Here is a 451,033-nt window from a genome sequence, read left to right as displayed (position 1 = left end):
GTGACCAAAAAAAAAATGTTGTAGTTTTACGCTCAACTATTTTTTTAAGTTTCATTGATAAAAACTTATGTGGAAGCTTTTGTTAAAATGTCAAGTATTTTTGACAAAGTGAAATTTTTTTCATCCACAATAATTAAAAAAACTAATAAAAATCGAAATTTTCTTATACCAAAAATAGCTCAAAAAGAGTGATGGTGTGTAGAAAATCGTAATATAAACATGAAACATCCGTTTGTATTTACGTTTATTAGTTTTTAGTTGCACTAAAAAACTTAATTAATCTTAATAAAGGGGGCCGAGCGGATTAAGGTGTCGGTTACGACGCTCACCGGTGCCGGTTTGATGCCGGCCGCGGGTGGCATTTTTCTTCGGGCAAGTCACGGTGTCCGGAGCGAAGTGCCTCCGTCCCCCACCCGGGTATGGCAGATACCATTGGGTGCCCACTAAAAAATCTGCCAAACCGAAAACATACGTGTTTACTAATCTAAAATTCCTCCCCTACAAACAAAAACAAACAGTTAATGGCGATAGTTTCCGTGCTTCATGATCAATAAAAAAATAATCTTATTAAAAACAGGTTTTGCGTGAAAATTCTCTTTGTAGTGAATATACTTCATAGCGGACCTTCTTACGCTGTGTCAAATCCTTGCTTTATTGACGCACGCTGACAACCGTTACCGACGGTAAATGTTTAGCCATATTTTTTTCATTTAATATTTATATTTTTTCCTTTTTTTCCGGACCTCTCACTGTCGGTATTTATTCAGCCTTTATAAATTCTAAGAATATTATCAGTATTAATTAATCAGTACAGTATTACATTTACAAAATTAGCTTATAGTTTGAAACATATAAATATTCAATTATTTATTGCGCTGATACAGTCCTATCAGTATTTTAAATCTATTGATGAATAATTAATATATATTTTAGTTCCTAGGTAGTTTTCTGTAATTATCAGCAATTTCAATGAACATTTTAGGATCAAATATATCATTTTTTTGTGTTTAATTTATAAATAGAAAGTCCAATAATATAATATACAAATGTATTAACCCGAATTATGGGTAAAAGTAGTTGAATTTAAATTTTTTGACACGTCACCACTATTATAATAAAATATTACATCAAACAATTTAAAATAATATGTTTATTTTATGCACGATTTGTTGTAAATATGAATATAACTTTAGAACCGCATGAATTGGTGCGACGAATGTTATGTTTATTGGATAGGTAAGTTTTCTAATCACAGCAATATATTTTGCTTCGACACTCATTTAATAACTTATTTTTGAATTTGAAAAATCTCTTATAGATGTTTAGCCTATATTACATCATTTATAGTTTTTTTATTATTTATTTTGATGTGAACATGGTTCTTTGTAAGTTAGTATAGTCACCAAATCGTATATATAATATAAATAATTTTCTGAGGAGTACCAAATTATGACATAAAAATAATCAATCAGAATAAAATCTATTATCTACAAACCATGGTTACAGTAAGAAAGAATATAAATCTTCGAACTAAAAAAAAAAAAATGGAGGTACTAGTTATGTTTCTAAAACAATTTATAAATTTTATATTTTATATAATTATTAATTATTCATAAGTTACATTTAATAAAGTATGGTGGATTTATAGTCGAAAATATTTGTATATATTTCAGGTAACGTCAATGTTCATATTGATAATTCATTACAACCTATATTATATCGATGAAAAAATAATTATTATTTTGGATTAAAACTATCATCAATTTACACGATTAAAGTTCGTAAATTAAGTGCAAGTAATAAAAAAAATAGTAATATTTGATGAAGCCAAATACGTAGATTATATTTTTCGTATTTTTACAAAACGCATAACGCCAATTAATTCAATGTTTGAGTTATTTTATATTTAAGAGAAATAAGTTAATAATAACTTTTTTTCTTGTCTACTTTTTAATCGTGAATAAAATAATGTAAATTTATGACAATCTCCAGTTGAAAGTACATTATACTGTGTTCTTTAGTTTCAATAAAAATTAAATGTGAATGTTTGTTGTTTTAGTATTAATATATTATTAATGTATCTCAATTAAATCAGAACAATTGTTTTTATGGCTTAAATGGTATTTTATAGTAATGTATAGTAGGTAGTAGTAAACTTTGACATTTTATAACGTACCATGGTATTTTTATTTTATTTTAATACCACCATTATACTGGATATTCTCTTTTGTAAATTTATACATTCTGCAACATAATAATATGTACAATAAGCAAATTTGTTGACAATATATAATATTTGTACATGTTTTTTTTACATGAAAAGCATGAGGCTGTTTAGCGACATACCCCTAAGCTATCCTTAAACTACCCTTAAACTATATTAAATATATATTTTGTAACTATAATAAATATCAGCTTTATGGAATCTAAAAATACGAATAGGAAAACGTATAAAAACATTACTGATATATTAAACCTATATGATGTATCCCGTCTCACTGATTCAACAAAAAATTCCAAAGTCCAAGTTGTATTGTTTCTTTTTTTTTGTTAAATACTAAAAATGTTTTTCAAGACCTTCAAGGGCCAAATGTGGACCAAGGGGCGTGGGTTGGGAATCACTATTATATAACATAATACAAATCGTATAATGAATGTAAAAAATTAATTATGGTGGAAAACCTATCGACATTTTTTAGTATTTAATCAATTGTAGGTGTACACTGTACAAAATCTGTATAAAATCAATATTTCAATTACGTTTAAAGTATTTACGAATAACTTAATTTTGTTTTGACGTCAAATTACAATTAATTTATATGGTGTTAACATACTTGAAAATTATCTACAAGTTTTTTTTTCAAAATATAAAGTGTAGCTAGTTAAACCAGAAAAATGTTCGAAAATACCTATAAACATCTTAAAGTATACTCATTTAGTAGTAGCTGAGGCTAAAGCTTTATTTTTGAAGAAACAAGTTAGATTGATTTTTAGAAAAGAGAGTATGTAACCTATTGGTTTTAAAATAAGTTTTATGCAAATGTTGTTTCTAGTGAAATCCAGTATAAGTAACTTTTAGAGTAAAGCGAAAACACTATTTTGTGCTTATGTGAGCTTATGTGAATGTTATGTAAATTCTCTCCCTTTATGTTTTCTTAGGACATTATTACTATTAAGTACTATTTTTTGTGTGTATTTTTTGGGGTTAATGTTTTGGTCAACATATTTATTTAAATATAACATTTATTATATATCCATCCCTATACCTATACAATAATATGTTCTTATAATTTGTATTGTTTATTTCATTTCCTTAAAAATACAAGTCTATAAATCACATAAGTAAATCGAGTTGAAACACTATTGAAATATTGAAACACTGATAAAATATTTTTTAATTATTATATTATACCTAATTTAAAATTTTTTTCATTGCAGTGAGCTATCAATATTTTAAGCTAAAATACATTTATAGATCAGAAAAAGGATTGGATTCAAATGTTAAGTACATTCAACAGAAATACAAAATGATTGTAAGACTTATTGTTCACCAGCAATTAATCTTTCCTAACCAGTAAATTTGTAATAATAATACATAATATAATTAATACTTAAAAAAGGTATAAGAAATATAAAAATGTTTTATGTACTTAATTAAATAGGTATGTTCGGGCCAAGGAATGTGAAAGCGTACGGCTCCCTTGTATTGATGAAACTACAAAAAAAAAATAAGTATGTACCTAATCAAAATCGTAAATTTGTCTAAATTAAAGCCGTTTTAACATAAATCCATATAATTTTTATTCAATTTATTATATGGCGTATTTCGAATTATCAATGATACTTTTATTTATTTAATATAAACTGAATCAACAAACAAATCTTGATGATAAAAATAAATTATTCTGGTTTTATTTGAAATAAAAACAGTCTGGACAACTTCCGTTGTATTATGCAACTTTAATTATTCTTTATACATCTTTGACAGTATCTATATTCTCTTTTGGTTAAAAAATAAAACAAACGAAAAATCAATATTTTAATATAATACCTATAAGTTTTTATATTTTATACAACTGTAAAATATAATCAATACGAAAAGCCAAAAATTAATTATCTTAAAGCAGAGCATTGATGGTTGTTGATGTCAAAAGTATTCTTCAAAAGACAAAAATTAAAGAATATTAACCACATTGATTGTGTATTTTGTAAGAGCTCTGAAAAATCATTAAATTTAATATTTGCACATTTGTAATCAACTGAGGTCCATATGAAAACTTCAACAATGGAGTAATAATCAAAATACGATACAAAATTATTAATGATTTTTAAAATTAATTTACTCTATGCAAAAAACACCAATTTTATGTTTTCAAAAAAATACAAATTCAAATACAAATACAAATCAGCGTCGTTTAACTTGCAGTGGGTTTGTTTTTCTTTGAAAGCACAAATAATTTTCTTGTGTTTCTGCAATAAACATATTTAACCTATGAATTTTCTTGTTTCATGTATCTTCCAGAGCTAAATATGTTTATGTTATATCATACCAATTATTACATATTCAGGTACATCAATTATTATTTGTGAAATTCAGTATCGTAATTATCTTAAAATTAAGGTTAAAATATGTGTATCTATGTTGTAGGTATATAAACTGAGAAATACAATTTACGATATTCCTTGGAAACAAACGTTATATATTTAATGTATTGTTTTTATCTGTAACATATAATATATTATCAATTTATAATAATGCTAATGACAGTATCAAACTTACACAAAATATGTCCCTAACAAAAATGTTCATTTTTTTCAGAAGTTTGTGATTTAATATGACTTACGCTGCGAGTTTTACAATATTATACTTTAAAAATATTTATTATTGAAAACTAGTTGCAAAATAAATCATTGAATCATTATTTAATCAACACATTTTAAAAAATGAAGACGATGCTTGTGATTTAGACGATATTCACATGGAAATATTATGAATGTTGTACATTCACTATATGTCACCATAACGCAGGAAACGCATGGCCGCATAGGTATAGGTTTTTTCTTTAATAGTTAAATGTAAATTATTTACAAGTCATTACTATGATGTATAATATCTAATATCTATTGATATAGTTTTAACCCTTTGTCATTCGAGATAAGTTTAATTTTTTTTTCAAATAGTTGGTAAAACTTAATTTTGTGTTATAAGTTATTTATCAGTTATCAATGGCATAACTAACTACTATACATTTAAAACAACCAATTAATATAAAATTAAAACAGTTTTAATTTATTAATAACATTTTTTTTTGTTTGATAATCATAAAATTATAATTCTATATTTTTATATTTATATGTTTTTGAATATTGCAATTTTCTACTACGCAAAGGATATACAATATTAAATTAATAATAAAGCTTTTCTACAACATTAAAATTACATTCATTGAAGATGATCTACCAAGAACTAATAACAATAATAAGGGTTGGCACCATTTTTTTCAACATTAATAAATTGTAAATAGGTCATTCATTTAAACATATTTTAATAGTACCTCAAAATAAAAATAGTATTTTTTCTAAGTTGAACATTCAATTTTGTTTATATTCGCTGAAATTTCGCATATTTAAAATTTAGTTGAGGCGAGTCATAACTACGTGTCACGATATCGCTCCAATTTTCATTCAACCTATTTACTGCTTTCATTTGCGTCAATCTAAATTACGAGATACCATATTATCGTCTAAGGGCCTAAGTGAAATAACTCAACTATGGTTTATCTCAGTTATTAATTGGATTTTTTTTATGCGTTCATCATAAAACAATCATCGTGCAATTCGCATATTATCTTACCAGAAAAGGTACAGACATTTAAAAAAAAAATTGATATTTGTAGCTCGCCGTCAGCTTACAATTAATGCTTAATTGAAAGTTGAATCAAACAGTGAGCTTCTCAGACAAATCATATACATCTACTGTATTTCGATTAACACAGAGAAAATAATTTATAATATTGACCTTTAAGTTGGACCTGTATGTGTTGTACCAATATGTATAAATAATGTGCATAACATGCTTGCAAATTTACGTTCAACAGTTCCAATTAAGTTTCGTTAGTTCTAATATTGGATTATAGGTACCTACACAGGGTGATTCACCAAGCATACTCACACTTATTTTTTCTTTAATAATTAACTTATTCAAAGACTGATTTTTGGAATTTTTAAATATACTCAAAGAAAATTGTTTTGTATTTCCGAATTACTTAAAAAGTGTACAAACTGTAGCGATATAAACTTCTATTTTTAAATGAGTACTCTTTTTTATGTATTTTCTCTTTTTATATACCTACATAAACATAATAGTTAAATGTAGAAAAATATTTAAAAATCAATGTCCTCAGTTTGTAAAAAATTGAAATAACACTGTAATAGGTATTATGTACTCGTGTGATCTAGTAACTGCTAAAACTATATAAATTAAATAAAGTGTGGATTTTAATTTGTAATCTCTTAAAATAATATGCAATATGTGGCATTTAATTCGGCTTAAAGTCAGAGGTGATATTGATACATAATAGTATATTGTTCTAAGCACATACTATTATTATAGCTGGAATAATGTTTGCAATAATTGGTTAATGTGGACGTATGACCTGGATAATATGCCTACCTATGTGACATCATAATATGTATTTTCTGATTTTTAGACAACGGAACTGGTTGAGTTTTACTTTAAGACATCCATGTTAATTGTCTGGATCAAACATAAACTATGTTGGTTGATGTTGGCCGAACATTTTATTGAAATATTGTGTAATTTTGACAGATTCACTTAGATCAGTGCGGGACATTGTGATATAATAATATTATACGTTTACAAATTATTAAACCATGGATATAAATATAATTTACTGCGTGTACCTATCAAATTTTAGTTAATAATAATATTATTGTTTGTAAGTTTCTATTTACGATTTCTAAAATGTTATTAGAATAGATTTAATAAAATAATAAAATTACTGTAGTTAGGTTTAATAATAATATAATAACGTTAACATTTTATATGACTAACCTCGAGTTGAAATTCTTAGTCTTAAGATCCTAAATAACAAAAAGAATATACTAGGTACCTACTTCAATAATGACTTACACGAAAGTTAATTAAACACTATGAAAAAATAAACAAACATTTTTTGAGTTATCTGGAGTATAGAAAAAAAACGCAATATTATTGATGATCTCATAAAATTAAGTTTGCATTTCAAACTATTAAAAACGAAAAATTGTATAAAATAATATATGATATTGATACGGTTGATACTTTTGATAATATAGCTATGCACGTAATTACCTTCATATTAACTGCTGTCCTTTTAATGTATTATAATTAAGAAGTATATACAATTGTTAAAATTTTAAGATATAGTGAACAAATAAGTTATATACCAGTAATGCATTACGGTTTTTCTCAGTAAGAAATTTAATAAGACATTATGATATTATAAACATTTAAAATTTGGTATATCTACAAAACAATTCAGTTTTTAATCAACGGAGGTATGTGATATTAGTTGTATCAACGTGTGTAGTTTCTATTTACGATAATAATATTATCAGCATAGATTTGTCAGTGTTTTTTTTATTTAAATCATCGCTATAACTACTATTTATCCAGGCTATTATGTACTTAGTGCCAGGGATCTCCCAGACATCATCTGCAGTCTAAGGTTCAAACAGCGGACCCAAATGAAAAGTCGGCAATCCTGAGAGAAGCTGAGGAATTGTTCAGGCTCTTTTACAGCATGATAGAATACATCCTCACAGCAAAAAAACAAGAGGAAATAACACGACAGGCCACTGAAGCCAGATACGTACCACTGGATCCTAGAAACTGAGTTAAGCCCTAGTAATAGTAGTGTTTCAATAAGCGATGGGGGCTGGAGGAGAAGTATTGGCAACTTGGTTCCTTCTCCGGTCCTCGATACTACAAAAAAAAAGGCTTTTAAGTACTTATAAACAATATAAAACCGAGATTGTTTACTACGTAATCTCTCATTAATGAGTTGAATATCCCCATAGTCCTAGTCCCCATATTATGTAAATATATTATATGGAAGTCAAATGGTTTGTTTTACAATTATTTATCTTAAAAAATTATGTTACAAGCCTCCAAAAAATAATCTAAAATATAAACTATGCAGACTAGCATATATTTTACACTTTGATGCTCTATAATGATATTATTGGTTACCTATAGACAAATAATAATAATGATGAAATCAAAAAGCACTATGTGATCTTTAGTTTTAATTACGTTATTATTATTATTTACTAAGATGATACTCATACGATTCAATTTTTGTTCACAATAATTAGCACGAGAAAATAGTATCAGGCATTTTGAATTTTTTACCTGTGGCTCTTGAGTTAATTCCTTTAAAATATTGTAACTATACTCCGTTTAAAATGTTATTTACTTATAAATTAATTAACTTACAGTGTTAATTCAATCCTATATGACTTCAGTAGGTATATGATATTATTTACAAAATTGTAGTATTGGTAATAAATATTTTGTAATACGTTGAATTATTAACTTGGAAAATTATTTTTAAGTTAAAAATATAGCTATACGATTTTCAATTTTAATAATGACTAAGTCTTGAACTTTTTATAAATGGTTTATCATATTAATTTGTTTTTATAGGAACCTAAAAATCTCAAAAATAAAAATGTCCATTTTTATATTTAAAACAAAATATCACCGAAGCATGCACAAGACTGACCAAGGAACAAAATAATAATGGCAGCTTCTCAAGACGAATTCAAGCGCCGCTTACAATCATGTTTACTTAACAACGGGGAAAACTTTGAATAATTTATAAGGTGATTTGTATTATTTGTAATAATTTGTTTTAAAAATAAATTAAATTTAAACTTAATAATAAAAATAAAATGTTTAACTTTGTTTAAATAGCCTATAAACGCATGCCCTTCCATTTATCTTGCTTCCAACCAAAAATAATAATAAAATGACAAAATACAGAACATTGAAAATTTAACAACAATTTTTTAAAAAAAATTTAACAACAATCATGCGCACAATAAAATAATCAAAAATTCAAAAATAATCACAAAATGTGTATTTTAGTATTCCCTAGCTCCTCGAAAAATCCCCAATTCAATCCAAGGTCACTGAACGGAAATATTTCCTGTTACCATTTGAGTGAAACACACTGTATATATCAAGTTCATATTTCGTCAAATTAGAATGCTTAAATGAAAAATAAATATTTTACATCTAAATAAAATCTCTTATAAATCTTGCATTAGCTAAGCTTACCAAATTTATATTATAAGGTTAGGTTAAATTTTTTTTATTACTATTTAATTTTCTATTAATTTTAATATTATCATATTATAATCTAAAATAATTCGGTTCTTTGATAAGCAAAGAAAAATTAAGCACCTAAATAAGTGTCTAAGTATAACACGTCTTATCCACCAAATAACTATTCAGAATTGGTAGTGTCACCAATACGTGGTCTTCATCCATTAAAAGTTTTACTTGTATATTTTTCAATATTTTAATATTTACTTATTATTTTCCTCAGATTAGATTAGTAAAAAAAAAAAGAAAACATCGATTTAATATTTATGGAAATATAATCAATTTACAATTTAACAATACATATTATGTATTTTTATATTTTAGAACTCTAGTGAAGATATTACATACCTTTTTTTTAAATATATAACGACATATTTAACGAATTTCTTGACTTCTTAAATTACACTTTGAGTGAATAATCTCAAAACTCTTAATTGAAAAATCAATTTGAAATAACTGTAAGTCCTTAATTCATTTAAGTCTCGTTGTTAATTTAAAAGCCACTAAAGTGGAAAATTAAATTATTTTTCAAAAACGCCAGAGGAGAATTATTTATTCAATGAAACGATGAAATCATAATTCATTTATAAAAATTCAAATTCCAAATTAGTCTTTTATTGATCTTACTGATATAAGAGTAATGATTTAATTGAAGTAATGAGATAAAGGTCTATAATTGTTCATGGGAGAATTTACAAATAACTGATACCACTAAGTTTAAAACACAAGCTAAATAGCTACACTTACATTGCAACATGGCATATACAATACGTATTAATCAAAGGTTGTGTATTGTATTGTAAATCTTGATAAAAGCCATCTTACACAAGTACTAAATTGATCGCAGAATAACCATAGTTATAATCTTATAGTATAAAATATTTGTTCCCGACCTTAGAAAACTCGATTATCATACTTAATAATATGTATATTATGCTGTAATAAACTGTATATGAAACGGACTTGTTATTATTACTTAGTAGTTACCTACATAGTAATAGTAGGTACTACACTCTGTTGTTTGTAATATTACAGATTAGATTTGATTGTAACTACATATTTATTTAATAAAAAATTATTAAAGCAGTTATAAACACAAATTCGGGACTGAAGTCCATTTATACATAGAAAACATTCTTTGTGGTAATGAGAATGAAGACACGGTAGACCTCGATTTATCTCCAAGGGAAATAACACCCATGTAATAACCGATAATATCTTCTTATGTGCGGAACGTGCAGTTAGTGAATATAAGTCACATCAAATCGTCGTGGATTCATTTTTGAAAATTTTCAATCCGAACATATTATATTATATTTCTTTAGGTAGTTTTTTTTTTAATTTCACACCAAATGCACTGAGATAAATGAAAAAAAAGTACCCCAACTGTTCAGATTGTGTACAAACTATCTGGAATGCATTGTTAGAATCCTGCTCAACATCCGTTATAATTAATGAAGGTTTTAATGTAGGTTTAAATTTAAGTAAATTTTCAATTGAAACAGTGTATAGTAATTATTATTGAGTTTTATTTAGTTACAACGCATACACCGTAGGGCTTACGGTATGATCACGATCATAGTATTTAATAAAAACGTGTATTTAAAATAATTGATAAAATGTATTAAGTGATACTGTCTTAAAAGTTCTATCTACGAACTAATTTGGAATTTTGTATATTATTCGTCCAATAAATAAAGACTTTATTCAGTTGAAAATATTAAAATTCTTTCTTCGTTCGGGCCACTGTCAATATTATATTAAAACTTGTTTGCCATTTACTATTGTATATTCTTCTTAAACTGAATATCGATCACGGTTTTTGGATTAGATAGAACATGTGAATTGCGAGTTTGATATCATCAAATTAAATGTTTTAATATTGAACCTGAAAGAATCATCTCTATTCCTTCTGTTTGTAGTTGTATATTAAAGAGTAAAGACTATCTCGTATAATGTGACGTGGAATATTTTGGCCGTCCATAGCTGATTTTTTTATATTAGTTACATTTTTTTATGGTTAAACTTTACACACATCAGGAATATGACGGTGGGTACTATTTTTAGGGGGTTGATTGTATTTTATGATTATCATTTTACCATTCTAATCATTTTATATAAATTCGAAATGAAAATGAAAAAACCAATAGCCTACAAAAAACAATATTCTTAATACACTCTGATCGAACGTTGAACTCAAATAATACCGGATACCGACTACATATTATAATTTTACTGTATCTAATCTACAATATCGAATAATTAATCAATTAATTATTTATCTGGATCGCGGTGAATTGGTCGCTGGTGAATTGATCGCGACTAATTCACTGGATACCTATGTATCATAATATTAGCCGATCGTATTTTACCGGCTATCGTTCGGATTATAATGAGGGTTTCATCCACATCAATTTTATTATCATTTATATGCCTATCTAGGTATAAAGGTACTTCAATATACCCAAACAATTATTTCCTAATTATGTAGGTACATATAATATTATCACTGATGACATGTCTTACCTTTTTTATTAATTAACAGCTGTAAATTATATTCACTTTGGATTTTGCTTTTTTTACTTCGCTATTTTCGTCAGATTCCCTTTTTAGATTGTGATCGGAACGATGAATGTATTGAATTTACAATGATGTGTGTATTTAATTGAGTTTATATTTTCATGTCCGTATACACGGAATGTAGTAGAAAAATGCTTGATTTTTCAACTTTGAAAGATTTTTTTATAGCAAATTGTATCCAGATGGTATTTTTGAGAGGCAAAAATGGAAAATTTCCATATTTTTTCAAAAATAATATAAAATTTTGTGATAGTACATTATCTGGTATGCATGTGATCTTTAAAATTAAAATTGAATACACTTATTTTTAGGGTTACTAAATAGTATTCAACAAAACAAAATTATTATTTATCTATTAACTCACGGATTATATAATTGTATATTAAATAAAGTTTTTACCGTACAACCAAAGCATCAAATATTCATATTTTAATGTGTAGGACGAAGGTATGTCATAAATTATTATCAATTCATTGATTGAAAAGCGGTTATATTTGTATAGTCATCGAAATTACTAAAAAGTCGTTTCATTTAAAAACAAAACTAAATCACTTATTGATATGCGAAGGTAGAGATGAATTGCTTAAAAATTTTTACGTAGTACCTAGGACAGAAAAGGTAAATAATTACTGCTGGTTTGTAAATATTTTACAATTGGTTGTACTAGGAGTTATGTGGCTGGTGTTTTTGTTGTATTATTATTATATATATATATAATACTTATGTTGCTAATAATTAAATTTGTTTTCTCCTTAAATATTTATTTACGTGCCTACCTTTATTTATTTAATTAATTTGACTAAAATAAATATCTTTTTGTCAATATTTCCTTATACAATTACAATTTAATATGTATACAAACATTAATATACCTTATGAATAAAATATAATATAGTATTCAATATGATGGGTATACATAATATATTCATAATTTAATTAAATGTATTCATTTAATTTATAACTGTAATATTTGTGTAAAATAATAAACTTTACGAAGAGTTGATATATTGTATTATTTATTTTGATAAAATATGAATGGGGGACGGAGTTGATGCCGGCCGCGGGTGGTATTTTTCTTCGGGCAAGTCACGGTGTCCGGAGAAAAGTGCCACCATCCCCCACCTGGGCATGGCAGATACATACGGGTGCCCACTAAAAAATCTGCCAAAACCAAAACACACGTGTTTAAACTTAGAGTACCCTTCCCCACAGTAAAAACCACCCAATGGCCTAAGTTTCCGAGGGTTAATTAACAAGAAAAAAAATATAATATGAACTAAACATACTATATTAATTGTATTCAAATCTAAAAAGTGTTCTGCAGTAATTTTCACATAAAATAATTTCTTTCTCTCGACCCACACTGTGCTCGTAAAAAATGCATTAATTTCCATGTTTTACTGTTTTGTTATTAAATTTCAATTGAACATAACAAATGTACAGTAGTTATAGAAGAACTGCGATATGAAGCGCTCGGGGAGACTATCACACGTCGATTAATCAGGTGCATCTTAGAAAATCTTAATTTAACAATAATATTATATTATAGCCATTATTATTAGCTTATTAGCAACTATCAACAACTATATTGATTAAATATACCTACAATATACGATGTTATTGAATATATTTTACTCAATGATATAGGTATCGATAGGTCCTACGGAAACATGGCTATATTGAAGATAATGAGCATTGAGTACCTATTTTGTGTTGTGTGAGTAACGTAACTATAATATGGCTATGTTTATTTTTTTATTTAAAACAACCATATGTGCTATAAGCAATTATATTACAACTAACTGCGTATAAAGTGTTCTTTGTTGTAGACAAAATTGGACTAGACATATTAAATAAAATATAACGTGTAAAATATCAACAACTCATAACTTGTTTAGTTGAAGAAGTTGAAGGAAGTTCTCTAATTAGGACCCTCGCAAAAGAAAACTGTGCTTATGAAAACAGAAAATTAACAATTTTGAGTGTATATACTTGAATATAAGACCCGATAGACGTCGATCTGCGATATGAGAGAAAGCTACTGTTATAACATATCGTATATATCGTAAATTAGGTAGGACTCTATATGGATGTCAGACGTGTTAAATATGATCTCGAGGCATATGAATAACGAATCTTAGTAAACACGATGTCGGCCTCTATTTATAATGATATTTTATAATTTTCTTATATTACAATTGATGATGACTTGCGTCCAGGACGAGATTATTAAGTTTGTTCGAAAACACGTCGAGATAAGGCTAGGTCAACACACAAATCTAGCAGCAACTTGACTACTTCACAACTCTCAAGACATAAGGCGCGTCAAATGCCGAAAAAATATGACTCAGTATACACTATTAAACTATGACCGGGGGCTCTACATTGGGAGTAGTGATAACCTAAACATGTTTTTGTATATATTTACCAAAATATTTAATATGTATGTACACCTTTGAAATGTATTGTTAAAGATCATTGGTCATTATAACAAAAAGCCTTTGGGTGGTTTATTAAAAAAAAAAAAAAATGTATTACGAATAGTTATTTATTTTTCTACTATTTATACGATAGGTAGAACTAATTTTAGCCAAATACAAATAACATAATATAATATATAATCATATTATATTATAATAAGTGTTGCTGTTCTTAACGTATATTATAAGCAAATACCAAAATTGGGTACTTATAGATACCAAGTAAAACGATGAATGTAGGTATGTTAGTGATATTAATATACATTAGTTTAATATTTTAAATATTTCATTGTGTGAATAAAATAATAATATAGACATTTGTAAGTTCCTGTAGTTAATATATTTTTATAAATCATAACGAAATAAAAACAATGGTTTAAAGAAAAATAGTAATTTTATATGTTTAATTACTCAATTTCATCAATATTAAAACTTCTAATGAACATAAAAATGTTTTGCAAATTATGTTATTTTTTAACTTTAAAATAAGAAAATATTTAGTCTAGCTTTTCGACTCATAATCAAATATTTTATACAATATTTTTTATTTTTTTATTATTACTACAACCATTGTAACCTTTAAGAGTTAATTTTTTGGATTTATTTGATACAATTATCAAGGAAATCGTATATATTATAAACACTGTGAATAAAATATAATGAGCAAGTAAATAAATTCTATCATAATTGACTTTTGAATGCTGAAATGGTTAATCATTTGCTTTGTTCGTTACATTTTGTTTTCACCAGTTACCTATTGGTATAGTATTGTATAACATTTACCTTATCTAATTTATATTTTATAAATTAGCTGAGATTCGTAAAGCATAGTGTACTAGTGTGAGTGATTAAATATAATATTTAATTATTTTACATTTTCGTGTCTTTTTAAAATCTATATTATATACTTAAATATTATTCATTGATATATTGTGTTAAAATGTGTGTAAGTATCTATAATTTGTTTTAAATATTGTTCAATGTATAATATTTTGATTTATGAATGTAATTGAAAAAAAAAATACCGCATTGCGATTAGGTTAGGTACAAAACCTTTTATAGTATTCCCGCAAGTAATTCGAGAACCGTTTTCATACAAACATAATAGAAACTGAAAGAGAAAAAAAATATGTAAAATAAAGATCAAAAAGAAAAAGTTTTGTGGTCTGTTGAATCGGTAGAATTCTTTGAGGAATCGTTTTCTCTATTGTATTGGTATTGTTTGCTGGCCACGTTGCTTCATTCAATTATCGATTGAATCTTTCTTTACATTACATTACTATAATATGTATGCACTAGAGACATATACATTATTATAATGCGTACCAAATAGGTAAGTACTTAGTATTAATAATATTATTAAATCAGTAGCGCGCGTGTGGTGGATGACATTTCCATATGAAATTAAAATGTATTTTATGTTTTATGATAATTTTTCCACCAATTATATATTTTGGTTAAAGTTAAATAAGCATACAATTGTTCTCCTTCACAACCAAAAACAAATTCCATTTACCACACACTTGATAGGGGTGGGTGAGTCGTATGTACAGCATTTGAACACGTTGCTCTTGGGGTTTCGAAATGTACTCATCACGTAACTGCATTTTATAATCTGTCCGCCGATTATTACCACCCCATCTCACGTCTTCAGAGCAATGGTTGTCTGGGGTGAAATGACGGAGCAAGCACCGGACGTCGTCAACGAGTGCGGTCGCCGAATCTTGAAATATTTATAACGTTTATTTAAACTGTACACGTTGACGTGATATAATTTTATTTTGGCAATGGTAATAACAGAAAACGTTGCACTAAAACTATTTTAGCGGAAACGGTCAATCACTAAAATTCTACGTTTCCGCCATAATCATTCCTATACCGATTGTTTTCACCACGCACGAGTGACAGCTAAGACTTGCTAAGTTCCGCCATAGAAATATTATTATTAGGGCTGGAATTTTGATTCATCCATTTAGCGTTGTTTTTAAAATCGATGCTCGTTCTATAACAAATAAGTATTTTTGAACCAGAATAAGAAACCTAATTTTTTTGACCATTTTTAATTTAAATTTTCAAGCTCATTTTTTAGAAATGTTTAGAACACATTATTGTTTTTAGGGCATTCAATACTATAATCTGGTGTTTTAAAATGTTCACTTAAAAGAGTAATGTGCTAACAAATATTATCAATCGTAATTTTTCAAACGGACTTGTACGTAAAAATCGAGATTACGAGTGAAGACGGAAAATTAAATAAGAATAATTCTATTTTTTCTAAATAAAAGTCCAGGTAGAAGACTGTACATTCTACAACTGTTCTACAAGTATTTTTTTTAAATTTAATAAAAATAATTGTTTGTATCAAAACTTGTTTAAAATTTAAAAAAAAATAAGTACAATAAAAATAATAATTTAAGAAGTAATATTTTTAATTTATTTATCAGGGTATTTTTCGGGTTCTCATAAGGCACTACATTCCCAGTGCTATTACGATAATATATTTATAATGTTATACCAAGGAGGTTTAGCTGCAGGTATTTTAAAAATACATGCTATTATCAAGTAGTGACGGTGCAAGAAGTGGAATATTTAAGTGTCAGCTTTCCGAGCAAATAATAATAATATACTCGTCACGATCGCGATCATATTATACTTTCGTGGTCGTACGTGCGTTAATCGTCATCATCGAAAAATATAAAATAATATCGTAGATAGGTACCTGATAATATTAATATATAATACGGGACGGGCGATTGAAACGAATATTATTTTGTGAAACTGTACCTAAGCGTATTTTATAAAATATATATTATATACCTACGGGGACCGAGTTCTATACATATTATGAATTATATTTCTATATATACGGTGGCTATACGGTGAACGTCGTAATACGCGGTATAACGTCATATAATAGGATCGGTGGTATCGTCTGGCTTTAACGTTTACCGGGGTGGTTATAAGACAGAGGTATATACAGCGTGTAACAGAAAGACATCTGACAGATAAAATAACATTTGTTCTAATCAATATTTAAATTTTTTTTTTTATTTATAATTTATAATTATTTGCACTACGCGTTTAATATAAAAATATGTATTTTATTTTTTAATACTGAAAATATAAAAATTTAAACTTTGGCTATTTAAATTTATTTGGAAAAATTCAAAACATCAAATTTGTAAATCTGATTATTAGAACAATTTTGATGGTAAAAATATTTATCTAAGTCAAATATCAATATTTTTTTTGGTAAATTAATTTAGAACGTAATTACTTATTTCAAAATATTATTTTTGGGAATTTCTTGACATGAGCATATTTTTTAAATTATTTATCAACCATAGAATTTTCACAATAAATTGTCATACGTTAAGTAACATTATATTAATTTTTTTCCAGGTTTTCCTGTTACATCCTGTATACGCGTGTGGGTGGGTGGGCCCAATGCTATCCCATATTGTTGTGTCTGTGTCTAAGCGCCTGTGTGTGTGTGTGTGTGTGTGTGTGTGTGTGTGTGTGTGTGTGTGCGAGCTGAAAATATTTTTATTCCATCTTTATACGTTATATCATTGGAACACATTTTGTTTAAACGACGCTATTGCTACGACTGCTTCCACTGCCGTGTAATACGACCGATGTGCGTGTGCATTAAAACTTTGTCCGTTTGAAGATTTACTAGAACTTTTTCACAAAAGTGTATACGCGTACCTACCTATCGTGGCCGGCTGTTGTCACTCTGATTCTAATTATATTTTTGAATGAAGTTAAGCCGACATGCAGTTTAACTATCATCTCTTCAAAACGGTGGACAAAAAACAATTTTCAATAATATTTTACATACAGGGTTTGGGTTTCTCGGAAAATATCATTATATATGACGCATAATACTCTGTAAAGCTGAATAATTTTGTACTTCTGTTTATTTGTAGAAATGTTGATTATAATTTTTAGTACTATTTCCTAGTCATTTATTTTGATTTTTTATAATGTCTTAATTCAATATAATATCTCCAAGCAACAGTACCTTTTTTTCCGTGGTATCGAGATCCAGAAGAAGAACTGCTGTTGACAATACTTCTGTTCCGACCATCATCGTTTATTAATAGCTGCACTACCTTACACGTAGGTAACTTCCAAAATGAGCTTTAAAAGTGCTTATTTAACTTTTTACTTATTTAAAATATTGCGACTATATAGTTCTATTGATTAAAGTAATATCAATAAAATAAATATTTACATTTTAGTTATATAAATGATATGCAGTTAATTTTGTCATTTCATTATACAGGCTTATTATTATTTCCAGAATTATAACATAATATTATGATATATAAATTTATAATAATATTTTACTGCAGTTTGTATATTAAACTGCCTTGGTTAGTTTTTGATGGTATTCTTGTCCTATACAAATCCAGATTATTGTGGTATATGTAATATAAAGGTATTAGGTAGGTACCATCAATTTTAATTTAAGAAAAAGTCTAAAACGCAAGTTTATAATTACATCAGTCACTCAGCAATTGTGAACGTACTTACAAAGCTTTCCTTACAAACAAACATGCTGTTATCAATTGCTTAAATAGTGCCACTAAAATGATAAAATATAATTTATGCCTTTTTTGTTTAAGTCGTGTATGAGTAAGGACTGGGGGAAAGCAAAGATTCAAAGTAGTAAGTTATTATCGATGATTCAATACATCTGTTTGATGAAAACGTAAACAGAAAAGTTTAATACAATATAGGTAGTATAGGTAGTATTAATATACAGATAATGTCGTAAAATATCGTTATTTTCTGTTCAAGCATACAATATCGCCAACAATATTAACCTCAAATGCTTATAAAAAAAATGTCAACTAAGAGTTATCAATATTTATTGATTGTTTCAAAACTTCCTTATATTAAATTTCAAGTCTTGGGTATTAAAATTTTAGTTATAATATATGCTTTTAAACTACATAATAGTTTCGATTATTGTCATTTTGAAGATTTTTTTCCAAAATGTTAACTTTAAACACTTATAAAATCAATTGTTAAAATGTGATTGAAATATTGTTAATTATTGTAAAAACTACTTACGAGGAACCTTGTAATAAATTGTTAAGCTTTTTGACAAAATCAAAAAAATTTCAATTTAAATTTAAATAAATATATTTTTATAATTTTGTAAAAAGCTCAAAAAGAGCTCAATAGTTCAACAATTATTATAGTATTATCATCATATGTGTTTAAAATAGTTAATATTAATATAAATTACTGAAAGTTTCAAGTATTTGCCGTCATTCCTTTTTGAATAACAACACAAAATACAATTGCATATAATAAATCATAATATTATAATGATGTGATATTATTTTTATTTGCCCCGTAATAAATTATTCGGATGCGTGATTAAAAATTCTCTATTAGTGACAATCTCCATCTCCTCTCCCCTCTTGAAACTTTAGTGTCCTCCTAAAATGGTTTTTTTTTTTTAAGATAGAGATAAAGGCGCAAAGGTATAGTCGAATGTGAGAAAGTCAAAAAGGGAGGTTAACAAAAAAAACTTGCTTCTGACAATATAGTACAATTTAGTATGATCAATGTACTACTACAGAACTAACAGTTTGTATTATATTATTATAGTTATGTTATATGTAGCATTTTTACTAAAATATTGATTGGTTATTTATTTATTTATTTATTTATTAATAATTAAATGTAATTAACGCCAAATAGCAGTTGTATAGAGAAATAACATCGTTGCATATTATGTAATAAAGAAGCTAGACTAATAGATAATACAATAACAAATAAAGTCTGATTAAACAACCTAAGCTAGAACCAATAAATTATGAATTATGGAATTATGGAATTAAATCACAATATACAACTTAAATTATTATCAATTATGAATAACAGAATAATATGACTGTTATACCACGAAAAGTAAAATGTAACTGTTTGTTATTAATAATATAATAATAATTGTTCTACTATATAATTGATGTAAGTTAAAAATTCAAATTAACAGTTCCCAATTTAAAAGTTGAATTATTATAATATTAAATGTATAGGTTTTTCTGTTAGTTTTAATTAATATTGATAGGATGGTGGAACATACCCATTTTAATCATCTCAATATGATCGTATCTATCAACAACTTCATTATCGATCAGGAATTTGAATCTTTAAACATATGATAATTTTCTACGACTCTATAATACAGTTGACAACTCGTATAGATATCTTAATAGAAAGCGTCAGTTTCAAAATTAATATACAATAATATAATTACATTTTCGTAATAATATTAATTATTTAAATTATGCCGTGGTGGTGGTCAGCGGATACAATTGGAAGATACCTAATTTACGGACCTCGACGATGGTCAAAATACGACGTGTCGATATAATATTAATGGTAGGTAACGGTTGGTTTGTAAAACAAACCGCGGTATATGGACCTGCACAATAATAATATAATATTGTCATTTTCACCGCCGTCCACCTACCGCGCGGCACAACCGCGGTAAGCGCCGCCGTGCACTTTATCGGTACAACAATTGTGGTTATAATGATATGGAGTGATAAGACGACAATAATAACAATAATAATAATAATAATAATAATATGTTCGCGCGTATAATTCGTTTGGAAAAATAAAACACCGCATATAATAGGCTCATTGTATTGTTATTGTTATTGTGGTGATAAGACGATGATAATAATAATAATATATTCGCGTGTGGCAAAATTGGCCGGCGGCGCGGCGGCGGGCACACACATGCGCCGTGTATTGATTGCCGGCAACAACAACGCGTCGGAGTCGCGCGCTCTCGCGTTACAGACCGTTAAATAATCGCCGCGAGAGTATAAAACGGGAAAACCCGAAAGCCACGGCGATCACAAAACCTCAGTGTCTTGCCCCGTGCCGGCGACATCCCTTCGCGCCCGTCCGCTGCACAAGTCGCAACGAACGGTTCTCCTCGCGTATATTTCCCGTACCTATACACACGACGGTTCGAAAAAATACCGAAACATTTTTTTTTTCCGAGCAAATCTTTATTATTAGCATTATCATCATCATCGAAACGAACAAACAATACGCGATCCGGAAAAAAATTTCAATTATTTTCCAACACCTTTTTGACCGTTTCACACCCGCGATATTCAGCATTTTCGTCCGATTTTCAGTCACCGCCACGCCGTCGATCGGATTAACAGTCCAATAATCATCGTCGTTAATATCCACGTCCCGTTTCTCGTTTAATTATCCACCGTCGTCTCCGTCATACCCTGTCCAGAGAGGAGAGGCACCGCACAGGGCTGTCCACAACGCCGGAGACAGGAAGGCTGTACGTCATATCTACTGTTCACACCGTCCAGACGAGGTAGGTTCCTAAATATAATCATATTTTTTCCATCTCTTGTGGACGGTGTGAACGATATGTCCAATAATATCTACTGTTCACACCGTCCACACGAGGTAGGTTCTTAAATATAGTCATATTAAGTAAAGTTTTTTTATAATAATATGTTGACTCGGTAAGAATGATATTATAAATATTAAAGTATATATACTATACGACTGTACATTATAATTCTATCAAATTACTTGTTACCTTGTTGAGTAGATTATAATTGCATATCGTGCGTATATTATAAATATTAAATGCCACGTGTGTGCTGGAGAAAAAAACCACACCGATTTATTCGGAAATAACGATTCCAAACATGATTAATCCGAAATCAGTCTAAATATTGTTAAAACAAAGCCACGTTTTAAATTTTTAAAAAAAAAATCCAATTAGTAGATATTTTAAAACGAAACCAGCTTAACAAGATTCGGCCGTGTTCATGCAGGTGCCGTATATTAATCTTTGCGGTTTTTTTAATCACACGAAAAGTGTTGGTCGACAAAAAAAAATAGCTAGGTCCACATTATTGGATAACCAATGGATCACTCTCGCTGCTAGGACTTATAATAATTATAATAATAATGTAGTATAGTAGTTTGATTTTAATTTATTTATAAAATGCGTGTTTAACAATCATGTTGTCAGGAAAAAATCATAAAAAGTAATGTTTCAGATTTGTATGGTAAACATTACTGAAAATACATAGTTTCAATGTTATTATTTTTTAATCTACATAATGCTAGTATAAATTTTATGTTATGTTTATTATGTAAATTATAACGATTGTACAATTTTTACATTTGGCGAAATTATGTATTTTCCAGACAATTATTCCCGAATTTTTTATGCTATTAAAACATTTGCGATAATAACATTTAACAATTCATTCTTCATGGTCAATAAACGATCCATTAATATAAAAATAAACTTTGTATCGATTCAATGTAAATTTAGTAAAAACGAAAATAAACAAGATATTTACCCAACACTGGTTTTTGATCCAATCAATTTTGTTTTTGGCGCAGTTCAGAATTTTTTATTAAAAATTTAAATACTTAAATGATTTCTAGACAAGGTCTAATTTTAAAAATCTCTTGCTTTATTTGTTCAATTTATCTTTTATTCTTTTAATTTTTTTGTATCGTTTGACTTTACCCAATTTTTTCTGTTATAAATCTTACATATTTAAATTTAACAAACCGTTCCAACCTTTTTTCAACGTCGATTAAGATTATTGGAAAAATAAAATTAACACAAATTAAAAACATCAAAAATACATTATTATAATCATTGCACGCATTTGATGTTCAAATTTTGACAAAATTAGATATTTAAAAAAAAAAATACGATTTTCCATATAATTATTGTAACATGGAACCATTTTTATCACATACCTATATATTATTATTTTCCTCAACCGATACAATTTTCAAAAATTGTAAGATTAATTTTATGCTATTTATACCTCAAATTTATTCACAGTATTTTACGGTATAATAGCGCATATACCTGTGTCACCAGTAGTAATGGTCAGATATATTAAATCAATTATTTATTTAATAGTACCATAATATGAAACATGAATTTTTTTCCAATTTTTCCATTTTACCAAACCTTAGAAATCGTTTCCTTTGCTTTTTTCGTTTTTTTTTAATACATTGATGTATAATTAAATTGAATTCCGGCACACCCATTATTACAGTTATCGCTACTCATTGATGAGAATATGAGACATCACTTAAAACCTATTATATAGCACATCCAAGTTTTTTTAAAAAAATTAAATGTAACTACAGTGATATAAGAAATTTAATAATTCAAGTATGAATTCTTAATAAATTCTTTATTAATCAGAGCCTTAAAACTACTTCATGCCACGGTAAAATTAAAAACAATTTTTTGAGTTAAGTATTTGCTGTTTTTCAATATTTATAATTATAGACAATAATGGAATAAGTTGCCATGTTGGTATTTCATTTTTTGTGGTATTTCGTTTTGGTCAGATAGTCGTGTAAATGTCACCACCTTATTGGGTAGAAGGAATTCTTGAAAGTTTCTATGTGTATAGCAACTTTTTAGATAGAAAACTTGATCTATTAGTGTGGTAATATTTTAAGCGTAAAAAAGTACTACTGGCGACTTGTGAAAAAAAAAATGTTAAAATTTACGATGTACTGTTTTTTTTATAGATATTTTGTTGTGATTTATAAAAAATAAAAGTAACTTTATAAAATAACGTTAATGTTTACCCATAATAATTGATGTAAGCATACAATGGGCGTACTACTGTTTTAGAAATAATATTTACAAATTAATATTATGTTCAAACAATAAAATTTTGGGTAAAGAAAAGCGACATAGATATTAGTGCATCGATGTTGATTGATTTAAAACAAAAATTAAAATGGAAAATGATTCCATAATTTTGATCGAGTAATTTTAAATTTATGTGTAAATATGACGAGTATAGTTTTATAATATACCTATCTAATATTTAAATGTTTTATTTCATCAGCACACAAATGTGTTTTATATAAAATTATTTATTCGTATGTACCTATTATACGTAATACATTTCAGTTTTGAAAATACTACGATTAAACAAAATGTGTTTTGTATTTAATTAAAATTGAATTTAATTCAAATATCATACATTTTTTTTTTATAGAATAACATAATATTAGACTATAATTTTACTTCAAATTTTGATTTTTTATTAGGTACATAATTAATTTATTCATTTCAATTTAAAACGCAATTGGTGTAATAAGAATATATCATTAAAGTGTTATAAGAAAAAAATTACCAAAAATATAATGGATTATTATTGTTAAGCTCGTTAAGAGATTCCTTGTTGAAGATATTTAATGCTCATGTGATATCCTTGTATGCTGTATAATGTGTATATATATAATATATATATAGCATGTGTATTGTCTCTATCTATATTTGGATGTTTTCTATTTCTTTTGTACAATTTTCACCAACAAAACTTTCAAGCGAACAATGATTTTGATTCAAATGAACTTATGTTTCTCACGTTAGTTGACGTATATCATGCTCTGTCGTAGACGCACTTGAATTATAAGTGTCAAAGAATCGTTGCAACTACACGCTGATAACATTATAATACTATAGGCTCCTCGATTAAAATTATATTTTAGTAATTTGTTTACTCGAAAAAATTTTTTGTTACATTTTCCAACAGTTAATACCTATCAAATTAATAAGTACCTACTATAGAATTTGTTCAATTTGCAATTTTTTATTGGTAGGTACCTACGGAATTAAAATATTACTATCGTTGATTTTCTAGCTAAAATAATCGAAATATAGGTAAATTATAATATAGCATTTTACAACGGGTTATACATTTATAATATTGTCATTATATGTCATCGAAGAATTTAAAAGGTTCAGGATTTTGAACTAGTTAATAATATAAATAAAATGTAGTTAATTTTATAAACTTTTCCTAAACTTAAGATAAGACTGCGTGTAGCCAATTTGTTAAAGACATTTAGAAAAATAAGGTAGTTTCATTTTAAATGAAATACGCTCGAAAAAGGGTTTTTTTATTGTTCCTTAAAATGATTATTTAGCCCATTTAATACAGTTAAAACAGTTTGGTGTACGTTTATTTAGATCATTGGTAGGTAATAGGTTTAGAGGTATTTTACATTTTATTATTTACTCTTAGCTCGTCTCACAAGTCACCGCAATACCTACAATAATCTGGTTTATGCTTGTATTCGTCTTTATGTCCGTCTATTCACGATTGCAATTATACTGGAAGCATCAAAAAATACAAAAATACCTTGGTGATATTTTCAACCAGCGAGAACATCGCAATTCCTACTGAAAAAAAATACATTACCCGAACACTGCAATATTTTTGGGAACAATGTTACATCGCATTTGTTGTGTTTATTATATATTAACCTGAACCGATGTTCATAATAATTGATGTTGTTTTTTCACCGGAACAGTACCTTCTCACAGATTTTAAAAATGAAACTTTCTGAAACACCGTGGCAAAACCTGCATACGTATCGGTATCGACGACAACTGTTATATTATGGTATAGTAATATTATATTCAACTGAATTACAAAACACAGATATGCATTTTCGGTTTGTCCGAAATCTTTGTAGTATTTATTTAAATTGCCCGCAGCCTTTACAGAAGTAACCACTGTTCTCAGTTCCATCACTAATCGGCATCTACTACAACACACGTATGTATACCATTATAATTTATTTTATACTTGCATAACATTTATTGCGCGCTTTTTTTCAGCCAGTGTTGTGTCTTATTTTCATGTATTATTTTACGGCTTTACACGGTGAAGTTTAATGTGGGACGTTTACAATCATCCATGAATTATAAATTGTATGTGTGCCCAACACTTTTAAAACAAATTAAAACCACTTTAATCTTTATATAATATGGGTATTATTCAATGATATAGATGCAATGGATGCATACGTTATTATTTATTATATCGTGTTCATTTTAATACGTTTTCGTGATGTTTCCATTTTGATTATTTTAATAACTCGTAACAATACATATTTTACGCATTATTTTCTAATAATTTTAGAAGGTATTTGTAATAATTATAATGGACAGAAATTTTACAAATATTACAAATATGATTCGAAAACAGCAAATATATTAACATGTATAATTTCCATGTTATGTACACTGTTGTGAGTATACTTGTTGTATAGATTATAAATGTATTGGTTACATAAAGTGTGTAGTATATTATTATGTATTACCTACTATTAATTAAATTAGTATTTTATTTTTTTATATTATTGAATCTTATTTTTTTTAATGTTATTTGATCTATGTTCATTAGAAAATTGTTTAACTTAAGGTTTCAGAACCAGATACCTAGCGCAGTAGCACTACTTATGTCTGAAACCTAGATTGTTAGTCCCTACTACTATTTATCAGCTTTCATTAAAAAAAAACTAATCCGTCTACAATAAACTTACCCTATTACCAGAAAACAAAAAATAGTATGTCAGTATATTGTGTTAACCAATTAAAATATGTAATATATAATTACAGGTTCTCTCCGTAATTGTATAGTTGATAATTTTTTCCCGTTAAATTGGTTTTGTTTGTGCTACAACTATTGGCTAATGAACATGCTACAAATCTCATTAGATAAATAAACACTATTGAAGGGTACTAGAATATTACTATGCTTCAGGATTCTCATGTATTCCCTGGAATTTTGTAAACTGTACTGGGAAATCTTCTGACAAAATATTGCAATTGGCGTTGAATATTTTTTTTATAACATTTTATTTCCTCACATTGATCGCCACCAGAATTACTTGCATTTGAAAAATACAATTCAACTATTGAGATTTACTTGAAATAATAAAATAAATATAATTGACTAAAGGTACCGTTTTAGAAATTATCAAAAGTAACAACACTAATATTTAAATATCGTACTTACGGTCATATAGATAATCTCTAAACAATTATTTCATCTATGTAAGTATACTTACTAATATGACGAAGGTACACTAATATTATTACATACACTTTTATAACAAATTCAAAATAATAATAACTTCGAAAACGAGAACCTCCATGGCAATACCAAAATATGACGTGTAACTTAAGTTAAATATTATTATTTATGTAAATAAAGAATATTTAGATAATTATTATGGAATTTAATTTATAAATCATTGCTTAAAATATTATGTGTTTTTATGATTTTGGAATCGTCACTAAAATTATGCTTTATATTTAATATTTTGGATAAATAATTATTTTTACTAGTAATAAACATTTTAATTTTAGAGCTGCAGAATATTAACTAGTGCGTTAGTAATATTATTTTTACTCAATTTTATTATACAAACTTTACTTAATTTTGAATATAGCAAAACCTTAAAAAATAACTAGTTACTTTCGAACTAATGAATTAATTAAATATTATTTCAATTAAATAGGAACCATTTTAAACAATTTAAAATTTAATTTTAATTTTTCTAATATTTATGAACATAAGAAAAACTTTCACATAAAATTATATTATAATTAAGTTAATTTAATTTATTTTAATATTATTTTTAGAACTTCACTAATTTCAATTGACACCCCTGAGAATTTCTCCTTCAGTCAATATCATGAGCAAACAAATTATATTAAGTAAAAAAAAATAATATTATTTTTAATTTTTATATTTAACCACGATCGTTTGACGTACATAATTAACATTTGTTTGAAAAATTAACACATAGTAATTTTTTAAATTGTCATTTTATATTTTAACTTTATATTTGGTCATTAACTGAGTAATGAGTGGAAATTACTCATTAACTTTTTCAGTGCTTTTTATTCGGCAGCCACCTTCCATGAATTATTTGAGAGCACCAAGATTTTAGAAAGCTTTATAAATTTAGATTGAAAAAACAGTGAATAAAAGACACTATTTGAAAATAACATAAATATTTACGTAAAACGATTTAATTTAATATTGTAGGTACTTTGATTTTTCATTCAATAGACCAGTATTATACTGAATGATGTTTAAATTGTGTTGAACTGTTAAACACTGCTTGAAAAATCCAAGTTGTTGTTGTTGATGATGTTTTTTTTTATTTACACATAGCTAAAATACATTTGTTCAATTTGGCTTTCAACCAAAGTTTTTTTAAGTGAACTGCAGATATATAATAAATACTATTAATGTAAGGACAATAATGAACGGTCTCTATTATAATAACATTAAAACGTCTATTGTAATAAGTAATTAATTTAAGGTATCCTAGTTATATAATTTATAAATTACACTTGAACTGTATCAAAGAAAATTATTGTTATTAAATTACAAAGTTTTCACTAAAGTAAAAGTTTCTAAGTCCCGTATTTGTTACGCTCATTATATTATATAAAGTTGTGAATAATATACTGTGATGGTAAACACTCTAAATACAATTCAACAAATAATCATTAGAAACACAGTTTGTGTAATTGTGTTCAACTTTTTCACAAGAATTAATATCACTTTCATATACTATTAATTTTCGTTCGTAGCACAATAATATACAACCTATTATTGTATGTACACGTCTTCAATAGTTGTGCGATCGTTGTAATATTTTTATATATTATTTTCCATCGGCTTTTGAGACCTAAAAATAGAGGGGGGGGGGGGAAAGAATAAAGAAAAAAAGAAAAAAGAAAAGTAGAAAAAAGAGGATTATATTTCTACTACAGTTGTACCTAATACCTATACAGTTAAATCCCGAGACAAATAATATTTCCAGCTAAAAATAATATTAACACAACGAGAATAGCAGGTGGACTTTGAATACGCAAGTGCGTGTGCCTCACTATATACCGCGTACTTACGAATATGTTTTACAAAATGCTTATTCTGGTTGTATAAAAGAAACGCACGGAAAACAAATCGATTATAATATGAACTCAATAGGTGCACCAGTACTGAAAGTTTATCACGTTTAATCGTGGCGCATTCGAAAAGAGCAATTAACGAAATCCACTGTAGCGTGTCAAAGTCAGTACTTATTAAAATCGCACAAACATACTCGTTCTATTAAACATGAAGTCTATTTTGACTTATAAGTATTAATTTATGACCCTGTCTTGCAAAAATTAAATACGAAATGCAAAGCTGTAAACACTTATTCAAAGTTATTTTCCTTAAAAATTATATTTACATGAACGTAGTATATAATATATTAATAACATTTTAAATACTCGAGGATTATAACGAATGAAATAAAATATAACAAGCATAATATATACCATACAGATTCTTCATTCAATTTAAGACATAGGCACCCATGAGGAGAAACATGCATGGAACAGTTTTTGTCTAACATAATATTATGTCGTTTAATCTGTTTATGCGAATACTTATTTTGACGTAGAAATAAAATACATTTAATAAATACGTCACTTTTATATGTCGACATTATTTTATCGAAATGTTGTTTTCAACTGATACAATTTTTTTTTTAAGAAATAGTATTTAGTGAAAATATCACGGCTACTACAATCTTATATGTGTTGCCCAGATCCAGAAATACTTGTTTCGTATTTATGTTTTTAGTTTAGGTCAAAGCTCCAAAATAAAACCTAAAATCCCTAGCTCAACCGGGCTATTGATTTTAAACAAAGACACACAGCATAACATTTACTTAAGCCTGACCGAAACTTTTTAATCAAGACCAAAATTGTATCATTTTTCAGTCGACTAGTTGGGCAGAGAACTGGGATAGATTAATTTAAATTTAACTAGATAATACTATAAATTTAGATCTATATATTCATAATATAATATACAGCGTAGTATGGTCTCTCATTAAAAACCAAAACTTTTTTTTTTAAAACGGCAGTTAACTGTAATCATTCATTTTATTATGTCGCTTAAGAAACTCACCCGAGAACTCATAGGTAGGTACCTAAAATTAATGTATCTAGAATATGTTTTTAATTTTATTATTTCTGTATAATTGTAATTACAGTTCAAAAAATAAAACAACGGTAATAAAAAATATACAACTAAAGGAATACAAAAGGTATACCTATGCATATTACTGTGTTTGTAACATACCTTAACATTAAATATACACATAATACATTTTATATTCTGCTTTGACATCATCCATGGGAATTTAATGCAGTCTATATTCTGTGAACTTTATCTGATAACTTATATAAGACCTATTAAAACTGTACTTGAACTTTGGTGAAAATTTTGAAATAAACCACTAGGTAATAAATTTAATTTTTATCTCACTTTGTGCAGGTTTAATCCAAAACAAATCTACCTTATTACGATGTATATTTTCAGTTTTTAGAGTAGGTAAACTGTAACTTTTGAAACACAGAAGTTAGTTTTTTTTTTTTTTGATCCATCACTACAACGTATTACAACTGTTTACAATTATTATTTCCAACGATACTCTGATTTTTTCCTGAGTTTTCTTACAATTGAACATCGTACTAATATAATATTATTACAATGGCTGTGTTATTGTGTTTAATAGGTAGAAAGTAAATAGCTTAAGTTGTAGTCGGTAAGAATTACTTCTAATAACTCGTCAACAGCATATTATTTCTAATCACCTATATTTTGTTGCTATGATTTTATTCGTACAAACTTCAAATCTATAAGACATGTCTTTGTTTGATCTGGATTCTTGAAGTACCTACCTACCTATCTTATGCTAGTATTGATTCACTTATTTATACATAATATTTATTAATAAACTATACGCCCTGCTAAGTGGATAAATAAAATAATATATGAAATGTGATTTCAATTACCTATACAAAAGGTATGAGGCTGTGTTAAAAAAAAAAAAAAACCCAACATATTATGTCCTTATGAAATGGATATCAAATGGAATTACTGTTCCTTCTTTATAGTACCTACAGTTCCACTTATTATTAATCCTGTCTTAAACACCCATTGATATCAATGGGTAAAAAAATGTGATTCCTTTTAATATTTTGTGTTTCATAAAATGTTAAATAGGTGTCTTGTTTATTTTTTTGCCACGATTTTACCAATTGTAATATTTAGAATGATTATTATTCATGAACTTTCACATTTTCAATTAAGTTTATGTTACATTAAAAACAATGAATAAATACAACTATACAAGCTAAATGATGATTTATTTAGTGAAATGCCACAAAAATTACTTGGATGGATTCAAAGTTACTTGGATTTTTACTTTCAACTTTCGTAACAAAATATTATAATATTATATTTTTAAATTTATTTAAACTAATATAGTATTTGCTTTATTTGGCTCATATATGTATAGTACAGATTATAAAATTCTATTCACTTTTACTTTTTATATTTGTTTTTATTTTTTTTTAACGTAATTAATTTATAATTACTGTTACACAGATTTGGGGAAAAAAAGGTTAAAAAACCATTAAATTAATAGATTACTTTCAAATTATTTTCTTATAGTGCCAGAAATAATTATTTTTATTGGATTTAATAATTTGTAATAACATTTTTACTTGGCAAATATTAAATGAAATAGCTTATTAATGTTTGGATATTCAATTACATTAATAAAAGTTCAAAACTAATTATAGCTTACACGAAAGATTAATTTATTGCATGTGTTCATTTTTATCAAAAATTAAATAAAAAAGGATAACCTTTGTATATAACAATCACGTAAAAATGGCACGTTATATAATATGTTTTTGTATCATACAATTGTAAGTTTCAATTCACATGTACCTACATCACTATTATTAAATCATTATTACAACTTATAATAATTTATTCAGCAAAGTAGTACTATGCAAACTTGTTAATCATTAAATTTACTAATTTTGTTTACCAAAAAAAAAAAAAAATAATAATAATATTATTTCTGTTGTATACACATCATTAAATTATTTAAAGTAATCACCATTTATTCATAATTTACAATTTAATTTAAAATGTAATTATTATATTTAATATAGGTACCTATATTAGTACCTACGTACTATATATAGTATAGCATTATTTATAATATTAAAAAAGGTGGGTAAGTGGAGGTCACTCTGCTGTACAGTAGTTTACAAGTGGCTTCCTGTAATGGATGGTGTTAAATTTGAATTCAATGATATAATATCATTGTATAAGAAAAACGATTCTGAGCGAAAACGGTCAGTCAGCCTATGATATTACCAAGTATATTTGATGATATTATTGTGAATAAAGTAATTTATATATAACCAATTTACGCGGAGCCTTGTTTTAAATTTTCAATCCTCAGCCATAAAAGTTAAACATTTTATACATTTTTAACTACAAAATAATTAATAAATTATAAATTTGATAAATGTTGTCAAAATGTGAACTTTAAATGCTTATAAAAAAAAATTGTGCCAATGTATTTTTAATATTTTTCAACTGCTATTAGAACTATATATCAGGAGCCTTATATTATATTTTCACGCTTTTTTACCAAACAAATAAAATTTTATTGATATTTATAGAAAAAAAAAAACTAAAAAAATTGAAAACTGACAATGTCCGTAAACAGCTCAAAAAGAGTCAAAATATTTTCAAAATTTTATGGTGTATAGAAAATGCTAATATAAACATTCAGTAAAATGTTCAAGTATCTACAGTCATTCGTTTTTTAATTACAATAAAATAAGAAAATTGTTACATGAGAAATCGAGTGAATATCAAATGTTGTAAAAATATAAATTTCAGACGCTCATAAAAATTTAATTTAAGTTTCTTGTAGATATTTTTTTTTTTTTGATAAAGGTAGACAAACTTATGAGTAATCTTATATTACATTTTAAAATCTTAAAAATCTTAAAAATTTTTATGAATTCTCAACTCAAAATAATTTGCTAATTTTCGTGATTTTTCCGTATTTTGTCAAAATTTGAACTTTAAATGCTTATAAATAAAAACTGTGACTTAGGATTTTTAATTTTTTTCATCTGCCTTTGAAACAATAACCTAGGAGCCTTCTATTAAATTTTCAAGCTTTTTTACTCAACAGATAAAATTTTATTGATATTTATAGAAAAAAAAACTAAAAAAATTGAAAACTGACAATGTCCGTAAACATCTCAAAAAGAGTCAAAATATTTTTAAAATTGTATGGTGTATAGAAAATGCTAATATAAACATTCAGTCGAAATTGCATGTATGGTCATTTATTTTAAAGTTGCACCAAAAACCAAAATCGATTTTCTCGAAAACAGATTTTGCGTAAAAATTCCCGTTTTTCCTTAATTGTTCTTTTGTTTTTCACGTCACGTTTGAAAACTACTGAGATCCCACTTTTGACCCCTCAAAGTACCAACTAGATTCACTTTCCTATCAGAAAAGTTACAGTTGAAGAAAATCCAAGCACTTTTACTGTCCTAAAAGGTGATGACAGACACAAAAATAAAAAAAAATAAATAAAAAAACACACAACATTGTAAAATCAATACATTCATCGCTTCGCTCAGTATCTAAAATGTAAATATGAGAATTTTTTTAAGAAAAAAATCTGTTTTTGTTCCTAGTTTATACATCATTGAGCAAAGCATTACTTCGTATAATAAAGCTAGGCACACCTTTGACACAGATGATGAAAACGACTACGATAAATCTTCGCGTTGTACCTCACACGACATTGTTCTCTGGAAATTAAAATTACAATAATATATTATTATGTTCTACTGTAGAAACAAACGATGTACACTACAAAATACAAGAAATTCATAATATGTACGTACCTTCATATATATATGACTACGATAATTATACACTTTCAGAGGATGTCCACTTTGTGAAAAAAATTGTTCGCGTTTACTCAACAGTGGACAGTTTTCAAATAACTCTCATCAACTCTAGCGAGTCGCTTTCACAATATAATTTATTATTATTGTTTTAATTCCACACACTTTCCAAGGAAATTGTATACTGTTTAACTGGTAAAAAATACCAGGGTTTTATCTCTACATGAGTGCTTACCCAATTACGTAATGTCATTTGCATAAAAACTAATATTACAGAGCACAGACCACTTTGATGAATTTTAAATTAGTTTATTACTTAAGTAAATTTTGTTTACAAACGAGACTAAGCCTCTAAAATTGTGATGAAAAAAAAAATGTCCTTCTCAAGCATGTAATAACAAGTCTATTGTCTTCTATGATTCCGGTAAATATTATAATATTATAATTGTTTTAAAATAAAGTATCACAATAGGTACATATAATTGGAATATAATACTACAATTATAAAAATATATATTTTATTTGGCACTTACTTAACTATTTTTCATCGCTATGTTATGGAAATGTTTATTATGCCAGTTCTATCCAATTGCTTAATTTACAGAAACATTATTATGGTATATTAAAACAAATCACATCTTACGCATTCATTATTTTTATGTCATGAATGTAGGTAATGGTAAAACTAAAATTCATTGTTGTTAATGAGTAATAATGAATTATACAACTTTTAACTGAATAATATAAAATATAAAATTACTTATTGAAACGGGTTTATTTGATATTTTGATGGACTTTTGAAAATAATACTACCTAACTATGACACGATAATATAATACGTTAAATGTATAATCTTTGTAGTTTATTTGACTATCATAAACCGAATACTATCTGACAGTAACCAATTTTTGGAGAAAAAAAATTCTCTGTATATACGTAACGTTGTGCACGTCTTAATTACATAATCTTGGAAATCAAAGAGTGGATAAAAGTAAACGGTTATACATCAGAAAATATGTGAAACTATAACAAACAATATCGAATGTGTGAGACATCAAAATAATAAATATTTTGTATAATATATTATATACTGCAACATCAATTTATATAGCTTGATTTATTACTTATTTCCTAACCTGCAGTTATCTGCAGATGCAAATGTTAAACCATTTACATCAACGTTAATTAATTATACGATATACATATTCAGAGGTAATTTTACTAAGCTTAATTGGTTTTTATTTTTTTTTTTTTTTTAATCCCACGTTAATTTGGTAGAAAGTTCGAAATATTATGATCATTTAGTTTTTAAATTATGAACATTATACAATAATAATATGTCATAGTGAAATTATTGAAAATCCTCATAGATGAACTATTTTATTGTTTCCTTGGATAACTGAAATATCATTGAATTATCACTACCTAATACCTATACTAATTAATCTAACATGATATATATAATATTAAAATAAATACATTTTATCAAGCACGTATTTTTCGTAGTACAGTCATAATATAATAAGTAATACGTAAGATAATTATGATTTAACTGACTAAGTTAAATCGAATAGTTATAACTGTTATCGGCATGGACAAAAATTACATCTGGTTTAGAAGACTAGATAATTTTGAAAATGTATAAAATTTGAATATATATTAATTGTATATGCCTACTCACATTGACATAATTCCAACGTTAATATTATAATAATATTGAAACTAGTCAAAAATAGGACAATGTGGGTAAAAAATAAAATATCTTCGGCAATATAATAACGACAAAAAGAAAAATATAACATACATTTATGATTGAATGAAAATAAATAACAAATAACATCGGTAACAAGAAACTATTACAGAGAGGAATAATATTATATTTATATTTTATGGGCAGATGGTGTAATTCGAACCGTTGCAGTGTTCTTAGGTAGTCCTCGTCGAATAAAGATTCACTGGCAATCATAAGGTTATTTTGTTTTCACGAAAAATTTCAAACGTAGGTACTAAAATTCTTTTTTACGCAGTCTAACGAAGAAATGGACAATGTTATGTACCTACTCAATGGTATCCACTACATATGCCCTAATAAAATATCCCATTGCACTTAAAAACAATAATACGAGTTATAACAATCATTTTTTTGATTCAATACGCACTCTGAAAGATAATAACAATCCGGTCAGAATGAAGGGTTCATACTCTTGCCGTTATCATAAATTATTTACATTAACTGATTAGTATTGTGAAGCGTTTTTGGTTGAAGAATAAACAAAATGTTCACCGTAAATCAGAAAACCCGTACAAAGTTTATTATATTTTATAAGCTAATATACGAACATTTTTACATAATAGTTAAGGTATTAAAAGCTAAAATTCGCATTAAGTCTTTAAAATGATTGCGGAAAACATTTTAAAATAATTCAAACATTGTAGTAGCTGTCTGTTATTCATTACAAAGTATTCTACTACAATTTATAAACACATAATATTTCGATTCATATTCCAAACTGTTTACGTTAAATAGTTAAAATCCACGAAAATATGTAGGTACAGCATGTGTATATAATAATCATGGTTACCCCAAATTGTTCAGGTGTTATGGACTATGGTTTGAATTGTCGTTATTCGGTCGGTTAATTTTGATATTATATGTGTAGGTACCCAAGAGTCGCGAAACGATTAAAAAAACAAAATGAGGTATGTATTTTACTATATCAAACGTGGTAGTAGGTATAACGAATTGAAACTGTAGTTGATTCAATGTTGCATATTTGCATCGGTCTTTGAAAACCATCCAGACATGAGTGAGGCCGGATACACGATTATTATTGTAAATACGTCTTGTTAACAGAAATATAAAATTTTAAAAATCCATTTTTATTTTTTTTTTATCGACTGTAAAATCAAAATATTATAATAATTTATAGTTACATTAAACTTGCGTGTGCGTGTTTTTTATACGATAATCTTTGGTACCTATTACCTATGCCATCTCGCGCGATGGTTTTAGGTATTATCATCATCGCATTTTTTTTCGTACATATCACGCGAACACTGTTAAAGAAATGACCGATATTTTCTTACTCGGTGCATGTCAATTGGGTATTGTGCACATGGACCGGACATTACTCACGTTGACCGATTTCCTATCTGACCCTCACGGCCACACATACACATACTCATATTATATATATATATATACATCAACATAATATTTACCTTGACGGCTGCTTGGACCTCTAAGTCGTGACCGATGGCTGTGGACTAACGGCCCACACACGCGCCACCAATCCCGTTTGTGTGCATCCGTTCCCCGCCAGCACCGCAAATCAGTAAACCGGCAATAATAATCGTAATCGTTATTTGTCTATATTTCCACTCGCCCCACAACCGTTTCGACGACAATCTCTGTACTTTGATCAGTGCTTATTGGTTGGTATACACTACTGATGTGTATTCTGAATATTGTACGTATACGTGGTGTCCTATTCGTGGACGGAACCCAAGATTTGTGTTCTACTTATTTTTGTTCTATATTTCCGTGCATAAATCGCACACTTGGGAAAATTGATATTGTTTTATTAGAATCTGTCAGTCGACACCCAAATCACACACAGTATCACGACAATAAAACGTCGTCGTGTTATAATTATTATTATTATTATTTGCGTCAAATCGTTCACGTGAGTCACACACAGCGTTGTAGACTCACGTGTGCGTTAATGGATCGCAAATGTTGTTCGTGATGGTTAGGTAATATTAGCAAGTATTAGAATTTAGCATTAATATTTGCATGGTACCTCTATAATATGTAGGTGCAACAATTTAGAGTGTCCTCTTGCATTCATGCGCCCCAATTAACTCTAAACAGCCAAATAAGTAAACCTATTATATTTCCGATAATTACTCTATAACATACTTGAATACTTATGTTCGATGGTAACTGAAGTTAAGCTTTTAATTGTTTGCACAAATAAGTCGCATAATAATATAACTACTATAACCTATCAGCCATTTGTAAGTGATAAGACAAATTAAATTAACGTGATTATGCATTATATATATTACAATATTATATTATGGGTAAATGGGAAATATTAAAAAAAAATATTCCATTATAATTTTAAACATAATAATTTACTGATCATTGTTATTATATAACGAAAACTAAAATAGGATTGAAGGTGACTAAAGCCACCGTTTTTACATAAATAAATTAGCAGCAACATTAGTTATATATTTAAAATATATTATTTTATATTGTTATGAACAGTTATGGATATAAATTATTTGTATATTATTTATTCTATAATAGCCAAGATCAAAATGCAATCGTAAGTTATTTCAAATGTCTGTACTGCTTCCAAACGTAGGGATTTGAAAATTAATATACATAGCAAAACAATAGTATAATAACTTTTAGCCTACAATTTGGTTTTTTACATTAATAATTTATAAATACAGTTTAAAAGTTAATGGTTATGATGTGGCGTCGTTGATCCATTGCTTTATATGTTCGTGGTAAAGGTCGGCCATCTTGATGAAGTTTGTAGGCTAATAAACTTTGTATTTGAAGCCTTAAATTAAAAAAAAAAAAAATAATTTTTATTTAGTTTTCAAAAAAAAAAAAAAATAACTTTTAGAACTTAAATTAGGTAAAAACTTATATTTATCATGTACCAAAGTATATATATACCAAAGTGTACATCAATACCTAAGTATAAATATGTGCTTACTATATTATTTCGATTTACGATTTTGTGATATGAATAAATTAATATGTACACAAATTTGAAATTATACAAATACAGTATTATGATCTGCGCGTTTTAAGTTAATACGAAATATCTACAAAATACAATTTTATATTTTTTCACCAGAAATTAAATGGATATGGAAACCATTAAAGATGCCTCGTAATATTACGGGACCCAATGAAATATTCGATTTTCTTCTTAGTAGTTCTCATTTGCACGAGGAATCACTCAACCAGTGCATATTATAACCCGTTCGTTTTTCTGACATTTTCCAATTTTCACTAGCTGCACGCATTAGTATGGGATCGGAATAGGAAATCGCAAGCACACAACACACATAAGGTGCGTGTATATAATATATTTTATTTAATAGGATTGTAGAAAAATAAAATCGTTTCGACATTACTTAGCGTCAATCACTCCTGACATTCAAAAAGAAACAATGGTTCGTAAGCTTATCTCATGATTTCAAATCTGAATTTTCAATTCAACATTTCATCAACCACGTCAACCACAGAATAGGTACCATAATTTGCATAAATGATAAAATAAAATGATTGATAAGATGATTAACACTTTTTTTTAAGCAAAAAAAATAATATTAACCTGAAGCTTTGAACAAAAAGCCTACCATAGTATTATTCGTGATTACAATAAATCTAGTACAGCCTGATTTTTATATTTTATATTTTTTATAATATAGTATAGGTATTAGTATTGTATGCTCCTTTGAAACGACTGTTGATGAGATAAACAATTTGTAATAAAACGTAATAAAATATATAACAAAAATACAGCTATTATTACAATTTTTAAAATGCATTAAATATGCAGTTCTTACATTTCGTACAATCCTTATTTATTTTCCCTTACACTTAATATCTAGTGTAACCAACTAAGATTTAGTATTATAAAACCAGTATAAATTTTTATCATTAAATAACAATTAGGGTATTTTCTTATTTTTTTCAAATTATAACTTTTATAAACATTTGTATACGTACATGAATATTTAAAATTTAATTGATGAATATAAATAATAAGCATTTACAACTGTAAAGTAAGCGAAGTGGTGCATTTTAAGTAATATTTCACCCGTTTTTTATAAGTATACACTATACATCATAATGTTCATCATATGAGTTGAAAATTATAAGGTTGCGTTTAAAAATTGATTGTTTCGCTTAATATTATAAATGTGAAAATAATAAGAGCTATTTACCTATATTATGTAACATTTTACAATCTATATTACATTTTCCAAATAGATAGAATGTGTGTTCACTGTTAAATATTCACACTGAATAAAATCGTATTCAATCTTCATAGTGTGTTTGAGTTTCTCAAAATTCTGAGTTGTCTACAAAGATGTGCCAAATCAATATAAGTTAGACTCAGGGATAAAATAGCTGTATTACAAGTTTACACGTGCAGCATCTCGTCTATCTTATTTAAATGACAAACCAGTAATGATCAGAAATTTTTCAACATTTAGGAACATCAAACATGCAGGTTTCATTATTTATTTAAGTATAATAAAAGTCACAAAAGAAAAATAAGCAACATTTATATAAAAATGGGAAGTTAAAATAAATACAAAACAAGATTTAAAACATAAGTTTTTAAAAATGTCACATAAATTAAAGTTGACTCTATGTCATCTACTTACTATTGTCTTCAATTTGACAACACTGAACGAAAGGAATTTTTATTAAATTTTATCTCAATTTTTTTCGCGTAAATTGTTCGCATGACGTAACCTTTTATTAATAGGTCGCTGAAATAGATAAGCATAATATATTTACTATTGTATAATTATCTATTTTTTGCTTGAAAAGTCGTTTAATTATGTTAAATCAGATCAGGAAATATTATAGAAATAATAATAATTGGTTAATCATATAATGAAAATATTTAAAAAAAAACTTAAATATGAATTTTAGGTATATTTTTTATGTAATAACTGTTCTGAAGTGAATTTAATTTGAAGTGTTTTGTTTATTTTTACTGAGTAATTACAACTTACTATCTCAAATCACAGTGTGTTTTTTGTTTCATCAAAATTGTATGTCTTCAGCAATAAATTCAGTTGCCTCTTTAATTTAATTCACCACTGGCATTTAATAATTGGTACCTACTCAGTTGAATTATCTCATGTTATACTTCTATCATAAATCCTGATTGTGATACACCATAAATAATTTTATTTACAGTTATTTTAGTGCCATACGGAAGTTTGATACGTTTTAGGCGCTGAGGCTCTATTTTTGAGTTCGCACTAATAATGATTAGTCACGATTAGAATGATTTGTACCACCTCTAATAATTTGATTTAAAACTTTAGTGCTTTATAACATTTTTCAGTGCACTGAAACACAGTGTTCCGTTGTTTCATGCCAATATATTTGCATCAATATATTACAATATTATTTTAGTTCATATACTAATCATATTAGCGCATTAATCTTAAATTAAAGAACAAAAGAATCCCCCCCCCTTGATACAACCAAACGTAACTTAGATAGGTAGGTACACTCCAGACAATAAAGTGTTAAAACATACGATTAAAGTATTTATAATTAAGTAGGTAATAAGCTTTGTCATATTATCATAATATGTGTTACGACTTCCATAGTAGTGTTAACGTTATTTTATAATTAAATACTTATACAAGTATGTATAACAAGCTTAAATTTAAATATTATTAAATTTAAAAGATATGTATGTCACTCAATGGTGAAAAAAATAAAAAATAAAAGTTTAACAATACCTAAATTTTAAGTGTAAAACTTTATTTTTACTATAAAAAAGATATACATATACATAGGGTTGAAAATAATCTGATTCTACAAATCCAATAAAGCAACCATGAAAGGTTCTGCCTTTTTACGCTAAGTGACAACTACTCTATTTTTACTCGGAAAAGTTTATGATTTTAAGATTTATAAATGTACTATTCCGTAGTTTTTTATGAACCAATTTGTGTTTTATTATATTTTTGAACAAATAAAATGTACGCAGTTATTAAAACTGGTATAATATTGAACAAATATAGACTGATAATGTCTAGAATACATTTTATTCAGATTTACTTTTTCATACAACGCACAGAACGATTAAAAATGAATCACAAAAAAAAAATTCGGCAAAATTGTTTTTAAATAAATCATTCAGCCTTAATGTAGTTTTATAAAATCAACTTTCTGTGATTTTATGTGAATCCTTATTTTTTGATTATTTCTTATTCCCGTTTCGCAGTTTATTAAAACAAAACAATAATCTTTTGCTGTTTCCTTCCTGATTAACTGCGAGTGACTAAAAAAATAAAATAAAATAAAATACAAGTGAATTTCGTACATTTGTGCATAGTCACACATATTGCAGCACATACCTCCCGGTTACCATAATATGTAGATAAACGCGTTTTAACCCGGGCGTTATTAAAACAATTGTTACCGTATTTTCTGGTTCTGCTGCACGGCTTAAACGAATAACACAATTTCCACGCTCGGTACTACCTACTGAGGGTAGGCACCCGAAAGCACAATAATTTACGTTATTATAATAACAATATTATTATTATCATCGTCATCATTGTTATTGTTTTTTGGCGCCTAAATGGTTCTCCTACTACATTACTGTCATGACGTACATTGTAATCCAAACTGTGTGAAATATTATGTGTGTATGATTTAGAGGTGTAGGTACCTACCCACATAATATATTATGTGCTCGGGTTTTCCCGGTTCACACGTCCAGATTTGCCACAGCGTGTAATTCAGTTTTTGTCTGTACCCGGTCCACGTGTCCCGGTGGCATGCAGAATGTTTCCATTGTCGAGATAAACCATTGTCCGTATCATAGTGTTATCAGCGTCATCATTACATTATCGTTGTCGACAGATCTCTCACGCCGCCGAATGAGGGTAAATTAGTAATTTATCACGAAACAGCCCATCAACTCTTAACGACCCTGCTCCCGGTGTTACGGGGGCGTGATGTTAGAATATAATACGAAACCTTTGGTTGGTTCATATGACTTTGTCTAACGTCATTCTATGTCTGTCATGTTATTATTACTATTATTATTATTATTATTATTATTATTATTATTATTACTATTATTACCACGACATAATCCTGACGCAGTGTATGATTGATTGCGATTCGTATAATAGTAAAGATCCGACGAGTGCGACGAAGATTATTGCCAAACGGTTGGCTTTGTGATTGCAAGATAAATAAATAAAATTAATTTATAAAAGCGCGCAAATTTTACTATTTTCTGCAATATAATAATACTATTGTTCCTATCAATGATCTTCAGTTAAATGTTTGAATTTAGCTACAATAAGTGCATTAACATAATAGATAAAATGTTAAATACACAATGTCAAAGCAGATACATCACGACAGCCAATAGTGATACAGTACAATACTGACAACAACTGTGAAAAATTTGATTTATTGAATAGAATAATTGGAACTCAAAAAGCAATCAATATCTTATAACTTTTTACTATGAACAACTATTATAATATTTTACTGTACCTAACGATAGAAATCAGAACAATATTCATCTTCGGTTCGACTCGTGGCCAACAATTACCTATATTGTTAAAAGTTACACAGCAGGTTTATCACCACCTTTTTTTTTATATAACATAAGTTTTTGACATTTTTCATAAATAAGTAGGTCGTAGGTATCTTGTTGATAATATAATTATTATCAAAATTATTAAGCTTCTATCATTGGATGCCAAATGGGTAAAATTTAAAAAAATACCTCCAAAATAAAAGTTCAAGATAAGGATTTCCCTCCGAGGGGATTACCCTATTGAAAAATCGACAATATAATGAAAACATCGCTCGGTCGGAGGTCCGTGACTTCCCGTTGGGATTGAGATTTAAAAAACACATTTGCCTTCTGCATTGGACGAAAAAGCAGGGAGAGATTTTCAAAGAAAATATAGTGAACCCATATCATATGTTGAAAAATAAATTACTTTACAAATAAGTCGAATTTTTAAATTACTTAAATTAAAGTAATGTGATACATTATGATCGACTGGTTGAATAAAGGTAGGTATTAACAAAAAAAAAAAACCATACTATTTTAATAACTAAAAAGAAAAACGTAGTTCACCGAAGGTTATAGTTATTGATAATATAAATTATATTTAATTTAATCTCGAAACGTATTTTTTGTGTAAATATATTGTTAAACATACATGCAAAATAATTTATAAATTTCATACAATATTGCGTTTTTGAAAATAAATTGATTAAAAATCCTAAGTTTCAATGTACAAACATATTTTATATAATTGTTTTCACTAAAAACTTCAAAAACTACATTATACAAATAGACATATTTTGATATAACCAAGTCCACCTTATCTGATATTAGGTACCAAAAAACGCATAAATAGATTGCCAGTATTTAGTACCTACTTTGGAGTATACAAATGATTTTCAGCTAAATATTAAATAAAACAACTGAAATTGAATCAAATTTGGGACAAGTGTACTTCTGAATTGGATCGTAATATATTTTCAATATATTTAAAAATACATAATATATTTCATTCAATTGCAGGTACAAAGCAAATCAAATTATCATAATAACATTTATAATAATTATTAATATTATAATACTTATTTAATTAAAAATCGTTCTGGTTTTACAACAGTATTTTTCAATCAGCTATTTTTTTTTTAATGGTTAATATTATAGTAGTATGCCAAATACATATTATTTATTATTATAAATTTAAATTCCTAAACAACTAACATTGTAACTCTGCAACAAGCCTATAGTTAAATAAATTTTCAAATATTTCAATATTTAAAGAGTAATTAATTTATAGAATTTTGATTCGCAAATTCGATACACCATTATATACATATTATTATATACATTGTACGTTATTTGTTTCGACATTTTAGTACTGTATTTATTGCCTAAGGCAGCGGCTTGTTCGATAAATCAGTTATCCGATTATCCGGAGTGTACTTTACTGTAGGGTCGTAATGAAATTTCCATTTCTCGCGAATAGTGAATTGTGATGGCCTTGGACACATGGATAGCTAAACAAGGAATTAAAGGCCCCGGCAGGGATTGTTTATCAGATGTTACATAAGACAGTTTTGATGACACAAATAATTACTTTGTACAACAATTAAGATAGTAGATTGTGTATTTTCAGTTGTCATAATCCGTTACAACAATAATAACAGTCTCTATATAATAATACAACGTTTGGGGTGTAATATAGATTATCGCACATACAATGGACATTCGACAACACCCATCGGTTATCTTGTACTTCATTATAAAACATATTCTACATGACATTAAACATTGATGTTGTGTTGATGTTCTTAAACGTCATCGTTGGTTTCTAGTAATCGCGTTAAGAAAACTACACACAAATGTCGAAAAAGAAAATCTAAGAAAATCTCAGCACCTACAGTTAGAATCGATTATCGATCGTGAGCATTTTCCGTTGATCGATGTTTTCTAATAATTATTAATTAATTATCGTACAACCACAATCTATACCACTTTTCAGCTTTTACACGAGCAAAGACGAGTGTCGCTTTATTCTCTCCGTCTCCTTTGTTATTTTTTTTTATCTTCTCTTTATATTAATTTACAATTCAAACCACAAATGAATATTGATAGCGCCCCTCTTGTTTTTTTTTTTTTTATGACAATGATATATTAAAACACGGAAGACAATACACAGGTCGACTAAACAACTGAGTAATTGGGACACAGTTCTCTCAACGGCTAATTAAAGTTTAACAAACGGGTACACAAACTGTTAACGCTTTAGTTGACATAAATGCCAGTTTCTTTTTCATTTAACTACTGTCAAAATATAACATTAAAACAATAAATAGAATTTTTTATGAATAAAAAAGTTTATTGTAATAACAGAAATGACATAGTAGTGAATTGATGTAACGCAACTGTATAATTAACGAGTATAATAATTACAAGATAATTATGAGTGTGAATGGGAATTTTCGAAAGCGAAGGTATAACAACAAAATATAACAACATAATAGCTACCTACAAACAGCCAGACAAGCTCATAGAACTTTTTAAAGGGAGTAATTTTTGTTTTGTGTGCAAGCAAGCAAAAGCAAAGTACTTTGTTTTTTTCTTGTAATTGGAAGTTGGAACATGTAATACAATTATGTTAGTCATACGTTATTATAACGGTACTATATAGTTTAGTATAGCTTATACTACAAAAAGTTAAATATATAATCATTAAAGGACACAAAAACTATCATTATTATCATATTATGTAAATATCTGTCGATAGTATTTACAATATTTCTTCTTCTTAAAAACCAAACATCAACAAACACGTATAGTTAAAACCAGGCTAATAAAAATCAATTTGTTATTGATATGATAATCAAGAAAATGCATATTATAAGAAAAATTACTAGGGTTATTATTTTTTACTCACAATCTCACAAATCTATGTCGTTTTAACGTCAACTCTAATGTTTTGCGAATCTCCTGAAAAAAATTACTTTTAAAGTATAGTTTAATGTCTATCAAATGAATGATTTGCAATGTCTAATCCCTATTTCAAAATATCAAAGTACATCAAGGTATGTTCTAAAATTAAAATCTAAAAATCGAAGGAATAAATTGTTGGTATAAAAATTTTTTTTTTGGAGCATGTATTGATTTAATCTTCAACATTGAGAGTAGTTTTGGATAGGATTTTTGAAGCAACATAATAATATACTTTGAAGAAAAAAAATAGGAATTTGAGAAATTGTAGAAATATAGTTATACATTCAAAACCTACTATGCAGTAGAAGCAATTCCCCGATTTTAGAAAAAATATATTTATCACCACACATTTAAAATACCTACCCTTTAGTGCACAATTAAAATTGTTAAATACATTTTTTGTTTCTCATTTTCTAACACTAATTATTACAAATAGTAATATATACTATATAAGAATTATTCAGTTTCTCCATAATGTCACGTTACTGACAAATGGCCCAAATATATAAGGACTAAGTGTGGTGTAGATAATTTGATAAGCAATTCTCAGAATAAGGTAGTTTTTTTTTAATTTGAATATGATGATAAACGATCATATTTAAAAAAATCGTTTATAAGCGTAGTCTAAGTTAATTTATTTATATCATATTTCAAAATAATGTTTCTGAACTACATTTTAAAATAAAAAGTAAACTGAAACTAGTGATTTTCTGTATTTTAAAAATATGAATAACACGTTGCAATTTATATAAAAAATGTCTATACAAATTTAATAATTTAAGAGACTAAAAATATTAAGGTGTGTGCACTAATTTTAGTTTCATTGTATTTTATTTATCTCTAAAAATCAATAGAAATTTGAAAGAGTTTTCAATCACAAAGTTTAAAACAGCACACGTATATTATTCTAGATATTCCAAGATACGTACATAACTAGTAATACTAAAATGTACTAGCAGTAAATGTTGTTGATTTTAGCACAATTTTCTAGAAAACTATACTCAGAAACACCAAAAATAATCTTTCTAAACTACCATCCGTGTCAGAGTGGAGCAATAATATATTAAATTTGTTACCCGAAAAAGTAATCACGTACATACATAAAAAAACAAATCGTTGTAGAATCAATGGGTTCCTTATTTCAAATTTAAAAATGCTAACAATTTTATTGTAAGGCATTATACCATGAGTGGACAATCTTTATCAATTACCAAAATTGATATACCATATATGGTCAATTATTCTGAAACAGCCTTAAATTTGAGAACAAAAATACTAAAATCCTTTTAATGAAACTGGCAATAGATTAAAATTAAAATTATAAATAAAAAAGTATACCTAGTCAATGTGATTTTATTTTATTTTATTAGAAATTATTCTCAAACACTATAAAACATTTTCTTGGATATATAATTTTTGACAAGCACTGTTCATTTTGTATGCGTCATAAACAAGATGAAAATCAAAAAATGCATTTGTGAAGAATATTTGTTGAATATTATTTAACGGTAATTGATATATTTTTTTTTTTATTTATTTATTATTAAGCCACAACAACAAAGATTATTGGCTGTGATATATTTTATAGGTTTTCAATAAAAAATTACCATATCACAATATATACGTTGTATATACACACACCTGCAATACCATAAAAAGTGTCAATGAAATTAATATATTTTCTGTTAGGATAATATGTTAAAAGTAATATATTTCGTTTCTAATACATTATGTTATATTGTACCTAGGTATATAAATATAACATGGACACATAATATAATGTATATTATTATATATAATATAATGTTGTAGTATCATAATATAATGTATGTGGGTGGATAATATGACGACATGCGATTTGTAATATTGAAAGTTGCGTCCTCATCGAATCGCATCGAATCATATTATACATTTTCCCATCATCCCGTTTTCTGATACTCAAACGAAACCAATATTAGATTTAATTAAAATCGTTGTTTATCCGATAACGTGTAATTAATAATATCCAATCGATGTCCGAATGATTGTGATTTTATAATAATAATAATAATAATAATAATAATAATAATATTAATAGCGTTTTAACCGGTCGCTTTGAGCGCACTTGAATCATGATATTATGCATTTCAAAGCTCGTCGTGTGTATAATATAAATTACATTTTGATATCATTTTGCAATATTCCGAGCAATGTGTTTTGCGTAGTGCCACAACACAACTGCAGCTGTCGAGTGTGGAAATTCTAAATATTCTCTCGGCCCCAACACCGGCCGGGCGTTTTGTCGGTGCTGTTTTTTTTTCTTTCATTTCTGTCGATTTCAAAAAGTATTAGTCAGATCGGTCCGATACGGATCCCCGACTTTTGTGCGTGCGCCTCTCACAACCACCTCCACCCACCACCACCCACCACGGCCCGGCGAACGGTACTGCACATCCTTTCGGTGGCGGCAGTCAAGTGTGCCGTTCGGCCCCGAATTATATCGCGCCCCGTGGTAATTGATTCGGTTTGATTGATCGCGTGCGTGCCGTACACACATATTATCAGACCAGTCCGGCCGACCAGGCATTTATATTACGCAGCATCGCCGGCAAAGTCGGTTTATATTCATTATTATTTCAACAAAATAATCAATGTCAAGCCAGTTGGCAAGCTTCCATTACTCTCATTTAAAGAAACCAATCATCGCTCCGATAGCCCGGAATCCCAGGGTTATCAATTATATATTATATATATATACACGTATACCATGATTGTCGAGTGGTTTTCCGCCGTCTAATAATTTAGTGGAGGAAAAGGCGCGCGTAAAATATGAACTTTTCCGAAAATATTGAACGTTCGTATTATAGAAACATCATATTGTGGTAAATCGTCACTGTCGGAAGACTGTAAAGTCACAGTAAATTGTAATTTATTCCGAAACGCCGCCGAGATGATGGCAAACGAAGTTATACCACAAACATGAATAATCTACTTCAATAATCGTAATATCAAAATAACATCAATCAAAAATATTGCTTTCCCACGAATTCCACGGTATATACCTACCCACTTACCGGACCGTAATACTGGTACGACACTCGGAGCCGATGAACAGCTGGTTAACCGTTTATAAAATATGTATCGTAATTAGCAATACGCAACGTTCTGATGACGTTCAATGATGAAAATTGCCAATATTACAATAACCATAAAAAGTAAACATTTCGAGCGTTTCACCTGTCGAGTTGTGTACGTAGGCATATTATTTTAGCTACAATATTATGTATAAATTATATTCAAAACACAAATAAATTACTGCCGATGGTATAATCAATTCCGTTTAATGCAAATCGAATGCCGAAACCGAATAATAATAGTAATGTTTACTTGGCCGTGTATAATGTTAGATATTGTGGCCTGTGGCTAAGTACAAACAATAATAATATAGGCTATTCACACATCATTATATTATTATACAACAAACTCTTCACTCGCTCGTCACACACACATTAACCTCTCGCAGAGTCCAAAACACCTGTAGAGGCGTAGAGCCCACATAGTGACGATACACGTTGCGGTAATAATAACAACTACCATGGTAGAACGCCCAAAATTTCACTCGAAACTTTTGGAAATACGTTTAACATTATGTTTCGAGAGCATTCAATTTGTGGACGCCTTGACGTCGGTTTGGATTATCCGTTTATCGAACACGCCCGCGGATCCACGTTTGAAAATATTATCAACGTATTATTATCGAAATCCAAAAGCAGACAATATTATTATGATTGTACCTAATCCACGTCGAGGTGTTTCTGTTTTCTATATTTTGATAACATTTTAAAATGAGCTGTATTTTTAGATTATCAGATGTTTAAATAGAGTAGGTAACTGTACATAGTGACCTCACTGCAAATCATAGGGTATACCCTACCTACCTACCTACCTATGATTTATATTTCACTTCTTTTCACTTATTTTCACACTTATTATTTTATAACGAATAAAATATTATGAATAATATTATGTTACATGTTTACATAAAATATCAAATGTTTGTAAGTTTTCGAAAGCTTATAAGGATATTATTTACATATGAAAATAGTTGCAAGTTACTCGATTTTTGAGGGGGTGGACGTAACAGGTGTGGTATCAAAACTTCACCCACGGCCACGCCGTCGAAACTCAAAATTCGTAGGTATCTGGATTGCATATTTGGATTATTAACTTTGATATTGATCATGTGGAGATGAAAATATTTGGTATACGATTTCGTATTTGGCGCACCTATACAATATATTATACTGGATAGATACGGCATACCAACGAATCATTTATACGGTTAGATTTTCTGAAACGTTCATCATATTATATTATTATAATACCTATGATACGAACTTCGTTTGAATTTTATCGAAATAATTTTATTTCTATTGCGTAGTAAATGGGCACAATAACATTTTCCGCCATTGAATATTATTATAATTAATAACGAATAATCAATCATGTATACAATAATTGTAATTTAATTTAATTTTTTTTTATTCATTATTACCAAATATTTTAACAAACGAATTATTTGTTCATACGATATATTGTGTATTTTATTTATATATTTATATATTATTATTCGAATTATTTGAATCGGTAATTCGATTAAACGTTATAATGCGAATACAAAGCGTTTAGCACAGTACAAATATTTGTTTCAATTAAATTCAGTAATTAGTACTATGTATGATGCACGTCTACTTTTATGTATTGTACAGCACATTTGATTTAAAAAAGAAGAATTCGTTATGAAAACAAAACGTGTATTGTAACATTTAATTTAATAATTGTTACATATTATAACTAGGTATTTGTTATATATTTTATGCATACAAATATTATATTTGTACATCTATAATATTATGCAGCTTGATGATTACTTATGCAAAAGCCATTAACTTATCGCTGGAGATATACGTTTGGTTTTATTATTATTAATTATTAAATTTTAATTTTCACTTTCCATGATTTTCCATATTGATTAAGTCTAAAATGCATTCTGTTACTAATATATTATGATAAAAACATAATAATTGCGAACGAATTCAATTGGTTTTCCAATTTAAATTGTTCTTAAATGTTATCAAACTTAAATATCCAAAACAATATTTAAAACTAACTTCCTGTTAAGTTAATAATTCAGCAATCGTGTGATGTATTCTGTTTACTACGCAACAAATAAATATTTACTAAATATAGGTCAAATTTGATGATTAATATTACAATTCTTAAATAATTTTCCTCGTAAAAACGTTATTATCATAATTAATTGTTTAACAATGTTGTTTTAAAGGTACAAAAAAATACTAATATACTTTGTTGAACACGGACTCATATTCAAAAGAACGAAACGTTCTATTTTATTCGAAACCACATGTTTAATATGAAGGGCTCTTATATAAATATCGGGCCTCACTCAATAACAACACGAAACACGAAACAGTCGAAACACGAAAGTATTATAATCCTAGCAGTATTAGTCTCATTGACGCAGTACTTTGCTCAATAAATCTCAACTACTCTCGTACTGGTACGAAAATATATTAAAATATAATAATATATTCGTACGAATATTTCACAAGTTAACTTAAGTCGTAGTTTCCAACGCGAACTATAAAGGCACCGTGAACGAAATGTGCTCCATTTTTAAAACTAGGTACGGAACTCATAATATTATGTATTTAATTTTTATAAATGCATATCAGAATATGTTTACTTGTACGTCATATCTAATTAGGAAAAAAAATATTTCACATTAAATTAATCATAAATCTTACAAAATAAGAAGTTATAAATAGTTTGTTTTTAATCATATTTAGCTAACGTTTTTTAATTTTAATACATTTTATGTTAAAAACTAATATCTATCTAATAAGTAATACAATTTAAATAATTCGAATGTGAGTTTACAGGCTTTAAGTTTTTATGAATAAATCTAAAAAAAAAAAATGTGTGAAAAATGATACCTCTTAAAGCATTTGAACAGGTCACTATACTGTCCAAAATATCAGATGACGTTCCAATAGTATACCGTATATTGAAATATTGCACTCGTTGCGACCGTTGACATAATAATACGATATGGACGCGTTACATTTTTATGGATATTGTCATATTTTTCGATTGGCTATCCACAAATCGTTAATAATTGTTTTTAAACTGTTAGACAAACGATGATATAAAAAAAACGACGAACAACTGGGATTAATTTTTGGTTTATCTTTGAAGTCTTATTCGTTTAAAATGTTATATTATGACAACAACCCATACACCATCTGCAAGTATTCTACATGAAATGCAAAAGGAATTCTGCAATAATTTTTTGAAATACTTCGTTATTATTCAAAAAGTAAAATTTCTAAATGAGTAACAATAAAGGATTGTAAAAATTCTTTATTTTTTTTGCAAAACTGTTGTTTTGCAATTTTATGAAATTTTTTGAACATTATATTTTTAAAAAATTTTAACTTTTCAACAATTGGATTAATATATTGGATAATAAAATAAGTACATTTGCTTATATGCCACTGGGTTTTTCTTCATGGCCGAGATGTCTTGTGGTAAACGTGGATTTGTCCTGAAAGTTTTTTACCGATTTTAAAATGGAGTACACTTTGGGTATTATTTAGACTGTTGTGGAAGTTTCTTGATACAACTAAACATCCATGTTGATAGATCGGTTAATTCTGTATTTCTGTTTCATTATGTAACTGTTTATTTTGCTTGGACCCAGGAGCTTATTCTCAGGAGTTAATTTTGGAGAAATTGTAATTTTTTCATTATTTTTTTGAGAAGCTTATACCCGTGCTGGGTAGTGGGTATATGTAAGTTAATAGCGGTCTTATTATTTCTTTATGTAGCAATAGAAAACTGAGTTGAGCTGTAATTAAAAACGCAGTATAGGATTATAATATTTGTATACCCATGGTTTAGTTAATTATTAATGTGTATTTTCCGGATTAATTTTTCGTTTTGTTGTACTTAAGTAGTTCACTAAGTTATTCTTGCTGTTCCATCGGATTTCTTTTTTGTTAATTTGTACTAAGGTCAGATTTGTGTATGTTCTCAAATTAAATATCTTTGTTTCACTTTTGGTGGAATTTAGAGTAAGTCTCTACAGAGATAATTTGTCAATGGATTAATGTAAATCTTTTATTGGAAATGCTTTGATTTTGTTTCGTATAATTTCTATGTCATTTGCAAAAATTGCCAGTTAGCAGTATAATAGTATTGGCATGCAGGCGCGTATACAGGGGGGGGGGGCAAACCCCCCAAAATTAATAGTTGTGTAATTATTTTAGACAAATAGATTATGAACCACTCCCCTCCCCCCGAATTTTATTTTTGTGTATGTGACTGTTGCCTTATCAGTTCATGTTAAACAACGTTAGTTTTAAGACAGAGTCAAGAAGCAACCTTGATTCTTTTTTTTAGGGGTACTTCGTAAAAATTAGATCTTATCTTTACCTGGAAGGTGCGATTCATGATGAATGCCTGTAGTATGTTATATAAGTAGGTTGAAAGTTTCTGGGTTCTTAGTTTTTATATATTAAGTCCTTTGGGCTAAACTCAATCAAAGACCTGTGATATATCGAGGAATGCTGTGGTTGTACATTTTTGTTTTTTAATCCGTGCTTTAAAATTGTTAAGATCCGTTGTACTTCATAACTTGTTGAGTGAAATGGTGTGAGTCCAAATTGACGAGGTAGATTTTTACGAATGGTTTTATAATGTGAAGAATAATTCTGTCAAAGAGTTTGGAGAGGTTTGGGAGTACACTTTAAATACTAACATTATAATAATCCAAACCACTTTTCTTCCTCTACCACGCAATTGTGTTTTATGAGTGTAGCACCCTTACGGAAAAATTAATAAAATGTAGGTACCTATCTACATATTTTGTTATTATTAATACTATGAGAGGTAACTGAATACTAATTTGAATAACTTAACATACTAAGTATGATATGCATTTTTGAATTGTACACATAATTATAATGCCAAACAAAAACTATAAAAATAGGGTATGTTATAACTAATGGTTGACGTAGGTAAGCGGTATAATTGTGTAAGAGAGACTGCAAACCCGTATGATTAGTTTTTCTGAACATTGAGTCAATATTTTTATTACGATAGTCATCGAATTTTAGAGTCAAATTTTGGATTATTTGTACTTATAATAAAAATATATTCATAATTGTAATTTTGAAAATAAAATAAGAATATAATACATATCATAAGCGAAATAAACTCATTAATAAGTCAACTGTAACTCGTTAGTTCATTTAAATGATAATAATATTACATGCTCATTTTTAATATTGTAAAATTGACATTTTATGGTTTTGGGTGGTAAATACATACCAGAGTTGTAACCTTTAAAAATGTCATTGAACATTTCTGAACGGGGATTTTTTTAATATAACTTTATCAGACAATACGTCCGAATTATGTTGTATTACGTAATTACGTAGCATTCGACGAAATAAATCGGATTATTAATATGTGGTACACAATAAATTGGTGCAAAAATGCCACGGACGGCGCCAACGTAATAACGCCATTAAATACTTTCGTCTCGTGCAAGTTAAATTTGTTGTAGATATATCAAACATAACGATAATCATGTTATTATAATAGGTACAAATTGATAAAAGTCGTCCCATCAACGTATCTTCTATGTACATACCTCACAGTTGGCTTTATCATTCAAAAGTGTGTGTTAAATTAAGCTATCAATAATTAAGTACAATTTGAATCATATATAGGTACTTCATAAAAATTTAAAATCATCTAAAACAAATAATTTATGATATTAATTTTTTAATTTTTTGTATATTTTTATATCAAAAAAGATTATTGGGCATCCACTGAGTTAAAAACTCATGTAAAGGTCTAGAAAAATATTATTTTAAAATTATACTATATTTATTAGGTACTTACCCATATTTTAAGTAATTTGTATTTTATAAGAAAACAAAAACTGAGGCAATTTTTCTGTCAAAAATTACAACAACCAACATATTTATTAAATCCATAGCGTTCAACGATAGTAAACACATCGAAAGTATAGTTTTGGTAAATATGAAATATTGAGAATTATAGCTATAATATGATACTAGTAAATAATATCATTATAACTGGTATCGCCTGAATAGAAAAAGTTAATATTTGTATTGACTTATACACGTATATATAGTTGTATATATATATGCAACTATAAAATAACTTATAACAATGTTTGCCGAAAACAAATTTAACATTCACCCGTATTACTTGAACCCCACAATTAATCGTATTTATTTGAACAGTATTATTTTAAATAGTTTTTGGTAAACACTGCTAAAACATTCGTATTCATATATATATACATTATTTTTGTTTCATTCAGACGTTCGTTAAACATTAACTATTTTATAACAGTTTTAAATGTTCAATGTACTTAGACGTACCTATCTTACACGCAACACTAAATAACGTTTTTCACTACATTTTTATGTGAATTTTGGGTTTAAATAAGGGTGTATGTAACAACACTTAAAGTTTATTTCACAAATAACTCTTGTAATTTTTTGTAACACCTCGTGAACGTTAAGCTACTACTATAGATATTTCTTACCAGTACACTGGCTGTGTACAATATTTGGAGGACGTGCATTGTGTGTGTTCGCGTTCACATCTAGGACACTTCTCGTAATATATTATTATCTATATAATATATTTTATATGTATATATATATATTTATATAAAGGACAAATATTGTTCGCTCGTTTCGACGCACTTATTTTCCTTTGAAATTGTGCCACGTGTTCTTACACAACTTTCTGTAATAATTATTTCAATGCTATTACTTTAATCCCGTATATCAATTAAGTTAAATGTATTAAGGTTAATCTTAAATTCCAAGTAGATAAAATATTTCATCGACTTAAATACATCTTGTTTTTCTATGTTAAAAAATAATTCAATATTGTTACATAATAATTATCGTTTGACATGAATCAATTAGAATAAGTTTATGTGAGGTACGATATTTTCGATCGTAGCAATAACGTTAATGTATAACAACAACCAAAACGCTTTAATAGAGTGTTGATTCATACTTAGGTAGGCACTTGTTTATTTTGTTTTAAATATGAAGTATTTCTAGTATTCTTACGAGTCTTGTAAAATAAAAAATAAAAAATAATTAAAATAATAATATTTTTAGTTGAACGAAAATTGGAAGTGTTTTGCTATATTGTAGTAATTTAATCGACGTATACACTATACATGTGGCCATACCAAAGTATAACGACAAAGAAGTACAAGTTTCAGTAATCGTCAGGAATTGGTGTAATTTAAGGAGGGCTTGCAAAAATTTTGATAACGTTATAATTTACAAAAAAACGATTGAAATTTGTAAACGTAATTATAACGGAAAGCGATAATCAAAAATAATTAAATACCTTCCGCAAAACAAAATATATTATACATCATTAAACAAAACATAACGCAAAACGTAATTTACAGAATATCATTGAACGAAATACAACGCAAAACGAAATATTTCAAAATCTATTTATTTAAAAGGTCTATTGGTTACGTAGAAACATTTATTTCAAGCGAACAATCTAAGAATCTATAAGAATTGATTATATTATATTCCGTATCCGTGCCATTACCTAGACACATTAGTTATTGTTTTAACATTTAATAGGTATTTACACTATTTTAAATAACGATAAACGCAAAACTTGTGTAACGTTTTGGTTATAAATAACGATAAACGCAAAACTTGAATAACGTTTTAATTCTGAATAACGATAAACGAAAACTCGGATTACGTTTTAATTCTGAACAAAGATTAAACGCAAAAGTTGAATAACGTTTTGATTCTAAATAACGATAAACACAAAAATTGTGTAACGTTTTAATTTTAAATATCATAAAACGGTTTTTTTTTCAAATTCAAGTCCTGAATTTAAGGTTTTGTGCTGTACAAAAAGTTGTGGTTTTCCTTTTCTTCTTATCACAAAATACTTATGAAGTGTAGAAAATGTGGTCAATGTGTTTGATGTGGTTATATGTCACTCAACGATCAAAAATTAAACACAGATGGGTTGAATTTTTTTAAATTATCAGCATTGTGTTCAAAAAAAATGTGTAGACATTTTATTGAATGCTGCTTTAGTTCTTCTGGTATAATTATTTCTGATATAATTTTTTTGAGGAATATTCACATTTTGACTCAAATCTAAAGCTATTTATTGAATTTATTTTATTTATATACATATTATTCTAAATGATGTTTAAATTTTTTTTTATGAATGACTATAACATTTAAAAAAATCTTATTAACACAATTGTTGTAGGTACCAACTTCCTTAATTTTTCCTACAACCTGTAGAATAACAAATTGGTTTTCACTGACTGAGATTAGCAAACTGCTATAATTGATCAAATAATATTATGTTACATAACAAAAAATATCAATGCACAGCATACCCGTCTGTGTTTTCCATCTATAAAGCAATTAAGTAATGATATAAATTAATAAAAAACAGAAGGCACCTACTTGACACACAAATTAGGAGAGTTTTAAACATTTGTTATGTTAAAATGTGTCTTGAATTTAATTATGTGTATTTGTATGCTGTACTAATTTTAAACGTAAACATTTTGCATGTAGGTACATATTCGGTGGAAACACAATATTTATATTATAATAGCTATTACCTACTTATTAGAATAATATTGTACGGTATAAAAGTCAATTATTCAAACAGAATAAGACAAAATAATAGTGTTCATTGTTTGTCTATGTCTTGAGCTTCAACGAACTATTAAATACGAACAAAGAATATTACTAAAGATATTCACATACAACACCATTGGATATTATTTTAAGGTGCATTGAATATGAATAATATGAATATGAATAAAACATTTTTTATATTGTGTACCGTTAATTATCGTTTCATACAAATTTGAGGAAAAATAATGAATTCTCTTCATAAGACCATTTTCAAAGACCATTTGGAATCTTTCAGTAGTTGCAGAGCACCATTGAACTTCAATATTCAAAATGAACGTATCAATTAAATAAATTTTAAATCACATATTTTAAAACCAATATACAATCGTAATAATTACCTATCTCGTTAATTTGTAATTCATTAAATACAATCGCATCCATTAATTACATCGTTCAAATATTCTGTACCGATAGTAAATTGTTAATTTGGTACCTATATGTGCTGCAGACATTCCTGTAATTGGAGTTGCATCACCTTTGACAGAAAATATACTATGGGTTCTTTTATGATGGTATTTAAGTGATGGTTTTTATGTTAAATATTATTAAAATTCAATATTATCTTTCATAAAGAAAATGTGAATGTCCTTACTTTTATATTCAAAATATGAATCATTTAAAAATAACAATTTAAAAATGCCTTCATACCTACACATATTTATATAGAAAACAAAAAACAAATGTCTGAACAATCAATGTAATCTAAATAATTATAATTCCTTTTTTGTCTAAAAATTCTTAAAATAATTCTGATTATGAAATGAAATATAGGTACAGATTATATTCATAAACTGAACAGTGGACAAAATAAGTGCATTGTAAAATTATTAAATTGCACTAGCCGTCATATTATAAATAAAATCACCGAATTAAATTAGCTTTTAATTATTTTTATTCGCGGATTTTTGTATAGACAGTTATAGTATTATTATTATCGCCGTATATTTTTTTTTCAAAGAATAATTTTTATCAATACACATTATCCAAACTTGAATAAATAGCTAACTGGCCTTTAATAAAAACATTCAAAGTTTAAAAAATCAGAGTGGTGAAAATATTTTATTGGCCGGTGCATCATCTTACTGAACTTTATACAATTTAACGCTATCAAGTTATTTATTTTTAAGTTATTTATTCAACGACGTGATCATTTCGGATAATGTGCTCAATTGAAAATAATTAAATATCCGTTGTACACTGATTATTGTTTAATTATTTTACATTAACTTCTGTAATTCATGAGATATTTTTATTACCGTTGCTAAACTCCGTGGGAGATAATTAGAGTTTATGTGTAAAATTGACGATATAAACAATTTCTGTGAAATAATCTATTGTTTATATATATATATTTATTACTAATCGTTAATCAATATGTTTTATCGCCAAACCAATTGTTTGTTGTTGTTTTTTTTTCCAGAAACAAATAAATTAAGAACCGTACATTTATCCCGTTGTTGATTTTATGAAATAGAGTAAAACAATAATATTATTATTCCGATAAATGTTTTGAAATTACGTTCACCTTCGAATAGGGGAAATTTGTTTTTCCGTACACTCAATTATTAATGATGACGAACAATTTTTTTTTACACTTTGAACGTTAATGAGCTATGGGTTGTTTGTGATTCTTATTTTTTTTTTCACCATTAGCTTTCAGGTGGAATTAATTTCTTGATTACTTGCAAACGTTAACGCAATAGATTGAGAGTACTATACAAACATTCCATTTTGGTATCGTTCCTATGCGTAATGTACAACACGTCTGATACTACCCGACTTAATATGACATAAATAGGTAATAACTATTAGGTATTAGTCGAATAGAAAACGGAAGGGATTTACTTTATTATTATGGTTATTATCAATACTATAATATTCTCTGAGTAGAACGTTCAATTTTGGTATACAGATCGAATTAAAAATTGTTTAAAATAATTATTCATAGAGGCTTGGTGTTTGCATTCAGTTACGAATGTGCTCAGAGTGTACGCACCGGCCGGTGTCACGAGTACCCGGATGGGTGACCACCCGGGGTTTTTAGGGACAAATCCTTGTAACACATACACACGTGTTAAAATCAATAGTACCCTCTCCCACAGTAACAGTCTAATGACCTCGGTTGTAGAAGCCTTAATTTCAAAAAAAAAAATTATATTTTTTATATAATTATTATATTTTTGAAGTTTATAATAATATGTATTCAATATTTTAATGGTTTAAAATAGTTTTATTTATTTACAAAGTTTCTTTTGCATTATTTTGATTACCACTGGTACATTGTACAGGTAGATTCTAAAACTTTTTTTAAATTTATAATTTGAGTTAACATTTTTAAAATGTATAGGTATTTATAGATTCAAAGCACAAGGACATACATTGTTAATGGGTAAATTATACATATAACCATATTTCAATAGGTAACTACCGTCTATCAATTTTGGACACCATTTTAATGATTATTATCAATTAGGTACCTATTTTATTTTCATTTACAACTATTTCTATTTGATTTATATATTATACATTTGTGCAGCATTATCTACGATGAAAGAAATATGTTTATATTGAATATAAATATATTATTGTGTAATTTTATCGATTTATCAGTGGCATGTACATTTCATTAAATCTATTAATAAAAGTTCAAACAATTGTTGTTAGCTTAACAAACGTTTTTAAAAAAATTTAAAATTGTACACATATTTCTTGACATTGTCAAACACAGGTAGACGTAGGTACCTTTATTATACTGGGTATTCGCTGAAGCAATAATACGGATTTATTTGTCAACAAGAGACTATTCACTTATTTGCCATTTTAATATTATAAACCTTTTTATTTACAATATGTTCTGCTGTTGTATTTTATAAGGATCTAGACATACAATTCATATATATCTACTATAGGTCCAATTTAAATGTTACATTATTATTTTTAAAAAGGTTCCCTATCGCGTATCTCGTTTTAGAAATATATATAAATAACAATACTTATAATAATAACTACATGATGTGGAACAACAGATATTTATCGTGTTTTTTTTTCAAACTTTGGCGAGCATACTCACATAGAATTCAATTTTATTTAGACAGCATTAGAAAATATTGAGGTATGCATATTTTCCGTGCATCACTGCGAGAATAATTTAGTATAAACTCGTAGATTTAATAATACATTGTTCACTTTATTTTATACTCAATTTGCTAAGAGCTTTGAAGTATTAAGTAAATACAGACATTTTAAATAATAAAAAGATTTCAACTTGTATAAATTAGGTATTATAGGTTACAGGTGTACATCTAAACAGTAACTGAAGTTAATCATCCAAAATACATTATAGCTACCTACCTACTGATTCAAAATTATGCAATTCTTATAATATAATGTCAAATAATATAATAAGGCAGCATAATAATATTATGGTATATTAAAAAGTTTGTGGTTTTAACCGTAATAATATGTTGTATATTAGTATTTTTTAAATCAAATTAAATCATCTTTTTTTGTTATGCACTTTTCTCTTGATACAATTTGTTTTGAATAATCTGTAAATTGGCCGAATACATCCATAATACAATTAGTAAATCAAATTTGTTTGAAAATAATAACGACAATATATTGGTAGTTAAAATGATTTTGAATCGTAATTAAAAACAAAATTGTATTAATTGTATGCATCAGCACTTTAGTTTTTAGTTAATACTGTCACGAACGTTTCCGGGTTTGTAGGTTGGTACTTAAGAAAATATATAATTGTTTTTAACTGATTATAATTTCCCCATGTGTAAATAATACCTATAATTACCGAGTTATAGAAATATACGGCATGATTGGTTTTAGTAAAATCGATTTGGAATAAACATTTTATTTTAATTAATTAAACAAACAAACAATAATTAATAATTACTTATTTAAGTTTAATAAAGACGTAACATTTTTTTAATGAACTTTTATTTGGATAAATATAACATTTTGTAAATAATATAATATAATATTTTTTGAATTGAAAACATTTTTTTTTTGTTTATATTATTTTATAAAATGTTATATTAAGTTAACCACACTATTATATATTCATCGAAACTATGACAAAAAAAACTAAACATTATTGTTTTAAGCATTGAAATACAAATTTGGGATAAAGTGAAATATTTTTACAAACTTAAAAACAAAATAAATACTTTCATCTCAACATAAATATAATATAAAATAAAATATTATACTAACGGTTTTAACAAAACAAATCCAATTATAAAAATCATTGAAAAAATATATCTCAGTTAGTCCCCAAAAAATGTGAATCGTCGAATCTTCCATTTTTCCATATCAACAATTCGTACCTACTTAACACTAATAGAATCGTTACATAAATTAAAAATCTTAATTGCATGCAATAAATTAAATTCATCATTAACGTTTAAATTACTTCTCGGTAATTCTCAAATAAGTTGACTCTGTGCAAAGATGCAATTATACCTAAAATGGCCATGACTACATCAGATCCAACAATGACTTTTCAACTTCATAAATGATTGATAATAATTCCCTATCATTAGTTGAATTTATAATGGCCATTAACAAAGCATACTATTGTAATTAAAGAAAGTCAATTAGACGTGAGAGTAAGACATTCAAAGTAGTTTTAGTAATAGTTAAATATTGACCTCGAGCCATGACAAATATTATAATAATAATTCATGTTCACTTAAAAAATGTAGTACCTATTCATAAAGGACTTCAGGTCCAGATGTATTAGTTGATCTTAGCCATCTATTTTTTTCGTCAATATTTTCAGTACCACATCAAAAGCATACAATTGATTTTTAATTTTTTATGTTAAATATTTTAATAATTAAGTAATCACAGGAAGTGTCATTAATGGGTGGATCCTTCCCATCAAAATAATGGTAACCAGTCATATTTGTTACTTTTAGCCTATATTCTTCTTGTATCAAATAATACAGATTGTATATTGCTTTTAAAACTAAAAAAAAGTTGTTATGTCATAAAATAAAATATATATTATGGTTTATTAGCAACGGGTTTCTCGTATTTTTTACAAATTATTGACTTTGTGAACCTATAAGTATATTAGTTGTTAATTTACTATGATACAGCAATATAGGTAATTAGTAATTACTATACTTATGTTTATATTGCCTTTCAACATTTCAAATACAACATTTTCATTGGTCATATCTTTAATTCAAAGACATTAGAAAATATGTTATTATTCATTATGTTTATACCAGATGTCCCTTATATGTGAACACACCCAATAGGATCCTTAATGAATGGAATATTATGTAGCTCGAGGTATTGTGTATAATATATATATATATTATATTAGATATTAACTGAGGATTTGTCTTGCTATAGATACGATGTCCAGTTAATTTGTAAAATGTCCTGTGATTAAGGAACTACCCTCTTTATCCTTAGCATTCAAGAACCACACGCTAGCGCACCCTTATTTTGGTCCCTAATCAAGCGTTAATTGTTGTGTTGGTCACTCGTTGAAGTCAATTACTATCGTTCCAAGTTATCTAAATCCACCCACTTCTTGACACATGGCCCCGCAAATAACCGCACATACGCTTTTGTTCGTTAAGGCCGGGTCTGTAACGAAATGTGGCATGAAATACTACAAAACATAATTCTCGTTTCAGGATAGGGTGGTGTTGTGTAGGTCTTAAAACGAGAGGAGGGCGCGCAGTTCTACACTACGGGCTACAGCACATCTCGTTGAAAGTCGATTTGAAGGACATAAACCATAGGCACGTTTCGAGCATGTCAGAAAGCACGTAGTCAAGCCCAAGGCTTTCTTTTTTCGTCGTGTAATTACAATATTCGGGATTTTGTTTCTAAAAATACAGTTTTATTTATAATAACTTTTGGATCACTGTAATTAGTTATGACAGTATCACGTTCTGTCCAAAATATACACTCAAAAATTCCTATCGCCGATTATGTCTAGATATTCCCGAGCTCCATATCACGAAAAACCAGTAGATATAGTGCTTGCAGAGAAAGCATTTAGGTGAATGAAAGTAATAAATGTTATAATACATGTGTATTTGTGTATAATATTTATGTACACGTGGCCATAGAAATGTTTGCAATTATTTTCATAACACATACCTATATTACTCAGTGCGTCTGAGTCATTCGCCACGTGCATAGACGATACATTTCTTCTCATCCTTTCGGTACAGACAAAAGTGTCAACATTTCCCAGTGTTTTGGATCGTTACAACTATATCTATTTCTCTGATGTTTAACAAGTTATACAAAATTTACATTTCCACAAAGGGACACCATCCCTAGGATTCAATAACTAACTTAATTTCCATTGTAACCGGAGCCCAGTATTCAATTAAAACTGAAACTCCCCATTATCTCTGACCTCCAAGTCAAGATGAGGCGCACGCAATTTACCATTTCGATTTGAGTGGTATGAGTAATAATCGTGTATTGTTAATTAAAATAATTAAACCATAATCAAATTTGAAAGAAAAGTTCAAGCAGAAAATAATCACGACGGACGACGATTACGCAATATTCAATATTAAAAGGACTGACGTAAAATATCCGAGACGAGATGAACGTACTTACTCAGCAAACACAAATATTTTACCGAAAAACAAAACAAGAAAAAGTAATAACAATTTTCAGTTTGAAACTGAAAATCGTTTCACTTCTCTCCAAATAGATTACAACCACAACGAAACGAAAACAAATTCTACAGATGAAGCCACTGAAAAAGCGCAAATAACACCACCAATTTTATTATATTCATGATTAAAGAATTCAACTTATTTATTGAGAACATAAAAATGATCAATCAACAAAATTCCGAATTTTCGTGCAGAAGTATAACCAACAAACTTAAGATAAATACTTACACGAAAAACTCCTACAGAGCCATAAATCATAATAACATTTTTAAAAGAGAAAAAAATAAATTTCTACACTTATGAAACTCAAGAGGAAAACCGTTATCGGGTAGTAATTCAAAACTTACACTCAACTCCATCAATCGAATACGTAAAGAAGAAATTAAGGAAAATTGGAATTTCATCTCGATACACCCCAAACGTATTACACGCACTAGCCAAAACTGCATTCCCACTATTTTTGTCGACTTGGAAGAGAACCCAAACAACATAAATATATGTTTTCTCGCTTAAATTATTATACGAAATCCAAAATTGAAGCACTGAAAATTCGTAAACGAACTCCTCAGTGCATTAACTGTCAGAATTACGGTCACATACGTTGCTACTGCTATAAGTAAACTCCACCTAGTTTAGTAAGTATCACAGTTGAGAATCTTGTAAAATAAATTCCAAACTACCAGCCAAATGTGTCAACTGCGGAAATGACCAAACTGCCAACTACCCAGGATGTACAGTTTTCAAAAATGTACAATGACTAAGAAAACAAAAGCATTCCCAACAAAAGTACACCTTGGTGTCGGTGGAAATATCATTATGTTATATCAGGCAACTTAATAGCAGTACCTACCAACCTAGGTACTTCAGAAATCGATACAAATCTACCCAACGTTCATAAAATACTCATCCGTTAGATACATATATTCAATATCTCAAATTCTCAAACCTAATATTCCCGAAAATTCTCGCATTTCCTCATATCCGAATTAAAAAAAAACCTTAAAACCATATCATATAACTTCTAATTACAAAAGTCACAAATAATGTTCTGATGAATAAAGTCAACTAATACCAAACCAGTGACTACCTACGCTAGCCAAAATATGTATTAAGAAAATAATATATTAAATACACCATTTTACAAAAAATATATTAATATATATTTTAGAGGTGGCTTTATAGGTGCGGCTTCCTCTACACGTGTTTTATATAATATTTTTATTTTAAAACCTTACTATTGAATTTACCTATTGTGCTATATTATAATATAAGTATATATTAAAAATATTTCTTTGAATAAAATATTCAAAAAAACACACATATTATTTCTAAACCAAACAATATTTTATTTTGCTTTCATATTTTTTTCATAATTAAAATCACAATGTACATGTTATATTTAGAACTAAATTGTAAGCAATTATGTTGAAAGTTATAAATTATTTATTTCAGATATATTTCTAATATTATTGAACTTTTAAATATTTATTCTGTTGAATTTAAAATTCATAGTGTTTTTTGAATAACTTATTGTATTAAATCAATTCTTAATAAAAACTTGTCATACATTTAAGTATAATATTCACAACGTTTATTTAGAAAATTAAACGAAATTAATTTTTAAATAGTTCGGATATAAAGTATACAATATATACTTTTATATAATTAAAAACGTTTTAAAATAATATTATATATTACATAGTTTAAAAAATAATAAATATTTTCGGTACGATTGAAATAATTACAAATTGGTATACTGAGTATACCTACTAATAGTTAATTTTTTTAACTAACGGTTGTTCTATATTGTAATTGGTCGTACTTATAATTACGTCATTATAATAGTTTATGAATTAAATTGCTGTTCGTTCTGTATTTGATTGGAGAAAATTGAAGAATTATACGTAGGTATGAAACAAAAACTTATTGTACTTATAAACATTTCCTTGACGTTGATAATTTTAAATATAACGAAATCAGATAATGTTCAAGATGTCTTATATTTAAAGTCAACTGCAACCATATGACACCGAGTAATAGTGACAGATGTCTGTTAGTCTGACATCGTATAATTTGTACATTGTTCAAGACTATTAAAGAATTCAATCGTTTAATAATTATGAAAACCATAACGTACTTTTATATTTTCTGCATTTTTTTTCATCATTAACCGTTCAATATTTTTACAATCTGAGTAATGCACTACAGATTTTACTCTTCTCGACTAAAATGTAAAACATTTCCGAACTTAAACAATAGATATAAGCTATTGAATAGGAATTTTAAAATTGAAATTAATTATTATATTATAATTGCAAATGTTTTCAATTGTTTTTATTTATAAATACAATGTTTTGTTCCTATAAACAAATATGAACTCATTAAGTTGCAGTATGAATGAAATCAAAAAGAGAAATCCCGATAGCGAACCTATAAAAGCTGGTGGACATTCGCCTCACTAGTCACACATACCTTGGCCCAGTATTGTATTATTATTTTTAACTCAAAAGCAACCATAAATCATTGCGTTCGAGAAACGCTTTTGAGCTCAGTTCAGTTTACTAAAGTGTTTATGCCGTATTTCAAATTTTAAGTGTTCATAAAACTAACTGTAGAAAACTATTTTTTGTATGGTTTAAATATATTTTGAGGTGACCTTCTATTCGTATCAAAGTTTTCATACTTAGGTATCTAAATGTATATTTACTATCAAAATAACTACCTAATAATAAATTTAATTAAACGTTATTTATCATACTTATCATGTTTTAATTATTAACTATTACGTTATTCAAATCTACAGTTACTCACAAAAAAAACATATACAGTATACATGTGTTCGTTTTGTTATAGTGGATATTCAATTATGACGATTTGTGGAACTGAAAGTTAAAAAATAATCTCCAATTGCAAAATTAATTCTATATTTTAATAATTAATCTCAAATAGTTCACATTAACATTTTGAAATTGATTTTGTAAATTAAAATATATAGCATACCTATATGCTATATCTGCACATCTCTATAATGACATTTTTCTATACGTCTACTGAATGTCATTTTTACAGTACTTCAAAAAGGTCCCCAATATGGCTACTCAGATTTCCGAATTCAGAATCTCAAAGCAGTTCATTATTTCGTGTCAAATCAGCAATCACCGAGATATACAATTTTTTTTTCAACATTACCAATCATGTCCCACTTGAGTTGGGTTTTCAATAAGAACTATATCGATGTATACAATGTATGCATTAACTTTGATATATTCAATATTTACATATTTTTGCATATTTACATTTAAAATAAATTACTGTTACTAATAACATTTCTTTTAATATCGCTAATTCACGTGTCTGTACGAAATGTACACAATTCATCTATATATTGTTTAAATCTGCATATTTTTTTAATCAAAAAAAAAATCGGTTGTTCTAGAATGGATTAAGGCAAGAGTTACATAATTTAACACTGAAGTGAGTTTAAATATATAGAAATATATTCATTTGTTTAATCAAATCCATGCTTTTACATAATACTGTAACGTATAACATATTAAGTACAAAAGGTATTCAAATTTGAAAAAGATAATTATTAATGCACTTAATTAAATAAAAAATGTTGTATCTAATTCAAATGTATTTTATTTCAGGTTCAAGTGAAACCAGTGAATGTTTGAGAACCGTAAGTATAGATCTAGTCTTAACGTTTTATTTATTTTATATCATAATAAAAGTATTACGATTTTACTTCCAATAAATTGTTTATAGACACGTCATAATCTTACTGTCCAAAATGACATATTATACTATACTTTATATAGATTTGAAATACAAGACTTTGACGTTCAAAATATGTCACATTTAGTAGAAATCCAATATTTTATAATATAAAATATATAACTTACAATATATAATATTAAGTATAATTACTCAAAACTTCAAATTATTTTATTATAACTGAAGTCAGTAAAAGTCATAGGTTCCACTTAAAAATGATAATATATTTACCTAGACAGTGCAAACAAATGGTCGGCATCATTTAAAAGGTATATTTAATTTAGAAAATGTTTAAATCAACTTGTTTTATTTTTTAGTCTCCGTTTTATAATTTAAAATACAACCCTCAGTACCCTCAAGGGTTCACATTTTAGTCAATAAAAGGGTTATGATATAAAACTTAATGAACCACGTTGACTGTTTAAAAAAAAAGCAAAACGACATCTTTGTAAGATCAGTAGTTTCCTTTGCCTGAATCAATTGTGATATTCATAAGACCTAAGAGAAATTTCATTTTTATTTTTTGACTCTACGATATTACTATCACATTAAAAATTAATCTATAGATGTATATATAAAAATGAACCCATCAAAATAAGACATCATTATTGATTTTTTATACAATATATAATTCATTTAAAACACTTATGTACACACTATGGTACTGTAATAATATTTTCACATTTTTCTATACCCATTTCACTTCCGTAAATTAATATTGTGATGGTGATTTTATACTTAGTTCTAACAATGTACGCACTAGTCGTTTAAATTATTTAGAATTGTTAAACAACGAGTTTTCTATAATTCACCTAATAAAAATATTATATATCCATGGGAAAAACTACAAAATTATTTCCCATTCGACTACTACCTACCTACCTACATAGACGTTTATAACAATATAATATACCTATCAAACGACGATATATTTCAAGTCGGAGCACGACGAACGGTATTGTTGGTATTGTCTGGATAATTTAAATCCACACAACTAACAATGTTTAACGCCCACAAATTACACTGAGTTATGATGCAGGTACCTATTTGGTTGCACAGTGTTTACTTACACTATTACAACTCAATGAGCTCGGAGGAAAAGTGATCATGCTGCGGTTCCTTTTTGTTTTCATCTGGGGGGCATTTAAAAGGTGGCATGCAATTCCCATGAGTTAGAATACGGTGCGTTTGAGAGAGAATGGAAGATGAAAGTTGACCTCAGAATGATTTATGCATTTAACCTATGCAAAATAGAGCGCAGGTACCAACTACAAACAAAATTGTTCGAATGAAGTTTCTGACGAGAATAATTTATTTTTTTATATTAAATCATAGGTATAAAACAACGTGAACTACACTGCAATATCGTGCATTTTACTATTTTAGTATATTGTTATGATGTTCATAAGTTTTGTAGACAAGTGGTATATATTGGCATACACATTGTTAAGCTTTTAATGTGTGTTACACAGAATTAATATATTCGGTTTTACCACAGTTCCAATTGTTATTACTTTGTAAATTATAAGTATAATAAACCTGATATTATGTAGGCCACACGTATTATAATATTATTCACCATTAGGCTTTTTTGTCGAATGCAAACCGAACAGTATTAATGTTAGTATTATAATATACTATTTATCTCTTATTCAAAAGATTTTTTTTATAAAATATTTTTACGGATGATGTTTTACTTTGTCATCGTATTTATTATCATTTGGATACAAAAAACCTGATTTTACACATTATTTTAAACGTTATTAAAACATTGCTCTAAAATATCTGGTAACCAATTAAATACAAGCAATTTAAATTTAATCATCCAGTTTATTTATGTTTGGAAAAATATCAGAAAATTGTAATTTATTGTTTATATATTTTAAAAAAAACATATCAATTCGACTACACAATGATTAATAATTATGATACATGAACATTGATATAAATGCATGTACATTCAATGACCAATAAATACATTTTAGACCAAAGAAAAGTGTTTTAAAATGCACATCAGAGCAGTTGTAGGTACCTACCAATGACTTATTTTCTCCGCTTGAAATCTAAAATTCCTTAAAATATTCGCAATATAAATAATATCGATTATTATTAATGCGCATTAAAATAATTTAACTGAACTCTTGCCGTTTTTTTATGCTAATTTTTGTAATTTCCTCGGACCGTAATAAGAATATTAAAACGTTATCATGCCCGAAAATTATAACCAGTGAGCAATTTCCGTAGTTTATGCTTAACAACTTAACGCGAATATGAATACGAGATAATCGAGCGAAAAATAATTTTCATGGGAACCTTAATAGTTAAAATGGCTGTTTCAGCCTGTTCGAGGTCTCCGAGAATAATTCTATTTTCCGAGCTTTTCAAATCGTACATCTTTTTTGACTTTATACTGCACACATATTATTATGGTATCAAACTTTAGACTGTTATTGGTTTTCGTTTGAAGATTTCGGTTTGCCCGATAGTTGACGGAAAGCCGTTCAACAAAAACTGTTCACGATGTGTGCGTTATGTTTGTAATATTAATAGGGCGCAGCTCACGCAATATAAGCACACGTTAAAAGTTATTAAGTTCGAAACATCGTGTGCCCACACTAAACTAGATTTATGTTTTCTCCTTAAGCCCCTTAATGCTCTTATCGATTGTCTTGTTATAATGAATTTTCTGGCACGTCCACGACAAATACAATTGAATTTTTTTTTCTGTTTGCAGACTTAAATTTGACTACTAAGGTCACACTAATGTTTAATAGCTGACCAACAATAATATTAGATACTTCCAAAAAACATCTTTACTGCAAACTTACGTGCATTGGTAGTAATAAATATACATAACTTACTCGTATTTCTCAGATTATAAACCATTTGTCTCTACGAATATTATAAATCTGTATGGGCTAAGACTTTTAACTTAACCTATGTTAGGTACGGTTCTGAGTGTTTTATGAAACATTTTAATTTAAAATACATTATAATATTATAAAACATATACGTTTTAGGTATCTATATACAATATAGAAATATTTATTGTCCGTAAAATGTTTAAATTTGTGTAGAGAAAATAAAGTTCATATTATTTACTATCTATTAAAAAAAAAATACCTACGCCTTTCTAAAAGTCAACTTAGAAACTAAAATTAAATTTTTCACGCGTATACTTATTTAAATAATTGTATCTCGAAATTCTAAGCGATGTGAAAAATATATTGGTTGTACAGTGTTCTTTTATACTTTGCCAAATGATGGATAACTGATTTGAAACTTATAAAATATATTTCAGGGCGACAATAGTGCGTATTACTTTTGAGAGGTAACTATAGGTATTGAACTCAATATAACCTAACCTCAAACGGCACAAACTATACTTTTTATTAAACTTCAATCAGAATTTTTTTTCTATTTTTATTTTTAATATTATTTTCAAATACAATACCATAGTTCACAACACTACCTTCCACTGAAGTGAGTGCCCAACTTGTCAGTTTTCCAAATAATTTTCGACTTTTTTGAATAAAACTTTGAATTTACCATAAATACATAAACTTACATATTATTATAAACGTGTATAAATCACACGTGGTTGCATTAGCGTAAATAGGGGCTAAGCCCCAAAAAAATGTTAATAGCCCCCCTAAAAATGTCCTACATTTTTTTTAAAGCTTATTCAATACTACTATAGTGGGGCTTTCCCGAATCTCAAATGATATTTGCACCTATGCGTGGTTGTGGCTTCCCATGTGCTATGATACCTTGATAGTATATTATACTTAAACTTTTTACTTCTTCAAAATGTTTCTTTAACCATACCTATTGCTTATTTTTAAATATTTTGTTATTATCAGCATTAATCTGAACCTTTAGATTAGATTTCGTTGGAAAGATTTCGTTTAAACAAATTATATATTTTGTTTCCTCGCTGCAAAATAGATCTTATGAATTTTAGAGAGCATTTTCAGAGCACATACATTCATAAAATATATAATATAGTTTTTATTGGATTAGAAACAAATTTCGTTTTAAACAAACTTTTACTACGCGCTAAGTCCGTTTTGGCACCACTTTTTTTTTTGTTTACTTTTATCTAAAAAAACTAAAAAGAATACTGAACCCAATTGTTTATAAATAAAAGAACGGCAGCAAAATGTAGAGCCTCCAGCAGATAACATTTTACAATGTAGAATTGTAATTAATAAAAATAACCATAAAATAGTACTAACGACATTGACGATTTATAGTTAGTTTTTCGTGTTTAAACCAGCCCAACGACAACGTATAATATATAAAAAAAAAAAGTACCTCGAATACGTGTTTTTAGTATAATATACCCATAACGTTTCTCCGTGGTCGTAAAACCCCTCCTCACCAAAAACTTATGCGCTAGATACGGCAATGACTAACGAGCTATATATTATATTTGTTTGTACGCGCAGCTGTATCGTTAGTAAATTATTAATATAATAAAGGTTAGGACTTCCTCTTTCTGTTACGGAATATCGTCAAATACACCGTTAATGCACACCACAATGGTTAATTTCATGCGTACGATTTTAATGCTTTATGAATAATACACTTTAAACGTATTGCGATAATACCAGCGCACGCGAATTACGATCGATATAATAAATTATTATAAGCGCCAACAAACTCAACTATCAAACTATACACTGCGGCGTGCAGAGCACAGTTTACGGGACTACAAAATAATAATAATATATAATAATAATAATAATAATAATAATAATAATAATCTGAATACACCGTAATAATATCTGATCACTGCGTTTTATCCGCGTACGAAATCAATGTGACAATTTTATCCGATGTGGGGTAAACCTATACTACACACGTCACAGACGCCGCATATAGTCGTAATAATATTGTTATAATAATAATGGCCATAATATTACTGTAATATCGTATCGATTTATTATTATTTCGTATTATACACATTGCGTAATTTATTATTATACAGGGTGGTTTCGCCAATCAGCTAACCCCTCCTTCCTCCAACCATGGCATTCGTCACTAATAAATTTTTTATTCAAATTCGGAGCGTCAAATATCATACATACTTTGGTATAGGTACCACATTTTCAATGATTTTGATATTTTTGTTTTACTTAGGGAGTGCGGTGATACAAAATTCTGTTTTTTTTAAATGATTCAAACACTACTTATTCGAACCGCGATTTCGATACGTCATAATTTACAGTAGAAAATGTGGATTCTCATTTGCAAAACAGAAGTTTGTGTATACACAAGGCACTCATCAAGATACAGTATAGAGTACCTACGAAAAATCTCATTAATTTTGAAACAATATGGTCTCTGCAGGGCACATTGCAAAATTCCAAAAATCTGATTTTGAACACAACTGCATTATTGAATTGAAAATGGGAGTAAACGTGCTTGTGGCGAGCTGATGAACCACCCTGTATACGACGGGGCGGTTGTAATGACTAATCAGTAAATACCGAGCGTCGAGTAAACACGACGTGTGCAAAGTGCTCGGCGAAAATTACGCTGATGTATGTATCGGGAATCTATCCGTATAATGGTCGTGCCGATAACCGTAAATCGGTCTGAAAACACCATTTGCGGGCTGCTGTACGGGTACAGATAATGGCAAAGCCGATTAGCCGGATGTTGTGGTGCACCTATTTCTGCAGCTCGACGTGTCGTATGCACGCGATATATATATATATATATAATAATATATTATAATATTATAAACAAGTAGACTGGTCCGTCGCGTTGACGAAACATCGAGTACAACATTGTTGTCGTTGATTTTAACCCTGAATCGTAACATCAGGCGCGCGACGCAGTGTGTATTATACCTGTTTAATAGTGCTTTGCAGCCCCCATTGCGAGTTGGGCCTTGGAACTTTTTTTTATGCGCTTATAGCTGCAGTTGTTAACACAATATGTAACGATACAATTATAAAATTCACGTTGAATAAAGTTAATTAAATATTGAATGACCGTTAAACGATAAAAGTTGTTAACAAAAAAAACTACTAATTACGTATGGGGCTTTGAGGAGGCCGAGCACTTCGTATTAAAAATATTTTACCACCCTTTTCCCCTATTCGGTCGACCTTTATATAGCTGATGCGCCTGTCTGGCGTGGCGTTGATAGGTATTATACACCACCTATTATTATTATATGAACAATTTCATCGGATTACCGCATTGTACGACGTTGATTGCAAACACATATACGCGAGTATAATACAACAATATTCCGCTGAACGTCACGGTCCAGTTGTTTTTTTCTAATCCTTCAGGACAATAAAACGACATGCACGTATAATAATAACTTGAATAACCCTTCAGGTAAAAATTAAACCGGAATCGTAGCTAGGTATAATATCACACTGTGTAGAGTTGGTTGGCGGCAGGTGCGTACTATTGTATATTTGTATGGTTATCATATTTCGCATATCACAATAGTATAATACAATATTATTATTCTCGACGCTTATAAAATTATATTTAATTAACGTATCCGACACTGCAGCAGTAATACTACAGCGTAGTAGGCACTTAAACGGAGTTGCTGTGTATTCTACCTAGGTACTCGTATTAAGCGCATCATGTTTGCAAGATATTTTCATCACAATAAATTATTATATATTATGGAATTCAGTTGAGACTTCAGTGTTCCATGTTTCATTGTTCACTAAATAAAGGCGTTCCTATTTGACGGTGTACAGCACGTCCGTTCATAAGTAGTTAGCCAGTAAATAGTATAGGTATGTGCCCACCCAACTGTAGATAAATGCAAGTTTTCTTCACCCGGTCGGCTCGATTTCAATTATTGCTTCGTCTAAACATAATAATATATTTAGTGATATAGTGACTACAGACTATTACAACACCGACAAAGTGTTAATCCTTAATTCATCGTACGAGACTATAATGTTTATACTTAATAGTTTATCAAATATCCGAAAAATTAACAAACAATATTGAAAACGCAAATCCGTAAAAATAAGGCTACTAAATTATAATTTTTATTTTATAAGACTTGAAATATACATTTCAAGCATAAAACGTACTACGTTTTGAAAACTATGCACTCATTAAAAAACAATTACATTTTTTGAAAAGTTATAACATAATTAACAAACTTTATTGGGACAATTTCACTCAATAAAATATATAAACCTACTAACGAAATCAACTTAGTATCGAACAACATAAATATTAGGGTGACATAAAAACTCTAGTAATAGAATTAAAAAAAAAAAATTGTCATTAATTATTATCAAACTTGTTCATAAAAATGATAAGATAAACTAATATTTAAATTAATGTACTAAGACATAAAATATATTATGATTGGTCGACATAAATTTTTTGTGAAGAAAAAAACATGAAAATATAATAATAAAATCAATAATTATGATAATAGCGTCTTTAGGGGTAATGATAAAACGAATAGGAAATGTTGAAAATGTAAAGACCATTCACTATCGTCATGAAATTATACGTCTTAACATAATATAATAATTAGTGTTATTGTTGAACGTAACAATTTAAAGGGCGTCGCAACCACATAGAAACAATTTTTTATTGGCAACTTCTTATGCATTTGCGGCCGTTGGCGTTGTCGTCGGGTCACTCGTAAATTATCGTAAGTGTGAGTAAAAACGTTTCCAGTAAACGCGTACGGTAGACTGTTTTTTACGCACTCGCGCGTACATTCCAACTTTTATTCTGTTACCACTAAAAAAATATTTGTCATTTTTCACTCCAACGGTCAACGGACGATTCTAATTCCGATAGAATGCACGTCATAATGCTCACTTCGATTTTCATTCTAAAAAAATATTCGAATTTCGCCGGGTGAACGACGGAAGCATTTTTTAGATTCAGATTAATGTGAGCGAAGCGATGAATGTATTGATTTTACAATGATGTGTGTTTTTATTTTTTTTTTTTTGTGTCTGTCATCACCTTTTAGGACAGTAAAAGTGCTTGGATTTTCTTCAACAGTAACTTTTCTGGTAGAAAAGTGAATCTAGTTGGTACTTTGAGGGGTCAAAAGTGAAAATCTCAGTAGTTTTCAAACGTGACGTGAAAAACAAAAGAAAACGGGAATTTTTACGCAAAATCTGTTTTCGAGAAAATCAATTTTGCTTTTTGGTGCAACTCTAAAACAAATGACCATAGGTACATGAAATTTTGACTGAATGTTTATATTAGCATTTTCTATACACCATAACATTTTCAAAATATTTTGACTTATTTCGAGCTGTTTACGGACATTTTCAGTTTCCATTTTTTTTAGTTTGTTTTTCTATAAAAATCAATAAAATTTTATCTGTTGGGTAAAAAAGCGTGACAATTTTATGCAAGGACCCTGATGTATTGTTACAATACCAGTTTAAAATATTAAAAATACATAGATACAATTTTTTTTATGAGCAATTTAAGTTCAAATTTTGACAAAATGCATCAAATTTATAATTTAATAATTATTTTGTAGTTAAAAATTTATAAAATGTTCACCTTTTATAGCTAAGGATTGAAAACTAAAAACAAGGCTCCACGTAAATAAGTTATATATAAGTTACTTTATTCACAATAATATCATCAAATATACTTGGTAATATCATAGGCTGACTGACCGTTTTCGCTTAGAATCGTTTTTCTTATACAGTTATATTATATCATTGAATTCAAATTTAACACCGTCCATTACAGTGACCCACTTGTAACCTACTGTACAGCAGAGCGATATCCACTTACCCACCTTTTTTAAATTATTTTTAGTTGATTAAATACAGGTATTAACTGGAAATTCTTGGAATTATTACAATTCGTATACATTTTGAACCACATTTATTGCTATTGAAAAGATGAAAGTAAAAAAAATGTGGCTCAATCGTTCTCGTATAATATACATTATACAGTCATACGTGTTTTGGAACGTTAAATATTTTTTCATAATGAAAATCGAGATACGCATTGCGACGTATGTTTGAATCAGAATGAGTAGTTGTTTTTACTAAAAATACGATAGTTACAATGTCTCTGTAATGGTGTGAGATTCCATTAGAGTATTTATATTTTATTATAATTGCAACGCGAGTACCTATTATATTATTATTATTATTATTATTATTGCTTCCCAGACACGTGTGTCATCTTCAACATTCGTTCTGTATTATCACGGAGTTCCGTAAAACTATTTGTGAATACTTTAGAAAAATATCTATAATAATAATAATCATTCGGCCTTCACCCTACTACATATATACCTAGGCCTAACCTACACATACCTACTTTTGCTGATGCCGTTTCGTTTCATCTCTTGCTCCGTGTCACTTATAACAGGACATCAGTAAAGTAAAGTGAAATATTATATTATAATATAATATTAACATTTTATTTCAATATACGATCAATTTTACTCGATATAACTACTAAGCGTATCGTCTGATATATTTAACATCAAAATCCTCTCATATTCCCCCGTTTGGTATTAATCTGTCACTGGTATCGGCGTAATCTGGGGGAACATCGTACCAGAAGGCTGTAGTAGAGATAGACAAGTTTCAAATAGTTACCATCATTTACACCTCTTAATGTTGCAACACTCTTGTAAATCGAAATATTTTAATATTGTAATTTTATTTATAAAAACTTAAAAAATATTTGACTTCGTGATTACAAAAAACAAAACTTCAAGAATTTTAAATGTAATTTGCTCAAATGTATCGTGTTCAAAATATATCAAACCTGGGTATACTGTCAGAAACTTAATATTAAAATATAAAATAAGAGCTCTTAGGATTAATAATAATCCAAGCTGCTGCGTATGTGAAGCCTGCTCGTGTATTATGTAATTTATTGATATTGTAATTTACAAAATAATTATCTTTTTAGTTGAAGTTAAATGATAAAACGAAAAGAAACCGCTCATTAATTCTGAACGAATATTTACTTTCATGTGACTTATACGATATGAATATGTACATTTGAATTTATATTGTTATTCGAACCTATAGGTACCTATAACTTATGAGTTTCCTTTGAATAATACGCGTTACTACAAACGATTGTATTAATTTCAAATAGATTAACCGATGAAAAATATTAACAGTTGCAATGTACTTTTTATTTTATTTTTTAGAATTAGTTAGGTGATTAATAATATTTATTACGAATTCGATTTAAATTAAATAGACATTATAATTTACTTCATCATTACGAATGTAGTTATTTTTTATTTTTGTAATCATCCATTGAAAATATAACAACGACCGAGTGCATATAATCAAATATAATGAGAAAAAAAAAAACCCATTAAAATAACCCTGTTGTTTTTATGCTTATTGTAATGTTTATAATTTTGGATAATAAGAAGAAAATTGAATTGTTATAATAATAATATGATTTCTGTGCGATTTCCTATCTGCAGTTATACGATATGGATGTGAACACGAGATAAAATCCGATTAGTATAGTTTTTGAATCAAATAAATCCGTCATAAATCATTATCAAAAGCTATCGTGTTTTTTCTTTGATATTAAAGATGAAACACGGTTCGTACTTAACTTCGTATACATTTTTATAAACACGAAACAAAAATATATAAATTTAAATATTTCAGACGCACTTACCTACATAATAATAATAATATTCACAGACAAAGGCTGCGCAGACTAGACGCTCGGGGTTCCTGGATGGCATCACCGGGTCGCCTTTATTAAACGCATTTTATAGGCTATTAATGTACCTACCTGTGCATTATTAAAAGCGTATGATGTGTTATATAATGACATTATATTATACTAAACACCTTTAGAGTCGTTTAAAGAGGTCTTCTTGTTGCTCTTGCAATTTCAACCCTGTCAGTAAAAATATATTTTATGTACCTTTAGATTATGGCTAGCGGGTTCACGGTAATGCGTAGTTATGTGGGTGGGTATAGTCGTTCTAATAAGCAAACTCACCGAAGCGCCGTAGACTCGGGAAATCATTCAACCCGCGGGGAAACTTAACTCGGCGGCCCCACATCACGCCTGTCGTGCTTTGCACTGACCGCCCACGACAGACTGATTTTTTCTTTTTAAACATGACGCCTGTCCGATATGGGATCTTAATGTCTTATAGAACTTTTTCATCCAAAAAAAACATGAACACTTTAAACTCAAAGCCAAACTTTAAAACGATCACATGATTTATCACATTACAGCGCAAGCGCTGTTTTAAGCAGGTTTCAATTAATTCGCTATTGAATAATTACTTTTTTTATTATTTTCAATTCTAAGAATTGAAAACTACAGTCAACTGTCACCTAATCTCAAATTTCTGTTGATTATAAAAATATGTACAAATATAATGCAATCAGTATTTAATAATAATAAATATCAGTCAACATTTTTATTTTGTCCTTACAATTTTCTTTTGAGGGAAACTCACTTTTAAACACCTGTAACTAACGATGCAGTCGTAAGTAATTTAATATTATTATCGACTTACTGTTATTGTACTGCGTTATTCACCAAGAATGATCACCCTCATTTTTCTTTTAATACTAGATTTATTCTAATTTTGGTTTTTGAAGTCTTTAAGCATACTTGAGGGCCATATTTAAAAAAAATTAAACTGTTATCCAAATAAAAAGTTAAACCAAATTTATTCATTTTTTTAAATGACAATTATTTTTTTTATCATGAAAATTGTAAGTCCGAAGACTTTTTTTTAAAAATATTGGTGTATATAAATCAAAATTCAATCGATTAGTTTTTGAGTTATTTAACTTTGTATACTAAAGATAATAGGTTTAAGGGACATTGAGCTATGGTGATTTGAAAATCCATTATATTAATATTAATATAAATCTATCAACATTTTATATTTTGTTTTAAATTTTCAGAGTATGATAAAATTTAAATTATTACTCTAATATTACATTTTAATTTATTTCTTATTTTTGAAAAAAAAAACACTATTTTTAAAGACTATTATCCTTAATACATATAATTTAATTAATCAGAAACTAGGTAGTTGTTTGAATTTTTATTATGATAGAAACATCAATATTAATTTCAAAGATTAAATCAAATGTGTAACAATTTACAATAAAAAAGGTTAGTTTTCATTTGAAAGAAAAAGTTTTGTATTACCACAGGCACTTTTTAAATGATATAAAAAATTTAAATAATCTAAGGAATCTAAAACATGGACTAATGAGGTATACTGGTAATTCAAAATGTCAAAAGTAAAATTTTTAATAAGTGTATTGTTAAAGGATAAAATAGAGGTGAGTATTATTTGTGGATCACTTTGTATAAAGGTAAACATTTTACTATTTATAACTGTGCTCAACATTTACCCATTCATAATGATTTATGTCGGTCTCGAAACAACTTAAATATCATTGAGGACGAAAATCTATACCTCAAAATAAAAATAATAATAAAATGTCTCGTCAGTAGATATCAAACCACAAATGTCACAATTTAAAACAGCCCCGTGGGACAACCCCCCCCCCCCCCCTCGCACTAGTTTCCTTTCGCACTTTCCCACTGAAAACGGACGGGTTCTAGCCCGGTCAAAAGATAATTCGACAGCATGTTCATTACTGACACGGGTACTACGTGACAGGGTAGATTTAACCGTATTAAGTTATTAACGACAGATACGCGAATCCATTGCATACGTCAATATCAATAGTTATTTTTATTGGACAAATAGAAAAAAATTAAAAATAAATAAATATGTTTTAAAATTGTAAATCAATTCATAGGTACTAAAATAATAATTTATTTTCAGGTGCGTCATCATTGCACTTGTATACCGTACTGCTGAGCTGCAAATTAAAAATGTTAAAGTTAAGCTAAAAGGATAAATTACTTTTATATTATAAATCCTATAACCAGTTACTACTTTTAAAAGTTATGAGTTAATTCGTAGTATTGTCACGTAAGTTATTTCTTTCCTAATAATTATAATAGGTAAGACCCCATAGATTTAAAATATATTTTGTTTTGTAATAATGTTTTAATAACCAAAAATATAAAATAGTTATTATGTATTCTAAATAAAAATTAAGTTAAAAAGTAAAAAGTAATTTTTAACTTTAAACTTCACTTACATTTTTCTATCTTAACTTAACTTATTTATTATATTGACTTGCCCGGGCTTGTATTGTAGTATTTAAAAAAGTATTTTAAAAACATTGAATACATTATAATACAGACAAAAATACGTTGTCTGTTCTTGTTGGTACCATTACAGGTAGGCGCTATTTCTTATGGCTTACCAGCGTGGTACAATATTTCACTAGACCAAACATTTTCTACGGTCGAAGCAGTGATGTGGTTAACTTGTTCCGGGCAGGTTTAATTAGTTTTGTGTATAACGCTGTTAGAATATATTTTACTATATTATTATTAACTCACAAGGTATGTACAAAATAATTTGTTTCTAATCCGTGTACACGCATAAGACTGTCGTCTTAACTCTGTACGCTGCGGTCTTAATTCTGAAACGCTATCGTTCTTTCCAGTCGAATCTAATTAAATTAAGGTGAATAATAAATAGTGGACTGAAATCATCTCGTGTAACGCAATATTCCCGTAGGTACCTCTAGACGCTAATATTATATCACCAACAACACCAGAGTTCTGTTCGTGTTACTCGCATCCAAATTTATTTTCCTGGAAATTATTATATCGTACAGCTACTATGACTCACCGTCGGAGAGATGGGTGGGTACACTTATCTTTATAATATGTCGCCTTGACTCTTGTTGTGACAGAGCAATTTTTTTTTATATCTTACTGAAATTTCTAACAATATTATAATATTATAAGTACTTAATGATTTAGGTTATAATACCAATGGAGGTAATTTGATACACAAAACAATTATAATATGGCTTCCAATATTTTCAGATTTTTAGTCAATTTATTGGTTTTGCTATAAAATGGTGTTTTATTTTACACAATTTTCAAGGATTCAAGAAATTATTAAAAATTCTAATGTAAGTAAAACTTAATTCTACTGAAAATTGGCAGTAACGTGAAGAGTAATTTATAAAATTAAAAATGTTTATCAATTCACAATTTTATGTGAAAGTGTTAAACTGTCATGAATTTGTCTTTTTAAATAAATGTGTTTGTTCCAAAAACAGGGGAGGGGGGGTTGGATTAGAACACGTGTTTGTATGTGCGTCAAAGATTTGGTGACCTGATCTGGTGACTAGTTACACTGGCCGGTACCTGCACTCAGAACACGTTTCATGACTGAATGCCACCAAATCACACCACACGTTACAATATAATATTGTATTTTGGTACAGTTATTGATACTTAAATACAGTTTATTATAGTATATTCTCAGTAACATAATTAAGTTCTGAACCTTGATATCTTAGATGACTAAATATCCCAAGAAAACATTCTTCCTCAGACATTATAATTTATTCTGTTAATTCAAAATTCTATACAACTTGATATTTTTTCCTGGCTTTGAACAATCTTAAATATCTCAATATTCTAGCTATTTATAGCATTCCTTCAATTTAAAATGTAAAAAAAAATATTTAAGCGTATATGCTGGGTTATATTATACTTAACGTAGTAATAATAATATATTTGTAACACAATAAATTAATACTTAAAATGTGTAGCTTACATTTTTTTAACAATTTTTCTTATTCCAATACTCTATAATAAAACAACCACATAGCCGCTTGTGAGTAAACGGACTAGTCATGTTAAAACAGAAAAAAGAGAAAAACTCAAATGGTCTGAAATCCATTTCAACCCTATATACTTCCTTACTCGACGCCTTCCGGTGTTCGGTGGGGAACATTATATTACGGCGTCATCATTACGTTCATTTTTGGATGGCGTGATCGGAGATCGTTTCAAACGGATAATTATCCTACGGTATCCTGGCAAGGTCAAGTTCACTATAATATAAGCTACCGCTCAAAGGAACGATGATCGACCGTGTTGTTCCGGTATCATAGAAGCATCTAGCTGCCAGCGTTAATTCAACCAGGAAATTAAAGTTTGTTTTAATTACAGCTATTTCCATATTATATTATGCCACGAGAGTCCCTTTTGTAGGTTTCATAGTTCGGTACAAGCAGGCGTGTCTCAACACCGACCATCCAACCCAAAAACCAGTGTGTTCACTTCAAAGAATATTGCACAACCAGGACTATCCTAATCAATTTACTTGTACACATAATATAATTGGATTAAATTATACACACTCTAATAATACCTACACTCTGCAGATGTCAGAACTCAGTATAGAATACTCACTCGCGTTGTGTGTAAAAATCTGAATTAGTCAATGTATGTTGTAATGTAATTCTATCATATTATGTCCAAACAAATAACTATAATTTTTTAATATTCGAAAAAATTGTAAAAAAAAAATAACTTGAAATCGTAATGATAATATGTTAGTCATTAACAATAATCGTATTTTAAAACTATCTAACAGACGATAATAGTATGAACTTCAATTCGACTGGTATTACATATAATATTATATCTGTTTAAGGATAATTATTAATATTAAAGGTCAATATATTATTATAAATCATAATCATTTTATAATAACCAAATATTCCACAAAATACGGACGTTTACACAAAAAGAACAATAAAACATTGTTGTACGACATTTCAAATACGAATCTGATACCATCGTCAAAACTATTATCGAAAATTGAAATCTTCCTTCTTAAACTTTTTCGACTTGTATTACTGTTTATGGGTGATTTCAATTTAAATTGAACGTTGTTGCTGAATTGGCTTCAAGAATTTATTTCACTCGAATATCATCAAGAGTTTTGCTGTCAAAACTTTTCGAGGTATCTGTAAAAAATATTTAAGTATGTTTTTATAGGTTTTTAGTACAAATAGAAATTTTCAGCGTTGGTAATCAATTTTGATTTCCAAAAAATTGTCTGAGTAATCATGCACCTAAGTTTATTTATCATTCTCGTTTAATCTCCATTAGATTTTTGTGCGTACTGTTTTATCATATTTGCCCTTTTGTCATCCACACAAGCAATAAAATAAAATCTTACTCAGTTCAAGAAAAATATCTCAGTACATATTATATAATAATATAATATGTGATAAAATAATTTAAATAACAAAACTTCAGGTTTTTGGTGTAACATAAACTTAACTTCACTCCATACAATAATGTCAACATGTCTATTCACCTTGCAGAATATAAACAGTATTTCTTATTGGGACACTTTATAAAATGAATGTATTTTTAATGATTTCCAAAATAGTCTGTATTTGTGTTTACATTTTGTATTTGTTTTCAGACTTTTGTGCCTCATATATTTTAAGAAAATTTATATATTATGTTCAATCATAAAAAAAGTTATAAAACGAAAACCAGCATCAATAAATATATTCAATTGAAGAATTATTACATAATATTATTTTAGCATTGGAACTGTATAAAACTAAATTATAAAAACAAATATTTTTCATAAGTTATCCTTAATTTTGTACTTCAAATAATATTATACGTTTTTATTTTTGCCATATCTTTTTCTCTACTATTAATTTATTTCAAAAAAAATATTAGATATACACGGTTAACTATCTTACAAAAATCAAACGAAAACGATTTAAGAGGACGTTATACTTGCATGTGTTGTCTCCGTCTTACAAGTCCGTAACATAGCAAATTTTACGCTCAGCAAAACACGTGTAGCTCCGTTAATTTAAAAATTAGAGTCAATTGACCTCTTATAAAATCCAAAGGTAAGATTATTATCTGGGAAACCTCATGGGCTTTCAAATATATTTTAGTTTTAACGCGAGTTATGAGTATTTTAAAATTGTAAATTTTTTATACATCTTAAGATACTCATCACACGGGTTTTGCTGAGCGTAAAATATGCTATGTTACGCACTTGTAAGACGGAGACAACACATGCGGGTATAACGTCCTCTTAATATATATTTTAATGTAACTACCTTTTTTGGGAGGGACGTGCTGTTTTACATTGTTTACCGATGAGATTCCGGTAGGAGAATATCGTCCTTCTTGTAAGATCAAATACAATAATTACTATAGTCTTGCCTCCTGATAAATATTTTATTATTAAATAGTTATTTGAACATCCATACAATATTATTATAATAATAATATATTATGTAATCAATGTTGCTTCAAAATATTTGGACAGTGATATTATAATGTGCAGATGTTATAGCTACAGTAATGGGCAATTTCAAAAACACAAAACCACTGCTATAATAGCACTGTTTCCTTAGGACACATTTTGTGAAATGTCAACACAAAACACAGCTATATCATTAAACAAAATAATGATCATCATAACGTCATGTATTTGTTTACATAAATTGCCGTTAATGTCCAACGTAAATAAATTAAGATTCCATTTTGTGTTTGTGTTGTATTGTTGCGTGGGGGCCATTTAGTGGCAAATCCATTGTTTAGAGTATACATCGTTATTGATTGATGCGTTACACCGGATTCCGTATCGGAAACTGTTAACAAGTGGAAATTGTCGACAAGAAATATTTGACAAATGCTAATTATTATTATAGCGTGTTTATTATAACAGTGTGTACCTACCTACCGTGGACAATTAATAATATAAATATTATTGTATAATGGGTAGTCCACATCCAAATGTACCTACTCTACCTACCCAAATGTGATAAAAAAAAAATTAGTTAATTAATAAAAGGGGTTGTTTGATATCGCGAAAAGCTGAATAATTAACAATAGGTATACATCATTATGAAGGATTTATCATAAATAATAATAATAATGTTTTACCTATTGTAGGATATTTGAAATTGGAAACGATATTTCGCAGAGTATTCATGTATATTCTTGCATGTAACAATATAAATTATGTATATTGTAAAGAAAGATGTAATGTATGTAAAAAACCTTATCGATATTTTGCAATTTTAGATTCTGGGCGGCACGAGGGAGCTATTGGGTTTACAATTCTATGTGCATTTTTTGTCGGTTCACACTTTTCGGGGCAATAAAAAGCTAGAATAGTTACATTTGGTATCTCTATATTGATTGGAAAATGTACGCATGCATATTATGCTGTACACCTACTAAACATAATATATCATTCGTCTGAATTTTGCAGTAGTTTTCGAGAGAAACCATAAAAAAAAAAACCGACCAAAATAACAGAAAACAAATACTATGAGATGAGCTGTGTACCTATGTTCAATATTTTAGTAAACAGTTTGTTTAAGCGAATTCTAGTCCAAATTCTGTTCAGAATAGTTTTTTTTAATGTAATGATTTATCGTAACTTTAAATAATTTAAAAACAACTAGGTTAGTGGACCATTCTCAACTCCCCTGGCAAACTTTATTTTTAACTGTTGCTGCCATGTCATGCCATACAACTTTCAACCCGTAATAGATAATAATTACGATTCAAACTGGAAATATTATACATTTTGACAAGCCTTGGTACCGCCATTATATTATACCGTGTCTCTGAACGACTAAAACCAACAATATATTACTGGCTGACAAAATGTAACAAAATATCACGTGAGACGCGTTTCGTTTCCGAAGTGAACGCACATAACAAATTCCGTAAAATATTCATATACTCCCTTATTTTTAATAACGAACGTGACATTTTTTCTCACCGTGAATTTGTGAATATTAAATTTAAATTTAACGTATGACCGAGTAGGAGTAAACTTAGGATAAACTAACCAAAAATATAATAACACATCCAATTCAAGCCAGTCATACAATACGAATGGAACTGTAAAATACGTGGGTACCATTTTTGATGCACTTCAAGGTATTTCGCCGGTCGCGTACCACTCCTTTGAATATCAACGAATCACACAAACAGATCATATCACAAAATATTATATTATGTGATCACAAACAGTATAATGCCTTGGTTAGTACCACACAACATGAAATAGATTATAACAAAAATAAAAAATGTTTTTCAGCAGCACAGATAATATTGTGGTCCAGTTCTCAGTACAGTTATCAGTAAAATTGTCATGTCACCGACTAAAAATGTTTTATTTTATTGCACGTTAATAATTAAAGCCGATAATAAACTCAATTTGACAAGTTTATTATAATATTATATCATTCGTCGGTTTTGATATAACATTTTAGTGGGTATCCGGTGAGTTTATTGTGAGTGAATTGATTGCGGGTCAATTGATTGCCAAAATAAAAACGGTTTTAAAATCTATATATCGTGTTATTATATTTTGTTATAAAATATTTCATAATTGATTTAGCTAGGTAGGTACATAAAATAGTTTTGCAGTTTGTTATTCAAAATTGTTCAAATATTAGGTGATACTATAAAGTATTTTTGTTATTAAGGTTGGAAATTATGGACTATTCCTTTTAAAAAGTCTCCTTCACTTAAATTATTTTAGTCGTCTCATATTTGTAAAAACTCGTTACGCACGGTGTTTGCATTCGGGTTTAACGCGTCTAAATTGTATTTGCTGAAATTATATGTTATTTGCCTACAAGCGCATATACAATATTAAAGACTCTTCTCCTTTTGAAATTAATCTATACTTTTCCATATAATTGAATGGGATGCGTTCAAAGTGGATAACCTAACCCTTTATGCCCATTTGATTGTGCAGGAGATATTTTCAGGAATATTCTTAAAACAATTCCGTAGCCTAACTGAAAGTATTGATGATCTCCTTCATTGGTAGAAACTGTATAGACTATCTTAAAAATTATTTGTCAACGGTGGTATTAAAACAACATTATTTCGTGTTCCGTAAAGTGAATTCCTATAGTATTCTAAATATTCTTGTTTTGAGTCCTTAGCTTAACTCGTACTTCCGGAGGCTTTCCGATAGATCTCGTCGATGGAAAAAAACCACCTGATCTGATCTGTTACTAATAACACTTTGAATGGTATTAAACGCAGTTTACTTGGTGCACGGTGTTAATTTAGTGAAGTAGCAAGGCCTTAATTGAACATTAAACAATTATAGTACTCCAACTTTTGATAGATAGGGATGATAAGATTATGAACTGTATTGGTTTTTGCCATGAATTTGCGTTTAAACTATAAACGAAACAGTGATCACTGATATCATACGTACCTATACAACTGGTATTTATTTTGTAATTCATATGAATTACGCTTATTCTGAAATGAAAGGATTATAAATCAAATGGTTTTATTGTTAATTATGCACACGAATTATGTGCAAATTTAAGTACAATAAATTCAAGGAATGCTGAATAAATGCAAATGTTCAATTAAATTAATAAAACAATTATAAATTCGTAGTTACAAATAATAAACATTTGAATTTACAATGTGACAATCAAATCATTTGTAGGTATGTAGTACCTATAGTAGTTCATGCTGTAACATGAATAAAATTAAAATATATATATGTAAACATAATTTTATTTAAAAAAAAATTTCGGTAAATGTATATATTTTAATAGATACTTAAAATATATTTTATAACGACGTTTTAAATTACATTTTCAAGAAATTAATTTGAAATAAATGTAACTATTATATTGTCCCTTTAGACAAAACATGACCATTCAAATTCTTTATTTGTACCTATTTAATATCAGGCTCAAATTAATTATTGCACTCCATTGCAATGCAAGTATCCCTCACATATTTTCTATGAATCAGAAAAGAAATGAACAAATTCTCTGATCAGTTCAATTTTTCAGTTTTAAATATTTGTAAGCATTTGGAAATGGTACTTGCAAGTGTAAAAAGCATAAAATCAAAAGAAAAGTAAAATACCTAAATGATTTGATATTTTTTTATTACATTTTATGTTAATTTGAAACAGTTTTTAATTATTATAATTTGTGTAATGTTTAAACCATTTCAGATCCAAATGAATTATTATGCCACTACTGAAAATTATGCATATAGAAACATAAAAAAAAAAAACTATATCCGTATATTTCCAGTGTAATTAGTGCAGGTGAATGGAAAAAACCTGTGGACATCTACAGGCCTTTTATGTATAATTATCTTTTTACGATGTTATTAAATATAAATTACAAAGTAATCCTAGGTGAGATTTTCTTAGCGTACGCACTCACTTAGTGAACATTTCAAATAATTTAAATCGCTTTTTTCCGGTGGAAAAAGTGCACTCGGAGTACATTAAGCCGATCGAACTGTGTTATAGAGGTAAGCATTTAAATATGTTGACTTAGAGTTAGTGATTTGGAGTTTTGTCATATTCCACAATTGTCATCATGACAACACTTCCATTTACTTCATTTTAGCATTGTGCATAATACATAAGATTTTTCATTTTTTCTTTTTATTATAGTTAGGTACATTTTTAAATATCACTAACATCCGAGAAAAAAAGATTCGCAGTCATTGTATTATTTATAAATTATAATTCATAATTCCGTTGTATGTTTGTCTTTGCATCTGAAAAAACGATAATTTAAAAGAAAAATTAATTTTACCATATTTCGAGTGTTGTGTATAAAACAGAAAAATATTCAATTTATTTTTCAATATAATATTATTATATGTATTAATATTCTGAGCCTTACACCGTACAGTAATTCCTTCACTATAATAATATATACAACACAAAAATCATTATTCTTATACAGTATGTTGTATATGACACATAATTACTAAGCCTGTGTGTGTTTTTGAGATTAATAGCAAAAAGTAATTATTTTTATATTATATATTATATTATATTTTACATTGGGTATATTATACTATATTATTATTATAATTCGTTTTGTCAATTTTAGTAGCTTTAATTTTATAATACATTCACAATTTACTCTAAAAGATACTTTTATAAAATATATATGATCAACTATTGTTATACTTAAAAATAAATGTATCTAATGCAAAACGAAATTTCAATTTAACTAAAAAAATATATATATTAAAATGCCACATGACATTTCTATGACCTTTATACCTAATAAAAACCATTGTTTCTTTTAAGAAAAGGTGTGTATAACAATGACAAATGTTATAACATTGATTTTCATATTTTTTAAAACTTTCTTTATACCTAATTCAATTATTTAATATTACGACATTTTCTAATTTTTATTTTTTTCCGGAAATTATATCAAAGGTTCGTTCGCTTAACCAGAAATTTCTAGATACTTTATCAATGGATATATTGCAAATTTTTAATAATTCGAGCTTATTATTATATTAATTAAGAATTGAGGTTTTACAAATCGTTTATCATAATTATAATTTTTAATTTTTTCTCACAATCATTTTAATACAAAGACATTCTCCTTCTTATCATTTAAATTTAAGTTTAAATAATTTCAGATAATATTTTTATTTTTATTAAATAATAGAAATATTTTATAAATTTTTAATTCAATATTACATTGGTTATACTTTTTATAGCTTATAAAATATGTTCAACCTCAATTTAATTTTTAATTTATATTGAATAGATAATTGTATAATGCTTTATGTAATTTTTCAATAGTTCGTATACAAATAAAAATTTAAATATTTTACCAAACATTTCTAGTTAAGAAGTAAATTTAATAATATTTTTGTTTATTCATGAAATATTAAAATAGATAATAGCATACATTTTGATTAAAAACTGTAAATCGTACATATATTCTACACAAAATAAATAGATTTTCGTAGAAATTATGAACTCGAGAAAATATTTATTTTATATTATTATACAGTTCATGTGCCTACAACAACAGTAAGTTTGTTAAAGAACATTTAACACAATATTTTTCTATTGCAAATATTTTCTCTATAATAAAAATAAAATAATACAAGAACAAGTTAATCACACGAGAGGAAAATATTAACGTCTAATATCTTTTACGGAAATAGATAAAGATTTGTTATCTTCAGTTTAAGACAATATTTCTACATTTCTAATATTATTATGTAATAAAATAATATTTCATAAAAAGTGCACACACACTTGAATACAAGCAACATAACAATATCATTTAATATGCATAATAAACTGAAAAAGTCATTCATGCATTTTAGTGCATAGGTATGAAATATATTTTTCGTACGAATTTTTATCTCAGATAAAGTAAAATTTATATCAAGCAATAACAATTGCCAAATTCGAAGTAGTCATATTGTTATTATATTATATCTTCACTGAACGTCCAACAAAACTTGTCACTGTTTATACCAGGGGTTCCCAACTATTGTTTCGTGGCACAAATGTGTTAGAAACTCCTGGTCTATATAATAGTATAATATAATACTATACCGTACAGCTACATGTGAATCACCGAAAAATGCGTACAATAATAGTGAACTGTCCATTATTAATAATTTATTCGGGCCGTAAGCGTTTAACGGTCATAGACTTTTGTATGATACATCATTACGAAAACAATATAACAAACGATAATATTATTATGTTAACATATTATTGTGTACAACGCGTGTACGTGAAATAAATCTAATTGAAAACGGAGATGAGAAACAAAACGATCACGTGCGATGCGCCATCTCAGCGGGCGCCGAAAATGTCGTTTGCCATCCGTGCCGATGATCCGACCTTTAAAAAATATACTGTTGAACTACAAAGTCAAAAAAATAACCTATACCTACGTACGCCTTACGCACATTTCGTCCGGAATGACACGATAACGGAAAAGTTATTTTTGTTTATCGTTGGAAAATGAACGGCGGACAGTCATCGTATTCGGAGAAGGACTGATCATCACGTCTTGTGCAGAAATTCCCACTATATCGTATAAACACTATCATGGGCATAGGTCCTAGTGACAATAATAATATTATACGGGGCCAAGCATTCTTGCTCCATTTTTTTCCTTTAATAATGAATTCATTCAAATTCTTCTTTTTGGAATTTTTGAAAACATGTGAATATCACGAACTATTTTTTTTCAAATTCTCGAATTTTCATCTATTACCTAACCTAACCTAACCATGGACCATGGTGATATAAAATGAGAAACCATTTTTTACTGCACATTAATAAGTGGATAGTTGTTTTGAAAATTTATCTACTTAAAAAATTAAACGAGTAGTTTCTCAGTTATTAAAATGTTTACTATAAGAATTTTGGTTAATTATAGTCCTTAAAATGGTTTTAGAAAAATATAAAAACAAATTAAAATTGAATCTAATTTTTATTATATTTGGAGAAAACCAGAAGCTTGTGTCTCCACAGGACAGTCATTAAATATTGCAAAATATCTCAAGGTTATTTAATTTTGTATTTAATTATATTATTTAAAAATACTAAATATCAAGATAATTTGAATATCTTTATCATCTAAGAAAAAAGTTGGTGTGCATGCTTGGTGAATCACAATGTATATAATACGTACACCAATAGTATGCGATTCCAACTATTACATGAAACGATAATGATATGGTATGCAGTATACAATTGCGTTATTGGCGTTTTTTTGTTTTCACGTTAAGTGTCCGTGTTCGTTTTTATGGTTCTCGTCTATCGATAATATTGTATGTTTATGCATATGACTGGCGGAGAATCGATCGGAATGACATTATGGCTGGTCGCGGTGTTTTGTACCGATAGTCGTACAGCGAAATTTTTATGAATCTGTCGACTCCAGTCGACCCGGTTCGATACGCTGGCATCATTTGCATCCCGTGATAATTTTTAATACTTTAAAATATATCTCGTCGCATTCCAACGATCAAAATGACCTGTTTCTGTGTTGCAAATATTGCATCTAAAATATTTTATGATGGCGACATTGTGCACGGTGTGACATTTATATGCAGTGAAGACTATTGCTAAATACGCGACAACTGCAGTGCAAAGCGCGTAAGACAGAAACACTTGAAGTTAGCAGATCTTGTACTCATTAGCATTATACGTCTTGGCTATCAAAATATAGTCAGTACAAGCAAATGGTTCCATTACTGCATACATAATCATAAAACTGTTAAATAAATAATTATTTACTCATACAACTTGAAAAAAATTACACAAAAAATATAACAACCAGTTACTTACTTCATATTTGGATAATTCGAATTGCATTACATTTGTATAGGTATTATAAATACGTGTAAGCATTAGTTAGTATTCATTTTTTACCTTCTAAACCAGTTATAATATATTATAATTATTGCTCACTTAATATTATATCCTAAGAGTACTTAGTTGCATTTTAACAAACAAAACATATAAAGCGCCTACCCGAAAAACAGATGAATCTAATATTCTAATCACAGTTTTAACATAAACGACGTTTTTCTTATTAAACGTATTAAAAAAATATCATAATATTGTGTTCTATCGAATACCAAGATGACCAAAAATAAACCCAATACAGTGATGTTGCTATATTGCATATCCAATGCGCCGTGTTATCATAATAATTGTATTATTTAAATTATATAAGTACAAATATCGCAGTAAGTATTATGACTTTATGAGGTATTTTATTATTGAAATGCACAGTAAATAAAACAACAACATGTGATGAGATACTTACTGATAAAATGATCAGTCAAATAGTGGAACAAACACTGACACAAAAACGATAAAATTGCATTTTAAAAATTTGGTTCTGAGAATATCGAAGTCGGTTTTCATACCTATATTATAACTAAAAATGTAAGTGTAATATTTTATATTATTAGTGAAGATGTATACTGTACTAATGAGAAGCGATAATCAAAACGTATTGATAACAATTTGTGTAATATGTGGTATAAATTAGTGGTTAGTTCAATATTTTAAAATTGAAATAATTACACAGTGTAATAGTTAGAAAATCCATAATACACATCATGTCGATTTAGTTTGGTCTAAAGATTAATTAAACTATAGTTTCTAGTTCCATATTAACTAATAAGTGTACAATTTTTTTTTTTTTATGTATACACAGAACTATTTAAATAATACATTTTCGGTAATCGTAATGAATTATTTATTTAATATTGATTTTGATTTTAATTTACTATTGGTCTTACTAAATAGATAATTTATTTATTTTATTAGACTATGATTATTACTTTCAAGGCCAACTATATATTATTTTTTATACTTTTTAATTAGTTAAATTTTTTATTGCAATTTAATCAATATACAAACAATTATTTAAATACAAAATGTAAATCAAGAATAAGTATATCAAACTTCCAGAAATACATAATAAACAAACTAAGGTCTCATGATTGTCTTCATTGAAAAATGTTTTATGAAATATTGTTGTAACGAAATATGTACTCAAATGTTCAAGTGTTTAAGTTCGTTTCTAAAAAAAGAATACCAGGAAAGTCATTCTACTCTACCTATAGAGGTAGATTTCAAGTGTTAAGTAAGCCACTGTAATAAGTGTGTTGGAGTTGAACTCAAAGAGATTAAATATTTTGATAAATTCATCGTTTATGTAAAATGGTATGACATGTGATGAAGAAAAGTTACAATTTACAAGATCGATATTTTTTTGAAGTGCACCAACATTTTAGCGTAGATATTCATGTTTTTCTATACATTTTTTTTTTCTATTTATTCATTGTTTTTTCAAAAGTCCTGGGAAATTTTTAGAATTGGCCAGATAACTAATAAGACGCGATTAAAAACCATCCTCAAAAATGAAGTTTGAAGTTTTTACCAATCCTTAAGATTACGTCACACGCATAGTTGTAAAACTAATACATTCATATCGCTCTTTCTGAATCTATAATACCAGGTTCACTATTAAGTAAACTTCAGTTAGGTTTTAGGTACAGTTATATTTTTACTCCTGCTAATATTACTTTCTAACAAATAATTATTAAGGTGCAATATATTATTATTATAATAATAAATTTGATAAACATGACATTATAATCTATTAAATAACACTTTCTATGAATTTAAAATTAATTTATTAAATTGGCATGACTGAAAAATGTATGTTAACTCACAAAGATCAATTTCTTTTGACTGAATTTTACATTAACATAGTATCTATATTAAATATATTAATTTAATTTATTAAATAAAACGTTTTGATAATATTACGTTTTAAGTTATTACATATTTTATCAAATATAATATATCCGTTCAGTTTAAAGCACCGCAAAAATAAAAATATTTTCTAACGCAAACTTTTTACAATATTAGTTCTCACTTTGTATCAAATTGTAACCCAAAATTCTAAATTTTTATCCCAAATCTTATCCCAGAGATTAATGTTCTTATCATCTGGTACTCTGTTCGGTACTCTGAATTCAAAACTTTGAACAACAAACTTTTTTAGAAAATTAGTTACAATTTCATAAAATGACGTAGGTACATCTTAAATCGTATATTTTAATTTTGTAACCAAAGTCTCAAAACTAATGTTTTTTTATTCGAGGAGCATATTAGGAGATTATTTGTAGTACTATACATACTATCTTATAAGAATAATTATCGCGTTTAACAACTGATAGAAGTGAACTATTTTTAAGTTCTTATTTTATATGCACTTTTTACTATAGTACCTACATATTAGAATGCAGTACACACTTTTATATATTTTGTTATAGTATCAGGTTATCTAAATCCAATTCCAACACTATTTGTTAACATAGTTAATACGTTTGACAATATAGACAATATCCGTAAGTATATAATATCAAATTGCTTAGACTAAACATATAGAAACCATCGTTAGGTCGTCCATGTGTTGATTTAATGTCTGTGGTGTATGCGAGAACTATTTTCTTGTACTAATATGTAGTTTTTTTATGAATACATTTTCTTTGAATACATTTCCTATGTAGTTCTACCGTCATTTCCTTAAACATATAGGTATTGGCTACGTAATCCACTCGTATAGTAAGGTACTTAACTTAATCGGTTTCGTGGTAATAATTTAATTCAGAATAAATAATATTATTGTTGATTGTATTATGTAGATAATGCTTGAATGAATTATCACGATGATGGAACTTGAGTTTGACGCTTATGGAAGACGATAGTAAACAATATGATTAAAAAACTATAAAAACCATTTTTTTAAAATTTTTTTTTTTTGCTCATGTTTTCACACATATTTTTGGTATTGTTCATTACAATAAACCGTATTACGCATACTCGAATACTTATCATAGTCTAGACAGTTATTTAGCAACCTAAGGCGTTTTCTATTTTAGAATATAATTATGACAAGGCGTACAGCCGTATCTGTTATTATTATCATAGAGTGAGTAATCAGAACTACCTAGTGAAGATTTTTTACTGTTTATGGTCGACTGTAAAATATCAGTAACAGAAAATGACCGATATCAGGCCCAACTTACTATTTTACCGGTCAAAATAAAATGTTATGTCTGTTTGATAAACTCGATCCTATTATACGCCAAAACTAATTTATTGTTTTTTTCTGAATTACAAGATGAATGAACGCCCTTTGGTATTGTTCGTGTGAGAAGTTTGACAGGGCTTATTGAAAATGAACAAACTTATCAATAAATCAAAGAGCTCCACACGAAGGATGTCTTTCCTATATTTCTTATAATATCGTGCATGTCCCAATAGGTACCAACAAAATATAATATATATATAACATTGCTGAATTATGTTTCAAATTTGTATTGACCTCCAAATACGATATAAGTAATGTGATACATCATATTATTATAGTCATAAGTATAATATTTATTTATACATTTTTGTTGCATTGTTTGTTTTCTATACAATAATAATAATTATCGATAGTATTTGACAAATAAAACAGTGATATTTCAAAACAAAATCATCGGCAATTTCAAGCGACGATACTTGATAAAAGTTAAAAGTGAAGACAATCAGCTGTCATTTTAGGGCAATGAGTTTGTATGATAAATACGCATATTATATTTATTCACTTCCGGAAAATCGAAAATTCACAATACAACTCGTGTTTGGTGAATCGTATCGAAATTTTTTGGTTTGACTTATAACAAATTCACGAAGAAAATCTAATATTTTATCGTGTACCCATAATACTCTATAAATATTTAAAAGAACGAACCTTTTTCAGAACTGAAGTCCGGTTTAGGTTTAAATGTATCTGCTCATCCAATCTATATAATATTATTATTGTTGTAATGATGTAAACACGTGATATCAAATGTCCCATTCGTATTTATAGCCAGAATATCTCCAATGTTGTAGGAGTTTTATTGTTATTAAGGAAAGTATTGTCTAGGAACAAGTTTATGGCTACTTGAAACAGTAAATATATGTTTGTCGATGAAAAACCGGCATTTTATTAGTGGATCCTAAAATGGAAATACGCTAGATAATGTGTTTTTATTTTATTATCGCCAGGTTTTCCGCTTTTAAATAAATACAAAATACTGCTGTATTATGTTGGATGGAATAACTATGTTTTGCGGTATGCCAACAAAAGTTATTTTACGCTTGTTAATTCTTATGCTGACTGCAGACGACGTGTTAACTGCCACGAAATGACAACCGGCACTCCAATACTCCTTTATACAGATCGATAGTTATGATAATCATTATGAATTCAATAAATCTGAAGACAAAAACTGTAAGCATATATTGCGTACAGTGGTCATTAGGTTTATCTTGTAACGATCCATTACGTAATTGATTATAATGTTTGAGATACGAGTCTATAATAAGTATACTTCAAATTCCGCGGTATTTTTCCTTACGAATTTATTTTACTTACCTAATGCAATAAAGCTTATGATTATTATAATATTAAACCAATATTTTTTTTCAACATAAATACATTATGCGTAAATATTATTTTTGAAGTATAATTTTTATGTTAATAAGTTAATAATGTACATTGTACAACCGCAATAAGAAATCATTACACATTGTGAAAATAAAAACGTATAGCGACCAACAAGATGTATAAATTATTTTATAGGACTTTCGCGATGCTATGAAGTTACTTCCCACTGTTAATATAAAAATAGAAATAATCACCCGACAAGAAAATAATAACGAATAAATACTAACGAAATTTCGATTATGTTATTTTATACAATTGTCGTGATGCTATGAAACTATGAAGCTATGGAAGTAATAAAATGCAGAGCAATGCGAAACAGGATTTCAATTCATGCTCCAGTTACCCTACATAAGAATAACTATGAAAACCCTAAGAACATACGTCCATTTTCTTGTTACACAATTTTTTGTACGCTGTAATAATAAATGAGATTGTACAAAAGCAGAAAAATTTAATACTTTCTATACTTTTATTACATTTTCTCCTAAGAAATTTAGGCCAAGCACGTAACTTCTCAATGTAATTGAAACGTCTGAAATAATATACATATTAATATTAGCTGGTGAATTTCGCTGTAACCCTTTCGCCGCAGATTGGAAATATCGTAAACAAATTTACTATCTATTATATTATTATGTTGAACAATTGTCACAAATTAGATAAACTACGCTATAATATGTTGATAAGTTACAAAAAGTATACCCCTGAGAGTTGAATCAACGTAAAAAATTATTTAACTATAGAGTATAAATAGTTTTATAATTTTGGTTCAGTGGTTCCCAAATTTTTTAATAAACAGGTGCATAGGTAGTAAAATATGTAGTACCTCAACTTAAACTTTGATTGGTAAATCATCATAGGAATCTTATGGTGACTTCTACTTGAACACATGCATTTAGCTAAATAAAAAAATGTATGAACGTATTTTGCTATTAACACAAAATTTGTTCATTTCCCCTCCTCCGAAAATCTATAAAGCACGTTACACCAGCAATTTTAACGTTACATAATGTTATGACTTTTTGACTACTGTAATAAATGTCATCATTACCAACACCAATTTAAGCATATTGTACTGTTCATGATACTATTTTGTAAAATTTTAAGAAAACACAGACACGTACCTTCGTCCTAACCGCAGATACCAAAAAAAAAACATTTATTTTTTCGAAATAAAAACAGTTTGATTCAATTTTTACTTTAACCTGTGCATACATTATAAGCTCTCATGTTAAGGTATATATGATGTAACTAGTCTATTGTAACATTACTATATTTTATATTTTTTGTTGAATGCTTATTTTTTATAATAATATTATAAGACGTTGAAGTATAAAAAAAAAAAAAAATAACAATAATCAATTTCTCATTTCCTTGTGTTCTTAGTATAATACCTATTTGTTAATAATTTTTCTTAATCATACTATATAGATATAGTTTTTAATACCTCGCATAAATTGTATTTTATATTATTATTATAATAACTATAACAGTTCTAAATGGGTTTAGTTCGTAGTAGATACAAGTCCTAAACGTAATTCCAAACACGTTGTTAAAATACTGTTCGTGTAAGGCATTAAACATTTATTATTCCACCAGAACTTTTAACTTGATGTAACGAATAAGGAAACCACTATAGTTACATTTCTGTACGGTCGGAATTATTTTACATAATAGCCATAGTAGGTATCTGTTTAGTAATTACAATTGGATTCACACACTGTGCGTATAATATTATGTATATAATATATACATATGTATTATGTCTGACGTGTTTCGAATGTCGAATAACTATTGCTACCTATATAGTGTTCATTTTGTGCGATGAAATTGCACTATTCAAAACACGGTCACCTGAAATACAGTAAGTTGTCTCTTGTAATGAAGTCTTTGGAGCGTTTTCATCTTTTGGGAAACATCGAAGTGATATACGTACCTATCACAAATAATGTGGATTTTCGGAAAAATCCTTATTGCATCTCGCATACATATATATATATTTTGCATCATCGGGACCAAAGTAACTTTGTTGACATATTACTATTGTCTTGTATCATATACGTGTGCGCAAATGTTATATATTATTATATTGTATGTGTCTCGATATCCTCAGACTAAAAGCTGCGATCAAACCGCAATATGGAGGCAGGTGACGCTTGAGCGTGTAACGACACTAATAACGCATGTTTTTTTCTTTTATGTCCAGACGAAAAGTTTAATTTAGTATTTCGACGATACAAACCTCATAGGAAATAAAACAAATGCCAACAAACGTTTTACTGGCAAAGTACGTCGCCATGTTTACCTATGATATATACTACCCAAACATATTAAGATGAAATCGCTTTAAATGTATATAGCATATAGATACCTACCAAGTATTACTGAAACTATATTATAATAATAATAAAAAAAAAACCGTTTGATAATAATATATTATGTAAAAACTAAAGTACTTTAGATAGGTAGATCACTCTAATCTATTTTGAACTATCAAACGTCTATAAGATGGTATATCCAGTGATAATCATTGAAAAAGTTCAACATTTTTATTCAGCTTGTGTACGAACCTACTTGATAAAAATATCTTCGTTATTTTAGAATAGGTACTTTCTTTTTTTATTATAAAATAAATTTTGATGTAGGTAATCATTAAAAACACAAATGAAACAGAAAATCGGTTGAATTTAATTCATTTAAATTCTATAATATAACGTTCCTATGAACTGAAAAAAATTATATTGACTTAATTGAACTAATTTTATTGAAACCCCTTTATGGAAAAATAATTTTTACACACACTTTTTTCATTAGTACCTACCTAAATTTAATCTAGAAATGTATTAGAGTGCATATACATTGTCTATGACTTTTAAACATGCAACGTGTTAGATCTGTAAGGATGTAATTTATTGTTTGTTATACTGACTGATAAATGATAATATGCATTTTTTTTTCCAATTTTAGATTGTACCAGTGGCGCCGAAGTGTTTAAAATATACTATGACATCGTACATCAAACCCCCTCCCCCATCAGAATCTAATTAGAAATAGTATATTTCTATTTTATTATTTTATTTATAAACTACTCATGACAAATAAAATATGCATAAGTACTACCCATATTTTTGCACAGGATAATATTTTATGTACTATAAACTATGGTTAATAAAGTAAAGAGTACCAATGACTTTATACCAGGGGTGAGTTTATATTTATACCACGGGCCGATTATAGTTCATTGTTTTTTTGTTAATTCTGATAAATAGAATAAATATAATATTATCTTAGTTCAATATTTCCAAGCTATTCGCTAGATAACAATTTGTTTTCGTCATTGGAAACTACACAATTCCGAGATATTTTATAATTCTTAAAAGCTTATTAAAATTACGTTTTTTCTAAATTATAACTTTTAATTTTATTTATACCACCTACCTATACAAATTTCTAATTTTATAACATTTTCGCGGGCTGGTTGGAATAATTTCGTGGGTTGAGCACGTTTGCCTTATATTTTGTCCAATTCCAGTAATCGTTATACCGTAGTGATAAATAAATATTTCTTGAACACTTTTAGAGCATCAGCACACTTTGAACAAAGTTTTTGATTGTAAATATAGATTGTTTTTAATTCACTTTTATTCTAATTCTTATTAACTAAATTAATTAAAACATTGAGAAAAAATACTCATTATCTCATCAGGATTTAAAAACGAAGATGCTTGAGATTAATTGTATGAACAATTTTTCTGAAAAAAAAATTATCGTTATTCAGTCTTAATAGCTTACTGGTTTTCTATTGCAAGTTTTAAACAAGTTTAAACATTATTATACGATAATAATATTCAGATAACAAATAAAACATTTCCTTACAGCATAACAATAATAACATTATTCCAATAGATACAATATAATTAGTATATTATGTAACAGGTGCCTACCTAACAGTGTAAATATGCAATTAATGAATTACATTTATTATAGCTTTTGTTATCAAATATTTAACAAAATAAAGACCATTTTAATAATACATGCATTGTTGATAAATCTACGTTGTTATGTATTGTACATTTTATTAGAGACGCACTAGAGTTTAATATTTGTTCATCGCCATTCATTAATATGGTATATAATAGTCAAACAGATCAAATTGCTGGATGATTAAAATTTAATACTATCGATCAGGCGTTGGATATTAATTACATTTATAACGATCGAAACTACAGAAATCGAAAATGCATGCATTGATTTTAACATAACATAAGACACTGTTAGTACTATTCGTTGCCTATGTCTGCGATAGAAATATTTAAAACTGGTAACTATTATAGTCTTATATTAACACCGTCACGCCGTTAATATAGCGTATTTCGTCTTTAGTTATTTTAACCAGCTGTGATTCCTCATAGTCCATGTTCTTGTTAAGTCTTGTAAACGGGTAGGGTTTTTTTTTGAACACAACAACCAGCAGTAAATGTGTAAAGCAACGTATGCAAATAATCGATGAATATTATGTCGTTGATGTTTTTTTTTCCGTCTGGATAATGGGCGGCGACCAGTAAACGTATTACCACCCAATTGTAATTAGTACAATACGAATACATATTTTTTTATCGCCAAAACGCCGTCTTGTGTAAAAAGTTCCAGACAATAATTTAGCTGAAGTAAATTATTGTACCAGGAAAGTTTTAACCGTCACGACAGTCAATTTTTTTGTTTTTCATATCAAACATACCCACTATGTTTCAATTGTTTTTTTTTCTTTATTTTACTCGAGGCAACAATGGCCGTAGGGCGATGGTTTGAATCTGTGTTATGTACAACACACTCTGTATTACTGTGATAAATAAAATATTTCCGTTTAATTTGTTGTTCGTTATTTTTTCTTCGCTGAATTGATTTTATTATTTAATCGTTTAATTAACGTTTTACATAATTATTTTGAAGTATTATAAGTAATTTTTCAAGACGAATCTTACAACCTAGTGAGATGATACCCAGATTTTCATACCCAGCTGACTTCAGTTTGATGTAGAAAATTAAAGTTGTATTGGATATTTGAGTTTTTATATCAAGTGCTAAGTCGACCAACATAAAAGCGAGATCATTCTAAATATTCTTACACTCAATTGTAAGGTTAGGTGATGTTATTCCGTAATACTATTGTTTTTGAATAAATATAATGACGATATAAAAACAATTATAGCTGATATAGAATTAATAATATGTATATTAAATAATATTATATAATCATTTGAGACAAAATAAATAGGTTTTTGGTTTCAGCATAAATAATATTTTTGCTTAAATTGCGTGATAAATACTAAATTATTTCATTGAACAAAATATCATGTGCTTAAGAAATTAATTTACCATATTCATAGATTGGAAAACTTACCTACTTAAATAGTAAATTTGTTAAGGGGTATAATTTAAAAAGCTTATGTGGTTCCTATTTGAGTGTAGAAACAGCAAAATATGCCAAAATAATATTGAAGAAATACCAGTATGTAAAGTCGTCTAAAGAGTATCGAGCATGGCTAAATCAAGCTCAGCTAAGTATCGTCTATGGTTTAAATATACCTAATTTATTGCTTTAAAGTCTGATAACACAGCAAAAATTGAACACACGCACACTCATGATTAACACATACATACGATATTTGTATTTATTATTCGCATATTTAACATAGAGAACCCATCAATTGGCTTTATCGGATTTTATATACTAACTGAATTGTTTTGCTTTTGGTGATAAGCCAGATATGGTGTTCTTTATTTTATGTTTCCAAAGATTCAATTGCTATCCAATCTATTTCGTCAACATTATCTAGGTTTACGGATACGTTTTTAGATGCGTTTTATTTTGTAATGGTATTTCGATTTATTATAGTGATGGGTGCTGGCAGTGTGTGTTGTTCCGACGAATGTATTGTGTATATCAGTTTCATTTTCACCCTAAAGCTGGGCGATTGAAATTTCATTTATACTCACTTAGAAATAGTGCTGAGAGTGGAAACACTCAATAAAGACCTGTATGGGTTTTTGACCAAAACCTAAATCATTAATTCCGTTGAAAATTTGAATCTGAAAAATATAAATAAATTGAAAACAAATCTACATAATAATGTGTTGTAATTTATACGTATTAAATATATTTAAAAAATGTAAGATGTGTTAAATATTATATTATTATATATTTCTATGGTAAGTTGATACTCATTCGACTAGTAGTTAATTATCAAGTTTAAAATAGCAAAATTTCACTTTTTACCAAAAAATACACAGTTGTTGAGACAAGTATTCGTCAGCATATTATCAGAGTTTATAATTAGTTATTATATTTCATTGTTGTATTCAAACGTTGAAAATAAAATATAATATTTGTTACAGGTTTTACAAATTTAATTACAGCACTAGAATAAAAAAACAAACAAAAGCCGCTCTCTTATATTCAGCTTGTGGGTGTTGAGTTCACCTCAACTTGAAGCGCTTATAAAGTAATTTTACCTATATTATAATATTATACTTAATATTTGTATTTTTTTTTGTTCGATTTTCAAGCTTTTTTACCTAGCATTTATAAAAACACTTATAAAAACATCTCAACGTTTTGAATTTCTTATAATAGTTTAAAAATATTCTAAATATTTTGAAAATTTCACTGAACACAGACACTGATCATTTAGGTATCAGTGGAATGTCTTAAGTTCTCACGATTAATATTTTATGGACTAAAACAAAATAACTAATATCGTTATAATATTTAAACGATTTAAATCTAAAAAAATAATTTAATATTAAACTGAACTTTAATTTTTAATCCTCGTAAGAAAAACTGATTAGAAATTTTGTATTACATTTCCACGATTTAGGTATTAAATATTAATATTAAATTTGTTATGCATTTTTGATTACCTGCAATATAATTTGCAAGTCTTTTTATTAATATTGCTGTCAAAAAAAAATCTTATATTATACTTCAAGGTATTTATTAAAAAAAATACATTTTATTAACATAAATTTAAAAATAAAATTGAAAATTAAAAATGTTTATAAATAGCTCAAAAACTACAAAATATTAAAAAAAAAAATTATATCGTGTCTACAAAATATAATATATATGTGATGAAAATTCTTTTGATCTATTTATTATTCTAAAATTAAATAAATGTTGTCATAAACTAGTGCTGTGCAAATATTTAGGTTTTTTTTTTCTTATTTTGTTATTTTCGGTTCATTTAAAAACTATTATAATCATACCTTCAAAAACCATCCTTACTGTTGATAATTCAATGATATGTCATTCTCCTAAATGTGAGTTTAGTCACACAAAAAAAAACATGTTTTATTAGAGCTAATATGTTTATTACTCACACACAGAATCTAAAATAATAACATTATTAATCTTGTAATAGATTTTTATTTCATAAAAATGAAAACTATTCCACGGGAAATAATTCTAAAAAAACAAACCAAATTATGATTTTAAATAAATAGTTTTTTTTCGATTTCTCTGATAATTAAATAAAAAATAATTCCTAAACCTATATTTTTATAAAGATATATTTATTTAATTTTGATAATTTTGTGCCAGGCAAAGGTCGTAGGTATAGTTTTCATTTTCTACATATATTCATGCATCTATAGGACATGTCCACTTCTACCAACATGATTCCTAATTCATGTTATTTCCAGTTTGTATTGTATATTTGGCTCATACGAAAAACATGAATACATTAACCAATGTGGGCAAAACAAACAGTAGAAACTAGCAACCCTTTTAATCGTTTAATGCTGTTTATTGTTGTTAAAACTAGACGATTTTCTCAAAAACAGTTTGATATAATAATATAATATTATTGAAATTAACGACAATGCTTAAAAGTTTCCCCTAAAAAAATGTTTCCTCCAAGAGAAATACTCATTTAATATGGTGAACATTATTCATAATTTTACTTACAACATTTTTCCCAGTTTGTAAACAGTTATAGTAAATTACTTGTAAACTGTGGTTTATTATTGTAACTTACTGAACGTAGCAAAAAAGTATCTTTATAGTGTAATTGTATTATTGTGGTATAGTACTTGGTAGTTGCTAGACAAAACTTGAAATGAAACTTATTAAACCAATAATTAATCAGTTTTAATAATATTTTATTTTTTAATATTGTTAATCTACATTTTTGACGATTTTCAAACAATTATATGTGTAAATTATACTGAAAATACAATTTCCAGGTACTGCATAATATTACCTAGTTATACAATTTGTCCAAGATATTATAGATTTTCTAAAGATTTAAGCCAAGACGATACATTATCGCAATATTTCGTTATTTCTTCAAATACCATCCAAAATCTTTGTTTTTCAGAATTTTTCAAATCTTCAATTAATTGTTCAGCCCATTTTTTTGCATCAGTATTAAGTTTTTCTTCACGCTTGTATATCATTTCCATGTGTTTATCTGACATTTTAACTGCAGCATCATTTATTGAAAATCTAAAAACCATATGATTTTTTAAATAACTATTTTTTTTTTTTTAGGTAACAGTATTCTCATATTATTTTTGATAAAAACAAACAATAGATACATGTTGTGCATTTTTATTTATTTATTGTACCTATATACAAACGTACTTAGGTTCCTACTATTATATAACAATTTTGTATAATACCTATGTTAATATTAATATTATCATAATTGTATGAAGTGTGTTATATTATATTTAAATTAAATTGGATTTAATTTTATAAGGTTTTAATACTCACCTATTTCCAAAATGATTAATGAACTCCTTTGGTATTACTTTTATTGGATTATTCACTGCCAACCTAATGTTTTCACTCAATATTTCAGAATAGGTACTTACAATTTCACGCATATTAAAAAATATTGGCACTAACAACTCCAAAAATGATTTGAGTTCTACTTCTACAAAGTTTGTATATTTGCTTATCATATCCGTGATGGATTTATTCATATAAATGTTTTTTTCGTGCAATTTCGTTTTCAATGCAATTATCTCGAACTCGGAAATCGCTATGAAAGATTCAATTGAAAATTGTTCACTTAAATTTTCAACTGTATCCGGATCCTGACTAATTTTTGTTTCATTTGAATCAAAATCACTTGATTGTTCATGGGAAGAAGGAGCCATCCTTATTCTTCTTATTTCTTCAAACTCTTTTACAATATCACGGCTATTATAAGTTAATTTTCTTTCAAATCTGTTATGACTCATTTTAAACTGGGAAAACATCTCATCTCTCACCGTTAGTCTGAAAAAATTAATTATATCAAAATATTTAAATTGTTTGAAGGTATTACATTACAGTACTTTTGTAGACTTGTGTTAAATAATTCCATTGCACTATCGGTAATTTGTTTTTTATATTTTTCAAAAGCTACCTTAACAGTTGAGTTCCATTTACTCAACAATTCACCATCAACATCTCCGTAGTATAAATAATTGAAAAATTGTATACCGTCATTTTCGTTTAAAAAAGCTTTGTGTATAATGTTAGAGTCTCCCAATACTTCTGAACCTGCTAAACTGTATTCATCGTTTGTTTCAACAGGTAATGAGCGTTCCTCGGTTGTTATATATTTATTATCGAGATATATTAACTTTGGAAATTGATCAACAATTAGTTGTCTATTATTACCGGTAGCTGGGTTGTTTGACAATTCCATGCACTGTAAATACTTGAAACGTTTCAAATAAAATATTTGATTAATGTCGGTTATCTCATTATGGCTTATGTAAAATGCCTGTAATTGTTGACTGTTATCCAAATTTTTCAATTCTGAAATATGGTTGCCACTCAAGCTTAAAACATTTAACTTTGTTAAATGATCGAGATTTTCAATTGTTGTTATTCTATTATATGATAGGTTTAGTTCTTCCAGCTTCACGAGACAATCTAGGTTTTCGATTTTTTTTATTTTGTTGTGTGACAGTGTCAAGCATTCTAGATTTGTAACCAATCTTAACCCGACAATGTGCACTATATTTAAAAGACTCAGATTTAATTTGGTTATAATTAACCAGTCGAATTCTTGTTCCAATGACAGTATGAGGGCGACTTCTTTTGAACATTCATGTTTCAAATATGATTTTTTAATAAGCTCAGATGAAATTACTTGTGATTGGTTCATATTTATTTCACCAAAAGTGAAACACACTGTGTGACAATCAAACTGAAACTATTTATTAGTTTATAATGTTTATATGGTTAAATTAAGATCGCTGTTACACAACTTACTGAGAAAAACTAATACTATTGACATATAATTAAAAATTGATTCGCTTCTCAGTTACTGTTAAATATTTATCGATTTTTTTCAGTTGTATTCAACAAATATTGTTTGACTTTAAGTGTCTAGGGTCTAAATAGAACATTCCCTGCGATACCTCAATATGAAATTGTTATCTAAACACAATCATTACATTGTTATTGTTACAATAAAATCATTACCATGGCAGTTTAGAAATTACACAATAGAATTGTAAATTAAATTTGTATTATTTAATCAATTAGTTATGAAAATGTAGAACATACTTTGTCCGAATTTTAATATTAAAATTAGGTGCCTAAGCAGATTTTATTTTTATTTTTTTTAACGTTGAAATGATAACTCTTAATTTTTACACGTCCTTCAATATAATACCTATAGATAAAATATGCACAATATAATATACCTATTTAGAGTTTACATTAAATGTCTACAGATAAATATTATTTTAGTGTTGAATAACCACATCTTAAATGGTTAACTTTATATTTTCAAAACAGTAAATCACTCGCTTTATATGAAATTAAAGTCTAATATCCGCGTACAATCTTCGTTGTTCGTTCATTTAGGTGGTATGTACGTGTTCGATTAAATCAAAACGGGCCATAGGTACCTTATTTTATTATTTCCGAGTAGTTATGGCACACAAATTGTACCCAAGAACTTAGAAAAGAATGGCGAATTGCTTTTTTGGCACAAATAAAAGTCAATGGACAATAAAATAAAAGTTATAAAATGTATAAATACTTGTACAACCAGTTAAATCAGGACACAATATTATACTATACCTACGATACGGAAAAAAACAGTACCTCATCCTACTCCTGTTCCTCGTCGTTATTTTCCCGTTATAGATACAATATGGTCTATAGTCTATACTATTCGGTAATAATGCTATGTTATTAGGTTAATACTTTTGTTTAATCCTATATTATGTTGTATGGTCAGAGAAACAGACCATTGGGCAGAACACCAACAAGATAAGACAACCAACCACTATATTTGGCAACATTTACTTTATTCCTTATCTGGCCACTATTAGACTGACACCCGCGGCAGTGTTGATAAATTTACTTCCCTTGCATAAATCCGAAGTAACTTATAAGCCTCAAACCATTTGAAATACTGCTGTCAGCTGATTGTGTTTTTAGAACGGATTCTGATAATACGGTCACAATCAATCATATATATATATATATATATATTTTATTCCGGTTATGATTAAGAATATAATATATAAAATATTATGTATCACATAATTATATAAAGTAGTTTGAGTACAACGATATTCGATATTTTTTTTTAATTTAAAGTATTCATAATAAAATAGAGCCATCCAAATCCCTGGTTATGGAGGTTACTTGCCAGTATACGCCTTACACTTCCTCCACTAAATGCGCTAATATATTAAACTAATACATTTTTGATTAAGTTAAAAATTATTAATCGTGGAATCATTAACAAATTAATATTGATATCCTATAGGCCATAAGCAATAGTTATTAATTATTATCTATTCATAAATCGATTATATAAATCAAACAATACCTACCAATTTTATTATAATAGAGGTCCTGTTTATTTTACTTGACTTGACTTCCACAATGATTGAGAGTAATCAATAGAGCAAAATAGATCGAGCATAATTAAAAAGAAAAATTATCAATTTTGTATTGATGTTGAAATAAATAAATTATCATTATTAAATCCAGTAGGTACTATGATAATAATTGTTGGAAAAATATAAAGTTAGATTAATAAATTATAATACACTATATTTTCTATTACCTATTTAGGTATTTATCTTTATTATTGTTTTATGTTAATTGTATAAACAATACAATTTAATGCAAATAAAAACCGTAAAAGAAATATAACTTTATATACCTACTTAAAATAAAAAAATAATGCATCATAATAAGAAAAAATATGATGTATTAGGTAGGTATATAATTCTCTAGAAACGTGAGCTGTTTTATGTTAAATGTCAACCATAACCTGTGCCTGTGACCAGTAGCCAGTCACGTGACCAATAAAATTAATTTGTTTTTGTGTAATAAAGATAAACAAATTTCACCTTAATTATATTCTCTAATTAGTTTTAATGACTTATTTTTCAACTTTCATATGACATTGTTCGTATTGTGTAATATAATATAATAGTGAAATATAGCAAAATAATTTTAATTGTATCATTAAATGCAATAATAGTTAGTCAGGGTTTTACAGGTATAATTTATCTGCTAATAAATAAACAGAAAATATTATATACAAACTTGATGAAACATTGCCGGAGTATATTATATTATTATAGCTTATATTATTACGCTTGGTGCTTTTTATATTCTCATTACACATAGTTTATTCTTTTAGAAGATGGTTGAACAATTTTAAGTAATAAACTATTATGAACGTTTTGAAAAAAAAACTGTATAGGTAATAAAAACTAATTAAATTACGGTAACGTATATACGGTTGTACAACACCCGCGGAGTATAACATATAATATTATAATATTATTATACCATACGAATTATTATCCTGTGATTTCTGAGCATTTTTATTCTTTTTTTTTTTAATAATGTGGTAATGGACTTTTTATGATCTCCACTACGGGAAAAAGTGTGATCGCAGATTCCTTTAATGCACGTATAATTAATAACTATATAGTATACAGTTGTGTAACTAAGAGGATTCGAAAGAGCGGTCGTTTACGTATATAAATACGTTTGGGGCATTTGGGGAGAGGGGGCAGGGTAAACAATTTTTAGAAGATATATAATATTATATAAACCTAATGTGTGGAGGTAAATTTTAATATTTTAAAAAGACACCTTAAACAAATTATGCAGATGGCAGGAATCATTATAACACCCATATTGATAAATTGTAATAACCAACCGGTTAATCGTAGGGCGTATAGAAAATCATGTATTGGCATCGAAATACCTTATAAATGTGATAATATATAATATATGGCGCACAATCAAAAGAAAAGTCCGTCGGTGAGGAGGGGCGGGGATGAACGTTTCGGTCTTGGATCAAACATTTAAAATTTCACCACTAAATATAATATAATGTACTGTACCTTTCTATAACCTTATTTTACCATGAGCTAGTAGATAGACATGTACAATGGAACTGCTGAGGAACTCGTGATCTCTACAAATTGTTTTTTTTTTCAAATAAAAAATATACGTACCTCTATCCCCGTGGCAATAACAAACTGATGATATCCATATATATAAAAAATGAAAATACTATTATTGGGTTTAAAACGATGTTTCTGTTTTATATTAAATGAGAACGATAAATAATGAATAGCTATCTAATATTATTTGGTCTTCGAAGAATACATTAATTATTTAATTAATTCATATTATATTATGATATTCTCTTTTTAAATAAGAGAAAATGCAAATATGTACTCGTGTGTCAGAATTGAATAAAATAAATAATGAAGGTTACGAATTTGTCAACATTTATAAATATTTAAAATCACTAAATTATTAAAACCTCCAAAAAATTCGAATATATTAGTTGACATTTTACTAAAACGGCCAATATTTACAATACACATTGACATTACGAAGGCAACGTTGGACATTTTATTTATAATGTTTTACGATTTAAAAGTGAAAGAACAACATAATTTATCATATCATTCAATCATTTAAATTCATAACTTTATTTTGCATCGGACCTTTCATATTTTAATAATATATTTTGAAAGATTAATTTTAATATACCAACATTTATAATGTTAAGCTCATCTACAAAACATGCTCATATTTATTTTTATATTACATTATTAAATATTTTATACGTACGTAACCTAAATTTGAAATATTCGGTAAAATGAGTACCTAAATTTTAAATTTAACAATAATACATAGTACTCAATATTCACTTAATTAAGGATTCAATTATGAATACCTACTGTATATTAATGACACCAAAACAGTAGTAAACTGAAATAATAACAATTATAATAATTATAATAATAACAACCATTTCATATACGGTGGAATAAAATGATAATAATAATTGATGGATAAACATTTGCGAATATTATCTCGTTATAACAAATATGACTACATGTAGGTACAACAAAAACATTGAACTTATCAAAATTAAAACAATAACCGATTTTCAGCCACACCCATAATATTGAAACTCCGCTAGAAAAAAAATGTAGTATACTTATATATGTATTATATCGTACCTACGTCAAACACGTTATTAATATATAACCTACATTACGTACCAATTGGACACAAAAAAAATACACCCACCCACGAGGATATCATGTCACAACAACGACTGCCTGCCGCTTTGTCTAAAAACGTCGACTGCAAGCACGACATAATAATATTATTGGCCAACGCAGAACGTATAATACCTAATATCCCCAAAATAAATGTATGTCTTCCGTGTTAACTGGCCCATATTATTATTGTTTCCCGTTGGGTCCCCTTGAGAACTCTTATATAATATAATACAAGTAGGCGTCATCGTCAGTACCGTTCAATCACGAAATATATTATTGGCGAAAAAAATCGTAAGAAATTTAAAAAGAAAAATAAAAGAACAAAAAACCTTGTCCAATGTCGTAAATCAAAAATAATAATATGGGTATGTGCACTCAACTAGTCCGTATCAATCTAATAGAGGCACGTGAGTAACTGAATAACATTCCAGATAAAATAGTCTATGAAATATATATTTCTTACAAAATAAACTTCCTTTATAGTATATGAAAAACAAATACATTGTATAATAATATAAAAGTCTGTTCAGATCTGTCAAATGCAAATACGTTGTAAGGTTCTGAAAGTTCACTAGAAAATTGACTTTGTTCACGTCGATGTTTTTTTTTTCAGAAACGTAATACAGTTCACGCCCTTAAAAATAATTATGAACACTTACAACTCACTGGTAATTCATTTTAATTATTAATATTTTATAAGTGTTTAAATATAGGTTAAACAAGGTATAAATAATTTATTAAAATGTTTTTTATTTACGTACCTAGGTAATGGTCAATTAGTATATAAAGTGTAAATAATCTATTAAAATAAAATAACATTACCTGAATCAAAACCAACCAAATTAATTAAAACCAAAGCCCAATAATTAAACTATACACACATGATGTCAAATATATTTTGAAATTGAAAATATTGCTGTTATCGTTTATTCATTGTGTAAAGTAATATGAAAGCAGTGGTATTTATTAATATCACAAAAAAAACAAAACTTAATAATTAAAAATATTATTTTTAGACTCAATATTTTCCTAATCTTATAGCTTTGAATCAATAAAAAATATTATTAAGAATAAAAAAGGTGGGTTAATGGGTCTGTTTTTCATTAGCTGTGAGTCACTGTAATAAATGTGTTAAATTTTAATTCAATGATATAAAATCATTATATTATATTGAAAAAAACGAGAGAAGACAACCTTTTAAACTATATTACTAAGTATATAAATATATTTATGATATTATTGCTACCTATTACAAAGTAATTTATTTTAATATCTACTTATTAGACATTATAGTAATAGAGTAGGTTGAATTAGTCGTTCCCGAAAACATTGAATTTTATAATGTCATTGTTGTGTATAAAATATAATAATGTACGTCAATTTTCTAGTCTCCACGACTAATATTTTTAAATAACTACAAAATAACTAAAATATTTATTCTTGGTTCAGTTAATTTTTAATTGCATCTAAACTCGAATTTCAAATGTCTAACAAAAAAAAATCCGTGCTTATATAATATTATTATTTGTTTCAGCATATTAAACTACTTATTAGAAACCTTGTATTAAACTTTGAAGCCTTAGCTATAAAAATTTAACAATTCATATATGTTTAGCCACAAAAAAAAATTACAAATTTATTAAGAATAATATTATGTGAAATCTTGTATTAAATTTTCAAACATTTTTTGTTTTTACCGGTTATTTTAAAATATACTGGGAACCTACTTTAATCTTCCATAGTACCAACCAGATCTAATTTTCTCACTGTCTCACTCAATATTGAAAATCGAAGCATTTTTACTACTCCCATAGATGATGAAAGATACAAAAATAAATAAAACAATAAACAAACACCCATGACACATCATCGTAAAATCAATACATTCATCGTTCCACTCAGAATTTAAAACAATATCTGTAGGTACCTATATATGTTAGAGAAATAATAAAAATATGTTGAAAATTATTTAAGATTTGAGTCGTACAACATACAACTTTGAATTAATTAAATATATAGGTCTTATAACAAATTAAATTTAGAAAAGTAGCAAAGTAGGTATTAGAAAATATAAAATAAAAATATGTTGATAACATTTTAATATAATATTACCACAGTAGATGATAGTAGCTGTAATATACCTTTATTATTATAATCCTTTATTTATCAAACTTACTATCAATGTAAATGCCTTTAATAATAGATTCATCAATCTGTCACTCGAATTGAACTGCTTGTTGTTGAACTGATGTGGGTTGTAGTTTGGAAATGCCTACATATTATAGAAAAAAAATAGTATAATAATATACTTTAGAAAAAAAATTCTAGCTCCCACAGTGAATATTTTTTTTATTTTTTTTTATAATTACAATTTACAACATCATAACTAAAATCGTTATATTTTTAATTCTTCATATATCTGTGGTGATATAATTTGAGTATTTCATATTTCACTAAGAAAATTTAAGAAAAATATTGTAATAAAAATGTTGAAACCTTAAGTATGAATATTGATCATCTTATGAATTTTAACTACAAAATAATATGGAAATCTTCGTTATTTTCACAGATTTATGTAAATCCTTAAATAGTTGATAAAAAAATGTGTCTATTTAATTTTAAAAAACCCACATCTTTGTAACTTATACATTTATTGTGCACTCAGAATATAAAATTAAAACATGTAAACTAGTTACAGTTTTTCCAAACATTTGCCCATATTTTTTAGTAGTGTACTATATTACAGTAATATACCTATATATTTATCAATTCACAACTTTTAACACTAATAGGTATATTATAACAAAGTACGCTTTTATAACATGATATATACCTAAAATGTTGATTTACAAAATTAAAATATGTTGAACTAATACAATAAAAAATAATAGTTTTTTTGGCATTAAAATATTATGGTAGTAAAAGTAGATATCAATAATGTTAGCTATCTATTTAATTTAAACTTTAAGCTCCCTAATCAAACTCCGCTCAACTACTTTCTTTTTTACAAAATTAAAATGTCAAAAACTTAAATTTTTCTTTTTAAAACGGTTTTCTTTGTCGTGACTAAGCTGTGAGATATTAATCTACTGATTTGTAAATAGTTCTCATTATACTATTTAATGTACCAACAATATATTTCATACTCTGACAATAAAATAATGTATGATGATTTTTTTAACACCTACTAACTATAAGTATGTAAATGTCACAAATGCATTATAGACATCCTTATACAGACGATAAGATAAAATGCGTTTTAGTTTGAAAAATCACAGTTTTAATGCCACCATGGCCGCTTATATCTCCTCACACTTAATCTAAAGGTCTGCCGTTGCAACGTGGTATCATCAGTGAAATGTGAATGGTCTGCTGACAATCTTGTGTACGACTTTTGAAAAGCGCCAGTAAGCAATGGGTACAGTTTTTAATTAATTAAGTAAACTGAATGCAGCCTAGAGTGACTATGGTTGATTTTCATTGTAGTTAATAACGTCCAGTAGATGAATAATTATTTATTGTATTACATGGGATATAATATTAAATATAAAAAATTATATTCAAATTAAAAAATTGCATATTTAAAAATAATTCGTGTCTGTTTGTAATCAACTAATAAAATATTAAAATTATTCATCGACGAATCAAAAATATTACATTTCGTCGGATCTAATCAGTATTCTGTCTTTGTTTATTTATAATATGTACCCTAGGTACCTATATTACAATAATACGCTCTCGGCGGCAACATTTTTAACCGTAGATCACGTTGCATCAGCATATCCGTATAATTAAAGTAATTTCAACAGAAACAAAAATGTGAGAGTTCAATGTGTTATACCTACGTAAATAGTAAACGTACTCTAACTCTGTCGCAAAATTAATAATTAAAAAAAAAGACAAAGAAGCAAAAAACAGGACACGTTACGTTCGTGAGTACCTATGTACTTAAATAGATGAGTTATAAATGCGATGTTATAATTATATTTTTTAAACAATGGAACACTACTCGTACGGAAACATAATATCACCTAAGCATAGAGTGGATAATGTATTGCAAAAATAAGTTATAAATCATACACATAACTAAATCCGCTAAATATGTCGACTGAAAATAAAAAACGAAAATTAAATTCATTTTTTGAGTATCAACATAAAAAACGGCAAGTGGTAATAATTTATAATGTTTGTAATTAATTACTGTAAAACAGCAGTAGTGATATAATATTAGCTATCACTAATATTACTATGCATACGTCGTTTATCGCACGTTTTTTTTTGCTCATTCTTCTCTAAAAAAATAATGGATGTTTTTGTAGTTTTGTTACGCAGCTATAGTGTTCAAAAATGTTTATAATATATAAGGTACGTGCATTTGTTAATGTATCAATTGTGTTTACATTTAAATAATATAATAATACTATATCAATGGATCGAGTAAGTACTTTAAAAGTGATAATTTATAATACACCGCTTAAAAAATTCAATCCAATTCTAACGTATTTTATTTATCCATATATTTTGAGACTGATATATTAATCTTTCGTTTCAAATCGTATTGATAATAATAATATTATGATTGTACTTTTGGGAGCACATCACGCTAAACGCCCTCCGGCCAACATACAGCCATTATGTCACGTTGCATAAGAATTAAACAAATTATACAAACTTTCAGACCATGTTATCTTTCACGTTTTGAACAAAATAAATCATTCTTATATTATTACTTGTTATTTATTCGCCACTAACTCTTTCTAATCTGGTTAGACGTCATATCCGTCTAAATTTTCTAATTTCATATCTACTCGCAACATATGTTCTAACTTTGGATGAACTAAAAACATATTTTGAAAACTACTCCATGTATCTCGTTTTCTTGTCTAACATTTAAGCCAGCTCTTAACCGACAGCCTTGCAGGCACAATCAATTTAATTAAAATTCGCTACAAATGTCATATTTAATTATAAAGAATAGGTGCCATATGATTCTAAATGTATGACAAATACTAATAAATACTAAAATGGGACTTTATTCGATAAAATCAGGGCTTGAAACCGTTATTAATTTAATCGGTTAGGTTAGGTTAGGAAAATTTTTTGAATACCGGTCCTGTTATTAGCGGTAACCAATTACCGGTACTAGATTCAAAATTGCAGGTTAACGTTAAGTGATAACCGCTTCCAAAAAATGTCGGTTACCGGTAACCAATTGAATACTGGTTTTCTAAAAAAAAATTGTACTCCATATTTGTACCCGTATACTTAATACATAATTCATGTTGTTATAGGAATCAAGCTATTTTTAAATTTCTCAGTACAATATTCGATGAGGGAGACCGGGACTATCGCTTATCGAGTACCGCCATTACTCATTACCAACTAACGATATTTTATGTTATGTTATAGGTAGGTAGGAAATAGAAATGTAGAATACCAATTATTTGAATTATTATTACAAGAATTGAGACTAGGAAAAAAAACGAAGATATAATAGTATGATTTAAGAATAGTTTTAAGAAGTTATTATTTATGATACCATTAGTAGCTACGAGCGTGTAATCATTTATGTTGCTAAAATAAACTAAACATAATATTATTATAGTTCATACGTAACGGTAGTCAATATTTATAAATACCGGTAATCGGTTCTTAACCGGTTAAAACATAATATTACGTTATTATAACGTTTAATGTTAGCTAAAAAATTGTCACGGTAACCGGTAACCGATAATCGGGAGTACAAATAGGTTTATAATAATGGTAGCCAATTATAAGTTCCCCAAAATTTCGGGAAATTACCGGTTTTCGGTAAAAACCGGTAACCGGTTTCAAGCCCTGGATAAAATATTAAATTTTTTATAAACTTTTAATAAACAAATAATGACTTATAGGGTATAAAAACAATTTTTTGATTCACAAATCTTGGTTTAACTTTTTGTCTCGTGAAAATAACTGAAAATAAACTTCTTGGTACCTACTTTTTTTTTTTTTTTATTTTATTTAAAAGCCGCTAGTATAGACTATGATAGCTTAACAATTACATAACAAGAATAAAACAATATAAAATTGAGATTAACAAAAAATTAAGTACTTATATATACTATATAATAAAGCCAGCCTCCTGTATAAAGGCAATTATTGTTTTGATAGCTGTTTCAGAATTAGAGTTTAAGATGGAAAAAAGATTGATTGGAATATTAAGAGACATAAGAGTGTTGAAAAGAATTAGTCTTTTAAGTCGGAGAACAGGCGGTACCTACTTAAAATCAAAATTATTATTTTATTTCAAAAAAAAAAAATACTTTGAAAAACCACTATATTAAGATGATAAATGAATAAATAACAGATCAATAATGAGTTTTATGTATACGGCGGTACATTAGCGGACTGACAAGGTGAAGGAATGCTGGGTACCATAGGGCTACGACATTTTCATGAATCTAATTATCTTATAAAATACAATTGGAGTTATTATTTAGAGTTGTGTTTGTTGAATTTCTCTTTTATCAAGCCTATAATTTATAGCGTCATAGCAGCAACCTGTACCTCAAGCATGCCAGTCTTGCTATACTGTATATGACATGTAGTTTTTTTTTTATATGGTAAAAGTAACTATTAGATTGTTACGAGTAGGCTACGACTTTTATCATATAACAAAATATGTGGCCTAAATATTACCAAGTAAAATGTATTTATATTGGTTGAACACGTCACCTTTTTTAGATACATAACAGTGCGATAAATGTATTGATTTACAAGGATATAATATTTTTAATTTGTTATTTTGTTTTTCTGTCTGTCGTCATATTTTGAGGTTGTAAAAGTTCTTTGATTTTATAATCCTGCATTTTTTCTGGTTGTAAAAAGAATCTAGTTGGAACTTTGCCCTTTGGGGAGTCAAAAGTAAAAAACTCCAAATAGTTTTCAAAAGCGTCGGGAAAATTAAGAGAAAAACTAATTTTTAAGTACTTAATACTAATTTTTGACAAAACCAATTTTGTTTTTTGTAGTTACTCAAAAACAAATAGGTACTTCCAGATATTTTCACAATATTTTTATACTATATTCCATATATGACAAAATTTTAAAAATATTTTGACTCTTTAAGCATTTATAGGAATGCGAAATGTTCAATATTTTTTAATTATCACGAATAAGACATTTTTCACTTTGTCAAAAAACATGAAAATGTTACAATTATATATAAAAAAAATTATTGAGCGTAATTCAATAATAATTTTCTTGAATTTAGAATTTTAACAAAATTTGCGAATTATTATAAGAAATTCATTAAAATTTTCTTTTTATATCCAAGATTTGAAAGTTTAATACAACCTTCCTTATAAATGTTTCATACTTAAACCTACAAATCTAAGAAATATATAAACACAGTTTTTGAAATAGAAATATTTTAAGTTTAATTCTGGATACAATTTTTAAACGAAGACTAACAATTTCAGTTCTTTTGATGTAGGTAATTTAAAAATATTATTCATGGGTATCCAGTATCCACATGAATCTTTTGAATAATATTATTAGGTATATTGTATACACATGATGGCGTTTTAAAATAAATTTTTTTTGCCAAACGTCAACTTAACCACTCTGTATCACTTATATCTAATAGTAAAATTAACTACTTTAACAGTAATTATTTCATGAAATATACTTATTCATATAGGCATTCATTTTTATATAAAAATATCATGGAATTCATATTTAACATATCAGCTATTACAGTGACCCAATCAACAGTCCACCGACAACTGTACTAGTGGTACCAACTTTCCAACTTTTTTTTAATCATGATTTCATAAATATTAACTTTTAAATCAACTTTTCTCAAATTTATTAACAAAAGCTATACCTATCATAATACAATATTATAATATTATTATACCTTAACTTATAAATAAATCCACGTAAATTAAATGTTTGTATTATGAAACTATTACTTTTAAACCGTAAGACCCACAAGAGTGACAACGTATTGAGTTCCAAGGTTTTGAATTAAAAATAAAAGTTTTGAAAGATATATATAATACACAAAACATATTAATATTTTTTTATAGTTTTATTTCCACATAAGAAACATTAGACATTTTTCAGGTTTTTTTATTCATTTTGTAAAAACTTTTATTTGACTAGAAGGTGCGGTGAAAAAGTTTATCAAAAATCTAGTCATCTAAACTAACTTTGAAGATGTTATTGTTTGATTTCTTGTATCATTGTTTTAATATAATATAAAATATCAAGATTAGGTACAACACATCATCTATAATTCTTTACCAATTTGAGCAAAGCGAGTACCCAATATTCTGTTTATGTATCGCATGTACTAATTTTGTATTAGCTTTGACATGGTGTGTGTCTATACTCCCTTATTAATGTTTGGTTTTACGGATGAAACATAATCATTAATTATTATGATTAAGTTTTACGTATAAAACATAATCATTAATTATTATGATTAAACAGCAGTCTATTAAATCAAAATAGTATCTATAACTGTAATATATTACATAATGTTCAACTAATTTGATTGGTAAAAAAATAAAATGTACTACTTCCTTTTTCAAAATAATATTATAATAATAAACATTATAATAAAAGTATCATGATCCATAAATTATTGTGTTCATGATATAACTGTGACCACTGTTTTCGTTATCGCACTAGTTCATAAAGAACTCAAAATATCACCATGTATTATATTTTCAAATATAATGATATAAAAATGTTCATCTCTTATGGATAATTTCATGTTATCGATACTGTACATTTTAAATCTGTGCGTCATAATGATAGTTTATTTTAGAATAATTGTGAATTTTAAGTTATATTTATTACATTTTGTATTACTTTGAAATGTATAATGCAGGTTTGCTATTAAATGGTTTTACATTTTAACGATGTATTTATTATTTTTTTAGTCAGTTGCGTATTTATTTTTCCATAGATTTAGGAGTTTTTAACCTCTTCCACCATGAAAAAAAAAAGATAATGATTATTATATAAATTTGGCTATAATATTGGTACACGATTTTTGAAAACAATGTAATAATATTAATTTCTAAAATCCACAAGTCTATTAGTTACATAAAATAAAATAAGACATTGTTAAAGTGTTGCATATTGCATTTTACCGTATATCGATGGACTATAAATAAAACAAATATTACTATATTTCACTATTCTGCATGATCGCCCACCACCAACCAGCGCACTACCATCATATTTCCGTAGCTCTATATAATATGCGCACACACGCCAGTTTATTCTGTGATCCAGAATCTAAGTGATTGGCATTCTAGTTTCATCTAATAATCAAGACATCGTGAATTTGTGAAAATTGATAAACTGGAAAAAATGGAAAACGGGTAATTTAGTAATTAGATTAAAATAAAATACTCATTATAATAAATTATCATGTCAATATGCTATAAAATCTATGTGGTAGCATATAATTATAATAATTTACGTAATTTACGTGCATTAACTATTATTTTTTTATTTTTTTTTTTAAATGGTATTTATTTATATTTTTGTAGATTGAAGAACAAAAATAATATTTTTATTGGTTCTAAGACGTATTAATTGAATAAAGATCTCAGAATAATAATATACCATATGTATATATAACTTTATACATAATATATTATGCCTTAAGTAAATTATGGAATTGATTTTTTTATTTCTCAAAATTCATCTTAATATACCATTTAAATAAAAAATTAATATAATATGATTAAAGCTCTAATACCGATAAAACGGACCAACTAATATTTTTGTTATATACTTATTATTATTATTATTATTTTTTTAAATTTGGAAGTTATATTCGAATATTGGTTTAACAACAGTTATTATTATAATATATTATTATAAAACAATTATACGTCTATGTTGTTGTACAGTACAAATAAATCCAGAATAAGCCCTAAATACATAATTAAATAAAAAGCTGAAGGTAGATTTTAGTTTATAGAATTTATATACAAAAAAAAATAATAATAATAAATAATCAAATATACGTAATAATATTTTTAATTAGTTTTAAATAAAAATTTTAATTTTTCTTTTGTTTATGAATAACAAATAAATTACATATAAAAGAAAAACCGTTCCCAGGTAAGAATCATAACTATGCTAATATTATTTACTCCCTATCAATGGTTTACCAAGTCATTTTTACAAACCAATTTATTTTAATAGCTGCAAGCAGGTGATAGGTACATAATTTTATTACTAAAACAAAAAAATGTAATGTTATAATATGTGTTAACTATAAGAATCATATAAACCTTACCTGTTCTTTAAAACCGTATACAAATATACAATGCTTTTTTTTGTGTTTCATTTGTTGAATAAACTATAGTTATTTTTCACATAAGAATTTCCGTCACTACACAAAGTTTAAAACTGATTAATAATATCTAATTCAAAAACGATTATAATAAATTTAAATTAAAATTGTGCCGGAAAAAAATATCAAATGAAACTAATTTTACATCTCAAAAATAATAAATTGTTTTATGAGTTAGAATGTTCACATAATATGAAAAATGTAAGCGTTTCCTCCGGACATACATAACGCAACAGTATACAAAGTATATAACGATATACGAAAGAAAAGATTTAATATGTTGGTAAACGCGCGTGAAAGTGTTATATTAACTGTTAAAAATCAAATTAACAATTAAGATCGAGTGTAATGATTAGGAGCATACTTATTTTAGTGGCTAGGAGGTATAAGGCAAATAAAGTCACGTTTATACAATAACGCATTGGGCACGATAAGCAAAGAAAAGTTGTTTTTATGGTCGTTGGTTGACCGGACCAATACAATCAAACGGTTTTAAAAATAATAAAAAATTTATTGTGGAGATGGTAGTCTCTTTATTTTCAAAACACTGTCCGTTTGAACAGAGTAATCACGTAATTTATCATTGTAGCTATATAAACGATGTTATATTATGTATTAAATTCAACCACAGGTGTGAAATGGGGTATTGAGAAAAGAATAATAAACGGTATTAAATATTTATAAAGTAACGAGTTGTTAGTAGATCCTTTAAACCTATAAGTGGTCTTAAATAATTACTGTACTACAAAACGATTTTCGAGTCCATTAGTCATTCCTAATTCTTTCGTTTATCAAGAATGTAGAGATGTACGCCTGGTAAATGTACAAACTTTTTTAACAATTACAAAGCGAATCCTTAAATTAGACGGCTTTACGAGGCTAATGTTTCAAAACATAACAACAGAATGATTGATATTATAAACCATGAAGTTTCAAATAAGGACTATACATATTAAGTACGTCAATCGTGTATTTAAACATCAAAATAGTCTTGCATTATATTTTCTAATTTTTGTATCAAATTTAGTTCTATATATTATTATCAATACGTAAAATACATAGGTAAATTAACATTCTTAACTGTTTTACTGTCAAACTGATTTTTTCATAGCAACGTATCAGTGCCACACATATTTGAGTTACTTATTTTATATTTATCGTTTTTTTTTTTTTAGATATCTAGATATGACAATACGATACTTAAAACTAGAAATTGTATTTATGTCTGTTCTAATTTATCTGATTAGATTGATGTACGATTTTAATTTGCATGCATTATAATATACATTGAGATATAATTTATAATGATTAAAAATTGTATTATTTATGTTCTTTATATAAAAATATTATAACATAATAACGATGTACCCATGTATAATACTATTTTGTGTTCATATTTATTATATAAATCAATTTACGATTTGTTGTTTTAAACAAAAATACGCCAGTATAGTAGGAATACGTACGTACTTACTACCCAGAAAATGATCAAAATAAATAATATCTTATATCATAATAATAATAATAATAATATGTAAGAAGTGAGTTGTGTGGTTCCTCTGGGTGTACTAATCGCAGCGTAATATCAAATATTACAAAATGTACACTGAATAATAATATACCTATACCTACGTATTTTTTTGCTCAGTAAATTACTTTGGAAAAAAATGTTACATCCCGACAAAAATGCGAACATAACGTAATAATAATATGCTCATAAGCCATTTCGAAATTTAATATACATCGCAGACGCATATTTCTTAACTATACGGCCATATGGGTATGCGCGTGTGTTCTATGATATTACAGATTGTTTTTCACATAATATTTTCCTTTAGCCTTTTCGTAAGTTCGTCTTTATCTAGCACGAGCTCATCAACGCACGCCAGTCTTGTAAAGTATTTGAATAAAAGTATTTGAGTAAATGTACTTAAATACTGTCTTGGACGTATTTGTATTTGAAAATCAAATACTTTTGAAAATTCATACAAATTATTCGTCGGTCGTTACTTTTTTTTTTTGAAAATTATTATACTATATTATATATAAATTATAAAAATATTTTTCTTTCATAATTGTTGAGAACTCCTGTATATCCACATCATTTATATTTCATTAAGAACTGTTTAATTAGGTACCTATTATTAAAGAATTTCTATAATATAACAAGTTTTATTTATTTTCATTTTTCAGTATACAATTGAAAGTGGTACAAAAAGTTCTAGTAATACCTAGGTGAATGTATCATGACAATTTTAAATAAGTAATTACAAAATTAATTTAGCAAACTAACTTGTGGAAAAGTAAAATAAAAAAAAGTATTTGAAATGTATTTGAAATACTTTCTGACTGGATGTATTTGTATCTGTATTTAAATACAATTTTAAAAGTATCTTTTACAAGACTTACGCACGCTGCAGCCACGACGACTGTTTTCGGTGGAATGACGTGTACGCCCGCCTGACATTTTGCCTCCCATCATTCCGTGACACGTGAATACAATATGATATAATATAATAATATTATTCCGTAGACACAATATTCTATAGTATACGCACGTGGGCTATACACATTGAATATAATATTAGTTAATGTAATCAATTAGAATATTCACCGTGGACATTCAATCCCTTATACCGCTGGCAACAAACGGCGTACACAAAAGGGACGGAGTCTTACCCATTCGCAGAACACTACACTTCCCCCAATTAATTTTTTTGATTAACTCGACGTGTATGTTAACCCTTCAATAGGTAATCAAATGGCTTATCTAAGGATTTTTTATACACGAAATATCAATGAATAAATTACCTATATTTTATTTAAAAAAAAAACGAGAAACTGAATATTATAATATTATAATATTACTGTAATGCCTATATTATTATAATCAAAAACGTACGAGATAACACGTGTGTTGTGTACAGTTTTCTCAATACGTAATATGGCCCCTTACAGATTTTCGTACTAGATATGTGCCTTGCTATGTACAGTAGTAACTATGTACAAAAAAAACAATACAATCGGCGTGTAACAATAGGGTTGTATAGGTTAGATTTTCGGTATGTGCCTCAAATGTCAGCATATGTTTTTAAAAAAGTAGTTCACGCCGACGCCACTGTGTCCAAGCTAACACATTTTCGTTTTTTCTTAAAGTCAACACTAATTTTCTAGAAAAGTGTTTTGGAAAATAATTTTTACATAATTCAAAGTTGTTACAAAACAACATTAAAAAAAAAATTATAATTTATCTTTTTTAATTGTTTTAATGATGGCATATTATATTGTGTATGATTATGTTTTTAAATTAATATTCCAAAGCAAAATAATATAATTTTGAGAATCTCAATATTCCAAAATTTAAGTTAAAACGAGTAGAAAATTAGTTAGAAGTATTTTAAGTTCAGATGACGGGTGTTGTTGCTCTAACATCCCATAAAATGTTGATCCACAACTACACCACTCATGAAAACTCCTAATACTTAGAACTAACTAACTAGGTATTCGTAAAAATTTATTTTTCAACTAAAACGTGTATAAACTTTTAAAAAAACGATAACGATAAAAAATTTGTAAAAAAATCAATATTTTGAAAAATTTTGTTTTGTAAACTATTTAATTATTTAAAGAAAAATCATTCCAAATACGTTTACACTTTTCAAAAAAAATACGAGTGGAGGCGTGATTGGCGTAGAGAAAAAATATAGATATTTTTAGTGTGATTTATATTTTGTTTAATATGATTTGTACATTTTTAAACTCAACTATCTAACTATTAGGGCAACCACGTGTTTAGATAATATATTATGGGAGTTATTAACCTCAATTTCCTCACAATGGAGTGGAGTACCGGGTAATATATTATTAGGGGTGGCATAATTATGTTGTGCTTAAATGATGAAAAATGAATCGCACGTTCAACTTACATATTATTTTATTATAATATAATATATTAGCATTTTAAATTTCATAAAAAATAATAATAATTTATTATAGCTTGTTAGCAAATACACCGTAATGTAGTTGTCGTAGTGGGACATCAGTCGACGGCAAAATTCATCGGCTTGGTCTGCACGGGATAAAGTCACGCGAAATGGCACACTATAGCCAGTCGGGCCTCTAACGCGTGACGAGTGACGACGTCCCACCAGGTGATAATTTTTACACAGGTACCCGCAGCTGTGAGAGTTTTCGAGCACGTTCAAATATTTGCACATTGTTATTGTTATTATTATCAACACAATATTTGCACCACAACTTACAGTTCAACGCTGTATACCGACGATATAATTTAAATTCAAGTTTCATATAATCATATATTGTTACAGCTATTATATTTCTTACGTTTATAATTCTGTTGATTGATATTAATATTATATGTTTTAAACTAATAAAATCAGTATTAATTTTAATCAGTTGTAAAGTTTCCCCAATAATTTCGATTTAACTATTTGGGTGACTTCGGTGTACCTAAATAATATTATAACGATCAGTTTCTTATTTTGTTTTGAAAAAAATTGTGTAAAGTGGTCATAATACTGTGATCTTTGCTAGTTTAAAACTCAGCCGGTTAGTGAATAATTTTCACTCATTTTAGGACAATTAAAAAAAAATATTATCAAGTTCAAATGTTTCCCTTGTTTTTTGGCAAGGTTTTATCAGTGTTTTCAACGGAAATAAACACAACTCGAAATTAAAATTAAACAAAAACTATTAACTAGATGTTATATATAATATAATATAATCATGGAATGAATATTTCTTTAATGTCAGAAATGTAAAATATACAATTTTACTTCAAACTAAAATCAAAATATCAATACCACTAAGTGTCTTCCTTCTATCTGTCTAAGTAGACTTGTCCCTACAAATATGCCAAGTTGTCAAAACTAAAAAGAAAATAATAATTTTTTTTAATATTATTATTTGTTAAGGTTTCAACAACTATGGTTATTACTTATTAGCATACTTTTAGATTATATATTATATAGGTTATAACTTATATTTAAAAGATAATGTCAATATTTATAATTATTTACGATTTTTAACTTAATTTTATATAATATAGAAAAACAAATATATTATTTTCGTGTTTCTATGGTTAAGTTGATGGGAGGCTGAATACATTTTTAAATAGATAAATATCCTTAAAAAGTTTATAATTAATTATTAACCATTATTATTGTGAACTTGTAGTTTTTAACTTGAATTATTATTCAATTATATTATTTATTGCTAACCAGCATTATTATAACTATTTCCAGAATCCTTATGGATATTATATTTTATTCAGAGTATAATAAATCAAAAACTGGATTTGTGCTTACAAGCCACAAAAAGTATTGTGTTTCAAATGTAGCTACCTAACGTCTAGGAAAAAAAAAAATATATATTACAGTAAGTTATGCCTAATACTATGATTTCACAGAAGTAGAAAACTATATTTCTTGTGTCATACGATATGTCTATTAAAACACCATAAGCAGTAAAACAAAAATATATCATATTGGTTTGATCTGGTCATCTGGATCTATTATATACGAATAAGAAAAAATGTACAATAACTCAGTGTTCAGTCATCGTTGACACAATGGTGGCCGAATAGGTATATTATGCGTTGTATTCATATTAAAATAATATTTTATGGTAATTGAGTTAAAATGTGTACGTTTTTATTTTTTTGCATTTAAATGTCATGATATAAATGACTTTCCATTTTGATCGAATGCTTATAAATGGTGGTTGAATGATGGTGGCCTGAACAACTAGTTAATTAAATTCGTACCTGTAGTAATAACACAGTTACCTACGCTTCATAAATTATAATAATTATAATTAACAGTTTTTGGAATAGTTATTAATATCATCTCTAAAAGAGAACATAATATACCTAAAATACGATATTATAATAACTTTAAACAGGACTGTACGTTTTAATTGTCTAGCAGTAAACAATTTTTGAATTTTTCACAATTTTATTAGGCAATTAGTATTTATCTTTGTTATTTTGTTTTGAAGATATTACAATATTTAACATGTTTCTTAAGAAATATTGCTTACAGATGTTGTTTAAAACTAATTATTTTTCTTGTTACTACCTAAACAAATCACGCCTGTAAAATGAAAGGTATAATTATTCCGTAACAATGCAATTATGTCTTTTGTTAAAAATGAATAACCTTGAACGTTGTTACAATATCACATAGGTATTGTTGAATGAATGTATAGTACCTACTTATCTACATTATTAAAACAATAATCACTCTTTAAACCCCATAGTTGAAGCTATCTGGTTTATGTTTTCAAGTCCATCCCCGAAGATATCTACTTACCTGTTATATTACAAAATATCGTTTTATAATTCACTATTAATCTCATAATATGAGTTTTCGACAAAAAAAAAATGATTTTACTTTGCAAAAATCCTTTTGATTCTAGAGCCACATTCCACTAACAATTAAATGTAATAATTGTTATGGGATAACATATTTTCTTATTTTAAAATACGTTTTTAGATTTGAAATTTTGATCCTAAATAAAAAAAAATATTTAATTTGTTTAATACTTCAATCGAAATAAACTAATTCAATATGTCTAAGACAATACTGGAGTGAGCGAGCGATACTAGTACTAAACAAAAAAAAAATCATACGTACATAATATGAATAATTATTGTTTTTACTGTAGGAGATGTATGGGGTAAAGGGTAAGGTTGAGTATGAGCATATTCATGATTTTATGCCTTACCATTCCCACGCGATGAAAAAAAGCAATTTTATTTTAAAAAACGCGTGCGGCTCATTAATCGCCTGAAATTGAATACCAATACGTATAATGTTTACGTCCACGTTATATTTTATAAATTTCGCAACGGCGTCTGACGTCTTATACAATAACAATATATAATGTGAATTTAATAGTAATATATTATCGTACATGGAATTACAGTTCCATAATATTATAACATCGACTGAATGCGTATAATATGTGATGCACTGCCCCGGAAACAATATTATTCAATGTGCACCGCCAAGCATAATTCTGTATGGGTACCTACCTGATATTATTATAATATTGTACTCTACAGGAATGTAAGTGAAACACGACTTTTTTGCGAGGTCGGGCAAAGTTAAAATTGATTTTTATCAAGTTTATGGTTGGTTTCGTTAAACGCATTTAACAGATATAATGTATTATGTATAGGTAATGTTTCAATTGAATGAATCGAATGGATTTAATGCTAAATGTAATGATTGTAATCATATTTAATAACTATCAAAGAAGTATTTTATAGGATAAAAGTTGTTCAAACTATGGTAAAATATTGTGTTTGTTAAAAAAAAAAGTATTTTCGTTGGGATATACAAATTACTATATACGTATATTATTGTACTTGCAGGTTTATGTTACAATAGGTAGTTCAAATAGTGACATGACCTAAATATGCAATGAACCGCTTACAATAAAACATGATACTATAGTCTGGTTGTCAAGAAAAAAAAAAACTGATACCTACCTAGTCGAAAATAAATATAGGTTAAATATAGGTTATAACTTATAATAATAGAGAAAAAAAAATGTATATAATTATTTTAGACTAACAAATCGTTAATATTGAAAAATAATATACGTGTATTATAGGATAAAGCTGGTTTAGGTCGTATCACTGCAAAAATATAAATTGTTGAGTTAATTGGTAAAGTTAGTACAGTAACATAGGTAGTAAAAAATCGATTAAAACTTGTATACTGTATACATTAACACAAAACATTATATTAGGTAGGTCGTATACGTAGTAGCTTACATTTAAACAAGGTTTCCCGTTGGACCACATCTGGAATACAATATACAACGGCAGTTGATAGATTATACAATACTGTATACTAATAATTACAGTATGACTAACTTTGGAACACATAAACACGGTTATAGAAATCGGCTATTTGTGGTTTACAACGTTGAGGTGTACCTACTAACTTTGTGCGTTCGGCTCTCGTACGATATCGTGTGGTGAAAACTACTTGTAACAACGGCACTGACGGGATCTAATTATACAGGTAGTACCTAACACAAATTAAAACGATTTGGGAAAGTCCTCCGTCCGCCGTCCACTTCGGCATAACCCGACCCTGCAGTAAACAAACCTCATCGAGACCGGGACGGACGCGAAAACGTGATTTACTGTTCGTGGTCACCCTCAATAACATCACAATATTATTGTTTATTTATATGATCTCGTTTTTTATTTTTCAGGTCTAGCCGACCGAATCAATCGCATATGAACCGACCCTAACTCGACTTTCGCGACTCCACCCGCGCACCCACACGCCGGACGTGGTTTTCGTCGACCCGCACTCCTCGGAGGAGATCGCGCGAAGTCGAACGCCGTCGTCGCTGCCGCCGACGCGCCAACACCGCTGCGGGACTCGACATCGTCGTCACCTGTACACTCGCCACCAGCACTTCCACAACCGACGGCGTTGGGTTACCGCCACGATAACCGGAACCGCGGTATATACCGCGATGACGACGACGACCGCCACATACACCACAACCATAACGACCATCCGGTCGTAGAGGAGCGGGCGAGGTATCGGTCGGAAGTGGTTCGCGGCGGACCGGAAGCGGGAGAACAGTCAAATAAGTCATCGGCGGGGGCACGGACGATCCGATGGACGAGGAAAACTATACGGCCGTGGTGCCCACGTACTTGACGGGCCTGTTCGACTTCAACGGAACGGCGGAGGGCGGCAACGAGACCGACGACGGTGGCTATCTGAACGTGACCACCGAGATGCCTGTCCGGTACGCCCGGCCCATGTACGGGTTCGTCATGCCGTTCCTGTTGCTGGTGACCATCGTGGCCAATACTCTGATCGTGGTCGTGCTGTCCAAACGGCACATGCGAACGCCCACCAACGTGGTGCTCATGTCCATGGCCCTGTCCGACATGTTCACGCTACTGTTCCCGGCCCCGTGGCTGTTCTACATGTACACGCTTGGCAACCACTACAAACCGCTGTCGCCTGTCGAGTCGTGCTACGCGTGGTACGCCATGAACGAGGTCATACCAACGCTGTTCCACACCGCGTCCATCTGGCTCACGCTCGCCCTGGCCGTCCAGAGGTAAGTGCGACATCATTTATTGTAATGTACATACCCGCGCATTGTTGTCGTCGTCGTCGTCGTCGTCGTCGTCAGCTTGTTCCACCGTGTCTCGCCGTGACACAACTTTTGCAGCCACGCTCCAGTTCCTCCGGGGGCACACGGAAAAATAGTTTATTGCTTAGGACCAAATTACAAGAGCGTTGTATAACGAAATAATAATATATAAGTGACACTCGATCAGCTGATCGGCTGATACCAACTGTATTCCTAGGGTAGTATGAAGTATTGGACTCTAAAAGCCTAAAAGTTGAAATCGTATTAGTGATCCGATATAATGTTGGCAACGTGTATCCCTCTTTGTTACGAAATTTTTCTACAAATTAAATATTACAATATATTGTTATTTGACATTTTTCAAAATAATTTATAATATCGATATGAAATATCTAATTGATAACGTAAACCACGCATCTCGGATACCGTGTTCAAGGCCACAGTCACCAGATTTGGCCGAATTACACAGTGTCAAAGGTCCAAATTGTATGCATATGGGAATAGTAGTACGCAGGAATGTGATTATCCACGGGAAAATGTATTAGGATGTACCTTTTACACAGAATCTTAAAAACCAGGAAAATATTACATTGGAATTTACAAATAGGTAATATCTTACACGGCAAATTATAAACCAGGAAAGCATTACACACAAAAATGTTATGTTAAATGTTATAACAATATGTTATTATGTATTACATGTTTAGCCAAGTATAAAAAATGTAACGTTTTAGTTCTAAATTATTGAAACTTGAAATGGTTTTTATTCGGGGCCATTTTTTGTGATATTATTTGCATTATGCAATTTCCAATGTTTGATATAGAAACTCTACGTAGATTCATTTTTATACAGTACGAATAAGTTAAAAATGATTAAATGTATAATATATAATTTGTAAAAATATTGCTTTTGAATTCTGAGCAAAGGGTGTTTTTTGTCAAAGAGAGTATTTTTAAATGGTCCTGTCAATAATTTCTTATACAAAAAAAATGGTCGATATCAGTAGTGAGAGAACACCGATTTTTGATACCAAATGGACCATGGTGATTGGTGGGACTTTAAAGAGGTCAGTTTTTATATTTAAGTTATTTTATAAAACAACGAAACAACACACTGTCTATTTGATATTTTGTCATAATTCAGTTGTACAAGAACGTTATGGCGCGGTTCTCCGATAATCTCATTGTATAATATGATATCTTATAAATACCTAATTAAAGACTTCAATCCATTTTTTTTAAATCTAAGAAACATCATAATTATAAAAATATACAACTGTTTATAATTTTAAAAAAACAAATACCTATTAATTACCTGATCAAGATTTCTGGTGATCGGTTCCTTAACTTTTATACTCCTTTTGATTTCTGCCTTCCTCAATAATTAAAAATTGTATAAAATCATTGAAATTATCGTTATCAGTAATCACCTTATCACCGTAGAATACCGAGGATAAGTTATCCTAACTTCGCGAACTTCATTACTCATTAGTTTCCTTCCTAGATTTTTTTTATTTAGAAACATTCATTGACCGATCGTCCGTCCTATCAGCTCTTTTAAATAGATAAAAAACTTTCGGTCGTAAATATTTAAACGAAACACCCTCAGTCATGTTAAGATCGAACGAGAACAAAACTACAGAGAACGTGCCTAAAAATCAATCAATTTTTTTTTTTAAATGTTTATACATTCTCGGTGGTCGGTGGCCAGATTTTAGTGTTATTATCATATAATGTAGTTTATAACACGAGTCTATATTATTCGCCTTTTCAATAATGTATTTGTATAATATTGTTGTACATGCAGACTGTATAGCGGAACTTATAGTGATTCTCCATTATTAAAATGAGGGATACCGAGGAAAACGACTTGACCCGTTCTGTACATTAAACTATAATCTCGTACATAGTATATTTGTATATTATTACCATGCATCTTCCCCCGCCGATCGGCACTGTTCGTGGGCACTAGTGACCGCGTATAAGATAATAATATTATAGTGCTCGATAGAATATTATCGTCCGGTCCCGGTTGCGGGTCCGACGAGTAAGTCTGGAGGATTATTATAGCTGCAAATTAACATAATAATATGTTTAGAAATAATATTACAGTAGTCGATCGACGAGTAAAACCTACTGCTGTGAACGGATGCAAAAATCCGTTCCAGAAGTATGTAAATGTTTTAGAAACGATTTTACCGCGGTACCGTCAAATGTCTATCTTTAACGGACACCTCCCCGAAACGCGGTAGTGGGTAGGTACTCTTATAAGCGTTACGAATATTATATTTCTCTCCCCTGTAGAAGTACACGGAAAAGGCGTAGCAAAGGTAACGTTTTACGACACCGTAGAATACATTTTTCGAAGTTTGCATTTTATTACTATTGATAATGTTCATAAAGAATATATATATATATGTCCTATACAGTATAATATACCCCCAACGTGCCCTTGTGAACTTGTTTTTTATGAAAAAAAAAGTTTTATTGTGCAGTGTATTGACGCCAAAAGTAGACCCACATAAAATTAAAACGTTATTGATTTTCTTTATTTTTTCACCAATGATTTTCAGCATTTGCACATTTCTTTAAATATTGAAACTCATTTACATTTTGCGCAATGCAAATTTTTTCTTTTACAAACAGGTGCCTTTAGCGTACCCAGTGCAATATAGGTCTGACTGCTACGAGCCTCACTCCCATAATTTTCACAAATGATTAATTCATCAATTCAATATAATATATACCTACTTGAAACTTCTAATAAAATAGTAGGCATTGCTCAAGTGACAACACTGTTAAAAGCTATTTTATTAATGCATTCTTTTAAATTAATAATTCTTTTATATCATAATTGATTCGAAATCTTACCTATATTTCGTCTCTGTCCAGGAATGGATCGTTGGCGTTCCAAATAACAATTTATTTTTTTATTTTCTTACAATTTATTTTCTTGTCGTAAAAAATATTCGGTTTACCAGTAAAATTATTGAGTTACAAATCAAATCACCTTCGATTTATGACCTATTATACGGCCCCTTTAATACGGTTAGAGAAATTGTATTATTCCACACTTTTGTAGGTTACGATACTAAAGTGTATGATACTTTGATGTAAACCTATATAAATTAGAAATACTTGAATGTTTGAACCGTAGATAATGCTCATGTAAAATTATAAAATATTTGAAAAATTTAACAAAAATAACTTTTCCGAAATAAGTATAAGATTGGTACGATAGTATATTATAACAGTGGACCACCACTTAAAGTTTTTCAATAGATTTTGTAGGTATGGATTTAATAATAAAAACAAATATATCAAAATTACATAAATCTGCCTATACCCTTCAAAATAATAATGAATTATCGGAGAGATAACACTATCGAATCTGCTATGTAGTGTATATATTATCAATGAACTTTTATAATTTTAAGTAAGCACTCAGTACAGCACTGAGAAGATTTAAACATTTCGTGAAAATTCCAAACTCAAGAATAAAACCGAATTTGAATTTGGTCATAATATTTAATTCTTAAAAGTAATAGTACCCTCACAAAAAAATAATAATCGATTCACACGGGTATAATACTTTTTAAATTTAAAACACCCACGTAATATACCCTTGCGACTTTGTTACATTAGTTGTACGTGAAAAGTGTTTGCCCTGGATAAAAAATATTTTTATTTAAAGTTGTGCCTAATAAAAGTTATTCTTTAAATATGGAAAAAACAATTTATAGCCATTTCGCTAATTATGTTATCCCGTTGAATTTTAGATTGTTATTTGCTTTTACAATACAATTTAAAACTAGATTAGAGAACATATTTTAAGATCAATTAAAATTAGCATATTTATTTTATTTTTATTTTAATTAATATATTTAAAAGTGGAAAATGCACGGTGATTGCATTTAGTAGCCAACTTACTCTCCCAGTTTACTATATTTTAGCATCCTCTTTAAAATAACGTTTTTTTTTACTTCTATACCTACACTTAACGTTAAACCTAATATTATATAATATGCAAGTACCTATGAATGTACTTATTTTGTTAGTAATATTTAAACTGCATAATTTACATAATTCGTGAAAATAATAAAACTGTCTTACATTTTACCTTAACGAAGATTTCAAGAAATTCAATTTAAAAATGTTTACTAGTATTTCAAGAAAATACATTTTGCTTGGAATATTCGTCCGTATATGAATATTACTTTTCATTTTAAATAAAAATATTATGTTCAAAGTTATCATGGTTGAAAATTATTTACTCACATGTTTTCAATTTCAATTTTGAAAAAGCCGTTACATCTTTGTAAAATGATTGGTTAGAAAATAAATATAGCATATCAAATATCTACACACGTGTTTTTGACTATCAATCTACAATATTATTATATTTACTAAAATTGTATTTCATACACTTTTATACAATATAAAATATTCTGCGAATAAAACTTAAGATACTTGTTAATTTAGTACTTTAAAATACTTATCATATTTTACAAGATTAATTACATTTAATAATTAATTTTTCAATTTTAAATGAAGCTGTGTAAATATATATATTTATTATATTTTATATGTATATTAAATAAAAAGTATTTTTAAACTTTTTACGTCATCAACTTATACCAATCATTTTTATTATTATTGCCTTCTCATTTGCATATATAATTTTTTTTTGATAAATTATTTGTTTTTAAAATAATATAGTACCTACTTACTTGTCCGATTGTTTAGTTTGAATTGTGTTTCATTAAAGGGTAACGTCTTTGCATGTTAAGCAAAATCACTATTACTATACAATGTATCGACTATTGAAACCTAAATATTTTTAATCATTTTAATAAATACAAAATATATATGAGCCGCACAACAAGCTCAACAATCTTAGCCAAATTCATTATCCAATCTATAACAATATATTCCAAACAGTAGATATTCACAGTGCACCAAATAGCATTCACATAATATGATAGGAGACGATTATTCATAAAGCTTAAAAAATGCTATAATATATTATTACATTTATGTAATATTTTGTTTCATTATTTTTTTTTTAAATTATAAAATTATAAAATTTTAGGTAAGAAAATTATATGTGCTTAAGCGTTGCTGATTTTTCGAAATTTTCATTTTCAAGCAAGATATGGGTATGTGAAATATTCAAAAATTAAAAATGCTCATAATTTGATTGAAAATTAAAATATCGTATAAAAGCCAACTTTTAAGCACAGATTAAGGTAATGTTATTACCTAAAAGTTTTATAATAGGTCTAATCACTCTAATATCAAAACTAATGAACAAAAAATTGCTGTGTCGAACGTGTGTAAGACAGAGACAACATCATAATATGCATGGGTAGCATCGTCTTAAGGGCAAATCAAACGGAACGGAAAATAAATATTTTAGATAAAAAAAAAAAAAAAAACTAATAAACTATAAACAGCAATATCTTTACAATTCGTAAAATATAATAGCGCACTTTATACTACCAACACGTTATTATAAATCTATTACGTATACCCATGTAGAGAGGCTATACGCGAAAGAATGTGTCCCCGTCAATATATACGGTACTATCTGGTGTATACAGACTTACAGTCGTGTAGTTATTATATTTTTTAACCAATAACCGGAAGTAAGGCACTCCTAGCGAACTCGACAAAGTTCATGTTTATTAATATACTTTAACATCTGATGCGAGTATGCGACCGGCTAAAATGATAAGGCCACGATAAATGTTGCGTAACATATTATCGTAAACTAGTATTTTATTATACCAAAATGTTTTTATTCCTGGTCGGTAACCCTTTTCGACGGCATACTGGCTAATCCATTTCGAACAAGTGTTAAAATTCGAAATTTTAAATATAAAGATTTTTTAGAAAAATATAAAATAGGTACCTAATTTTAAAATAGGTATTGAGTTGGTATCGTATTAAATTAGGTATTGTATTGTATCACACCAACCACTGCGTGCATTGCTGTAATATTTAGGTACTTAACGAAGTTATCGAGTAGGTCCATTATCAAAATGGAATTTTAACGGATTAGAAAACTAACAGAATTTTATTTTGTTGAAATATTGCAATAGTACCTACTCACAAGTCTTTTTTTTTTATCGAACTCCACTCAGAGTCATATTTTGAGTGAAAAATTGTCATATAGTTTTTAATAGTATAATATTGAACGCCTAGCAGATCTTCGAGCATCGCCTAACTACATAGACGCAAATAAAGGAGTGGGGCCTTAGGGGCTAACTAAATTTTTCTTAATTTTTTTTAATCATAGACGATATTTGTAAATTATAGGATTTCAGCTATACCCCCCCCCCCCCCTAAATCTCAAACACTATTCGCGACTATGTCTAACTACTAAATCTATATGTTGTATAATATTATTACAAGCCATCACGACGACATCGACAAAAACAACATCATGCATTATGTCAAATAAATGTGGAAAAAATATTTCAAGTCAAACAATGGCGAATCATACATTTTTGGTCCTTGTGTTCGTTCGACCGTGATATGTGAAAATAATATTCTAGTTTTAATATTTTGTAAAATAATAATCGTGCGCACATTGGCATTGCATTCATATTCCATAACGTCACATGCACTCACATCGATAAAAGTCGTTAATAATTTATGAATGAAACCTTTTTTAGACAATTATTCAATGGCCAACTCCCCTTCGTTTAAACTAAATTTTCATCGGTCGAAAAATCGAATGTAGCTACTATCTTATTTTATTGACGTCCTTGTTATTTCATATTTCGCTTAGTGGATAGCTAAAAATAAATGTACATTGTACATGTGCACCATAAATGTATTTATAGTTACCAAACAAAATTATTTTGTTACCCACTTAGGACGTTTAAGTGGGCAGTTTACAGTCATAACTCATAAGCAATATTATAACATAAAACATGGCTGAATTATTTTAATTTGTGAATCTTTTATGAGATTTACAATACATTTTTTACTTAGTTTAGAGAGTTTAATACATTTGATTTATCTATATTATATATTATGTATAGTTAGTTAGGTAAATGATTAATTTAAATAATAAATATATATAATTTATTTTTAAGCAATTAATACAATTTGTTAAATTAATTAAATGTTTTATATTGTTGTCATTGTAACTGTTAACCACATACATATTGGTACTTGGTTGTACCGTAAACGATTATTTGTTTAACAAAGAAACGTTGCCTATTGGTTTTTAATCAGTGTATTTGTATTTAGATCAGTTCTTACTCGGTTAGTAAAATGTGCTTCAAATGTTACACGAGTGTAATAAATAAATTATTTTAGTGATACTCAAGTGAGGTGAAATTGTGAAACATTCATTATTTTCACCCAAGTACAAAATATACTAAATTTCCTATAAAATATTTATGAGTGCGCATAATTTTCCGTACTACTTGATGTAATTTAAAAACGTATTATGACTGTGACTTAAAATTTTCAAAACTTTAACTTTTATTGATACTGTTTGTAAAACTTAACTCTACCTCGTAATATATACTTAAAATTGGAATGATTCATATCGCTTTCAGAAATATTCAGAATACACAAAATCATCTACTCGTGACACTTTTTGTGTTGTTTAGTTGAACAACTTTATTGTATCTTGTTGTGCTTTGTGTTAGTGGTTTATTTTTATCATATTAAATTTAATGGTACTTTATACCTAAGTAGTTATTTAACTTTTTCCACTTAATATTTATAAAATAAAAATCACTTAAGTGCTTGTTGAACAATTAAAATAAATAACAACTTTTAATATGCGATAATGATATTATATGCGATTATAATAAATAAACTACTATCGTACAGTTATTACTTATCATTAGGGCAGTTAAGTTATTACATTAAATAACTCACTAAATTGATTGCATTATTGCATTAAAATATATTAAAAATTGCACTTATAAATTTAAAAATTGCATTGAAAAAATTTAATTATAATCAATAAAATCAAACATATTAATAAATCATAATAATAAAAATTAAATATGAATATTACTAACATAAATGCATTACACAACAAATTAATTTTTTTAAGTTTTCTTAGCGACCTTAATGCGAATCGCTCTATAGAAATATTAATAAAATAATAAGTATTACAACAAATATAGAAGTTTTTTCACTGCTACCTTTACTTGCTTTTATTTTATATATTAAGTTATATAATCTTAAATGTAAACAAAAATTATGAAAAATAGTTAAAACTGCAGTAAAATTAAAAATGTCGCCAAAATTGCATTTATTGCAATATAATTTTTTTTTGCTTAAATTAAGAGTTTAACGAAACATATTTTAATCTCACTCAGCAATAAATATAAGCATTTACAAAAAACATGTAAATGCAACAACTTCACTGCCCTACTTATTATACCTTATTATACACTCCAGTGAAGGCGTGACCTATCAATATTTATAAAATGTATAGTTTTTTTTTTTTATAGCTAATGTATACCAGCTATATAACTAACTATAACTAACTATAACTAACTATAAGTAACTATAAATAATAAAATGATAGGGGTTCAATTCAAATAAAATCACTTATTGTTGTTGGTCTTATAGGTAATATAGAAAAATAAAAATTACGTTTCTTGTATTACTTTTTAAATTAATATATTATTGACATTAAAATGGTCAAATTGCTTAATCCAATAACCATAAAACGACCGATAGAATAATAAATATATGTAAATAAATAAATGTACAGATTTACAGAGTTTTGTGTAATACCTGTGGTAACAACGAATACCGCGCAAAGTAGCCGACATAGGCGTGCCTAGAGAAAATGCCTTATATTTTACCGTTCGGCAAGCGGTGTTTGTGGTCGTGGTGAACAAATACCCTAAGTCACCACAATAACGAATGCAATTCGAGTCGCGGGAAATCCGACGTTTTCCGCTGCGGTGGGGCGTTGAATATAGTAACCTCGTGTGGATACGTCTGAATAAATTATTTAAACGACGTGTGTGGAATGGAAGAAAATATACAAATGTCTACACCGATAGCTACCATGGTCTATGACCGTGCTCCAGCTCTTGCAGAGTACTAAATTAACGGCGAGACGCATAAAATGCGCAGTTAAAATGTATAGGTAGGTATAGGTACTCCGTGCGGCCAAGGAATACGTTTTCCGCCTGGAAAACTGCTCGCAAATCATATCTACGAATTACTTTTCCGTCGGGTTCGCGAAAACCGTGCATAATTTATGCGTCTCACATAAGCCCACAAAAACTATATGAGCTGCAGTTGTCTACACGCCACAGCTGCCACCGCGAGCGCACACCCCAGTTGTTACGAAATGTTATTATCATTATAGAGGAGCAATCGTCGTGGATTAAAATGTATAAAATATGAAGCCGTAAGTACCTATAATATATAACGAGCGAAATTGGAGATTGCGCACATCACAAATCGAAACCCCGTAGGGTAATAATCAATGGGTACTCATGGGGGCGCCGGGAATCGGTGGCCATAACATAAATTTGAATAGGTACCTATAATAATAAAATAATAATATTATTATAAATTACTTCACTGGGTAGGTACTTATTGAATCTGCAGTTATACGCTTTTACCATAATCATACTGTATAAGCTTCCGAGGGCTTCTTCATTAATATACTACGTTCGAACAACAGTTATATAGGACCTTAAATTTAAGACGCCATACTCACACGTGTTGTCGCGGTTTTAATAACGCATAGCATAGCAAATTATCTTATGATCAGAATAACTCATTTTAATATTATGTACTTTTTGTTATTAGTGTTAATTGACATATTATCAAATTCAAAGGTAAAGGTAATTATGAGCAGTAATTTATGATAGCTCTAGATAACATTATTCTTACCTCGCGCAATATGTTACATATAAATGGAACAAACTTTGTTTAATAAATATTTAAAATATAAAATATAATTATAAAATATTTAACAAACGCAACAATACATTTAGACAAGACAACCGTAGACCGGGAACTGGCCACTCGTCTAGCATCGCTCAACTTGGTAGACAGTAACAGTATTAGGTTAGTTTATTTTAATAAAAAAAATATATTTGTACGTGATAAATCATTGTAAGCCGGTGTGGTATTGTATCATGTATTGTATCATAGTGTGGTTCGTTTCATTTATAGATTTATAGTCACAACGGAAATACATTTAATTATCAAAGGTTTTGTTCTTTTATTTGGACATAGTAAAGAACATGTACGTAAGAATTATTATCTTGTATTCTTGTATTTAAATTACATTCAATAATTATACCTACTTCTTACTCAATACCGTGAGCTAGAAATTCAATATATAAAAAAAAAAAAATATTTGTTAAGTACAGAAATTATTCAAACTAACTTATTCTTGATTCATAAACCACTATAATTATGGTAAAATTAATTCGATTTTTGAAAAATGTGTATAATAATTACATATCCAGGCATTGAAAGTAAAAAGTGCTTATATATTATGTGTGTGTGTGTAGTGAAATTACATTTAAAAGTCAATGTTATTACTAAATTAGTTTTTTGTGAAATGTATTTCAGTTAATACCGAAACTCTTGTGATTTGTTTCAAAATCACACTATGCATCAACGTTGTATATTAAGTACATAATAACAATTATATCATCCGTCACAATGATTAAAAAAATATTTGAATCATCTAGACAAAATAACAAAATAAACATAATATATATATTTTATCACAATTTTCAATACATTTTTGTAGCTCTTTATTGCTTCATTATTCATTTTAAAGTTTTTTGTTTTTTTTTTATATAAACCATAACCGTTATACATTTTGTAAGCACCAGAAAGTGTTTCCATATTTTACGGATATATATAATATGGCCACGTAAAACATACATATATTTTTGTAATATTATAATGATATCTATTATTATCACCAAACCAAATAATAATTTACATTTGTTTTAGGTACATGATAATTGCTTGATTTTCTGAAAGCTGAGGCTGCAATAAATATTTTAGAAGTCTATTTAAGTAGGACATAAACGTATAATAGGTAATGGGATCACGCAATATCATACATTTTAAGTTATTTTTCAGCGTAACGACAATATTATTTTAGTAAAATACAATGTAAACATAATATTATTTATGTATTATTATGAATGAATAAATAGGTATTAAACATATTCTTTTATATTGAACTCGTGAGTACCTACTATTTGAGTCTGACTGTGGATCAAATACCGTTGTAAATAAATAGGTAGTTGAAGGAAGCCATGTCATCATATATTATTATTATGACACATACTGAATTTAAATTCATTGAGTCAATATTTTATTTTTTTATTTTTAGAGTTTATAAAAAAATAAAATAAAACAACTTTCTATAACTTAACGGTTAGCTGTTATTTGTTAATATGGAAAAAGATTTTATTCTTCTAGTTTCTAAGTAAACTTAGTAAACTAAACCAAATAAGAACAAGTTCAACTAATTTACTCAATAACTTGTTAAATTACCTGTGTTTTTTGATTTTTCTGAAACATTATTAATTTAACACATCTTTATTTAAATATAAATGAGTTAAAGTTTGTGTTTTAGATATATATATTAATTCATTAAATCCAATTGAAATTTCGTGTTTTATGATAGCAAGTAATTTGCCAATAAAATGCATGGCACTGCTGTTGTAGTGCTGTTAACCAAATAGCAATTTTTTTATGAATAATACTTCAAAGGCTGTTAGCTTGAATCATATTATGATTTATTTTATATATATAATTATAAATATACTAAATTATCTATTTGATTAAAAATAAATTAATACAGATTAATTACTGAAATTCTAAACTCTAGAGTAATTAACCACGTATTAAAATCAATCATGTGGACAATAATAACCCATGGTAATATTTTAGAACGGTACCAAGTAAATTAGTAATTACTAGCTGCAACTAACAATTTCATGGTAAAATTGATTATTTCACTAATATATTAGGTACCTCTACCTACGACCTAATTTATTATTGAACCCTTATTTATTGTATTTACTTCAATAGAGTACTAGTTATAAATCAGTTAGATTTAATTTACACCATGTTGGTTTTTCAATAAAATCTTCAACCGTCAAAAAATATATGTTAACTCCTAAACACATCATTGTAAAAATTAAAATAAATTAAAAATGTCTGGGTACCCATAACATTTGAAATGGGACAGTTCTACAGTATACGAATTCCGTAATCAAATACAACTTTAAATGTAAACTAATGCCACTTACTACCTATATGTATATACAATTATTAATACCGAAAAAAAAAAAAAACAAATACATAATTATTTTAAGATAGTAAGTTTTAAACGTAAATCCTGATAATTGTATGTTTATTATTTTGACATTTAGACATTGGATGGACTCTTCAAATTCTGTTATTTGAAGATGACTGATTAGTATATTAAATATATATGTACTTAATTAAAATGCATTTAAAAATTACATAAAATATTAAAATATTTGGTAGGTACTTGTGGTAGGTATTTTAGTTCAATATGCTTCATGTTAAAAGGTATTATTAGGTGTTATCACTATAATCTATGCAAATCTTATGGTCGGTAACAATTTATTATAAAATATTGGTAAAATAAGAGTTATAGCTGGTAGGTACGTAATATATTATGTTCTAAAGAATACGAATATATAGGTACCGACAACAGTCGAGACGATTTGGGTTCGGTATACGATGTAATTAATTAAATTCAAATCTACCTTTTAAAATGGTTGGTTAAACACAAAAGGAGACCAACGGGAAATCTCGTTTAGTACACCTATATCTCGAGTTCTGACAACGCAACGGCGTCCTCTTCCTCCGCGCCAGTGCCCCATCCACTCGCTTTATTGATACTATTATCAAAAAGGACTTTTTGTCGCTAAGGGTAGGTAGGCGCCTCGTGCGTAGCCCGAACGGTCGTAAAGCATAATATATAAACGTTATTAAATATAATATGCGCATAATAATATTATTTGAACCATCTGCGCTGGCCGTGCACTGCCAACTCACGGCAGTTGCAGTGAAACATAACAAGTGCAAGTACACCTTCACATGAAGAGCGTTTTACTTTGAAAAAAAAAAATACATATATATTAACACTTGTACTGTATTATAATATTTTGTTCGTGCATAATAGTAGCCTACTATATACACCACTATAGTAGGTATAATATTATTATTAGCACGGCGGAAACTACGGAAAAAAATCTAACCGAAAAAATCCATTATTCTTTTTTTTTTTTATAATATTTATTTTAATGGCTCGTTCGTGTTCACCTAATATTTCCTTGCCACCTAAATGCGTGAAACGCACACAGACACACACGCACTCGAGAACTTTCCCGGTTTAGACTAGGGGATTCGGTTTTATGATATATAGGTACCTACCTTCAACGTTGAACAGGTGTTTTATTTTAAATATATAATATTATAATATTTATGTATATTGAGTAAAATTATTGTATCACAAAAAGTAATCTGTTGACAGAACGCTGAATTCGATCGTTTTCATATAAATGTAAAATATCAGAATACCATTTGTTTCGTTTTACCGTAATTTTTGAGCTTATGACTATATACAATGTTTATAACGGTAATTTTTTGGAACAAAAACGGGTTTAATAATATGATATTATACTAATACAACCAAATATCAAAAACAAAAGGTAATAAGTAATAACTTATTAAAATTAATCACTAGAACACGAACACAATACCCACCCAAAGTATATTACATTTACCGGGAAACGTCGTGCGTAAAATATTATAATCATACATTTATGTGGAATTACAGTTTACTAGCTTTACTGTAGTGCATGTTTGCTTCAATGTATGTACATGCATTGACTTTAAATCACATCGCAGGAACAAAAGTATTTGTAATTCAATACAATATTTATGTTACCTGCTCATATTGCGGAGTAATAATAATATATAATTTCAAAGTTCAAAGTTCCCTTAACGGTATAACCTAAATAATTCTTGCAAGAAAATGCAGATAGTTTTCATAATAGATGTCACCGAACGATAAAGCGACTAAAACCTATCGGTGAAACTGGTGAAAGTGGGTATTATCAATATAACTTGGTCCGTGCACTTTACCCAGGCATTAACGAGTTAATAAGTTAGAGTAACTTACATATTTTAACAAAGTTACATAAAGAGTTACTTTTTGTTTAAAATTAACTCCTATAACTTAATGCAAGGCAAATTGTGTTCCATAATATGCAGTTACTAATCAGTTAATTATTTGTATATACATGTTAAGTTAATTTTTATTCATAATATGAACTTTCCTATGGTACAATTTTTCATTTTATACAATATAACAGTATTCATCAATACTATGTACTCGCTGATCCCGTGCACTTTGTTGCCCGTTATAAATGCCAACTCTATGTGATTCAAACTTTGTTCAGTTCGTTATATAATATTCAGTGTTATGGTGTTCAAAACTTAAAAATGTTCATCGGCCATCTTGAATCTCAAAATACTTGTGCACCACTTTAAAATGAGAATTTTTGAAAATATTTTCTTAGTGCACGAATACATGGTGGTGCCGTTAAAGGTACCATGAAAATGTCAAGCCTCAACCTAACGTTGTTTAGACTCAACCTTTATAAGTCAGTGAATCAGTCAGGATACGTTCGATTAACCTACTAAAATATAGTTTTATTTTTACAATATATTTTTGTTATTGTGTTTCTACTTTGAAAAATTTAGTTTAATTTACTTATCTTACTAGAGGGATATTATAGATTGTAAATTATTTTTATTGAAAAAGAACTAACTATTTTGTAACTCAGTTAAGTTATTTTATTCTATTTCACTGGTAACTTTGACAAGTTAAAAATAAAGGACAGTACGTTTTTACCTACGTTTTACTTAACTAAAATATTAGGAGTTAAATACATTTATAATAATGCTGTGTTACAAATAAAAACAGTGGCTGTAATAACATTACGAGTGTTTAAAACAAAATGTTTATGGTTTTTAAGTGTCGAATAACAATGAACGATATTCATTCCAAAAACCTTAACGACGATGCTCAAAATATTACAACAGTTTAACGATATGAACGCTTTAATAACAAATTGAAGAATAAACACGCTTAGTCTTATAAATTTTATTATTCTGACGTTCGTATGAAAAAGAAAATATTTTCATTACATATTTCGCACCTAATGTAATCAACCACACTGAAATACCATATTAGTTCGCTGTGCCAGTCAAGTGTTGGATATATAGACATATAATATATTGGTTGTCAAAATTTCCACCTAAACGTTTTGAACTTATAATACTAAGTATACCTACCAACAATAAAAGTTGGAGAATAAATATGTTGAAGTGTTATAAATGTTTTTAAGTCACGCTATTCCCCGAATAAAGAAATGACAAGAGTTCGTGGTATTTTAGGCGGTATGGTGGGTTTAAATTTCAGAAATATTATTAAAAGTAAATAATTAATGTAACACAATATTCGAACCTGGGTACCTGTTACGGTTTTTATACTAATTTATATAACGATAATGTATAAAATAAACCCTATACCTGCAGCTACTGTTTATATATCGGTACATATACCGTTTGAAACCTAATATAGTGCGATAGATGTTTTTTAATTGTCAACAAGCACGTTAAATAAACACCATCAACGTGTTCGTAAGTTACCTAAAAGTATACGAACATTGAAAAATATTTCCGATCAATTGAAATATTCTAATACTTACCTAGCCCCAATGCAATGTACGCCCCCGGCGTGTAAGAGTGGCGACATTTAGTTTTTATTTTGTTGTTCAAAATGTTATAACAAATGGTTAAATTTACAATAAAATCCACAACACATTGAATTTCACACAAAATCGTTTTAGAACGTGATGATTAATCGATTTCAAATTGTCCCAATAATAATCCTACCCCAAGTGACCCAGCAAAAACGCAATTCCCACAGCGCTACTAATCCTGGCCGCCAGCCGAGAAAAACGAGACGAGCATTGGAATCACTGTGCCGGTTTTTTTTTTTTTTTTTTTTATCAACGTTTTTGTTTAAAATTATAAAAAAACATACAATGGATTTTTGGCGGTGTACAGAGCTGTTTGATAAATACGTATACAGGTTAATGCGTACGTATAGGTATCCGTAAATTTTACATAAATCTCAATAATATTATCCTGAATGACGTCCTAAAATTTTCAAACACCGTGACACAAAATATAGAATACCTAAATGAAAATATAAAACAATTTTAATTAGTAATTATACCTATTGCGTATTTACTCATGAGTAAAGCCCAACCTAACCTAACCTTACGCTCGAATAATTTGAAAATATTATATTCAATGCAAGAAGATGACGATTTATTTTTAGATATAATATTTTTATATATTTATTATCTATGACGTGTTACATTATTTAAATACCATACGTAATATATCATAATATCATATTATTAAAGTTGTGGATAGTATTTTGATAAATCAAAATATACTAATTGTTCGAAAAGTTATCAAAAAGAGTTAAATATTTAAGAGTTACCTAGTTACTTTGATTGATAGTAATTGACTGATATAAATAAAATGTACAGCAGTATACACCAGGCGTGCTCAACCCGTAATCCAAAAAAGTATTCCAACGAGGACTTGAAAATAAAAAATTTAAAAATACATTTTTTTCAAAAAATTTTAGAATGACAAAATTATTAATAATAATTATTAATTTAATAATAATAATAATAATACTAATAGAAATAAATTAGTGCAACATTTGTGTTTGCGTTGCTTTAACCAATCCATTTCAAGGTTATTTTCGGAATGAACAAAAAAAAAGGTCATTGGAAGTATAATTTATATTATTATGGTCCGCAGTATAAATATAAACTTTGAATGTGGCCCGGAATTTAAAAAAGGTTGGGTACGCATGGTACACAGTATACGTAGTTACAGCAGGTGAGGTGCTAAAATTTTGTTCTCAGTTGAAAGTTATATTTTCGTTAGCCGTAATTCAAAAAAAATTATATCCTTTATTGTCTACCTAAGTACCAACTACTATTGAAATGGCTTTTATTTTATATTCAAGACGTCTTATTCTATTTTATTAGGGATTTAGTTTTAATTTTAACTGTTCCACATAGCTATACAGCTTAAATTTATAACTTTTCTATAAGTTGCAACGCTTGTGATATTCGAAACTTATAAATTATCTATAGGTAGGTACAATATACCATTTGAACAATATCTATTAATTAAACTACTGTTTCAACCTTATAAATTGCTATTTATCTTATAGAGACAATTATCTTACTATTGTGTTTTTCCTCTCTAGCTGTACAACAACAATTTCAAAGAGAAACTTAACTTTATGATATTCAGAGTGCATTTATAATATTATAATTTAGTGGTATCATAAATATCATTATCATACTATCAGAACTAATCCACTTATTAATATTTATACTACAATAGACAATAGTTAAACAATTTATTTAATATATTTTATTAAATTTTATATCAAAAGTTATTTACTAAAAATTTAAAAATTAATTCTGAAACAATAATTTTGAAGGTTTTGTCAGTTTTTGACTAATATACATATTATATTACTCTGGATAGGTAGTGTTTTGATTTATATTTTTTACTAAGATCTTGCCCAAGACCAAATTGTACGATAAAACCTTGCATGAAAAAAAACACATATAAATATTAAAATATATAGAACTAATGCCACTTGTGGAATGTTATTTCTTTAACATTGCCTACAAATATATTATACAATATTGGAAAATGTAATATACCTAATTCCTTGACATTGATCACACAGGTTTAGAACCCGGTTGCGATAAGATTTGCGTGATATTTTAAATGGTGCGCAGCTAAATTTATATCTTCATCTGCGTTAGTATGGCTGTGTCATCAGTGGAGCTAGCTAAGAGTTCATTATTTGTTTAATGGATATCAACTGTGAAAATATTGTAAATATCTGGTACTAAATCGCTACCGCAAAGACCCCTGCTTCAATACTACGTACTAAGGTGAGATACCGTCACCTCTTCTAAAAAACTATTTAGGAACCAAATAAGGTTTTTTAATTTATAATACAAACTATTCTCTCTTACGCTGTCAAATTCTTGCGTGCAATATCAATAAAATTCTAGAATTGTCTAGAATTATTAATTTTCTAACGTAAAAGCAATTTTATCAGTGGCCTTTGAACTTGAAGAATCGTTGAGTGTCTGGGTAAAAACCCGAACTGAGTGTTAGGTGTTTTAGTCATAGAAATTTTATAACCACTTGTTCAAGTAAGATGGGTTGAATTTTAACGTTTATAAGTTTTTATATCAATTTACTGAACGTTGTCAATAATATAATAATATAGGTCTGCACGAGCAAAATAGTTTGATTTACCAATTTACCAACTTTTGAAATGAGGATTACGACAACTAGATTTTTACTAGAGAAACTATAAGATAAGCAATGTATTGAGTTGTACCTACATAATATTTGTCGATATAATAATACTTATTGGTCTTTTTTTTTTTGATATTATTTTTAGTACCTACTTTATTTCTGATGAGATCATTACAATATAAACCAATACAATTTTTTGGGTGCCAAAAATAAAATCAATTTCTACCATAGATTTACTTAAAAAAATTCATAGATATACAATGCTGTATATAAACAAGATTATCTATTATATGATTAAGATTTATAGTATTTGATGTTATTATAACCATAATATAAAATTAAATCCAAAATAATGATTAGCGACATTTTAATTTGTAAAAAAAACGTAATTCGACGTATATTATGTTTATCATTGTGCTTCTTGGTGTTTCATATAGTACAGCTTTTGTTATTTTGTGATAAATAGAATATTAAGCTTGTGTATACCGTTATTGGGAGGGAACCTTTGCCAAAAGTAAGCTCCAGTATTACCTATGACTTAAGATATGATCGATTGAGGGTCGCAGTCGATCATAAAACGTTAAAACTCTTAAAAATAATGAATACCTTTGGAGAAATCAGTATCAGAAAATGTAATCATAAGTTTAACCCATTATAAAGTTTATAGTCAAATAATAGATATCATCTACTATAGTGATGGACTCAGCAAATCTCGTGTCATATAATAATCGACTCAATTTTTGAAATTTAATTGAACCAATCGATGATGGCCGTTATAAAGTTTATTTTAATTATTAACGATTTAGGGGTTAAGTATTATATGGATAAATGTAAATAACTGTAATAATATTGTATAATTGTACAAGTATTTTTAAGTACGTAGGAAGTGTTTATAACGCTTGAAAGACTATATATAAGCTTTAAAAAAATGATTTTTTAATTAAATAATAACTTTGTAAATACTATGCCATATGACTAATGACATTTGTATCAGACAGCACGATAATCTTTTTTTAAAAAAAATAAATCAAGGTAAAGCTATAAAAAAGCTTTACGTACCTATTCAAATGAATTTTCAACGGAAAACAAAAATAATGTCAGTTTTAATAGCATTTTCTAACTGCTATTATATATAGCCATATTAGTACATATATGATGGCGTATTTGTAATAACATATTTTATACGTATCTATATATAATTAAAAATGGTGATATACGTATATCGTAAATTGTATGCCCGTTTCTTGCATAATATATTATATGTCACTGCTTTGTCGAAATGTTATTCTATGTTAGTCTTACTATAATAGAACTTTCCAGTTTCATATTATAGCTCATACGGATTCTATATCATTTTGGAATTTCAATAGAAATACACCTTTGAATATTATTCATTGGTTCGTAATAAATCCTAAAATACACAATAAAATGTTACTCAATTTTTTCTCCTTAAAAATTCAAATTTGAACATGAAATGTAATACAGTGAAATACTGAAATCCGGACAATGTGTATTGTGTATTTTTGATAGTATGTGGTAAAATACCCGTTATTGAGAAGATGATATTTAAATTCTACATTGTATATTGAATGTTTACGATTCAAAAGTTTACTTTTGTATAAGTTTGTCCAAAATTCACTGAAAAATTCTTATTTATAGTTAAATTATATAACCTTTAGATGTTTAAATTACATTTATATTTTTAACCTTTCACAAAAAATATTTCCTGAATAAAGTCAGACATTTTAAATATAATTATGCTTATATATATTTAATTTCATCGAAATATCTCAAGTACTGCGTGGGCACATAATAAAAATGACATTATCGTCTAAGACTTCAATGATTCCATTAAATTTGAATGATAACGATAATAAAATCAAAAGTCCTGGTCCGACCCGTTATTTGAAAATCAAAGTCAGTAAGCTATTAGTATGTCGGTATATTGGTAACTCAAAGTAATTATTATGGTTATAATTTTTTCCAAGAGAAATTTTCAAGTTAAATTATATATAGAATTTCACAAATTTGCAAATCTAAATTTAAAAAAAAACCATAAATTCAAATTATTGTCTATATAGTTATATTTGGTAAAAATGAATTTACAATATTATTGTCTTTTAGTGCATTTTTTAATAAAACAAAAATCTAACCCTCTGTGATTAGTTCTTTATGAATTCTTCATAATAGTTAAACTTTACTTATTAAACATTATTATTTTTCATTTGCTATTTTTAAAAGTATTTCAAAAACTTGTAAAATATTTATTTTATATTGAAACATAAAACTCTTTGGAAACTCCTAGAGGAAACCATCGATTAAATGTTACCTACTACTTATAGTACTTGTTCTCGTTAAAAATTACAATATGTAAATAGAAAAAAAAACATAACCTATGGGCTATGATTGGTTAACGGAGTCAAATTAGGATCCATTCACCATATTGTTATTCTTTAGAAAACGTCGTTGTTAAAGTATATTAACCTAACCAATATGGTGTTAGGAATAACCATTTTTTGCGTCAAAATAGTCTTGTCTTTACTATTTACTCATGATATTTTTTAAACAGTTTTTTCGGAACTAAAATAGATATTAATATTTTTTACTCAAAACCACACGTAATATTATAGTATATTTAAAATATAATACATTATTCTTCTTTCGAAATTTAAAAATCTTGTATGTTAAGAATTTGACATAAAATCAATATTGAACGAACATCTCTCGATTTATCCTTGCCAAACTTAATATACTTTACCTGTGGTTGGTATATTATACTTACCCTAACAGTCACCAAAGGAATTCCTTCTATTGTTATTTAAACACCCATTGTGTAATTATTGATTTCCTTATCATTAGTTTCAGTAATATTGTTTTTACGGAATTCAGACCGTCTCTGTAGCAGTTTGAGAAAATCATACACAACTTTCTACTTACTGAATTTTCATTCTCATTTTATTATAACAATAAATGAAAGTTTAAGACAATGATAAGTATTTCGTGATAAATTGTTAAAACCAATCATACATTTTCAAATATTTGTTTATATTTTAAGCTGAATGGAGAGGGGTCACTATTGGTTTTAAAATTATTTGTGCTTTTGTAAGAAATTTTAATTCCCGTGCATTGATTAACGCGGATTAAATAATTATTAATAATAGCGCAATATATTTAATCTACAAAAAAATGTTTTGCACTAAACTTCAATCAAGTGTATTATAGTAACCGAACTCTTTTTATCATGTTTCAAATACAATGATTTGTCTTACATGTCCAAATAGAACACTCAACATATTAATAAATTATGTAGCTTTATTTTTATAAATTGTCACAATTTTATTGGTATAGTATCAAAATAAATGAACAATACTTATCAATTAATAATTATCATAATAATGCAATGGGTATTTAAAATACGTTAATTTTTAAAATACAAGTTATTTTGCTCACATATACTTAATCACAATTATAGGTAATAAGTCTGCAATAATAACTCTTATTGAAATAAGTATTAACACATTCGAAATGTGAATAATTAATAACAGCTTAAGTGGTTATTTTTCTACTAGAAAACTATATGAGACTTATAAAGTATTCAAATTCAGCGGTAATTAAGTTTTGGAGAATGGTTATGATTGTGAGATGTGAGCCAACAATTTTTTTTAGAATTCTCAACAATTCACAATGGCAAGTTTATTTGAATGATTAGTAATTATAAACCGAGGTCTCGGACAATCCTTTTATTCAAAAATTAAAATAAATCGTTTATACGATTTTTGTGAAGAACAATATTTCAAACAGATAATATCATAATATAATATAATAATAAATAGGTTAAGGAATACCTAACATATTTTGTAACCGTTTCGACCGTAAAAATGAGAAGGATAATGTTGTGTTTTATGTACGAAACAAATTGCTGAGACACAACCATAAACGCTTATATTTCTACGTGCATACACTTTAAACCATAGAACTAATTTAAAATAAGAAAAATAAAAAATATTTGAAAGCAGTTGTATAAATAAGTAGACATCGTGTACGTTCGCTTAACGAGAACACGTGCAGCAGCTACCGCATAATACATATCACAATCTCATAAAAGTTTATCTAAGGGCGGTCGAAAGAAAATGCATTCAATTCAACTCAATAATTTACAGTCCTATAATATAATAAGAATACAGCTTTGAAGTATTTCTGTATATTATTTTTCATGGTATTAACCACTGATATTATAGTAACACTGATTATTGGACGTTCGTACAATAATGTATCGTTTACTAATTACCAACCATACGTTATTTTACGAAGATATAATGTTTCAAAAATTCCATTCATACATCTTAAACGGATGCCCATATAATAAGAGTAAATCCTGTATCCAGCTTGAGGTTGACACTCTCGAATATTCCCAGAGGATTACGGGAACGGGATCGTATTTGTATTCCAGGCAATACAAAAAACATTAAAACGTGTATTTTTATGTCATTTTTTTTTTCTAATAATAGGCTCATTATAATTTTGAGTTTTACGCGAAAATAAATATTGGGTGGTATTAATAAAATGTATCAACCTATATATAGGAATCAAAAGTTTTACGTCATTATATCGATAGATTTCAACGGAAAGTGGGGAATTTTTAATGTCCGACTTTTCCTACTTTTTTTTGCAAACTATTTCATCTGTTCAAATCTTTCTTTATTTTCTCATGTTGGAAAACAAAGTTATACATACTTGCCATTTATTTTGTACTTCAATTTTCTTTTTAGATTTTTTTTTTTACAAAGAACAGACATGCATTAAAAAAAATGTTATGACCAATTTTCTATTTCATCTGTCATCAATATATCGTGAAAGTTTTTATTAAAGCCCACATATAGTACAACATAGATTGGCGTGTGATTAAGCTTAAAGTCGGATTAATAAAGGATAAATGTTAAAAGATTTTTAAAGATCAACAATTATAATATAATATACACAATGTATAGTATTTAATTAAAAATCTAGTCTAATATATAAATATTTTATTTTATTCATTATCAAATTATATTTATTTATATTAGATCCTGAGCGGAGTGATGAATGTACGGATTGTATAATATGTTTTTTTATGTGTCTATACATGTTTTGTAGTAGAAAAATGCTTTGTTTTGCAACTTTTATATATTTTCTGGTATGTAAGTGAATTTAGTTGGTACCATTTGAGTGGTGAAAATTAAATAATCAGGAAACACAAAATAAAAATTCACGAAAAATGATAATTTTGATAAAATCCATTTTCTTATTTTGTTGTAACTTAAAAACGATCTAGCAAAGAAACTTAAAATTTTTACGAAATGGGATGACATTTGAATATAATTCGTCGTAGAAATGTCATGTTACAGTTTTTTTAACGTATCTTTACAACTCCCTATGGAACATCTATAGAAGTAAAATAATTACTATGATAGCAATATAAATATATCATGAACTATCAGAATCGTTGTTCAGATACAATGATTAAATTTTAAATTCAAATTTCACACATACATAACAGTGATTTACTCAATATCAACGTCCAGACACCGCTACTGTACAGTAGAGTGGTTACTTACTGTCCCATTTTTTATAATTATTCTTACTTCTGAGAAAATTATTGTTGTTTCAAATAAATTTCACTCATCTGTACACTAAATAAACCATTAATAATGTTTATCAAAGCATTTTACAGTACCTATGATGGTTGAGGTATATTAAAATGAAAAAAGCATAAAAAAAAGTACATCAAATCGTCGGCTTCCTACCAAAACTCGATAACGGCAAAATAGTAATAATTGTTCAGTAAACGACTTTGAAGTTTTTAAAAAAGTACACGTTTGGTCTCAACCCCAAAAAATCTTTAATTTTTAAGATATTTACATAGTTTTTTTTTTAATAAAATCTGCTTGTTTTACTGCATTAAAATATATTGGATTTTTTTCGAAATATTTAATATAACACTGTTTTTTTTTATTGGTTAAGTATTGTATGTAAATATTTTAACCGTTAATGAGTCTTACTGAATATGAAAATGATTTTTACTATTTGTTTTGGCTGGAAGAAATCTATATTGGTTTAATATTAAATATTTTGAACAACAATTTGGCGGGGCTAATATGAATTATGGGGGTGCTAAGCACCTCCAAGTACTCCCCAAATTGCGCCTATGCAAATCAAACTGAATTCAATTCTGATAGAATTGAAAATAGAATAATAGGTAATAATAATAATAATAATATTATTATTATTCATGTTACTATCAGTTTATCACAATTATATTGGGGGGTTTAATCATAGACTTAAAAGGTCCATATAAGGGTTTAACAGTTCTATACCAGTATACCACACTACCACAGTCATTCTGTAATTTTACGTTTTTATTTTTACCGATAGTGAATTTTGGTTCTCAATATTTCATTGATTTTGTTTATGCCAAAACTCACTAAACCATTAATGACTTTTAACTCTTTATATCTATGTCCTTCGTCGTTAGTGAAAGTAAGAAACTGTAAGTTTGTGACAGGTTAGAGTAGGAATTTCACATAAGATGCCTCTTTCAAATCGTTTGAAAATAATGCTTAATACTAGATAGCGCCATTATCTCAAAATAGTGAAATATGCCGTTACCTAGTTTTGACAGGAAGCCGACGAAATATTATATTTTCAAGTAGTTTTATACTCCCTTAGAAATTATAATTAACAATAATAATTAACACAAAATAATATATCATATTTAAAATCAAATTATAATTATAGCTAATCAATATATTTAAGTATATCCGGAATGTGTTATATATATTTACAATATCTTCGACTCTTGCTGTGTAGTAGTTTATATACCTGCCTACATGAAAACAAAAAAAAAAAATTATAATAAAAAAAGTTGTGTAGATATTAAATTTTCTTTAATTGGTTTTAGTTGAACTTACTTAAATTAAAGAAAATACAATTATTTAATAGCTAAATTAGAGTTGTATAACATATTTTCACATAATATATATTCACATTAGAGTTGTATATTTAAATCGATGAAAAACGTGTTTATAAATTGATTTAAAAATATTAAATAACAAATAATATGAATGTTATAAATGTAATTTTATGTAATTATGTTTTTATTTATATCTGTGGTTTTGAATAACTAATTATGATGGAAAGGTATCATATATCTATCCTTAATATACACATTGGTAGACTAAGGTGAGCATTATATTTTAACCTTTACAAAATCCAAGTAATTAATTTGGACAATGAGATAAATTAGTAGTCAACTGAGTAGTACTATAATATAGGTATACCTTTACTGAATTACTTATCAAATCCTAGTCATAGATTGCCAATTTCCATTCAAATTTTGGTTGAAAGATTGGTTTTCGATGAAAATTATTTATTAATATTAGTAATATTATATTACACACCAACATGGTGAAATGTGATCTTAAATCGGAATTGGTGTATACAAAGTACATTTTGGAGTAGCTATATATATAATTGTATTAAATATATTGTTGAATAAATTGAAATTCAACATGTCTTGCATTACCGTGACATATACTCAGCGAAGAGGAACACTCGAATGTATAGATTACCTACTTTCCCACTTTTAAAAAAAAATTACAACATGATAATAAGCAAACAAAAAGTTTTTAAATAAATAAATAGGTACATTAGAAACAATTGTTACCATATTTTTAAATGAACTACATGTTTTTTGTTAACAAATAATTTTAAAAATGAATGTTAAATAAGCTAAGCAAATTTCACCATTCCAATATAAAATTAATATATTGTGTATAATATGTTTCACGATTGGAGAAATCAGGAACGCACACGCATTGAGTTTGACACTCGTCTAGTTTCGATCGTTGTTATATTATATGTTATACATTCAAAAGTAATTAATAATGAAAAATCGCAGTAATATAACAAAATTGTGCGTAAAGCCTACTTTTCGTTACAAATTTTGAATATAAATCAAATGTTGTGAACTGTGATTAACATAAAATTTAAATTGAATTTGAAAAGTTATCAATAACTATTATTTATTATAAGGAATAAATTATTCTAATAGAAAAATATTTCCGGTTATTTGTTTATGTGTAATTGAATTTGAAAATATCAAAACTACAATATATTTTTATCAAAACAGATTTTCAGTAAACGTATTTTAAAAACTATGAAATCTAATTTTAATGTAGCTGCAGGCTCGCATCTAACCTGTATCTTATTACTAATTAATTAATATGTTATATGAAACTTTAAGATCAACCTTACTGTCCGAAAAACGCACTTAGAACATTCATATCGTATACCTAAATCGTATACCTAAATTCATTACGTTTCTGGAGTTCAGAATGAGATACATTCTTGAGTTAATTTAACTAGGTATGCAAAAACGTTAGAAGCTTATTAAAAACAATGTCATGGTCTTACAAAATATTATATTTTCATAATTCAAATATTGTGTTAAAAAAATGTGACTCTTAAATAAATCTTTTCAAGTACTAATCTTCTCTATACTACTAAATATTTTTATACGATAAACATTTCTTAAATATAACCATATATTAAAATTCTAGTTTAAACACTTAAATATTGTAAAAATAATTTACGTATTTTATAATAAATATAGTTATTTTCATATAATTTTTAAATGCAGTATATAGATTTGAGTGGCACTGCGGAGTGTCTGCACATAAATGCTAACTTCCTGTAAATAACCATTAATAGCAAAAATACTCATTATACTTATTGTAAATATGATCATAAATTGTAAATTATTTTAATAAAATATAGAAATATATATATATATAGATACATCAAAAAACTTGGGTCTATATACTCTGAAATCACATTATAATTTATTATTATTGAAAAGACATTGGTGGATGAATTTTTACATGATATTTAACCAGATGTATTTGAATATTATGTATAAATAGATAAACAAAGGTAAAGAATAAATGATTTTTTTAAAATATTATTTAACAATGTTTTTCCTTTTCATTCGCTTCTTTTAAATTATATAAACTCACTTGAGCGCTTTATCTTATAATCGTGAAATGTAAATAGATTTATCTCCAGATTTATCATAATCGTATTGTTTAATACTAGGTACTACAACTGTTGTAAACAATAAAAAAACTTTCGATATGATAAGAATGCTCGAGGGAATATGCGGAGCTAAGAAAAGTTTCACTATACTATATGTCAATCAGACAATTGTAAGAGTACCAACTACCTATAATTATTTAACACTAATAATGCAATTATTTAGACTTTTTTATAACGTTACATATTTGTAACCTAAATATTATACTTAAAAATTTGACGTTAAATATTACAAAAAGTTACACTTCGAAAATAAATAGGAGTAGGTACATAAACAAATTACTTAATAATATAACCGATTGGTCAACTATTTATTTCGAAATCATAAAATTCAAAATAATACAAACGACAAATATTTAGCATAAATTGACTAAGACAAAATCTAAAAGTAAAATATTAACCAATTTCAACAATTATATAAATATAGGTATATATATATAACTTTTTTTTTCAGTTTTGAACCGACGACGCCGCGGGGACTGCTTTCGCATTCTTCCACGACGCGACGCCGCCATGAATATATATATAACTATACTATATAAACATAACTATTATAGTTCCTCTGAAAATGATCACAATATGTTATTTATTATTTTTAAATCACTTTCCGTGTGTGGCTTGATATACGTGATTCAAATTAAAACGAACGAAATCATTTATAACCAAATAACGTTTTATCCATAATGCATGGAGATTTTACTAAACGCTACATTTTTCAAATTTTAGTACCTATATCTTATAAGAATTAAATCAAAAAACAATGCCGGGTTCAGTGCTAAAGTAGAGCTTTTTCAAGAAGAAAAGATTATATAAAAAGTGTACGAATACAGAATATTATTATAAAAATAGTGTAAGACCTCAAATCAATTTATTGTAAAAATTATAAAAAAAAGTTGACGTATTCACTTTATGAAGTACCTATGATGTAAATAATGATAAATTATTGTAATTTCCGAATCAACTACAACAAAGTATAGGGAAGGAATAAAATAAATAATGCAAGTACAATTTTTATTCTTATTCGCCATGAAAACGCCTTGTTTATTTTTCAATATTATTTTAATTATAACTGGTAACAGGTACCCAAATAAGTAAAAAGTGTATTTGAATATAAATTATTCGGCCACGCAGTTAAGTGGGTACTCTTTATAACCGTGTAATAATTATTGTCTAGTCAAGACAGAACTAAGATCATAATTAACAATCACATGACAATTATTAAAGTCTCCATTGTGAAGTACAATATTTCAAGAAAATTAACTACAATTAATTGAATTAATGTGAGCACGTGAATCAGTGAGCACGTTCTCAAACAAGCTCTACACTGAGTAATTTTTTTTTTTATAATACAAATTTTAAATGGCATGCTCTTTATAATATCGAAACATCATATCGTACACCGACGTTATCGAAGCGAGAAGAATAGTCAATATTCAAAGTGGAAACTCGTTCTTAGAATGACAAAAGTACTCTAAGTATTGAGTGTCAGTTGTAGTTAGTATATTAACGATAAAGTATTATCTCTAATGCATGATAATATGACTTTAAAGATCATCCTGTACAACTGTATGAGGTATATTCGTGTAATCGCGATGTACGAAAACTTAATACGTATATTATTCACGAGCGTATTATTCAAACAACTCAAACAATAAACAATATAAACTATTATATTATTATCATGGAACCTGAATATGAAAGTATAAATGTAAATAGTTAAGAGTGATGGGTTCAATTTATTTTTAAATCTCTATGTTTTACACTCGTGCTTTGCTTCAATCATGATATCTTTTCCCAGGCGTCTATCTCAAAACCAATAAAACTGATGTACATATTTCCATTAAAAACAATAATTTTATTAGGTCTAAAATATTAATCTGCCATAATATATATTGTAGATAGATGTTAAGTGTACCTAAGGTGCAGAACTAGAATATTAATTCCTAAAGCATAATAACAACAACGTTGGTCAACCATATAACTCATAATTAACATTATTTTACAAAGAGGTACCTACCTAACTAACTACTAGTTTCTTGTGGATGGAAATTTCTAAAAATGCCACGAGTTTATTTAAATATTATGTAGGTTAGAGCTAGGTAGTATTGTATTGGGCTTAGCTGAGTATTTAAATATTACTGCTATGAAATTGAACTTATTTTGTAGGCCTGATGGAAAAATCTAACACTTGGGTAAAAGTAAATACAGTAAGTAAAACCTATACTATATAAGAGGTAATATTCTTGCTAAATTATACTTTTACATAAGAAATGAAAAAAGTTACGTAAGCAAATTGTGTTTTGGTACGTCAAACAAATAAAACAGTTTTACCCAAATATTTTCAATTATTTTAACCACGTTAGCGAAAAGTTTTTATAAAGTTCAATAATACTAATAAAAGTTTGAACTTCATAAAACTATCAAGTTTTTGTGTTTCTTAAATACTATTTACTGCATTCTAAATTCCATGATAAATGACAGACAAAAATTCTAAAATAAAATATAAACACTAAGAAAAAGAATTAGTCAAACATTGCAAAAAAGTATTAGAGTATAAATAGTAGAAAATTATTCCATAAAAACCATCGAATACATATTATTATATTTGTACATATATTTGTACATATATTTGTACATATATGTTTTAAGTGTGCAGTATATAAGTTTATTATAAATTTGAAAAACACACATAATAACCGTCAAATAATATTTATGATGGTAATTAAAATCAATATGATAACATGCATACAACTACAACTCTCATTGCATTGAGGTGTTTCTTCCCTCCTTAAAAGAATCAGTTTAAATTCAAATATAGTCTGTGATTACATTTACTCTTAGGGTTTTCTAAGAATATTTGCATTTAAACGTTAACAAAAAAACCCTGTTTCTCGTTACTTTCCTATATTCCGAGTTGAATAATAATGCTTGGAATGGAATATGCTTTGAATGAGATGGGGAAATTATACGACCAGAATTAAATTCTGTAAATAAAATACTAAACTTTATTACGCTTTGTTTAGTTTTTATTGGTAACATTTGGTTTGGCGGATTTATCTCCATTGATTTATTATTTAATGATAGCAAAACTACATGTTAGAAATTATATAAAATAAAACCATCAAAAATTATATAATTAATTAGGTATTAGGTTTTTAAAATGTCAATGAATGGTATAGGCATTGGTAACGTGTAACGTTTTAATTAACTCATATTATGCGCTCTGAAATATTTTAAACTTAGAAGAAAAATTCTAAATATTAAATTATACAAATAGTATTCAGTTAGCCAACAAAGTTCGTGTTTATAAAGATTATTATGTGACAAAAAACTAGTTCGGATGAGTGAACAAAAATATAACAATATGTTTTAGATTTATAAAATGTGTTTAATATAACTAGAATCCATTATACCTAATGGCATGTTACGAAATTATAGTTTTAAGTGACTTATGAGTGTATTATGTTTTCTTCCAATTCACACTTGTTGCAAGAAATTAAAAAAATCATACATTTTTTAAAATAATTGTGTGATGGTTATAATATTATATTTACTGAGTGAATACCTATACTAACTGGTTTAATTAGTAAAACTATTGGAGCACTTGAATAACACAATAACATCATAATATCGTCACCCTAAATCTTATTGATATCTCCTCATTATAAAAGTATAAAGAGTATTGTTTTTATTTTTTTCGCAACGATGTATTTAACTTTAGTTGGTATACTTTGCAATGAATTAAGTATCGAATAATGGTAATGCACAGTTATTGTTCATCTGATAGTTTCTAAATTATGCGAGGAAAAAAGGAATTGCTAAATAACGTTCATATAAACTAGTAAGTAACAACGCCGTCGAATATAATATTCCATTAGATTGACACACTCTTAAATATATAGATATATTATGTTTATTGTTTGTAGTTATAAGTATCAAAGCGTATTTATTACTTTATGGTTCGAAAATAATTGCTAGATTTGCCCCCTCGTGCCAGCAATGCTGTATGATGAGCAGGTACATTGTAAGGTAGTATTTCTAAAGTTTCGTGATACTATCGTAGAACAGCGTATGGTAGAATGTCGAGTAGAATCATGGAAAACATCCACGTAAATATGTAACACATGCCACATAGGTACGCAGCTATAACACAAACAGCTAAATTCGTAAACATTGCAAAACGTTGATATCCAAGTCATTCAGTCATTGATATACTATAATATTATGTTCATTTTCCAACCAAAAGCAACTTAGACAAGGACAACATTAATAATTATTGTGATCGCATGTTTTTACAGATTATTATTGTAAACAATTTTGTATTGTTCTTTTATTGTTCACTCTGCAATGTTATTGATATTTTTAATATTTCTTATTATCAAATGGACAATGTGTGTGTGTGAGCGTGTATGAGAAGAAGAAGGTGTAAAATTGATTATTAAGACCAACTCTATATGACACTGTACTTTTAAACCAAGCATTTCCTTTTCGCACACCCATTACTGGCCAAAACTCGACGTATGATCGTGTAGTTCGAAGTTCGAGGTGACGAAAAGTCGCTGTGTTTCTTGGCCGTCACATACGAGCATGTGCGGCCATTTGTAAAAATATATAAGGGAGACGCCAACTAAAAAATTCTTAAAGGTAAACTTTGAATAAGGGCTTAATGTTTATTTCATACTCTAATAGGGATTGAGAAAAACAATTTATTTTATGCTGTCTAGGAAATTATGGTAGTGTTTATTAAATTATAAGTTCGTATTCATTTTCCAGGGAAGGGTAAGATGTTGCCCGTATTGTTATCCCTCTCCCCTCCAATGGCGCCAATCCATACGACCGTGTACTATGTCGGGTCCGATTTGAATTCAAAGGGCCGGTCTATGATTACAATAAATAGAGTTGCAATCATTTCGGTGAATCGGCGAAATCGATAACTTTTATATACGGCGTGGATGCTTTAAATTACGACAGGACGACGGAGAAAACTCTATGGCACCGCGATTCGGAAAACTAAGTTTCCTTTAAAAAGCCGACCGAGTTCATTATTTATGTTTAGTTCGCACAATGTACTACACTGTTCGTCCTCCCGTTGTCGTTTTATTTTTCCAACACGGCGGACGGATTAAAGTGAAACCGTACGTTTAACCAAACCATTGGGGGAAATGATAACGCTGCGCAATCGTCGGGAAAAACGGTACGTGGGCGGTGTATGGTTTATCGGTAAAAAGAAATGTCACAGATGAAGATCGTCTTATTGCCTACCACCGTTACATTTTACAAGCCTCCCCGCCCCTCTCCCGTTGGCCATCTCCAGAGACTTTTACCGACGTGAACTTTATTTTATACATACTTCATCGTGCCCACTCGCTGGAGTTTTTGGGATTTTTAACCCAACTGTATTCCGTCAATCAACAACACAAAATCCACCATGATTGGCCATTTATTTTTCACTCGTTCTAACATATTTCGTCTTTGATGCCAAATCAATTTACAGACTAACACTTTAAAGACTTTTATATGGTTAAAAAAAAAAACAACAAGCGACGTCAATATATTTGTAATCTTGTATGATCGTGATAAAATAAATATTAGGTACCTATTTCAATATTATATTATTCATACTATATACCTATAACACATTTACATTCATAATAATTAATGAAACTCTTACAGATATAAATATATTATATACATAGAAAATATTATAATTTTGTTTTTATTTTTATACTATTGAATATTTATCCAGTATGTTAACTTAATAGTAATGAGGTACTTACTTATCTCCTAAAACAATTTCTAAAACAGTTTTCCAAGCTGTTAAATAAATTTCAATAATTTATTTTTGGAAAGAGAAACTTCCACATAACAATAACCACAATATAGCGTTATGAAAATAAACTGATTTTTTAATTTTATAGGTACTTCACATTAAAACTAATTATTAAAAATGTATATCCCTAACATTTTATAGTTTTGAAATTTCAAAAAATCATATTGCAACAATCTAAAACAACTTTAATTCCGCAAATGGTTCATTGACATTAGAAACGCATTTCTATTCCATAGAAAATAACTCTAATCTGATAAATTATTTTTCAAACAATTGTCATGATTGTGAGTATAGATAAAGACTGTATATATAATATTTTAATAATTGCTCTACAAATATAACAAACAAGATCAAAAACGATATTACAAATATTTCTTGTCTTTCCGATAACACAAAATGTACGCTTTTGTTAAATAAAGAAAAATATGTTTTGAACAACTATATACGTTGCAAGATAGTACATAACATAAGTTGTAATAAAACTTTAACTTTTATAACGACTTACAAATATTATGTAATCAGTATAATATTTTTTTTGTTTATACAAATATAAATAATTTAAATTAATGAACCATAACATAATTATGCGTATTGCTTTGTTATAATTTAAAACTAAATTAGTTACAAAATTTCATGTTCATATAACAATAAATTATTTATTCAATAGTGAAGAATGAGATGGGGTTGAGAGAACCGGAGCACACCCTAATATGTTTTAGTCCCCCTATAGTCAGCCCCTACTGACATTTTTATGGTTATATGAAAATGTAAAATATATCGAATTACCGAGGGTTTTCCCCCAAACAAAATGTTCCATTCAATATATCTTTGGAACTTCAAAATAACAACAAAAAAATATATTTTTTAAAGGCTGGGTCTCAAATACTGATTTATTACGTTGATATGTGTTTTTTATACCACTTTGATTAAAATAAAAAAATACTTTCCAAAAATATTCGTTCGGCCTTTGTATGACTTGAGTGGGTCAGTATTGTGTGCACTGTACATTTTTGGATACACATGATTTCACGCAGGATATCGTAGTTACAATAAATTGAGTACCTATATAGGATGTGTAACAGTGAACGGGGTTTTTTCACATTCTAATGTAACGTAAAAGATGATTATCCGTCGTCCACGTCACCTGAAAAAGTCTAAGCCCCGTAAGACATTATATTTGTATATTATAAAGTTCTATGGAAAAAACTATAGTCTGTGTACTACAAATGTGTTTTTCTAGTACAGTTTTTGGAAATAGGATAGCGAAAACATCAGAATTCTTCAACGGTAATCGATTTCGTTGTACTGCGTTATGGAGTTACGAACAACGACATGACGTAACCCGTTGTGGGACATAAAGAAAAATTTCTTTTCGAAATCACACAATGATTCCACAATGTAATATCGCCTAAAAGAAATGTTGTTGTTTTTTTTTTTTTAATTTTAATATCACAAGGAACTTAGGTTAACTGCAGATAAACGGAAGATCGAATAATAAAAATGAACACCCATATTTATAAAAAAAATAGGTAGCACGTTAAAACAATATTGTTGACAGTCGAAGTATGAATATTATATTTGTCATTGTGATACTTATAGTCCAAAACCGTCTCGTGCAGTATTTTAACAATTTTCCGTTACACTTAGTGACTTTGAAAATCAAAACAGAAGTCTCGTAAGTGATGTATACAAAATAATTAATTGTTACACGAACACTAACATGACGTGACAAAACATTTTTTATCCAAACACCGACGCTTCTTCAATAGCTTATACTTATCCCAAAACAATTGTACGTATTTTTCCGAACGTGTAAAATTGTAATAAATAAAACAAAGTAAGTGCAAATGAAAATTTAAGTTATTTTAAATTGTTCACATCCGAAACGTTTTCAGCAAGACATTACTGAGAAACAGGTCAAACATCAGAAACAATTATTGCAGAACGATATAGTGAGTGCAAATAGTATTATTTCCACTTTAGAATATATATAATTTGCATACGCAGAGAAATATAAAGCTTTTTTTAAAACATCCAGATTTAACTGTCCGTGAAAAATTCTCTCCATTTCGCGAGTACCTTAATACATAAATATATACATAAACATATACATATAGTGTTCGGCTTTAATAATCTATACCTATAAAAGGCAAAGTGTGTAGTTTGTATGTTCGGCCACCCATCACATTAAATCTACTCAACCGTTTTTGATGGGACTCCTACCAAATGATTCAGCTACATTCTTCGGAATAGGTTTTATACAACTTTGCGTTCCTTAAAAGAATCAATAGCGAACTGAATTTTCATTTGAGCCACAAAGTACGCGGCAATCTAATAGATACCATTTCTAAGTAAAATAAAAGAAAATACAACGATTCTTATTATATTCATATAAAAAAAAAATTTTAAAAAAAAATATAAGAAAGTTTACACTTTTTGGTCGTTGGTTAGATATTGAGTGCTACAAGCCTGTATGCATTATCTAAGTGGTACGTATAAAATTACTATTATTTTTAGGATACTTTTATTACATTTTAAAAACCATATTTTGAAATAGAGCTCGGCTTACATAATTTTCATGTTGATATTAAATTTAATCATTAAAATATGTATGCAACGATTTTATACTCTACTTTATATACTTTATACTATATCTACGAGCCAGTTACAATAATTTTTGAACACGACATATAGATTATTATTATTTTTTAAATGTTCTTTTGTTTTGTCTATAGGCTCATTTTAACGATAAGTTCCATAACTCCTATATGTTTATCTAGCCACGTCGACTAACAAATTGGAAATAAGGTTTTGATTTTAATTGTGCGCTTGATAAAAACAAAATATGTTTCTATGAAAATATAATAATTTATGAAGTTATAAAATAAAAGTACCCAACTTTTCTCAGTCAGCTCTATAATGTATTAGTGAATATAATTTTCATATTCCAAAAATGTTCATCAGTGTAAAGAACACACTTCAGTAAATCCAAATAACGAACAAAATTATACGCAATGAACAATGTGTGTATTATTTAGTTATTTTCGTAGAAGTTACTAACACACAGTATGACAGCATATAAAGTTGGACAATTTAGAGTATAAAGCCCTCACACGAAATATCTTTCAAAATTTTTTTATAAGATAATATATACTGATAGACCGAGGTTGTGGTCATAAAACATTTCTCTTCGCCAGACCTATAAATTGTAGTATACACCTACGATAATGCTTATCTAATAAAAAAAAAAATGTTTCATTTTAATGGTTGGATTGAGTGTAAAAAATACATTTCCTATTCATGTAACGGACGAAATTTGTTACACGTAACGCTTAGGGTTTTAAAAGTAGATTTACATATCTCAGAGATAACGAAATCACTAAATAAATGCAATAACAATACATTCTCAAATTAAATGTTGTTTATATGTTTTAAACTTTTAAATCATTCATAAAAGTTGGTTATTTTTATTTAGGTTCTACATTGATTTACATTTTTTTTTTTTTTATTTGATCATTAAGCCCGGCAACTATGGCCATTAGCTGTTTGTTTGTTTATTTGTAGGGGAGAATACTGTTGGCTGGTAAACACGTGTGTGTAGTTTTTGGCAGATTTTCAAATGGGCACCCGTAGGTATCTGCCATGCCCGGGTGGGGGATGGCAGTTGTTCTCCGGACACCGTGCAGACTTGTCCGAAGAAAAATGCCGCCCATGGCCAAGAAATCGAACTCGGGTCGGCTGCGTCGCAGCCGACGCCTTAGTCCACTCAGCCACTCCGTCCCCCTGATTTACATTTATATTCCTATATACCGCCGGATAATTACGTATTATGTGTACATTATATTGTCTCCACAACCACTCACTTTTCTGCGATAATGATAAACGACAGTAAAATGTTAATACAATATAAAAATTCCTTATCCACCATAAAACATCATTATCGAATAAATTAGAAAATTTTGAAAAACATCAAAAATATAATATTAAGTAGGTAGGTCCGTTGAATGGAGTGGTTTATAATATTTTTTCATTCATCCTATGTACACAAGGCCAAAAATTCAATAGACAAACATGTAAATATCCCGTACAATTTTGGGGTTAATACTTATGTGGTCAAATCCACAATGTCATATATTTTTTTTTTTTTTGGTTATGTGTGGCTTTAAGAATATTATCGTATTTGAAACATTCTGTCAATCTGGATAATAACCGAGCGAAGGTCTTATATTAAAGCTTTGCATTGTACACATGTATAGCTGGCATCTTCGATTGATTATTTTAAACGTTTGTCCATACAAATCCAAACAAAGAGTAAAAATAAAGTACTTAAAATTGATATTTTTACATTAGCTGTTTTAGTATTATCAAAGATAATAACTCAAACTGTCTAATTATTATATCATTAAAACATATGAACGAAATATTTACATTCAAATGCAAAAAGTGTGGTACTACCTTATAGGTACAAATTATCTACAGTAATTCATTATTTTGTGTATAAAATATATAAATTAAAGTATGATAAACAATTTATATTTTAGAAACGCTTTTTTAAAATAAGTTTATGACTAAATATATACATCGTTTACATATTTCATCGTATACATTTTTAACATAGTTTTCAGAATGTAATCAAGTTTCAAATAAAAATTTATTTTTTATCGCCAACATTTCAGGAACTATTTTTTTATTTAAAATCTGTTCTAAGTCAGGCACATTTTGAAGAAATGCATGTAGGACATTGTAGGTAATATATAAATTATTGAACACCTATATTAGAATGTATATGACAAGATTCATCTGAACTCTATGAAAGCCAACTTTAAACGTGAATATACAATTATTTACATATATTTTTTTTAATCGACGTTTATTGGATATTCACCAAACTATTTTAGTAGGTATCATTTTAAAATATAATCAATTGATTGAATTAATACACTTTACAAATATTTTGGTTAATTAATAAAGAATGTATAAAACAAACACATATTTTAGGCAATTCAATTAATATTAGTTCATAAATAAGATATAATATATATTATATTTATTATAAATTAAGAATATTTTAAGAAAAACTAGTTTATTTTATGGTTTTCAATTAATTTATTTGATAAACAATTTTCGATAAGCAATTGAACTTGCCAAATCTTGAAATATAATAACCCCTTCAGTGGGATATAAATTATTAGCAATTGTACAATAAGTCAAAACGAGAAAATGCTGCTCGGGTGTTTTTATGTAATTTATATATAATATAAAAATACGATACATTCAGTAGGATAAACCTTTCGGTAAATGGCTTTAAAATATGTGTTTTATATTTTTTGTTCGGATTGATTTAAAATGAAATCATATTTTTTCTTTTCTTTAGCTAGACCTTTTTGCTATTACTTTTAAAATCTGTTAACGTACATAACGCCACATCAATGTGAACTATATTATTTAGAAATCGGATTCATAGAATTGTGAGAATATACACTTTTAGAGTTGTAAAGAAAAACGATTGTCACGTAAACAAATAGTGTGAATAAATGTGTTAGTCATTTTGAAAAATTGAACATTTAATTTGCTGTATTAATCAAAATGTGTAAAAACTACTAAATATCAATCTAATTTCAGAACATTTTTATATGCATTCAAAGTAATGGCAAGACAACGTAGTACGATTATACACAGTAAATAACTAAAAACAATATTTTATTACTTAAAATGATTTAAGTTATGAAAAAATATTTTAATTATAGTAAAGCATAACGTACAGATGTAGCCATAGCCATATATATAAAGGTCGTGGTTTATGTGATAAACCAACATGTAGGATTGGATAGAAAGCCTGAAAACTTAATTATATAGTCACTTCGTCTCACCTTGACTACGTAAGTGCAGTAAAATTGAGTATTGTGATACTTATTAGGTTCAAAAGCATTGATAATGTGTCACATTAAAAAAAAATTCTAACTGGACTTACTGGACTAACTGGTTACAAATGTGTATAGGTATGTATAGGCAATAAATATTATAGCTTTCATACATTTTCTTCTACATTTTCCATCGATTATCCATAGTTTATTCTTGTAGGTACCAGGTACCTACTGAAATTGCCTATTGACAAAATAAAAATATTGCCTCTCTTCAAAGTAAGTATAATCATAATTTAATATAATGAAATGGTATACAACCCTTGTGAAAATGTTGAGTATAGTACCTACGTTTTATATAGACGAAGAAAACAAGTTAACAGGAAAAAGAGGCTGAAATATCATTACCTTTACTACGAAAGATTTTAACAATGCATTTACTTATCGGTGGTTTTTAAATAATAATTGCCATAAATTAATAAACGTATAAATATAAATAATAATAAATTATTATACTAAATATAATATTTGTACAATTATCAGTGATTCAAATGTATAACATTATAATATTATAAACCTAGCTATTTTATTTCTAGCACAGCTTTTGGATATTTAGGTATGATATTATATTCAGGTAATGCTCCAATCATATTCTATATAATATGTTCCACTCTGGGATCTGTGTAACATACATTAAAATCACTTAATATACTATATGTATAGTATGGATTACATCAGTGACGTTTTCCTTTAGTTTATTTTGAAAAAAAATCATATTATTAGGTTATTAATAGGTACATATTATATTTTAAAATAAATCAATTAACGTACATAAGCATGTTCAACAATTTATTTTAAGAAACTATTAAAGAAGTAAAAGATGATTGTATTTCATCTCCTAATAACTTGATAGGTATTCTTATATTACAGTCTCTAATTGATTGGCTAAAATTGTTCATCCTTGTTTTGGTTCGATCCTTAAATAGAAATCTTTTAAGCTCGGCTGACAATCTTGATTGGGCTTCTAAGTTCACATTATGTGTAATGGATAGTCATTAAACGTAATATTGAATAAACGCTTGACGACGTACCAGTTAACGTGTATTTACCATCATAAAAATAAATGTTGATTTCCTTTAAAAAAAATCTACTGTTGACAAGATATTAAAGACTTTTTATGATCAAAATCTAATTATAATTATTGCAAATGTGTCAATAATATTATTTAGAGGTATAATATATAAGAAATATTACTCATACTATATTACATTTATTTAAAAAAAATGAACAACCGATAGCAGCATAAAAGAATAGACCTTATAATATGTTGTCATGTTGAACACAAAAATGATAAATAACTCGTATATCTCAAACTCTCTCTCTCTTATCATAATATAATGGTTGTCTATAGGCAACCCAAAATAAGGGTATAAAAAGACAGTGGTGTCGTGACCAGCTTATCTAAAATAAAAAAATAAAAATGTAGATCATTATAATGTAAACTTAGTAGGTTTAACTACTATTTCGTGACGAAGTTCCTCGACTGGGAGCCTCTACAATCTATTTTATTTCCATGTTACTTCATTTTGTCTATTAATCTTATTGTTCAGTTTTTGTAACAGATGGTCTAAATAAAAAAGTATGGAAAAAATATACATATACATTGAAAACTATAATACAACAACAATACAGTAAATAATATTATCATGATGATTTGTTCAATTAATTAATTTGATTCAATTAAACCATTAAATTAAGTCGATAACCTTGTCACCGTATACATTACACATGGAGTTAATAATTATAATATAGTTCTTACAATATAATTTATATTTTTAACTTTTAACGATTTGTAGAACAAAAAAGTTTCATACATCATCAGATCATGTATGTAGGTTGGCCAACATTAAAATATCAATTTTCAATAAAACTACAGTGAAATTATAATCCATGAAGAAACCAATTTTATTCAAAATCTCAAGCATTTGGTTGAAGACGGGTTTTTTAAATACAACGACGACTTATCGTCGGAGTCAAATTTCAATACAACCTCAGACTCATAGAATTTTAGAAGGAAATCTCTTAACATAAAATATATGTTTTTGTGCTTTGTACAAATATTTTATTTTTCTAACCAATTTTATCTAAATGATTTAGCAAAATACACGTTTTCGTTGTCATGGTTACTTTAGCAAAAACATGTTTATGATTCATATAGATTCTCCTTGTAGAGGAAAAATATAGCGTGCTATGGTTCTTAATATTCTTATTTTCGTATTTTTGACTACGAATAATAGGTACATGGAATGATTGTATTCTAATTATCTACTTCTTTCAATAAAAAAAACAAAAGTGTATTATAAAGCAACATCCTACTCTTAATAGCATAATATGCTTATATTATAACCGATCTATTTAATTTAACTCGCAATAGAATTACTGTAGTTGTTGAATTTTTTATGACCTTTAACAACAGTGGTAAATATATACATATATTTTCAATCGAATACATATTACATCGTCTTTGATGCTAATTTACAATATTCTCACTCATAAATCATATCCCATAATATATTATGAAAACAAACACGATTTTCCTTATATCTATTCAAGAGTTAAGTCATAACACAAGAAAAATACTGATGTTTGGCCTATTCCACTATAGCAGTGAAGATACAATACCAATTTATTTAAGTAAATTAATTTATTAACGATAAAATACAAAGCGATGCATTTCATTAAATGTTGATTCTCTCATTTCTGTCTAATTTTTATCGTAAAATGAGATTACAAAAATATTGTTTGTTGGTATTAATAAATAATAATACCAAGTACTAAAATGAAAATAATAAAAACTTTTGTCGATAAGAATTTATATTAATCGGCTCTAAAATTAATTTCTAATTGCATGTTTCTTAAATTTACATTTAATGAATTGATTTTTGATGATTAAAAGATATCTTATATATAATCAAAATGATGCAATCAATAATTTATTCTCGAATTGTGATGGTAGAACTTTACAATATAAACATTAGAGCGAACATTTGATGACGTAGCCCGAGTTTCTGGATTGGAATATTCGAAGTCGTTCGTTTATTGACCAAGGGACGGTAGTTGGGTAGCACTATTAGAAGCGTAGTGATAACTTTTAATTATCAAAATGGGATACTCTCGGGCCTTTTCACCACCACCACATTTGAAAGCAAATAAATCGCTGGGGAGAGAAACGATATTGAACGTTCATTACAGACAAAAACATTTTTGGTTAATAAAATTTGATCCACGTAAGTATTTCTAATTAAATATAATTTGCTCTGAGAATTTCTATTGTAACTCTTTGGGTCCCGCGTGGTTCAAACCGATTTTACGCGTCTCGGAATAAAATCAAACGATAATTGAAATAGGTCGTAACGGGAAAACATGAGTTCCATGAATTTTTGCCGAATATTTCAAAATAATGTTTGCAATAATAATACATCTGTGGTTACAAAACCGTCTTCCTTTAATGTAATATGTAAAAATAACAACCATTTTTATCATTTTCGAGTAGGATACAAATATTATATTCAATGATCGGAGTATACAAAACATGGTCTTAAATAGAATAACTTATCATACAATATATAGCTATAGATAACACTCATGATCTGCACTGTGTAGGTAGTAAATGATGTTATTACATGATAGGTACTTTACAGTGTAACAATCATAGATTTATCTTAAAATTACACATAACAATTTGAACTACCAAACATTGAAGCCGTTCGATACAAGGGTATGTAATATAAACTAATACTCATTGGGTTATTATAGAATAACGTTACACATTTAAATCATTCGCATACAGTTGAAACAATTTATTCAATACATATCACATAGTTATTACTTATTAGTTAACATAAAAAAAACATCGATCGACACAACACGTCACACTCATGGTGGGCTAACTCTCACTCTCTTTCTCCTAGACTGGTGTGGACTGCCCTAGCCAACCATTCCTTACTACAGTGCTGACACCCTTTCCTACTTAAAAGTATCATATATAACATTCGGGCGTCCTAATAAATTAAGTGCCCTCACTTAAATGAACATGGTACATAATACATTTATCATAATACTTAATCCTTAATAATACATAATTTTTTTTTTCTTAAATACATAACAAAGAAATATTAAAAGGGCGAAAATTACTACTTTATCTTATTTATACATCTTGTACGACGTATGCCAAGTTGGAGTTTTCCTCTCTCGCTTGGAATGTGTCTTGGCTGACTCTATCTGCTCATCCTCCTTGTCCACTGCAGTTGGTGCATCACTCAATTCGGAATCTTCATCCTGTTTGTCACTTATTATCTCTTCGAATGGTTCTTCGTTTTCTGGTAGGTGATAGCCTAATAAGTGACACATGTACTACTGTTACATAACGTTTCCCAGCCTCAGTACGTAGTCCTGACACTCGGTACATATCGTTAGGCAATACATCTGTTATCACTAGTGGCCCACGACATTTAAATTGTAGCTTGGTTGGTTCTCCCGTAGCGTCTGGTGGCTTCCTTATAAACACCACCTCTCCAATGTCATAATATGTTGGTTTGACATGTCTGGAGTCAAACCATTGCTTCCACATTTGATGTTATTTTGCAATGCGCTCCCTTATCTTGCTCTGGATTTCTGCCATCGAATCCCATTCATCAAATTTGGTGACATGATGCAATACTCCATCTGCCGACAGCATGTATCCCAGTATACCCCAACTTAAAAGTCAGTTTTGCATAAGACCAAAAACCATTCGTTCAAATTGCCCTTACTCACTAGTTGTAATAAACGCAGTTTTTTCTTTCGCCGCTTCGGTCAGAGGTACCTGCAGGTAACCCGAGGCAAGGTCAAGAGTAGTAAACAATGTCACCCCATACAACATTTCTAAGTGCTCGTCCAGGTTAGGAGTAGGAAACACTTTTCGTATCGTTTGGCCATTTAATTTTCTGTAATCTACCACAAGTCTTGCGTCCCCGTCTTTTTTTGTCACCAACAGTACAGGCGACGCATACGTGGATATCGTCTCCGTAACCATACCTGCTTCTTTCCATTCTTGCACTATTTGGCTGATTGTATCCCGTTCGGATGCACTGGCACGATATGGCTTACTCATAACTGGATTACCATCATCTACGATATCCATTGCTAGGACATCCGTACACCCGAGCTCTTTCAAGTTAAATGCAAACCACTCACAGTATTGATTTAACAGTTGTACTAGCCTGTCCACTTCTTCTTCAGTAAACGTTGAACCATACTTCACCATATTCGCAGTTATTGGTGCCTTCAGGTCGTGGTTGTTTTCAATTGAGTTCTGACCTTCGCGTATAACTCCTATTGATTGGCCTATGTTCAGCCTTATATCGGCATCTTCATCATTGATGAGCATTACCTCTAGACTATGCTCACCGGTATTCACTTTTACCACTTTCATACTTTTTGCTGGTATATTTTTGGATTTGCAAGCAACTCGCACTATTTGTTTGCTACCCGACTCACATGGAACGTTACCCTCCTGGTACGGCATCATCATACCATAGGCAAACTGCAACTGATCCGTGGTTTTAATGAATGTGACATTTTCACAATCTGTAAAGAAGCGCCCGATGATCATGTTATATTGTTGAACTTGGTCGTCGACTACCACCAGTGTGATCAGCTCACTCACTTCATCGACACGTATAATGGTTGCTTGAGTTTCGCCACAACTCACCACTGATCGTGCATTCCCATAAACGTACATGTTCACTGTTTTAGGTTGAACCCTCAGTCCGTAAGATTCTGCAACAGTTTTCTTTATAATAGAAAATGCACTTCCAGTATCAACTAGACCTTTGACAGGTGTCTAATACAGTATCAAATCTAATCAGTATCATAATACATGAGCTTGCTCCTAGTCTCACTAAACTGACATCCGGTGCAGTTGGTTACTTAACAATATTTTGCTGTATGTCCTTCCGACTCACACTTATTACACTTCAGTGGTCGTCGTGGTTGTGCATTGTGCACAATCCCTCGAAATGTGTCCAGTCTGCTGGCAATTATAACATCGTGGTCCATCGTTGGTTTTTCGCAGATAATTTCTACCTGTAGTACTCGTGTTTGCATCAGATCTTTCGAAGTTCGTCTTTGGTCCAATTCCACTTTTCACGACAATTCCTTGTTTACTTGTAGTTGACGTATTGCGAAAACGTTCACCACGATTTAAGTTTTTTTTTCGTTGAATGCATGAATATCCACAATTAATCCCTCTTCAAATACATGACCATTTCCCATCAACGCACATGCCATATCTCTTGAATGTAACCCGACGCAAATCATTTTTTTTGTTTCGCTCCTTGATAAGTTCAGTCAATGACACATTCGAACTTTATCATGAAAGTAGGCGAAAACAGTTTCGTTCTTCTGTTGGACGCGCTCATACATTCTTTTCCATGTTTCTATGATACTCTCTTTACCCATGAACATAGCTTCGAATGACGTAGAAAATTGCTCAAATGTTGTAAGTTCGGTCATGTGGCTCAGGTACCAATGTCTCGCTGCACCCTCCAAATACTAACGTCCCGCTTCTAACGCACTCGTATCAAGCGGTTTAACTGCGCGACGGTTTTCAAAGCATTTAGCCATTCCACAGCCGCATAGGTATCTCCAGTCTCACCGCTGAACATCGGTATCGTTATCGTTAAATTTGGCACCATCAACGGGGTCGTGTTCTTTTGGTTGTCCATTAGTTTGGTTATGATTAGTTCCATTTGTTGCTCGCGTAATCGGTTCTGTTCGAGCATCGCATGCATCAAAGCACTCCAGTCGCTTTGGCTCGGCGAACTGATCGCATTTTCCGTTTCGTTTCCCATCGCACACTCGTTTCTTTACTTTCGCGATTTATCTGATAAGACAATCTGACTGTTGTTACCCAAGGTCTATAGATTGTTACCAAGGTCCTGACCGCACAATATTGTTATCACTATATGATATACCTAACGGATGAATTTAATTTAAATTATCTTTGATGAAATAAAATATTTTTGAGATCGTATGATAACTGTTATGATAATTAAAATTATCTTCTTTAAAATATTATTCATGGATACTTGAAAATTTTAAAGTATATTATTATACTTTAAACGCGCAATAAAATTTCAAAATTAAATGTTTTTGAAAAAAATTAATTCAACCTAATAGCAAAATAAATTACTTCAATATCAATTTAATATATCTTACATTTATTTTACTTGATAATATAGGTTTACTTAGAAGTCAGCAAGGCTTAGGCCTTCACTTAAAATCATTCTTCATATTCAATGTAAATCATTGAATTCAAATTTAACACGTATATTACAGTGACTTTCTGATTAACGACAAGAACAACTGTATAGCAGAGTGGTTACATACTAGGTAGCCCCCTTTTTTTTAATAGTGACGGTTACTCAGATATACCTCAGAAACCGTTATATATTTATAGCTTACTAATTTTTTTAGATTAGTTTTCTTTATTTTTTTATAATTATAGTTTTAAATGGTAGAGTACAAAAAATACTGCTTAAACACCAGGCGATGATAGTAAATTATATTTAGCCATAAACAGAATAGTCTAGTAACCATGTCATCGTATGAATGTAGTTAGTTATGTACGTACATGAATTAATAAGTTTGAACGTTGTTAACTTTCAATCGGTGCAAATACTATTCGGCAGACCATAGCAAATAGAAGTGATAAAGGTGACTTTTCTTATTTGGAATTAAAAGCATCAAAACGAACTATCTCATCGTAGCCGTATGACAATCTTGAGCGAGAGACAGTGCCCATTTGAAATGTGTGACAAGTCCTTTAATGACAGCAAGATTTTGATAAATCACTGGTTGACACACATGAGGAAGAAACCGTACGCATGTGAAGTTTGCGACAAGTTGTTTGATCAAAAAAGCACGTTGACAAGGCACCGGAGGATGCACACGGGAGATAAACCGTACTCATGTGAAGTTTGCAATAAGTCATTTAATCAAAACGGTACATTGACAAGGCACCGGCTGACGCATACTGGAGATGAACCATACTCGTGTGCAGTTTGTGACAAGTCATTTAATCAAAACTCCACATTGACAAGGCACAGGCGGACCCACACGGGAGATGGGTCTTACTCATGTGAAGTTGGCGACAAGTCTTTCAATTAAAACGGCACATTGATAAGACACTGGCTGACACATATGGATAAGAAACCGTAAATGTGCTCAAAAGTGTTCTCTGAAAGTGGAACTTTTACGGGTCATCAGCGCATGCAGACGGACGAGAAACCGTGAAAACGTACGTGAAAAGAAGACCAGAACAAAACCAAAAAAATACAAATAATTATACGTAGGTACTCATTGTTCTCTTAGTACTAGATGTATGCATCAAGCTTCCATCAGTATCATTATCTATTTGCTAATACCAAAAAAATATATTAAACGATTTATGTTATTTTTCACATCCAATCACAGTTAATATTTAATAATAATAATATGAAAACTTTAGTAAAATATCTTTAGTGGCATTCCATTTTACTGAAAAAATTTAAAATGAAAACAGTAATTTAATCTATAACAGTTGTTTGCTGTAGTATTTGGTAATGCATGCTGATAAACTCAAAGACTGCTAGAGGTTTATGCTGAACCAGATTATAAAATAGACTTTGTTATTATAATCATTCATCTATTCTATATTCTATTGTATTAATAATAATTAATAATTACAAGTTTATCATAATATTATTATCAACTATTATTAATTATTAATAAACGTCGAATTTTTTCAGAAAATATGAATATTTCCATCTGGTCTAAATTCTAACGGGTCTCCGCATCCATTCAAATATTTTTACGGGTGCTCAAGTCCCACGCCCCTATTGTTACAGCAATAACTATTATAACTACAGCAAACTAAATATTTTACTTTATATTGTAGTTTGGGTAGTAGTATCCAGTCTGATGTGTAAGTTGTTTTCTGTGTTAATATAACGGACCCACAACTTAATAAATTATATAAACTTTAGTGTTTATTTATTAACATTATTAAAATGTCGACGATATACGTCGTACACGGAGCTATTTTGAGTACGAATAAATACCACTGATTGGTTGAAAGCAATGTTCGTGGTATTTAATTAATAACTATATAGTCTTTAAATTTACTACAAAAACACAAAATTATTCCATGAAATTAAATATTTAAGTCAAAACTATGATTACTATGATCGCTGTACAAGTTCGTGTATAATATTCATGTCAATATTTGACTACGATTGAAACGATCCCGTTTATATAACACATATTATGCACTCTATTTTCTAAGAAAAATATAAATTGTTTTTTTTTTGTTCTCCCGTAAAAAATCGTCTCTTCTTTATTCGACAGTTTTCATCTGCATATTACTGTCCTATTTTTTGATCTACAATAATTTTTGGAAAAGTAATCTTATAACTATCTTATTATTTCAAAAAAATGGTTTCTAGTTCTACAATATTCAGAGATATTTGTATTTTCAAACAAAGTACGAAATACAATTTAGAGTAAAATTAATAAATAGCATTTGATAATCAATCGCATTGCGTTATGTTATAAGCTTTTCAAATACGTCTAAACTACTGGTTGTCCGTATATAATATGTTATATTCTTTTGTAAATGTATTTTTTAAAAAAAAACAACTATTACCTTTCTCGCTTCACGGAGATTCTAAAGTGACGATTTAAAATGTCAATACAACTTTTTATGATCATAAAAACAGGAATAAAAATATTTCAATATTAAATAACGATAATAACGTGCATTGTACGTATAATACTGATGAAAACTAATATTTTTTGCAGTTCACCCTAATAAGTTTTATGTTATTTTCACAGAACATTATTTTTAATAAAAATGAAAAAATGAATAAATGCGTTTTTGCAAAACAATTTAAGCCTATATTTTTTTTATATTAAACACGTTACCGTCAGATCGCTACGAGTTTTCCTAAAAAAATCGAGGCTGCGTATCTGTACGATATATACATATACAACACATATATATATATTTACATAGAAAACGACTTTGTATGTACCTTCCTACAACACAATCCATATAATATAGGGCGAGGACATTCGTTCAAAACATTTGACAGAAAACAATAAACTACTGATTATAATATTTTTTCGGTATAAATTACGCTGTTCATCGGTTATTGTGTTATTTTATCGTCTATTTTATACGGTCATGCCTGTATTATAATATATTTTATATGCAGGTACATTACATGCCTACATAATATAATATGTGTGTCGGCTATACACTGTACCTAATGTTTTGTAATAAACTGTCCGCGTGTTGTACATGCATTTAAAATATTATAGCAAAAAAAAATAATCATAATATATACATATACCCACGACAAAAATTCGTCTACAACGACGGTTGACTACAACTTTTATCGTTTACCGCGGTTACCGATCGAAACAATATCGATACGCGTTTACTTGTCAAATTTGGATGAGTCCCGAGGACTTACGACGGACGCGGTTTCAACGAGATTTGGGATGCAAGAGGAGATAACTATATCGGTTAAACAGTTTGAGTATTATATTTTAATCAGTGTTGTTTTACGAAGAAGACGTACCTATTTGTAATTGTGTAGTTGTTGCGTGGTGCGGATGTGGTAATTCTAAACAAATGTATATTATATAATATTATATAAATCAAAAATGTAACTGCAGGTGTCTGTGGAAACTTTTTGGCGGTGGACAGACAGACACTGTGGGCGTTATAAATTACAACTAAATTACAACAAGTACAAAATATGAATAATAAATTATATAGTTTAATTAAATAAATTTAAATAACAATTTATAAATGAATAATACATGGCGTTTAAGAACTCTTGTCTCTTGAATATTTAGAATCCTCGATGTGTTTATATCCAAGCACTCGCTATAATACACAATACAATGTAATTGCATGTGTCTATCTAGTCTATTTGTCTTATTTTACATCGCTGTAATAAATTTATAAAGTTTTTTAGTCGTCTCACGTATAATTAGAAATTAGTCTTAAGATATTTGTATTATTCTAACCCTTAACCGAATTTGATGTTTCATCTAGTATAGGTACCTATTATTATTTAATGACCTAAGTTTCTGAAGTACATTTACCACATTTTGATTTGGTGAAAACATTAATTTAGTTTCCATTGATTGTTTCTACATAAAATGCATTAACTTTTTCCGAAATGCTATTTAACTTCTCGAAATATTTGGAACTCATTAACCTCAATTATTCAAACTATTGAACTTGGCTATTATCAGAATAAAGTTTTTTATGTTTTATACAGACTACACTGGTTTTATTCCTCTGGTTGATTTAAAAGCAATCAAAAATATTTGGTAACATAAGATATTTAAATTAAAATTTGAATAAAAATTTAATGCAAGTCTACGTTTACTGTGAAGATAAACAATAATGGACAATGGAAATAAATGTACGTATAACTGACTTATGTATGATATAAACACATAAACAATTATTTAAAACTTGCCTATAAGGTTCCAAAAGCGTTTGAAACTACAAATAATCCACAACCTTAAAAATAATACTAAAAGAACTGTTATTTTCTTGTTATTGTCAATAGGTAAGTACTAATTTTAGTAATCTCAGGGTTGGCGTTAATTTTCTGGATAAATCGGAACATAAAAAATTGTCTTATTGGTACATTTATAAGAGTACCCTTTTCATTTTTTTGGACTGGACAAAATGTTTGATAGCTGTGAGCCAATTTCAACAAGAACACTTGCAATATTGTTGTGATAAATTGTTGCTGGTTTATCGTTCATCTCTCTAGCTTTATGACGCATGCATACACTATTTGATATTTTGCAACTGATACATATAAGAACAGCGATATAAGATTGATCTACGTTCTTAACTTTTCCCTAGAGTCTTGGATACTTATTTGGACATGATGTTATTTACAACAATGTTTTGAATTGTTTCTATGCGACACCAAATTTCATACCTTATCGTTTTTTTTACAAATCCATGAAATCAAGATAATATAAATAACATTTTGAAACTGGAGACCTGCACGATAAACAAATAAATTAAAAATAAATTGTATTAGCTACATACTTGATTTCAACTCAAATTATTTATTCAATGAATATTTCTATTTCACAACTACTGAAGTATAAAGTAAATTAAATTGTATACACAATTTATGAGGTATACAGTTAACTTTTAAGCGAGTAGACTGTATACAAAAAGAACATAGTTTATTGGTATAATAGTTATTATTATAATTAAATATATTTAATATGATAGCTAATCCTACACGGCGTTGCTCGTGACAAATTTAATTTCTGTGAATTTACATATTTTTAAACTCTCTTAAATATAAACTTATTATATTTTTAACATGGTAGTTTGAGTGATTTTGACCAACTATAAAATACAGGTCTACAATTTATCCAATTGTAATTATAATTTTATTTTTGTAACTAATGGTAACACTATACAAACAAACTATACAAACAAAAATTATTCGTCAACAAACCTCTGTGTGAGGCCCTCTTTAAAATGCAAATTATGAAAAATCCTTTCATATGGTGCACTCCTATACGGTGGTACGAAGGTAATATGAAAATTTCTAGTCTCTAGCTATTATAGTTTTGACTGTAACTATTGTACCTTGATTAGTAAATGAGGACATTTTATATATATATTTTATATATATACAGATAAGCGTTTGATTATAAAATTACCCATCACCGATATTCTCAACCACGCCGATATATATATTACTATATAATAATGATAAGGTATAATATGTGATAATTGATAATATTATTGTATGGTTTATTTGTAGTTATTAAAGCAAGACAATAGGCTTGAAACCGAAATAAAAATGTGTGTTTTAGTTTCATTTTTCATTTCCTTAATTTATTACCTAGTTTTAAATGCCTGTTTTCTTATTTTCCTGTTTCAATTACAGTTATAATTATGGGTTTATATTTTTCTGGTTTCAATTTGAGTTTTAAAAACCGGTTTTATCTTTTTCCGATTTCAATTTTGACTTGGAAAAGGCTTTAATATTTCCTGTGTAAATTTTAATTTTAAATAATCGTGTTTTACTTTTTTCGCTTCTTTAACTTGGTAATATTTTTAGGCATATATTTTAATCGTATATGTGTAAAATACTTACCTTGTATACTGACATTATGTTTATGTACAATTTACACCTATAGGGTATAAACCTTAATACCAGCATTTTACTTTTTTCTGTAGGTATACATTTTGGTTTTAATTTTTATTTGTTTCGATGTTTGATAATGTACAGTAAAATATAGAACTAGAAATAGTTTCCGAAAAATTTCCACGCCATCTATTGACGGGTATAGTTATAGTCATGACACAGTGCGGGGTTCGCAGCTGTATAAAACCGTCAAAAGATGTATTTTTAAAAAAAAAAAACTGTTCTTGGCATGAGCGAAATCCAAGTTGACACGTTTAGCGTCCACTGGACTGTGCATCTGTGCACAAATTAGCCACGACGAAAGCGATAGTTCGACGAAAGTGAAACGGCAACCGCCATCTCCACCAGCGTTGTCGTCGAAGCGTGAGCCGGTCGCTATCCTCACGCTTTACTGCATTCTAGATAATATTCCGCCAGCAAAACGTTTTAGTCCGACACTCCGACGTTGGCATGTCCACAAGACGTGGATTAACATTTTCCAAGAGCACTGTAGTTTTGAGGGAAATCTCACGTTCCAAGGTACCTATAATAACTTATGAATTTTTATCACAGATTTGTATGCAATTCAGTGCATTATTCGACCTTTTGGCGTCTTAATAGGACTTATACTTTACGACTCTAACCGGATTTTTCATATAATTTTAGAACGAATTTAGGTATTATCTAGAAATTTTCGAACATATATAAAAATATTATTTCAATTCTGAATTTATATTTGTCGATTAGTATTGAAATTAATTGATATAGGTAATGGCATCTAACTATCGGTATCATATACATATCAACAAAAGAAAAAAATCGAAGCAGAAGTCGGACTATTGATATTTTATTACAGTTGCGTTAAAATATTCATCTTGTGTTCACCGTTCACGTGTTTGTCGTTATCTGCGAGTATTTTGTCTAGTTTTTTTTTTCAAAACCCCGAAGATAATTCATCGTTATCAAAAAGTTTTTGTAGGTGTATTTCAATGCATGTGTATTTTGGAAAAATATCATTTTAATAATAATATTATGTAGGTAAGTTATGTGAAGCAAAAGTTAGCCACGATAAGCGATAATCAATTACACAATAATATATTAAAACTGAAATTCATTTAAAATGTTTGAATTTGCTTAAGACCTGTAAACAAAATAGTATGTCTTAAAATGTATTCACTAATTCAGCGTTGAATAAAGGCTTGTTTTTCGAAGATTTATGCAAAGCACTGGTTTCGCCCTAGTAAGAAAACTTAACTTACACAATTTAAACTGTTTTTTTTTTTTGTAAAATTATGCGTGGAAAAAATACCTGATGAATCAACAAACCGTAAAAATTATTTAAAACATAACTATTATAGTGATACGATGAAAACAATTATAAATAATAATAAATTCAAACGTTCTAATGTGTGGTTGTCAATCGAAAAAACAACAGACGTAGATGTATGATACATCGCTGATGTCGTTATTGGGACATTGGAAACCGATGGTACTGGTACAACAATGTTCCTAAATACTAAGTTTATAATACCACTCAACACTCAACTATTTAAAAATTATTCGAAAAATGCCTTGATTAACTATGGTCAGAAGGTATAGAACATGACTCTACTTTTATATTTGAGAGTGATACAACAGACATGATATACAATTGTACAAACAATCTTTTCTTCATTTTGTTTCATTTGGGAGGAGGGTGCCGCCTAAAATTGATTTGCCAGAAAAATTATTTTTTCATCCCCACTATGATGTGTAAAGTGTAGGTACCTCCAATAATCTACTCTACATGTAACACTACAATTGCCTTACCGTCGTTACTGGTGCCGTTTAAGTGACCATGGAAGAGGAGTGAGATACTGGCTTTTTTCATCGTACTGCCCAGAAAGGTCTTTAAAATTTATTTTTGCACTCAATGCTAATTATGACAACTCCCCCCCCCCCCCCCACCGTTCTATAAATTTATTTTACATATACATTTTGTTTAAAACAAAAAGTAATTATAAAGATGTTACATAACTAAATAAGGAAAATGATAACAAAGAAAATAAAACAAATTTTATTTTCAAGAACTATACTCACAACCCTCGGGGAACAATACTTTCAGTTCATCGATACACGATTGGTGCATTTAATAACAAAATTAATAATAATAATAACAATTTAAAATTACAATATTTGTTATCAACAAATATAAACTATAAACGAATATAAATCAACGTCAAAAAGTATTGCCTTGGGCAATATTTAAGTCTCGTACATTTACAAACATTATTTTTTTAACTATTGTAAGCTGGTATACTTATATCTGATTTTCATTGGTGTATTATTATAGTTATATAAAAATGTTCTTTAAGTAGGTAATCTAAAAGTTAGGATATAAAACCTAATAATTTTGATAAAACATATTTGTTTATTTACGACCCATGTAAATATTTTTTTTCATTAATTTTTAAAGGCATAAACTACAAGGTTATTAGCCTGTGTTACCAATTTATTTTACATTGGATGATATAGATTGCGTTTTCATTACATTACACTACATTAAATTTCATTAAATTACATAAGTTACTTAATTACTAATACTATGTATATTTATACATGTAACATACTAATTTTTGTTAAAATATACCTAAAAAAAATATGTTGAGTACCTTAATAAAGAAGAATTTGTATTTAATAGAAAACTAATTGTAAAATAATTTGAAAATGTTTCAACTTTGACTCATATTTTTTTGAAAACACATCAAAGAATAAATGTTTATGAAAAGATCAATTTCTTGTTTAATGATATGAAAAAATACGTATTTATTGTCTGCTTATTTATTTATATAAATCAGTATAAATGTAGAAAAATGACTAAAAAGTGTTATTTCATAGATAATGTATTATTACTAGGTATATTTAAACAAGCACCTGAAGGTTAACTAGATCTTAAAATATTTTTATTTGACATCTTTAGTTCGGATTTAGTCATAAAATTGTCTTGAATCAGCTCATTGAATAATCAATAAATAGTAGACAGCTGTTAAGTGTGATCTGAGTTACCTATTGAAAATGTTTAAAACATTGCCCTAATACATATAGATATGGCAATATCGTAGGGTAGATTGAACTAATTTTTGCCAGAATATTATATCATAATAATATATAATTTATATTACCTACCATATAAACCAATACAACCGTACCGTAGAATAGTGTGAATAAATCCTTACTAAAATAACTAAAAATTAGTCTAATTACTTTTAAATTATCATAGGTAGTGCATAGAAAATTATAGACATTTAACTGTTGTTGGTTTATATTATATTTTAATTTACATGTCTGAACATTTTTTTTGCCAACTAATTTGTCGAGTAAACATCAATTTCAAAATACAACTTACTTTACTGTAACCCAAACGTAGTCACGTAAAATTTTGTCGATATGAAAACGTCAGTAGCACGAATGGTTCATAATTCTCGGGAACACAATACCTACGTGCATAACTGTCGACAGATCGAATATATAATGTCAAGTGGAAAAAATGAGAGTCATCCCATGAAAAACTTTGACGTTTAATTCCGCTGAATAAATCACACGGAAATAATTGTACTATATCCAGGTGTGCGCGATAAATCGTCGGACTAGGGATATTGAAAATTATGATTGTTCTTTAAAAGTCAAATCATGGTATTTTATTTTATTTTTGTACTAGTGTACTTTTTAAACACGAATTTCCTTCCAGGTAAATTTAGGTACGAAATATTTGAATATTACACTAAATCTATAATATACACAATATGTGTACCGGTATACCGGTAAGTGTTGTATTGTAATCAAAATTATTCAAATTCCTATACTATAATTCAATTTCCTTTAATTTAAATGATAATTTAAAATTTTTTTTTTTTTGTGTGTGTGCATTATTTTGTTATATAATACACAAATCTTATTTCAAACTTTGAGGACATCTTTGTTGTAGGATAATATTATTATAATGAAAATATATTGTATTACATTTCAATCGTATATAAATAAATAAAAAAAAATTACAACTACATAATTTTTAAAATATTGATCAGATTCAAAATATAACATTTTAAATATTTTTTCCTTTAACCTAGCTGCTGTAGGATAATATTATTATAATGAAAATATATTGTATTACATTTCAATCGTATATAAATAAATAAAAATTACAACTACATAATTTTTAAAATATTGATCAGATTCAAAATATAACATTTTAAATATTTTTTCCTTTAACCTAGCTGCTTCATTATCGTATTTTATCGTAATTTTATCTTATTATATTGCATTATCTTTAGTACCCTTATATTAAACATTTTACATTAGTTATTGTTACCGACATTGTATGTTTAATTTAATATTAAAGTTTAAAATTGTAAAACAGTAAAAATGTATACTGTTTTAATATAAATATATATAAATAATAAGTATATTTAAATACTTGTATTAATATAATACATATTATTATTGTAAATTGTGAACTCATGGACCCCCACAGTCCACATAAACTTGTTCAGTGGGACTCATTATATTTTCGAAAAAATAAACGACAGTACAATATTTGATTTTAAACAAAAAAATGTATTAGTTTTAGTGATGTACCTAGTTTTAGAAATAGGTACGATGTACCTAAAACTGTGTTCTTATTGTATGGGTAAACTATAAGAAAAACAAAGTAACGATTTAAAACATATGCGCTGCAACCCAAGTGAAATCGTTACTTACTGCCACTCAAGAATCGCAAATGTTTGTAGAGAACTTTGTACCATACGAATTCTGTTTAGTTGTTCTTTTGACCCGGAACTTCAAGAGAGGACGTTACTGGATTTCCGGAAGAACTTTTCATCTACGCCGACTTTTGATTGCATAAATGTATACGCACAACAACTGTCACGTTCTGAAAGATTGAGAAAAACTTTTAGGTCATAATCCTAATTCAGTAAGAAAAAAATTAAGATTTTACAATTACTACGATATGATATTAAAACTTTACAAGCGCTGTACTCGATTTTAACAGTATGGTTTTTTTCTATCTCGTTTTTATATTTTATGAATAATTCATGTCATTAACGAATTTTTGAATACTACAGTTATTTATGATTAATTTAACAGACAATTCTCGACTGGAAAATCTTAAACTCTAACTGCTATGTAAAATATATAGTAAAGTTGTTTTGTTAACGTGTCCCTATGTGGTTTTATTCAATTTCATATTATAATACGAACCATAATTATATGTTGCAAAAATAATCACAAACAGTCATATACGTTATGAAATCGTTACGGTTATAAACATTTGTAATAGTGATACTTATATTGGTCCCATCAGATATTGACTATAAAAGTATAATTATTCATTAGCCATTACTGTTATATAATATTGCTAATTATTACTAATTATTACAAAACATTACTAAATTGTTTGTTAGAAATAATGTAGGTAATTATACAATATTATATAGTTACTATTATACTTCGATATGCTTAACTTTTATTTCATAATCACAACCGATTATAATATAATGTGTTTTGGTGTATTTGATTAGATTCATTAAAAGTTAGAACAAAATATACAGAAAATACCTAACACGATTGTCTGATAAATAAAATAAAAATTCTTTTGTAAATTAAAAATAATAAAATAAACATTCGACAAGTTAGGGAAAATAAAATATTAAAATAATATCAGTTAGTGTTCACATTGTAATTCGTAGTACTTTAAAGAGCATAGTGTAAACGAATACTATTCGAGCTGGTTTGTTTTCGAAAACAAAATCGATGATCATAATAATACGAGACTATATGTATACAACAAATTAAAACCAAATGAAAAATCTTCACGTTCTCTAAGTAAAACACTCGATTTTAACATAATATTTAATTAGGTACACACACACAACTCAGCCCTGGAGATTTGAGACACATCTAGGACCTTATAATCTGTGCGCGTTGTATATATACGGCTTACACCGCTGCAGTATGACACGAACACCGGACGAGGAAGGAAATCAATTCTACGACATGAACACTCGACGAGCATTGTAAACAGTATCTAATAGTAATAATAATAATAATTACTGAGTGACAGTAATATTATACCCGACAGAAGTATTTATATAAACAACGTGCGTCAAATCTTATCTAGAACCGTCGCCGTCTTTTAATACCCTGCGCTATATTATTATTTGAAAACTCGCAGAGATCGTCGGACGACGCGTACTCCTCCACAATAATAAATTATAAATTGTTATTTATCTATGTGCTCGGATGTTTGTTCAACAACTACAGCTGCAGCTGGCAATGGCACACGACTACACACGGTATGGACAATACGGCTGCTTACCGTCTGGGCGACGTCCACTGATATTATGATAATATTATTATATACGTAATTGAGCACTGAAATGTCTTGAGATACGTGGAGGCGGTCATCGGCAGCAGCCAGCTGTAGATCGATCGTTAAACGGCAAACCTATATAATGATAATGATAATAATAATAATAATAATAATAATGGAGTTTTTGTATATTATTATTATTATTATTATTATATCAATAATTTGTCAACGCAAATACAGACATGGATGATCATCGGACGGACGGGGGAAAAGAAAAAATCAAATTCGAATAACGTGCGTACTTGACAATACACGCCATGATATTATTATATCATTATAATATACTAACTGTTGAATACGCGTATATATTTAATATTCAAGAGTTATGGTGTCCCGCCAAGATTTTCAAACTATATATTGTGAATTTACGTCGCATATTTCCGTGTTATTTAATGCACACGATGGTTTTATAATGCCATTCATTTCACAGTGATTCACTTAAAGTAACATCGGTCGTAACAATGTCAAACCCGAAGAAATGTGTATTAGATTATTATTAAATTTAATCATCTTTAAATGCAAAAGTGTATTATTATTATTATTATTACTGATTACTCGTTGAGTAAGCCACTTTTTGATTGTGTTACAATATGCAGTACTGATCCATATAATCATATTATTATGCTATGAAGTTTAAAAGTTCCCGAATTTCCAAATCATGTACCTACGTTACGTTTTAGACGATGGTCCTGGTGCTATCATTATGCGATTAAATCGTATAAGTTACATAATTTGCATATGAAAATGTCTTTAATTTAACTTTATACAATTTAAATAATGAAATTTAACTCGAAAATATTTAAATGTAAAAAAATTATCTAAGATTTTAGAAGTTTGTAAAGTTGTAAAAACTAATGAAACTACATTATCTTATAACCAGTTAAACAAGAGCACCGTTGGGCACTTTGTGATAATATATTTTACTGTGGACTTGTAACAGTTGGTTACATTAAAAAGTCAAAAGTGTCATTAGAATATACCGAGAATACGAGTAAAGTACAAGACTATCATTTTTTACTCCTTTTTAATTCTTTAAACACAAATGCTTTTTTTGTATTTCAACTTATAATATGATTGAAACGATAATATAGTAGCTTAGTACTTAGTACTTGGTAGGTAGATATCGGTGTTGCGATAATATTACTATGGATGAATTAATATAAGATATTTTTTTTATTAAGATGTGCGTCGGTGGATTGGCTAACATTGTTTCTACTTTACATAAACATTTTTTTTAAATATACCTATATATAATATATACTTATATATAAATTATTATATTAAATTTTAATAAAAATAACATTTGTGACCCAATGCAATAATAATAATAATAATAATACTGGTATTGAATACAATAAGATGTGTTTACAATACATGTTACAATCAATTATTTTGGCTAATATTATCTGCCAAGCATTTCAGGACTTGCTAGTTGAACAAAAAACAAATTGATGTTTTATGAAATTACTAAATGAGTTTTTAATAAAATACAAGTGTATATCATATGATTTAAACATTATTATAAATAACCAAAATGCAGTTCACGGCTCATTCCAGAGCCAACACGTCCACTAAAAAATTGTTTTCAATTGGAAAATTGGTGGTGTAATAAACTATACATAAGTACCTAATCTAATCTAACCTAACCTTTTATTCTTTGATTTTTTTCTAGCTAGGACGCCTATTATTTTATATTCCAACAGTGGCTTTGCAGTATTGTAGTGTACTCTATTATATTCTCCATCGCAATTTAACATCAGCGTATAGTTAATCAAGAGGGTTATAAAGAGAGTCGACTGTGACGAACAAATCCTCAAAAATATCTTACGACTATTCTGAAAATCAATCATAGTAGGCCATTCGTAATTTTATTATTTTCCAATCAAAATTCTGGCCGGAAGCAATCGAAGCCTGCTATATTCCAATCATAATCTATAATTCCATTTGACTTTAATTGGACTCATCAATCAGAAATAGATCCAAATCTTGAACATATTTTGACAAATATTTTTTATTTGTAGAAGAAATCCAGGCATGCAACAGTATTAAATAATATTACTACAGCGCATCACTCTGTAATAACAATAATCAAAGTAAAAATCGATTTAATATTTAAGATTTTATTAATAACGATTTAAATATTTCCACATAACTTAAATCACACCATGCATTTATTTAATTAACAAGTGAGTAAATCGTAAGCACATTCTAACTGGGTCATATAAAATCACAGGAATTCACATAATGACTAAATTTTATAATATTAAGGAAAACCTACGTAATAACTAATAAGCACTTAGCACCTGTTACAGTTACTGAATATAATGTTACCTACGATATACAAACCTAATTTTTGAGGACAAATTCAATTTTTTATATAGGTAACGAACTCAATAACCAAATCGATCATGTTTATTCAAATCCAAATCAAACTAAACGATTATAATAATATTTATAATATTTTGAAAATATAAAACTGTACTTATATCAAACAAAACTGAACTTTTAAATATTGTTTTGATAAAATGATACAAAAAATATTATACACCTTAATAATAATTTTATTTATTTATCATTTTTTATAAACTTCAGTAGATACCTAAGTATTTTTATTTCATTGGTTCGTTATTATAACCTAACCAAATTTTCAAAGTTAGATTAGGTCTTGTTCAAAAAATTAACAGATTGTAACATTACAGTTGATATAATTTTCTTTCGTCCAAATCAGATATCAATAAGACATCGTAACGGTCCCTTTATTTTTACCACACTAAAAACCTCGCTCAGAGAGTCGAGTAGGTTTATTTAAATTAAATAAAAAGTATTAAATTTCACTTTCACTTGAGACTGGTGAACGTTTTTTCTGTACTTTTTAATAGTTTTTGTTATACAAGAGCAATTCGTTTTTACCAACTTTTTTTATTCTACTTTTATTATTATTTATAGATACTGTAATATTATTTGTTTATGTCGGAAACAACAGTCAACAAAGCTAATGCATGGATGAAGTTCTCATCGAAACTGCAACTATGTTTAGGTATTTGATTTTCAAATGTACATGCCTAAAATACCTTATGGATCTTTTCTCACGCCAAACGGGGTTTTCATGGAAATTTTATCATTACGTAACAATTAAAAAACAACGGACGCCACTTGTAAATTGCATTAGACATTTATCAAAAGATTTTATGATTTTTTTTTTATTTCAGAAACTTAAAAAATGCACTAAAAAAATATTATTTATTGACTTTTCATGTTAATGGTTAGTAATTTTCTAAGAATTAATATTAAACTTATAAATAATGCCTATATATCTACTTATATTACTTTCTAATTATTATTTATATTTATACTCAAACTTGCTCAAATATAATTTGTTATTACAGCAATATACAATTATACATATTAGATGGTCTTATTCACTAACCCATAAACACGGATTTTACATAACATAATAATCAGAGTGTTGATGCAGATAAATGTAAATACATTATGAACATTTATAGGTTAAATCAAATTTTAGTACATTTAGCATGGTATAAAATAAATATACATAACATATATTTATATATCATTTTTATAATAATGTACAAAAATCAGAATAAACTGTTGATTTATTTTATATTTTATAAATTATAATATAAATATCACAATATTGATTTATTTTATATTGCAACAAAAACGCTATAATTCATATTTTAAGTATGATTGTGAAAAATATTTGAACGTAAAAGGCAAACGGATATTTTTTTCACATTGTACATTTACCTACGTTTTTTATTTTAAAATGAAAAGGTTCAAACGTAGATATATTGAATGGCCTGCAGGAGAGCGTGTTAAGGTATAATCTAAAACTAATTTATTTCAGTTTAGTAAGAATCGTATGTAAAATAATAAATAATAAATCACATGTAAAATATAAGCGATTTCTGCATAATAATTTCGTCTGAAGATTAATATGAAGTACTTCAACTAAAATGTACACACGTGTGAAAAATTTTAAAAATAAATAAAAATAATTATATTTTTTAAATTAAATACCTAACTTACAAACTAACAATCGTTTTAATATGAATATTTCATTGGAGAATAAAAGTGCTCTTAGTTGAGTTCAACGATTTTAGTTTCATTGTATAATGTAATATAATATAGGTGTTTAGATAAAATTATTTTATAAAGTAGTTTTTAGAATTAATTTAAATATTTTATTTTTTTTTTCTGAAATACAATTTTTTATTTTTATATTCTGTGTGTAGTGATTGGTTTTACAACCATTTATTTGGGCATGTTTATGTCATCAGCTTTTGAACTTTTGAAATTTTCAACTTTAAGGGTAGAAAATTCCCATTACTTTTAAAAATAATTTGGAAAACTAAAAAAAATTACAGAAAAATATGAATATTTTACTCACACCAGTTAATGACAAAATCAATAATCTTAGAGACTACATTTTTCACTAAATATTTATATAAATATTTCTAAACATATTATAATTTTAATATATTTTTGCTCTTTTTGTGATATATTATGTAAGTATTTTAAATTATTTACGTTTTTTACTAACGTAATACAACGTTACTCATATATTTGTCTTACAATAATTGTTAAAACATTTCGAAAACAGAATATATATTATAAGCCTTTGAAGTTCAAATTTTGATGAAATCGTGAATATTTCTAAATTATTTCTTAATTAGAGATCCAGAATATTTTAATTTTTACACTTTTGGCTTAAATAATATAAGTATAGAATTTCTTATAAGTTGTTCCTACTGTATTTTTTTAAAAAAAACTTAGTATTTGATAAATTATGTCAAAATCAAAAACCTAACTAAATTGAATTGTTGTTAAAAATTCAAAAAAAAAAATTTTTATTACGAAGGCTTGAAAATAAAAAAAAAATATTCTGCATAATTTTTTTTTTATAGAAATTTAAAAATTATTATAATTTACTATTTATTTATTTTGTATGGCATGGATATCAAACACATAATACACTAATACACTATTCAATTTCTAACTGTAACAAATAATAGAATAATAAAATAAAACAGAACAAAATAAAAGCAGAATATATCGTTCTGGTAATACACATATAGTTGTTAGTATAAACGCAAATAAAATAAATCAACATATAATAAAATATTGTTATAAATAATAATTAATTATACTAATAATAATTATTATAGTAATAATTTACTATAAAAGTAAACAATGAAATTTAGTAGTTATGTACTTCCATTGTACATATGAGTAGGTACCTATTAAATGAATATAAGATATATAATATTTATATTCTAAACCAGAGTTAAGTTTTATCATTAAAAATGTCATACCTAACAGACCCCATAAAGTAATAATTGTATTGTAGTTAAACGAACGACACGTGATTTTAACAATAAATGCGTTTTTTTTTTTTAAATTTACTTATAAAGTTTGTACTTACCTACCGTATTTTTTATTTCATACCTTTATAAGTTATAATACCTATGGTTCTTATGTCTTTGGAATACTTCGTACTACAATTATTATTGCTTCAATCTGATTATTATAGTGTATTTCAAAAGCAAGTGTACTTAATTGATTCCGTAATTTGACCTCATTTTGCACAAATTACAAGTCACGTAATTTGGTGATTTAACTCTAAAGCGATTAGTGACTCGTCTGTGATTACAACTCTCCCGTTGAAACATTTTCATCCACATCTATAATTCGTGAACACGTGTTTAATGAAATTCGATTTTTTTATAGTATTAAAGTGTAGTATTAGTATTATTTATTAGTATTAAAATGCATGAAATTATAATGCATAATTAATTATTGTTTATTTTAAATGTACCTATACAACATTTAATATGGGGGACGGCCGGACGGAGTGGCCGAGCGAACTAAGGCATCGGTTGCGACGCGCATCATCACCGGTTCGAACTCGGCCACGGGTGACATTTTTCTTCGGAAAGTCACGGTGTCCGGAGAGAGAGACCGCCATTCCCCACCCGGGCATGGCAGATACCTACGGGTACCCACTTAAAAATTATGCCAAAACAAACACACACGTGTTCAAAACCTACAGTACCCTCCCCCACTGTTCCACAGGCTAATTACCTCAGTTGTCAAAGCCTCAACCCAAAAAAATAAAAAATAAAAATATTATATTATAATATAAAATAAATATTTTATAAATTATAATTTTTCATCGATAAAAAATCGAAGTGAACCATCTTAATTTTGAAAACCCAATATTATATATCTTATGTCTGTATAAATAAGTTCTAATTGTAAATATTGTGTAAACACATCCCTGTTTGATAATAAACTCACTCGTATTCTAAATATCTACTGTTTTGTATAGTATTTATTAAAAAAAAATATTAAAATTTAATTTGCAGTCAACAAATAAGTCTTAAATTAATGTTAAATATATCATGTAACATGAAACTTAGTTAGTAAATACTGTATCAATTTATAAAGGTATTTTGTATCGTGTACATATTGCACAGAATTTCGTTTAAACTATTTAGGTATAATTGTGCATAAACGTGTACGCACATATAACAAACTAAACCGTTCAGATTAATATTCATAATGATCTATTCAGTGTAAAATATTTACATCGATGGAAAAAACTTTCTAAAATAGTTTTGTTTTTTTGTCGACAATTTGAAATACTATGATTTAATTAATTAATTTTGTAATGGACAGATAAATTGCATGCATTTTTTTTCGCTTTGTCGCGTGTAACGTAATATGCAATCGTGTAAAAAAAAATTAAACAAAAAAAAAGGTACATCCGATAAGTGTCGAGCACAATTTTGAATCACCCGAATGATTAACCGAATTGTATCCAACGCGTTTACACAAAATGTAATATTAATTAATTAAACTGAATTCGTTCAATGGCGAAAACGATTTTTTTCCACGTACAATGTAGTATTATATCAATATTATAAAATACGCTCTATATACATTCTATAATAATATATTTGTATTGTTTTTTGGTGAAAATCAAATACATATTTTAACAATATCGACATTTTCTTTGTTACTCGCAGGTACATATACGTGTGCCATGCACCAGTGGCGAGGACATGGTGTACAATGCCACGAGTTCTTAAGTGCGTCGCCTGGATATCAGTAATGGCATCATTACATCAATCGACCAGATTTGTTGACAGAACATACGAGCCAATCAAAATATCATGGAGAGGACAAGACTCGGTGGTCGTGTGTAGAGTGAGTATACTATTTCGATGCCTTGTGAAAACGTGCAAATACTTAATACGAGCAGTAAACAAGATATTATCGTGTACCCACAACCCACCCCACTAACTATGGAATATTAAAGACATTTTGCCCACGAGAACTACCCTGTATAGAGTATATGGGTATCGAGAATAGTTGTATAGAACAGAAAAATTCGGGAACTGCGGAACCCAACCGCATTGATAAATTCACTGTAGAGTAAAAAAGCATAATAATAATAATAGGTTAGGTCCCTGTGTTCATATCAGGTCCCTCGTAGGTAGTTATATGATGAAAAATTAAAAAATATGCAATTCATGAATTAGTGGTGAGTCGTGGAGGGTTGGTGGGGTACCTTTTTCTTATTAGAAAAAATTCAGAGTGCCAATAGCTCTTAAATAATATATTACTTTACAATGGCATGGGACTATGGGAGCTGCACTTCAAGTATATTCATTCGACCACGTCTTCTCTCGTTACCCGTTTGCAATACTAGCACTGAAAGCAATGAATTTAAGTAAACGTTATGTCTTGTTTTAATCATCAGTAATCTTGCACTGCATGGTTATGTTTATCTAGCAGTCCTATTAATTTTAGTCATGTGTTCTTGTTTTGTTGCAATGTGATCGATGTGTTTTTGTAATTTTTTGAGCTTCTTCAATAATATAATAGTACCTACTCACCTATGCATGCATTTTCACCGTCGTTGGTTGGAGAATAGTGACAGTGGTCCAACTGACGTATCGTGAAATGTGTTTTACCACACCAATAATTAGATATTATTTATGAAATTAACATAATTTGACCTCCAAGTAGGCACCGACTTAGTATATTACATATTGTCGTCGAACTCGTGCTTATTAATTATTTTCGTATTATGACAACAATGATTGATAACAACTATAAATAATTAAATGCTATTCATTATGTATTGTTCAATATAATATTAGATTATAATTTGCACACGTACCACCTACTGCTATGATTAAGATCAATACAATATAGAACCATTGACATTAATGCATACATTGTATATTTAATGTAAGCAAAAACCACACAAAAATTATAACAACTACAGTAGTTACGGTAGTTTTATGTATTCAATATTGTTTTGCATTTTGTATTACATTGCACTTGAGAATAATAAATTAAAAATGTATGAATCTCGTTTAGTGGATAAACATAATATACACATGGTTGTTGTATACCGCCAATGTTTACTAAATTGATTATTGATTTTTTTTTTTGTTCTTAATAATTTATTGCCTCGAAAAATAAAATTATTAAATTACACGCGTTGTAGCGGATCAATTCGATAAAACAGATATTTATAATAAATTACGTGTTCTTTAAAAATAACATTGTTCGAAAAATCGAAATATGTATATTATTTTTCAATTTGATTACTTAATAAGAATTATTCACTTCAGAAAAAAAATATACCATTTTCGTTTAATTTCGGATGAACATTAAGTGTAATACCTACCGTGAACTTAGAGGAAAACCATTTGTGTTCTTCAATATACTTTCATACTATTTAGGGTAATCTAAAATAATCGTTTTCAGATAAATTCATTTTTACAGCGTAAAAATACGCTTTCAACTTAGGTAAGGTACCTGTAGTGTCATTGAATATTCTGTAATAAAATTATAATAAATTGAAAAGAAAAAAATATTTATACCTAGAGGGAAATTTTAATTAAAATATGCTACAATGTTTGAAAACGTGTAAAGTTTTTATATTAAATTCTATAAGCCAATTATTATTTTATTGTTGTGATTCATCCCAATTAAAATTACAATAAAAACATTTTCAATAATAAAAAAAAATGGATGCTACTCGATATTTTTCCTCTACAAGGAAAATCTATGAATCATAAATATGTTTTTTTTAATAAGTAACCATGACAACAAAATCGGTTAGAAAAATAAAATATCTGTACCCAGCCCAAAAGCATATTTATACCTAAAAGGGTATGTTAAGAATATTTTTTAATTTTAAAAATGTTTAGTTACCTATTTAAATGTACCGTTTTAGTTTCATACATATAAGACGTAAATATGTTTTTTAATAATATTAATAATTGCTTACCTATGATAATCTTTAGTATATTTGATGCACTAGGCACTTCGGTCCCCACCGGGCTCGTACCACCGTTAATCACGCGTTTTTCTAGATCTAAATTTATTATTCTTACTTTATTCATTCGCCATCACCATACTTATTTTATTATTTTTATTGTTCTTAAATTCTATACTATACAAAAACTGCAGAGGTCATCAACAATAATTGGAAAAATCTAATATATTGATTATTGGTTAGAAAACGAATAATTGACGGAAACGCACACTGCAGTTTTACAGCCGATGTGTGACTGTTTCGTCAATATGATGTATATTAATATTATATAAAACAATATCGCGTATTTAGATGAAAAGTATTGTGACACGTTGGGAAATTGGGAAATGCGTCCGAACTATGGCCAATAAATCGAACCATACTAATGGGATATACCGATGATGACAACCATCAGAATGTGGCCGAGTGTTATTACCGACACACCGACGAGACAGATGTGAAAATTCACAGCGAAATTTAACGTATTCAACTATTATACATTTATCGTGATCGGCCTTCAGCGCAAAAGCTCCCACCGAGTAGTTCAAAGGTTGTTATCTAACAACAACACAATAATCTGTGTATGTGATGATTTAGAAGCACGCATAATACCGTATTTTAGTGCTGGGACGATGAACGAAACCCAACCGAGTTGGTAGTCGATATATACGTAACAATATAATATTACAGATAATTTTCACGAATTTACATACTACTGCATAATAATGCATATTAATTATACGTGGAAAGTGTTAAACAGTATAGTAAGTTATCGAAGCCCAGTGCTATATTATGGCATTTGTTTATGTCCCATTCACTCGTCACTATCGCCGGGTAATGTCTCTAAAAACGAGAGCATTAATAATAATAATAATAATACCAACACCCGCGACGATAGCGTAATATTTCATCTTGGTGAATTTATTTTAAACCATCGCGATAGGTAATCTCATTTGATACGCATCCGTAGGCACTTATAATAAATTCACTTAACGAATTATAAATAAACATATTTTATGTTAAATCTATTAAAATGATCTCAACAAATTATAGACGGTTTTTCTGGATACAGCTTCAGAAGCACCGTTGTGTAGTGACTGGTGACATAAATTATCAAACCTCTTTCCGTTTTTCGTTCATCTCTTATTTAAATAACTTTTTGCTCAAAGTATTCCCAAAACAATAAAATTACTGTCTTCCGTTAAAATGTCAGTTTCAAACACTGCAACAGTAACTATACCCAACAGGAATATTATAGGTACTTATCGCTGTTTATTTTGGAAGTCAATTACAGACGTTGGACGTTCACTCGGCTATGAACAAAGTAACGATATTGACTAAAATATCGTGAACAAATGACAATAGTTTCGATGAACGTTTATTTATCCCGTTGTACCAAGTTCGCTTACCAAATTTCGATAAATCAAACGTCGACCATACTTTTATCGAAGTTTATTCTTTGGTATGTCATTATGGTCGTATTTCACATTTAAAACTTCAATTTTATTACATCCAAACAGTATTTTCTATTACTAACTAAGAATCATGTTAGTACTTGATAAGCTATTGAACTAGAGTTTCCATTTCACTAACCCAAGTAGGTAGGTACTGATATTTCGAGCTTCCTTTTCTGCAATAGATATTAAGTTCTTAAGAAACAAATCTAGTGTGAGAACAAACATTGAAATCTTAATACATCACATTATATTTTTCAATTTCTGTATAAATCAAATTTAAAAAAAAAATCATATTTCAAATTGGAACATCTTGGATTTAACTTTTTATTAGATCAAGCAGTCAGCAGATATCAATCAATATTATGTTCCCTGTAGAATACGAATGCGTTTTTCTTACTTTTCCATTTAAATTTCCATGTACCTACCTATGATATTCAATCTGAGAAAGTAGTTAAAATTATAATGGATTAAACATTTGTATTGCCTACTATCATATCACGCCTGAGCAAAATGTCTCTCAACAAAAATCAATGTCTCTGAAATATAGAAAAAAAGTATGCACATAAATTTATTAATAATAAGAATAACATTAATTAAAATATTATTTTAAATATCAATAAACTCTAATATTATATTATTATCAATATTGATATTGTGTAGTTTAGTTAGAAATAAATTATAATTGATAATAATTAATAAATAATAAAAGCTAACAAAATGCACATGTTGTATAAGAAGCTACTTTAAGTACAGTACAGCAGTGAATTAATTTATGGCCGTGTTAAATTTTAATATGACGAGTATCGTAATTAAAGTATGGTTGTAGGTTGAGCTCAGGATGTTATATTAATTTTAATATCTATGTAGTTTTTTTAACTTCATTAAGTGCATGTACAATGAAATTGAAATTGAAGGTACCACTTTGGGTCAACGTATGTATTCAAATTATAATTATCGGTAGGTAACCAAAATTAAGAACAATAACCGGAAATTTCAAAATAAAATAACTATCGGAAAATTTAATTTTTCCTTATAACTAAATTATTATTAATACAAATTGTGGATACATTTTTAAATACAGGAATACTATAAGAATTATTGGTTAAATAAAAAAAAATATGCATTTTATATATGCTTAAAAACATAATATTTTCAACGTTGACCTTTTCTATACTTAGTATATAATTTTAATCAAGTAGTTAATGCATTAAAGGAAACATAAGTATACTTACCTTCTATATTTAAAACAATGTAACGAGGCACTTGTTATGTCGACAAGTGTTTTTCTCGACGTGTAATATTATATGAAAGTAGATGCACAACAATACACTCAGACATTTGGTCATAGACTGGCTTTATTATTCTCTATTTCTTAATATTATGTTAGATAATAATAGTAATACTTATGTTTATAATAATGAGAGTTTATAACGATATCCGATAATATATCATTTCCATTCATGCGATAAAAACACAATTACTTATTAAATATAATATATTTATGATAGCACTAACATAATTTTTAAATGACAAACAAACAAAAAAAAATTAGATTTTTTACTTACATTCTAAAATATATTTCCTACCTACTGTATACTGTATATATATATATTTTAAATATTCTTTTAAAAGAAAAAATGTATTTAGGTTTCAAAACTTTTTTTGCTCTTGCAATTTTAAAAAAACGTTACAAATCACTTGGTTATGATTATTTTTAAATCACAAAAACACTCAAATTCAGAAGTTGGTACACAAATGTTATTATAACTCGTATATCAACAGTTAAAATACAATTTATAGAAGTTGATTGCTTACGTCCCGAAATAATATAATTATTCAGTTCTTAAATATTTATCTATCTCAGACATTACACCAGTATTTTAGATACGCAGGACTACCAAGAATACAAAATAATAAACATAATAATTTATTTTCATTATTAAAGTTTAAATTTAATAAAGGTAAATATTAAAAAGATAAATTTGGTACACGTTTTAAAAATTGTTTCTCAGAATTTTCTTTCATATAATAAAAGCTCTAGACTCTGTAAAAAAAAAATATACTCTCGAAGTTTTTTTGAACAGAAATGTTATCTTAATCTTTAGGTAGGTGTTAGAACTCCACCTATGAACCAGACTGATAGAACTCGTTATAATATTATGTGTTAAGCAAATGCATTTTTTTTAACACAATATCCAAACATAATAAATGCCATGTGAAAATTAAAAATGAATAAATACGGGTCATAAAATTCACTTTTCAAAAAACCATCGAAATTATTGAACGCGATGATATCTTCTGCGTTTCATACTGCCACTTTTTATAAATAATAATTAAATGTGGCATGTCAACGTCTTTTACCAAAAACGGCGAAAACAGTACAAAATCCAAATGTTTAGTAGGTAAATCTATTCTGTTAAACAGACAAATTGTTATTGAGTCATGATTGTTAATCGGAATGCAGAAACGGTAGAACACGATTGAGCATAGAATATTTTATGCAACGTTGCCACATTCAAACAAATGTTTTTAAATTTATTATGTTCACGTATTATTATACCAACAATTATTACGATACCGATCTTTTCACGAACCGTTAGTCGTGAGCCGAGCCCAGCTTTATCGACAATATTAGAATGGTCATTTAAATTATTAAAAAGATAAGTATGACTGTTCTCAAATTATTATAGAAATAATTCAGTTTAGAGTGCTCAATCAACTATAGTGCTTCACATATTTCAGGAGTTAAAAAAGTTTGAATATGTTTTATTTTTATTATTTTATCGTGGAAAGTATAAATAATATACCTACAAATTATTTTACCGGAAAGAGGTAAAGAATTGACACTAAGTAGTAAATTTGTACAAGTATAAATTAATTGGCCAGCGGATAAAAGATATTATTTTGAGATGGAGGTCAGGTTAGAACCCTGTTTTATTTTTTAAACCGTAGTTCAAAACGTCGGAAAATTCACCAAAATCTCAGAATTTTGTATGCTCAATCAGGAAGGTCTCCTTTTGTGTTTCTATATCCTTTGATAGGAACACCGAAAAATTTCCTTAATCATGTCGTAAAAAGTGTTTTATTTTTCCCAATTGTGTGATAGCCGAAGCATAATACATTTTTCGTCAATGATTAGGGTATAATTGGTGATCCTAAACGTTCCACGTGAATTCAATAATTGTTAATAATTATTGCTATAATGTATCCGTAGTAATGACTACAGTCTGCAGACACTTAACTGAGACGTTTGTACGTTGTGATATTCAAATTGCTATTTTTTTTTACGAATGTAACATTGTTTACAGTTTTAGATTCTTAGGTATGAATGAGTATTTAAATTATGTTGATATATTTCTCATATTATGAACTGTTTTTCGAATACTAAAAAAAATTCAAGTAGCACCTCTATTTAGGCGGAATTTATATTATCTAGACAGTGCTTTTAAGTGATAACAGTTTGATTTTCTTAGCGAGAGATAAAAAAAGACTTATCTGTGAAACATATTTATCAAATACAAGAAAGTGTGGGCTTAATATTTTGAGCTCCACTCAGAGTCGTTGTTCGATTAATCTTAGTTTTTATTTATAACATGTCTAAGATAATATTTACCACCACTATACTGTACCAAAGGGAGCCAAATTAAGTGAGTGTCCAAACGGTGTCTGAATCCAGAGAGGATTTTTCAAATTAATTTTATTCGTAGATCATATTATTATTTAACTTATTACCTATGTTTTAGAATATAAATAGCATGTGGATTCCAATATTGAGGAGTAACTTATCTTACGTTACAAGTACCTAACTATAACGATTACTTTTTAAGACATTTTATGATAATTTTATTTTATTTTATTGTAAGTAATTTATACATAATTTTACTTTTTGTAGTAACATTACTAAATCAGGTACCTATTATTTCCTTTATTTTTTTTTTAAACATAAGAACCAATTAATAATATATAAACATATCATCAAATTTCAAATTTCTGAAAGTAATATTTTTGTAATAGCCAAAAAATTGTATTTGACACACATTTTTATTTTCAACAACATATAATTTGTTATTTAAAATGTACATATTAAATATAATTTAAAAATAATAAATAAAGAGTAATATTATCGTCTACTTAGAGTTTTTAAATAAACGTTTTGTGTAATTTAGTATTGTTGATTGTCATTACTTAGATAATATATTGACAGTATGTCAACATCATAACTATTAAACCCCACAGATGTTTGTGAATATAAAAAGTAACTTTAATTGTAATAACATTGAATTTAAAAGTGATGTAATTTGGACAAATAAAAAAAATAACTTAAGAATAGTTTAATTACAATTTCAAAAGGTAATTCATAATCTAATTTAATTACCAAAAATAATAACTTCCCAAACACCGGGTGGTACTTATAGTAACATTAATATTACCATGCAACAGATGTATTATAGCAGTATAATAACATTATTCACAATGATATCAGCTATATACAAGTCCATAATATTATGTTAAGAGTCTGGCTTTTACGTATTCATCAGTGAGTTGATGACGTCCAATTATTTGTCTTTTTTTTTTTGTATACGAAAATAAACTTGAACGGAAAGCAATAAAACCGAATAGATAAGCCTTTTCTTTAAAACGTAGTACCTAAGTACTCACACAGTTTATAATGCTGGCTGAGTTGCCGTGTGGTGCATAAGCTGAGGAAAAAAGCAATAAGTCTAATATATAGGTACTGAGTAGTGAGTACGTTTGTATGAAACGGATTTCCCAGTACATATATTTCGTATTTACCTAGTAATCTTAAAAATGTTCACCTTTCGTACTTGTAGTTCGTACACGTTCCCCCTCGAAAGTATAATATTACGGAAATAACAGTTGTTCTTATCAATGTTTCGTAGTAAACGTAATAATACAGGAAGAATATTTTATTGAATAAATTACAAACTCAAACCTAATTGGAATAGTTATCTCATAGTATAAGTATAAACATAACAATGAACTATAAATGCAATAATATGAATGTTACATTCCACATTTGTATGAGTTAAATTTCATAATTGAGGATACAAATATATTATTATGTATTTCACTGTGATGATTCTGATAGAAATATTTGAATAAGTAAAAAATAAATATTCATTAATACATTTTTATTAAGAAATTTTATAATTTATGTATCAATAATACATAATATAAGAAAAATGGTTATAATTTATAAATCATACGTATCACATGACACAGAGAAAAATTAGGTATTCAAATATCAAAATGTTCGTGTTGATGAGTAAAAATGTCTTATAATAATATGACTATTATTAGAGTTATGGTTTTCTAACTCAATAAAACTTTAAAAAAAGCACTTAAAATTATTTTGAAAAACTCACCAAAAAACTAAAATAGAAATATTTTGAAATATCTATTGTTATTATTATTATTATATCTTGTTATAATTTGATCGACCTATCCATCAACTTAGAATCTCGAATTCTTATATCATTCCTTTATCTGCCACTAACTACCTTTACAATCTCCTTTTCTCCACTTGACGCATCTACGAATAGTTTTTGACTCTTGAATAATTTTTAAATAATTATATTAACTATAAAAAACTTGTTACTTTAAGATATTTACATGTAATTTTTTATATAAATAAATAAATAATTTAATATACCAGCTACATACCAGCCATTTACTATGGTTATAACAGGTTACAGTTAGTTAAAAAAATATAAATTATAAGATGTGTTCATATATATATATATATATATATATATACAAATAGTCGAAAAAAATATTCTAATCCAAAGTAAAAACACTTAAACATATGATGCGAGAATCCCTTAAAAATAATCTAAAATATTACTTAAGGTTCTCTTTTCTACCAAACTATTTTTATAAAATAGGTATTTTCATCTATGTCCAGTTGCGTTGACCGATTAATTTTTTTTTTTATATATTTTAAAATAAAAATCTTTATGTGTGATCTGATAAAATACTTTTATAAAATGAAAAACTTATTTTAACAGAGACCATGGTCGCGAATTTGAAATACACTATTTCGTACCGTTAAGAATATATACTCATATATACTCACGAGGGTGCAGGCGTACGTGACACAGGACGAAAGGTTGACAGAAAACCACTAAATAGAACTTATTTTATAGAACATGTACTATACAGTTTATACAACACATAATTTTTTTGCCCGGTTATATCGATAAATCAATCCATTCAATCGAACATTATGAGATAAAACAAATTGAGAAACACATTATATGATATAAAAATAAATATTTTCGTTTCAAGTATTTAAAATACGTAGATTTAGAACAAATTTTGTAAAATTATTATTAAAAATAAAATCAAATCAAATCAAATACTTAAAAGATCTAAAAAAGCATTAAAAAAAAAGTACTTAACCTAGGTAATAGGTAATAACCTAATAAGAATTATAATTTTGTTAAACGTAGTATTAAACTAATTTATAACTGTAATTACTTCATTTTAGACAAATTAACAAAAGCAAATGCCTACAAAATACTACCTATAATCTTATTATTATATTCAGACTTATATAATATTAATTTTTAATTTTTTTATGTGATAAATGATCTTTATTAAAATAACTAAATATAAGTTGTAATGTACTTGTATTGGGTAACTGCATTTTATTATTTTCACTGAGGAAAAATCCCAAATGTTTATACAAATAAATATTTAAAAAATTCATATTCTATACAAAACAATATTTTGGTATGGCGTGTACAAATAAAATTTCTTTATAAACTATAGTATACTTTATCAGCTGTCTTATCCCAAATTAAAAAAGTTTTATGAAAACAACTCATAATAAGGTTCAAAAATGTCTATTCTTGTAATACACACATTTTAAATTGTTAAAAACGTATCAATGAAAATTAACTATTGACGTTTTAATTTATTACCAAGGATGTATAGTAAATCAAAGTTTTGTAGTTTTGTATTAAGAAATTCAATTATTTGTTTAGCATCTCATTGAGAAATTCTCAATTCAATTAAATAGTTTTTGCTACTATTTTTGATAGGTACCTAATACCTATTTACTGGTCTTCAACAGCCTCGAGAGATAATAATAATTGTTGAAACGAACGTAAAGTATCGTAAGCGTAATTACAAATTTAAATTTGATAGAACTTACAAATAATTACACTTAATAATTGTTTTGATTTCCAGGGTAAAAAATAAAATTAAAAAGCTTATTGTCCAACTACAAAACTAATACAAAAGAATTCAAATTTATATTATTTGAATTAGCGCGTACCTATATAATATAATATTATGTATACTTCAGTCAGTTATATTTTAAATATGATCAAAATATGTCAAACATGTAACATTTTTTTGACTTTACTTTTAATCAAATATACTTTAAAACTAATTGAACCATCGTAGAATTCCCGCAGGACACTGTACCAAACTTAATCAATCCTACGATTCGTTTTTCTAGTTATCATTTATAACAAAGTCTATCCCGACCAGCAATAGTGTCACAAACCTAATTCACATGGGATATTATTCATATATTATAAACACAGCAGATGTATGAATGTAAATATCTAACAAATCGGATTTATTGTTGTGCATAATATGAACCCAAGTTATGAAAATATATAACGGATAGGGTTGAATAAATAACTCAAACAATGAGCTATGTTGTCGAATACTAAAGTCTTGACTTATTGCGGTATGAAATGTAAACAACACGAAAATCACGGCAAAAAATAATCGCACGCCCGAATTTGGTATAGGTGAACGACGCTGCAAAATATTTCATATCGGTGGTACGTCTATGAACGTACACGACTTTCCTGTAGTCACATTCAAATTTAACTTAAACAACACCGCCCTTTACTCAATATAGTGGCACATATTCGGTTCACAATTATTATGTCGTGGGCAGTCGGCCCGTACCAATTCAGAAAAGCGTCAGATCAATAGTTCAACACTTACGGGAGAGCCTTTTTTCGGACGTTTTCTGAAAAAAATAAATATACATATATCGTTGTACGAATACCATTGTGTGTAGATATGCAACTCCCACCAACCTAAACCTGTGCACAAAATGGGCACTGTGGACAATCAAGACGGTATATTCATAATAATATTGTCGATTTAAATCCATAGCGTTTTAATAATAATAATAATATTTTCAGCTGATCTTTATTATAGGTAGGTACACAATACGTCGCTTTAACCAGTCAATAGCCAACGAGGATAATATAGGTAGTGTTATGTTTCAGTCTAAGTATTGTTAATCTTTTATTAACTCAAAAATATTGGATCCCATCACTGCAACCATCATGGTTACAAGCATATATTAATTTAATTATATTTTTTTGGTTGTGTACTATGGATAAATTTATTGTTCTTATCATTTTTCCAAACACAAGTCCATAGTGTGCGCAAAATTGATTTATGATAAATCCAGACCAATAAAAACTCTGAAGACATGTAAATCACGTCGTCCATAAATTAAAATCTAAAATGATTTCAGTCTTAGTTTTAAACTAGGTACCTACTGAAAACTAATTTTTGGACTAAGTAGAACTCTTACCTTTACGTTTGATATATTGTGTAACGCTACGTACCCAGGTCCTACTTTTGTTTTTCATTTTGCCGATATATACTATATTGATTATTAAATTGTTTTGATTTAAAATTGTTATAGCTTTAAAAGTGGAATGTTCTATAATTTAAATCGGATCTTAACTTATATGGTATCATAATTATCCATATTACAAATGTACAAAATAACAAAATGTTGTTCAGCAGAAGCCATTTTGTATTACTAGCTTTAATATTAAAGTGAATTACCTTACTTAGTGATAATTTCCTTAATTCTAATATCTGTGATTGTACGTCAGTGTATCATGATATTTCCATTTGTAAGTGAATTATGAGTATTTTTTAATTATTAAGTTTTAGAGTGTCACAACTTATTTAAAAATCTAAAATAATTTTAGAATATTGTAAGAAGTAAGAACCAACGTACAACCATAATTAATGTTCTTACATTTTACTTTTGATAATAGATCGATCCACTCTGGTATATAGATAAAAACGCAATTATTGAATTTAAAATTATTGAAAAACAAAACCAATTATTGGTTACCAAACTGCCAAATGCAAATTTGTTACGCTTTTCGTTTGTAAGATGGAACCAACACTTGTGAGTGTCCTTATGAGGTGTTCTCTTAAGTTAATTCTCGTGTTCTATTTGACTCTAAGCCTTAAGGTTAAGAAATATTTACGATTAATAACAAAAATCATTTTCACATGCTTTTTATTCCTTTCATCGTAAGAGTTAATTTGATATATTATTATTTATTATTCTACAATCTGTATATATTATTACAATACCTGATCGTAAGACAAGAACAACAGGTTTTGTTAGTACGAAAAATATTGTAAGACTTAGTATTTTTGGTGTAATATGATGTGTAGGTAGATTATTATCATTTATTATTACTATTATTTATAGGTACACATAAATAATAGCGAGCAATGATCCACTTAGTATATCACATGATTAATGTTTAAATTGATAGAATAAAATACTTAATATTTCTTCACAATAGATAAAAGTGTTTTTTCCATTATTTATAACTTGTCTCAACATTTTTGGAATAATTCAATTAACGAGAACTACAAAAAATATCCATTTTTTGACATGTAAAATATATAAATAGGTATTTAACACACACAATATTTCAACATATATTTTGATACTTAATTTTAAATTAATAAAAAGGCGTAACACAATAAACTATAATTCGTGTGCAAATGTATAGGGTACATATTATTATGAAACGTTTAATGTGTATATTTTTTATTCAAATGAGGAAAAAAAATTAATTTTTAATCTAAAATATCTAAAAATGCTATGTATTTAAATTTTATTCGAGAATATAATGACTTGAAAAATATATTTATTATTTAGCGCATAATTTTCACCCAAAGTTATCTGTCATATAATTTTTCATATTTAAGTAAAAATGTCAAAAACTGTGCGATGTAAAAAAAATATGTATACAATTCCACACGTATTATTATAACTTTTAAGTATGAATAATCTGTTTAAAGATGTCAAACTAGAACGGAGACTCTTTATCTTGACAATCCGATGTATAATTTAATAATACAGCTTGAATCGTTTGATACCTTTATCTGTCAATCATCCAAAACGAATACCATTTTATTTTGTTTTTATATATTTTCTTTTTCATTTGAATACAACTAATATTATAATGATACCGTGAGTTTATATTATTTTAATTCCAAAAAGTATTGTTTAACATAAACTATAAACTCAATAGTTTTAATAATTGTATTAAAGCAACATATTTTCATATCAATGAGCGTGGCTTAAAAACATTGTTTATAACTAACTTGCAATGTTAAATAAGTGATACTATATATATAATAGTTAATATTGTATTTTAATGAATGCATTTCAAAACTAATAAATAAATTGTCCTTCAAAATATATTATATGAAATAAATCTTGAAATATTTTCTAATACGGCGTAATACATAGGCAAAAGAGCTACATATACGTGCATATTTTACTATTTCATTATAATATCATTAGGGAATAAATCTTATTGCATATGCAACTTTTCTTCTACTGTTCCAATTTATTGCTAAGTAAGTTTAAAATCTAAAACTTTTAAGAGTAATTTTTTTAATTTTTTGTTTTATTACAATATTTTTTGAATTTACTCATTTATAAAACTGTTTTAACTTTTTTCAATTTCGTTCATGTAACTTTACTTTGGTTTATACTTATTGGCTCCAAATCGAAGTATCTCCATTTGAATATAAACATTTAAAACAAACACTTATAGTTAAATTAAATTATGTTTAAGCTAGTAGCTGAGATTGTTAAAATACAATTAAAAACATATTTATTATTTTTTTTTATAGAATTTAAATTTTATTTGAGAAAAAAAAGATGAAAAAAAAATGTAAAATGGTTTATATAAAATATTTATACAAAATATACGCTGTGAACTATAAAGAAAAAAAAATAGTAATAAATTGAAAATATTTATAACAAAACGTTGATAGTTTTTAGAGCAATTTTTGGTATTTTTTAATGTAATATTTCAATCAATTTTACTACTTCAACATTTGTGGCGGCCTAATTATTATCGTCTATTATATTGTTAATAATAATATATTCGATAGATGGATTATTATAAAAAAATATTATAAATTATTCATGATACAAAAAAGTAACAAAACATAACACATAATAGGAACTTACTACTTGAAATTGTATACATTAGTTATAATGTGATGAGTATTAATATTATGATTCCACCAATGAATCATAAATAATTTTGGAATTTTTTAACGCTTCAGAATTGATACGTCTCAAATAAACATTCAATAATAATTATATAGTCCTTGTAACGAAAAAATTACGTTTGTACATTATCCATTTTCAAGATATTCCATTCTACTACATGATTATAAAATGTTATATATCTATAGTACATAATATTTATATAATATATGCATATTATTATTAAATATTGAGTATCAATATTATGGTCAATACCCAAAATTTAAAATATTATGAAAATTGTTAGGGTACAATAAATAATATTCATAAGATATCAAAAGTTTAGAGCCAGCAATGATTAAAATAAATTACTAATTTAATTCAAAACCACACATCGTATAGTTTTTTTTTTTAAATTCTGTTTATTTTAGAATTATAACTCCTAAATGAAATATTAAAAGACACAGCTATATTTTGTTTCAATCTTTTTTAACGTTCTTCCCATTTACATAAACCTTTGGACGTTTTGAAATTTATGGCCTCATTAAAGTATAAATTGTACTGTACATAATTATTTTAGTTTGAATTTTACCTAAATTAGAAAATAAGAATATGTTTTAATTAAGTCTCGTATTTTTTTTATTTTACGAGAATACCACAATATTGTTTTTTAGAAGGTGTATCAAAGTAAATTATTTGACCACAAGGCACTAAGTAAACGATAATTCCGTAACCTTGAGAAAATATTGTAAACATCGCAAAACTTAAAAGCTTAGTTAAAATAAAAAGTAAATTTATAAAGAAAAGAATAAGATACATTTTTATGTAATTTTAAAATTACAAATTCGACCATTTTACCATTTTCAAGTATATTGTGAAACATACAATAGAAGAATAAATACGAGTTATTTTTTATTTATTATTTACTTGCACGATTTAATGTGTTTATTAAAATTTATTGGATATCAGTTTTATTACACAAAGAATAAATTAAGAAAAATGATGATACAAGTTTTATTCATAATTAATTCTTTAATTAAGTTTTTTTTAAATTTTGAACACTGCATTCTTAATGGTATTTGAAATTACAATGATTCATAATCAACTAGGTAATTAAATTTCTCATCGCATTTTCAAATCATAAAATTCTTCCAAACTTTCATATAGATTTGATTTATTACCTATATTAAAAACGTTATATTGTGAATTGAGTATAAGAAATTACTATACATACTAAAACACTTCCTTATTATTATTGTAATTATTATTTTTGTATTTTATTCTTATACACGGACCCGTATTTAACAGCCGGAAAGAAAGATATGATGAAGGAAGAAGATAATAAGTACCTAGCTATAAACTTAACAACATTTAAACCAATATTTTTCTTATTTTGAAAACAATTTATAATAAAACCAATCAAATTGAAAAATATCCATTTATCGTCTATTGGTCTATTGAGTATACTATTGAGTTCTGGATGGGCCACAGACATAGATAAATGTAAATGAAATAACTTTATTAAATTTAAAACGTTAAAAATAAAATTTATATAAATAATTGGTTTACATTTTAAGCATTTATAATATTATGTTGTTGTATTATTGCTATTATTAACCTAAGTGACGAGATGTCTTGAGTATTAAACGAATTGCTCATACTATAAAAATATTTTTTTTTTCATTTATAACAAGTATTGGATTTACATATAATATTTCCTCAAATTTGTATTAATTACTCGTATATTATGCATAATATTTATTTCTTCAGTTTTGTAATAGATACACAAGACTTTATGGAACCTTTTTCATGTTTGGGTTTCACGAGCTTCTCCAATGTTGTTTGAACTTCTTTTACGTTAACCTAATCAATGATTATCTTATTTGCTAAAAATAAGAAAAAATATTCTATATGTTATTATTGCTTTAAATTAATTTTTACACTTTTCCGAAGTCAAATAAAAAAATTTAAATTGTATTAATATAATAATATATGCATTTTAGTAATCTAGTGGTATATCAGGCCAAGAGGTACATTCAAAACCCTTACTTCTTTCGGTTTCTGATGATTGTTGTTGTGTGAAGGTCAAAGGGTATGTTCGTTGTGAATTTTCACAATAGTTAAATACAATCAGAATTCAATTAATATTTTGTTAGACATTTACACCATTACTCCATTAATATAGGGCTTTCTAATTGTTAGTCACTGAAATCAATGGCATATTATTTTGGAAAACATCTTAGTCTAGCATTTAAGACGAGCTCATACACCTTGTAATGTCTTAATAATTTTAATAAAATATTTAATCAATGTTTCCTAATACAACTAATAAAAATTTAAAACCCATAGTTCTCCTTAAATATTAATCAAATTTCGTTTAACCTGAATACAAAGCACACCTGTTATACGATTTCCTTGGCATATTCAATCATAATATAATAATACACATCAAGTATTTAATATCATCATAAAAAGTATTCTTAATCCCAAAAACGATGCAACTGTTGTGGACAACTTACTAAAATGTTCAAATGTGCTTACATTGTTTTTCCTCAGTTTTTCACAGTTTTTCCGAGCAGAACAAAAATCGTTGCCATTCTGACAATGACGAAGTATCGTATGTTTCTAGTTTACAATCGATAGAAAAACTATGATAAAAAAAAGTTTATGTACAATAATTTTACAACACCAAGAAAAGGAACAGAGACAAATATATAAATATTACACAGCCAAAAGTTTCTTCGGTTATTCTCAATAAAAACGTTGCCTGTACAACGGTTGCTTCTGTACTAAAATTAAAAATACCTTTCAAAATGATCTATATAATCTCAAAGAGCGATACTACCTACTGTTGTGCGAAGTAGAATTGTATAAAGTCATAATAAAACGGTAGATTGTAATGGTTTTAAACTTAATTTTTTAATATTTATATATATTTAACTGATATTCTATTCCGAATCTCCAACATTGAAATCATAGTTGAACGGAAATAAATTACAACAGAAGTGTATCAAATTCGAAAACACTATTTTTTTTTTTTTAATTCATATAGAAAGATTTTATGGGGCCACTTTAAAAATTCAAATAGGAAATATTATTTTTCAACTACGATTTATGTACAGTGTAATTTTTACATACATACATTTTGACGCGTCGTTTACATTAATTATGTGTCAATAATTGAAAGAGCTGTTGACCTTTAAATGTCGCTTTTGATTTTTAAAATATCAACAGCTAATGTTAAAATTGTATGTGTATATTATGCTCCAGATAATATACCCTTTACTTTTAGTAAATAATGAAGTGTGTACTATCAAAATCGATTTATCAATTTATTGCAGTATTAAAACGCATAATCGATTTAGCGTTTGATATAATCATAGATTATAATATTATGTTGTGTAACGATGTCCTAATTTAATTTCTTTAGCCCGTGATCAATATTATTAGGTATCTAGTAAATGTACCAATGATATTATATGATTAGTGATAACCAATAAAGTTTGGATATGTTCCTCAGAACAACAATTTATGACTAGAACTCACTTACCTAAGTACAAACTTTAAAAGCTTTAAAAAAGTAGATAACTTATTCATGCGATTAATTTTTTTTTTTATATTAATATTTGAGAATAATTTTCATTTATTCATCTATACTATGTGAAATATTCTGTCACGTAAAATTTTGAAGACCCTATTTTTATAAGAAATCTAATTTATTTTTCAATGTTTTTTCTTTTACATCATATTATCAGTTACAGTGGTTTTTATTTGCATTTTTGTACTTACTCCTTGAAAATGATTTTAATATTTTGTTATCATTATTCAATTCAAAATATAAATAAAACTGTTTATACTACCCCGTATACAAACAAAAAAAAGTTCTCACTGAATATAGCGCATAATTATTAAATGAGCAAAACCCTACGAAATCAATTGCACAATAAATATATTATTTTATAAACAACTTTAAATGATGAATACTAAAACATAAAATTATTTTTAGTATAATAGTTATTATCTATAATACAATGTACCAAGTTGTACTACCAACGAACAATATAATGAAAGTAAATAAATATGAACCTCAACACAAATAACATCTACAGTTTTAAGAGCTCGATGATTTATAACACGTTCACCTGCTGTTACCAATCCAAAATATTCACATCTCACTTGACAGTTTAAACAAATTGTTGTATTTATTACTAACATTTTTATTTGTACAATTGAGTTTTTTTTATGGCGCAGTTCAATATAATATTAGGTATTTATCATAGTTATCATATTATATTATGGGAGTTAAAGTGATAACAATACATTTACTATTTTCATTCTGGTTATTACAGACTATGTGTAAATTTCTCAGAACGTATTTGTTTGACAATCATATTATTTTCCATTGACATATTTTAAGGATAAAAAGCTTTAAAACTTTCATGTAGTTCTTCCGTAAAAAAATAGAAATATTCTTGGATGGTACCATTATACAAAGACGGTTATTTTTCGATTTTCTCAATAATATCACCATGCGTGGGGAAAAACTACCGACAACAATTGACAATTTTTGAAAAAATGTCTTCAAGCGTTTGGTTTTACCCAGCTCTGCTCAGAATCGTTTTTCGAATACGATGATTTATTATTGTTTTAAAATTTAATTTCGTGCAACTCACCACTATTACATGGTCGTGTGATCGGAGTGAGAATAATTTTCACTCCAGGTCGTCTTTGTATTCTATCTGGAAATTCATAATTTGATTTACGTATATATATAAAAGTGATTCTTATGAAAATAAAACTATTGTCTAGATATCAATATCGTATAATAAATAAGACAACCGAAGAAAAATTTCATTGTTGGTCACAAATTCGCAATCATACTTTATTGATTGATAGTTACGTTTAGATTTGAAACATCCAACGTAAATGATAAAACTGTTTTGAACTACAGAAAAGAAAATTGAAAACTTTGCTTCAATAGTATACATATTTTTTTAGCACAGGATCGCTTTTCCCGATAATTGTGGATACACACAATGACACAATCGGAACAACCAATACGGACTATATGTTATATATAAATCTATGTATTTACAATGTTATTCTTTTGTATGAAAAATGTGTGTGTTAGATCTCTGAGTAATGAACTATTGCAAATTTGAGGTTTTTTTTAAGTTTTTCTACTATTTCGTTTCAAGCAGACAATCAACACTAGTTTAGTCAATATCTTAAATCTTAATGTTGCAAAAAGTCTTTTAAAAAAAAAATATGTATTAATCGATATTCTTCTTTAAGTGCGCATTTTTCTGAAGATATATTTAACTATTTGAAGCACAAATTATTCTATCAAAAAAGCTCTTTCGAAACTTTGAAGCATAAATAATAAGTACAACACAAACAATACACGAGAAAAGTTAGTTGCACTTGTGTTATTGGTGTCAAAAAATGTAGTTTTACAGTAAGTTATTAATCTCGACATTACAATGTTTGAGTATTTCTTAAATCAAAAGAAACAAAAAAAAAATGTAAGCTCGTATTTTTGTTACTTTTTGTATTATAATTAATAACAAAAAACTGTGTTTAAAATCTCGTATAAATTCTTCTAAATCATGCCTATATATTTGTCTTAAAGCGCCTGGTGCCAATTTAATTTTGTTCACAAAAATACTCTTTACGGGTATAATAATCCTGTTCTGTAAAATCACAGAAATTTGATAATTTTCTTTAACTAATAAAAGGTAATATTCTACAGGCCGCATCAAACTCCGTTTTCCAATATTTTAATCTCAAACTTTATAATATATCTTCAACAATAATACAATTATAAGTGTTTTTTATAAACTATATTATACCATTATTTGAAATAATATAAAATATCGGACTTCGATGCGGACTGTAAGAAGTCTTATTCTTTCAGATAAAATAATAGTTATCAAAGTCCGACAATTATACAAGGCCTGAGAATTGTTCCCATGAAGTCATTTTTTTCTCGACATAATACACCCTATCAACCCCTTCTAAATAGTAGGTAGTATCAGGTAGTAGATTAGTGGAAAAGTATTATAATTAAGGTATCAACTAAAATATAAAATGTTATAGAATTGCGGACAATTTTAAAAACTGACACTCATTATTATATAAATTTATATTTAATTAGAAATATTATTACAAAAATACATTTGGTATTTCTCTACATTCGGAATTATAATGGTTTAAGGTCTTGCTTATAAAAATATTAAATTGAAAATATCAATATTGTGAAATGGAACATTGCAAATAATTTTGAATACGTAAAAATGAGTGCTTACGTGTAGTATTTTATCACCATACATGTATGGTATGTATAAATATATCACATTTTATAGTATTTTACTTTATCTGTTTTACTATATCATTAAATCCTATTTAATAGTCAGACGTAGTTCTTACAAAAAGAAATACATTTATAAAAAATAAATATTATTGTTTATAACATAAACAAATAATAAGGAAAACAATTGAATAATCTATATAATTTTTCTTTTAAATAATTATCGGACAATGAGTTGAATACATAATAGTATTATACATCAATTATCTTGCAAGCAAACAAAAAATATGTGAAACCATTTCCAGATTCCAGTTAAATGCGATAGCAGTGTAGTAATCCGGTATACGTCTTGTACTTGATTTATAATTTATTTGTCTGTAGTAGTGTAGTACCTATCTATTATACTACTAACCATCTACAAATAAGCGTTTGCCAACGATGAGTTTTTCAAAAACAAAACAACCGCATTGCAATTGAGTTTAATAATATAAATAAATAAAAACTTTCGTGCCAAAAGTCCTAAAACAAAAACATGTTCTTATAATATCACATAGTAACATTTTCACGTGAATCAGGATATATAATTATTATTATTCCCCTCCGATTTTGTGGGGGAAAAAACAATATTATTTATATGCATTCGTCGTTGTTTGAACAGATACTGAAATGGTCTGCTTGTGAGGTACACCCTTACGCATAATTTGTCCTTTTATTTATGACCGTTTTGTAAATCTTTTCACTATTAATGCATTCAAAAATTCTACTTTTGTATGAAAAAAAAACAACATATATATGGCATAATCAATTGAAACGAGTGTATGTTTGCTCAGCTGAATGTATACTATAAATAATTACAGTTTTTTGCTAACCTTTTTTGCCAGTAGGTACATGGCATCAGATTAAAACAGAGTTCGTAGAATATAAATGCAACCATCCTTTCGTTGAGTGTGTAAAAGTTTTAAAAATGGAATTATTATGCTAAAATACTAAACAATATTATATAATCATTTTTATGGGGAGCTCGTGCGGTGTGCGACGACTTGAAATATATTTTACCATAGTTTTTAAGTCCCAATATCCAAGTTTTCGAAACTTTTAATATTCGTTATTTAGCGTGGATTTAGTATATAAAGTCTCGAGAAAATTATATTAAATTTTAAGTAGAACTTGAAGAAATATCCAATAAAAGCTATAAGCTTAACAAAAGGATACAAGTTTTTAAAAGTGTTTAAATAACAGATTATCAGCATCTATTCAGTTCGCATCCAACAGATTCATATCCACTATTCTCTTAAAATGAAACAATCATTAAATATTAATTATCAGCTCAAATACGTATTTTATAAAACAATTAAGTGGGAAATATAGTATAATGTTAAGTCTATTGACGGTAAATAACTCCCAAACGTTTTAAGACGAGATTTTCTAAAAAGAAAAAGAAAAATGGCATAAATAATAATAAATTAACACCATTTAACATGTTTTAATTCACTCACTGATGAAATTTCCTCAATGCTGAAAGCTATTTTAGAAGTAATCGAAAAAGTTTTGTTTTAAAGCAAGAGTTTTGAGTATATTTAAGTCAACCACAAGTTATAATCATCCAGTTTCTCGAAAACATTTTCTCACGTATTTGTTTCGACACCCTAGTTTATCACAATAACATAGTAGAAACTTTCCCTTTTCAGTGATGTGACGTATGCATATTTTTAAGACTTTAAATGTACGTGAAATCATTTGTCTAGAATTGAAATAGCAATTGTTATATTTATTTTGAAATTTAAAATTTTAAGAATCCATATACTACTTTGATACTCAAACTAATATATTGTAATCACAGTTGTTAGTAACATTTGAAAATTCTTAACATTTATTAATTTACTTACCTCGGGAACTTATTTTATTTCTTAAATGCTCGACATTTTAGTGATTTTACTAATTCAAATTAAAATTGTTGAAACATGTATAAATTATGTAAAAACAATATTATATTATTATGCATACTATCTCTTGTATCTAATAAAATGTACCATTTTATTGGGTAGTAATTTTATTTAAATGTCAATCTTACTTAAATTCTACAAGTACAACACTGTCGTCTGTCACTGTGTATGAAAATATTCTAAAATATTCTATTATAACGAAATCATTTTTTGAAACTCTAACTGAATACATTTAAAAATAGATACTTTTTAAATTTTTTTGTTAATAGATAAAATATTATAGGAGTACTTGGTAACACATATCAAAGACTCACGATATGTGCACGTACTTACGTACATTTTTAATTTATTAGTTTTCTCCTAATATCTACATTCTCATTATTTTTTACTAATACAATTATTAAATTTAAATTCGTTCATATAAATGCTTCTATTTGGTTAGGTACAAATCGTATTGAATAGTACGATACAATAATTCTTATGACAAAATATTGAGTATGAATTTATTGTTTTACACCTTAATAATTTATCGAGGAACATTTTCGACAAGGCTGTTGCGGTCCTTGTAATGTTTAAGTTTCGTATTAAGTGTATTAGTTTACACGTATTTGCGTGTGGGTGTATACTTTAATTTTAATTCAGCTGAGAGTTACTCGATGGTTGAGTTATAGAGGCGTTATAGTAATATATCGTAGGCATGTAAAACAACTATCTCACCAATTTTACTCTAGAATGTTTATCAAGTTTATCGTAAACTTTGTTTGATTAAATTCGGCTGCCATCGAACTACCCTCGGAAGAAAGTACTTGTGCATAAACTGTAACACATTATCATAAACTATACACTCGATGTCAAAACTGTTCAAACACTTTAAATGTTCTTTTTTCAACGGCACACACGGTGTTTGTATACATTCTTCTCGAGTTTAATACATTATTAATAATAAGTACAACGCTATTATTACCGGACTATAGAGTATTAGAGTACAGTGTAAATATTAAGTGAACAGACATAAGATTTTCCACAAACAATAATAAATTAACACTGTTATAAAATTTAAATGTTTTAACATGACATTGAGATGGTCGAGTAAATTATTTTATTATAATTTCCTTGTGATAGTAACAATATTGATTTATTATAATATGATATAAATATTATATAGAATCTATACATTTCTTTATGATAATAAATTAATGTCCTAAAATTTATACTCACTTCCCGACTCTCGTGCACACAAATAACGGGCAGACATGTATTTATATGGGTACCTATTTAATGTAATTCGTAACAAAGCATAACATTCATAGTTAATTTTAAAGGCTACACTTTAATGCCGTTGTTTAATGTTAACCACCTATTATTGAATTCTCGAGTCACGCGTGTTTCTCAACAGTTTAACGTGACCATACCTATATACAATGATGAAATCAATATTTAATTCACAACGATATAATCGACAGCATTCAATTAAGTCCCAAAGAGTATTATAATATATTGGTGATCTTTAGACTGTTCGTGCTTTTGAACTAAAACGGGTTTAGTTGGTAGGTTACCTTCTATAAATATTATAATCTGTTGGAAATTGTCTGCGTAATTTCCGATCGTCGGTGCATTAACATGTGAATATTATAGTTTGAATTATACCTGTTCGAGCATCGGGGAACTTAACAATATCCATCTGAAATAACCTTACTTAATCATACGATAATGATGATAGTAATAATAATTATATCCATATGTCGGTAGATACTTCACTGAGTTCGGATTAGAGCTTGAGTAATATTTTAGTAATATGTACCTAGTTATATTATAGTGAAACTTCATATTATATTCCATCGAATTGCGCATAAACAATATCGTAAAGTACTAATCATGTATCTACCGTGTATTTAAGATTTAAAAAAAAAACACCTTTCAAAACGCTGTTAAAAATAAAAACGCTTTAGAAATCAAATAAAAACGTGTTGTCAAAGAGTTAAAAAAAAAACCACACATATTCGATCCTTTCCGCTATTTACCGTGAACGCAATACTGAGCTTAAAGACCAGGCGACTGATTCAATTTTATCAATAAGACGTTCAATCTTTGAAGTATGAAAATTGTATTAGAGTAGGTAGCTTAAGTCTATATTTATAGAATTCGAAACCTGTTATTGATTTTTTTTTCTTTACCTATACGTTTATTATTGTTTAAAAACAATTAAATGTTTTATCCAATTTGTTCAAAGTGTTGTTTTACATGATTTAATGTTTATATCATATAAATCGTTAATTCTATCTATTATAATAATTAATATTTTTATTCACTTGAATGTCAAAATGTTAAATAATATATATTTTTAATTACAAATAAATACGGTGACAGTATTCTTAACTAAAACTAATAATTTTAATGTGATTTGATTAAACGCGTACATACCAATATAAATAATTAAGTCGGTGCTTTTTTTTATGAGTTTGACTTTTTTATTTTATCAAAACAGTTATTTCATAATTCGTATTAATTCCTAAAAGTAAAATTTAGAGGATTTAGAGTATTTACTCTACGCCATGATCTTAATTATTAAATAGATTCTATTATAGTACCACAACCCAACGGTATCCAAATATTTGGATTATTTTTAATATTTCTAGTTATTACAATATTTCACATATTTTAAAGTACCTATTATACACCTTCACCGTATTGTGTAATCGTGTGGTCCGTGTTCAGAATTTTCTTGTTATTCACCAAATTAAATAATGTCGTTCGGGTAAAACGATTTCACTACTCGTTAGTAACCACATTTAAATAACCACGGTGAAGTAGTTGAATATTTTCAACTATTTGGTAGGTTTATTGTGGTAACGGGTAAACCACACGGATCGCACGTAATACGGAGACAGTGTAATAGTAGACTGCTACCTTAACTACTGCAACTGACGATTCAAAAACAAATACATGATTATTTGTGTGATTCAAATTATACCGTGTGTACTGTGGATGTATTATTTACAAAATATTAACTAAGTTAAATAGTAATATATTATGTATGTTTTGTTTTTTTCCAATTCAAGATGAAGCACGCATATTGGGTTGAACATTGGGTCACACTTGACGTATACTTCACGCTGTATTATGCGTTCCGTGTGATCTTCGTGCACACTGGCCCGTGCATATCTCTGGTCGTGTTAAATCTTTTACTGTTCAGGTAAGTAAATCTAAGTATATTAATAAAATAATCAATCCCGAGTGTTTGTAATGGGTTTATTCTATGCCAGGCATTGCATTATTATCGTATTTCACTAATTGGTATAACGATAAACCTAATATAGTTTAAGGTTAGCTGCTGCCTGAAAGCACTAAATAAAACCGAGTGTAAAAACGGGACCGTGTTAAACCTAGGTATGTACATTTTTAAATTTTAACGAAACGATTTTTTAGTCATTAGGGCATCGCATTTAATTATTAAAATTCTTGAAATCTTAAATATTACATTAGCCTGGATAGTGTAAAAAATAAAAGTTACAAAAACCAAATAGGTAATTAAATTGCATTAATTTATTAATATTTTTGTTTTTATAGCTGTAATGATAATGTCCCATAACTTAAAACAAAATGTAAACATTTTAAACGAAATTCAGTCTTTTATGTTGATAATTAAGTACAAAAATCAGTAATTACATTTTATTTTAAAGTAGAAACAAAGTACACAAAATAACTATGTATATTCATAAGGATGAACATTAAAATATACTATTTAATAACAACTTTAAATAGTACTATTACATCTAGCACATAAGATATTTTTTTATAATTTCCAATCAAATTTATTACATTCATCTATGTTATTGAATTTCAATTATTACTGTAATTGAAATAAGAATTTGATTTAGATTTATTTACTCATCGTAAGAAAAACCTCTTCACATCAGTAAAATTGATGCATATTTTCCGTTAGTTTAAATATTTAAAAATATAATTTAGTGATAATAACACTATTATAAAAACAGTGTTCTCTTGTTTACGCGTTAAAGTTATTGATTTACCATAGTAAAATTACTTAAAGTTAATCTTTAAATAAATTAAAAATATTATAACTCTATTAAAATAAAAAATGTAATTCTTTTCCTTGATACGTACACAAATACCTTCACCTCGTCACCTCCATTTTGAAAAACAAAACACTATAAACCCATTATAATAATTTTAATAATCTTCTCCATAATAATCCCAATATCCTTGTTGAAAATATTTTTTCTTCGACATGACTGACCAATCCTGTTTACTGTCTTAAAAAATCGTTGTAAAAAGATCTAGCGTTCAGTATTTAAAAAAAAAACTAATAATATAATATAGATAAATAATTATAAAGTAAATAACAATTCAGAAAAATATTGCCAAGAATGCCTTTAGTTATCAATTACTTAGAAGTTATATTGTACAGGTTAGGCATGCCAGTGTTGGGTGCGCTAACTTGTACAGTCGTACAGAATGTGCAGTCTTACATAGCTAGGGTGTGGAAAAGCATCCCACGAAAGTGACCACTCAGTTAAGTGACGGCTATCGTGTTGTTAAACGGCAAGTGGTGGTCCTGAAAAGAACAGTTTGCGTCGACAATAGTGTAGCACGTTTTCCAGATGTCTTACAGCGTTGACTGGTCTTAAGAAAGACCGTTTATAAGTAGTGAGTCATGATGGTAGTGACATGAAGCTCATGGAACTTCTTAGAACGTGTACCTAGTGTCTCATGGCACTCCGTGGAAAGTGTACCTATCTGCTAGGTGGTTCGTTGATCAATACGGAGATACTCGCGGGTGTTTCGTCAAAGGATCACCCATTATCTGAGAGCTATGGACCACGTCATCGGGTAATTTCCGTGGATTAGTTGACTTACTGGTAGTCAAACTTTTGATTGTTCCGATGACGAGTCAAACGCTTACAGCCGTGTTTTATTTATATAATCGGTCGGCTAGTTTCGACGATGACGAGTTACTGGTTTCTCTCCATTGTATACGTCAGTTGGTTCGTCATTATTTCTCTTCAGTTCTTTGACTTTTTCAATATTTTATAAATATTTGTTTTCAGGTCGATAATGTTTGTATAAATTAAGTATCATGCTTCGTTTTTTATTAGTTAGGTATCTGTGATAAAGTAAGTATGTATGTTAGGTGTGGTATATTAGAAATTGTTAAAATGTAGGTAATTGATATAGATTGGAATCTTAATACTTTAGTTGCCTGTAAAAGTACTTTAGTGCTTGTAAAAGATGAAGTTATAATATTTTTTTATTAGAAAAAGTATCAATTTTGAAATTTTTTCCTGTGGAAATAAAGTATTTTAAGAATTCAAAATGGTGAAATTACTAGCGAATCAAAGCCTTCCTGAAAGAAAGCTTAATAAATGTATCTGTATTAATTTGATTATTCAGATTGGAGCAACATAAAGAAAAGTACCTATTGGACGAATGTATATTACATAATATATTATTTTGTATAGGTATATTTTTAGTTAGTAAGAAAAATTTCAAGTTCAACAGAGGTTTTAGTAATTATTTATTCAAGATTTTTTAAATTTAGGTTTTTGTTTGTATAAACACTTGAGTATTTTCTTTTTTTTTTGAGTCTTTGACAACTGAGGTCATTAGCCTGTGGAACTGTAGGAGGGGGTATCTACTGTAGGTTTTGAGCACGTGTGTGTTTGTTTTGGCAGAATTTTTAAGTGGGCACTCGTAGGTATCTGCCATGCCCGGATGGGGGATGGCGGTCTCTCTTTCCGGACACGGTGACTGCCCGAAGAAAAATGGCACCCGTGGCTGAGTTCGCAACCGACGCCTTAGTCCACTAGGCTACTCCGTCCTCCATTGAGTATTTTTATTTGATAATTTTTTACCAGTATATTTCATTATTATTTATTCTAATTTTGCAAATTGTATGTATACATTTGTTTGAGAATTGTATTGGTGACGTTCTGGACGGGTTTAGAAACATGTGTGGTTGATCCGCAATTGAGGTTTCTTGGCTGCTACATTTTGAAGTTGCTCGAGGCTTAAAATAAAATATCATCAGCGAATAAAGCAATTTCTATCCTTAGTGAAGTGACATACCATTAATATAAATAATTGCAAAAAGGTATGGTGACAAAGAAGAAACTTGAGATGATCCAGCTCTTAGATGTTCCTGATTAAGGATGTAATTGAGTATTTGATAAAATTAGAAACATTTTGTCAAATGTATGATTTGTGATGATAATTATTTTACAATGAGTCTATAATGTTTATATAACAGATTATCATGTCACGCTTTGTCAAAATGCAATGAGGGGTCTAAAGTCTAACTTTTCGGTTCGGAATTTTAGGTTTAAGTATAACATTTTGAATTTATTTAACAGCGACTTGGAATTGAAGACTTTTGACAGAGCGTTTAGAAGGAGATTGGTCTATGATGTAAAATTATTAACCTAAGGATATTTTTAGGAACTTGGAATCATTATAATGCTTTCCCAATCTTAAGATATTCATTTCCAGCACATCTGTTGAAAATGTAGCAGAGCAAACAGTTGTTCTTCAAGACGCAGTTCGACGAGCCACCTTGCTTGGAGCATTCAGATCACATACTTCGCCTAGCCATAAAATTCATATTTTACGATTAATGAAATGCTACGTTGTTCAACATTTTTATTGACCAGTTTGCCTACCCAATTGGTAGTGTTGGGTATTTGAAATTGGTCAACTATTGTATTTGTGAATAATTTAACTTTGTTTTCTACCTCATACTGCATGATATTACATAAAGGTTTTTACCAAGATTGAAGAGTTTAGTCTGATGTTTGTGGATGCAGCCGATTAAGCCTAGGAAGCTGGTCCATTTGCTGTCACAATAACCATTTAGGAGTTTATAACTTAGTATTATATGCAGGAAGTATCACAGTAAATGCACCCGTTTATAAACAATTTCTCTCGTTGTTGATGTCTGCTGGTCGTTGGTTGGGATTATTGGTTTCAATAACGTAATGTTGTTTTGTCTACCAAATTTTGCGTGCAGTTTTCGTCGAGCAAAGCACAACTCGTACGGTAATCGTGTTGTTCCATGGTGTTATCTGCAGCAGTGGCGACGACGGCAATTATTCCCTATGTAATAATGTTGCGTTTCTAACCGTATTAACATAGGAGCAGTGTTAATTGTATTAATTTTTTAATAGGGACATAAATATCATTAATGATCATTAATTGAATACATAGTTTACAAGAAACTATATTATTGTTACCTATTCGTTTACCATTCGTTATACCTAGGTACTTAAAATTATAATTTCTCATATTTATGTTTTCGTTGTTAATTTTATGAAAATAACGCTTTAGAACTTTTGTAAAAACTTAAATTACTACATGTGTAGTATTTATGATCACGTTGAGATATTTTTTAATAATTAAATAACAAAATAAAAAAAGGTTTGCTTATTGTATCCTATATTATTAACCTAACCTTTGCAGAAGTTAACAACAGTTTAGAGTTAAGCAAATATGAAAAGTTATACAATCCAAAATTTAAATACTTTCTGACACATCTTAATATTTTATTGTACCAAATTATTGCAGTCAATTCTTTTTTAAACCTTATGGTATAATAAAGACCATCTGGACCAGTTATTTATATTAATAACAGTGCATAGCCAATGAAACATTTCAAAAGGCCTGGTGGTCGATGGAACACTCGCCTCTATGACCTTTATCGTGTATACTAACTATTAAGTACAAAATGCTTATTTGTCTCCATATTAGTATAGATAATAATCTACAACTATGATATTCATAAGTAAAATATTAACTATACTAATCATAATCATAATTTTATATTTGAAACATTTTTGCCATATGTTATTATTAACGAAACAATATGATATGCCTACATATTTTTTTTTTCAAAAGAGTTCAAATAAAATAAAATAGGAGTCACTTTTTAATAAATTTTTACCAATAGTTTATTCAAACTACCTATAGATACGTAGTTAAACATTTTTTCCTATATGGAAAAAGCGAAATATCTTTCACCCTCCTTGTACACACAAAAAAAAACAAAACGGCAAATCATTCCTGCGCGAGTGTACGCTTAAATACGCCAAAAACAATAGTAAAACTTCTGTTGAAATTACTTCGATCAAAATTCAGAATCATTTTTTTAGAAAATCTGGATACAATAATATCTATAGAATTTAATAAAAAAAATGTCTTACCAATACCCTCCACTCCTAACAATCATATAAGTACTCGTCGTGTTGAGAAAGTCTTTTGTATTTTTATTGAGTTTAAGTCATCAACAGTTATAAAAGTTTTAGAAATTATTAACTATAATATTCTATAAATGAATAAAGAGACTGTTAGTGGAATATGATTGATTTTGACATAGTAAGTTTTGTAGAAAAAAGTCAAGTCAATGTAAATTTTATTTAACCACATTTGTTTTGTTGAAAATTATTGAAATCGATTTTAATACATAAAATAAAATTGAAATGACGGTATCCAGTTCGGTATTTAGCTATGTACAGCTGGCTTCTGACGAAAATAACTTTGCGTTGAAACAGCGTATCTACTAATATTGAAATAAAGTCAGTGATTTGTTGAATACGATAAATCTAAATTCAAGTCATAATTACTTTTTGTAGAAACTACCTCAAAGAATTATCGTTCCACGGGAAAAACCACTGACAAATTACAAAAAACCGCTAAAAGTGGGATTTTGATTTCTAACGCTTTGTTTATCATCATAGAAACTAATAAAAATAAAAATAACGATTTTAGTTATTTTGTTGTAATTTATAATACTAGTTCAACTTACAGGCTATACTAAAATATAAAATATCTAGACTGACAAACCGTCTCCGCTCAGAATCGTTTTTTGTAAACAATGATATGATATCATTGAATTCAAATGTAATACAATCCATTATACAGTGACCCACTTGTAACCTACTGTACAGCAGAGCGACATCCACTTACCCGCTTTTTTTATCTGTAGTATAAAATAATTTAAAAATTAAAAATAATATACTTTACTTGTAGCGCTATTGTCTATAATACTTATATAGGTACATACATTTTTTTATTTTTTATAATTTAATAATTAATTCAAAAATGTTAATTTAATATTAATTCGTTTTTTATAGAAGGTAACTACATGCATCAGTAGTTAGTAGAGCTACCTTAACTGTTAAGTTACCTTGTCGTAAACGAAAGTATTAGACCACTGTTTTCCTGTTATTATATAATATAATTCATAAAATGTAATTGTATGTAAAATAATAATTATTAACCGTATATATATGCTATTTTAATTTAAAAACATTCTAAATTGAAATGGTTTCTTTCATCCAAAATGATGAGGTACATTTTCAGTATTACATTTATCATTACTGTTTCAGGGCTATGAGAGATGCGCAATTAAAAAGAGACAAATTATTCAAAGAGAACAGAAAGAACGAATGCAAACGTCTAAGAGATTCTAATTGCACAACATTGATGCTCATTGTCGTTGTGACAGTTTTCTTAATGACAGAAATTCCATTGGCTGTAGTAACGGTAAGTAAATTTACTTAATGACTTTTAAGGTTCAAACATTTTTAATTATTTGTCAGATATATTTTAATGAAAATGATTGGTGCCTGGTGGTGTGATATATCAAAATATTAATTTCAACATCTACAAAAAAAAAAAATGTTTTATTGCCTTGATTTCACGCTTGAAATGAATGATAATTGATTATATTATCCAACCTTTCTTCCATTTTAGTAGTTCGTGAAAATAAATAATTTCGTTAGAATAATATTAAATAATAATAATAATAATAATATTAATACACGAAGAAAATATAAGATGACATATCGAAATATTTGCTTGGGCACAAATATAATTTCAGTCTTAAACATGACTGATTTAAAAATTAATTTAAATGGGCTATTTTTGACAAAGAAAAAATAAAATTAATCTAAAAAATATTCTTCAAAACTGTTTCTTTTTTATGATTTATTTCTTGACGAGAAGTGTTCAATTTAATAGTGTCAAAGCTAAATAACTTAAATTTTAATACGATATTCAAAATTGCATTTATTTTTAGAATAATGACTTGATAAACTTGAGTTGCATGGTCATAAAAATATTGTTTACTGTTTGATGTAAATATTATGCAATATATTTTTTACTTAAAAATATAAGCTGAAATCGTGGCATATGCTATCAAAAATCTAACATATTGTTCAATTTCCAATCAAATAGCAGGAAATAGTCTACGTTGGCTACTATTTCAATTGTATGAAAAAAAAAAAGATTAAAACTGACATTGAGTCAGGCACTGCAGAGATTGTTAATATTTTAAATTATAACAATGAAGATGAATAATTGCTTTCAAAAAACTTGATCCCCAAAAATGATAAACATCGCTGCAAAAAAAAACTGATGCTCGCTTTTATTTCTTTAATTTTATCGCAACCTTTTGTTACTATCTAAATAACAACAGTAAAATAAGATAATTATGCTTATGTTTCGTTTTTAATCTGCGGTGACGCTAGTGTTTTAAATTTCTAACTGAATAAATCTATTTTTTTTTAAATAGCACTGATCAATAATCAATATAAGGCCAATAACATCCTGTGATCATTTCATACTATCGTCACGTCATCAACAAATTACAAATACCCTAGGCCTTTATACTCGGTGGCATTGTAATTTTTTGGTGTCAAAAGACTATTGTCATCCCTCTGGCTGCAGGTTGAACCATAAACATTTCCTAGACGTTTGTCTTCACATTTTAGTGGGTCACGTTAGGTACCGTTAAAATAGAAATTCGTCTATTTGAATTGTGATATCACTCAAATACTGTATACACGTTTATTAGCATCAATCGCAGACAGCTATAGTTTAAGGTCAATCAATGATTTATTGTTGATCCACATATTAATAGATTATATAATATATATATACATTATAGTATTATACCTATATGTTCTAAACATACGAACAATTTCAAAAAAGTTATCTACTTTAAATGTGTTTCCCACAATCTTTCATGAAATTATGGATAGAAATTTTACATCCATGTAAATGTTCATGGGTATCTACATATGAAGTACATATTATTATACAATTGTCAATTCTCTAACAAATTATAACATTTTTTGAAATACTCTTTTAAAAGTAATTTTTAATTACTAATAGTAATATTCCTGCATCATTAAATTACCAAAATTTGTTTTATATTAAAACACATTAATTTCATAAAAACCACTAGGCTAACCTCAATTAATTCAGAAGCTATAAAACTTTATCCCTTTGGCCGTTATCATCTTTATAGTACAATTATAATCATGTAAAAATAAAAATGAATAAATTACGTTTATTTTAATTTCCTGCTAACTATAATTAAATTAAATTGTGTTCTATTTTTACCACCACACATTTCATCACCAGTCTGGTTTGTAGGTCAATTAATATTAGTGAGATCCATTTTATACTCTGAGCGGAGTGATTGGCTTTACAATGATGTGTGTGTATGTTTTGTTTGTGTCTGTTTTGGAACAGTAAAAATGCTATTCAACTTCCATGGTAGTTTCTGATTACAAAGTTAGTTTCAAAATAATCGAAAAACAGACAAAAAATTACTGGAATATTTCCACAAAACCAGTTTTTTACTAATAATATAAGCGTATTAAGTTAAAAACCCATGAACGTTACCAAATTGATTTTCTGTTAAAAATTGATCAAATTTTCGATTTTGAAATCTAAAGCTTGAAAATTTAAGGCAGGTTGCTCTTACAAAAATCAAAAATACATAAATGCAATATTTATTTATAGACTTTCGAAGTTTACTGTTATAAGATATTGGATATTTATTTGAAAAATAACTATCTTACATTTATTGAGTTAAATTATTTTGCTTTAATTCTAAAAACATTAATCTTAGAAACTTGTAACTTTTCGCCATTACGTATATTATTATTTAATGTACACAATTTTATTTTCAAAATATTTCTTACTATTTACACCATGCTACTCTAAGTCGGCACTCACTTAAGTTAACATCAGCAATAATATGTTCGATATGTTTGGCATAAATTAGTTCTACCATTCATATTAGTAGCTAATAGAATATTTAAAATAAATTGCTTATAGTGGTATAAATAAATCATAAAATATAATATTATATCCTTAGAAATTGAGGGCTGACACGCCATCTCCACTCACGATCGTTTTTCGTGTGCAATGATATACCATTGAATTCAAATTTAACACATCCATTATAGTTACCTACTCAATAACGAGGTACACTCAAAACCTACTACACAACAGAGTGACTTTTTTATTCATTGTGCCACAAGCACGTTTATACAATAAATTTTGAACTCCAATTCGGTTCTAAATAACGTACAATAATAATATAACACCAACTTGGGTCCCGATGAGCGAAACGATACAAACGCCCAGCAGTGTATCATATTTTGTATGCGGTCCGATTGTTTAGTTGAAACAAATGTTTTTTCTTTTATTCTCTTAAAAGTCAAAATATATGTAAAATACGGTAGTTAAAATTGTTATATTCAAAATAAATATGCGTTAAAAATAATATGCCATTATGTTTACCAAAACTATCATGAGAAATATATAGGTACGCCAAATCAAAGTATTTTTATTGAGAGAAAACGTTTTCGTTTGAAATTAAAATAAATCTTTGTAATGACTTAATGTGAAATATTATTTGTAAATTATATCGTATCAAATGCTACGATTTCTATGCATAAGAATATTTTTTTTCCTTTAATCCTATACTTACAAGTTACATTGATTGTCAGTTATATGTCATCCACGATTTAGCTAATACTGAATTGAAGAAGTAGAACAATTTTTTTTGCATATTTTTGCATATTTTAATTAAAAAGCGCATAATTGCATATTTAGAGTTTTTGAGAAACCATTATAAAAAACAAATATAAAATCGTCGTAAATATACTATATTTATAATCTGACATGGTCAGTTATAAGTCAAGTAAAATATAAGATATTATCTATATAGGCTTGTAAACCTTGGTTATTCATAGATTAATTCAATAATCCTTAATGGGTACGACGAGTGTTCGACATTCAGGTAGATACTAAATTGTATGCGTGACATTTAGTGTAACATTAAAATAAGTGATTTGAAGAATGCCCAAAGTTCAAAGTAAAGGAGCTAAATTCAGTCAATTTGTTGAATGAGTCCAAAAATGTTCAAGTTAATTTTTAAAAAATTATGGTAAAATACTGTAATATTTTACTCCCTGTTTGTGATCAGTTTGTATATAAAAACTACTTATTTAATACTTATATTATTTTAGAATTTATAATATTTTTCCTTTTTGCATTATTTTGATATTGTTAAAAATAAAATACATAATATATTTCTTCATTTTTATTGTATAAATCCTAGCTCTAATTGCCTCTATACATTGAACATAGGCACTAACTTATGATATAATATGCTACTTTTTTATTTTATTTATCAGTTTTTTTTATTATTATTTGGTGCACTTAATGCAATTAATTATGCAAGGATTATTGTTATTATTGTTAGTTACAATTGTTGACTTTTGTACAGAAAGCACTAATTAGTACAATGTTTACTATTATTTTCCTCATACAAGTAATAAAAATATATTGTGTAAATAATTTATTGATCTCTATTTCCATGGGCTTGTTGGTAATATAATGCCTATTGGCTATTTACCTACCTATATTCATTTTTGGAAGTTAGTAGTTTCAAATATAGTTTACTCGTCACTGAAATACATAAATAATCCATTAGCCGAAGAATAGGTACCTGCCTATATGACTATTTTCTTACAAAAATATATAATGCGGTACAATAGTTTTGATACAATGATATTGATTTATAATTTTTTTATTTACCAATATTGAAATTCAATATCATAAAGTTATCCTACCAAAATAACAAATTAATTTTTAGAAATTAAATCAAAATACTTAAGATTTACAGCTACTTCCGTAACTTAAGAGGACGCTACACCCGCATGTGTTGTCTCTGTCTTACAAACGTACAACATAACAAAAACTGTTTTGCGCGGGAAAGAACCGAGAATGCTATAGTTATAACTAAGAAACGAAATTTTCACACTGTAAAGATGAAAACATTTACTGTGCAACATCGTTTTTATTTTTCCGATATCACAAACACCAAACAAGTTATTATTGTTTAAAAATGCATTATTTCAACCTTGAATAACTTTTTTTGTATTTGTGATATCGGAAAAATAAAAACGATGTTGCACGGTAAATGTTCTCATCTTTACAGTGTGAAAATTTCGTTTCTTAGTTATAACTATAGCCTTCTCGGTTCTTTCCCGCGCAAAACAGTTTTTGTTATGTTGTACGTTTGTAAGACGGAGACAACACATGCGGGTGTAGCGTCCTCTTAACAACTAGTTACTTTAGGATAAACAACAAGGTAATGTTTGGTTTTTTTTTTTTTTAAGAAATTTCTTGCAGAAAGTAAGAGTAAGAGTAAGAGAGTAAACCGATATCGTTATAGCCGTGGAAATAATATTTTTTTATTTTTAGAAGTGCTTTTCACGTAAAACATTTTGGTTTTACATTTCTTTTTACACTATTTTTTTTAAATAATGATTTTATATTTTACATTTCATCTTTATTATTTATATAAAGTATCCTACATGCTATATGTTATCGTTTGTATCAGATTTTCAGATTTATCTTTAATTTAAACTCGACTCTGCTTACAGAACAACACCTTAAAAAATAGTTTCCTAGTTAAAAGTTTATTAAATTGACAGCTTATTAATTTTCAAAATAAACTTTTTATATTATTTACATTTGAGAGATTATTCAATATTTATAAAATCGTATATTTATTTAAGTACTTTTGCATAATATTATTGTCCTTGTTCTAAGACAATGTACTGACCATCAATAAATGATATTGGTATTAAGTATGAAGTATAGCCGTATAGGTATCAAATATCCGATAAATAGCTCAAAGGGAGACAATATAATGTTTTTAAAATTTTTTTGGTGTATACAAAATGTTAATTTAAAATTCAGTGAACATTTCATGGATCTACGGTTTTTTTTTAGATAAAACCAAAATTCAAAATTGATTTTGTCGAAAACTGGCTTTCATTCTCAGTTTATCTTTGATTTTTTTTTTGTTTTCCCCTACGATTATGAAAATTATTGGGAGTTTTTTACTGTTGACCTCATAAAGTATCAAGTAGATAATTCACTTTCCTACCAGAAAAGAAACCAATGTAGAATATCGAAATATTTTTACTGCTCCAAAATGTGTTGATAGATACAAAAAAAACACATCATTGTAAAATCAATACATTCGTAATTTTTATTTTTTAATTCAAACATATTTTTTATTCTAATTTAAAACCATATTTTTTGTTAAAAACGTGCTTTTGCTAGTCATTAGCATGTTTTCAAATGAAAAATTCACAGCAAAAATGACCCACTCCATTGAATTTTTTCCAAAATGTGTTACTACAAATTTCATATAATTTTTTAGTTCCCAGCAAATTGTTAAGTATGAACAACTATTGAACATATTATGTATAACTCGATTTTGATAAAATTGGCAATAGCACGTTTAGAAACCAAAACCTTTTATTACCCACTTACAATGTATCAATAGTTCATAGTTTATATAACATATTATGCTATCAGAGTAATAATAAAAAAAAAACAACAATAAATTCATAATATCATATTTGATAAAATGTGTTTAATCATATCTTGTAATTTTAATCGGTTTACAATCAATAATCCAACAAAAATAAATTTTAGGTGTTTATCCTATATTTAGGTATCTTACCAAAGCAAATTGGCTATAAAATAAACTTTTGTACAATAAGATACCTAGATGTAATAAAACATAAGATACGCCATTTATAAATGTACAATATTATATCATTTTAAATTAATATTTGTATTGATTTTGACGCTTTCTTAGAAATTATGTACTTGGGCACATTTAAGACATCCTAACACAATAATACTATTTTTAAAAGTATTGACAGGAGGGGAAATCACACTCTGTTGTGAAAAACTATTTCAGGCTAAAATGATTATCAACTCTTGCAAAAAGTTATAACTCGATATTTCTATAGACAAAAATTGTAAACTTTTAAAATAGTTAGTGTTTTGATTTAATAATATCCCACTGATATAAAAACTTATTTTTTGATGATCTTAATCTTGTGCCAATACAAAGCACTCTCAAATTGAATTCTAGTTCAGTTATTACATTCTTCAAAAACTACAAATGTATAATACACGTCATAAAATTCAATTAATATATTATCAACTCAAAACTGAGTGAAAATAAACGTTAGTTAAATTAGTTGGTAGGTATTGTTGTAGGTACTATTGTCTATTCATATTTTATTAAGACAATAGGTAAGGAAAAATGTATTTAAATCATTAACGATTTTATTTTTATACTTACTGATCCCGTGCAATTCGCTACCCATTAAATGTTCACACTGTATATGACTCAAACTTTGTTCAATGCGTTATTTAATATTCGGTGTATGATGTTCTAGATTTATCTTAACTTTTCTGTTGCCCGGAATAAAAATTCTGATTCACAGCAGTATATTATCAGGTAGGCAATCCACCTGCGGTAAATCGCGGACCCCGTACTGTTTGTACGTAACTATATGATTTAACTCCAAAGTATCAAAGTTATACCAGGTTTGTCGCTTTTACTTTATTTCACCTATGGTGGATTAATATAATCAATTAATACAAAATTCTAACCTAACCTAACCGTACTAAAATCCGATGGATAAAAAAAACCAAATTTAACCTTTTTTAAATTTTCCTATCTTCTTCCCAGAAGTCTAATCTACACACAATCATTCATTTATGTATATATATATATATATTGACAACAAATAATAATACAAATTAACAAACGTGCCCGATTAACCAATAGCAACCAATATATAATATACTATTATTATTTTAAAAATAATATTATTTTTATTTTTATTTTTTCTGGACAACCCTTATCACTTAGGGGTATGAAAAATAAATAGTAGTCGGTTCTCAGACCTACTGAATATGCATGTAAAATTTCACAAAAATCGGTCAAGCCGTTTCGGAGGAGTATGGTAACTAACATTGTGACACGAGAATTCTACGAAAATATTAGATTGTTATTTTGTTCCTTTTCTGCATTTTATTTGCTCAGATTTAATGGACAAAATATTATAATATTATAAACATCATTGTGTATAAGTGTGAGGTGTAACTTCATAGGCGCAAAGAATCTTTTTTAATTTATTGGTTACTTACTTTGAAACGTATTTTATTAATCTCTAAACATAATATTGTACGTGTATATAAGTACTATATATAAGTACTGGATAATTTTATTACAGACCACGCTTTACAAACTGTATTTGTATTTGTTTATTACATTGATAAAGACTCTGGTCTCGTTCAGTCGTTCGTGTGGTGTATAAATTAAACGCTGACAAAAATGATGATACCGACATCGAATGAGAATCACAATAAATACTGAAGACTTCCTGAACAGTTGGTTATCAAGTATATAATATCTACACCGTATAATTAGGTATTTAAGTATATGTGGGGTATTTGAGATTTTTATTAGTTTACGTAATACGTGGATTCGAATTTAAAGGTACTGAGAAAATAATATTGTATAGACAATTAACTGTTAAAATACTATAATTAATATAACTTAGACTGTACTCTACATATAACATGTAACTATGTAAACTGACTGAAGTTACTAAAAAAAATATTACACCATCCCTTAACTTTTACTGTAAACATTTCCCGTTATAATCATATGCAAATCAAATTTTTGTTCAGTCTATAAAAATTTATCGAGTGAAAATAAAATAAAACTAAACATATTACGATTTCTTCAAAGTATTTTTCGTCTTTGTAATCGAATACTTTCCGGTTTGTTATTAGCACTACTGAAAATATTACTTTCTTCCGGTAAACGTCAGTTATAATACTCAATGTTTATCTATGCATATTCTATCTTTCTTTAAATATAATAATATCAAAAATGATATTTTCAGTACATTATATAAAAACTTTTTAAATTGAATTTAAGTGTCTTTTCAAAAGACTTGATTCAAACTAGAAAATGTTTTTGAAATAAAAATTGTCATAATAACAATAACCGGATATGATGAAAATAATGCTTGTTGAGCATTTCGCTTTGCTCAACACGGTGTGAGAAATTTTAGTGGTTGTAATACGTGTAAGTAATACAAAACTATATGTATTTGGAATCAATAAAACAATGATGCAATTCTTTATAGATAATATTAAAGGATTATCATCTGATCCGTTATCTTTATACTTAAAGGTTTTAGTTGCAGTAAAATTATACTTACAACCATCTATATTTTTTCTGAAAACACAAACAGTAAACAATGCTAAATTATGCCTTAGCACCCCGCCAAATAAAATGTGTCTAAAATAAAAGGCTCGCTAGTCGTTACTCTAATTATTTTCATGCAAATTTACTTTCATTGTTCCATTAGACATAGCTTTAGTCTACCTGCAAGCAGATACAGTCTGTTAAATACCTACTTATTTTCACTCGGGTATATCAATAATCCGTAAGTGTATTTTTTACTGATTTTACATGAACCGTATTTTTAAAATGTATACTTATACTGAGAATTCAATCATGATTCATGTTTTTATTTGTCAATTTTATTTTTTATTTGAAAACATAATATAATATACAATATAGATACACAGATTTTTTAAATATTTTACTTATATACCTAATACTATTTATTTGGAAACCTACAATAATATAACTGACCAAAATCCTATACATTCAAAGATAGAAACCGAAATCTAAATTTGGCACCGGTAGAATTGGCTTGAGTAAATAAATACTCGCGAACGATCTGGCGACGAGTCTTTAATATTTTATTTACATCATACTTACCTACAATAGCTCGCATTTTCACGGCTGTTGAACAGTCAAAAATGCGTTTCCTTATCGCTGATCTGCCTAAATCTCCAATGCGTATTGCTCCGCTTTATATTCACATTACAACAATAATAATATTATGACGATACCACACGCAGGTACCTGGTATCATGACTACCTATACAATATCGTTTAATTTTGTGTTCTGCAGGTGTTGCACATAATATCAAGCAGTATCAAAGAAATACTCGACTATTCGGTGGCCAATCTGTTGGTGTTGTTCACCAATTTCTTCATCATCGTCAGCTACCCGATCAACTTCGCCATTTACTGCGGCATGTCCAGACAGTTCCGGGAAACGTTCAAAGAGCTGTTCATCAGAGGCTCGGTGCAGATAAACCGTAAACACGGGGCCGGCGGCAGCTCCCGTTACTCGTTAGTCAACGGACCCAGGACATGTACCAATGAATCGCTTTTGTAAATTCATTACGACCGCTTATAATATTATTGTGCATGCGCACGATCAAATTTTAAAACCCACCCGTCTGAAAAATGAGTACTTATAACGTACCCGTTGCGATTGAAGTAACCAGCCGATATGGGTACCAACCCGTAATAAAAAAAAAAAAAACGAAGCATACAATATTATTTACTTACAGTTGTACATATTAATATAATAAATTATACATATTACCTATTATACCGTTTTGATGGAAGGAAAGGGGAAAGGGATAAAAGTAATTTTTACGCACAATTCATACTATATTATTATATTATAATATATTATAACATAATAATAAACGTTTTCAAAATCAAATAACCGTACAAGCGATACTTCTCAAACCACAATTTTCGGACGTTCAAAAGTCCCATTCACAGCAGTATTATGCATAGAAATTAAATGTTGATACCGTTTAAATAACCTACATGCATTATATAATGTGCAGATAATTGTATTTCGTTCTTTTTAATTGTACCTCTATTTCATTTCATACTGGAGTTCTGTCCCGAACTAAGTCAATTGCTTCCAAAAATGTATAGAAATACCTTTTAATAATAAATAAATTTTAAATTTGAATTAATTCATTCATTTTTTAATTGAGTACTTATGTAATCAATTTAATTTTTAAACTGATAATGCAATGACTACGTTCATTTTATCTCTATAGCAGCGTGTTGATTTAAATTGTACATCACAATATTAAATAAATTAAATATAATCAAACACCGTGAAAAATCGTTGATTATTATTTTTTTTCCTAGTAAGATAAATTGCTGTACAGACCCCTTTTCATATAATTTTTTTTTTTTAATTATCTTTATGGGATATTAACAATTGGCACAATGTAAGTTATTTGTCATTCGATTTTTTTATTTTTATTTTTATTTTTTTGTTGTTCGAAGCGAGAACAGATGATGGGATTATTACGTGCAATTAATTTTCCTTAAAGCAATCAATTTATGTCAAACAACATTATTTATTTATTATTACTTCTTTTTCTTTTTTTTTTTTGTAACTACATATAGATTTCTAGTTATATTACGTATCTACCTATCTCACAATATGTTTACTGAGAAAAATCGTAAACCGTTTTAAATCAATTACAATTATATTTTATTTTGTAATTTTGAAGTTATTCAAATTTACTAAGTATATTGTACACATTTAAATTTACTTTTAATTAATGCTGTTTGTTTAAGAAAATGTTCAGCCATCAAAGGATTAACCGTTTCAAACCTTTCAGCAACACGACTGAACAATAATATATTATTGATGAAATTTCTAAGAAACCGTAATATTTTGGGGGTAAATAAAATCAAGATATTTATTATTCAGAGAAAAGTATTAATCTGGAAAAGGGGGTTGGTAAATAGTATATATTGTAATGGCTACGACCACAGTAGTATCAAATTAAATCAATCATTGCACACAGTCCTATGCACAAATATATAAATATCTTAGTATAGTGTTATAGCTTTTCATATTTCTATGGACAAATTTTACTTATTGTTGACTCAAAAAAAACTGTATTTCCTATAATGGTGTACAGGATAATAATATGACGTTCATCTTGGAACCGTTCTATTATTACGCAACTATCAATATTATTTCAAAAACCAAATCTTGGTCTATAAAACAGTATACATTTTACATTTTTTTCAACTTCTGATTTTTAATTTGTCTGTATAAACGTATAGTTAAATTTAAACTGTTCACTAACCAATAATGACCACGTGATATCTTGAAGGTAACAACCATAACAAAAATAATAAGAATAAAGTAATACAGATGTATGCAATCTCCAATAACAAACATTATACTAAATACGCGAGTACTGATATGTTTGTATAGTCCATCGGTCGTGTACCTTCTTACGTACCTATATAATTAATCTTACAACCACGGCTTTAGATAATACCTATGGTTGTGTAACGATTAACAAAAGAAGAAAAAGTGGGTCTTCAATGTTCTCCACCAAATGCCTAAGATCATAGAGCGCTTTCAGCGGATTTATATTATAACAAACCAAATAGCAAAATAATATATATATTATTAACATTAAATGGTAAGTTTTTTAAAGCAAACTGATAGATTGCGCTGCAAAATCTTAAGTAAAATCCGGTAATATCGAGAGAACATATGTGGGACATAAACGTCCCGTAGAATGTAATACACCGTACTGCGACCATACTATATCTAAAGCCGTGCTTACAACTATAATAACGGTGTGAAAATAAAATATATTAGATTACTTCTCAATCAGCTCATTCAATTTTGAAGCCAAAAGGGTTTAAATTACAATATATTTACATACTCAATAATATATCGCTGAAATGTTTAACTGCACGACTATAGAAGATTAAGCGTTTTAAAAATAATAACGTTAATTAAATATTAAAATGTGTAGAAATATTTATTTAGAAATAATCTCACTGATAAAGAATTAAAAAATAAACTAAAAAACTAAAAAACAGTAAATTAATCATTATATTATAATATAGATTTGTTGTTTGAAATTAGATATAACACTACGATTATTAATTTTACATGTCAAATATAGCTAAAAATTGGATTAGGTTCATATTAACTTACTGTACAATTGTACATTCATGTTTTTAAAACAATAAATATACTAAATACACGTTAAATAATTATGTGCTAACACAGTTTTTTAATTGAAGAATTAATGTAATTTAATATTGTAAATAGGTATCTAAATATTTAAATTGTATTACAATTAATCACATTTATCTTAAGCACCACATAAAAATTAATGTATTCCTAATAAATAATAAACGAAATGTTTTAAAATTTAACTAAATTAAAGTAAGTCATCAGATTAAATATATTTAGGTACACTGTATGTATGTAACCTAAACTGGTTGAATTATGTTATATTTCTTACTACTAAGTCAAAAGAATTTTCTTCTAAACTTCAATTCATACTGTTTTTTTTTTATTATTTTAGCTTTTATCGAAGTTGTTTTTGTCTGAAAAATGTTAGAACTAAAGAACTATCTTTATTACAGCATATAAGAACATATCTTCAACTTTTTGAAATATACCATAAAAATATTTTATTTTTACTTGAGAAGACCATCTCTCGATAATAAATTCATTCCTAAAAGTTTTTTAAAGCTTAACAATTTTAATTCAAATATTATCACCATAGTCAAACACACATTTTTAGAAGTAGAAAATTCAAAGATCATATTTTTAGTATAAAAACTTACAAATACAGTTTACACTTATATACTACATTTAACTCTACATCCATATTATAAATACTTTTAAAAAATGTAAAAATATGATAATATTATGTATGTTTGAATAGTTTAGTAAAATAAATGTATATAAAAAATATCAATCATAATATGTTAAATGATTTTCTATAAACGAATGGGTATTATGATTAACACGTGTTTAGTTGTTTGAAATGGTTATTAACAAAACTTTGTTTAACGAATCGGGTTTTAAAATTATATACATTAATACACATATTATATTATAATATATAAACACTATATTTAGTAAGAAATTATATCCTATCATAAAAGAATTCAACAAAATGTAAAAATTTTCATTTTATACCTTCGATATGAGGAATTATAAATTGAACAAGTTTAATGTTTAAGTATAGTATTATAATAATGTTTACAACTAATGATAATATTACGGTAATAAGTATATTAATATTATATAAAATATCATTGTTAAATATTTAAAGTTAATTATTAAAAATATTTATTGTCGTAATTATAGTAGGTATAATATGATGCTTAATGCAGTTGATATCTATCAAATACATAGGTATTTCATTGTATTGTTATAATATTACATTTAAAATTAAATTGCATGACTAATAAATAAAAGTTTTCCCGTTGCAATTAATATACATTTTCCTTACAAAAATACAAATTTAAAAATAATATACAATCCATGTTTGAAATCATAATGATTACCTATATTTTATTAGATGTAAATTACTAATAAAAGAAGACGTAGGTATTAAAAAGACATTGTTGAATATTAATGTTTAACGTTTTTTAGCACGGTTAATTTATGAAAATTATTGTAGGTGGATGGGTATCAATATTTATTTCATTCAATTTTGAAGTATCCCCTTGATGACAGTACAACAAAATTACTGTACTTACAGTTCTGTAACTCGGAACAATTAAATTTTAAAATTTCGAGCATTTAATCGTGTAGGTCAGCCTTTGTGTGAAATGTCATGCAGGTAAACAATGTATTCGTATAACCGTGTGATTCCGTACAACAGTTTAACAGTACTATACCTATGTCTGGTCAAAGTAGTTTGATATAAATAAAAGACGCCTATCACATAATATACATTATACATTTTCTATATTAAATACAACATTTTTTTATGCACATGAATTATTCAACATAACAAAACTACGGGTTGTAATAATTATTCAGTGGTGCAAAAAGTGGGCTCGGGGAATTTGCATAATGCGCAAGACGCGTGTAATGACATTTTCTCTGGACAACCGTAACGGGAGACACATATTTTTTGTTGAAATGTTTTCGAAATTACTCAAACCACGTGACAGTTTTGTAAGTCTACTTTTCAACTTTTGAAGCGCGCGCGAAAATTAACAACTTTCAGAGATCAATCATATAAGACAAATTAAATTTCAGTAGATGATGAGTAAGGTATATGTAACGTATTTTGAATCATTATTATTGTATCAAAATGTATTTTTCAGTTCGTCGTTTTATTAAAACAACTAAGTTGTAGGTACATACCATTTAATTGGCACGTGAAAAATCTTTATAGCCGGATACTAACTATAGTGGGTCGAGAACTTGGACGAAACATCGCACTTATATTCCAATAATTTAAATAACCTAGACGGACAGGTTTATTTTTTGTTGATACATTTCGCTAAACACTTAGTACAAATATTTTTTTGATTACGATTTGTTTAAAATTTGCGTTATGTCAGTTACAGACATGTATTATTTTACAAATGAACAATTCTACTGAACAATTTTAGAATTTAATGGTGTATATTATGATCGATGACTATACTCTTACATAGATTATGATGTATTGTCTACATACGTCAACCCACATTTGGAATCTCATTTTGGGAGACATAATGTTCTCTTAGAAAATTACAAGCTGACCCATATAGGTTCATTGTAATATAATATGTCTCTATCCGTTTACTTTAAAACTTTAAATTAAATTTTTGAAGGTGCTTTATGATGATAAAACGTTTTAGAACGCAATAAAACAGTGAGCTCCGAACTTCAGCCAATCGACAGTAGGTATGCATGGGCGACCCATACGTCCATACTTCCGAAGAACTAAAACCATAACGATTCAATTAGAAATGGAAATGAATAATAAGACGTGTATTTTATGTTGTTGTAGAAATAATGTTACGAAATAAATCTTCTCATAGAGGCAGACATCTGAAATGGTTTCAATCGTTTACCACGTTATTACGTGACTATTGTTTGTGTCGACATTTTAATACAATAGTATTTTTGTTTCACCAGCTCTTTGGAAACGTCTCTCGGGTAAGCCCTTACCCCAATCCCAACCTAAGACCTTACTGTCATACAAGAATAATTTGTTCACATTAGTAATTCTACGTCATATAATAAAAGGTCGAGCATTTAATAAAATTAGTTTTAAATGTTTTTGAGTGTGTTCCAAATGTTTCCGTGTCAACTGTTTAAACCAAATATTTCGTACATTATCTTTGGTAGAATTCACAATATTAATGAAATATTGTGAATTACAACATAATATTCAGAAGCATATATATTAGATACCTATTATACCTAACTATACTTAATGTCTAAATATGAGTTCAAATTGTTTACCTGACGTTAAAAACATTTTTAAAAAAAATCATTAATTTACCAACGATATGGCAATTGTAGGTAATCAACTTAATTTGAATCACTGTTTCAACATCACTGTGACATAATTAATTTTTTTGATTTTAAAGAATTTTAAATAAATTATATGTTTAACACATGACATTTTCATACATTATATTAAATTCAAGTTAGGTCTATACTGTGTCACAATATTTTACACTTTGCACAGAGGCGAACCTAACCTACTACCTACTATACCAACAACTGAATACATAAATAAAACCAATTCATCGAGGAACATGATTTGATTTTTATATCAACGTTATTTAGCTACATAATTCATGATTGTAAGGCACTTTATACATTCTATTCGTTTGAGTGGCAATTATTATAATATATATTGATTAAATATAATAATTTATCAACGTTTGATACGCTAATAATATTACATTATAGTATCAAAATTGTATAGTTGGGTCGTTTTATAATAGTATTAAAGTGGTATTACATTTCTAAAAATAATAAATTAATAACACCGCTGAGAACATTAATTTAATGAATCGAGTACCTTTTGATATAAATTTAACTTAATTTTCACAGGGGAATTTAGACTTAATTGACGCTAATGGTCCCAAAAACTTCGACCACACCTCTCCTAGATGCACCTCTCCTAGTTGCACAAAATAATGGTGATCGTAGAGATCAACAACTATGAAAATTAGTAGATAATATAGACTCATATTAATTATTAATAATTATAATATTATAGATACTATTAAATTACTGTCAAATTGAACTCGTAATGAATAATATGCCTTTCATAAACAGAAAATGTATAGTTTAGTAGCGTATGGTATTTTACAATTTTTTAAAAGTGTTGAGTACCACCTACCTACATACTTTTTATTATACATGATATAGTTTACCTCATAGAATATACATTTTCTATCTCATTTTTATTTCGTAAAACGTATTTTAAGTTATAATTTATTATGGTACATATTAGGTAGTGTACGTAGGTATTTAAATTTATATGATTTTAAGTCAAACCACTTTTAATGTTTAAGTCATAAATTAGCATGAAAATTATGTTATTTTAAATGTGAGTTACATATTATTATTTAGTGTTCCATTCAAAATTCAAACCTAGGAACTTATTTTCTGAGAACAGAAAATTAATTTATATATTACAATATAATAGGTATTTATAACTCAAAGTTTAGTTTAATTTTAATTGTTTACATTTAAGTACATGATCATTAATATTAACGTCATGGTGATGTGTAATGCATTTTTCAAATAAAACTTAATATATACTCATTGCATTTTTAATTAATTAATCAAATTTATAATCAATTTATTGGTGTAAAAATATATAATATGAACTTTTGAATATAAATATCATAATATCTAATATTGTAAAGAAAACAATTCATTTTTACTACCTGTAATAAATTATTTAGGTAGTCTAATTGTCGAAATGTACTCACACTCAGATTCTAGAAATGTCCGCGCCCGAATCGTTTTTTTTTCATAATTTATATTATAAAAATGACATAATATTTTTTTTTTTTGAAATACACAGAGACAGAGTTTTAATCATAATATTGTATTTAATGGTTCCTATAACCTACTACCCAAGTACTTACATACTTAGCAATGACATTTAAAAAAAAATTTACATCAAACTTTTTCAAATAATATACTATTTCAGTCTCTGTAATTCCGAATTGCAGATTATAAGAATTTTATGTTGCAGAAATCTTAATAATGTGTGTTTGTGGTTTTTATCTGATTAGATGTTTTATTCCGCTTAATGTTTAGATGTACACCGAAAAATAAAATATGTAAATATAATGATTCAATGACGATACCCGCGCAATTGTCATGTAATAAATGGACATTTTTTTTAAATAAGGATTATCATCCATTGAAAATGATTGTAATTTGTAAGATACTAAATATTAACCCATTTTTTTTCATAAAAACAAGTTTTAAAAAAATGTAATTCTTAAACTTGAACATTTTTTACGTAGTTTCATTGAGTACTTTTCTATAAAATATATTTGTGTTTAGCTTTATCTAGTTTAACATTACAATATTGAATGTATTTTTTTTTTTACAATACAATATAATATTATAATATGTATTTTAGACTATGTTGAATTTAAATTATTTAAATTATTATAGAAATAATTATTGTTATTGACTAAAAAATATTTGTATCTTGATGTACATAAATCAAAAAAAGGAAAAACATTTTTTTGAATTTATATTAATAAAAATACATGACTCACCTTGAATATTTAAACTCGCGTATTTATTAATTATATTCGTATGAACATGTTTAATCACATGCGATTTTTGTAATTCCTAACGATTTTACTTTGTATATTAGTTGAATAGAGAATTTCCATCCAACTATTAACATTTGATATACCTACCTACCTAATTGTCAAAATCTAACTCTGTACTGATATTTAGTAGGTACCTACCAGCTTTCAAATTATCATAGCCTAAATAACCAATAAATTACGTAATTTAACAATTTTAATCAATAATAAAAACATAATATAAGGTTATCTAATCAATGTTGGATAAAATATCATGTACCTATTTGTTTCAAATCACAAATAATATGGCAAATTACAATGAACAAAATAGCTTAATAAAAATATTCTGTAGATATTGTGATGAATATGTTTTTAAATATTGTATTCGATGTGCTTATTTCACCAACCTTACCACCTGTTAATGTTTATTTATTATGATTTTTATCAACGCTGAGATTGTTTGTGGCTTAAAAAACACTGTTCAAGGTAAGTTGTGTAGGTTACTCAGTGGATTCGTTCATTTGCTTTTTTACGACTGTACACACTGAACATAATATTTTTTTATTTTCATTTTTATTTGAAATAAACAATCTATACATTTGTATGCACAATAAACTTATGTGGTAAGACTGTAAGAGGATTACAATGACTTGACATTTTGAGTAAGAAGCCATCCATTGTCGACACTTAGCTTGATCTGAACATAATATACCCATTCCCCACATTATTATTATATATATCTATCTATTCTATATATTAAATAATGATCATATATTAATCATTAATGATTCAATGATTGAATTAATTCATATAATATGTATCATGATACAAGACTAGTCAAATGCATTACCTACGATAATAATATTTTTTTTTGTCCACTCAAAATCGAATCGATCAAACAAATAAAACCAATTTATTTCAGCGTAGAAATAAATAAATAAATAAGCAAACGATTGGTCGCCGGTTTGTACGTGAACAATAACAATATATTATTATACTTTTTAGAGAGGGGGCTGTCACTGGTCAGATAATAATATTTAAAACGATATTTAACTGCAAACGAGAATGCGGAAGTGTGCACAGGGATAGCAAATGTCTCTCGAGGGGAATCCCAAATGGAAATTCGAAAAGTTGCCGGTCAGATTTTCATTGTGGAAACGATTCTCAAATGGCTAAAGTTTGGACAATAAAAATAGTCGTGCGCCTATGCGATGTTTGGGGGGGGGGGGATGTCGTTAATAGAAATTTCTCACGAATAAGACCGCTATTGACAATTTATCACCTCAACACTTCCACCCCAAGTATATTGTGTATTGATACTTTTAAACTACGAGGGTGACCAAGTGAAAATATCTACAAGTATAATAGGTATATAACAGAAAACTCATCATACAACTAAAAGAACGTGTCATGTGTGTTGGTGTGTGTGTGACCATATATTATAATTACGTTATATTTAATCGCTGATATATTCACTCCCCCCTACTCTTGGTATACCGTATACTGGTTTCCGGTTTCCGTATTTCATAATTGCGACTAAAAATTATAATAACTATTAATTTTCAATGAAATAATTATTCCTATAAAAACTTTGCGGTGGGCATAACCCAATTTCCATTGCGTTAAAAAAAAATACGCACTATATAATATAGGTACAATAGGTAGGTATCGATAGCTTAGCAATATGACAGGTATTCGATAGTTAATGCCTATATTATGTATAGTTACTCTTCATACATTGCTTCCCATGGGAAGATGCATCGAGATTTCTTAGTAGATATTCCTGTAATCTGTTTACCTATATAATGCAATACCTAATGCGTTTGTATAGTAATATATACCTAATCAAAACCGATACTTAAAATACAAAAAGTCAAAAAAGATAATTATTGAGAACCTATCCGGCTACATTAGGTAGCATTTAACACATACAGACTGCAGGTTAGGTAGTGAATATATATAATATACCATAAATACTAAATCGTGAACATGTTATGCAATATTAAGAAAGTTCCAAAGAACACAACTTCACCTGCAATTTGTTTTTACCTCAATTATTATTGATCGAGTTAATAATACAAAACTAAAATAATGGTTTTAGAATTAAAAGGTTTTACACGTAGATAGAACTTTTTCACTCTGAAAATAAAAATTATTTATTTAGTTAGACATTTTTCATTCTGATTTAAATCATTTTTTCTATGCAGCTTTTTCTATCCAACTTCAAAGTGTAAATTCTACGTTATAAATTAGATACCTATACATAGGTAGGTATTTTACTATGCAATATTTTTAGTTTTTAAGTTTAGTATTATTATATGAAATACCAGTGGTGAACCTCATTAACTTATGAGGTACAATAATTTATATTGGTAATTGTAAATACTTATATATAAATAATTTATTACGCATTTACGTAATGGTAACTGAGAATGATTGGCTTGGTCTTAGTGTGTACCTACTTAATAAAATATTATTTACTATACACCCACCACACTTTAAGCTGAGGCACGTGCCTCGAATAAAATCCTTCGTCACGCCACTGCGAAATACCTACCTATTATAAGTTATAACTGTAGATATAAGACGTTAAATAACACAGAACTAGATTAAGAAATTTGAACCATGTAGGTTTTACCTTATCACCGCAACAAAACAAAAATAGGCGGTAAGTAGGTACATAATGCTGGAATAATATTTTAGTAAAGCATAATAATAAGCCTATAGAGGACCCAAATGTCTTCAAAGTTTAAGTTAATTATACAAGGTACCTGCATATTAGTACCTACTTTAGTTAATAGGTAGACACCTACAATTACTTCAACAATACGTGTGAGCTTTCCTTTTCTGCAATGCGAATTTCGAATATTAAAATCTAATAACGTAGGTGTATCTCAGTATGGTGTATGAAATAAGAAAGGTTCACTATAAGCTATCCTTAACCCTTCGCATTTAAAAATATCTTGATAACCCGTTCAGACATACAGTGCAAACTGCAAGGGGACAAAAAATAATTTGTATAGGTGACTCGTGTTGAATAAGATTAGGTAATCCAGCTCGCTCATTTTCCACCTGTATTTAAAAATTAGGGTTTTTTTGTTGTATATTTTCGAAATATATATAAATGTTGATGCGTTTGATAGATACATAATCCGACAGATTAGGTTAGGTTTTTTATGAGCGTTTGATGTTAAATTTTTGGATATTTACTTGAATTCTCATAGAATGATATACTTAAATATTGTTGTAATTCAAAAATAAAATATAACTATGGATACTTGAAATTTACTCCAAATGTTTATTTTATCATTTTCTGTACTTGATAAAATGTTCTAAATATTTTGACTCGTTGTGAAATGTTTACAGACATTTTAAGTTTCAAATTTTTATAGTTTTTTTTATTCCATAAATGTCAATTTAATTTAATTTGTTCGGTCAATAAGTTTGAAGATGTAATAATATAAGGTTTCTCACACATTGTAACAATAACAATTAAAAAATATAAAAATACGTATTACTAGGCACTATTTTTTTTTTAAAAGAATTTCAAGTTTATATTTTGACAATATTTTTAAAATTGAAAATTTGAAAATTATTTTGTAGTTAAAAATTTATAAAACGTTCAATTTTTATAGTTAAGGATTGAAAATTTAAAATAATGGGCCCCGTTAAAGTAGTTATACGGTAACCAAAAAATATAAAAAAATTCAAGCAAGGTTTTTTATGGACATTTCAAGTTCAAATTTGGATAAAACTAGATATTTAAACAAAAAAAGAAGATTTTTGTTGTTTTGTTGTAACTTAAAAATATTATTCTTGGGTACTTGAAACTTTTAAAATATATTATTATATTTTATACACTCAATGACATTATCAAATGCAATTTATTGGCAAAAATTAATTTAACCTACTGTAGTACTAATACCTAATAGTAAAATAAATTACTTTAATCACAATAATATCATAGAATATACTTAGTAATAATATAACAGACTGTCTTCAGTCAGAATCATTTTTCATATACAATGTTTTGATATCATTTAATTCAATTGTATCACGCCCATTACAGTGACTTCTCTAGAAGTAAGAATACCTTATGTACATCAGAACGTTACCCACTTGCCCACTATTTTTTTACCTTGAGTTAAATTTGTTAATAAATTAAAATACATCCAACCTTAGGTCTATAGAATAGTCAAGTAGTACGCGTATAAACTCTTATTATATAATTTTGAGTGGCTTAAAAATAGTGATAATAATGTTGATTGAGATGTTCTTGTGTATAGGAAAGTGTACATACGTTTTTGTGAGAAAGACAGTTTACAGTTTCATAGCTACAATCATAATACTTATAAGTTATAATTTAAAATTCTAAAAATTATATTACTTAAGTTATTTTTTAATATGTGCTTAATTAGGAATTTTTAATGTTGCAATAATTTAACATGTATACCAGGTAAATTATAAGTTAATTTTAAAATGTATGATTATAAGAAATTCTTGAATTCCGGATTAAATATATTATGAATTTAGGTATACTTAAATTTTATACTTGTATTTGAATTAAAAATTACCATATGAGTAAATTGATAAAGATTGATTAAATGTAAGGTCAAGGAAATTAACTAATTTATAAATTGTCATTAAGTGTTGTGACTTTCAACTAATTAATATTATGTGCAACAATCTAAAAAATAAGTTAACACGTTATATGTTGGCAATTTGTCATGTAATCTTATTTAGATTTATTATTTATTATCTAACTTGATTAATTTAAACACATTTTAAATTAACCATAAAATCTATCCAAGTAATTTTGTTGATGGTTCATGATCTAATTCTTCTGTATCGTCAAATGTGACTATAGGAGAATTTGACAATGGAATTTTTTTAGTTTGTTCGTTTGTATTCCAAACACCATCACCTGAGAAATGATATTCTTTTTCTAAATTGTACAGTACTAGTGGTAATAAATATTTAGTTTTGATAGATCCAGACAAATTCCGTAGATAGGAGACATTCTTCATGTTTTCAGTGGACACCAATGCATCTTCAATTTTATCCCTGAAAATCCAACAAATATAATATAAAACAATAATATACTTTTTCAAATAGTTATAATTACACTGGATACAATAAAATCTGCAAGCAATGGCATAACTGGTCTTTGGTGACATTTTTCATTTTAAGGAACTCATAAGTTTTTCGTATTGTTAACAAAGAAATATACTGCCAATAAGGATGACGTTCTAATAATGTACGTAACATTTTTTTGTCTTCTCCCAATTCTTTTGTTAAATAAATCATTATATCATTAGTTTTCCCTTTGTCGTTACCGTTGCAATTAAATCTGTCGAATTTAACAAAATTCAACTGTACATTATTAAATATTATAATACTAGAGAATTATATAAAAATAAAGATGAATGTAATAACCTGTTAAATGAAAAATTGTTTGTAACCAATAAATTTAATGAGATACAATTTTTGCTTTGTAAGTATGTTAAACGTGAATTTACTTTTGTATAGTAGTAAATGAGTCTAGCAACTTGTGGATTGTTTATAAATGATGCCAACTCTGGTGTTTCTTTTAATTTACATAATCTTTCATAAATAGTATTACTTCCTAATGTATAGATTTCTGGTGCTTTAGCCAATGAAGACTCTGGAATTCCAAAATCCTGTTACATAAAAATACTACAGTTAAGCTTTAAACAAAATTATTGAACATAATTACATGATTCTAAATTTATGACTAAAAAAATTAGTATGCTACGTATTGTCATGATACTACTTTTTTTCTATTAATATTATATAGGTTTGCGGGCTTGAAAAGCATTCATAATATTTATTACACAAAATGAGGTGTAACACATTTACCGTCCTTAAACAGAATAGCTTAATATTTCTTCTCACTATTTTCATCATAACTTACTAATTGATTTATGCAATGGCATGCTATGTACATTATTCAATAAATTGTAAACATGATATTATAGTACTTAAGAGGACGTTGTACCCTCATTTATTGTATTCGTATAACTAACATAATATAACAAAATGTATGTACAGCAGTTCCAATTTAGTGTTGTTAGCATAAATATTAGTAATTATTCATTTATTTACAAAATTTACGCCGTGAGGCATTACAATATAATATAGATTATTATAGAGACCGCAGGTAGTCTGACGAAGATATTTAAGTATGTCGGGTGCATCTAGTAACCTAGTAAGTTAAGCTATGATAATATTCTGGTTGGCAATGGAACAACGAGAATGTAGTGATTGGATATATAAAACTTAACGTAAATAGGTACAATCATGGCAAGGATCAGGTAATTTGAGAACGATGGCTCCAATAGCAGGCTAGGCAATTATTTAGCACACGCACCAGTCTAAGTTGATCTTTTGCCAGATGCAGATAATAACACCATACTCGAGCAGTGATCGAACCAGAGGGTTAGCAAACAGCTAGCAGAAGAGAATCGTTGAGTATTACACTCCATAAGGCCAATAACTTTTAAGGGTCTATCCATCTATGTCTCAATATGGTGAATAAAACTAAGTGTGAAGGAATAATGAATACTCAAATGAACTTTAATGTAAGAACATTATCTGTGTTCTCTTAATAGTTTTTTTTTACGATATTTTTAATTTTAAGTGAATAACAAATATTTTTAAACATTAATATTTTAAATACTCGTAACTAGAGCTCAGATTGAAATATCCTTTCAAAAAATGCATTTATCACATTTACAATTTGCAAAAACTATATTTTTAATCTTGAAATTTCTTGAGAAATCCTCATAAACTTGTGAATCATTTTATTTAAAAACACGATTACCTTATTGAGTACAGTATGTGTATTTATATATTATGTATTTTTTTTTTTGTAATAATACTAAAAATAGTTTGAAAACGACCTAAAAATGATTCAAAATGAACTTAAATTTTAAAAATGCAAAAATATGTTGTTGTTAGCAAAGTGTGTACTTGAAATGCATTTAATTCTTAGGAAGCATCGTATCAACCATTTCAGAAAAAAAGATGCAATTGCATCAAAATCTGAGCCTTACTCGTAACTTATTTAAAAATTTAAATATCGTAAAGATCCAACAAGATAACATTGATAATACTAGTTGTAAGTTTGATAATAAGTCAATTTACTCTAATAGTTCCCAAAGTATGTTCTATGGAGTCTTTACAAGAGCACCGTGCTTCCATATTAATTTATATGGTCCAAAAATTTGAAAACTCAACGACATTGGCGACTGAAACAATTACATGTTAATATGTAAATAAAAATGTATAAATTATGAATAATTTCAACTAAATACATATCTTTATATTACCTATTACAAATTTTTGTGGTTTCTATTTTTTATGATTATTTATGCTATGACTTAGCACTCTTTTAAAACCTCAGTTCAAAAGTGGCGCCGCGAGCTCAAAAAGGTTGGGAACCGCTGCTCTAATATTTAAGCTAACAACACAAAATTGGAATTTCTGAATGTACATTTTGGTATGCTATGTATTAGTAAGACACTAACAACACATATGGGCATGACTTTTGCTTTACATAAGTTTCAAGTACCTCAAAATGTTTTCTAATCTGTCCAATTGTTTTCCACGGGGTAAGAATTATTTTTGGATGCTTACTTAAAATTAATTTTACATCCATACCACAAAGATTTTGAAAATTATCTAAAATTGCTTGTGTGTTATCAGGATCACTGTGTATTAAATAAGAATGTCTTCTGATCTGTATAAAATTAATATACTTATTATTAAATTTCAAGTGATAAAAAAAATTAAATCTTTACCTTTTCTTCACTAAAATTAAATTCTTTAAGTAAAATATCAATACTTCTATCCATAAGTCTGTAACTTTTATTATATAGCCTATGGTAAATAGTTTGTGCATATTTTATGTTTTCTACATCCATTTTAATTTTCCATCCAACATATAATTTGAATGTATTTTTCTGAACTTGATTCCAAGAAAGAGACTCATCACAATTCTTTGGATATAATTCGATTGGAAACTTAATAAATGATAATATATGCTGTCCAACATCAATATGTTTCTGGATGAAGTTTTCATTTTTTAATGACTGAATAGACTTTTTTGATATAAATTTAAATCTACAACAAAAAATAAATTATATTAGTTAATATACATATTGTATTTAATGTCAAATAAATAACTAATTGTTTATCTTGTTTAAGTAATACTAAGTTGATACTAAAAAAAGAAGAAAATATTGGGAAGTTGTATAATTGAGAAATCTCTTAAGAGATTATGTACACAAAATATTTGTGAAGCAAGATGAAATAGGAGTAGGAAAAACATGATTTTATAAGGTTAAAAATATAGCCATCAACATCATAACAATTAATGATAAATTAAAAAAAAAGATTACCAAAAATAAATAGCTATTATGTTAACACCTATTGTGTACAATTAAATATACATGGTAGACTACCTTAATATTGCTTTTGAATCAATTTTATTCTTAACAAAACCTCCTTCTTCTAAAAGCATAGCATAATTTTTAATGGTGATTGAATGAAGTGTTAATATTTGAATTTTTTTGAGAATATCGTCTTTGGAGAACCCAAAACTCTAAAACATATTACACAAAATATTAAATGATCATAAAGAAATATTTATTTTAATTTGGATATTGAAAGTAATAATAATTTAATTAATAAATATTCATAAAATTAATATAATTAAAACATATATATATATAAAAATTTAATTTAATATCAAATTGTAAAGTACCGTTCTCTTTTTTAATCAAAAACAAGTTAATTAACTACTTAAACATTTTTTTTATGAATAATTGTATTTATTCACTTAATATATTATTGTATGACCAATACCAAATCTATCTGGTTAACTAATTAATGGATACCTATATAACATTAGTACAAATCTCTAAAAAATTGCTTCAAATATATTGTTTTCTATAACAAATAAATATACCGTCAATAAAGAAAAGTTATCCGACAGTGTAGAATATGAATCATTGTAAAACGATGGATACTTTCTAAAAATTCTCTGGACTTCATTTTCAGGTAAACCTAAAAATAAAAACAATGATAATAATTAATATCTGAATCAGTAAATTATAATAAAAAATAAAACAATAACACACTTCTTTAATAAAACCAAAAACATAGTATATAAAACAAAATGTTAAGGATACCTCTGTTAAATCATTAACAAATATTATGTTAATGGTAAAAGTTAATTTATTAAGAGGACATTGTATCAGCATGTGTTGTCTCTGTCTTACTAACACGTGATAATAGATCATAATTTATGCCTAGCTGTTCCAACATTATCTGTGTTCTCTTTTTGGTTTTAATTTTTAGGTAAGTTATGACATAGGAGAATTTTCAAATATTAATATTTTACATACTTATAACTTATTCAACAGTTAAAATGTCGTAAAAAAATAAACGAGAGAACAAAGGATAATGTTCTTGCATTTAAGTTTGATAATAGGTAAATTCACATTAAGCTACACATAAGCTATTTGTTGTCTCCGTCTTACAAATGTACAACATATCAAAAACTGTTATGCGCGGGAAAGATCCGACAGTCATAACTAAGAAACGAGATTTTCACCACATAAAAAGGAAAGCTTTGGCTGTGCAACGTTGTTTTTATTTTTTTAATATCATATATATGAAAAAAAATTTTCAAGTTTGAAATACACAAACAATAATGGTTTTTGAAATGGCTAGAACTTTTTTCATATAAGAGATATTAAAAAAATAAAAACAACGTTCCACAACCAAAGTTCTCCTTCTTATGTGGTGCAAATCTCGTTTCTTAATTATGACTGTAGCCTTCTCGGTTCTTACCCACGCAAACCAGTTTTTGCTATGTTGTACATTTGTAAGACAGAGACAACACATGCGGGTCTAGTGTACTTTTAATATTTAAACATTTTATACTAACAATACAAAATTGGAACAGCTGGAAGAATATTTTGGTATATTATGCGTTAGTAAGACTAAAATAACATATTATGCAAGCCCGATGTCCTTTCAATTGTTCTATCCGAGGTTCTAACACAGGAGTCAGCAATTAGTTTCAAAGAATGTCTAGAAGATGTAAAAAAAATGTTGAGATCCAGTAAAAATTTAACTGTGATAAAAAAAAAACAGCAATTAAGTAAAATATTTTTGGTGGTCTTTTTATTTCCCCTCCGCAGTCAGCATTGAGACTGTGAGCCGTATATTGCCAACCCCTATTCTAACCCAAAGGCAACAAATTTACACTGTTTCTGTAAGTAAATATAATGTAAAATAAATACCTAAATTTTGTTGAAAAAATGTTACTATATCATTATTTATACTAAATGTCGCACAATAACAACATTTTTGATAAACATTTTGTACAAAATAGATTTTGTTCAAATTAAATTTCATAACTTTGTGGAGCATTGTTAAATATTCTTCAATGATCCAAATTGAATTATCAATTTGCAACTGTAAATAAACAGAAAATAATAATAATTAAAATACATAAATAAATACATTAAATAGTTAAAAATAGTGTAAATATAATTAAATTTATTACAAAGCTATACCTTATTATTATTTGAATAATTTTTTCCATGTAACTTATAATTTTATTTTGGTTGTATAATTATTTTTAGAGAATCTTGTAACTCATTAAATTGTATTTGGTGGGTATCTTTATATCCTTGTGTTAATATAGATGACTTGTATAATGTGCTCTCATAAGTCGTAGAATATATTTAATAATTTTTAACACACAATATTGAATAATGATAATTTATAAGTATTGATTATATTGAGGATAATATAACCTGAACAAACAAAAACAGAAATTGATATTTTACATTATAGAAAATAGTAAAGACTAATCCATAGTATACTATGATTATAGTTTTAAATGACAGTCATGTGATCATCAAAAGCGTCCACTATAGATAGAGGTTATTTGTAGAAAAGTTTTAGTATTTTTTTAGTCTATTTTTAATGAAAATATTGTATTTTTATGAAAAATAACTGCTAATAGATTAATTATAATAGTAATACATATTATTACATATAGGTACACACATAATTGAACATATTATATCATACCTATAAATATACACAATTAATGTTATTGTTAACGACAATATATGAGTACCTATGTACTCAGTCGTAATCCGTGCTTTGAAGTGTAACCCTATGGCTCGATATCGCGACCGGCGACGCATTGACATAGTAGATAAAAATATGTATGCAATTATATTTGAGTTTAAACTAAGATATTGTTGAACATTATCAAGATATCAGGAGAAATATTACTGTCCGTATCCGTAATAGAAAGGATCAACTATAGACAGGTTGAAATACACTAGAATACCTATATTTTAATCAGGACTTTATAATTTTGTCACTGCCGAGGGATATTGTGATATCGTAATATTGTGTAAATTTTGGTTTAAATTTACGAGTTTTAAAACAGCAAATACGATGATTAAAATCTAATTGCATATTTCCATTCATCATAAAAAACATACAATTTTTAAAAAAATCATAGTTTTTTCGGTATAACTTTTTTAGTAAAATAATGCGATTTTTTTAAATAGATTTTTGTATTCAGTGCTTTAAAACACACATTTTGGGTAAAAAATAATCGAAAAAATCGCTTGGGAACTAAACTGCATTTACAAATCAACTACCTGCTCTATAGTTAAGCTTAATAAATACTTACAACAGTGCATTCCAATAATTATAATTGATGTGGATTTAACAAATTGAAAATACTGGATACTGCAAAAGATGTCGAGTTTTGAGGGTTCGAATATAAAAAACTAATGTTAGTACAGTACTATAGTATTGAAACCTGTGTCAACTTCACTCGACAACTTGACTTGTCCCTGTGGTTTTTGTAAATACTAAATAACTTACTGATATCATATTATGTTATCAATGTAATTCATGATAATATAATAAATGTATTATCTATATCTGTGTTTTAGAATGATTGTTATCATTAGACGTGTTTTCGTGGAGGCACGATTAAACTTTCAAAGTATATCTTTAATCCTTAGAATTTAGATCATAATATACTATGTGATGGAGCTACAGCGTATGATTTTGTTGTCAATATAGCGACGAGTAACCGAATTAGATAATCAATGTGCGCAAGCGCAATGCAACTCTTAGCATTATTATCCATAGGTATCTGTGAATAAATATGCGAGAAGTCGCGTTGTGCATGCTGTAGTAAACCGATCGACCGCGGTAAATTTTCAGTTTTTTTTCCTTATGTAATGTGATTTGGTGGAGATTTCTCCAAAGAATATTTTAGGATATTCTCTCAAATCTATTTTTATACCAACAACAATAATTCCTTGGAAAACTGATAACGGCATCGGTATGAGTGCAGCCCGCGGCAGCTGCTAGCGTTTTAAATAAGCAAAACACAACATAATAATATTAATGTTTATTTTACTGTTACGTAATACCTATGTCTTGATTATTTTTCTGAAGTTACTACCTAGTTAATACCTAGTTATCACTTATCAATATTTAACGTTAAAATCGTTAGTCGTTCGTCGAATATTTGACTACGAACTACCACTAGCCTACTGCGTCTATCCTAGTTATTCAAGACTCAACTGCACTCAAAATCTCAAATATTAAATTATCTAACAAAATCAATTGAAGTGAGTAATTTTTAATTATATATATTACATGTATTACATATTATTATGTTTTATTTATATATAATAATAATAATGTTTAACACAATTGTTATTTGTCATTAAATAATAATATTAATCAGTAATTGGTAATAACAATAACACCTTTAAAAGTATAAACTATATAGGCATGAAAGCATGAAACTTTTTAATTACTTACGACTTTACTTAGTTTTTTATATTTGCCTATTAAGTATTAACTTAGATTATAACATAAGCTTCTTTCAGATTAAAAATTATGGGTAGAAAGCTCAGTGGTTGTGCTTACCGAAAATTAAGTGAAATTAAAAAAGATAATGTAAAAAAAAGTATGAAAAATAATATGAAACTTGATGTAATGTTCCAAGGTAAGTTTAAATTTGGATAATATTTAAATTGTTGCATATAGTTGATTAGTTCAACTGTTAAAAAAATTGTGTTCATTGAATAAATATAAATTATTAACATTTATTTTATTTGTAGACATTTTTTTAAAAGAACATAATATTAAGATATTCTAGAGAACAAACACTTTAGTTTTAAATTTTTTTTCATGTTGTACTATTCACACTATAAGAATAGTAATAATGGAAATTAGTTGTAATATAGGTAACATAAATTAATAATATATACCCTATTTTTAGGAGTACAACAAGTTCATACCATTCATACTGTTGCCAGTGAAATCATCGATAATATTGGGTACGTATTTTATGAAGAAAATAGAATACCTAACCTAACTTAACCTATAGAATGAAGAAAATAATGTTTATTGATTATTTTGTTTGTTCAAGGCGTTCAAGCAATGAATTTATTGATTCAGTAAAAAGTTTACCATTTACTGATCAATCTTTAGTGAAATGTAAATCCAATAATGAATTGCATGATAGAAATGAATGTTTAAAATCTCAAATTGCCAATGAAGTGAACATTTTACAAGGACTCAGTTCTTCAGATATGCCAGAGTAAGTTATTAAATTAAGAATTGAACCTAAGATTATTAATAAGAAAATTAATAATATTTGCATAACAAAATAGGTACCAATTTTATTTAGAATTTTAGGGTTAAAATAATATGATTATTTTTGAAATTTTTTAGTGATGATCCTGCTTTATGGATATTAAATGAGGTGACTAGAGATTTTATTTGCAGAAACGGATTCAAACAGAACTTGGATAGTGATTTCTCACAATCTAAAACACAATACCAGTATATACGTCAAGGAAAATTTAGACCTCATAATAGGTACCTCAGTAAAGATTTATTAAAAACAACGTTAATTAATGGTAAAACATGCCAAAGAGACCATCTTAGTTATTCAGTTAGTACTGGTAAAATATACTGCATCCCATGTTATTTGTTTGGAAATACATCAAATTTTTCACGTAAGGGATTTTCAGACTGAAAACATCCAAATAAAATCAATACTCATGAAAATTCAACCATGCATAAAACTTGTACATTTAAAATGAAGATCGTTCTTCAGATTTTGGAAGAGTAGACTTACAACTTACATATAAACTTCAAACTGAGACTGATTATTGGGTCAATGTGCTCAATAGAGTTTGTTCTGTTATTAAATCATTGTCTAGTCATGGATTGTCATTCAGAGGTGGAGATGACAGTTTTGAATCTTCTGGCAAAAATAATGGCAATGAAACTTATTGCTGAGTATGATCCCTTTTTATCAAAACATATATTAAATTATGGAAATCCAGGTAAAGGAAATACATCCTATATGTCATTTTTTACTTATGAACAGTTTATTAAAATTATGGCTGAAAAAGTAATAAGTACCATAGTAGAAGAATTAAAATCTTCAACATATTATTCGATTAGCGTTGATTCGACACCTGATATATCAAATGTTGACCAGTTATCATTTGTCATAAGATATGTAAATAGTATTGGAGAACCTGTTGAACGGTTTTTGGGGTTCATGGAAAATATTGGACACAAAGCTGAACCAATAGCAGAAGCTATTTTTTCTACATTTAATAAGCATAATATTGATATTAAATTTCTTAGAGGTCAATCATATGATAATGCCGCGAATATGTCTGGTGCCTATTCAGGAGTTCAAGCTCGAATTAAGTTAGTAGCACAACTTGCTGATTTTGTTCCATGTTCTGCTCACTCTTTAAATCTTATTGGATTGTGTGCAGCCAGTTGTTGTAGTGTGACAAATAATTATTTTTTATTTGTACAAAATGTATATATTTCTTTTTCATCATCAACTCACCGCTGGCAGATACTAAACCAACATGCTGAGTCAACTCTAAAGGGACTTTCAGTAACAAGATAGTCTGCTAGAAATGATGCATGTCAGAGTCTTAATAAAAATTGGACAGCTGTAAAAAATGCATTGCAGGAGCTAGTAGATTCTGATAGTAAAGAACCACTTACACGTAGTGAAGCCAGTGGATTGTTACGGAATATGAATAAATTAGAAACTGCATTTATGACATCGCTATGGTGTGATATTCTTCAAACATTTAATAATGTAAGTAAAAAATTGCAGTCTATTAAAATAGATCTCAGTTGTGTTGTTGAATTGTATAATACAATAATAGAATATATTAAAACATTACGAACAATGTTCAACACCTATGAAAAATTGGCTCAAGACAAATTTGAAGAAAATGTTCCTCAGTTTGAAACAAAAAATAGAAAAAGAAAAAAACAAATTGATGAATGTAACTGCTTTTGTAACAATATATCAGGAGCCTTGCATTAAATTTTCACGCTTTTTTACCCAACAAATAAAATTTGATTGATATTTATAAAAAAAAAAAATTAAAAAATTGAAAACTGACAATGTTCGTAAACAGCTCAAAAAGAGTCAAAATATCAGATGTTGTAAAAATATGAATTTCAAACGCTCATAAAAATTTAATTTGACTGGGAATATACTGTTGGTGAGTCATATTGGTTATATCGTGGTCTTATAAGCCAGAACATAGTGAATTATGTTGTCCAAACAAAAAGGCGAAGAATGATAAAAAAAAACTTATTTATACCAGTACGATATTATCAAAAACATTTTATATTCAAATGTGTCAGTTAATTTTTGGATTTGATTCATCTCAAAAAAATGTTCTTGCAATCCCAATGAAAGATATTTATAATATATTTATATTTTATAAATGTATGATGAAGTTATATAAAACAAAATATTATGAATATATATTAAAACCATGTAATAGTAATATAGTATTATGTTTTACCACTTAAAATTATTTTTTTATAAACAAAGACTTTTTTGACTGTTACTTAAATGTATCAAACCAACTCCATAAGTCAATTTCTGGAATTAATAGTGAATTACATCGATGAAGTGTTGAACCATCATATACCTCAGGTCTCAAAAAGACTTTTAGTGTTGTCATTTCATTTATATTGTTTCCAATATATTTAATGTCATTACATAAAATTCTGGCAAGTGTCACTTGTTGGATATCCTCAAGTTGATCTTAAATTAAAAATAGGTTAGTTAAGATGATATGCATTCATTAAAAATAATTTAGTTATACTAACAATCAGAGAATACTCCTGGTAAGTCATAAAAATATCTATCTGCAATTCTGGTTCTCACAAACTGTTCCCTGATGATACATCTCATCGTAGGGCCCACCATTGCGTCGTCAGCGTGTTTTTCCAACAATACACCAACCAATAGATCTATATCGTTCCAAGTTTTGTATAGCTTCAATAATCTATCAGCTGACTAAATACAACATGCAGAAATAAAATAATCACTAATCAGTAGTTATATTATTATTTATAAATTTCAAACTTACACCTTCCACCATTATTTCAGACAAATCTTGCATATTTTCTATGTCTTTGAGTCCACAATATTTTCTAAATTGCGTGTAGCTTGGAATACCGTGATCGCGGCTTCGTTGTATATTCAAGCTAAGAATGTCCATTCCAAAGGTATTATTTGGATCAATACTATACAAGTAATTTGTTATCTATAAAAATTATTTAAAAATAAACATATACCTACGTAAAATTGTCTATAATGTTGAAGTCATCGTTATTGATGTAATAAAAATACAAAAATTATATATTGATTATGTTTCATAAACTTACCGTTTGTGTAAACAACATATCAACTTTTTGTGTAGGCTGCACAAATAATCCTCTTAGAAGCATATTATATTCCGAAGTCTCACCCACCATAAGTGGTCGGTTGTAATTTTCCTTTAAGAATCCTTGGCGGTAGTCAGAATAGTTAAAAAAAACAGGATATACGCTTTCAAAACCTTCGCGGTGATCTATGCTGTAAAAACTAAACAAAAACATGCACAACAATTATAAGTAGCATCTTACGTATAAAAAATACAGATTAATTATTTAAATTTTTCAATTGTATGTTTCTATTTTATATAACTATATAATATGTACCTATCATTTTTAAATAATTCTAGGTAGAATATTGTTAGGCACATATAAGGTTTTTTTTGCTAAGAATAATTAAAGATAAGAGTATTTTCCTTATTTTGTAAATTTGTAATTAAACTCAAATTAAATGCTTGTATAGGTACCTAAATATCTAAACATATTCGTTCAATAGTAGGGTAGTATCTTGTAGACATTTTATTTTAAGAAAATAATATAAAATGTATAAGTCACTTTTTAAATACCAAAAACCGCTAACAATTTCACAGAGGTGACAATATTTTTGCACGTACATAGTGATCTTAAATTTTAAAAGAAATATTTTTGAAGAGCAAGGATTGTTTACGTATCGTTTAAATCTGACACAATGATTTGACCCACACGCATACACGATAATAAAATTAAAATATTGAAAATCAGTGGTGTGCCTAAGGGGGTGGTGGTTGGGAGTTATATCCCCCCTCCTATTTACCCATAAATCCCCTTATTTGTGTCGTGGTACTATACCGCCACAATGCATTTAAATATATTATTACTTAAGACATCGCCCCCCCCCCCCCCCAATTCGGAGTTTCCTGGACACGCCATTGATGACAATAATATTGTATGCTGTATATGCCTAACCTAATAAATTCGGTGATCATGGAATATGCAAACGGCAGTATCGCGGTCGCGAAACTGTTGCTAACTGTCGGGTCGGCAGTCTCGTCATACGTGGTTCTGTCTCCCAGTCCCAAACCGTTTTCTTTCGTGTAGTTAACGCCAAGCAGTGCCGGCAGCCATTCGTTGTAAGTGATGTGCTGAATGCACGCCGTCACGATTTTCCTGGCCTCCCAGAAAAGTTGATCGTCAGTCATGTTAGGTCTTTCATTGTACAGTAATTGGACGATCCGGTTGTGTTCACGCATCCACATTATGTACAAGGCACTAAGTTGTGGGAACGCGTTTGCTCGAATGTCACCAAACATAAAACACGTGCCGGAGCCGTTCTGACAAACGTTCGTATCTGTGTTTTCCAGAGTTATGTTATTGTGTACCGTATAGTTATATTTGCGTGCTACCAACAGTTGGCCGAGCCACTCATTATCTCTCAACGACAACATCTGTTGTTCCGTCGTACCATATATCATCGACGCGTCTAAATAATGGGTAGCTTGGTTCATCTGTGAAACATAAATACTTCTTAAATAGTGACTACAAAATTTTTAATATTACATTAGTCTTGTGGTGTTTGCGAATTTGCAGCGTCAGTTCTAAACACCGGAATGCTGAAAATATTTGCATGCGTTTTTCTGTATACGTTTTTATATGGACTTAGCCTATACAAGACACCATCAGAGCCCTACCTCCAAAATGGCTTCGGTAAGTGTTATTATTTTTATTATAAAAAATATATAATATAAGTTAATCAATATGTTATTATTTAATATGTCTGTTACTTGTTCCATGGGTCCAAATGTACAATCAGAACGCACCGCTGGCCGCGAACGCACGTAGTTCATGCAATCAAACTGATCCGTTTTAAAAAACCTATCTTCATTCGGTATATGTATAGGTTTGCAGGACCTCATGTTTTTGTTCAGAGAATATTGAATACTTTTGTCCTTATCACAACAATTTACAAATCTGTTCTCTTTCCCTTTGGGTTTAATATACGTACACTTGCATTAATTAAAATAAATCAATTTATACACAGTTATGTGCTTAATGTTTATACCCATGGTAGAAACTGCCGTGTGTGATAGATCGTGGCCTATGAACATCGCCCAGTACGCCATCATCATCGATTTTGTTTTGTCAGGTGAGTTCTCGTCTTTTACAAAATTTGTGCTCACTGATCTAGGATTAGGCAGCATTTCTTCGTAAATATTTGGCATTTCGTAAACACCTGTGTGATAGATTAATGAAATCACAGCATTAGATCCGCATGAATGTTAATAAAAATACGTAATTTATATTTATCAGAAATGACGGGCAATGTCCGTAAACATCTCAAAAAGAGTCAAATTATATTCAAAGTTGTATCGTGTATAGAAAATGATAATATAAACATTCAGTGAAATTTTCAAGTATCTACAGTCATTCGTATTTAATTACAATAAAAGAAGAAAATCGTTAAACGAGAAATCGAGTGAATACCGATTGTTGTAAGATATGAATTTCAAACGCTCATAAAAATTTAATTTGACTTTTTTGTAGACATTTTTTTTTTTTGATAAAGGTAGACAAACTCATGAGGAATCTTGTATTACATTTTCAAATCATAGATTTAAAAAGAAAATTTTTTATGAATTTCTAACTCAAAAAGATTTGCAAATTTTCGTCAATTTTACGTATTTTGTCAATATTTGCTCATAAAAAAAAATTGTAACAATGAATTTTTAATTTTTATCATCTGCCTTTGAAACAATATACTAGGAGCCTTTTATTAAATTTTCAAGCTCTTTTAACCAACAAATACAACTTTATTGATATTTATAGAAAAAACTAATAAAAAAGGAATCTGAAAATGTCCGTAAACAGTTCAAAACAAATCAAAATATTTTAAAAATGTTATTGTGTATAGAAAATGCAAATATAAACAACCAGTGAAAATTTCATGTATACATATACGTTCATTTGTTTTAGAGTTATACCAAAAACCAAAATGAATTTTGTGAAAAATTTATTTTGCGTAAAAATTCCTGTTTTTTCCTTAATTTTTTTTTGTTTTTTCACGTCGTTTTTGAAGATAACTGGTAATTTTAAATTTTGACCTCCCAGTGCATCAACAACATTCACTTTCCCATCGAAAAAGATACTGAAGTGGAAAATTGAAGTATTATTTTAATTACTTGTCGTGTACGCAGACACAAAAATGAAAAATAAAAAAATAAATATATAAATAAAAAAACACACACATCATTGTATAATCAATACATTCATCGCCCTGCTCAGAATCTAAAATAAATATATACTTATAGGTTACGGGTGAATCCCGCCATACAAATATTAAGAAATATTACCATCTGTGTAGACTGGAAACAGCAAACGTTTATAAGGTGTGTTTGCCTTTCCCAAATATTTACGTTTCAGGTTGTTACAAGATCCGTCAAAACTACGATAGTCATACTCGTACCCGATGCACGAATTGTTGTTGTAATGCTCGGGCATACACATCTCACCCAATGTTGTCCCAGTCAGATTCACCTTGGTTAAATCTTTGGCACATTGTATATCACTTAACCCGTGCCTGAAATAATAATTTAATTTATGCATATTATTATTATAATGCATTTATAATATATTATTTTATGGTTATATAGGTACTTTAGGCAATATGTATTCTTCAAACTTTGTGTAACTTCCAATATAATTTCAGCATTTCGAGATCCTGAATGTCCGTCTTTGGAAGGCATGGAATCAATCAGTTGTCCATGAACCGGGCTTCCAATTATCAAACGACTAACATTCGATAGTAAAATTTCGTCTGAACGGTACCTGTTTTCAATTCTGTCAACAGCCTTTTGAATTTCGTCGTTTACATCGGAGATATCGAGTTGTAGGTACCAGTTTGTCGAGTTTATTACCAAACCTATAGAATTCACATACCATTTAATCATTGCAATCAATATGTTATGAAAATATCAATACAAAATCTTAAGTTATTATATTTACCTTGTTCATACAAATTAGGAATACGACGATCTTTGAATCCTCTACAACATAGTGGTACGAATATCACCGTACAAATCAATAATCGTACTATAATTATCGAAGTACTCATTCTGATAATTTGTATAAACTGTAATCATATTACAAAATGTATAAATATTGAATATACCTAACTGTAACTTTTTTATTTAATTATTTTTTGTAGTTGTAATATTGATTGCATTAAACTATATTTACACAATTACTTCTCATAAATTAAACACCAAAATGTCAGTTGCTAAAATTTGTTAAGAATATTAATAATATCAATAAACTAGGTTCGTACTCCACACATTAGTTTATGTATAGTGATTCTGGCTGATTTTAGATCCTAAGCATACAAAAAAAAAACTGAGAGTTTAACGAGTACGCATGGATTCAGATTAATTCAACTAATTGAATATTAGGTTTGTATTGGAAAACAATAAAAATAAATACACACATCTATTATCAATATAATCAGGGCCTTTGAATATCGGGTGTCAAGGTCGTCCGAGAGACACAAAATCGAAAAAAAAAAATGCTGTTCCTACACCGGAATCGAACCAGCTATACCGTGATTAGTAGCTTCATAAACTGATCACTATGCTATCTCAACGTGATGGCCGAACGAGACACCGACCGTCGTTTTTTTTCGTACCTTCTATAAAGAAGTTTCACTTCAATAATATATTTATTTTTAATGTAAAGTAACGATTTGTTAGGTGTCTTGTAGTGCTGTAGTGGTGCATGCTGTGGCTACATTTAAATATCTGGTAGCTCATTATTTACCACCATAATCATACAATTTAAACACGAACGCGTTTTAGTTAATATATTGTTACGGAGACGAAAAAAATGAAACAGTAATGTTATGTTTGCAGTTCTTTTAACCCGAGGGGTGACAATTGTCGTTATAACTTATGTGTAAAAACCTACTTATTTCAGTTATTTGTTTGTAAATAATCGTTAGGTACTTACTCTCCAATAAATTGTATATTTTGAATAATGTACAAGTCCTTATCCTTTTGACATCCACCATGCGGTTGGACTAGTATTTATTGTATCGTTATGAACCGACGTTCCTTATTCAATGATTGAGATAATTTAACCACTCACGGTCGTCTACGTGTTATTTTACCATAATGGAGAGACGTGACCTGCTCTGTGGTAGTGGTGTTTTATGGAACTACATAAATCGGTAGACTGATATCGGTGGTCAAGAGGATAGTACCAACCACGGGAGCATCGGACAAACGACAATATCCTATTGGTAGAACTGCAATCTCTCTCATCATTCATCCTGATGGTTCTTCTACCCACCCGCCAACCAAACAAACATACCCACATTCAAATGCATGACGGTTCATCTTATATGTATATATATTAGATATTTCTGTTTTTTTTTTTACTGCAAACCTGGAACTTTAACATTTGTGACGGTTTGCTAGACACTCTAACTTTTAAACATTCCCGCCAAAACGTCAAGCTTTATCCAATCCATATCACTCATTCTTCTCACAAATCCTAAATTTTCGTTTTACAACTGTCGCAACTTTTACTCCAAAATCTATACCCACTCTCAGCGAGTCCAACGTCCCCCGAGTTTCACTTAGAGCTAGTACTGTATAAAGTATAAACACTGTAATCTATACTTTAGTTTTGTGTTGGAAAAAAATTAAGTACTCTACCGTTGTATAAACAAATTAACTTTTTTTTAACTAAATAAAAAGTTAACAAAATGTGTGTATTAACTTTTAACTTAACTGAGTTAACCTATAGTTAACAAAATGTGTGTATTAACTTTTAACTTAACTGAGTTAACCTATAGTAAAATTAACTTTAACTTTTAACTTTTTGTTGTTGTTGCATATTAACTTAACTTAACTGAGTTAAAAAAAAATCATTAACTTGCCCAGCCTTGCATTTCCAGTCCTGTTAATCTTAGTCCGTGATTCACTGCCAGTTATTAAAAGGCACGCAGAACTTTCTCTATACACCATGACGTGATAACACTGATAACGCATCGTTAAACGTAATTGATTAAATAATCTCAATCATTGGATGAGTATTTTCAGTTTTTAACGACACAATCAATCCAAATCCAATCACACAATAGCAGTCAAAGGATACGAATCTATTCATTAAACAAAAAAAAAAGTAAGAGAGTGTAAATCTCAAGTTCAAGTTCAAATCTTGACAAAATACGGAAAAATCACAAAAATTAGCAAATTATTTTGTGTATAGAATTCATAAAAATTTTTCTTTTTAAACCTAAGATTTGAAAATGTATTACAAGATTATCCATAAGTTTGTCTACCTTAATTTAAAAAAAAATATCTACAAGAAAGTCAAATTAAATTTTTATGAGCGTTTTGAATTCATATTTTTACAATATTTGATATTCACTCGATTTCTTATTTTGTTGTAATTCAAAAACTCATTTGTTTTAGAGTTACACCAAAAACCAAAATCGATTTTCTCGAAAACAGATTTTGCGTAAAAATTCCCATTTTTCCTTAATTTTTCTTTTGTTTTTCACGTGGCTTTGAAAACGACTGGTAAATGTTTACTTTTGTCCCCCTCAAAGTACCAACTAGATTCACTTTCCTATCAGAAAAATTACTGTTGAAGAAAATCCAAACATTTTTACTGCCCTAAAAGGTGATGACAGACAAAAAAATAAAAATAAATAAATAAATAAAAATAAATAAAAAAAATAAAAAAAAAAAACACACATCGTTATAAAATCAATACATTCATCGCTTCGCTCAGAATCTAAAATGATGAAATTCACGTTTCAAAATACAGATATTACAATGAGAATTTATAAATAAGAGTCCGGACATAAAATAGAATGCAAGTCAATAGAAACAACTCGGAAACAAGTGATTCATCAACAATAAATATAATAATTAATTCACTTGATATGGAGATAATTACGATACATCAATAGATTCTAACTTAAAGATTCAAATAAATAAATTAGCATCTTATCTTGAAATAGCAGAACAAACACCGACAGATGGAGATTGTGGGGCAAATGCGTTAAAATTTTGTTTAAAAAACGAAGGACTACACTTGACAATGCTAGAAATCTTAAATAACATAGGAATACCAAGGTGTAGATCGGATTACCAACTCACAGATGACAATCTCGCATATTTGATGGATAAATATAATAAAGATTTAATTATTATAAAATGATGAAATAAACAATAAAACAGTAAAAAAACTCGCCAATAGTTTATTATAAGTCAAACCGATCATTTATAGAAATATTTCACAAAGACAATCATTGGACCCCGAGTAAAGTTAACACTAATAAGTAATAATCAAATATTAACCGTACGTAATATGATAGTATTTACGGTAACACCTGACTTACAAACTATTAAAGAACAAAGAGAACAATACATAAAAAGTAGCAACACACAGCAAAATATAAAACACGACAGAGTGGATATTACACAAAACGGATTTGATGAGTTAACACGTCATTATGTAGAACAAGAATTTGAAAACATGAATGAAAATTTTGCTGACACAATATTACCTTAGACAAGGTTACAAAACACACTCGTAAAAAATAACGAAAACAATAAAACAATATGCAACATGACATATTTAACAGATAGTAAAAAATTAGAATTTAATATTAACCCTGAGTTTGAACCATTGATATTGGAGATATACCGATAACCACATTGGTCACTAATAACCCAGTACATTTACCACCATATAAATTGGCATTATGCGAATGGAGACTATGTAAAACTGAGACTCATAATATTTCCACAATCTGTAGCAATTTTTTACCCACCTTGCATACAACACAAGTAGAGTTAAATAAACGATATAATAGCTTAATGTCGGTACAGAAAAGTAATAGATTTAAAAGAGGATTAATTAACGCAATTTGAAATTTTGAAGAGTGTGCTTTTGGTAGTGTAAGTGACGATAGCTACCAAGAATTACAAAAAATAATACAATCATCAAACATATCTTTTAACTTATCGAAATTACAAATGCCAAATCTCAAAAACTTAAAAGAATCTACCAATAACTTAAATTATATAGTTATCAAAATAGAGAAAGGAAATTAACATAATTATACCATTTCAAACAATGTCATCCATCAGTATAGAATTTATTTATGCGCTTTAATATTAGGCTATATAATTATTCATATAATGATAAAAAAAACTAATAAGGTGTTATGTAGGGGAAACAAATAAAGAAATTATGAATAGTCAAAGAATAAGGTGTCGAGATCATTTATGTACCTTATTTTTTAGCATAAGGATAAATTAAATTTTTTTCTTCTCAACAACCACCACAAAAAAAAGTGTAAGCAAAAAAAAGAGTGAGAAAATTTACAAAATGACGCGACTACGACCGAACCATAAGCCTCAAATCCAAGACATATTATGGTTGTTCAATCAAGAACTTTCACGACGCGAAGGTCATAGCTGTACAGCATGTACCAATCCGCGGACAGACAACGATAACAGGAACTTCCTATTTCAGCACTGGTAGAGGCCTTGAGGGACCGGTGACATCCAAACGACGGAAAGGGTGAAGAATAATTTTGGAACATTAATATCGTACATGAGTATGATGTGGATGTGGATTTATATTGTAAATTTATTATAAGACATTACCTATGTATATTATGTAAAAAAAAATTTAAAAAAGAGCGTGTAAAAACATGCGTTAAACGTATAGATAAAAATGTAGAGAAAGGATTCACATACAAAATATTATTATAAAAAATAAAAATAGTAGTAATAAACTGGTTGAAATTTTACAATAACACAAACACAAAAAAGCACGTCATTGACACTTTCAAAATTTTACGTAGATTTGATTTTCATTATATACATAATATACGATCATCAAAAACTGATGAATCAAGAAACAATTGATATAGGGCACTCGCCACTCAAAAATACAATTAATATATTTTTATCATGCGTGTTATCACATTGGTAAGCCCGAGCAAAGCAGACCTAACTTGAATAACTAAATATAAAGATATAATATATCATATGCATATTATGTGCATATATATAATAATTACCAGTGGCGAATGCTGACTCCGATGTATGAGCATGCTCATTTATCATAATGTATTATAGTTCTATTTAATTTATATATAAGACTAAAAAAAAAAATTTACTTTTTAACTTAACTAGTTACTTTTGGCTTTTCATTAACTTTACTGTTAGCTTACTAAATTTCTTTCTTAATTAACTTATATGGAAATACTGAATGAAGAATAAACTCTATATCCTATAATTTAGTTTTGGGTTGGAAAAAATTAAGTACGCTAGCGTTGTATAAACAAATTAACTTTTTTTTAACTTAATAAAAAGTTAACAAAAAGTGTGTATTAACTTTTAATTTGACTGAGTTAACCTATAGTTAAATTAACTTTTAACTTTTTGTTATTGGTGCATATTAACTTAGCTTAACTGAGTTAAAAAAAATTACTAACTTGCCCAGCATTGCTAATTACACGTAATTAGTTTTTAAAAATCTAAACCAATATTTAAATATTATCTATGTTTGATAAAATATTTGTAACTAGTCTTTAATTTATAATGGTTATTTACTTTTTACTAGAACCTAAAACTTTGTATAAATATACATTTTCAATAGACTATAGAAAGTTTTAATTAGTTTAAGTTATGGTACTTTTGTTTAAAAACATATTTGTATCCCAGAACCTTAACAATATTTTAATATTTATTCCTCCTAATTATTATTACGTTAAAAAATGATTCAGCGTTATTATTTGTATGTGGGGTCTGCACCAATGTGGTCGGCATTTTTTTCAATTTATTTCTATCTACCTGCGTATCGAATTAAAGTTGCTATATATTAAGTACGCTAGCGTTGTATAAACAAATTAACTTTTTTTTAACTTAATAAAAAGTTAACAAAAAGTGTGTATTAACTTTTAATTTGACTGAGTTAACCTATAGTTAAATTAACTTTTAACTTTTTGTTATTGGTGCGTATTAACTTAACTTAACTGAGTCAAAAAAAAATATTAACTTACCCAGCATTGCTAATTACACGTAATTCAGATTTATTTGTAGTTCCTCATTATAAAACGAATAGTGAACCAATTCTTTGATGCATCGAGCTTTAATTTTAGCTAATACAATTTGTATGTATTTAGATATATTTCTTCTCTCTCGCAACTGTTTTAAAAGAGAATCTATGTTATTATTAACCCCCCCCCCCCCCCCCTCCCAATATATACCCCTGATTGTACTATAGATTTTACTTTTTAGGAAAAAAGCTCGTATGTATTTTTAAAAGTATTATTGTGTACGGTATACCTACAAACTTGTAAATTGTAAAACGATTTTATATTATATGCATTTTATCATAATAGACACATATCATAGACTCTTCACTGTTATTTGTTTTACTGGTGAGTATTAGATAACATATTATTTAATGATAATCATATTGATTGTATGTACCTGAATATTTATTAGTAAATACTCGAAAAGCCATTTTATGACAATAATACAAAAAACAAAAACTAATAGTGAACGAGCCTGACATTTGTTAGATAGGCAATTCAACTTACGCGCTTGGATGTGCTAAGATGGGCAGTCTTATATACGACAACAGTATTGAGTATAGGGAATTTACGAAATGCAATGATCACAGAGCACACACAAGATCGGACTAAATCATTAAAATTTAAACCGTTATTATAAAATAGAACATGATTTGTAAAATCAATGCTAAAATTAATACTACGATCTACGGAAGTCTGGTGATACAGTCGTCGGTCTACGATCTACAGTAAGCAAATTGCAAGTTGCAACGATGACCAAGATTACCTGGGCAGGCCTCTCACACAACTCGAGACAATTTCAGGCGAGCTCATTCTGTATCAAACTCTTAGCACTGATATCGATATAGCCATAGAGCGATAGACACCGATTATATAATATATATAATATTAGACAGTGAAACCTCTAAATACTGGACACTCTCGGTCACTGAAATTTTGTCTGCTGTTCAAAGGGTTCAGTGTGAATAGGGTCATGGTATAAATACTAAATAGGTAATAGGCTAATAGCTTAATATTTATCTAAATATTTTGAAAATGTAATTATTTATATATTATTAGTCAAACTTATTATGTTATTTCAAAAATGGGAATAATTTGTTTAATGGAATGTAATATGTCTACAGGCTGTTATGTGTTAAGATGTATTGTGTAAAACTATAACATTAAGAGGATGTCGTACCCGAATGATTTGTCTCACACGTACAACATGTCAAATTTTCTTTCAACAGTTTCAATAGTGTGCTATTAGTTTTGATATTAGATTATTAGAGTGAATTGACCTATTATAAAATTTAAAGGCAAAGTATTTATCTAGGACTCCACATGGGCTTTTATTGATATTATTATTTTTAAGTAAGTTTTAACCTTTTTGAAACGAAACATTTTAAAATGATCATAAATAACTTAAATATAGTATCAATAAAAGCCTAAATTGGGCCCTATGTAATAATATTGACTTTACATTTTATAATAGACCTATTCACTCTAATATTAAAAATAACAGTACACTATTAAAACTGGTGAACGAATATTTGCTATGTAGCACATGTGTAAGACAGAGACCACACATGCGGCATATGAAATCCTCTTAAAAAAACACCGATATTAGAAAATTTAACTTGCTGATTTTATTTCTCCGGAAAACTATGAATTATAATATCAATATATGTACAATAAAATTAAATATGTTTATTATGTATTTCCATTACGCATTAGTTATTTAATTTAATTATATACTGTTAATAGTTAAATATTTTTGCAAATTTTACAAGAACTCTGATTTATATAGTTACATAATTGCTACGATTAACTTGGAAATACCATAATTTACATAATTACATGTTACAATTAAATAATTTTAGACTTCAGTTATTTGTAAACATAAATTTAAAGAAAAACGTTTTAAAAAATCTAAACCATTATTGAAATATTGTCTATGTTTGATAAAATATTTGTAATTAGTCTTTAATTTAGAATGGTTATTTACTTTTTACTAGAACCTAAAACTTTGTATAAATATACATTTTGAATAGACTATAGAAAGTTTTAATTAGTTTAAGTTATGGTACTTTTGTTTAAAAACATATTTGTATCCCAGAACCTTAACAATATTTTAATATTTATTCCTCCTAATTATTATTACGTTAAAAAATGATTCAGCGTTATTAAATGTATGTGGGGTCTGCACCAATGTGGTCGGCATTTTTTCAATTTATTTCTATCTACCTGTGTATCAAATTTAAGGTGCTATATATTAAGTACGCTAGCGTTGTATAAACAAATTAACTTTTTTTTAACTTAATAAAAAGTTAAAGATAATGGTATATTCACTATAAAATATTAAATAAATCACAACAAACTTTTATTGATTTGTATCAGTGTCTTAAAAAATATGCTGAAAATTCTGATATATTATATAATTGCAGTTATTTAAATACTGAAGACCAAAGAAGAAAAAAAATATAGAAAATTAGACCAAACTACCAAATAATTAAAAAAAACATTAGTACCTAGCATATTAATTAGAAAAAGATTTTAAAAAATGCTTGAACATCATAATCAAAAATTAGAATAAGTTATCCATGAAAATAATTTGTAGAAACGACTAACCAAATTGATTGACAAATATATTACTATAAATTATATGAATTATTTAAAATAATAGTTATCTTTTAAAATTACCATTCAAAAATACTACCAGTCCTCAGCGAAGAGAAGTGTGAAGGGAAGTTAAAATGTGTCTTAAGAGGACGCTACACCTGCATGTGTTGTCTCCGTCTTACAAATGTACAACATAGAAAAAACTGTTTTGCGTGGGGAAAGAACAGAGATAGCTACAGTCATAACTAAGAAATGAGATTTTCACCACATAAAAAGGAGAACTTTTGCTGTGCAACGTTGTTTTTATTTTTTTGGTATCACTTATATGAAATAAGTTCTTACTGTTTCAAAAAACATTATTGCTTGTGTTTTTCAAACTTGAAAAATTTTTTTCATATAAATGATATCAAAAAAAATAAAAACAATGTTACACAGCCAAAGTTCATCTTTTTATGTGGTGAAAATCTAATTTCTTAGTTATCATTGTAACCGTCTCGGTTCTTTCCCACGCCAAATTGTTTTTGCTATGTTGTGCATTTGTATGACGGAGACAACGCATGTATGATGTATAACATGTACAACGCACGGTATAGCGTCCTCTTAATATATTATATGATGGCATATATATTTTAGTAGATATTATAATATAATATGTTATATAGTGGCTTAAATTAGATATTCAACTGGCAGGGGCCAGGAATCTTGCATATGTGGATATTATCTGAAACAGTTAAGGTTGGTCATAATTATTACAACTTGTTTTAATAATATATTACTAAAATTAATTTATTACGTTTATCAGTTTGGTATTGTATTGGTTTAGATTTAGAGTAAAGTTATAGGTTTTACTGTTTTAGGTATCCTTATGAGCTGAATATATTCTGAAAATTATGCCTATTCTACAATAACATGGGGATCTGAAAAATATAAATTATAATTAAATTGATATATAAACTATAAATACTTCAGTATTATTCCTATTGATTTTGGTTCTTATATACAATTTTCACATATTTTGTGTTCTTTGAGCCTTACACATGGACAACATGGAACATTTTTGTTGTTAGCTTTAATATTAGAGTGAATCATGGTCTTATACAAGAGTACAAGACCGTGAGTGAATTAACCTATTATCAAACTTTAATAAAAGTACATTATCTATAATATATTCTCAAGTAAGTTATGAACATATTCATAATGAGATTACAAATAAAATATCGTAAAAACTAACAACAGCATACATTAATATTATTACCTTTAAGTTTGATATTATAGGTATTGATATTAATTCACTCTTAAGTCTTAATATTTAAAAGGATGTCATACCTGCATGTGTTTTCTTCGTCTTACAAGTGCGGAACATGGCCAATTTTAAACTCAGCAGAACATGTGTAGTTCTGTAGGTTTAAAAATTAGAGTGAATTGATCTTTTATGAAATTCAAAGTTTAGATTATCTAGGCTTTTATTGATACTATTATTCTTAAGTAAGTTATGATCATTTTAAAATGTACAGTTTCATAATGGCCTCCAAAGCCAACACGAGATTGGAACTACTGAACATACATTTTTGTAAGTATAACTTTTTTTTAATAGGATATTTTTTGAACAAATTGAATCATAAGCTCCTTACAACAGTACAATTTTTGTTTATGGCAATTGGTAAGTGTGTGTAATGTTTGATGTTTATATAATAATTATCAAAAATAATAATATTATTGCTTTCAAGTAGCCAGTATAGGTTCCAGTGAACCAGTATTTAAGAGGGATACTAGAACGTTATTTGTTTTTCTCTTTCTCCCATGTGAAACCATTGCAAATTTGCATTCAGTAGAACCAATTATGTTAATTGTCGACTTTAATATTAAAATTAATTTAGTATATACCTATTACCTATCAAACTTACAGTTAAGAAATGAGTTTGTATTTTGTAAGTTGTCTTTATCACAATATTTCAGTATTTTTGCGATGTAAGAAATATGAGTATTTTTAAAATTTAACATTTTACATACTCACAACTTGAATATAAATTTAAATACCACTATTTTAAGTCAATTCACTCAAATGTTAAAATTGAAAGCTAACAACACAGAATTGTCATAATTGGTTCTGCGGAACACACATTTTTTATGTTGCGCATAATATGTCACAAATAGGGCACTGCCATTCTTTTAAGTTGTATAATGAGTCAATATTAACATTACAACTAATGAAACTAAACGTGAACTATTTCATGATATCATATTATATAATATATAATAAATAATAAACTAATGTTTATTGTAACTACATAGTACAAAGTACAAACAGTACCAGCAGCTCAGATATCATTAACGTTATCAATTATTTTTATAATCGCTTATCGCCGATAAACAATATTATAAGTATTGGTTCTACGTTTTTTATAATATAAATATAATTGAATGTTGTGTTCTCAAAGTTTTGCTCAGAGTAAAAAATAGTTTAATGGTTGTCTAAACGATGTTGCTGTTGTCTTGAAGTTTTAAGTAGTCGTGTTTTTGGATTTTGATCTGAGAACGCCATCGATCCGACCCGGATCGTTTTGCCTGTACGCGTCAAATAATAATATTGACGCCGAGCACTATCGAGAATTTCGATAATCGTCGTATCCGGTCGATTGTGTACACAACTACAGACTTCCCACAAGCCGTCTTGTACTCGCATGTTATTACATGTCATGGCAGGCTCGTTGTGTTTTGTTCGGTCAATGCCCAATGGCCGTTCGCCAGTAGTGACTCGTCGTGGACTGTGTTGACTACGTCACTTTGTTTTAGCTTGGACCGCATCATAACATTCTTATCGAGTGCGTCGAACGTTTTAACTCATTTTCTGACATTGTTTTCGCGTCCAGTGAAACTGTATTCATTACAAACAGTTTCCACTGCGGTTTTGGTTGTTGGCAGTTTTTTCACGGTGAGTCTTTGTTATAAATTATAATACTTACATCGAGTCTCGGTGACCCGAATCTCGATGGGAATAAAAATTTATTTGACATTTTTTGAATTATATACATCGAATACAACTTATAAACACTTCAAAGGACAAGATACAATTCTAGTTATGAAAATTTACGAGTTATGACGTTTCGACTGTGTATACCTACTACCTATATATTATATAATTATAAAAACGAAGGAGTTCTTACGTTTTGTTTTGAATTGCTTGAATATTAAATTGTATTGGTTTGTTACCTACTTTTGGAAATCAAAAGTGTAATTAAGTAAATGTTTTTGATAAATAGATTAAATTGTGAAAACTTAATTTCGTTAAATAAAACGGTATAAATGCAGTTTAGTTCCCTCGCGAATTTTTCGATTTTTTTCCTCCCAAAATGTGTGTTTTAAAGCACTGAATATAAAAGTCTAATTCAAAAATTCTCGCAAATTATTTTTTTGGAAGATATCTTTCCAAAGTTTACGATTTTACGTATTTACGCATGCATGCGTGTGAAACGCTGTACACTTTGATGCTGTTATGTAAATTAATTTCATACCTACATCTTTTACATAGAATGTAGTTAGCTTATTATATTGTGCATAGTAAACACATAAATCACAATAGTTAAGCCTCAATTTGTGAATTATGTTTGTATTGTAAGTGATCAAATTGTACAGATACTTCTGAGGCAATTGTGAGGAGACGGTTTATATTACGGTTTGCCACAATATATATTTATGTATATATATATATTGGTATCTATATTTGCGTTTTAAATGTTGAATGACTGCTCATACCATTCTAAGTGACCCCAGAAGATGACTTAAGCCAGATTCACAGCTAGGTCATGTGTTGTATCGTGTCAATCAAAATCGTATTGTGATTGGACATTAATTGTTGGTATCATGGAATAACTGAGTTGCAATCAAGTATACCAATAATTTACCACAGCTTAAGGCGGGTTTCCACTATACATGTTTGCCGTGTATATGAAAAATGTTCAGCTATGTCCAACAATACGGTATTGTGGTTAATCCTGTGATAACTTAACCTAACCAACCAATCACAGTAAAGAATTTGTATGCACAATACGCGTACGTGCATAGTGGAAACCCGCCTTAACTCTTAAACCAAATTGGTTACCAGTTGTAACCATAGTTACCACGCCCTCACACGACACGACACACATCAAAACTGTAAATCCTACTTTAATCAAAAAAATGTCCCCCAATAAATATAAAGAAATTAATAAAAAAAAGTTAAGCAGATTTTGATTAAAGTTAAACCTAAAACATTCTAATTTAATAACTAGGTATTAATTAATTAAATGTATGTATAAATGTTTAGTATAAATTGGTAATTCGTTAAATTACCAAGTAAATATACCCTATTGTAATAACACATTCTGTTTTATAGTGTATTTAAATATGTAGTTTTGTAAAAGGTTTGTAGGAACAAAAAAGTTTGTTTTATGCAGAGTATTATCAGGAAACTAAAATTAATGCTATTTATAAGTTGTATAAATATATAATTTAAAAGGTACATTAATATATTCAATTTTATTTCTCATTAAGCTGTCTACTGCTATAATAAGTTTGTTATTTTCATATTTATTTGGAAGTTATTGCATGTTCTGATAGTTAATTTAAAATAAATTAAATTTTAGATATGGTCCATACCGAGGTTCATACTTTGAAAAGACAAGTGAACGATATGAATACTAATAATGGTATGTAAATATGGTTTTTAGTTATTGAATGTATAATTTTAACTTGTTTTATGATTCTGATGACAGATTTGAACGACGATCAAGATGCCACCTGGGGAGGCAAAAGGACTAGGTATATTTACAACTATGCTTTGGAATGTACTGATGATTTGATTTCTCACACAGAAGATGATTCAGATGTCACGGAAAGTGTACATAGTGTTCAATCAAAAACTACAAGTAATTATTTTCAATAAAACATATTGGTTAAATATTTTGACAGTTTTTACTTTTTATTTTTATGATGTAGTCTATTTGTAAATTTTTAATTGTCATTTAGACCTCCTGGCTTCAACCATTATTACACTAAATTAAACTAACATTTTTAATATGAGAAAATAATTAATATAAAATCAATATTTTGAATAAAAAAATAAATAAATAATGTGTATGTATATTTATTAGTTTTTAATTGGTGAAAAAATTATATTTACTAAACTAACATGAAAAAAAATTTTTACTGTATTCACTAAAGTAATTAATTGTAGTGTCCACATCATAAAAAAAACTGTTAACTAAATAAATTATTTTAAATTATCATTTTTTTTTATAAATTAAAATAATCTGTCTCAACCTCAAGTGTTTCATTATGTTTAAAGAAACTATTATTGAAATATATATATTAACTTTTGTGAGTTCCGTCTAACCTCAATTTCAATTCTATTTAAAAAGATGTCATGTATTGTGTCCGTCTTACTAATGCATAATATACCAAGATGTACGTCTAGCAGTTCCAAGAGAAAATTATCTTCATTTGTTTTTTACAAAATTTTAATTTTTAAGTAAATTATGAGTATGTAAAATATTAATATTTAAAAATGCTTATAATTTACTTAAAAATAAAAAATGTTATAAAAAAACGAAGAAGAAAACAGAGATAATGTTCATAAATTTAAGTTTGTTAATATATCAATTCACTGTAATATTTAAGTCAACAACACAACATTGGAATTTCTGGACGTACATTTTGGTATATATATATATATTTTATTATTAGTTAACCCGCAGAAACTTAGGCCATTCGGTGGTTTTTAAACTGTAGGGGAGGTTACTGTTAGTAAGACAGAGACAACTCATGGGGGTATGATGTCCTCAGCTGTGCAATATTTTGAGCACTCCTAAAGGAAAAATAAAAATGATGAGTAATTTAGCATCAATTTTATGTCTATCTCAAAAACATGAATCTAGTTTTAATTTTATTGTACAATTTACATGAACAACTATACATTTATTATGAATATTTAATAATGAATATTACTGATTCTTAGTGGAAGCAATAAGTGAAGCAGATCTTTCGTCAGATAAAAGTTGTGGAAGCGACTGTGACTGCATTGGTCGAACTAACCACACAGAATTTGATGTGGTCAGCACATCATCTTCTTGCCATATAGAATCAAATTCTTCAGATTCCTCAACGTTGATAGATTTTGAGGTAAAATACAAACCGTTTTTATTTAAAATCTTTGTAATAACTTAATAACTATTAAATATCTTAGATAAGTAAATAACTCATGCATCTATAAAGTTCATCTTAGCTTAAAATAATTTATTCAAGAGGATACCACAACCACAGTGTTGTTGCTGTCGTTAGAACATACAACACAACAATTTTGTATTTAGCAGTTACAATTTTGTTTAGTATGCGTTAATAATATAGTGAGACCTAATTGACCTGTTGTCAAACTTCATAATTATCATACAAACTTGAACTGCTAAACACAAATTTGATATTATGTTGTATATTTATAAGATGGTCAACATCTTAGTATACCAGATATTCTATTTTTTTTTTTTTAGGTGACCAATAATATTATAAATTGTGATGATATACCAGACAATGGATACAATCCGGACGACACTGATGGAAGAGTAACACCAAAAACAGATTTACCACCTCCAGCATGTTTTAAAACGTGCTTGCAATGCAGGAAGGAAAACCCTAATCCCTACTTCCAATACTGTTTTGTTTGTTTTCGAGTAAGTATTTGCAAATTGATATGATTTTGTCATTAATTTTGATGTATTATATATGTTATTTATATGTAAATTACACAACGCACATGTGTGTGTTGGTATGTCAGTAGTACCAAATAACTATTAATAATTGATAGATATATAATTTTGTTGTTACACAAATTTTTTTTTTCATCAATAATAATAAAAAAAAGTTACTATAATCAAAATCATTAAAGAACACTATTGATAAGATAAAAGTGTGATAATAATAATTTGAGTTTCAATTATGGTAGATAAAAAAAACATCTGGTATCAATAAACTGACAATTTTTGAATTGGATAAAATGACTTCAATGCAGTATCATTCAAAACTGTATGTAATAATAATACTTCAATGTATACAATATTATATAAACCAAATTATTCAAATAATATATATATATAAAAAATGCCATCATTTTTATCACAATCTTTTTTTCATTTTGAACAAATAAAATACTAGTACTATTACTTATTATTTGTAATTATTACTTATATTAATTACATTTCATTCATAAATTAGTAAAATGGTTTTTCATGTTTCTTCTGTGAATGATTTTTTAATATTAGAGTGGCGTGATCTTTTTTTTACAATTTTTTAAATAAAATATAAACAAACAGACAATTTTAAGCTTTTTTTTAAAATTATATATGCAAATAAATTATTTATCTAGTATTGTATCAAAGGTTATTACTTATAGTGAAAAATAAACACATTAACGGAGTTTACTTGGTGCCTTTTTTTTCTTAATCATTTTTATACTATATTATTTTACTCTAATATTATAATAATATAAGTAAAGGGTTTTGCTACACAACTACAATATAATATTCAGTATGATGATTGGAGACAACAATTATGACCATCATTTTATTTTGTGTTCACACTTTTTTAACATACATCACAATACATTATATTATGAAAATTAATTATAGTTGATTAATATATTTTTATTTATGTATAACACTGATGATAACAATATATTATTTAATTATAATTTTCTAATTTTATTTTAGTATAGAATGGAATTTTTTGGGAGCAAGCCTCGGCCCAAGATAAAAAATGTCAAACGTTTAAACAATGTGTCCAAGCCAAAAAAAGAATACAACATACTTGAAGATTCTCAGAAATCCGGTCCATCAAATTCTCAACCGGGTGTTTCAACTCGTATTGAAAATAGTAATAACATATGTAACATATGTTACATAATGCCAAAAAATGGTGTATTTAACCATGGTAAAATTGGCCATATTTATTGTTGTTACTCATGTGCTAAAAAATTGTGGAGAAAATCAAATAAATGTCCCTTATGTAATGTTAGAATTAAATTTGTGACAAAAATGATTGTTGTCTAGTAATTATTATTGATTTATTTATGTTTTAATATTTTATAGTACATTTCTAGCAAAATTTTATTATTGTATATCTTTCTAATTTATTTATTATTGTTTATTATCATCGTATACATCTAAAGTTTATTGTTGTTTATTATTGTTTACTATTTTATGATTGTAGTATATAGTATTCTATACTCGGTCTCATAATATAAGGGTAATCTCAGACAGTGGCAATAGGTTATAAACTGATTTATCAAGTGGTGTAGTCTGACTTTACCTCAAAAAATCGATCTTCGCCTGAGGTTATTCTTATATGAAAAAGACTACAGTGAGCTAGTTTATTGTTTAATTTTTTTTTTTGTAAATAATTGTGGTGATATTTATAATAATTTTTATAACTGTGGTTATTTTTAAACTGGTTTTTTAGATTTGCACATAAACTGTATTTGATATATTAAAATATTTTTCTCATACTACTTAGTAATTTAACAATAATTGATATAACTATTAGAATTCTTAATACTTAATATTAAATGTACTGTAACTTATTTTAAATGTGAGCTTGTTTTAAACTGAATACAACGATTAGTCCAGAAAATAAGTATAAGTTTCATAAAACCAAAATCTTCTAACTAAGAAACAGTAAGATCTTTAAATACCATCCTGTAATAATTAATATAAGTATTTTGATACTTATCCAAGCTCCGACATTGCTTTGTAGGATTTTGGGTTTTATTGATATTCTAATAATTAAATAACTGAACATACAAGATGTACTTTTAAGTTCATTTACTCCATTCATATCATATATTTTAGTTTATTTGCTTGAAATGGTTATCCTAATGGGTTTCACTCGTTAATGTGGTCCTAAAGTTGAGGTATTTTTTAAGCACGAGTATTGATATGATTCTTTACATAATATTGTTCTTTGTTTATGTTTTAATATTGTTAATTTTGATATTACAGTATACTAGCTTAATGTATATCATGTGTTATTGGTATAGTATTAAATGTATTAGATGATAAATATTATTGTATTGATGTACTTGGTTTACCAAACCTTTTTTTTTTTTTTTTCGTATTATCGAGGACCGGGGAGAGAACCGCGATTTGCATTACAGCTCCTCGGAAACCTTGAGTGATAGTAAGTTCTTAGACTAAATCTTCTAACTTGAATGATTTCTTCAATTTATTTATCATTTAATGTAACTACTATTATTGAATTATGTTTATATCTTGTTAATTTTTAAGCTTTAACATCAAATTGTTTTTGTATGCTGCCATAGAACACATATAATATAATATATTATTTTTATTTTTTTGTATTTAAATTAAATGCCTAGTTAAGTTAAAGATTCAAAATTTATAAAAATATTTTATATTCTAGTGGTACAAGTTAATGCGTTAAAATAAAATTATTCTTTATTAAATTTATAATAAAATTGGAACAAATAATAGAAGCTTTAATATTATTAAAATTGTCATTCTGCTAGTATAGTAAACACTTAATATATAATTATTTTTTCTTGTAGTTAAATTAAATTCTTCAAAGTACTAACCATTGTTTATTTGCTCGTAGTATACGTATCCATTTATTGAAATATTATAAAAAATAGTGATTTTTTATTAGTGTAAACCTCTAGGTCAGTGGTTCTCAACCAGTGTGCCCCGGCACAATACTGTGCCGCAAGATCGACTAGGTGTGACACGAGAAATGTCTGGTATTTGGGATTATGCTGTTGAAAATACCAATTTTTATAAAACTGTGGCAATTAAATGTCAATTAATTGTGCAGATAAGACCGCGATGCATATGTAAGAGCATAGCGATGAGTGATGACTAATTTTCTCGCATTAGGGCCGTCATAAGGGGGGGGGGGGGGGGTGAGCAGGACCCAGACCCTGGGCTTCACGCTTTTTGCTTACATTTGGATGCATGGCGTTTAAAAAATGTGGTAAAATTGATTTAAAATTTGGACCTTGAAAATCCTAAAATGGTTGCCAAAGTTATTGTTGTTGTATTCAAGCGTGCGTGAGTGTGTCGTGAAAACTTGTGATATAAAACAGTGTGCCGTGAACCAAAAAAGGTTAAGAACCACTGGTCTAGGTGAATGGCGGTCACCTAAGGGAAAACTCTTATATCTTACCAAATATAACTCCGAAACTTAAGTCAATCCTCAATATTAAATTATAAACTCAACAACATATTTATTTTTTTTTTATATATAAGAAATATACCATATGTATCCAGAGACACAATACGAATATGGGCTAATTTACAAAGACGTGAATGAGTTGTTGGAAGAAGCCACTCAGTAGTGACACTTCCTATTGTGGAATTTGAAATTTGAATTTGAATTTCTTAATGTATTTTTTATATTTAATTTTAATTTTAAAAAAATACTGCAACTGACCGGTATTACCCTACCTGGAGGGTATACAGTTTTTGTTTGAAATACATGTAAATAGGCTTAGAATTTTTTTTTTAATTCTTGTAAGTTTTTGGAAAAATTAATTTTGTTCTCAAATTATTACATATTAATAAATAAATAAAATATTTTCAAATTAGTATAATATTTTATTTCAGAAATAACAAAAGAATAAAAAATACAGCATTAAACCTGTAATTTTAAACCGGTCAAATATATCATTTTGAGTTATCGGTATTGCCGAATCAGTATTGGCTGAATATAAATAATTTTTAATTACGTTGTATCTCAATAAATAAATTAACCAATTATTTAAATCATGGTTAATTAAACAAAAAAATATAATATGATAAGTGTTTATTTCATCTTATTATGTTAATTATTAAGCAATTTTATGCTAAATGTTATATACAGACGATAGTTTAAGATACTTGCATTTATAACTGCAAGTATCTTAAACTATTTATAATATTTAGCATAAAATTGCTTAATAATTAACATAATAAGATGAAATAAACACTTTTCATATTTTTTTTTTTGAACTATTACACAACGCGATCTTTGAAAAAAAAAGGAAAAGGAAATATTCTGTTATTAATATAACAGGAACAATAATTTTAGGGTTTCATACAATAAGAAATTAGCTGGACGATAAAACAGATTTTTATTGATATTAATCTTTGAAATTACCTTTATGGTGGAGCTCTGCACGTTTCTTTTTCTTATAGACCGGACTGGACTGATAATTTTTAACAGAGACCAGGACTGGATTGGACCGATAAAATACAAATGAAGACAGACCAGACCGGACTGGTATATTTCAACAAACACTAGGACCAGAGGCGTCTTGATCATGCATTTTGTGGTTCACTGAACCACCGAAAAAACTGGGTTGGGTGTCATTCTAATAGGTAGGTACTTCATTACTTGGTCTTGGTAATTACTAATTACTTATCAGTGCCCGGTATGGCCTTATAGGTAATATAAAAATAGTTAGTTTGATGGCGAATTCATAATTAGCAACAAATAGATACAATCACGTACATTACACTAAATAATCAACTTGTAAAGTTATAAACAGCTTTATGACGATAAAGGTGGGTAAGTGGATGTCGCTCTGCTGTATAGTAAGTTATAAGTGGTCACTGTATAATACTATATAATACTGTTAAATGTTATTCATTATTATTAATACGGTAGCCGTGCGGTTTGATATTAAAAATTTTACATATTTTATATTAACGTTGAAAAATAAAAATCATTATCATAATAAAATAATCGTTCGGTTTGGCTTCATCTTTATTTTATCGGACTGGTCCGGTCCTAGTCAGAGGTGGTTTGACATTTTTCAGTTGGTGGTTCAAGAATAGTTAATACCACCCACCCACCTACCAAAAAGTTATATTAAGTACAAAAACTTACCTAAAAATAGTACTTCTGTATCAAAATAATCGTGAACACACTCAGTTGCTGCACAGCATATTATGTATAATACATATTGTATTGCATTTTTCTACTAAATTTGGTATTAATGATCGTAATCTTTTTACAAATCATTGCATATTAAATGCACCATCATAATAGCTTGTCAAATTTTGCCTCCAAATTTATATTTGTACTATAAATATATTTATATTTAGTTATATTTGTCACATACTTTACAAAATAAGTTATAACTACATCTCATTTCCAGTTGAAATTACAGTCTTATCTACACAAAATGATCACTCTTCTATGAAGACATCATTGTACAACACACTTAACACTTATACATAAAAGAAAATTGATCGAGCTTTGACACATCAGTAAGTTGTTGAATTCAGTATATTAAGTGAATACATTTCAGCAGACAGCCAATTTCATATTACATAGTAGTTCTGTAATAACGATATTATTATAATACATTTCCAGTAGATACAAAATTCATTGCGATTTTCGAATAACAAAATAATGTCACATCGTCTTATACTTTATGTGACTATTTTTAGATTCTGAGCGGAGTGATGAATGTATTGAATTTACAATGATAGGTGGGTTTTTATTTTTAAATTTTTATTTGTGTCTGTTAATACCTTTTATGACAGTATAAGTGCTTAGATTTCGTTCAACAGTATCTTTTCTGATAGTAAATTGAATCTAGTTGGTATGTTGGGGAGTCAAAAGTAAAAAGCGCCTTGAAAAATAAAACGAGAATTTGTACACAAAATTGGTATTTGATTTTGGTTTTAGGTGTAACTCTAAACCAAATTACCGTAAATACATGAAATTTTTAATGAATGTTTATATTAGCATTTCCTATACAACATAACACCACAACATATTTTGAGCTGTTTACGGACATTTTCAGTTTCAAATAGTTTTAGTTTTTATTCTATAAATATCAATAAAATTTTATTTTTTGAGTAAAAAAGATTGAAAAATAGAAGGCTCCTATATATTTTTTCAAACACAGATGAAAAATATTAAAAATCCAGTCACAATTTATTTTAATAAGCATTTAAAGTTCAATTATTGACAAAATATATGTTTTTCCTAAACAATTTTCTTTTTAAATCTAAGATTTGAAAAAGTCGTACAAGATTTCTCATAAGTTCATATTATTAAAAGATTGGATATTCACTCGATTGCTCATGTAACGATTTTCTTATTTTGTTGTAATTCAAAAACGAATAGCTGTAAATACATGAAAATTTCAACGAATGTTTATATTAGCATTTTCCATACACCATACGATGTTGTAAATATTTTGACTCGTTTTGAGCTGTATAAGGACAATTCATAAATGCAGCACTATACACCGGACAATATTGACCTATTTACACTTTATTTATACTGGACCATTTTTTTTAAGGATCGAACCGGACCGGACCATTTTTTTTTTAGACTGAGAGACCGAACCGGACCGAACCACATTAAATTACAATACACAAAGACCGAACCATGGTCCGGTCCGGTCTGGTTTGGACTGGTCTATACCAGACCATGCAGAGCTCTACTGTATGGCTGTATGACCGGTTTTTGTCTCTAACCTGGTATTCGACCACTCTCTACTCTCTAGTCACCACTAATATTAATTTTATTAAAACTATCTATAACACCTATAGCATTTTTTTGTGTGCTGGTATAGTGGCATATTCGTATAGTGAAGTATTGTATAATTATTATTTATTTATTTCACAATTTTTTTTAATTTTGGCTTAAATACAAAAGAGGTGATTACACACAGCCTATATTGTTATCAAACAAAAATTAAATGGCAGCGTAAGGGTACAGTCCATAACTTTGTATACATTATAGTATAGGCGTGGTGTATTGGAGTGTATACGCGAGTATATTTCATATACCTAGATCCCTATTTTTGGATTTATACCTTTAAGAAAATTAGTCTTATATGGGTATAAGTAAGGGCGATTTTACGAGGGGGGGTGTGGTGGGGGGGGGGGGGGGGTTGACACCCCCGAATGTCAGCAACTGTAAGTATTAGTCGGCAATTTTCAGTAATCGAAAAAAGTAATATATTATTTTATTATTATTTTTTTCATGTTATTTAGTAACTTATGTCTTATGAGTTACTTTATTTTATTGTCACGTCAAGTTAATTTTATTCCTAAACCACAGATCAAAATATATAACATTTTGTAAAAATGAATTTAAAAAAAAAGTAATAAAAATCCAAAATATTAAATATTATATTAATTACCTAATAAATAATAATTTGTAATAATAGTTATTATATTGAATATTCATAGAAATTAACAGAACATTAATTATAATACACCAATACTATTTTTATTATTATTTATAACCTATGGTAATTTATTAAGTTATGCGTATCATATTATCAAAGTATATATTATATTTCATTTAGTATTTTTATATTTTTAAATATATTATAATTATTGAAAATAGGTACTGTATTTAGTTTAAGTTCAAGTATAAGATATTAGATTTGAAATTATTTTATATTTACTGAAAGTCGTCCTGTTGTCGTAAATCGTAATATCGTATGACGTATTACCTTGAACACCTTTGAATAGACTTGAACGTTTAAACTGTTTAAAGGTTCAAAGTGAAATAATTATTTAACTAATAGCTTGTAGGAACAAGGACTAAAATAAAATCAATTTGTAAATATTTGCCGGGACTACTTACGACCAGATAAAACATGTCGCATTGTCGCGTGACGCGTGGAATAAATCACTTTTTTGGATTGTATTATTCTATGGTTAAGTACTGCCTACGGGCTTTGGTGAACGGTGGATTTACAATTCTCAATAACTATTTGTTAAACGAAGTGATATACGTCACAAATAAATAACAAAATTAAACATAATAAATAATCAATAAATACAATTTTATAATAATTTCAAATATCGATATTTTTACGAAAAATGGTTGTCGCCCAGTAATTAAATATATCATCTACTGACTACTAGGCGACAAAAAGTTTTCTCTGGGCGACATTTCTGTTGCCCAGTATATTAGTTAAAATATCCACTGTATTATGCCATCATGGAATCATTGAATTATTGAAATTTTCATATTATTAGGTTAGTAAAACTAAGTAAAACTAATACACATTAAGCATTAACATATAGTTTACTGTAAATATTACGTTTTTTATAAACATTTTTTTGTTTATTTTAAAAGTCAAACACAAAGTCAAACAACAATAAAATATAAAGTCGATATGTCAATCTCTCAAAAATATTATTCTCCATCTTTTTTGTAATGGGTGATTTTACTCTGAGATTACATAAAAACATAGAAAAAATAATTCTTCGTTAATGCGTTTTGTCTATGTTGCGCGTAGGCTAGTGAGAGAAAAAACGAGTAGGTAGTGCACTAACATCCTCTTAATTATTTTCGGTAGTCGGATAATCTAAGATTAGGTACCCAGAAGAGCCTATATTATTTTGTTTGGGAAATAAAATTGTTTTTACTAATATTAATATCAAAAAATAGGAATGGAAAATACCGATATTGCAGTATTAGAAATCTTTACTAAAGCTTTAAATCCAACTTTTTATAGATTCTGAGCGGAGAAATGAATGTATTAATTTTGCAATGTGTGTTTTTTTTTTATTTTGTGTCTGTCATCACCTTTTAGGACAGTAATAATGCTTTTGTTGAGCCAAAAGCGTGAATTAATACAAGTTTCCTGATATATTGTTACAATAGCAGTTGAAAAATATTAAAAATACATAGGCACAATTTTTTTTATAAGTTCATAAGTTCGAATTTTGACAAAATTTATCAAATTTAAAATGTAATAATTATATTTTGTAGGTACCTAGTTAAAAATTTATAAAATGTTCAACTTTTATATCTAAGGTTTGAAAATTTAAAACAAGGTTGCATGTAGGTAAGTATAATTAATTCTAAAAAAAAACTCAAAAATATAAAAACATTTTTTTTTTTTCATAGTTATTATATGTTCAAATTTGGAGGGAATTACATATTAAATAACCAAGAATAACGATTGTAGTTATTTTGTAGTAATTTTATAATATTCATTCAACTTACCGGCTACCGTATTAAGAATAAGTAATAACAATATAAATATAAAATAAAATATCCACACTGACAACCCGCGGTCAACGCTCAGAATCGTTTTTCGTATATTATTATATTATTGAAATATTGAATTCAAATGTAATACCATCTATTATACATTCAGTGGCGTATATAGGGGTAGGCCTAGTGGGCTGCAGCCCACCCTTCCCCCCGAAAGTACAGTCTTATTAAATAGAACAAAAATATATTTTATTAGGTACTATCATAAGTTATAATATTTTATAGCCTGTTGAAAAATAACAAATATGAATATATTTATAGAAACTGTTAAATATATAGTAGACAGTAGCCTCTAAGTAATATATCACCTGCTAGTTTTTATCTACTATAGCCCACCCCAAAAATTATTTCTATATACGCCACTGTATACATTAACCCACTTGTAACCTAATGTACAGCAGAGCAACATCCTCAGATCCCCCTTTTTTTAAATTAAAAATTTACAACATTCAGTTTAAATTTTATCTTTGAAAGCAGAATATTTAGATTTTAGATAGAGTATCTCGATACATAAAAGTCGAATTTATGAGTTAGGTTAGGTTAGGTTAGTAACTAGGCAATAATTGCCAATAATTGGTTAGTTATTAACCTAACATAAACTTATTAATTTATTAAAAATGTATGTTGTTATAGCTTAGTTTAGTATCCTATGTTTCTAACATAACCTTTTTTAATCATGTCCTTAAATTTGCCGTACATTTATTAAGAAAGTATGCATTTTTGTCCTTAAAATATCATTATATGTTAATAAATAAAAATATCATATTTTGATTCAGTAGAATATGAATCAAATTTGTTTTTAGGTCAGCAATCAGCATTAAAATTAATAAATAGAAAAAAAATACGCAATTTAATAACTATTTGATTCCTAATTATTACTATAGGAAAATGTAATTATTATAACATATAGTATACAGTCAGCAGATTTATCCCCGAGAGTCGACAATTTTCACTCCAAACCCCCCTAAATATAAACTCTAGGATCGCCCCTGGGTATACGCACGCTACCAATTTATCACCAGTCATAATAATATCACCAAACAAAAGTTAAAAATAATAATACCGATATACAATTGATATATTTTTATTATGGCACTAAGTACACTTTACGAGTTCAAAATTCGAGTACTCAATAAATTAAGATAATTAAAACAAAATCGAGTACTACAAGACACAAGTAGGTACTCGAGAAATTCCAAGTATTCGAAAAAAGGGTCGATTATACTGGGAATCACTCGAGTATTTTTTTATATGTAGGTAAGTGTAGTATATAGTTAAATTAGCAGTGTTGAGCTGAGATAAATATAATTTTATCTAGATAAAGATAAAGATAAAAATAACTAAATTATTTATTTATCTAGATAAAGATGAAAATTTTTTATCGGATAATTTTTTTTATATTGATATATGGCACTCTCCGTAAGCTCGTAGCAATATAGAATAACTTAATAGTTAATAGTATGTTATCGAAAATGTCGATAGTTATTAGTAAATACTACCTACTTAATAAATTACTTAATTGTTTACCTATAAATTATAATAAATAAAAGCCGTTTAATAAATTAAATTATCTGGGTAAATTCATCTAGATAACGGTGATTTTTATCTTAGATAACTGTGTAAATTAATTATCTCTATTTATCTAGATAAGATAAAAGATAAAAGAATATTTATCTAGATAAACTTAACACTGTATATTAGAGTATATTATTTTGCAATATGATACATATACGGAGCCGGGTGCTCGATCTGCTGATCCAGGTTAGGTATCTGGTTAGCAGCAATTATAGCTGTTACCTATAAATTCCCACCCTGGCCGTTCTACGGACACTTATAGAATTTAAAACTTCAACGTCTTAAAAAAACCGAAGTAGCATACTTTCAATTGGGATCACGATACATCATCAACCTCGTAAAGAAGAATACATTTTGGCAAAAGCCAACTCTGGAAGATATGTACATTTCTTTACGGAACCTCCGACTTTTTTGTCAAATATTTGAAATCCAGAATCTAGCCATGCCCAAATTGGTTGTGGATTAGACTAATTAGACTGGCCTACGGTACTCCAAATGATCAAATACCTATTTCAAAACTCAGAAATTAATATACAGATATTCTCTAAACAAAGCGTTACTAGATAAACAGCAAATTATAAGTGAACATCATTTGGCAGTATTTGGAGGACACCGCGGAGTCAATCAGACAGTCAAGCGAATTTGAAAACAATTTGATCAATCCGTTAACACATATTTATTAGAAATTGAAGCCAATCTAGATAATATTTGAACAACAATAGGGCAGGATACTAGTGTGGACGGACGAGTTCGTCGCAGTTTTGGTACTTCACTCAACAAACTGGCAAAAGTGTTATTCAGCTCAAAATCATTTTTAGATATAAATTCGATTCTTCAAGGAATTAAGGATCTGTCCATGGTGAGACAATCGACAAGTTATCTATATATATAAAAATAAGTGTACATTTTGAATACATTTTATAACTCAAGATCCAACAAACCGATTTTGATAAAAATTTCAGGGCATATTAAGATTGATATTTAAATGGTTTCTGTGAAGTTTGTACGCTGTGCGATAAGTGGTTCTGGAGTTATGGCCTCTTAAGTGCACACCTGGCGATATGACCAAAAACAACAATTGCTTGCTATTGGTTAAGGGCATGTTTGTTGATTTGTATTATTATTTTTTGTCAATATATATATATATATAATATATAATTGAATGTTTGTGTGTAAATTAGATCTCTGGGAAGAAGATAGGCTAATTTAAAAATGGTTAAATTTGGTTTTTTTTATTTGTCTGATTTTAGTATGGTTATGTTAGGATTTTGTATTAATTGATTATATTAATCCACCATAGGTAGAATATGAAAAACTTGGTATAACTTTTATACTTGAGAGTTAAATCATACACTTACGTGCAAACAGCATTGTGTCCGCGATCTACCGCAGGCAGATTGCCTACCTGATAATATACTGCTGCGAATCAGAATTTTTTTCTGGGCAACGGAAAAGTTAAGATTAATTTTGAACACCATACACCGAATATTAAATAACGAATTGAACAAAATTTGAGTCATATAGAGTTAGTACATTTAACGGGCAACGAAGTGCACGGGTTCAGCTAGTTTAGTAGAAAATCAAACTAGATTATTCCAAATGACTATGAGTGCGATTTCAAAATCAATCAGCAACATTTCCGACCATCAACAAAAGCTCAAAGAAAGATGATGGATGCGGAAGTGTGGAACCGTATGTTACCAAATATAGGACTATAGTATAATATTATAATATGCTATATATTTTTATATGCTCACCAGTATAGAGACTATAGAGACGCTTGTTTTACATTATATAATAACGCCTGTATGTAGGCGTCTTATCTTAGGTTAGGTTATTTTGCTAATGCGCGACAAGACTATTGTATCGGTCCTGTCTGCAATTCAGTCTTGAACCCGACTCATTCGAGTTAAGTAGTGTGCTTGTCGTATAAATTATATTTTTTAAAACTAATAAAGTATAATATTCTCATTTAAATCTAAAACGTGTATTCTTTTAACAATAAACTATTAAACAACATTTAATTATCACCCGCTACACAAAGAACGGTTTCAACAAATTGTCGTCTTCGGATACAACCAAGGACACAATCTAAAATATAACAGAAAATCACAGGCATATGCGGTGGCGTTCATAACAATATCGTGACTACTAAAAACGTGCCATGTGCCCAACAATTAAACACCGAGGACTGCGGTTTAAAAAATAAAGAATCCCGGAAGAATATAGGTAATATGTAATAGGTTATACCGCTGAAGTAGATCATAAACTTATAAAAAACTATAATTTAATGGTGTTCAAGGATCATAGAATTTAAGAAAAAGCTTGCTAAACAATGTTTTCTTGATGTTGGGATCTAATTAAATGAGAACAGGAATATGCTTAAAACAGATAAATATTGTTATTAACACCCATTACAGGTATAAGTATAAATTCTCACAGCCATAACATTAAATCAATGAAACCAAATGGAAAGATTTTAGTGTAATATATTTTAAACTATAAATTTGATCAAATTCAATCGTACTTCTAAAGTGTAATTATTTTGTATACGTTATAAGCTGCACTAACACCTTAAGGCGTCATTTCGTTGGATCGCATGTGTTTGATGACGATTTTAGATTTAAACTTTAAAGCATACATTCAAATTTATTTTTTATTTAGTATTATTTTGGCTGTTTTAGGATTTAATCCCATAGTAGGATATTTGTGTAATTTATTATTTTTAGGCTTATAATAACACGTAAAAATAAGTAATTTTACCTAGCACCGAGGTGTGTGCACCTATACAAAATTGATACATAGCAACAAAGTAATAATGGTTACAATAACAATTATTAGAGCAGTTGTATCGAACAAATTATATGATAATAATATATAATACTGGTAATGCATATATAATGCATAATATATGCATATATGCATATATGGCTGGTGAGAGACTGATGCACAGGGTTGACTGTATGTGCACTCGTCCGCGAACCGATATTTAATTTTATTTTTTTTTTTAGTGCATTATGGTGAATGGGCGATTTTTTTTAGTAAATATTATCGGCCAACGTGTCAACACTAAGAAGGAAAAAATCTATAATGATGATAGTATTTATAATCTATAATAAATCTAATCAATCTAATCAATTTTAACAATACGATGCGAAGATTTAAATTTACAATTTTAAAAAATATCATGTTGAAAAAATATATATGAAAATATCAAATAAAATTTTTTTATTTCAAATAATCTTTTACCTATAGAATATTAGATAATATTCTATTATATTATTATTATTATTAATAAATTCACCGGAATGAGTATAATGTATCAATATTATTATTATCGAATAAAAATATATTTCATGCTAACTTATGAAACTAATATAATCATAATTATTATTATAATGTTGGTAAGAAATATACAAGGAAAACAATTTTACTTAAGTTTTATTAATTAGTGGAGAATTGATTTAGACGAGGTCTTCCGGATGGTTGGCGAAATTTCAGAAAACGCTCCCATCAATTTGCTGGTTAAATCATTTTTTAAGACGACAATATTGTGTAGGCCAGTAAGCTTACGAATGTAACACGTTATACTTATCAGTACGCATACGATTGTAATACTTGTTTTAAAATGTACGGTTTAGCTGTAAATTTATTCTTTTTTTTTATAAACACTAGTTAATTTTCTAGGACTAAAAAGAAAAACGTCAATGAGTTCAAAATATCCAATATGGATTTATTTGAAGTGTAAGTTTAATATTATTATTATTATTTACTTAACATATTTAATGTTTAGTTTCGTAGAGCAGCCAGTTCCACCAGTTGATTTTGACGCGGTTTTCCGGATGGCTGACGAAATTTTAGAAAAAGCTCCCAATAATTTGCTGGTTAATATTCGTGAAATACTGAAATGTCACCGCCAGTTATTAGTACGGACGAGCTCGAAGCTGCAGCAATGGATACTGTCAAATCTAACAATTACTTTATTGATAGTGATGAAGACGACGAAACTATGTCTGAAGTCTATTAACCCAGATATAACAGATGACGAATGACGATTTGTAAATGATATATGTTTACTAATATATTATATAAGTAATAAATTATTTCCTTATTTATTGTTATTATTATTATGAATTTTTATTTTACAAATGTAATTATAATAATAATGATTGTATTTTAAACGACTAAGTACTAGATTTTACTACATGTTTCAATCAAAAACCTTTTATCGTCAGTGTATTATTTACTCCAGACAAATCTTTCCAATGCTTAAAGATATATAGTTGGCTTCCGAATTTTCACCACCACAAATGTGGATATCATGTTGATTTTCTATAATGGTAAATTTGTTGTATACTCAAGGTATAAAAACAATAATAAAATATCAACGTAACATTTGTTCGTTCGTGATTAATGGTACAATCCTCAGTTACGTCATGTTCGCCAACAGAAATATTTTCTTCTTGGCTCAACCACGGAGTATTTATTGTTTTCAGTGCGCGATTATTCCATATCACTTGGTAAAAAATCGAGTAAGGGCTTACTACACAGTGTATGAGTGGTCGGTCGGCGGAAAAATGTATGTGTGGGTGTTTTTGTGTACGTTAACAGATAAATGGACCAACATATAAGATTTTAAAATATTATTAATTGTTCGTCCAGTACCTACCTAAGTATTTTCAATTTTCTAATATGTTTAGTCACCTATATAATTATGATGTAAGTTTAAATTCAGTAGGTACCTAGGTTATTTTTAAGTCAGTCCATCTTATATATTATTTGGTTAAATTTGATTCATTGTTATCACTTATCTTAGTAAGTTAAGGTAGATATTTTATTTATTGAAACGAAGTTTTTTATGACACGATGCGGGCTGACTGGGAAAAACGTTCCTGACGAAATTCTATAATTTATAATATTATATTAAACAGTTATTTTAGCCAAAATATCCAATTTTTATTCCATCATACTGATCGATCTAGTAATGCGGTAATACATTTTGTCTTCATAAAACTACATCGATGCTTATTGTTTGTATGTATTTTTTTGTGAATGGGTCTATATTTTTTGAAATTAAACTGGAGAATGTTTCAGATTTACGAAATGATTTTTTATTGTTGTTCATTTTAATTGTGTTTAAAATAATGGAATAATAGTTTTGCTTTGATTTTCCCAAAGGTAATGTAGTAATTGGATAAGTAATTCGGATTGTGGTGATTATATTTCGTTTGTTCAATACAGTTGTTAGTTGTAGCTTAAGAAATTTATTGAAATATTTTCACGTAAGTATTGTACTGTTGTATACTTGTATAGTTGTTGCAGCTCGAGTTGCCACCACTGCGTGAAGTATATTTTGTACCTGCCAATGAAATTAGTTACTAAGACAACTGTATTTCGATTTTTGTTATTTAATTAATAAAGCTTATCATAATAATATTAATTTAGTAAATTAATATTCATCAGTCCTATTACAAAATAAAATGAAAACCTCGAAGAAAAAAGCAAAAGAAACGGCGAAAGTTGTACCTTCTGATGATCCAGTTAAACCAGACGATCAGTTAATTCTAAGTCAAGAAGTAAAATAAAACATTTAAATGTTTATATAGCTATTAATTAATAGGAAATTATAGAGCTTGACCAGTTTAATGATATATTAAACAATAACATTGAGTCAAACATAAAAACAGAAATTAAAATTTTTCAAAAAAATAATACTGTACTTTTCGAGAAAATTGGATACATAAAAAAATGTATTCTATTTTACAGTTGATAGATTACAGTTATTTGTATCATGTCTCATGCAATTATAATTGGTTGTAAAAAATCTAGATTAAATACATTTTCCTAAAACTGTTATATTCAGATTTGTTAGGTAGGTACTCATAACAGTGGCGTACACAGCTTTTTCAATTGTGATGGGAGGAGGATTTAAATTACAAAATATATACATACATGCATTATACATCAATACATCAAATATGTTGTTTATATAAGTTATAATAAAGTTTTTTTTTATCATAAAACGCAGGCGCGAGACTTATTTTACTTTTATTCATCAAAAAATATTTCTTTTTTTTTTTGAAAGTTTAAAATTTTGTACTAAGTACTATTATATTATTTGAAATATTCATAATTTAAAAGTATAGATATAGCGATAGCCATATAGGCATATATCGGACCATACACATATGTATGAATATTCGTTGATTGTCAACCTATATGTTTGCGTTTGAACAAATCCCCTAATAATTTCATTAATTAGTAATTTGTTGAGTTTTCAGTAATGTTTACAATAAAATGTGTTGTCTATATAATGGAATATAATTTCGAATACCAAATATATACTAATAATTTGAGTGGCGACGGTCTTCTCACCGTAAATTTTTCTTCGAAACTCGACGCTAACACTGCAATTTCTTTATTTTTAAATTTATAGAATTTAAATTTTGTCTTTTTATAAATATTTTCATTTTTCATTTTCGTTTTCATTTTTATTATATATTTTACGCCATTACGTATAGAGAAAAAATAAAAAGAGGGATGGGGGTTGAACAAATGTTGGTTGAACCCCCTCCCCCGCAGTGTTTACGCTACTGACTCACAGAAATATTAAGTTTTATTACAAAAAAATAATATTGGTACTTATTTATTTATTTTAGGAATTAGATGAAGTTTATGGCAATGGTCTTTTTGTTAAAGAACCACCCACACCACATGCTAAAGTAATTTATAGCAATAAACAAAAGACGTATTTACCAAAGAAAGAAATCACTAATTGTATAAAACTCTTCGAGTTGAAATCTACATTATTTCATCGCGAATCGATGAATGCCATTATACAAATTGAAAATGAATTATGCAGTAAGATAGTGAATAAAAACATATGATACATTACTTATTTTAAAACCTTCTTTTTTTTATTTTACAGGAAAACCAGAAAATTTAGGTACGGATGAAATAATGGGTGAAAATATTACAGAAGAAGGAGAAGAAGAAGAATACATTGACCCGTTAGCATTAGACTTAAATATTGATGATTTACAGTCAGTTGAAGACGTTAACGAAGAGTTCTTGCATGAAAACATGGAGATGGGAGAAGAAGGTGAAGTTGAGAGTATATTGACTGATCTCAAGAATGAACCCGAAGAAGAAATAGAATCACGTGTAGTAAAAAAAGTATCTGAAGAGTCCTTTTTAAGCTTGCCAGTGACGAAATTGTGTACTGTGGTGAAACTTAAAAACAAGTTCAACTTTTTTGACAGAGTTTCACAAACTAAAAAAATTCTTATGAGGGTAAGACTAGACAATATTATATATTTTATAAATAAAATTGTCTGCTATATTATTTACAATACTTAACTCTAGTAATCTACAGAATAAAGATACTCAAACTCCCGTAACTAAAAAGTTTGATTTTGCTGCGTTTGTGTCACTTTCTGATATTTATGACACTTATGAAGTTGACTTTGCAATACAAAAGGAAGAGAAAGATAAAGAAATGAGAGAGAAACTGGCAGCACATATGGGCAAGAGGAAAACTAAAACCCGTAAAAAAATGTATATTGAACACGATGAAATGAAATATGAATTGTTGAAGGTTGCTAAGATTCTTGAAAAAATCATCAGCTTAAATGCTACAGATGCCATAGCCCAAGGTAAAAGAAAAATTTTATTTTTTAAAAACCTCACTGTATAATATTAATTATAATATTTATTTCTACACCCATTTATTACATTTATGACTAGATTTTCGATATTATGAAGACCCCTCAGATCAATTCAGGGACAGAGGAGAAGGGACCTTAATGTTAATGTGGACAATGGTATACGAAGAAGAAAAAAAATTAATTGTTACTGACATAACCTGGAGTCCTGATTATTTTGACATGTTTGCAATAACGCTAAGCATTCGTGAGTAACAACGTTTGAACTTAGTTAAATTAATTTAGTGGAAATAAAACTCAACTTAACGTAACTTACTTTTACACACTGACTTAAGTCTTAACCAGTTGTCAGTTACTTATATAGACTGATACGTATAATTAAAATATTTTCTAATTTAATATTGAAGTCTGTATTTTGTACAAGTCAAGTCTTAAATTGATTTAACTTGGAAGTCTTAAAAATAATTATTAACTGGAGTAAGAATTAAAATATTTCAATTTTAGAACTAACCTAAATACCTTAGCTCTATGCCTCTATGGCCCAATCACTGAGTATAATGTTAAATGTTATACCTACCAACTTCTGAATATGAGTTTGTAAAGTTTTCGTTTTCACACGTGTTCTTTAAGCAGGCAACAAGTGTTGGGAATAGATAACAAAAAACTACTGTAGGTACTGGGTATATACTTATTTATTATTACATAATTCTTATAATTATATACAATATGAATCAATAATTATTATGAATGAAATATTAATACATAGGTAGGTATTAAAATTCACAGTAATAATATTTACCTACTATCTTATAATATTCTAAATAATGTACACTTATTAGAATTTAAATATTATGATTTAGTAGTTTATGATACTAATTTCGCTAGTTATTAAAGCTTAGTTGGATTTGTTCGGAGAAATTTTTTGAGATTTGCTTCGTATATTATAGATATTTTGTATCCTCCACAATACACAAAAGTATGATCATATTAGCCATGTGCTTAAATTTTTCGCATTTTTACTGATTGCTGGCGTTTAGCCAATCGCAATGGTGTACCTATATTTATTTCTAAAGCAATATGCTGGGGTCGACTCGATAACTCGATTCATAATTTTAGGGAAAAAAAAACATTATTTGTTTAATTTTATCAATCATATTATTTCCCACATAGGTTGGTATAAGGTGGCCGACTCACAAAGATCGAATCATTTATTGATTATTTATAGAGCTACCATAATGTCATTAGTTAGCAAAGTTTTTTTTTAAAATAAAATAAAACAATATTTAATTTATTGCTTGTTACACAAATGTACAACAACATGAAATGTACCTGTATAAGTTTGTAGCTTTTAGACTCAACACTTTTCGACTGATTAAGTTTAAAGTTTCAGAGATTTTTCATACTGTTCATAGAGATATCGAGAAAATTTAGATAGTAGTTTGAACCTGCACGTTCAAATATATACCAAGTACTATCCCTATCCATAAACCAATCCACCACAAGTAAATCTTGACAATCTCGGTCGAATTAGTTAACAACGCGAAGTAGACATTGTCGATTTGCCGATGAACTGAAGTACACTATAACTATCGATAATCGAAATTCATCGATTTAGCGCAGTTTGTTCCTTTTTTTCCGGGCAAAGTCGGGATGTATAGCTAGTGTTTAATAAAATAAAATAAAATAAAATAAAATGTATTTAGGGCCTAGGGACTATAGATATAATATAAATGTTTGTGTTACAGTAAATATTTATTATTGACAGTTGAGATAAAATAAAAGGTATGTTTAAAAATTATTTTCAAGAAAATATACAAAAAAAATAATGCATAAAATAATATTTGAGTGCTCTTATAGTCTTGTGTAAGTATTTAAAATTGGTATTTTTTTAACATTTTTTTTTATTGTATGGAGTACCTAGTAACAATATTATACCTATCTATTTAATATGAACATAAACTGTATGAAAAACAAAATATATTATTATGACTAATATATTTTAGTTTAACATGTTTCCATGTTGGTTTTAATCAAACCCTAATGTTTTCTAAGAATTTCGGACTGTGTTTGTTCTTATAATCATAATTTGGTAGCTGTGTGACCATGATTTTACAGTTAGATATTTTCACAGTTGCATTCTTCTAGAATATTTTTTAAAAGTATCAAATATAGTAGGATAAATATAGTTTTGTTAAAAAAAATATTTAAAAAAAAATTATAACATGTACGAAGATTGTTCGTAATTATAAGTATTAATTTGTATTGAAAATTATGGTAAATTTAGCACAGGGTGAACTAAAATTTACTGAAAGTCCAGACATTGGTTACGTGTGCTTGTGGGTTTTGAAGAACTCGTCGTACCCAGATTATGTAGCTCATACACAATCCGGTGCAATGTGTTTGAGTTTTCATCATGATTTCGGTTACCTCCTTGCCGTTGGACTACGTGACGGCAATTTAGCCGTATACAACGTTAGTTTACTGAAAAACGAACCCCAATACTCGACCCACTCAGCTGGTACCAAACTCATGGCTAGTGTAATGCAGGTATACAAAATGGGTTTTTCTAAATTAAGATTTGTTTACCTATACTAATTATACACTAGATACAAGCGACAAGTCTATTAAATTTAAATGTTATCCAGGTAGTTTGGTGCAAGAACTTGCCTACAGGTGAGATGAACTTCTTCTCTGTGTCCGAGGATGGATTAGTCTGTCAATGGATACTGATGCAAAATGAGTTGATGAAAGTTGTTAGGATGTCTCTAGTCATAGATATGTATCCAGAAATCGAGCTTGGTGGTATCAAACAAACTTACTATGGTAATGTAATGCATATCCTTCTTATAATGGAGTTTTATGTTTTTAAAAATACACAATAATACATACATTACATTTGTTTACAGCCAGGGGTACGACGATTGCATTTAATCCAACGGATCCAGAAATATACTTAATCGGTACGGTTGAAGGATATATATTTAAATGTAATACGGAATGGAGTTGTTATGTTCAAAGATTTAAAGCTCACGAAATGCCGATAAACCGAATCGATTTCAACAAATTTGATTCAAATATATACCTTACCTGTAGTGAAGATTTCGTTATTAAATTGTGGGAAGACAAATCCGAGTGAGTTAAACTCATTTAAATTTTAAAATTTTAACACACATTATATTACATACTTAACTATATAAGACTAAATGATTTTTGTCCTCATTTCGTGGACACTTAGTTATCCATAACACAGATTTTTTGGTTATATACTACCTAGGTAGGTTACTATTTAACTAACCTTTTTTATAATGTGTTAGGAATTATTACAATAATAATTATTTAATAACTAATAAATAACTTCAGAATTTTAATATAAAATTGATTTGGTATGTTACATAATATTATACGATAATAATATCAATAATATTGAATATCGTCTTAATTTGTGACCTGTAATCAACATTCAGCGGTCACGTATTCAATAGTGTTTTGAGCCTGACCTTGTATTAGTTGTATACTTGTATAATGCTCTTTGTGTTCATGAACAACGATTTATCTAGATTTATATAATGCACCACACATTTAGACGTTAGCCGGAAAAAAAATTCTGATTGTTCAACTTCTTTTTGGTGTAATATATTGTGGAAGCAATATCTTTTTACGTGTGAATGCTATTATATTTTAATGTATATCCATCTCGACCGCCGTTATCCCGTGAGATTCGTAGCAGTATATTATCAGGTAGGCGATCTGCCTGCAGTAGATCGCCGACTCCGTGCGATTTGTACCGATGGAAGACGTAAGCGCCAAAATGAGATAAGAAAAAAAAGTTGTATAGTACGAAAGCACAAAAATCCTAGATACCTGTGTGCGATGCTTAATAGATATTACATTTAGAACTATATATTATATTTTAACAATTTATTATAGACAATTTTTTCATAAGGTCGTAAAAATCAACCGATTTATTAAAATTATAATTTACTTATTTCTATTATATTTATTGAAAATTTTTTATAAGATTTTTTTTACATTTTTAAATAACTATTTATATAAAATATTAATTTTGGCGCAAATGATATGCCATTTTTGCACCATTGGTGCTTATGTCATATTATAGCCACCTGTACGTAAGTGTATAATTTAACTCTAAAGTATCAAAGTTATACCTGTTTTTTGTTTTTACTCAAATCTCATGCAGCGGACATTTTATAAATTTCATCTTCAACTATATTGTTCCTAGATAAGCGCTTCCTCTTAGCACCAATTCTGGAGTGGTCAAGGTTTGATTTCCTCTTTTTATTTTAATAAAATTCTTCAAAATTAACAACTAAAACTATAACAGTCATAACCAATAGTAACCTTACAATAAACAAATATATATTATTAGAAATTAAGTTTATTTTTTCCTGGACAGATCCACTGTTTCTGCAACTGTTGTATTTTCGACATCCAGATTTCTTACTTTTCCTAAAACTTTCTTTCATAAGAACCTTGTCTTGACAATTACGAACACAGCAAAAAATCAGCCAAATCGGCAATGCCTTTTCGGAACCAACCCGTAACAGAGAAGTCTATTTCGCTTTTATAGTAAAGATGATAATATATCCTAAATTATATGATATCATATTATCTAGGATAAATAAATAACTATAAAAATATTAACTTTTTTGTTAGGTACCTTTGTTCGTTAACTTAAGGTTCTTTAACCTTCCATCGTCTCAACAATACATATAACTATTTAACAATATACCTATAATTATATTTACCTTTCTATAGATTATCATTTATTTGTGTTTTTTTAAATACCTGTTGCATTTTAGTCTTTGTAACCCTCCTAATCATTTTCTTTTCGATAATTACAGAATTCCATTGATAATCTTCGACCTTCAGACGGGTTTGACGGACGTGCGTTGGTCGCCATTCTCTAGTTCAGTATTCGGTGTTATCACTGTAGACTGTCGTGTACTTTTTTACGATTTAGACGTGAGTACTAAAAATTCCGTTTGTGAACAGCTTATACACCCCACAGAGAAATATCGACTCGTTCGATTAGCTTTTGACAGACGAGTACCGATGATTGTGGTTGGAAGTTCGAGGTAATAATAGACGTCATAGAACTCATTGTGCATACATTTCTTCTTTAAGAACTGTAACTATATGTGGGACTCATGTACGTTTTTTTTTCACAGGGGTACTATTGTTACGTATAAATTGTCACCAAATCTTCGTGCAATTATGAAGTCTCCAAAGAAAGGAGTTCAAATTCCTACAGAAACGCTAGAGTTGGAAAAATTGCATACAGTGTTGAATTCTGTTAGGGAATAAACCTTTTCTGATACTAATCGTTTTCTGAATCTGATATTAATTTTGTTTATTCGTTCAATTAAGTAGGCGAGGATAGGTCCCCCTGATCCAGGTATAAGTGTATTACTAAATAATTATTTTAATACAAAATTGGTTTCACAAATTAGTAATATCTAATAATTTGTAACCTCAAATTTGGAACTTGTAACTTAAGTATCACCACTCAAAATCAATTTATTATCTATGGGTGCTAAGGTCAATTTTGACCTTCAAACTATTATTGGAACCTTGTTTTTATAATTTTAAACTTCATAATTTTCTTTAAAAGTAAATTTTTTTGAATAATACATACTTTGTTCTATCAATTTATTAAAAAATGTGGTCCAAGTCAAATTAATTAGGTTTTGGATTTGAAAATATATTCAATATAGTAAACTTATCCATTTATAGTCAACTGACTCAGACTCACCTTGTGACGATCTAGAATCTAGAACATTCGATAAGTCTTGCTCCCCACGTGTAACCGAACAATTGTTAATGACCAGTGGAAAAAATGTGAGAAACAACAAATAATCATAACAGGTGCGGTAATAATAAACTAATACATATAAATAATTTTTTTTTCGTTGTGTCCATTAATGTGTCCGAGTACATATTATCACTAATGACCATGTAAGCGTTTAAGCAGCAAAATATGATTTCTGAATTGTGAAAATCCTCCGTGATCATTCACATTTCGAATATGTTATAAACAACCGTTACAAGCATGAACACACAAAATTCGCTACTCACACAAAAAAAAACATTATAAAGTTTAGGAGATATTTTGTACACCTGCCATGTGCCACCAAATTATTATTATTCACTTGTGTGAAAGTCAAATTGTTACTTTATTAGAACAAAAATGTCATATATTATTCACTCTGTGATCAACTTATTATTTTATTGTAATTGCCATCTGAATTATTATTACTAATATTTGCCTTATGTAAAATACAAAAATCAACTGATTACCTTAAAACCCAATCTTATTATTTTATTTTTATTAATAAGTGTTACCTCTTGAATGATAAGTACCGATGGAAGGGAATAATAGTGGCAGCGATGGATCTATACATGGTCCACTAAGTTGTTAAGAAGAAATTAGTGTTACCTCTCTTCCTTGTACAGTATAAATCTTAGATTTTCAATAACCTCTGCGTGTTTAAAGCCTACAAGTTCCACCGATTTGGCCTTAGGGCCTACACTCGCTGCGGCTTGTAGGTAACGAGCGAAGTATTCCCCTTCGCTCGTGGGTATTTCTTTGGGCATGAAAAACCCAAAATTTTTACACACTGTTAGCTCTCGTGAAGCAAGCCGTGAGCCCCCTGAAACTCCCGTTAATATATACTTTTTTTTGTTTATGTTCGCAAGGCGCGGGCCATGAGGCCGCGATATTATTATTATAAAAAACACGCTTAGACGGCGTACAAGGTGAGATCAGGGGCGGATTGGGGAGAGATTTTGGGCCGGGAAAATACAAAATTATACCGGCCCACTTACTAGTTTACCAAATATTGAATTTCAGCCAATATAATATTATTATGTTATAAGTATTACTATTTTAATATAACTACAATTTTTTTAACACATTTTGTGAGACATGCAATTTATGAAACTTAATCAAACTTTATAGAACTATACTTAATAAAACGTTATTATTAATATATATACATCGATATCAAATTTATATTTATTCTTGAACAGTTTATGTTTATACGCATTACGCATTTATAATAGTCTAAGTACCTATGTATAACACAATAAAAGCGAATAATATCTCTAATGTTACGATTTTTTTATTTAATAAGAAAGCTTACTTATTCAATAATATTTAATAATGTGCTTTTAGAATTAAGTTAGTTAAGTATTTTAATAATATAATCGTTACCTATTTCGTATACTGTATAGAACATCTTTTTCAATCGCGATGAGTATAAAAGCTTATAATTTACTTCCACTTAATATACCTGATAGGTAAATGAACTAAATGAACACGCAAAATCTATATACTTATATCTTTTTATTTTCTCAAAAAAAGTTTTCTGCTGTTGCAATATTGTTATTCAAAATAACATTATGTAGGTTAGGTTAACACAAATATTGCTACAGTTACTATATAATATATATTAATAAATAAATAGATCCTCATTAAGTCATATAGTATACAATATGTAGGTTGGTTAGTTATTAATTTGATTTTATGCTCATGATTAAACATACCTATAGTATATTCGACTCGACTCGAGCTAGGATATTTTATTATATAATTAATATTTATACATTTATTATTTATTATAATATATACATAGGCAAAAGGACAAAAGGCAGTCAAATATAATAATATAATAATAACGCCGTTTATTAAATCAAAAAAAAAAACATTTATGCCTGTATATAGTAAGACTAGACTTTTCTTAAAAATTGTTGAAAGTGGAGCTTGACGGACTAATGATGTTAGCATTAATATAATAAGTAATAACACGACAATATGATTATGTATAAGTATAATATATAATAACGTACAACTGGACAATTAAACTGTGACTATACACACACACCACGTACACTCGGTATGACAGCGTCTGTGCAAGTGATTATTACATACATCAAAGGCCCTATTTATATGAACAATCGAGGCCATCCCGTATCCGTATATAATATAGAAAGCGATAGTAAAGGTGTTACACAGCTATATCGTAGCTGCATAAGTATCTATTAGAAAACGACATTGTACACGCACGTGTGTTTACATGGTTTGAATACTAATATTAATTGTATATTTCAACAAAAATTATCGATAAACACGCGCGACGGCGGCACTAGGTTTGCACGTTATCTCCGCCGCGGCGGGCCCGCCGGGAACAAAGTACGGCCGCGCGCGACCTGTAAATTTAGCGGGGAACGCAAATAAGGTTCGAGCGAGGACGCAGGAAGTCCTCAAAGTGGGTAAAGATGAAAAATCTGAAGAAATTGATATCTTCATACATAAACTAAATTATTTATATTAATAGATTAATAAATAAATTAATATATTAATATTTTAATATTATAATAATATTTTATTTTTATTTTTTTTATATTTATCAATAAAATATATTAGTTTTATCTTTAAATATAAATACAAAGTTCTTCGTAAAAATACCTTTTTTTCTGATATTTATAATATTATAATATTACAAAGCAGAGACCTGGGGGACCGCCCATCGAATTTTTTCATTGGCCGTCTCTTACGCTAGTACAAAAAATAGCCAAAGGAGTGCCCACGGGTCTCTGCTTTATAGTTTTAGAAGAAAGAGATAAGAAAGAGATTAGATTTCCATATAAGTTAGATTCAAATGATATAAACTTTTAACTTTAAACAATTTACGGTAGATATTTTTTGACATGAAAACGAAATAGACTGCAATAGTAAAATATAATAAAATTAAAAATTAAATAAATTAACTTAACTTACTTTTTAAAATGAAATATTAACTCGTTAACTTCACGTTAATTAAAAAATAAATTTAGTAAGTTAACAGTTAAGTTAATGAAAAGCCAAAAGTAACTAGTTAAGTTAAAAAGTTAAAATAAAATTAACTTTTTGACTCGTTAATGCCCAACCTTGGAAATGAACCTTTATCATTTGATCAAGATCTTTTATGGAAAGTTAACGAGCGATCATGGCAATCGTGGCGACAAAATTGAGTACCTAACTAAAATTTAGTGACTGTATATTATAGTAATAGAACAGTGTAGGAAGTTGGTGAAAAAGATAGATACTAGGAGATGGCGCTACAATTTTTTTTTTTTGCTCATTGGCTTTCCGTAACAGATTTAGATCTTTTCATTATACAGTATGTCCCAAAAGTCCCGTATCACCCTTAATATCTCCATGTAAAATCACTATATTTAAACGCGGTTTTTTTTACAGTACTAAGTATGAAAATTCTGATTGAATGGCATACAATTCATTTATTTTTTTCTTTAAATTCAAAAATTTTCAAAAAAATTTTTTACGCATTTAAGAATTTAAAATTTTTAAGATAGCCATTTTGTTGAGCATATTTTTTAAAACAGTTCAAAAAAAAAAATACTAAAATTAAATAAAAATTAACCAAGTTAGAGCAAGTTATGTTTTTGAATAATTGTAGTAAAAAAATAAATATTATTATTAGATATGAAATTAGATATTCATTATTGAAATGTGAAATAATAATATTTATTTTTTTACTACAATTATTCAAAAACATAACTTGCTCTAACTTGGTTAATTTTTATTTAATTTTAGTATTTTTTTTTTTTGAACTGTTTTAAAAAATATGCTCAACAAAATGGCTATCTTAAAAATTCTAAATTCTTAAATGCGTAAAAAATTTTTTTGAAAATTTTTGAATTTAAAGAAAAAAATAAATGAATTTTATGCCATTCAATCAGAATTTTCATACTTAGTACTGTAAAAAAAACCGCGTTTAAATATAGTGATTTTACATGGAGATATTAAGGGTGATACGGGACTTTTGGGACACACTGTATAGTGCACTGTTGTTCGATTCCAGCGGGGGGATGACGACGGTAATATTCATCCAGTGTCTTTTGGTGCAAAAAAATGGTTACCAGCACAAAAAAAATATTTAGCGTTAGAACTTGTGACATCGGCTTTGTTTTTTGGTTGAACTCATTTTAGTCAATACCTGTATTGTAAACAATTTACAGTTTGGACAGACCACCAACATTTAGTAAGACTTCAAAAATTAAAATCAGATTCACATGTATAAAATTGCATAAGACGAAACTAATAGGATGTGAATTTAACACAATATATAAACAAGGTATTTTTAACAAGGCAGCGGATTTTCTATCAAGACACCCAACAGGTTTTGATGAATCGGCACAAATTAAATATGATACCGAATTAGATTTAAATATGGTAAATGTAAATAATACTGACAAATTATACAATTTTATTTATTACAATGATTTTATGCATAATAATAACCAGTTATATTTGACTTTGCTATTCAACAAGTCAATCAAGACTTGTTTAGCGACTATTTTGATGAAACCTTTCACTTAGTGCATTGTGTTTCACAAGATTTTGAAATGAACAATGGGATTGCCTTAAATTCAAAAATAAATATGACTATGTAGACGAATTAAAAGCATAACACAAAAAAATTGGTCAAATCAATTATTTAAATTATAATAGTCAGTTTATAATCTATTTAATCACAAATTCAACATTTTTGAAAAATTGGCATACAAGTAATTATTCACCATGTTAAAGTTATTAAAAATATTTTGCAGTACACTTAACATTAATAAAATATTAATACCAAAAATCACTTTTAACTCGGAAACATTAAACTAGTTAATTATTTTAAATATGATAAATAAGTTTTTTGTGACACAGAAATCGACATAACAATTTCTATATTTACGCCATCACAGCATATAATATCACTGGTAGAACCTATTAGCGTTAATTTAAAAATTAAAAACGCGTTTTACGGCAAAAGCAATTTCACAATTATTACTAGCATTAGGAATCCAATAGAAGGAGGGAATAGCTTATACCAACGAGTCAGGGACAAGTAGAAAGAGAAAATCAGGTGATAATAGATATGATAGCATCATACGTTGCAGAAGGTGAAAAGTAGACTGATGTTTTACCTATTGTATCGCATGATTATAACACAGCTAACACCATTCAACGGGATATACTCCATTTTATTTAGAACACGGCTACGAGCCTAGTTCAATTTTAGATATTGCAATTATTCCATCAAATTTAAATCATTCCACCATTATAGAAATACAAAAATTAAATTCAATCCGTGAAAAATTACCTAATATTTTACAGAAAACGTTCAGAAAGTTGATTATCAACTGTTTGAAAGTTCCTCAACTGAAGTTGATAGATTGGCCAACAAGAAAAAGTACCAACAATTTATAGAAGAGAGTTCTGATGAAGATAACCATACCTTATCTGTGTTATCTATGCTAAATTCCAAAGAATATACCGAAATTTAAAATATTATAATCAACTTTCAACGAGAAATGAGCAATTTATTTCACAAAACAGTGCAGCTACTGCTATATTCAGGGCCTTGCACCCGAATAAATGATTCGGGTTTCGGGTTTCGGGTGCTGGATGTATTTGGGTGTTCAAACACCCGAATAAAAAATTCAAACAAACATTTGGGTTTTCAAAACCGTTATTATTCGGGTTAATATTTGTTAATATGGGTGCTGAGAAATCTGGATAAAACAGAACTTTTGATGACCCCCCCCCCCCCACAAAAAAAAAAACAGAAAGTGTTCATGTTTATGTTATTTATAATAAAATATAAATGTTTTACCCAAATTCGCAACGTTTGTTTTTAACTAAACTAGGTTAATTAATGTACAGTAGTTACCTTTTTCTATGAACTATAAGAAATTATTTAACTACCTATTAGTTTTATTATAGGCATTAGAGTCCACGTAACTCATTTTTTTTTTACTATATAACATGTCTAAAATCTAAATAGGTACTGGAATTAAATAACATACTAGCATATTTAAAAAAAAAATTGTAGGTACTTATTAAAAATATTCAGAAAAATTTTATTTGATAAGCAAACAAAAAACAAAATGTTTACAAGGCTTTCTGTGGTCAAAAAATAGTTAACTTGCTAGAGCCTAATCCCATTTAAAAGTAAATACAAAAACATAATGAATAGGTATATTTTGCAAAATCAACAGTTACAACAGATTGATATTTTAATTTTGCATAATTTTACGTACCTACCTATTATATAACAGAATAGGTATTAATTATTTTGTGATGACTTAAAAATTAAAAAAAATAATCTTTATAAATATTATGAATAATATTATTATACTATAACTAAAAGGTAATATAAAAAATATATAGGTATTCACAAATTGTACGATGAAATAATAATAAAATTGAAAATTGAGTAGGTACGTATAGTGAGAGGCGCGTCGTAGACTCGTAGACCGAATGTGATACAAATTAAAAATGTACAATTTCCCCCATGCCAAGTCGATGGATATAATAAATAATAAAATATTAAAATGTTTAAAATAGATGGCCATAGGCGGGGCGCTGACTGTTGAGCCATAGACAAATAAAATAAAATATAAATTATGATTTCGTGATTACCGAAAAACTGGTAAATAATAAATATAGCCGCGTATTCCGATATTCGAGTTACTAAATTAGATATTATAGGACATAGGTAATTCCGCTTTGGAAGTTCGTCGCAAATAATGAAATAACACAAGTTATTATTATAGTTATTAGTGTTTGGTATTTTGGTCACGGCTGTCAATACTTTCAGTTTTGTTGAGACCACGTCTATTTTATATTGCTATTGGCTATATTTGGATTTATTTTACTAATAAAGTAATAAAGTAATAAATTATATCATATAATGGGTATGAGAAATAATTAAATACTTAATATTTTAATCAGAATCAATTAAATTATTAAACATTTTAATGGATTTTATTTTCAAGAAATTACCTATGATTGTTTGTTAGATTGTTCCTGTTATTATTATTATTGATTATTTAACTCTACAAAATCGAACTCACCACAAGAAATACATACGAAATGATATGTCGCATGAAGAATGAGAAAAAAAATTATTCGGGATTTCGGGTTAACCCGAATATTTATTCGGGTTTTGGTTAACACGGGTGTTTTGAAAACAGAATCATTCGGGTTATACGGGTTTCGGGTGTTTGATTTTTTAAAGGTGTTTAGGGGTGTTAGGGGTTCGGGTTAAATCGGGTGCAAGGCCCTGGCTATATTACAAGCTAACAACAATTGTACCTATACCAGAATCTATTACTGATGCACAAAATATATCATGGATAACATTCACAGATACAACAGGAGCAATTCTTCTTTTGTGAACTTCAAAAAAATATCCAGGAAGATATTCATTTTTCAAATGATAAACCAGGCAAAGTATACATAGCTTTGACGGAACATTTAAACAATATGAATGGTAGAGTACCTCAACCATTTAGAGCAGAAGAACTTTTTGACATGGAACAATGTACAAGAGATGCAGTGAAAGATATGACCGATCTTGATCTTAACACTTACCTTTGTACTGGAGTTGTTGTTCAATCAGAATATTCAGATTCCCCAGAAGATATGTTAGAATATATTGGGGAAAAAAAGAGAGGCTTGTAATTTGTACTTTAAACTTATTAAAAAGTGTTGTCTTCATATTTACCGTATGTAGTTTAGAACAATAAGTAGCCAAGTAGTTACTATATAAAAGTTACAAGACAAATAAAAATATAAAATTAACCAACACACTTTATAATAATTTATAATTATGTCTGTAATGGGTGTTAATAACAACTTTCTGTTTTAAGTATATTACTGTTCTCATTTAATTATAACCCAAAATCAAGAAAACTTTGTTTAGCAAGCTTTTTCTTGAATTCCAGGGTCCTTGAACACGGTAAAATTATAATTTTTGTAAGTCTATGATCTACTTTAGCGGTATTACCTATTACATAGGTATAAATAACATACAATTAATAATCTAAAAGTTTTAAAAAAACCATTGTGTATAAAAACAATATTATCATTTATACGTCAAAAGTTTCAAATCCCTAATAATTATATTATTTAATTAGCTGGTAGGTGCCTTCAACAGAACAACTAAAATCAATTATTTTCGTTTACATATTATTTAATTTCGTATAAATTCCAACTTTAAATGTCTATAAAATAAAACTGTTTTTATATATTTTTTGAATTTTATGGTTATAGTATGAACAACTAATGATTTGAGATTTTAACTTGTCTCATAATTTCACTTAAGTTGTCCATATAAATAGGTAGTACAATCATCTAAAAATTACATCAATATCATTATTAGAAACAACTAAAAAATTTAAAAAATAAAGGGGCCAAAGAGACTGCCATACTTAAAAAATTAAATGAGTTTTATTACCAAATATAGTAATTTACATTTCAAATATATTGTAACTATAAAAATAGTCCACCAATAATAGTAACGTGGAACGGTCACGCTGACAACATCCAACATCTAATACTAAATATAACATGCTATAATATCAATAATGATATGACAATTTTTTCTACAACTAATAAACCTAAAATATAATCTAATAATAATTTAAACTAAAATTTTGTAAGGATCGTGGTATAGATTTCAGTGTCTGGTTGTGCAGGGGATACGTGTGTTATGCGTGCCCAGCACTTTTGGGGATTTCCACTTTACCGCCCGGTACTATGGGTATTCTCACTTTATCAACAGCTGGGCGGAAAAAGGTCGCTTTCCAACGCTTCAACTGTCATTGAAACTTTACTTTCGGTCAGTGATGGGTAGTAACGTAACGAAAGTAACGCGTTACTGTAACGGCGTTACTTTGATTGTAATGCGTTACGTAATTTCATTAGAATTATTTCCAAGTAACGAAAATGTAATGGAAATTACTTTTGATAAGTAATTTCTATAGAATAACGCGTTACAGTTTCGAATTATTAAGAACCTACATACCTATATTGCGAATTGAAAAAAAAATTAATCTTGTAAAAACTGTGTATCAATTGCGGTTCTGTATTATAGAACAGGATATCATAATAATATATTAGGTACTAATTACCTTAAGTAATAATACATTAATATAGATATTATGATAACATTATTAAAAACTACAAATTACATTATTGATAACGCAGCTACATGATACTCACTCTCGCACTGCTATACAAAAGTGTGTCATACATTGAAATAATGGAAAAAACCAGGGCTTGAAACCGATTGAAATAATTTCAGTTTCGGTTTCGACTTTGTATATCGGTTTTGAAATTTTACGATTTCGGTTTCAACTTAGCAATACCGGTATTAAGAAATTTCGGTTTCAGTTTCGGTTTCGAATACCGGTTTCTAAATTTTTCGGTTTCAACTTAGCAATACCGGTATTAAGAAATTTCCGTTTCAGTTTCGGTTTTGTATACCGGTTTCCAATTTTCTTTTGTGAATAATGAAATGGTTATCAACATTTTAATCATGATCTCAATTTTATTATGTGTATTAATTATGCGTATTAATGGAATTTACGTATTTAAAAACACGTCAATTAAAAAAAAAGTAACGATTTCCAATTTTTTCAGATTTCGGTTTCCAATTTTTTACGGTTTCGATTTTGAATTTAATACTGGTATCCAATTTTTTTCAGTTTCGTTTTTGATTACGATTTCGGATTCGGTTTTAAAACGGTTTATACCAGTTTCTGAAATCGGTTTTGAAAACTGTTTCAAGCCCTTGAAAAAATACTCTTATTGTTAGGAGAGGAGAAGTAGAGAGATGGCCTATTTAGGAGAGACCCGATTAGACCATATTCAGATGTGAATTAACAGAGGCAGTACGAAAACCTTCACATCAGTAGCATATTATAATCTAAACTTAGAATAATTTTGATCAATCGAATGAAGGACTAAGAAAATATTATATGTGTGATCATACATTTTCTGGACACTTAATTATTTTATCAATTGAAATATTCTAATACCTTAAGAGTATTAAAGTTTAACACTTGAACATTTAGAAAAAAATATTTTAAGCTATAAATCAAATTTATTCTTAATTATTTACAACATCTCGTCATCTTACCTCTTACCCCTACCAAAAACCATTTATGAAGTCATCGAAGTAATGAAAAATCGGAAGATTACAACAATAGAAAATGAAGATTTTTTACTCGAAGTAGACTCTACAAATAATATTTTATTTTACTCTACAATTTCAAATTTGAAATTACTTTGTTCGTGTGATAAAATATTTGTAGATGGTACATTTTATAGTTGCCCTAAATATTTTTACCAACTATTTACTATCCATATTTTTAAAAATGGACATTATGTTCCATTATCGTTCTTTTTACTGCCGGACAAAAGTGCAAATACCTATGCTAGCGCATTTAGATGTGTTGTAGAAAAATGCTCATCAAAAAATTTACATTTCAATCCAACAACACTTATTGCTGACTTTGAAGAAGGTATACATGTAGGAGCAAAATTTGTATGGCCTCAAATTAAAATAATTGGATGCAGATTTCATCTGACTCAAAGTTGGTGGCGACATATACAAAACTTTGGTAATTACTTATATTATTTTTTTATTTTTTTTTTACATATATATTATATATTATATACATTAACTATATTATAGGTTTATCAATTGAATACAAGAATTCCAACAGCGTAATTGGACAGTGGTTGAAATGGATATTCGGTTTGCCATTATTAAATGCAGAAGAAGTAAGTGAAAGCTTTATTGAAGATTTTATGTCAGTCGTTCCTGATGACCCAAGGTTAAAAAAATTCTGCGATTATATATGTGATAATTATATTGATGAAACATCAAAATTTAATCCGAAAATGTGGGCTTCTTCTTCAATTTCTTCCGAACGAACAACAAACAGTTGCGAATCGTTTCATTCGAAACTTAATACCCAATTCAATAAAGCACATCCTAATATATTTTTGTTTTCGCATGTATTAAATTTAAAAATTCAAACTGATACATATATAATAATAAGAGGGCTCGATAATACTAAAATAAGTAAAAATAAAATGTATGAAAAAAAAAAAAATATATATAGAAACAATTTTTGAAGACTATTTAAATAAAAAAATTGATAGATTTAAATATATAAAACTGGCATCTAAGCACTATTCTGAAAAATAAATCAATTAATATTATTATTACATTTTAACTATTATTACTATTATTTATTTTATTTTTTCTAAATAATTTTTGCTGTATTATTCATATATTATTATTACTATTATTTATTTTATTTTTTCTAAATAATTTTTGCTGTATTATTCATATATTATTATTTACTATTATTTATTTTATTTGTACTACAATATTTTTTTTTTTTCCGTTAACTAAATAAATTGTATAACATTATTTTACTATTTTAATACATTTTACTTACAAAAATGTTTGAATTATTTTTTTAAATGTTTTTTTGAAAAGTATTTAAACTTAAAATAAATTATAGTTAGGTTTTAATTAATTAACTATTGATTAAACTTAAAAAAATTGATAAACTATTGATTAAAAAATATACAGTCAGCGGAATCAACATAAACAAATTTCCGGCAAAATTGATAGCCGGCAGAATCAATAAATAAAAAAGTTCGGCGAAATCGATAGCCGGCGGAATCAATAAATAAAAAAGCTCGGCGGAATCGATAGCCGGCGGAATTGATATTAAAACGGAGGAATTGATAAAACCCCCTTAAATTAGTACCTGTACGCGGGATCGCTATAGTATAACAATTATTTAAATATGTGTCATAACAGGTTTTAGAACATCTCGGCGAAAGAGATTACGGTGAAACTTTTTCGATGAATGGGTATATTAGCGAATGGATGCATCGGCGAATGGATGTATCGGCGAAATTACATTAAACACAAATATTTAAATATACGTAACACAGAGTTTGTTTGTAAATACGTCAATAAATTCCTAACCAACAACTATTCTCCATCACTTTTCCTATTTGCTTATTGTACATATTTGCTACACAACTTTGTACATTTTCTATTTTAATAAAAAAAAATTAAAATAAAAATAAAAATAAGTTATCGGTGGGGATTGCATGTTCACGGGCTTAATTTTTAATTGTATTTTCGATTGTTGTTATTTGTCCGATAATTTCATAACGATAACACTATCGTCTATCAGTCAAACTGTAATAACCGATTGGAATGTGTTTTTAAAGTTACAATGTGTTGGTGATCAAGTTGAAATCAAACGGTCCACGTCCCATATTTAAATACTATGTTATTTTGTTATTTTATTACTGTGTTATTTTTTATTAACTATGAGTACATTAACGATTATGTCGAAACCAAAATTGGTGGACGAAAGTAATTTTTGCTACATTATCGATAAGTCACATAACGGAAAAGTAAGTGCACTATCTATGTCAACGCGATGGCATGCAGATGGTACTTTTAAAACAACACCACTTATTTTTAAGCAATTGTACTAATTTGTACAGCATACATGCAGAAATAAGAAACATTTCTCTAGTGGCGGGTGCGTTTATATTAATGACACGTATGACCGAAGAAGCATATACTAAGTAATATTTCGTGATTAATTAATAAAAATTAATTTTTAAAAAAAATGTATAAATATTTATATTTTAATTTTAGATCTTTTTCCTGTTTCAATACATTGTTACACGCAATTCGACAAATTTAAATATAGTGTTAGATTTGGAATTAGCAGCTATTAATGCATTTACATCTGTATATCCTTCATGAAAAAATCGAGAGTGTCCAGTATTTAGAGGTTTCACTGTCTAATATTATATATATTATATAATCGGTGTCTATCGCTCTATGGCTATATCGATATCAGTGCTAAGAGTTTGATACAGAATGAGCTCGCCTGAAATTGTCTCGAGTTGTGTGAGAGGCCTGCCCAGGTAATCTTGGTCATCGTTGCAACTTGCAATTTGCTTACTGTAGATCGTAGACCGACGACTGTATCACCAGACTTCCGTAGATCGTAGTATTAATTTTAGCATTGATTTTACAAATCATGTTCTATTTTATAATAACGGTTTAAATTTTAATGATTTAGTCCGATCTTGTGTGTGCTCTGTGATCATTGCATTTCGTAAATTCCCTATACTCAATACTGTTGTCGTATATAAGACTGCCCATCTTAGCACATCCAAGCGCGTAAGTTGAATTGCCTATCAAACAAATGTCAGGCTCGTTCACTATTAGTTTTTGTTTTTTGTATTATTGTCATAAAATGGCTTTTCGAGTATTTACTAATAAATATTCAGGTACATACAATCAATATGATTATCATTAAATAATATGTTATCTAATACTCACCAGTAAAACAAATAACAGTGAAGAGTCTATGATATGTGTCTATTATGATAAAATGCATATAATATAAAATCGTTTTACAATTTACAAGTTTGTAGGTATACCGTACACAATAATACTTTTAAAAATACATACGAGCTTTTTTCCTAAAAAGTAAAATCTATAGTACAATAAGGGGTATATATTGGGAGGGGGGGGGGGTTAATAATAACATAGATTCTCTTTTAAAACAATTGCGAGAGAGAAGAAATATATCTAAATACATACAAATTGTATTAGCTAAAATTAAAGCTCGATGCATCAAAGAATTGGTTCACTATTCGTTTTATAATGAGGAACTACAAATAAATCTGAATTACGTGTAATTAGCAATGCTGGGTAAGTTAATAATTTTTTTTTGACTCAGTTAAGTTAAGTTAATACGCACCAATAACAAAAAGTTAAAAGTTAATTTAACTATAGGTTAACTCAGTCAAATTAAAAGTTAATACACACTTTTTGTTAACTTTTTATTAAGTTAAAAAAAAGTTAATTTGTTTATACAACGCTAGCTTACTTAATATATAGCAACTTTAATTCGATACACAGGTAGATAGAAATAAATTGAAAAAAATGCCGACCACATTGGTGCAGACCACACATACATTTAATAACGCTGAATCATTATTTAACGTAATAATAATTAGGAGGAATAAATATTAAAATATTGTTAAGGTTCTGGGATACAAATATGTTTTTAAACAAAAGTACCATAACTTAAACTAATTAAAATTTTCTATAGTCTATTCAAAATGTATATTTATACAAAGTTTTAGGTTCTAGTAAAAAGTAAATAACCATTCTAAATTAAAGACTAATTACAAATATTTTATCAAACATAGACAATATTTCAATAATGGTTTAGATTTTTAAAAACGTTTTTCTTTAAATTTATGGTTACAAATAACTGAAGTCTAAAATTATTTAATTGTAACATGTAATTATGTAAATTATGGTATTTCCAAGTTAATCGTAGCAATTATGTAACTATATAAATCAGAGTTCTTGTAAAATTTGCAAAAATATTTAACTATTAACAGTATATAATTAAATTAAATAACTAATGAGTAATGGAAATACATAATAAACATATTTAATTTTATTGTACATATATTGATATTATAATTCATAGTTTTCCGGAGAAATAAAATCAGCAAGTTAAATTTTCTAATATCGGTGTTTTTTTAAGAGGATTTCATATGCCGCATGTGTGGTCTCCGTCTTACACATGTGCGACATAGCAAATATTCGTTCACCAGTTTTAATAGTGTACTGTTATTTTTAATATTGGAGTGAATAGGTCTATTATAAAATGTAAAGTCAATATTATTACATAGGGCCCAATTTAGGCTTTTATTGATACTATATTTAAGTTATTTATGATCATTTTAAAATGTTTCGTTTCAAAAAGGTTAAAACTTACTTAAAAATAATAATATCAATAAAAGCCCATGTGGAGCCCTAGATAAATACTTTGCCTTTAAATTTTATAATAGGTCAATTCACTCTAATAATCTAATATCAAAACTAATAGCACACTATTGAAACTGTTGAAAGAAAATTTGACATGTTGTACGTGTGAGACAAATCATTCGGGTACGACATCCTCTTAATGTTATAGTGTTACACAATACATCTTAACACATAACAGCCTGTAGACATATTACATTCCATTAAACAAATTATTCCCATTTTTGAAATAACATAACAAGTTTGACTAATAATATATAAATAATTACATTTTCAAAATATTTAGATACATTTTAAGCTATTAGCCTATTACCTATTTAGTATTTATACCATGACCCTATTCACACTGAACCCTTTGAACAGCAGACAAAATTTCAGTGACCGAGAGTGTCCAGTATTTAGAGGTTTCACTGTCTAATATTATATATATTATATAATCGGTGTCTATCGCTCTATGGCTATATCGATATCAGTGCTAAGAGTTTGATACAGAATGAGCTCGCCTGAAATTGTCTCGAGTTGTGTGAGAGGCCTGCCCAGGTAATCTTGGTCATCGTTGCAACTTGCAATTTGCTTACTGTAGATCGTAGACCGACGACTGTATCACCAGACTTCCGTAGATCGTAGTATTAATTTTAGCATTGATTTTACAAATCATGTTCTATTTTATAATAACGGTTTAAATTTTAATGATTTAGTCCGATCTTGTGTGTGCTCTGTGATCATTGCATTTCGTAAATTCCCTATACTCAATACTGTTGTCGTATATAAGACTGCCCATCTTAGCACATCCAAGCGCGTAAGTTGAATTGCCTATCAAACAAATGTCAGGCTCGTTCACTATTAGTTTTTGTTTTTTGTATTATTGTCATAAAATGGCTTTTCGAGTATTTACTAATAAATATTCAGGTACATACAATCAATATGATTATCATTAAATAATATGTTATCTAATACTCACCAGTAAAACAAATAACAGCGAAGAGTCTATGATATGTGTCTATTATGATAAAATGCATATAATATAAAATCGTTTTACAATTTACAACTTTGTAGGTATACCGTACACAATAATACTTTTAAAAATACATACGAGCTTTTTTCCTAAAAAGTAAAATCTATAGTACAATAAGGGGTATATATTGGGAGGGGGGGGGGGGTTAATAATAACATAGATTCTCTTTTAAAACAGTTGCGAGAGAGAAGAAATATATCTAAATACATACAAATTGTATTAGCTAAAATTAAAGCTCGATGCATCAAAGAATTGGTTCACTATTCGTTTTATAATGAGGAACTACAAATAAATCTGAATTACGTGTAATTAGCAATGCTGGGTAAGTTAATAATTTTTTTTTGACTCAGTTAAGTTAAGTTAATACGCACCAATAACAAAAAGTTAAAAGTTAATTTAACTATAGGTTAACTCAGTCAAATTAAAAGTTAATACACACTTTTTGTTAACTTTTTATTAAGTTAAAAAAAAGTTAATTTGTTTATACAACGCTAGCTTACTTAATATATAGCAACTTTAATTCGATACACAGGTAGATAGAAATAAATTGAAAAAAATGCCGACCACATTGGTGCAGACCACACATACATTTAATAACGCTGAATCATTATTTAACGTAATAATAATTAGGAGGAATAAATATTAAAATATTGTTAAGGTTCTGGGATACAAATATGTTTTTAAACAAAAGTACCATAACTTAAACTAATTAAAATTTTCTATAGTCTATTCAAAATGTATATTTATACAAAGTTTTAGGTTCTAGTAAAAAGTAAATAACCATTCTAAATTAAAGACTAATTACAAATATTTTATCAAACATAGACAATATTTCAATAATGGTTTAGATTTTTAAAAACGTTTTTCTTTAAATTTATGGTTACAAATAACTGAAGTCTAAAATTATTTAATTGTAACATGTAATTATGTAAATTATGGTATTTCCAAGTTAATCGTAGCAATTATGTAACTATATAAATCAGAGTTCTTGTAAAATTTGCAAAAATATTTAACTATTAACAGTATATAATTAAATTAAATAACTAATGAGTAATGGAAATACATAATAAACATATTTAATTTTATTGTACATATATTGATATTATAATTCATAGTTTTCCGGAGAAATAAAATCAGCAAGTTAAATTTTCTAATATCGGTGTTTTTTTAAGAGGATTTCATATGCCGCATGTGTGGTCTCCGTCTTACACATGTGCGACATAGCAAATATTCGTTCACCAGTTTTAATAGTGTACTGTTATTTTTAATATTGGAGTGAATAGGTCTATTATAAAATGTAAAGTCAATATTATTACATAGGGCCCAATTTAGGCTTTTATTGATACTATATTTAAGTTATTTATGATCATTTTAAAATGTTTCGTTTCAAAAAGGTTAAAACTTACTTAAAAATAATAATATCAATAAAAGCCCATGTGGAGCCCTAGATAAATACTTTGCCTTTAAATTTTATAATAGGTCAATTCACTCTAATAATCTAATATCAAAACTAATAGCACACTATTGAAACTGTTGAAAGAAAATTTGACATGTTGTACGTGTGAGACAAATCATTCGGGTACGACATCCTCTTAATGTTATAGTGTTACACAATACATCTTAACACATAACAGCCTGTAGACATATTACATTCCATTAAACAAATTATTCCCATTTTTGAAATAACATAACAAGTTTGACTAATAATATATAAATAATTACATTTTCAAAATATTTAGATACATTTTAAGCTATTAGCCTATTACCTATTTAGTATTTATACCATGACCCTATTCACACTGAACCCTTTGAACAGCAGACAAAATTTCAGTGACCGAGAGTGTCCAGTATTTAGAGGTTTCACTGTCTAATATTATATATATTATATAATCGGTGTCTATCGCTCTATGGCTATATCGATATCAGTGCTAAGAGTTTGATACAGAATGAGCTCGCCTGAAATTGTCTCGAGTTGTGTGAGAGGCCTGCCCAGGTAATCTTGGTCATCGTTGCAACTTGCAATTTGCTTACTGTAGATCGTAGACCGACGACTGTATCACCAGACTTCCGTAGATCGTAGTATTAATTTTAGCATTGATTTTACAAATCATGTTCTATTTTATAATAACGGTTTAAATTTTAATGATTTAGTCCGATCTTGTGTGTGCTCTGTGATCATTGCATTTCGTAAATTCCCTATACTCAATACTGTTGTCGTATATAAGACTGCCCATCTTAGCACATCCAAGCGCGTAAGTTGAATTGCCTATCAAACAAATGTCAGGCTCGTTCACTATTAGTTTTTGTTTTTTGTATTATTGTCATAAAATGGCTTTTCGAGTATTTACTAATAAATATTCAGGTACATACAATCAATATGATTATCATTAAATAATATGTTATCTAATACTCACCAGTAAAACAAATAACAGTGAAGAGTCTATGATATGTGTCTATTATGATAAAATGCATATAATATAAAATCGTTTTACAATTTACAAGTTTGTAGGTATACCGTACACAATAATACTTTTAAAAATACATACGAGCTTTTTTCCTAAAAAGTAAAATCTATAGTACAATAAGGGGTATATATTGGGAGGGGGGGGGGTTAATAATAACATAGATTCTCTTTTAAAACAATTGCGAGAGAGAAGAAATATATCTAAATACATACAAATTGTATTAGCTAAAATTAAAGCTCGATGCATCAAAGAATTGGTTCACTATTCGTTTTATAATGAGGAACTACAAATAAATCTGAATTACGTGTAATTAGCAATGCTGGGTAAGTTAATAATTTTTTTTTGACTCAGTTAAGTTAAGTTAATACGCACCAATAACAAAAAGTTAAAAGTTAATTTAACTATAGGTTAACTCAGTCAAATTAAAAGTTAATACACACTTTTTGTTAACTTTTTATTAAGTTAAAAAAAAGTTAATTTGTTTATACAACGCTAGCTTACTTAATATATAGCAACTTTAATTCGATACACAGGTAGATAGAAATAAATTGAAAAAAATGCCGACCACATTGGTGCAGACCACACATACATTTAATAACGCTGAATCATTATTTAACGTAATAATAATTAGGAGGAATAAATATTAAAATATTGTTAAGGTTCTGGGATACAAATATGTTTTTAAACAAAAGTACCATAACTTAAACTAATTAAAATTTTCTATAGTCTATTCAAAATGTATATTTATACAAAGTTTTAGGTTCTAGTAAAAAGTAAATAACCATTCTAAATTAAAGACTAATTACAAATATTTTATCAAACATAGACAATATTTCAATAATGGTTTAGATTTTTAAAAACGTTTTTCTTTAAATTTATGGTTACAAATAACTGAAGTCTAAAATTATTTAATTGTAACATGTAATTATGTAAATTATGGTATTTCCAAGTTAATCGTAGCAATTATGTAACTATATAAATCAGAGTTCTTGTAAAATTTGCAAAAATATTTAACTATTAACAGTATATAATTAAATTAAATAACTAATGAGTAATGGAAATACATAATAAACATATTTAATTTTATTGTACATATATTGATATTATAATTCATAGTTTTCCGGAGAAATAAAATCAGCAAGTTAAATTTTCTAATATCGGTGTTTTTTTAAGAGGATTTCATATGCCGCATGTGTGGTCTCCGTCTTACACATGTGCGACATAGCAAATATTCGTTCACCAGTTTTAATAGTGTACTGTTATTTTTAATATTGGAGTGAATAGGTCTATTATAAAATGTAAAGTCAATATTATTACATAGGGCCCAATTTAGGCTTTTATTGATACTATATTTAAGTTATTTATGATCATTTTAAAATGTTTCGTTTCAAAAAGGTTAAAACTTACTTAAAAATAATAATATCAATAAAAGCCCATGTGGAGCCCTAGATAAATACTTTGCCTTTAAATTTTATAATAGGTCAATTCACTCTAATAATCTAATATCAAAACTAATAGCACACTATTGAAACTGTTGAAAGAAAATTTGACATGTTGTACGTGTGAGACAAATCATTCGGGTACGACATCCTCTTAATGTTATAGTGTTACACAATACATCTTAACACATAACAGCCTGTAGACATATTACATTCCATTAAACAAATTATTCCCATTTTTGAAATAACATAACAAGTTTGACTAATAATATATAAATAATTACATTTTCAAAATATTTAGATACATTTTAAGCTATTAGCCTATTACCTATTTAGTATTTATACCATGACCCTATTCACACTGAACCCTTTGAACAGCAGACAAAATTTCAGTGACCGAGAGTGTCCAGTATTTAGAGGTTTCACTGTCTAATATTATATATATTATATAATCGGTGTCTATCGCTCTATGGCTATATCGATATCAGTGCTAAGAGTTTGATACAGAATGAGCTCGCCTGAAATTGTCTCGAGTTGTGTGAGAGGCCTGCCCAGGTAATCTTGGTCATCGTTGCAACTTGCAATTTGCTTACTGTAGATCGTAGACCGACGACTGTATCACCAGACTTCCGTAGATCGTAGTATTAATTTTAGCATTGATTTTACAAATCATGTTCTATTTTATAATAACGGTTTAAATTTTAATGATTTAGTCCGATCTTGTGTGTGCTCTGTGATCATTGCATTTCGTAAATTCCCTATACTCAATACTGTTGTCGTATATAAGACTGCCCATCTTAGCACATCCAAGCGCGTAAGTTGAATTGCCTATCAAACAAATGTCAGGCTCGTTCACTATTAGTTTTTGTTTTTTGTATTATTGTCATAAAATGGCTTTTCGAGTATTTACTAATAAATATTCAGGTACATACAATCAATATGATTATCATTAAATAATATGTTATCTAATACTCACCAGTAAAACAAATAACAGTGAAGAGTCTATGATATGTGTCTATTATGATAAAATGCATATAATATAAAATCGTTTTACAATTTACAAGTTTGTAGGTATACCGTACACAATAATACTTTTAAAAATACATACGAGCTTTTTTCCTAAAAAGTAAAATCTATAGTACAATAAGGGGTATATATTGGGAGGGGGGGGGGTTAATAATAACATAGATTCTCTTTTAAAACAATTGCGAGAGAGAAGAAATATATCTAAATACATACAAATTGTATTAGCTAAAATTAAAGCTCGATGCATCAAAGAATTGGTTCACTATTCGTTTTATAATGAGGAACTACAAATAAATCTGAATTACGTGTAATTAGCAATGCTGGGTAAGTTAATAATTTTTTTTTGACTCAGTTAAGTTAAGTTAATACGCACCAATAACAAAAAGTTAAAAGTTAATTTAACTATAGGTTAACTCAGTCAAATTAAAAGTTAATACACACTTTTTGTTAACTTTTTATTAAGTTAAAAAAAAGTTAATTTGTTTATACAACGCTAGCTTACTTAATATATAGCAACTTTAATTCGATACACAGGTAGATAGAAATAAATTGAAAAAAATGCCGACCACATTGGTGCAGACCACACATACATTTAATAACGCTGAATCATTATTTAACGTAATAATAATTAGGAGGAATAAATATTAAAATATTGTTAAGGTTCTGGGATACAAATATGTTTTTAAACAAAAGTACCATAACTTAAACTAATTAAAACTTTCTATAGTCTGTTCAAAATGTAAACCCCACAATCATGTTCTATTTTATAATAACGGTTTAAATTTTAATGATTTAGTCCGATCTTGTGTGTGCTCTGTGATCATTGCATTTCGTAAATTCCCTATACTCAATACTGTTGTCGTACATAAGACTGCCCATCTTAGCACATCCAAGCAAGTTTTAAAACAGTTGCGAGAGAGAAGAAATATATCTAAATACATACAAATTTTATTAGCTAAAATTAAAGCTCGATGCATAAAAGAATTGGTAGGTACCACTATTCTTTTTATAATGAGGAACTAAAAATAAATCTGTATTACGTGTAATTAGCAATGCTGGGCTCAGTCAAATTAAAAGGTATTGAATGGTATGATGTACCTAGCTAAAAGCTTATTTAACTAAATCAGTGACTGTGATTATTGTTTTAAGATGATAATAACTTGGTTTTCATTTTTAGGAGGCTTGTTCTGGAGATGAACCTAATTGTAATGTTTTAAAATATGAAATATTGGCAATATTGTTATAATGTAAACATAATGCAGTAAATATTATAACTTGTAAAAATATTTTTTAGATTAAAAATTTGGGAGATGGGAAGGGGAGGTTGCCCCCACGAGTTAGTTCCAATATTCTATGGGGGTAGGTGGGTATAAGTTATTGTTCATTGCCACACCTAAAAAAATGTAGTTCGGCGCCACTGGTCACAATAATAACACTTTGTCGAACTCCGTGTAAAAAACTAACGAATAAAAAACAGATCTTTACGTACTATAAAGATGTGAAATCATAAATAAATGCTTTGTAAATTGGATTAAAGTACACTTATTTGGTTTCAATAATGTATTTACTTGGCGAGAAAATATATACTTTATATGACACGGTAGACGAAATAACGTGAACAAAATTAACAAAAGGCATCAGAAGTTTATTATAATTTAAAATATTAGTACAAGTAACTTATTGACATTTTTTTTTACATGTCCGAATTTTACACGGAGTTCGACGAACTGTTTTTGCTGTGAATTGTGATTATATTATATTGTGTAGTTGAGTTTTAGTTTTAATTATTGGGTATCATTAATTTGTAGCATTAAAATGTGTTTAAAAGTAATGATACATTTTATAAAAACCAAGGGAATATTATTGATTTAAGTATATTTACTTTGATCGTTTTATAAAAATATCCCATTCAATTAATGTTTAAACTAATCTATTATATTTCAATTAATTAATTTAAATAATTATATTCAAGTATTTAAATAATAATCATCAACAATATTTTTATAATATAATCAATAATATAAAGACAATTATTTTTATAATGACATATTTTAATTGTTTTTTTTAACTTTTATCAGTCCTTAAACTCATGCCAGATCAGATTAATCCTAATGATAAAAAGTGAGTGCTGTCATGGGACATCCGGTAGAAACGAAGTTTCTTTTCCAACAAATATTATAGATTACAAATACATTTTAGTGGAACCATTCAAAATAAAAGTAAATATCAATAAGTAAATGTGTAAAATAAATGAAAATGAAAATGATTATTACTATTATATTAATCATATTCAATAATCGAAATTACAGGCCTGTGATAACTGAAATATGATACGTATGTTTGTGATGTAATTTTTTCCAAATATCTTGAAAATACTGCATCGGTAGTCGTGGTGTTATCTCTCGTTGTAGATTCTGCTGGATTGTTTATCATATGGAAATTGAATGTGTCCATAAGGAAAGTTTTAAAAGTTTCTGATTTCTTATCATTAAAATTGATATTAAAGTCACCAAAATGTTATAATTTATAAATTATAATAATTATAAATGCATAATATGCAAATCTTATTACGCTGTTTCAAATCCTCGCGTTATACCCGTTTTCTATTACCTAGTCTATACCTAGACACACAAAAAAATGAAATCACGGCAAAGGTAAAGCACTATATAGGGTTATATGCAGGGGTGGATTGTCGAATTTTTTCGGCCCGGGAAATATGGATTAAACCGACCCTGCACCGCAAATGTAACCTCCCCCCCCCAAAAAAAATAGTCATTATTTTACTCAAATTTTAAAATTTGTTTAGTTTCACCCCTAAATTAGTAAAATATATAATAGGTACCTATATAATTAAAGCTATAACAGTTTTGGGTTAGTCAGATAAGGTGGTTGTCCCGACTGTCCTAACTTAAACTTGAAATTTAATCTTATTATATTTTAGATTCTGAGCGGAGCGATGAATGTATTGATTTTACAATGATGTGTGTTCTTTTTTTTTAATTTTTAATTCTTTTTTTTAATTTTAATTTAATTTTTTTTTGTGTGTCTGTCATCACCTTTTAGGTCAGTAAAAATACTTAGATTTTCTTCAACAGTATCTTTTCTGATAGGAAAGTGAATCTAGTTGGTACTTTGGGGGGGGGGGGGATTCAAAAGTAAAATTTCCCAGTAGTTTTCAAAAACGCCGTGAAAACCAAAAGAAAAATTAAGGAAAACGGTAATTTTTAAGCAAAATCTGTTTTTGAGAAAATCGATTTTGGTTTTTGGTGCAACTTTAGAAAAAATGACTTTAGTTACATGAAATTTTGACTGATTGTTTATATTCCCATTTTCTATACACCATAACATTTTCCAAATATTTTGAGCTGTTTGAACTTTCAGTTTCCATGTTTTTTAGTTTTTTTTTTTTCTATAAATATCAATAAAATTTTATTTGTTGGTTAAAAAAGCTTGAAATTTAATTTTGATGAAAAATAAAAAGTAAAATGTTTATTATACCTAAAAGTTTATAGTCGTTAACTTCTAAGTGAATATTTTTATTAGTTGGCTTATTGTATAAAACAATGAAAATAAGTAACATATTTACATATAATTTATAAGAAGTTTAACAAATCTATAATAGTCATAACAAACTATATGATCTATGTATTAAATAATGAGCACAGAACACCTTTATATCACTCAGCCACATATATACACATATTATACGACTTTTGTTTACTTCATAATTACTGAAAATACATTATTATTTCATTCATTGTGGGAATTGACTTCAACTTTATTTCAAACCATTATCTTTTGGATCGCTGGTATACAACAATATTTAAAAACTCATGTAAAAAAATGTTTTTATTCTCAAAATAATGCCAGAAATATTTTTCAGCACTATAAAATATAGAATATACAAATAACAAATATGATATATGATAATAAATCAACAAAAATAATATGTTTTTCTTTAATTCTAAGTATGTAATCGATTTATTGTTTCTAATCATCTATAACAGAACACGTTTAAAAGAAGAAAAAATATTTTTCATAATTTCATTGAAATATTTCAAGAACAGTGAAATTTAGAACCCTAATTATTTATATTCCCCGTAAATAATCAACATACGGACTATGGTATTGACGATCTTATTGAATTAGATAAAGATTTTTGGATTTAAAAAAAGTGGCAGTTTGACCAAAAAGCCCGACAAAACTGAAGGAATTTGGTTTAACAGATTAAAATTTTTAATACTGATTGTATTTTTATTATAATACTTAATATCGGGTCTAGGCCAAAATAGCGAAACAATTTACCGCGAATGTAAAAATCGCGAATCGATAATAGCGTAAATAAAAACAGCGAATTTTAAAATAAGCGATCATACATAATAACGAAACTTAAAATTATATATCATTTTAAATATCTCGCAGCGAAATAATTTTAGGACAAAACCCTATTCAGGTAGGTCACAATAATATCGTTATACCTACTGATATCGTCAATATGCTATCTTAATTATTATTTAACTTATATATATATAGAAAATATGGATAAGATTGTCAATCGCGTTATATTTGAGCTGACACAATGTAATACCTACAGTTGTAGTTCGACAGTGCGTAAATGTGTAGCTTGTATTATTTAACTTAATATTTTCGTTCGTTAAAAAAAAATGTGCAGTGAAAAAAAATATATTAATATTATTATCAATGGAATTTGTAAAAAGTAATAAAAATAAGGATTTATTATTGTATAGTGGCTTTTTGCATCGTGACGATAGAAAACAAAATAACACAATATATTGGCGTTGCGTAAAAAGTTCATGTAAAGGTAGAATAATTACGATAAACGGAGAAATTAAAAGTCAACCTAAGGAAAACTCACATAATCATGTTCCCGATCCGTGTAAAATCCAATACAAAATGGCTGTGAATAAGATAAAAGAAGCGGCTGTTCATACACAAAATACTCCACATGATATAATCAGTACTGTTCAAATAGAACCTGGAGTAGCCGGTGCAATGCCTTCAGTTCATCATTTAAAACACACCATACGAAGAGTTCGGACACGTAACCAATGCGCACCACCTATTCCGAAAACAGTGAGTGACCTTAAAATTGCTGATGAGTATACTAAAACGATGAAAGGCGAACAATTTTTAATATTTGACAGTGGAACATCACAAGATCGAATTTTAATATTTTCGACCAAAAATAATTTAAAATTAATGGATCAATCAACTAATTGGTTAGTCGATGGAACTTTTAAAACGGTACCTTCACTTTTTTATCAGTTATTCACTATTCATGTACTTATTCAACAAGGTGACCAAACAGTTAGTCCTACCATTTATGCATTATTAACCGATAAATCTCAATTAACATATACACGTTTTCTTAAATATTTATTAGAAATAAAACCATCTTTAAATCCTACATCGGTAATAATGGACTTTGAACATGCCTCAATCAATGCATTCAAAACTGTTTTTCCACATGCTGAACACCAAGGTTGTTTTTTTCATTTTTCTAAATGTATGTGGCGACAAATTCAAAATGTTGGTCTAGTCGAAAATTATATTAATAATGCTAACTTTGCTCTTCATATTCGTATGTTAGCTGCTTTGGCCTATGTTCCACCAGATAACGTTATTAATGCATACGAAGAAATTTTAGAAACACAATTTTATGTTGAAAATGAAGACCTGTTAATGCCATTCTTGGATTATTTCGAGGATACCTGGGTAGGAAAAATAACAGGAAGACGAAAAACTCGACGACAACCAAGACATCTTATTGATATTTGGAATTGTCATTATTCAGCCAAAAATGGTCTTCCAACAACAAACAACGCTGTTGAAGGGTGGCACAGAGGATTTACATCTGTTATTGGTTCGTATTATTTTATTAATAATTAGTATCTTTAGTAATATAATACATATTCTTTAGGAGCAAGCCACCCTAATATATGGAAATTCATTGATGGAATTAAGAAAGTTCAAAATATAGAAGAATTGAAACGAGAGCAGTATATTGCTGGAGAACAACCACAGAAAAAAAAAAGTACAAGGACTGTAATAAAAGAATTCATGCATTAGTTACAAATTATAATACTAATGAGAATAAGAACTTCATAAAAGGTATAGCATATAATTTGTCACTGAATGTCTAAATATAATTATATTTAAATTGAATATAATTATTTTATTTAAAATTATTATTATTACTACTATAAATACTTATTATTAGAACTTAACGATATTATAATTATAATGAATGAATTCAAAAAATATATAAGAGACAAATAAACACTAAATATAATGATTTTTCATTTATATTCCATGATCACTCCATATTTTATTGTATGCTTTACTTTTTTTAATTTATGAATCTCATTTATATAAACTATTTTTATCCATTTTTTATTGTAACAAATATGTTTGATTTTTACACTGTGTCATATAAGCAACCCGACAGACAGATGTTTCTTTTTTCGCTATTATGTATTTTCGCTCTTTTTTACAATTCGATATTTTTATTTACGCTATTATTAATTCGCGATTTTTACATTCGCGGTAATTGTTTCGCTATTTTGGCCGGATACCCTTAATATCATAGGATGACAATTGACAAACCATCTCTGTTTAGCAGTGGTGGATTCTCAACATTATTTTTTATATTAATACCTATGTATTACAAATAATGTATTATTCTATTTGTTTATTTATATTGTATTATTCTTCTTAGATATATATAAGAACTAGAAAATTGCAGGTTCACTAAAATTTTTTCTGGGTTGATCAGCGTTTTGATTTCATTTTGTAAATCATTAAACGTTTGCCATACCTATATCTCAACATGCATATTTCTGCATAAACACCATACCCAAATGATAATACATAGGTAACTGAACCCACATTGATTTAAGTATTGTATATTTGTACATAATATGTCCTTTACTCTATAAGTATTTGTATATAATATAATACAATTTGTATTCAAACTAAATGTAGATGGTGTTTTTCTTCGGCATAACAAATATTTTAAAAATGTGTCGTATTACATATATGAAGCATACAATTATATTTATATAACATAGAAGTATGATATTACGATAATTATGTATTTCACCATGTTACTGACTAGTATTTTGTATTTAACTATCTAATGTAATATATCTAATATTTAATATTTCAGTGGTATATTGAAGTCGATCGAACAAAGCGAAAAAATTAAAAACCTGTGTTCAAGGTGCGTATAGAGCATCTTTGCTATGTTTAATTTTGCAAACTAATTATTTACTCAAGTGATATGAAAAATAATACATATGGCGTTCACTAACAAATAGTGAATAATATTATTCGCTTATTATATTATATAACTAGTTACCTACTAAATAAACAATTTGTATTTTATTGTGACCATTATTTTGGACCAAGGGAGTGTGGATTAGTGAGAACATATTGCTTATAAAAGAAATCGAGAAGTAGTATTATATTTAATTTGTTGTTCAATGTTCAACGTTACCATTATCTTTGATTATTTTCTCATATTAAGATATTAAATCAAAATGATTATTTTTAAGCAATATTTAACAACGCTTACATTTTTAGTAATTTCAGTTTCGATAATGCCAGCGGCTACTGCACCAGATATTGACAAATTAAATGGTAAGGATTAATATATTGATTTACAATGATAATATTATGTGTGTTATAATTCTTATTTTTTTGAAATTTAAAAGCAATACGTTTTATAATACTATAATTAATTTAAATACGATAACTATAATTAGGTATTGTTATTTTATGATAATCTAGAGACAAACAGAACATACAACATTTCTTACTTTTCAGTTTTACATAATAGGATATTGTTAATTAAAAGGTTATGCCTAAATGTTTTAAAAAGTATAAACTATTCTGTCATTACATTTGTATAAGCTCATTCTAGTATATCCGGTTAAGTATAGTAATAATATGTTACTCATAACATTTGTTTGAATTATTTTAATTTGATTTTTTTTAGTCAAGCAACAATTAATTAATATCATCAACAATAACTTAGATCAATTTTTTTTCATTGGTGTAGAACTAAATTATTATAGATTGTTGTTTAGAAATAGTATCAAATTGAATGACTTTTACAAAATCATCAGAGGATAGTAAAATATTTTTAATAATTTACCTAATTTGTAGTAAATACACAAGATAAAAAAAAATTTTTCAGAGTTCTGTAAAGGTAATATTTTTAATTGGTGTTTTGGAGAAAAATGTACTGTGTAGGAAAAAAATTACTTATGCTAAGGTGACTGGTGAAAAATCTATGAACACAGTCTTTGTTACATTCATTGCCGAATTGACGGCCTACAATTGAGAATAAGATAAAAAAAATCTATCGGGCTCACAATAGGTGCTGGCCAACTGATGGGTATAAAAACCAATAATTGTTTAACAAGAAAAATTCAAATAATACATATAATTAATAAAGAAAATTTACAAAACCAGGAAATTCCTTGGTCAGGCGGTGAGGTGGTACGGTGTTGTGGGTGGTCGCTGCAAACTGACAGTGGTAGGTACAATTTACGGTAGTAGACGCAGTTGGCAGTAAAATTATGGTATGAAAGAACGGTGTTTATGGTAGGTATCTTGACGGTGACACAAACAAAATAAACAAAAAAAAAGAACAACAATATCAGAAAACGCCACGGGTCCGTCCTTTAATGCGACGCGAGAAAAACGTCAGAGGTTTTGGATCGTTCGGGTCCGAGAACGTGGATTCTAAAAGACAAAAGTTAAATAAATTCATAAGAAACATATTATGGAAAATGTTGGGTCAATAAAGTATGTCGGGTATAACAAGAGACCAGATGAAGAAGAAAACATAGAGTTAGAAGCAATATACAATGAAAACATCATCATTGTAGGTACTATCATAATAGTAAATTGTGTTGGGCTTAACATAAAATGAGGAGACGAAACACATTACAAAGAAATTTGATGAAACAAATTCTAGAAATAAAAAGGTCCTTGGTAAAACCAAAAATGAAGAGTGGTGATACATTGAAACGGAGGGAGTGTTAATTATTAGAGGAAGAAAACAAATTGGAAGGTTCAGGCATTAGATTTAAACTGTTGTGTGAAAAAAGAAGTAGAACCAGAAGAAAAATAAGATGATTACGTATTAAAAAAAAATTAAAAGGTTAATGTATATTGTAATAGTGTATATTTAGTTGCCTATGTTGGATCATAAGAGATTAGTAAACTATAAAACTAATCAATTTATGGTACCTACTCAAGTATTGTTTTATATAATTTTGTTTTAATAGTTTTAAAATGTTATAGACATGTCAAATATAGCTATTAAATATATTGGTAAGGATATTATAATTACCAAATACTTAATATTATTACATTCTTATTTTGAAGGGTATTAGACATAAGTGTAATATATAAGCATTGATTTGTATGATCTTAAAGGTAAATTTATTTTAATAATACATGGATATTTGAGCATAACACAAAAAAATATTTATTAGATTATTTATTATTAGAAATATTTTTAGTATTTTTTTTATGAGCAACATTCTAACTCCAAAATATTGCGTGGTTAGTACAATGTTAGCAGTATTTAGCAGTATAAGATTACTCTTGTCCGTTCAATTGTCATAAGTTATTCGTAAATCGTGGTTATTATTTGATCAGTATTTTGATTTATTGTTCCAACCCTGTTGGATGCTAAAGTTGCCAAGATTGGATCATAAGAGATTAGAAAACCATACCACAAATCAATTTATGATACCTACTCAAGCATTGTTTATATAAATTTATTTTAATCATTTTAAAATTGTATAGATTTTTTAGATTTTTGTGTTAAAGAAGATGGTAAGGCTATTGTAGTTGACAAATACTTTATTTTATTACATCCTTATTTTGAAGTATATTTGACATAAGTGTAAATTATAAGCATTAGCTTTTATGATATTAAAGGTAAACTTAACCTTTTTTAATTTTACATATTTAAATAACACAGGTATTTGGATATTTGAACACAATAGAAAAAAAATATTTATTAATTTATTTATTAGTAACATTCTAACTCCAAAACATTATGTTATTAGTAAAATGTACACCGTATTGCTGTCTTAAGATGCCTCTTGTCCATTCAATTGTCATAAGTTAGTCGTAAACCCTGTTTATTATTTAATCAGTATTTTGATTTTTTGATCCTATACCCTGAGAAGCTTTTTAATTTGCTCACACAAAACAATTAATTCGTGTATCTCAATTTATTTAATTTTTTTAAATTTTTTATATGATACTTTAGACGGCTTTCCCAGCTTATTACCCTAACTTTTAGACTTTTGTATATAACTGTAATTTGTATAATTCTTAATTCATTAATTTCTCTTGATTATTATTTTTTTGCCTTTTTTAAATGTTACAAAAAGGTGTAATATCAACAAACACCTACAAATATTTTGAGCTCATGGTTTTTACTTTTCAAAGCTATGAGTATATATGTATTATATAAGGTTATGTCTATAATACATGGTCTGACCCATATTAATAAAAATATATTCACACATATATAGGAACTACATAAACGTGTATACAGCGTGATTCACCAATCATGCTCACTCACTTTTTTTCTTCAATAATGTAGTTATTTAAATTTTGATTTTTGGTTGACATAAATATCATATTTTCAAATTCTTAAAACATAACAGTACCTACATGTAGTTCGTAGTCTTAATTTAAGTATTGGAAGTTGCTTTACAAAAAAATCATTTTCAAAATATTCAATCACTATTATTTTAAATGTGGCTATATTATAATATAAATTAAGGTGAATTCCATAAACCAAACATTAAATAGCCTTCAAATGTAAAGCACACAAGATTATATGGGTATTAATTTTATAACTGCAGTTAATACTGATGATTAGAAAACCAACAACTATAATAAAAATAAAAAACTAAGCACGACCGCAAAATAATATATTAAATTAGACCACCAGCTAAATTGTCAAAACAGACACAGAAACAATGATAGGTCTACTAGGAATGAACTAATTTATTGTATATATTGTTTGTTTTTATAGTCCAACCTAACGATTTCTCATGTAATAATTTTCTTATTTTGTTGTAATTAAAAAACGAACGACTGTAGATACTTGAAAATTTCACTGAATGTTTATATTATCATTTTCTATACACCATAAAATTTTGAAAATATTTTGACTCTTTTTGAGCGGTTTACGGACATTGTCAGTTTTCAAATTTTTTAGTTTTTTTTTCTATAAATATCAATAAAAAATTTTTTGTTGGGTAAAAAAGCGTGAAAATTTAATATAAGGCTCCTGATATATCGTTCTAATAGCAGTTGAAAAATATTAAAAATACATAGGCACAATTTTTTTTTATAAGCATTTAAAGTTCAAATGTTGACAACATTTATTAATTATTTTGTAGTTAAAAATGTATAAAATGTTTAACTTTTATGGCTAAGGATTGAAAATTTAAAACAAGGCTCCACGTAAATAGGTTATATATAAATTACTTTATTCACAATAATATCATCAAATATACTTGGTAATATCATAGGCTGACTGACTGTTTTAGCTCAGAATCGTTTTTCTTATACACTGATATTATATCATTGAATTCAAATTTAACACCATCCATTTCAGTGACCCACTTGTAACCTACTGTACAGCAGAGTGACATCCACTTATCCACCTTTTTTTTAGTTGACATCAAAATATGTTTATTAATTATAAAACAAAAATAATACGAAAACGAATAAACAATAGTTTTCAAAAAAATTAGCACATGGCTAATTTTACATTTATTATGTTCATGAAAATAAAAGGAAAAAAAATCAAAATTTACAATAATATGTGAACGATTTAATAATTTGAAATAATTTAATGAAAAAAAATAAAAAATAAATACGACGGACAGGAGACACAATAAACAAGGGGGGGGGGAGATGCGAGATGGTGAATTGGTGTGGAAATGCAGTGTTGCTGGTCACTGGTCACCAGATGACGGACGACAGATTCCTGGTTTTTGCATGAGGTCGAAATCGCAGGGAGCCAAAATGGTATGCATGACCTAATGAGCCTGCATGGTTTACCTGCAGACCCGTATAAATACAGGTGGCGTTTTAATGATCAGTCACATCTATTCTAACATTTGCTTCTGTAAGAACTACCATGCCACTAAACTTTGTTTGAAGTCAGAAAAGCAACCAACAGTTGGTCGACAAAGGTTTTGTGTATGCAACCGACAAGTTAAGAGACAATTAACACATTTGGAAATGTGTGCATTATAACAAACGGAGGTGCCTTGGGAGAGTATGGACAGCTGGTGACAATGTCATTTATAACAATGACAAACATAATCATGTACCAGATGTGGCTGAAATCCTGGTCAAAGAGGTATGGCCTCATTTAAACAAAAAGCCCAAACGCTGATGGATACACCGCAACAAATTTTGGCCTCTGTTACGTTGGGTCTCCCAGCGGCAGTAACTGGAATTCTCCCACCAGTTGCCGGGATAAAACGAAATATCCTTAAAGCAAGGCAAAAGGCAGCGGGAGCTATGTCTTGCCCCACTAACATGCGTGATTTTTTGATTCCCGACAAATATACCTATACGGTGGCCGGGGATAAGTTTCTTCAATTCGACAGTGGTGCTTCAGATAATAGCATTATTATTTTAAGAACACAAAAAAATTTAGACTTGATGGCGACATGTGATCATTGGTACGCTGATGGTTACATTTAAGACGTCACCACCATTATTTGAGCAAGTTTTTACAATACACGCGATTAAGTATAACAACGTTCTGCCAACGGTTTACGCACTGTTGCCGGATACATGTCAGGATACGTATTCGCGTGTATTGGACCAACTGAAGTAAACCAGGACTGTCTCTAGTCAGTGTTATGACTGATTTCGAAAATGCCCAGATAAACGCATTTTCCCACAATTTCCCGAACATCAAAAACAGAGGTTGTTTTTTCCATTTCAGTCAGTGCATCTGGAGAAAAATTCTAACGATCCCTGACATTAGATCCAATTATGAGGATAAGGATGATCCGGACTTTGCATTGAACGTGAGAAAGTTAGGCGCTCTTGCATTTGTTCCGGAGCCTGATGTTGTAGAATGTTTTGAAAGACATATCCAGACTAAATTCTACACTGATAACGAAGACCTATTGTATGATTTAGTTGACTATTTTGAATCGACGTGGATTAGTAAGCCCCAAAGAACCAGCCTTGGACGAATGCTTCCAAAATACAAATTGAGTCACTGGAACTGTTATGAACCAACACTGAATGACCTGCCCAAAACGAATAACGCTGTTGAAGGCTGGCATCGAGGATTCAGTTCTCTTTTAGGAGCAAACCATCCTTCTATTTGGAAATTCATTGAGGGTCTGCAAAATCAGCAGAGCCTAAATGAATTCCAAATTAACCAGTACATTGCTGGATTAACACCAGCACTAGGACGACGGTGTTATTGTAACACAGCATTGCGAATAAAAGAAATCGTTGAAGATTATGGAGGTCGCGACACCTCCGATTATCTGCAGGGAATCGCCCATAATTTTCAGTTTCAGTATTAAATAGCCAAATTGTGGCACTCGTCGTTTTAAAAAAAATGTCCTTTTTAGGGCATAAAAGGCTCTTTTCAGAGCCAAAAAATAGTAAATACGTATTATTAAAATAACTAGGCATTATAGTGATTAATATTTTATTTTATACCCGCTTAAATGTCAAAACAATAGAATCTAAAAATACCACTCAAAAGTACCTGTAGATTCTCATATTCTATTGAATAATGTAATACATTAGAATCGAAAATAACACAGTTTTATTATAAAGTAAATCTCAAAAGATTTAAATTAACAGTAGGGGGAGTAAACAGATTGATACGGGACGGACTTGAAAAATGGGACAAAAAGGGTCCTGCATAACTTTTGTCGGGAATAACGAGACACAAAAATGACGAATCCTTATATATTTTTAAGCTATGTGTACCTATTATTAATTATCATACGTTTTGTAATTTTAATTTGGAACTATCACAGAATTTTTATTTTTGTTGCTCATAACAGTTTGTGTACAAATGTATTGTTCTAAATTAAATAAAGAAAAAAAATTATCTTATATAGCCCATTATAGGTATTGCCTGGAGGGGGGGGGGGTCTGGACCCAGATCACTGCTGCAGGTCTGAAGGTGAACGTTGTATGGGGCGCACGTGAATTGCGTACCAAAACAGATAAATGAACCTTCTTTTCATGTTACCTTTTTATCTATGTTTGAGTGGTTCCTAAAGTGATATTGAAATAATAAAGATGTCATGTTATATACAAATTAAAACTGAAAACATAATATCATAATATGAATCGTCATATTCACATATTTAAAAAAAAAGTGGGTAAGTGGATTTCGTACTGCTGTACAGTAGGTTACAAGCGCGTCACTGTAATAGATGGTGTTCAATTTTTACAACATTTGATATTCACTAGATTTTTCATGTAACGATTTTCTTATTTTGTTGTAATTACAAAACGTACGACTGTAGATACTTGAAAATTTCACTGAATGTTTATATTAGCATTTTCTATAAATGATAAAATTTTGAAAATAATTAGACTCTTTTTGAGTGTTTACGGACATGGTCAGTTTTCAATTTTTTTAGTTTTTTTTCTATAAATATCAATAAAATTTTAATTGTTGGGTAAAAAAGCATGAAAATTTAATACAATTTTAATATGAAAATATTCAAAATACATAGGCATAATTTTTTTTATAAGCATTTAAAGTTCAAATTTTGACAAAATGTATCGAATTTAAAATTTAATAATTATTTTTAACTTACTACAAGGTTCCGCGTAAGTAGGTTATTCTGTAACCAACAAATCTCAAAAAATATTATAAAAACATAGTATTTTTTTATTGTTATTTTATGTTCAAATTTGGATGAAATTACATATTAAATAACCAAGAATAACAATTTTAGTTATTTTGTTGTAATTTATATAATATTAATTCATATAAATATAATATAAAATATCCACATTGACAAACTGTCACCGTTTAGAATCGTTTTTTGTATACAATGATATTATATAATTGAATTCAAATTTAACACCATTCATTATTCAGTTGCCCACTTGTAATCTACTGTACAGTAAATATTTACTCAACGATCAACGTCTAACGCTGTTGTTTTTAATTTTTGATTGTACACGTAGTTTACATAATACGAGTATTTGTCCGTATTACGTCCGTCTGGTATCAATTTATAAATAATTTAATACTTAATTATAAAAACTTATCTTACAAATACCATACCGACTAAAATAATATTAAAATGCCGAGTTGCAGCAAACATTTTTCAATGGTTCACTACAATATAATGGACTAATTATGGGCCACTAAATAATGTTTAAAGAGGCTTATACATTATACAGTATTTATACAGATCAATCGCCAAATTTAAGTATATTTTATTTTGCGCGTATAATCGACGCGTTTTTGCAGAATATAAATAAAGCCGAGCGCAATTAATCGTCAAATGTGTAAGACCACTGTTGGTTCATTAACGATTGTTTATCGATTGTATATACAATGTTATTAATATTATAATATGCAGGTGGAAACATAAATGTTTACAAACGAACTGGTTTACCCAAAACCACGGATTATGTTTTATATATAACCTCATAAGCAGGACTGTGAATTAGTAGGAAAGAACATATTTGTTAGCTGATCGTGATAAGTTGCTTTGCAAGTACATAATTTGAATTATGTAACATTGTTACAACAAATCCATTTACGAATTTTTTTTTAATTTTTTTGCATTATATGTCTTTTTAAATTTTGTAGGTTTTTTTTTTTTTACTATTTAGTTCATTTTTAATCGAATTCCGTCAATTAACATCTTTGAAAGCATTTATATTTTTTTACACATGCTGTATATATTTCAAATTTGTATTTTACACAAGCTGTATACGGGTTAGGTAAATGCGAATAGAATTTTTAAAGAATCAATCAACTTCAAAATAAAACTAAAAATTCAATTAACGTTTTATAATTGTATTTATTAAATAAATATATTTTCGTGCATGATATAATATACTAATATCAATATAAATATAAGAATTAAATTTAAAACATTTAAAGTACATTTTTTAAGGGTTTTCACTGCATTAAATTCATAGCCCTGCTCAGTGTTCATAAGTCATAATTTTAATAGCATAGGTCTGATAATACCTGTTATTGGAAACCCTAAGTTTGGGCATACGTAAACTGCGCCCAAATGACCTTTTTTTTGTAAACTGTGCCCGCATTTTTATCCATATTAAAAAGGTATAATGTAAAGTGCACCCAAATTTTTATCTATGTTAAATGGTACTTACAACTTAAGCTGTGCGTCGTTTGTAAAATATATAAAACTTTTGAATTATTAAAGTCACTATGATTGTGTACTTTTGCAATTATATCACAGAAATTATATTGTTCTCTAAAAATACCAACACGTTATCGAATAGTTATTGCAGTAATACGGCATCTACTGATGGGCGATGGCTTATCAATCACTACATCCGGCATGGGGCTACTTAGTACATGTCGTATTCAGTTTAATCAGTGAAGTCACGATGTCCGAACAATTCGTTTCACAGCGCCAAAAAAGCTTGAAAATAATTGAAAAATTTAAATTTCAGAAAACTAATCGGCCTCTGAGTTCGGGTGAGGATAAGTGGCGATGTACAGTTAAAACTTGCACAACATTTTTAAAAACGGTAGGTGATGACGAAATAATCACTGGAACAATTTAAACCATAGCCATAAATCTTTAAGTAAAACCTCCAAAAACAATAATTCGTGACTGGTATTGTGAAACGCAAGGCAACTGAAGATATATGTACCAAACCTATTAAAATATTTTGTAACGCTATTTAAAAAAATAATTTTTATTTTTTAATACTAAAAATTTTAAATTATAAATTTCATTTAAATTTTTTTGAATAAATTCAAAATAGTTAATTTGTAAATCTCATTATAAAAACGATTTGGATGGTAAAAACATTTATCTAAGTCAAGTTGCTTATTTTTTAGAATTATTTTAAATATCAACCTAACCTAACCTAACCTATTTACGTGGAGCTTTGTTTTTAATTTTCAATCCTTAGCTATAAAAATTGAATATTTTATAAATTTTTAACTACAAAATAATTATTAAATTATAAATTTGATAAATTTTGTCAAAATTTGAACTTTAAAAGCTTATAAAAAAAAATTGTGCATATGTATTTTTAATATTTTTCAACCGCTATTAGAACGATATATCAGGAGCCTTATATTAAATTTTCACGCTTTTTTACCCAACAAATAAAATATTATTGATATTTATAGAAAAAAAAACTAAAAAAAATGAAAACTGACAATGTCCGTAAACAGCTCAAAAAGAGTCAAAATATTTTCAACATCTTATGGTTTATAGAAAATGCTAATATAAACATTCAGTGAAATTTTCAAGTATCTACAGTCATTCGTTTTTTAATTACAACAAAATAAGAAAATCGTTACATGAGAAATCGAGTGAATATCAAATGTTGTAAAAATATGAAATTCAAACGCTCATAAAAATTTAATTTGACTTTCTTGTATACATTTTTTTTTTTGATAAAGGTAGACAAACCTATGGATAATCTTGTATTACATTTTCAAATCTTAGATTTAAAAAGAAAAATTTTTATGAATTCTCAACTCAAAATAATTTGCTAATTTTCGTGATTTTTCCGTATTTTGTCAAGATTTGAACTTTAAATGTTTATAAATTAAAACTGTGACTAAGATGACTGTGAATTTTTAATTTTTTTCATCTGCCTTTGAAACAATAACCTAGGAGTCTTCTATTAAATTTTCAAACAAATAAAATGTTATTGATATTTATAGAAAAAAAAAACTAAAAAAAATGGAAAATGAAAATAAAAAAATAAAAAAATATAAAAAAAACAAACATCATTGTAAAACCCATACATTCATCGCTACGCTCAGACTCTAAAATAAAAATGAGATCGTTTTTCTATTGCAAAAGGGCGATTTTCCAAAGCTGTGTGGTAACCCTAAAACTGAATGTAAACCGGCGACCAGGTCCGTCAGACTGGTTTTTTCATATAAATCCTTGTCAACTATATTTATAATAAGATTCCATGAAATTTACCAAATATAATATAATACATTAGGCATAGGTACTGAATATTATTTCTAATCATAATAACTATTTTATTTTTTTAATTAATGGCAAGTGGCAACTTTACATTATAATATATACAAAATAATATTTGATTAATATTTGACAAAACAAAATTACTGCGTGAACTCATCTTAAAATGGGAATTTTTAAAAATCCTTTCTTTATTTACCATTTACGAAGGTATCATGAAAATGTCAAGTCTCTACTCCCTAGCTATCATAGTTTTGGCAGTAGGTACATTTGTCAGTCAGAATATCTTCGGTTATACCTATGGATTTATAAAATTATAATTGTTTAATAGTTATTACTATACAAAGGAATATAATGTACAAATAATATAGAATGCTTACAGTTATGAATTAACAAGTATAAATGAACAGTATATTTTTAATGAGTCAAAGTTTGGTAATATGAATAAATCGATTTTCAAATTGTTAATGTTTTTAATAATTCTATTGTGGGTGTTATTGCTTGCATAACTAGCTACTTTTGTGTTAAGATAAAATTTTTTTAGACCTTGTGTACGGGCGGGGGCGTTTAAGTAATGTGAAAATTGAAGACTCATCCCGATACCTTGCAATTTATAAAGTAATGACCTGTATGGTCAATTAAGAAACTTATGCTTACACACAGCCTTACTTGCAACTTTAGGGTATGCCTACAGGGAACAATAAGGTATGTAAGACTGGTAACACTTTATTATTAGAATGGGCTCAATTCTGTTAGGTAAAACAACCATATTAATTGTAAATCATAATTAGATATGGTTGCAGGTTTAACATTAACTGCAAACACTATATACACTTATTCAGTATCATCGACCCGACAGAGTCGCGCTAAGTATAAAAAGTAAAGAGTGCCTTAAAATACACACATAGGTAAAACACACACTTAACTGCTGGATATATTACAGCAACCAGCAAGATTTACGAAAACAATTTGTAATTATATTAATGAAGTTTGAAAATACAATAATCTGATTGGAAATTTTACAGTGCATGATGTTGTTTTTAAATCATTTTGAACAATATTAAAAGCCAATTTAACTAGAAATTACTGTAGCGTATTTTCAACATTTTATTAGATAATATTCACCACGGCCTGCATTACAATGCACTCTCAGACACCTATGGCAACCAATAAACAAATAATAATAATAATAATAATAATAATAATTTCTACTAAAATTATTACAATCTGCAAAAAATAAAGAAAAACCAATATGTTCCTGAAATAATTAGGTATCTACAAAAAACGTGTGTGTCACGTACTCACGAGTGACCCTCAGAAGATGTGAAAACATATTATATATGAGCTTAGAAATATAGATTTATTATGGTGAATTTAAACTAAATGTTCTTAATTTAAAACACGTGCTTTCATATTATTTGTAGGATAGGGTTGAAAATGTTAAAGAATGATATTTGTTCAAATTTTATTTTTCAGAACACAAAGAGATAACTTATAATAGAATAAAAAATTTACATACGTGATGTACATCTTTACACGCATATATATAAAAGTAACGAACAAATAGAAAATTCGCTTGTCACGAATTCCGATATCGACCTACCTCGTTACGCAAAGACGATAACGCTCGAAAATTTTCACTGCCCAAGCGGAAACATCTGAACACCGTATAAGATGTTTTCATATCAAAAATGAGTGATATCCCAACAAAAACACTCCGCCATACTTCGTGTAAAAAAAAAGGCTAAGTATAAAAAAACGGCTCTAAAAGTTGTGATATAATTTTGTAGGTAGCTAAGTCTTTGAACTATAGTTATCATTTATGTTAAATTAATCTGCTAAAAAATTGATACTAAAATCAAACTAAGTTAAGCAAATGTCTACCAGAAAATCAAATTAAATTTTTATGAGCGTTTAAAGTTCATATTTTTACAGGATTGGATATTCACTCGATCTTCTTATTTTGTTGTTAATCAAAAACAAATAACTGTAGATACATTCAAATTACACCATATTTTTATTTTATATTGATACAATTATCAAATCATGTTTTTTAACAGTTTGCGAACAATTTTTTTTAATTTTTTTTCTACAATTTTTAATAAAATGTTATTTGTTGGGTCAAAAATTTTGAAAATTGATTACAAGGCTCCTAATATAATGTTACTAAAGCAGTTGAAAAATATTAAAAATACACTGGCACTTTTTTTTTTAAAGTATTTAAATTTCAAATTTTGACAACATTTATCAAATTTAATAAAATTATTTTGTAGTTAAAAATGTATAGTGTTCAACTTTTACAGCTAAGGATTGAAAATTTAAAACAAGGTTCTAAGTAAATAGGTTATATATAAATTACTAAATTCACAAAAATATCATTAAATATACTTAGTAATATCATAGGCTGACTGTTTTAGTCATTTTAGTTATTTTTTTATAATACTAATTTAACTTACCAGTTACCGGCTACCAAATTAATAATAAGTAATAACAATAAAAATAAAATATCAAATATCAAAGACTGACAAACCGTCTTCGCTTAGCATCATTTTTCTTATACAATGATATTATATCATTGAATTTAAATTTAGCACAATCCATTAACGTGATTCACTTGTGACCTGCTATACAGCAGAGTGACACCCACTTTCCAACCTTTTTTTTGTATGTCTTTTATTCCTATAAAATCAGTAAAAATGCTTGGATTTTTTAACTTGAGGATGGCTTCTGAGAACAAATTGAATCTAGTTGGTAATTTGAAAAGTCAAAAGCATTACATTTTTTTTTCAAAATGATAGGGAAACTCTAAATTATTTGGTAGTTTAAAACATATAAAATTATCAATATTTGTTGCTTGGTCTTGAAAATTGAAGACAACTACAGATACAAGGTTCCTCATAACTTTTGCTTAACTAAAAACCACAAAAATACGTTAGCTCAAAATGTTTGTTATAGATATACCTACCCAATTATTGTTAATTTGGCCAAATTGGATATTTAAATGTAAAATAACGATTTTAGTTATTTTTTTTAAACAATCCAATGTAAGCAAAATAATGGTATAACATATTATATTATGTTTATCTGTCTAGAGCTCTAGAGGCTTAACAGCCATTGTAATCAATAGGTGGCACGCCTATGGAATCGCGACGGTAATTAGTATTTAGAAGATTGGAATTTTGAATGATTAATTTCGTATTAGTGTAAAAATACAATAGACCATAGTATTTTAGTATCGCATTCGTCAAATATGCCCGGTATTCTTATGGTCTCATTACACTACGATGGAATGGTGACAAAACGGACCCGGCTAAGAATTTTATCCGTCAGCGTTAAACGTTCCCAATAATTCACACTAAATGGAACGTATTTTGTAATTAATGTAATTTGTTTTTTATTAAATTTAATAATATATTAATCAAAGTGCTTCCACAAGGTGGCAAGCATGGGCATGTGTCCCTCTGGATTTTTTCTGAGTCATTTGATATATTATGTACTTATTGTAATATACTAAGAAATAAACATTTTAAATTGAAAACAAAAACCATTTTTTTTTTCAAATTTAAAAATAATTAGGTGCCTACTGTCTAAACTTAATTAAGGAATGCTGAACTTTGTACTGAAAATCACAGATTTTCCCAGTAAACATTTCTTGGTTCTGCAAGAGTTAAATAGCTACATAAAATGTAATATTTTATAATATATAGCTATAAAATTTCTTACATTGCTTAAAGAATATGAGCAAATATGTTGTACTCATAAAATATATTCCATACAATTTGTAGGTGCATATTTCGTTATGAAAAGTTATATTTTTCTTAGATTTTTCCAGTAAAATTTTACGAAAAGCGTACTTACCTAATTACAAAAACTTATGTAACAGTACTTATGGAAATATAACGGAAACCGTTTGCTCTGATACAATGATTTAGAAATACATAAAAAACTTAGGTATGTTGTAATAAACGTAATAACTTTATCGACTTTGATACATTTTTCAAATATAGTTTAAGAATGTTAATTCAATAAAAGAAATTAACTGTTAAACAAGAATAAAATTCAATTGATATCTCGACTGTATACATTATATTACATGCTTACGCATGTATTAACACAAGAAAAATATAGTTTTTCTTACTTACACAACGATTTTATAGCGTTAAATTCAAATGTAACTCATCCATTGACCATTACTACACTACATCTACCCAGTACAGCAACTTGGCATATATATTGATGGGTGTGCAAGTAAATATTATTGGGCCCATGTACACAATATTGTGTGCTTAAAAAATACCGTTACTATATGTATGCGGCGTACACATATTATTTTAGCGGTAAAGCGGGCGCATCCCCATTCCGATTATTTCATTTCTTAGCCCTTTAAAAATACATAAAATATAAATATATTAGATAATTTGTTAATGTGAGAAACAATTTTGCACACCTACTAAATAAAGTAGTTTCATTTTATCGATATTTATAGGAAAAAAAAAACTCAAAAAGTCAAAATATTTTGAAAATGGTAAAATAAATATTTACTGAAAATGTCAAGTATTAACGGATATATGTTTTTGAATTACAGCAAAATAGATGATGATTCAATGAGAAATCGTTAGTTTAAGGGTCAATATTCAATGCCAAAAAAATTTTAACTTCAAATGCTCATAAAAAATGAATTTGACTTTCTAGTACACTTTTTCTTATGTTAAAAGTAGAAAAAGTCTGAATACTCTTGTTTTTAATTTTTAAATCGTAGATGATTATCATTATGATAACAATATAAACATAATATGATAGACATTTTCACTGGTTGTTTATATTAGCATTTTCTAAACACGATTTTGATTTGTTTTGAACTGTTAAGATTTTCAGTTTCAAATTTGTGAGTTTTTTATTCTATGAATGTCAATAAACTTCTATTTGATGGGTAAAAAATCTTGAAAATTTAATACAAGGCTCCTAATATCTTGTTGAAATGACATTTGAAAAATATTAAAAATCCATAGTCACAGTTTTTTTTATAAGAATTTAAAAATATTAAATATTGACAAAATACGTAAAGATGACAAAAATGTGCAAATTATTTTGAGCTAGAAATTCATAAAAAATTTCATTTTTGAATCTAAGATTAGAAAATGTAATACAAGATTACTCATAAGTTTGTCTACCTTTATCAAAAAAAAAAAAAAAAATGTCTACAAGAAAATCAAATTAAATTTTTATGAGCGTTTGAAGTTCATATTTTTATAACATTGCAGTCACTCGATTTCTCATGAAGCGGTTTTCTTATTTTGTTGTAATTCAGTAACGAATAACTGTACCTACATGAAAATTTCAATATCATTTTCTGTACACCATACAATATTGTCTCATTTAGAGATGTTTACGGACATTGTCAGTTTTCAATTATTTAATTTTTTTTTTTATGAATATCAATAAAGTTTTATTTGTTGGGTCGAAAAGCGTGGCAGTTTAATACAAGGCTTACATTTTTGGGGGGACCAAATCTTAGTCACGGGGGCTAAACCCTCCTAGCCCCCCTAGTTGCGCCAATGAATAGATACGTGACGGATTTCCAAGAATCATAGCATTAAATGTTCGGGGAACTTACGCACATTAATGATTAGTCACTATACACACAGTCACACATCACCCACAATAGATAGGTAAATGGAAATAATATATTTCCAAAATCCAACCTCTTAAAAATGGTTTTCTTTCACCAGCCTCAATTACCTATTGCCTGTTGGCTATAATTATAATATATAGGTAATAAGCTATGATCTTATCTTATTAATATTTATTAATTCACATGTATTCACTTATGATGTCAAACACCAAAATAATATTTCGGTATAAAAATGTTTTATTTAGGACACATGTAACTAGGAAAAATAATATTGGATCACAGTGATAACATAATATTCTCAACAAAAACCCTAAAGTGTCGTCGTTAAGGACGGTGTTTTTCGTGTTTCTATACATGTAGGTAGTATAATATCTGTGCCAGTGGACCGTGCAAAATCGTTCATATGTAGGTACGGTGTTTTTGAATTGAAATTCCTACCAAGGGTTTGCATGAAGCGGTGGCAGCGGCGGCGGCGGCGGCGACCAGTTTCTTTTGTGTCGTAGGTATGTCGATTTGGCAGCGGGTGTGCGACAACGTGACGCCAACATTGAATTGTTGTCGGAAATCAAGAACATGGGGACCAGTTTTAAGGGTCTGTATATTCGTGTTTAAACTGTTAAGCTGTTTTGATCAAATTTTATAGCAGACCTGAAAAAAAACCAGCAAGGCTTGCCACACATTAAAATTAGTGTTTATGATAATAATAATAATAATAATAATATATGATTTTGTGAACAGCTAAACGATCGAAGCGAAATGATTCACAAAGACATTCTGTTTCTGTGTGATTTACACTGTGAATTTTAAAAATAGTTCATATAAAAATAATTCAACACGACCAAATATTTACATTATTACATAAAAACTTACTTGGCCAATGGAGTAACCACATTAATTAACACATTTTATAAGCTTAATCTAAACAATATACCTATATGAAAATAATATAAATAACATAATATATTATTACAGGTATCGACCAAGGTTTGCTACGCTAAAAAAGGTAGTCCGTTGTGTGTGTCGGGACATTTATTACTGGTAGATACCCATGTTACATAAGGTATTACAATAGATTTAAATATTGAATTATTTAAACATAACACATCATGCCTATTAAATAATTTTACCTCTGTGGTATCACCCGTATTAGACTCTCTAAAGTTAATTAGAATGGCACTGTTAACTTGTTGAGGTACGATGGTATGCGATTGTATTCTTAGTTCGTTCCTATCTAGTTGAAATGACTCAAAGATTACATATACCTTGGCACTATTTAGTTTAATAAAACTTCATTGACACATAGTACGTATATCCCGGCGCTGTTCCTATAAAAGGTAAGAACGCAAGAATGACTAAAATAATGTTTAACTCGGGTTTTCAGACGGAAACACTTTTATTGTATTAAAACAAACATAAATAAAACACTTAGCAAATTCAGATCGCCTAGCCCGTACTACGATCGGCGTTTCACACGCACGTCGTAGCTACGTCCTCGCCGAATCACTCAGCCACAACAGGGGGCCGTGCCTGCGCATACGGCGGTGTTATATAGAAAATATTATTATCGCCTCAGCACATATTGCTTCGCTGGCCTGACCTATGTCAATAATTTACAATTTGAAATATTCCCACCTATATTACATATATATTAAATAATATTATTTTGACGACTGTCTGCAATATACGACAATATTGTTTTATTTTTATTCATTCACTAATTTACAACTATCTACTATATTAATTGATGTACACGAATTGTCCATCATAATTAAACAATAAATTAATTTAAAATACATATTATTATCTACAAGCAGCAAAAAAAGTGGATGTCACTCTGCTGTACAGTAGGTTACAAATGGGTACCTGCATAGATGTTATTGAATTTGAATTCCATGATATAATATTATTGTATATTTGTATACCAAAAACTATTCTGAGCGGAGACGGTTTGTCAGTATTTGATATTTAATATTTTATTTTTATTGTTATTACTTATTATTAATTCAGTAGCCGGTAACTGGTAAGTTATATTAATATTATAAAATTATAAAAAAAATATAACTAAAAACGTTATTCCTGGTTATTTAATATGTAGTTTTGTCTAAATGTAGACATAAATTACTATACAAAATAACTGTGTTTTTATGTTTTTAATATTTTTTAGTTACAGAATAACCTACTATATAGACAAATATAACCCATGTAAAAAAAAGAAGATAGTAATAATATAATGTATAACGGTCCACAACATGTAGGTATAGATATTGGACAACACAGAGGATTTAAAAATGTTTTATATTACCTTGGTGATTTATTTGGGTCTGGGGATGACATACAACCGGACGTGGAGATTTCACTACCACCACAGTGAATAGTGTCGAGTATGGTAGATTTATTATATTAATTGTGTTGGGCATTACCGTAGGGTAGGTACCCGAACGAATGTCTACGGAGGCCTCTTCAAATAACAATCAACGACGGTAACAATGATAATATATAAAGCAGTATAATAATAGATAGCAAAGGTAGGTAATTATAATACATCCTGTCGTACGTTTTTTTTTTTGTCGTCTGCCGACCGTATGGATTTCTGCGAATCAGTAGAGAAATCATCTAGACACGCTACGGGTTCATTTTTTTACAAGACAGGAGGAAACATTTTATACAGCGGTTCTTAAAATAATTTATCTTATTCGAAGATTAGTTGTGAAGGTCAACTTCCCTTCGCCATTCCTAAATTCTAACCAATAATCATCATCCACCAAATTAATATTAAACATAATTAAAATTAAAAACATAACACGTTTATAATTGTAAAGTAAAATAGTTCTTTACAAAATTTACGCATAAATCTGAAGGGGACATTATTACAACATGTTAATACGTATTAATTGCTAAAAATTAACAGAACAATAAAATCAAAATTCAAAAAAATATAAAGAATCATGTGTTCAATTTTCAAATCTTTAGATATAAAAAGATACATTTTTATGGAATTATAACTAAATAATTTGCAAATCTTCGTGATTTTAACGAATTTTGTCAAAATTATAACATTAAATGAACATAAAATATTATTGTACATTTACCTACGCACATTTTGTATTTTAATTTCCACTAACAACAACTTATGAGGAACCATATATTAAATTTTCAAGTATTTTGAAAATGTTATAGTTCATAGAAAATATTACCTAATATAAACATTGAGTGATAATTTCATGTATCTACTTTTCTAGCATTATACCAAAAATCAAAATCGATTCGATCGTAAACCAAAAAGTTACGTCGGTTGCACCATTAAGCCGATCACATCACGTGCGTGCCGCTGTACAATTAAACACCGTAAGCCATAGAGCGGGCGTTAAAATCGTCGCTCTTATTTTAAACTTTCGCCAATATTTCATCGCGTGAGGTCCATTGTGCCGATATTTGCCGCGTGTGGTTGTTTGAAGGCGATTCGAGGCGAGTTTCGAATTTCGAGACATGATTATAATACCTAATCGATATTTTATTTGTAAGAGCCGTCGATCTTCATCGTCGCCGCCGTTAACGGGTATCCGCTGCGCCGATGTTTGTAGAATATATAAATGATAAATAAATATAAATTGATAATGATAAATTGTTTCAAACATTAGTATAAAATACAAATTAATAGAATGATACTTTAAAGTAATCTAAACTTCACTGATACTCGCCATTGAAATAATGTAAAAATAATGTACCGCGTTATTATAAATAACCTTAAAAATAAAATAAGTAAAATTATCATATTATGATGATTGTAATACTAAATAATAATTCAGTTTACATGTTACATAATATGCGAAACACCGTGCATAACAAATATATGCACTTGTCGGAAAATAAGTAAAATGGTTATTATCATTTTGCAATGATTATGTAGTTCTTAAAAGGCCTAAATGCTGTTAGTCCGTATGCAACAAGCCTGAAAAACAGCAGGCCGTTTGGAAAAATAGTAAGTAGTTCGCAAACGGGCTACCCCGTTGCAAAGAGCCTAGTCTTTTCGCAAAAAGATTAATTTTCCAAATGGCCTACGACATAATATACACGTTTCGTAACTATGTAATTGTTGTGTAATGTTATTTTTTTATTAGGGTTAAGGCTTCGACTACTAGGTAATTAGCCTGTGGTACTGTAGGGGAGGGTGCTGTAGATTTGTTTTACACGTGATTTGTTTTGGCAGAATTTTTAATTTGGGCACTTGTAGGTATCTGCAATGCCCGGGTGGGGGATGGTGGCACTTGTTCTCTGGACACCGTGACTTGCCCGAAGAAATAAGGCCGCCCACAGCCAAGGAATCGAACTCGGGTCGGCTGCGTCACAGCTGACGCCTTGTCCGCTCGGCCACTCCGCCCCCTCGTAATGTTATTGAATGATAGGTAAACTGATAAAGATATGGGGAGTATTATTATATATTATCATTATTATTGTTGTTGTTATTATTATGATTATTATTATAGCTACATGTTTCTTGCGTCCCAGAAAAGGGTATATTTTACAGGTAGTAAATTTAACCGGTAACTTGCGCGACCCGTTTTGGTGACGCAAGTCAGCTATATAATTATTATCTAAATAATCAACTGAAATCACTAAAATCGATAGTATCGCGGGTCACTTAAATCGATAAATCGGGTATTAGAAAAAATAGCTTAACAATAGGGTATTTTGGTGGCGTTAAAAAATTTATTGAGAAAATCGAAAAATTACTACTCTAATAAAGTACCATCTTGATCCAATTTGCTAAAAGATAAGATACTATAATATGTTGATACCGAAGCACTCCTTCCGGTAGACATTTTGTTTTAATAATAGCCAGGTATATATTATAATATATTTCTACTGTTTTGTTTTCGTCGATAACAGCCCGTTTCTTAAGGAAATCACACATCCACACACGGGTTGCAATTTGTGTACTATTGGGATAATATTATTATTTTTTATAGATAAAGTGATATTCAGAATACCTACATCATTTGCTGGGCCCGGTTCGATCGCACAGCAGGCCCTCCTACCCTTGGACTGTCACTGTTGCGGACACGCGGTACAAGACGTATAATACAACAATGCCTTCGACGCTCAACTGGTGGTAGGGATCGACACCAGGGCTGCCGCTACCACCGCCGTGTTTCAAAATTCAGAGCTCATTCACCACTCGTGTGTTAACCTCGTCATTTTTTTTTTGCCCGTCTGCTACGACTATTTTGATTTCATTCCGTTGGTTTATTTTTACATACCGAAAACAAGATGGAGTATACCATAAGAAATATTTTAATCTTGCTTACTATCGTCGCCTCAGTGATGTGTTCAATAGAAGATACTAAGCAAACAGGTACCCTATATTATGTTTAAAATGTTTGACTATAACTGTTTTATGTATTCTTTATCTATATAATTTATAAATGCAAAAATGTAAATTTGAATTCAAAAGATCTTAGTTCGATGTTTAGAATTCAAAAATGATCATCATATACTGCTGCTCGTAGTTATTATTATTATTTTATTTATTATTATTTAGGTATTTTCTGCTTGCAATATTTACTAAAACAGGGCTAAACCGATTAAAAAATGTCAGTTTTGGTTTCGATTTTGTATACCGTTTTCCATTTAATTTCGGTTCGGTTTTGAATTTAATACTGGTTTAAATTTTTTTCATGTTTTGTTTTTGGTTTCAGTTTTTTAACGGTTTATGCTGGTTTCTTAAAACATACATTTTCACATAAATTTAAAAGCCCAGGAATATGAAAAATTTATTCTAATTATAATATTATAGTATTTAATCAAAATTATCAATTGCAGTAATACAAAACATGTTATATGACTAGCTCTATATGTAAAGATATAAATATTATTTAAGATATATGAATATAATATACAATAACCACAGAATTACAACAATAGTAAGATTAAATAATAATACTTATAATATTATAAAATTAATTTAGTAGGTACTCATGTATAATTATTTAGTAACAATTAAGCAATAACCCCAATCACTGACAGAAGGAATTTTGTATTATACAATGGCGTATACAATATAATTTTAATAAAAAATAATATAAATAATAAATAATAAATATATCTATATTTTTTATATACTTTATTATATTTTTAATACTACAAAGAGTATAATATGCTTATAATGTAATACGGTATTTGTATTTCTGTGTGTTTCAGTTCTGGATAGACTCAGTGGCCATGTATGTCCTCCATTTGGGAAAAAGGCAAAATTTGGGGTTGAGACTATTCAAACTAAGTCACTGATGTATGGATGTGCCTATATAGGAAATGAAATTTTACCAATGTTCCATTTGTGGTTGGAGCGGCCCGATCAAAAATTTGGACATGGAAATTGCGACAACACGCAGAGTACGTATAACGAATCATTATTATTACAGAACAGTTGTTTAGGGTTAGGTAAGCTGCGCATGTGGTTACAGTAAATCTCTATCCCTCTAAACCAATGAGCATATATCGTACGTTATTACATATAAATATATGTATTATTTGTATATATTGAATTACTCTATAAACGGACATTAACTTTTAATGTCACTGTATGTTGTATAGATGGCAGTTTTCTGAAGTACTTACTACTATTAATATATTTTAACACCCATATTATTTATTAGTAGGGTGAAAAGGCCGACTCCGGATACCCCCCGCTTCACCACCCCCCCCACCCCAATACTGCGCTTGATCGCGCTTGATAACCCCCCGCCACACCTCCTACCATCACTAACATCATCACCAACCCACCCCGCCCACATCTCGGTAACGTTGATCGCGGTGAATAGCCCTCCGCCTCACCTCCTACCAATACATACGTCATCACCACTCCACCCCGCCCGTACATCGGTAACGTTGATCACGGTGGATAACCCCCCTGCCTCACCACCTACCAATACCACGGCAACGTTGGCCGCGCTTGATAACCCCCCGCCCATATCTCGGTAACGTCGATCGCGGTGGATAACCCCCCGCCTCACCCCAACACAAACCACACCACCCGCCAATTAGACGCTCACCGCGCGGCGGCCGCCCCGTCCGTGGCGCGCTCTGTCCGTCACGCGGACGGACTCATCGGCCGACGTCCGCTCGACCCGTATATCACCGACGGTGGCGTCATCTATCCGATAATCGGATGGACGTGGTTTTTCGAATTTTATCATATTATTATATTTCAATATTACCATGTTAAAACGTTATCCCCACCACTTATGCTGTACGCCGCGAATAGATTAAGTTTAAATAATTGTTGACAACCTCCCGCTCCACCTCCTACCTATACCTACGTCATGACCACCCCACCCCACCCATACATCAGTAACGTGGGTCATTTTATCATATATATATATACATACATATATATATATATATATATATATATATATATATATATATATATATATATATATATATATATATATATATATATATACATAGATACATACATACATACATACATACATACATACATACATACATACATAGATACATACATACATACATAGATACATACATACATACATAGATACATACATACATACATGCATACATACATACATACATACATACATACATACATACATACATACATGCCTACATACATACATACATGCATACATACATACATACATACATAGATACATACATACATACATAGATACATACATACATACATGCATACATACATACATACATACATGCATACATACATACATACATACATACATACATACATACATACATATATACATGCCTACATATTATACAATTTACATAATATTATATACTTATTTATACTTACATATCAATAAAACGCATCGTTAGCATACGATACATAGGTATATTTATACATATAAATATGATATAACCATACACATACAAACTATAATATACTATCAAACACCATACAGTACTCATCAGTTTTCATTCTGAACTTATATAATTGTTATGTTTTAGAGAGGTATAGAGCACAACTTGAACGCATAAGTGCAAAAAAACGAATGATTCTTTATTGAATAATATAACCTAACAATACAAAATATATCCTGGAAGAATTCCATATTTCCAAAGACATTACAGATTCCTTCACACTTAATTAGGAATATTTAAAAAAAACAATAGTATTAAAGAATCATAAAAATTACAAAATATTAAACAGTATACATACATTTTATAAAACATAAATTAATATAAGAGTATTAAGGTATACATAACAAAGTCATAAACATTACAAATAATACAATTAAATAATACAATAAGAATAATGAAAATAAAATATAAAAATTAGTTTTACAAATTTAACTTTTGAGGTTTTTTAATAATCCTATCACTCTTCCTAACCTTTGTGACTTCTGGCTTAACTTCAATAACATCAGACTTAGTATTCTCTACCTCAGTACTAACTTTTCCTCCTTCCTCAATAATACTTTCAATTACTGGTTTGTTTTCACTAAACCTAGTTTCAATATCATTCAAATGTTTATAATTAACATTAATATTTTTAACTCTATCAATAATTTGATTAATATGTCTTTTCCACACTAAAGAATTATTAATTTGAACCAGATAAGTAACAGGTGACAATACTTTAATAATTGTACCTGGTACCCACATATTACCAGAACCATAATTTCTGCACATAACAGTATCTCCAATCTCATAGGATTTCTCTCTATTGCCTCTAAAAACATGTTTAGCATTTTCCAAACACTTGTTATAATTATTCTTAGCAAAAGGAATTAGTCTTTCGAATTGAGTTGGCAAGGTACGCCCAATGTGTAATTCTGCCGGAGTAACACCTGTAGAACAGTGTTTTGTACTGTTGTACGACATAACAAATCTATATACATCAACTTCAATGTCAGAATTAGGGTTACATTTTTTTATAAAATTTTTGAAAGTACGAACAAGATTTTCAGCTGCACCATTTGATGCAGGATTATAAGGTGAAGTTTTAATATGAAAAACTCTATTTTTTTGTAAAAAATCTTCCATTTCTTTCGAGTATAAAGATGAACCATTATCAGTCACAAGTTTAGCAGGAATGCCCCAATAAGCAAAATATTCTCTTAAAATTTTAATAGTTGAAAAAGTAGTTATATTAGGCATAAATTTCACATACACCCATTTTGAAAAGGCATCTATTATCACAAGAAACATTCTTTTATTAACAGGACCTAAAAAATCTAAATGAACCCTAAGAGATGGACCATCAGGCCAAGGCCAACTATGTAGAACTGCCTTTGGAGGATTCTCACTATGAATCAAACAAAGTTCACATCTTTTTGTAATACCTTCAATTTCTAAATCAATTCCAGGCCACCAAATAAAAGAACGAGCGATACTTTTCATTTTAACAACACCTAAGTGAGTGCTGTGTAATTCAGTTAACAATTCAGTCCGAAATTTAGACGGTATTACTAAACGATGCCCCCAAAATAATAATCCTTGTTCAATTGAAAATTGATCCTTACGGTTAAAATATGGTTTCAATTCTTCAGATACCTTTTTAATGTCAGTAGGCCACTGACCAGTGAAAACGCTAAAAAAAACTTGTTTAATAATAGTATCTTTTTTAATTTCCTCACAAATATCTAAATCAGAAATTGCTTTAATATTTTCAGTTATTAAATAAATAGAGTAATTATCTGATTCTAAAATATTAGAACTCGCAGTGGTATCTAAAGGAAGTCTTGACAATGCATCCGCATTACCATTATCTATACCTTTTACAAATTGTATTTCATAATTATAGCCAGATAAAAATATTGCATACCGCTGTAACCGATTTTCTATCATGACAGGAATACCTTTTTTAGGACCAAAAATAACTACTAAAGGCTTATGATCTGTTCTAAGAATAAATTCACGACCATATACATATTGCTGAAAATACTTAACTGAATAAACTATAGCAAGAGCTTCTTTATCTATTTGTGCATAAGCACGTTCGGCCTTATTTAATGTCCGGGAAGTAAAGGCAATAGGCTTTTCTGTACCATCTGGTAATTTATGAGATAATACAGCCCCAATACCAGTAGGACTAGCATCACAAGCTATAATGATAGGCCATTTTAGATTATAGTGGATTAATATTTCATTAGACAAAATAGCACTTTTAATTTCATTGAATGCTTTGTTTTGGTCTTTACCCCATACAAAAGGTATATCTTTCTTAAGCAACTTATACAAAGGATTTGCTTTGGTTGACATATTTCTAATAAACTTACCATAGTAAGTTACTAATCCTAAAAATGCTTTTAGTTGAGTAACACTACAAGGTATAGGTACTGATGTAATAGCTTTAACTCTAGCCTCAGGAACATGTAAACCATCTTTATGTATTTTATAACCCAAAAAAGTAACACTATCCTGGAACAATTTACATTTATCTTTTCTCACCGTCAATCCTACTGAACCTAATCTTTCTAACACTTCCCTAAGTCTTTTAGTAACTTCTTCTTTAGATTTTCCAGATATTATGATATCATCATAAAAAGCAACTGTACCCTCAATATTTCTCAGAATATTTTCCATTTCACGCTGTAGAATACCAGGAGCTGAAGCTATACCATATGGTATACGTTTAAATACAAAAAGTCCTTTATGTGTAGATAAAGTTGTTAACTTTTGTGATTCCTCATCTAATGAAAGCTGTTGATAAGCTTGACATAAATCAAGAACACAAAATTTGGATGCACCCTGCAAAATTGCCATTAAATCTCCTACTCTGGGTATAGGATATCTGTCTATTTTAATAAATTTATTAAGTGTAACCTTATAGTCACCACATAATCGAATTTTACCATCACTTTTTAAAACAGGCACAACTGGTGTAGCCCACTCTGAAGACTCTATTGGAATTAATAACTTTTCACTGACTAATCTATCAATTTCCAAACTCACTTTATCTTTCAATGCAAAAGGTAACACACGAGGCTTACAAAAAATAGGTTTAATGTTTTCATCTTTTAAGAATAATTTAAACACTGAAGGAAAATCTTCAAAAATATTTATTTCTGTTTTTGATGAAAGTGAATAAACTTCCCCTTTAATAGGTAATGATAAATTCTCAATCCAATCTCTACCGACAATAGGAGGGCCACCTTCTTTAATTATATACAAATTCAACACTTCAATTTTTCCATGAAATTTCACACTCACTTTTAAATAACCCATTGGAATAATTAAAGTACCAGTATAACCTTTTAAACTTATATCACTTTTTTGAATATCTTTTAATTTAAGATTCACTATACATGTATCACTATAAGACAAAGCTGTAATTGAAGATCCAGTGTCAATTTGAAAATTAATAATAATTCCACTTACATCTAACTTAATATTAAATGGTTTAATTAAATTAACATCAACAGTCACTAATGAAAACAAATTATCAATATGCAAATCTTCAAAATCATTTAAAATATTAGACTCTTCTAGTATATTAACATTACCAGCTTTACTTTTAGCTTTACAAACTTTAATTAAATGACCTACTTTAGAACATTTAGTACATGTTAAATGCTTATACTTACAAAATGGTTTTGTATGACCTGCTTTACCACAACAAAAACAAACAGTTTTACGGCCATGACTTGAATTGTTCGTTGAATCCTTTTGATTATTTGGCATTGAATCTGATCTGTGTGCTTTCCTTGACTTCCCTTGTCCCCATGGTTGTCTGTTTTGCTTAAACTTCATTCCTCGCTGATAATTCAATTCCTGTTTTTCCCAATGAGACACATCATTGTTCGCTGCTTCCATTGACAAACAAAGTGTAACACTTTTTCTAAATGTTAACTCCGGTTCAGACATTAAACGTTTTTTTATGTTGTTATCCCTGATACCGTAAACAACTTGATCTCTCAATGAATCATCCAAATTATTACCAAATTTGCAATACTGTGAAAGCTTTTTTAATGCAGTCACAAATTGACTTATTGTTTCTTCTGAACCTTGTTTTCTCTCCTTAAACTTGTAACGTTCAGTTAGAACATTAGGTTTAGGATTAATATAATTAGATAACATTTCTTTTAGTGTGTCGTAACTTTTATCTACTGGCTTAAATGGAGTACAAAGATCTCTGACTAATACATAACCGTCATTGCCCAAAAGTGTTAAGAACATTAATTTCTTTTTGTGAGAATTAATTTCATTTAATAATACATACAATTCAAAGCGTTCAATCCACGAACTGAAGTCGTCAACTTTCAAATTAAATTCGGAAATGGTGCCATTAATTTGCCCTTTGCTAATGTTACCATTACCCCTACCGCTACCACTAGAAGCCTGCGTAGTTGCACTGTTAATGTTTGAACGACTCATTATAACACTTTTTATTTTAAACACTAAGCGTTTTAAATTAATATTACGCACTTAAAACAAATTAAATTTCATTTTGACACGTGGTTTCCTTACTCTACTTCGTCGCCATTGTTATGTTTTAGAGAGGTATAGAGCACAACTTGAACGCATAAGTGCAAAAAAACGAATGATTCTTTATTGAATAATATAACCTAACAATACAAAATATATCCTGGAAGAATTCCATATTTCCAAAGACATTACAATAATAATATTTACAACACACACAAGCTTAACATATATATTATATACCTTATCATACATATAAGCATACATGCATAGATACATACATTCTTATCACATCACACACACACATACATACACACGATTCCAGTATTCCATATAGTATACAAACAAGCCGCCCAGTCCTTTATTCATTCGAATACATATGAGATAAGAACGCTCATACACACACATGCATGCATACATACATACATACATACAAAAATAGTATACAGTTTTCTTATTATATAGTTACATACGAAAAAACTAATCGCTAAATCAAACGTTGTACACCAGAGTGTATCTTAAACACACACATATACACAAACTTGTAATAATTTTTATTTTTCCAAATATACACGCGTGACGGACAGAGCACGTGACGGACGGGGCGGCCGCCGCGCGGTGAGCGTCTAATTGGTGGGTGGTGTGGTTTGTGTCGTGGTGAGGCGGGGGGTTATCCACCGCGATCAACGTTACCGAGATATGTGCGGGTTGGAGTGGTGATGATGTATGTATGGTAGGAGGTGAGGCGGGGGGCTATTCACCGCGATCGACGTTACCGAGATATGGGCATGGTGGGGTGGTGATGACGTAAGCGATGGTAGGAGGTGAGGCGGGGGGTTATCAAGCGCGGCCAACGTTGCCGAAGTATTGGTAGGAGTTGCGGCGGAGGGTTATCCACCGTGATCAACGTTACCGAAGTACGGGCGGGGTGGGGTGGTGATGATGTATGTGATGGTAGGAGGTGTGGCGGGGGGTTATCAAGCGCGGCCGCCGTGGTATTGGTAGGAGGTGAGGCGGGGGGGTTATCCACCGTGATCAACGTTACCGAAGTACGGGCGGGGTGGGGTGGTGATGATGTATGTGATGGTAGGAGGTGTGGCGGGGGGTTATCAAGCGCGGCCAACGTTGCCGAGATATGGGCGGGGTGGGGTGGTGATGATGTATGTTACGGTAGGAGGTGTGGCGGGGGGTTATCAAGCGTGGCCAACGTTGCCGTGGAATTGTTTGGAGGTGAGGCGGGGGGTTATCAAGCGCGATCAAGCGCGATCAAGCGCAGTATTGGGGGGGGGGGGTGGTGGTGAAGCGGGGGGTCATAGGAATCGGCCATTTCACCCTACTGTTATTCTATAATCTATAGTATGTTTGTATGATAACATCATGAAATTAACTTGCGCTTTGCACACATATTCCTATAGGTGTAACTACTATATTAATATTAGGTACATAATATATATTAGAGAGTATAAATGTAGGTATTATAATTTATAACTATTGTAAAAAATCACGGGTGTAAAAACTCACGCAAACGTGCTGATTAAAATAACACTAAATATTTCTTGTGCTAACAAAAAATATTCCGATCAAAAACATTTATCATACTCATGTTTATTTTGTTCTGTTATTCTCTGTGCCACTATCAGATATGGACCACTTCATGTTTGAGTGTTTGTCGAAACATGACGGGCCGACCAATAGAGACGAATCTGAAATGGGCTGGCAATATATATCACTTCTGGAACATACTGCAGGGTCAATGCAAAATAAAACCAAAACACGATCACACAGATGTGCCGTAAGTATACTATATTTACCTACGTGTTATTTTATATTGTATATTATTATAGTAGGTGAACTCGTGCAACAATTTTGATTATTCATCCAGTGCCTGAGGTGAGAGGGAGACACATGTGATTAAAGATCATTCTTATATACATACGACATATTATCTATTATAGGTTTTTCGTTTTTACGCTGGTGGTTGGTGATATAATAGATACTTATTATTGGCGTACTTCAGCGTTTCTCGACCTGTGGTACACGTAGGTATGAGAGGTACGTGAAAAAAAAGCGTAATGGCGGAAATATTTAATAATGTGGCACAGGACTTTATCTAATCGGGTTACGGTAACGTTGTTCAATACATTGTCATTCATTTGTCTATTAAAAATCTATTAACCATTTTTATATTATTTTCATATATATATATATTATACACATACATTGGATATTTCATATTATGGAGCATGCAAATTAAATTAATTAATAAATATTATTTCCAAATTTTCCATCATCGAACTTATCTCATAATATCTTATTTGTGTTGTGTGTAATTATACGATAAATTGACATTTGGGGGTACGTAAAGCAGTGGTGAGTGGTAAATGAAAAAGGTTGAGAAACGCTGGTGTACTTAGATAATAATATAAAAAATGTATTATCAAGGAATAGGATATTAATAATTATTATTTTGTCTCAATACACATCTGTTAATATTTATAAAATTGAGAATATTCAATTCTGCATTCTTTGTACACCCCAATATTAACGAATCTTTCTCTTGAAATACTTGATCAGCGTCTTTTACTATTAGATTTATATTTCTCATGCAAGCTTCTCAACGGTAATATTGAGTGTCATGTTTTCTTAAGTCGTTTATCCATTATATAAATACTTTATATCTTAGTAATTAAATAAATAACTATACAAATAACACCCCATAACAGAATTATGAAAACTATCAATAAATTCAAACATTAACTCATTTAAGAATTAATGTAAATCCATTCTCAGCTATAAGTACTAATTATTGTATATTGTTTCACTGTTTTTTTTTAAAAACTGTTCTAACAAACGATTGTAATAAATTGTTACTATATGTAATTGGGCTTGTGCCCGTTAAATCTAAAATAAATAAGTAAATATATAAATAAATGCTATTAAACGGTTTGACGATTCATATATTATATCTATTTTTTAATAAAAAGAATTTATAATGTTAATTATAATATTATCTAATACACAACCAACACCAATCCAACAACTATACTCGGTAATCTTATAGTGAAATCTGCAGGCCTAAAACTTGTGTCATCGACGTTTGTAAATGGAGATTGCGGGTGGATTTCTGCAGTGTACTTATAATTAAATATTTAATAAATATTAGATATGGTTAATTAACTTTCTTGCTCTCTATCACTGTATTTTTCCGTTCTGTCCACAGTTGTACGATGTGCATGACGAAGACGATAGATCCCTTAGAATAATCCGGATGGTGATTAGCAAGCCGGTAATAGGAGAAGAATTTAATGTACGCCAGTGTAATGGCTTATCGAATCTTCTGGCAAAGGATGAACTGCCAGTCATCCCTGAGGGATATCGATATTGGCCTGATGGGTCTTTGTACATATATTTGTTAGGTAGAAAGGCCAAAATATTTTACAATGGTACAAAATACCCAGAATTTCCAGTTACTAGTCATCCATCAACAACGACCAGTCAGCCATCAACAACAACTACCACCCAAAGTCCTACTACAACTACAACAAGTACGACCACAGAAAAATATCGTCATCCTTCTTGGTTTTTCTTCCCTGATTATTATTTGCATTATGTTTAATATTATTTTATTATTATAAATCTTAATTTAATTTAATTTAATAAATCTATTATAGTTTTATGATATATATATATTACCTCTGTACTTAATATCATTATAATATGCATATTATTCAACTTAAAAATAAAAACATTTTTTTACACATTTAAATAAAATATAACAAAAAATTAATTGTCAGCGACATTTGTATTGGATATTTATTTTTTATTGAATGGTGCATAGATAAGAGCTCTTTTCATATATTTTTTAACATCATCAGTAACATTATTATTATTAAACTGGTTCAACATTTTTATAGAACTCAAAATAAAATATAAAAAGGTAGGTAAGTATCATTGAATAAGAAAAATCATTCTGAGCGGTGACGGTTCAACAGTGTATTTAACCGAGTATCAATAGTCCAACCATATTTAAGTATCGTTTAAAACAAATATTTTACTGTGGTATAAAAATAATAATTTATCATAATATACATTTATCATAAAAAATATTCACGTATAATCATGTATTCATGTCAAAAGCTAGTTGACAAATCTTTAAGTACACATCCGGTAAAAAAAAAAAATACCGGGCGTAGTTGATAAATACGAAAAAGCAATACCTAACTTAACAAAATATGTTGAATATACTTAATCGTTTACGCACTCTGCCGTAAATAAAGACTGACCGAAATTAAAAACTACAAATTAATATACATTTTGTTACAAAAATAGTTTTAATATTAAATACATAAGAGTTCTATGGAAAATACTGATCAATTTATTTTTATACAATGGTTAATATGAAATACATGAATTGGGCGATCAAAAAATTTAGTTTCGACTTTTACATTAGGTACTAAACGATTAGTTCAAATGTACTTTCTTTATGACCTTATCTATTATCGAGATACGCCGATATACGTAGCACCGCATTTTAGGTTTATTCATTTTTTCTCGGGTGAAGTCGGGTAATACAGCTACCTAGTACAATAAATATTATAATATTGTTAAGGTTCTGGGATACAAATATGTTTTTAAACAAAAGTACCATAACTTAAACTAATTAAAACTTTCTATAGTCTATTCAAAATGTATATTTATACAAAGTTTTAGGTTCTAGTAAAAAGTAAATAACCATTCTAAATTAAAGACTAATTACAAATATTTTATCAAACATAGACAATATTTCAATAATGGTTTAGATTTTTAAAAACGTTTTTCTTTAAATTTATGTTTACAAATAACTGAAGTCTAAAATTATTTAATTGTAACATGTAATTATGTAAATTATGGTATGTAGCAATTATGTAACCATATAAATCAGAGTTCCTGTAAAATTTGCCAACATATTTAACTATTAAGAGTATATAATTAAATTAAATAACTAATAAGTAATGGAAATACATAATAAACATATTTAATTTTATTGTACATATATTGATATTATAATTCATAGTTTTCCGGAGAAATAAAATCAGCAAGTTAAATTTTCTAATATCGGTGTTTTTTTAAGAGGATTTCATATGCCGCATGTGTGGTCTCCGTCTTACACATGTGCGACATAGCAAATATTCGTTCACCAGTTTTAATAGTGTGCTGTTATTTTTAATATTAGAGTGAATTGGTCTATTATAAAATGTAAAGTCAATATTATTACATAGGGCCCAATTTAGGCTTTTATTGATACTATATTTAAGTTATTTATGATCATTTTAAAATGTTTCGTTTCAAAAAGGTTATAACTTACTTAAAAATAATTATATCAAAAAAAGCCCATGTGGAGCCCTAGATAAATACTTTGCCTTTAAATTTTATAATAGGTCAATTCACTCTAATATCAAAACTAAAAGCACACTATTGAAACTGTTGAAAGAAAATTTGACATGTTGTACGTGTGAGACAAATCATTCGGGTACGACATCCTCTTAATGTTATAGTGTTACACAATACATCTTAACACATAACAGCCTGTAGACATATTACATTCCATTAAACAAATTATTCCCATTTTTGAAATAACATAACAAGTTTGACTAATAATATATAAATAATTACATTTTCAAAATATTTAGATAAATTTTAAGCTATTAGCCTATTACCTATTTAGTATTTATACCATGACCCTATTCACACTGAACCCTTTGAACAGCAGACAAAATTTCAGTGACCGAGAGTGTCCAGTATTTAGAGGTTTCACTGTCTACTATTATATATATTATATAATCGGTGTCTATCGCTCTATGGCTATATCGATATCAGTGCTAAGAGTTTGATACAGAATGAGCTCGCCTGAAATTGTCTCGAGTTGTGTGAGAGGCCTGCCCAGGTAATCTTGGTCATCGTTGCAACTTGAAATTTGCTTACTGTAGATCGTAGACCAACGACTGTATCACCAGACTTCCGTAGATCGTAGTATTAATTTTAGCATTGATTTTACAAATCATGTTCTATTTTATAATAACGGTTTAAATTTTAATGATTTAGTCCGATCTTGTGTGTGCTCTGTGATCATTGCATTTCGTAAATTCCCTATACTCAATACTGTTGTCGTATATAAGACTGCCCATCTTAGCACATCCAAGCGCGTAAGTTGAATTGCCTATCTAACAAATGTCAGGCTCGTTCACTATTAGTTTTTGTTTTTTGTATTATTGTCATAAAATGGCTTTTCGAGTATTTACTAATAAATATTCAGGTATATACAATCAATATGATTATCATTAAATAATATGTTATCTAATACTCACCAGTAAAACAAATAACAGTGAAGAGTCTATGATATGTGTCTATTATAATAAAATGCATATAATATAAAATCGTTTTACAATTTACAAGTTTGTAGGTATACCGTACACAATAATACTTTTAAAAATACATACGAGCTTTTTTCCTAAAAAGTAAAATTTATAGTACAATCAGGGGTATATATTGGGAGGGGGGGGGGGTTAATAATAACATAGATTCTCTTTTAAAACAGTTGCGAGAGAGAAGAAATATATCTAAATACATACAAATTGTATTAGCTAAAATTAAAGCTCGATGCATAAAAGAATTGGTTCACTATTCGTTTTATAATGAGGAACTACAAATAAATCTGAATTACGTGTAATTAGCAATGCTGGGTAAGTTAATAATTTTTTTTGACTCAGTTAAGTTAAGTTAATATGCACCAATAACAAAAAGTTAAAAGTTAATTTAACTATAGGTTAACTCAGTCAAATTAAAAGTTAATACACACTTTTTGTTAACTTTTTATTAAGTTAAAAAAAAGTTAATTTGTTTATACAACGCTAGCGTACTTAATTTTTTCCAACTCAAAACTAAATTATAGGATATAGTGTTTATTCTTCATTCAGTATTTCCATTTAAGTTAATTAAGAAAGAAATTTAGTAAGCTAACAGTTCAGTTAATGAAAAGCCAAAAGTAACTAGTTAAGTTAAAAATTTAATTTTATTTTAACTTTTTAACTTAACTTTAACTTTTTAACTCATTAATGCCCAGCCTTGGTAATAAGATATGGAATTCGAAAACCAATTTCAGGCAATAACTCAAAACACAGAATATTATAATTAATAAGATCATAGACAAACATTATATCGGTTAATTTGCGTCTAAAATAAAGAGGAACGAGGCCAATATAATCTTCAGTTAGATGGAGAGAGTCCCTAGATAATGAATAATGGAATATTAATAATAAGTATTATTTTATTGATTGATGTATTATATATTATTAAAACATATTATCTTGTAATATACAGGGTAATAAAAACAATTAGTGACCTTCATATAATAATAGTACTCGTATATACTTTTTAGTATATAAATATTTGCCTCCTTTTTAATTAAGCAAACTCTTCTGCTTCTATAATATTTATATTAATTGAAGATTCTAATATAATATTAGATGATTGGTTGTCATTTGTTTTTAAAATTTAAAGTCGATAATCTTATTTTGGGTTCTTGTGTTTTATATTATTTGTCTGTTATAGATTATTTGGAAACATTTGTTATTAATATTATAATTATTTTGTATTAAAATCATTTTTGGAGCTGTTACATAACAAGGTTCATTTATTTATAAAATACCTATCACTATTAATATTAATGTTTTACTATTATCTAGACATACTAACTTTACAGTAGATACACAATTTGATTGATGCATATATCCAAGAAATTTAAAATGTTACTGAAGTTTTTATGTGTCTTATCTCATACAAATGTTGTGTATCAATGAATAATTGAATTTCACATGTATCATAATATGTGCTCCTGGATGTGGTATAAAATGAGTTACATACCTATTGTTATATTTATAAAAAGTGTACACAATATCCTAGGATTTTGGTGTGTAAAAATGACAAATTTCTCATTGTTATTGGCTTACTTATTGCTAAATATTAATTTGAATTTTGAATGTTTTATGAAAATGAAGTAGAAGAACAAGTATTGCAACAATCTCGTGACTCTCCAGTCTCCATTATTTGCATTACAATTTACAATTAGACGAGTCTACTGACATAAGTGGACAAGCACAACTTTTGGTTTTTATACGCATACCTAGTTGCTAACGAAGACATCGTGGAGAACTTTTTGTGTTGTAAATTAGTGCAATGTATTTAATGACATGGACATTCGTTTGATACTTTCATAATTTTTAATACGTTGTCCTAAACCCCCACTTCTAGTTTTAATTTAGTTGCCCACAAAACCATGTTAGAAGCTCATCTGACGCCTAAGGAAAGTTTGAGAATATGCGCCCACCGCTACCATAAAAAAATTCTCTTTAATTTTCATCTTATCTAAATGCTAATAAAAAAAAAACTGTAAAAATGTATTTTTAATATTTTTCAAATACCATTGTCACAATATATTATTAGGAGCTTTGTATTACATTTTCAAGCTTTTTGACCCAACGAATATAATTGTATTAACATTTATAGAAAAAAAAAACTAAAAAAAAAAATGTATATTGAAAATGTCCGTAAATAGTTCAAAACACATCAAAATATTTTGAAAATGTGTAACAATAGTCATTGGTTTTAGAGTTTATCAAAAACTAATTTTGCATAAAAATTCCCGTTTTTCCCGGCGCTTTTGAAAACTACTGGTAATATTGATCCTGTTTGTCAGTCTAGAACATTTTATATTATATTTATATTGTTATTACCTACTTGTACTATTTATATGAAATTTTGTCCAAATTTTAACTTAAAATAACCATAAAAAAACTTTGTTTATGTATATTTTTTAGATTTTTTAGTTACTCTATAAACTACTTAAGTGTAACCTTTTTTAAATTTTCAATCCTTAGCTATAAAATTTGAACCTTTTATACATTTTTAACAAAAAATAATTTGTAAATTTTCAATTTAATAAATGATATCAACATTTGAGCTTTAAAAGCTTATAAAAAACCTTGCGTATGTAGGTATTTTTATTATTTTTCAACTGCTAATATAACAATATACTAGGATCCTTACATTACTTTTTCAAGCTTTTTGACCAAACCAATAATATTTTATTGACATTTTTTGAATGAACAACTAAAAAAATTAAAAAGTGAAAATGACGTCAAACAGCTCAAAACGAGTCATAATATTTTGAACATTCTTTCAAGTAAAGGTATTGATAAAATAAACATATGGTGTAAATTTCAATTACCTATCTTCAGTTATTCATTTTTGAATTACAACAAAATAAGAAAATCGTTACACGAGAAATCAAGTCAATAGGTATCCAATATTGTAAAAATTTGAACTTCAATCGTTCATAAAAAATTAATTTTACTTTCCGGTAGACTTTTCTTATTTTCGATAAAGGTAGACAAGCTTATGTGGAATCTTGTATTAAATTTTCAAATATTAAATTTCAAAAGAAAAAAGGTGAGTAAGTAACAAATGGGTCACTGTAATGGATGTTGTTAAATTTGAATTCAATGATAAAATATCATTGTATAAGAAAAACGATTCTGAGCGAAAACGGTCAGTCAGCCTATGATATTACCAAGTATATTTGATGATATTATTGTAAATAAAGTAATTTATAAATAACCTATTTACGCGGAGCCTTGTTTTCAATTTTCAATCCTTAGATATAAAAGTTGAACATTTTATAAATTTTTAACTACAAAATAATTATTAAATTATAAATTTGAACTTTAAATGCTTATAAAAAAAAATTGTGCCTATGTATTTTTAATATTTTTCAACTGCTATTAGAACGATATATCAGGAGCCTTATATTAAATGTTCACGCTTTTTTACCCAACAAATAAAGTTTTATTGATATTTATTTTATAGAAAAATAAAACTAAAAAAATTTAAAACTGACATTGTCAATTTAAATATGTACTATAACTAGTGTCGCCATTAAAATATAGTTACATTTACATATAATTGAAAAATTAAAAAAAATTAGTAATTAGGTCGAGTATTTACATCAATGTATTCAGACTAATAAATAGTTAAAATATAGGTAGTCATCGTTAAGTTTAATACTTTTTTATTGGGTTTTAAAATGTATTGTTTTTTTAAAATAAGATCTAATTCTTTATTTTGGTTGGCTTATAAGTTTTGTGTAATGATGTACTCAAATAGTGAAATATGTTTTTCTTCGAAGTTAAAGTTTACAACTTGAAAAGTACCAAATCAATTTATAATTATTGTTTATCACTCTTATCAGTTAAAATATTTCTTATCAAGCCTTAGAAAAATAAACTATTTTATTGTTTCTTCCACATTCGGGGTAAGTTATAGTCTGTCTCTCTCACTCGTGTTCAGATCGTCAAACATATGGTTACTATAGGGAACGCGCAGTCCATTTCTTAATAGGTCTATGATTCACCCAGACTTTAAATCAAAAGAAAACTCTCGTTCTGAATTCAATGGTAAATCATTGTGATTTTGCAAACAAAAACGATTCTGAGTGAAAACTGTTTATTAGCCTATATCACAAAGTACCTATAGGTATATTAGTTATTGTAAACCACTGTGTGACGGGGAGTATAAGACCATTCCCCCGGGGGTTGTTACACCTTTAGCCATTTCTCCCGAGGGCGGCTACTTCACGCCTTGGTGACGCGGTCGCGTCCCTCCGACGGGTTGCTTCGGGGCGCCCTGGCGCCAGGCCGACGGTCCCCCGCCGGCTACTCTCGTATGAGGTAGATCGTTGGGTCTCGCTGATCCGCGTCGGCGAGCGCTGGATTCGACCCAGACAAATTTCTCCCCTTCTACTAAAGCGCTACTTCCACAGTCTCCGCGAGGCCATCCACATAAGTCGCGGGCGCGCGGCCGGCGAGCGCGAGCACGCGAAGGAAACCCGCGCGCAACAGCGGGACGCACGCCACAAAGCTCGATGGGCACTGATACCGTTCGGGCGTTTAGCAAAGTCGGGTTTTCAGTAGGGCTCTCCACATCGACCCGCGGAATGAGATTTAAGGATCCGTTATCCGTTATCCGTTATCCGTTATCCGTTATAGGTATATTAGGTATATTATATTATTGCTATTAATGTAATTTATTTTACTATTAGTACTTAGTAGGTACCTATTTAGTAATAAGCAGTAAATACATTTTTGCCAAAAATATGTGTTTGAAATTGTCATTATGTACCTGTGTAAATATATAAAATATAATACACATTCATTTTCAAGTATTCGTGGCCACTAATAATATTTTTAAATCACAATAAAATAACTAAAATCGTTATACTTCGTTTAAATGTTTACATATCTAATTTCGTCCAAATTTGAATTTAAATATCTATAAAATAAAAACTGAGTTTATTTATTTTTTAATTTTTGATTACAGTATAAACTACCTACTAAGAAACTGTGCTTTAAATTTTGAATTTTTAGCTATAAAAATTGAACATTTTATAAACTTTGATTAGGTCTCAAATCCATATAACTATAAATAGCACAAAAAACTTCAAAATATTATGTACGATGTACCTACTTACAGAAAATGCTAATATAAACATGGTGACAATTACAAGTATCTACGGTTATTCGTTCTTCAGTATATTACACAAAAAAAACCAATATTGATTTTATCGAATATTAACTATTAGTTTTTTCTTGACGTTTTCCACGTTATACATTTTAAATAATGGACCGTACAATGTGACCGTTTACCGTGCTATGGGCGTGAAGGTAACTTTTCTTGCGATCTATAATAAACGTAAAAAAAAAATCAATGGATAAAATGATCAGTACCTAGTAAAGATTAAACAAGAATAAACAGAATATAAAAAAAAATATTTATTATAATAAGACAACATTTGTAAATTTGTAATCTATTTAATAGATCAGTATTAAAATATTTAAAGAAATATTAACAAATGTAAAAATTACTATAATTTAATATTGATTAAAATTAAACGAAATATTTTTGGCGAATCTACATAAAAATTATGTTTTAGTTCTGGTTCATAATGTTTATATATAAATTATAATGTTAATGTAATGTTCATAACTAATAAATGATAATGGACGATCAAACCGTATAGTACCGTATTTTATTATTTTTAAGTGGAATTAGCCTAAATATTTCACTTCATTAATCTAATATGCAACCCGTTGAACGTTGGTTCCCAAACAACTCCCGTCAAACAGCGTTACACGAATACTTAAATTCCCAAACGGCTCTCGGTATTTGACGACAAGAATTCTATATAATTTACTTTGCATTTAAAATTTAAAAAAATACCAACACATTTTAAATTTATGATTTACATTACCATATACAATTTAAAAAAATAACACATTTTTAACTAAACCTCTTTGAAATAGTCCTAATAAAGCCGGATTCACAGATGCGTCGTGTGTCGTGTCGTGTCGATCAAATCGTACTGTGATTGGATTGGATATTACTTTTTTGGTATCATCTAATAACAAAGTTGCAACCGAGTATACCAAGAATTGACTAATGTTAACCTTGTAAACCATATTGGTTACCAGTTGTAACCATATAATAACCAAGCCCTCGCACGACACAACACATGACGTAGCTGTGAATGCGCCTTTAGTCTGTATGAAGTGCGCAGGAATTTGTGTTGTCTTAAACGGGAGGCGTTAGGGAATTGATGTATTTGTAAAACGGGAGCCAATTAATAGTCTATAGCCAACGGTTTCAATTAAAATCGTATTATAATAAATTATATGAATAACTGTTTTTAATATTGTATTTTAAATTTAAGCGTACAATTAAAGTCGTACTATATTCTTTATAGTCTATTTATATATATTTGTTAATTGTTACATATATTATCAAATTTCAAAATATCCTCAATTCTAACATATTATTGTACATATTAACGAACATAAAAATGTGCGTATCTTAAAATTTTACCTACCTATTTAATACACATAGAATAAATAATTTTATTTCCCGTTTTTATAATTATATTATTTATTATAATAGTATTTTATTATAAAATAAAATATTTTGATTCTTATTTGTATTTTCTATTATTTTTTATATAAACTATAATATTTATAATATTGAGTTTTACCTAACATATAAATAGCACATTTTCTGTTCACATTCCTAATTTAGAATTATGTTTACAACCTACAAGGTTCCTTATAAGCATAACTAGCAGGTGACTACCCTAACTAAGAATTCAATGACATTTTCTTAGATTACGTAGGTATACTTTAAGATTTAACATAATTTGGAATATTAACTCAACAATCACAATACAATATTAATACGCTAAAATGCAATACTACCAGAGTTACTACTGTATGTTCTCAAGGATGAGGGGGGGGGAGGGGTTGGTGTTATAAGTAATAATCATAGTTGGGATTTTATAGCACTTAAAATTGATCCCCTGGACCCCCCCCCCCTCCCACCCAGTAAATACGCCACTGCTCTCCAGTTTTGACCATCGCGCGACGGGTGACTACTGACTATATTATATTATAATATACACTATAAAGTATATACGACGCGTATACTGCACATTCTGTACTGTCACAGAATTCTGTAGCCTATTGTGGTAGGACCTACTATATAAATTATTATATAAGAACTACGAATATATATAGACAACACGTGTTGCCGTACTGGCCCCAACCTAATTTGGCATGGTCGGAGGTCCGGATGTTCGTGAAACAAGTGTCCAAAGCGATCGATGTCGTAGCGCAGTGTGGTCGCAGAGAGGGTCTCGGAAACTGCTGCCTTTGTAGGGTATGTTTGACATACTACAATTTATTACATTCAACCACCAACCACTGCTGTTTCTCCAGAGATTAAAGTTTATATTATTGTGTTTTTATTAGTTACATAGCCATGTGCATATGTAATGCTCCTAGAATGTGACCAGCGGGAGATTTTTTTTCACAGACTTACGGTTTTTTTTTCTGAAGGGAAGGACAAAATCTTCTCATATTCACTACCGAAACTACAATAATTCTTCCCTCTAAATGTTCGTTTAGAAACCTCTTTACAGAAACATTCGTTATAACAATATAGTAAGTTATATTAATACTATAAAAACATATGCTAACCGATACTCAATAATGGGTACAGCACATGTTTTTATAGGCATAGTATTAATATAACCTATTATATTGTTATAACGAATGTTTCTGCAATCTTACATTCTAACGATGACTTTCCGCATTACATTCAAACATTTTATCATACATTCAATTTAATTGATATATTCAGTTTTTTCACCGTCCCATACATTTTGCGTAAATTTCGCCACGCTGTACGCATATACTACATATTATATATATTATATATATTATTTTATGTTTTCATTCGTGTACCTATCTACATCTTAATCACCAGGCGTGGCCTTCACCATTTATATAGAATTTTTATACTGTTTACATTGTTATCGGTTGATATTGTTTTGAGTCGTCAATTCGGGCCAGACAATAATTCCCGACGACGATGTATTCGTTCGTGTATCTATACATCTTAATCATCAGGCGGGACCTACACCATTTATATGGAATTGTTATCGGTTGATATTGTTCTGAGTCATCAATTCTCAACGACGGACGATAGTGGTTTAATAACTTCTCAAAATAAGACGATTTACCAATAAATATTATTTCATTAGTCTATACTTAGAGTGGAGTGAATTTTTATTTTTTAAATTTCGCTCACTTTACATTACACATAATTATGTACCATTTATAATAGATGAGTTTCCGTCCCTAAATCGTCTAATTTAACACAAAAAAAACTATCGTTTAAATTCTTTAGAAGTGATCAAACACAATGTATAAATTATTATTTGAATATTATATTCACATTAAGATTTTATAACCATATAACGATCATTAAGTAGGTATGTATTTCCTTTTAAGGTATGCGGTTGGTTATATACTTAAGTAGTAAGTACAAATAAATACTGTGGTATACATAGGATGCTAATCAAATCATTCTTTCAATAAGGATATCATTAAAATTTAAATAACATGCTAAGTTGGTAGGTATATTTTGTTTTTATTTAATTTGAAAAAGAGTATATTCATAATTTGATATCTATCATTTAATATGTTAGAATCCTATTATTCAATAATTTATCCAACAGAAATTTGTTTAATAAACTAAAAAAATATAGAGTCACTTCATTATAAGCAGTGGTTGTAGTAGAGGCAGTGCCGGATCTAGGGGGGTGTGATTATCTTTGCCCTGGCCGCAGTTTGTATATAATGGCTTTTAGGCACTTTTAAGTCTAAGAAAATAAAAAAGTCATGAACATAAAATATTATATAAGCTATACATATTTCCAAAAAAAAAATAATAGGTATTATACGGACATTTGTTATTTAACACCTTGAAGGTACGTCATATAGGTTACACTCGTAGGTTACACATGTAACTGAGCGCACATGCCCGGTGTCAACGGTGACGCTTAATTTTCTTCTGGAACAATTCATTCAGAAAAATATTTATCAGGAATTATGATGGATAAAATTGATTTATTTTTTTTCCAAAAGGCGCTTATTCCAGATTTTTATTCATTAAGGGACGTATTCCTGGAAAATACTGTACACATTTAAAGAAGAAAATGTTCCATATAAGAAATTAATTTATCATTTTTTTTATCTATTTTTTAGTGCAAAACACATATTACTATGTAAATCATTTAAAAATTAGATTAAAAAAAAAGAGCTTTCCTGAATAATTAGAAAAATGGAAAAGGTTCATTTTGAATTGAAACCCCTCAATTTATTAGAAACAAAAATCAATGGTAAGCAATTTTAACATCTGTTAAATTAAATTATATATTTTATTTAAATTTAATCATGGTTGGGATATTTAAAACATTTTGTTTCGAACTCTTGAGTTTATATTATAAAAAGGTCATTACTTATTTTTGAAATGTTCAGGTAATATTTGAGCAAATATTGAGATTTGAATAAAAAACATACCTAAACAATTACCAAAAACTCATTAAATAGTACATAAATACATTGGGTTTATTCTATTATAATTACTATCCAGAAAATAATAATCATAAAACTTGAAAATTTGAAAAAATAATAATTTATTCGTGATAATTTTATAATCAGATTTTTTTTTACTTGTATATAATATTATAATCCAAAAATCTGGTCGGGAAAACTATAATGCTCATATAATAATATTTTATAGTTTTATAAGAATTCTTTCAAATGCTGTCGAATAATATCAGGGACGGCACCAGAATTTTTTTCCAAGGGGGGGGGGGCGATAAAGGGCAAGTTAATTTTTTGAAGGGGCAAGCTCAAAAATAATTATTGTACTTCTATCAATAGAAAAAACACTAGAAGTGAACACTATTATAGTGAGTTTCTGCATTATATAATAACATATATTTAATAAGTCAATAGTAATAAAAAAAAAAATTACAATTCAAATTAAGATTTAAATATAAAAATATTTTTACTGTATAAGTGTATTTCTGCATCATTAACTTACAGTCGTCGTCAGTGGCTATCAACCGTCAACGTTATTGTTATTTTTTTTCAGTTTTTGAGATTTAACATTAAGTGAAATCAAACAACATTTACACCGACGAATATTTATACCAAGTACCAAAATTACCATGAACGAAATGCGACCATGCACAAGTGTACACACACGAAACACACACACACACACACACGACACACATATATATATATATACACATACACAATCAACAGAATGACGACTCGTGTGGGAAACCCGACTAACTAATAGGTGAACGCCGCTATTTTTAAACATTTTGAACGACCACATTTACTGATTACGGCGAGTTAAAAATTAAGATAGTAATCCCATTTAGTATTAACGATTATAATATAATTTCCATCATAAAAACGGTAACACACCAGTAAAAATAGGAGTTAAAATATCTGGGGGGGGGAGGAGAGAGAAGTGCGAAAACTTATCCTGGGGTGGCAGTCGCCCATCCTTGCCCCCCCCCCCCCTTTGGCACCGTCCCTGAATAATATGCATTTAAGTACCTAGTTCGAGTGGTATCCGGACATTTCCCCCCGGCTTTCTTCGGAGTAGTAGGACATTTCCCCCCCTGATAAATTTATGGATGCGGACATTTTCCCCCTATTTTTTATTTTTAACACATATTTTTTAGCTTTTGTATATATTTATTTTTTTTTATTTTTGTAGAAACTGTACGTTAACTAAAAAATCTTTAATCTTAATTTCAATAAAAAAAATAATGAATAATATTTAAAACAAGTTAAGTAAAAATATAGTTTTAAATAAAAGTTAATTGTATTAGCTATTAATTATATTTTGTTTATACAATCTTTTTTATTTTTATGTCAGATTTTTTGGCCAGCTATATTGTACTACATCATATTATTTAGACAATCTTTTATTTAAAATTATATTTTTACTTAACTTGTTTTAAATATTTTTTATACATATATTTATACCATATTTGTTGTAGAACAACCCAATTTTCACAACACGTAAGGAAGAACTTAATCTGTGCAACAGCGTGCTTTCTTTAATAGCACTATCCAATCATTTTTATAAGTAAATGAAAGAAAAATAAATAAACCAAATGTTTATAGAAACAAATAACTTTTATTGTATTTATGTTATCTAAATTATAGGCATTATATCGTCGATAATATAACGATATAAGATGAATTTTCATCTTAATAGATATAGGTACCTATATTCAAATTAGTAAACCCGTGTATAAATTATTTTTATCATGTTTATATACATACTTATTTTTAGTTTTTTATTACCAAAATTGTAATATATTTATGCATTTTTCAAAAATAATATAAAAATGTAGCTATATTTTGACAAATTTGACTGCATATTTCGATATTTTTTAATGCAACAAGTCAAGTCCCGAACCCTACATTTATTTATATACGAAAACTGTAAAAAGGTTTTAATCTATACTTAAACACCCCCCCCCCCCCCATATCATAATCCTGGCTACGCCACTGGTATAAGGTAGGTACGGAATAATGTAGGTAAGTGAGTTATAGAGTATAACCAGTTTTCACGTACACACGGTATAATAATATGAAAACAATGGTTTCAATAAATATATACTTTTTGATCTCGGGACACCCCGTACTATTTATATATATTATCTACGTAAGGGTGCTGCATTTTTATTAGCCCCGGAGGTCAAGTTTCATAGAAATTTGGTATTTTACGCGTTTGTAAAACGGGACAACACATCCTTGTGTGGCGTCTTCTCAACACAGAAACCGGTTTTTGGTTGTTACGAATGTAACGAATCACAAAAGCGATTAATATCACAAATACCGGCGGTGCAGAAAATGAACAATCGTGGACCGTGGTGGTGGTTGTGACAGTGGGCGGTACGCTACGACCTTACTCGATTCCTTTTGGACTTAGGTATAGGCCGATGTCCAACTGGAATTTATTTAATCGCGATACATCTGTTGTCCAGTAAGGTCGTATTGAATATTATATCTGACGTGGTGTGTTTACACATTTCTCTTCAGTCTTCAACACTGTACACTGCTGTTGCCGCCGCCGCTCATATCACACAGTTAGTGGGTTTCACGTTAAGACAGGTTACCTCTGTCATCATCGTCTTTTGTATTCGTTCGTTAGGTGAGTGACAAGGCGACAAGGCGACAATATTATTATTATTATTATCACGAATATCACGATAAAATATATGCAGACGTACCTAATACCTATGTTGTTTTTATCATTTAGGACCTTTTATATTTCAGTCGTCGTTATGTGGCATCAGTCAATGGGCTTGACAATGAGGAAGATATGCGGTGAGCTTGAGTGCCCCGAGTACTACATGTGCCAGAGCCACGATCTCCAGTGTTACCCGTGTCATTCGTACTGCAACCAGTCATCGCACAACTTCGACGCCCATATATGCGAACGGCAGTGCCAAGGTACGTGTATCATAACTATTACTCACAAGTCTCTATCACAAAAATGTGTTCAAAAACTTCCATGTTTTTTTATAAATTTGAGCAAGTCTTGCAAACGTTATAATAACGTTATGATTATAACGTAATATTTGACAAAAAACTATTGAAATTTGTAAACGTTATTATAACGGAAAACGATAGTAAAAATAATTAAATACCGCAAAACAAAACATAAAGGTTAACAAAATATATTATATATGATTAAACAAAACATAATGCAAAACGTAATTTATAGAATATCATTAAACGAAAAACAACGCAAAACGTAGTTACAGACTATCATTAAACGAAAAATGACGCAAAATTAAATATTTTAAAATGTATTTACTAAATAAGTCTATTGGTTTCGTAGAAACATTTATTTAATGCAAACAATCTAAGAATCTATAAGAATTGATTATATTATGTTCGGTATCCGGACCCATTATACCTACTCGCATCAGTTATTATTTTTAAATATTATAGGTATTAACATTATTTTAAATAACGATAAATGCAAAACTTGTATAACTTTTTAATTTTAAATAACGATAAACGCAATACTTGGATAACGTTTTAATTCTGTATAACGATGAACGCAAAATTCGGATAACGTTTTAATTAAAAAAAGCGATAAACGCAAAAATTGTGTTACTTTTTAATTGTAAATAACATAAAACAAATTTTTTTTCAAATGCAAGCCCCGATTTTGAGGTGTAATACCTATTACTTACAACTCAGTGGATATACGACTTTTCCTAAATAATTTTCAAATACTGATGTTGCGAATAGGTACAAGTGTACAAGTGTACAAGCGTAAATTTTAAACTGTGTAGGCACGAATTGCATTAATGCATTATTCTTAAGTTGTATTAAATTAGATGGTGATTTGTGAACACAAATCGCCACATGACATTACAGACTGTAAGTGTTAATCTTGTAACGTCTCCTCTCTACCTGTCGCTTCGTATACTGATTGGGTGTCATTCTGTTTATATTTATGAGGTCTCGGAGACTCGACCTCGGTGTGTGATATTATTACTAGCGATCAGGGTTACCTTATGTGAAGCAAAGTACTCAACGTATATATTATATGTATATATGTATCTGTTATTAAAACCCGTCAGTGGTCGCAATGTGAGCACGGCGCTCACCTCGTTATTATTTTGAGAGCCACTTATTTATTTATTACTTGATTCATCTGATATTATTTATACCTTCAATCGAAACATGTTTAAATATACTTTTGCAAATATAATAATTTTATAGATAATTCTCGATTAGATATCGACATGCAATGTTGTTAATATCCATAAATTGAGCATTGCACTCACTCAATAGATCGACCTAACATTAGACCTATATTGAAGGAGCACACAATATTCATATGCGTATACTGTATAATAATCAGCAAAATATTCCAGACAACTAGGGCCAAGTTGAATGATAATGATTATATTGTGTATAAACAATTATAAATTAATTTTTAGTGGTGAACAATTTATAATTGAGGAAAATTGTAAGAACATTTTTGTTAAAACTTATAAGATTAAAATTTAAGAAATTGGTTGTTGGTTTCAATATTTTATGTTCATTGTATAATAAATAATGATGAAAAAACAACGAGGTGAGCGCAGCGCTCACTTAATACCAACGGCGGGACTCTGCATAGCGACACCAACGACGGGTTAAATATCAATTTACTATTATTACTACAACATCAAATCTTATAATACATCGAACATCAAATAATATGTACTTATAAATTATAATTGAGGGTTATCGATCGGGCCATGGTGTATCGTGGGTGCCGATATCCAATGTGGATTGAGCCAATCGACGGTATTATTAAGTAGGTACATTATGATTATTATTATTCGACAATTTAAGAAGCTGTATTTTGCACAACGGGTATGATCCCAAATAAACCGGCATATTATCTAAAGCACAATATTTTATAGTTACCCCTAGGGTGCATTTATTGTATTCAATATCAGGATATGATATAAAATGTTGGTTATCAGATGAAATTGCTAGATATGGATTATTTGATTGAATAAACATAAATTGTAAATATGTTACCTCTATTGGCATAGGCTATATCTGAAATAATGTATAAATCTCTGGAGTACATATCATAGGACAATTTATAATGAAGATAATAGGTATAATTGAAAATTTGAAAATTTAATCGTTATATTCTTCAGTTTTATACAACCTTCCAGAGATGAATTAGTGTCAATTATTAATTATTATAAATTATTTATTTCATCAAATTTCTCGACAAAAACAGAAATATTTACATGTGTTAGTAAGTTAAATTAACTAGAATATACTCTCATTTTATAAATTGGTTCATAAGAAATACCCGATCTACTTCCTTGGTAGTTGTCGGACAATTCTCTCCTCTATTTGGTATGAGAGAGTTGGTATTTGTGTAAACAAATATTGCGCTGACATCCTCTTAATGAAGATACTGTTTATTCATCTCATTACCGTAATAAGTTACAGTTCCTCAAACACATTTGAACGAATTGTTCAATGAGCGGCTTCCTTCATTCTCCAAATCGGTCAAAACTCTCGGACTATAATTTTTATAAAATAGTATTTTTAAATTCCAATCGTCAAAAATATAAAATAATATTTATGTGTATATAATATTATAATATATTATGTATAAATATTGAAATATTGTGCGTATATTGGCAGATACTCGTTAATCTTCGGGACACCCTAAACACTGCACATTTATTACACATATCCTTGATACTCTGGGGGGAGTTTTTATTTCTTAATTTCCTATTTATAATATATAGGTTGCATACTAGGGTGGCTAACAAAGAAATTTCATTTTAGCTCACGAAAATCGATTATTTTTTTTGTTTTTATGTAGGTACCTACCATATGTCCATATTTCATATATTCATATAGGTTGTCATTGGCTACGGAAATAAAAGATACTTTTATATAATCAATAATATTATACTAAAATAAGTGTAAGTGTACATTTTCACCTAACGTCATTAATAAGACGTGTAGCGCCACGACGCCGCGTTCGTAACGGCGACGGGGGCGACGATGACAAAACGATGCGCCGGAGAGAACATTTTGCTAGCGGCGGCCGTTACCACGCTTGGCAGTTGGCACCTACGTACATGAAGATGGCCCCCCGACTTTGTCCAAACATTTTCAAAATTATTGTAAACAATTGTAAATTAATTGTAAATAATTGTAAATTACATTTGCGAATTTGTAAATAAGCAGATAACTTATAAATCAAAAAACAAAAGTCGGGGGGCCAAGTTCACGTAGCCCCCCGACTTTGGCCGATCGCCTCCGGACAAATTGCAAACAATTGTAAATAATTGTAAATTACATTTGCGAATTTGTAAATCAGCAGAAAACTTAGAAATCAAAAAAAAAAGGTGGGTAAGTGGATGTCACTCTGCTGTACAGTAGGTTACAAGTGGGTCACTGTAATGAATGGTGTTAAATTTGAATTCGATTTCTGTTTTATTTGATACTTAATATATGCTAATTCACCATTATATCTCCTGTTGAAACAAAACTTTAATTTTTTTGGGAGATCATTATGAGATTGCGTTATGTAGCATGTTATATTTAAAACTAAACCGTCTGTATAAAAACTCAATGCTTCCAGTAATAACGCATCGTGTGGCCCCAGCATTAAATCAAATTATATTGTTTCGACTGTACCTATTGTTATTATTATTGCATGGTGGACGTGTCGTTACTTGTGTGTTGTATTTTTTCGAGATTTCCTATTTTTGTGTAAACGCATCGTCTAGATATGCCATTGACGATTTCTGTAGACAACAATAATAATATAGGCTAGAATTTACCGATTGATAACAATATTATTAAATTAAAATTATAGTGATTGTGTTCTCATATGCAGTCCAGATCGCATGCTCTTGCATTTTACCCTGGTTTATATATTTTATAATAATTTGTGTATTGTTATATTTTACTTGAAACTTAATACATCTTGTTTATAATGGTAAGTTTAAAAATATTTTTAATTACAATAGTGTGTACCTATTATTAAAATAAATTTATTAAATGATACAGCCATAGGTAATTCTTTTCATAGTCCACACTAAATTCATATTTGTTGATTCAATTTTTGTATGCCATAAAGTTATAATACTTAATTTCTATCAAGAAATTTAATTTGATTATATTTTTATCTGAATGATTAGTTAAGATAAGTTTTTGGTTCTTACAATATCCATCTATGTAGTAAGTTACTTTATAATGGACGTAATATTAGGTATAGGGAGGGATGTTAATATATAATATCTATGGTCAACACCTCAAAGTGGCCCACCGCAAAACATGTGTTTCAAAATTACCGATAGGTACTATCATTTATGAGGCATATGTAACGTCGACGGGTTTCTAACTCACGCGATATAATATAATATAATAATATATAATATTGTATCTGTTTTTTGTGTTTTACTTTAGTTTATATTAAAAAAATTTAAATTGATAAAAAATATGTTTGATAAAAAAATCATTATTCAAAAAATCTATATTTTAAATTAAAAAATCGATAATTTGTAAAAAATCTATTGAATAAAAAAAATGTTAATTAATAATCCAAATTTGCTAAAAAAAACTATATTTTTATGTTTTTTTTACCAAATATTGATTGTGTATCAAATAAAGATTTTGTATCAATTTAGATTTTTTTATAAAATATTAATTATTTTCAAACAGATTTTTTTAACCATATTTTATCAAATATAAATTTTTTAAATTATAGATTTTTATCAAATGAAAAATACCTCAGATTATTATTTTTTATTTCATTTAAGTTTTTTTAAAAAATATGAATTTTTTATAAGGGATTTTATTTTATAAAATTTTTTTTCAAATTTAGATTTTTTTATAAAATATTAATTATTTTCAAACAGATTTTTTTAACCATATTTTATCAAATATATATTTTTTAAATTATAGATTTTTATCAAATGAAAAATACCTCACATTATTATTTTTTATTTCATTTAAGTTTTTTTAAAAAATATGAATTTTTTATCAGGGATTTTATTTTATAAAATTTTTTTTCAAATTTAGATTTTTTATCAAATATTGATTTTTTTAACAAATAAAGGTTTTTTAGCAAATGCCGGTTATTAATTAGTATTTTTTTAAATTTTTATTATGAATTATCCATTTCTTCATTACATATAGAATTATCATTGAATTTTTTATCAAAAAGATTTTTTATTAAGATTTTTATTAAATTTATTCTTATAAAATATGAATCTTTCATTAAACAGATTTTTTTTAAACATATTTTATCAAATATAGATCTAATTAATTCTTAAAAAAAATTAAATTTTATAAAAATCTGTTTGATAAAATTTCATATTTTATTTTTTAAAAAAGATGATGAACTTAATCATTGATAAACATAAGTAAGTAATTATAAAATACTGTTGAAGAGAACGTAAACATTTTGAATACAAAACCTAACTGAAAAAATGTAAAATAAGTATACCTATAATCTATGTCAGTCAAGTAGGCACCGGCACATTATACTATGCCTATGCAACTAATACCAAAAATTTGCTAGGGATTAGCCAGATTTTGCTAGGGCCCCTGAACTTTGTAAATCAAAAAACAAACGTGCCGGTGCCATCTACGTGAACTTGGCCCTTGACTTTTGTTTCAACAGGAGATATAATGGTGAATTAGCATATATTAAGTATCAAATAAAACAGAAATTGAATTCAAATTTAACACCATTCATTACAGTGACCCACTTGTAACCTACTGTACAGCAGAGTGACATCCACTTACCCATCTTTTTTTTTTGATTTCTAAGTTTTCTGCTGATTTACAAATTCGCAAATGTAATTTACAATTATTTACAATTAATTTACAATTGTTTGCAATTTGTCCGGAGGTGATCGGCCAAAGTCGGGGGGCTACGTGAACTTGGTCCCCCGACTTTTGTTTTTTGATTTATAAGTTATCTGCTGATTTACAAATTCGCAAATGTAATTTACAATTATTTACAATTAATTTACAATTGTTTGCAATTTGTCCGGAGGCGATCGGCCAAATTCGGGGGCTACGTGAACTTGGCCCCCCGACTTTTGTTTTTTGATTTATAAGTTATCTGTTGGTTTACAAATTCGCAAATGTAATTTACAATTGTTTACAATAATTTTGAAAATGTTTGGACAAAGTCGGGGGGCCATCTTCATGTACGTTTGGCACCTCTACCCATCTCGTGACGGTACCACCGTCTGGCCGATTCGTTGGAGGTACCTACTACCTACTGGTTGGCGGTATCGCATACCAGCCGGCGGGTAGCGGGCAGCACGTCCGGGTGGTTTGTGAACTCCCGGTGTCGTAGGTTTCTAATACCCTCAAATATTTTTACCCCCGGGGGTAAAATAAACCTAGGATATTTATACCCCCGGTAAAATTGTTCGACAGGGGGGAAAAATAAACTAGGATATTTTTACCTCCCCGGAAATAATGTGCTTTTAAAGGGGGGTAAAAATAATCTTCTATAAAAATTCACATAATAGATAAATATATCCCAGTATATTTTAAACAGATCGTTAATAGCATATAGGATATTTTTATCCCCCTTAAAAACACATTATTACCGGTTGGGGGGGGGGGAGGGGGGGGGTAAAAATAATCTACTATAAAACATAATATCATTAATTATATGCTAGAATATTTTTACCGGGGGGTAATAATATCCCAGTATATTTTTATCGGGGTAAAATTAACCTAGGGTAAATTTACAAAATAACAATTAATATAAATATTGATGAAGTGGTCACCAAATAAATGAAACTTGATTTTTACTATTTTAGACTTAACAAAAATAATCAATGTGCTCCGTGGAGCCGTAGGGCTTCGCGATACTGGGATAGTTATCTAGGGGTTCCCTGGATATATCTCATTTAAAATAAGATCATGTTTATTTTATTAATAATAAACCAAATATTTTGTTTTGTAGTCGAAAACAATGTTAGACGAGAGTTGATTGAGGGTTAATAAATTGCTTTATCGTTTAGGTATATGTCGTTTATGATTATATTATAAAAAAACAAATTAAATAAGCAAATCTTTTATGCATAATTTTTCATGAGTTATGTATATTTTATGAGAATTAAAAATGTTTGGGCTCCATACAACTTTTTAGCAATATAAGAAGAAACAAGTTTGAGGACCGCTCCTATACTAGTTGAAATATATTAGTATGGTGGCAAAGCCCCTTTCCACCTCCACTTCCATGTTGGTAATTCAATTCCTTATCAGTTATAAGCTCACTTAAACAATTCCTAAATACGCCACTGCGGCCACTACTTATCGCATTAACGTCCATTTGATTTCGATGACGTTTGGCTCTGTTAAACTCAGAAATTGCTCTTTTACATTGATCATTAAAAAGTTCACGGTTTTCGGTATATTACGTATTTGTATACAACGCAATATTTTACCGCGCGTTCGGAACTTTTCTGTATTATAATTGAACAAGCTTTTTTTCAATTTAGTTTCGTTTTAACATACTTATGTAGGTAGTTAAGCCTTAAGCACGCTGAAAACGATTAGGGAGTGTGATTTTGGCAGCCAGACTTATTTTACAGTTATAGCTAATTGAAATTGTTGGTATTTTCATATAGGTACACCCGGTGTGGTCACTCGGTCGCTACGCTCGCTAGGACGATTAAAATCAAAAACATCCCTCAACTTGTTATGTAAAAACACCATGGGTGGTTATCAAAATTATTTTTGCACCATAATTCTTAAAACGTTGATTTACCTAGTTTTCAAAAAAAAAAAATTAAAAATTTGTTATACTTAAGAGCGGTAAGCTATAAGCGTTGTACGGGTGCGTAAAATACCGAAAATTCCGAACTAAGTAAATCTATACCATACCAACTAATGATTTCTGGCAATTAATTGTTGCATTATCGTGATCGTCCATACTAAAAATTTAAAAATTCGTGTGGGTTCTAAACTAGATGTAAATTGGGCTCACGCCCGTATTGTATGCTAAAATAAAATAAAATAACGTGAAATTTAACAAATATTTTGTTTGAAAAAAAATGTATAACCAACCCCTCCCCCCACCAAAATTCATGAGTACGCCTCTGAAATTACAATAATAAAACGTTTATACACTGCACCGTGAGAAATGTATAAGATTTTCGTGTCTTTACTCATAAGGCATAACACTTGTCCAGTGTAGCTTCAAATGTCTATTGTACGATATAATCATTAAGCCAATCGACTTGCATTATTTTATATACATACATGCAGTGGTTTGCAGTGGCTCCGATCTCTATCTATGTCTATACCTATTGTGGTTGCAACATGTTGCTACACCGTTGTAGGGTGAAGTGAATACGTGGATAATATATTATGTTAACAGAACCCAGAAAATATTATATTATAATAAATGTATATATACACTATATATACACTATACCACTGTGGAGAGGATAAACTGGTTCTTTGTAAGAGTTTTGTTTTTTTTTTGTATTGCCTTTGAATACGATCTGAGGAACAATCCTGAAAGGAATATTGTACCAGTCAGTTTATTGTTATTTTTAGTTTGTATGTAAGTAATAAATAATGATTTATGGTACCAGCGGCTGTATAGAATTGTTAGACCGATTGTAAAATGCCACCAACAGTATAGACAGCATCAGAGAGACGCACGCTTGGATTACAAAAATATATTACATTCTGTATATTTTTATTTCAAAACAAAATAACGTTTTTATATTTCAGACATTGCAGTAGAACAAGTAGAATTGTTAGGTAGTTCGTACTAAACATTCGTAGATGTGTGTGGTGAAATTAAAATTATAGATAAACTGCATAATATTATATAAAACTATATAAGTATTAAACCTCAAATTATTCTTAAATTAATCCCCGTCGAGTGTTACTACTGGGTAGCTACTCCCCTCACGCTGTCACAATCATTGTAAATTCCACTCATATGGTCATTGTAAATAATATTACAGATTGTATATCTTCTAATAAATGTTAAGAAAAAAAAAAAATTAATCCTAATAAAGTATTATGATTTATGGCAATTGATTAAAGAGAAAATATTTACGTTCGTGGTGATATGTACTGAAAAAAGTAGTACCTATATTAATTTTAATTAAAAATGTAAAACTATTCTTTTCAATATTTTGGAATTTGTTTTGCACTATTCCACCATTATTTTATTCGCATAATGAAGTTAAATGATGTACCTACCTGTAGCTACCATCCGTTGTAGCATTGATTATATAATCAAAGGTTGTAACTTGTAGGTGTATACGTTATGAAATATTATGTGTGTGTGTGTGTGTGCACGACGTATTCCGAACAATCACAAATATCCAGACTTGGGTAAAATACTTTTTAAAAGTATTTCAAATACATATTCCGAATACTTAAAAAAAAGTATTCAGAATATGTATTCGAATACTTTATGATAATAATATTCCTGAGTATTTAGAATTTTTCACAAAAAGTATTCCAAATATTTTTCGAATACTTTTTTTTAGTAGATTTAAATTTCAATAACAAAAATATTATTTTTTCAATTCTGTGTTTATAAATGAACATTATTATAATATCGATAATACACACCTATCTGGCTATCTATTAGTTATAAATTATATTCAAATTAATATAGTTAATAAGTAATAATTAGTAATATATAAGAGTATACCTATATAAGAAAAAAAGTATTCCGAATACTGACTCAGAATACTTGTAAAAAGTATTCAAAATACCATATTGAATACTTTAAAAAATAGGTATTTAAAAAGTATTCGGGATACTTCAAAAGTATTCTGAATACTGTATTCGGAATACTACCCAAATCTGCAAATAACAAAGTCACTTTTAACCAAAGTTCAAAATGTAAACCCTTCTAAAATGAAATTTCTATAACTCATAATGGTGGACAAGACCCCAAAAATGACCTTTCGCTTTTCGCCTACGTCTCTTTTCGCCCAAATATTTTTAAAATACTTTCCCTTTTTGCCCAAGAACATTATATACCACTTTTCAGCCACATTTTTATAACACACACTTTGAAAAACACTTACTTTAAATTATATCTAACATAATAATAAATTTGTTATATTTAAATAATTTATTTAGGTAAATTAGTTTTATAAAGCCATTTAGCATTACCCAGAGAGTACCACGAGGAGGCGGCTTTTATTATCCTCCAAAAATGTATTAATATAAATCGTCAAATGATATACAATGATATTATATCATGTAATTCAAATTTAATACAATAATTTAATACAGTGACGCACTATTGTAACCTACAGTTTTAAATTTAGTTATGCTATTAGATAATATATTAATTTATTTGTACTATAATAGTTATAAGCCGTCTTAATATTATTTAAACTCGCAGTTCAAAATTACTTTTTAAATAATTTACTTTTTTTAATGAAACTCAAATGTAAATTGCATTTTAAAAATGTGTATGTTTATATTATTATAAACATTAAGTTATAAAATGTATAAACGAAGTAAATACAGACGTGGGAGCGTTTACATGTAGGAACCCGTAAGGAAGTACCTGTTATGACCCGTGAGAGTTTGCAGGTCATTAAGATCAAAAAAGTTTACAATCACCCAAAAAAATAATAACTCCCTTATTTTTTAATGCTCAATTGCATGACGTTGTTTCGGGTTAAAAGATGAAAAGCTAGAAAATGTGATCTATTAATTATTCAACATATTACACATTTATTTTTTGTTTTTTATTTTTTTACACAGATTACATACATGACTACATTAAGCATTACGTTAAAGCTGAGGAAATCCAAGGTGAGCGACTACCTTAAGTTATACATTTATAAATCCTATACTTATTTAATAGTTTTTCCAAATTTTTAATAACAAATAAAATTAATTTCCACATCACTTTCAGATTCACTTCAGGAAAAGGAGATCCTGCAGTTTTTGTTGATTTGTGTTATGGTGTTGATAATCATTACGCTCGTCTTAATATCTATCATGACGGTGCTTATATGTAACCGCAAGAGGTTAGTGTGGACGATTGAGAACGAAGGCGAAATTTCATCTTTAACAAATAAAACGGACTTTTCAAAGGTAAAAATACAATGTACCTCTATCTATATCTATGTATATAAAAGTGAAATGGAAGACTTTGTGACGGGTTGGCTTCGAAACGGCTTTACCGATTTGGCTGATTCTTTTATTGCTATGTTTGTAATTGTCAGTTTTTATGAAAGATAATTTTAGGAAAATCCACCGAAAAAGTAGGAAATCTGGATGTAAAAAATACAACAGTGGCGTCTACCATCTAGGAAGAAAATAAACTAAATAATAATATATTTTTGTTTATTGTAAGAATGCTATTGGTTATGATAATTATAGTTTTAGTTGTTAATTTTGAAGAACTTTTGTTTTATTGGTCACAATTTATTGTTTTAAATGCCCATAAAGAGGAAATCAAACCTTGGCCGCTCCACAAATGGTGCGAAGTGGATGCGCTTATCCAGAAACAATATAGTTAAAGATGAAATGTATATCATGTCCACCTTCAATTATAATAAATCGATTGATTTTAGAAATATAGGAACTTTAGGAAATATGAATTTGTGTAGACAGAGTGTGACAAAATGTGAAAAAGTGCAACTTCTGTAGAGCATTGAAATGATCTAAAGAACCACTATTTATAAATAAATCAATTTTTTCAAAAATCGGTTCTGCGTAAGAACTTTTTTTTTCTTAACTCTTTTCAAAAACTACTTGAAATTTTCAACTTTGACCTCCTACAAGTACCAACAATATTCACTTTTATATCAGAAAAGACGCTGATCTAGAAAATCCGAGCATTTTTACTACCCAAAATGTTGATGACAGACAGAGAAAAACACAAATAATTGTAAAATCAATACATTCTGAGGGATGCAAAAAAAACGTAAAAATAATTGTTTAATGAAAAAAATTAATGTTTCGATTGGAATAAATTTATACCTTATTGTTTTCAAATATTATATCAAATAAAAAACATAACATGCGTATCTTATCTGGAGAAACGAGAAATGTGTAGTAAACTAATCTGTGGATAATCCCGAAAGTTTTATTTATTATATTAGTTTTTAATATGTTGTAATTTTGATTAAATATGATTTAACTAGTGTGTGGTTCTAAACGATAATGTGATATTAGATAAATCTGTGCGTTATTGATAAAATGGGGCTAAATTGATTATAACTGTGCAGAATTTACGTATTAAAGTGTGCAGTTTTGAATCAGGAATTTTTTTTGAAAGTCTGAGGTTATAAGTATGACGACCACCGTCCCAAATGGTTCTCATCGGAAAAGGTTAGATGTATGATTGCCCAATATATGATTTTTATTTTTACATATTTTTCTATTTTTAACGCTAAAATTAAAAAAAAAACACTACTAACTCATTTTATAATATCAATTATTTTTAATTCACAATATCAAATATGTATTCGATTTTTATATAATTTTTATAATTTATATAGAATATAAAATTTAAAAATACACCAACACATTTATAGCCACACTTCGTGTAAGACAGTTCTCAATCTGTATGAATTGGAAAGGAATTTGTAAAAACCGGAGCCGTTTGGGAATTGACCTTTTTGTAAAACGAGATCCGAATAGGATAGGTACGTCTGTTTTAGGTAAATAAATTATCTAGTTAGGTAAGTGCCAATATTTTATTCTTTTATCTTATCCAGATAATTGGGTAATAAGTTACCAGAGATAATTAAACTAATTAATAACTAATAATTAAATCAACTAGCTAAAAGTATATTTTAAATATTTATATTATAAATAATAAATTATGATAATCTTATTATTTTATGAATCTTACCGAATTTACTACATCTAATATATTATATACCTATTTTTTTCTTTCTTGCGTTAGATTTATCAAATGTATATTTAATGGTTTTTAGTTATAATTTAACTTAATGGGTTTTCTAGGATTGGCGGCATGTTCAACATTCCATTAAAACCAGCACTCTTAAACATTAAAATTAATGATATAACACTAATTTCAGCATACCAATTATACAAGCTCGAAAACAATTGTATTTTAATAATAGATTGTCAAATATTCGTTCAGCTCATTATAGCTCAAAGCTTTAAACAATGTTTAAAAATAATATTAAAAATTATCAAATTGATATATTTAAATTTTAAATACTAAATTTTTTTGTGTCATGCACTCGTGCCTTGATTTATTATTTTTCAATATATATATGAATATAATATGTATATATAATTTATTCTAAAGGTGTGTTTGTTTTTCTTTTGCAATTCAAGGATAATGAGGTGAGCTTGGAGAACGAGACTGTGGACAACCCGATGACGATGATGGCCGTGCCGACCAGATACATGACTCCCTCGTCATCGAACAAGTTTCCCTGCGAGGATATCACACTTGAGACCCAGGATTTTACCGGGTATGACAACCTAGGGATGTGGAAAGTATCCCCCGAACTCTGTAGCAAACTGTAAACTGTAAATTGTAATTTTTACTTCAGGCAATTAGAGGATACCTACATAATTCACCCTGATCGTAATTTGTACTTAATTCTAAAAACCTCTAGAAACATGTTTTAAAAAACATTCCACATCTTGTGATGTGTATAAAAATACATATTATAATGATTTTTTTAGTATGAATATTGGTTTGTACTTTTATAGTTTCCTTGTTTAGAACATCAAACTGATATATAAGCAAATATGTGTTCACATTATATAAGTACCGATATAACTATAGTCTATACCCTAGAATAATGAGAATTCTTAATAGTGAATCAAAACACAAAAAAAAAATTATCCATATTAGTTAAAACATGATTTGTTTACTAATTTCATTATAATACAGTATAGATAAGTACTTTATGAAATTTTTAATTAACTTTGTATTAGGTATCTACCTATATTAATAAATATATACTATACATTTATAACATATTAAGTGATTATAAAAATTATAAAATTTAAATATAAATTAAATTATAAAATAGGTAATTTAATGTTATATCTATAAAATTAGATTAGTTTAATGTTTAATAGAACATTATTAGTATAATACTATAACTATACTATATAAAACTATAGTTACAAGTACCTATAATAAGTAATAACTGTATTTGAATTATTTGTATCATGAAAACTGAGACCAAAACCAATGACTTTATTTTGGAATACATTTATTACATAATTTATAGGTACCTATTACAGTTGTAATTTTTTCTTTTTTTAAAGCTGCCCCAGAGTCTAAGGTTTAGCGTCTATTTTTACATATAATATTAATTACCTAGGTACTACTTACTACTTATGAATATTTTTTAGTATAATTCTTAATTATTATATCACGAAAGAATAATCTGTTTCTATATTTATTAATAACATTTTAATACAAAATTATTATAGTTATTATGTATATTTTATCAATAAATATAAATACGTTTTTAATCAATAAATGTATGTATTTTACAATAATATATGATTATTTAAAATTTTATTTTTATGCCTTTCATTACCTTTCGAGCAGTAAACTGCTTTAATCTTCAATATCATTTCTGGTAAAAAAGTTTATGTAGTTGGTACTACAAGTATTAGAAGGGTCAAAAGTAAAAAGTGAGAAAATGAAAAATGATTAGTCTTTATAATGACTATGGATAAAACGTAGGTATGTATTCAATGTCACATTGAGGAAGCCAAAATTATTACCAATTTAACAAAACATATATAGGTAGGTATGAATACATTATAAAATAACATAAACCTATATAAACTATATAGAGACTAGCTATTGATTTAATAATGACGAGGTTATCGATAGCCTATATCGGGTAATTTCTTCATTATTTAATTATACGATGTAACCAATAGACTCACTGACTGTATATTCCAGGGCATGAAACCGCTTATGAAAAAATCGGTTACCGGTTTACAAAAAAATGTTCGTAAGTGGTTACTGGTTTTAGAGTTTTCCTAAAACTTAACAATAAATTATTACTCTAAATATCAATCTATACATACTATCATGTTACTACACGTTTACATTATTGTACATGAAGTAATTTTTAAAAAATGTCGATTAATTTTAAACTTTTTATATCACGAACTGTTCGTTCTGTAAGCCGGTAAAACTAAAACTAATATGTATAGTGTATACTGTATTAGGTATGTACATTACATTTATAATAGGATAAGGTAATAAGTATTAGGTGTATTGTACACACATACAAATATTATTTTTTATTATCTATCAATTTGTATATAAAACATCTCATTCTATGAGTATTAGTGTAAGTTTTTGAACGTTAGTAAAACAATAGATATTAAAAGTAAAATTAATTAATAACAATTAATAGTTACGTTTAAAATTTGATGCTGCGACACTATCTAGTAGGTACCTACCAAAGTGATTTTAAATATTGTTCATATAACAACATGAAATTTGTTTCACATTAATTAACTAACAAGAGACCGTTATGGATGTAATATTACTGTGTATAATACTGTGTAACTGTCAACTGGTAGGTAGGTATATAATATTATTTTAACTGCGTATCACACTCGACAAGTGACTGATCATTGAGTGCCTAAATAAAATATCGTTTATTGCAATTTTCTTTTAAGACGAATGATAAATGTATAAATTGAAAAGTGGACAAGTGGGTACCAACAGCTTCCCTGACTTCATGAATTTAAAAATTATAATTATGTAGGTACCTATAATTAATTAATTACCTACCTATATGGCTATATCGAATACGCAAAATAAAATGTCATATATTTAACTGTGATGATTTGAAATAGATTTTTATATTATCTAGCATTGTCAACATTGAATACGGCATAGCAACATTGATGTGTAAATATAGGAAGTAAGAAATAGGAAGTATATAAGAAATACCAAGTTGCAAGTACCTAGGTGGCTAGGTTTATAGGTAGGTATTTGAAAATTAGTAGGTAGGCAATAAGTGCATACTTAGGTAGGTTAACCTATCTAATAAGTTAAACTTTGATGCCGCAACACTACCTACCAAAGTGACTTTAAATATTGTTAAGATAACAACACAATATTTGTTTCACATTAATTAATTAACAAGAGACCGTTATGGAGGTGAAACTACAAGATATAATTTTTGCCCAAAGTCGGCCCATTTAATGGTATAAGGTAGGTAATAAGTGATCTTCTCAAGTGCCTATTTACTATTAGGCACCTAATTGAGTAGTAATCGGCCAAAATATCCAAGGACAAAATATCGACAGACCAAACCAAATTATCCAAATAACCAAATAAAAATATTTAAATATCCACGGACAAAATTTCCGAATTTATCCGTTTTTACGAAAATTAGTAGATTACACTTTACTTTCTAATAAAATTAGCTCAAATAGGTAGGTATCACAAAATATACTGCACAAACATTAGTAAAATACTCAAATAATATAAAATAAAATGTATAGTTAAAATGTAAAATAATGAATTTGGTGGATAAAATTATTCCAGTGAAGTATTTTCCCAGAGTTATATTTTCTAATGTTAGGTATATGTATGTTTCGCGGAAGTAATGCGAAAGCAATTCCCGCGGCGCCGTCGGTTCAAACATGAAAAAAAAAAAAAAGAAGGTATATGTATGTTATTTTGTAAGGTATTTTATTACCTACATTCCCGTATAATATTTTCCTGTGTAGGTAGGTATCTAATCATTTCCGGATTATTACCTAAGTACCTACGTACCTAATACTTTTACAATTTTTTATTCCCGTTAAATACTTTCCCGATTTATTCATTCCTGCGTAATAATTGTTCGTGTGTGATTTTTCTCATTTAAACGTGTAATGCTCGTACGGCGTCCGTGGAGGTAGAACGAACACAATCCTACTGTTGGGGACCATTTAGTAATTTGTAACTATGTACCGGTGGACAAAAATATTCATTACTAATTTATAATCCAAGACCGTGATTACAGGAGTCCCGCTTATCACTAGTTGGGTGTCTTTAATTTGTTTTCGTAGTTTTCGTGAGCCGTGACAGAATATTATTTTTTTTTAATTTTTACCGCGTGTGTTTGTCTGGATAAATTATAAATAGATGTCTCAAACATTCATTTTTAATTATACAAATAATATCTCATCCAATTTGTGATTGTAAAATCAAAAAGTTATGTTTTTATTGGTTTCATTCATGTGTTTTGTACAATTGTACAGTACCCGGCGAGATTGCAGTAGATATATTATTATGTATGTATTATACTTAAAGCATACTATACCTTTAAGAAATACGATACGCGATACCTAACCACCCAACTATTCTATAGATGACTGGATTAACTACCTCGAGAAAACTTACACCTCAAAACACAATCATTGGTCTATAGGAGACTGGAATACAGGTGTCGTATACATTCCAAGACTGAGTGATCGAGGCTACCCACGTCCATTGATCAAGTTCTCTTTTCTAAGTTCCAACTTATACAGATAACTGTCTACTGATAAGGCTAACTTTAATATCCTACTTGTAAAATTGGTCTTGGTGGTTGCACTTTTATATTAATTATTTTAACTTTATTTTTGATAATAATATATAACACTAAAATTTAAAAATGCATAAGTGTAGAGTGTGCTTTAATACATATAATAACACCAAGGTCAATCGTCCAGGAGTTATTTATCATGGGTGAGTATCAATTGGTTCTAGAAATTTACTCGTTCAAACTGTTGTGAAAAAAACGCATATGGATTTTTGAATTACAATATTGACATTGTTCATTATCCTGGTGCGGAATACTGTGAAATAATATTGAACGGTTTAGCCTAAAAATTTCTACTTTGTGTTATTTTCCTAACCTAACATTTAGTAATTTATTGTATTGATTGATATTTGTTTTAATATAGAATTCCCAAAAATGAATACATGAAAAGAAAATGGCTTCAAATTTTTGGAATTGATCGTTGTCATGATTGGCAACGTATATGCAGTGATCATTTTTTAGAAGAAAACTATAAGCCAGGAAAAAAGCGATTTTTATTTTCAAATACTATTCCTCAACCTTATGATCGAAATGGTTTTAATTCTAAGTAATACTTCTTGATCTCTATAATTTAATTTTTCCTATTCAATAGTATTTTTATTTTTATATAGTTATGCTACTCAAAGAAATGATGTTGAAACTGGTAATAATGTCATTTTACCAATGGAACAAAATATTATTAAGTGAGTTAATAAAAATTGTACTAGACTAGATTTTGTTTTTACAATTATTTAAAAAGCTAGAAAATTGGCTTATTATGATGAAAGGATTGCATAGAATCTGAATTTTACAGAGAGGAACATGTTGGATATGCTTTTATAAATAATTTTAAATTACCAAGACGGTCATCTAGACTTATTAGAAACAACGAGGATATGAGTAATAAAAATATGCCGGTCAGTAAATAAGTATTAATATTTTTTGTAAACATAGTCAATACAGTTTAATTATCTTTAACTTTTTTTATGATTTTCCATGCTTTCCTTATTGAATATGTAGGGCCTTGGTCTTCAACGTCCTGGTTTCTCTTCTTTAGTAATTTAGTGCTTCTAATTAGACATCACTAATATTCTTGTCCACTTATATTTATAAAATAGTTAGTAGTTTGACCACCAATATGTGTATTCTTTTTGGAAAGCACTCGAGATATATATTTTTTTAGCCACTACTAGTGTATTGTTAGGAAATATCTACTGTAATTAATCGGGGATCTGTGTGATTCATTTAAGCATTTAACTATAGTGTCATGGTCTTTTGTGAAAAGAAAACCAGTCCTACTATTTTTCTGAATTTCCAACGACGCAGTAACTGCATCTTATTTTATAGAACGTCTTTGGTTGATTTATGCTACTATCAGTTTCGTTGGTAATCTAGAAAAATAGTAAACCAGATTGAAAAAATAAGTTTTGTAAAATTGAGTTGGTCATATTATATTTTTATTTGTACTTAATAATTGGCAACCTACTTGTTTCTAATATTAATATATTTTTTAATATGAATTATATGTTTAAATTTTAAAGGACCATACTTTAGGATCTGGATTACGATGTTCCGTTAAAAACTGCTTTAACTGGTTTTCAAAGAATCTTAGTCTCTTTGGCTATCCAAAAAATTTCAAGCTAAGAAAAAAGTGGATAGAAAAATGTGGAGTAAAAAAAGATCCTGCTAAAATAGTTATAAGTGGAACAAGAGTTTGTAGAACTCATTTTAAACTCGATTGTTTCAAGAATCCTGAATTAAAGAACAGATTAAAACCAGGCGCGGTTCCATCATTATTTTTAGACAATGGTAAGAAAAAAATTAATTATTTGTTATTTTATTTTGTATTAACTTTATAATTATTAATTAGCATTCTATTATTATGGTTTAGATAAATACAAGGTTTTTTTTCTATATAATGTAATAACTTTTAACTTTTTTTTAAAAAAGAAAAAACTATAAACTTACTATTTAATATAAGAAAGAAGGTTTTATTAATAAATTAGAATAAAGCAAACCCATGCAGTAAAAACACTAGTTCATAACCATAATTTAATTTTCTTTATATCAATATATATATATATTAATAATGTTAAGTTGCAATTGCAATTTGTAATTATTGATTAAAACCTTTTAATTTTAATTAATTCCATATTTTAATTTTCAAAAATCTATCCTTAATGACCGCGGAAAATATAAAACTTACTTATTTTTGTTAGATAAATATGCTTAAAAAAGAAATTTTTCCTCTCAAATCAGTTAATCCAAGATAATGACTTGGGAATGTCCTTTTAAATAATCTTTCTCTGATGTTATATTTATTTTTTATAATAAAATTGTATTTAAAATCTATATAATAATTTAAAATTTAAATTCTTTTTTCAAATCATTAGCACCTAATGCTTTGCCAGTGTCAATTAATGAGGTGCCTGTATTAAGTACATGTGAAGATCAGTTTATAAGTCCAATAGATAATGAAGCTGCTGAACAATCGTCAGAAAAAAAAAATAACAACGTAAAAGGTACTATGTAAAAATTCTTACTAAATTACATTTTGACTTGTAATTCAACATTAAAATCAAATGCTGAAAAAATTAATAACCTTTCAGATAATGCAGATGATACTTCCATGACAACTGATGATTCATCTAACAATTCATTGTCCATTACTTTGGAACCAATTGAGAAAAGAACCTCACAATGTATTATAATGGATGTTTGCAATACTGAAGATTTTACAAGGGATGAACACGGGTTTATTTTTGAAATATCTAAGGAAGTTGTACTTCCTAGTGTATATTGGAAGAGTGAACATCTTAATACACATAATGCAAAAGGGTTTTATCAACAAGACACTAATGATGTAACTGTGAAGACAGTTAATTTTTATAATAACCTTGTGCCAACTATACAAATATATGGCAAGAAATACGAAATTATGAATTAATATAAATATTGTTACATAAATAGTTTTAATATTAAATACAAGACAGTTGTATAGAAAATACCGATCACTTTGTTTTTATTCCATGAATAGCTGAAATATATAAATTGGGTTATCGAAAAATTTAGTTTCAACTTTTACATTAAGTACCAGTGGCGTAAATAGGCCATTGGAGGCCCGTGTGCAAAGACTAAAATGGGCCCTCCAAAAAAATAAAAAATAAGCAGTGATAAAATATGATTTATCCTTATTAAGATTAGGTTATATTTATTATTTACCCATTACTTACTTGTAAGCAACCTAGCAACATTTATAAACATTTATAAACTAATCACATCTTGTAAATTTTTTTAGGTAGGTATTTTTAAAATGTAGGTATATAAATATATATATATATAATATATATACAAATTTTATAAATGTAGGTACATTTAATCATTTAAATACTATAAAAGTATGATACGTTTAAAGAATAACATTAAATTAAAAAAACAAAATATATTACTCATGTTGTAATAAACCACAAAATAAAATCATTTTACATTTATCACTAGAAACACTTTTTAATTCGGTACTTATGAAATAGTAGGTACTAGGTAATATACAAATATTTAATAATGCATAATATTATATAACTAACATTATTTTATTTTATTTTATTTGAAATACTTTTGCTCATAAAAAATTATCTTAGAAACAATACAAACTCAATTTCACAGGACCGACTTACGAACATTGCAATTAATAAAAACATTGAAACTACTTAAGAAAATTTTTTTTTCTTGACTTTAAATTTGCGAAGTCGTTTATAATTTTGTCAATTTCAAGTTCTGAGGTTTTTTCTCTTTCAATATTGAGAATTGCAATGTTCGTAAGTCTGTCTTGTGAAATTGAGTTTCTAAGATAATTTTTTATGAGCTTAAGCTTAGAAAAAGAACGTTCAGCAGAAGCAACTGTAACTGGAATAGTCAGAAAAATTAAACATAGCGTAAAAACGTCATGAAAAGACGATGCCAAGTCAATAAACTGTTAGGTCTTTAATATTATGCAACACAGATGTTGAGTTATTAACACAAAGAAAATTTCTTAAACACAAAAGTTGATTTGTAATATCTGAACTTAACTCATTCTTATACTTTATGTGTAAATCGTAGGACGCTTTAATTATAATTTGTTCCTCTATTGTAGTAAGATTTATTGGTTTTAAAAAAGAAAACTCATCACTTATTGTTTTAAGACCTTTAAACCTTTCTTTAAGCTCAAACAATGCCGTGTCCAGTGCGGGATAAAATACTTTAACTTTAAAATTGTCTTCGGTTATAGAAAGTCTTCGGTCACAATCAACTTCTTTGTGATACCTAACAGCAAATCTTTCACGTTTACAATTGAAGTTGAAAGGTATTTTCCATGAAACACAAAGATTTTTGGCATCTTCTACTATATTATTATAATTAGATCGTAAATCAGTTAAATCTTTAATGGCACTATCAAGTTGAACAACAGCAAATTCTATGTTGAAATTCATTAACTGGAGAGTTTTAGACACTACATTTAATGATCGTAATATTCGTTCCCAAAAACATAAAATTAATACAAACTCAGCTGATTCGAGCTTCTTTTTCAAGGAACCACCTAAATTTGTTTCATCAGATTTATGAGACGTAAGTAGAATATGAGTAAGTGCTTTGATTATGTCCAAATAACGTTCCTTTAATGCAAATACAGAGTCGTGGCGTGCTTCCCATCGTGTTGGGCAAACTCTCTTTAAGGTTTTCTTTTGTATTTTTGATTCAACTTCTTTCCCTAAAGCTAGTAAAGCCCATCTAGGTGCACTTACACTAAAAAAGTTGTAAACGTCTTGAACTGTATTAAAAAATGTCTGAACTTTACTAGAGCTTTTTGCCGCATCTGAGATCACTAAATTGAGGTTATGAGCACAACAGTGTACATATACAGCATTGGGAAAATCAGATCGAATTAAAGTTTGAACACCTGAGTGCTTTCCGCTCATAACTGCAGCACCATCATACCCTTGCCCGAAACACTTATTAATACTAAGACCAAATGTCAATAATGTTTGACGTAAAAGGTTTGCATAGTCAACAGCATTATGTTTATCAAGTACAAAAAATCCCAAAAACGATTCTTTGATTTCAATTTTCTTGTTTTCATAGTTAACTAATACATAACGTATGATAATACTCACTTGATCAACTTTTTTAATATCTTGAGTAGAATCCAGTATTATTGAAAAACCACAAGATTTTTTGATGTCATCACAAATAATTTCACGAACTTTATTAGCCAATATTTCAATTAACTCATTTTGAATAAATGGACTTAAGTACTTGATTTTTTGTTTAGGATTACTCACTAGATTATTTAAAATTGGATCTAATTCCGCCAATAAATTAACTGTACGTAAAAAATTTCCTTCTGAACACTTTTCTAATGATCAAATTTTTCCTCTGTGCTCTCTTAAAGCAGTATTTCTGGCTGTTAATGATAATATTATTTTAATCAAACGTAGCAAAATATTTCTCCTATGTAGCCTCTTTACTATATTGTATTTCTATTTCCTTATCTATCGTTCTATTTTTCACCCATATGATCCTCATATTTGTTGACTCTAAGTGTTGAATTGATATTTCATGACGTTTAATGCTTTGTGATAAATGTTTCCAATCATCGATTCCATTTATCCATTCAGACTTAAAAGAAGTACTTTTTCTATTAGCAAACAACCAGCATGATTCACAATAAGCTTTATCTAAAACTGTAGAATAGCATAACCAAGAATGAGGTATTTTTGAACCAGACCGTGCAGAAACAAAATAGAAATTAGAAGAAAATTTTCTGCCCTCATTATTTTTTGGAAATTCAATACCTAACTGGCTTACATGGACCAAATGATATAATGCTTCTTTTAATGTCACTGTTCTCTACTTCTTCATCAAAGTGTGCACGATCAGTTGGATTAGTCAAAGTAAGATTCAATACATTTTGTTCTGCAAAAATCAAATCATTATTTGTTAGTTGATTAATTCACCAAAATTTCATATTTAATATTATTTAAAAAAAATATAGTTAGTATTTAGTGTTTGTTAATTACCATTTTCTTCTTTATAATTACTATCATTTTCAGGTATACTTGAATCATTGGTATTGGTGCACAATATTGAGTTTGACTTTAAATCAATTTTTCCTTAAAAATAAAAATTAGTTATGATAATTAATAAATAAAAATAATCACTAATATATTTTATTCAAATTTATATTAAGTTAAAAAATCTGTTTGAAAGGTTTAATTTAGAAAAAATTGCTTTTCCTATAGGTAAAAATCTGGTTTAACTCCTTTTGAACGTGCACTAAATATATAATAATAATAATAATAATATATGACAGGTAAATATTGTTCAGCAATCAGCATATAACTTAATAATAGGTACTTTACAATTTTCTATGTTATTAAGGATTTAAGTATGATTAAACAATTTGAGTTAAATTGATATATTACAGTACAAAAAATATTATTTTAATTTATTAATTTAGAAAAAATTGTGCATAAGTCACCCTAATAAATATGATAATTCTATTTTACTTTTAACTCTATACTCTATATACCTAACTAGACATTTAATACTCCTACTAGAAATATTTAAATTGATTATGACTACAATATTGATATTAACAGTATGAAATTGATTAATTTACCTGTATTCAAATTATCAACAGTTTTGAAATTCTGGTGACTGGTATAATTCATTTAATTCTGAAGCTTGAGGTTCATCAGCTATAAAATACAAAAGTACCTATGTATATTTAATAGATTATATTGTAATAATATTAATAATAATAATAATATTTTTGGTGCGCCGTCAAAAAGTGTTATGTTAAAAATTATAACTATTAACTTTCCAGGGTTTTTCTTGTTTAAAAACATACCAAGGCGGGTAAAAAAATAATAATTAATAATAATAAAAAACCAACGTCGATTCGTTTCCGCTGCGTTTCGCCTTGGAAACTGCGTTAGCATTGTTTCACCCTAGACTAACCATTTTTTACTTACCTATTCTAGGAACAACAGCAGGAGTTGTAGAAAAAAATGCGTTGATTTTCGGTATTTTTGACATTTTCTCTTGAATATCATTCTTCTTTTTTCGTTTTTGGTATCCACTCAAATATTTTTTTTTATCAGACATTATATTGCGAATTATTTTTGATATTTTAGTATTGTTTTTAATAGCAGTATAGCACGTTTATTATAAACTGTCACTAATACATATGTATTAAAAAGAAAATAATAATAATTTAATACTTAATAATAATAAAAATACGAACCATGTTATAACTTAAATAGTTAAACATAAAAAACAAAACACTTTCAAAGCTTCAAGGAAATTTTAATATTGGTAAGTGTGTACACTATACTGATCAGTGTAATACTGTCATTGTAATTTGTAGCACATAGAGCAACAGAGCTGAAGCTATGATATAACAGTATTGTTGTTGTTGGCTTTATCAGTTTGTTTTCCCATTTTATTTTTAGCCATTGAGTTATTAAGCCATTAGTTCCAGATATGAGATACGTTTTAGATAATATTTTTTTCCCAAATCGGGCCTCCAATAATATATTATTATTTATTAGCGTATAAACCATATACCTACATATAGTACCAATATAAGGTCCGTATTTCCTAGTATTTTTTTCAGATATCAAAATAATATACATATTTTTGTGAAATTTTGAATCGAATGACGAATATAGAAATAACCAATGGGCAATAGTGTAGGTATTGTATGTTGGGCTGGGGCCCCCTTCGGTCCCGAGGCCAGTGGCGTTTGCCCACCTTGCCCACCCTGTATTTACGCCACTGTAATAAGTACTATAATGATTAGTTAAAATGTATTTTCTTTTTGACCTTATCTATTATCGAAATACATCGATTTACGTATTTAGCACCACATTTTAGGTGGTCATTTTTTCCCAGGCGAAGTTGGGTGATACAGTTACCTAGTACAATATATAATATGGATGAGGTTCTGGATTGTGGCATGTACGAGTGGACGAGGGTCGTAAGTGGCCGATTTAGAATGTATTATATCATTGATTATATATTTTAATAGGTATGTGTGTATATATCCTATAAATAGTTACTGGCAGCCGCCAACGCGACGCCGACGCCCCAATGATCATAAGTACTTTTTCACTGTCATTGTACGTATAGTAATTGGTATCTACTTTTAAAATATAATAATATATAACAGATCAAACCATTTATTATCTTTTGGTAGGTTTACTTTTACAGAATAAAATAAAGACAACACCCGAGTCCGTGACATGGACGATGATAGAAGGAGTCGATTTTCGATTGCATTATATTTTATATTATATCCGGCGCCACGACCGAGGCGCAAGCTAAGTAAAAAAAATATATAGCGGCTGCACGACAGTGTAGATATATATTATCTCAAATCAGGAGTCACTACAATAACACTTTGTCGAACTCGGTGTAAAAAACGGCCAAATAAAAAAAAAAATACATCTAAGTTTTTGTTGTGATTATATTATATCGTGTACGGTGTACCTATACTATATTTATGTAGTAACCAGCTGCAGACGCCTACTCCCTATAATCTAACATGGTACACACGTCGCCCGAGACTGAAATAGCTCACTTTCCGCCCTTGCCATACAATATACTATTTATATTGTTTCAAATATAACATCAATAATTTAATATTGAAATATAAAGCATAAAAATATATAATACACTCAGAAATCAAATGCAGTTTACCAAAAATATAAATAAAAAAAAATCAATATACATAATAAAATAAAATGTATTTTTTTTATTAAAACATATAATTATAATCAAAATATAATTAAATATATATATAATTCTATTGTACGTGTGTTGTGATTGAACTCCTCCTAAATGTTTGGACCGATTTGAATGAATTTTTTTGTATGTGTTGGGTGACGCCCCGGATTGTTTAGATTCACAAATCATTTCCCTAGTTCCAACCAGGGAATGTGCTCAAACGGGGATTTAGAGATTTACGGTGGAAATTTTTGTTTATAAATGGTTGTTATGGGTTTTAAATCTATTATAATAATAATTATTGGTTGCCGTGAAATCAGTGTATTCATTCAATGCATTTAATTTTTTTGTACGCTGAATTTTGATATTATATGTATCACAATTACATAAATATTGAGCGTATTATACTCACATATAAGTTGCGTACATAAAACAATGCCACGTCTTCGTGGACGAGGAGGAAATATTGGTCAACAGACTCGGCATTCACAATTAGTCCAGCCATTCAGGAGTTCAGTGACATACTTGGTATAACTTTGATATTTAAGAGTTAAATTATAAAGTTACATACAAACAGCACGGGGTCCGCGATCTACCGCAGGTAGATTGCCTACTTGATAATATACTGCTGCGAATCAGAATTTTTATTTCAGGCAACAGAAAAGTTAAGATACATTTTGAACACCATACACCGAATATTAAATAACGAATTGAACAAAGTCATATTATAGAGTTGGTACATTTAACGGGAAACGAAGTGCACGGGATCAGCTAATATATATAATATATAAATTTGTTACCGGCAAAGTAAACAATTTGGGCATTTTATATTATAATGTCCGGGCAATATTTAAATGACCTTTGTATATTGGGTCATATATCGGGTGATTTTTTGTCAAACAACACTCATTATTTCAAAAAGTCTAAATTATTTTAGAAAATATTTAACAATTAATCAATAATTTTTTTACATAGTTTTAAGTAGCTTATAAAACAACGTTTTTATAAAAAATTATATTTTTAAATATTTTTATCCTCATAATTTTTTAAGTTTTTTACTTTTTTGAAAGATAATATAGGGTTTTAGTTTTATATTCCAAAGTAGAATATTTTTCTCAGTATTTCGATACATGAAAATCGAATTTGGGGTGAGTAGTTTATGAGTTATAAATATTCAAAGTTTTGATGAGTGACTACTCCACTTAGCTCATTGAAACCTTAAATACTTATGATTCATAAATTACTAGCCCCAAATTTGATTTTCATGTATCAAAATACTAAGAAAAATATTTTGCTTTGGAATATAAAATTAAAACCCTGTGTTATCATACAAAAAAGTAAAAAACTTAAAAAATTATGAGGATAAAAAATATTTAAAAATAAAATTTTTTAATAAAATTTTTAAATATTATTACTTTCTTCAGTGATTATAGCTAAATTTTTGGTCATTGTATCATGGATATTAGAATGATGATTATTATTATTTATTACTAATTGGTATTAGTTCGTTTTGAGAATACATGTAATTAGAATTATACTTTTTGAACCAGACGAAATTAATATTTATTTATAGATATAGGCCTTCGTGATATAGGTAGTAGATACGCGTACCTACACGTCAAATATACAGTCCACTTGTCCTTAATCACGTGTGCACAAAAAAAAATATTGATGGAGGTCTATCGATGCTAGGAATTATTTATAATTGAACATTCATGTCCTGTAAAATACCGTTGAAAGATAAAAATTTGATCACACGATTACTGGAAAATCTAGTTTTATAGAATGATATTTTTTTGAATACAATTGTATGGAAAAAACTTCAACCAGAAAAAACAATTTTCGAACCAATTATGGAATGTAACATATTATTATATTTACTAGAAACTTAAATTTCGGAACACTATTTTAACTTTTTCTATAGTGGAAATATTCTATTATGGAAGTATACTTCACTAGGTACCTATTGTTAAAAAAAAAAAATTAAAAATTATTGCATATTGTTAAAGCATAATAAACCGAATACCAATCGGTATAATAAACTATTATGATTATTAATTATTTTTGAATATTTTTCTAATTGTTTAGATAATATAAGGATAATATTTGTAGGTTTTTTTAGAGAATATTAGCATTATATTTTAGATGTTTTAGGAGATTATAAATCTAGACTTTAATTCTAATATGAATTTGTATATTGTATAGTCCTGCAGTTAACATATAGATGTTTGAAGGGTTGGGCAATATTTTATAAAATTGTCTATATCAAACCCCTAAACACGGGGCTAAGAATAATAGCATACTTATAGACTGTGCTTATCGGCTATCGCGAATCAGGATTTGTATGTGTGTATATTTTTCCGAGGAAATACGGTCCGGGACTATACGGTTAGTCACCAACTTTCCGGATTTCTACGGTCCGTTACAATGTCTGTTCGATTGTTTTAAATCCTGGAATTATACGGTCCAGCATAATATGGATGTGTGTTTTTGTTCCGGATTTCTACGGTCCGGGAGTATACGGTGTACGTAATTTTTTTCCGAGAGAATACAGTCTGGTGGTAGTATACTTTCCAAATTTAAACGATCCGTGAAAATACGGTTTGCCAATTTACATTCTGGAATTCTACAGTCCGTGAGAATACTTTCCGGGAGTATACATGCATCCAGTGGATGTGGCTCTGCTGTACAGTAGGTTACAAGTGGGTCTATGGATTGTATTAAACTTGAATTCAATGATATCATTGTATGAGGAAGGTGATTCTGAGCAGAGACGGTTTTTCAGTCTGCATATTTTATTTGTTATTATTTATTATAGCCTGTAAGTTGAATTAATATTAATATTTTTTCTTCGTTATTATAGTGATAAACAAAGCGTTTAAATTAAAATCCCATTTTTAGTAATTTGTCTGTGGTTTTTCGCGTGACATTAAATAACTATTGAGAAAATTGATTAAAACTATAAAAAATTAACTTATAACTTCACATTTAACTTTTTTATTTAGTTACTGCCCAGCTTTGGTGAGTGAATTACCTATATTATGTGTATTTACGTGTATTAATCTCAGCGTTTTGCGTATATTAATAATAAAAATTATTAATATATAGATCACACACCTTAAAAAGAAATCCGTATTAGATACAGACTCGTGACCCTTTCCATACTAATAATAAATTATGTGTTATAACACAATTTAACAATAATAATACTATTAAATCATATGAATGATAAGAAATAACGAGAAGAAGAATAAAAACCAATAAAAGTGCACGATGAAACACTATTGACAAAGGAACGTTCGATGACCAAACCCGAACAATAAATTTCTGGTCGGCCTCGGAACAGTGACCTTGTCGCCCATATTAATGTAAGTACATCGCGACGAAAAATGTATTATCCGAGAACAAATACTGACGAATCTAATCACAATAAATTATAATATGTTTCATGCATTATTTGAATTTACAGGTCAATGGTTTTACATTCTGATCCTTAAGTGCATGCTTTCGTGATGATTACAAGAGCATAAATACTTTTATATTTTTAATAATATATAGTTCGTTTTTAATGCATGCGTTTGTTACTTCATGGGTCACGCCTATATATTATCAGTTTTATGTACCTACGATAACGCGTAGAATGTATGGTAAACCGTGTAAAGCTGTCAAATCACGGTGACTGTCATCATTAAACCTCTTTTATCCCCTTGTTATTATGGGTATAAAAGAGACATTTCAAATTTTTTGTTTCTTAGGATAAAACGTGTTATTCTAATGCTGAATGTTAATGGGGATCATAATAATCTTAAACTCAATAATAATACAATTTATACACAGTATTATCTTATTATTATTTTGCAAATGACGTGCGGGTGGAATGGTGTATCCGAATTAATATTATTATTAACATTATATTCGTCGTATTTCATTGTAGCCATCCGATTATGGACGTAGTAAATACTTATAAATTTCTTATGAATATCGCGAGAAACAGTGGATTACTCTTCGACGATCCAAAGATGACTGTTGAGAGTTGAAGACGCCTCGAATGCTTTTTTGGCTAATCCATCATCAATACATGTCCATCATTCGTGGATACTACACGAAAAGATAGGCCCGGAGGGTAACGAGACAACGACAACAAGAAAGTGTTCAATGCAATAATAATGATTATCGTTGTCAACAATACAGCCTGGTACATGTAACATCATGATTTAAGACATAAGGTTCAACTACACACAGTTTTTACAAACATGTAATATAATAATATTATAACTTTTGTTTTCTTTAGTTCGACTCAAAATTAAAAAATGCAATACTTATTACTACTTAATACAATTTTAAGCTGATTAACATTCATGGGCACCTTTCCCATTATTGGAACAAGCACATAAAATATTATGTATCCTAGTTTTTCAGCCTTTTTGGAATGGGCACTATAATTGTTTTATGTTTTTTTTAATGCAACCACTTCAAAAATTTTTTTTTTATTCATCAAAGTTTTACTGATAAAATATTTACAAAGTATATTGTTTTGATTAATTTACAGTTAAAAAATTTAATGAATTAAAGAAAGAAAACTAGATAGGAACTGTTTATTATAAATATTTGTGACTGAAATTGTTCAAATATGCGTACACGATGTCATGATACGAGTGTAAATAAAACAAGATCGAATTAAAAATAAGATAATGCTATTCGGTAAGTTATCCTATTATCAAACGGAACAAATTAGAACTTTATTTTATTTATACAGTTTTATATAAAAAGCAATTTGTTCATTATTTCTAAACCCCCCCCCCCCCCCTATTGAAAGCCAATGGTCTATACGGTTATTGTAATGAAAAATAAAGTAGGTAATTCACCCATGAAAACGTGACGGTAATTAGAAGATTGGAATTTTAAATAATTAAATTTCGTTTTATTTACTACTAGCTGATCCTGTTCTCCTCGTTGCCGGCTACCATTAATTATTATTATAATAACTTCAAAACCCATGGCGACCATTTATAAACAAAAATTTTCATCGGAAATCTCAAAATCCCCGTTTGAACTTTCCGGGGTTGATCCTCTCCCTTTTTAAAATAGCATATCTTCTGCTCAGAGGTCTAATCTATCTACATATATATATATATATATATAAACGCTCGCCAAGTCAAGGATCGGCATGTAAACTTTCTTGATTTTTAATTTTTAGAAATGTATTAACTGATATCACACTCAAGCAGTATTACAATTTGAATCCAGAAAAACAGCCCCGCAATATATCCAAAACCAGAGAGCGGATTTCGTTGTTTGGGGTCTTGTTAGATGCACATAGGTTAGGAGAAGTGCAGTAAAGATTTTCAGAACATTATCTTTAATAGTTATTTCATTACAGAACATTAAAAACAATTAAAACAAATTTTCCGATCCCGTTACTCCGTTGCCCATTAAAAATGCCAAATCTACATGAACAATTTGTTTATATATTACCATGGCAACCATTTATATACAATAAATTCCATCGGAAATCTCAAAATAATATATAAATGGTTGCCATGGTTGGACATATGGACACACATATAAATTATATACATTAATTTTTATATAGGTATAAAGATAGTAATAATTTGATATAGTAAGCATGACAATAATATGCACGGTATTCTTGTACGGAAATTAAAAATCTGTTAGAGTGCTAACGACTTCAATTATACATATAGCCCCTTGCATTATGGGTACCATAATTACTGTCCCGAATTATATAGTAATTAGTAATTAGTAATTACCCATTTATCATGTTTTGAAAATAGAAGTATTTATGAAAAAAGCAATTTAGGGAAATACCGTCATGACGTCACTTCCGTTTGTATACACGGTGGGGTATTCGACAATATAGTTGGTAATACATTTAAAAAAAGGTGGATAAGTGGATGTCGCTCTGCTGTACAGTAGGTTACAAGTGGGTCACTGTAATGGATGGTGTTAAATTTGAATTCAATGATATAATATCATTGTATAAGAAAAACGATTCTGAGCGAAAACGGTCAGTAAGCCTATGATATTACCAAGTATATTTGATGATATTATTGTGAATAAAGTAATTTATATAGAACCTATTTACGTGGAGCCTTGTTTTAAATTTTCAATCCTTAGCCATAAAAGTTAAAAATTTATAAATTTATAACCACAAAATAATTAATAAATTATAAATTTGATAAATTTTGTCAAAATTTGAACTTAAAATGCTTATAAAAAAAAATTGTGCCTATGTATTTTTAATATTTTTTAACTTCTATTAGAATGATATATCAGGAGCCTTATATTAAATTTTCATGCTTTTCTACCCAACAAATAAAAATTTATTGATAATTATAGAAAAAAAAGAACAAAATGTTATATAAATGCATAATAGGAGAAAGCAAACACAATTAAAGAATATTCCAGTACATAAAGAAAAGGGATGAATAAAACATTTAAGCTCATGTAGTGAAAACTTTCACAATATTGTACATTTAATCAAACAGGCAATTTGTTTAACGATTAGTAAAAACTCAAACACAAATATTGTAAGAAGTACTGGATGTTCTGAGTTTTATCTGGTGAATATTGAAAATGAGATAGACTAATCAAATACTTCACTGTTACTATAGTATAATAGACTTGCAATTAGTATATTAGACTTGAACAGATTTATAATATACAACTTGGTTGGAAATAAGGACATAAGGTAAGGGAAAGAAATTTATTATTTTAAAAATAAAGTGATGATAAAATCGGTGATAACTGATAACGATAACGATGTCGGCCATCTTGCAGCCGTTCGGATTCCCTGTCGCCAGACGCTTGTGTATTTTACGACAATGCCTTCGACGCTCAACTGGTGGTAGGAAGTAGGAACGATTCCCACGGCTGCCACTACCACCACCGTGGCTCATATAAAACGGAACGCAATGGTCTGCAGATCGTCATTCGTGTCTTAACCGTGCCAGTTTTTCTCACCCGTCTGCTACGACTGGGTCACGATTGTTTTGATTTTATTCCGTCCGTTTAAATCCGTATTTCTACTTACTGTTCACTTAAGATAATTTTCTGAATATACCGACTACACGATGAAAGAATATAATATATCAAATATATTAATTTTGTTTGCCATCGTCTCCTCCATGGTGGTAGACTTGGGTTCAACAGCAAAAATTAAACGAACAGGTACCTATAGTATGTTTAAAATGTTTAACTATTGTTTTATATATTATCTATCTATATAATTTATATAGGAATTTGAATTCAAAAGAGATCTTAGTTCGGGGTTGAGAATTCAAAAATGATGGTCATATACTGCTACTTGTAATTATTATTATAATTTTAGATTCTGAGTGGAACGATGAATGTATTGATTTTACAATGATGTGTGTTTTTTTTTTAGTTTTTTTTTTTTTTGTGTCTGTCATCACCTTTTAGGACAGTAAAAGTGCTTGGACTTTTTTCAGTAACTTTTCTGATAGGAAAGTGAATCTAGTTGGTACTTTGGGGGGTTAAAAGTAAAAATTAGTAAAACTAAAAAAGCAAAAGCGACGTGAAAAACCAAAGAAAAATTAAGGAAAAACGGGAATTTTTACGCAAAATCTGTTTTCTAGAAAATCGATTTTGGTTTTTGGTGTAACTCTAAAACAAATGACCGTAGGGACATGAAATTTTGACTGAATGTTTATAATTGCATTTCCTATACACCATAACATTTTCCAAATATTTTGACTTATTTTGAGCTGTTTACGGACATTGTCAATTTCCATTTTTTTTAGTTTTTATTTCTATAAATATCAATAAAATTTTATCTGTTGAGTAAAAAAGCTTGGAAATTAAATAGAAGGCTCCTAGGTTATTATTTCAAAGGCAGATGAAAAAAATTAAAAATACTTAGTCACAGTTTTTATTTATAAGCATTTAAAGTTCAATATTTGACAAAATACGGAAAAATCACGAAAATTATTTTGAGTTGAGAATTCATACAAATTTTTCTTTTTAAATCTAAGATTTGAATATGTAATATAAGATTACTCATAAGTTTTTCTACCTTTATTAAAAAAAAAATGTCAACAAGAAAGTTAAATTAAATTAAAAATATAATATATTCACTCGATATCTCATGTAACGATTTTGTTATTTTGTTGTTATTTAAAAACGAATAATTGTAGATACAAGAAAATTTTACTGAATGTTTATATTTTCATTTTCTATACACCATACAATTTTGAAAATATTTAGACTCTTTTTGAGCTGTTTACAGACATTGTCAGTTTTACATTTTTTTAGTTTTTTTTTCTATAAATATCAATAAAATTTTATTTGTTGGGTAAAAAAGCATGAAAATTTAATATAAAGCTCCCGATATATCGTTCTAATAGCAATTGAAAAATATTAAAAATACATAGGCACAATTTTTTTTTATAATCATTTAAAGTTCAAATTTTGACAAAATTTATCAAATTAAAAATTTAATAATTATTTTGTTCTTAAAAATTTATAAAATGTTCAACTTTTATAGCTAAGGATTGAAAATTTAAAACAAGGCTCCACGTAAATAGGTTATATTATATAAATTACTTTATTCACAATAATATCATCAAATATACTTGGTAATATCATAGGCTGACTGACTGTTTTCGCTCAGAATCGTTTTTCTTATACAATGATATTATTTCATTGAATTCAAATTTAACACTATCCATTACAGTGACCCACTTGTAACCTACTGTACAGCAGAGCGACATCCACTTACCCACCTATTTTTTTCATTATTATTCAGTTATTTTATGGTTGCAATATTTACTAAAAAAAATGGCTTGAAACCAGTTTCAAAAATGTTGGTTTTGGTTTCGATTTGTTTTTAGTTTTGGTTTTAAATTTAATACGTGTTTAAAATTTTTACTATCTCGATTTTGTTTTTAGTTTCAGTTCGAACACAGGCCATTCTGGATAGAGCCTACTGGCGTGTATGTCCTCCACTTGGAAACTCAAAATTTGAGACACAGACTTTACAAACTACGTCGCTAATGTTCGGATGCACCTATATGGAAAATCTACAAGCCTATGCTCAATTTTTCCATTTGTGGTTGGAGCGCCCTGAAAAAATATCTGTACACGGAAATTGCGACAACATGCAGAGTACGTACAACGACTTATTATTTTTACATCACAGTAGGGGGAAGGGTTAGGTTAGCTGCACCTGTGTGGTTACATTAAAGCTCTCTTCCGCTAAAACTATGAGCCAACTGGAATACACTATAAACGGACATTACCTTTTAATGTCACTTCATGTTGTATAGATGATCAGGTATGTTGTGGTAGTAAGTAGGTAGGTACTAGTGTACTACTATTAATATTTAACACCCATACATGCATCATACACGGAATACAAAATTATACTTCATATATTTAATATTGGTATTGTATATATTACTATTTGTGTTTTTTACATGACCGCGCGTTGGGGGGGGATTTAGCTCCGGGGCTGTACAGCTTTTTAGAACTTTGGATTACCCTGCTCAATATAAAAATAAAAATAAAATCAACTGTTTTATTAAATGTCGTTATTCTATAATAGTTATTGTAGGTATGTTTGTCTGATAACATTATGAAATTGACTAGCGCTTTGCACATTTATGTCTACAGGAATACCTACTATATTTATATTAGATACGTCATATTATATACTAGAGAGTGTAGTATACATTTGGGTATTATAATTCATAACCATTGTACAAAATCACGGGTGTATACGCTCACGCAAACGTGCTCATTAAAATAGCACTAAATATTACTTGTGTCAACAAATAATATTCCGGATCAAAAACATTTATCATACTCATGTGTATTTTGTTCTTTTGTGCTCTATACCTTTATCAGATATGGACCACTTCATGTTTGAGTGTGTGTCAAAAATTGTTGAAACATTGCCGAACGATCAAGACGAATTTGAAACAGGCTGGCAATATATATCGCTACTAGAACACACAGCAGAGTCAATGCAAAATAAAACCAAAACACGAACCTACAGATGTGCCGTAAGTATACTATGTTTTATACGTGTTATTTTTTATTCTATATTATTGTAGTAGACGAACTCGTAAAACCAATTTGATTATTCATCCAGTGCCTGGGGGTGAGAGGGAGTCACAGGTGACTGAAGATCATTCTTATATATATATATAACCTAACCTATATATACGACATAGGTACCAACTAAAGGTTTTTCGTTTTTACGCGGGTGGTTGATGATAATAGATACTTATTATTGGTGTACCTAGATTATTATATAAAAAATTGTATTCTCAAGGAATAGGTTATTGTAATAATTACAAAATAATAATAATAATAGGTCTAACTCACAAATATTATAAACAACAACTAAATGACACACCCTCCTCAACATAGTTTAACTTATAATTTTTTCATACCGAGTCAAGTTATTGAGGCCCTTGTGTTGTATAAATATACTTTCACCAAATTAAAGAGCTTGAGTTCTCTCAACTTTTAATTACAACCTTAATGGTGTAACGATACATCGTACTATGGGACCTATTAAAGACCTTGGGCCTTGGACCTTAGACTTTTTGATCCTAAACTGAAATTCGAATGTCATATCAACGACATTGTGTTCAGATCAAATAAAATCCTTATCTTTATTCGCCGAAATTGTGCAGATTTCGATGACACTTTAGCTTTAAAGCCCATATACTTATATTGTTGTTTGATACGTTCTATCTGTGAATACCTATGGCTCGACTATTTTGTCTCCATACGCACCTGTTAATATTTATAAAATAGAGAATATCCAACAAAAATGTTTACGTTTTCTATCTTTTAAATGTTTCATACTTATAATAGGTATAGGCCGCATTCTTTGTACACCAAAATGTCCAAAATTCTAAAGAATCTTTCCCTTGAAACACTTAAGCAGCGTCGTTTACTATTAGATTTATATTTCTCATATAAGCTTCTCAACGGTAATATTGATTGTCATGTTTTCTTGACAATATGACAATAAACACCCGGTCTGTAAATACTTTTTATCTTAGCAAGTAACAACCCCCATAATTGCAAATTATGAAAACTATTTATGAATTAAAAATTGATCTGTTCTTTTCACCAAACTTTAACTCATTTAAGAATTACTGTAAGTCCATTCTTAGCTACAAATATTAATTATTGGATATTGTTTCACTGCTTACTTTTAACTGTTCTAACGAACGATTGTTATTATTACTATATTATGTAATTGGGCCTGCGTCCGTTAAATGTAAAATATATAAATGCTATTAAACGATTTGATGATTAACAAATTATATATATAATTTTACATCGAATAAATATAATTTATTATGTTAAATATAATATCTAATACACCACCAACACCAATCAACAATATTATCCTCAGGTGTTTTAAAAAAGAAATAATATACAGTAGGAAAAACAGTAGGAAAAACTCTCACGCCTCGTAAAGTTATCTGATTTCGATATTTTTTTTTTTTTTTTTGGAAAGAGATACACTTTTCACCTTTGTACAGGGCGCATTTGCATTTTGGAATTTCAAATTATTTCTCAACCATATAAATATACTTATATGATACGATTTTGTATATGACTAATTATAATTTTGTTATTTTTATTATGTTTTTTTTAAGCAACGAAATTAAAAATCGACGTTCAGTGCGTCATATGGAAAATCAGGTACCTTCTTTTTAATGAAAAAAAATAATAATAATCAAAACAAACCACTTTACGATGCGCGAGAGCTTTTTCTGTAAAATGTGTTACGATTTCATTTTTGGTCTCTATTTCGACTTCCTGTGTATTCTGTGTAGTTGGTCCCATAGTCCTCTAACAAGTTAATCCACGTAGGTAATCTGTAAATTAAGTGGTCGGTTATAATGATTCTTTAGCGAAAGACTTGCGTACTTCTGCCTAAATATAATATCTAATACACAACCCACACCAATCAACAACTATCCGCGGGTGTTTTAAAAAAGAAATATTGAACGAAAAAAATATCATTCAAATTACTATTTTTATCAGCGGTATCACTGATTGTTATCCATTGCTGCTGTATTTACACTAATATCACTCGTATCATATTAACTTTAATCTTACTGTGAAATCTGCTGATCTATTATAGTAGAACGTCATCGACGTTTGTAAATGGAGATTTCGGATGGATTTCAGTAGGTTTATTTATATGTATATATTATATATATATTAGTTGTGGTTCATTAATTTTTTTCTCTCTATCTCTGTCTTTTTCTATTCTGCCCACAGTTGTACGCTGTGGACGACCAAGACTATAATTTGGTTAGATCAATCCATATGGTGATTAGCAAGCCGGTAATAGGAGAGTATTTTAATGTAAGTCAGTGCAATGGTCTGTTGGAAATTATGGCACGGGATCAAACCAGACCAAACATCCCCGAGGGATATCGATATTGGCCCGACGGATCTTTATACATCTATTTATTAGGAAGAAAGACAACAATCTTCATCACCAATCCATCAACAACTACTTCCACTAGACGTCCATCAACAACTACTACCACCAGACGTCCATCAGCAACTACTACCACTAGACGTCCATCAGCAACTACTACCACCAGTCGTCCATCAACAACTACTACCACCAGTCGTCCATTAACAACTACTACCACCAGACGTCCCATTACAACTACAATTACCACGACCAATACATATTCTCATGAAGATTATGATGACCGTCATAAATATTTATTTTCCATGATTTATATACCATGACAGACCATGGTAAATACCTAACCTTGTTAGGGCCCCATAATACAAATAATGAAAAATATACAAACAAAGGCAACATTATTTTAAATATATTATTTTTATGCAAACAATTCTTTCTTACCTCTGTTTTGAAATGAAATTTCAAAAAAATGTATTAAAATATTATAATACAGAATTTAAAATGAACAAAAGCTACAAATTGTATGTAAATGTATGCACCTGCCTTTTAGATTCTGTTGAAAGTAAATTTTAAATTAAATAATTATATTACATAAGGAATTTAAAATTGGTTAAAACCTTATTATTCTAGATGAACTTTTAATCATTAACATACCTAATCTTAAATTCATAACTAGTTCAATAATTATTAGTTTGTATTAAAATGGCTCAACAGCTAGGTTTTGATTTTAAAATACTTTTAGTTTAATAACAATAAACAGTATTGTTTAAAAATAATTATGAATCATTCAAGTAAAAATATTATTTAAACTATAATATCATAATTAAAATAATTTCTTATATTATTTACTAGCTGTGTCCGGCGTGCTCCGGGATAGTTATTTGCAAATAGTGGAGCTGTTCTTGTCCAGTTGTGCATACGATTTGTTCATTTTATAAATATATATGAATTATATTTCAGTCAAGGTAAGAATAAATCAGTCAGGTAGGCGATCCGACTACGTTGGATCGAGGACCACACACCGGTGGGTAATTAAAAAATTACCTTGAAATTAAGCCTATAGCCTGGTCCGCGATATACTCTTTCATTTAAAAAAAAATCAAGAAAAAGGGTTGAGTAGTTTCAGAGTACATTGAACACAAATATTCCATTTTCACACATATATACATATATATATATATATATATATATATATATATATAGAGCGTATATATTTAGCACATAAATATATGAATTTAAAAGTATAGATATATTTAGATTGTTTCTCGGAACAATTCATATGTACATGCCGATAAAACACACACAAAAGAATAAAGGTTGCAGGTAGCTTGAAACCCACAGGTTCTATAAATACTATCGCTGTCGGTCACGGGAATCACCGAAATACCCCATGCAATTATACGTAAGTAGATTAGCTATGTTTTTTAATGTTTCAAGAACTTTATACTTATTTTTTATTAACAAAAGTGGTACTAAGACATTTAGCAGACTGTCAGGTATAACAGTAAAAAATTTGGTGACGATACGTTGAACGGTGTGGATTTGTATGCGTTACAAAAAATTGTACTGGCTTTTATAATATAGATTAGAGCAACACATTGAAGGAGTTTCTGATTTGATTTTCAGCGCAGAACAAAATGGAAAAACAATGGTAATATCTCCAATCAAAACCTTAATACTTAGCCTTATTATTTTATTTCTTAGCCTTTAGCTGACTCCAGATAATTTTACCCCTCGTTAACATCGCTGCAGAGACTCTTCAACTATATTGTTCCTAGTGTTATAAACTAGCTGTTGAGTCAACTGCTTAGCTTATAAGTTGCAGGTAGCAAGACCGTTGGTAAAGGATTTCTCAGGTAGGTTTGACAAAATATTTAGACTTGTTGAAAAGTTAAGTTGTTTATTAAATTTCTTCTGCATAAAATACTCTAAGTCCAAATTGACAAAGTTGTTATGTTGTCTCTCGTGAAGGTGCTCGTCTGTACTATGGTGTAACACGTCTAATCTACGGGCCGTTTCGGGTCTGGTTTTATAGGGCCTCCTGCTCTCTCATTTCCCCCTAGTCTATCGACTTATCTGTGGACTTCACAGGACGTTGTTCAATTAATTATCGATACATTCCCACGACTGGTTAATCCGAGAATCGTGTCCTGTTATCGTGTTTGCCATATATGCAGTCTTGTTAAGAATACTTTTCAAATGTATTCAGAATACGTATTTAAATACTTGGTGTCAATTGTATTTAAAATACGTATTCCAATACTTCCTTTTAAAAGTATTTGAATATAAATACAAATACTTTTTAAAAGTATTCAAAATACTTTTTTTTGACTATGTTTAAGCTGTGAAAATTATAAACTATTATAGGAATTTACTATCTAAAATATTTAATTATATATCTAGATATAAACTATATGTCTACATACTAAGGACTTACATAGTCTATGACCTATTGACTTGAGATATACCTATTAATATAACTACCTAAACCAACAAATATTGGAAAAACTATTATTTACTTATAAGGACTAACATTATCTAATCTAACCTAACCTATTAATAATAAATAATTTTAAGGACTTTTAGACTTGCCAGCAATGGCCTACATTTTCAAATGCCTAACATGTATTTATAAGTAAATAAAAAAAAATAATACCAGAATAATAATAATAATAATAATAATAATATCTACCTTTAAATGTTTACGGAGATTGGACATAGATCTTGAATCAGCAGTTTGAGTCTTACTTGTCACACAATGATTACAAGAAACTTCAAAAGTTGTGTATAAATCACAGTCGATAAGTATTTTTTTTACTTTAAAATGTGAATTATATACCGGCCATGGTAAACTAATATTCACTTGTGGACATGGATTGTCCAATTCACAATTTTCCTCGGTTTCATCCATTGTTGTTTAAAAAATAATACTTGATAATTTAATAAGTAACAACTAACAACTAGCAACAAAAATTAACAACGCAGGACGCACACGATGTTTCCTGTCGCCTGTTTGCCTTTGCACGTTTGATATAGACATATAGTATTAAATTGGTAAATAAAATACTATGATTTATAAATTATAAAAAACATCAAACATAGACGATAGACTATAGAGTATTATCAACTCTTGTAATAAATAATAATGTAATATTATAACAAATATCTTATAATTATTAACTAGGTACTCTGGTGACTGGTACTGTATAGTGCCGTCAACCGACAACGCGACAACCAATAACCATACATCCACACATTAGATAAGAGATACAATAATAATTTTTAATTTAAAGTCGTATTAATCGTATTATTGTTATAATGTTATTAGTGCTTATTACAACTTGAAAATAAACACTATTTATAGATTCAAGAACTAGTCGTGGTGGTCTGTGTGACTGTGTCCCGTATGCCTGTAAGTGGGAGTGAGTGGCTGACGGGGGTTTCAGTCATTCTGTTATCAGCTTGTATTTTGGAGAAATCTAAAATCTTATTTATAAATTCTCAGAAGTTAGAACCATTATAAAATAATATTTTAAAAACAAAATCTAAAACAGTACATTACAAAATATTGGAAATTGAAATTGGAGTAGAACATAGGAATGTAAAAGAGTATTTAGTATTCTAGAATATAAATACAAATAAAAAGTATTTTTTAAGTATTTAAAATACATTGGTTAAAAAGTATTTAAAAAGTATTTGAAATATAAAAAAAGTATTTAAATACTAGTATTTAAATACAAGTATTCGAATACTTAACAAGACTGCATATATGTTATACGACATCCGTCAATATTTAGATACTGTGCATTATATATATATATACTAGCTGATCCTGTGCACTTCGTTGCCCGTTAAATGTACCAACTCTATATGACTCAAACTTTGTTCAATTCGTTATTTAATATTCGGTGTACGGTGTCCAAAATTTATCTTAACTTTTCTGATGCCTGGAATAAAAATTCTGATTCGCAGCAGTATATTATCAGGTAGGCAATCTACCTGCGGTAGATCGCGGACTCGGTGCGGTTTGTACGTAAGTGTATGATTTAACTCTAAAGTATCAAAGTTATACCAAGTTTATTTTGATATAATACGGCGGATTAATGTAATCAATTAATACATAGTCCTAACCTAACCTAAACGTACTAAATTCCGACGAATAAAAACCAAATTTAACTCTTTTTAAATTAGCCTATCTTCTTCACAGAGATCTGCACACAAACGTATATATTTTAATATAGGCTATAGCTGATCCTGCACACTTTGTGGCCCGTAAAAAATGACAACTCTTAAACAAATTGTGATTGTTCAACTCCTTTTTGGTGTAACTCACTGCAGTAAGTGCAACTCAGCCACCCTGGTAGGCAATGTGTGAAAATTCGATTTGATGCATGCTTGTACCTGATCTGCCCGATTAACCAATAGTAACCAATAATAAATAAATACTATTTCTATTAATTATTTCTCCTATAGCCAATAGCAATCATTTATAAACAAATATTTCTATCATAAATCTCAAAATCTCTGTTTGAGCACTTCTATTAATTGAATGTAGCGTGATGTTATATAGCCTATGACCTTCCTCAATGAATGGACTATCCAACAAAAAAATAATTTTTCAATTCGAACCTGTATAGCCCCTTACAGCCCCTTTAAGCCCATTTCAGCCCCTTACAGCCCTTTTTTAGTAATAAAAAGTAGCCTATGTTTTTTCTCAGTGTCTAAGCTATCTATGTACCAAATTTCATTTAAATCGGTTCTGTAGTTTCGGAGCCTATTCAATACAAACAATCAAATCGTTCCTCTTTATAATATTAGTATAGATATGTATATTTCATAAGCAATATCTAAATATTATATTCATACATTTTTGATTTATGATTAAGGCGAGGTTGTAGGACCTATTGAAATGCGAGTTCAAGATCGCATTGCCCTCTCGTTATATTCCCATAGGTTTTCTAATCGGATATATGACTTTGATTAATTTAGTCGAATTTCTATGTGCTAATATTTATCTAATCTTTATGTTGTCAAATGTAGCCGAAGGCGAAACGATCACAATAATATATCATGCGTATTATTGGGTTCGTTACACTAGATAAGCGCATCCTCTTTGCACCATTTGTGGAACGGTCAAGGTTGATTTCTTCTTTATGGTCATTATAAAACAATAAACAAAAGTTCTTCAAAATTAACAACTAAAACTATAATTATCATAACCAATAGCATTCTTACAATAAACAAAAATATATTATTATTTAGTTTATTTTCTACCTGGACATATGGCGCCACTGTTGTATTTTGTACATCCAGATTTCCTACTTTTCCTATGGATTTTCCTAAAATTTTCTTTCATAACAGGACTATGTCCTGGCAATTACAAACACAACAAAAAATATAGATAAATGAATAAGATAAATCTATGATTTAGATTTCTTAAATAGATGTCTTCTTTACTTAAGGTGGCTCCAGTCAGGCTTTCCAAAAACCAAAACTAATGTAGATTTAACCAATCTAAACATGTATTATGTTTAGGTATTTTAATATTTTTAAATATCTTTGATTTCAGTATCATAAAATAAATCTTAAGGGAGCTTCAAGGGGCTGCAGTCAATGGAAAAAAAATGGTTGTTAGACCAAAAAGTCAGACAAAACTAAAGCAATAGGATAAGACGGATTTAAATTTTTAAAACTGATTTTTATTGATTTCCAAGTAGACTCTAGGTGTCCATCGAGGTGATTTTGAATATCTATTTTTTCAGCTGTGATATCCATTAATAAAATTAGGATATATTTGTATTTATATTAACACAATAATACGCAATTACTGAAATATTAAAAATCGCCTGGATTGAAACCTAGTAAACTTGTTAATCAATCAATCAATCATAGTACGTTTTCAAAATTAAAATCCGCCAAAACACATTCCTCCAGTATTGTCAGGTTTTTGAAGCCTTAATAAAAAAAATATTAAAATCATAATATGTATAATGTATACCTATATTAAAATGTTGAAACTTATTTTACTTATATGTCAATTTAACAATATTTTTGAATTTTTTATTCGAAATAACCTATCTTGTGAAGTCGTAAAGAGGGGAAACAAAAATTTTTCCTTTAAATATTTAACACAATAAATCATGGCTTTTTCATTTCTTTTACGAAGAACCACTCAAATTTTTGTGCATGATTAGTAATGGTTAATAGAAACGATTTACGAATAAAATTATTACTGACATATTATCACAAATAACGACACAATTGCACACGATTGTAAGCACAATATATATTTATCAATAACATGAACAAATTTTGATAAACGGATTTCTAAAAATAGAACAATAATAAACTAATCTAATTTGTTTCCAATTTAGTATTTATAACTATATGCTTGCCAGCTAAATATCATTAACACCCATTACGACATTAACAACACCAATAATTTCAGGTCACACGATAGCCAGGCTACTAATTTGACAGTACTTACAAATTCAAGGGCTATTATATTATTTTATAACACGTAACAATTTTTAATTAAAATTAAAATTCAAGCCAGTGGCGTGGCGAACTTCATAAACTTATGAGGCACAATAATTTATATTAGTAACTAGCTGAACCCGTGCACTTCGTTGCCCGTTAAATGTACCAACTTTATATGACTCAAACTTTGTTCAATTCGTTAATTAATATTTGGTGTATGGTGTACAATATTAATCTTAACTTTTCCGTTGCCCGAAATAAAAATTCTGGTTCGCAGCTGTATATTATCAGGTAGGCAATCTACCTGCGGTAGATCGTGGACCCCATGCTGTTTGTACGTAAGTGTATGATTTAACTCTAAAGTATCAAAGTTATACCAACAGGCCCGTATTTAGGGGGGTGGCAGGGTGGGCCATTGCCCTTCCTGGTGGTATTTGGGGGCGGTAAATTTTCAGTTTTTTTTCCTTATGTAATGTGATTTGGTGGAGATTTCTCCAAAGTTTATTTTAGGATATTCTTTCAAATCTATTTTTATACCAACAACAATAATTCCTTGGAAAACCGATAACGGCATCGGTATGAGTGCAGCCCGCGGCAGCTGCTAGCGTTGTAAATAAGCAAAACACAACATAATAATATTAATGTTTATTTTACTGTTACGTAATACCTATGTCTTGATTATTTTTCTGAAGTTACTACCTAGTTAATACCTAGTTATCACTTATCAATATTTAACGTTAAAATCGTTAGTCGTTCGTCGAATATTTGACTACGAACTACATCTAGCCTACTGCGTCTATGCTAGTTATTCAAGACTCAACTGCACTCAAAATCTCAAATATTAAATTATCTAACAAAATCAATTGGAGTAAGTAATTTTTAATTATATATATTACATGTATTACATATTATTATGTTTTATTTATATATAATAATAATGTTTAACACAATTGTTATTTGTCATTAAATAATAATATTAATCAGTAATTGGTAATAACAATAATACCTTTAAAAGTATAAACTATATAGGCATGAAAGCATGAAACTTTTTAATTACTTACGACTTTACTTAGTTTTTTATATTTGCCTATTAAGTATTAACTTAGATTATGACATAAACTTCTTTCAGATTGAAATTATGGGTAGAAAGCTCAGTGGTTATGCTTACCGAAAATTAAGTAAAACTAAAAAAGATAATGTAAAAAAAAGGTATGAAAAATAATATGAAACTTGATGTAATGTTCCAAGGTAAGTTTAAATTTGGATAATATTTCAATTGTTGCATATAGTTCATTAGTTCAACTGTTAAAAAAATTGTGTTCATTGAATAAATATAAATTATTAACATTTATTTTATTTGTAGACATTTTTTTTAAAGAACATAATATTAAGATATTCTAGAGAACAAACGCTTTATGTTTTAAATTTTTTTTCATGTTGTACTATTCACACTATAAGAATAGTAATAATGGAAATTAGTTGTAATATAGGTAACATAAATTAATAATATATACCCTATTTTTAGGAGCACAACAAGTTCATACCATTCATACTGTTGCCAGTGAAATCATCGATAATATTGGGTAGGTATTTTATGAAGAAAATAGAATACCTAACCTAACTTAACCTATAGAATGAAGAAAATATTGTTTATTGGTTATTTGTTTGTTCAACTGTTCAAGTAATGAATTTATTGATTCACCTAAAAAGTGTGAATGTACCGCCTACTGATCAATCTTTAGTGAAATGTAAATCCAATAATGAATTGCATGATAGAAATGAATGTTTAAAATCTCAAATTGCCAATGAAGTGAACATTTTACAAGGACTCAGTTCTTCAGATATGCCGGAGTAAGTTATTAAATTAAGAATTGTACCTAAGATTATTAATAAGAAAATTAATAATATTTGCATAACAAAATAGGTACCAATTTTATTTAGAATTTCAGGGTTAAAATAAAATGATTATTTTTGAAATTTTTTTTAGTGATGATTCTGCTTTATGGATATTAAATGAGGTGACTAGAGATTTTATTTGCAGAAACGGATTTAAACAGAACTTGGATAGTGATTTCTCACAATCTAAAACACAATACCAGTATATACGTCAAGGAAAATTTAGACCTCATAATAGGTACCTCAGTAAAGATTTATTAAAAACAACGTTAATTAATGGTAAAACATGCCAAAGAGACTATCTTAGTTATTCAGTTAGTACTGGTCAAATATACTGCATCCCATATTATTTGTTTGGAAATACATCAAATTTTTCACGTAAGGGATTTTTAGACTGAAAACATCCAAATAAAATCAATACTCATGAAAATTCAACCATGCATAAAACTTGTACATTTAAAATGAAGATCGTTCTTCAGATTTTGGAAGAGTAGACTCACAACTTACATATAAACTTCAAACTGAGACTGATTATTGGGTCAATGTGCTCAATAGAGTTTGTTCTGTTATTAAATCATTGTCTAGTCATGGATTGTCATTCAGAGGTGGAGATGACAGTTTTGAATCTTCTGGCAAAAATAATGGCAATTTTATAATGGCAATGAAACTTATTGCTGAGTATGATCCCTTTTTATCAAAACATATATTAAATTATGGAAATCCAGGTAAAGGAAATACATCCTATATGTCATTTTTTACTTATGAACAGTTTATTAAAATTATGGCTGAAAAAGTAATAAGTACCATAGTAGAAGAATTAAAATCTTCAACATATTATTCGATTAGCGTTGATTCGACACCTGATATATCAAATGTTGACCAGTTATCATTTGTCATAAGATATGTAAATAGTATTGGAGAACCTGTTGAACGGTTTTTGGGGTTCATGGAAAATATTGGACACAAAGCTGAACCAATAGCAGAAGCTATTTTTTCTACATTTAATAAGCATAATATTGATATTAAATTTCTTAGAGGTCAATCATATGATAATGCCGCGAATATGTCTGGTGCCTATTCAGGAGTTCAAGCTCGAATTAAGTTAGTAGCACAACTTGCTGATTTTGTTCCATGTTCTGCTCACTCTTTAAATCTTATTGGATTGTGTGCAGCCAGTTGTTGTAGCGTGACAAATAATTATTTTTTATTTGTACAAAATTTATATATTTTTTTTTCATCATCAACTCACCGCTGGCAGATACTAAACCAACATGCTGAGTCAACTCTAAAGGGACTTTCAGTAACAAGATAGTCTGCTAGAAATGATGCATGTCAGAGTCTTAATAAAAATTGGACAGCTGTAAAAAATGCATTGCAGGAGCTAGTAGATTCTGATAGTAAAGAACCACTTACACGTAGTGAAGCCAGTGGATTGTTACGGAATATGAATAAATTAGAAACTGCATTTATGACATCGCTATGGTGTGATATTCTTCAAACATTTAATAATGTAAGTAAAAAATTGCAGTCTATTAAAATAGATCTCAGTTGTGTTGTTGAATTGTATAATACAATAATAGAATATATTAAAACATTACGAACAATGTTCAACACCTATGAAAAATTGGCTCAAGACAAATTTGAAGAAAATGTTCCTCAGTTTGAAACAAAAAATAGAAAAAGAAAAAAACAAATTGATGAATGTAACTGTTTTTGTAACAATATATCAGGAGCCTTGCATTAAATTTTCCCGCTTTTTTACCCAACAAATAAAATTTGATTGATATTTATAAAAAAAAAAAATTAAAAAATTGAAAACTGACAATGTTCGTAAACAGCTCAAAAAGAGTCAAAATATCAGACGTTGTAAAAATATGAATTTCAAACGCTCATAAAAATTTAATATGACTGGGAATATACTGTTGGTGAGTCATATTGGTTATATTGTGGTCTTATAAGCCAGAACATAGTGAATTATGTTGTCCAAACAAAAAGGCGAAGAATGATAAAAAAAAACTTATTTATACCAGTACGATATTATCAAAAACATTTTATATTCAAATGTGTCAGTTAATTTTTGGATTTGATTCATCTCAAAAAAATGTTCTTGCAATCCCAATGAAAGATATTTATAATATATTTATATTTTATAAATGTATGATGAAGTTATATAAAACAAAATATTATGAATATATATTAAAACCATGTAATAGTAATATAGTATTATGTTTTACCACTTAAAATTATTTTTTTATAAACAAAGACTTTTTTGACTGTTACTTAAATGTATCAAACCAACTCCATAAGTCAATTTCTGGAATTAATAGTGAATTACATCGATGAAGTGTTGAACCATCATATACCTCAGGTCTCAAAAAGACTTTTAGTGTTGTCATTTTATTTATATTGGTTCCATAAAATTTATAGTCATTACATAAAATTCTGGCAAGTGTCACTTGTTGGATATCCTCAAGTTGATCTTAAATTAAAAATAGGTTAGTTAAGATGATATGCATTCATTAAAAATAATTTAGTTATACTAACAATCAGAGAATACTCCTGGTAAGTCATAAAAATATCTATCTGCAATTCTTGTTCTCACAAACTGTTCCCTGATGATACATCTCATCGTAGGGCCCACCATTGCGTCGTCAGCGTGTTTTTCCAACAATACACCAACCAATAGATCTATATCGTTCCAAGTTTTGTATAGCTTCAATAATCTATCAGCTGACTAAATACAACATGCAGAAATAAAATAATCACTAATCAGTAGTTATATTATTATTTATAAATTTCAAACTTACACCTTCCACCATTATTTCAGACAAATCTTGCATATTTTCTATGTCTTTGAGTCCACAATATTTTCTAAATTGCGTGTAGCTTGGAATACCGTGATCGCGGCTTCGTTGTATATTCAAGCTAAGAATGTCCATTCCAAAGGTATTATTTGGATCAATACTATACAAGTAATTTGTTATCTATAAAAATTATTTAAAAATAAACATATACCTACGTAAAATTGTCTATAATGTTGAAGTCATCGTCATTGATGTAATAAAAATACAAAAATTATATATTGATTATGTTTCATAAACTTACCGTTTGTGTAAACAACATATCAACTTTTTGTGTAGGCTGCACAAATAATCCTATTAGAAGCATATTATATTCCGAAGTCTCACCCACCATAAGTGGTCGGTTGTAATTTTCCTTTAAGAATCCTTGGCGGTAGTCAGAATAGTTAAAAAAAACAGGATATACGCTTTCAAAACCTTCGCGGTGATCTATGTCATAAAAACTAAACAAAAACATGCACAACAATTATAAGTAGCATCTTACGTATAAAAAATACAGATTAATTATTTAAATTTTTCAATTGTATGTTTCTATTTTATATAATTATATAACATGTACCTATCATTTTTAAATAATTCTAGGTAGAATATTGTTAGGCACATATAAGGTTTTTTTTTCTAAGAATAATTAAAGATAAGAGTATTTTCCTTATTTTTTAAATTTGTAATTAAACTCAAATTAAATGCTTGTATAGGTACCTAAATATCTAAACATATTCGTTCAATAGTAGGGTAGTATCTTGTAGACATTTTATTTTAAGAAAATAATATAAAATGTATAAGTCACTTTTTAAATACCAAAAACCGCTAACAATTTCACAGAGGTGACAATATTTTTGCACGTACATAGTGATCTTAAATTTTAAAAGAAATATTTTTGAAGAGCAAGGATTGTTTACGTATCTTTTAAATCTGACACAATGATTTGACCCACACGCATACACGATAATAAAATTAAAATATTGAAAATCAGTGGTGTGCCTAAGGGGGTGGTGGTTGGGAGTTATATCCCCCCTCCTATTTACCCATAAATCCCCTTATTTGTGTCGTGGTACTACCGCCACAATGCATTTAAATATATTATTACTTAAGACATCGCCCCCCCCCCCCCAATTCGGAGTTTCCTGGACACGCCATTGATGACAATAATATTGTATGCTGTATATGCCTAACCTAATAAATTCGGTGATCATGGAATATGCAAACGGCAGTATCGCGGTCGCGAAACTGTTGCTAACTGTCGGGTCGGCAGTCTCGTCATACATGGTTCTGTCTCCCAGTCCCAAACCGTTTTCCTTGGTGTAGTTAACGCCAAGCAGTGCCGGCAGCCATTCGTTGTAAGTGATGTGCTGAATGCACGCCGTCACGATTTTCCTGGCCTCCCAGAAAAGTTGATCGTCAGTCATGTTAGGTCTTTCATTGTACAGTAATTGGACGATCCGGTTGTGTTCACGCATCCACATTATGTACAAGGCACTAAGTTGTGGGAACGCGTTTGCTCGAATGTCACCAAACATAAAACACGTGCCGGAGCCGTTCTGACAAACGTTCGTATCTGTGTTTTCCAGAGTGATGTTATTGTGTACCGTATAGTTATATTTGCTTTCTATTAACAGTTGGCCGAGCCACTCATTATCTCTCAACGACAACATCTGTTGTTCCGTCGTACCATATATCATCGACGCGTCTAAATAATGGGTAGCTTGGTTCATCTGTGAAACATAAATACTTCTTAAATAGTGACTACAAAATTTTTAATATTACATTAGTCTTGTGGTGTTTGCGAATTTGCAGCGTCAGTTCTAAACACCGGAATGCTGAAAATATTTGCATGCGTTTTTCTGTATACGTTTTTATATGGACTTAGCCTATACAAGACACCATCAGAGCCCTACCTCCAAAATGGCTTCGGTAAGTGTTATTATTTTTATTATAAAAAATATATAATATAAGTTAATCAATATGTTATTATTTAATATGTCTGTTACTTGTTCCATGGGTCCAAATGTACAATCAGAACGCACCGCTGGCCGCGAACGCACGTAGTTCATGCAATCAAACTGATCCGTTTTAAAAAACCTATCTTCATTCGGTATATGTATAGGTTTGCAGGACCTCATGTTTTTGTTCAGAGAATATTGAATACTTTTGTCCTTATCACAACAATTTACAAATCTGTTCTCTTTCCCTTTGGGTTTAATATACGTACACTTGCATTAATTAAAATAAATCAATTTATACACAGTTATGTGCTTAATGTTTATACCCATGGTAGAAACTGCCGTGTGTGATAGATCGTGGCCTATGAACATCGCCCAGTACGCCATCATCATCGATTTTGTTTTGTCAGGTGAGTTCTCGTCTTTTACAAAATTTGTGCTCACTGATCTAGGATTAGGCAGCATTTCTTCGTAAATATTTGGCATTTCGTAAACACCTGTGTGATAGATTAATGAAATCACAGCATTAGATCCGCATGAATGTTAATAAAAATACGTAATTTATATTTATCAGAAATGACGGGCAATGTCCGTAAACATCTCAAAAAGAGTCAAATTATATTCAAAGTTGTATCGTGTATAGAAAATGATAATATAAACATTCAGTGAAATTTTCAAGTATCTACAGTCATTCGTATTTAATTACAATAAAAGAAGAAAATCGTTAAACGAGAAATCGAGTGAATACCGATTGTTGTAAGATATGAATTTCAAACGCTCATAAAAATTTAATTTGACTTTTTTGTAGACATTTTTTTTTTTTGATAAAGGTAGACAAACTCATGAGGAATCTTGTATTACATTTTCAAATCATAGATTTAAAAAGAAAATTTTTTATGAATTTCTAACTCAAAAAGATTTGCAAATTTTCGTCAATTTTACGTATTTTGTCAATATTTGCTCATAAAAAAAATTGTAACAATGAATTTTTAATTTTTATCATCTGCCTTTGAAACAATATACTAGGAGCCTTTTATTAAATTTTCAAGCTCTTTTAACCAACAAATACAACTTTATTGATATTTATAGAAAAACTAATAAAAAAGGAATCTGAAAATGTCCGTAAACAGTTCAAAACAAATCAAAATATTTTGAAAATGTTATTGTGTATAGAAAATGCAAATATAAACAACCAGTGAAAATTTCATGTATACATATACGTTCATTTGTTTTAGAGTTATACCAAAAACCAAAATGAATTTTGTGAAAAATTTATTTTGCGTAAAAATTCCTGTTTTTCCTTAATTTTTTTTTGTTTTTTCACGTCGCTTTTGAAGATAACTGGTAATTTTAAATTTTGACCTCCCAGTGCATCAACAACATTCACTTTCCCATCGAAAAAGATACTGAAGTGGAAAATTGAAGTATTATTTTAATTACTTGTCGTGTACGCAGACACAAAAATGAAAAATAAAAAAATAAATATATAAATAAAAAAACACACACATCATTGTATAATCAATACATTCATCGCCCTGCTCAGAATCTAAAATAAATATATACTTATAGGTTACGGGTGAATCCCGCCATACAAATATTAAGAAATATTACCATCTGTGTAGACTGGAAACAGCAAACGTTTATAAGGTGTGTTTGCCTTTCCCAAATATTTACGTTTCAGGTTGTTACAAGATCCGTCAAAACTACGATAGTCATACTCGTACCCGATGCACGAATTGTTGTTGTAATGCTCGGGCATACACATCTCACCCAATGTTGTCCCAGTCAGATTCACCTTGGTTAAATCTTTGGCACATTGTATATCACTTAACCCGTGCCTGAAATAATAATTTAATTTATACATATTATTATTATAATGCATTTATAATATATTATTTTATAGTTATATAGGTACTTTAGGCAATATGTATTCTTCAAACTTTGTGTAACTTCCAATATAATTTCAGCATTTCGAGATCCTGAATGTCCGTCTTTGGAAGGCATGGAATCAATCAGTTGTCCATGAACCGGGCTTCCAATTATCAAACGACTAACATTCGATAGTAAAATTTCGTCTGAACGGTACCTGTTTTCAATTCTGTCAACAGCCTTTTGAATTTCGTCGTTTACATCGGAGATATCGAGTTGTAGGTACCAGTTTGTCGAGTTTATTACCAAACCTATAGAATTCACATACCATTTAATCATTGCAATCAATATGTTATGAAAATATCAATACAAAATCTTAAGTTATTATATTTACCTTGTTCATACAAATTAGGAATACGACGATCTTTGAATCCTCTGCAACATAGTGGTACGAATATCACCGTACAAATCAACAATCGTACTATAATTATCGAAGTACTCATTCTGATAATTTGTATAAACTGTAATCATATTACAAAATGTATAAATATTGAATATACCTAACTGTAACTTTTTTATTTAATTATTTTTTGTAGTTGTAATATTGATTGCATTAAACTATATTTACACAATTACTTCTCATAAATTAAACACCAAAATGTCAGTTGCTAAAATTTGTTAAGAATATTAATAATATCAATAAACTATGTTCGTACTCCACACATTAGTTTATGTATAGTGATTCTGGCTGATTTTAGATCCTAAGCATACAAAAAAAAAAACTGAGAGTTTAACGAGTACGCATGGATGATTCAGATTAATTCAACTAATTGAATATTAGGTTTGTATTGGAAAACAATAAAAATAAATACACACATCTATTATCAATATAATCAGGGCCTTTGAATATTGGGTGTCAAGGTCGTCCGAGAGACACAAAATCGAAAAAAAAAAATGCTGTTCCTACACCGGAATCGAACCAGCTATACCGTGATTAGTAGCTTCATAAACTGATCACTATGCTATCTCAACGTGATGGCCGAACGAGACACCGACCGTCGTTTTTTTTTTCGTACATTCTATAAAGAAGTTTCACTTCAATAATATATTTATTTTTAATGTAAAGTAACGATTTGTTAGGTGTCTTGTAGTGCTGTAGTGGTGCATGCTGTGGCTACATTTAAATATCTGGTAGTTCATTATTTACCACCATAATCATACAATTTAAACACGAACGCGTTTTAGTTAATATATTGTTACGGAGACGAAAAAAATGAAACAGTAATGTTATGTTTGCAGTTCTTTTAACCCGAGGGGTGACAATTGTCGTTATAACTTATGTGTAAAAACCTACTTATTTCAGTTATTTGTTTGTAAATAATCGTTAGGTACTTACTCTCCAATAAATTGTATATTTTGAATAATTTACAAATCCTTATCCTTTTGACATCCACCATGCGGTTGGACTAGTATTTATTGTATCGTTATGAACCGACGTTCCTTATTCAATGATTGAGATAATTTAACCACTCACGGTCGTCTACGTGTTATTTTACCATAATGGAGAGACGTGACCTGCTCTGTGGTAGTGGTGTTTTATGGAACTACATAAATCGGTAGACTGATATCGGTGGTCAAGAGGATAGTACCAACCACGGGAGCATCGGACAAACGACAATATCCTATTGGTAGAACTGCAGTCTCTCCCATCATTCATCCTGATAGCTCTTCTACCCACACGCCAACCATACAAACAAACACACATCCAAATGCACGGTCTCAGATTATTTCAAATGCATGACGGTTCATCTTTTATATATATATATATATATATTAGATGAATTTATTTTTTTTCTGTCTCAATTTGCTTTTTCATTCTTTTGTGTTAAATGCTAAAAAATATTATAACTAATTATTTTGAATATTTTTTATTGCTGAAAGAACCTATGAAACCTTTAAAATAACGTTTATGAATAACACAATATATTTTGAATTGTAGGTATATAATAGGAACTATAACCATACAACGTGTTTGTATCAAACAGGAACATGCTTACTATGAATAATTAATTAGTCAAAAATTTTTAGAATTCATCCACACCACCTATATGTTTCAAGTTTTCATTAAAATAAAAATGTATCAAATCTTAATAAATTTATTATTTTTTGTATCCAAATGCTACCATATACCTACAACCTATATAATTGAACAAAAAATAATGTTCAATATTCGATATATTATAGGGGTTGAATTTTGGGATAAAAAGTAGCCAATAATAATATGTTACTCACCTTTGTAGGTATCTATAACGATTATTAAATAAAAATATCATCAATATTGGTTCAGCGGTTATAATATAAGTCTCGAACACATGAATATTCATTTTTATAATATATTAATGTATTATTATTATTTATTTTTAATATTTCAATTTTGATCCAGTCTACCATTCAAATTATGTGCTGAATCGTATTAGTAAGTGTAGACTTTAAAATACCTAGTAGATTTGATTAAACGATGCACATTAACAAACACTATACATAGCTGAAAACAAAAGTTGAATAATGATTACTCGTCAAACAATATTTATTGTTTTATTGTTATTCAATTGCAGAAAAAACTTTAAACATTCCACAATAATTACATATATTTATAATTTTCTTACGTGACGTATAACATCGATGTAACTTAATTGATGGAGAGAAGTATACATTTTAAAATTGTGATTAAAAATTCGTACAATTTGTGTAAAAATAAATTATTGGTGTTGTATATGATTTGAATTTCCATTATATTATAGCGTTGGAGCAGTTTAGTACAGTTTAAGTACATATGATATTTTTTTTAAATATTCTCAGCAAAATAGATACGTATTTAGTTGTATTATTGTTAATTTCATCATAATCCTAAATAAAAAAACGTACCTACTGTTGTATATTGATATTAATATTGTTGTCTATAAATATGTTGGTTGAAAATAATCACAACAGACTAAAAAAATTTTATCGTCCCTATGGTAAATTATTGCGACATTTTCACAGTAGAATATTTTTTAATATTTTGTAATTTCATTATTATTTATATGTTACATACAGTTAACTATAATAATAAATAATAAATGTTTTAATTTTATCCAATAAAGAGAAAGTATCTAATTTCGAGTTCTTGCATTGACCACCGAAAAAAAAATATTATTTTACCAAACCGTTACACTGCAGGAAATACGGCAGGTGGGTTTTCGTGTTTCTAAAAAAATGTGTTATGTGTGTTTGTTGAGTTGAGTGGCTATGGCTTATTGAAATATTGGAATTTGACCTTGGGATTCGAGTGAGGCAGTTACCTGTTTATTCCTTTGTAAATGTTTTCGAAGGGTGTGGGACAATGAGAAACTGACTCGGAATTCAGAAATACACAACAGGTTTTTACAGAGCCGGGTCGGTAAATATGTAATTTATAGTAATCGTGCAGCTGCATCAAGCCCATGAATTTATTAACTGTAAAATAATAAATACCATACACGGTTAAGGATAAGTTTTACCTTTACGTTAAATTATTAATAAGATTTTTTTCAATTAGAATATACATTTATTTTATAACATTTTAATGAATTTATTATATTTTTATTAAATTATAGATTTCTGTGGGCCAATTAATGAAATAAAATAAATATGTATAATCCTCATGATGTTATATAAGTATACTATTTGGATTAAGTATCTAGTATTTTTTTTAAATAGTGGACAAGTGGCTCTGCTGTTCAGTAGGTGTCAATCATGTCGTTATAATGGATGTGTTATATTTCAACATTTATGTCATATTTATTTCAATCATTATAGGTATTATTCATATTTTCGTATATAACGTACTAGCGATATACAGCAGTGTCTCAATAAAATACGACACTTTTATTCTCTTTCAAAGATACGGGAGCATACTACTTGCGACCGAAATTATTATCAGTAGGTGAATTGCGTCCTGTAAAAAAGATTAAAAAAGGGTCATAGACTACTTGGGTCCCGGTACCTCCTTTTTTATAACTTAATTGCGTCCCGAAAATATCGATATCGAAATGCTAATAAAAAATACATTAATGTTTACTTTAATTAATAATACAGATATAGTATAAGTAATAATAAATAAGCAAGTAAAGTATACAATTCAAAATAATAAAAAAAATATGTTTTACATTATGTCATGATAGTAATAATTATAGTTCAACTCAAATATAGTATAATATAATTCAAAAAATTATAAAAAAAATGCATATGTTGTACATATAATAATTATAGTTAAATTCAAATATAGTAAGTGTTACGTGCAATAAAAACAATGATTTGAGTCAATGAACGACTTTGACTTTATTTTACTGGTTCACTTTAAATATTTATTTAATAAATATGTTACATACTATCAAAGCTGGGCAAGTTAACCAATTTTTGTAACTAGTTAAAGTTAAGTTATCCTAAAATAAAAATAACTAAGCTAAGTTAAAGTCAGTTTTAAAAAGTTACTGAATTTGAGTAACTAAGTTAAGTTAAAAGTTAAGTTACTTTTTTTTTTTACTACCTTTAACTTACTCATAAACGTTTTTTTTATCTCATCGTAGAAAATAACTAGTTTTGGTATAAACTATTAAGTAAAACAAATTAATAACAAATGCACAGACTATATTATTTTATATATTATACAACTGTTTTAGATTATTGTTATATCTGTACCTTACATAAAGATCAAAATTATATTATATTTGCAGTATAATTTAAATATTAGTAATTATTTATTAACTATTGAATCTTGAAATATGATTTTTTTTCCATTTGTTTTCATTAAAATACAATAGAAATATAGAATAGAATGTAGTAATATAGTACCTATTTATCATATTCTACTCAAAAATATAAATTAATCTACTGCTGCTAGTTCTACTATAAAGCAAACTTATGAAATTAATAATTATTTTCAGTTTTAAATATTGTTTAATCTAAATGTTTCTTTTTTGAATTTGAAGGAAATTGTTTAAAACATTAATACAAAAAAGAAAATATTTACAGTTCACATTAATGCAATAAAACGTACAAGGCTTTTTATCACTGGTCGTCCAAGAATTAGTCCCCCAACTTCATACACGTTCTGAAAGCCGTGTACACTTTAAAATTATTTTCAACTTATTCAAAATTTTCCTGGCTTTCCGAATGTATAGGTTTAAACTTGCGCCACCTTCCGGAACTTGGTCAAAAAAATTAAAAACGGCGTATGGGTGCTGGCACTGCGGCCGTACGAAAAACGGTCCCCTGGGATGGTCGGTCGCCGATTACTATGGCGCCATCTTGTGGTAGACAGTAATACAAATGTCGGGTGCCTCGAATATAATAGAACGCAACCGTGCATACAAGGTTTCTTATCACTTACCGTCCGAGAAAATAGTCCCCTAGCTTTGGTTCCCCAACTTCACACTCGTTGTTTTTTCAACTGACTTGGGTCGTTTTTATCAGCAGTCTATACTAAAAATCTCCGTATAGTAAAAAATACTTGATCACAGATTTGACTAAATTCAATTATTAAACTTTAATAAGAACACGCGTACGGTACTACGGTGAGTCGACTTCCAATAAATAGCATAATAAATATTATAATATGTCCCACGATTCACGAGGTTGTTTACCTACTATAATAATGTTTCAGCTCTTTGCTGTTTGTTGATATAGTTGGGACGTGATCCAATAGGTCTACTAGATACTCCTACCATTTGTGTTTATAATATCGTTGATAATAATTAATAAATACTATGTCTATTATTGTATATTTTATAACCAATGATAATAATATTAATACGTAATTTTTGTACAATCAAATTATTTTGAGTTATTTTTATATGTTATTCTAGACTGACGTAGTGCCGTCTGGTGTGTTTTATTTCTGGGTATTATAGATGTATAGATTTTAATTATAAATGTTTTATTACAATATATTTACATAATATAGGTACCAGCATTATGATTTATGATATAACATTATATTTACATATTTATTTACTTATTTATAATTTCTATCTTTGATGTACTTTTTTTATATATTATATTATATCTACTTATTTTCTGCAGTTTATGCTTTAATTACTATAGTTGTACAGGTATGTCTATTTATATATTTATGTTTTTGAATTATAGTCAGATATGACGCAATTTCTTACGAAATACCTAAAATATTATAAAAATTGTAAATGTATACCAACCTAGCTCTTAATAGTACTCCATCATCACCGATAAGAGGTTATCCTCAGTGGTGAGATGGGCCATCTAACCATATTATATATATAATCATTAATTACTTATCGAAATTGTATCTTTCTCTTGGCCAATAAATATTATTATTACAACATAATATTAATTATTAAATACTACGAAACCATACAAACAAAAACTCGTAGCAGTCGTAGTAATATACCTAGAATAACTTAATAGTATGTTATCGAAAATGTCGATGTTTATTAGTTATTAGTAATTAATACTACCTACTTATTAGTTAATTGTCTAAATACCTATAATAAATAAGACCCGTTTAATAAATTAAATTATTTAGATAAATTCATCTAGATAATGGTGATTTTTACCTTTGATAACTGTGTTAATTAATATTCTCTATTTATCTAGATAAGATAAAAGATAAAAGAATATTTATCTTGATAAACTCAACACTGTCTACACGCACGTGATCGTCCGTGCAATGACTCGATCTATTGACCACTGAAGTGGTGGGAGGTTGTCATCTTGGATGAGGACCACTGTTCCTATCTGAATACCAGGACCTTGAGAGCAGGACCATTTATTGCGCCGTTGTAACTGACCAAGATAATCTCGGCTCTACCGATACTAAAGATGCTGGGAAAGTTTGGCCACTCTTCTCCACCTCGATAAACTACTTAAAGGTGTGACTGTTTCATCCCTGTCAGGCAGCGCGCGTAGATAATCACTAATGAGGACATTTCCGGGAGTAAAAACAGACATGTCGGAAGGATCGGTGGAAAGAGGTGTTAAAGGACGGGAATTTAATACAGCCTCAATTAGTACTAAAACCGCATTTAATTCCTCAAAAGTGAGTGATGCGTTGCCCAACGTTTTATGTAAATATGTCTTCAATAATTGTACTGACACCTCCCACAAACCACCAAAATGTGGGGAACGGGGCGGGATAAAATGTCATTGTATGCCATGCGTTGCTATTTCTACGTTGACCTTATTTTGATGTTCCTTGGACAGAAATAATTTTTTTACTTCTTGCAACCGGCGATTAGAGCCCACGAAATTGGTAGCATTGTCCGAATAAATGTCGGTACACAATCCACGCCGATCGCAGAATCTTTGCAACGCGTTTAAAAACGATTGCGTAGTAAGATCGCCAACTAATTCCACGTGAACCGCCTTGGTAGTTAAACATACCCAAATGCAAGCATATGCCTTGTTCGTAGGTGCATTTCAACGTATAGACTTACCTTTACGTGAAACGGTCCCGTAAAATCTACACCAACCTTTTAAAAAGCTCTACCGACACGCGCCTTTGGCAAATCACCCATAATAGAATGCACGACTATAGGACAATATTTAAAACCTTTTTCTCATTGATGAGCGATCATGCGTGCGATATTTCGTCCAATTAAAGGCCAGTATTTTAAACGAACCGACGCCAACATTGCTTGTGGGCCGCCGTGTAACAATTACTCGTGTTCGTGTAAAAATATTAACTTAGTAAAGTTGCATTTTGACGGCAGCACAATTGGGTGTCGTTGGAATACGTCTAACGTTGACGCATGCTTCAGTCGGCCACCCACTCGGATTAAATTATTTTCGTCTATAAAATGCTTGAGATGACGTAACAAGCTCTTACAGTGTACTAAATGCGAATTTTGTAAGTCGGATAGTTCACGGGCAAATTATACAAATCGTAGCCACATCGTATTCATTGGCCTGTATTGGTCCGTAATACTTATCAACGTATTTTGACAGTGTGTTGCGAATAAAACTTTTACAATACGCCACAACGCGTATTAATTTCGTCAACGACGAATATCGATCGTAAAATGTCTTATCGTGATCATTAATCGTCGTTACACACGACGCGGTTTTCGATTCCGTAATTACCTCCATACTTGTAATCGTTTCTGTCCCTTTCATCGGCCACTTAGACGAGCTATGTGATAGCCATTTAGGGCCGTTCCACCACAACTCGAGATTTTGGATCTGCGAAGACCAGCATCCACGCGACACTATGTCCGCTGGGTTGTCGTGAGTACCTACGTGGGACCACTCATGTATGTCCGATTCTAGTTCTTGTGGTTATTCATCATAATATTATAGTTATTAGATACGCAAATTTAGTGAATATAGTATATAAAATTAGGTAGGTACCATATTATATAATATTATGTAAAATAAACACTGCTCACTCGGTGAAACCAAATAAACCATTTAACAAAAAACAGAATAATTTTCAATGTTACAATTTTAAAAAGGGGGTAGGGGAATAGTAATCGATCTGATGTACACTAGTTGTCATGTGTAGCTCGTCATTGAGTAAATCATGGTGATAAGAGTGTGTGTTAAATTTAATTTCAATGATAAATCATTGCATTCGAAACACGATTCTAAGCGAAAATGGTCTATCAGATAACTACTACAAATGGCCAAATGTAGGTACCGATGTCCTATACCTATTACCTACTATTATAGAATATGTCCTATACCTACATGCATTAATATATTATATTATTTATTTGACGTGCCTATATTATTTACATATCATAGTAGGTACATAATCTCGGAGTTGTATTCTAAATGCATTATATATAGTAAATCGTTTATTTAGTTCAAACCACGATAAAAAACAAACTATTTAAATACCCAAGAAAATAGCTAAAACACTTGTACAGCCATTGGCACCGTCGAGTCCGTCGACATATAGAGATATTTCGGTTAAATAATCCACCCGACAATCAATATCCTCTAAAGCTGCTGATAGTAAGAGTGTAAGTGTTGTTGGCGAGTTAAATTAGATCCGGGCATCTCTTTTTCACATTTTATCGTCTTTACGTTTTAGAAAAATAATCGCTATTTAATCCGTTATAAGCGAAACTAGTCGATTTAATCCGTTATAAGCGAAACTAGTCGATTTTAACCAACAAGTATTTAAACGCCCTGCTTCGATCCGTGGCAATAACAAAATGTTTGTACTATTTTTTATTTATTTTAATATTTTTTCATCGATTGCCATAAAATAATACGTGCTCATTAGTCATTGTATTTGTTACGCATTATTGATTTTTTATCCATAATATAACAATGACGAGTCGTTTTTGGTTTATTTTTTAAGCAGAGGTTAAAATATTAATGTGTTTATAGTTTAGGTAAACAATCGCGGAGTGGAACTACAGCAAGACTATAACACTCGTTTGAACTGTGTGCGACGAGATGTAATTATATTTTATTTGTTAAAATCGATATTGGTGTTCTAAAATAGTTCAAACTGTATTATACAATATATAGTATAATTATGTATAGGTAGGCAAAAACCTTTTGCGCTTCAAAAACACAAAAAAATTTGGAAGTCAACTCGGGAAATGAGTGCAGCCTGTCACACAGATAAAAGCGGCAAGGCTGAGCATTAACGAGTTAAAAAGTTAAAGTTAAGATAAAAAGTTAATTTTATTTTAACTTTTTAACTTAAATAATTACTTTTGGCTTTTCATTAACTTAACTTTTAACTTACTAAATTTCTTTCTTAATTAACGTGAAATTAACGAGTTAATTTTTCATTTTAAGAAGTAAGTTAAGTTAATTTATTTTGTTTTTAATTTTATAATATTTCACTATTTCAGTCTATTTCATTTTCATGTCAAAAAATATGAATCGTAAATTGTAAGCGGATTATCCCGCGTGGCGTATACAATAGTCAATAATATGAGTACCTACATAATAATATGTCAGTATAGCACAATATACATATACCTATAAATACTATATAATATAATTCCACCGACAGTGTAGGTAAGTACTTACAGTGGCGTACAAAGGATTTATCAATGGGAGGGGGGGGGGGGCTTGAAAATTAGTTAAAATTTTATTTTTATTTTGTCCAGTCTAATAATAAAATTTCAAACGTTTATTAAAGGTATTTTAAAATGTTTGTAAGTTCTCTACTTTTCTGCAGGTAGAAAAAATGCTCTGGTCTTAAGCTTCGATGTCCGATGTATGTTTTTGGAAGCAAATTGGATCTAGTTGGCACTTGTAGGAGGTCCAAATTGAATATGCTCAATGGCTTTTAAAATAATCGGAGAAAAAAAATGAAAATGTTGTTAAAATTGTTTGGTAACTAGCTTGGTTATATACCGTCCTCACTTGGACTGTATTTGATTAATTAAACATTTTTTTTTTCTATAAATGACAAAAAAAAATTATTTATCCAGTAAAAAAGCTCAAAAATGTAATTCGTAAGTTTTTATTATAGCTAAGATATTAACGATACATATTAGGCATCATGGTTATTTTCCATAAGCATTTAAAGTTCAAATTTCATCAAAACCACAGTTAATTCGTTTGTAGTTCAAAACTTATAAAATATTAAATGTGCGTACAGCTAAGGCAAGACAATTGAATACCAGGTCTTTCATACAAGTAGTTCAACCTTTTACCAACAAATTACAGATAATTTTA

General features: G+C 28.3%; 14 protein-coding genes and 2 pseudogenes across 21 annotated transcripts; 11 read left to right on the top strand and 5 right to left on the bottom strand.

Annotated features, from left to right (window-relative positions):
- Positions 1-21,354: 21,354 nt before the first annotated feature.
- Positions 21,355-244,246, top strand: LOC132936747 (sex peptide receptor). 3 transcript variants are annotated; one of them, XM_061003502.1, is made up of 8 exons: positions 21,355-21,832; positions 68,605-68,636; positions 113,699-113,753; positions 131,708-132,580; positions 198,640-198,820; positions 225,050-225,183; positions 231,389-231,545; positions 241,184-244,246. In XM_061003502.1, exons 4-8 carry the CDS (start codon positions 132,126-132,128, stop codon positions 241,451-241,453), a joined length of 1,197 nt encoding a protein of 398 aa, XP_060859485.1. In that variant the 5' UTR covers positions 21,355-21,832; positions 68,605-68,636; positions 113,699-113,753; positions 131,708-132,125; the 3' UTR covers positions 241,454-244,246. The 3 variants fall into 3 exon arrangements, with proteins under 3 accessions (XP_060859485.1, XP_060859484.1, XP_060859486.1); XM_061003501.1 differs by lacking the exon at positions 113,699-113,753; XM_061003503.1 differs by lacking the exons at positions 21,355-21,832; positions 68,605-68,636; positions 113,699-113,753 and adding an exon at positions 122,391-122,468.
- LOC132937357 (dynein regulatory complex subunit 3) lies at positions 106,798-108,677 on the bottom strand. Its single transcript, XM_061004176.1, has 3 exons — positions 107,857-108,677; positions 107,288-107,797; positions 106,798-107,017 (listed from the first exon to the last, which is right to left on the bottom strand). The coding sequence occupies exons 1-3, from the start codon at positions 108,675-108,677 to the stop codon at positions 106,798-106,800; spliced, it is 1,551 nt and encodes a 516-aa protein (XP_060860159.1).
- A 9,237-nt stretch (positions 244,247-253,483) lies between the features above and the next one.
- On the bottom strand, positions 253,484-261,596 carry LOC132936810 (transcription termination factor 5, mitochondrial). 2 transcript variants are annotated; one of them, XM_061003586.1, is made up of 10 exons: positions 261,425-261,596; positions 260,283-260,525; positions 260,007-260,181; positions 258,665-258,762; positions 258,159-258,298; positions 257,496-257,817; positions 257,267-257,434; positions 255,109-255,353; positions 254,798-255,022; positions 253,484-254,736 (listed from the first exon to the last, which is right to left on the bottom strand). In XM_061003586.1, exons 3-10 carry the CDS (start codon positions 260,134-260,136, stop codon positions 254,475-254,477), a joined length of 1,590 nt encoding a protein of 529 aa, XP_060859569.1. In that variant the 5' UTR covers positions 260,137-260,181; positions 260,283-260,525; positions 261,425-261,596; the 3' UTR covers positions 253,484-254,474. The 2 variants fall into 2 exon arrangements, with proteins under 2 accessions (XP_060859569.1, XP_060859570.1); XM_061003587.1 differs by lacking the exon at positions 260,283-260,525.
- A 135-nt stretch (positions 261,597-261,731) lies between these two features.
- Positions 261,732-263,870, top strand: LOC132936972 (uncharacterized). Its single transcript, XM_061003797.1, has 6 exons — positions 261,732-262,382; positions 262,647-262,765; positions 263,042-263,099; positions 263,192-263,362; positions 263,497-263,719; positions 263,799-263,870. The coding sequence occupies exons 2-6, from the start codon at positions 262,657-262,659 to the stop codon at positions 263,868-263,870; spliced, it is 633 nt and encodes a 210-aa protein (XP_060859780.1). The 5' UTR covers positions 261,732-262,382; positions 262,647-262,656.
- Positions 263,871-265,604: 1,734 nt separating this feature from the next.
- Positions 265,605-281,276, bottom strand: LOC132936970 (peroxidase-like). 4 transcript variants are annotated; one of them, XM_061003793.1, is made up of 11 exons: positions 280,508-281,276; positions 270,463-270,589; positions 270,115-270,379; positions 269,811-270,037; positions 268,523-268,693; positions 268,245-268,444; positions 267,430-267,968; positions 266,497-266,695; positions 266,199-266,375; positions 265,936-266,125; positions 265,605-265,870 (listed from the first exon to the last, which is right to left on the bottom strand). In XM_061003793.1, exons 1-11 carry the CDS (start codon positions 280,511-280,513, stop codon positions 265,668-265,670), a joined length of 2,304 nt encoding a protein of 767 aa, XP_060859776.1. In that variant the 5' UTR covers positions 280,514-281,276; the 3' UTR covers positions 265,605-265,667. The 4 variants fall into 4 exon arrangements, with proteins under 4 accessions (XP_060859776.1, XP_060859777.1, XP_060859779.1 ...); XM_061003794.1 differs by lacking the exon at positions 280,508-281,276 and adding an exon at positions 279,263-279,404; XM_061003796.1 differs by lacking the exon at positions 280,508-281,276 and adding an exon at positions 276,545-276,669.
- A 284-nt stretch (positions 281,277-281,560) lies between these two features.
- Positions 281,561-288,792, top strand: LOC132936081 (protein Mdm4-like). Its single transcript, XM_061002760.1, has 6 exons — positions 281,561-282,113; positions 283,804-283,866; positions 283,933-284,085; positions 285,174-285,337; positions 285,703-285,882; positions 286,918-288,792. Exons 2-6 carry the CDS (start codon positions 283,806-283,808, stop codon positions 287,254-287,256), a joined length of 897 nt encoding a protein of 298 aa, XP_060858743.1. The 5' UTR covers positions 281,561-282,113; positions 283,804-283,805; the 3' UTR covers positions 287,257-288,792.
- Positions 288,793-302,298: 13,506 nt separating this feature from the next.
- On the top strand, positions 302,299-309,807 carry LOC132932842 (dynein intermediate chain 2, ciliary-like). The gene is made up of 10 exons (XM_060999195.1): positions 302,299-302,394; positions 303,478-303,679; positions 303,747-304,111; positions 304,194-304,473; positions 304,565-304,729; positions 306,767-307,029; positions 307,128-307,305; positions 307,389-307,614; positions 309,345-309,578; positions 309,672-309,807. The coding sequence occupies exons 1-10, from the start codon at positions 302,299-302,301 to the stop codon at positions 309,805-309,807; spliced, it is 2,145 nt and encodes a 714-aa protein (XP_060855178.1).
- Positions 309,808-317,690: 7,883 nt separating this feature from the next.
- LOC132933891 (uncharacterized) lies at positions 317,691-318,022 on the top strand (annotated as a pseudogene).
- Positions 318,023-336,724: 18,702 nt separating this feature from the next.
- LOC132934152 (uncharacterized) lies at positions 336,725-337,340 on the top strand. Its single transcript, XM_061000427.1, has 2 exons — positions 336,725-337,079; positions 337,137-337,340. The coding sequence occupies exons 1-2, from the start codon at positions 336,725-336,727 to the stop codon at positions 337,283-337,285; spliced, it is 504 nt and encodes a 167-aa protein (XP_060856410.1). The 3' UTR covers positions 337,286-337,340.
- Positions 337,341-361,341: 24,001 nt separating this feature from the next.
- Positions 361,342-371,093, top strand: LOC132953614 (ribosomal RNA large subunit methyltransferase E-like). Its single transcript, XM_061025992.1, has 3 exons — positions 361,342-361,462; positions 369,118-369,269; positions 370,698-371,093. The coding sequence occupies exons 1-3, from the start codon at positions 361,357-361,359 to the stop codon at positions 371,091-371,093; spliced, it is 654 nt and encodes a 217-aa protein (XP_060881975.1). The 5' UTR covers positions 361,342-361,356.
- Positions 371,094-386,282: 15,189 nt separating this feature from the next.
- LOC132953613 (protein grindelwald) lies at positions 386,283-400,035 on the top strand. The gene is made up of 5 exons (XM_061025991.1): positions 386,283-386,451; positions 397,282-397,332; positions 397,436-397,617; positions 399,314-399,319; positions 399,841-400,035. Exons 1-5 carry the CDS (start codon positions 386,283-386,285, stop codon positions 400,033-400,035), a joined length of 603 nt encoding a protein of 200 aa, XP_060881974.1.
- A 3,512-nt stretch (positions 400,036-403,547) lies between these two features.
- LOC132934349 (uncharacterized) lies at positions 403,548-407,063 on the top strand. Of its 2 annotated transcripts, none has more exons than XM_061000658.1 (8): positions 403,548-403,785; positions 403,863-403,937; positions 404,440-404,622; positions 404,687-404,758; positions 404,869-404,971; positions 405,596-405,863; positions 406,448-406,576; positions 406,664-407,063. In XM_061000658.1, the coding sequence occupies exons 3-8, from the start codon at positions 404,459-404,461 to the stop codon at positions 406,999-407,001; spliced, it is 1,074 nt and encodes a 357-aa protein (XP_060856641.1). In that variant the 5' UTR covers positions 403,548-403,785; positions 403,863-403,937; positions 404,440-404,458; the 3' UTR covers positions 407,002-407,063. The 2 variants fall into 2 exon arrangements, with proteins under 2 accessions (XP_060856641.1, XP_060856640.1); XM_061000657.1 differs by having other exon boundaries at positions 403,863-404,221.
- Positions 407,064-408,016: 953 nt separating this feature from the next.
- Positions 408,017-411,200, bottom strand: LOC132953612 (zinc finger MYM-type protein 1-like). Its single transcript, XM_061025989.1, has 5 exons — positions 411,068-411,200; positions 410,111-410,203; positions 409,899-410,006; positions 409,559-409,774; positions 408,017-409,392 (listed from the first exon to the last, which is right to left on the bottom strand). Exons 1-5 carry the CDS (start codon positions 411,198-411,200, stop codon positions 408,017-408,019), a joined length of 1,926 nt encoding a protein of 641 aa, XP_060881972.1.
- Positions 411,201-419,915: 8,715 nt separating this feature from the next.
- Positions 419,916-425,622, top strand: LOC132937485 (uncharacterized). Its single transcript, XM_061004309.1, has 4 exons — positions 419,916-420,014; positions 421,755-421,970; positions 422,712-422,869; positions 425,121-425,622. The coding sequence occupies exons 1-4, from the start codon at positions 419,918-419,920 to the stop codon at positions 425,604-425,606; spliced, it is 957 nt and encodes a 318-aa protein (XP_060860292.1). The 5' UTR covers positions 419,916-419,917; the 3' UTR covers positions 425,607-425,622.
- Positions 425,623-432,901: 7,279 nt separating this feature from the next.
- On the top strand, positions 432,902-434,124 carry LOC132934296 (uncharacterized; annotated as a pseudogene).
- A 1,506-nt stretch (positions 434,125-435,630) lies between these two features.
- On the bottom strand, positions 435,631-441,862 carry LOC132935261 (peroxidase-like). Its single transcript, XM_061001745.1, has 11 exons — positions 441,726-441,862; positions 440,724-440,850; positions 440,376-440,640; positions 440,072-440,298; positions 438,787-438,957; positions 438,509-438,708; positions 437,694-438,232; positions 436,765-436,963; positions 436,467-436,643; positions 436,204-436,393; positions 435,631-436,138 (listed from the first exon to the last, which is right to left on the bottom strand). The coding sequence occupies exons 2-11, from the start codon at positions 440,830-440,832 to the stop codon at positions 435,936-435,938; spliced, it is 2,280 nt and encodes a 759-aa protein (XP_060857728.1). The 5' UTR covers positions 440,833-440,850; positions 441,726-441,862; the 3' UTR covers positions 435,631-435,935.
- Between the last annotated feature and the right edge of the window lie 9,171 nt (positions 441,863-451,033).

This window comes from Metopolophium dirhodum, chromosome 1 (assembly GCF_019925205.1).
Source record: "Metopolophium dirhodum isolate CAU chromosome 1, ASM1992520v1, whole genome shotgun sequence".
Taxonomy (NCBI): Eukaryota; Metazoa; Arthropoda; class Insecta; order Hemiptera; family Aphididae; genus Metopolophium; species Metopolophium dirhodum.
Note: the sequence above shows the minus strand (reverse complement) of the source record. Positions and strands in the feature narration are given on the sequence as shown.

Coding starts and splice junctions, on each gene's coding strand:
- LOC132937357 (XM_061004176.1), bottom strand. CDS start 108,677: ATGAACCAATCACAAGTAATTTCATCTGAGCTTATTAAAAAATCATAT. Junction 107,798..107,856: donor TTTAACACAAGTCTACAAAA/GTACTGTAATGT, acceptor TAATTTTTTCAG/ACTAACGGTGAGAGATGAGA. Junction 107,018..107,287: donor ATTAATCATTTTGGAAATAG/GTGAGTATTAAA, acceptor TATGGTTTTTAG/ATTTTCAATAAATGATGCTG.
- LOC132936747 (XM_061003501.1), top strand. CDS start 132,126: ATGGACGAGGAAAACTATACGGCCGTGGTGCCCACGTACTTGACGGGC. Junction 132,581..198,639: donor CTCGCCCTGGCCGTCCAGAG/GTAAGTGCGACA, acceptor TGTTACTCGCAG/GTACATATACGTGTGCCATG. Junction 225,184..231,388: donor TTAAATCTTTTACTGTTCAG/GTAAGTAAATCT, acceptor TTACTGTTTCAG/GGCTATGAGAGATGCGCAAT.
- LOC132936810 (XM_061003586.1), bottom strand. CDS start 260,136: ATGCTCCACAAAGTTATGAAATTTAATTTGAACAAAATCTATTTTGTA. Junction 257,818..258,158: donor GATTCAAAAGCAATATTAAG/GTAGTCTACCAT, acceptor TTTTTGTTGTAG/ATTTAAATTTATATCAAAAA. Junction 257,435..257,495: donor TTAATTTTAGTGAAGAAAAG/GTAAAGATTTAA, acceptor AATTTTATACAG/ATCAGAAGACATTCTTATTT.
- LOC132936972 (XM_061003797.1), top strand. CDS start 262,657: ATGGGTAGAAAGCTCAGTGGTTGTGCTTACCGAAAATTAAGTGAAATT. Junction 263,363..263,496: donor AGTTCTTCAGATATGCCAGA/GTAAGTTATTAA, acceptor GAAATTTTTTAG/TGATGATCCTGCTTTATGGA. Junction 263,720..263,798: donor GAGACCATCTTAGTTATTCA/GTTAGTACTGGT, acceptor AGGGATTTTCAG/ACTGAAAACATCCAAATAAA.
- LOC132936970 (XM_061003793.1), bottom strand. Junction 266,696..267,429: donor ATGATCACCGAATTTATTAG/GTTAGGCATATA, acceptor GTTTTTGTTTAG/TTTTTACAGCATAGATCACC. Junction 266,376..266,496: donor ATATGTTGTTTACACAAACG/GTAAGTTTATGA, acceptor TAATTTTTATAG/ATAACAAATTACTTGTATAG.
- LOC132936081 (XM_061002760.1), top strand. CDS start 283,806: ATGGTCCATACCGAGGTTCATACTTTGAAAAGACAAGTGAACGATATG. Junction 285,338..285,702: donor CAACGTTGATAGATTTTGAG/GTAAAATACAAA, acceptor TTTTTTTTTTAG/GTGACCAATAATATTATAAA. Junction 285,883..286,917: donor ACTGTTTTGTTTGTTTTCGA/GTAAGTATTTGC, acceptor ATTTTATTTTAG/TATAGAATGGAATTTTTTGG.
- LOC132932842 (XM_060999195.1), top strand. CDS start 302,299: ATGAAAACCTCGAAGAAAAAAGCAAAAGAAACGGCGAAAGTTGTACCT. Junction 304,474..304,564: donor TACAGATGCCATAGCCCAAG/GTAAAAGAAAAA, acceptor ATTTATGACTAG/ATTTTCGATATTATGAAGAC. Junction 304,730..306,766: donor TGCAATAACGCTAAGCATTC/GTGAGTAACAAC, acceptor TGGTAAATTTAG/CACAGGGTGAACTAAAATTT.
- LOC132934152 (XM_061000427.1), top strand. CDS start 336,725: ATGTGGCGACAAATTCAAAATGTTGGTCTAGTCGAAAATTATATTAAT. Junction 337,080..337,136: donor AGGATTTACATCTGTTATTG/GTTCGTATTATT, acceptor CATATTCTTTAG/GAGCAAGCCACCCTAATATA.
- LOC132953614 (XM_061025992.1), top strand. CDS start 361,357: ATGTATGGATGTGCCTATATAGGAAATGAAATTTTACCAATGTTCCAT. Junction 361,463..369,117: donor AAATTGCGACAACACGCAGA/GTACGTATAACG, acceptor TGCCACTATCAG/ATATGGACCACTTCATGTTT. Junction 369,270..370,697: donor CACGATCACACAGATGTGCC/GTAAGTATACTA, acceptor TTCTGTCCACAG/TTGTACGATGTGCATGACGA.
- LOC132953613 (XM_061025991.1), top strand. CDS start 386,283: ATGTGGCATCAGTCAATGGGCTTGACAATGAGGAAGATATGCGGTGAG. Junction 386,452..397,281: donor ATGCGAACGGCAGTGCCAAG/GTACGTGTATCA, acceptor TTTTTTACACAG/ATTACATACATGACTACATT. Junction 397,333..397,435: donor TAAAGCTGAGGAAATCCAAG/GTGAGCGACTAC, acceptor CATCACTTTCAG/ATTCACTTCAGGAAAAGGAG.
- LOC132934349 (XM_061000657.1), top strand. CDS start 404,148: ATGCATAAGTGTAGAGTGTGCTTTAATACATATAATAACACCAAGGTC. Junction 404,222..404,439: donor CCAGGAGTTATTTATCATGG/GTGAGTATCAAT, acceptor GTTTTAATATAG/AATTCCCAAAAATGAATACA. Junction 404,759..404,868: donor ATGGAACAAAATATTATTAA/GTGAGTTAATAA, acceptor TGAATTTTACAG/AGAGGAACATGTTGGATATG.
- LOC132953612 (XM_061025989.1), bottom strand. CDS start 411,200: ATGTCTGATAAAAAAAAATATTTGAGTGGATACCAAAAACGAAAAAAG. Junction 410,204..411,067: donor TGCTGTTGTTCCTAGAATAG/GTAAGTAAAAAA, acceptor TTTATTTTTAAG/GAAAAATTGATTTAAAGTCA. Junction 409,775..409,898: donor CATTATATCATTTGGTCCAT/GTAAGCCAGTTA, acceptor GCTATTCTACAG/TTTTAGATAAAGCTTATTGT.
- LOC132937485 (XM_061004309.1), top strand. CDS start 419,918: ATGAAAGAATATAATATATCAAATATATTAATTTTGTTTGCCATCGTC. Junction 420,015..421,754: donor AGCAAAAATTAAACGAACAG/GTACCTATAGTA, acceptor TTTTGTTTTTAG/TTTCAGTTCGAACACAGGCC. Junction 422,870..425,120: donor CACGAACCTACAGATGTGCC/GTAAGTATACTA, acceptor TTCTGCCCACAG/TTGTACGCTGTGGACGACCA.
- LOC132935261 (XM_061001745.1), bottom strand. CDS start 440,832: ATGAGTACTTCGATAATTATAGTACGATTGTTGATTTGTACGGTGATA. Junction 440,299..440,375: donor AAGAATACATATTGCCTAAA/GTACCTATATAA, acceptor TTATTATTTCAG/GCACGGGTTAAGTGATATAC. Junction 438,709..438,786: donor CACGGCAGTTTCTACCATGG/GTATAAACATTA, acceptor TTAAACCCAAAG/GGAAAGAGAACAGATTTGTA.